Source organism: Sturnira hondurensis, unplaced genomic scaffold (assembly GCF_014824575.4).
Source record: "Sturnira hondurensis isolate 20B ecotype Veracruz unplaced genomic scaffold, ASM1482457v3 Scaffold0015793, whole genome shotgun sequence".
Taxonomy (NCBI): domain Eukaryota; kingdom Metazoa; phylum Chordata; class Mammalia; order Chiroptera; family Phyllostomidae; genus Sturnira; species Sturnira hondurensis.
In genome coordinates this window covers 2,453,658-2,928,756 of record NW_028088424.1, presented here as the reverse complement: position 1 = coordinate 2,928,756, position 475,099 = coordinate 2,453,658, and the positions used below count along the sequence as shown (strand labels likewise).

At 42.9% G+C, this 475,099-nt stretch overlaps 3 protein-coding genes and 1 non-coding gene across 34 annotated transcripts; all 4 read right to left on the bottom strand.

Annotated features, from left to right (window-relative positions):
* Positions 1-7,003: 7,003 nt before the first annotated feature.
* Positions 7,004-19,153, bottom strand: ANKK1 (ankyrin repeat and kinase domain containing 1). Of its 4 annotated transcripts, none has more exons than XM_037065632.1 (8): positions 18,869-19,153; positions 13,563-13,857; positions 12,249-12,400; positions 11,967-12,016; positions 11,201-11,356; positions 10,441-10,559; positions 9,755-9,791; positions 7,004-9,073 (listed from the first exon to the last, which is right to left on the bottom strand). In XM_037065632.1, exons 1-8 carry the CDS (start codon positions 19,048-19,050, stop codon positions 7,767-7,769), a joined length of 2,298 nt encoding a protein of 765 aa, XP_036921527.1. In that variant the 5' UTR covers positions 19,051-19,153; the 3' UTR covers positions 7,004-7,766. The 4 variants fall into 4 exon arrangements, with proteins under 4 accessions (XP_036921527.1, XP_036921529.1, XP_036921531.1 ...); XM_037065634.1 differs by having other exon boundaries at positions 7,004-9,070; XM_037065636.1 differs by lacking the exon at positions 18,869-19,153 and adding an exon at positions 18,650-18,855.
* Positions 19,154-36,890: 17,737 nt separating this feature from the next.
* Positions 36,891-83,554, bottom strand: TTC12 (tetratricopeptide repeat domain 12). Of its 5 annotated transcripts, XM_037065627.1 has the most exons (23): positions 83,484-83,542; positions 82,094-82,195; positions 81,813-81,885; positions 73,796-73,959; positions 73,204-73,225; positions 72,384-72,461; positions 71,430-71,551; positions 66,161-66,220; positions 60,987-61,058; positions 56,836-56,896; positions 56,225-56,413; positions 54,996-55,065; positions 54,083-54,171; positions 51,785-51,953; positions 46,142-46,234; positions 45,079-45,139; positions 44,176-44,313; positions 43,597-43,695; positions 43,095-43,163; positions 40,619-40,720; positions 39,277-39,376; positions 38,136-38,361; positions 36,891-37,057 (listed from the first exon to the last, which is right to left on the bottom strand). In XM_037065627.1, the coding sequence occupies exons 2-23, from the start codon at positions 82,172-82,174 to the stop codon at positions 36,982-36,984; spliced, it is 2,214 nt and encodes a 737-aa protein (XP_036921522.1). In that variant the 5' UTR covers positions 82,175-82,195; positions 83,484-83,542; the 3' UTR covers positions 36,891-36,981. The 5 variants fall into 5 exon arrangements, with proteins under 5 accessions (XP_036921522.1, XP_036921524.1, XP_036921523.1 ...); XM_037065629.1 differs by lacking the exon at positions 82,094-82,195 and having other exon boundaries at positions 83,484-83,554; XM_037065628.1 differs by lacking the exon at positions 46,142-46,234 and having other exon boundaries at positions 83,484-83,543.
* Positions 83,555-114,909: 31,355 nt separating this feature from the next.
* On the bottom strand, positions 114,910-470,133 carry NCAM1 (neural cell adhesion molecule 1). 24 transcript variants are annotated; one of them, XM_037065601.1, is made up of 24 exons: positions 469,820-470,133; positions 180,264-180,338; positions 178,397-178,615; positions 177,209-177,352; positions 176,686-176,823; positions 175,364-175,481; positions 174,768-174,934; positions 167,812-167,954; positions 161,740-161,769; positions 157,646-157,796; positions 157,106-157,290; positions 156,647-156,743; positions 156,167-156,337; positions 154,446-154,577; positions 153,320-153,334; positions 149,040-149,087; positions 147,387-147,428; positions 144,175-144,177; positions 135,867-135,991; positions 132,549-132,726; positions 122,425-122,632; positions 121,342-121,458; positions 119,537-120,352; positions 114,910-118,070 (listed from the first exon to the last, which is right to left on the bottom strand). In XM_037065601.1, the coding sequence occupies exons 1-24, from the start codon at positions 469,869-469,871 to the stop codon at positions 117,950-117,952; spliced, it is 3,495 nt and encodes a 1,164-aa protein (XP_036921496.1). In that variant the 5' UTR covers positions 469,872-470,133; the 3' UTR covers positions 114,910-117,949. The 24 variants fall into 24 exon arrangements, with proteins under 24 accessions (XP_036921496.1, XP_036921498.1, XP_036921500.1 ...); XM_037065603.1 differs by having other exon boundaries at positions 149,040-149,084; XM_037065605.1 differs by lacking the exon at positions 469,820-470,133 and adding an exon at positions 277,517-277,572.
* LOC119000599 (small nucleolar RNA SNORA54) lies at positions 291,980-292,105 on the bottom strand. The gene has a single exon (XR_005069356.1). It is a non-coding gene; the product is annotated as a small nucleolar RNA SNORA54 (small nucleolar RNA).
* Positions 470,134-475,099: the final 4,966 nt, after the last annotated feature.

Here is a 475,099-nt window from a genome sequence, read left to right as displayed (position 1 = left end):
CCTTCTCCTTCGTTGCCATCTTCTCCTCTCAAGCTGCCACGAGTTCTCTCAGTCCTGCTGTTGGGTGGCCAGGACCCCAACTGGCCACCCAGCAGGAAGGGGGTGCATTTCCAGTGGCAATCCCAAGCATACCTAGAGCTCCCCTAATCACCAGAGCACCAGGGGCTGGCCAGAGGGAAGCCAGGCTGTCCCCACATACCACCCCCTCCTCTCTAGGTCCCAGCCCCTCTGCAGGGCCAGTCCTTAGCCCCTTTGGCCACCAGGGTAGCGAAGGCTCCACAAAGAAGACAGCCTTCAAGGGCCTGCTGTGCTGCGTCCGCACCTGCCCCTGCCCGTCTTCTGTACTACCCCCCGACCCTGCCGGGAGCAGCTGAGGAGGCAGGCCATTCGTCCCGAGTGACTCCGCCTGGCCCTCCCTCCTCTCCACCTCCTGGCCAGTAACAGCTCCGAGCCTTCTGGGGCCACAACTCAGCACTGACCCGACAGCAGAAATTTGGCTTTTTAAAGTGAAATGTAAGTCAACCCGATGAGGGAGGAATATTTTTACCACCTTGAGAATAACAGCAGTGATGACAAACAAGGTGCCGGCACCCACGGGCTCAGGCTCTGGGGAGCTGTCAGGGCATAATTTGCATGCTAAATACAATATTTTTAGCACCAAAGTTTGGAGCACTTAACTTGCCCTGAACACTTAATTATGGACTTTGATCTTCCCCTTGAACCTGAATGTAGCCCTGTGTTCTGGGAGAGGCTCCTGTCCCCAGGAGCACCCAGATTCCAGAAGGTGGGCAAAGCAGTTCCCTCATTTAGCTCAGGGGTCAGCAAGCCAGTGGCCTCCTTCTCAGGAAAGCACCAGACCCCCAAGGGGTCTAGAAGCCCCAGGGACTCAGCTTCTGACACCCACCCCATAACCAACACACGCCCCATACACACCGCACACTCAATCTATGAAAGATTCTGACCCGGACAGGAACCTAAAAGCTCACCTTATCCTTAGGAATCTTATGAGATTACATGGGCTTATCAGATGTGGGAATTGGAAGAGACCACATAGAAAGAAAAACAGGAAGGAAAGAAGGACAGACAAAGGGTGGGAGAGAAGGAGGAAAGGAACAAGAGGAGAGGGAAGGAAGACAACCTCAGAGCAGTTTGGGAAGGGCTGTGGCAGGGAGAAGAGGGTAATAGGGCAGGCATGGGCGGGAGGCGGGATCGGGAAAGTTGCCTACAGCTGTCATGAAATTTCAAGTCTTTCTGCCAGAGAGCAGATCGACAGCTAGAGTGGGCAGGGGGAGGGCTGGGCTCCCCCCCGCTCCCCCCTCAGTACTTCAGGGGCAAAGGAATGAGTGTGGGACCCAGGAACACCAAAGTGGAAGGGGGCGGCCTGCGTTCTGGCTCTTTACCAAGAGGCCCTGACCGTGGCCCTTTTGCCTTGACAGCAAGGGTGGGAAGAGGCAGATGGAGGCTGGGCAGGCCATCGCCCTCTGACGTTCTCTTCTCTCTGCTTTTTCCTGTGCCTGCCTTTCTCATAGAATGCCTTTTAATCCAGGGATCATTCAACTGCCTTTATAGCAGGTGGAGTCCCCCTACCCCCCAAGAGCAGAGCAAGGAAGCACCCCATGAGGAGTGAGCCTTTCTGGTCAGGCACCGCTGGGCACTTTGCCTATGTCCTCTCAGAAGTCCTCACATGACTGCAAGACTTCAGAGTTTCAGGACCTTATTCTTCCCCTAGTGAATTCTGGAGGAGTCCGCAGTGGCTGTGGGCTGGGAGATGTCCTGGGAACTGAGAAGGCAAGTAGTGCAGGAGACACTAGGTCACTTTATCCATCCATCTACCCACCCAGCTGTTGTCTCAATTGATATTTGTTGAGCAACTTTTGTGCCCCAGTCCCTGAGCAAGGAGCTGAGAACATAATGGGAAAGCGGTGGACACAATGCCTGCCTCCACACAGTTCAGAGTACAATGGGCTATGGGTGTCAATCATGCAGGAACTGCACCAGCTCATGGCAGAACCCTGGCTGGGTGTGGAAACCCCTGCCACGGGCATGGGCCACCCAGCTCCAGGGCATCCCTTACCTAGATGATGACGATGACATGGGATGCAGCAGCCCTGGCGTGCCTTGGCCTGGAACACGTAGGTCGGGAATTGGTGAGGACAAGAAGCATGCTTGGAGGGCTTCCTGAATGGCAGATCGGGAGGTCCCCAAAAAAGAAGCCACTGCTCATCCTGCTTCCTCGGTGGTCTCAGGACAAGGGCAGCCAGTTGGCAACAGCCAGGACCATTGAAGGCTGGCTGTCTAGGGGATATTTCCAGTGTGCCCACCTATCTGGGATCCCTTTCCACTCCAACCCTGCACTGGGGATGCACATGGCCCAGCCCTGGGCCCCACCGCCTCTCTGCCTTTCCGGCCCCAGGACCCAGGCTGTGCCTGTGGTGTTAGCTCCCAGGTCCTATCTAGGCAGGGCCATGGGTGATCTCTTGTCCCCATAGTCCCCAGGGGTCAGCCACATGGTCCACTGTTACAGAGGAGAAGCTGCTCAGAGATTGGTTGCCGCAGTGGCAGGGCCAGACTTTGAATCCAGGTCTTCTGACTCTGGTATTATCCATTCCATCCGTTTCCTGACCAGCCCTGAGCAAAGTTAGGAGAAGACTAGTGTGGTCAGAAGATTTTTGAAAAGGGCGAAAGAAAAAACCATTCTTGGAGTGTTTGTGAATAGCCTGAGAGCCCTTTTGACTGCTAGAGCAAATGAGTATGTGTTGGGGGGTGAGGGGAGCAGGGCACTAGACATGGTGCCTAGAGAGCCTTCAGTAGAGGAGGCCGGAGTCTGGGCATCCTGTGCCTGAAGGTCTTCTCCTGCCAACCAGATGCCCCTGGCTCTGGGTCTGGGGGATGTGGAGAAGCACCAGACTGTCGGAGAGAGAGCAGACCATCTTTAGAGGGAGAGACCCACCCTGGTGTTTTGGAGTCCTGGGGGTCCAGGAGAAGGGAGTATCTGGTGAGGACATCTTCTCACTCCCTCTCCCATCACTGCTCTGCTCCTCGGCAGATAAAGCTGGGTGGGAGCTGCGGGGCAGAAGCCACCCTGGAGGGTGCCTGGAGAGGCCCTATACTGCTGGGTGGAGCCGGGGCTGGTCCAAGTCCTTTGGAAACAGCAGGACCACTGCACTCGCTGGGGGCTTTCTCCCACCTTCACCCTTGGCTTCTGTCCTGAGACCTGGAGATGTGTGTGAGGCTCGAGCAAGGGAGGCAACCTCCCTGGCACGTTGGGACAGGAGCTGCAGGTGAAGAGAAGGATGGGGGTCAGGTAAGAAGGGAGAGGCGGCACCACCTGGGACCTGGGGAGGGGCTGGAGACTTTGCAGGCTCACATCTCTGGCATGCACACCTGGGTTTTCCTGAGCAGGCCACAGTCCAAGCATGCCTTCCTGTTGGCCCACGAGGAGGCAGTCTGTGGAGGCCAGGCTTCGTACTCTGTGCAGGGTAGGCACAGCCTAGGGTGGGCAAGAGAGGGAGGAAATTGTGCAGAGGAGACAAGTTCCATGGTCTAGTGCTGCTCTGCAATCTACAGCCCAAAAGCCAACTGACCCCAGCCCTGCTTCCATTCCAAACTCAGGCTCCCACCCTCCTCCCTGCACACCCCCCCCCCGCCCTCCCACAGCTGTACAGGGGCAGGCAAAAGTAGGTTTACAGTGTGAGTATGCAAAACAGAGTTTAGCCTTGTATTATTATTTATTAACGATTGTATTGTTTTCCATATGAACAACTATAAACCTACTTTCGCCAACCCCTGTACTCATCCCTTGCTCTTCTGTGTCCAGGCTGAGCCCTCACACTGCGTTTGCCCACCTGAATGCAGAGTAAGGTCCAGCATCAGCCCGGGGTGCTCTCCTCCCCCGGTGGGTACATACGTGGCCCCCTTGCTTTGCTAGCACTGGCTCCACTATCTGGCTCCTGGGACTCAGGGTAATCTAATCTATGGGTGGTCATCGAAGCTATGTGTCAGCAGGCACAACAGACAGTGGGGCTTGCCCCTGCCCCACAGCTTTAGGCTGTCCCAAGAGGTATCAGTGTCACACACACCAAGGCGCTGCAGGAGGGTTGCCCCTTCCTCCCCTGGATGGGCCAAAAAAGGAAAATAGTCAGTGCCTTTATGAGCATCCTGCCAAAAGGCTCTCCAAGACTGGCTTGTCTCTGCCCCTTCCAAGAGAAGAATCCCTCTGATTTTGGAGAAACAGCAAGAAACGAATGTGTTGCGTGCCTATTAACTGCTTTGCCTTCTGACCCACAAGGCATCTGATTCAGTCATCAGCACCAGCCAGTGAGATAAGCATTATGGCTGTGAGATGATGCACATGAGGCTAAAGAAGCTTCAGCACTCTAAGGTCACATGCTAGTGGATGGCACAGCAGGATTTGCATCCAGGTTGGTCTGTCTGGTCTGTCTGGTCTGTCTGGTCTGTCTTCAAAGCCAGTATCTTTCTGCTTCCCAGCACCGCAGAGCTTCCCTGCTGGCCCTGCTCAGCCCAGCCCAGCAACTTCCCTCTGTCCCTCACTCCACAGCAGCAACTGCTGCCGTGCTCTGATTCAGTAAGCCAGGATGGCATTGCGAGAGAGGACTGCAGGGGACACGGAAGCAAGCGAACGCAGTGACGGGGCTCATCCTGAGCAGGGCAGGCAGGCACTCTTGAGCCCCGCCGCAGGGCTGTGGTGCAGGGGGACCATCTCCGACCGGGCAATCGGAGGAGGGAGGCTTCATGGACAGGGAAAGGCACACATGGACGGCACTGTGCCTGCTTACATCTCACTTACTGAAATGAAACCCTCGTCTCTTTGGGTGCATGAGCCACATTTCAAGTGCTCAACAGTGCACGGAGCCGGTGTCTGTCCCTTTGAACAGGTGCAGATGGAGAAGGTTCCCATCCTTGCAGAAAGTTCTGTTGGACAGGCCAGTCTAGAAAAACTCCTAGGTTAAGAGTTTGGGTGCCTTCAACTAACATGAGGGGGAAAGGGTGAGGAGCAGGTGAATGCCTAGCTGGGATACATTGAGTTTAAAAGGCCGACAGGATCTCCGAGTGGAAGAGAGCAGTAGGAAATTGAGGAGTTCCTCTCCTCCTCAACCCCAGTCTCCCCTATATAGGGTTTGAAATTTAACTGGACACCCTGTTTTGTGGAATTCCCAGGGCCTCACCGAATCCAATTCTAAACATCCCTAGAGAGGGCTAGAAGACAACTGTTTAAATGGAGTCCAAGGCAGGTGCTGAGTGTGTCTGGAAGGGGTGGCTTTAAAAGCACAGGAAGGTGCTAGAAGGCAGGGAAGGGCTGTGCTGGCCAGAGTTGGCCTAAAACCCTGCCTCGGTTTCTTTTGGAGGAAGGAAACAGGGAAAGTGGGGGTCTTAGGATCTCAGCCTGGACCCTGGGATCTTCAGAGCTGAAATGATTCCTAAAGCTACTCTTGTCCAGGTCTCCAAGGGATCCCTGCCATTCACAGGGCAGTAGGTGCCAAAGGATCACCTGACTTCTCTAACTCTTTTCTTAAGGTCTTCCTCTGTGGTTCACTCCTGACCACTCCCAGGGATTGACCTGGGCTCACCTTGCCATGAACATGGGGCCTACATCCCTTCTCTGGTTCATTCCCAGCCCTAGACTTGGAGCCAGAGCCAGACCTCAGGGTGCAAGAAGCGGACAGCACCGTGCCCCTCATCTCCCCTCTTCCAATCCGACATGTTCTAGGAAAGACAGGACTGCCAGGAATATTTTTAAGTGTAAGTCTTGCTTAAGCAAGGCTTAGTGTCAGGGAGACAAGAAGAATGGGCCAAGTGTTTCGAAAGAAGGAGGAGAATGGGCCAGTCTGCTGAGTGCCCTGCTCCCCCTAGTCCTCAGGACTTACTACTCATCCAGCCAGGAGAGAAAAAGGCCACCACCCTGCTGGCCAGTGACTGCCTTCCTGCATACACTAAATGGCACAGAGAGAAACCACAGGACGCCCCCTGGTGGGTGTTCTCAGCCCTGGCTGCTCTTCTGCTAACTCTAGGATGCTATCCTGGAGATTCTGGTTTAACTGGTCAAGGGTAGCACCAGGTATTTAATAAGCCCCTCTACCCTCCCCCACCTCCCACCGAACACACACACACACACACACACACACACACACACACACCCTCACCCAGAAGTCTAATGTGCAGGCTTGATTTATAAGCACAACCCAGCTCAGTGCTGTTCCCAAGAGTCTCTGGTGGCCATAGGTTGCAGCATAATGGGGTGAAGTGTCCAAGCCCATGAGGCTGGTGCTGCAATCCAGAGACCACAGGATGGGAGACAATGCAGCCTGCTCTGCTAAAAGTGACTCATGAAGCTGGCATGTACATGGGAACGACAGGTTTCCTCTGCTTTGTCTCTCTCATCCCACACTGATACAAGGCTGCCAACCAGTAGCCCGGCGCCCAGCCCAGGAGGGTGCCACACAAAGCGAGGCTTGCTGACTGGCCAGGGGTTGGACCTGAACATCAGCTGGGGCAGATATCTTTTGTCTGAAAAGAAAAGAAGTGACAAAACATTCTTGAGTTGGAGGTCTGCTCCAGCAGCGTGGAAAGGTGCAGAGGTGCAGGAGAGGACCCCTAGGCTACCTGGCCTGCCCCTCTCCACCCTTTCCCAGTAGCTGTGAGCCCTGGCAGCCCAGAGAGAGAGCGGGTGCCAGCTGACCACTGAACCAGGGCTCAGTCACACAAGACAGTGTGACAACACCCCGTCTTGACCTGCCCCATAACCTGCAGGACGGGCCAGGCCAGCTGATGGGTGGCCAGGGTGTGGTCACAGGACAGACCTCTAGGCTGCTGCTGGCAGGGGGCTCCACATGGAGCCCAGGCAACCTCTTCCTCACCACCACTGCCCCTCCTACTGCCCGCATCTGCCCCCCGAGTGAGCTCACACACACGCACACACGGATGCCCTGTATTAACACTACTGGCCCCTATAGACAACCTTGCTCCACATGCCAGTCCATCCCTGAAGGAGGAGCTCAAATCCACAGTTTTATTAACTTTGGGGTTTGGACTTACACATATAACTGGGCACAGCAAAGGGTGGGTCAGGGAGACCAGGGACTGAGCATCCAACACAGGATCACCCGTGGGCAGTTGGAGCACCACCTTCCTTCCCCTCCAAGAGATGGTGCGGGAGGCCCAGGCACTGGGACCAGGGCTACCAGGAAGGTGCAGTCACTGCAGGAACTGGGGATTGGCTGGGGCTTTAAATGATAAGCAGAATTTCCTGTGAACTTTTAGCCCCTGCCTCTTGCGCAAAGCACAGGTGTCTGGCGCTCCGGGCCCCACCCTGGAAGGGGTTGGCTCACACAGACCTGAGCTGGGAGGAAGCACTCCTGTCTCCTCTGTGCCTATGTTTGTCTTTCAGTGATGGTTCCAAGGATGCAAAGGGTCCTATGAGCCTAGAGCAACTGGCAAAAGGTGGCAGAGGTCTTGGGAATAAAAAAGGAATTCACTTTGGGGCCTTGAGTTCAGGTATAGGAGGAGGAGGCCAGGGGTCTGTGGGAGACGTGCCTGGACTGGCCACTGAATGACCTCTCCAAGCCAGGGCTTTTCCCCAGCTATAAGCTCAGTGTACCTCTCCTTGGCCCTCCACCACCCAGGGGACCAGGTTCCTGTTTCTTCTTGAGGTCGAAGGGGCAGATGGCAAGTACGGGGAAGACCCTGCCAGGAGCCCAGCCTCACCTCCCCCAACCCCTGTTCCTCATGGTAGGGAGACCCCAGGTCATCTACACTTCTGTCTGGTCTCCAGGCTCAGCACTGCCCAGAACTGCCAGTGAGGGCTCCTTGCCCTCTAGGAAGGCGATAATATTCTGCTTTTGGCTCTGGAGGGCCAGCTGAAGGGGTGTGCAACCCTCTGCATTCTGGATGTCCAGCTGGGCACCAGCTTTGATGAGCACTTTGAGGATGGCCATGTTGCCCTTCAGGGTGGCCAGGTGGACGGGTGTCCAGCCCACTTTATTGTAGGCATGGACATCTGCATGGTGCTCTAGGAGGTTGATGACGCTCAGGAAAGCACCCCTCTGAACTGCCAGGTGGAGGGGTGTCCAACCTGACTGCTCTGCAGCATTGGGGTCGGCTCCACGTTGCAGCAGTGCTGCCACTACCGCCTCCTCCCCATGGCAGGCAGCCAGGTGCAAGGGGGTCCAGTTCATGCCACCGGGAGCCCCTAAGTCTGCATGGCTGTCAGCCAGCAGGTGGATGATCTCCAGGTGGCCCTTATAGGCTGCTAGATGCAGGGGTGTCCAGCCCTGCTGGGTTGGCAGCTCCAGGCTGGCCCCATACTTGAGTAGCATCTTGCAGATAAGGTATCTGCCCCTAGCGGCCGCAGTGTGCAGTGGACTGTAGCCATTCTGGTCCAGGGCATCAGGGGTTGCTCCAGTCTTCAACAGGTGTTGGATGGCCCTCACTTTGCCTCGCTCCACTGCCAGGTGCAGTGGTGTCCTCAGGTTTCTCTGCTGAGCATCTATTTTTGCCCCCTGCCCCGTCAGCAGCTTGACCAGGCTGATGTGGCCAAAGTAGGCAGCCAGGTGGAGAGGGGTCTTTCCCTCAGCCTCGCGCAGGTTGAGGTCAGCTTGACGGGAGACCAGAAGGCGTGCCACATTCTCGAAGTTGTTCTGCACAGCCAGGTGGAATGGGGTCCACCCCTCATGCTCCTGCACATCCACGCAGGCCCCATGATCCAGGAGCAGGCGAGCGGTTCGATCGTCCCCATTCTGAGCTGCGAAGTGCAATGGGGCCCAGCCGTCCTCATCTGCCAGGTTGGGGTCGGCACCATGTTCCAGGAGCAGAGCGCAGAGGTCAGGCTGCTGGTCCTGGGCGGCGATAAGGAGAGGCGTGTAGCCACAGGCTGTTTGGCAGTCCACATCGACCTCATGAGCCAGCAGCAGCCTCACCTGCTCCACGCTGCCCCGAGCCGCCAGGAAATGGAGGGGCGTGACCTTGTTCTCACAGATGCACAGCTCCTCATTGCTGGGCACAAGGCTTTCACTGTCTGAGAGCTGCAGAACCTGTTTCAAGTAGTCTCCTGAGTCTGCTGAGAGAGGGAGGGGGTTGGAAAAGGACCTCTGGCCTGTCCGGAGGTCGTCTCAGCCACCCCCCTGCCTCCTTGAAGTATCGCCCACGAACAGAAACCATAGCAGGGTCTTTCCTGATTACCACAGACCTCTGTGCAGGACTCGCTGTCCTAGAGAACTGACTCTGGCAGTTCTCCCCTTACAAACGGGCCAGAAAGAGGCCTTAGTGAAAGTCCTGGCCCCACCCCTTAGCGTCACGCGACCTAGCCAACCCTCCGACTCTTCCAGCCCCACTTCCTGATCCTTAAAGGGGACACAAATAATGCCCACCTCGTACTGCCATTTTGAGGACAAATTATGTAGGTGAGAACTCTCAGAGGAATGCTTGGCACAAATAAATGCAAGTTGAAAATGAATTTGTGGGGCTCTATGATCTGAACTCCTGAGGCCATTAGGACTCGCTTTCTTCCTGCTCTGCCCAGTAGTATATTAGAATTAAAAGCAATGAGTTCTTTAAAAAAATTACTGCCAGACCAACATCCCCCAGAGATTCTGATTTAATTAGTTTAGAGTGGCCAAGACATCAGTTTGCTTTTTCATTCTCTAGTTCCTAGGCCAGGGAAGCTGGAGAAAGGGTATGGCTGGATTCCACTCCCTCCTCCACCATGAACTGTCTGCAAGCTGTGGCACCCTGGACTCACCACTGTCAGTTAGCTCCTGGCTGACCTCCTCACTGACCTGGGGAGGGAGAACCAGAAGACACGGGTGGATCAGCAGGGCAGTCCTGGTCCATGCCACCTTCCACTCCTACCCTCTCTCCAGTACTCTCCACCATTGTTAGGACTCACATGTGCCCTGTCCTAGGAGACCCCCTCCTGTGCTATGCCATTCCTACCACCAGCTGTGTCTAGAGGAAAACCCTGAGCAGAGGAGACCCTGCCTGAAAGGGGTGACCAGGGCCTTGACTTCCCCTTGGGCTATCGGGAAAGCAGGTGGCTTTCTGGGCTCAGCCAGGAGCCCCCCACTAATCATCCTGGTCCCCATATTAGGAAATGGACAGGAGAACAGAGTGATGGTGTTGGTGCCCATGGTGGGAAAGCCTGGGAGAGCTGAGGGCTCCCTCTGAAGAACTGGGCTGTGCTTCACTTCACACATTTGAGAGAAGCTGAGTCTTTCTCAGAGGATGAGCCACGGCCATTACCAGCTCTTGGAGAGCCTTTGTACAACTTAGGAAAAGGTGTCCCCAGGTGGGCTGCTTGGCTTGGCCTGCAGAGAGTGGGCTGGGTCCCCACTTCCCCCTCAGCCAGTGGCCTTGTGAAGGCCACTCCAATTCATGCACCTCAGTGCCACCAGCTGCCAGAGACCATGCCCAGGCCACCACACTCACCTCCCAGGGCCGGCGGAGAGATGGTTTGCAGGACACCTTCCTGGCTGGGGCCTCACTCTCGGGATCTGCCACAGGACTCTGGAGCAGGGAGAGCAGCATGTCTGTCTCAACTGTGATGTCTGCTCCACAAAGCAGAGAGAGAAGAAAAGAAGCAACGCGCTGACTAGCAGTCCCTTCCCCATCTGGGAGACCCTACATTTCCTGTGTCTCCCCATTCCTGGGCACACACACACCCACCCATGGGCACCAGGAGGCAGAAAAGATGGGTCCCAGCCTTGGCTCTGCAGGGCCACCTTTGGCAAGTCACTGACACTCTGAGGACCAGTCCTTTTCCATAAAATGAGGAGAAGGACCAGGGGCTCTTTGAGATGAGCATGCTCACACCAATATGCATGTTTTCATAGTTCCTAAAGACTGGGTAACTTTGAGGTCTACCCATGCTCGTGACCAAACAGCCTGGGAGCATCTCACACTAGCAGCACCAGAGCCAGGCCCAGCTGCCTTCCAGCAACAAGGGCTACTCCCTGCCTCCCACAGAGGCACACACCAACTCCTAGCATAGCCCTCCGACTCCCAGCCCTCCGCTGTCTGCCCCACCCCTCCCAGCTCTGAAGCCCAGGTTCTGCCCCCGTGCCCTGCAGGCCTCTCTGCCGAGCCTTCAGGAGTGACCTGGGGCTTCCACCGTCTCCTCTCCTGGCCCTCTCTCACCCTAGCCTCACCCCACTGCCCAGTCCCTCAGCAGGTCAGGCTGGATGAGAACCTGGAAAGCAGGGCCTCTTCTTGGGGTCCTGGTCCCAACAGCATCTCATCAGGTCCGCCATCTGCCGGGCCTCCCCTGGCCACTCGCTGGAGACAGAGTGCAGGGAGGGCCTCAGGCCTGCAGCCACTCGTACAAGGATGTTCATCATGTTGAGACCTGCCAGAGGAGGCCCAGCTGTGTGAGCGCTGGGGGGCAGGGGCGGGGCGGCCGGGCGGCGGGGGGGCCCCCGTGGGTTGGTGCAGGGCCTCCACAAATGCATGGGGAGTGAATAGACTGCGGGCCCACTTGAGGCTGTAAGCTCTAGTCCAGCTTCAGCCACCTCCCAAGCCAAGACCAGACACAACCCCACCCTATAGACCTTTGCTGTCCAAAGACAGCAGGGCTGGCCATCAGGCCTCACTAAGAACTTGACTTTCAGCCTTGTTACTTGAATTATTCCAGTCTCCTGACTGTGTATGTACCTGGCGTGCTAGGCAGCAGGGGTGGGAGTGGGGGACACAGGAAAGAGCACATTGAAAGCAGAAGAACTAGAGCCAGAAAGATGGCCTGGGCTGAGGTTTGCCCTGCCTCTCACTGTAAGATGAGAAAGTGGGAAAGTAGGAAGGAAGGAGGGTGCAGAGGAAGGAAGGAGGGTGCAGGCGGGAACCTCTGAAAAGAAGATGGTTCCCGCACCACAAACCTGCCACTGGTTTGTGTTGGGGTGAACCCTTAGCCCCCCACAACCCCTTCTAGGACCCCATCTGAAGGGACCACCGCCATCTGCTACCTGAATATGGTTTCTTCTGAGTGAGTACCTCCCAGATGACGATCCCGAAGCTGCAGACGGGGAAAGTGCTACCTGAATGACCTGGGCTGGGGGGCCCCACAGACCACACAGTCCCAGGCAAATCCTCTCCAGCCAGCCCCTCTCACACTCCCCTCCCACATGCGCAGGGAGGGCCAGACCTCAACCCTGTCCTGCCCACCCTTTGGGCCGTGGGGTCCAGGCAGGGTGGTTGACAACCAGCTACTTTCTGTGTATGGAGCTGGAGCCCAGCTCCCTTCTCACCTGTACACATCGTATTTGGGCCCTGGGGCCTTGTTACTCTCCAGAAACATCTCAGGGGGGATGTAGCTGAGGGTGCCCCGCAGAGCCGACCTCTCAATGTACTGCATTCGGGTTGACTGTTCCATCCACTTGGATAGGCCAAAGTCTGAGATCTGGGAGGAAGCCAAAGGTGGGGACAGGGAGAACAGTCTTGCCTCCAGCAAACTGCCTTGGTTTCTCACCCCCCGTCCAGCACAGTGTAGTGGTTACGAACACGGGCTCTTTCCCAGCCCTACCACACAATACCCGGATGGTCTAGGACAAGTTACTTATCTCTTCAAGAGCCTCGGTTTCCTCATCTACAAAACTGAACTAGTAGGAGTACTTAATTCACAGTGCTAGTATGAACATTAAATGAATAAATATGCAAAAAGCACTTAGAGCAATGCCTGACACAGAGTTAAGTACTTAATAAGAGCTGCATTCATCCAGAGGGCTACGGATAAGGTGGCTGTCTTTGGGGAGCTTCTGTCCATCCTCCTCCACAGGCCCTGAAGCATTTACACTGTGGATATTTGTCCCTCTTTGCTTCCTCCCGTTGATTCATTCACACACCAACTGCAGATTCAGTGAGTAGCAACCAGGCTGGGTACTGAGGACCAGACAGCAGACAGGAAAGATGAGAAGCCCCACACCCATGGCTGTCCTCAGTGGTTATCCAGAAACAGAGTATACTCCCTAATGAAACAGTTTCACATGTGATCGTGTGCTCACAGTTGGGGTGCAATATGAAGAGGCAGGGGTGCAATAGGGGTACACTGCAGGGGCCTGTGGGGTCGATCGGGGAAAACGTCCTGAGGAGGTGACGTTTGAGCTGAGAGCTGAAAGATGAGTAGGCCTTTGCTAGATAAGGAGAGGAGAGGGGAGTACTGTTCCTGATAGCAGGGACGGAATGTGCAGGAGTCCTGGAGCAGAACACGAGTGTGGCGTGTTTTAGGAAGTGACAAAAATGGTCACCGTAGCTTTTTATAGGAACAACTCACTTACACACATCCTCACTGAAGCACAGAATGAGAAGGACAGAGGTTCTTCTACCCACATGAGAAACGGAAGACCTAGGCCCAAAGAGGCGTAGTGCAGGCATCCTGACACGCTGCTTCATGCACCAAATCTCACTGCTCATTTACCTCTGTTTTAGCTGTGATTTTCGCCTTCAGTATCCAACCATGAAAGAAGCTGCTCAAACCTCTTGACAGGCCCTTCAGATAGGTAGATATTCCTGCTTACCTGGAGGAGACTCCAAAAAGGGGAGCAGGGGTTGACCAGAGCCCTTACCTTGACATGCATGTGGCTGTCCAGGAGGATATTGCCTGGCTTGAGGTCAAGGTGGAGCAGAGGTGGCTTAATGCTGTGGAGGAAGTTCATAGCCAGGCTGGTTTCATGAATGATGCGGAATTTGAGCTGCCAACAGAGGCTGTGAGTGGGCAGCATCTTCTCCAGGGAGCCATTGGCCATGAACTCCATCACAATGCCCAGGGGCTGCTTGCACACCCCATAGATGGGCACGATGTGCTGAAACTTGATCTTCTCCATTTTGGTTGCTTCTTCAATGAGGCAATTCACATCAGAGCTATGGAGCGGGAGGAGTGAGAGATGGAAGGAGGTGACCCATTGATACAGGAGCAACTAGCTGAACACACACACTAGACTTGATGCCAGGCTGTGCAGAGCCAGGGAAGCCTCAGGAACTTGTGATTTTGAGGAGGAGGAAAGAGAGACAAGCAACAATGCCCAGTAGGATGCATGGATTAGGATCTAGATGGCTAGCAGGAAAAAAATCCCCAAGAAGTAAAGGAGTTTTCAAATTTAGGAACAAGTTCATTTTAATAGAAGTAGCCACAAAAAGCCTGCCATTTATTCTGGCTGCTTTCTATATCTCCCCCAGCATATTGCAAGGCCTGGAAGACCAATATTGTGCCTCCTGCTTCTGTTTTAAATTATTACTTATTGCCATTTTGATTATGAAAGCAATACACATACCTTGTAGAAAATTTAAGGAATACAGGAAGTTATTTAAAAAATTGTCGTAATCTAACCTTACGGAGTTGCCTCTGTTAATATTCCAGTATATATATCTTGCAACACATTTCTAAGGTCTCTGTCTCCCTTCCTCTCTCCTTTTCACTCCTTCCTTCTCTCTCTCCCTTTCCCTCACACAGTCTGGGCTGGTCTGTGATCTGCTTTTCCCTGTGGTGTAGCCGAAGCCCTTTCCTACATTGTTATTCTTCTAAAGAAAAAACTGTAGTGGCCACATGCTGTCCCGTTTATGGATAGGCTGTACCTGTTCCTCTGGCTACTCCCCTAGCACATTGCCGTGCGCAGCGTAATATAGCTTTGCTGGCACTGACCGAAGTCAAGACTTAAGGGAAGGCCTTAGAAAACAAACATGGGCAAACCCTCTGGCTCTTTTCACTGAGTGTATCCACAGAGCAGTAAGACATGCAAATAGTTACAGATTGTTTGGGGATGGTGGGATGAGGATTAGGGAGAAAGGGCATTAAAAAAATGAAATGACTACAGAGAAAAATAAAATAAAATAAAAGCACAGTATTTGCAAAGGTGTGTTGTCACTGCAGTCACACGCTGCTGGGAATGTGCTCACAGGGACTCCTTGGGCAGCCAGGCAGACCCCCTGAACCCAGGAAAGCCAGCTGCTCTTCCTCAAGTCTGGGCCGGCTGGACAGTCCAGGTTCTATTCTCATCTCTGCTTCTCTGCTGTTCCGGAGAGCTCCCCTCCACCTCTGCGATATATTTTTACTTGTCTCCTTATGTTCTTTTGAGGTCACAGGAACTAAGACCTCTGTCATGAAGTGCAAAGAAAGCGAGGGAGCTGAGGGCACTTGGCCCTGATTTCAAAGCCCAATTTCACCACTCACTCTTCGCAGGACCTTGAGCAGGTAAACTCTCTGTACCTCAGTTTCTTAACTGTGAGCTGGGACAACAGGAATGGCACAGTTCCCCTCGACATCCAGACTTCTTGAATGCACATGCCATGCCTGTTGTCTCGATCTCCTCCCCTCCCACCACCCTTTCATCTGATTTCTGGTCTCAATACTTCGCAGAACAGCTGTCGCTGAAGTTACCAATGACCCCAAGTTGTTCTAGCCTACGAACGATCTTCAGTTCTTGGTTCACAGGTCAGATCTCTCATTCCCTTTCCTCAAAATATTCACTTACCTCAGCTACGTGCCCACATTCCCCAGGATTTTTCCCTCTCCTTCTGGCCACTTCCTCTCTGTTCCCCTTGCAGGCTCCTATTCTGTCTCCTGACCACCAGGTCCAGTCCTGGGCCCTTTCCCTTCATCCTCTCACTCTGTGCTCTGCTTCTAGGTAACGTGAGCATCTCCAGTGAATGTGTCTAGAGGTGAACTCTTGATTCTCCCCTAACACCTGCTCTTCCCTCAGCCTTCCTCATTTCCATGAATGGGGTCTTCACCTCCCAGTCCGCAAAGGTCTTCACGTCATCCTGAATCCTCTTTCCTCTCCCTCCCACACGCCGTCCCTCAGCACATCCTGTCAGCTCTATCTTTAAAGTATAGCAAGAACCTGGCCATTTCTCACCACCTCTCCCACTGGCATCTTGGCCCAAGCCTCTTAATTGGCCTCTCTGCTTCTCTCTCTTCCCCTCCACCATCTACACTCAACCCAGCTGTCAGTGTGATACTTTCCATATGCCAGTCAGAGCATGTCACTACTCCCCTCAGAACCTTCCAGGGGCTCTCTTCTCAGCCACGGTAAAAGCCCAGGTTCTTCTAATGGCCTACAAAGTCCTACATGACCTGCCTCCAGACACAGCAATGTGATCTCATCTCCTGCTGATCACTCCCTGCCTCTGCTCTTGCCAAATTGGCCTCTTGCTGCTCCTCCACCGTGTCAAGCATGTTCCCATCCCAGGGCCTTGGCACTGGCTTTTCCCTCTCCCCGAGAGGCACATGGCTTGCTCCTTCCTTGCTTCACATCTTCACTCGGATGGCACCTAATGAGTAAGGTCCCTAGTCTACATAAAATAGCAACCCTACCCCAACTCTGGCAATCCTAATCCCCCCATACACAGAAGGCCAACAAATTAATATGTTCTTAGAAGATTAGACAACTCAATCCTCCTTAGGTATTTTAATCAAGAAAACATCAAGTGGCCATAAGTGCTATAGATAAAATTATTTGTGTGTTTGTTTACTTATTAACTTATTTATTATCTTCCTCCATTAGATGAGAAACTCCATGGAGGGTGAGATTTTCGTTTCTTCACTTGGTGCTTAAAATGAATGAATGCTATCCATGTCCTAGCTTCAGTGACAGATAACAAATGAGTCACCAACTTTATGTGGTTAGCTCAGACCTTCACTCTGACGTCTGCTTGGCAATTCTTCTCGACATGTACAGCACTGAAACCATGATCTTTCTCCTCACACCTGGGCCTCATGATGTTTCACTTGTTAACTGTCAACAGTATAATTCAACAAATATTTACTGAACACCAACTATGTGCCCAGCACTGGAGCTACGGTGGTAAACAGAACGTCTCCTCGCTCACAGAACAGACATTGTAGTGGACCCTGTTCCTTCGGGCAAGCCAGACACTGAGTCAGCTCTCACACTCCCTTCCTCACTGTGGCCCCCATAGTCAGCCCAGCACCAAATTGAGTGGGTTTTACCTCCTAAATATTGCATGATCTACCCTTCTCACTCAATCACCAACATGCCAGTCCAGACTCCGAGAGTCTGAATGAAGACAACAGTCTCCTAACTGGTGCAGCATCCATCTACCCTCCCAATCCACTCTCCATACTGCAATTCGGATCAATTCCTCCCTGTCACCACCAACCCCCGCCTGACTGCAAATCCTTCAGAGATTTCCACTGCTCCCCTTCTCTCAACTCTAGTCACAACAGCCATTTCCACCTTTACTTAGTATTCCCCTCCTGCCACAGGCCCTTTGCACATTCCGTTGCCTCTTCCTGGAAAGTTTTCTCCTCTCCACCTACTTAACTCACACCCATCTTTCACATATGAGCTCAAGCATAACTTTCTCAGGAAAGCCCTTTTCTGATTTCAGTCAAGCTCTATTAATAAGTTGTCACAGAACTGCATATCTCTCCTTTCTTGTAATACTTCTCACACTAGCATATTTACATTCACATGTGGGTTAGGTGGTTAATGTCTTTCTCCCCACAGGCTGCAAGGTCCAGGAAAACAGGGCCACATCTGTTGCATCCATCATTATACCTCAGGGTCTAGCACAGTGCCTGACATATAGTAGAAGGCAATAAGCATCTCTCAAGTGGATAAATGAATGAGGAGATGGAAGGAGGATCTGCTGAAACAATACATGTAAAACTCCTAGTATAGTTCTCCACACATAACAGGTATTAATTGCTGTTAAGTCCCTGAGCCCCTTCCACTCAGGGAGCTCCCAGGACATAGAAAGAAAAATGGCAGAAGTTCCTGTCAGTGTCCAACAGGGTAGACTTGCCAATGCCATCTGTTTCCTTTAGTTCTCTACCCAAAAGGCACAAATCCTAGAATAATCTATCTCTACTCCAAAGCAACAGGAGGAAGTTAAAGGAGGAAGTTGGGTGAGTCTGGGGCCCTCTCACTTTGTCTTATTCTTGAAGCAGGTGGGGGTCTGGGAATTAGCAAAGGAACAGGCTTGGATGTATAGAAGCTGTGTCCCGGGAACTTGCATGGTGTATGGTGTACTCAGAGAAGATGACAAAGAACATCCAAAATAGGATGCCAATAGGAGGAGCTCTCTCCCAGGCTCTCCAGTTGAAGGCCCAGGAGCCTTGGGAGAAAGACTTGGTTTTTGCATTCAAACTTCACGTCATGGCTGTCAAAGAAGCAAGCACATGACCAGCCAGGACCAGCAAATCTGGTTGGGCATGAGACTGGAGTCCGTCTCAATGAAAAGGCAGAGACAGGCGGAAAGAGTGGGAAAGAGGTGCTCGTGGTGAGAGTGGGGGAGGAGTCAAGGACAAAAGGAAAGACAGAAATTGCAACAGTCCAGGCTTGAGCTCCCAGCAGGACTTACCTGAGAGCAGCACGTGGCCTGGTCAGGATCTGCATCCCCCCAGACTCCTCCACCCTGCACTGCCTGGGCAGGGCCGCCTCAGATGGCCATGGGAAGGGAGACAAGGTTCCCCACAGGTCACAGCATCACTGGGCCAAGTGCCACAGCCTCTCAGCCAGCCCAGCCCTGCCTGCCCTGAGATTTGGAGGTTGGATAGGAGGGTGGCAGAGAGCCACTAAGCACAGTCCTCACCGCCCTGACACCCAGAAGGAAGAAGGCGCTAGAACGGAGGCAGGACCAGTTTGGGAGGTCAGGTGAGACAGAGGCATCCGGGAGGGTAGTTCCTGCTCACCTGTGACCTCTGTGGATTCCACAAACAGGTGTGGTGTGCCAAATGCACTTCAGTTACAGAAACAACGACGCACTGAGCCTGGGGAACTCAGGCCACAGGTAGAGTTTAGAAACGCTGAGGGGCGGTCCTCAGCCTCAACCCTGCGGGTCCCAACCTCGGGAGCTCTTGGTGCCTGGTTTCTCCTCTGTGAGAGGAGAGGGGCTGGCGGGGCAGACAGACCTGGTAGCGTCTGGCAGAAGGCAGGGGGCGCACTTGATCGCGTACTCGGTCCTCCAACGCCTGTGCCGCGCCTGAAACACCTGGCTGAAGCCGCCGCTGGCCACCGGGCGCCAGTCGCCCTCGAAGTCGTCGCGCGTGAAGAGGGCGAGGCTGCCCAGACGCTGCTCCACGCCGACGGCCATGGGGACGCGCGGCCGGCGGCTCCTCCAGGCCCCGGGCACCACCGCCGCGGCCCGAGCTTCCTGACGCTCCGGTCCGGGAGGCTGCGGACGGGGAGGAGGGCCGGCCCCGCTCCTCCCGCGCGAGGAGGAGCCGAGCCTGGGCTGCGAGGGCGGGGTGCCGCAAACCCAAACCTGAGCCCTGAGGCCCCAGACAGCGGTGCGGGACCCGGCCGGGGACTTGAGCGCGTCCCTCCGAAGCAGCCCCAAGAGGCCGCCTTCCAGCCCTCGCATCCTCCCTCGGTCTCAGCCTGTGATTTTTACCCTCTCCTTCACCTCTTGGGCTAGAGATGGTGCGGGGAAGGATGTTGTCCTGAAGTTGGAAGCAGGAGTCTGGCAAAGAAGTTGGCCCCATTTAATTTAGACTCGGCTCTAAGGCGAGGTTGGTTTATTTATTCATGCAGCTCATGTACTGCGGGTTTATGAAGCGTTCAGGACAGTGCTAAGGATCTCCATTGTTGAGTGTGAGGGCCTTTGACCGAATCCCTCCCACCCTGCTCCCCAGCAAGTACAAAGTAGAAAATGGGGATTTTCTGGTCTGAGTCTGTTGGCCTAACTGGCTTGATTCTCTTTTTGTTGTTGTTGGGTTTTATTTGTTTGTTTAGCACACAGTCTTGGTGTGTTAAAGGTCACCAAGAGCAGTGGTGAGAGGCAGGGTGCCTGTCTGCAGGGAGCACCCTGCCCCCCCGCCAGGCTTGGTCCTGCTCTCAGCCCCGCCCTCAGAAGGATGGGTGCCAGGTCTAGGCTTCACAGTAGGGGAGGTGGCCTCCTAGGCCCAGTCAGTGGGGGTGGCTTGTTGCCAGGGACCAGAGGTGAGGTTCAGGAAACAGCTGGAGCATGATTCCTACCAGGCTCCCAGGGAACAGAGTGGGCATGGTAGCAAACTCCGGGTAGAGGCTGGAGATCTTGCTCTTCCCATAACAATTTAGATGCCACCTCCAAGATGTATTCTGGCAAGCAGAGTGAGGGCCAGAGATTGGCCTGAGATTGTTGTCAAAGGGACCAATGGCAGCCAGTACTGAGCATTAACTTTTCCCAGAATCAGTAGCTACTTTGCCTTTGGTACATACTTTACAGATGTGATCTTGTTTAAATCCACAGTGACGCTGTAAGACCAACATCTTTCTCTTTACGCATGTGGGAACTGGGCTTGAAAACAGTAAGTAGTGAATGGCCACATACCTCGTAAGTGGTAGTTGAGATTCAAACCCAGGTATGTTTGGTTCCTATAGAATGGGTTAAGCGTAGGAGGAACACAGGGCAGCCTTTTAAGAGTATGGGGTGTGGGTGGAGAATAGAGTCATGCTTCCTGAAAGAGGGTGCAACAGGTGATGGAACCTGAATCTGGAGCAGGAGACATACCCCAGAGACAGTATCAGAGGGAGGCCCCAGCTTGCTTTGGCTGCAGCAAGTCGGGGCAGGACGACTCTCTGCTCCCGGAGCAGCCCTGTCAGCCCTGCCAATCCCACCCTCCGGCCCTCCCCTGGAAGCTTGGAAGGTATAGAGGACATTGCTGTCAGGGAGACTAGGAGGTCTGCTAGGTGGGTGAGTGTGGAGATTGGGAAGGTGAACTCCACAAGGGTAGAGGTGGGAGGACTGACAGGACCCAGGTGTGTTACTGTTGGCTCACCTGCTAAAACAGAGAAGGTGGGGATTCAAACAAGCCTGAGGCTTCTGAAGGATCTGGTAAAATAGATATATGCATATACCCATAGCAACAGCCCATAACAATCATTCTTTTCTCTGTCTGTCCTAAGTGGGCTCGGACAAAAGTCTGGTACTCTTTGGACAAGCTCTGGGAGAATTGTAGGGAGAGGGGACTTTCCCAAGTGTAAAGTCACAGAGGCTTGTTAATAAGTGGGGTGATGCTTAGAGATTTTGGAGAGAGCAAGATCAACCTAGAGGTTGCTATTTTTTTTCCAGTGGTCTGGGTACAGAAGTTTCTAGGTCCTGCCTGGCTGTGAAGTCTGCAGTCAGTGAGCAGAGAGGAGAAAGCTGGAGAGGCAAGCTTTACTTTCAACTGCCACGCCTGCTCACAAGTGGGAATGGGTATGAATGAGTGGGAGTGGGTAAGGATGAATGGGAATAAATGAGGTGGGTCTAGTCTGACCATGACCCAAACCCGCCCAGAGAAGCAAGAAACATATTCTAGCCATAGGGATTTTTGCCCAGATGCTCTGAGCCTTTCCTATTGACCTTTATCAACGCATTTTGGCAGTCAGCGATGGGAATTTTCTGGACTTGGGCTTAATAAATGAATTATATGTGTGATTGTGGGGAGGCTAGAACTTCCAGCCTGCTGCCCCCAGACCCGTGTGCCGGTAAAGCAGTTTGCCGCACTCTGGGAGGTGCTGGAACTCCAGGTGAGACTTTCTCTAAATCTGAACGACAAATCTTTGCACACAGGGGAATTTCCCAATTTGTCTCATTCTCCACTCTTCGAACACGTCACAGGACACCTGGACAAGTTCTGGCAGGTTACAACCGCTGGTGTGTGTGCTATAGTGAGGGCAAGGCTGGTCATGATGAAGGAATGTGTGCAGAAAACTGGAACATCTGCCCAGGAAGCAAAACTCTGGCAGAGAGAAAGGGATGGCAGGAGGCAGTAGAGGCAGGGTCTAAATGCAAAGCATGTGAGTCAGGTAGGCCTGCGCCCAAACCTGGTCTTTCCCTACCGCCTATTAACTGTTGAGCCTGGCCAGGTCACCAAATCTCTGAATTTCTTCACCTGTAAAATGGGATGATAATATAATAACCATCACAAAAGATTGCTGTAAGGATAAACCTTTAAAAATACACTTAAAATGATCACTAATAAACAACAGCAACAAACAATGAAGCAACCTAAACTTCTCCTACTATCCAAAAATGAACTCAAATCATGGACTTAAACGTAAAATGTAGAACTATAAAACTTTTAGGGGGAAAAAAGAAAATCTGGATCTAGTGTTAGGAAAAATTTCTTAGGCTTAACACCAAAAGCATAATTTGTAGAAGAAAAAAATGGATAAATTTAATGGACTTATTCACTCTGTTAAAGATCCTGTGAAGTGGATGAAAAGTCAAGCTACAGACATAGAGAAAATATTTGCAAACCACATATTTGACATTGCTAATTTTCTAGAATATAAAAGAACTTGTCAAATCAGTGGTAAAAAAGTAATTAGAAGAGACATGAGCAGACACTTCACTGAAGAGAATATACAACCGGTAAATACGTGCAAGAAAAGATGTGAGATAGCATGAGCTATTAAGGAAATGTAAATGGAAACCACCATGAGACATCACTGTATATCTACCAGAATGGCTAGTGGGGAAAAGTGACAATGACAAATGCTGGTGAAGACGCAGAGGAGTGGGCCACTCATGTATGGCTGGTGGGAATGTAAAATGGTACAGCCACTCTAGGAAACAGTTTGGCAGTTTCTTATAAAACCAAACATCAAATCGCTCTACAAACCAGTGATTGCACCCTTGGGCATCATCCTAGAGAAATGAATACCTACCTATGTTCACACAGAAACCTCAACTCCAAGGTTCATAGCAACTTTATTTGTAATAACTAAAATCTGGAAATAGTATATGTCTTTAACAGGTAAACAGGTAAACAGGTGAACAAACTGTGGTATATATATATACTATGGAACACTACTCAGCAGTAAAGAAGAATGCACTATAGGTACATGTAATAACTTGACTGAATCTCCAGGAAATTATATTGAGTGGGAAAAAAAAGCTAGTCTCTACAACCATTATGGAAAACAGTGTGGAATTTTCTTAGAAAGCTAAAATTGGACCTGACTTTTGACCCAGCAATTCCACTGCTGGGATTATAGCCTAAGAACCCTAAAACACCAATCCCAAAGAACCTATGCACCCCAATGTTCATAGCAGCACAATTTACAATAGCCAAGAGTTGGAAGCAACCTAGGTGCATGTCAGTAAATGAATGGATCAAAAAATTATGGTACATATGCACAATAGAATTCTATGCAGCAGAAAGAAAGAAGGAGTGCCCACCTTTTGCAACATCATGGATGGAACTAGAAAGCATTATGCTGATGAAATAACCCAGGTGTTGAAGGACAAATACCATATGATCTCACCTTTAACAGGAAGCTAAACAACAAAACAAACAGGCAAGCAAAATATAACCAAAGACACTGAAATAGAGAACAGGGGGACAGCGACCAGAGGGGAGAGGGGAGGGATTTTAAGGGGAAATAGGGGAGGGATTTTGAGGAACAAATATAAAGGACACATGGACAACAACTAAGAAGGGTGGAAATGGGAGGGGGGGGTCATGGGGGGGTGGGCTGGGATGGGAGTAATAGACAAAACTGTACTTGAAAAATAATTAAATAAATTTTAAAAATAAAACAAAAATTAAAATTAAAAAGGCCAGTCTCAAAAGGCTATGTACCATGTGACTTCACTTCTATCACAGCCTTGAAATGACAAGTTTATAAAGATAAAGAACACCTAGTACTTATCAGAGGTGGGGGAGGTGGCCTTGGCTATAAAAGGGATCCATGTGATGAAACTGTGCTGCATCATGATGGTGGCAGTGGTCACATGAATTTACACATGTGGTAAAACTTCACAGAACTAAATGCACACAAATGAGTGCATGCAAAACTGGAGAAATGTGAATAAAGTCCACAGACTGTATGACTGTCAATTTCCTGGCTGTGATAGTGTGATATACTAACATATAAGATGTTACCCTTGGGGTGAAGCTGGGTGAGGAGTGTAAAGATCTCTGTATTATTTCTTATAAGTGCATGTTTATTATAATCACCTCAAACCAAAAAATGTTTTTAAAATACATGTGAAGCTCTCTTTCTCCTCATTTAATTTTCTTTTCACCTTCTCTTTTCTTCTCCTTTTCTTCCTCCTCTTTTTCCTCTTCCTTCTCCACCTCTTAATTCTCCTTCTTCCTCTTCCCCTCTCTCCTTGTTTTTATTTCCAGGAAATATTACATCCTTAGAAGCAAAATCTTTCTGTAACAGGAGAAAGACAGGAATCTAACTTGTCACACAAAAAGCCATGAGGAGAATGCCAGGCCCTTGTAGACATGGAGAAACCCTAAGGAAGGAGAGAAAGGGCCACTGTTTATGTGTCTGAGGCAGGGGGACTCTAACTAGCTCCCTTCAAGACTCTAACTATGTGGTTTGGTCAAATTAGCTGGTACCCACTGATAAAACCAGAATTATGTCTGATTAACCAAATTTGAAATGGTCATTCAGAGAATGCCAGAAAAAAGATCAACTTGCCACTGTTGGACTCATTTTCAGGGTGCCTCACCAAGGCTCACAGGATGGCGTTCTGGCAGTTGAGATGTGCAGACATGCAGGTGTGGGCTGGGCTGCAGAGCCCAGGTTGCCAGGTGTGGCTCCACTTGGCAACAGGATCCCCCTGAGGAGCCTGCTGCTACTCTGATGCACCCAGGTGGTGAGTGCCTGGCATAGTCATTTGTTTCTACCCAGGCAGATGGATTTGGTCCTGAATACTCCAGAAAAATATCCTTTTCAGGGTCAAGGTGGGGTGAAAATGGAGTATTATCAAGAATGGAGTAAGAGCATTTCTGAATTTGACAAGTTATTGATTGTTTCCTTCAGATATGGAGCACTGGCTCCCCTTTGAAGAGCTTTTGATGAAAACCATCTTAAGTGTCAAGAAACCAGAAATTGAAGCCCTGTGTTTCAGGAAAGACAGTTACTGTCACAATTATGACCACAGGTCTTTCGTAGACTTGGATGCTTGTCATCCTGAATCAGCTCCATAGCAAAATAAGACCCAAGTGTCTCAAAAATTCTCTCATTTCAAGCAGCTTAGAAGAAATAGTTGGCCATAGCTAGGGCTTCAGAGAACCTCAGGCCTCATCAAGCTTAGAGCCCATCAATGAACCCAAGAGGTCATGGTCAATACCTTCTCTAGAAGTTACAAAGGGACTGCAAATTTAAATATTGCCCTTTGAATTTAATAACAGGTAAGATAGAGAGATGTGAAGAAATACCTTGTGACTCCCTTTAGTGGGGACCCTGGCAGGAAAGTAGCCCCCATATGTCAACCTTGAGAATGGTCAGAGCTGTGTATCTGGGAGTAAGCCAGCCTCCCACTTCCTCCGGGCCCTTCCTTCCCAGATGGGCGGGAGCCAGAATGAGCTGGAACTAGGGAAGGACTGAAAGATCAAAAGGCAGTTTTCTCAGGTTGTGCAACAGGCGGCTTTGGAAGCTTGAGAGCTGTGTGAAAAAAGAAAGGAACTTTTAAGATGAGACTGCTATCATGCTTCTTGTATTGTTAGTGAACTTCTTTCTTCCTTCTCTTCTATTTTTTTAGGGGTGGGAATGAGACTACTTTGGGCACAGTAAAAGAAACCAAGAAAAGATTTTGCCTGTTTCTTTGGTTTTTCACCATCTGGTGGTAGCGAAGAACACACTTTTTTTTCTTTTTAAATCAATGTTGATTGATTAAAACCTAGACTAGTTAAGTTTCTGGGAATGTGGCCCAGGCACCAGCATAGAACTCTTAAAAGTCAAAAAACCTCAAGTAGACTAGTAGAATGTGGAGTCCTGGATAGGAATTGTAGTCTGTGGTGTTCATTGCTGTATCCTCAGCACTTGGCAGGTGGGAAGGAGCTCACATCACATTTGATAATGACTGACTGACTGACTGAATGAATGAATGAATGAATAGGAAGGTGAAATTTAGGGGACAGAGGCTGACTTTTGGCAGTCCCTCCCACCTTTCTGCAGGGTCTTCTTTAGTCTCAATGAGTTTCTTTCTTCCCTTACAGTGTCTCTTTCTGCCCACACCTCAGAGCCATGGAGCTAAGACCTATAGGCAGTTAAGCTTCCGAGAAGTTAAGTTTCTGGGACTTCCAAGGACTCCTGTTCCCTGGGGAAGATGTCCCTCACCACTGACCTCCTCCAGTCAGATTCCTTGTAATCATTTACAATCTTTGTGCATTTTCTATAAATATGATTTTCTAAGCAAAGGACTTTTCTGATGAATAAGAAGAAATTGATGGTGAGCTTTTGGAACCGAAGCAATAATAAAACCTGTCATTTACTGAGTCTTTGCTTTGTGCCACTTCATCTGTAATGATCAGCACGCATTATCTCATTCCATCCAAACCTCTGAAGGAGGTACTATGATTATTCCCATTTTTATGGACTTAGCAGTGCTAAGTAACTTAGCTGGTAACTAAGTGATCCAGGACTTGAACTTGGTTTGCCTCTTGTGAAGGCACATAGTCTTAACGCTGTAATATAGTCAGAAGGGCCTTGATAAAATAAAACATGGGCCCTCAGACTGCGAGGTTTATCCAGGTGTGGTGGTAGGGTCATGGGCCTCAAAACTAGGAGGAAGTGAGAGGCTCACCAGCTGTAGGTGGTCAATGACACCCCCACCCTCCATCACCCCTGCAGGTGAGTGTGAGCATGGGTGGGCTGGGACTGAAAGCGGAACTTTGACCAATAGTACACTCATGAGGAAGGACTTTGTCTGAGGCTGAAAGGTATCTTTGGAAGCTGTGCCTGTGGAGAAGTCTGTATTAGCTCAATCAAATTTGACTTCCGGAGAAAGTTCAGGATTACTTGGTCACAGTGGACATGACTCTTTGTCTTTGCTTTTTTGCCTGGAAAGAAATCAGTGTGTCTATGTACTGTCAAAAGCCCTTTCACAAGTAAGAGGGAAACCATATATATGCTGGCAACTTTGCATCTGAGTGTGGAAACTTGATACATAGGGTGTCAAGAAGATGGAGTTTGGGGCCAGGAAAAGAGATCCCTTTAGATTTCATCCAGCTCTGAATTATCAACTCTCTCTGGAAGGAGTTACTCAGGGATGACCTTGAAGAGGAAGGAGTGGTCGTTGGTCCTGGGCACTGAATCAGGAGCAATTTGGAGTGGAAGAAGTGAGTTACTGAGGACGACACCTGAAGCACTATCCCTTTTCCAGAGACACAGTACTGGTGGGCATGGAGGACAAGGGCTTTTCCTAGAAGCAAGACTGACTTGGACAAGAGCCTATGGGTATTTCCAGATGATTACATTGATGTGGAAACAGGGAAGCAAAGGACGCTGTGAATCTTTTTGGCCTTGAAATGAGAGAGAGAGAGAGAGAGAACATGTACTGGCCTTGTGCAGGAGAGAATCTCATCTGGTCACAGAGAATGGAGCTGTCTTCAGGTCAGTCCAGACAGAAAAAGTGAAGGAAGGAATCAGAGCACCTTTTCCTGCCCCAGCCTTTGGTGTAGTCTGAGTTTCAATCACTTCTCCTCATCCTCTCTCCCTACCCACAACCCTCGCTCGACTCACCAGGCCTTCTTTTCAACTTGGGAAAGGGATGGCTCAGATATCAGCCCTTCCAGAAAAGCATCTCTGACCCGTGTCCCTTGATGGGCTAGAGGTTCTATCTCTGTATTGCAAGCATTGCACTAGGCCCAATGATAAGTGATTGTCTCCGTGTCTGCTTGTCTATCCTGACCATGTGTGCTTTGAAAGAAGAGACGGTCTTCTCTGCATGCCTGGAACTTATCCCAGGGCCTGGCACGCAGTGAGCACTTAAAAAATGGATGCTGTTACTCACTGTATTTTTTACTATGACTTCACTGGCTTTGAGAGGACAAATAAATAAATAAGTAATAAAAGCACATGTTTCTTTATTGCTTTTTTTACACAATACTCATCATTGTAATCATTTGTCAATGGTTACAATGAGTGGCTTGAATCATTCACAGTGCTATATTGCCATAACCATTATCTACACCCAAATTTTTTCATTATTCCCAACAAACTCTGTCCACTTAAACAATAACGTCTCTTTCCCCTCACCTCCCAGCTCCTCATAACCTCTATTTTGCTGTCTGTCTCTGTGAATGTACATATTCTAGGTACCTCAGATAAGTGAAATCACACTGTATTTGTCTTTCTCTGTCTGTCTTGTTTCACTAAGCGTGTTTTCAAAGTCTACCATGTTATAGTATATATCAAAATTTCATTTCTTTTTTATTTTTATCATATTTTCCTCTTCATTGTTTTTTAAATGATTCAGAACTTCAGATGTGTTGTCCATTCAGGACTAAGGATCCTTCTCTGATAGCACTTTAATGAGGGAAGGTGTTCTCAGCAAATGTCTGAGGGAGAGATGAGACCAGGTCTAACTCTGCTTGTCAGAAATTAGGCACGGATGCTCTGAGGAGTTACTGCTTCTGCTGAATGGACGAACAGGGCAGATCAAACTTCAGCTGATGTACTTCCAAACTGCCCTTGGACAGAATCTCACAGCTGAATTCAGTAGAAATAAAGAGTGCACAGTGAGGTTCTGTTTCATCAGACATGACCTGTCACGTATAAACTGCTGTAATGCTGACAGTTCACCGTGAAGACTTCTAAATGCTTCCCTTTGCTTGCAGGACAGTAGGCACCCTGCATACCTGGACTTTAAAGGGATAGCCCCCATAACCAAGGGCCGGGGTTCTGAGGGCCTCTGGTCTCAGTAGATGTTCCTCGAATCCCTGATATGGGATGCATAGGTCAGAGGCCAAGACCATGCTAGCTCCAAGTGGAAGTTTTGCTGGTGTCTGACTTGTTTTTTACCCTGATAATGTCCCACTACTGTTATAATAGAAATGGGGGAGGAAGTATTATTCATTTACCCAAAGTCATTTTATATATTCTAACACAGTGCTTGGCACGTAGTACGTGCTTGATAAATATTTACTGAATGAATAAGGAACTTTTAAGGATCAAGATGTCATTTAAATGACTGGCTAAGGAGCTGTTTGAGGTAACGAGAGACCCTGGACTAGCCTTTCCCCCTCACCCCCATCTGAGGGAGGACAACAGTGGCTGGAAATCTGAGCACCTCCATTTTCACAGAGAAGGTGGCCTGGTGTCTGCACATGCACATCCATCCCAAGCCTCCATTCATGTGTCTTATATGGGAAGGTAACCCTTTGCAGCAGAGAGATTTAGCTGTTATCCAACAGATTGTTGATGGATTAGCAAGGCTTTCAGATGTAAAGTCTTAGAGGGGTTAGAGTTTCATTTTTCCCTTCCTGATCAGGGAGCAAGTGAGAAGAACTGGTTACTTCACTGTGAATTGGTTGGGCCAGAATATTAATGGCAGGAGAGACAGGGCTGGGTGGTGGGCAGTGGGGTTCACAGAAAGCCTGGGTTCTGGTCCTGGCTCAGTGATGATTTCCTTGGGAAAATGTGGACAAAACATTGAATCTGTGGTGGGAGATAGTAGTAATTACCTGATAGGACGTTGTGCACGTGAACTGGATGCAGTGACATAAGAGCCCTTTGCAGACGTTTCCTGTGTGAGGCTATTATGATCTTGCACAGGAGACAGGCTGCCAGGCTGAGGGCTGTGCCTGAAGCACCAGGCCTGTCTGTGCGGGGCTTGTGGGTGAGACTCTCTGGCCCACATTCACTCAGAACAAACCTGAAGGGGGATAGCCTGTTCCACGTCCTGTGGATATGATGAGGAACAATCGTGGTAGCAGCCATATACTTTCCTGAGGTCGGGGACCCAGTGGCTTGGGTGACAGATAATTCTGTGACTGAGAGGGATGTGGCCATCATTCATGGTGACTCACCCACAGGCTCTTGAGGACACAACCAAGCACAAACCAAAGGATGTGCCCTCCCGAATGACCTGCCCTTGGAGCAAGGTCAATAAACACCTTCTGTATGTTCCTTCTTGGGTCCAACTTCTTTGGCACTCTCTGAGCTTCCTGGGTTTCCTGGAAGTCTGTTTCCTTTGCCAGACTGGGGAAGTTCTCCTTTATTACTTGTTCAAATAAGTTTTCCACTCATGGCTGTTTCTTTCCCCCTTCTGGTACCCCTATAATCCGGATGTTGGAACATTTAAAGATGTCTTGGAGGATCCTAAGCCTCTCCTCATTTTTTTGAATTCTCATTTCTTCATTCCTTTCTGGTTGGATGTTTCGTTCTTTCTTCTGGTCCATTCCATTGATTTGAGTCCCAGTTTCCTTTCCATCGCTATTGGTTTCCTGGACATCTCCCTTCATTTCAATTAGTTTAGCCTTCATATGTTCCTCTAATTTATGACTATAATCAACCAGTTCTGTGAGCATCCTGATAAACAGTGTTTTGAATTGTGCGTCTGAGAGGCTGGCAATTTCTCGGTCGCTGAGAGTTATCAGCTCCGGGACTTTGAGTTCTTCTTGCGCCATCTTTTGGGTTGTTCGTGCCTGTTACATAGCAGGATCGGAGCCCTAGGTCTTCACTAGAGCAGGGCAACTCAGTTGCTGGGTTGTGACGCTGTATGTGGGGCAGGGTCAAAGAGGAGCAATGGCGTCCGGTCTGCCGTCTCCTGCCACAGCCCCCACAGGTGCCGCAGCTGCCGCCATCACCAGGCCCACATGTTTTGTCCCACTGCACTCAAGTGTGCCACCGCCATCAGCCCTCGCCCCCTGGGGCCTGCATGGTCCGTCTCACTGTGCGCAAATGTTCGACCTTGGTCAGTCTGCCCCACACCCTGGGTCAAGAAGGAACATACCAAGGCACATCATAATTACATTAGCCAAGACTAAAATGAAGGAGAGAATCCTAGAAGCAGCAAGAGATAAGGGGACAGTCACCTACAAAGGAGTACCCATCAGGCTGTCAGCTGATTTCTCAAAAGAGACCTTACAGGCAAGAAGGGGCTGGAAAGAAGTATTCCAAGTCATGAAATCCAAAGACCTACAGCCAAGATTGCTTTATCCAGCAAAACTTTCATTTAGAATGGAAGGACAGATAAAGTGCTTCTCAGATAAGGGCAAGTTCAAGGAGTTCATCATCACCAAGCCCTTATTATATGAAATGCTAAAGGGACTTATATAAGAAAAAGAAGATGAAAAATATTAACAGTGAAAGGACAGCAAACACACAGTTTTTAACAACCACACTTAAAACAAAAGCAAACCAAGAGGACAGCTAGATCAGGAGTGGAACCATAGAAATGAAGATTGCATGGAGGATTAGCAACAGGGGAGTGGGAGGAGGAGAAGAGGGGAGAAGGTACAGAAAATAGCATAGAGGGTAGGTAGAAAATAGATAGGGGGGAGGGCAAGAATAGTGTGGGAAATATAGAATCTAAAGAACTTGAGACACATGGTTATAAACTAAGGGGGGAGAATGGTGGGGGAGGGAGTGTGCGGGTGGAGGGGAATGAAGGGGGGGAATAGAACAATTGTAATGGTATAATCAATAAAATATATTTAAAAATGAAAAAAAAAACCCACCTTCTGTATATAACTAATTCTCTTTTGTTGTCCATAAGTGTCCTCACAGAATAAGTCTTCCAGGTTCTCCAACAAGAATTTAAATTTTAGGTGAAGAGAAGAAAAGACACAGAAATGAATGTTTGAAAGTGCAGGGCACCACTACAGGGTGTCTGAGAACGAACGGATAGTGCAAGCTGAAGAGGGTGTTGCACCGAATGCACAACTGTCTGGAGGGAGTTGGTGCAGGTCTTCCAACAGTCACTTTGCCCCACCTTGCCTCAGTTTCCTCATCTGTAAAGGGAGTGATGTGGACACCGGCTAGTGGTGTCCCCAGCGTTATAGATGAGACATGAGACAAATTCACATGGATTACTGAGTCCTGTGGAGGAAAAGGGATGGCATGGCCACTCTCTCAAGGGGAGAGCACCCCAACCCTTGCCTTGACACCACACACACCTACACATACACGCGCACACAATACACCCACGTACACACACACCAGCAGAGGAGTTTGCCTGCTCTTCTGTCAGCAGTTGTGAGAAGGTGCCTGAGAAGGGGCAAGACATAATGAAAGTGGTGTTTAGGAGGATTATTCTGGCTTCACTGTGCAGGATGGCTCAGGATATGGAGTGAGACAGGGAGACCTTTCTAAAGGCCATTACAGTAAAGCAAGTTAACCTGATCTGATGCTTCCTTTTTTCTTATTTCTCCTGATATTGATAATGTAGGGCCAAGTTCAGCAAAGTCTAATCCCACTGAATATGGGTCTTAACCCTTCATGCTTAACCCTTTCCTGTGCATGCCCCTCACCATACCCGCACTCCCACCAGCCACCCTCCCCAGCCCAGCCCTCCATTTCGGCTGGCCAGTCTGCATTCTGGATAATGCGGAACTTGGAAGCCCACTTCTCTATCCCCCACCCTCTGGAAAAGTCAGACCCTTCCAATTCTGATTTTAAAAATCCTCATATTTAAGAACTCAGGAGAAGAGCGCACATGAATGACCAGCCAGGGGCACCTATGGGAGCAATGGACTCCAGTATAATGACAACCCCAGTGGCTACCTTTCCTGAGGGCTGCTGTCAAGAAGGGGGTGTTACGCTTCCCACCCTCACCTTATGCAGGCAGGGGAATTAGCAGGCTCCATGAGACAGGAGGGGAAGCTGGGCTGTGAGCCCAGGCGGCAGGACATCTGCTTGCAGCTCTGCCACAGCAGTTTCTGCTCCCCGTGGCTGCCTCTTCTTTGCCCCCTTGACCCAGAGGCTTTTGCCGCAGGGAGGCCAGCTCACCTGCCCTTTCAGACTTTTGATTTCCTTATTTGTAAATTGGAGGGGGAGGGTACATGGGCTGCATATTTTTGAGCATTACACTATATTTAGCAAATAAAATCAGATAGATTCCAATAACACAGATGCTGAATTAGATGGTTCCTAAATTATTTTTATTTTGGACATCCTAGAAGCCTTTTTCCTCACCACCTGTTCCCATATTTCTTATTATTTGCTGTGCCTTCCTCTGGCCCGAATCCCCATGGTGCGTGAACTCACCCATTTTTGTGTGGAAATTAATCTCTTGGCTGCAGAGAGATGGAGCCTGCAAGTGCATGCATATGTCTGTGTGGACTTGAGGCTCTAGTGAGGATCTGCATCAGCAGATGGAGCTGCTGAAGATCAAGAGCATGAATGTGAAGCTGGAGACACACATGTGACGGGAGTGATGCGCAGGCTGAGCTGAACCGGCGCATCTGGCAGCCACACTCACACAGAGTACACCCTTTTAACCCAAGGCGATGGGAGCCCAGTTCCGACCTGAGCAGACTTGGGACAGGGGTGACTGTCACAGCACATTAGCAGTCCTCTCTCACTGTTGGGCTGGCGCGTAAGGGCCCCTCTCTGCTCTGGACCAGGGCTGAGCCTGAGAGCACCCAGAAGAATGTGATCTTGGCCCCAAGGCAAAATCAGACCCAGGGAGAACCCCTTCTTTATGTTGCTGTTTTGAAATTGGTATTCAATTTGATGTCTTTTTCTAAAAAAAGTCATCTGGCAGGCTTCAGATCACAGAAGCCCAGCACTGTCCTGGCACGCAGCAGGACTGGGGGCATCTGGGGTGATGAGGTGTGGGGCAGCGGTCAGTCTTGCTGTCACCCATGCCTCCTTTCCAGGCCGCTGCGGGAGGAGGACCTCCTGCCCCTGGGGTGTGATGAGGAAAGAACTAAAGATATCCTGATGTATGTGTACTTGGAGATGCAGTCCTTGGAATCAACAGGTTTTCCTGATTTTAAATTGAAGACAAATAGCAAATGACAGGGGAACATCTGTTTGGGGAGAGGACTTTGGGGCATTGAGCTTACCAACTACGGACCTCCCTGTGCCTGGGCTCCCAGCCCACTGCACACTAGGCCTTGCTGATGTGAATGCAGCGCCTGAGTCCCATGGCTCCTCGCCAGGAGCACTGGCACCCCACTGGTGAGCCCTGGGTGTGCTCAGAACCCCAACCCGCCAGGCCTGGCCCCTTGGAGGGAATAAGAGAAGACAGGCCGCTGGCAGGCGGCTGTGTCTTAAAAGACCTTCATGATTGCCACCAGACACAGGACAGAGGGAAAGGCAAACCGAACAGGCAAATAACTGCTTGTCTTCGTAAAGATGAAGTACACGAGAGGATAGGCAGATCTGTGAGGGCACAGGCAATGAGTTCATGGTAATTTCTTGCCTAACAATAATAGTCACTATTGCGTAAATGCCTATGTTTTCAGTCACCTATGCAAGGAGCTTTCTATAGGCTATTTCCAACCCACAGAACTCCATAGGTAGGGGGTATTGGCTTCCACTTTGTAAGAGAAGGAACCGAGGCTCAGCAAAATGAGGTAACTTTTCTCCATGACACATTTAGTAAGTGGAAGAATATTTTACATGCAGAAGTTACAAACACAGGCTGGGGTCGAATTCTGGCTTTGCTACTTACAGGCTATGTGACCCTGGGCAAGAAGTATGTATTGTCATTATGTCCTAGTTTCCTTGCCTGTAACGTGGAGATGATGCCTCGCAGGGTCATTGTGAAGAGTGAGCGGGACCTCTCTCTCTGCAGGCCCTTCATTGGCAGGCCTGCGGGGAAGGAAGTGAACTAGGTACGAAAGTAAATTACTGAGCCCTCTGGAGAGTCTGTATTTTCGTGGTATTCAGAAAATGGGACTTTTTGCTAAAAAAAACAAAAACAAAAAAGTTGTTAAGGATTCAATGTCATCTGGCCTCACGATGCTGCCAGGTAGTACTATTCTTCATGCAGTTTGCTGAGTCAGGCTCTTGTCCTCAGAAATCCTTGGGGAAGGGCCTTCCAGTAGCATCCTGACCTCATGTAGCATATCCTGCCCCTTCCTGGCATTTTCTTCCAACATGTACCCTTGGTCCTGCCTTGCCGTCCTCTAGAACCACCATCATCACGTTGTCTAGGACAGCTGGTTACCATCGCGACCCAACACCTCTGCAGTCGGTTAGTAAATTCCAAGTGGTCACATCCTCCCTGGGACCGGCAATCCCAGCTTCCTTGCTTGCAGAACCACAGAGGGTGGGAAGGATGGTGCTAGTGGCTCCTGGTGTGAAGAGGGGAGCCCAGTCTTCAACCTGTAAATGGGTGTCTTCTGCGCTGCCTGGGGGCCCTGTGTGGTAGCACACGTTGTGACGTGTGACAGGATTCAGGAGGGTTGGCTCTGCACTGGTGACGAGATCACCAGGGTGTAAAACATGTCTTTCCACCTGCAAGAGGAGGAAGCTCCTCAGGTGCAGCCAGACCCTCCTCCAAAGCAGAAATCACTGCTCTCCGCAGGTGCTCCGAAGCAGAGATAGTGGTATAATTTGACATTCCCCTTTCTTTGGAGAAGAGATCCCAGGTATAATAGCCATTTTCAAAAGTCAGGGAGGCGAAGTGCAGCCGAAGACAGGAGGAGGGGGGCCTGAACTTCAACTCAGAGGAGAGAGCCTGCTGGTTATGTACACAGGCAGCCTTTCCCATTTTTAAATCTCCGCTGAATTCTCTTTCTGAAAACAGCCAGTTTTGCAGCCTCTAATTTTCTTCTCTGTGCTCTGCTTAGCATCAAGTCATCTCCCTTTGTGATTAAATAACCTCTTGAGGTGTGTTTGTTGCTTGATGGGACTAAGTGTGCAGGTCCTTTCCTCTTTACTGTGGCCCGTCATTTGCCTGCCACCTAGGGACAGTGTGACGATGGCATCATCACAAAGTACTCGCAGTGATCTTACTGCGGCCCCATGTGCTGCACGGGCTCCACGGCGAGGATCTTGGGGAGGCTGCTTTCATCCCAGGTCCCCAAAGCTATGATTATCTATCTTGGTTTCAGGAGCAAAAGTGCTTAATATAACCTTAAGAGCTACCTCACTTGTGAAAAGCCATTTCTTTGGGTGTGATGGACAAAATCTCCTAGGAGGATTTCCTTTCTTACATGGTCCAGAAATTGTCTGCCTCTGATTCCTTAAAGAACATGTGTTTTATCCCTTCCCACTTTGCTCAGATTTAACCCACATGACAGCACAGTCAACTCTCTCAAGATGGAGCCCGGTGATATGTTTGTGTAGCACCTTGTAATTCCTGAAGCACCTCTACCTCTAAAATGTCATTTGATCTTCACAGCAATGTAGGAAAATAGGTTGGGCCAGTACTATTCTACCTTTTCTCTTAAAGCTCAGAGAGGTTGAGTGACTTGCCCAAAGTCACAGAGCTGCCAGACAGTAGGGTAGGACCGTAAGTCTTTGGAACTTTGGTCTGGGACTCTTGGCCTTCACTGTACCGTACAGGTCCTGCCTCCTCCCCTAAAATGGTCAGGTATGAGTGTACTGAGAAGTGGAAGAGTCATGTCACTTACTGGACTTTTCACAGAGGGACTTGGGGGTCCAGAGGTGGCCGTGATGAAAGTGCAAGGGGGCAGTTTTGGGGGCATGAGAGAAATGCAAGGTGGACTAGGGCAATGTCGGTATTTGTGAGAGTTCAGTGCCCAAACAGATCCCCCTCACACACAGAACGGGAGACCAAAGCATCATTCAATGGGCTGGAGGAGAGCATCAGGTGATGCTCCCAGGAGTGATTCCCTGGACTGTACAGAACTCCCTGCTGGGGGAGCCCCCACCCACCACGGGGTGCACTGGATTCCAGAGCCTGTGCCACAGGGCCAGGCCAGGCCTCAGGAGGCTGCCACCGCGGATGCCACTGCAGCTGTCTCTGGCACTCCAGGGCTGGAAAACAGATGCTGAAATGCCACAGTTGAAAGCCTGATGTTTCTAGCATGTTGGCAGCAGAAAGCAGCAAAAGGGGAAGGAAGGGAATTAGGTTGGCAGAGCACAGTTCCCTTCTTGAAGCGCTGCTTACAAGGGGGTCCTGGGACACATGGCCTTAAGCTGGCTGGAGGCCAGCCACTGCAGATGAGAAGGGACATTACAAGGAGAGTGTGATGAACGCTGAGCAGGTCAATGCAGTTCCCACCATGGGAGCCACCTGATACCCACTCTCTCCTTACCAATGAAAACCTACTCCAGCCCAGCACTCTGAAAACCAGTATTCAGTTAGAGTGGATATTTTAAAAAGTCTTTATTAGCACAGGAACAAACCAGAGCACACGGTCATGTGTTTGCACAGACACCACGTCTCTCAAGAATCCTCGATGTGCTTCGCCGTAGAGTTGAGAATTTCCATCCCATGGAGCTCTCTCAGTTGAGCAGCAAACCTGTCAGAACCAGAAGACAAGCTCCAGGACACACATGTGCAGAGCTGGAGGCCACAGAGCGAGGCCCTCAGGTAGATCTGGCTGGGAGGGTGGAAAGGGGCCAGGCTGTGGCCCCGGAAGCCCTCAGGGAGGCCCACAAGACACTGTTAACACTCTTGCTGCGAGTGGCAGGTATGACAAGCTGACCCGATGGACCCTGCTCATGGAAACTTCTGAGCAGGCTGCCACTTTGAGCTTATGCCAGCCAAAGCGCGTTGCTATCTGGGGGAGGCAGATTCCACCCATTCCTCCCATTTGAGCAATCAGAACTTGAAGGGGCTTTAGATGTCATCCACAGCAACCCTCTCATTCTACAGAGGATTTAGAGGCACGGGGCGGTGAAGGAAGGAGTGAGGCGGGCCAGAGACCCTCTCTGCCAGGGGAGCCACCCCATCTATGCCGGGGCCCCAGCATGCAGCCACAGGGGGGCGCCTTCCAGGAGCACGAATGACTCAGTGTTTCAGTGCATCAGAACAGGACCCGAGCAGAACCAGAGGGTGAACCAGAGAGAAGCAATGCACACAGTTAAAGAAAAGGTCTCTTGCCCTGGCAGGTCCACCTCTCATTTTAGTTTTCTCCAGCACAAGAATGTTACCTTCCCTGGACATTCTCCCATAGGCTTAGGCCCTGGGAGAAACAAAAATGAAGCGAGAAATCAAACTTTTTCTGGAAAAGTAGAGGAGAAGGAGAGAGCAGAGGTGGTGTGGGAGGGGAGGAGGTGAAAGAGGAGGACAGAGGCTGGAGAATGGGGAAGTGGAATAAAGAGGAGCAACGGCAGTGCGCACACGGAGCAACTCCCTGTCAGACAGAAAAAGGCTTCCCCCTCGGATGGAGCCTGAGGGCTCCCCAGTTCCCTCAGGGAAGTGGGCTTCTCCCTGAGAGGCACTATTGGGGCCCAACACCTGTCTTTCTGGAAGGCAGCAGGACTCCAGGCTCCCCACAGGGCTCTGTGGGGCAGAGTCCCAGCCACAGCACGACGCCCTGGCCGGCCCTGGCCTGCTCATTCTGAAATGTGACCAACAAGGCCACCCCAGCACACCTCGGCTCAGCCGTGCACAGCTTCCCCAGAGCGATCCCTGCGTTCAGCTGCACGGCTGTCTTCTGCGCATCGCTGCCCGCGAGCTTTAACAAGACCTGCACGATGTCCGTTTTCAGCAGGGTGGACGCCGCCTGCGGCACCTCCATGCAGTTCCCCAGGCAGAGGGCGGCGTTGCCCACCAGAACCTCATCCTCTGAGCTGAGCAGTGTCATCAGAATACTGAACTCTGCAGGGAGGGAGAACAGGCATCTGTCCCTCTAAATCCCAAACAGGAGGCTGGCAAAGGGACATGAGATACGCAAGGAGTTGTCAGTGGACACTGAGCTACCCCAGGAATTCTGAGAAAGGGCATGACACTCCCTCATTATGAAAAAATTTATTGAGTGCTACCAGCTCCCTGCTGTGTCTGACTTACCTCAGAGGCTGGGCAGTGCCCGGCACAACACATGCTGTGTGGATGAACACCATGTGGAAGTAGGTCTTTATAGACCCTGGTCTTCACCTCTAGTCTCCACCTGATAGCCCCTGAGTGCAAGGCCATGGGCCTCCGCCTTGGACTGCAGGGCAAGCCACAGGGCTCAGAAGACTCCTGCCTGCATGGAGGGGCCCACTCAGTTCCCTTCCATGCATTCCAGACAGGGTGTTATGGAGACCATCAGCAGGCTGCCTGGGCTGGGAACCCTGCCACCGATGATTGCAGCCAATTTCAGTTACAAGACTAAAGCTAGGCTCAGAATATGATTATCCTCCTTGTTCACTGAAAGTTGAAGCTGTTTCTGCCCCTTACCCAGGTGAAAGAAGAGAACGCATGTTAGGTCAGTCAAAGCGAATGCTTTAGAAACATTTTCAATTTAACCTGATGAGAGGAGGTAGCTCTCAGCTTTGACCCTCTTACCTGGGAACTGTTCTGCAGCTGGGGCTCCAGCCTGGGCTCACTACCTGTGCACAGCCGAAGGCTAACGGAATGCTTTCAGAGCTGGAGACGAAATGACATCCTACACAGTAAACACTGCTGAAGTCTGGGCCAGGTTTGTGGCATTTTCTAAGTCTCTCCTCACTGCTCACCTGCAGTTCCCTTTGCAGCTTTAAGGATGGCCTAACCTCTGCGATGTGGGCTCTGTTTAATGAAAGTGTCACTTACTTTTATCTAGTCTTATCACTTCCTCTCTTGCCTCGTGATAACTATTGGTGCAGATGGCTAGTGTCTTCACAGCATAACGTGATGCAGTCTGGCCTCCCGCCTAGATTTGTGAATGAAATTAGAAAAATACAATCAATCCTAGGACCGTTCTTGGCCAGAAACCACACTGAGCAGCTGGAATTGGGCTTGCGACTTCTGGAACTTCCAAAGCAGAGTCCCACTGAGAGTGCACGCACCTCCCACGCAGCAGGCCAGGTCCCTGCTGGAGGCAGGGTCACTCACACCCTCTCTAACACAGCCCACCCCCAGCATGCAGGCCGGTCATGCACACCTGAATATTACCTGTGGAAGGCTTTATGAGAGGGGCTGAGAAGAGAAAGATGCTGTCAACTGACAGATTGACCAAAAAGTAAGGGAAGGCCCCCAGTTCATTTCACCATTTGAGAAGGAGGGCTTACTGCCAAGACCATCAGGCCTGCATGGAGAACATCAGGACCCCAGATAATTTTAAGAGGCAACAACTGTCAAATCATGACCCACAAAGTCACCGCATGCCAGGTCTTTAAAGTGCATGCGTGTGTGCACACAGCAGCCTCTGGCAGCTTGGCGCGAGTTACGCAGCACAAAAGACAGTCGCCATCTCAGGAGCAGCTCAAACTCAGGCTCACTGTCCTGCCTGCTCCGTATCTCCTGGGACCCAGCAGCAGCCCCAGCCCACAACAAAGCATACTTCTCGGCCCCACACAGCCTGGAGTTTTATGAGTAAGCCTTCCATGGGGTCACCACCCTCACAGGGGTGAGCCAGCTCACGGGGCATCTATACCACGGCAGCTGAATAAGTCACTGCACCCCCTCATGTGAGTCTAGTTAACTGTTGTACCTACTTGATTAGATTCATTGCATTCATATCGCAGGGAAAATTTGAACACCCTTTTGTCACATGGTAACTGCACCCCACCAACTCCCCCAAGTGGAGTTACAGCCAACACTGCAGATAACTGGATAAAGCATCACGAGCAGTAAAATGAGCAAGCTAAGAGGCCTGGGAAACCTGGCTGGAAGTTTCTCAGACCATCTTTCTCAGGACAGAGGCCATACATTTTTAAGTTAGGCTTAAACAGTAAGCAATGTATCTGTGAGTGTGTCTACAGAACAGTTTACTCATTTACCCAACAATCTTCCGTTGGTGTTCAGAGCACAGTCTGGGTGGACAGACAGAAGAGAACCCCCATTCAAGTCTAAAACCTAGCAGGGGTGCAATAGGAACACCTCAGTCCTGTTCCCCCAGTACAGTGCTTCTGGGAATCCCAGAGGCTGTACGTAACCGATAGTGTGATTTTACCCTCAGGAATTTAATCATCTTCTTCACCACGCCTGCTCTGAGGGCCTCCTCCACGATCTTCAGGGAGGAAGACAGGGTGCGGCTGAGAACACCCGCTGCTCTCTGAGGGAAGCAGAAAGGATGATTGTCTTTTCAGACATGTTCAAGACCTTTAAAAGTTAACCTGGGTGAGGTAAAAACAATCATTAATATTGGGAGTAAAATATGAGGCTTGATTTTAAGAGTACGTAATGGCTAAATAGTAGACAGCAAGCACTGCAGTTTTCAGCACAGCTGTGCGGCAGGCAACCCGAAGGCTGCAAACGTGGCCCTTGGCACCCAGGGGCCCAGCTCACTTCGGCTCTCCCCAGGGCCGACCCGTTCACCTCCGGGGAAGAAGTGCCCCCTTGGGCATGCCGCGGTGCTGACACTGGGGCCCTTATTAGATGGAAGACCTCCTGGTTTGATCCTCTGGGTCTTCTAGCTTTTCCTTTTTCTGTTCTGAATCTTTGTCTTTTTGTTCTATTTTCTGGGAGACTTCTAGTTCCCACTTTTTTTTTTTAACAGCATGCTGTTACTACAGTTTGACTACAATACTACTTTGACTTTTTCTAAGGATATAAATAATATTTATTAATTTTTCCTATTTCCTAAATCATCTGTTTTGTTAGGAGTTGATTTTTCTGTTTATCTTGGCTTTTCTGTTTATGCATTTGGCTTTCCTGCAATGTCTGGTGACCATCAGCTGCCCAGGCTCATTTATGAAAAATGCACTAAAACATGTTTCAGCTTCTGTGTTTGTAGGGAGTCCGTCAGCCATCGGGTGGAGAGGTGGCACTGCCAAATACTAGACAGCAAAACTTTTCTTTCTGGTCTTTCAGTTCCTCTGAAGAAAAGTGCTCACATTTGGCTCCTGAGAGACAGATGCCTGGGTGCTGCATGCAGTCCCCTCATCTCTCACTCCTGCCCTGTTGTACCTGGCATTTTGAAGTTTCGATCTTCTCCGGGGCCCTGCAAGACAAGCCTGCTACACTCCCAGCTGTGTTCCCCTCAATGTGTGCTCTGTGCTAAGGTTCCTACAGTTCTAACCGATTCCCACTCTTGCAGCACATTTCCACCTCCCATAAACTTCTTACCCGTTGGTGTCTTCTTCCCTGTTTACCTCATCAATGTGGGGCCCTACTGACCCCCCCAACACACACTGCCTTTAGTCTCATTTTAACGAGGTCTCCAGAGGGAGAAGACATAAACTTGGGTATTAGCATATGATCAATCTTGTTTCCCTAATCTGCTTCCCACAGGTGCCAGATCGCTGCCCCAGATGACAGTACAGCTCCCTTTCAGGCCCTAGACAGTGCGGAGAGCACCCTAAGGAGGGATCTAATTCCCCTCAGAAGCTGCTGCGCTGTTCGACATGCTGGCCAGCGCCCAGCTGTGCACACGCAGAGTCCTGGGAAAGTCTGGCCAAGAGAGTCCTTGAAGAGTGAGCATATAACTAGTACTAGCCTAGCTTTAGGTTAAGACCATCCAGAAAAGCCCTGACTACCCAAGAACAATGGTGCTTATCACTTTGGAGATCACAGATTTTTTCTGATAAAAGCTATACTGTCCCTCACCCATGAAAACACACATACATTAAGAATTTTCTACACAATCACAGGGGTTTCCAGGGAAACCACATATCCATGCAGCCCGGGTTAAAGACCCTTACCCTACAAGGTCTGAACCGACATCAGGGGAGTGAGACATGCTGGCTCCGAATGGGACATGTTGGATCCACTCAGAACCTTTACTAGATCCCTATGACCATTGAAGGGCTGGTTTCGCAGACCTGCCCTGGAGGTGACCTTAATTGTTTTTCTGGGCTCTAGGGTCCTGACCTAACATGTGGAAATGTTGGGGTGATTCCTGATGTGAGTTTGTAACACAGCCTAGGATGATGGCAAACAGCGTCTTGAACCACATTCATCTTTTCCTGATGCATTGTGCTAACCACTGGCCTTCTCAGTCTTCTTATCCAGATGTCAGAAATAGAAGTTAAACAAGCCGTTCTAGCATATATCTCCAAGGGGGCCAAAACCATCATGCATAAACAACCTCTGGGATCACTGGCTTGAAAGACTGAGTTTGGTTTTGTGGAAAAAGAGAGTCTATGTACAATCACTTGGCCTGTTCCATTTGCACAAGGATGTGCTGAAACAGGACAACTCAGACGGGATACACTGTATTTTCAGACCAGATAGAAAAGGGCCCTGGGCTCCAGGGGGCTTTACAGATAGGGATGGGTGGGGGCAACCATGTCCCATGAAGCTGTAGGCACATTTGATGTTTATATGATTACAGGCGTCATTCTGAGGAGGATGTCCTCCTATACCTCAGAGAGTCGGCAGAATCTCAAAGGTAAGATGATTTCAAAAGGGTATGATGACTTAATATTAAAATGAAACAAAAGGAGAACAAGGGAAACTGCTTCTGGATTTTCCTGGGAGAAACTTACTGTCAGGATTCCTCCATCCTGGCTGTTCAGTAGAGACATGCACCTCCTGCTCACCTCCATGGCCCAAACCTGCAACCGTGGGGACAGGGAGAAGGAGATCTGAGTGCTCAGGTCTCTGGATCTCCTATGGAGTGCCCAGCGAGCCCTCGAATACAACTGGCCGCGCCCCCCGCTCCCCAATGCTCTTATTTGTTGTGGTGTATGTCTCCTCTAACTGCAGGGCAATACCTTGAGGGTGGGACCACATTTTATTTGATGTTGTAAATATAGGACCTAGCACCATGCTTGGCCTGTCCTGCACACTCAGCACTCAGTTTTCTGAATGAATACCTGACCAAGGGACTCATCTGTCCCTCAGTGAAGTAAAGTGTCAGAGTATCCACCCAGTTTTCCCTGTTGGAGTCCATGGGCTTCTACCTGTCTGTGAGAATGAGAACGTTCTATGCCACAGAGTGTGTTTAGGTTGCCCCGGGTTCCAGGTAGGGAGAAAAGGATATTATACCTCAGAGACAAAGGGGGACTGAAGACACAAGTTCATCAGGAGTCCCAGGAGCATATACATGATGTCTCTAAATAGGTCCACATCCTCCTCACACCGGGCCTTTGGAAACAAGACAAGGTAACCCATGACCTTTCTGTCTTGCAGCTTTTAAGTCATCTCCTCCCCTTGGCGATGGTCTCAGCATTACTCAAACTCCCTAACCGTCCACATCATGAACCTAAGTGATGGTGGAAGATTAGAAGCCAGTCCACGACTCAGCGTTAGTAAAGGAAACTCTCAAGGAGTCCCTGTGCCTCTGCCATGTGGTTCTGGTTCAGCCCGGGCCTGTGTTTAAACAGAAGAGTGAGCTGCTCAAACAGGCGGTCAGGCCAACTCCACCAGAAAACCCCCGCGCCCTCTCCAGGGTGAATGAGCGCTGACGAGGAGGGCTTGTTAAGACCAGCTACCCATAAAACCTGTGGTTACAGGAGGCATAAGCCACTGGGTCCAGCACCCTCAAACAGAGTGTTTGGAAAAGCTAGCTATTCAAGAAGCCAACACTCCCACAGCAGGTTAAAAAACAAAAAACAGCTAAAATACCATGAGGCCCAAGCAGGCATCTCCAAATTCTTCAGAGGCACACATCTGTCTTCGGGCGGCAGCCTCAGCACTGAGGTTTCCCATGATGGCAATACACTGGCTGAGAGCTGAAGTGTTGGTTACCTTGGGGTCTCTCTTCTAAAAGTGAATCGAGAGAAAGCACACATGCAGAGAGCAGGCACGTGGTGCCGGCATAAACTCCAGGGGCAACCCTTGTTCACCAGATTGCCTGGGAAGCAGAGAGTGCGAGGTCACACCGGGGCGTCAGTGCAGTTGTGCTGGCACGAGGGTGGAGGCGCACAGGGTAGACCCCAAAGCTGGAACAGAGAGGCCTTGGGCTCAATCCCAGTTACCACCACCCAGCTTGGAGAACATGGGCAGTCCCATCCACTCTCAGAGCTTCCATTTCTAAATCTGAAATACTGGGCTGCGGAGATGCGAAGGGCCCTGAAACCTGGGTGGCTCACGAGGGAGCGGGAGAGCTGCAGCCGCTCTCCTGTGCGCTCCCACCCCCTCGCTGCGCTCTGCCTCATCAGCTCAATTCCCGTACTTGCCCTCCTGACCAGATACCTTTTATTCAGGGGACAGGGGTGCACATGGCATTTAGATGAGACTTAGGGTCAGAGGGGGACTGATGCACACTGACAAACTCTCTCCACCTTCACCTTAGATGCAGAGTCCACTTCCAGCTTTTTCTGCCCCGTAACAAGCCCTGTCCACCTGCCTGCTCTACCTATCCCAACTATGGTTGTTTTAAAAACTAAGAATTGTATAAATTGCAGCCGTGAATAAACAGCAAACATGAAAGACAATACGAGTTCTGGAGTATAAATTGTGTTTCAATGGCTCTGCCTGTGCTTCTGAGAGTGTCTGTCATAGAGGATAAAAATGGGACTTGCTCACCAGAACACCTGTGAGTGCTGGGAGAACATCTGGAAGGCTGGCCTGGAACCAGACTTGGAATCTGTTGAGAAAACATCAGCCAGGACTTATTTCTGCATTGCACAAACTATAAGATAAATACAGTGTTTCAGGCAATGGGGTAAAGATTCGTAAGCTCTGGGCCCCTGTGATTTGCAGCGTGCCTGGGTTTCATTCTGAAACGAAAGAGAATGTCCTTAGGTAGTTAACGTGGCTTTGATTTATCTGAGCCTGAAGAATCACCTTTGATGTTAACTGACAGACCTCAGCCTCAGAAGGCAGCACTCATGCAGAAATTGCTGGAATCCGTAGGCTTCTGCCACACTGACCTGCCACTGCCCCTCCACCCCCCCGCCCTGGGCTCTGAGTGTTCACTGTGTGCTACGCAACAAGAAACACATTGCAAGCTGTTTACTCGTCACAGCCAGGAGGAGGGCCTGGACACACACTCCAGATGCAGCTAGTACATTCCCAGCTGGTGCCAAGGGCTGTCTAGGAGCACAAGCAGCTCTCTCTCTTTATGATCATTTCTAAGCAAGATATCCTAAAGTTGGTGAGGAAATTAAAGACAAACAAACAAACAAACAAACAAGATGCACTGGGGAAAAAAACACTTAAGAATTATGAAAAGGGTAAGACCTTTACTGTGTTCCCTAGCAACTAAGCAAACAAAAAGGGGGGATGGTCACCCATGATGCCACTGGTAACCCAAGGGGAGGCTACGTTTTACTGTGCATTCTCTCTCTCACTCACATTTACTCAGTACACATTTGCTAGGCACTTCCCATTAGGTGCTGATTAAGGGGAAGAAGCTTCTCCAACACACACTAAGCTTGCTTACTGTGAGAGGTACTGTTTAAAGTGAGTTACTGCCTCCACCGCCATTGTGGACTGGGTCCCCCTGCCCCTAGAGGGATGGGAACAGGGGTGGCCGACCACAGGCCCCTGGAAGGCATCAACCCTCTTCAGGATTCAACTCAGTGAATCTTGCGATGCTTCAGTAAAGGTTGAAGAAGAAATGCCAATTTCTGTAAATAAAAATTACCCTTCTTCCAGAGCCAAGTCGGTGAGCAGTCCCATGGCTGAGTTGGCCTTCTTATCGGAGAATTCAAGAAATGACACCAGGGCTCCCAACAATCTGCAAGAAACCCGTAACAACCTCAAAGTGGCTGTCCTCCAACTGACAGCGTTTCCAACAAGGAGACCTTGCAAGAGGCCAGGAAGCAGCCAGGCGAAACAGGCTGAAGGAGTGGCCTCACTGTGCCCTCCAAGGGAGCCCAGCTCCTCGCCCGCCCCAGTGAGACAGGCACTCGCCTACCAGAATGGCTCTACTCCTAATGGGAAGTCCCGGGGGTTGAACAGTTTTAACCAAAGTTCATTGATTATCAGATGACAACTTGGAAGGAATCTCTGGTGCGTCTACCACGTGACTCTGGCTTGGCCAAGTTCAATCACATAAATGAAATCTAAATGGCACGCTTACTCATCTGCTGATGACTGAAGTAAAAGGGCCCCTAATGAGGAGGTGATGAAATAAAAGATTTCACAAGATTTTGACAAGCTGCTGAATATATTAGATGAAATTTAATACAGTTACACTCAAACTCCTCCGCTCAGAGCTGGAAACTGTGTAAGTCACAGCATTGGAAGACTTGCTTTATAACTGGTTTATATGAAAAAGACTAAAGGGTTATTAGGCAATTGCAAATTCATTATCAGCAAGTAGTTGGTGCAGCTGCCAAAAAAAAAAAAGCTAGTGCAATCTCAGGCTGCCCTAGCGGACTGGCCCCAGGATGAAGTCAGAGGTGTCTATCCACCCAGCAGACCCATACTAGCACCTGTAGTGCACTGAGTGCTGTGCTCAGTGCTGGGTCACAGCACTAAGCACCTGGTCTCCTATAGCAACGTGTGTCTGAGGTGATATGTTAGAAATGGACTCATGTAAAGTGGGCACGGAGCCTACCTGGTGGAAGGTGTGGGAGAACAGAGACGGAAATGGCTTAAAGGAGCAGACGGCATTTCGGCTGCACTGCCATTCCAGAGTGTACTGTTGAATCAACGCCACTTACTGAGCACTAGGTGCCAGGCAATGTGGTAGGTTCTCAGGTTACTGTGATGAAAAAAGACAATATCCCTGCTCCAAGGAGCTTGCCAGCCAGTGTCAGGCACACAGAGACAGGAGTAGAGCATTCCAGGCACGGCGCACAGCAGTCACAAAGTGACGAGGTGTGGAAGAGCAGGTGTACCTGGGGACTGCTAGCAGTTCCCGACAGCTAGTGCTTAGGGTGTGAGGAGAGGATAGGGAACAGTGAGGCCAGAGAGCTGGACAGAGCCAGCTGGGTCATGGCGGGCCTGCTATGGCCTGCTGGAAAGTTTGTACTTTACCCTGAAGTTTACACTTTACCGTGTCCCCAGTGTGGTTAGTAGAAAACTTACTTGGCAATGGTGTGTGTGTGTCGGGGGTGGGGGGGGAGGCAGGTTCTTGAGCCCATTTCAGTTTCTGAGAGNAGGATAGGGAACAGTGAGGCCAGAGAGCTGGACAGAGCCAGCTGGGTCATGGTGGGCCTGCTATGGGCTGCTGGAAAGTTTGTACTTTACCCTGAAGTTTACACTTTACCGTGTCCCCAGTGTGGTTAGTAGAAAACTTACTTGGCAATGGTGTGTGTGTGTCGGGGGTGGGGGGGGAGGCAGGTTCTTGAGCCCATTTCAGTTTCTGAGAGGAAGGAGGCTGTATTTAAAGGAAGTCCCCAGATGATTCCTAGGAATTACATTTCTCAGTAGTTGGAGAACGAGTCTTATAGGCAGTAGTAGTTTCGCATTTTAAGTGGGAAAATCACAGAACGGATATTCACGTTAGATCCGTTTGGTGGTACAGCAGAGGCTGGACTGGAGCAGGAGTACCAGAGGCAGGACATTCCCTGGGAGAAGACGGGGGTTGTCAAGACCAAAGGTTAAGAGACTGGACCGAGGTGGAGGCAGAAGAAGAGGTACGGTGGGGAAAGGTGCTCACAAGGACCTAGGAGGAACGCTGGGAAATGCTGGAAAGGAGCCAGGAAGAAAGGAGCGCAGGAGACGCTGAGGAGCTGGGACTGACAACACACCATCACCTCACAGATGCAGAGGGAGACACACAGGGGAGCTCTCAGGGTTCTGGCAACTGGCTGGATGGAAATGTCACCTGTCGGGGCACAAAATTCAAGCAGAGGGTCTGGTCTTAAATACCACTTTGGAATTATTAAGTCTATGGTACTTATGGTGTTGAGATGGAGATGTCCAGTGGCAGAGCGTGTTTCCTTCTAGCACTTTTGAGAGAGAGATGCTTATAGGCGATAATTAAGGCCATGGATGAGAGGAGGGCCAAGGGCAAGGTCCTGGGGTCCCCGACGTGGCAGGGTGACAACACGAAGGGGCTCAAGAAGGAAACCAAGAAGGAAACACCAAGTCAGGGGTAGGAGAAGGACAAGAAAGAATGACATCAAGAGGATCGATTGCATGCCATCAGGCAGTAACGGGAAAAGAAGGCAGAAAAGAGCCCATCAGATGGGACTCTTATGTTCAAGAGTGTGGGCTCCGGTCACCTCCATCTGTGCTACTGGGTTACTTAGCAGCTTTTTCTAGGAGGGTTCTGGGAGTCAAATCACCTGAGGGAAACCAGGGTGCCTTTCCTGGAAAAGACCAGGTTACCCCCAGCATAGGAAAGTGGGAGAGTTGATGCATTCTGTAGGCCTTCAATAGACACAACCAAGGCCTCAGTATAGAGAGGCAGAATTGTTTCAGACCCCAGTGGGGCAATCCAGGCAGTTGGTATTCAGTGAAAGGAGATCATTTTCCATCAACAAAACCCTTCCGGGTGGGAGGAACTGCCTTGGGAGGTGAGAACTGCATCCTTTCCGTAGCTGGGGAAAGACCCCGCCCCCCGTCCATTAGCTACTAGAGTGCCCACCCCAATCAAATTGAGAGAAATACAATGAGAATGCTGGAATCTTCCTTGGAGGCATCATGCAAGTATGTGCTGGGAGGCCCGAGAGGGGGCATGGGTGCTGGGTGGGGCTGGGATGGGTTGCTCATAAGGTCCCAGGTAACTTCAAGTTTCTGTGAATCCCCATTCTGCTCGGGTGTGTATTCCAGTGTTCCTGCTGCCGTAAATCACTCACTTTGCAGTTCGTTCAGATTTTCCCTTCACTGATTTAACTCTGTTGGCCTCATTCTCGAAGGTGAACGCTGATCAATCTGAATAGCACAGAAGAGGAGCCGGAGGTCTAAGGTCACCCTGGCTTTTGTCCTGGGAGACATAAACGACCAGCCTTCCTCTTCCTGTGACAAAATGCACATACTGCCTCAATGAAAGAGAACAGGGTGTTCCGTCCTACCCCATCTCATCTCCTCGTCTGTTAGCATACTTTCTGCTTTGCTGACAAGCTGCTGTCGTGGAAGAGGGACCACACATCAGAAAATGATCTAGTGAAACCAATAAATGCACTTTCATGTCAGTTTAGGACCCTGAACAATAGACCTTGAAGATAAATGAGTATAAAAGTTACTGAATCCACACCATGTGTCAGGCACAACACTAGCTGCTTTTTAATTTTTACAGTGGTGTGATAGCACCACAGTAAAGCAGATAGCACATCTGCTGGCCAACCCCACAGAAACCCTAGAGATGCCAGAACAATTTTCCCAATCAGAGGTGGCATGTGACACAATTCTGACCAAAAGGAAGCAAAAGCAGTGGTTTCTCTTGATAAAAGGGACAGATGTGGCTGGTGTTCATCTGTCCTAAAGAGAAGGTGGTGCTCGGAGTTGCAGCAGCCTGTGTGGCCACGAGGGAAGGGTCAAAAGAAGGACAGAAACCGTGATTCTGACATCTTCATGCCACTCAACCAGCTGGGGCCATCTTTAGTCTCCTCTGCTACATGAGGAGAACAAGGCCAGCTTCTCCGGGCCGAGCCTTCTGCAGACTGCAACAGGAAGATGTTTAACTGGCATGCATGCATCTCTCCTCTAGGCTTCCTCATAAGCCTATTAGACAGAGACAAGCAGAGGATCTGGGTTCAAGACTGCTTGCATCTAAAAACCTAGCTTTTTCTACATAGTGATACTGGCCCTTGCTCAGTCCTGTCGATGTACACTTGGTCCTTCAACACATTGTACAGGGAAAGCATTTTCGGATGAATGTGCTGTGTGTGTGCCTCTCTGTGAGGTCATGGGACCTGTGTGTATCCTTGTCCTGCTTAAAACCGTCTCATTTCATTTTAGAGAACACATTCCATCTCTTTCTGGTTTAACTGGGAACAGACATTAATGAGAATAGCAGCCATTAAGAAAATAAGCTAAGTTTTTTTTTGTTTTTACTGTCTAAATAGAGTAGGTAGGACTTCACAGAATGATCATAAATGCCACTCTCCAAGACCCTGGAAAAATTTAAATTGAAACTCAAGCAATTCAAAGATAGCTTAGGGGGGAAAAGCTTCCAATAACTATAGCTACATTCACTCAGACACCAAAACCAATAAAAAACACCTGATGAAGGTACTGAGGAAATGACTGCAGTCATTTGGACGTGAAATGTGCTTTTGAGGATTTAACTCTGAGAGTGATCCACCTGCCTGTGCAGGCCGAGCTTCAGGGGGTTGCCCCCACCTTTTGTGGCTGTGACTGGGCCACGAGCTGGGGGCTTAATGAGCACCCTGTCCTTAGCACACAGCAGGACTCCCCACCTATGTGGGACAGGTGCTGGAGGTCCCAATGACAGGAGTTCAGGTCTGGCCATTTGTCTTTCTGGGAACAGAGTGCGGCAGCCGGCCTTTAGGGCCTGGAGACAGCTGGTGAGATACCCTGTTAGCAGCTGCAGTCTCTCCTGCCCCTGTGGGAAATGGAGCAATAGCACTTATCTTATCTACAGAGATTAAGTGAGATAGTAATGAAAAGAATCGGAGGCCAAATTCTGTTTTTAGATTAGTAAGAAGCACTTACAATGCAAGCTATAATTATTGCTACTGTTTCTATTAGGTTGAATAAATGACATGAAATTGCCAATATGCACTTTTGATACAAAAAAATGAAAATTTCACATGTTCAAACCAGTAATCTTTAGGCTGAAGAGCACTGGGCAGAATCACTCTGGCTCAGTGATGTTTTAAAAAATAAAGTCTGCTTCTGGTAGAGGCACATGCTATCCCTATCACCTTAAGCCTTGAGAAGACCTACACGTAAGAGTGTTTGAGATGTGAGTTATCTGTGTGTGTTCTACAGCACTCCAGAAAGGGTTTAAGGACACGCAAGTCAGGCAGTATTACCTCAAACAGGTGTGAAGAAGAAAAGTAAGGGCAGGCAGAGTTGAGCGTGGAGTGAGGTGAAAAGGATAGAATTAAATGCCCTGTTTGAAAGCTGGTTCCCACTCTGGTTTTGGCAGTGCTGGCGCTTACACCGTCGTCTGCAGGACCTGTGAGATGGAAGTGCGCTCAGGAAAAGTGAAACTGCCCACAGTGCTAGGTTCAGACAGGAGTCTTCCCACAGGTCCTTGTGGGGGAGTGTACCTTTCAAAGGCACACTCTGTCTGTTATTGATCCTTGACTGAGTCTGATGCCACCTCTTGTGCCAGAGATATGAGAAGGGAGACAGGCCAGTCTCAATTTGGCAGGTGACGCTCTGAGATGCTGCAGGGAAGATCCCGCCAGCAGAGCCTTACCCGGTCAGGTCCAGGTGGCTGACGATCAGGCTCCGGCCGCTCTCCATCTGGGCAAGCTGCAGTAGCAGGGCCAGGCTCTGCTCCTGGATGCTTGGGACCCCCGAGGCCAAGAGGGAGGGCAGCAGCCTGCCTGAGTCAGGGCGTGTCACAAGCAAGCGCTGGTTTTCCTCTGTGAAACACAGGAGTCAATCACCTTGTGCACATCATGACAGCATTAAACCAACCCAATTCTTCTCTACTCATTTGAGAGGTGGGGCAGTGAGGTGTAAAGACACGAACTCTCTAGAACCAAACTTCTAGGTCTGCATGACAAGGCAGACGACCTTAGCCTATCTACTAACTCCTGCGTGCTTCAGTTTCCTTCCTTATCAGTGAAATGGGGAAGATGACCTACCTAACAGAACAGTCATGAGGACTAAACGAGTGACTACAGGGTGTGCTTACAGCAGGGGCTGGCACACATACATTCGCTATTATTATTCTTGTCAAAGGCTCCTTGGTATATGCATCTGGAAATGCGAGGAAACAAAAAGGAATCAGCTGAACTGTGGAATATCTTTAGACTATCGGCTTTCCTATAATGGCCAGAGCGGCCATTGAATTCTTTCTGGAAAAGAAAGAACATTAGAGTGTCCCCCGAGAACGTTCATCAGTAAAGCATGCCCCTCCCAGACTGCAAGCTGGTTCCGGGGGAGTGGCACTGGACTTACCCCCGGAACCAGGGTCCAGGTGTGTGAACTGTTTGAGGGCAGGCAGGGGTACAGCTGGGATGTGAACTGTTTGAGGGTACAGCTGGGGTGTGAGGCTAAGCTACGAAACAGAGCAGGGTCTATGAATTTTTTTCTTATACTGGAAAACAACTGAAATAACAGAAGAAGAGTAAATCTGAAAATAAAAGTCCCTGTCTCTTGTGCCTCCTCCAGGTAAGCTCATCCTGAGAGGAGCTATTGCTCGCCCCTTGAATGAACAATGTTGAAAAGGTGAGAGTCACTGGATGGAAGGGGAGGTGCTGGATGAAAGATGATGAAGGACGACCCAGAGAACATTCATGTGGGACCCATGGACACGGACAGCAATATGGGGATTGACGGAGGGACAGGAGAGGGTGGGGCTGGGCAAAGGGAGAAAAAGCGGGGACAACTGTAATGCCACAAACATAAAAAATACACTGCTGAAAAAATATGATACATCCTACCCTGTGCCTGGCTTCTCTCTCTCACTCAACAACATATCATGGATATATTTCCAGGTTCTTACTTTTAAGCAGCCCCTTGTCCTTTTTAAAAACTGCTTTGTACTTACTGAATTAGACATACCAAGATGTCACTGATCTGAGATGGAGCATTTACATCACAGGCTGTGTCTGACGATATATTTTCAGATATTAAAGAAAAATGTGGCCCCAAGGTTCACAGAAAGCAAAGTAGGATGCTGGCTGAAGAAGTCGGGCTGTACAGAAGGACAGTATGTCCTGTTCACATCATCACCACCCGAGCATTACGGCGTCCTATAGACTACCAGGGCACTTGGTAATGACATTAGTCTGAGCGTAACTCCCTTCAGGGAAGAAGCCTCTGATTCTCTAGTTTTCTAGAACTCAAGATGATTCCTCCACTCTACTAAACCAAGAAAAATAATTTATTATCTCATATTTAGCATTGTCTAGTTTACAAACTACATCCACAAACTCTACTACTGGCTCCTCACAGGAGCCCTGGGAAAAGGACACATAAGCATCATTATTCTCATTTTCAGTGTTTTGTGTCCAATGTCAGATATTTCCCCATAAAAATAGTTTTAAAAAAAGGAAAATAGTGTAATTTTTTATTTACACTGAGGTCACAAAAGTGATCAGATTCTGTAAAAACTTAGTAAGCCCCAGCACTGGCCAGTATGGTTCAGTTGGTTGGAGTGTTGTCCTGTGACCCAAAAGGTTGCAGGTTCAATTCCCAGTCAGGGCACATGCCTGGGTTGAGGGTTTGGTCCCGGTCAGGGTGCATACGAGAGGCAACTGATCAGTGTTTCTTGCAGTCATGTTTCCTTTCCTCTCTATCTCTTTCCATTCCCCTCTCTGTATGGGCCAAATGGGCACGTCCTCAGGTGAAGATAGAAGCAACAACAAAAACTTAGTAAACCTCAAACGATGCTAATATGTAGAAAGCTAAAAGTTAACAAGGTAAATAAAATCCCTATAACATTTTACTGTTCCAATATTACATACTAATCCACCATGCCTGCCCATGGAGGTCCCATGTTAATGGGCATTAACGATGGTGACCTGTGATGATCCAGGCTTACCGTTCCCACTGCACACTGCTTGCCAGAGCCTGAGAACGGACACACACATGGTCTCTTCCACAGTATCTTTTCCTGCTGTGGAAAAGCACCTAGAGTGGAGAAGAGAGAACAATATTAGAACTGGAAATCAGCCTTGATCTTCTTTTCATTTGGTTTTATTTTACAACAGAGGCCTATAATGCAGGGTTGAGAAAGTAATTTTGTAACTCAGAACTGCAGGTCATCAGGACCAAAGGACCACTAAGCATAGAACTGAGGGTTATGGGACAAGACTGGCAGGCTGAGGAAGTCTGGGCTGCATGCTGCGTGGGTGGTGAGCCAGGGGCTGTGGGCACTGGTCACACCAGGACCACCGAGTGGTGGGCTAGCACCCCCTTTAGGGTTCATGGGCCCCTGCATGCATGCAAACATGTGCTGGCAGCTCAAGCCCAGAGCAGTGTCCTGAGCCTCAGGAACTACAGCAGAATAACTGAAATACGAAATAAAATAATTTCAGCAAACAACTTCCTATCATATGCGTCTTTCTTAAGATGAGTTTTAAATGGGATCAGTCAAGATCCAGCTGATCTCACATCTGGAAATGATCAGCAAATTCCAAAAGAGGAAAAGAACAAATAGCAATCTTGCAACTGGTGGGACACCAGCAAAAATGGCCATTTCTCTGACTTTGAAGGGCCTGGAGAAACCCCGAGAAACTTCGCTGACCTTTTCTCACTGCAGTTGTTAACTACCTGAGGCTCCAAGTTCAAGGGGTGTTCACACAGCACCCCTGCACTCTTCAAGGAGCCACCAATGTTGACTGAAGGTGGTATCATCCAATGGAGTCTCTGCCTGTGCGATTGGTGTCTGATTTCATGACAAATGGCTGTCTTTCCCTTGCTTTGATGCTGGCCATCTCTACAAACATCCCTACCTTCTTATGACTTCATTCCCACTGATGATACTGAATCCATTATGTGTTCTGAATAAAGTTCGTTGTGTGCCTGAAACAAATTCAGAGGGACCCATGTCAGACTCCAGAACTGTCCGGCTGATGGCCAGCTGTAACTGAGCTAGCTGATAAGAAGGAGCCCGGTATGAAATGTCAATTCACCAATTACAGTTTGGGCAGAGACAAAAGCCTGTACATTCTGAAACCCACAGCTGTCACCTGCTTCGGGAGCCCCAGAGGGAGGAACACCCTGTTCAGAGAGAGAGCTGCGACTGGTGGCCCTGTGGGTTACCTGACAACTCATCATTCTGAAATCTCCAGGAGCTGCTCAACAACCTCCGGGAAGGACCAGCATAGCTATCTGTTCTTAAACACTTATTTTGAGGCTGCTTCCATGCTTTAGAGAGAAGCCTGTAATTCCCAAGGAACTCCAGGAGGGAATACGTGAGCACCCCCAATATACCACAGCAGGAAGTCAGAGACTCCATCTATTTGTACCAACAACACCCTGTCACTGAGTCACGAAATAGTTTAAGCCCTCGTATCAATATTTACAAGAACTGGCAACAGAGAGCAGTATGACTCTCATTAGCAGGAGGAGTTGGTGTTTGCTCTGAAACTGTTTACACCTTCTAAGCAACCATTAAATGTAACTGGGGAGAACCTTACCGTTGTTCATCCTACAAAAATCCCACCTTCCACTTCCGTATGGTTAGGGATTTATAGGGGAAGTGCAGGTGTTTGGGTATATATGGGGTGTATGCAGGGCATGCAAAGGGTGTGTGGCTATGTTCAGGATATGTGGAGCAGGTTGAGGGGTGCATATGTGCAGTATATGATACAGTGTGATACGTGTTATTTGTACATTCTTGGTGTGTGAATGTGGTATATGTGATATAAGCAGTTACGATGTGAGTGCATATTCTCTGTGTATGTGATATAAGTATACATGGAATGAGTGCATGCTATGTATATGTTCTGTTACATTGCACACACGTGGTGTTTATGGCACACATGCTGAGTGCACGCATTCCCTGAGGGGAGGATGTAGCTGGGGTGGGGGCGTTTGTCTTATGCACCCCCTTTACCACCTACATTATAGTATGTTTTCCATCAGTGTCTGTGGAAGGAAGGGAGTCTTTGTCACGAGGGCAGACCTCTACACCCTGCCCCTTACACCGGTAACAGGCTCACACACGTCTCTGGCTTACAGTCCTTCATCATTTCAGTCAAGATTTCAATGCCCCCCGCATAGAACAAGGGGTTCTGATCGGGCTTGGAAAGAGTCTCCAAGAGATTCTTAGTCATCATGGCTGTGTTTTTTCCTGAGTCCAGCAATTCCTGGGCTTCCTTCTCTTGAAGGTCTGCTTTCTCCCGAAGATCTACTTGATTCAGGTAACCTAGCAAAACATGGAGGGAAACAAAAAAACAGACCCTAACATCAACATTACCACACAAGGGGTAACCTTTTTGAAGATGGAACGTTGAGAGGCATAATGCATTAAAACAATTCAAACTCATCTTCAGCAAGGAAAATTTTAGAAATAGTGTAGTCTGTACTCAGAACCTTAAAACTTGGGGGTGCAAGAATAACATTATTCCCTGTCTAGAAGGCTCTAAAAAAGGATGGCGTAGAAAGAAGAAAGGCAAAACTGTGAGTTAGCGAGCAGAGGAAAGAGTGGCAGGGCAGCCTGTAAGAGGGCTGGTGAGCAGGTGTGGCTGTGGCCGTGCAGCCAGGTGCAGAGAAGGGGCGGGAGGCAGCCAGAGGCCAGAGCACAAAGGGGAAATTGGAATTCAAGTGAAGGATATTGAACATTCTCACCTTGCACCTGTGTCTGCAGCTGGGGGTTTATTTCTAAGATCTTCTGAAAACACTCTCTAGACTAGGAGAAAAAAAAACAACAAGACCTTGACAAGTGATTAGGGGGCAAAGGTGATGATAGGAAAGACACTGAGTATCACAGGGCTTGGCTTCTTCAGTATTTGCTCCCTGCCTCCTGCTGTTCCTGGCATAGGAGGTAGGCATGGGAACACAGCATGTGCTTGACAGTTTGTTTAGGCTTCCCTGGTTCAGTGAGGCAACAGGTTATTATTTCAAGATTTATTTTTAAAAATAGTGTTGTCATATAGCCTGTGGTAGAAAATATCCAGTCCTAAATCCTTGGGGGTCATGTCTGGCTGGGATAGGAATAATCATAAGGTAAATACAAAATGTAGATATGATATTTGCACTGAGGCTACCTGTCAGATGTGCCCATAGGGAGTAAAGAAATAAAGTTTGAGACACTGTTGACAGAGGCTTGGGAGCAGGAAATGAGGAGTGTCCCCTTAAAGGCACAGGGCTGCAAAGAGAGCTGGTCATGAGTCAGCTAGAAAACTTGACAGTGAGGGGCTCCCACTGGGGAAACTGTTAGACAGTAAGTTTCTGGGAAAAGAAAGAGTTTAGTTCATGGCACATGATGCTGGGTTTAGGACTGGCCTCAGGGGTGTCTAGAACTGTTCAGAGTGTAATATAACCAGGCACCAAGAAAAAGCCAGGAAAAAAACACAGTTCTGAGCTATCACATTAGGGTGGTCTAGAAGGTTAGGATTAAGAAATAAATTGAAGAAAAACATTGCATTAATCAGAGAACAGCACCTCAGGACAGAAGATGCATTATCAAACACAGTAACTGCTAGAGACTAAATGTTTGTGTCCCCTCAAAATTCCTATGTTGAAACCTAAACCCCAAGGTGCTGTATTAGAAGGTGGGGCCTTGGGGAGGTGATTAGGTCATGAGGATGGAGCTCTCATGAATGAGAACAATGCCTCTATGAAAGAGACCCCAGAGAGCTGGCTCGCTCTTCTGGGTGTTTATGAACCGGAAAGCAGGTCCTTACCAGACGCCCAATCTGCAGTGTCTTCATCTTGGACTTCTCACACTCCAGAACTGTGAGAAATAAATGTCTGTAGTTTAAGCCCCTTGGTTTATTGTATAGCAGACCAAAAGGACTAAGACAGTGACCTTATATCAAACTTCTTTTTAACTCTAGATCTAATCTACCAGCAATTCCTATTGGCTTCACTGTTGGTATATATCCAGAATCCCATCACTTCTCATCACCTCCATCATCACCACACTGGTCCAAACTATCATCTCCTCACTCAGATAATTTGTTGCAATAGCCTTATAACTAGTTCTCTGTTCTTTCACCGCCATGTCAAAATACATTCTCAATATAGCAGAGTACGCCATTAAAACATGAGGCGGATAATTTCACTCTAATGGCTCTCAGCTGACTCAAAGTAAAATCCAAGGTCCTCCCAAAGCCGGCAAGGTCCTTGGGGTTCAGTCCCCAACACACCCCATCACCTGCCTGACTTCATCTCTTATCATTCTCCTCCTTGCTTGCTCCACTCTAGCCATCTCTTCATCTGGACCACTCCACCATTACATACCCACATATCGTTTTTACCTCACTACCTCCTTTGCTTTAAAAAGGTCCTCCCTGAGCACTCTATACCTTCACTGCTTCCTGATTTAGTTTTCCCAATAACACTATCACTACCCAACATACAACACATCAGTTTAATTCGCTCTCTCTCCCCTAGCCACCCCTACCCAAGAATATGAGTTCAATTAAGTCAAATTTTTGTTTTGTTCATTACTGTATTCCTGTTGCCTAGAGCAGTGCCCGGAACATAGAAAGCACACAATACATATATGCTGAGTGAAATAATTGAATGAATAAATGAGTGAGTAGAATTTGGTAGAGAGGGAAAGATTGGCTTTTTTTACTTCTTTATTATTGATCTTATTACAATAAAACTGCATTACTTTTAGAATTAAAATCCAACAAAGAAAAGCATTAAAAATGTACAATAGGAGGCAACATTTAAAAAATTTGTTTAAATTTCTTGATTGTTGAGAGAGGAAGGGGGAGAGAGAGAACACCTATTTGTTGTTCCACTTATATATGAATTCACTGGTTGATTCTTGTATGATGAGTCCTGATTAGGGACTGAACTTGCAACCTTGGCATATCAGGATGACGCCCTAACCAACTGAGCTACCCAGCCAGGGCAAAGGTAATTTCTTTTTAAAAATATAATATCATGTAAATTAAAAGACATTCCATGCTCATGGATTGAAAGACTTAATATTGTTAAGATGGTAATACTCCACAAATTGATCTACAGATTCAATGTAATCTCCATCAAAATTCCATCTGGGTTCTTTGTGGAAATTGACAAGCTGATCCTGAAATTTGTATGGTAACCAAGAAACCCAGAATAACTAAAACAATCTTGAAAAGACAGAGCAAATTTAGAACACTGTTTCCCAATTCAACATTGACTGCAAAGCTCTAGGAATCAAGACAATGTGGTATGGGCGTAAGAACAGACATACAGATTAATGGAACAAAATTGTGGGTTCAGAAATAAACACATGCATTTATGATCAGCTGATCTCTGACAAGGGTGCCAAAATCCCTCAGTGGGAAACAGAATAGTCTTTTGAAGAAAAGGTGACGGATGACTGGATATCCACATATAAAAGTGTGGGGCTGGATCCCTTTCATATACCATATACAAAAATTAACTCTAAGTGGACCAGAGATCTAAATTTAAGAGCTAAAACCATAAAACTTTTAGAAGAAAAGAGAAGTAAATCTTAGATTGGCAATGACACCAAAAGCATAAGCATCCAAAGAAAAACACAGGTAAATTTAGACTTCATCAAAATTAAAAATTTTTTCCTACTACAAATGACATCATCAAGAAAGTGAAAAGACAACACAGAATAGTAGAAATATTTGCAAGTCACTTATGCAATAAGGGACTTACATCCATAATACAAATATGACAAAGGATCTGAAGAGACAGTTCTCCAAAGAACATATGCTAATGGCCAATAAGTACACAAAAAATGCTGAACATCATTAGCAGTTAGGGAAATGCAAATCAAAACAATAACAAGACACCACTTCACACGCACTAGGACGGCTATAATCAAAGTGACAGATAATAACAAGTATTGTTATTTCTCCAGGATGTGGAGCAGTTGGAACCACACACTGCTGGCAGGGATATAAAAATGGTGCGGTCACCTTAGAAAACCCTGGGCAGTTCCTCGAAAGGCTAAACATAGAGTCACCATGTGACTCAGCAGATCTACTCCCAGGGACTGTAAATGCCCACATAAAACCTGGCACGTGGCTGTTCGTAATAGCCCAAAGTGGAAACGACCCAAGTGCTCATCAACTGATGGATAAATGCGTGGTCTCTCCACACAGCTCAGCAATACAAGGAATGGGGTGCTGTGCCACAACGTGGATGACCCTTGTAAGCGTGACGCGATGTGAAAGAGGCCAGCCACAAAAAAACATACTGTATACGTCTACTTAGATGAATAGGCGAATGCACAGAGACAAGAGCACACAGTGGTTGTCTAGGGCTGAGGCTGGGGTGGAGAAATGAGGAGTGACTGCCGAGAGGTATAGGGCCTTTGTGGGGAGTGACAAAAATGTTCTAAAATCGATTGTAGTGATGGTTTCACAACTCTGTGCATACACTAAAAACTGGTGAATTGTATACTTTGCACAGAAAAACTGTTTGGTATGTGAATTGTATTTCAATAAAGCTGCTGTTAACAATATATAATATCTTGGTGTGAATATATACCTGCATGATTACTTTTGGATGATGAGATTACAAGTAAATTTTGTTTTCATCTTTTTGCTTTGTCTTTTCTTTTAAGAAATGCTTCCCCCAGGGCTCCATGAACACTGGTAGAAGATACTGCAGAGTGGTTCCTACAGTAGCTGGGATGTACTAGACGACGCTTAACATCCTTCCCAACTCTAAGACCCAAAGATTTACCCTGGAAAATACTACAAGGTGAGTTATCTAATCAACTTGGGGGAGGGAAAACCTGAAGCATGGCTCTGTGATTGATCGAACATTCTACTTACATTCCTTCATGAACTTACCACACTGTAGTTCTTTAGAGCCAGGTGGGCTTTTCCCATGTGGAAATAGGCTTTTGTGTACTTTTCATCACACTGCATAAAAGAGAATCACTAATTAGACATTTCAGATGATTTGGAGTCACCAGCACTTCCCTAACTGCCTAATTAATAGAGTGAAGGATGAGCTTTGTTCTCAGGACAGCTCCTAGACTTGACAACTGAAACTTTTCCATGCACCTGTGACCAGACTAATTGTCTGCAAGGAGCCTGAATACACAAGAAGGCTCTCCATCAAGCTGATTAACGGTACTTATCCGTTTTCCTTTCCATTTAATGATAGTCAGGAAGCCAGAAACCCTTAGTTTAGAAGACCTCTTGACCTTGGTGGGACATAAGAATTACCCGAGACGCTTATAAAACTTCTGAGAGCCAGGCTGAACCCCATACCACTTAAACTGTACTTTGGGGTAGGGCCCAGGCATCAATATTTTTTGAACTCTTCAGGTGATTTAAATATGCAGCCAAGTTTGAGAACCACTGCTTATTAGAAGACAGTACAATTTATTCTGGGTAAATACTGTTACATCTCAGTAGGCCTGGAAAGTCCCTCCCCTGAAATAAACTACAACATATATACTGGAAGCTTGCACTCTCAATCATTTAAGGTCAGGAGGGGCGCCTTCAAAGGGTAGGACTGACTGAAACCTAGGGCCAAGGCCAGACCACGTGCACAGGGACTCTGCCCCTGCCTGCTCCTAACTGTTATAACTCCAGAGGGAACAACTAGCCCAGAAATACAAACTATCATTTAAAACATCCAATTAAGTAATTGAATCGCTTTTAGGTGCAAGGCACTGCACCGAGTCAGATGCCCTTCAGAAGTTTCGATTTAAAGAGGTTAAGCATGAAGCTCAGGAGTCTAAAAAGCCCTGGGCGAACCCCCGGCGTGCCTCTCAGCAGAAGTGGGATGCTGGCCAGGCCACCTGACTCTCCCGATGCTCCTATTCTTCAAAGGAATAATTATCTTCAGTGGAAAGTGAAGCTAATTATAGTGTCTCTCTCCCTCTCAGGCTGTTGTGAGGAAGAAACACTTGTAAAACATTAGTTCAGTGTCGGTAATATGCTATCAATGGCTGTTGCTGCAGTTACAATAGCAATCCATTTCAGAACCAAAAACGATGTAAAGAAAAGCTAAATAACAACAGAAGAAGTAGCAATAATTGTTATTGGAGAGTCCTTTATAGATGCATGCATTTTCATAAATATCATTTCCTGAGTTGCTCCCAAGTGAATGGCAGTATAATAGTAATGATGGTGTGTTAGTGCTTAGTCCTTCCCATGGGGTTTAGATACATTACTTCAGATAAACCTCATGACAACTCTGCAAAGTACAGTTATTATCCCCATTTTACAGATGAGGAAACTAAAGATTGGAGAAGTTCAGGGTCACATAGATGCTAAATGGAAGACCTAGGATTTAAAATCTGGCCACATGATTCCAGGCTCCAAAGGCTTAAAAATTACACAAAAACTCCTTCAGAAAAGTGCTATAGCAGTTCAGCATAAGGAAGTGTTAGGCTATATTTTCTGAAGAACTATAGCCTAACAAAGAGCATGCAAAGAGGAGGGATCAGAGCTGGATCTTGAATGACATGGAGGTGAAGGGAGAAGGATAAAGGAAGAATGGGGTGAGCAAGGTCCAGAGGTCAAAGGGACAAGGGGCTTCAGTGGACAGTCCAAAACAAGGAGCAAGGGTGAGGCAGAGGGAAGATCAGGTTGGAAGGGTGAGCTAGGCAGTGTGCCCACGTGGAGGCCTTGAATACCAGACTGGAGGGGGAAAGGTAGTGAGGTAAGGGAGGAGACAAAAAATCACTTCAAATGAGGGGCTAAGAGGCGATGTCCTAGTGACAGTGGGGGTGCAAGTGCAGATGCCGGAGCTGTGTCAGAGAAAGAATTGAGCAGCATCAACTGGCAACCAATGGTCAGGGGGGAGGAGGATGTCCAGTCAAGTTTCGAGTTCAGATGCCTGGAAGACATCATGTGCCATTAGCAGAAAGAGGTAGGTCAGGTCAGGTTGGGTGGGAGGATGAAGAGTTTGTTTCAGATGATGCCCAGACACACAGATGAAAACCTGCAGCCCTGCGAGATGAGGTCTGAGAGCCATTTGCAGAGATGAGGGTTGAACCTATGAGAGGAAACGAGAGTTTTGAGGGAGAAACTGCAGAGTGAAGAAAGGCAGGGAGCCAAGGACTGAACCCTGGAGACTTCACAGAATGGGGAATAGAGGAAGCGAGAAAGGCATGGTCAAGGAAGAGAGAACTGTGGTACTGAGGCTCATGAGAGCCCATGTTTGCAGAACCAGGTCACAGTGGGGAAAAGCAGCCTGGCCCCTGGCCCCTGGGCCCCCAAGCCTGGTCCTGCCTTCTGTGGGTCTGTGTGATGGGGTATCATTGTGACTACCTCCCTCAGGCACTGAGGCAGAGGACTGCTAATGGATTTTTTCCCTTTTCTTCTCTGATTACGTGTCGACCTGCACCAGGATTATGTCAGGTGAATCCCATTCCCCCTTAAAAGGAATTCTGCCTTCAGAAGACGTGTTTCGCTGTGCAGGAAGCATTGTGCTTGGAAAGTGACTGACCCCAATCGAAACCAGCTCTGCTGCCTTATCTTCCCCGACAAGGAACATCAGTCTTGAAATACCACCACATGGGCGTGTCTCTGCCAATTCCCAAGTGTCAAAAATCTTAAATTGGTTCTGAAAGTACTAATACTATTAATAATGGAGGGCCATTGACACTATTGATACATTACTTTTAAACACAGTGAAACTTTTTAATTCACAGCTCTGANTGACCTGCACCAGGATTATGTCAGGTGAATCCCATTACCCCTTAAAAGGAATTCTGCCTTCAGACGACGTGTTTCGCTGTGCAGGAAGCCTTGTGCTTGGAAAGTGACTGACCCCAATTGAAACCAGCTCTGCTGCCTTATCTTCCCCGACAAGGAACATCAGTCTTGAAATACCACCACATGGGCGTGTCTCTGCCAATTCCCAAGTGTCAAAAATCTTAAATTGGTTCTGAAAGTACTAATACTATTAATAATGGAGGGCCATTGACACTATTGATACATTACTTTTAAACACAGTGAAACTTTTTAATTCACAGCTCTGATGTAGAGCCAACCAGTATCAGCTTTTAGAACTCCTTATACATTTTTTCCATTCTTCCAAGCGTTTACCCAAATATCTTCAACTGGGAGCCTCGCTGGGCATTTAACAAGGTTGGCTGCTGAGTGTCAGTGTTTTTTAATGTCAGCTCTGTTGGGCCTGCTTTGCCTGGGTTTCACTATTAATTACATTGTGTTTCCATTAACACTTGGGAACAGACCAGTGTGCCATTCTGAATCAGCATGATGGTGTGATTTCCTCTTTGGTCCTTTTCAGATTGGAAAAGATACCCCTGGAAGTCCCAAGAGGTGATTTCATTTCTTCCTCAGAAGGAAATGAGACCACCAGCCAGGGATCGTGGGGTTTAAGGTCTCAGTGAAGAGGCTGTTTTAGTAGATGGTTCAGAGCACCAGCTGACTGTTAGACCAACATTAGCCATGTGATCCTACACAGGTTACTTAATTAACCTCCGAGGCTAGGTTTCCATGTTAGAAAAATAAAGATAACAGTGGTATTGAACATAATAGAACAGAATGATGTGAGGCTCAAATGAGACAGCTCATAGCCAGCAAGCAGCAAATGGTGGTCTCTGCTGTTATTGCTGTGGCCATTGAGGAAAACGTCATTGTCCCTCTCTTCTCTTACAGAATGCTGATAGAAAAATAAATCACGACCCAATAAAGTGACAAAGCAGGTTAGCGGATCTGCTCTGGATCTGGGAAGACCCCATGTCTTCAGCTTGGGCAGTTCCTGCAACGTAAAGACTGCGACAATACCATGGGACAAGATACGCTGCCATACGTCCTAAGGGACAAAGAAATCGAGCATGCCGGATGGCAGCTTTGGAGGATCCTAGTGTTTCATAACCATTATTAGCAAGGTCAATTTCTAATTCACTCCTGTTTCCCAGGCTTACCCTCATAATAAAAAATAAGGAAGTGGGTGTGGCCAATATGCTGCTGTCAGAATGTGCTCAGGTCTTGAGCCATGCACTCCTTTGGCTGGGGTAGGTGTGCCGCACTGGGGAGTCAAGTCACAGGAGAAATCTGGAACGGTCTCCTGGCACTTCAATTTTGCTTGATTGTGTTATTTAAAATAGTATGAGTATATTAAGACAAGCAGATAAATTTTATAGAGTGCAATGCAAAATTCACAAAAGGTTTTAAGATAAAATGCATGTCTAAAAAGAAATCTCAGGCTCTCTGCTTCTACACCCTCCAGGGGCCCACACTCCTGCTGTTAACAGCTCTTTGGTGAAGAAGTATAAGAAGCACTGCTTTTTTTTTTCCAGTTAAAGCCTCTATGACAGAGTAATTCAGAGAATGTGGATTACGGGCTATTTAAATATTTAGGCATCTGAAATAATGTCCCTAAGAAGTGATCATGACATTTATTTTTAAAAAAACTCTTCTAATATTTCCAACAGTTCTTATTTGTCCCAATCTTTAATTGTCTAATTTGGTAAATTTCAGACACTTTGGTAAATACCAAGCACAATATTATGCTATCTGCCTGAGGCCTGACTAGTATCCAGGCTGACCAATAGGAATTCTTTTTTCTACAAGAATTTTGTAGCATCCTCTACAAATAGGGGATGCTATGCCACATCTCCAAGTTATTAGAACTGGAGAAGAAAAGCACAAACTGATGAGAAAGAATGACCTCTAGAAACAGGCTCCCATTGGCTCTAGAAAGAGAAGGAGGCATTACCATTATCACATGAAGCAAAGTTCTGATAACACAAAAGCAAAGGATAAGCTGTTGCAATATAAACCACGAAAAACCAGTATTAACAGCAGCTTCTCTGGAGTACTGACTAAGAAGCATATATTTTATGTATATTATCATAACCCTCAAAAAATTCTATCAATTTTACAGATGAAGAATTGAAGCTCTGCATACACTGCCTATACCCTTTCCCACCATGATATATCAGCAGCTCCTCTCTATTCACTTCAGGACTGTAGTATCTGGCCCAAGCAAGCCCAGCTCCATCATGTGGAAGAGGAAATAAATACCTTCTTACCTTCAGAGCCCAGTCACAATCCACTATTGCCTTCTGGTAGTCCCCAAGTTTTATGTAGGCCTGTAATGACACAAACAGCTGCTATGCACATACCACTCAGTAGCAAGCAGTCTTTTTTTTTTTAAAGATTTTATTTATTTATCTTTAGAAGAGAAGGGAAGGAGAGAGGGAGAAAAATATCAATGTATGGTTGCCTCTTGTGTGTCCTCCGCTGGGAACTAGTCTGCAACCCAGGCATGTGCCCTGACTGGGAATCGAACCGTGATCCTTTGGTTCGCAGGCCCGAGCTCAATCTACTGAGCTACACCAGCCAGGGTGCAAGCAGTCTTTATTTAACACAGAAAGAGTAGTCCTATGGTGATGAGAAGTAACTGGTCCCTACAAGTATCAGTCAGGGTCCCAGCAGGTCACAGACAGCATACTCATGCTCAGGTAACAAGAAAAGTTTAATCAAGGGACTATTTACAAGGTGAAGGCAGGGCTTAAGAAAACCAGCAGAAAACCAGAACCCTAGGGCTAGCAACAGGGAAGAGCCATCACCATTGCTAGAACTGCAGAGGCAGAAGGAGGAGCAATGGACAAAATAGAAGTGGGCAGCTTTGCGAAAAGTGCTGCCTAATGAGAGCTGTGGCTTTTATTACAGCCAAAGCTGGGAGAATAAATACCCTAGTGTCACTGTCCTCCTTCCTTCTGACCTCACTGGCTGAACCCGAATGGAAGCTATAAGCAGGGAGGTTAAGGGGCCAGTCCACAGACTTCATTCCTCAGGGCACAGAGCAGAGCAGGATCTGGAGCACTGAGAGATAACACACAGCGGACTAAACATGTCTACAAAGAAAGAGAGAGCTTCTAGAGTCTACACCCCTGTGAATATTCTAGGAGGAAACCAAATGATAAAGGGGACAAAACTATAATAACAAGTACTGGCGATAATGTGAGAAAACTGGAGCCCTCATACACAGCTAGTGGGAATGTAAGGTGATACAACCATTTTTGAAGACACCAGTTCCTCAAAAGACTAAATGTTACCTATTGCACCAGTTAGGTGCAGCTACCATATGATCTAGTAATGGTCCTCCTGAGTATACACCCAAGAGGACGGTAAACATATGTTCACAAAAATCTTGTACACCAGTGTTCACAGCAGTATTAGTCAAGAAGCAGAAACAATCGAAATACCCATCAACTCATGAATGGATAAATAAAATGTGGTATATGCAATATAATAGTATATTACTCAGAAATAAAAAGGAATGAAGTACTGATACACATTACAACATGGATGAACCTTGAAAAGATTATGTTAAGTAAAAGAAGCTGGACACAATGGGTAAAATATTATGTGACTTCACTTATATAAAATACCCAGAATTCACAGATGTACAGAGATAGAAGGTACAGTCAGTCTTTGAATAGCACAATATTGTTCAGTGTCATTCTGTTATATTGGTGAGATGCCGTAGGAACTTAAGTTATTTAAATCAATTACCCTATGGCAAACTGATTTCATTATACATCATTTTGCTTAAAGTTGCAGAAACTGGACATATCGTTGAGTAGCCGTTGCCTAGGGGTAGCAGTGGGGCTGGGGGAACTGCTTAAAGGGTTTCTTTGTGGCATGATGCAAATGGTGAGTGTGGTGATGGGTGCACAACTCTACGAACACACTAAACACCAGTGAACTGTGTATTTTAAATGGGTGAATTGTACGATGACTATATTCCAATAAGGATGTTACCAAAAAAAAGGTAAAGTTCATCTTTCCTCATAAGCACAGCGAGAAGAAAGAGATACAAGAAATGAGCTAACATTCAAGAGTTAGACCATCACAGCGAGCCCTTGGTACTCCTTCGGGACCCCCTAGAATTGGGGAAAATCTGGAAAATCGAGAATTGACTCAGAATTCTGTGGTACTCAAACAAAACCAAATTTAGTTCACTTAGAGTTTCAAAGAAGTAGCGTGTAAACAAACAAAAGGCCGTCTAACAGCAAGCACAATGGCCATTGTACCCTCTGTATTAATTACTGGACATAACAGGTGGTCAATAAATTCTTATCAAGTTTCACTAAGTAGACTTTAAGTGCTCTTCTTTTGGAAAGTTCCTCACAAGCAGCAGTGATCACCCCATTACAAGAAAGGAGAACCAGGCACCAGGAGAAAAAGTGATTTTCCAGAGTCCTGTCAGTCACTGCTAGTTCAGCCCATAATCAGAACTTCCCTGGGCACTGTCACATTCTCACCAATAAATCTGATGAGATATTTCCGTGGTCAAGCCAATTATGGAGTCAGTGTTATAACTCATACAGCATTCACCTGAAGTGAGGAGGGAACAGACAATAGCCAGCTAATGAATTCCTGCAGTGCACCTCCCTGCATCCCGAGAAAAGAAGCTGCTATGTAGTGCTTTCGTTAACCTGGATTCTGTACTAATTGAAGTGGACAACTTCGAGCTTTCTGTTCTATAAAGAACCATTTTTCTCCTCCAGGGTGGGGGGTTGCATTTGAAAGTCAGAGGATGTGAGAGGTAAGCTAGCATCCTTCTAGAAAACTGTAGCCATAATTTCATCACATTGCTATTCAGGATACATACAGACTCTGAAAAGGTTTAAACGGGCTTAAACAATTTCTCTACCACCTTTTTCTTTTCTTTTTTTCTTTTGTTCTTTTTAAAGCCTGAATTCAACATCCTGTAACTTCCCCATTCTCTTTTGCTTTTCCACATTTTAATGACTACTTTTTCCAAGTGATTTATCTAAATTACACCAGCAATCTACTGATCATAACATTAGCTCCAGGGGAAAAACAAAGTGATGAAAGGGCAGGTTCTCTCTCCAGCAAGAAGAAACACTCTATTCACAGGGTCCTCATTAAGTGTTCACTGCATGCAAACAGGGAGGTATTTTAAAAATAGTCAATGATTGTACAACCACAACGGAAAACAGTATGGAATTTTCTCAGAAAACTAAAAATGGATCTGCCTTTTGACCCAGCAATTCCACTGCTAGAATTATACCCTAAGAACCCTGAAACACCAATCCAAAAGAATCTATGCACCCCAATATTCATAACAGCAAAATTTACAATAGCCAAGTGCTAGAAGCAACCTATGTGCCCATCAGTAAATGAATGGATCCAAAAACTACGGTACATTTACACAATGGAATTCTATGCAGCAGAAAGAAAGAAGGAGCTCCTACCCTTTGCAACAGCATGGATGGAACTGGAGAGCATTATGGCAAGTGAAATAAGCCAGGCGGTGAAAGACAAATACCATATGATCTCACCTTTAACAGGAACCTAAACAACAAACCAAACAAGCAAGCAAAATACAACCAAAGACACCGAAATAGAGAACAGGCTGACAGTGACCAGAGGGGAGAGGGGAGGGAATTTCAGGGGAAAAGGGGAAGGGTTTACAGGAACAAGTATAAGACACATGGCTAAAAACTACGGGGGTAAGAAATGGGAAGAAGCGGGGGGGGGGGGGGTTGGGGGGGCTGGGGGGGCTAGGATGGGAGTAAAAGACAGAAAACTGTACTTGAACAACAATTACAATTTTTTTAAAAAATTTAAAAATATTCAGTGATTTAAATGACTTGTAACACTAGGCAGCACATTTTGCATTTGTCTCCAAATAAGCTTTCTCTGGAGAAGCTGGCAGGAACTGCTTCCCCAGAGCTTTCATTGCTTTTACTTATTTTTATCTACAGTCATTCTTGATGTGATTCTCCAGAAGTAATCAAAGTGCTGTTTAAACTTAAATACAGTAAAAATGTAATTAATTTATATAAACCAGGGTATACTATCTGAATTAGATTTGTCTGAATTATGTAATACTTGAAAAGCAATTCAATTTTACTACTTTCAAATAAATTTAGAGTAACTAGACTGAACAAGAATCAGTAGGCAAATGTTTCAGTGATAAAGTGGAACTATAATCACTGATAAATTTAGTGATAAATTAAAAGGAACTATAATTATTATATTAATTGTTTAAGTGTCTCTTTTGAAGTGTCAACAGAAACTTAATTCCCAAATAGACTTCTTGTGCGCCCAGTGTTACGTAACTCGACAGGGATTTGTGGGACAGCCGCCGTACAACAAGCATTAGGGGACAAGCATATGGCAGTTTTTGCTCTCAAAAAGGTTACGATCTTGTCAGGGTGGCAAAGTGTACAGTGCTGAATCAATCTTTGGCCATTTTGTTTACCAGCTGCCTCTTTATTACAAATTTTCTCCACAAACAGGCTGCGGTTAAGTGACATCCCAACTCAACTTCAGCTGCCAAACTAATGAGGTAATTCCGTGCTTGGGTGTATCTATCATTAAATTGCAGTCACTTCCCAAACTTTTGGGCTCCTAAGGCCTCAACATACCACAGCAGGACATTCTTAACCTTGAGTTACAGAAATTGGGGCTGACGTGGGCTCTTCCTCTTGTAAGTATCCCTCTCACACAGGTCCTGCTGATACATACTGACCATCATATAATCACGTCCACGAATCCGTCAGTTTTCCAGACCTGAGCAACAGAGTTCTACCACACACAAACTCAAGTACTCATCAAAGGTAACGCCACAGGTGACATTTTGGTTTCAACTGAGAATTATCAACCTTGTCCCTTCAATTAAGTAGTAGATAATAAACATCTGGGTGACAGTTTTTACCTCACATTTCAGGAAACTGAGTTCACCTGTGATCAAAAAATAAAAAAACTGAGGCATCAGGGATTTTAGAAACTCAGAATTGGCTCTAGGCTATCAGCTATCCAGTCTACCCCAGTTGCAGAGTCTTAATCCAAGGGGATTGCGACAATGAGTAAGAAACTAACAGAAGAGGAGCCCTCAGGAATTTAGATTACCATGAGAAGAGAGGCTGGACAAATCCAGGGGTAGCAGAGTCCCAAGGCCTCACAGGTCATTTTATTCCACTAGTTCTCTCCTTTAAACGCATGGAAAAGTGCCTGGTTACTTAGCATCAGTGATGCACCGGAACTGACTTACAGTAAGGCGAGAACTGATTATGTGTAGCTCTTCCCAAGTCCTCCTTCAAAGATTTCAAGTTGGTAACTTGAAATTGGACCCTGGTGAGACTATTTACACCATGAAAATTGGCAAACGCTTCCTATGAGTCAGGTTCCCCGACACTCCAACCAGAGCCAGTTATTGTCACACCTCTGGTACCATCTCGTCTCATCATCGTCTGTTCCACAGGTTCAGAGGCTCTGCTCCCTGAGAAAACCTTGGGGACACATTCTTGGCTCACTGACCTGGGCTCGGTTGGTGTACAGCACTTTCATGTCCTTCAGCTTTTCCAGTCCCTCACTGTAGCACAGGATGGCCGTCTCATAATTGCCTCTGACAAAAGCTTCATTCCCCTTTTCTTTTAGGGCTACGAGAATGAGAGTTATACAGATGAGCTCTCCCCACCCAGAGAAAATTCTTTCAGACTTTATTCCCCTGATTTTCCAACCCTACTTTGAAGGCCGCAGCTTGCATCAACCCAAAGGGGACCTATCACTTGTTTCTCTCCGCAGATATGGGAGGATTGGTTACTTTTAGGATTTTTTCTCCAAATTCACCCCAAGTCTTCTATGCTGCTTCTCAGAAAAAGTAAATGTTATCTGCCTCAAGGCTGAGAACCACTCCAAGTTTGCCACAGAGACCAAGTCTACAGAGCCGATGTTTCATGAAAAGGGTCAAACAACTAATTTTCTAGCAAATATGGAATCATTCAGATCTGCAGCTCACATGCCCCTGGACAGCATAAAGCTCAACACTGAAAGCCTTCTCTGCCATGTACGCCCCTGCCACATACACAACCTGTCTTTCTTTCCATTTCTCCTCTCCCTTCTCATATCTTTGTTTTCTTGTTTCCTTTTTCTTTTTCAGTTCTTCATCTATGCCTCAGGCTAGGCAGTGGTACCTCACTCCCATCCCTCCCTAAGCTCCAAAGATTGTTTGGTACTGCTCAATCTGACCTGCTAAGTCCGCCCATATGCTTCAGAAAGAGGCCAGACTACAGAGGCTGACTGACAGCTCCGCCCTGTCCCCTTTCCATTACATCAGGGACAGGCGGTTTCCCCCTGGCCAGGTCCCACTGCCTAGGCCCCCCACGAACCCACCCACGGGGATCTTGATGTCCTCAAACACCAGCAGAAAGGCTGCTCTGCTCATTCCAGCACCAATCACCCAGCTATCGAAAAGCACAGACTGACAGTTACCATCTGCTAAGACTCTGTTTTCCCTCCTTCTCTTGGCACGTTCCTTTGCATCCTTCTCCACGGATGCCAAGAAGGCCTCTGCAAGCAGAGTAATTTCAAATATTAAAAAGAAAATGCCAATACTAAAATCAGCTGTCTCACATTCAGAAGAAGCTACTCTACAGCTTTAGAGCCACACTTCGCACGCACACATGCAGGCACACTGCATTCACACATGCACCTGAAATGACATCTTAATTTGACACCGTAATCCGTGGGATATTATTATTATGATGGCTATGTCTATGTTTTAAATTTGAATTACACTTTTAAAAGGAGTCTTTCCCTGAAGACTGATTTTTTGTTCCATCTAGCACAATGAGCTTTTGAGCCGAGCAACATAGAAACCATCGGGATCCCTTGAGCAGCTGAGAGTACACTGGAAGATTCAGAATAATTGAATTCAGTTTGCACAAAAGATTGGCCAGGAGAAAAGAGAGAAAAACTTCCAAGGGCTGTTCCCTTTGACGGCCAGTAACAGGACTGGGTCATCGGTAGGTTTTTGTTCCTGGGTTGTTGTAAATCCAGAGGCTATAATCTGAGGGTCTGGGCTGAACACTGGTCCTGCCCAGGCCAGGTAGCTCAGCTGGCCAGAGCGTCGTCCTGATATGCGCAGGTTGTGGGTCTGATACTCAGAGGGGCCCATGCAAGAAGCAACCAAGGAATGCATGAATGAGTGGAGCAAAGCAATCTCTCTCTCTCTCTAAAATCAATAAATTAAAACAAATAAAAACTGATCCTAAAAAATAATGCACTTTGGGAAGAGAGATGCTGTCCTTACCTGAGTTTATTTCATCTGCATTCTTCAGGGTGCACAGGTTATCATAAAAACAAAGAAACAAATTTCAGAAACAACTCTGATTTATAAGCATACAAACCAAGAAGGCATCGATTACATGCGGGGAGTAGAATCATTTCTTTAACCATCACCACTGAAGGGCCCAAAATTCAGGGAAACTGCTTCAAATTGGGAGATCTGATTATGGGCACCATTGTCATGGGACTAAGTGCAGACACTGGTGTGACCAGATCAAGGGACCCTGGCTGTGGCTGGAGGAGTGGGAAATGTAAGTTAGTAGAATATACCCTAACAGTATAGCTTAAATATACTGTTTGATCACAAGCTAAGGGGTTGGAGAGGCCAAACTGTCATTAAAACAAACTCAAATAGTTGTTTAAAGATGACCCAGAGGAGCAAGTAAAAACAATCAGAGTTTATACCTCCTTGTGGAAAATAAATCTAGTTAATCTAAAAATATCAAAAGTATTTCAGCCTCACCAGACAGTCTGGGATTAAACTACCACTTCCTTTGCTTCAGGGCAGACCCCCTCACTGTGTCTATTTATGTAAGTTCACAATAGGAAAAGGGAACCTTCGCAGGGGCTTGTGGAGGACTGATCATGGTCTTGTTCAAGGTGGTCCTGCATCCGTCCTCCTCTTGGTCTTCCTCTGTGAGCAGCAGTCTCTTTTCTGTTTTGAGGATAGCTTTCTCTTGTACGACGGGGTCATCAGAATTCATGTCCTGGATTAAAGTGGCTAGAGAACAAATCAGACGTGATCATTCAAACAAAGTCTTCAATAGAAAAGACTGTTCACCAGGAAGAACTTGCACAGCATGCACAGGAAAGAACTTTTATTTTTCCAGTTTTACTGAGATATAATTGACATGTAACAGTGTGTAAGTTTAAGGTGTACACTGTACAACAATGATTTGATAAATATTGGGAAATGATTCACAGTAAGTTTAGTTAATACACCCATCTCCTCAAGTAATTACTGTGTGTATGTGTGGTGAGAACATTTGAGATCTACTAGTAAGTTTCAACTCCATCAGACAGAATTGTTAACTGCTGTACATCAGACCCCCAGGACATACTCATCTTATAACTAGAAATTTATATCCTTTAACCAACATCTCCCTATTTCTTCAAGAAGGTTCTGAATAGAAAACAAAAATTAGAGCAATTAGAACCAATGAGAAAAAATTAAGAACAGGATTTATTTTGCCTGGAAAAAGCGGCAGGAGAATTTAACCATGACCTTCAAGGAACAGAATTTTAAGCCACTTTTTTAATTCAACAAAATTTATGGAGAACTCATTATGAGTTAGGCATTATGCAGGATGCTGTAAGAGAACAATGATGAATAAAAAAGATTCTTATTTTTAAAGAGCTTACAGTCTTATGTGGGAGACAACAGGTAAATAAAGGCGACTCTGAGACCATTAAACAATAGCCCTTAATTCCACCCTTATCTGTCTGCACTCCACTGCCTGCCCGGCTTGGACCCCACGGTACATCACTGGGCTGCTGCCCCCCCTGCCAGACAAAACTCCAACTCCAAATAAATCCAACCCTTCACTTCTCGAGACCTTTTTCAGGGAGCTGAGGACTGATAGAGAAAGACAGATGCCTAGGGAAAGGGGTCCTAACTCAACTGGACTGCCCATGATGCTCAGCAATCCTGTGTTATCCCAGTAGAATTCTGACACTAACTTCCTTGTGTGTGTTCTTCCCACACCACCAAACAATTCTCTGACACCAGCTGGATAGCCTACAATTCAACTCAATTCTGACACTACCTACCTGGAGACAGAAGCTGATTCCACAGATTAAGGGCTCAGGCCTGTAGGACAGTAATGGAGGGATCAGGCCAAATCTCTGGAGAAGGCAGGGGGCAAGGAGAAAAACCCAAGGTGGAACTGAAGATTAAAAGCACCTTGCCCTCCCAATGAGAGAGGAGGGAGGAGGGAGGAGGGAGGAGGGAGGAGGGAGGGGGGAGGGGGGAGGGGGGAGGGGGAGGGGGGAGATTGCTCAGCAGCTTGTGACTCAGCAGAGGGGAGCTTGTAGAGAGTATGCGTGACTGGAGATTCTACCCCTTTACACAACATGCCATCCAGAAGAGGGACAAAGGCAATTAGTGCCAACACTGGCCCACTGTGTTGGAAAGCGGAGCACTCCCACTGGCTGCTGAAGCACAAAGGATTCTGGGAGAGGACTTTTAAACAGAAGATGGACAGAAGTCTCTCTGTTGCTTTGCCCTACACAGGCAGGATTGGTACGCACTGGGACTGCTCAGGGCTTAGGTCCCACATGGTTGGAAGCCAGCTCCCAGAGGCAGGGACCCACCCTGGGATGCATGCCTCACGAGGCTCCAGCCTTTGGGACGTTAATGACCGAGTGCAGCACAGCGCACAGGTCCTGGGCTGCTTCCACTCTCTCGCCCTGCGAGCAGCACATGGAGGCATGAGCTGGAAAGTTCCCTGCAGATGGATCTTCCCTTGCATGACCACTTGGAGTGATTTGGGAGTGCACCCCAGAGCCTGAGAGGGAGAGAGAGACAGAGGCTGCAAGACCATGGTGACTCTGGCACCAAAGAGACAGAGACCCATTTGAGTAACAACCTTGGGCTACAAATAAGCAATAATGGGGAACTTCTGGACATGGATTCCAACTTTAAGCCCCTTGCTGGGGGTGGCTGGTTTTCTGTGCTTTGCAGGAGAGGTTGTCCTAGTTGTCTCAGAACAGGAATGTTCCCAGCCCTCTAAAATTAGGAACCCTGTTAACATAAACCTATTTCCTTCCCCACCAATCTTCCTGTTGTACTTGGCAACAAGTGGCAAGACCCCATGCTGCCTGATTTCAGGACTGCCATGTCCCCCTACCGCTGCACTTCAGAGGCCAGTCAAAAGCCCAGGTTGTCTCCTGTGCTTCTGACCATATAGCTATAGATTGGAAGTTCCCACACCTTCTCCTCTAGTTTGATTAATTTGCTAGAGTGACTTACAGAAGTCAGGGGAACATTTCACTTACTAGATTACCAGGAACAGCCAGATGGAAGAGTTCACAGGGCAAGAGATTCCTGTGGTAGGAGGGTACAGAGCTTCCAAGCCCTCTGAGTGCCCGCCCTTCCCCAGTCTCCAGGTGTTCACATCTTAAGGGTCTCCAAACCCTGCCCTTTCGGTTTTTATGGAAGTGTTACTAAATAGACATGATTGATCAAATCATTGGCTATTAGAAATCAATTCAACCTCCAGTCCTTCTCCCCTCCTCATAGAGTGGGACTTAAAGTTCAACTCTCCAATCCCAGGGTTGGTTCCCCTGGCAACCAGCCCCACCCTTAGGATCAAAAAGTCATTTATTCACATAAGTTCAGGAGTGGATACAAGGGGTTTGTTATGATATCAAGATACCTTAATCTGTCTTATAACTTGAGCAGTTACAAGGGTTTTGGAGTTCTGTGCCGGGAACAGGGATGAAAAACAAACATGTATTTTTTATCACAAATCACAATATCACACTTAGGCAAGTCATCCTAGTATTCTCCCAAGGACTTTAAAAATTGTCTCCAAATGAGACCTGACCATTTCAGGCAGACGATCTTGCTTATTAATGACGGGAGGAAAGAGGTGCCACCAGAAAGCAACTCCAACTTCCTGCCAGCATAACTGCACATTGCCTGTTTCCACATCCATTCCCTTTCCTGCCACAAGGAAAAAGCATACCTCCCCTGTGACGTTAGCCTCTCATCCTGTGCTCACCATTACCCTGCTTTGCATGACCAGGAACCTTGCATCACCCATTAATTATGCCCTTCCCACAACACTTTCAACCTCTCCCATTCTACCAGCTTCCTTCCCATTGGAATTTATACACTTCAATGACTCCCAAGGCCCTATATCCTCCCCTTCACAACTAAACCATCTGAAGGCATTTTCCTGTTCTTATTTCTTCATTTTCCACTGGCTCATCAAGGTAATTTTTCATGTTTTTTAGTTGTCAAATATCTCAAACAAACATAAAATGATAGACATTTTTGTTTCTATACCATCTGTAAGTCAGTAAATATCCTTCTGTAGCATGTTTTGCTTTTTTTCCAGCATGTTAGAACTCTTAATATATTTTGTGTCATTTAGCTTTTGCTGCATAACACACCAACCCAAAACTCAGTGCTTAAAGCAACTACCGTTTCTTTAGCTTTATTTAGTTCCCAGTTCCCTAAGTCTGCAATTTGGGCTGGCCATAGCTGGCCAGTTCTGGTTTCAGCTGGGCTCAGACATGCTCATGGCCAGCCATCAGTTACCTGAGTGGCTCTCCCCTGAAAGTTGGCTGGCTGTTGGCTCCAGCAATGGAAGCAATGAGGCAAAATGGGTTTCACCTTTTGGCAGGGGTGTCCAAGAGCGTCAAGAAAGCAAGCCCTATTGCACACATACTTTTTAAGCTTCAGTCTGTCCCATGTTTACAAACATCCCTTTGTAAGGGATGGCAAGTCACATTGCCAACCCAAATTCAAAAGATGGAGAAACAGACTCTACTCCTGATGGAAGAAAGGAATTTGTGACCATTGTCGTGGTGTACTAGGGTATTTGCGTATGTGTGTTACTGACACCAATAGACAGTCTGTCTGAACAGCTTCGAGTGGGCTGAGGGCAGGAAATAGGAAGGGCCACCAGGGGAGATGGAGCTAGGCAACCTGGATAAAACCTGGGCTCCTTGAGCACTGAGGACAAGGTGTGCAGCTAGATAATACCTTTGCAAACCGGTCACTTCTTTAAAGATAAGGGAATTGTGGGCACTGCCTTTGGTTTGGTCTTGCTTAAGATAGCTGGGTTTTGTCTGGGTTTTGTGGAGGAGATCAGCTTTGGGACAGGGAGTCCCCCATTCTCCCAGATCATTCAGCATTAGAATAAAACCCTTTTCCCCTTTCCACCAGCCTCTGCCTCTAGAATTTGCCTTTGGGTGGTAGCAGGCAGCCAGACCCCACTTTAGTTTGGTAACATTATGGTCCAAAAGTTCATATACGTGACACTTCAAAAGGCCAATATTCAAAATGTCAGAGTTTGGAATAAGAAAAGGTTTACTGATCGAGAAGATACCCAGTTGAGAATATAGCAGCCTTATACATTCCTCAAATCCATCTTCCCCAAACCCAAAGTTCAGGCTTCTCTTAAATCAAGAGAAGGAACACATGGGAGAAAGAGAGGTGACTGATGATCCCAGACATCTGGGCACACACAGCGCAGGATCCAAACAAAAGCACACAATCTCTAAATCTTTGTCCCTTGATGATCTGAGTCCAGCCTTAAGGCTCCTGCAAGTCTTTGATAAATAGACATTATTTTGCACATATTTCCCCATCTCTTTAGGAGAAGTACTTTCTAACAGGGACTATTCTTCCAAAAACTCAAGCCTCAGGCAGAATTCCTCTAATGACCAGCACCTCTATAGCAAGAGCTGTTTGCTAGGCCATGGGTAAATGCAGGCTAGAATTAAGACAGTCAGAGACTGAGCATTTCACTGTTACATACATATGAGCATTTAATCATCTTAAATAAATAGTTTTTAAAATGTGCATTCTTTTGCAAGCTACAGATAGTTCTAGTTGATTCATATATAGTACATTATTTTATATACCATAGTTAATCCATTCTCTTACTGATGGATATCCAATTTTTTGTAATTTAATTTTTTGCTACAGGAAATAAATGCTAAATTGAATACGTGTATACATATTTCCTTTTGTACATATGTGACACATTCTTAGGATATGTGTGTATCGATTTTTACTCCTATAAGCAGTCAACAAGAATCCCCACTGCCCCACATGCTTTCTGACATTTGCTATTGTCCAGCTTCCAAAGTGTTAACACTCACACGGATGGGAATATCTCATTAATGTTTGCATTTGCATTTTCCAAAACATGATTGGGACTGAGCATCTTTTTATCAGTCTGTAGACCATTTGGATTTCCTTTTCTGTGAACTGCCTGCCCTATTCTTGGCCAACTTTCTATTGGGTTGTCTTTTTCTCATTATGATTTCTTTATATATTCTAAACTGATTATATGTATTTGCAAACATCTTATCCTTATGTATGCTTTGTCTTTTTGTTTTTCTTTAAGAATTATTGAAGAGAATTTCTTTTTATTTTAATGTGTTAAGTGCACCAATGTTGTCCTTTATAATTTATAACGTTTGTGTATTTTAAGGTTACAAATGTACTATATGGTGCTGATGTCTAAAAGTTTTAAGGTTCTGTTTTTCTCATTAAGGTATGTAATCCACCTGGAGTTGATCTTTGTGTAGGGCACCAGCACCACGCATCGAGAAGCCCCTGCGTTCCCCACTGACATGTCGTTCCATCCCTTTTACAGGCGTGAACTACATGTATGAATCTGCTCTAGTCTCTTCATTCCATTCTGCTGGACTACTCAAACTTTCCAGTACCAAACTTCCATGCATAATTACTATCGCCTTTTAATAAACCTTGACCACCTGGTAGAAAGAGCTATCCCACCTTCTTATTTTTCTGCTAAATTGGCTTCATTATTTTTTTATTTGTATCTTGATCAGCCTTAGCTCTTTGCTCTTCCATGTGAGTTCTAGAATCAGCTGGTTAAATTCTAAACAAGACACTTTTAGGATTCTGACCTAAATTTTACTGAATGTAAAGAATAATGTGAGGAGAACCTTGATCTTGGATTTCTAGCTTCCAGAACTGTAAGAAAACTTTGTATAGCAGCCCAAACAGACTAATACACCCTTCTGGACTGAGTTCAAGTTTCCTGCACTTTGCAAGTCTCTCTTTGTATTGTATAACGCACTTGAAATTACTTGTTTAGTGTTTGTTTTCCCACCGAAATGTAGATACCACGAAGGAAGATAATTCTTGTTTATTGTTACTGTGCTCTCCAGTGCCTAGCAATATTCAATACCTCGCAAAAACCCCAAAAATGAATGTATAGAATCCATACACATAACTAATTGAATTATAAATGAAATAAAATGAGAAATTCAGTCCCTAAGTAGCACTGGCCACATTTCAAACGCTCAGTTGCCACATGTGGCTGCCGGTTGCCACAGTGGACAGTGCAGGTTATTTATGCAACAGTTCTGTGGTCACAGAGAGAGCTGTTGGGCAGTACCTGAAGGAACTGAGTATGAAGGAAAGTCAGGCAAAGGAAGATGGGGAAGCAGGGGGAATAACAAACACATCTTGCAGAGTATGAACCATCGGGACATGCTCAGAGAACTAAAAGCATTTTGTTGCTGCACAAGTGTGAGTTAGAGAGCAGTGAGAGGTAAGGAGAGGTCATGGGAGGACTCAAGTCCTGATGAGAGCTTGAAAAGTATTGTGACTGTGGAGAGAATCCAAGCAGAGAAGTGTCTGGGTCAGATTTGCATTTCAGATACATTACTCTGTGGGGAGTATAAACCTGGAGGCTGGAAAAACAATCAGAGGGCTGTTTAAATATTCTGAGGAGGAGAACGAGAACAAAGGGGGGGGCTGGGGTGGAGGACGAAGCTGGAGAAAGAGGCCAAACTTGACGGCTGAGTGACACTAGGACTAAATTTCTGGAAGGTGGAGCCACCTACTGAGACCAAAGTAAAGATGAAGGCAGGAGAAGCAGGCTTTATTTGCGAGGACAGAGGGGGAAGAAGTAAGTCAATTTTGGAAGCATTAAATGTATAGTGTTTGCGGGGGATACAGTGGATATGGCAGTGCGCTCAGAAAAGAGGGCTAGGTGGCGACTGAGATGTAAGTGTCATCAACACATGGGTTAAAACCATATGCTTGGATGAGATCACCTGAAAAGAAAGGTGAGCACTGGCCATGGCCAGAACTCCACAGAACAACATTTAGGCATAGGGAGAGGAGAGGACCATGATGAAAACAAAGAACAATTATAAATATATCATTTATCAAGTTACCCAAACTATTTTTTTAAACTGTTTTATTCTCTGGACCCATAGAACCTGCCAGAAGCAGCAATTTCAACATATGTCTATTGGATTGGTCAGGTTGTTTGTTTGCTTGTTTCTGACCTCAGACAAGCTCCCTGAAGTTTAAACAAGAACCCATTGCTTAGGAATCTCCTGAATGTGGTCTGTGGGATCCGAGTATGTGCTCTGAGATCCCACTGTCTTAGCTGAGGAAGGGGGTCTTCTTGTCTAGAGAAAGAGAGACAGGAAAGACAATTGATTTTGCTTCCCCAGCTCAAACACAGAAATGGTTGTACTCTAAACCAAGAGGGATCCGAGACTGACCAACAGGGCACCTGAGTAATCCCAAAGGTGATAGGTAGGCTCATTAGCTATGGGGAAACAGAGCTCCTTTTAACCTGATTCTACAAAGAAGGTGACAGAATATGGCAAAGGCAAAATATGGCTGAGCCTGAACTCCAATAGAAGGTTAACAACTTCTCTGATACTGATTAACAGCCAGAAAATACTACCCTCGGGCTCTAATAATACTTGTTTCTCAATACCGTTTCTGTTAAATTTCAGCTATATGTTTTTTTTCTTAAGAGTCATAAACCTGTCAGGCAAACCAGGAAATAACTTAATCTAAAGTAGAATTTAATTTGCTTAGGATTCACTGGTACTTACTGATTTCATCCACATTTTTAAGAAATTTCTGCAAATCTTTCTCTTGATTGTCAGCCATTGTGAACCAGAATCCCTGAAGGAGGCAGCATAAATGATGAAAATTAGTAATAATGAAATGCTAAACAGAATTTGTCAGGCTAATTAGCCTTCTAAGACTAAGAGCCAAGTGACTATTTTTAAGACGGATTTGTTTTTATAGATGTCATGCATAATAATAACAGCAGGGTGATCTATTTTACTGATGTTAAGGCCAAGGAACACTCATGTTTTGTGGTGATAACCTCCAGAAAGCTGTCAGTCCTCCCTCCACTGGGGAAACCACCCTCCTCCTTTGGAGGAAAATGGTCCTCCAAAGTCAACATCAGCTGCTGTGTTTCAGGAACCTGGTGGGAAGAAGACCAGGAGGAGAGCAGTTGACAGGCCTCCAGAGGTACTAGGAAGATGCTAACACTTGATCTTGATCATGACAGACTGACTTAGCCAGACGCTTGGGCCTGGCTGTGTAACAGGTAAACAGAGAGAGGACAATTTGCATGTAAATGTCCAAAACGGTGTGAATCATAACCTGGCTTGTTTCTGAGAAGAGAGAACTACAAATTGGCAGAAGGGATTAGAACTTGTGGCACCATCCAACAGTGTCTCTTATCTTCTCCAGGTAATTTAAATTGATTACCTCCCAGTTGTTTCAGTGAAAAAGTGCATGGTGTACCCAATGTTTCTCAAATGTTCACCCGCAGACCATGAAAATCATGCAAAAACTTGTTAAATACAGATTCCTCAGCCTTAGCTCCAGAGCTCCTTGGTCAGTGAAATAGTACTCAGAAATATATCACTGTTAACACTCTCCAGGCGATTCTGATTTACAAGTCAGTTTAGTAGTTGTATAATGCACCTGTAACTGGGAATTTGCAATCTGCCACAAACAAGATGTGAGTTACTTTAATCTCTGAGATTCCACCAATTACAAGCTATGAAATCTCAGCTAAAGTCACAACCTCTGAGCTTCAAGTCCTCATTCATTCTACACAAACGTAATACCTACGTGAAGGCTATCCTGGGTGTTAATTAAAGCTCCAGGCACGAATGCTGGTAAATGCGAAGCACCCTTACCTACAAAACAACAGAGGGGATGCCTGGCTTAAATAAGAGATCGCTAGACTTCTTTCCAGCTCTAAGGTGTTAGACCTCACGGAACCAAGGCCTAGTGAAGTGAGTTAACTTGCCCAAGGTTGAGAGGGGCAGAAGGAAGGCTCAGAACACCCACAGGCAGAGGCCAGCCCCCTTGCTCCCAGGGCAGGGCTCGAAGGGCACCCACTCCCTGGACAATGAACCCGTTACAGGAGGCCAAGTCAAGGTGACGTGTCTGGCGCTCCAAGTTTTACTGAAGCGGCAGCCACGGACCGCTGTACAGGAGAGAGCCCTGCGCCTACTTCGTCCCAGAAACACCTACAGCCTAGCGCGGAGGGGCGGGGCCGAGGCATCGTTGCTCGGCAACCTCTCCAGAGCGTCCTTGAGTACCCGTGCCCGCCAGGGAGGTCACCGGCTGCAGCCCGTACCGTCTCATCTGCTGGGGCCCAAACCAGCGTTCTCTGTTAGGTTCTGACAGTCAGATCCTGGACCAGGTCCCAGGGCAGTCCCAGGGCAGACCCCGAGACACCTTACTGCACTGACCTGAAGCGTTCAGGGTTGGACGACAAATGGCGGCTGTGCGCTATCAGCTGCTGACCTCCGCCGGGGCTGGGCGTGGCCAGGCTGGAGGGGTCAGAGGAGGGCGTGGCCAGAGAGCTTGTGGCTGGGGAAGGCGCGGCCCCGCCCTCAATTTCGCTATCCTCGCGCTTTAGTTCAGGAGTGTGCCGCTAAATTCTCTGCCAGCTGTGGGGGCGGGGCCCGGCCCAATAGGTACCCTGGAAAGGGGAGAAAGTAAAAGGGACTTAGAGTAACCCGCCTTAGACCCTAAATTCGCGCCAGGTTTTTGCCTCTTTTTCTTACAGAAGTGGAGGTGGGGGTAGGGAGTGTGCCTCCCCTTAGCTTAATATATCCCTGGCCTGCCCCAAATTGCCAGTGTATTCATAGAGACAAGTTTGGGTGAGAATCCAGCTTTGCTTATTAGTAAATGTGAGACTTTGGGAGAGTTATGTAACCTCTCTGATCTTTAGTTTTTTTTTCATTGGTATCCAGGAAATCATAGGATTTGGAGCATAATGAGATGTTAAGCACCTTCACACTTTGAATACATGCACCCATCCTTAAAGAGATTCCAGTCTCCTTTTTTAAAACAAAAATTCAATATCATGCGCTGGATTAAAAAGAAATTAAGGAGGTTTAGGGGAAAGTGTCAGTTTGAGTTTAAGCTGATGTTAAGGAACACTTGGGACTTCTTGAAAATTTGTGAGTGCTTTATAGAAACCTATTTTGTAGTGACGGAAGAGTCTCTGGGGATAGAATGAACCATGAGGGGACAGGAGGCCAGGCATGGGACCCCTCTAGATCCAACTAGCTGAACTAGGGCATCCAGCCAGATCCAACAATTATTTTAAGTACAGCTTGCTGGCTCTGTCATGTGTCCTAGGCCCTGTAAGATAAATATCTGAGCCTTGTGGAGAACGGGGCCTGTTGACTGAAATCTCTACAAGGCATTGGTACACATGCAGTACTGTCTGCATGTTTGGACTTCTGGCATTTTAAAGTGGTCAATCTGGCATGTAGGTGGGTGGTTGAGTAGATTAAAAAAACCTGTGATACATTTACGCAATGGACTACTCATACACAGCAGTGAAAAAAGAAGGAATTCTTATTTTTTTTTGACAGTGTGGATGGAACTGGAGACTATTAGGCTAAGTGAAATAAGCCAGGTAGTGAAAGACGAATATCATATGATCTCACTTATAAGTGGAATCTAATGAACAAAATAAACTAACAAGTAAAATAAAACTAGAGGCACAGAAACATGGAGCAGCCCGACACTATGAGAGAGGAGGAGGGAGGTGGGGACTATTTGAAAGAAGGTGAAGGGGTCAAAGAACATGTATGAATGACCCATGGACATGAATAACAACGTGGAGATTACTGTGGGAGTGGGCAGCAGGCTGGGTGGAGGGCAGCAAAAGGGGAAAAACTGGGACAACTATAAAAGCATAAAAACAAAATATTTAAATTTAAAAAAAGTCAGAATTCCTAGTAAGCCCTGAGTAGTCACTGGGCTATCTGCAAAGATTTCAATTTTCCTCTTTTAAAGTACAAGGTAGAATCTCACTTTCCTGTGGCCAGGTGATTTGCTGTGTTCACTGCTGTGTGGGAAGAAGTAGTCATTCTTTGAGAACCAGTGTGTGACTCACGGTACAACCTAACCCTTCCCATTGTCCCAACAACCAGATGGTAGAGGCTGTGTCAGAGTCCCCAAGTAAAGGGACGTGCACCAGAGGTGCTTGTCTACCTTTGATGGGCATGCAGCGTGAGTGAGCAGTAGACTTTTCTTGCTATAATTCACAACAATTTTTGGGCCTGTTTGTTACACAGCATAACATAGCCCTTCATGTCTAATATGGTCTTCCAGACCTTTGTTCTGCACTCACTACAGTGACCAAAACTAGGGACCTTGTATACAAGTATACATAGATTGTGATCATTGTGATTTACATTTTAAGTGTGTCTGCATTTTTACATCCAAACACATCCAAAGAGGAAAACACACTTTTAAAATGTATTAAAACATGCATTTCAAACATGTTTCTCCTGGAGAAAATAAATCATACTTTTACAACTGCTACTTCCGTCAATCCAAATCCTTTGCGTGGTATTTAAGTTTTACTTTTTTATTATGTCCTTACTAAAAATTGAAGAACACTTGGTCACCTTCTGCTGTATAGTAAATCTGAGACTTGGAGATTATTTTAAGCCATCTCTCCTTTCTTTTACTCTGCTCTACCTTGTTTCCTTTTTGTTTGTTTGGATGTTTTTCTTCATGCCTGTGTGGGTTTTCTTTGTTCTGCTCTCCCTTTTGTGTAAACAATCCTAGCACTTTGCCTTTTGTCATCACTTTATAACCTTAGGAGAGAAAACAGAAAAAATACATATGTTTTTTTCTGAGGGCAACTGCATGAGGAATAAAGGGATTCTACCTTTGCTTGCTGGAAGGTACACCTGGAGCCAGGAGCCACCCAGATTGTGGAGATGGCCTCTTGGACAAAGCCCCTCACCATGGATCCTGGGACTACGATTCATTGGATAACCCTGGCTTCAAGATTTAGAAGAGGAGAAAGCTGAAGGAATTTGGTTGCCATTTCTTCCCTCCTTAAAGGGAATTCAAAAATTGCATGTAAATGTTCCCTTTAAACATGTTTCTTTTATTGTTTTTTAAAGCAGCTCAAATTCTTGCTTCTTGGATACACCCTTTGCCCTTTTAGTTCTCACTTTATTATGGATGAAGAAATACTTTCAGGAAATAGTTACAGATTTAGTTTTTGTGTTCATAGGAGGCAAGGGGCTTCCTTGGAATCTCTGTACAGCTCATAACACCATGGTCATTAACAACAGCAACAATAACAAGAATCACAGTAACACTCTCTGAGCTGCTGAGTACCAGGCATCACACTACGCCCTTTATAAACATTATCAAAGTGAAGTCTCAACAGCCCTGCAAGGTTCTATTCCCATTTCAGCCCTAAACAAACAAACAAACAAGAAAAAGAAATACAACTAGGGAGGTTATGTAACTTGCCTGGGCTGAGCCAAAATGCGAAGCCTGGTCTGACGGCCTCCTAGGTCATACTGTCCCCTCTCATCACACTGCCTCCTGGGTGCCACCCTTCCTGAGAGTTCCGTTTTCAACTCCTACTATCAGTGACCGACCCGGGGGCCTCAGGCTTTACTTTGGCCTCGTGGATGTATGAACTCCTATACCGGGAGTCTGGTCCAAACCTCCAAAGGTGATGGATGCGACTTTCCTATAGCCAGAGGGCCATGTCCCTCCCTCCATTAAGGAAGATAGGATGACTCCAGTAATGTCTTCCTTTGGAACCTTTCTGTGGATCACTGTACTTCTCTGTCTGAAGAGGAAAGGGGAGTTGGGCATTTAGTACCAGGTGGAAACAGCCTGCCTCTCAACTCTACCTGGTGTGGAGTAATACTGCCACCACGTGGGCAAGCCAGCTACACTTCCACAACTGTGGTTGGAGAGCAGAGCTTGCTCACTGCTCTGGCATTTATTTAATGCTGGTTGAGCACCTACTGTTGCCACACACCTGGCTAGTCTCCTGCTGCTGCTGTTCCTTCTTAGACAGTGAGTTAAACGATGTCAGGGATTTAGGTACTAGTGAATATTCAACATTTATACATCATTTTTGGGGGGGCACTTTCATCTAGGGGCAATTCACACTATTCAGAAATTATAATGATGCATCAGCTTCGTGCAGTGGGGTTTTTTTTTTTTTGTCGCCGTGGTTTTTGGGACAAGAGGATACACAAAGAAATATAAAACTCCAGAATTACTGTCCTGATGTGGGATTCATCTCAACTGTTAGGAAAGAATGAGGATATGTGTTTCTTGCAAATGCCTCTGCTTCTTTTAGTGCTAATAGTTTAATAATATATTAAAAACATATTACAGAAACATAGAAAATAGAGAAAAACAAAAAATCATTTATGATTTCTTTATCTTGACACCACCATTATTAACACTTTGATGTAGTTTCCTTCTGTTTTTTTTTCCCCTGAACTTTTTTTCTGCAATGATGTAATGATGCTGGAAAACAGTTGCATATCCACATGTGGGCTTTGGAAAAATTTTTTGGGATGGAGATAGAGGTGTGAGAGTATCAGCACATTTCTAGCATCCTGCAGCAATAAAATACATATAGGCATCCATGCATGACTGTTTCTCTTAAGCCAACTTTAATTGTGAGACATAGAGAGTACTCAGCTTAAGTCTGATCTGTATTCAAATCCTGTTCCGCCATTTAACACCTGTTAAGGGTTCTCCAGAATAGAACCACTGGGAGACTGATATACAATATAGATGTAGATGAGATTATAAATATGGAGAGAGAGAAAAAGAGTTTTGTTTTAAGGAACTGGCTCACACAGTTGTGAGGGGTCTGCAAGTTCAGGATCAGCAGGGCAGGTGAGCAGGCTAGAAATTCAGGGAAAAGTTGATGCTGCAGTCTTGAGGCAAAATTTGTTCTTCACAAAACCTCAGTTTTTGCTTAAAGGCCTTCAGCTGATTGGGTGAGGATACTATCCTTTAGTTAAAGTCAACTGATTGTATATACTTACCAGAAGGGGTTGACATGAAGTATTCAAAGCGACAAAAAGCAAGGACCTAAAACCAAGACCACTCTATCTGGCAAGGCTCTCATTTAAAATTGAAGGACTCCCTAAAGTGTTCACTAGAACAGGGCAACTCAGTCGCTGGGTTGTGACGTTGTAGGTGGGGGCGGGTGAAAGGACAGCAAACACACAGTTATTAACAACCACACCTAAAACAAAAGCAAGCCAAGAAGACAGCTAGATCAGGAGTGGAACCATAGAAATGAAGAACACATGGAGGGTTAGAAACAGGGGGGTGGGAGGGGGAGAAGAGGGGAGAAGGCACAGAAAATAGCATAGATGGTAGGCAGAAAATAGATAGGGGGGAGGGCGAGAATAGTGGGAGAAATATAGAATCCAAAGAACTTGAGACACGTGGTTATAAACTAAGGGGGGGAGAATGGTGGGGGAGGGAGTGTGTGGGTGGAGGGGATTGAAGGGGGGGAATAGAACAACTGTAATGGTATAATCAATAAAATATATTAAAAGTAAAATAAAATAAAATAAAATAAAATTGAAGGACGGATAAACAGTTTCCCAGACAAGAAAAAGCTGGAGTCCATCACCCCCCAACCAGTATTAAAAGGAATGTTAAAAGGTCTTCTTTAATAGGAAGATGAAAAAATAGGTTAAGTACCAATACTAGGGCCTGGCTAAGTTGAAACATAAGACTAACAATCATACCATATATGTGACCTTAGGCAAATTACTTAACTTCTCTGAGTCTCAGTTTTCTCATCTGTTAACTATGGTTAAAAATGCTCCCCAAGGAAATCTGTATTAGTGCTCTTTCAATGAAAGAATCAGAAATCCATTTCCCCCAGTTGAGTTTGAGAGTACATTTATTAAAGCTGGGGACAGTGAAACAAGGAAAGGTTTAGGAAGAGAGCAGGCGGGGCTGCTTTGGCTCTCTAGAAACGTTATAGGAAAGACGTGAACCCAGGTGGGGCTGCCACGGGCTCACTAGAGAGAGAGTCAGGGGAAAGGGCCAGTGCAGACAGGCTCAGGGGGTAAGCCTGGGACAAGCTTCTGTTGCCCGTTGCTCCCCTGGCTGCAAGTCTTGTGGGATTCCTTTGAGTTTAGGTCATAATCAGATTCTTGGTCTCAAATGATATAATCAGAGCTCTGGTATATTCCCATTTTGGCCCCGCTTTTCTCTGCTGACTTACTCTCAGTTGGGTCATTCCCATCATCCGAGTTCCAGGTACCTCGCATCCTCTCGGCCTTGCAACCTAAATGGAGAGGGAGCCTTTCTTTTCTGTACATTCCAGAAAGTTTCAGAATTGGTTTTCCTAGACTTAATTAGGTAATCTTCCCATGCATAAGTAACCATGACCTGTAATAGGATATGCTGACTGGCCAGGTGTGGTTTCATGACCACCCCCACAGCTGGGGTCAGCCCTACCCAACCCCTACGGACTGAAAGTGAGGAAGGGTAGATTGTCCCAAAGGAAAACCAGGGTGCTATTATCATATGGAAGGAAAGACAGGCTGAGCAAGAAAAACCAACTCCACTGGAGTTTATTGCTTGGCTGCCTAACACTCTACACACTATTTTCTCAAGACATAATTTTTAAAATGCTCCCCTCTATATCACTGAAAACTCAATTACTCTGCCCAATGGGAGGCAGCCCAAAGCAATCTACCCTTGGATGTAATAAGTCTGGGATCTTTGAGTGGTGTGTGCTTCCTAGGCCAACATCCAGGTATGGGTCCTCATGGTCCCACAACTGGTAGCCAAAGAATAAATATAATCAGGTAAACATAATCAGTATTCCCAGCATGTAACAATGGTGGAAAAGTTGGATAACTACAATGGAAAATTCTCACTGATAAAATGTGAATCCTCTGTGGTCACTGGTTTACACAATGTAGCCCATCCTGTAGTTTGGGAATATGAAGTTGCCCCTGCCTGGAACAGGGAGTGTGTTCCTTGACCAGCCAATCTGGCTGTCTCCAGCCACACTCTCTGAAAGCTGTCTCTTGTACTCTGCTCCTTGAACTCATTTAAGAAGAGCATCAGAGGGCTTTTTCTACCTGGGGTCCGTGTACCACATTCACAGCTCATTTGCTTTCAGTACAGTGGGGACAGGGTGGGTATTGGATGGGGAATCTAGAATTAGCCAGGGACTTCAGCAATTACAAGCCTTTATTTTTTTCTAGTCTTAAAATTTCTCTAGTAAAACAACTCCCCTAAATCTTTAACAGGGCTTTTACCCTTTCTGAACAACTCAGTGCTAAAGCCATTAGTGATAGGACATCTGCAGTGACCCCAAACTGTTTCTGAGCCAAAGTAGGGTACGGAAAATACATTCTGGGGAAAAGGCAGTAGGAAGTGGTGAGTCTGCACTGGGTGAGCATGGTGTGGGGTGGCTGAGCCTATGCTCTGGGGGAGATGAAAGGGCATTCTAGCAGAGGGAGGGGCCAGCACAGGGTGTCAGAGCTTGTGCAGAGTGAAGAGGGTATGGTGGGGAGTGGCCTGGTGTGAGGAGGAGGGTGTCTCTACAGGAAAGTGGCCTGGCTTAGCGTGGGGTGTTAAATTCTAAGCAGGATGAGGAGGGTGTCCACTTGGGGAGGTGGCCTGAAATAGTGAGTTGGCATCGAAGAAGGGAGAGGAAGGTATGTGTGTGGGTGGGTGTGCAAGTGCATATGTGTGTGTCTACTGAGAAGGCCTGAGATCAGAAGCACCTCTTGCCCCCAGATTTTGGAACTGGGGACTCGTAGAAATGGTTGTTTCAGATACTGAAGTGAAGAAAACACAAGGTGAGCTTGGAACATGTTGTGCTACAATGCAATGAAGTACTCAGAAAATGACAGGGTCATATAGAAAAGATACAGCTTGAATGGGCTCCTGCTGAGTGGCCAGACAAGGAACAATTTGAGCATCAAATAAATAATGACAATAACAATCCACTGGAAAGAAAATTAAAGACCCAACTGTCTTCACTAATACCAATAAAGAAACAAACTCTTTGAAAGTTTGATGGGGCATGGGATATTTACATATGTTTAAAGTTCAGAGGTACTATGATGATGAACAAACGCTTATTAACTACAAAGGAGGAAAAGAGGAACCTTACAGTGGAGCAGCTTGGCAGGCACCACCTGAATCAAGTGTCAAAGTGACTGTCATCAGATACAGGAGAATGGAAATCATGAACTGCCTTACAGATTCCGTAAGAAAAACCCAATGCTACCTCTGGGATATTGCCATCAGAGGCATTGCCAAAATTTAATTGTGAGAAAATTTCAGACAAATGAAAATCAAGAGACATTCTACAAAATAAATAGCCTTCTTTAAAAATGTCAAGATCATGATAAACACTAAAGGACGGATCATCCAGATGAAGACCACAGTCATGGAACAAAATAAAAAGCGGATACTCACAAATTATTATTATTACTTTTTGTTTGCCAGAAGATGCACTTTATTTTTTTAAATTTATTTTAATTGTTGTTAACTACAGTTTTCTGTCTTTTATTCCCAACCCAGTCCACTCTCCAGTCCTCCCAACCTCCCTCCCATTTCCATCCCCCTTAGTTTTTGTTCATGTGTCCTTTATACTTGTAAATCCTTCCCATTTTCTCCTGAAATTTCCTCCCCTCTCCCCTCTGGTCACTCTCCACCTGTTCTCTATTTCAGTGTATTTGGTTGTATTTTGCTTGCTTGTTTGTTTCGTTGTTTAGGTTCCTGTTAAAGGTGAGATCATATGGTATTTGTCTTTCACTGCCTGGCTTATTTCACTCAGCATAATGCTTTCCAGTTCCATCCATGCTGTTGCAAAGGGTAAGAGCTCCTTCTTTCTTTCTGCTGCATAGAATTCCATTCTGTAAATGTACCATAGGTTTTGCATCCATTCATTTACTGATGGGCACGTAGGTTGCTTCCAGCACTTGGCTATTGCAAATTGTGCTGCTATGAACATTGGGGTGCATAGGTTCTTTTGGCTTGGTGTTTCAGGGTTCTTAGGATATAATCCTAGCAGTGGAATCGCTGGGTCAAAAGGCAGGTTCAATTTTAGTTTTCTGAGAAAAATTCCATACTGTTTTTCATAGTGGTTGTACCAGTCTGCAATCCCACCAACAGTGAACTAGGGTCCCTTTTCCCCCACAACCTCTCCAACACTTGTTTGTTGCTTTGTTTATGATGGTCGTTCTGACTGCTGTAAAGTGGTATCTCATTGTGGTTTTAATTTGCATCTCTCTGATAGCTAGCTGAGCATCTTTTCATGTATCTCTGGATCTTCTGTGTGTCCTCCTTGGAGAAATGTCTGTTCAAGTCCTTTGCCCACTTTTTAATTGGGTTGCTTGTCTTCTTGGAGTGGAGTCATGTAGGTTCTTTGTATATTTTGGAGATTAAACTTTTGTCTGAGGTATCATTGACAAATATGTTTTCCCATACAGTTGGTTCTCTTTTTATTTTAATACTGTTTTCTTTTAAAGCTTTTAATTTAAAGCTTTTAATTTTGATGAGATCCCATTTGTTTATTCTTACCTCTATGTCCCTTGCTCTAGGGGACACATCAGTAAAAATGTTGCTGCGTGAAATATCTGAGATTTTCTTGCCAATGTTCTCCTCTAGGACTTCAATGGTGTCATGGCTTATATTTAAGTATTTTATCCACCTTGAATTTATTTTGGTGGATAGTGTAAGTTAGTGCTCGAGTTTCATTTTTTTTGCATGTAGCTGTCTAGTTCTTCCAACACCATTTGTTGAAGAAGCTACTTTTACTCGATTTTAGGTTGCCATCTCCTTTGTCGAATATGAATAGACCATAGACACTTGGGTTTATTTCTGGGCTTTCTGTTCTGTTCCACTGGTCCATGTGCCTGCTTTTATGCCATTATCAGGCTGTTTTGATTACAGTGGCCTTGTAATACAGTGTGGTATCGGGTATTGTGATCCCTCCTACTTTGCTCTTCTTTTTCAAAATTGCAGCAGCAATTCGGGGTCATTTATGGTTCCATATAAATTTTCGAAGTGTTTTTTCTATGTCTGTGAAATATGCCATTGGTACTTTAATAGGTATTGCATTGAATCTGTAAATTGCTTTGGGTAGTATGGACATTTTGATGATGTTAATTCTGCCAATCCATGAACACGGTATTTGTTTCCATTTGTTTGCGTCTTCCCTGATTTCTTTCTTCAGTGTTGTGCAGTTTTCAACATACAGGTCTTTTATCTCCTTGGTTAGGTTTATTCCCAGATATTTTATTTTTGTTTTTGCTATATCGAATGGGATTTTTTTCTTGATTTCTGTTTCTGCTGTTTCATTCTTGGTATACAAAAATGCCTTTGATTTCTGGATATTGACTTTGTATCCTGCTGTTTTGCTAAATTTATTTATTAAGTCGAGAAGTTTTTGGGTGGAGTGTATAGGATTTTCTATGGACACTATCATGTCATCTGCAAACAATGACAATTTTATTTCCTCCTTTCCAAATTGGATGCCTTTTATTTCCTTTTCTTGTCTGATCACTGTGGCTAAAACTTCCAATACTATATTGAATAGAAGTGGTGAAAGTGGATAACCTTGCAACCTTGTCTTGTTCCTGATCTTAGTGGAAAAGATTTCAGTTTTTGCCCATTGAGTATGATGTTGGCTGTAGGTCTCTCATATATGGCCTTCATTATGTTGAGGAATGCTCTCTGTATTCCCACATTGCTGAGTGTTTTTATCATAAGTGGGTGCTGTACCTTATCAAATGCTTTTTCTGCATCTATTGATATGATCATGTGATTTTTGTCTTCACTTTTGTTTATGTGATGTATTACATTTACCGATTTGCAAATATTGAACCATCCTTGCATCCCTGGGATGAATCCCACTTGGTCATGGTGTATAATCTTTTTAATGTATTGTTGGATGTGGTTTGCCAATATTTTGTTGAGGATTTTAGCGTCTATTTTCATCAGCAATATTGGCCTGAAGTTTTCTTTCTTTGTTGTGTCTCTATCTGGTTTTGGGATTGGGATGATGCTGGCTTCATAAAAAGAGTTTAGGAGTCTTCCATCATTTTGGATTTTTTGGAATAGTCTGTGCAGGATAGGGGTTAGCTCTTCCTTAAATGCTTCATAGAATTCTCCTGTGAAACCATCTGGTCCAAGGCTTTTGTGTGGCGGGAGTTTTGTGATTACTGCTTCAATTTCATCTGCTGTTATTGTTCTGTTCAGGCTTTCTGGTTCTTCTCCATTCAGTTTTAGAAGATTATATTTTTCTAGAAATTTATCCATTTCTCTAGGTTTTCAAATTTTTTGGAATATAATTCTTTGTAGTAATTTCTAACAATCCTTTGTATTTCTGTGGTTTCAGCTGTAATCTCTCCTCTTTCATTTCTGATTGTGTTTATTTTGGTTCTCTCTCTTTTTTCCTTGATGAGCCTGCTTAAAGGCTTGTTGGTTTTGTTTATCTTTTCAAAAAACAGCTTCTAGATTCGTTGATCCTTAGAATTGTGCTTTTAGTCTCTATGTCATTTAATTCTGCTCTGATCTTGGTTATTTCCTTCCTTCTACTTGCTCTGGGCTGTGTTTGTTGTTGTTCCTCAAGTTCTTATAGGTGTAGGGTTAGGTTGTTTGTTTGAAATGTTTTTATCTTTTTTAGGTAGGCCTGTATTGCTATGAACTTCCCTCTCAGGACTACCTTCACTGTGTCCCGTAAGTTTTGGGTTGTTGTGAGTTCATTTTCATTTGTTTCCAGAAACGTTTTGATTTCTTCGCTAATTTCATTCTTGACCTATTCATTGTTTAATAGCATGCTATTCAATCTTCATGATTTTGAGTGTTTTTGTTTTTTTTCCTTGGGGTTGGTTTCTAGTTTCAGTCCCTTGTGGTTGGAGAACATGCTTGATATGATTTCACTTTTCTTGAATTTGTTGAGGCTTGTTTTGTGTCCTATCATGTGGTCTATCTTTGAAAATGTTCCATGTGCATTTGAAAGGAATGTGTATTTAGCTTCTTTGGGATGAAGGGCTCTCTATATATATCAGTTAAGTCCATTCAATCTAGGTATTGTTCAATTCCACAATATCTTTGTTGATATTTTGTTTGGAAGATCTGTCCATTTTTGACAGTGGGGTGTTAAAATCCCCTACTATAATTGTGTTGCTTTCAATACCTTTCTTGAAGTCCTCTAAGATTTTCTTTATATATTTGGGTGCTCCTACATTGAGTGCATATATATTTACAATGTTAATGTCTTCTTCATGGATTCTTCCCTTGAGTACTATGAAGTGACCTTCTGGGTCTCTCTTTATGGCCCTTTTTTGAAGTCTACTTTGTCTGATACAAGTATTGCTACCCTGGCCTTGTTTTCTTGTCCATTTGCTTGGAAAATTTATTTCCAGCCCTTCACTTTTATTTTGTGTAGGTTTTTGTCCCGAGGTGGGTCTCTTGTAGGCAGCAAATGTGTGGGTCACACTTTCTTATCCATTCAGCTTTTCTATGTCTTTTGATTGGAATATTTAATCCATTTACATTTAAGGTTATTATTGGTAGGTACTTATTCATTGTCATTTTTGTACCTGTGTTCCTCTCTCTCTCTCTGTCTTTCCCTTCCTTTCCTTAAAGCAGTCCTTTTAGTATTTCTTGCAGAGCTGGTTTGGTGGAGGCATATTCTTTTAGACTTCTTCTATCTGGAAAGCTCCTTATTTGGCCTTCTATCTTGATTGAGAGCCTTGCTGGGTAAAGTAGCCTTGGTTGCAGGCCTCTGGTTCTCATTACTTGTAGTATTTATTGCCATTCTCTTCTTGTTTGGAGCTTTTTTATTGAGAAATCAGTGGCTAACTTTATTGGGAATCCCTTGTATGTTATTTCCTTTTTCTCCCTTTGCTGCCTTTAAGATTCTCTCTTTGTCTTGGAATTTTGCCATTTTAATGGCGATGTGTCTTAAAGTGGGCCTCTTTGGGTTCCTCTTGATTGGGACTCTCTGTGATTCCTGGATTTGTGTGACTTTTTCTCTCATCAAATTAGGGAAGTTTTCCATCATTACTTTTTCAGATAAGTTTTCTATCCCTTGCTCTTCTTCTCCTTCTGGTATCTTTGTTATTCAGATATTATTAAGTTTCATATTGTCTTGCATTTCTCTTAATCCCTCCTCATTCTTTCTGAGCCTCTTTTCCTTTTCTTGCTCTTTCTGGATTTTTTTTCTACTTTTTACTTTAGCTCACTGATCTGATCTACTTCATTGATCCTGCTTTTGATCCCTTCTACTGTGTTCTTCAGTTCAGAGACTATATTTTTCATTTCTTCTTGCCCCTTGTTCATAGTTCCTATTTCCTTTATCATGTTGATATAGTTTGCAGTGAGTTCATTGTAGTTTCCCTGTAGTTTCTGGTTATTCACTGTGAGCTCATTGAGTTTCCTGATAACCATTGTTTTGAACTGAATATTTGATAGTTGACTTGCCTCTTTTTCATTTCGTATTCTTTCTGAGGCTTCCTTTTTTCCTTTCATTTGGGGTTTCGTTCTTTGTCTTCCCGTTGTTTGTGAGACTCTTCTTGTTAGCTTCAGCTTCTTAAATTGATCTGTTCTGACTCCCTGGGTTGATGGTGTGAGCTTCTGTGGTAGAATAACTGTGAGATTCTGTGGTGCAGTCTCCTTCGGGTATCCTGGTGTTCACAGCTTCCATCTACTCTTTTTTTGTGATCATTTGGAGGGATAAGGCAAAATGGTTTGTGACAGCAGGAGAGTATTCTTTTTTATTTACAGTAGCAGCTGGTAAAGAAGAGATAAGAGATCCTTTGGCTATGTATAGTGTTAACTGTGATATTCCACCCAACTTGCCACTTTTAAGAAAGGATGGAAAGAAGATAAGACTCTTGTTGGGGACTTCCGCCAAGATGGAGCCATAGGTGGAAACACTGTGCCTTCTCTAACAACCAAGTTTGAATACAACTAAGGTTTGGAGAACAAAGACACAGCCAAAGGACATAAAATTGAATTATATGGAAGTCCTACTACATCTAACCGTTCAACGGGGATGGTAAGAGGAGCAGAGCCAGCAGCAAGCAGGGTCGAGCAGGACAGATCCCCCCACCAAGGCACGCAGGCAGCCCGGAACCAGTTGGGGTGCGGGGCAGTCTGACTGCAGTTGCACATTCGTGCACAGTGAGATGGACCACGAAGGCCCCAGGGGGCGAGGGCTGACAGCAGTGGCACACTTGCGTGCAGTGGGACGAAACGCGTGGGCCCGGTGACGGTGGCAGCTAACCCACCTGTGGGGGCCACGGCAGGCAGCAGACGAGACGCCATTGTTCCTCTTTGACCCCGCCCCCACATACAACATCACAACCCAGCGACTTTGTTGCCCTGCTCTAGTGAACACCTTAGGGCTCCGATCCTGCTATGGAACAGGCACGAACAGCCCAAAAGATGGTGCAAGAAGAACTCAAAGTCCCAGAGCCGATAACTCTAAGCGACCAAGAAATTGCCAGCCTCTCAGAAGCACAATTCAAGACACTATTTATCAGGATGCTAACAGAACTGATTGATTATAGTCACAAATTAGAGGAACATATGAAGGCTAAACTAATTGAAATGAATATGAATATGAAAAGAATATGAATGAATATGAATATTGAAAAGAATATGTTCTATTTCAGTCAAGACTCCCTCCTTCCACGGTGCCCTCAGGGCCCCTTCTAATACGGATGCCTCCGCCACAACCCTTTGTACGATGTCTTCTGGAAGTCCTTCTCGTTGGAAACTACCACCTTCAGTGCTGGACTTGATGGAATACTCTCTCCACATCCAGCCCTTACTGGCAACCAGGCTCCTCTCTGAGGACCTCAGTCCCCTACAGCTCCCTCCGAGTAAATCCACACACTCTTCCACGTGCTCTGTACTTTGAGAGCCATAAAGACAGGTGTGGGATAGGAAGTCTTACAATTTAATGAACAATATGATCAACTGCCTATCTTCACCTTGGATATCCCATAGGCACTCAAATTCAACTTATTGAATTCTCCTTCAAAAATACAAACATGTCCTCCTTTCAGTTCTTCAATGGTCTACTCTGCCTAGAGGATAAAGCCCAAGTTCCTTAACACTGCGTACTACATCCTTTATCATTCCATCCCTGCCCTCTCTTTTAGTACAAGACTTCACTCCTTACTTTCTCAGTGTACTGCTTGTAGCTCCCAGAACTCATGCTTACATCCTTACATCCATGCTTTTGTTCATGTTGCCCTCTCTGGCTGGGTGCTCACCACATCTCAGTCCCCTCCCACAATCTGCCCGATTATCTCCAGTCACTGTTACATGCAGTACAGGTGTCCCTGCTGCCAGGAAGTCACTCCTGATGTTGCCCATCATCTTTCACCAACTATAGGTTAGGCTCCCTGCTTCCATGTTCCTGTAAGAGACTTGAATGTCTTTTATCACCATATCTCTAGTACCTTATACAATACTGATTATTAATATAGTTTAAAGAGACTATGATTCATTCATTCTTTGTTTCTCTAGCACCTAACACCAAGCCTGGCATTGTTGTAGAGGCTCAAGAAAATTTCAAACAGATGATTCAAGATTATATGAATGTAAAACTCAGAAAATAAATCTGTATCAAAATGTATCGGGGACTTCTGCCAAGATGGAGGCATAGGTGGAAACATTGTGCCTTCTCCCACAACCAAGTTTGAATACAACAATGGTTTGGAGAACTAGGACACATCCAAAGACCAGAAAACGGAATTATACAGAAGTCCGACAATTACGAACCATTCAAGGGGGACAGTAAGAGAGGCGGAGCCAGCAGCGGAGCTGGGTCCGGCAGGACAGATCCCCCGACCCAGGCACGCAGGCAGCCCGGAACCAGTCGGGGTGCGGGGCGGACTGACCGCGGTCGCACATTGGCGCACAGTGAGCCGGACCACGCAGGCCCCAGCGGGGCGAACCCAGCGGCGGAGGGCTGACGGCGGTGGCACACTCGCGTGCAGTGGCACGAAACGCGTGGGCCTGGTGACGGCGGTGGCTGCGGTGCCGGTGGGGGCCACGGCGGCAGGCGGCAGAGGGAAGCCATCGTCCCTCTTTAAGCCCGCCCCCACATACAACGTCACAACCCAGCGACTTAGTTGCCCGGCTCTAGTGACCACTTTGGGGCTCCGGTCCTGCTACGGAACAGGCACGAACAGCCCAAAAGATGGCGCAAGAAGAACTCAAAGTCCCAGAGCCAATAACTCTAAGCGACCGAGAAATTGCCAGCCTCTCAGAAGCACAATTCAAGACACTATTTATCAGGATGCTCACAGAACTGGTTGATTATAGTCACAAATTAGAGGAACATATGAAGGCTAAACTAATTGAAATGAAGGGAGATGCACAGGAAACCAATAGTGATGGAAAGGAAACTGGGACTCAAATCAATGGAATGGACCAGAAGGAAGAACAAAACATCCCACCAGAAAGGAATGAAGAAATGAGAATTCAAAAAAATGAGGAGAGGCTTAGGAACCTCCAGGACATCTTTAAACGTTCCAACATCCGGATTATAGGGGTACCAGAAGGGGGAAAGAAACAGCCACGAGTGGAAAACTTATTTGAACAAATAATAAAGGAGAACTTCCCCAGTCTGGCAAAGGAAATAGACTTCCAGGAAATCCAGGAAGCTCAGAGAGTGCCAAAGAAGTTGGACCCAAGAAGGAACACACCAAGGCACATCATAATTACATTAGCCAAGACCAAAATGAAGGAGAGAATCCTAGAAGCAGCAAGGGATAAGGGGACAGTCACCTACAAAGGAGTACCCATCAGACTGTCAGCGGATTTCTCAAAAGAGACCTTACAGGCAAGAAGGGGCTGGAAAGAAGTATTCCAAGTCATGAAATCCAAAGACCTACAGCCAAGATTGCTTTATCCAGCAAAACTTTCATTTAGAATGGAAGGACAGATAAAGTGCTTCTCAGATAAGGTCAAGTTCAAGGAGTTCATCATCACCAAGCCCTTATTATATGAAATGCTAAAGGGACTTATATAAGAAAAAGAAGATGAAAAATATTAACAGTGAAAGGACAGCAAACTCACAGTTATTAACAACCACACCTAAAACAAAAGCAAACCAAGAGGACAGCTAGATCAGGAATGGAACCATAGAAATGAAGAACACATGGAGGGTTAGCAACAGGGGGGTGGGAGGAGGAGAAGGGGGGAGAAGGCACAGAAAATAGCATAGAGGGTAGGTAGAAAATAGATGGGGGGAGCAAGAATAGTGTGGGAAATATAGAATCTAAAGAACTTGAGACACGTGGTTATAAACTAAGGGGGGGGTGGAGAATGGTGGGGGAGGGAGTGTGCATGTGGAGGGGAATGAAGGGGGGAATACAACAATTATAATGGTATAATCAATAAAATATATTTTAAAAAAGATATTATATAAGCATAAAAAAGACTCTTGTTGGGGAGGGAAGGATTGTGAGGTGGATCTAGAAAGCAGTGAGGTTGTGGGAGGTCAGATTCTGAGGTAAGGTGAGAATAAAGGATGGTAAATAAATGTAGTGTGAGAGAGAATAGAGTTAACCACTACAGTAATAGAATTCAGGAAACTGTGAAGTGGGCTAAGATCTGGGAGGGGTGTTGTGAAGTATTTACAATTGTATAGAACAGCTATTATTTACAACAATATTAGAGCAACAATCATGACAGAATCTATGAGATCTAGATACCAAGAATAGGGAGTATAGGCCGTTGAGTAGTGTGCTAATGGAACACAGCTGAAGTGAAGGACAGTATATGAGCAATACACTATGAATGAGATAACAGGGGAAATCTGTCAAACAATACAATATAACCAGCCAAGCAAAAAAACTACACAGAAAGAAGAGGAATACAAAAATACTATTAAAATTAAAATTAGGAATAATGAAAAAATAATACAAATATGCAATAACTTGCAGGTTCTCTATAATATCAAAGTGAAATTTGTCTCACTGTCTCAGCTGTTGGGATGCCCCCTCTTTGGGTCCAACTCTGGTCTTTTACCATCCCAGGTTTTTTTGTCTCCCTTGTGGGTATTTGAAAAGAAAAAAAGCAGAAGGAAGGAAGAAGAGATAAAATTGGAAAGAAAGGAAGAAGGAATGAAACAGGAAAGAAGGAAAGAGAAGCAAAAGGAATTGAGAGATAAAAAAATTAAAAATTACTTTACCCCCCTGCCCCCCCCCCCGCCCCCAATCAAACAAACAGACAAAAAAAANCCCCCCCCCGCCCCCAATCAAACAAACAGACAAAAAAAAAAAAAACCTTGCTGATTTTGAACTGGCCAAACCAGTTTTTCTGGTCTTACTGGCTGCAGCCAGCTGAGGGGCTATTGGTATCACTTTTCTTCCTTCCTCTTCAGCACTCAGTCAGTACTCTTCCCAGGGTTAGCCCCGCATTCTCCCCAGAGCTAGCCTGGCACCCATCCACTGGGCCTTGTGTGTGGGATCCGGGCCGGTCTCCCCGGATTTATGGGTGTGGCCTTGGGGTCTTCCACAAAGCACACTCTCTCTGGGTTGCGGGTGCATGGCCAGGCCTCTCCTTGCACAGGTTCAGGTGCGCACTCTTCCCAGGGCTATGCATAGGTACTCACAGATCCTGTGTGTTTGCCACCTAGTCATTATTCCCCTCTCTGAGATTTCAAGCAACCAGGTCTCTCCTGGTGCTGCTCAAACCTTGTTTGGCTAGGGAGGCTGGGGAGGCTGGGGAGGGAGTGGTTGGCTCAGCTGTCTCCCAAAATCCCTGTGGCAGACCTGGCTGGCACTGGGCCTGGGGCTTCAGCCTCCCTGGTCCCTACACTGATCCCTGGGCCCTTATTGTCCTGAAGCACTCTCCTTACTGTCTGGTTTTTCAATGTCAGGTACAATTTTTGATCTCCTATTTTTTTTGCTCTGTTCCTCCATAGACTGGCGAGGTTTTTCTCCTGTGTGTAGGGGACAGTGAAATCTGCTCCCTCCTACCACCCCACCTCCTACCATCTTCTTCTTGTCTAATTTCTTTTATTAAATATAAATGAACAGAATTCTTTTGGTTTCAAAAATCATCAAAATAGGCTTAAGGGAAATATGTCAGCTCATGAAACTGAAAAGTGGAGGACATTCTCAGGCATGGATGGATCCAGGGACCTCCAATGCCACTGAGTTTTTTCTGATTTCGTGCATTGATTTCCATCTCAGTGACTCTTGCTCCTCAGAATGGCACCTTTTCTCATGGGTTTAGTAGCTTTTTTTGCCAATAGTTTCAATGAAACTCCTGATAATAGAAAAAGAAATCTTCCCCCAGCCCACCACCCTCCAAATTCAGGCGCTGTTGGTAGAAAAAAGGAAAGTGAATGTCACTATAGCTTTGATGTGAAGATTAAGAGATGCTATTTTAAAGTTTCTGGCACCTAGTAAGCCCTTAATTAATGATAGTTACCACAACAACCATTACTATGGTCATGTAATTATTATTCGTGCACAAAAGCATTTTGTACACTGTAGGGTACCAAACCAATGTTAGATATCATTGTCTCCTTTGGAGTGCAGCAGATGTAGACAACCGAATTCTTTTTTTAAAATACATTTTATTGATTATGCTATTATAGTTGTCCCATTTTCCCCATCATTCCCCTCTGCCCTGCACACCCCCTTTTACCCACATTCCCCACTTTAGTTCATTTCCATGGGTCATACATATAAGTTCTTTGGCTTCTACATTTCCTATACTGTTCTTACCATCTCCCTGTCTATTTTCTACCTATCATTTATGCTTCTTATTCCCTGTGCCTTTTCTCCCTCTCTCCTCCTCCCACTCCTCCAACTGATAACCCTCCGTGTGCTCTCCACTCTGTGCCTCTGTTCCTGTTGTAGTTGTTTGCTTAGTTTGTTTTTGTTTTTGTTTTAGGTGTGGTTGTTAATAACTGTGAGTTTGCTGTTATTTTACTGTTCATATTTTTTATCTTCCTTTTCTTAAATAAATGTTTCTTTAACATTGCATATAATAAGGGCTTGGTGATGATGAACTCCTTGAACTTGACCTTATCTGAGAAGCACTTTATCTGCCCTTCCATTCTAAATGAAAGCTTTGCTGGATAGAGCAATCTGGGATGTAGGTCCTTGCCTTTCATGACTTGGAATACTTCTTTCCAGCCTGTTCTTGCCTATAAGGTCTCTTTTGAGAAATCAGCTGACAGTCTTATGGGGATTCCTTTGTAGGCAACTGTCTCCTTCTCTCTTGCTGCTTTTAAGATTCTCTCCTTCATTTTAATCTTGGCTAATGTAATTATGATGTGCCTTGGTGTGTGCTTCCTTGGGTCCAACTTCTTTGGAACTCTTTGAGCTTCCTGGACTTCCTAGAAGTCTATTTCCTTTGCCAGACTGGGGAAGTTCTCCTTTATTATTTGTTCAAATAAGTTTTCAATTTGCTGCTCTTCCCCTTCTCCTCCTGGTACCCCTATGATTCCAATGTTGGAACATTTAAAGATATCCTGGAGGTTCCTAAGCCTCTCCTCATTTTTTTTTTGAATTCTTGTTTCTTCATTTTGTTCAGGTTGAATGTTTCTTTCTTCCTTCTGGTCCACACCGTTGGTTTGAGTCCCAGTTTTCTTCCCATCACTGTTGGTTCCCTGTGCATTTTCCTTCATTTCACTTAGTGTAGCCTTCATTTTTTCATCTAATTTGCATCCATGTTCAACCAATTCTGTGAGCATCCTGATTACCAATGATTTGTACTGTGCATCTGATGGGTTGGCTATCTCTTCATTACTTAGTTGTATTTTTTCTGAAGCTTTGATTTGTTCTTTCATTTGGGCTATTTTTTTTTTTTTTGGTCCCTGTTACATATATGGGGCAGAGCCTTAGGTGTTCACCAGGGCCGGACAACCCCTGTCCTTGCGTTGTGATGCTGTGCGTGGGGGAGGGGTCCAAGAGAGAACAATGTCACTTGCTCCACTCTCTGCTGGCTTTCAGTCACCTGCCCCGTTACCCATAAGCAAAGTGGGCCCTTCTGGTGCTGATTTCCAGGTAGGTGGGTCTGTGTATGTTCTAGGAGAGACCTGTGGGTCTCTCCAACAAACTCTCCTGGGAGGCTGGGAGTTTCTCCTGCAGGCGCCTCAACCCCCACTGGTGTTTTCAATCAGAGGTTTGACACTTTATTTTCCTGAACTGGACTACTGAATTGCACAGTTTGTATTGCTCCCCAGTTGTTCCTCCTGGTTTATCTGCATGTGAATATGGGACCGAGTCCATCAGCCACCACCTTGCCGGGTCTGCCAGCTGCAGCTTTGCCCACCTCGCTCCATAATCCATCGCCTCTCTGGGTCTTCCAGCCACTGCCTTGCCATGGGTCCTTTCTACCTGGCTGCTCATCTTCACCCCTCCTACCAGTCTAGATGAATATTTCTAATTTAACTCCTAGGTTGTTGGACTTCCATACAGTTCGACTTTCTGTCAGGTCTGGTTGGTTTTTGTTTTTAAATTGTTGTTGTCTTCCTTTTGGTTGTGTGAGGAGGCACAGTGTGTCTACTTATGCCTCCATCTTGGCCTGAAGTCAACAACCCAATCCTTGAGCAGAGAAGAGAAGTGCTCATTTCTCAGGCCCTGGGGAAAGCCTGGGCTGCCTGGGCAGCCAGATTGGAGGGAAGACCTGGTCCTCCTGTCGTTCTCGCAATAGCCACTGGGTGGCAGGCTTAGCCCACTCGGCACCCTTTCATTCAGGTCCTAGTGCATGGAGCCTTCCCAAGCAGGCTTTCCTGGGAACCTTGGGGTCCCCACTCCTCCTCAAATCTCCAGCCTGAGACTTGACCTTATGGTGGGGATAGGGACTCGCGTGTGGATAGTTGTATCAACTTCAGTGATGTGTCAGGGTTGCATGATGGGGGTGGGGAGGTTTTGGCGAGTCTGGGCCATCTGTACCAGGAGTTTGCATGACTGGGAAGAGGCTGGGTGTGTATTTGGTGAACAGCCTGGGCAAGGGACTCCCATGGACATTTTTCACGTTCTGCACGTCCAGCATCTGTTGAACATTGAAGGAAGTTCCAGCTTCTGAATCCTATGTCCCCAAAGTGGAAGCTTGAGGACCTCATTCCCCAGGCTTCTTTGCAGCTACCAGCAGGCATAGCTGAGACCCAAGCCCCTCTGACTAGGAGAGAGGTTCTGCCCAGAATCCATTTTTTCTGGCAAAGATAGTGTCAGAGGCATTGGCTTTCTTTTGGAGGTGGGGTGGGGTGAGTATGTAGTAGCAGTTGGAAGGTCAAGTCCCTGATCCACATGTGGCATTGCTGGGGGCAAACAGTGGGGCGGAGGTGGCTTTCTCCTCAGGCCAGTTCTGCAGCGCTGTTACGGGCACTGGTTTTGGTAGCTTGGCCTTAAGCCTTGTTCTCCAGACGTGTCACGATTGTGTGAACTACTCAAGATCCAGGTAGTAAAATCTCGTTTTGGTTTCATCAACAAGAGTTAGCTTCAGTTGTGTGCAAAGAACCCCGACTACTGTGAGCACGAAGGCCATTTTATCACATGCTGTACTAGTAAGTGTCAAAGCATTGTATGAAATAGGAATTCTCAATTTATAGATGAGACAAACATTCTCGGGGAGGTTGAGTGCTTTGCCACGCTTGCAGAGCTTGGACTTGCCAGAGTCTGATGTAAGATACGCCGTTCTCTCTTTGGAGTCTGTAATCCTCCCAATGTACCAGGCTCTGTGCATCAGGACAGGGACATCTGTTACACTTGTCACTGTACCCCCACTACCCAACATAGTGCCTGATGTATAGTAGGTGCTAAATAAGTATTTGATCTTAATACATACTGAATAAGTGAGTAAATGAATATGTTGCAATCTTTTGTCTGGGGTTTGGTTGGGTTTGTAGCATCTCCGGTGGGCGGGGGTGGGGGGGCAAGTCCTGGTAAATGGCAGGTGGAATCGTCTTTGGCAAGTCTCACCTCTGTCCTAGAGCTCCTTCTCCTCAGCATACCAGGTGGCACTTGCTCTCCGGCCCCATCCCCTCTGCTGCACCTAGAAGGTAAATTTGAATGATGGCTGTGATTCGGTTGACAATGTGCTTCCTCCACACCCAGTGCCCAAGCCCTCTGTGAAGGTGCAGAGCCATGGCTACCAAAGGCAGCTAGGTTCCGAACAGAATCACCTATGCATCTGATGTGTTGGGCTCCTCTCCCCATGCCTGAGGAGTGGCTGCCCAACCTCCACTTAGAGACCCGACTGTCTGCTTTTAGGGCTGGTCTGAGATAGCAGTGTTCCTCCCTGTGTGTAAAGCTGGTCTTCCTACAATGTTGTTCTACGTGTGCCCTCGGGAGTGGTTCTGCCCTGGACACACCGTTTTCTTGGGTGTGACACCGTACCGCACTGGGGTCTGCCCAGGGCTGGGCAGAGTGGTGGCTTGCTGCGAGTACCTTATGACTGGCTTCAAACTCTGGCTCTGCTTCTTACTGGCTGTGACTTTGGGTGAGTTAGAACATCTCCCTGTGCCTCAGTTTCCTCATCTATAAAAGGGGGGTAATTCAATAAGAATGTACAAATAAAAAAGAACCATTAATGTCAGTCAGTACACAAGTATTTTTGAATGTCTATACTGCATCACCTCTCATACTGAGTTTATAGCCAATCAAAAACCCATACTCTTTTTTTTCTTTTCTTTTTTTAAAAATATCATCTGTTGCTAAGACCCATCGCCAACAGCATGTGCTCTGGTTGTTGGACTTTCAAATTGCTTACAGGAGCTTACATCTGTCCTTCTGATATTACGTCATCGCAGCCACTCCTGGCCGCAAACAGTTGGACTTATTTGGGATGCTAACCCTGCTTTCCAGCATGTGTGGTGAGCTGTGCTGAGCCTGGGGAAGTGTCTTGCTGACATCCAGACACTAAGTTGCGTCTGTAGAACTTCCTGCCTGTCCCTGTGGCACTGAAGAGCCTCCTGAGGGAGTGTTTCCCCAGCCCTTAGCTGGACAGGGCTGGACGAGGTGCCCCCAGCAGCCCCTGTCAGTGTTCTGTGCATGTGGTCTAGGGACCACCTAGAGTGGAATCCGCTGCCCCAGATTTGCAGCCTCGGTGCCTGTGTGGCTGGAATCCGAGAATGTGCAGTTAAAACCAGTGTCTCAGGAGACTGAGAGGCCTGATGCAGGGGATGATGGAGAGCTTGGCCAAATGTGGCTGAGGGCCAGTGCTGCCGCTGACTTCCCAGCTCGGGTCTGGTGGTGCGGTGTGGTTGTTTGTGAGAGACCTCCTCGTCTTGAAACACCCACTGTCTTTCCTCCTGGACAGAGAGTATGGGAGGACTCCTGGGCTGGACCCTTGAGTTCCAAACTGTGGCTCCCTTGGAAAGATTCCTCCCCTGTTAGTTTTGCAACTTGGCTCTTCCTGCTCATTGCCGCGTTTCCAATGGGCTGTTGGTGGCCATCACGGCAGGAAGCCAGACCGCAAACAGACAGACCCCTGTGGGTTACTTTCTCTGAGCTGGGGTCGACAGCCGAGCTCCTGGGCTCACCTGCTCAGGAAGAGGAAGCAGCACAGTGCTGTTGCCAGAAAGGCCAAGCCAGGACATCGAGACTTGGGGGCTGGCAGACCCTTCACAGATCATACCACCCTGTTCTTCTGCGCCCTATTTGCTCTTCCCATCTCCTAAACACAGGTTTCCCCCCTTGGAGAGAACTCCAAAGAAGGAAGGTCCCTGGTTTTGCTTGGTCTGCCTTGTCCACCAGAAACCATGGCTTTGAGTAACCATGAAACCATGGCTTTGAGTAACAGGCATGGGACAAGTCCCGTAGCAATGTTCCTGCCGTTCCGGGTCTCCTAACCCAAGATTTCTCAGCCTGCTTCAGCGCAGAAGAGCTGATCACTGTCTGGACATTGTCACCAGCTGGAGGAAGGACGGGGTGTGGTGACCCATGATCAGGGGCTGGGGCAGGCAGAACACACCTTCTCCAGGCACAAGTGGACCCTGGGACTGGACCCCACACCAGTCCTCAGTGTGGACTTGATCAGGATTCTGGGCAGTGAGCAGTGCTATGCGATTCAAGTTCAAAGGCATCTTCCTTGGTCAGGTATAGATTCTATTTGCACTCATGCACATAGACTACAAAGATGAAGATGAACATGGCAGGTAACCATGGCTGGTATGCATATATATTATCACTTCATTCTTGTGTTCATTCACTCAGTCATGCGAACAGCTAGCGAATATCAAGTTCCTACTTTGTGGCAGGTGCTGCCCGAGGTGAGGGGATAGAGCAGTGAATAAGACAGACACCGAACCTTCCCTGGAGGTGTTTAGGGTTCAGTGAGAAAGAGAAACATCAAATTAGAAATCAAATGAAGAGTGGGGTCTTAGGATATAACTAGAAGGAACGTTAAAAACACTTTACAGACTGCATACCGGTGGACATCAGTTATAGCACCAGAGCAGAACCCTGGAGACCCTCTCCTGGGTTATATGCTATGACGTGAGTTGCAGGCTCTTGTGGCCCCCCCGAAGGCGCCTCTGTGTGGGGGGCAGGCGGGAGCGGGTAGGGTGAACGCAGCTACTTACAACAGTGAAGAAGCACGTCAATATTTTAACAATTCGATACAACTGTACCTGCGAGTGCCAGCTGTATACTGGTCTTGGAGAGACCATAGAATGAGGGACTATGCAACCTGGATCAGGTGTCAGGAAAGGTGATATTTAAGCTGAGACCTGAGGATGAAGTAAGAGTCAAGGATGGATAAGGCCACTGGGGGGTGCTGAAGAGTGTTCCAGAGAAAGCAAGATGCACTGGTTCCGTGGGGACCCAGAGGTGAGAAAGAACATGGCATTGCTAAGGAAATGCAGTTTTTCACCCTTTCTGGCCCAGAGTGTGTGAAAGCTGAGTGATGTGTGATGGCTCAGGAAGGAACTTAGAGGGCCCATTAGCAACACGGAGAGGGTTGGGAGGACCTTAATTTGAAAGAAAAATACATTTCCACCATCCCATGAAGTGGCAAAATTAGAAGAAAAAATTACATTCAATATTACAAACAAATTTCATTTCATATTTGCTCTAGTGCCTTACTCACCACAGAAACTTGAGAGTATAGAAAGGCCCTGAGTACATACCCAACTCTCCATGTAAAATACAAGTCCCCCCTTCATGACCTGCTAGCCTCCTCACCTCACTGCACGTTTCTTACAGCATTTGTCATCATGGACTTACTATGTGTCTTTATCCAGAGCACAAGCTCCATGAAAGTGGGGTCTTTGTCTCCCCATTACCTGTAAAAGTCACTGGCATTGCTTGTCGAATGGATACAGAATGGGTGAAAAAGACCCAAGAAAGCAGGAGAGAAAGGTCAGTGCCCAGGGAAAGGGGAGCTGCTGCTTCCATGTGCAGGGGCAAAGGAGGAAGGGACGATGTGGGCACAGGGGGTGGTGGGCTTGGGATGGGCAGTTGAAGGTGTTCCTTCCTTTGGAAGAAGGAAGCAAGACCAGTCACTCGCTGAGATGGAAGTGGTGGCTGAGGGAGGGGTCAGTTTGGGGGAAAGGGAAGACACTTACAGAAGAGAATATGAAGGAGTGGTGAGAAATGTTAGTAGGATTGTCAGGCAGTCTAGTGTCGGAGCCTAGTTGAGAATTATCCCTCGGCACCAATGTGTCTATTTACGTGGTTTTTCTAGAACAGCCCCCAGCTGTCCAGGGGTGAACATAGAGGTCGCAAACATGTGATTTTCCAGGGCTAGCGTTTTACAAGACAGAGGCAACGTGAGGCCATCAAGGCCAGGAAGCTTTTACTATTGATGAGTGCAGTGAGTCATTGGCATGCTGGACCAGGGAATCAAAGCTGGACATGTAGGGAAGTGAAGGCACAATACAGTAAATAGGAAAAATCAGGGAACCAGTAAGGAGAGGCCTCTGTAAGGACAAAGAACTGATATATTGGGAGTAGCTGCGTGAGAGGACTGGGTAGGTCAAAGAGAGAGTTGGAGCATGGGGAATCTGAAACTCTGGTTCGGACGGATCGGATGTGAGGGTCAGTCAAGGCATGAGGTGGCTTAACTGGAGTGAAGGAGGAGGTCACTAGAGACAAGGACATCAAGCTGAGGGGCCTGTGTTTTGAAGGGGCTTCTACATAAACCACTGAAGTCATCCAGGGTGATGGTGGAACTTGGGGGAGAGGAAGACCACGGACAAAAAGGCAAGGACTTCACAAGTGAGAGGCATAGCCAGGGCTCTGGATATGTGACTCTGAGTGACAGCCTGGAATCCGATGGAATCAGATGGTCTTCCACGTTGTCGGTGCAGGCCTGGCTCTCCCCTGTCTAAATGCCACTCTCGCAAGTGCCAGAGAAGGGGTCATTCAGCTTTTCCCTTGACATTGAGCTGCTTACAGATTTTTTTTTTCTGGAACCCTTGCTTCTTCTCTCCTCTTCTTAATCCTATTCATTTCCTTGGTGATATCGCCAAATGCCAGGGGTTTCAACACAAGCTGTATGCTGATAGGGCCGGCGTGTCTCCAGACTGGAGCCCCGAGCTTCAGCCTGTTCAAAATCTCCAGCAGTGTGTTTACAGGTATCTCAGACTCAAGTTGTCCAGAGTCAAACTCCGCAACCACCAAATCTGCTTCCCTTCCACTCCTTTTAGAAAGTAAATGGCAGCTTCACCCTTTCAGTTGCTCAGGCCCCAAGTCTGGGTGTCACCCTTGATGCCTGTCTCAAACCACATCCAATGTGTTGTCAATCTTGCTGGCTTCACCTTCATAGAGAGCCAGAACCCGGCCATGGCCCTTCCTCCTCCGGAACCAGCTTGCCGCAAGCCTGCCATCTCCTCCGCTCTACTCTGCTGCCATCTAACTGTCCTCTTACTTCCTTTCCTGCCCCAATCAGCAGCCGGAGTGATTTTTTAACTTCTCACATCAACACAAGGGAAACTTTATTGAGACTCCAGGGCCCCCGAGTTCAGGCAGGAGACTGCGGTGGAGGGGCTTCTTTACCCTTCTTGGGGCGCAGGTTGTTGGTGTGGTGGCGCTTCCTGCAGCCTTCAAAGAACTGGGGGGCAGATGGAACACTTGGGGCAGATTGTCTCGCTGCCGTTGTACTTCCAGCCGAGCTGGTGGAGGGAGGACTCGATGATACCACCCCACAAATGAAGCACTCAGTGCAGGGTGGACCCCTCCTGGACACTAGTCAGAGAGTGCAGCCACCCTCCACTGGTTTGCCTGCAAAAATCAGACGCTGGGGGCGGGTGGAATGACCTCCTCGTCTTGGACTTTAGCTTGGACGGTCTCAGCGGTGCCACTGGGATCGACTTGAAGCCCGATGGTCTTGCCAGTCAGGGTCTCACAAAAATCTGCATCTGGCATCTGCGGGGGAGGCTGCTCTGCGGTCTCCGAAAAGAGAAAGAAGGCCAGAGTGATCATTTTAAAAATCAAGTCATGTCAGACTTCTCCTGGAAATTTTCCCTTGGCTTTCCATCTCACTTGAAGAAAAGACCAAAATTCTAATGATCGTCTACAGCCCCCGAGGGATCCAGCTCGTGGATGCCTCTGACACATCTCTGGCCTCTTATGCCTCTATCCTATCCCATTTCTTGCTTTCTGCTCCAGCCAAACGGGCCTGCTTGCTCATCCTTAAACACGCCAAGCAAGCCCCGCCCCCCCTCCGGACCTCAGCACCCGCTGTTCTTTCTGCCTGAGATATCTTCACTTAGATATTTGCGTGGTTCAGGCCCTCACTCCTCTGAGGTCACTGCTTAAACGTCACGTTTTCAGAGAGGAATACTCTGACCTCACACTCACCTGGATTTATTGCTATTCAGAGCACGTCTCTCTCCCTGATTTAGCCGTGATAAGTTAAATAGTTTTTTGGTGACAGATCCTAAGGTGAAGGGGCTCATAACGGCTTATCCAACGGTGAGCTGGGGTCGGCTCTGCTGGCTCGAGAGAGCCCAGTGTTAAATTTCTAGGAAATTTCTGAGCCACTTGTTAGTCATGATTAAAAGTTCAGTTACATAAGGTTATCATTAAAATTATATTCAAAACGAAGGCAGTAAGTACTCAAAACACATCACTTATTATTCTACTATTTATGAGTATGTTTATGACTACATAGTTTCATTATCTCTGTGCTTGAAGCTACTTATGTCCGTTTCATCTGGATGGTGGGAACACTATGCAACGGTGTGCTGCTGGGCTCCTCCGCCTAACTTCTCCACTGGCAGCACAGTGAGGGCAGCCACAGTGAGAATGTTTGCTTACTACTGAAACCAGTAAGCGCTGCGACTCAGGGTTTGACTGTTTTGGTGTGTGTTTCTCTAGACTTAAGGAGGTGATAGAGAAAATATTTATGATGCAGCTTAAATTAAAAAATGTGCCATGCCGGTAGCCATTGCACCACAAATAGCACAGAAAATTGAGGCAGTGTTCTAGAATTCAAAACCATGTATGACGCGGCAGAGGCAGCTCCCGCCATTGTTGAGTGAGTGATGTTCTGACACACACATCTTCACTGTTCCCCTTTCATCTGACCAGTTAACACAAATGAGCATATTAGCCACCGTCTATGTTGGAGCTGCACTGATGTATCAACTGTCACCATATGTCAATTATGAATGCAAGACCAGCAAAAATGAATCAGAGCATTCTGTGAGTTTCAATTAAATATATGGAATTTCAAAATAGAGTACTATATATATATATTTTAAAGATTTTATTTATTTATTGTTTAGAGAGGTGAAGGGAGGCAGAAGGAGAGGGAGAGAAACATCAATGTGTGGTTACTTTTCATGTGTCTCCTTACTGGGGGCCTGGCCCACAACCCAGGTATGTACCCAGACTGGGAATCGAACCAGTGACCCTTTGATTCTCAGGCCGGCACTCAATCACTGAGTCACACCAGCCAGGGGAGAGTGCTATGTATTTTATTATTTGTAAATTATATTCTTTATATCAGAGAAGTTTATGATACATCCATACATGTGTACATTGCCCTTGGAGAGCTGGCTATTAAAAGTTTATTAGACCACCCCTGAGTTTATCCCACATGCACCCTCCATGTCCCTCACGAGTCACTTGCTCACACCCCTCAGTATGGGCCCAGCTGATGGCACTCCCACCCACTGCAGCATTGCTGACTGCTGTGTTGGGGGAGAAGGTCACAGTGAGACACACTGGTGTCAAAAGGCTCTCCTGGAAGTGACTTGCACTGTCCTGCTCACATTCCATTGACCAAAGCAGGTCACATGGCCATGCACACCTACTTTCAGTGATCCAAGAAGTATGATCCTATCGTGTGCTCAGAAGGAGAAGTAAAACTGGTGTACTGGTGAACAGGCCTGGTGACCATGACCATCACAACACAGCACTGAGGTGCTTACTGTCTTCCCCACTCCCACACTTGAATGAATGTTCCGTGAGAGTTGTTTTGTTTGCTGCGATATCCTGAGCACCTTGGAGATACTCANTCCATTGACCAAAGCAGGTCACATGGCCATGCATACCTACTTTCAATGATCCAAGAAGTATGATCCTATCGTGTGCTCAGAAGGAGAAGTAAAACTGGTGTACTGGTGAACAGGCCTGGTGACCATGACCATCACAACACAGCACTGAGGTGCTTACTGTCTTCCCCACTCCCACACTTGAATGAATGTTCCGTGAGAGTTGTTTTGTTTGCTGCGATATCCTGAGCACCTTGGAGATACTCAACAAATGCTTACTGAGGGAATCTGAGAGGAAACTAGCCTGAAAGTGGAAGACCCTGGAAGCAAGTCTTCATGGATTAATGAAGAAGGTTATCATTGAATGATTTCTCCAAATCTTGATAAGCAATGTGTTTTTGTCTCCTCCTCCAGCCCCACCATGCAGCTGGAATTACGTGGCACAGGAAATCACATACGTGAATATGGCTCTGTGCACTGATTAGAAAGGGCCCTGGGGCCAGTGAAAGGACCAGTCCTGGGATGAATGCGGACACCACCACAGTGGAAGGCTCCCCCGCCCAGGCCACGCATAGGGTGAGGCAGGTGGGACACAAAGGAGGTGTCCCTCAGACTTGTGCAGGTGCAGGGTAAGCCCTGAGAGGAGCCCTTACATTTTGTTCCTAGGAGTCTTGGTCCCCTCCCCCTTGTCTTTGTGGCCAGGTCTTTTCCAAAAACTCTCAATTCATAGGTTAATAGGCAAATTCCAACTCTATCCACTGCTTCTTCCTAAAAACAGCTGGACAGAAGCATACATGAAAGAATTCTGAGCCGGGGCCAAGTTTTCTTCACTCTGACTAGCTCAGTCTTTTGCCTCCAGGGTGGCCCAGGTAAGGCTGTAAGGCTCTAAGGCCATCTGTTCACCCCGTCACTGTGGGTGTGTGGTAAGGAGAGGCGTCACGTATTCCAGAATAAGCCTCATGTGTCTGCCTTGGTGTTGGACCGTGGAGCTCAGGTGCAGATTGTGATTGTAATTGGGTTGGATGCTGTTACACACCTGGGATGCCAATATCACTAACCCGCACTTGTTCAGGACCTACCACGTGCCGAGAAAGTGCTACACTGGCTTTCATACGCATTGCTTCATTCACTAACCGGTACCTCAACACTATTAGCTTGATAGTTCCAATTGGTCAAAAGAAGAAACTGAGTCTTGGGGAGATTGGGTAATTCTCCCAAGGAAGTGGCAGATTCAGGATTTGCATTAAATCTTTTTGAATCTGATATCTGGTCTTCTATCAACCTGAGAGAAAAATCAGAAACCATCATTCAGGCAACATGAACTCAAGACACTGGGTTTAACCAACCTTGTTCACAGGTCAAGGAAAGAAATGCAGGCATTTTCACATTTGATTCATGTGAGACTCTCGATGAATCAAAATAAATTCCAGTTTGACCAAAAGAGCTGTTTTTTCTTTCAATTTTTATTGAACACAAGTATTCTGACAGAATGCAAAGTCAAAATTCTCAGTTAGTACTCAGTATTTACACCAGTGAGAATGGAAACAAAGGTGGTCTCGATGTTTCACTTGGTAAAAAGTTTATAACAAGAGAGAAGGCCCCCGAAGTTGGGAATGCTGGGTAGGGATGTTAATGGAGGTCTGAAACCACCATCCAGACAGACAGCCTAGAGTGAAAACCTGGGACTTGGAAGGCTCCATAAAAAAGTGTGAAAATAGAGTCCCACTTCAAAAGCTGCGCTATGTACACGACGCCCGTCAGTGTGAGGAGACCCATGTGTGGCCCTCGAGTGCCCCTCCAGCAGAACTTGGCCATGCGGTGTTATGTGAATACATATGTATGGCACATACACATATAGACACACAGACACTGGAAACTGGCAGAATTGATCCCCTCCTCAAAAAAATGAAAAGAGAAAAACTATAAGCTTTTATCTCTTAACATAAAAGATAGAATATCTTGAAAATAAAGTGACTCCCTCTTTGATTTTAGAGAAAGCATTGCTCTGTCTTATTTTATTTGTTTAAGGAAAGGAAAGTTCACACATGCAGAGACAAATCTATATATGACGAGAGAGAGGCTGACCAAAAGGTGGGAAGTCTTGGATTCCAGTAACGGCGGAGCCAGGGTTCTGGGGGGAGGGGGTGGCCTACTGCCCTGGGCCAGGTTATCTGAGGGTTGACTATACCTCTTTCTCTTTCTAAGTATTAGAACAAAAATCAGTTTGTTTGCCAGACCACAACCGCTCTAAATGAAATGCAGTCTCCATGAGGTATAGTGTGGGCTTGGCCTAGGTGCTCAAAGCCATTAACATCACAAGATGAAGGACTGATACCACTGACAACCTGGTGAGAGGAAGAGCCCACCACTCCCTGCTGGGTCCTCCTGTCTGACACCCAGGAGCTCCCGCTCTGCTGTGTGCTCTACACACTGTCTTCAAGGCGCTTGTTCCTGAGGGCCTAAGCATTGGAACTGTAGATTTGTGCAAGCCCTAGAGTCACAGGGGCTGGAGCAGTGTGGACTGGGATCCTCCATTTCCATCCCCAGGAGATGAGAAAATGCAAAATAACCCCACATTTAGCAAATGACAAGACCATTATTTTTTCACAGTTTGGAATTGTAATCTAGCATATCGCCACTGATCAGATTGCAGAGTGTCAGAACCTTGGGGAGTATGGCCCGCAGGGTGGACTCAGGGGCAGTGTTGCCACCCTCGCCTCTTGCTGTTTGTACCTTCAGAAAGGAGCACGTGCTGAGTCCTGATTTCTGTTTACTTAGCATCATCTTCATCATCATCATCATTTTATTCATTTTCATTGTTTCAAGGCTTCAATTCCTTTTGAGTAATTTTTGTTTCCTGAATATTTTTTCTGAACTATCTGCTATACCTTCCACAACCAAACTATGTTGAAGTTTTATTTCAATACTATGACAAAAACACGTTTCACACTAATATATTCACGCATCCACAGTGCACAAGCTTGCAGTTCTAAAGTAGAATGAGAAAAAAAAGCAAAATTTCTATACAAAGGGCTGGCTTTTCCCTTCTCCCCCCCTCCCATCACCCTTAAAGTTTCTGTATTTTTCCCCCACTTTGTTTCCAATCCAGGAAAGTTGTGTTATGACTCCAGACAACAGGTTGGCTTTTTTTCTCTTTTGTTTCTACAAATGCTGCCTAAGTGAACAGAAGGCCGATGTTACTTCAACAGATTTCCAAAAAAAGACACCAATTCCCTGAAGCACACATGCTCTTCCGCTCAAATCTAGATTCTGGGCTCAAAATGAAATTGTATGTATACATTTTATTTGGCTTTCTATAAGAAGGGGACGTTTGGGGTAAAAATGTGTGTTCACCAAGACCAGCCCCAACTATACAGTCTTCTCCGCTTCATTCACAAAGCCTAAGGAGTCCTTCAAAAGGAAGGACAGGAAGCCTGGGAGCAGATCCTTTGTCACAGGTACAGGCAGGTGGTGGCTAATCAGAAAGTGGTCTAACCCCCAAGGAAACACCAAAAAACCCCAAGAACCAAAAAGCAAAACCATTCCAGAACGAGATGGATTTTCACCGGAGTTGGACTCAGGTAAAAACTTCAAATCAGAAGCAGGGGCACGCCACTGTAAACAATCACACTGTGTGAAGCTGTCCTGTGCTAGAGCCTGTGACGGTCCTGCCCACCTCTGGGCAGTGCTGGTAACTTAAAAAAAAAAAGGCAGCTATTTTGCATGGACATTTAAACACAATTGAAGTTAAACATTTGTCAACTTGTAAACACTGGAAAGCAAAGTTGGCAGAAAGAAAAAAAAGAACAAGAAAAGAAAAGAAAAAAGAAATCTGAATACTGCAAATTGAGATCTACCCCCAGAAGCTGCAATTTGGCATTTGGCCTACAAAACAGGAGTCTACGTGGGAACTGAATTCAGCTAGAAAGGGTGACACACTTTGCATACTGAACAAATACAAAGTGAACAGAAATTATAACTTATTCGTGAGGTTTTACAGAGTTCAAACTCGACTGAAAGTATAAAAATAAACTTGGACTTTGTTCATTCGGTTAGTCTTAGTGCCTGGAAGTGTTTCTCTGAAACTGGTCTGTGCCAGCTGGGCAACACCAAGTGCAGTCTTCCTAAACCTAGATTTTTTTTCTGAGCTTCCTAGATTCTTAATTTGGGGTCCTTTTGTTTGATTTTTAAATGGTTTCAGGGAACGGAGTGTCCTAGTTTGGCTGTGGGTTTAATCTTTTTGTCTCATTTTCTTACAAGTGAGTGCGCAACAAAGGAACCCTTTCTATAAACCTACAAAAAGGAGATCCTGTGTTTATCTGTTTAGTTTTCCTTTTTAAAGGCAAAAGACACTAGAGGAATGAGATGTGTGTGTGTGTGTGTGTGTGTGTGTGTGTGTATGCACGCGTGTGTGATATTGGAAATGCTCTGGTGAAGCTGTTGTGTCACTTTTTATTTTGATCTTTGCTCGTCTCTCGTCACCCATCATGCCTTGCTCTCGTTCTCCTTTGTCTGTGGGGCGTCGTTGGGGACGGTCTTGACTTCGGCTGGCGCTGGCTTCGTTTCTGTCTCCTGGCACTCCGACTTTGCTTCTACAGGGCCCTTCCTGCAGAGAATTGGGAAAAGAGCGCTGAGACCAGGTCTGGGGGAACCTGCCCTTCAGCCAGCTCCTCTGGAGGGGCTCCAGTGAGAGCCCTGGCCCCCAGCCCTGGCTGCCGCCCCAATTACCTGGGAACTCTAGAAACCACTGATGCCGGCCCGCTCCCCAGAACCAGTCTGGACGTGGTGGCTTTACAAGCACCCAAGTGATTCTAACATGCAGGCAAAGTTGAGAACCACTAAATCAGAGGGATGAGACCTTTCCCGTTCCAGCCCACATCCGATGCCAGGGCCTTCTACCTGGGGTGGTGGAAGGAGGTAGCAGAAGCGGACTTTCCTTGCCCTGATGGGCTGCACTAGCAGCAGCTTAGCCTGGTATAAAGGAGGTGGGCTAGGCTGGGCTCCCAGCACTGTTTCCAGGGGGCCCTTCAGCAAACCACCGGCTCTTGTATGTCTGTACCCCAACCTACCTCCACCCACCCTACCCTGTGGTTGGTATTTTGTGGTGATACCTTTGTGGCTCGCCTGAGCAGGGTGAGAAAATGCTCTTTGTTCCTGGGAGTCTGGAGAGAGGCTAGAGTGGGCTTCCAAGCCACAGGGGAAGTGAGTGGGGTCATGGGTCAAGTGGGTAAGGCTATCAGAGTCCTTTTCCTTCCTGAGATCAAGCACCTGGTGGGGCTCCCCTTGTAGCTCTTGGTGGCAGTACCACAGTTCACCTGGCATCAGCCTCAGGAGCATCTATAGAAACCTCTCTCTGACTCTGCCTCAGTCAGTTCCAGGAGCCAGAGTCTGGTCTAAGGACACCCTGGGGCAGGCTCAGACCCAAGCCACAAATAGTGTCACTGCATTTTGGCATCACATTAAAAAAAACCACTGTAAGCTTAAGGACCTTCCCTTGAACTTGAAGACCAGTCATTTGATACTTGGGAGCTCTGAGCCCTCCCAGCCACTGAAGGGCAGGAGAAGCAAGGTGGATGTGTGTGTCGGCATCTGGGTGGGAGTGTACAGGGCCCCTCTGGACTGCATTTTCACCCCATGCAGACCAGCCTCTCTGCTCCCTGCAGAACAGGGCTGTTCTTGTTGGGGCACGGCCTGGCCCTGGATAACACGCCGACTGTCTGTGGGCCCCAGGGTGGCCAATAAGGGCACCTTGCTCTCCTTAGCTCACTTCCCAAGTTACGCTCAACAGTGGCCTGCTGACTGAAAGGGTTCCCCAGGGAAAACAGACGCCACTGCTAGGACGAGGAGGATGAAACATAATTAGCATGGCCTAATTAGTGAGCAGGAGGCTGCCTGCAGGGGCCTGCTGTGCATGCCTGCTCTCTCTGCCTTATCCCAGCCCTTTGGTTGATAGTTGCCTCAGAGAAGCCCCGGGTTAGGCTGGGGACACATCTAACAAGGAGGACACGGCACAGCACAAACGCACACCACCACGGACACAACCCGACGACAGCAGACAAAGAGAGGCCGTACTCGGTCTTTGCTGGTGCAGGCGGAACAGAGCTGTCTGCAGTGGAAGGAGCAAGCTCAGGGGCTTGTCCACTGGCCCCAGCGGCGGGAGCAGGAGAGCCCAGGGCTGCAAAAACATCCTTTGCAAGGTCAATATCTGGGGTCTTGAAGTTCCCTTCGTCCATTTTAAAGTCCTCGCCCTGGGCAGCATTTGTGGCGCTGACGGAGGCAGCCTCACTCTTCGGGCTAGTGGGGACCGTGGCTGCCTCGCTTGGGCTCTTCACGGTGCCAGGCTGGGTGGGCTCGGGGTCCGGGCCTTTGGTGCTGGGAGCCTCCTGCTTAGCCTGGGGGGCTTCTGTGGCGGGGGCAGCCGCTGCTGCTAGGGGACTGGCTGCCCCGGCTGAGGTGGGGGCTGGAGCAGGGGCTGGCTTACTCACCGGAGGGGCCTTGGAGGCCTCCCCGGCACTGGCAGGGGCACTTGGACTGAGGACAGCTCCCTGGTTAGCCAGGACACTAGATGACAAATTGCTGGCCGCAGGGGCTGAGGTTGGGGTATCACTCAGGTCAACAAGGGGGGCCACCTTGGGAGCTGAAGCTGGGGATGGGGAAGAGGTGGCAACACCGGGCCCCTTGGAAGGGGTGGCCTGGCTGGCAGGCACAGAATTTGAGTCAGGTGTGGCTGTGGTTGGAGGGGCAATGCTGGAGGTCAGGGTGGTGGTTTCACTGGTGGGGCTGTTCTGAGCAGTGGCAAAGGTTTCGGTGATAGTGTCAGAGTTAGCGGTGACGGTGGTGACAGAAGGCAGCATGTCCTCAACAGTGGCTGTGGTGTCAGCAGGCAGCCTGTGGGGAGGACAGGAAGTAGAAGAGAATAGACAATGAAGCTGAGACAAGACAGAGAAGCGGTGGGGGAAGGGCTGAAGCCAAGGAGGGGCCGTGGGCAAGGCATGCAGTGACGCACAGGCATGGACACAGGCCCACAGAGAAACGAGGACGTGAGAGGAAGCACACGCCCAGGCGGGCAGAAGAGGACACAGGAGACGACAGAGAATGTGGCAGTCGTCTAAGAGGGACCTGCTGGCCCTTCCTCCCTGATGACTCCCTGCTAGGGCCGTTCTGATTCCCGCCTGCCTCTCGACTTGAGGAAAGGCAGCCTTCATTGCAGCGTGCACCACTGCGAGTGTCCTAAGTCTCCAAAGAATGAGCCCAGCTGCCCTGCTGCGTTCCACTGGCAGTGATGCGGAAGGTCGGGAGTGAGGCAGAACATGAGTGTTCCAAATGGGCCTTAAGAACCACGGGTTCTCCAGCCACAGATTTTGTGCTTCTATTAAACTCCGTTAGCTTCAAACCCACAGTACCCGTGATAGCCAGGCAGTCAGTATAACCACAGCCAGACGTCCTTTCTGACTGAGGGTCCCTGAGGCTTCTGAGCACAGGAGGGCCAGAGAGCTTTACCAGGTCCCCATGTTCCCTCACCCTTCTGGGAAAAAATGCAGATAACATTCCTGGATTCTTGCAAGTCCTAAACAGAATTTGCTAAACTTCTCAAAGCTCAGTCTTTCTCAGTGAAGTTTCGCCCCCTTAAGCCATCTCCAAAAGTGTGTGGTAATAGGGTCTAGGGATCCCAGTTACACAAGAAACACCCACACTCTCCCTAATACAACCAAGAATTCCTTCTCTAAGGAAAGACGGGGGCCTGGCATTTCTCAGCCAAGGTCCCAGAACTCCGGCCTGCAGTGCTAGGCCAGGAGCTGTGGGTGAGAAGCATAGGGGAGGGGGTGTGGGCAGGTGAGAGGTGGCCACAGAGGCACGAACCCCTGCCCCCCACGTACTCGGGCTCTGTGAGCGGTGTGGTCTCATTGGGCTCTGTGTGCTTTCCTCCGTCGTGGTTTGGGGTCCGCTCCTCCTCTGTTCGCACCTCCACGATGGGCTCCTTTGACTCATCTTTCCTGCAGAGAGAGTTCGGCCAGTTCAGTCCCGAGAGCTGGGGGAGGGAGGGCTCCCAGGGAAGCAATCTCTAGCTTAGGCACCTAGGCCTGGCCCATGGTGGGCAGGTGGCCTTCAGAGCCAGGCTCAGGTGGGGGCTGAGTCCCCACTCTTCCGGCTGTGTGACCTTGAGCATCTGATTTGCTTTCCCCTGTCTGCATTTTCTCATCTGTAAATGAGCCAGATAATAGGATGTACCTCACATACCTGTTAGGAACATTAACTGAAATAATGAATGTAAAGTGCTTAGCACAGTGCCTGGCACAGATCAATGCTAAAGTCCTTTGTGTTTATACACATGCAAGCATATGCACCTATACGTACCTGTATGTGAGTATAGATACACATACTGTGCCTGGCACAGGGCTAAACACCTCTTCCCCTGTCTCGGCCCCTCTTGCCTGGAGCCACTCAGCCCACTGATGGTCCATAAAGGCTCTTGCTACCTGGCTCAGGATCCGTTTCTCCAAAGACGCTGGAGGGGACAGCATCTGGATTGTCAGCTCAGTAGGACAGAAATTTTTATCTGTTTTGTTCACTGCTGTCTCCTGGTATCTGGGAACAGTGCCTTGCCCCGGTAGTTTCTCAACAAATATTTATTGAGTGACTTATGAATGACTGACTGAATGACAGCAAGCAAGTGCGCCTCTCAAATGCTGGCCCCTCCGTTCACCCCCGCCCCCTGCACCAGGCCTTAGCTCTGAAAATGCCCTCATTTTGACTTAGATGGGGATTTTCAAACTTCCATGAAATTCTAATATAGTAGTTGGAACTGAGCCCACGAGTCTGCTTTTCAAACAGGGATCCCCTCAAAGACCAAGCTTTGAGGAACATTTCTCTAATGCTCGTTTTCCCTTAGGGTTCCCAAGTGGAGGAACTACTGAGGTAGCTCAGCTGCTGGGCCCTGGCTGGGGCAGGTCTGCACTCACGAGAAGGCGGCTTTGCCCTCCTCCATGTCCTTGCCCTTGGCTCCAGGCCCGGCCTTTCCACACAGGTTGACAGCGATGCACATGAGGAGGCCACACTTGTTCAGAAAGTAGCAGGTGATGTCGACAACCACCAGGAGCAGGACAAAGATGACAATGAGGATGCCCACGATGGCCCCGGTGCTCAGGCCTGCGGTGGGACTGCCATTGGCTTAAGTGGGAGGGAGAAAGAGGGATGGCTGGTGGTTAGCACACTGAGCTGACACACTGACCCCTGGACCCTGCAGAGCGATAGCCTGTGAGGGTTGGGTAGGGCCCACAGGTCAAAGCTATGGCATTTGTGTTCAGAGTGTTACCTTCCCTGGTGTTATATGTGTTGAGACAACAGGATCTCTTTATGTCTTCAAGAGGAAGGTTTGGCAACCTTGTCAGGAGGAGAGTGGGGACTGGGAGATGGGTTTCCATCTCCGCTCTGAACCTGGGAGCCTCCCCCAGGCCTACCCTTCGCTGTATCCCCGAGAGCCCCGGGAGCAGGCGGGCAGGCGGTGCTCACTGGTGTCGGGCCTGGCTGTGGCTCCGGCATAGCAGTCAGGGACACAGTCCCAAAGGAGGTGGCAGAGGGTTCCCCAGGCTTCCTTTGGGCTTGGGACGATGTCAGGTACAACAGGAGTCCCAATACGCTACCCCACATACACCCCCCTCTTTAGGAACAGCTCCAGAGGACCCGGCGTGGGGTAAGAATGGCTTCATGGTTTATCCATCTGCACTGCACCCAGAAGCCATTTACTTTGGAGATATGGAGGCCTTCCCAGTTTTTGTGGGTCAGGTGAAAAGTCTAGGAATACTCACCGTCTGGGAGCTCAGGCATGTTTGGATCAGACTTTAGGAAAACCAGCAGACTCACCCTGTGATACTCACCTTCAGGGACAGGTGCCCTCACACTCAGGACAAATGCTCACCAAAGAGGGACACACGTTCTCCCAGCCTGGCTGGGTGCACTGTGAATGACTGAGCCTCTGGGTCTTACTCCCTTGCTGTCCACTTAAAATCCCCCAGGGCCCTGGGCTACTGATGGTATCACAGAAGGACCCCAGGCTCAGCTCCCTTCAGCTGCCCCCACTGACTGATGCCATTTGCTCCAGCTGGACCCTTTGACCTACAGGGGACTCCCGCCAGTGTGTGGGAGACAAACGCATGTGCTGCAGGCAGAAGAGCCCATGCAGAGCTCCATCCCTAAACCCGCGAGGAAACAGTGATCCCACACTGGAAGGGGGGCACTCCTGCTTTGCTTTTCTTCTGGAAGAAGAAAGTTCCAGAACTGGCATCTCCACCCCACCACCGGACCTTGCCTGAAGCTTCTGGTGTCCTCAGGACTGGGATCACCCAGGTCTGTTGACCGGCCTCACTGTCCCTTTGCTAAGCACCAGGCCAGGCCCCGTGGCCTACCCGCATATGCATACCAGCTCACAGAACATGTAACCCGAGGTAACAGATGTCCCACGGGCCACACATTCTTCTTTTCATCATGCAGTGCGTGTCCCTGGGGCAGGGATTCCTCTGGTCTAGGAGTTCCTGCTCAGGTCCTGCCACCCCACTGCTCCTTCTTTCAAGTTTCACTTCCTGGGATGGCGGCCCACACAGCATGGCAGAGATGAGTACTCATTCCACCTAGAGCACAGCTGGGGCTCAGCTGGAGACCCCCAGGCTCTCAGATATGTTCAGACCCTTTGGGACCTTGGTCTTGCTTCCTGGCCTATCCTCTTCAGGTCTGTCTCTGGGCCCTTCCAAACCTGCACTGAAGGCCCTAGCCTGTCCCCCGGGAAGGCCCCAAGGCTGCAAAGGGCTCCGTGCTCTGAGGACACAGCTTCAGCTACTCTGTCTCTGGGCTCTAAGAGCAGAAAACTGGCCCCTGGTCCCTGCTGTCAGGTAGAGTGGGTTTTATCCCTAGCAGCGTACTAAACCAGAACAAAGCCATCCATTCTATTTCCCCGTGTTCTCACACTTTCCGCCCCAAAAAGCAAAGAAACGCAAGCCTTCCTGATTTGCAGAATCCCTGAATAGGGAAGAAGTTAATCAGTTTGGGGCTTTCTCTCCACCCCTGACACAGGGCTGCAAGCCACTGCAGTCTTCCCACACCAGTACCCCATATGTATTGAGGGCCTTCTTCGAAGAAGGAATCACAGAACTCGTGTGTGTGTGTGTGTGTTTGGGGGGGTATGTATTTTTGGACTCACTCTACAGTCTGAGGTTTAAATATATGCATGGGTTAGGGTTATCATATCCCTAAGAGAAAAAAAAGTCTACTGGAAAGCTGCCCTCTGGGTGAGACCGAGCAGCAGAAGTGTCCAGCTTGCGTTCTGGACTCAGCGGACGCAGTGGGAGGGCTGCCCTGCTTCAGACAGCCCAAACCAGCCGCACATTCCGGGGGAGAACCAGGTGGGCCAGGAGGTGACTCTGACTGTGGGGAGAAGCAAAAAGTAGGGCAGCAGTCTCGTTTCACTTGATATAAAACCTGTTCTGGCCTAAAGGCCCTGCACATACTGTGGACTCTCCCCTCTTCCCACCACTGTAATTGTTCCCACACCATCTCTGTGGACCAAATGGCCGAGCCTTTGCTTTACCTGCTGAACATACCGGGCTGTTCCTGCCTCAGGGCCTTCTGATTCCTAACCTGGAACACTCTGTCCCTATAACCTCCTGGGTAGCTCTTTGTCCTATAGACCTCAGCCTAAAAGTCGCCCCAGTCCCATCTCTTACCACTCAGGCACGTCTACTCTAAATCTGCCACATTACCTGTTTTATTCTCTTCTTACCTCTATTTACTATTTTCTGTTCCTTTACACGTGCCCTCTAGAATGTCCTAGCAGGGAACCTGTCTGTCTGATGTCTCCTCAGCATCTAGGAACACCGACATATGGGAAATGTTCAAAAGAACATTTGTAAATGAAAGGGTGTTTAGCCAGGAGAGGAAACGCTATCACCAGATATTTATCTATGTGCTGTGAGAAGAAAGAGTAGTCTTATTTGGCTTCACCAGTGGATGGAAACTGTGGGGTGAGGAGCAGATTTCAGGTCCACATGAGAAAGAACAAGCCAACAGAAGCATTCAAACACGATATGACCTGCCCAGGCAGGCGAGCTCCCTGCTGCTGGAGGTGCTCAGGCAGAGGCTGCACACCCCTCGGTGGGTAGACTGCAGTGCTCTGATGAGGCTCCTGCACCAGGGGGGCCCAGAATAGCGAATGTCTTCAAGGCCTCTTCAACCATATGAGCCTGTCATTGCACATCGATGTCCTACAGTACCCAGTACACGCTACAAAGTCCCCCGTGCCAGTCTCCTCCAGAGTGTAGACTGAGAAGGACTTCTTCCTGGAGAACTAANACACCCCTCGGTGGGTAGACTGCAGTGCTCTGATGAGGCTCCTGCACCAGGGGGGGCCCAGAATAGCGAATGTCTTCAAGGCCTCTTCAACCATATGAGCCTGTCATTGCACATCGATGTCCTACAGTACCCAGTACACGCTACAAAGTCCCCCGTGCCAGTCTCCTCCAGAGTGTAGACTGAGAAGGACTTCTTCCTGGAGAACTAAAATGTTCAGTAGGTCCCATCTTTATTCATTAATTCTTTTGACCTTATTCTTATATGAAAAATAAACCTCAGTGTAATGTTTTTCTATTTACAGCAGAATTTCTGGAGGGCTTTGTTAAATTTTTGTTAAAAATTTAGGTTCTGGGGCTTCCCAATTCCATAAATCAGGGTATTTGGGTGAGAGGCTCACGCATCAGGATTTGGTGGAGCACCCAGGTGACCCTAACGCACCCCAGAGTTGGAAGACCACTGTTTCCAGCTCTCTATCTCTGCATTACAGTGAGTAGCAGCTGTTCCTATGACTTACCACCCAAGGATGAGCTGTGGAGTCCCACCTGGTAGCCTGGACCTGCCGATGGACTCAATGGATGAAGAGAAGACAAAGACTATCCCCAAAGGAAAAGGAACCACCCGGTTCACCACTCAGAGCTAAGACTTTTAGAGGAAGTTAGGTGTCCCTCAAAAAAGAGTGTGTGTAGCCTTCATAAAAGGAAATGTAAATTGGGGGAACACCAGGATGCAGATGGTAAGGTATCCAAGTCAAAACCACATCCATCATCTCTTGGTGATCCAGATTTGTTTAGTGCAGGTACATTAGAAGGACAAAGGTCATCTCCTGCACTGTATGCAACACTTTACAAAAAGGAAAAAGACAAAGCCTTCTGGGGTCTATGTTTGCATGCTCTTCCTCCTGACCTCCTCTGACAGACTCCACGGCATACCTGCATGCAAACAGTGCTTCTTAACAGCAGTGCTGCCACAGCCCCTGGGGTTAGAGCTCACCAGAGCAGGGAGGGTCTGAGGCCAGGACTGTTCACCTCCTGTTGTTTCTGATGTGGGACAAGTTGGCACTGAATTGGGAACTGCCTTGCCCTAAGACTGAGACTTACATATGCCTACTTTTTCAAGTGCCTCAAAATGAGAGTATGGGTCTCACATTTACAGATGCCTGGTGGTCCTGAGTCATTGTGCTGTGGGGGCTCAGCACAGCAGAAGTGGCCCCTCTGGCCATGACTCTCAGGATGGTTGAGCTGGGTGCTGGTTCATGCACAAACCTCTAACACGTCTGCTTGCTCCTGCCGGGCATCGGCTAACCAGAAAGCTGGTGTTGGGGGCTTTGGGGAAGTGTCCGCCTAAGTGTAGTTATAAACAGAGCAGGGCTTGTGAATGAGAACTTTCTCTCAGATTCTCTTGATCATAAGGTCACTGTGTGCAGCCTCTGTTACGGAGTTTTAACGAAACCTCTCAACCGGGAGGCCTTGCTATAGATTTGTCGTATATCTGGGGGCCTAGGGTGTGCCCCTGACCCCAAAGTGATCACGTCCCAATTCTACAAAGGCATTTTCCCCTTCCTCTGTCTGCTGGGGACTAGGAAAGCCCACAGAGGCAGTGACCTACAACAGCTGCTAGGACAGCCAAGAAAAAGCCTTGCTCCTCATTAGGAAAGGAAAGCATTTCCTTTGCTAGAACACCACTCAGCAGGCTTCAAATTTGGGGTGCAGTTTCAATGGCCCTCCTGGGTAATCAAAGTTATCCAGGTAGATGTGAGGTGGAGGGAAAGGACTTTTGACATTTTGTAGGACACAAAACTACCAAATAAAATCAAACACACTGGAGAGTGCACATGAACTGTTATTTCCTTTAATAATGCAAAGGTGTAAACCTCATAAAGGCCTCGCTGATTATCTACACAACAATGTTAGCATTCTTATTAGTAGAAAAATGTGATCCAAACCTGCCGTATAAATATTCCCCAAAGAAGCAGAGACACCCTGTGGCGCGTGGAGGCTGGGCAGCGGCAGGGCGGACAGACAGCGAGCGTGCACCCCTGTGGGGTTCTCTCGGGGTCGCTATTTTAGGGACTCCTGGTGGGGCAGGGGCCACAGGCGTGACTGAAAACTCAGTGTCCATTGGGAGTGTGTGTGTCCTCACACTGTGTGTGGAAGGGCACCTCAGCACAGACAGTGGGCCCGTCTGAAAGTGGTCGCTGCAATGACCCGGGAGTCGCGTCAGCTGATGCCTGCCTGGCCTGGGGTGCACTGAGGAGACGGGGCTATGTCAGGCCTCCCCTCAGTTTGGGCAAGATCTCCAAGGAGTCCCTTGAAAAACACTGACACTGTCCCCCACCTGTGGGTGGGGCAAACCCCTGAGGTGGGTGCTCTTGGATGACTCCTGCCTGAGATGATATCAAGAGTGTGCTGGGAGCCAGAAGGACAGTGACAGGTCACCTGCAGGAGGACTGACCTCTTCCCTGCTTATCCTCTCTCCAGCTCTTGCTAACGGACCTGGGATTCCCACCGCAGGCCTGGAGGCACTACCTGCCTATGCTCATCGCTCTGCCTGGGGCCTAAGAACCTTGCTGCTTCTGCAGTCTGGTGTGAAGGGGCAGGGGCCCCAGAGTGAGAGGACCAAGTTGGGGCTGGAGGCAGTGGAGACTGGGCAGAGGCACTGCCCTGCCCGAGCTGCTGGTCAGCACTCGGCCTCTGCTGTCTGCATCTGAGTCTCTACACTGTGAGCACGAGGGACACGGCAGCTCTGCCCCCCAAACCACGGGATCACTTAGATTCCCAAAGGGAAACCCTCAACTCTGAACATTAAGAAATAGCAATAGAACTAAAAATTAAAGAGACCCCAAAGAACAAAAATCAGACTTCTGTGGAGGTGCTCAGAGATGAGATATGTAGAATGATATGTGACCACAATGGAGGGACGAAGTTTTTGTTCAGTAGAAGTTCCATCCCCAAGCACACACTGATGTTCCACAGCAGACTCGCCCTGAGTCTCTGTGTGGGACTTTTGCAAACACCCTCCACTTGCTCTCCTGGGCACGTGGGGAGGCATACTCCCCATCGACAGAGGTGTAGCTGGCTTTCCCCTGTGTTAGCAATGTCATTAAAGCCACTGACAACCAGGGGGTTTGGTGCATTTGGGAAGCATGACCGGCTGACTGAGTCCCAGTTTATTAACAGTTCAGGCTGGGCAGTCAGGGAGTGGCTTGCCGCTCCCTTTCGTCCTGTGAATGTTCACAGGACATTGTGAACATTGTCCTGTTCACAATGGGGAGGGTGCATGGTTCACGTCTGGCTCACAGTGGATGCTTGCAAGCAGGGGGACTGACTTATACGATAGCATGGGTCACTGTTGAACCACGAGCCCCAAGACATGAGGCTCTGTGTTGATCTGCAGCTGTGCAGCAGCTACCATCCGGCCTGGGACACACATGCTTGCAAAGCTGACCGGTGTCGGGCACATTAAAGGGTGGCTCTGTGAACAGAGCCAGCATAGGGTGCTGGTTATAATACCAGGACCACAGCACCTCCCACAATGTTTGATCAGCCCCAGTAATCGAATTTCTTCTGCCGCATGGGCAGCTGGGTGACTTAATTTGCCATCGTGCCACCAATATTCTCCCGGTGGTCTGGCTCCCTTACTATGGGCACTGAAGTACAAGCAAAGCCAACTATGTTTTGAGAGGCAGAGGAGCATGGGTTAGAGGGGGCAAGTGGGGATTTTAACAAACTTATGCAAGCTTTAGGTGTACTCAGAAATCTGCCTCTGCTACATCATTTTCAGGTAAGATCAAAAAAATACAGTAAGTAGCAGATGTTCAAAAATGCCTCTTTAAACCTACCATAATGCTTTTATAATACTGTTTAAAGAAAAGAGCTCCCAAATAGTTTGTACTGCCACTAAAAGTATGTGTGTGCGTGGGGGGGATTCCTTATGATGTGGCATAAAAATAGACGCAAATGGTAAATGTCTGGAGGTCCGGCTTCTTCAATTGCCAAACCTTCCTCTTCCACGTAGAGTGCGTGGTGCCATGGCCGTTCTTCCAAAGGGGCACTGACTATTCTCATAGGAACTGGGGTTTTCAGAAGATGTAATGTGTGTTCTTAGGTTCCTAACAGAGCAAAAGAAGAGTCACTGCAGAGAAAAGCAATGAGACAAAGGTGTAGGATGCAGAGGAGCCTCCCAAAGTCGCTGCACGTGTCAAGCAATGGGTCCCCAAAGGGAATGTGGTTGTTTAAAAACAAAGGTGGCAGTGGGGATGTCCCAGTGACGTCCAAGGTGATGTGTGTGACGACAGACACAGGAAGGGGAGGGGGAGGAGAAAAGAGAAGGTAGAGACAGAAACAGAGAAAAAATAGATAAAAAGAAAAAATTAAGTCAAATACAGAAAATGCAAGAATCAAAGGTTAATTCAACTTAGTAAATTAAACTGACAAAGATTAGAGAAGAGTTCAGTGCGATATCATTACCATCAGGCCGGGTTGAAGCTCAGCAAGGCCAGAAGCAGCACAGCAGGGTGAATTTAGGGGTTAGGGGTCAGCGAGCAAATGAAATTAAAGTGAGAGAACAGATGCCTGTGTAGTAAGACACAAAAGTCTGATTAGGAGAGTGTTACACACTGACTAAGGTGAGGTCTCTTAGATACAGTCCATGAGCCCACCCATAACCTTCTAGTCACGAGAGCTTTTTACACATAGTGGCAGGGATGCATTTGATCGCTGCAGCATGTAGAGCAAACTGTGCGTGGGAGAAGGGCTACCTTTACAACCATAAATTGAACTCTTCTTCCTGTTGCCCAATCCCCTGCCCACTGTGCTATTAAAGAGACTCTGGTTCTGTGCCCCTCACCTTCTACCACCCTGCTGACCACATGAATGCATCTCTTATACAATTCAGAGGTTTCAGACTCAGGTCCAAATGCAATGGCTGGCTAAGTCCAACCCAGCCCAGAGCCACCTCCTCTTAGACCTTTGTAGGAGAGCCCCTAGTGTGGTAGGCAGCCCCTCAAACCGTCTCTGGGTTAAGAGGGCTCCTGAAGATTAACTGGAAGGACTCTGACACTTCCAGTGGGCAGGACTCTGGAGGACAAGGTCTTCCCAGGATTTCTGTGCCTGACACACACACTCCCAACTCCTCCAAACCCACCATGTGAACTCGGCAGGTCCACGCCATCTGCTGATGGGGGTCTCACCTCTGGAAACAAATGCCATTGGGAATCTGTCTCGCTGCAAAGGGGTTACTCAGGCCTCTCACTCCCCCAGCTCCTCAGTGTCCCATAGAGGCCAAGTTGATCTGGACACTCACACCAGACTGTAGATTTCGAGAAAAAAAAAACTGACCAAAGAAGGCCAAGAAAGAAAGGGCAAAGGCTGGCGTGCCCACCTCCATTGGGCGTCCCATTATGCAGTCGTGAGAACATTTCTGTAGCCATACCCACTGCCTTGCCTTCAACATTCACCATCTGAGTCGTACCAGCAGTGACACACTCATCCTGTGTGTGCTAAGGGGTCTCCCTGACAATGCAGAGAGCAGGACCAATCGATGCTCTGATCTGTGGCTTCAGACCCACCTGCCAACTTCTGGAGGCCCCACACATCCGTCTGACACACACATTCATGCTCGACCAACCACTGGGAATCACACACTGATCTCATTTTGTTGCTGCCTGAATAACCCACTTTCACACAGACAGCCCTGTTGTAGACAGCCCACATCCTTCCTGGCCTCTCTTCCACTGGGAGGAACAATAGTGACAGCTGAGCTGAAATCCCAGTGAAACACTTAACAGGACAGGCAGGTGGGGCCAAACCCAGACCACCGGGAGATAAGAGCCCCTTCCTACCATGCTGGAACATGGCAGAGGTGATGGCACCCCTCCAGAAGGCTGCGGCTATGTGACCTGTGCCCACCGCTCCTGGCAGTGGAGGGCATTTGGCGGGTCTGGAAAAGCAGAGTGGTGTTGGAGAGCTCTGTTTGCTGTGAGGGATTTGATCAATGAGGGGACCTGCCATCAGAGACCTGTCAAGGTAGCTGAGCCAGAAAGCAGAACTCTCACTTTATTCCCGCACTCAGATTGGTCCTGCCTCCCTGAGATGGACCTGCTTCTCCTAGAACTGCTCCTGTCATGATCCCTAGCAGACTGGATTGTCTGTCTTTCAGGAATGGGATTTTCCAGTATCTACTTTTCCCGCTAGTTTTGTTTCAAGTGGTTCAATTTAACCTTTGTTTCAATTCAGAGACCCTGGGCAGGAAAGATTTTGAACTAACTAGGCACCATGTCTTCCTTCTCTTGGGATCCCCAAAGAGAAGAGATTTGGACCATGATTGTGCAGGTAAACAAGCATCAGATAGAAAGTGCTCAAAAACAGTTATATGGTCCTTGTATGAAAAGTTAGACGGCAGATAAGGTCTCAAAAAGGAAGCTTACTTAACCAGCTTCCAAGGCTTGGCTGGAGCTGAGATTTTTCCCATTTAAGGGTCTCAAGGACTGGTTTAGCATCAGTCCTTCAAGGCCAAATGACACAGGACCTTTGCACAGGATGCTTGGCCAAGCCTTCCTGCAAGTCCAGTACATCTCAACCCACTGCACAGATAAGTACAAAGCAAAACTAAGCTTTGCATGGGCAACCAATCATGAGGATGGCTGTAAGCAAGCGAGTTTTCAGGGGTTGTTCAGGCACATTAGGAGGTGCAGCACTTGTGCATTAATTCAAAGCGCGAAACTCACAGAAAGCAGAGGCACTCATACCTGGGATGGCTGTGGGCTGGGCCGAGGTTTTGAACATAAAATGAGCAGCCTTGGACTTCCCCTGCTGGTTCTCCGCCACCACGTAGACCTCATAATCAGCATTCCAGTCCAGGGACTTGAGCATGATGTGGTCGCTGCTGGATGGGAGCCTGATCTCTGGTTTCCATTCGGAGGAAAGCTAGGAAAAACCGGCAGGAAGGACACAAGACACAAGGAAGCTTTAGATGAAAATGCTGGTAAGACTAGCCAACAGGAAGAACTTAAGGGAGTCAGTAACTATTGGTGCAAAATAATAAAAATAAAAACCAATGAAAGACGGTGGTGTTTATTCTTTACCAGCCGGAAAAAGCCCTAAGAATGATGTAGGTCAGCGGGTCAACCTTACATGTTTGCAAATACAGACAGTGGCAGATCCCAGTGTGACATGGGGCCAACTCTTCCACGCCCCATCCCTGCCCATCCCCCAAGCTACACTCTGGAGTGCGGAGCCCATTGGCATCAGTACATCCTAGAAAAGTAATAAAGCAAATGTGTTGCTTGTGTGAATTCAGAATGTTGCTCAGGTGTGTGAGTTACCTCCTAGACACAGAAACTCTGCATTGATTCCAGTTTTATTAAAAACAAAAACTACCATTTATTGAGCACCTATTATGCGCCAGGCACTATATTGAAGGCTTTCCACACATTTTCTCATGATATCTCACAACAAGCCTGCAAGGGTTTTGTCAGGCCCCTACTAAACCTGATGACAGGAAAGTGGGAGGCAGTCTTGTTTAGGGCCAAGCGCATGTGGCCTCCAAAGCAGCGATTTATGCTTTTCATAGCAGGGAGCTCAACAAACATCTGTTGAACTGAATTAGATTTTTCTATTCCATGAAATGTAATTCAGTCTCTACAGCTGCAGCTGGAGGTGTCTCAGGTGTAAACTTTGCTGTCAGGCCCAACATTGGGGCATTCAGACTGCCCACAAGGAAGGTATGTTCAGCTTATCAGAGAACTGCACGGGGCAAAATTTGCAGCTGGAGTTATAGGTGCCCCTTTTTCTCACCAAATACTCTTTCCAGTCATATCCCACACATTCACCAATGAGTGTGTTATGAGCAGAAGTTCATCAAGCCATCTGTAGGCGACCACCTCCTAACACGACAGCATGGAAGGAAGTTGGCAGAGTTCCTGAGAAGTCTTCAGATGGTTTCACAGTTGCTCACTCGGCCCACCTCCACAGTCTTTGGAGAGGTGTGGGCTGGGCACACAAAAAGCTTTCATCAATGTTTTTGCTACATGATGGGCCTCTCCTCGGAAGAGCAGTGCACACCATCAGTGTCACCTGGAAGGCAGTGCAGTCCGTGGCTGAGGCTGGAGGAAGAGTAACCTTAGAGCAAAGCCGTCTTTCCAGGCAAAATGATTTGTATCAGCCAAAGACCTGCCTTTAGGCAGGTGGCACGGCCATGCACGGCCATGACCATCGTGGGGAGATACTGGAGGGGAATGCTAGCTTCTTTAGTGTGTAACCAGGAAGTGGACTATGCTGTAAGTTAGCTTGTAATATACCAACATGTGGCTCCTTTTTAATTTAAAACAAAGAAATTTAGCTGTCTTTTTCCAATTTCTCTTAAAAGCATTTTCCTTGGCAAACATCATTACAAAAGAGACAACCAGAATATAAAGCAAGTATTTAATAAAGCAATCATTATGTTACATAATACATATTAATATATAGTAATAATAATAATATTTGGCAAACATTGAGTTTTTGAAGTGGTAGAGAGAGGAAGTTCAAGGTTGTTGAAATCTAACATACCTCAGTGTTTGCTTCACTTATCTTTCTAACTCAGACCTGCTTGGCATAGCCACACTGACTCTTCTGGAAACTGACACTGAGGTGGCCTCTGATGGGAGGTGTTCCCAGCCCTAGCTAGCATCTTAGCAGTAATTACTATATTTACTGTGTAGAGAGGTATCCAAGGGTCAGGCATATTTCAGGTTGTTGGTATGTATGATAACTAATCTCTATAACAGCCTGATAAGCTATTTTGTTCCCATTTTACAAAAGGAGAAATGGAGGTTTTGGAAGATTGGATGATGTATTCGGGTCACATGCTGGTAAGCAGTGAAGTGGGAACTGGATTCTGTGTCTGTCCCAGCCACATCCATGTGACAACAGGCAGGGCATCCTATCCTACGGCACTGTCCACTTCCAGTCCTGGCTTCTACTCCACAGAGAGGAAGCCTCTCAGGCACTGTTGCCTCTGGGCTGGGCCTAAGGGAGGTCAGCTGTGGCTCTTCCTCCCACGTCATCTCTCTCCTGGCTCTGCAATTAAGTGGGAAAGGGCTAAGCGGATTGACAGGTCTGTCCGGCAGCTGAGAAGCGTGGCCTGTAGGGATCCGTACCGCGCTGACTCTCTGTGAGCCTAACAAGGTAAGGGCTCACACTTCACTTCAACAGGGGCTGATCAAAAGGCAGAGCGGGAACACGTCAACCTCCTGGAAAATGCCTTCTTGGGGGCTGTTTGAAGAAAGACAACTGCTCTGTGGCTTATTGTTTCCTACTGGTAAGAAACCCCAGCCATAGACTATTCCCAGTGCCCAGACACTGCCTCTCAATCTCCCAGCAATTGGTTGTGGTTGGCAATGGTCAAGTGTCATTTTAAAACCAAAAAGGGAGAGATGGATTCTCAGCCGGGGGTTGGGGATAAAAGGTGTAATGATAGCAATCTTAGATGGGTGGTGAGCCAACCAGGAATAAAAAAGCTTAGGGCCAAGTTCATTGTTAGCAAGATTGGAACAGCTCAGGTGGGGGTAAAGAGCAGGTGAGGGAATAAGCCCAGTCTCTTCAATCAGACAGACCTGGATTCCCCCGCCTGGCTGGCCCAGCTGTGTGAGATCAGGCTCTTACTGGCTGCCATAAGGCCCTTTCTTCCTTTGTAAAGTGGCAACAACCTACTTCATAGGGGTCTTCTGGAGAGAAAAAGCTTGTAATCATAGTACCTTGCCTGTAAGGTAGCGATTATTAGATATCAGTATGTTATTTGCAAAAAGTACTGGGTAATAGCAAAATAACTTCCTACAAGAGTTCAAAAAGCAGAAAAATCAGTCATGGTATGAGTTTGTCAGCAGAGGTTTTTAAATGCTCCCAGCGTGGACGTTAGTCCACAAAGGCTGCACATTGGTGTGGAGATTTAAAACCCTGACCAAGGCCCAAGGCACAGAGTGACAGCACCCCCCACTCCTGGCCTGGGCTTTGCGTATTGTTGCCACAACAAGGTGGGTGTTGGGGGTACAGGGGCAGGGGCGATCAGAGGGGAACGAGGTACTCACCGTGCGGTACCTGACCAGGTAGTGCCTGATGGGGGAGCCGCCGTCGTCCTGCTTGATCAAGTTCACCTTAATGGAGTTGCCATCCTCTCCCATCTGCCCTTCAAGCTTAGGAGCGCTGGGTTCCCCTGAAACAGCCAGTTCATGCAAATGACATTTTCCTCCACAAAATGAGAACCCAGTCCATCAGAGTGGGATGTAGTGGTGGGGTGGGGCTGGAGTCTTTTGCTACCTCAGGAATTCAAATGGTTAAAAAGTAGTAAGTACAAAACTCTGGATCCTGGTTACATGTCTCAGACTGAGCCCAATCTTAACACATTTTGGGAAACACCCTCCCTGGAAGTACAGTCCTTTCACCATACTAAAAATAGGCTGTTTTTTTCTCCTATCTCTCACTGGTACTTGCATTTTCTTCAAGCTGCTCTGCTATTACAACTGAAGATTTAACTTTTATAAACTTGCTGTTTTGAGAAATAACCTGAAATATGGGAAAATGGAAGGAGTTAAGGAGAAAACTTACATGCACACAACAATCTTTCAAAGCATCCCAGTTTCTCCCCTGGATATCTAAGTGGTAGAACTTAGGTTCATTAAAAATAATCCTAGTTTCCGGCTGTAATTAAACAAAGTGCAATTTGCCACAGGCAAGCTTCTTGCAAGTAATCCTGCACTTAGGGCTCAACGGACTAAGAGAAAATCCCCGACACCTTGGATTAAGATAATAATCATTAAAGTCTTTTTCTTAGTGAAGAGAGGGAGAGAAAAGGTGTCTTCAGCATTTCCCAGCAGAAAAAAAAAGTTGCTGTTTCCCTTTAATGGCGGTGTGTGCTGCGCTTGTGGCACCCCGAGTCCAGGATTGAGAGGGAAGATGAGCTCATCTTGTGTCAGACTACAGGGGCTGGGATGGCTCTTCAGAGTAAGACGCTGATTTATTTCTAGAGAAGCTATCTCATTAGTATATGCAGGAAGCAATGGGGTAAGAAAACATCCGATACAAAAAGTTAAAATGAAGATTTAACGCACTTGGGAGCCCTGTACTTCCTGCGGGAGCCATCTCTGAATTGATTCTATGGCCTCAGAGAGAACATTCGGGAGAGCCTCTCAACCGTCACCAGCTAGGTGTGTTGTCCTGGCTCGTACTCTGGACCACGGAATCACAGACTTGTGACAAGAGCCAGAAAAGACTTGCCATTAGGTCTTGGACAAAAGTGTACCTTTGGCCACTTACGAGAAGGCGGCTGGCAGGGCCAGTCCAGCCTACTCTCCTCATCAGCCACTCTGGGAACCTCAAAATGGCCCTGTGTCCTGCTCTTCCTCTAAGACAGAGAAAAACCAGAGAGAAAGCTAATGGAGCGCCCTGACACTCAGCCTGGCTCGGCAGCGAGCGCGTCACCTGGGAGCCTGTTAGAAATGCAGACTCTACCTTAACAAGATCCCATGGTAATCAGTGTGCACATTTAGGCTTGAGAAGTAGCAGTAATGAGCACAAATAAACACTACAACAGTGAAGATGCATAACCTCGATGTTGTTATTTGTTTTCTTCAACCAGTAATTAAGGCAAAAGACAAGGTGGGCGTTGGGGGTGCCAACAAGAATAAAAAAGATAAAAGGGCTTCAGGTAAAGACTTGTCCTGTTTATACACCACTATGTAGCCACTGGTCCCCCTGGAAGATACTTAGACAGTTGGTTTACACAGTGCCAAGGCATGTACCCTTTTCAAACTCCTTTGGACCATTCTAAATCTCAGATGGTAACTCAGTTGGGCCCTCTATCACCATGAACGTCCAGTGCGAAGGACAAACTCGGAATGGAGTTTCAGAGTGGGCCAGGTCTGTGCAGCTCACCGATGCGGAACAAATGGAGGTAGGAGGAGCGGTGGGGCTTCTACTCTCTGGCTGAGTGGCCTGACCAACTCACCCTGGGTAGCTGGGGCTTTCTAAGTGCGAGGATACCACGTCCTAGGCCCAGGCAGACCGGGCTGGCTGGGGACCGGAGCCTGAATGGGGATGGACACTCACCATCGCAATGTCTGTATTCAGATCCCAGCACTGACCCTGTGATGGAAGGAGGGAAGGAGGGAAGGAGGGGTCCTCGTGACACACCCACCAGCCAAGGACTGGCCTTCCCCAGCCTTTCCTTCCTCGGAAGAGAAACAGGGATTCATCAAATGGTGCTTCGGTGCGGGCACCATGCCCACTACTCCCTCTCAGATTTGAGCAGCGTGGGTTCCCAGCTGAGTGCACATTGCCTAACGTGGGAAACCCTGCTCCGCGAGGGGGCGGGGGGGGGGCGTTTATGTGGAAGAGGAGCGTCCTCTGACACTTGTGAGGATCGCTTTGCCCTGAATGCTAAGGGAGCTACAGCGGGTCCCGGGCATCTGCTGCCTTGGACAGGTCTCTGCCCCAGGACGCACTATCAGGACTGCCGTGGCTATTTTTATAACACTGTAAAAGAGCACAAAATATATAACATTCATGCCCTTTTAGGGAAAAGAACTCCAAACCAACAATTTTATGTTTCTCAGGCACAGAGTTGTCCTTTTATTTTTTAAAAATTGTTTTAAGAGTCTTAGTTATCCCCCAAAGTCTTATCTTTGAAAAGGGACCCCAAGTCACTTCAAAGACATGAATAAAAATCCTGCCAAGGGGTTCCTGTGGGAACCAACAGCCCTGATGAAGGTGCTCTGTTATCTTTGAATTTGTTTGAAAAAATATACAAACGTTTGACAAAAATACAAAAGAAGTTTCTCTGTGACTCCAGAGAAACCGGTAGAAACACCACCACAGTTAGAACACAGCTGTGACATTTACCAAAGTTAGAATGCTCTGACTTGCTATCATTTTATTTGAGTGATAACCATGTCACTGTGATATGTATTACATTCTCATAGAATTTAAAGTATTTTATATCATATATTATTCAAGCATGTCATTTAGGGTGATTTAAATATGAATTGTTCAACAAATGCATATTGAGTACCTACTAGGTACGAGGTAGGCTATTGGGTTTTGGAGTTTCAAAGGTGAATAAGACAAGGTTTTGTTTGCCAACTGAAAAAACTGAGTTAAAATCAATTTTTAAAACTGGGTCGGGGCCCTTGTATAGAAAGAGACATAATACTTCCTGTGACAGTATCTCTAAAGGAAGCACATAGTCAACTAACTCACAGGGATGCTGACCAGCTTTGTGGCTATGAAACTTCTGTAAGCACATAAAGATGTGGAAAGAGTGATATTTGTTTAATCAACTGTCTTATGCATCTTCCAATGTTTACTGCCAGCCATTTTTTAATCATTAGATAAGGAAGGAAGATACTTTCCCGAGCTCTCTGCAGTAAGAAGTCTCTAGCCACGCCCCGCGAGGACAGGGATGGGAGGGTTGGGGACTGCGGCAGTCGGGGGGCTCGGTGCTGTCCAGTGCGCACGGCACAGGGGGCTACTCAGAGGGCCCCCATGTGCGCTCTGTTCTGAGATGGCTGCTCTGATTGAAATCATTATGGGTAATTTCAGCAAAACCAATATTGTAATTATTTATAAATGCTGGTTTGCAATTCAGCAGCAATAGGCAGGTTGCTCCAGGGAAACCCCTGGGGTTAATTACACCCTCTGAGTTCAGCTTCAGCCATCAGTCATATTTTTCCCCAAATATTTTATGTAAAGATTACAACAGCAGTACCTTAAAAATAAACATTGCCAATAACAAGTATGAAATATTAAGCAGCTCTGTTATTTTCTAGAAGGATGTGAATCATGTTTGCAAGAAAAGAAGAATGTACCATAGAGACCACATATAGTCAGAAATATTACAGGCAGGTCCTCTGAATTCCCCTTAGAAACTGTACTTGAAATGTGTATTTCTGGCCATGCAGATGGTCAGTTCTTCTTCGTAATTACTGTGTTACTATGCCCTAAAATCAAGGTCTGCTTCATGTCCTTCCCATCATCAGCAGAAGCTCTCAGGTCAGAAAACTACTGCTGGGCATCTGAATTCCACAACAGACACTGGAGCAATCCCAGGGCATTTGTGAATTTTAGAAGGGAAACAGTAACTACGTCTCCCTGAAACAAGCTCAAGTACCAGGAGTTATATCTTCTGAGTGAAACGATAAGGTGCCACCAGGCACCGGGACAAAGCATGGGCCGACTTGGATCTGCCTTCATCCACTTTGCTCTCTCCCCCAGTGTGGGGCACCTGGGAATATACCAATGATGGATGTAGGGGCTGCATTAGAATCTTTCTCTCTTTCTACCAAATGGGACTGTCTGGCATTAAAATTACTGTTCCTTTGCTTTATTCTACCTCCTATTCCCTCTTGTTCATTATTTCTTAGAAGCAACTTGAAACTTGTGTATGCCTTTTGATTGTTTTAAAAAGTCCAAAATGTATGATTTAGCTGTTCAAATATGAAGCATATTTGATTTTCCCAACTCAGGAACATTTATAATTACATTAAGAGGTTAGAGGTTTGACTTGTCTTCAGGGTATCAGCAAATTATGTATGGGATTAGGATTTAGACACTAGCCTTCCAGACCCAGCCCTTTGCCCTCAATGCCAAACAAGGGAACCTAGTGCAATCTAAGCTCTGTACGCTCTTGGACCCTCCAACTCTCCTGATGCCCCTTTTCCCACCCACACTGCTATTCTAGGGGGACTTTCTGACAGTCCCAAAGAGCGGCTGACCGTGCCTACACGGGAATCAATTGTCTTAAGCATTGCTTCCCCAAGTCAAGTCTTAGGAGTCAAGCACACTCACTCAACCAGTAACTCTTCTGAGCTCTTTTCTCTTCATTGTTAAGGGTCTTCTTATGCGAGTGTGACCTGGCCCTCTGCTGTCTGAGTGTCTGGCTCTAGGGAAGGCTGGGGTACAGAATGGTGGCTGTGGGCTTGGCCAGTGCCTCACTTTTGCAGAGAAAGGATGCTTAGCTCTCTGTGGCCGAGATCATGGAGGCGTCTAGTTCACCAGTCCCTTCCAGCCCTAGTTTTCCCAGGAATTATGGATGTGAGTGTGTGCTGGGGGAATGGTGGGGAGCAGAATGGCAGCAGCAAACACAAATTAACCAATAACAAATGAACTCTGACGAACTAGACCACAAAAATACCAGTTCCCTTCTCATGGTTGTCATAAAAATACCAACAGATTAATTGATCGATTATCGTTGTTTCATCATCAGAGAAAGAAAATCTAACCACAAGGATGGCCTGGGGTTATGGGCCTGATCCAGGCTGAGGAAATTCTGACAGAAGTAACTGCTATCGCCAACAATTAACTTGGCCCCCACTTCCCAGGCCACAAGGGGGCGCCTCCCTGGGGGGCACCTCATGCCAATAAACCCCCCGGGAACATGGAACCTTCCATAGCTTGGACCCTGCTTAGAGGATTTGGGCTGATACCTGTCACTGCCTTGCTGTTCGAGGTGCCTCATGCTAACGCTCTACCCTGTAACCACCTGTGCGGCAATCATTAACAATAAAGGCAAGGAGGGCAGACCCCTGGTGCAAAGTCTATGTCGACCTGCCAGAGACCGGGGCCATCCAGACACACAGCTGTAAAAAATAAAGGAAGGAGTGGAAGGGGTGGTTAGTGATGTTTTCAATCTAAGAAGGAAGCGTGGGTGTTAAGAGTTTAGTTCATCAGAATCAGCATGTCCTAGTACAAGTCAGTGTCAGTAGCTAAATAAAAAAAAAGATCATTATGAAAGGGTGGGGAGGGGTCCATGCTCCGACATGCAGCACACTGACAGGGGGGTGCAGGGCTCCTCATCACACACATGCTGGTGGGGGAGGGGGTCCCATTTACAGATTCCTCAGCCACTTGGAGTCAGTGGAGGAAGTAGGTGCTGCAGTTACACATGCTGTGGTAGAAATAAACTTCTGCGGAGCGGGCAATTTAGCGCACCACAGCAACCCACACCTGGGCTCTCTGGACAGGTGCTGAAGTTTCTTTGTCATGAACCCTACACGCAAGGCTCTGGAGGCTCAGGGGCCAAGTGACTCTGGGGTGCGGTGCCACGCCAGTTTCCACCTCCCTCCTTCTAGCTCAGTGCTGCTGGGCTTAGTGACCACTGTGGTTGGGAATCTGCGGGCACAGGTCATCCAGCACATGTTACGTGTACCCCATGCGGTTTTCTGGGGGGTGTAGTGAACAGGGAACACTGGATTTCATCAGTTGTTGGGTGCACAAGCCACCGCCAGGAGGAAGACACCCACTCACTGAAGCCTTCCTCATTTAGGCCCCACTCACCTTAAACCCTTACTAATGCCCAGAGAAGGGAGGGAACACTTGCCTTTATCCAAGCTTTACTTCTCTCTCCTGTAAATTTTATTTGCTCTGATTTCTCCATTCCTTTCAGTTTTATTATTAAAAACCATTTCCTGCTGCTTGCCGCTCATCTGAATCACAGCCCCTTTGCAACTGGCAAGGCAGGGTCTGTCACAGCCAGGGCTGTGGTTTGATGGGGTGGGGGGAGGGGAGGTAATCATGCTTTGGAATGCTGCAGGCTCTCAGTGAACTTTCAGTACTGGCAACATTTTTTACTGACAGCTAAGACCTCTGCTAATGTGTGTTTCTAGGGCAACTGCAGGAAACATCTTCAAATGTATCTTCCCTTTCTTAAAAAGCCTGGTAGAGATCTCTCCTCGGAGCTGTAAATTAGTTTCTACCTTATTAACACTGTGTTTTGTTCCGTTCTGAATTATAGCATTGCACAGAAATGACCAAACTTGTTTTTAAAAGAGAGACTAATAGGCTTCAACCCAACATCAGTTTACACTTAAGATTTTAGGGGAAGGTCCAGGCTTTGCCCCAGCCCACCAGCCTCTGAGCAGTCACCGCAGTATCTGGGGTGGGCTCCGGGTTAAGAAGAGCCTAGGCTCCCAACATTCCCTGCCCTAAGACTCACAGATTAGGATGCTTTTAAAAGTAGGTCAAAGATATGATAAGCTATTTTCCTGCTTTGGGTGCATTCCTACTTAATTTCATACAATGTGAACATCGAACATCTTCTTTTTGGAAATAAGGACAGTTCTGATCAAGACCTCTTTCTAGGAGTCCAGGTGTAAATGGGACTAAATCAGGACACAGTGGCCATACCTAGAGTGCCGAAGTCCTCAGAGGTGGTCAGTGCGGAGGGTGAACAGGAGGAATACACACAGGCTCACACACGTGGGGAGCACGCCACGGAAGGACAGACCAGGAGCAAAGAACATGCGCGACAAGCAGTCGGTGGTTTTGTTCCTGTGGATGTCGCCCAATCAGTTTTCAGAGAAGTGAGGTCAAATGGGGGACCCCTTGCATGCAGGGGTGCACTGGGCGGTTATTGGTGTTAGTTTCGCTGCTGTGATCAGTGCCGCCTGTGCGCGTCTCAGGTTGTGATTTGAAGTAAAATTTTTTCAGTTAGAAGAGAACAGAACAGATGTGACTCCCAGGGCAGGTTGTGAATAGGTGTTTGCTTTTACTGGGGAAAGCTGTGAGTAGAGGCTTCCTTTTCTCTTTATGGTACGCATGAAATATTTTCACAACGTTGGAACAGTCAAAACATTAACTAATTATTTTGTGACTGCTATGCACTTAATTAGGCTATAATTTTATCTCCTTTGCTGCAAGGGTCAATCATGTGTTTCTTGGTGACAGGGAGACCTCCGGTCACGGTCATTACCAGGAGGCATTTGGTTTTCTCCCCTGCCCCGGAGAGGGTCACTCTTGAAAAGTGACACTTGAGAAATCACAGCCAAACCGGTCTAATTCAAAATTCGTAAGTCCCTCGTTTCAGAAAACCCTCAGTCAGCATGAATTTAATGAAGCACTCTCATTGGTTTCCAGAAAATACAGCCTGTGCCACTGAAAGATTTCTCACTGTCATGTTTTGATGCTGTGAACAGATATATTTTCACATTTTCATGGAAATACGACACATTTTAGAGCGATGCTGGTTTTTAGAACTGCTGGATACAATTAAACAACAATGCTATAAAGCTAATTTACGAAACTCTTTTCTGGGAAATAATTTTCATGAACTATCTGGTAAAAATTCAAGTTTGCAAATTGTGCTGTGGCTCACTGGTTTTACTGTAGGTAGCAATTTGCACAGCCACATTTCTTAAAGCAACATATTAAGCCAAAGGCTGTCATGATATCAAAGTGTCATGTGAAGGCCACAAAGAATGAGGAATTCTGCACATGACCTGAGAACAAGAGGAACTCTCGCAAATGGCTTGGCTTAGGAAATCCAAGACAGGAAGAAACGAGTGGGCCCTAGGTTCCAGGTTGTGGTCCCAGATTTATTTCACTTATCAGAACAAAGAGTTTTACCTTCTGTTCACCAGCGTGGACGACATCATCAGCACCATGCAAGCCACATGACAAAGTCACATGATACGCACGCACATGATTGGTTGAAAGGAAAGTGGAGAAGGTCACATGGAAAATACAAAAAAATTAAAAACTGATGTAAACAATGGGCAGGGAGAAAAATCAACAACAAAATCACAGACTAAATAAAAGGAGAAATCAAATTAAATTAGCAGCATATATAGGAAACATTGGGAGGACAGTAAAACCGCCCAGAAATAGGAGGATAACAAATCGTAAAGAGCATTTGGTTAACACCAAGAAGCATTAGATACAGCTAAAACACTGCATATTAATAACACATCGGGGAGCATGGAAACTTGTTTTAAAATAGGGAGGTGTTTTTGTCAGGACCCAGAATTCAAAGTCCATCCAGGAGACTGTTGAAGGAAAAGAAAAAAGCAAGTTATTATTCAGATTCCAGAGTGTCTCAGCATCCTTGGGAAATAATGGCAATGAAACAACATGGGTCCTGAACGGAAAGTCCCACGATCTCTCAGGCGCAGACTGTGTGCTCTGTAGGAACAGGATATGACATCACATGAAGAAAAGTCACTTTGTTTCCTTTGGTGCAACAAAGAGAGGGGGCATGGGCTGGAAGAGATTTGGTGAGTACAAGCCGGAGAAGGTGGCCCTGAGGATCTTTTCTCACTTCCCCACTCGTCTACCGGTGTTACCCAGAGGTCGGGGGGGGGAAATGCTGGGTTGAGACACATAAAGGGAGAGGTCGGTGCAGAAAGGAGCGAGGTTTCCCTCTGGTGGCTGAGATGAAGGCTCTGTGGGTGGTAAACAAGAGAAACTAGACCTCTGACTGAAGGGGCTAAGGGTTTGATTAAATAAGTGCTTGGGTATTTGTGGGTACAGTTATGTCTTCAGAACTGTGGCTGCATTAATAAGACATGTTTTGATGTTTACAATAAAAAATTGTTTTCTTGTTGGGATTTATCAACAGTCCTTTTTGTCCTATGTTGTGTTTACACCCCAATTTGTTACTTAAAGATGACATGAATGACCTTGCTTTGTCAAAGGCATTTTGGGTTTCCCACCTCAACTTTCATAGGCCAAGGGAATATTTGGCTACTGCCAATGGAAGCTAAGAGAGAAGAAGGGCCATGAAGGGAGGTGGAGATACCCCTCTGTCCGAAGAACAGCACTGTTTAGAAGTAATTCCAGAGAAGTGCTTCGACCAAGCCACAGGTTCCCTTGCCACTGTGAAGTGCTGTCACGTGTGCTTCCTACTGTCTGACGGTGCACAGGTTCTGGCGCATGCCAACCATCAGTGCCCCGCAGGAATTGATACAGCTGACAAGTTCATCCTTAGGCTTTATTTAGAATACCTTCATTCATTAGTAATTATAAATAGATCAACGCACACACACACCTGTGAAAATAGGAGACATTTATTTTCAACCATACTGACTGACTGCTGACTGATGGATTTTTGTATGCTTCTAGTTGCTGTGCTGTTAGTTCCACCGCAGCTCACCTGTGCTACATCTTGCCTCCCCGGTGAGGAATACGTTCATGCTACAAACAGGCTGCTGTCCAATTGTGACTGTATTTCCTTTGTCTCACTATCCACCGGGACCTATGATTTGGGTCAGCAGTCAAGTGGTTCAAAATTCAAGACTCAGACTTTCTTCTCTGTGGATGTCACTACTAAGCACTTTTTCTGTGGGCAGAAATGCCTGATGTTTACAGATTAAATCTATGTCAGGGACAAACACCTTATTCTTCCTTAAGAAAAAATTTGGACCCAAGGTTGTATTTTACTTCCAGAGAAGGCCACTATGGTGAGACACCTTAGATGTGACATGAGTTGTGCAAATGCGCGAGGCAGCCTTCTCTTGCTGCGCCAGGCACGTGCACTGCGCCTGGGCTAGAAAGGACAGGGACATCGTTGTTAGGAGGAGAAAGGGTGCTGTTAGTCGCATTCCTTTTCCAAGTGCAGAAACCCATCATCTGAATTAAAACCATGTGAGCACCGTTCTTGTCACTCGCTCTGCTCTGCTGGCAAAATGAGACCTCAAAAGCATCAGGAATTAAAATTCACTGCAGCACACACGGAAAAAAACACCAAGAAAGCAGACCCGTAGCTGTGTGTTGCAGTAGAAAAGAGAACCATTTCATGCAACACACAGAACCAGGACACTCTTTTATTTTCTGTTAGACTTTGTATTGGAAACTCTGGCCCAGAGAGCGGGGGCTGTACTGTGCATACCTGCTGTCTGCCTGTGCACTCTGACCCCTCCTGCTCAGTGGGCTGCATGCCATTTTCTCAGTGTGCTCAGAAATATTATAAAATCTAAAACTCTCACACAGCAAAGGAGACACACACACACACACACACACACACACACACACACACACACAGCTCCAGCTGTTTTATCAGGGGATTTGAAGCCTAACCCACAAGCTCGCTTCATTAGAGCATTATAAAGACTAGCTTGGAACATGTTATGGTTGTGATGAAGTGTAATGTTTTCCATGACGGAAAAGATGACACAGTCTGGTCTGAATTCCAGAACTTTCATCTGGATTCTCAGCATACAAACTTCAGCAATCCTGGTTATGCTTTCGGGCCGTGATTTTTCTCGCACTAAGGAGGCCTGCAAGGGGCTGGAAGTGCCTCCTTCCCACTTGTCATCTGTGTACACAGTTCCTCGACTGTGCAAGACAAAGAAGGGCAGGCTGTCAGGATGCAGACATTCCTTCCTTCTTTGCTTCAGCCTCTGCCTTTCCCCAAATAGCCATTTTCTCCTATTCGTTCGCTCGTTGTATGTCTTTTAGCTACTTCTATATGACGGTCTCTGTGTGGGTGTGTGTGTACGCATCTCGGGGGGGAGGGGCAACAAAAGCTGGGAAGAGATGCTGTTCTTTGGTCTCACCAGCATTTCCCTAAGCCTTTTCTGAATTTTAACTGGAGGGTAAATTTGGAGAAGTATCCTCATGCACAGAGCATTCTTTAAATAGTCACCCAGTTCTTTGGATGAGTCTGGGTGTGCTCTCTTGGCCACACACACAGCATGCTTAGGAAACCACACTAGGTGAGGAGCCACCATGCATTCACAACTTGCTTTAATACAAGGAAAACCATGGGCGGTACTGTGACCCACAAGTAGAACCTGCAACAAGCAGCAATCTGGCCAGAGGCAGCTCAGCTCTGTACTCACTAGATGGTTCTGTGGTTGTAAGGGCAGGAAGAGGCCAGGTTGCTATGGAAACATGAAGAACAGAAAGGGCACAGAAAGGTGAAGGAGGGAATGGAGACAAATTCATAAATGTGTATATATATATATATATATATATATATATGGCATTATTTTTAAGAAAAGACAGAGATGGGGAAGGAAATATTCTCTCACTCCCTTCTTCCCTGATTTATCAATTTGAATATAAATATTTTAAAGAGGTTATCAGAGATTTTGCAGACAAATTACTGTCACATTTAGAAATAATATAACCCTCATCTATTCTTACGATGAATTCCATCGATTACATGCTGGGCAGTGTTTTGTGTTTTTCACACCTGATCTTTAATTTTCGCAAATACCTGTAAGGTAGGTAGACTCTATCCTTCATTTGAGGTTGAGTGACTCATTCAAGATCATGGAGCTGTATGCAGTGGTGGCAGAGCTGGGATTTGAACCCAGAGTTGTTTCTGGCTTCCAAGTCTAAACTCCTGTTGCTATAGTTGAGACAGCTTGGAAAGCACCCCATGGGATGGTGGGCCCATTTCTGAGTCAAACCGATGCAAGAGGAGGCTTCTGAGCTTGCGTCTGGAGTCACCTCTTGTGGCTGTGCCCAAAGTGCAGGGACTTGGAATGTACTGAGGAGAACATAGCCAGCCAGGCGACATGGCCTTGCCTGGACCCAGTCTGCTGCTTTGGACACAAGTTGGCATGAGGCCCTGGGACTCACACAGCTGCTGCCTCACTTTGCTCTTCCCCCCCAGAAAGACAGGTTCAGAACTCCATGGCTGGTCCTCTGGAGCTCACTCTACTCCAGAGGACACAGGGGAACAAATGGACGGGGCAGCCAAACGAAGTAAGATTGTGAATGAGCGAGGCTCAGTCAGGATGGCAAAGACTGGGAGTGACCAGGTAGCATCACTGTCAGGCTTAGTGGGCAGCTCCCAGGTGGGCAAACACAGCTTGAAGAACACTATGATGTGTGCTGGGTTTTTGTGAAAGGGCAGACAGGGGGAGGGCAAATGTTTATTCTATTTTATAGAGGATAAAAAGAAGCCTCGCTTGTGAAGGGTTAAATAATTTGCTCAGGCGCCTACTGCCAGGCACATCTGCAAGCAGACACTGTTTATTTTCCCACAAATATTTACAAGAAATGTATGCATTTATGAAAAAAGCAGGAGCTATAGGCTTCGCTTTCTAATTTCAATGTTTGAATCCAACTGTGCCAATTAAAATGAGAGTGAAAACACAACCCTCAAAGCATTTCTTATGGTCCTGCAGAATAGAGATTTTTCTGGGCAAATTCCTTTGGCTTCTCCAAATATCAGCTTTGGTCTGGCTCACTAAGAATCCCAGCCTGGGTCTGGGCAGCAACAGCCTCAGGGAACCTGTCTGCAAAACCTTCTGTCCGGAACCATGTTTTTTACTTGCCTCCCCCTTTGGGGGAGTGCTGCCTCCAATGAATCTGAGATGCCCTCTGCCTATTGCTCTTCTCATTTGCTTCTCTACAACCTGGCGCTGCTTTCTGCCAACAGAATTGAATTATCACCTGGTGAAGGAGATAACATTAGGCAGCCCCACTGTGGCTGGTGGAAAGCAACGTGCAGAGAGATGGATGAAGAAAATGATACTCACTATCTGGATGAGACAATGGAACAAGGGTGGAAGAGCTAGCAGGAGCTGCTGAGGAAAGAAAAACGAAGGTGAGAAAAAAAAAGAGATAAAAGATCATCAAGGTATACGGATACTGCATGAAAAATCAGAAAAGCCAATCCTGGGATGCCAGGACAAGAAGTTGAAGTGAGTTAAAATGGGGAAGAAGGCCGTGCATGGGAACAGGCGGCTGGGGGAGCAGCAGAGGGGACCAGGGCTCTCTGACTTCAAGCCACAGATCTGTGGCTTGCCTGCCAAGCCTGCTTGCCTGCCAAGCCTGAGGGTTCAGGCTAGGGATTGGGCCAGGAACGGCTGCAGAGGCCTTCGACCCTGCTCAAAAACAAATAGCCAATTCAGCAGGAACAGCTGTCTCCAGAGGATCAGAGGCACAGGAGGAAAGCGAATGTAGATCTCAGCTTAAGGTGAACAAGGCTTTGGTTTTTCATATTAGATATGTCTATATGTGTTTGTATATTGGCATGTATTTACATTAATGGTACATATTTGTAGCAAAACACATATGTTTCACTCCCTAATTTCAATATCTAAATAAAACGAAAAGGATGGTTCTCCTTATTAATGTTTACTATGGGTGAAGGTCATGATTGTTTGGCATCCGGATGAGAGAAAATCACTGCTGCCCCCCTCCAAAAGCCCACAGACATGGTTCTGTGGATGCTGCTTTGTGTATGAAGAGCGATGGAAATAAATTGTGTTATTCTTGGTAAACAAGTAAGTCTAACCAACTTTACACTTGGAAAATGGGTAAAAGTGGTGCATACAGGACATTCTGGACAGCCCTTGAGCTTTCCATGGGCAAATATCCCCATCCGCAATCACAAGCAAAGTCCCTTTGAGAGCTGGATGAAAAATTGGAAAAACATCACTGTATCTTCATCATTGCCTCGACAGTCATGCTTTGGTCTTCTTTTTTTACCTTCCAGGTGAGGCACCTTGTTAAACCATGCAAGTACAATGTCACTGGAATCAGAGCAAGAGAGATACTAACTCACCGTGATTTGATGGTCTGGTTAATTCAGGTAAAAGTGTATCTCTTTCTCTTTTACTTGGCTCCAGTTGTTTGCATAAGTGCCCATATTATTTTGGTAAAAAGATAGAGGTTTGTGTGCTTTAACCACAATAAATTACAATGCATTTAACTTATACTTGCAATGTGCCATCTAGGGGGCAAAATGTGAAAACAAAACCCTCAAGATGCCTCTTAAAAAGCAGAGACTCAATCATATATAATCTTTAAGCCCTGAAAGAAATCATTTACTCTGTTTCGTGGTACAGAAGCAATTAAGAGGTAATATTCAGGCAATGGAATTCTGCAGGTGTGTGGCTCAGACATGAGGAGGAGATTCACGACAAATTATGACATCATCTCTTCAGGACCTCCCTGCTCTTACAGGGAAGCAGCCTCTCCTGACACAATCAGAGGTTTTCTGCTTTCTACGTAAGAGTGTCATAACAGCTTGAAGATATTTGCCTTAAAAACACACGTGACAGAGGCATTTTCCCAGGTTGCGTTCTATTTGTTTAAAGTCACAGTTTCCTCATTTCCTTTACATGCATATTTATGAACCGCACACAAGAACCTCCAAAGAGAGGAGCCATGATTCCTAATCTGGCAACTCAGGAGCAGGAGTCCTAGAGGTATTTGTGGCTTTGTCTAATTTCATCTGCTCACCCCTGCTTTGACATATTCATGCCTCCAAATGTGGGGATGTCTCTTATGGAACCGAGGCAGCAACCCCATTACTGAGGCATCTCTGTGGACTTCAAGTGAGGGGCTAGTGAGAGACGCACTGGCTCTCATCCAACACCTCCAACCCAGGGGTCTGGCAGCAATGGCTCCACAGCCTGTATGCTAGCTCCACTGATCCTGTACCTTCTCTCCCATGGGGTGAGGGTGCTCCCAGGGCCCAACTCCAGTGTCATGGGTGCACTGTGAATCTGTACCCTCAAATTATAGGAGGGGGTGCATTGTCAGTGGGTGAAACGAGCCAGTGACAGAGACCCAGGCCACCTGTTCTGGGGCCTAGTGTAAGCACATCGTGAAGCTTCTGTAACTGCTGAGGGATGATTTTGTTTACCTAAGTTCAGATAACCTATGCGCCTTCCAAGTAATGGGAGTGAAAACCCAGAGAATGTCATTCCTAAAACTTGCCCTCACTTCCTAGTAGCAGTAAATGGGTCCAATAGCAAGTAGGCTACTTACTGCTCAGTAAGCAGAAATCAGTAAGCTTACTGGTGTCTCCCTTCCAACTCTATCCCTTTCAGGACAGGCCTAGGGCCAGCATGATGCCCTTTGGACTAGGTTCCCACTTTAGCAGCTCTAGGAAGGCTATGAGAGTGCAGGGACAGGCCAGAATAACAAACTTTATTATGATGTTTGAGTATGATGTTCCCACCTATTTCCATATGTGTACCACCTCTTAGCATGCTCAAGTTCTTGAAAAAGTCACACTCATCTCAAAGGCTATGCTACGGTTCTCCTTATCTAAAGGAAGTTTGCTTTTTGAAATTCTTTAAAGCTTAATTTTATTAAATGATTGAGAAAACTGACTTTTCATGCCACTACTGATGCCTGCTACTGTATAACTCATGATCTACTTGGAATGGAGAGCTGACCCCACCATTTTCCAAAGGGTTTCTTGGATTCTTGTTTAGTTGCCTATTTTCATACTATCAGACAAAAAAAACCAACAAGGTCTAGAGGTCTCCTTTAAAACAAACAAAACTAAGCACTGACTTTTAAAACAGCAACTGCTATAGAAATTCTCACCTTTACAAGGGCTGAGCTGGCAATGAATGAAGAAATCAACTTATAGCCTTTAAAGTTCAAGACCCAGTGACTGATTCAGTTCTCAAACCCCAGTTACTGGTTGGAAACTCAAAGGAGGCCTCACCACAATAAGCCCACATTCATGTGCTGATACCATTTAGAAGAGCAGGCTGGAAGACTCAGGCTAAGAACCAGCTTCAGGACCCACGGAAGGTGCTCTCACACCCAGAGCTTCTCCTGCATTCTGGCAAGGAAGAGCTGTCAGCTGGAGCAGACAGCTGTCAGTCGATCCTACCTGTCAGCTCCACTCCCCATTCTGTCTCCTTCCAGAACCGGTTCATTCAGGAGCCAACTCTGCTGAGATAGTTAATTTAACACTTGCTCAAAACCCCAGAATGCCTACACGGAGCTGCTTAGTTTCTGCTATTGCTGCAATATTTCTGAATAAATTTTGAAAAGATAAGCTTCGCTGAGTGTCTTTCAGGAACTAGGAACTTTTTATGGAAAGAGTGTACAGCTTTCTGAATACCTTTTCTTCCAAGTCTTTCTGGGTGACACTCCCTTCCACTCTTCCGAGCTCAGCCTAGGAAGAAGGAGCCATACCTCAGCGGCAGTGAAGCTTGGAGGCACCTGTGCAGGCTGGGGAGTTTGGACCACAGCTCCATTCCCAGAACAGTGGCCAGCTTCCTGTCACCCCTGCTGCCTCTGTTTGCTGGGTATGGCTTACACAATTAGGGGGTCCTTCCCCGGGAGAATCACACGTCTCTGTGTTTCTACTTACGAAGTAGCTGGTTAGTTTCCCCAAACATGGAAATGGCAGGTTGCAAGTACCTCGTGCTAAAGAATAGAGCTGACTGGAACTGGGAGTTTGACTCCCCAGAAGCTGCCTGCAGGACATCCCCATGGCCTGGAACCAAATCTTATTGACTCTTTGTAATTGCAGCTGCTGCCTCTGCCCCCCCTTTTGCCCTCCAGCTCCCCCCACCCTGAAAGACAGAAATGGAAGGCACCACAACTCAATTCTTTCATCTCCTAAAAGCGAGTGTGGAAATCCTTTTAAGTTCTTTTTTCCTCTGACAGGATTTTGACTAGAGGCCCGGGGACCACGTGGTCACTTCTCTGGCATCCTGGCTAAAGGGGAGGTGGTACTATAGTTTGTATTAAGAGACCAGCAGCAGATGCCACCATGCTTGACTCGGCAAACAACATTGTTGCCACAGGATAAATGTCACACAGAAGTTAATAAGTAAACACAATTTCAAAAGACACAAACGTTGCATGCTCTAAAACAGGACAAGGGTTAGCCTCTTTAAGAGGAGCACAGCTAACTACGGTCAGTGTGGTTAGGCCCGGAGAGCAGCGTCTACTTCAGCCTCTAGGGGACAAAAAGGAACTGGACTAGAATGAAGAACTAGAACTAGCAGATGTTAACGCTACCGAAACAGGTAATGAGGCAAGAAGAGGCACTTACGTGGAAGAGGAATATCTGCATTTCCCATGGATGGAACACAGATGAAAAGAAAAGACAAGAGACAGACCCAAGAAAAAAAATAAAATGTAAAAGAAATGGCTAGTATCCGCAGAACACATGGCGCTAGAAACTCAAATGATCAAATTACTTCCAATCCAGAAAGAAGCAATTCCTGTAGAAGGAAGACAAGACAGGCTTTCTACTTCTGGGAAGAAGTGAGGGGATCTCTCTGGCTTCAAAGAGAAGGAAGCAAAGGATTCCCTGGTCTGCTTTTTAATACCAGGAATCAGAGAGGCCCAGGGAGCTCAGTGACCAGGCCAGGAGTTGAGTTCTACAGCGTCATCTTCAGCCAGATGGACTCAAGATCCTCCAGGGGCAATTAAGTCAGTTCTGGGGAGGGAGGTTCCAGAGCAGAGTGTGCCCAGGGCCTGGCAGTTTGTGGGAAAGGAAGGGCAAAATGGTGGGCACACTTAAACGGGAGTGGGAATGATGGTGGAAAACAGAACTGAATTCCTGAATGGAATCAGGAAGAAGCCACTCTTGGAAGACGGTGTGAGGGAGGGAGACCCCCAGGTGTGCTCTTGGTGTGGGAAGGGAGGCGGAGCAGAAAAATCACAGGCCTTGGCATCTTTTTCCCTTTTGCAGTGTTAAGACTTTGCTTCTGCTCCTGCATCCTACAGCACTCTCTGCTCTCCTGTCATTTAATATCTCTGCTACATCATAGTCCCACAACTAATTATGTGAACTGTCACCTCTTTCTTCAAGGCATAAGGCGCTTTGGGCCTTTGTGACCTGTGTCAAAAAGCAAACCTCCAAATCCCTCCACCACACAGTGCTGTTTCTCCCCTCCCTTTAACAACACGTCAGTGGCTTCCCCCTGGGCTGTTATTCTAAAGAACTGGACCAGCTACTCTGACAGTGTCACCAAGCCCTCGAGAAAGAGAATAAGGGGATTTAGTATCAGTCACCACTGAGGGCTACAGAACTAAGAGGTGGGACCACCTTGAGCACAGGGACCTGAAAGACAAAAAGCTGTCATCTGAACAATGGTGGGACAGCTCGGGGTTCCCCACAGCCTCCGGGAGAAGAGGGTGTGGGGGGAGGCAGGGCAGCTGGCTCTACTTACGGACTGGCTGAGTCTTGAACTCGGAGGCTGCGCTGATCTCGCCCAGACCCTTGCCATTGAGGGCTGCCAGTCGTACTGCGTACGTCGTCTCAGGCTTCAGGCCCACGATGGTAACGATGCCCTCCATGCTGGCTATTGTGGGAATATGGGAAGGATCACAAAGTATAAAAAGTCCATTGGTAAAATGGTGTAGCTGCTGTGAAAATCAGTGTGGTGGGTCATCAAAAAATTAAACACAGAATTATCATTTGATCCAGCAATTCCGCTTCTAGATATATACACAAAAGAATTAAAAGCAGAGCCTTGGAATAGATGTTTGCACACCCATGTCACAGCAGCCTTGTTTACAGGAGCTAAAAGGTGGACGCAGCCCAGTGTCCACGGAGAGATGCATGGAAAAACAAAATGTGTTGCGTACACACAATGGGATATTATTTAGCTTTAAAAAGGGAGGGAATTCTGAAACATGCTATGACATGGGTGAACCTTGAAGACATTATGCTAAGTGAAACGAGCCAGACACAAAAGGATAAATGCTGTGTGATTCTACTTATCCAAAGTGCCTAGAATAGTCAGCTACATGGAGACAGAAAGCGGAATGGCAGCTGTCGGGAGCTGGGGGAGCGGGCTCGGGGAGTTAGTGTGTAATGGGTGCGGGTTTGGCTCAACACAAAAGGGTTCTGCAGAGGGACTGTGGTGATGGTTGCACACCTGTGTGAACGTACTTGACGCCCTTGAACTGTATACTTAAAAATGGTTAAAGTGGTACGTTTTATGTTTACACATATTTCATGGGATCAGCCTGCCACAAGGCTGGTGTGAGGTTTCAGAAGAAAGTTAGGAAGGTCGTAGTCCTGATGACATAGAAATTCCTCCCAGAACCTCCTGACCCCCCACCAAAGCCCAAGGAAAGATGGGAGCTTCTCCGGAGGAATGAATTCTCAGTGGAACTGGGCTGGAAGATGCCTCTGACTGGCTATGACCCACTCCCAGTTCTACCCTTGTTATCACCCCTGGAGCCAGGACTAAAAACTTCTACAGAAAGAAAACATACTTCACTAAGTTATTTCCATTTAACCCCACAAGGGGAGTGAGACGTAAATATACTCGATCCCTTGGGAAAGATGGTCTGGGCTTAGAGTCTTCAGATTGAAGACATCCAAGGGTCATTTTTAAAATCTTTAATTGGAAATGTGGCACAGGATTAATTTAGGAGCAGACTTGTCTTGCTGGCTCTGCTTATCTGGTTAATATTTTAATATTGTAATTACATGATGGTCCCTGAATGAGCTCAGGCAGGGCCACCGGGAGACAGCAGGGAACCAGCAGCACGTGTCACCGGCACGTGCAGAGCCAGGTGGACTGGGCGAGTCTGGTTGTGCTCAGCAGCTACGCAGGGCCTCTGCTTGGCACGTGGTTGGGATGGCCTCCTCCCTCTGGGCAGGGTCACGGGAACCAGGCTCTGAAGTACCAGGGGGCAGAAGGCCAGCACGTCTACGTGAGATGCGACCACGCCCTGGTTCTGAGGGGGCGGTGATGGTGTTGCAGCATGAATGCAGTGCTGCATGATGGCACCTGGCCACCCCCAGTAGGTGAGAGGGGTGTGCTACCCCACCCAAACGGGCAGTCAGGGTGCCAGGGTCTGATGAATGCCAGGGGAACGTGTGCCCAACACGGAGGGACTCATCAATCTAAAGAAGCAAAGATGCTTCCCAGCTCACCTTCCTTGGCATCATACCACTTGAAGTGCCACATTTCCTCCCCGACTGCTCTCCACTCAGCCTTGTATTTGAGGATGGGCACCCCGCCTGTGGCCTCCGGTTCATCAAACTGCACCTGTGCTGTGCTGGAGTATGGTTCCACCTGGTCGATGGATGGTGAAGATGGGGTGTCTGTGGGAAGAACATATATGGAGGCCCAGGTGAGCCTCAGGCAGGGCACAGCTTCCAATCACAAAGCACATCTCTCTTACTTCTGCTCAGTCTTGAAATCCTGTCACCTGCATCCAGCCCACCTCACTATATGATTTTCTCCCATGTGCCCCGTACCCACACCCTCAAGCCTCCATTGGTCCTGCTCCATTGCACCTCTGGCTTGGCTGACCTTGGCTCTTGCTTCTTCTCACTCTCCTGGCATCAATAAAGGACCTAAAATGGGTTGGCAAGGGTTTGAAGGGGGGTGCAGCCATAAGGGGTGCTCACCTGCTTGGACAAGAATAAATTCCAAAGACTCCTGTCCAATGCGGTTCACTGCAGTGCAGTTGTAGTTTCCAAAATCATTTTCAGAGTCCGGGGTCACCTTTAGAAAGAAGGAGCTCTTGGTTACATGTCCCTTGGGATGGCTGCAGCCTCAGAGCCCTGTTTGTTAGATTAAATTAGTAAAGAATAGAACCAGTAAAGCAGGAATCATTCGTTCCCACCCAGCCTTAAGCCAGAGAGCACAGAGAAGGGCTCAGGAAAGAGTCACACTCTACCTCCCAGGCCCTGAGGTTGCCCCCGGGAGGGAAAGGGGGCTGTACCAAAGCTCAGGTCCTTCTCTGGCTGGTGGCTCCCAGCTCAGGACATGCCAGAGAAGCAAGAGGGATTTTAGCTGCATACAGGAGCCTATCTATGGTCAAACTGTGCCTTTTCCACCCTGTCCCTCGCCGCCACCCCACTTACCTCCAGGTAGCTGGCAGAGGGTGTGTTGTAGATCTTGATATTGCTGTAGTTGGAGCTGGGCAGCAGCTGACCATCTCGGAACCATGAGATTGTGGCACTGGGGTAGGCAAACACCTCGCAAGTGATGTTCACCTGGTTCCCCTCCCAAGTGTACACAGCCACAGGGCCCTGCAGCTTGGGGGCATCTGCAACGAATGGCAATGACCGTTGGGAGAGTGCCACTGTCATGGGGCCCTACATATCCTGTCTCCTGGCCCAGGGAGGTGGGTGTGCCCCGAAGTAGAGCTAGTGCTGGGCTGCAGTAGAGGTTGGGGCTGTTCTGGCAATCCTGTGAGCTGCATGGGAACACAGAGGGCATGCAGGCTTATCAGAAGCCTGGGGATGGTGTGAGGAGGTGGTTTGGGGACACAGCTCTGAAATGGCCTAGGGCTAACCGCCCAGCTCACTAGGTGCAGGTTGGGTCCCAGCTGCTATTTTCCCCTTTCACACAGACCCTCCATGGCCCCTACCCACCCCAGTCTTCCCACAGTTATTCCTCACACTGTACTTCGAGGTACATGGACTGGGAGTCCTGGCCGATAGTGTTGCTGGCAGTGCAGATGTATTCTCCTGCGTCTGTGTACTGGATGCTCTTCAGGGTCAGGGACGACACACGGGCATGGCTGCGCACCACCATGTGCCCATCCAGAGTCTGCCAAGAGGAAACAAAGAGTGTCAAAGCCCAAGGCAGGGCAGGGGCTAGGGAACCAGGCCATCGCTTGTGCGTGACCAGCCTCACACCCTCTCTCCCCTCTCTGCCAATATCTAAGTTTCACTTGAGGTACCAAATAGTGGGGGAGGTTGCAGAGAGCACCATGGGAACTGGGGGGTATCCAAGGCAGAGACTGGGACTCAGTTTATGTCAAGCTGCCTATCTGTGTGCCAAGATGGTTTGGATCAAGGACAATTAAGGTCTCAAGACGATTTTGTTTGGCATGTCTAAAATGGAAGCAAAACCCTGACCAGCAGGTGTTCTAGCAGAAGGAGCCCTGCCTTGTGAGATTTGGGAAATGTGTGCTTCCCTCCTTCCCTCCCAGCAGTCTGCCTGTCTGCCAGTCCCATGGTGCACGCACACATCCCGGGAAATCCAAATGTGCCAAAAGGTAGGAAATGATATAAGAAACCTGTATTTATTCAGATGCCTCACTTTCCCGGATGCTTAAAAGTAAAATGATTTTATTTTTTAAGAAGCCCAACAATTCAGACAGGGGTCACGGGCTGCTGAGCTGGAAGTAAGGGTAAGTGGGCCCTCTCTCCCCGGATGGTGCTACAGAGAGTCCCAGGTGGGTCTGGGATCCTCGGCACCACAGTCACCACCGTTTTCTAGTCTTCCATATTGTAACTGTCTTTCTGAGTCTCTGGAATTGCAGTGATTGGTCAAGGAGGATATAAGCATATGATTCCTGGGCAATGGGTACCAGAATATTTCCAAGGGTTTTCCCCCCTTGACACTCTAGGTAAGATGGCTGCTGGTCCAGGAAAAGGCTGGGCGTGTGGCCCAGTTCAGATCCTCCAGAGAGTTGGTGATCTAAAGGAGCTGCGTTCTTCATAGGCTGGGGCACACTCTTATGTCCAGCATATGACATTCTGTAGGGAGGGGCAGGTGAGCGGTCCGCCTGTATATGGCATCTGCTTCCCAATGAGCTTGGGCCTTCAAAGAATGAAGGAACACCTGACTTTAGATTATCTCGATATGCTGGTTTGAAAGCCCAAAACCCAGAGCTGCAATGTCATACAGCAGCTAGTTTGGGAAACTCAAAAGCAAGGCACCACTGGCCTTGTGAGCAGTCTCAGCAGATCTATCAAATAAATCACTGCACCGTCGCTGACAGATCTAATCCATTTCAGCCATTTAAGTCCCATCACATTTCACAGCTATTTCAGGAAAGGGTTGTACCGACAGCTATACCTTTTTCTCCCCTCCTATCTGGTCTCTTTCCTAAATTTCTCTTTCTGGAAATTTTTCTCATTTAATGAGTCAACAGACCAGCAGGCAGCCCACTATAAAGAATGCTTTATTTTGCAGTGGCTCATGACAGGACTGATGATGGGATTATTTGCCAGATGCCCAGTTCTCCCTCACAGGGGCACAGACGCACTCCAGGGCACCTGGACTACCTCCCTCTGAAATTTTTACTCTGGCACTGGGACAAAGTCAGGGAGTGCCACTTGCAAGCAGTCCAGATCGAGTCATGTTGATAATTCAGGCTCTGGAGGAGAAAGCAGATGAACTCTGGGCAAGAAAGAAAAGATCATGATGGCAAGAAGACTGTTTTGCAAGGTATGGAGGGCAATTTATAATTATTCTTCTCATCAAAACACTTTTGTCTTTCTTCTTCCAGGGAAAAGGGCTAAGGCTTTTCAGAGCTCACAGAATGACATTGGTCATAACCCAAGTTGCCTTTTGAGTTCATCTGGACTTAAGGTCTTCCTCTCTGAATGAGAAAATAGGAGGGAATGAAGCCGCTGGACCCCACAGGTGGCACTTATTTGAAAGTCAATCATGTCTGGAGTGAGATGTGAAGATAAGGACACTTCTGGAAAAACCAGAGTGTGGTGTCTGCTTAATGGGAGTAAGCCCATTATTTCCACTTATAATAATAATTCTCTTAATGTCATCTTTTAAAAAATATTTTATTTATTTACCTTTAGAGGGGAAGGGAAGGAGAGAAGGAGAGAAATATCAATGTATGGTTGCCTCTCATGAGTCCCCTGCTGGGAACTGGCCTGCAACCCAGGCATGTGCCCTGACTGGGAATCAAACTGCGATCGTGTGGTTCACAGTCCCGAGCTCAATTCACTGAGCTACACCAGCCAGGGGGTCTTAATGTCATCTTAATGCTCCCTGATAAATCTCGGCTCCTCCTTCAGCCAGGTCTAAAGCAGAATGACAGGCGGAATATGTACAAGGCCAGGCAGAAGGAGCTCTATAGCTGCTCAGGAATTATCTGACTGACTAACCCTTCTCTCCCTCCCCCAATCCCAGTAGGTCTGTGCCTCTGAAGCAATACAACACCCAGCCTGCATCAGCACTAAGTGATGCCTGTGTCATGGGAGGGAAGCATCTCAGCGAGGACGTGCACGGAACTACANCTGGGAATCAAACCGCGATCGTGTGGTTCACAGTCCCGAGCTCAATTCACTGAGCTACACCAGCCAGGGGGTCTTAATGTCATCTTAATGCTCCCTGATAAATCTCAGCTCCTCCTTCAGCCAGGTCTAAAGCAGAATGACAGGCGGAATATGTACAAGGTCAGGCAGAAGGAGCTCTATAGCTGCTCAGGAATTATCTGACTGACTAACCCTTCTCTCCCTCCCCCAATCCCAGTAGGTCTGTGCCTCTGAAGCAATACAACACCCAGCCTGCATCAGCACTAAGTGATGCCTGTGTCATGGGAGGGAAGCATCTCAGCGAGGACGTGCACGGAACTACAGTCCCTACGACACGGAGGATGGTCTAACGCAAAGACAGCTCGTAATGAACTAGATTTGATGATGGCAGTGTGTTCGTGTGCAAAAATTAGTACCAGTGCCTGGGGACAGGCAGTCAACTTTTAAATATTAAACAGCATTAAATATTTATAGCCATGACCTGAACACATGAGTTATGTGTTTTGAATAATTACCATTTCTAAAAAGACTAAGAGGAAAGATTTACCCAATTATAACACAACCTACAGGATTGCTTGCTGGAGTCTACATTTATAGCATTACAATGTCAAAGTTCCATCTGGAGAAGAGACAAAAGCTATCTTTTTAAAAAGTATTTATCAGTTAGATCCCTGAACCTTAACTAAAGTATACTGGTCTTTGTTTCACCATCTGTTACTTAATCACACAAATCAGGTAAAAAATACTGTCTTGGAAGTGTAACAATTAAAATCTAAAGATTAATATTTAGCTTCAATTTTCAAATTAAGTCCCATATAACCCAAAATGAAGGAAGGAGTCAGAGAAATTTCAAAGGCTAAAGGCTACTGACCTTTTAAAAACATGGAACTATTTGGGCCAAATCATTCCAATCTCATAAATTTAATGCTCTACAAAAGTAGCATAGATAACATTGAACACCCTGGGATAACCAACCAGAGATCATTTGCATTGCTTCGAGATAAAGTGGGATGCGATACTCTACCAAGACCAATCATTATAAAATAAGTGAGCAACAAGATGAGTTGAGCTGGAAAAGAAAGGACTGAGTGGGATTTCAGATCACTAACCCTGTGACTTTATGATCCAAAGCTGTGTCAAGCAGGTGAAAGCCAAAAACCTTCACCATTTCAAAACAACGGCCTGCGAATTGGGGAGATTTATTTCTACAATGACCTGGATGTGATTTCACCAGCACCGTCAAGAGAATAAGATCCAGTTTTAGAAAATAACAAGGATTTGTTCGTCCACTCCCAACACAGCTTGCTTGCTCATCCTAAAATGACACTATTGCTAAGTAACATCTACCACTATTGACTTATTCTTTAATCTAACTAAATTACTAATTAGTTTAGCATGTCTGGTTATTAACGATGAGTTTAACTGTAATGCTTAATGGGAGTAATGCAAAACTAAAGACTGGCTAGTGGTCAGGTAAGCTATACCTCTTGCTTCTCTGGTCGAGTCCACGAAGCCTGGAGAGAACAAGATATAAAACACAACAAGAAAGCGGTAAAATTTTACAACATGTTGCTTCAGAGAATTGATGTATCACACGGCATTCCGTGCACATGCAGCTTCTTTTTAACTCAGAATTTTTCCAAGGCTCACTTTCAGTGGTGTGTTTATTACCCAGTTTAATTTAGGAATTAACTTGTGTTCAGCTTCCCCCACCCCACCTTATGCACATGAAGATGTACAATTCAAAGGTAAAGCCTTGCCTGGTCTTTGGTAGATGGACGGGCATGGACATCAGCAGATGCATTATATACTGCTCCTATTCCAAAACGTCTTGGGTAATCCTCGTAGTATCTGGTGGCACTACTTGTTCTCACCACATAAACTAGAGATACTGATAGAGTATGTTTCCTCCTCTGGATTTTACCTGACAGCTTATCACAAATGAACTAATGCCGTTTTGTGCTCATGCATTTCATAACTCTGCATGCATACTATCAAAAATCAAAATTTTAATTTTTATAAAAAAGGAACAACAGCAAGAAAAAGAGCATAGAGGTACATTAGGAATGAGGGGAATGAAGTCCTTAAGACTCTGGGTCAGGAAGCTTTGAGGAAACCAGGCTCTGAATGCTGTGCTGGGGCCCCAGGCAGTCCTGCGAGGCTGAGCAAGGCCCGTGTGGCGCGCAGGCTCGAGCACGCACCACTCCATCAAGCACGGCGTTCTCCACAAAGTGAGCCAACTCGGGGGCAGAGAGGGTGGGTCTTTTCCTCCCCGCATCTAGATTTTTCTCTTTTAGCTGGCCCTTGGGAATCTACTCAACGTTTTTGTGTTTTCATGTCAGGAGTCAGAAATATCATACCCTGCATTGTTCTTTCTACTAGATGGCATGCCTGCCTGATTGTCCCTGTGTTGAGATGGAAAAAGAATAGAAAAGATAACGGAGACACAGCAATGCAATCCAGAAAATGGAAATGAGTTAGCAAACATTCAGTAAGAGTCCACCAAATGCAAGGAGCTCTTGTGAGAGGCATGAGGGTGGGAATGTGGGATTATGTCACATGACGTTGGAATGAAGAAGAAAGTGGGAACAGAGGAACATGCATAGTAACTGTGGGCCAACAAGGCGAATGTGGCTGCCAATTCCACATCATTTAGAAGTTTGTCTGTCACATGCCAGGGCTGCATGAATCAAGATATTTTTTTAGGGGCTATATCATATAGAGTTGTTTGTTTTTCAGGTTTGATTCTACTTGTTTCTTCTCCCAAATCCTTATGGTCTTGGGGCTTTTAGAATAAGCAGTTGCTAGTCACACAATGTTTCTAGCTGCTTGACCTCCCACCTGTGCGTGATGTATCTTGTTTCTAGTTGCCCTCCCACAATGGGTGAGACATATCTAATCCAAGGATTGGATATGTCTTGCCCCTAACAATTTGGTGAAGGTATGTGGCCTACTTTAAGACAACCTGATGTGCAAATACCCACAAAAACTAAATTAGAATATGATTAGTATAATTCCCAAAATTGTTAGCTCCAGGTTTTTATTATCTTACAAGTGTGGAGGAATATGTATATAAATTAAAATGAAACATCCCTTCACTTACTCTAAAGTATTCCCTGTCAGACAGTTGCCCACACCCTGGGTAAGTGAGCCTCTGATTGCTCGACGCAGGCACCTTTTCCATCTTTAAAAGTGAGCACCTGGTTTATATTGAATGAGGAATTCTTCCTGATGATAAAAAGCTTCAGTTTGCAGAGAATTCAGAATTTCAAAAGGTCTTTTATTTGTGGGCCACTTGGTCTGCTCAAAATGCGAGGTTCACAAAATGCTTTTTACCTTTTCTGTTTCTCTCTTTTGAGCTCAACTCTTCGCCCCTCTCCTTTTCCTTAAACATTGAGGCTTCATATGCTTTCCTTTACCAGTCATTTCCAAGGCATGTTTAAACAAGCACACAGTAAATTTGTTATGCCAGAGACAGATGATGCAAATTACCATTGGGAAGTTTCATTCACTATGGAACTAGTATCTGGAATTTAGTGCCATTCACTCAAATGCCTGGCAGCAGTTAAAATGAGTGTGGGCGGAAAGAGTAATGAAATGGTGTGGATGCACAAACTTTCTTTGTACCTGCATTGTCACGGTGACCTCCATACACATCAATCACACTGACCCACTGTAACATTCAAATATGTTTCGTTTTTCATCAACATAATAGTGACCACTAAGAAATGAATTAATTCCAGACAAACGACCTACCCTAATGGTCATAATGACCTGAACTTAGAGCTGTCATCAGCTGAGGAGTGAAACCGACTCAACCAGCTGAAGCTCAGCAGATTGATGATGGTCCATCCCCAGGAAGTGATTGGACTAAACCTAGAGACATGACCAAAGACAGGGTAGGACATGCAGGCTCACTGTTCTGGGTTCTGCTTTTTTCCTTATTTTTTAATGAAGAAAAACATGAGTATTCCATTAGAAATTCACGATGTGTCTATGGTTGAAAGCCTTTTCTCCTCTCAGTGAAGCAAAGGACCAGGCTGCTCTAAAGAGCTTATATTGAAAATAACTTTATTAAAGAAACCATTGAGCTTTTTACACAAGTCACTAAAATTATGAGAATGAACTGGGGCATTTGGTGCTCTACCTTCTTAGCCACTGACCCAGAGGAAGCCCTGGTGGCATCCTAAGGGTTCTGTACTGGACCCTGTCCCAGTCAACACTTTTACCAGTGACCTGGACAAAGATGTTTCAAATAAGTGTTCACATAAGGTTGGAGCAATAACTAATACAATACTTCCCAGGTGAACAGGGAAGACCACTCCATTGGGCCTTGTGCTCAGGCTGGGGTCACCATGGGCTGCTAGGCCTTATTACTTTCAATATATATAAATAAAATAGGGGGGAGGGCATGTGGATTGAAATTCCCTGGACCCAAAGACCTCTAAAGAACAGTTCTAATAAAAGGCATTCTTAACTGGACAGAGAGTGGACTCAAATGATTGTTCTCAAGCCAGAGAGTGTTTTTACATATGGAATTTTGATAATCACAATGATTAGAGGTGGCTACTGGTACTTAGCGGGGAGGGCTTAGGGTGCTAAATATCTTGCAATGCACAAGGGACAGTTCCAGTAAAGGAACAGTCTTCCCAAATTTTTGTAATGACCACATTGAGAAACACTGGGTTGCAGCCAACCAAATATAATTTTTAACAGAAATAAATATAAAATTTTGCAAGACTAGACAAGCAATCAACTGCATAAGAATGGGACAGGAGATGTGTGGCTTACATGCAGTTCATGTAAAAAGACCTGAACATTTCAGCTGACCACAAGCTCAATGTGAGGCAGCAGGATGAGGAAAGCGCTGAAGGGCCAATGCAACTCTAATTGCATTATGGTGCCCACACCAGGGGAGCAATAGCCCCAGGGAAGTCTGCATCAGTGGCCCTGGGCACCACAACATTTTAATGCAGCACAGGTGAACAAAGCCGTCTATTACAGGACAACTGGTAAGGTACACAAGATCAGACTGACTAAAAAAAATTGAACAGCTACTTTGCGGACCCTCATACAAAGGCTGACTGGCAGAAGCAGAAACGCTGAGAGGCAGAAGGGGCAAGGAAGTGGACCTTCCCAATCATCAGCGTTGGCCCACTGCCTTACGGAGGACCGACACCGCCACTTGCAGGCAGGGGCTTGGTAAGACTAAGCAACCTCAAAGGGTGGCTTCCTTCCAGCCTCCTATGATCCTGGCATTGTATGTGATCTAATTCTCAGGAGCCTCTTTACCTTGGCAGTTGGATACAATTGCCTATTCTTACCTGTTTAGTGTATCATCCTGATTTGAAAAGGAAAAATCGTTTTCTTCCATTCCTACAATTCACTGACTCTAGGTATCAATTCATTTGATACCTAATTTCGTATCATGCAACTTCAGATGGAGTTGCACATGAGGAACAGCTACCAAAGCAAAAGTGAAATTTATTATCTGGAGTCCAACAGCCCACAAAAAGGCCATCACTGTTTTCTTAATTATTAGCTATCCACCCATGTATAAGATGGACTTTGGGCCTCTTTGATGTCAATATAAAATTAATAGAAATGGCAACTTTTCTACACAGGTTTCACTTAGGCAGATATGTTAATCTGGCGTCACAACACTGGCTGACTTAGAGGACTTGTTCTAACATCGATTCACTCATGTTCCAGTTATGTCACTTTAAGTAAATCTGAAGGCAGTCTTTTGTAAAAGAAACCATAATAAAATCTATGTGGTTGGGCTTCAATAGTTATCTCAGATTGAGACAAATGGTCTATACTGTCAGATGAATTATACAAAGTCTATTTGGCTCAAAACAGTCTCTGCCGAACACCTTTAGTCTCATTTAGTAAGTATGAGTGTGTATTAGTGCCTGGTTATGTGTTCTCATTCTGTAAAAAGGAATTCACAGATACAAGCCACAAGTGCCAACCTATTAAAGGACCTAAGGTAGGCACAAATTTTAATAACCCTTCTGGTCTAACTTAGCTGTTAAGCTATTCCTAGAAAAGATACAGAATTTAAAAGCATCATTCATCTGGGATAGATATTATTTCTGTCCTTCACTGAGGTCAAAGATATACCCTGGGTCATTCTGGACAAATCTGCTTTCAAGTCTGATATAGAAAAATCTGTCAAGCAGCGGCCCTGTGGTTTGATCCCTGAAATGTACTGTACATTCAATCCATGTAGCACACACAATAGACCTGCAACCAGAGCTGAGGGTTTAATTCCAATGTTGATAAAGAAAGTACCCAAGTAAACACTATATTTCTTAATCTAGTACAATACCAAGCAGCATATGCGAGTTTCAAAAATACTTAGCAGTTCCTCAGTGGAGTTTTTGTTGAGTTGAATTCAACTCTGGAGGTAAAATTTGCAAAAAAGAATTTCTTTTGGAACAGTTATTTGTTCTTTTTGATTCGATTTTTCTTTTATTAGTGGAACAGAAATCAGTTCCTCAAATGCAGATTCCAAATCTGGCTCCAGGTTCTCACACTATCCCTTTTTGGCTTAACTTGCGTGTACCCTCTCTAGGGATCTCCTTTAGGTAGGCGGAAGAGTGAAGATCTATCATTTCTGACATTCTGGTCAATAAGCAATCCATTATAAATGTCCTTTTAATCTTAGGCCATTACTTCTGAATAGGTGACAAAGCTTCGGCCAACTGAAATGAAGCTCATTACTATAGGATATATGAGATGAGATTGCGGAAGTAAGATGGTGTAAGTTGCTTTAAAACCAAGCTTATTCCTCCTTCTGCATTTGGCCCACTCAATAGCAAAGGTTGCATGATGGTCATCTCAATTGTTATATATTGTCAGTTAAAAAGACAGCTTTCCAGAGGTCTGTCAGTCTACATCTTTTAAAGTTACATCTTCCCAGTCACTTAAGTTTGTCAGGAAGGTCACTACATTGTTCTTACTTTCTCAGTGAATATACTGTAGAGCCCAGTACAATCACTGTCATGTGGAAACTGCTAACTATTTTTGCCTTTAGATCAAAATGATATACAAGTGTGATTGAGAATACAGGCAGACACAAAGGCAACCAAGCTTTTGTGCAGACAGTGCATGTATAGCATGAGTATACAAAGCACAAGGAAAAGAACTGATAGGCTTATTCTGACCCTATGATTTCCAGGAGACATTTCCTTGGGTGCCCTGAGATGAGGATGAAACCACCTGGAGCACCAGGACCTTTGTTTTGCCTTGTTCCTCACAGCCTCATAACCTTGTGTTTGAAACTCACTGTCTTCTTCCTCCCCAGAACTAGAGTCTACTCTGACCATACCCACTAGCTTCACCCCCCTGCAAATACCCCTTCTATTGCCAGGGGATGCTGAGCAGGCTACATCCAGGCAGGCTGGAGGAGGGAGGCTACAGAACCTGCTCTCAGCCTCCAGTGACCTCGTCCCACCTTCTGGCTCACCAAAGAGAACTGGGCATGGGGTGGACTCAGTCTGCTTCAAGTCTGTGTTCCATGGCCCTGAAACTTTTGGGCGACATTATACCTTTTCTTCGCTGCTGATGTTTCGGGTGGAAGTTCTCCAGGTGATAGAGGGAATGGGGTCGCCCGAGGCTTCACAGGTAAGAGTGACCTGTTCCTCCAATTCCATGGCGGTCTGGTTTTCTACGTATGTGATTTTGGGTTTTGCTGAAAAGGCAAAAAACATTCCTGTAATGTTTACCTAGTATTTTTAGCTTTCCAGGTTTAAATGGTAATATATACACATGTAATAAAGGTTATCTACTTCCTAAGTATAAGGCTGTATTCTAGGCGGTGAAGCCCTAAGGAGTTTACCATGAAGCAGGCACATGACAATACCCAGGTGACAGTAATGGAAACAATATCCTGTACAGTAAGAGCGCTAAGTAAGGGCAATGGGTGCGGGAGGCATGGAGTAGAAGAGCCCTCTTCTGCTTGGAGTCTAAGGGAGGACACAGCTTTTGGGGTGGGCCATGAGATTTTCAGTCAGTGAACTTTGGGGTGGAGATAAAGTCATCACAAAGGTAGAAAACTACTTGAATAAAAGCAATGAAGCAGGACCATGTGAAGAGAGGGTTGGGAACAGAGCCATGTATGAGCACCAAAGCAGAGGGAGACAAGGTTGGATCCTGGCAGAGAGAGTCTTGATTCCGGTTAAAGCTTGGGCTTGAATTTTATCCTGTGGCAGCTGGAGGCCCCCTGACAGTGATCAGAGGGATGAAGTGATCACTTGTCTTACAAGAAGGTTAACCTAGAAAAAATTCAAGGTGATTTAGCAAGGAGAAAATCTTGTGATGGGAAAACTAGTTTGGAAGTTCTGGCAGTGCCGCAATGTGCCATGACGTTGTCCTGATCGAGGCCATCTCAGGGGGACAGGAAGGACAGCTCTGAGAGAGATGCAAGAGGGGTTTCCTGGGCAGTGGCACGTAAGCAGAGGGCAAGAAGCAACGAAGGCACGAGAAGGAGCCAAATGACCAGGATTCATAATGACTGGGAAAGTTGTGGTGACCCAAGTAAGGAAATGCGGCGAGTGAGTTGGGATTGTGGATGGCGCTGGGGTGGGAAGGAGACAAGCTGAGATGAGTTCATTTTCCAAATGTTTTGGGTAATGCAATAAAGCACAAGCATTTAAGCTTAGTTAAATGCTAAAACATTAGAGAAAATTGAATTTTCCCAATTTAAAACAATTATACTCTGAAATTGCTAAACCTTCCATAGAAGGGAAAGGGTGACACTGTACAAATGTAACTAATTTCACTAACAGAGAAAAAGGTCAGGACAGATAATAAATAAATACATATGAATTATGGATAATTTTTGAAAGGACTGCATTTCCTTTATATTCGAATTCACACAGTAACCTCAAGTAGACTAATAAACTACTGCCTATATACATCCCCCAGATTGAAGCCCTTGATTCTGCTTTAATACACAGAGAATAATAATAGAGCTGTGCATTTTCTGTAGAAAATATCTGCTTCTATATAAAGCTACCCCATAGACAAGTAGGCATCTAGGGGGAAAAAAAGAAAAAAAGAAAACTACCACATAGCTCAAACACTCTTCTAAATTAATCTGCACTAATAGCCAGCTTCGCCAACCCTCGATGGCCCGCTGGCACATCGGCACATCTCAATCCAAGGTGGCCAAAGGATGCCAAATCGGGACCGACGGAGTGCTCATGAGTGAGGCGTTCCTTTAGGAAGGCTTTGATAAACAGGACTTTGAAAAAGCCTACAACTCATATTGGATGAAGTAAGGGCAAAATGCTGTGAAGGAGGTTTTAGGCCAAGGAAAAGCTGGATTTCTATCCTGCTAAAATCACACATTGAAAAGTTTAAAAAATCATCCAAATAGCTGAATTCACTAAAACTAACAGTTTGGGGGCAGGGGTTAGAAGGATTTATAAGGATTCTGGGCCCTTGAAACTTAGTCAGATGCTATGACCTGACCTTTGTCCCGGCAGCAAAGGGTTGGCGAAGACAGAGGACAAGTTAATGTCTATTCATAGTATTTGGTCTGTGAGGCTCCATTTTGCAGATTGTTATAATGGGGGCACTGTATAAGTCCCTAGAAAAAGGAAAACTATATTCTTATTAAAAACATTATTAACAACGACTAATTCTGTAATGTCTACAGAGGGCTGTTGGAAGGAAGGTAAGCTTCTCACTGGTTAAGTTCTCTGTACTCCAGAAACAAGGCTATTATCAGAACAAACTGAAGGCTTAGAATATGGCCTTGGAAATAGAATAGCAATGCAAGTTATTGTCCAAATTGGAGCACACTTGAGAGTGAAAAGGAGCACTCTGAATAATCATACTGGGGCAATGGCAAACAGGGACAGACCCAGGGTTACTTTCCTCTGTGTACCGGCATCTAGAGGAATGTGTCCAGGTTTTATCTATGGATGGTAATGCACCATCTTAATTAACCTCTATTGTGAGTCCTTCACTGGACCCCTGTTCTATTCTCTACCTGCCACATGGGGCCTATTGCCTAGATTGCTCCACTGCCCCTCTCCCCACAGACCCTCCTGTGAGCATGCCTGCTCTCCTCTTCCAACATGTCCACAGTTGTCCTGCCACCCAGGGCCAGCCTTGTCTACTTTCACCTCAATCCAGGCTTCTGCAAGCCTAGTCCAAGAAGGGCTGTGGAGTTCTGCTTCTGTGAACTGAGAGGTTGGACACGGCCAGGTACACCTTCCTTCAGCCCTGTTTGTCCTTTGCTGTAACTCACAAGGGCTGCTTTGGTCCTTAGGGATCAGCTAAGCCAGGCTTCTGCCCATTGGTGAACTTGCCTAAGCTCACTGCAGTGTGAGACCTTAAAAGTATTTATATGAGCATAATAAGAATCTGTGGAGACAAAAATACTTCTTCAGAAAGGCCCACAGGGAGAGGAGCAATTGAAATTCACTGCCAAACTTAAAGGAAGGGAGGACGCAACTACTTAGTAAAAAGAACATTTGGCTGATAACTAGGGCAATGTATGCTAAAATGTTTCCCTTTCTTAGGAAAATATGATGTCAATTAGGTGCAATTACAGCAGACCCTAATTTAGATACGCCCCTAACACACTAATTGCCCACAGGGCACAGGGGAACCTGCTGTATTTCTCCCCCAAGTGCTAGTCACAGATGGCATGGGGGGGGGGTGCAGCGGAGGAGAAGGAGAGAAAGGGTTGAAGAAAGATGAAGCCCTAAGTGGCTGGCCCCTCCCCACCTTGTTTCCTGGCCCTGGTGCCAATCTCCTAAACCAAGTGGGGAGATCAAAGGAGGAGGAGAGAAAGGAGGTCAGGAACATGAATGGAGAGGGAAAGGGGAGTCTAAATGGTAGCAAGTTACAGACATTACAGAGGAGGATTCTCATTCTGGAGGGGTTGGATTAGACATGGTCTCTAAGAGTCTATGGTTTCCTTACCTATGTCTGCAGGAGTCTGGCCACCTCACTTGGCTTTGCTCTACTGAGCTGCCTAGTGTACATTCTCCCAGCTGCAGTCTTGGGAAAGAGACTGCAGTAGTAGAGCCAGAGGTAGGGGAGGGGGAGAGAGAGGTTCAAGATGGGATGCCTAGTGAAGTAGGTGGGTGGGAAGACAAACCCTGCCTTGCCGTGGTTCCTATGTCTCACTTACCCTACCTCCTCACCTACTTCCCTGACTTTCCTCACTCCCTTCACTCCAGCATGGCTCCACATGGTTCCTTCCTAGCATAGCTGTGTCCACCAGAGAGGCTGGTGTACACAGAAGAGAAGCCAAGGTCTATTCTTGACAGTCAGGTTGGAGCTGAGTGTACTTCTGTAGAGAAACCAAGTTATCCACACGGTAAAGGAAGAGCACACTAATTTCACTATGACCAATCATGCCATATGTAATTTAAAATTTTGTATTCATTTTTATTTTTAGAGAGAGGGAAAGGGAGGGAGAAAGAGAGGAAGAGAACCATCGATGTGAGAGAGAAATATTGATCAGTTGTCTCTCATATGCACCCTGATGGGAGACCAAACCTGCAACCCAGGCTTATGACCTGTCTGGGAATCGAACCAGAAACCTTTCAGTTTTCAGGGTGATGCCGAACCACTGATCCCCACCGGCAGGGCCCATATGTAATTTAGATATAATATGTGTTAAATGGGGTTTCATGGAGTAGCAACTATCACTGATAGCTGAGGGACTGGACTTAAAATCTTGGGCTTGAATCTTGGATTAAGGGTGGGTTTGAATCTCTCTGTGCTCAATTTCCTCATTTGTAAAATGGGGATAATAATTAAATCTCCCTCATAGGGCTGTGTTGAGGATTAAAAGAGCTAATTTATGAATAGTACTTCACATAGTGCTTGGCATATTATAAGTGCTCACTTCTGCTCGGCATTATTATTTTATAAGGCTAATATCTGAAAGAATTTCCTAAAAACAAGTTATGATTATACATTTCTAGGATCATCTCCCTGCTGTATGAATTATGCTTAATTCGCACAAAATTAATTGCTATTCCCTCATTTATTCAAATACTACTATGAGTAACATGGCAGGCACTGCTCTAGGTGCCAGGGGTACATCTGTGAGTGGAGCAGACACGGGTCCCTGTCCACAAGAAGCCTGTGCATGTGTGGCCTGAAATGCTCACCCATCTTTCCTCTTCTGGGAACTCCTGTTTGTTTACTAGCACATCATTGGCAAGGGCTTCTCTAACTTCTGTCATGTGGGACTAGAGGCCCTTTCCTACAAAACACTATGTGTATGGCTGCCATGAAGTCATTATAAAGGATAAAAATTTCAGTGTTGACCATCTACATTAGCCTGTGAATCCACTGATGAGAACAGAGTGCATGTTATTCATCCTTGTAACCTTGGCAATGGCTGAGCCCATACCATGCACTCAAATGTTACTGACTGACACTATCTAAATATTATATCAATAATTTATATGCTTATATGTTCATCTCTTTATTGTGTATCTCAGGGATATCTTACTTATCTCTGTAGTCCCTCTGTCTAGCAATGATGGTGATCAATAAATATTTATTTGTTAAATTAAGAAATAAATGAACAAATCCATGTGTCTTTCTCTATAATATAAAAAAAATGTACAATTTGTGTGACTGAAGATCAGTCAGACTTAGAGAAAAGACTATCAAGAATATTTTTCAAGAAGTTTGCTTTTCATCTTCACGTATATACTTCAGTTATCTACTGAGTTAATCTGAAGCAAGCTGATACACTGTTTATAAACCCAATTGTTATTACTGAATAAATCAGATTCACCTGCGATTAGCAAGTCCAATTGCATATAAATGCTTGATTTTCAAAGGTCTGTGTTTACAAACACAGATTGGTTCTCCTGATCAGGCTAGACAGGCAGGTCCCAAGCAAGTCTCCAGGCTCACACTGCAACAGCCTGGAAGCCTCAAGCACCAGAGCTGCCTCTCTGGCATCTCTTCTGGTAGCACTGTCTACAGCGGACCAGTTTATCTATGGTTTCTAAAAAGATCAGCAGAGAGAGGTGAGCGCCACTAGGTTAAACATCCCTCCCCCCTACAAATTCTTTTTCCAAGATCAGATCAAAATGTATTTCAATTCTAAATGAAGACAAAGTGAGCAGAGATGTGAGGGCCCTTTTCATGACTTTTATGGCACTGTTTCACATAGGCCAGGGAAGGAAGCAAAGGGAAACGGAGGCACTGGTCACTAATATTTACCAAGGACCCATGATGAGTCTGGCAGTGCTTGGAGGGCCAGAGATAAGGCAAGAGTATGTATGTGACAGCCAGCATGCTGCCATCTTAGAGTCTACACTCTCAGTAGAGGTGAGAGACAAACAATCCCCCAAACAAAGATGTAAATGAGCTCAGTTCAGGTATTGAAAAGTGCAATGAGGATGATACAGTAAGATTAATGGAAGAGATTAGTGGAGGTAGGGGGTTGGTGGTGATGAGGGTACTGCATTAGGCAGGGCGGTGCAGAGAGGATTCACGGAGAAGGCGGTAGAGTTGAGATCTGAAAGAAGCAGCCAGCTGGGAGTAGGTCTGAGGGAGNGGTGAGAGACAAACAATTCCCCAAACAAAGATATAAATGAGCTCAGTTCAGGTATTGAAAAGTGCAATGAGGATGATACAGTAAGATTAATGGAAGAGATTAGTGGAGGTAGGGGGTTGGTGGTGATGAGGGTACTGCATTAGGCAGGGCGGTGCAGAGAGGATTCACGGAGAAGGCGGTAGAGTTGAGATCTGAAAGAAGCAGCCAGCTGGGAGTAGGTCTGAGGGAGTAATATCACAAATGAGAGAAACATTAAGTGCAATGTTCCTGAGGCAGGGAACAAGCCTGGTGTGTCTGAGGGACAGAAAGGAGGTCTGAGGGGTTGGAGACTTTTAAACGTAGAACAAAGTGGAAGGAAGATGAGGTCAGGAAAGAAGGTGGGCTAGCTCTGGCTTAGTGATGTTGGGCCATGGTAGGGGTTCTAAATTTTATCCTGGTTGCAAAAGGAAGTCATGGGACGATTTATTTATTTATTCATAATCCTCATCAGAGGATATATTTATCGACTTTTAGAGAAAGGAAAGGGGCGAGAGAAACACTGATCAATTGCCTTCTGTATGCGCCTTGACTGGGGATTGAACTCACAGCCTAGGTATGCGCCCTGACCAGGAATGAAACCTGCAATCTTTTAGTGTATGGGATGACACTCCAACCAACTAAGTCATCTGGCAGGGGCCCTGGGAGGACTTTATACATAGGAGTGGAACTTAAGGTCAACCTGGCTACTGTAAGTAGGAGGGGTTGAAGGGACCCTATGGGAGACAGGAAGACCAGCTGAGAGGTTGTGTCATTGAGTATGGGGGCAGGACAGTGGCTTGAACTGGGGCATAGATGATAGAGCTGCCAAGAATTGGCAGCATTTGGGATAGATTCTGAGGCAGAGTGGACTCTCGCTGATGGACTGAGTGTGTAGGGTAAGAGGAATTTAGAGACCTTGACATCCACTGTCCTTACCAAAGACTTTGAGGTGGATGGATGCATCCTGCTCTCCAGCCTTGTTCTCGGCGATACACACGTACTCAGCCTCGTCGTTCTTATCCACCTTCCTGATGGTCAGCTCTGAACTGTCGTCACTGAAGAAGTACTTCTCATCTTCCTCATTCTCTATCTGTTCCCCATCTCTACAGGGTACAGAATGCAAAGTAGCATGATTTTGACCACAGAGATAAGATGTTTATTTTTAGTTAGTCTCCATAAAATGCAGTCTGAGCCCATGGGAAAGGCTCGGTCTTCACAGAAGGTTAGGACACCAAATTGTATTTCTATATGTACCTTTGATTCCTCCATCCAAACCTCTGATTCTGTCCTGGGGTTGCACACTGTACCCACAGACATAGCAAGAGGGCCTCCAAGGCCATACCCCTCTGCCCCACAAACTGAAGATGAAGGAATCTAATGCACAGGACAGGAGAATCATCCATTCTGCACCGGAGTTAATAACACTTATAGGCAGTCTATTCCCATTCCATTGCAATGCTAGCATAGAGCAGACCCTTATGCTGCCCCCTTCTCTGCTAGTCCCTCATAAAAGGCAGGAGCCAGTGTCTTACTTTGTCCAGCTCATGGTGGGCTCTGGGAAGCCTTCAGCATCGCACACCAGGGTGACGGACTGGCCGAGGTTGGCGGTGGCATTCACTATGCTTTGCCTGGCCTTGACGGTGGGTGGTACTGAAGGATAGAAGGACTGTCAGGGATGTTGTGAAAACTCAGTGGCCTGGCGAAGAAGCACTTCTAAGGAACCCTAGGTCAAGGGGTCATAGACTGGGGGTCAAGAGTCCTGGCAGCTACAGAGTTAGTGTAAGAGATTTAAATTCATGCGGGTACTAAATAATTATTGTAAACTGAATAAATATGCATTAGTGTTTTATAATAATATACAGAGTTGGGCAGAAGTAGGTTTATAGGTGGTATGAGTATGCAAAACAGTTTATTCTTATATTATTAATTATTGCATTTATTATTATTATTATTAAGCTACTGCTGCCCACCCCTATATAATAATATTGTTTTTCAGTAATATAGCTTTAGAAGCTATATTAATGCATTTTATCCATTTTAAAATGGTAGTCAATTTAGAGTCGCTATTTATCATTACATATTTTCTCAATCAATGCATACTCAACTTACAACTACCATGGTTAGTTGAACTTAATGTTCAAAAGGAGACTCTTCATACTGGCAAAAATTGAAAGCCCTGATCCTGGTGATTAAATGGTTAACATCAATTTGAAATGCACCAGCTCGCCGAAGAGTGACATTTCTCTGGGGATGTAATAAACACCCTATGCACAAACTCTTTTACTGAAGGAATGAGAGGGGGAGAGTTTGGCAAAAACATATATCAATATCCAAAACAATATGACCATGATTTACTTATTTTCTCAGTACTGACATTATAATTTCCAGTAAACACCTTGTAAATGTCAGATCAATTCCACGAATGTGTTTATTTGACATTGCAAATTAAAACTAATAAGTCCAAGGACCATAATTCTGACTATTCCAAGGCCTGAATTGATTATAGTATTTTCTTTGAACATTGAACCAAGGGACTAACTTCAGAATTACAGTAACATCAAGGACAATGAAGGATGAATGAGAATTCGTTATTAAGCACAGAGAAAGTTTCTAGTGTTTCAAGACAATGAAGGACCTTCAAGGTTTACACTAAAAGTCCTCATAGTTGAGGGAGAACCAAAAGGCAAGTATATTTACAAAAAAAGGAACAAAGCTAGAGGCAATAGAAAGTAGGGGGCATTCAACTGAGATTGATGGGTCTGTATTTTATAGAGCAAAGAGGAAGTTAAAGAGAATGATTTTGGGGGACCAAGGTTGTAGGGATGTAGAGAGTAGGAAGAACACATCTCCTCACCATTCACAATGACCTGAATATCCTTGAAGTTGATCTCCCCCCGTGCCAGGATCCTGCCCTCACAGCGGTAAGTGCCCTCATCAGTTTTCTTGATGTTCCGAATCTGCAGGTAGTTGTTGGACAGGACTATGAATCGGACTAGAAGAGACAAGAGGCAGGTTTATCCAAGGATCAGTGAGAGAACTTGTATCTGTAGGTAGGTCGCTGAGCCTTTCCTTTTTCCTAGCTTCAGTCTTATGGGGTGGGGCTTTAAGTTGAAGTAAGAAAATGTGTCCCTGGCTCTGACATAGAGCCAAGAGCAAAAGTTTATTGTAAATCTGTCTTTTTCTTTGGAGAGAAAGTCAAGTTCCTGAATATACAAACTACAGACATACACCCTTTCAGGACCTGGAAACTGCATGTGATTCTGGGACACAGGAATCTGAGTTTGGATTGAAATGTCTCAGAGGCTTGCAGAGGTGGAAACTCTAGAGGACTTGGTGGCCCAGGAGAAAAGGCAGCTGACAGGGAATTCAGGTCTCACCATCTTTTTTCAGGATGACATCTCGACCTTTGTGCTTCCAGATGATGGTTGGGGGTAGGGAGCTGACTACATCACACACGATCACAGCATCCTCCCCTTCCCTGAACTCCTGTGGGGTTGGTGCATTCTTGAACATGAGCTTCTCTGGAAAATAAGCAAGAGAAAAGTGAGGAAAAACAGCTGGTCCTCCCACAAAGATCCCTGTTCGCTGGAGCCATGTTGCCTGGGTTTGAGTTGAAGACAACTCTTGGTCAGTACAAGAGGGGATCCCATCCAGAACTCTGTCAAAGATGCCAGGTGGAGTGGCTGGCACAAGTAGGGGAATATAGCATCAAAGTTTGGCAATTAACATCTATTCACTGAGTGCCAAATGTATCACAACTTGTGTATAAAACATCCATGGAGGTAAAGGGCTGTCTTTACCAAGGGTCCTTTGCTATGTGGGTTGGTGCCACTGAGACACAATGCATAGGTAGAATGAAATGGTAAAACACCTATTCTACAATGAACAGTAGGAGTCATCAATGCTTTCTCTGTCTCTCACTCTGTCTGGTACTCCAACCCCAACTTTATACAGCAGAGAGAATTTTATAGAATAGAACAGAAAAAAAAAACATTAATGGCAATCAATAATGTGGCAATCAATACTGTTCCATTAATTGTCACCCACCACTAGCCATTGGGACAGATGCATGATAAAAAAGTAATGAGATGCCATCGTCAGACCAGGTTTCAGTGGCAGTTGGAGCAGCCTGTTCTGAGTGGCAAAGAGTGTTCAAATAATACCCATCGTCCACTCCCCACCGAGCCCTTGGACTCCCTTACCATCAGGGAGAGTGAAATAAGGGGGGACTCTGAATTGGACAATGGTCAGTCAACACTTGAGGAAGGGATAGGGGCACCCACAAAAGCTTTCTGGAAACTGTGTAGTTTGAATTTGGAGAATGGGGGATAGTGGGAAGTTGCTTTGACCAACGTGGGCCCAGGTTGTGAGTTGAGTTGGCCAAGGATCATTTAATAGCATACTGGAGCTCGTAGCTTAATTCAGAAAAGACTTAGGGTGAGGAAAGAAGCCCTGTCAAGCTCTCAGCTGTTCCTCTATTGCCCTCTCAGTCTGTCTGCTGCCCACGTGTCTTCCTTGCCAAAGGAGGGGACAGGGATATAGAAGGAGAAGGAGGAGGTTCTTACGAAAGATCTTCACATTGACCGTGGCCTCTGACTCACTGCCATCCTCGCCAGTGACCACGCACTTGTAAATGCCGGCATCATCAATGTTGGCATTGTAGATGGTGAGGGTGGAAGAAGAGTCATCATTCCATACCACTGAGATCCGCTGCTGGTTCGGGGTGAGCTTTTCTCCATTGGGGGAGAACCAGGAGATATCTTTATCTTTGGCATCCCCTGCCACTAAAGAGGAAGAGATTATTTTCAAAGCACAAAAGTTAAAATGACAAAGTCCCCACTAGGGTGACTGTGGGTACTCAGTAAAAGCTATTGAACAAGAGATCATTGGGCTGGATGATCAGGGAGGGGTGACCATTTACCTTAGAATGTCACTCTGGCTTCTGTATTTGTCATATACATAACACCACTTATGGTATATGGAAAGAACTCAACAACCACTTGTGCCAGTATTTCTCATGGTGGTCCTATCCATAGTGAGTGAAAAAAAAGAGATATTTGTTGAGGACCTACTGTGTGCCAAGCACTCAGCTAGGAGTGAACAACCTCACAGAATGTGGATGGGTCGGGGCAAAGAGGGTTAATAGATCTAGGATTGGAGCTCAAGTGCTTAGCTGGTTGGAGCCAACTGATTAGCTTGTGTTCAAAGGCTTAGGTTATGGGCTCCTAAGTGGAAGATGAGACACTGGCTAGTACAGACTTCAGATGATCTAATTTGTGCATCTGCCTGCACAAACTGGCATGGCTGTCATTCCAGCACCCCCTGGCACAGAGTGAGAAATTCCTCTCCTTAAGTGCTGTGAAGAATGTAACCAGGATCACCCATGTGTCCTTTCCCCAGGCACCTTGGAGGGGCAGATGCTGCTGCTTAGCTGCCCCGGACACTGAACTGGAACAAGGGCTCTTGGGTCCAGTGGTGTGGCTTTGTCCTGCCTCTCTGCATGGTGCCTTCCCTGGCTTATACCATCCAACCCTGCACAGATGCTTAGTATGGAAATGAAGCAGTCTTCCTTTCAGGGCCCATCATGTGGTTAATAAATATTGCTATTTGCAAGATGTGCTGTGGGCTCCATGGCTGCATCTCCAGATCACTTGAATTGCTGTAATGAAGGCAAAGCTGGGGTGACTGAACACATCCAGTGGCCACAGGCCACTTTATCCAACGCAAATCATGATAGCATTTCATGCAAATCATGATAGCATTTCAAGGCCCCTCCCTGTTAAGGCTGCTTGATAAATGTCTCAGTTTATATCGAGCTTAGTTCCTTCCTGGTTCTCCCATGTGCCAAATCCTAGTCACGTCACTTCAGAGAATTTGAAGCCTGATTTGAGGTCTTACCCTCTGTAGGACACTTTCCAGTAATTATCTAAGCTGTGGCAATGGGGCATAATTTCTAAAGAAAAAACAAGGACATGAAGTCCAACAAATCCTGGAGCTCTGGTTGGGACAGTGGGACAGAATATTGGAATTCACAATAGACCTGGAAACCCAGAACACATATATCCTCACAGAAAAGAAATACTAGTACTCAATTTTCTCTCAGGAAAGTTTTTGAGCTTGGATGTTCTGGGGGGAAGCACCATTTCTATTCTCCATTGTCATTTACAGAACTCTGGCTGTGCACAGAGCAGGGGTCGGAGACGAATCACGATTCTGGGACTTGTGCTGACTTTCCTAGGAACATCCCTAGAGCTCCTCCACCACCAAGAAGTTCAGATGACACATTTCACTTTGAGAGAGGAAGGAAGGAAGAGGGTCTGGGAGCTTCCCTTGCTCTCAAGTCACACTATTGACCCTGCAGAAAGCAATGCCTTTGGCTACTCCTCTGCTGGAGTGTGGGGCCTGAAATGCAGTGTAGCTGGGGGCACTTGCCTTGGCATAAGAAGAATTTGGACTCTCCAACGCTGATTTCCCCTTGGCTAGGTACAATATCCACCTGCAGAGACACTGAAAAAGACAAAGTCCAGTTTAAACACATGTTCAAATTCTTAAGAATGAAACCAAGAGCTTTCATTCAAAAGTGGAGTCTCCCCCTCACTTTAAGAGCAAATGGACACAGATGGTTGTTTGGGTTTTAAGAACCGGTCACCACTGAACAATTCATGGTCCTTGTATCAAATCCAGGACTGCACACGGTCAGACCACTCCCTGTGGAACTGCTCTCCTCTGTCAGTGCAAGGTCCCCTGGGAGATCTGGGAAGACCTCTGCACTAAACGTTTCTGACCCCTTGAGAAGGATGAGGTCCTACTCCAATATGCAGCACTTCTGAGATTCACAGAAATAGCCCAACCGGTTGTTTTTGGAAATTAATCTGAAGAGTCCCCATTGCTGTGTTAAGAGGAAAGCCTGATACTCCAGAACGCTGCACAGGGTCTCCTGCCAACCAGCCATTCCACCAGGCTAAATACAACGGAGAAGGATTCCACGTGATGATCCAAATGGATCTGGATGCAGGGGATGCCATGTGCTCACCTTCCCCCATGACTAGAGGAGCAACACGTCTCTTTCCATAGAAGGAGCCAGCACTGAATACCATCACCCCAATTAGTCAGACACCCTCTGGAATGCTGTGGTCCATGCCCTGTGGAAATTCCCTGTCCCTTGGCTACTTGCACTGAACTTGTATTTGAATATCTACACCCTCTGTCATTCCACTCCGCCGATAAGACAAAATACAGTGCATCGGATCTCACAGATACCTGTGTTCATTCAATTCCCTGTTTATCTGCTCAGAATACATAACCATTCCTCAGGAAAATACAGTTTTATAAATGCAGAAAAACGATGCTTTCATTCATTTGGATTCATCTTCATTTGTCCTCTTGTCCTCTTAGGTAAAGTAAATCTGAGAGCTAAAGGCTAACAGATGTTTGGTTCAATACATGTAGCTTTGTAAAGCTGACAGGAAAGAGGAGCCTGGACAAAACAGGCTGGGTAATAGAGACTCAGTGAGCCCTGCTTTGGAACAGCCATCTTCTCTTCCCAGCAGAACAGAGGGAATGCCGGTTGCCATGGTGACTGACTTGTAGGCAGAGCTGCTCAGGTCTCAGTCTGCACTCCTTTGATGAAGAGGCAACAGTTGTGTGCAGCAGAGCAGTTGGATAAAAGGCCCAAGTGCTGCTTATGAAGGGGGGCATGGGGCACCTCAGCTATTGGGGGTGTAGCCTTCCTAACCACCCTACAAACAGAAAAATCAGATCATGGAGAAACCTATGCAGAGGTGGGAGAGGGAAAGAGATGGCTTGGAGGAGACAGGAATCAAAGAGGGAAGGAGACAGGATAAGGGAAAGGAATCAGGCACAAGGTCCAGGCAGGAAGAGAATACTGAGCACTCCATGGCCAGAATAAGAGATGGGAACCCAGAGACCTCCAAACACTGGTTTGGAAGCAACATTATAGTAATCAAGGGGAAGCTGGTCTCTCCCTCACTTGATTAGCTGCTTATTACACATTTGGGGCTCAGGACTGAATTCTTCCTGAGAGCAATGAAAGACAGTGTCAGATGAGGGCCACTGCAACCATGGCTGAAGTAAGACTGGCTGGGGCTGCTTCCCCCATCACTTGTGTCCTGATGGACTTAGGTGCCACTCAGTTCTATACTGATGGGGCTGGAAGACATCTCAACCATCACCTTGACCCACCTCCTCATTTTCCAGATGAGAAAACTGAGGTAAAGTGACTGCCTTAAGGTCACTTCTAGTTAGAGCCAGGGTGGCCTCAGAGCCCAGGCCACCTGGCTTCCAACGAAGCGTTCTTCCCATTATGCAACGCCGCTTCTGCAAACGCAGCATAAAATGTCTCCGTTTGGGTTAACACACAATGTGGCCAACCAAAGGAGCAACTGGCCCTCAAGCTCACCATCTCCTAATAGGCCAGAGTGAGCCCAGAACTGGCAGGGCCCGTGGTATTTTGGGGAGCCCAGGGTCTCCCAGAGTGAGTTACATCACAGTGTCATCCATCTGAAGGCCAATCAAGACCTGTTCTACCCCTTTCTGTGGCTCACATTCCAAGGTGCAGAGGCCTATGAAACCTAGGAGCTGTGCCCAGGCCATCTGCCATCTAAGTGATGGTCCTTTCTGGGGTTCACTGGGGGTGTTCTTTGAGAATTAGAGGCATGTTTCTGCCAGTAACGTTCACAGGCCCAAGTGCTGAACATTGGCAGCCAGTTCACATATGGATCCTGTTACTCTCACAGAACCATTACTGCTTTAGAAGGATATTCCTATTCCAAGTCAGAAAGCAGCTTTCATTTACTCAGCTCTTTTCAAACAGAACATGACTCTCAGGGGACCGGAGAACACGGCAAGACTGAAGAGTTTTCATACCCAACTGTGGCCAGTAACTATCTGTGGGCTGTGGAGAGAAATGAGAAAGGAGAATTTCAAAGGGATTCCCCCTTAACCAGACCCCATGCACACACTGGTCATCACAGACCTTTTTTAAAGAACAGAGATCCATTTAAAAAAATTTCGACCTTTTGCACACATGGAAAAGATGGTGAGATTCCTCTCTCAAAACAGCGGAGTCAAAGCTGGGCCAGATGAACCTCAGACTCTGAAAAATCAATGCTTGGATGTTTTCCATATAGCACGATGCTTGGTTACTCTTCCCCTAACATAACACCTTGAATTATTAGGTTTAATATTGGTAAGTGGAACTCCAGCTCCAAATTACAAACTCCTTTCCTCTACTTCCTTTTTTTTGTCTTTTTAAAAAAATTTATTTATTTATTTTTAGAGGGGAAGGGAAGGAGAGAGGGAGAGAAATATCAGTGTATGGTTGCCTCTGCTGGGCACACAATGTATCATGTGTCCCCTGCCAGGAACTGGCCTGCAACCCAGGCATGTGCCCTGACTGGGAATCGAACTGCGATCCTCTGGTTCAAAGGCCAGAGCTCAATCCACTGAGCTACACTAGCCAGGGCTCCTCTACTTCCTTTTTTACTCCATTAGTTCTTGCATTGTTTCCAATAAAATTCTTAATTTGCACTCTTCTTCAGTTGCATGTATAAGTAAAATTTCTTAACCAGGTATAACTCATCTGTTACAGAAACTTATGAAAACTTTTCTCCCAGAAAAGTATCTCATTTCCTAGTTTGCATCAACACTGTATGTTATCTACCTCATCTTGGATGTGTTCAAAGATCCATCTTACAAACCTAGGCGTTCAGCCTCGGGTGGTACCTGAGGTGGGGCCCAGAGCCTCTCCACTTAGTGTTTTCACTGCTCATCAATAAGGACTCATCCCCCAAGGCCTCCAGCAGCCACCCCACACTCTGGTTTACAAAAGACACTTGCTTATTTACTCTGATGCACACAATAGCTCTGAAATATGATAAGGCTGATATTGTTTCTATTCTGCAAAAGAGGATATTAATGCCCAAAGAAATGAAATAATTTGCCCAGGGTAACCCAGCTAATGTGTAGTGAAGTGAGATTAAAAGTCATTTAATTCTAATGCATTAGCTTTTCCCCTATACTCCATAACCAATAACCTTCTGTTGCCTGCCCAATAAGCTCATTATTATCTATTAATTACCATTTGCTCTCTTTCCAAATTATGGGCTAGAAAGAGCAGAGTGTACCAAAATCTCACAACCAAGTTGTTGCCATCCTTTCTACCCCGGTTAACTATAACTGGCCTCTTTGCTCACAGATAATCAGAGCATTATAACATCCCTTTTGCAGGTGGGGAAATAAGAGGCTCAGAGCCAAAATTAATGGTAGTGGTGGAGTCCAGATTCAAACCCAGGCTGAATGGAGACCGAAGGTGCAGTCGCCTCCCCCACACTATTCTGTCGCTTGTGAACAGGCGGAAACAAACTCCTAAGAACAGAATGACCCCCCGCCCCCCTTCCTTGTCTTGTTTAAAAAGTAAAATAACCCTGGGGTAGATGTATATGTTTTAAATATGTTTTCTGTTTAAAGATCTTTTTTAAAAATTGATACTATGTTTTGAAAGATAGCCAACTTGTTTATTAGCAAACAGATTCAGCTGTTGACAGAAGTTTTGTAACTCCCAGCTTCCTAGCAGAAGCAAGCTATATAGAGTCTTATTTGCTCAAGAAAAGAGAATTAACATCTTGGTTCATAAAAGATGCTAAGGCACTTATCAGGATGGGAGGGAATCTTACCAAGGCAAAGCAACAGGGAAAAATCATCCTGACTTCAAAAAGGAGCTCATGGATTTCACTTGAGCCAGCAACTTCTTGCAGCAGTTTAATTTTACTGGTGTTCTTTTTAGATTCTAATGTGCTTGTGCAGGTGGGAACTGAGAGAACAGGGACCCGCATTTCTCCTTGGGCTGATGGAAAATGCTTTCTTGTTGAATGGTTATAAAGACACTGGCAGGTGAGGAAGACAGAGGGCAGATGTGCAGCAGGCCCAGGGCCGATGCACGTGAAGAAGGTGCCCGGGTCACCAAGTTAAGAGATGGGTGAATTACAGAGGATTCATCTAAACGTGACTATGCATTGGATGAGAGAATATTCTAGAACCTATTTAGTAGTGATTAAAGAATTTTTTAAAAAGGCATCAAAATTGCTAAACTTTTATTTTGTTAGCTATTGTTCTAAAAATGAGCCTTAAACATCAGTAAAACTGATTGCTAAAGTCTCTTTCATTCGACATAGCTGTGGGGAATGCAGATGTTTGGGCCAGGAATGTAATAACTTAGGCACCCCCCCTTGCTTGAAACAATGTTCTCTCATTATTAGCAAAAATACTCAAGGGAAAATAAAGGGCAACTTTGCTGCTAAAGCAACCAATGAAAGAGAGTGACGAAGGCTGAGGACTCCGGGCTAGACTGTTGACCTTGAATCTCAGCTCTACCACTTATTAGCTGTGTAATCTTGGCAGGCCAATTTATTTAACCTCTAGTGCTTGTTTCCTTATCTGTAAAATGGGGAAAAACAGAACCCTCCTCATAAGGCTGTTAGAAAGATAAAATAAATGAACATATATAAAACACAATAGTGGCCGTCATGGAGCAAACATTTTACCCTGTTGTGTGCTATTATTCTTAATAAACCTATATCAACAACCCTTACCAAATAAATTACATGGTTACTATTTTTGAGGGAAGAAATGTTTCTCTTTATGGTTTAAAATAAAGTAACCCTCCCTAATGGTCCAACTGGTGGTCAGGTGGCCTGTGCCACTCCTCACTAATTGGTTTTACCTGCCAGTCAGAACTTTATTGGTCTGAAAGGTGAGTGAATTCATGGGGATTATAGTAATACTGAATTCTTGTGTTTGGATTGTCATGAGAATTAAACAGTCAGGTGTGAGTCATGGCTAAGAAGTCAGGATCTGGAGTCAGAGAGGCCTGGGTCCAATCTCCAGCTCTGGCACTCAGTAACTGAGTTCTCAGGAGACTCCCAGAGTCAGTTTTCCACATCTGTAAGTGAACATGACCCTCCTGACCTCACAGGGATGCTGAGGTGATTTAATAAGGTAATGTACATATGGTGCCAAACACAGTCAGCTTGTGTTGGCTGTTTTTAAAAGACAGTACCTGTATGTGAGTACTTTGAACTCACACACACACGTACACCCCCAACCAAAATCCCTAATAATACTGTAATGAGAATGAGATAGTGGGAACCCCTTGTTCAAATCTACGAAATGTATGCCTGTTTATATTTATGAGTATAGATGGACAGAACCATTGGGAGCCTAGATAAGTGTGGGCGTGTATGATAGAGTAAGGCAACTTGCCATATTGCTGTTGTTTCAAGGAGCAGCTGGACATGAATTTATCTTGTTTTGGGAGAGAAAAACAAATGCACTATCAGGAACAACACGTGAGTCCTCCAATTCTAGCTTGAGCTACTGTTGACAGCAGCTAGGTGGAAAAAGAAAATGAAGTAGAGCTTCAAACATTGATCCAAAAGTTGATGTCATTTTAAAGGAACTATAAAATGTGTGTTCTTACAGATTCTGGCTTTGGGTCCTATATAATGGCATCATAATGGCAGAACCTATTCTAATTGCCAATGGAAGCATTCTCATTGCTCAAAGCTGGCTCACAGCAGCAACTAAAATCACCTAGAAGTCATACTTAGGACGGCCAAGCCTAGTTAGGGCCCCATCTACATAAATGCTGAGAATTCTACCTAGTTTCTGTCTAAACCTAAACACCCAGGGTAATCTAGCTAGAGTTTCCAAGCCAGCTGAGATAAGCTTATAAAGAAAGCCTTGGGAAACCCTCTGTGTGAAGCCCTTGGCCTCTGGTTTTCCCAATATGCTGGCCAGCCAGGAGAGTGAAAAAAGCCCTCAAAAGAAAGCTGTGGTCATCTCTGGTTGAGAACATCAGCACACAGCTGATATGGGAATGAAGAATTCAAGACTGGAGGAGGAGGGAAGAGGACTTTCACTGGTGATTTGGGTTTGTCTTGGATGCCATTAGGAGGGAGAAACAAGAGCTTCTGGTACAAAGACCAACCATATAGACAAGCTGCTGACTGTATACAAACATTTCTAACTCAAATTCACTTGAAAGAAATGCTTGGCTCATATACCAAGCAGGCTTCCATGTTAATGAAGCCACCAAAAGTGGGCAATGTTTCATTACAAAAGTGGTGTAATAAGAAGTCCTGGTGAAAATTCTCTCTAACCCCCTGAAAACATGATTCTTCCGAATAGAGTGATGAGGGGAGGTATAGAGAAGTTGAATATGGCTTCAGAGTTTTTCAGCTTTGTACGCCATATGATATTATAACTGGTATTATAATGTGACAGTAAGGAAGCAAAAGTATTGAGCATCACTACACAACAGAGGCCATTATCCCAAATATTCTATCCTACAGAATTCTGGTAGCCAAACAGCAGAAACCAACTTGCCAGAAGTGGGAGGCTCTATTTCTTAGCATAATAAATTATATGAGCTGCTGGGAATCAGGATAATTGGATACTGGCTCTGTTCCACCGTGTTGGCTTCAAATCAGAACCCAGAGCCAAGGCAGATAATGGCCTCAGCTCTCTTGGCCTTCTGAGTTCCCAGGGTCAGATTAGCATTTCATTAGGTTGGATTGGATAGAAGGTTCAATTTTATAGAAAGAAGTCAGTGGCTTCAAACTATCATTGTTATCACCACAAATCACCTAAAAGCTAGAAGACTTGACTATTGACACATTGTACAGTGTCCTGTGCTTCTGGTTATAAGGCAAAAAGATCTACACATTGTTTTAGTCTGCTCGGAAGCAATAGATTCACGCTGTGCCACAGATCCTCACTCCCTTTGTGCACCTTCGTGCCCAAGAATGGAGCACCTTTTTAAAAAAAAAAAAAATTATTTATTTATCTTTAGAGGGGAAGGAGAGAGGGAGAGAGACATCAATGTATGGTTGCCTTTCGTGTGTCCCCTGCTGGGAGTTGGCCTGCAGGGAACTGGCCTGCAACCTAGGCATGTGCCCTGACTGGGAATCGAACCGAGATCCTCTGGTTCACAGTCCTGTGCTCAATCCACTGAGCTACGCCAGCCACGGCAAGAATGGAGTACCTTTAATGGGCAGTCAGAAGAAATGATTTGAAGGGATAGTTAGCAGGGTCATGACCCAGACAAGTTCCACACCACATCTACAGACCAGATACAGGGGAAGAGTCCGCTGGACTCTGACATAAAGGAGCTTATTTGTTTGCTTGTTTTAATGAACAATCATAAAAGAAGAAGATGTATTGATGAATATATACTATATATCTTTTTCCCCAAAGCAGCAGAAAGAAGTATCCCAATAGAACCCCAAAAGGGGTGGATTCCAGGCCAGGTGTGAAATCCTTTTTGAGTGGGCATCAGCCCGGTTTCATGCAGTCCCCAAGGGGTGAAAGCAGAAATGTTCCACAGCCCCTCCCCCTAGGGAGGGCATAGCTGATGCACGTGTGTGCGCCAAGAGGTGGCAAATGTGGTCTACTTATACCACGACTTCTTCCTCTTCTACTGTATTTGATTCCTGGCCAGGATTATAGAGCCATCTCTAACGAAGAGGGTTGGAGCTAGAAAGGACCTGCTGCACAGTCTCCGACCCCCTCACTGTAGAGATGAGGCATGCCAAGAGCAGAAACTGGAGTCCTGCTGCAAAGTTTGGGAGCCATGGGTTGGCCTCACACACTGCCTCCTGACGCGAGGCCTCTTCTTGCTCTGTGTCTCATTTTGGGGGGGTGTCCTTCTCACCCGGTTTGCCCTAGTCCCACTTCTGTCCCAAAAGAGCAAAAGTAATCAGATGAGAGACTCACTCTATTAAGTGCAGTGAGGAAAGCTGGACAAATGACATGCACTCTACTAGTCCTGACCAAGCTGATGAAATGCCCAGTACTTTCAACACCAGAGTCACTTTTTCAAAAGCAGCTCAGGTTCCCTGCTTCCTTCTTGGATTGCCTTTCCTGTTTCCTTTCCAAGCAGACTCTGATGGCAGGCCAGCACTTTGCATGAAGCTGAATTACTGAAATGCAGGGCAAGAATGCAAGGAGATGTTTGGAACTCAGCTAAGATTTTTCCAGATAAACGTAAAACCTGTCAATTTGCCTTACTAAACCAGGCCTTCTTAGTAAATTGCTGCATACTATCCAATTGCCTCCAGGATGTTCCTGACAATGTTTTCTTAGGTCTGCTCTCCTGAAACCTTGCCTTGACAAAATGACTCATCAAATTTCTTTTCTTCCAGCCATAAAAAGGTACTGATACACAAGGCGAATCACTCTTTCTCCCAACAGCCTTTGCCAACATGGCAAGAAGCTAGAATTATGTCTTTCAATATTTGTCCAGCTGTTGTTTGCAGATGTTGTATTCTTTACAACCAGAAAATAGAAATTTAGAGAATGCTAGCATGCAACTTCATTCTGAGAATTTTTTATATCCTGCCCATGTCTTTCAAAAATGCCCATATGTGTTCATAGCTTTAAGCACATCTGGGCTATTGAAGATACAAAGGCTTGCAATCTCTCAAACAACCAGTGCAAAGAATTGTCAAATTTGGTTTCTGTCAAGTGAAAATTCACATTCTCAAAGATACGTGTATGTGTGTATCCTATAAGATAGAGACAAGTATTATCCTATTTGACAAATAAAGAAACCGAGGTCACAAAGCTAGTAAATGGTAGGGCCAAAATTTGAACCCAGGCACATCCGGCCCCATAGTCCTTGATCTTAAGTATGTATTACTTAAAGTCAGTCCCAATTAAAGTCAAGCTGCATGAAAAAGGGGTTGATTTTGTGCTGGATGAACTAAGAGACAAACACACAAGTAGAAAAAAGACACTATATACTGATTCAGACCAGGTCCTGGACACAAGTTGTAGGCCACACTCTTCTCTGCCTGCATAGCCCTGCCTTTGTCTCTGCACTGAATCCTCTCTGCCCCTTCCCCTAACTCCATGCCTACCTGCAGCCCTTCTCTGTGGCCACTAGTGCTCAGCATCGGTGGCCAGAGGCTTTGAGTTGGATTTTCCCATCTATGGGTTACGCCTAATTCCCCCAATTTGGATTCTGGCTCAGCCATATCATCCCTTCTTAAGTGCTAAAATTAAAATTATTCTTTGGAGACACCTAAGTTGTGACTGGCTTTTCACTCCCCTGCAGGAGAAAGCAGTCATCTGTAGACTCAAAGCTGTTATGAGGCCATCTGTAGACTGTCCACGGTAAAGAGATTCTTACTGGAGATCATACTCATTCTAAAAGGTGGACAGTCCATTCCTACTTCCTCAGCCACTGTCACCCCTACCCAAATGGGGCTTGACCTGTTGGATAATACACAGTACCACATTACATAAAATGTTAAAGGCGGCAGAGCAAAAGAAAACCCAGACATTTAAAGAATAATACTTTCATGAATAGTATACCCATTATTCTGGGAAATAACTGTATTGCTTTCTTGCATTAGGGAACAAATAAGAAAGCTGTCACTGGTACCACCAATTAGGGTGAGAGGTGAAATGCCACATCTATCGCTATGGTTTCTCAGGAACTTAGAACAGAGCAGCCACAGCCCAGATAGGCTGGTGAAGAAGAGAAAAGGTGGTGGCAGATGGTGCAAAGTGTGATGGTCCAAAGTATATCCTCACTCTGAGTCTGTGCTATTACATCTGTCAATCTTATGATCCATTCATCCATAGAATTACCCATAACATTACATTCTGATTTTCAGTTAGAGTCCTCTGGCTACACTTACAGCCTCCTTCTGTCTTCTCTCAGTGTGATTTCAGGGACCCAGAATAGCCCCACAGGCATCGCCCCAGCCCCAGGCTGGTTATTGACATTCCATCTTCTTTCTTGGTACTTTTACCTTATGATTTATATGCCTAACAAGAGCAAGGACCTCTTATTATACTCTAGACTGCTAGTAGTCTTTCTGGTTTATAATGAATTAAAGACTTGGGTAGAGATTTTTAGGATGACTGAGGAAAATGGTCCACCGGATAGGAGTAGGGAGGTTGGGAGAGAATGAGCAAAAGCACAATGTTCCCACTCATCTTGATAGCTGGAACCCTCTCTGGGTGCTAATTATGCTCCTTTCTTGCCAGGATAATGCTACAACCCTAGAGAGCTGCTAATAATAAAACATAGAAGTTAAATATAAAATGAGATCCTTATGATAGCTTTTATAGTTTTTTTGCTTGGGTTTTGTTTTTGTAGTAGAGTTTTTGTTTAAGCAACAATTATTATGTTCTTTTATTATTTGTGTAGACCTCTTGCCTCCCCCAATCCAAACTCAACGGTCCTTGACAAACTCACTTCGCTTTACCCAATAGGCAGGAGAGTCTTGGGACCCCTGTCTGTGAAGTCAAAGACAGAAACATTAAAGAGAATCCCCCATGACACCATATCACAATGGACTTACGTTCAAAGACTAAAATGAGTAGGATCCCAAGAAGCCAGTTCAAAGATTAGGGGCAGATCGAGGCTCAGCCACAAGAAACAGACACAAAACAAACTCATCTGATGGTGGTGGAATCTTCTTTTAGGAAGGATTTCATAGACAGATGCAATATTCCTTAACTTCCCCTTCAAGGTGACAAGCCCAAGTTAGAGCACTTTTACAACAAAGTAACTAAACTTTCTTCTTCCTGGATCCTTATCTCAATAAGAAGGAAAAATCTGTCAAGAGACAAATTCTCTCTTTAGAGAAGGTTTGTGGAAAACCTCCTCCCAACTTCAAAAGACCAAACCCCTTTCCTGGCAATGTGAGTTTCCAGTGTCCACTGTGATCCTGTCTGACCGTTCCAGCACTAAGTCTAAATAAGGGGCTTGGGTTGGCCTCTCTCTGCCTCTCTCTCCCTCCCTCCCCTTCCTCACCTAGTCTTCCTAAACAGTGAATTCCCCTCTGGGAACTAACTTTCAAATTTTTAAAATTTGCCAAGTTGCATTGATCAGTCAAAACTGAATTCTTTAAAAAGAACTTGGGCCACTGTCACTGTGATTTTCTTCTTTAAACAGAATCAGCCTCAACAGTAACTAAACTTGGGAGTGAAATGATTAGTTTCTGTTACAAAATGGACTAATAGTTGCAAAACTGAGGAGCCCTAAGACTAGTGGCCACCTGAACATATGTATGTATGTATGTATGTATGTATTGATTATGCTATTACAATTGTCCCAATCCCCCCCTTTGCCTCAAACCCCCCACAACCCCCCACCAGTCAGCGACCCCTCCTCCTTTGCTCATGTCAATAGGTCATGCACATAAGTTCTTTGGCAACTCCATTTCCTATACTTGTTCTTAACATCTCCCTGCCTATTCTATAACAAAGAGTTTGTACTTCTTAATACCTGCATTTTCCCCCATTCCTCCAGACCCTCTCTGCACTGGCCACCATCCCAATGTTCTCTGTATCTATGATTCTTTTTCTGTTCTGCTTGTTTAGTTTCTTTTTCAGATTCACTTGTTGATAGTTATATATTTATTGCCATCTTAATGTTCAAAGTTTTGATCTTTTTCTTAAATGGGTCCCTTTAACATTTCATATAATAACTGCTTAGTGGTGATGAACTTCTATAGTTTCTCTTATCTGAGAAGCAATTTATCTGCCCTTTGATTCTAAATGACAGCTTTGCTGGGTAGAGCAACCTTAGTGGTAGGTCCCTGCATTTCATGACTTTGAATATTTCTTGCCAATCCCTTCTAGCCTGCAAAGTTTGTTTTGAGAAGTCATCTGACAGTCTTATGGGAACTCCTCTGTAGTTATTTATGTTTTTCTCTAGCTGCTTTTAAGATTATCTCATTATCTTTAATCTCTGGCATTTTAATTATGATGGGTCTTGGTGTGGTCCTCTTCATATATATCTTGTTTAGGACTTTCTGTTCTTCCTGGACTTGTATGTCTATGTCCTTCACCAAATTAAGGAAGTTTTCTTTTATTGTTTTTTCTTTTTTAAAATATATTTTATTGATTATACCATTATAGTTGTTCTATTCCCCCCTCTTTATTCCCCTCCACCCGCACACTCCCTCCCCCACCATTCTCCCCCCTTAGTTTATAACCACATGTCTCAAGTTCTTTAGATTCTATATTTCCCCCACTATTCTTGCCCTCCCCCCTATCTATTTTCTACCTACCATCTATGCTATTTTCTGTGCCTTCTCCCCGCTTCTCCTCCTCCCACTCCCCTGTTGCTCACCCTCCATGTGTTCTTTATTTCTATGGTTCTACTCCTGATCTAGCTGTCCTCTTGGTTTGCTTTTGTTTTAGGTGTGGTTGTTAATAACTGTGAGTTTGCTGTCCTTTCACTGTTCATATTTTTCATCTTCTTTTTCTTATATAAGTCCCTTTAGCATTTCATATAATAAGGGCTTGGTGATGATGAACTCCTTGAACTTGACCTTGTCTGAGGAGCACTTTATCTGTCCTTCCATTCTAAATGAAAGTTTTGCTGGATAAAGCAATCTTGGCTGTAGGTCTTTGGATTTCATGACTTGGAATACTTCTTTCCAGCCCCTTCTTGCCTGTAAGGTCTCTTTTGAGAAATCAGCTGACAGTCTGATGGGTACTCCTTTGTAGGTGACTGTCCCCTTATCCCTTGATGCTTCTAGGATTCTCTCCTTCATTTTGGTCTTGGCTAATGTAATTATGATGTGCCTTGGTGTGTTCCTTCTTGGGTCCAACTTCTTTGGCACTCTCTGAGCTTCCTGGATTTCCTGGAAGTCTCTTTCCTTTGCCAGACTGGGGAAGTTCTCCTTTATTATTTGTTCAAATAAGTTTTCCACTCGTGGCTGTTTCTTTCCCCCTTCTGGTACCCCTATAATCCGGATGTTGGAATCTTTAAAGATGTCCTGGAGGTTCCTAAGCCTCTCCTCATTTTTTTAAATTCTCATTTCTTCTCATTTCTTTCTGGTTGGATGTCTCATTCTTCCTTCTGGTCCATTCCATCGATGTGAGTCCCAGTTTCCTTTCCATCGCTATTGGTTTCCTGGACATCTCCCTTCATTTCAATTAGTTTAGCCTTCATATGTTCCTCCAATTTGTGACTATAATCTACCAGTCTGTGAGCATCCTGATAAACAGTGTCTTGAATTGTGCTTCTGAGAGGCTGGCAATTTCTCGGTCACTTAGAGTTATCAGCTCTGGGACTTTGAGTTCTTCTTGCGCCATCTTTCGGGCTGTTCATGCCTGTTCTGTAGCAGGATCAGAGCCCTAAGGTGTTCACTAGCGCAGGGCAACTCAGTCGCTGGGTTGTGACCTTGTATGTGGGGGTGGGGTCAAAGAGGAACAATAGCGTCCCATCTACCGCCTGCCGCCGCAAGCCCCCACCGGCGCCGCAGTCGCCACTGTCACCAGGCCCACACGCTTCGTCCCACTGCACTCGAGTGTGCCACCGCCGCCAGCCCTCGCCCCCTGGGGCCTGCGTGGTCCGTCTCACTGTGTGCGAATGTGCGACCGCAGTCAGTCTGCCCCACACCCTGGGTCCAGGCCACTTGCACGCCTAGGTCTGGGGATCTGTCCTGCCTGACTCTGCTCCGCTGCTGGCTCTGCCCCTCTTACCATCCCTGTTGAACGGTTAGTGGTTGTCTGACTTCCGTATAATTCAATTTTCTGTCCTTTGGCTGCGTCTTTGTTCTCCAAACCTTTGTTGTATTCAAACTTGGTTGTGGGAGAAGGCACAGTGTTTCTACCTATGCCTCCATCTTGGTGGAAGTCCTATTGTTTTTTCAAGTAGGTTTTGAATTTCTTGCTTTTTCTTTTCTCCTTTTGTCACCCCTATAATGCAAATGTTGGAATGTTTGAAGTTGTCTCAGAGGCTCTTCTCAGTATCCTTTATTTTTTGGATTCTTTTTTTCTTCTAGCTGTACTGATTGGATGTCTTTTTCTTCCTTATGTTCCAAATCATTGATTTGATTCTTCACTTCATCCACTCTGCTGTTGATTCCCTGCAAATTTTTCTTTATTTAAGTTGGTATATCCTTCATTTCTGCCTGGGTCTTATTTACGCTGTTGAAGTACCCACCAAGTTTCCTGAACATCCTTATTACCAATGTTTAGAATTCTGGGTTTGATAGATTATTTATTTTTCTGGAGTTTTTTTCTGTTCTTTCATTTGGGCCATATATCTTTCTCTTCTCATTTTGGTAGCCTCCCTGTGTTTGTTTCTATAATATTAGGTAGAGCTGCTTTGATTCCATGTCTTGGTAGAGTGGCCTAATATAGTAGGTGTTCTGTAGGGTCCAGTGGCACAGCCTCCCCTTTCTCCCAAAATGGGTACTCCAGGTGTACCCTCCATGTGGGCTGAGTACTCCTTCCTCTTGTAGATGAGTCTTGATTGCTGCCAGCAGGTCAATGAAGGGATTTACCCAGTGCTGACAGTTGGTAGAACTGGCTGTGACCCCTGGCCAGCAACTATCTTCCTCTGTGGCTCATGGAGGTAGTTAGGTGGTGCTCCAATGTGGTTTGTAACTGTCCCCTGGGTGCACATGCTCTGGGGTTTCCTGAGTGGTGTAGGCCAAGGTCAGCCTCACCTGTGTTCTATCTGGGGCCCCTTGGCATAGCTATAAAGCAATCTGCAGATGGCTGCCGCTAGTTCTAGGCCTGAGGACTCTCAACAAAAGGTACTGGGGCTGGGCTCAGCTGTTGCATGTTTGAGTGGCTTTAGGAATGTTTGAAGCCTACACCTAGCCCAGCCCTTCATATGAAAAAGTCACTGTTACCACCTTGGGTGGGCCCTTAAGTTGGATAGGTCAGATCCTTAGGTAATTATCAGGGCAGGGCTTACCATGTGAGCTAGTTTGACTAAGATTCAGATATGGTGCCCCTGCATGGAGGCTGTGTGGGGGAGGACTCAGAAAAGGTACAGTGGCTGCTGTCTGCAGTTCTGTCTGGGAGAAAACTGTCCCCTAGCTTTTACCTGATGCCAGACACTTCAGTTCCTCCCCATATGCCACTGGTGCCCTTCCAGCTGCTGCCCTGGGCCTAGAGCCCAGAGAGAGTGAGTTTCAGTAAGTCCATGTGTGGTGCAAGGCCCTTTAGGAGGAGAGGACTGAGAGTCCCAGTTTCTTCTGCTGACCCAATCCCCACTGGTTTTTACAGCCAGAAGGTACAAGGAATTATCTTCTTGGTACTGGAACCCTGGGCTGGGTGGTCTGGTATGGGGCTGGGATCCCGCGCTCCTGAGATATCCCTGTGTTTTATATCCACCACATGTGGGTTTGGGAATAGCCAGTTCTGTGTCTTTATGTCTCCACTCCTCCATGCCACCTACCCGTCTGGATGAATATGGTTTCTTTAATTCCTTAGTTATTGGACTTCATTCAGCTTGATTTTGACGGTTCTGAGTGATGGTTATTCTATGTTTTAGTTGTAATTTTGCTGTGGTTGTGTGAGGAGGTGAGCCACATTTACCTATACCTCTATCTTGACTGGAAGTTCACTCCATCTGAACATATTTAATGAGTGGCATTCACACACAATGATAATGCTGTTTTTGGTTGCCTTTAACTTTCAGTTCTCTTCTCTCTGCATAAGAAACTCCATAAAAAACTGCATACTGCACTGCTTTAACGATGCATATTCCCAGTGCCACAGTCGCTACTGCCTCGGAAACAGTAATGTATATATATGTCTGCCATCAGCATGCCCATGTCATCCTCTGGGTAACTCAGCAGGTCTCTTCGAAGCATGGATGGTGACAGTATGTGGCATGCATTTCATGTGGACTGGAACCTCTCCAACAGGCCTGTCTTTGTTTGATAGAGTCCATGCCCTTATTCCCGTTCAGTTCCCTCTCTCCCCATCCTACCCCACCACAATCCTCAAGGCTGGCCTTCTGAATACTTCCATCAGACAGACAGACAGACAGAACAACACCACATCCAAAAACAACAGCAACAAACTTTGACCAAAATAAAAAAAGGACCAATATGTATGAATAACCCCTCCCCATTCATAAATTAGACCCTGTTTCATCACAAGGCAAGCTTCCTTTATTTCTATAAATATGTCATAGCTGTCAGCATCATTATGTGGGCTTTAAAGATGCCAGTATCTTATAGAAAGCTATTAAACAGTGACAACCTGACAACCAAATCTACTAAATGGTCAGAACTGCCAGACTAAATGGCTCGAGAAAAATGAGGATGTAAACCCAGCAGTGGTCCATATTCTCCTTGGGTCAAAAACTCTGTTTCTGCATTTCTTCCTGCTCTGTGGAGCTATAAGCCGTTACTCTCTCTTCCTCTTTTTCTTCACGAGGTCTACACAGAGATTTACAATTCACACAGGATTTCTCATTGAGTTCATTTGGGCAAGATGACACATTCTGAATAGCAGACATGGACGTTAAACACACATACACACAGAGAGAGATTCCCCAATCTGCACAATGTTAGCACCAAATGTCACTGGACTGTGATGTATCTGCTTCCTAGTAAGAAGAGGTGATGGCAAAACCCATGCTTTTCCCAAACTGCAAGGTAGGTTATAAAGCTGGAGAACAAAACAAACAACTACCACACCAAAGACTTTTTTCCTCTGGGGGCGAGGCTATTAAAAGACCAAAACGAGCTCAAATCTCGGGTTGGCCTTTATATTGGACCAAGACCCTTTTGTTACATCACAAGAGAGAATGACCAAGAGACTAAAACCTGAGGTCAAGAGGACTGGAGTCAAAACAGAGTTTGACCTACTCTTGCCTCTTAGCGAAAGGCCTCTGTACAGCTCAGAGACGAGGCCTCCTTTCTGGGTGGAACTCTCTCAGATACCAGCTGCAAAAGGCAAACCTGCCAAGTTGGGAATAGGTCAGGAAAGAGTATCAGGAAGTGCAGTACAGAAGGCAAATGCCATTAGGGTAAAGCAAAGAGATGAAGTAACTGGATTACATATTGGTGTGGTATGACTAATGCCCTTGAAAGAGCTTCAGAAAGAAGCTGCCCTATATACGAATTCTGTCCCTTCCTCATAGTCTTCTAGAAATCACCACTGTGACATCAGCCTCACACTCATGCCATGCATGGGCAACCTCTTCCCTCCTGCTATGTGCTGCAGACTCAGAGGCTATTCCTAGGAACTTCCACAAGACCTAGACTATTTGTGCAGAGGGTTGGCAAAGACTAGACTGAACAGAGTATAGGGTGTCCCCAAATAGCCTTTAAAAAGTGACACTTCTGGGTTCTTTCTTTTGTGGAAAATCAACCAGGACCACTGGAGGGCTGACTTGGGGCTATTGCCTGGTTTTAGCTGTCTAAATCTGGCCCCAAGATCTTCCAAGGCCACAAAAACCATAACAGGAAGGGATCTGGAGGTAAAGAAGTACAAAGGCCACTCCCTCCTCCATGCTTCCCTACTCATGAACTTGGCCTTCTATCACAGTACTGCCATGCTAGAATGTAATGTGTCAACATCTGTTTGAATGACTGAACTCAGTAAGGGCTGTGCCTTTGCATCCTCAATGCTCAGCACAGTGCTTGGCACAAAGTATGCTGAATGAACCTGAAGATCCTTTTTTGACTAGTTTTTCTAAGGTTCACACCAGCCTAACGGTTCCCAAATGTATGGGATGCCCATGTTCAGGCCCTGAAATAGTGTCAGACTACCTGCTTAAGAATCACCTGGAGAGATTATGAAACACGGATATCCTGATAACCCCTGAAGATTCTAATTCAGTAGCTCCGCAGTGGGGCCCTGTGATTCTCATTTAAAGATGCTCCTCAGATGATTTTGATATGCAGCCAAGTGATGGATCACTGGCCTACCTGAAATAAACGATGAATTGCAGACAATAGGAAACTCATCTAAACTCTTCAGGCCCCTGCCTGAAGATTTTGCTATTCACGATCTTTCTTATGTTGCCTGCTGCTTTGCCATTTATCACATTAAGCAATGTGATGCAGCTCGGCAGAAACTCGTATTTTATGCATTTGTTTTCGAGTTTGTTACACTGGCACGTTAAGAAGTGTAACCTTACACTCAAACTCAGACATGTAAACATTGTGTTTTTCTAAAAGCTGTATGTCCTGCAATCAGAATGGATATAATACTAAAAAACAGGAAGTTACAACTAGGTGCTACACCCTGAACATGCAGCTTGACATCCTTGGTCCATTTAGCTCCAGATGACAACTCACAGCTCGCATGCAGATGGAAGGTCTCAGTTGATCAGTTCAGCAAGCTTTCTCATGCTTTACTAAGCAGGTCAGCCTGAAATGTTCCCCCTATAACCCACGTTTAAAGTCCGCCCCCCCCCTAATGAATGTGCTGGTCACTAAGTGTGAGAAACCTAGTCTGGGTGCTGCACATCCTTGTTACCCAGAAGAGAAAAGAAAAGTGAGGGGATGCATGAGGCACTAGACATTATCTTCCGAGAATGTGACTTTGGTGTTCTGAAACAAAAAAGTCTTTAGAAATTCTGACTTAGAAATAAATCATAAAACAAGATGAATTACTGTTATGGTTGTTCAAAATAGCAACTAAAAAAGATAGCCAGGGCTAAAGGGAGTCTTTTAGCCTAGAAAGCTTTCTGGTCATTGGTATAAGGAACTACCTAGCTTTTACCTTTATTCTGTTATATTGATGCATTTCAAACCTCTACAGGAACATTAGCCAGGCCTCCCAATCTCCTGCTAAACCTGGTAAGAGAAAACTTCCCATTGTTTCCAACAATTCCTAGCTAAATTCATCTTGCTTTCAAAGCTGCAGAGTCCCAAGGACAAATGCTCCTCTTACATGTAAAAGATTATTACTCACCCTTAATATCTCCATGCAAACTCATTGATTCCCACCCCCCCACCCCCCCCACAACATATGCCTCACTTTACAAGAAAAGGCCCTTTGGCAATTCATTAGCTCTTCCCTGAATGTGGGAATTCATAACCACTGCACATACGCAGATGTCTTTTCCACAGAAGTTATAGATCTTTCTGACCACTCAGTGTGGTCTTATATACTCCCTACAAATGGCCTACACATAAGAAATATGAAAGAAAATGTATAAATGCATTTCCCTATAAAGGCTTGTGTTTCCTCTATTTTAAATATCAAGCGAATACAAGTAATTACCCAGAAGTCTGTCACCACAGTTCACTCTCCTGAGGAAACTGAGTACAGCACAAAAAGGACATCCTGAGTACCACATGGGGACCTCATTTGCTATTCAAATGGCCTGTGCAGCTGAGCACAGGAGTGCCCCCAACATCAACTGCTGGCTGCTTAAGTAATTTGTAGCTGAACATTTCTTGGTCTTGAAATTAGAAATTGATAACAGTATTTAAGAAATGACTCACATAATGGAGGGAAAGAGAGAATAAGAGAATCACACCAAGCAGCTAGACTATAAGTTACCTAAGAGCAAGGTCAGGTCTTCTTTGTAATTTCAAAGCACATTATGCTTGGTTTTATACCCAAAAGGATCCAATAAATGCTCTCCATTTCCTGACAGCAAACTTTCATTTCACTTATGTTTTCATTTATGTTTTATCTCCTGAGATGAATATTGTTTCTTAACCTACTTGGTTAAAAATGCATTTTAAAGCTATTTTCCATGGAAATGCCTGGGTCCGTCCCTGTGAGTGAGGTTGTGGGGTCCAGCGGAAGGAGGATGGCTGTGGCCGTGTGCCAGGAGATCCAGATTCGGGTTTCCAACGGCCTCACTTGTGCTGTGGCATTAGTGTCCCAGCTGTAAAATTTGGATCAAAGTAGAGCCCTGGATGGTGTAGCTCTGCATGTTCTGGATGGTGTAGCTCACTTCGTTGGAGCATTGTTCCATAACTGAAAGGCTGCAGGTTCGATCCCCAGTCAGGCCACACACCTGGGTTGTGGGTTCAATCTCTGGTCTGGGTGAACACAGGAGGCAACTAATTAATATTTCTCTCTCACATCATGTTTGTCTCCCTTCCCTTCCTCTCCCTCTTCCTCTCTCTCTAAAAGCAATGAAAAAAATGTCCATGGGTGAGATTTTCTTTTTTTAAATAGGAGCAAAGGGTGACAAGGTGGGAAAAGATGATGAAAAGAAACAGGGTTTCTGTTTGGGCCTTTCCCCTAAAACACTAGGCAGGTCTTGTCAGGTCTGTTTATTTATTTGGCAAGGAAGGGGTTTGACTAACTGAGTTTTAAGGTCTATTCCACCTCTTAGTCATATGACTGAGGCCAAGTTGGCAATTTTCCAAGGGGCTTCTACTCTTTCCATCCTCTTGCCAAAGCTGGCTTGTCTCAGTGCTGTCAAGTCAGGTGGGGAGGCTCCAACATGCAGGCACAAGCCCACCTAGCTCCAATCCTCACTGATCCTGGGAGCTCGTCAGAAGCCCTGCCCCACCTGGACAGGACGACTAAAGCCAGTGTTGCCACCTGGAGTCCCGGAGTGCCTAGGAGTGCTGATCTCTTGCTAGCCTCTCCCAAAGTGGGGTGTTGGTCCCTGGACTAGGCTCCTGGATAAGGTTTCTTCCACACCAGACAGGCCACCCAGCATACAATGCTGCTACCCAAAGGGCTGGGGATATGCTCCCACACCAAGCTCCTGCTGCTACTGCTCAGTCATTTCTGGTTCCTCCTCTGTGAAACAGAGACAGCAGTATTATCTGCACCACAGAGCGGTGGTGAAGATCAAGTGAAGGACACATGATGTGCCTAATACATAGCAGGCACTCTATACATGGTGATCATCACTAGTATTAATAACCATAATAGTAAGTGCCAGATAGATGTTAATTACACCATGTGAGAGCCCAGAGAAAAAAGCACCAGGACTAGCCCAGTAGGTGACTGATGGGGGAAGGGGATGAGCAGACCCACTTCCTGCACCTCTTGCCCAACTAACAGTGAGAGCTCTGTAAGCTAAGCCTGGCGTGTTCCTCTAATACATTTCCTGTTGTATCAGAACATATCATCAGGTAGAAGAGTGAGCTGGAGAAACAGAGAACAAGACTGACTAGTCTTCAATCAAGGCTTTTATTCTCTTTGGGGTACAAAGAACCTGATGTTACTTCAAGTGTTGAGCAATCCCTATGAACTTAAGGGAAAAATATGAATAACTCTCAGGACAGTAAATTGCTAAATAACATCATTACAACAAAGACTATAAGGAAACTGAGGAGCTAAAAAGAAACTGCTCTCTCCATTTGTCTTTTTCTTCTTTTTATTGGGTTTATGCAGTAGTAAGCTTCTTAGACATGCACATTCTTGGATGTACCCCTGGGGCCTATTTCAAGAAACACATTTTGAAGCCAAAGTAGCTAAGTGATCTTCAAACCATTTTTAAGCTCTGGAGGCTAGAACTTCAGAAATGGAGTGGAGTCCCTCAGTCTAATCCCGGGTGGCTATTTGTCACTGTAATGAAATCATGAGATGGACCAGTGAAGGACCTTAGGATGACCCTGGTTGCTTCTAAGGTTCAACCCTATTTCTGGAAAGAAGGAAAGCCATCTGGACTAAAACCACCAGGTAAACCCTTTCCTAAGAAAAAGCTGACCATATCATGGTAAGAATACTCACATTCAAAGCAGGTACTTGGGCCTCAGAACCTGTGCCTGCCAAGGTCAGACAGCCTAAATCCCACCAGACGGCTCAGGATGCCATGCTGACTTGGGCAGCAGGAGAGTGGGCAGTTTGGACATGAGGCTGGCAGTGCCCAAGAGCCTGCCCAGCTTCTCCCACACCACACATGCTCACCCAGCTCTCACAATCTCTAAGTGGACTCCCCCAGCCTAGGCTGTAGAAACTCATCTTTACAGTATTAGTGAAACTGAGAAAATGACAAGACCCCGCAGAAGAAGAATTGCATTGCTATTCCAGATGAGGGATATTTGTATTCTAGTTTAAAACTGAACCAAGAAATAAAGAGAAAAGTGCACTACAAATGGCTAGATACAACACTCACATCAGCAAGTGTTTAACTCTGAGCCACATGTTATACAAATGTCATTTCTGGGACCTACCACTGTCCCTACACACTTGCTGATCGCATGATTAAACCTCACATCCAACCTCCACAGGAAGCTACCATTTCCCCACTTTACAGATGTGGCGGCTGAGGCTTAGAAAGGTGAAGTGAGTTGCCCAGAATTACACAGCTAGTAGATGGGGGGCTGGGATCTGAGAACTCTGGGTTGTTCTGTTCCAAAGTCCACTTCCTTGCTCTTATACTATACCGCCTGCAATAATGCACCGAGGCTTCAAATGAGAGACTGATTTGTTCTACTTTTTGTACTCTGAGTACAGGTCCTTGCTGTTTATTCTTAGGGGTAAAGAGAAGAAAACAAACTTAACACTGCAGGAAGTCTGTCCCCTGCAATGCGCATTCACATGTCATGCCCACACTCCTCACAGATCCGGTGTTTTTCTTAAGTGTGCTTGTAGTGCCCAGATGTTAGGCTTTTTGAAAGTTCATTCCAGAATGCCTTGTAATTCTTTTATACCAAGAAAAATTTTATGCTAAGGAAAACTCTATACTACAGCTCTTACATCTAAAGGTTTATATTCTTCCCCTAGCTAATGCTTTCCAAAGAAGGAATCGAGGATAGCCATATGCCTCAACAAAATGTACTTTCTTTTGCCTTTCAACTCCAAAGTGCTTAATGTACTATTTCTATTAGGGTATTTGTTATCTGCAAGGTGAGACTATAAACCTCTTCAGAACAGGGTAGTGTTTTCCTGGTCTCTCCTTCCTTCAAGTGCTTGGCTGTACCTGTGCCCAGATGTTCCATGCACATCAGGCAAAGCGAGAAGCAGGGAGAATGTTCAGCTCAGCCACAGTCAGAGCCCACAGGTGGTGGGAGTGAGAGGTCAGGGGTGGCCCTCGTAGCTGATGTTGCTGCTGCCCGGGAATTTGGGGTCCTATTTGTGTGCTGACCTCAGGGAAGTCACATAACCTCGAGGTCCTCAGTTTCTTTGTTTATCAGATCATAGAGATCCAATGTGAACATTCTTTGACTCCAGAATATGAATGAGCTGAATTCCTCCCTATGTACTTTCTCCTGTTTTCCAAGATGCTGCTTTAAGACACATTGTCAGAAAACACATGTGCCTCCATATTTTAAAAGACACAATTTAGAAGCAAAGGAAATCTCAGTATTTCATGCTCAGGAGGTTTCAGACATCCTCATATTTCTAGCAATTTCCATGTGGCTCTCATATGTGATTGTCTATACTCTGTCATACCCTCTAAGAGGTTGGAGAGAAGAACTGACCCAAGTGTTGATAGAAAAGCCACACAAAGACTGTCTGGCAGTGTTCTTATTAAGCAAAGCAGACAGAGCAAAAGATGGCTAAATCATATACCTGCCTCTCCTTCGCCACTGTGCCACCGAGCCCCACACAATAGGCCTTTGGAAGCAGCCAGCTTGTCAGCATCATTTCCTCACACAGTGGGTGAGCTGAGGCAAAGATAATTTTCCAGGCTGTTTGGCTATCAACAGACACCAAATTGCTTAGCTGAGCAGACGTGATTTCCTTCAACTTGTTGCAAAATTCTTAAACAAACCTTGAAAATGAAAATGTGTTTTTCCTTTATTCATAGCTAAAGGATGGTGAATTTGTTATTTAGAAATTGAGTTAGTGGGTACACACATAAACATATGCTCCCATAGAAAACAACACTAAGCTTTAAAACCATTTAAGTAGGTTATTACATATAATTTAAAAATATATGATGCATTTTCATCACATTTACCTCTCACCTGGTGGCACGTTGGCAAATGGCTCTTGGGAATGTGGAAGCCTGAATTTGTAGCATTTGCCAATTTCTGTGTTGTAAATACTCCCACCATAAAATTTCAGGCTACCGACATGATGTTTCTGAATGTGAGTTTGGATGAGATACATGCAACCAGAAAACCAGTGGAGTAGCCTCACATACTATTGTCTTGCCTGAAATTCAAGCCCTGATCCTGGGCGACAAAGAATGGGTCATCAAGAGTGTGTGTCTTTCTTCGAGCCCAGCATTAGCAGATAAATGAGCTGATGTCAATTAGACTAAATGCACTTCAGCTCCTCAGAGGTTGAACACCCTGGAACACTGAGATCTCCCTGTAATCCTCCACATGGTTATCACTCTCTAGACTCTGCCCCCAGGTTCTTCAGTCTTCAGAAATCCAGCAAACATTTTCAGTCCTGACATCAGCCACAGAGCAACATACCTTTCACTCAGGAAGAAAGTAGCCTTTTTTCTTTTTTAATGAACTCTTTCCCCTAATCTCAGGGGGCAGCTTGCTCTGTTATCCTGCATCTGCCCCAAACCACTGTTCCTTAGGAACTTGCAGAAAAGCAGGATATTAGTTTGCTAATTGGATGCCCAGGATGAAGGAGCCTTATCAGAGCCCCATGGATATGAGGCAGAACCAGCCTGGATACCCGGTTACAGGTCCAGGCAGTTGGCTTATTCCTCTAAGTTTTATCATCCTGATAATGAAACATGTTGTTGAAAGTCCACATATAACTTTTTAAAATCCTCATCCGAGGATATAGTCATTGATTTTAGAGAGAGGGAGAGATTCACTGATGTTAGAGAGAGAAAGAGAAAGAGAGAAAGAGAAAGAATGATGGGTTACCTCCAGTACACACCCCCAATTGGGGATTGAACCCACAAACCTTTTACTGTATAAGACAACACTTCAACTGAACAACCTGGCCAGGGCTGCATATAACTTTTGATTTCCCAAAACTTAACTACAGTCATCCTGAGTATTCACAGGGGGTTGATTCCAGGACCCCTGTGCATACTAAAACCTGTAGATGTTGAAGTTCCTTATATAAAATGGTGTACAGCAATACATCCTGTTGGTTCTTGGCACCCACGGATTCCCAACCACAGAATTAAAAATACTGTTTTGGTTGAATCCACAGATGTGAAATTGGGGATGTGAAGGACCAGTTGTACATTTGATGGAAAAAATCCATGTAAGTGGATTTGCAAGTGGACCTGTACAGTTCAATCATGTGTTGTTAAAGGGTTGACTGTATACTGGAAGTCCAAATAGTTTCTAAGGGCAAAAAGCTAGTCTTGTAGCCCAATTAAGTCAATACATCAATTCACTAGGTATGTGGTATGACATGAGCATCTCCTATTCCAAGTTATTTTATTCTTCTTCTATGCCCTTCTCTTCATTTGGCTCCACTTTTCCTGTCTCCCAGACTCTGTTCTCAGGTTCTCTTTCTCTCTCTCCTCTTTATCTTTTCTGTGTAAGATGGAGACACAAAGAAAATAGGATGAAGAAACATTTGTAAGAGAAGGCCTGTATTTGCATTTATTTCATCTGCACTGTCTATCTCATGCTTGTTTCTTGGATTTGAAATCCCACACAGTATTTAAGGTACTTCTTTTTAGAGCTCAATTATCCATTTATATAGTTACATTTCTAAAATAGAATTCCACCCACCCACTCCCATCTAATGGATTCCTTTTTCTCTGTTGCTGCAGGCATCCTATTCGAGGGAGTGAGGGGAGGGTCGATGATAGGAAGAATGCGAAGGTACCAAGCAGAGGGTAAGAGAGAAAAAGCAGAGAGACACAGGGCAGTCTCACCTAGGATGCTCCTGGACTCCTTTCAAATCTGAGGCTGCCCATGGTGGCTCAGCATTTCCCCAATAGCCTAATCCACCTGCTGGCACCAGCTCCCTTCATCCCCACCGCAGGGCTGACCTGTACTCCACCTGCTTCTCTCAGGCTTGTGTCTGGTTACAAACTATAAGAAAAACATGTGGGTTCTTCTCCCAGATGCCTTTCACTATGGCTTTTTAAAGACAATGCAACCTGTCTTACTTCCTGGTAAGAACTTCAGGCCACGTAAGGTGGTTGTGGGGAAGAAAGAGGCCTGAAGAGTTGCCCTCCAAGCCACCTAACATGGGCAGCAGTTTAGACCTAGGCCTACTCCACCCGTGAGTGAGACAAACACCATTGCCACAAACATCTCACCGGGGACATGTTTAAATATGCAATCTATGAACCTGCAGCAGCTGGGAAAAGATATCCCAGCATATGCCCGAGATAACATTTTGTGATCTTGCCAGTGACCCCCTACCACGCTGAACATCTTTTGAGAAGTTTGGAGAAGATCAGGCACAACTATAAACTCAAAGCCATGTTCATCATTCCTGGTGACCCTTTCGCATGTTAATTTTTCATCGAGGACACAACCCTCAGAAGCGGTGGACAAACAAGCTTTCCTTCACAGACTAGAAACAATATGGTATGTTTTTAATGGTACAGTGAAAACATTTGGAAAGCATTTGTTGTAGCTGTCTTTAGGAATCTGTTAAGCTAAATCTGGCCCCATCCCAGTGACCATAGGGAAAAACCACATAAGTTAACCATGCAAAAAACCCCCACAACAATGGGGCAGTTTACAGATGTCTCAAATCTTCATATATAACTCAGAAAAGTAATTTTTGCAAAACCCCATAACACCTCTGTTAAAAACATGGAGTGCTGGTGTTTATCCTTCCCAGACCAGTGGGTATTCTTAGGGGTAGGGTGTGGGGTGTGACCTTGGAATGGATCAAACAGTTTTTCAAGATGTCGGAGTATTGCATGATGGTCAGACAGGGCTTCACCTAATGTCTGGTAAAATATACCAGAATTTAATTCAATTCAATCGGCTGCGGATAAAACAGCTTTGGTGAGCTACAGGACATCTAACATCCTTTCTGACCTTGGGCCACTTCCTTATAATAACTCTTCATCAAAACCAAAACAGAATCCAATTTAGAGTAACATAAAGAATGTTCACCACACGCCATTGTTTTTAAAAGGTTACTGATCTCCCCTCCTAAACCTACAAGCCTCTCCAGGGGCAGCCTGGTCTTTGATCTCTGCAGGTCCGGGACAGCACAGTTCTTGGCACACATCTGGGGTGACACACATGTGATGAGGGAACTTGAGAGGACCCGCTGTGATCTCTGGATTCCCACCTTTGTGCCCTTGTCATCAGAGTCTCTGACAATTATATCCTGTTCTACTAAGACGTGTATTTTATGAAGAACACATCCAGTAGTTGTTTGGCCAAGCACCCACGTTCTTACCATCTTTTTTTTCACTCATGGATCATTTTCTCTTCTACTGACTTCTGCATTGCCCCTAAGCTATTTAAATAGCATTCTCATTTTCATTATTCTTGTCTTTTACTTCTTTTCCTCTCTCTTGTGTTTTTATATATGTATTTATATACATGGTATGAAAAACAAAAAACAAAGATATTATTTCTCCATAAGAAGACAAAGAGGAAAGGCCAAGAATGTATCTTTTTCAGTGAAATAACTGTCTCACTAGAAAGAACCTAACCCTACACCCTGGGGTCTAAGCTTATGCCTGGCTGAGGTCTAAAACCAAATTACACATGTGGTATATTGAAATATATTACAACTCTTATTGAGAAATGGGGCTGATATGTAAAACTCCTAAATCAAAAGAGTTTCTACAAGGTGACTAGGTGATGAATAAATCAGTGACATACATATGACCAGCAGGACGAAGTTCTACTGGTGCTTTCCAAATTGTTATAAAATGCATGACTCACATTTTACTCCTTGCCACCTTCATTCAAACAGTACACACAGCCTCCATCTCTTGAGCCAAAGGTTATTGTGGTGCTGTCATTCACAAATCAGTGCAACTGGTAAACTCTATTAAGCTTCCATCAACTCCCCGTGTTGCATTAGAGACCCCAGTCAACCTTTTGGCAACAACTGTAAAATGTCTCCAGATTGTTAACATAGTACATCAAAGTTAGTATTCAAAGGCTTCAGTCAATCTAAGAAATACAGGTCTCTCCCAAAGGCATGACATCACCCAGCAATCTCAGTTGCCAAGACACCTATGGAGACTTCTATTTTGTAGGGGATGCAAGGAGAGGCCTTTAGGAGCCCAACTGATGTACAAACACCACACACACACACACACACACACACACACACACACACACACACACACACATATATATATACACACAATCTTTGGCAGTAGATGCAAAGGTTCTGTCCCTGAGGATGGAGACATAGTGGCAGGCTGCCTTAGAGTGAAAGTAAATGTGAACATAACACTGTGATCCCACCCTGGATGGGATCCACAGAGGAGGTTTTCTTGCTGGGATCCTACCTACCCTAATCCACCTTCCGCGTTGCTTTCTTTTCACAACCATTTCTTTCCCTAATTGCTGTTTCTTTACCTCAGTGAAAATATGAATAAGTTCTGGTTTCTCTATGGCTTTCCAGATGCATGTGAAAAAAATACTAAGCTGAATGTGAAAATTTTCATATTTCCCAATTTGTAGTATCTTTAAAACCTGTGCCAGCCAAGGGTAGTTGGAGTTGAGTTGGGACTGTTCCATGACTCTGGGCTCAGGAGGACCAGACAGGCCACAGCATTAGCTGGGGGACCAGTGTGCAGGGTGACCAGCCCCTGTGCACACAAGACCCCCCGTGTCATAGCCCTACCTGTTGACAGCATTTGCTTGAACAAATCACTACCACAGATGTTGCCTTTTTGGGTTTATTTTCCTCTACTTTCACTAAAACCCCACACATTTATTTTTAGATGTGAAGAACCTCTCTGCACCACTCGTGATCCTCTGTGTAAACATTACTAAACGAAACTGAGGTGGTTCAGAAATGCCTGGTGTCTGATGAGGAAAGCGGGGCCTCAGTTCTGAAGGAGAAACCTCAGTTGGTGTGAAACACTGCAATCAGTCAGGAAGGGCTGAGGGGGCTGGGAAGATTCCCCTGCAGGGGGACGAAATCTGCTCAGTTGTTCTTGCTATGTTAAAAAGGGTAGGGTTGCCAGGGAATCTTTAGAAGGAAATATAATATTTGTATCCACATATATGTATTTAGGACTTTCAGTTTCTGGCCTCCTGGATCAAAGCAGATCATTATAAGAACTCATTGTCTGTTAAAGCCTATAACCTTTAGGCTTACACTAACCTTACAGGTTACATAACCTTACACTAAACACTCACTGACTTAAAAAAGAAAAACATCAAGCATGTTCATTGGCATAAGGGATGATTTGGGAAAAAGTGGCCTCTGGCATTGAGCTGGCTGGAGGCAGCAAACATCCAAGGTCAAGACTGACCTTTCTGCACCTCTCCAAGTGCACCATCTCTACTCATAACCCACAGAACCCATCACCCAAAAGCAGTCCTGCAGTGCCAACCCAGGACTGGCAGACGCCTTCCACGGGCCTGCATATCCTACGGTGCCCTACACTGGAGAGAAAGGAGCTGGGGCTCTGCAGGTTTAAACGAGAGAACACAAATCTCAAAGAATAGAATGAACCTGAAGATGGAGATTTTATTTCTTTTCCCCATGGTTTTTCCAGCATATCGTGCTGTCCCTAAAACATATATGTTCCAAGGAAGGGGCTAATACCAGTCATACATTTTCAATCCCCATCACTAAGCGCTCACAAGCCAGAAAAATGCATCGGGACAAACTACCACTATTAAAACAGTGGGGGTCGTGCACGTGGCTGCTTCCTGCCAGATTCCCCTTCCAGGCTACTGCGTGGTCAATTTGCACTGTCATGTTCTGTCTTCTTGCTGTTCTGCGAGCGCTGAGGTCCAGGGAAGCAATTCAAATCAGACCCCGGGTTTAAAGAGATTCTTACTGTGCTTATAAATATTCAAATCATGGCTGGATCTTGGCAGAATTTTTCTAATTAAAATTTCATTCAAATTAAATCAGTCACATTTTGACAGACACTAGAGACAAAAAGCGTTGTGGTTTTGTGAGGGATTTTTTCCCCCAACTAACCAAAAGCATGGCTAATGTAATAATAAGCAGGGAAGGAAGTCTGTCCAGCTGATGGCCCTTGTGCATGAGAAATGAGGGAAGCTGCAACTTCAGAAGCCATTGCTTTTCCAAATTAACAACTTTTTAAAACTGCCGATTACTTAAAAATCTAAAACTCAATAGACCCTGTGTGGATGCTGGAGCTGCCATGAGCAGTATTTTTCAGAAGTAAAACTTGACAACATTAAGGGAAAAGAATTCGACATCATTTGCATCTCAGTTCGATCCCAGATTAAGCCTTCAAAAACACAGCTGCCAGGCTCAAATTTGCGAATACAGATACAAATTTCCTTTTTTATAACAACAGTCAGACTTGTAAAAGGCAAACAAAATAGACAATGCAGTGCTTAGAACATTTCCAACTACGAAGGAAAAATAATCCATTCCAAGATCCAAGGCAAAATACCTACTTCTCATGGTAAAACGGCTTTATTCATTTCCACTTCCTTCACCGAACACAGTTTAAACTCCATATAATTTTTGCTATCAACCCCTCTCCTACAGACCGTAACAGCTATCTCCCAGTCTGTCTGCAACATAATTAAACAAAATGTGCAATCTTCTAAAATCTGTGAATAAACAATATAAGGCAAAATAAAAGACCCAGACAAAAGAACACACTGAGATCAATCCTCAAGCTATAATACCCTGACAGCCTGCCAAGGAGCACTTCCTTACAGAACCCTTTGTAGCAGAGAAAATAGTAATTCCAGAGCACAGTGAGGAGAGGTTGCTGAGGGAGGAGGGGTTGCTGGGTGCACAGGTGAGGATATTTCTTTGAAATGCAGGGGGGATGAGCTTTGTGTAGTATGTGAGAGAAAATGGCTTTGATGATAGCTGCTAGAATCTTCCACAAGTCTGTGAAGACAGCTAGGAAGAAGTTCCAATCGCCCAACCTGGGCTGATGGGGACTGTACTAAGGACCTAACAGAAATAAGAGTTGAGATGTACTGAGTTAGTTGGCTAGCACTGCCAAAACAAACTGGGTGGTTTAAACAACAGAAATTCCTTTTCTCATAGCCCTGGAGTCTAGAAGTCCAAGATCAAGATGTCAGCGGGCCAGGATACCTCTGAAGGTGCTAAGGAAGAGTCTGTTCCAGGCCTCTCTGCTTGCTTTTGGTAGCTCATTGGCTTGCGGCAGCGCATGGCATTCTCCTTGTGTGCATGTCTGTCTCCAAATTTCCCCCTTTTAAAGGACACCGGCCATACTGGATTACGGGTCCACTGTATTCCAGTATGATCTCATTTTAACTAGGCTAATTGCATCTACAATGAGCCTATTTCTGAAGACCGTCTGGGTTACTGAGGGGACCCCAACATACAAACTTTGAAGGGTGGTATGCAATTCAACCCACAGCAAAAGAGATGAATTAGTAGTTGGACAGAAAGTGATCGTTAGGTCCAATTCACTACTACCTCCAGGAGGGTAGTAAGTTACCCCTTTCTGATGATGCATTACAAGCAACATACCTTCCCACACTGCCCCTTGGGAAACAGTGTGTGTGTGTGTCGCAGGGAGACTGAGCATGGTCTTTGCAGCTGGAGAGACCTGGTTCAAATTCTAACTCAGCCACTTAAGAGACTGTGCTTTGGGAAAATTGTTTAACCTCTCTGAACATTGTTTCCTCCTCTGTAAAAGAGAGCTGACAACATCTATCTGACAGCTTTGTAATGGGGATTACATGTAATAACATAAATAAAGCAAGTGTAGCATCTTATGGCACAAAGGGCAGACAGCACTCCTTAATTCACCCTCCTTCTCCCTCGCTGCTTTTCTCTTGAACCTTGTACTTCCTAGAGAAAGCAAGGCATCTGAAAATCAAGTCAGTGTATTTTACTTTTAATTATACTACTCCAGATTTCCTAAACACAAACACAATGCAACACCAACATCGACTCAGATTTCCTGGCCCTTATTTACAGCATAAACAATTATTTTAATGCAGTTAGCTTTAGCATTATTGGAAGACAAACTTAATGATTTTTTTCCACCCAAGAGAGCTTTGATTCATGTCTTTCAATGTCTATTCAATATACAATGAAAGAAAAATGCCTTCATTTGCCCTTAGTTTTTGGTCTATCTCTTTTATAAGCAAATGGGATAGGGAGACATAAAAATAAAACTCAAAGAAGCAGACCAAAGATGAAAAGGTAAAACAAAGCAAAAACAAAGTATAAAAATCACCTTATCTTCCTCCCCCCATTGCCCCCTCTCCCCACCAAGATTAATTCCTCAAAATGATTTTCACATTATTTTTTGATCCTTGGATATTTTTTTAAATAGTTAGAACATACGGTTGTATATTTTTATATTCTCTTAACATCTGGCTGGTGCATTTCTTATATTTCATCTTTTAAGGTTAAACAAGTATCGAGACTTCTGACCAAGATGGAGGTGTAGGCAGACACACTGTGCCTCCTTGCACAACCAAAATAAGAACAACAACAATTTAGAAACAAAATAACAACCTGTATGGAAGTCCGACAACCAAGGAGTTAAAATAGACATATTCATCCAGACGGGTAGGAGGGGCAGAGTCAGGCAGCAAGCAGAGAAGGGTCACGGCAAAAAAATAAAGTAAGAGAGGTGGCACCAGGTGCACAAGTTGGGAGTGGGCAGACCCTAGGTGCACAGGTGGCAATGGGCAGACCCAGCGAGGTGGTGATTGAGAAGCAGGGCACCTCGCGCAAGGCAGTTGGCTGACTGGGCAGTGGTGCCACATTCACGCCCAGAAAACTGAGGAGCGAGACAGACCACACAACCCAGGGCCCCAGCTCTGGGAAATAAAGCCTCAAAACACAAATTGAAAACACCTGTGGGGGTTGAGGTGTTGGGAGAGACTCCCAGCCTCATAGGAGAGTTTGTTGGACAGACCCACAGGTTCTTAGAATATACACAAACCCACCCACATGGGAATCGGCACCAGAAAGGTCCAATTTGCTTGGGGGAAGTGTGAAAGGGACTGAAATCCGACAGCAGAGCAAGTGCCATTGTTCCCTGTTGGACCCCGCCCCCATGTACAGCATCATAACCCAGAGACTGGGTTGCCCCGCCCTGGTAAACACCTAAGGCTCTGCCTCTTACTACTTAACAGGTGTGGCAAGACAAAAGAAATGGCCCAAAGAGAAGAACAGATCAAAGCTCCACAGCAAATACAACTAAGCAACAAAGAGATAGCTAACCTATCAGATGCACAGTTCAAAGCACTAGTGATCAGGATGCTCACAGAATTGGTTGAATTTGGATGCAAATTTGATGAAAAAACAAAGTCTACGCTAAGTGAAATGAAGGAAAACGCACAGGGAACCAATAGTGGCAGGAGGAAACTGGGTCTCAAATCAACAGTGTGGACCAGAAGGAAGAAAGAAACATTCAACCAGAAAAGAATGAAGAAACAAGAATTCAAAAAAATGAGGAGAGGCTTAGAAACCTCCAGGACATCTTTAAACATTCCAACATCCGAATTATAGGGGTACCAGAAGAGGAAGAGGAAGAGCAACAAGTGGAAAATTTATTTGAACAAATGATAAAGGAGAACTTCCCCAATTTGGCAAAGGAAATAGACTTCCAGGAAATCCAGGAAGCTCAGAGAGCACCAGAGAAGTTGGACCCAAGAAGGAACACACCAAGGCACATCATAATCACATTAGCCAAGATGAAAATGAAGGAGAGAATCCTAGAAGCAGCAAGAGATAAGGGGACAGTCACCTACAAAGGACTTCCCATCCGACTGTCAGCTGATTTCTCAAAAGAGACCTTACAGGCAAGAAGGGGCTGGAAAGAAGTATTCCAAGTCAGGAAAGGCAAGGACCTACATCCCAGATTGCTCTATCCAGCAAAGCTTTCATTTAGAATGGAAGGGCAGAAGGGCAGATAAAGTGCTCCTCAGATATGGTCAAGTTAAAGGAGTTCATCATCACCAAGCCCTTATTATGTGAAATGTTAAAGGGACTTATCTAAGAAAAAGAAGATAAAAAACATGCATAGTAAAATAACAGCAAACTCACAATTATTAACAACCACACCTAAAACAAAAACAAAAACAAACTAAGCAAATAGCTAGAACAGGAACAGAATCACAGAAATGGAGATCACATGGAGGCTTAGCAACAAGGGAGTGGGAGGAGAGAGGGGGAAAGGTACAGGGAATAAGTAGTATAAATGGTAGGTAGAAAATAGACAGGGGGAGGGCAAGAATAGTATGGGAAGTGTAGAAGCTAAAGAACCTATGACACATGGACACGAACTAAAGGCGGGGAATGTGGTTGGTAGAGGGTGTACAGGGTGGAGGGGAATAAAGGTAGGAAAATGGGACAACTGTAATAGCATAATCAATAAAATATATTTAAAAAACAAGTATCAGACATTGATTTCAATGATCACTTGCAGAAGTATCTCTGTGGAACAAACAGGCATTACAATTAGTGGGTTTCGAAGTGTCCTGGACGTAAACTAAGAAGGGCATAATCTGTCCTCGCTCCCTTCCAATTTTCCTGTGCTTTTTTGCTCTCTCACTGTCACACATCTACTGCACACTCCTATCACAGAACATCAGAGAGGATGAGCCTGGCAAAGAACTGTGGTCCTATCTTGTGAGTGGCCAGAATTTTGATAAGGAGAAGTCCTTTGACAAAAACAAACTCAGGAGTAAACTGCTGTGAGCCTCACTGGGAAGAGGTTGGGGTTCAGAGGCCGTGGACCTCGTGTGATGTCTGGTCCCCTCTCCCTCAGGTGGCCATAGAGTGCTCGTTTCATCTTTCTGACCTCAGCCTCACGCTCCCTGAGTGCACAATGCTAGAATCTCCCTTCCCCAGTCGGATGGCAAATATTCAGATCCTTTGCAAAACACCAAAAGATATACATATAATTTTCTAGAGAAAAATAGCTTTTGACCTACAAAGGAGGTGAAGGAGTGGTGACATAAAAATGAAGAAACCTGGAAATCAGAGAATAGTTCTAGACAATTTATGTTTTGTCTCTTGGAAAGCAATCAGTTAGGGAAGAAGAGGGGTTCAGTGAAAGGGGAAGTCAGAGTCCACAGAAGAGAAGACCTGGAACCACTGTGGCTGAGGGGCCCCATGGAAGAGGAGTGCTGTCGGTCTCCAGGATCCAGCACCAGGTGACAATCAGCAAGGACACTGCAACCTCAGTCCTGTGAGCGAGCACAAGGACCCAGACTCAGTCAATAATCTAAATGAGCTTGGAAAAAAATTCACCCCTAAGGAAACATCCATGCCAACATCCTGATTTCAGCCCTGTGAAAACTAGGCTGAGAACCAGCTGGGCCATGCTGTACCCAGGCTTCAGACCTTCAGAACTGTGAGGCACGTACAGGGGAAAGACAACATGAAGACATGAGGAAGAGACGTTTATAAACCAGGTGCAGACGTCCTGGAACAGAACCTTCTTTCGCCACCCTTAGAAGGAAGCAACTCAGCCAACACCTTGATCTTGGACTTCCAGCCTCCTGAACTGTGAGGACAGAAATGACTATTGTTTAAGCCACCTAGGCCGTAGTACTTTGTAACTGCAGTCCTAGCACACTAATTCAGATACGAAAGGGGTTCACCAACTGCTTGGTCAGATGTTTCCATTTTTCCTGTTGACATCAGGGCATCTATTTTTCTTCACATTAGAATCAGGTCCAGGATACCAAAAATAGCTTTTAACTGGCACTTTTCCTTCAAGAAGTGTCAGAATTTCTACATACAGCCATAATAATCTGAAGAAAGCATCTTCAGACGCTTTTCCCTTATGGAGGGAATGATTCTTCACACTGACTTTTCATGAAAGACTTGAACCCTTCAGATAAATTCACATCTGAAACACCCCATTTAAAAGCAGCATTGGTGTTCCACTAATAATTGTGTGATTAGGTAACTATACTCAATATACTTCCATTTAATCTGTCCTTTCCCTGGCATTCCCTTTTCTATAAAAATAAAAATTCTCTGCGAACCAGAGGATCGCGGTTCGATTCCCAGTCAGGGCACATGCCTGGGTTGCAGGCTGGTTCCCTGCAGGCCAACTCCCAGCAGGGGATGCACAAAAGGCAACCATACATTGATGTTTCTCTCTCTCTCCTTCCCCTCTAAAGAAATAAATAAAATCTTTAAAAAAAAAATAAAAATTCTATCCACCTGGTGTCTTAGTACAAAAATCTGTGGGATATTTATGGCTACTTTCTCATTCAACTTCTTCATTCAATTAATCACCATGGGCTGTTGACTGACTCAACTACCTAAAATGGTTGTCTACCACGCCGTCCACTTCTCTCACCCTTTCTGCTGCGACCCTAGCCTGGCACATCGTCATCTCTCTCAAAAACTGACACCATAAAATCCTAATCGTTCTCCTTAAAACCAGGCTCCATTCCTCCCACCACCTTTTCCCTACATTGCAGCCAAAAGGTCTCCTCGGCACCACAAGTAGCTTCTGACTCTGGAATCCCTCAGTGGTTTCCCACAGCCCTCGTGATACATGTTAGAATGTCTCTGCCTGGTTTACTCAGTTTTTGAGCAGCTGGGCTTTGCTCCCTCTTCGGGTTTACTTCTTCTCTTCTCCCCACTCTTAGTTCCTGCCACATCACATTTAGTTTCTCTTTTTGTGCTCTCTGTCTCCTGGCCTTTGTCCTTGACACCCCCTCTGCCTGGAAGGCTTTGCCCCCTCTTTCTTCCCAGAATTACTCTTTCAACTACTTAAAGTTTCTGTTTACATATCAGATCTCAGGCCTCATTTACTAGATGTGTCATTAAAAAAAAGTGTTTCTTCCACCTGGCTGATATAGTTCAGTGCATTGAGCACAGGCCCATGAACCAAAGGGCTGAAGGTTTGATTCCCAGTCAGGGCACATGCCTGGGTTGCAGGCCAGGTCCCCAGTAGGAGGTGCTTGAGAGGCAACCAGACATTGATGTTTCTCTCTTTCTCCCTCCCTTCCCCTCTCTAAAAATAAATAAATAAATAAACAACTTTAAAAATGTTTCTTCCTCAGCTTTTTCATCAGTAAAATGGGGACAAAACAGAACCTTCTTCACCAACACATTGTGTAGAGTAAGAGAGCTTAGTTTTGTGAAATGCTTCTGAGAGCTGAGTGAGCACTGCACATACACAATAAATGACAGCCATGGCTATTATTATTATTCTGGTTTAGTGAGTTTTCCTTGATCATTGCACTCTTAACTGAAATGTGCTTTTGGAATGCCTGTCACAGACTTCTACAGCACCACATTTCCCCCCTATTAGCACATACACCTTGTCTACAGCCTTGCATGCTTGTCTGTGGGCTCCAACAGGGAATGCTTGTAGCCTTAGTGGCCAGCACAACGTAGGTACTTAATATATTTTTCTTAAATGAATGAGATTCTCTTATCATCAAATCTTCCAGCAGACACACTGAACTGGATTTAGAGTTTGCTTTGGTAGGTACCACCTAAAGCTCTGAATGCCTTCCTGAGCTTCTACATCCATGTCAGACTCAAGTGTTCAGTGAATGACTCTAGGGATACAGCAGTGGTATTGTATAAGTGCCATGAAAGGTGTGTACCTGAAGAGGGGGCCAATTTAACTAATGTTTACTAATGTAACAGGGCACAGTCAGGAGGGGTCCCTAAAAAGGATTTGGAATGTGGTCCAGAACTCAAGATGTCCAGGAAATATTAAGATGTCCTCACTGCCCCCCACCCCCAGGGGTAAGGGACAATTGGAGCAGGGCCATTGAGAGCTGTTTCGAATAGCAACAGTTTTGCAGATAACCTCTTGAATGGTCATTTAACATATCTATAACTTTTGACTGGTTTCATAGATATGTTAAATAGCTGTGGCCAAGTTTTGAGCCAAGGAGAAGGGAGTGACTTCTACCCAGGATGTAACTGGGGGCTGGTCCTCTGAGTCACAGCGCCTGCGTGAGAGCTTGGAGTTGATTGGCTCCACACCATGGGGCCACACCTGCCCAGACTCACTATGGCAGCCCAGTAAAGCTGGGAGGGTATGGGAGTCCTGGCAGGTGTGAACGATTGTAGGAGGAGTCAGAAATGAGGCTGTGAAGGAGGACTGGCACGGAGATTTAAACACAGATGCGGCAGCCATAGANACTGGGGGCTGGTCCCCTGAGTCACAGTGCCTGTGTGAGAGCTTGGAGTTGATTGGCTCCACACCATGGGGCCACACCTGCCCAGACTCACGATGGCAGCCCAGTAAAGCTGGGAGGATAAGGGAGTCCTGGCAGGTGTGAAAGATTGTAGGAGGAGTCAGAAATGAGGCTGTGAAGGAGGACTGGCACGGAGATTTAAACACAGATGCGGCAGCCATAGAGGGGAGAGCCATGCAGTTTTGCCAGAGTACAGACCCCCCTCTCACCCATGTGAAGGAGAGCCACTCAGCTTTGCCAGAGTGGGGACCCCTGCAGCCATGTGAAGAAGAAAGCCACGTGCTTTTGGTGGAGTGCGGACCCCTGCAGCTTTGGTAGAAGAGGACCACAAGGCTTTAGGGTGCTCCCTTTGGCCATGTGGCCTGGGAAGCAGGAGAGACTTTGCCTGGAAAAATGGGTATAAAGAACTCTTGCCACTGAACCATGAGAAGGTGCCATATGACTTTGGATTAATTGGAGATCCTGCCTGGATGGTGACACAGCTGACACTGCCAGTGGCCTGTAACACTGATGCCTATTTCTTTTCCTGACTTATGGTACCCTGAATTAGGGCAGGAGGAGAAGGAAGCACTGTGGGTGTCTATGGGTATCCAAAAGGATTTTGATATTTTAATGGGGACATTGGGTCATTACTTTAAGTCTGTACAGCTTTAAATAAACCTTTCCTTTCCTTTTCACAAATCTCTGGCATTGAGAGATGTCTTTCCTCTAGCGGTGGACAGATGAGCTCAGTAGGTATTAGTATACAGTCCTTGGGAGGGGCCGCTGTTGTTCTGTAGCAGTTTTTGGCATCCCCTGTTGGGCCAAATATTGCCCCCCTGGACCTCTGTTCTGTAACAGTAAGGGCTGAATTAGTGCTAGCCAATGGTTATAACTCAAACTTCACAACAAGTAGATGAATCAGGCATTAATCCCCCATTTTATAGATGGTGTATCTAGAAACCATAAACTAAGATTTTTGCTCTAGAACACACAGATAGTATGTGTTAGCACTTACTTTGAAAGTAATTTTTGACTAAAGCCTGCATTTTCCATCTTTCCAGCCTGCACAGTCTTTCCCCACAGGGAAACACAGTACTGAAAATATAAAACACTAAGCTCATATGCAAAGATATTTGAAGATGTCTTGACATATACAGTTACAAATAGCTTTTTGCCTTATTTTGAGTTTAACTGCCCTTAATAAATTCTTAAAATTTTTATTATTCACCAATAAGTAGTTGGTGAATAAAAAAGATAAGAAATCAATCAAACAAACTAATGACACAAGGCTGTGAAAAAGATTCTGCTCCCTACTCTGAAATGGCAATGTCAAATGACCAGGACCAACGTCTTCAGTCATGAAGTGACTTCAGGCAAACGGCAGTCATCTTCTATCTAAGAGTCCAAACAGAAATCGGGGAACTTACGACAAGTGCAAGTGCATATCACCTGTTTCCTGTGCGAGGGAAAACTGAAAGCAATCTTGTTTGAGGAGCTGCCACAGGACAGGAAAAGGCAAATTCCAACTTTTCCCAAACAAACAGCTTTTCTCTGTATTATTAATGTGGAACCAATCTGCACTGCTGATTTTCCACCAGGGAGAGTTCAACTCTAATTGTTCCACCAGTAAGGGCAAGTTGAAATGATCTGCTAGTATCATAATGTGGATAAATGGATCCATCTAGTTGCCCAATAAACCACATAAGACAATTGTCCCCAGTTTCTGTTTTTGTTATATGGTTGGTACCAAGTAGGTCAATTTTCTCCTGGGTTTCTCGAGCTGGTTGTTCTTTCTACAAAGCAATATGGAGATGCTCAAGAGCCAAAAATGGAAACAAACATTTTTTAAAAAAGATAGGTAATCTTAGCTCTCCTGTGTAATACGCACACAAGCACATTTATATCCACCTCCACGTTCATGCAATAAAGGCCTTTTTAGTATCCCACAATAACTCCATTAAAAAGCTTATGCCAAATTACATAGCTAATGCATTCATGTGGGGCAGGTTCCCTGGCCTCCCCCAACATACATGGGTTCATGACTCTCCACCTCCCACTATGTGACATTCCCATTGATGAAAAAATGCTATGACTACAAATTCACTATCATCCATGGTTAAATACAATTAACCCAGCATTTCAACCAAAGAAACTGGATCAAATTGCTCTGAAGTTTTTGGTAAGAAACAGGGTTTCTTCCCGCTGTGTAAGACTAAACCAGGAGCACGAGGAGAAATCTGAGAAGTTAATAACACATCTCAAACAGAAATGGGGGAAAGTACATTAATTGCTAGGTATGGATATCAACACTGCAACTAACTTTAATTACAAACGCTTAAGTGACACAGGGTGTAAACCAATCCTGGGGATGCACGCTGCCTACTTTCTTCAAAGGCACGGTCCCCCACCTGTCCTTAGGGGTTACGTTCTAAGTCCGGTGGTGGATGCCTGAAACCTCAGCTAATACCGGAACCTATATATAGCATGTTTTTCCTATACATATGTACCTATGATAAAGAGTAATTTATAAATTAGGCTCAGTAAGAGATAAACAACAAGTAATAAAATAGAACAATTACAACACTATGCTGTAATAAAAGTTATTAATAGCATTATTAATAAGGGTTAGTAGAATATAATCACTGACACGGAGACAACTGATCTGACAACTGTGGTGGCTGTTAAGTGACTAATGGTGGGTGGCGTGTCCACACCACATGCCCCCTGGACAGAGTGGGACAGCTCAAGGTTCTATCAGGTTACTTAGATTTGTGAACAATTTAAAACTTTACCATAGTTTATTTCTGGAATTTTCCATTTAATATTTTTGGACCATGGCAGAACACAGGTAAACTGCGCAACGTAAAACCGTAGAGAGGGGGGCAACCACTGTTATGCGTCAGAGATGAGCTAGTTATGATGCCGCTGGCAGGGCGGCTTTGCCGCATAGGGAAGCCAGCGTCTCTCTCAGAACGGCAGTCGTGAGTTGGAATGTTAAACCCATGTTTACACAAGCGATAGAAGTAAACTGGGCAAAAGAAGAAGAGACCCAGTACAAACAGAAACCAGACCACAAGATGCAGACTGAGGGCTTATGTATATAGCACCTTCACACAGGCAACATTTTCCAAAGAAAGTCCTTCTAATGGATTTGAATGAACTTGATTAGCCAGTTTAACTTGGGAGAAGCTTTTCTTTTATAATTCAATTTTAAACAATTCTTTATTCAATTTCACTTATTTTTAGAGTGGGAAAAATGTACACTATGAAATTCTGGCCTCAGAGTCCAGTCACAAGCTAACTTATCTACACAGTTTTCAAAGGAGTTATATAACAGTGTCTCACACTCTGATTCAATGTTTTAAAAAATGAATGAAAAACCAAGCTGTTGGATAATACACACACACACACACACACACAAGCTATCATGCTATATTATGAAACCACAACAAACTTGCCACACTAGATCAGTTCTAGAAAAGTCTGCTTATAAACCTGGCAGAATGTCAAGGATTAAGTTCCACTCACACTTTGAGCTCGAGTTGTATGAACTCTGGGCGGAAGCTGCTCCTTACATGCTGAGCTTGCATGGGCCACCCGCCTGCTCCACGCTAGAGAGCACCCAGGCTCCTCTGCAGGGAGCTGCCTGCAGACTCCTACACTCCACTAACTCAGCTCTCATACCCCCAGGGGCCTGGCTCCAGCTGCAAAGTTTGGAACTGTGGCTTTTGAGTAACTGCTGAATATTAAATACGTGCTTGGTGAAACTTTTTTTTAAAAATTAAAATATCATTTTACCACTCTGAAACAGTGGAGGTAACTGTCCTGATAAAGCAGACCATCCTTTCATGAAGGCCTGTGTGGAAGTGGCCTGAGCCATCAACCCTATGTATACCAGTGGGTTTGGGGGAGCGGACCTTGGAAGGTGGTGCCCCTCATGCAGCACCCCAGACCAGAGGGCTCTATAATGCTACTCATAAACTGTTTAAAAACACCATTTTTCCTGAGTTGGAAGTGAAGGAAGGAGCTTGGAAATATATATATATATATATATATATATATATATATACACACACACACACACACACACACACACACACACGTTATATATGCATGTATATATATTTTATACATGTAAATATATGCAGTATATGCATATGTAATATATGTAAAATATTTGAGCATTTTCCAGGAGTGAAGCAAATCTAGGCCAGTGATTAACATGGTTAATAAGCAAAGCTCAGAGTTCTGACTTCTTTACACTGATAGTTCCTCAGATTACAGAAGGATCAAGACTGTGTAGTTAGTATGTTCTATGTGTTGGTCAGTCAATACTGCAGCCGTCTCTAAATGCAAATTCCGAAGAGCCAGAAATCGAATTTGTTTGACTGAATGAAGAAGTTAATGAGCGAGTAAATCCTATAAAAAGCCACTTTTTAAAATTTGAAGTCTGAATTTGTATATTATTAGAAAGTACTCTAAATGATTATATTTGCTTTTTTTCCCCTGCGCCTATTTGAAGATTTGAATTGTGAAGTTTGTACAGTATGCGGAATGGAGACAACTGTCTTCCTGGTGATGACTGCCTTTGCTGGGGCAGAGCTCCAGATTTCCTTCTAGGACATTCCTCCTAGGAAGTCCTCTGCCCTGAATCTGAGGATGCAAAAAGCTCCCTCATTACATAATCAAGTCTTTTTTCAATCATCATATAGCAAAGTACAGGCATAATAACAACCTCTATTGATATGTACATTGTTCCTGTATTTTGACATAACCCATCACATGCATTGTATATCACATCACCCTTAAGACAATCTTCACTTAAGGAAAAAACATACCTGCTTTCCAGGCGAGTAAACAGGTTAAGAAAGGTTAAAATGACCCACCCAAAGTCATTCCGCTACCCCGCTGCACTTGTAGCTACACAGGCAGCACTTGGGCTGGCTCACTGGGGCAGAGATACGCAGTACTCACTGGTGGGCTCTTTATTTATTGCAGTGTTTGTCTGGTCTTCCGAGGTCTTTCATCTGCAAATTCCTTTCACACATCTTGCCCCTAGCAACCAAACTGCATGGCCTTGGAAGGCTAGGGCCAGGCTGTGGTCCAGGCCCTGTACTCCTCCTCTTCCCTTGCTTCTGCTTTTTTGCTATTTTTTTCTGATCACTATTACTTCTCCCAAGGAGAAGGTGGGTACTTTAAAAAGGCGTGGAACTGAGTCAGTCAGTTTTGCTACTTAGGAGCAACAGAAGGGGAAGAGGCAAGAAGCCAGTAGCTGATGATGGTTTTCTCCACACTGGAGCCGAGTGCCCGTGAAGGAATCCAGACAGCCGGCACACCCCTCCACCAGAGAAACCGGAGACCTCCTGTTCACTCAGTGGTAGGTGACAGGCTTGTGAGGATGTGGGGATGTGTCCCAGCCAGCAAAGGGCACTACCCACTGGCCTCCTGGACCAGGACTGGACACATCCTTCCTTTCAGAATGCTGCCTCTTGCAGGAGAGATGCCTTGTCTGTGACAGGGTACTTTCATAATGCTCTTGACAGTTTCCAAGAGCAGAACCTCAGAACCAGCTCTGAACTTCCTGGTTTTGAGGACCAGTGCAACAGAGAAACCCACAGGGGAAATATTCCAAATAGATAACAGTCCAGTCAGAAGAGGGACAAAGGCTATACAGATCCCAGCTCTGACTGGATGTCTCGGAGGTTTGTTTAAACCTCATTGTCTGGAAAGCTGTTTCTAAAATTAACCACAGGTCTGAAAAGTGGTGATTCTTAGTACTTCCCAGTCTTCACTGCTTATCTTAGTCTTCACTAAGATAGGGAGAGGGCCTGTGGCTGAATCAAACTGAACTAAATGGGCCTAATGGGAGCACAGAGATCACATCTGAGATTCTGGATCTCAGCTCTGAAAAGGCCTTAGAAATCGTGTCTCTGAACTGGCGGGTCTGAGAGCTCTGGGCCTTACCTGAATCCATCTAAAGTGCACAGAAGTGCCTGCACACAATTTCCCTCTTCTTTTCTTTTTAAAAACAGGGTAAAAGCATAAATTGCTGTTTGTCATTTTGCTTTAATATCTAATTCTGTTTATTTTCTATTGATTCAGGCTTTCTCTCCCCTTGCTTTCTGCTCCCCTCCCCCTACTACAGCATCGTGGTGAAATTTAAAAAAATCTAGCCTCTCTGTTTAATTTAAAGGAAATAACATGGCCAATTTACCATATTGGTGGCTGTTTTGTTGAAGTTCAAATGTATAAATTCTAGGGTGGGTAAGAAAAACACAGCAAGCAACAGTCAAAACAATTACTACCATTCGCACTTATTTGCTGACCATAGATAAATGAAAGAGTACTTTAAATTATAAGAAAATAAATGTCCAATTTCAGGTCCTAATAAACTTAGGTGTGGATAATTTCAATAGCTGCCCAGCTGGTCTTCCTGGGTCTGGTTTCTTTTTACTTTCTCTGTGTTATGTATGCTGGTGGCCTTGACCTTTGTCAGAGACTACCTGGTTTCTCCACCCAGCAGCTACCTGTTATCCCCCACTGCCTGCAGAAAATAAGTAAACAAACAAAGAAACAAATAAAAATAAAACAAAACAATAAAAACCCTGTGAATTCTAGACCTTCTCTAGTATAACTGTATTTAATCTTTCTGACTCGATTTTCCTACATAAATCCTCCGTGCCAACTAGATTGTTAAACTCACTGTCAGCACCTCTTATGCTTTTCCATGAATATGTTTTTGTTTACTCAGTGATTCAGTTATTTCCATTGATCTCATCGGATCTCATTGTTAATCAGATCCTCTTCGTGTGGAAGGAAAGCCCTCAGCGGTGTGAAGGTGGAGCTCTTTCCCCTCAGAGACACTTCTCACTTGGTGCTTGCTGCTGACGAGTAAGCAGTAGGTTCCCTTCCCCACCATTAATTCACAGAGCAAATCTGACCCACCAGAGGTCTCTGGTCTAACGGCCCCAGGGTGCAGTGGGAAGGTCTAGGACAGGGGTGTCAAACTCATTTTCACATCAGCCTTGCAGTTGCCTTCCAAATGCCAAATGTAATTTTAGGAATGTATAAACGTAACTACCCCTTAACTAGAGGCAAGGAGCTCAGCGCTGCCACAGGGTAGAAACAAGGTGCTGGGCCAGATAACACAAGACAGAGGGCTGGATTCAGCCCGTGGGCCTTCTGTTTGCCACCTGTGCTCTAGGACCTTATTTAACGACCTGCGAACATGCCAGTGGGAGGGTCCTACAGACGTCTCTTCCCATAGCATCCAGCAAGTCCCTTTGGAAATACCTCTCGAACATTTTCCTCTTACTATCTGCTTGACCACTTTCTAGGTGGCTAGGGTCTGTTCTCTTTTGCAGCTTCCTGTCCCCAGCACTTGGGACAATGCCTAGCATATTAGTGGAACTTATGACTTTAGGGCAACTGAACCTTGACATTTTCTTCCTTAAATCTAGCTAGATCTGAGCAAAATCTTTGCTTTACTCTATATTTCTCCTCTGACACAGCCTGTGGCCCACAAGAGAAATGCTCACAAATGACTTTCTGTCCCAGCCAGCAAAGGGCACTACCCACTGGCCTCCTGGACCAGGACTGGACACATCCTTCCTTTCAGAATGCTGCCTCTTGCAGGAGAGATGCCTTGTCTGTGACAGGGTACTTTCATAATGCTCTTGACAGTTTCCAAGAGCAGAACCTCAGAACCAGCTCTGAACTTCCTGGTTTTGAGGACCAGTGCAACAGAGAAACCCACAGAAGCAAAAAATGTGACATCCTATCTTTGCAGGGGAGAGAAAAAGGTCCCAGTAGAAACAAAAGCATTAAATCTGAGTGACTGGCCAGGCTCCTGAGCCAATACTGATGTGAAATAGCTGCATGAGTTGTTTTTTTTTTTCAGACTCTTCCAGGGCTTTTGTGGTATTTATTTTACAGGGGGAAAAAAAAAGATATGCCACAGACTAAGAAAATTAAATTGGTGGCTTAATCCCCAGGGATCTCTTCTGCTTTTCTTCTGGGAGGCAAGAAGCCTCTTCTCTCCAGAAGCAGAAGGTGGGCAGGGGTGTGAGATTGCAGGACGAAGCTGCACACAAGTTCTCCCAAAGCAGTGGTTCTCCACCCTGGCTGCATATAAGAACCACACAGCTTGGAAAACACGGATGCCTGGCCCTACCCCTGAACAGAGGTGTCTGAGTGTATAGGGATGGGAGGACATTAGAAATTATTCATATTCCCAGGTGATTTTCACATGCAACAGGGTTAGCAGCGGCTTTCCCTGAGAGCCAAGGCAACGAACCAAAGATCTATTTCAAATCTACATGTGGACTGTGCGCTCGAGTGGCCACTAGGGTGGCGTGTTGAATCATTAATGAGATTATGTCTCTGTTGCCATGGCCTTGCACACTGTCTGCAGAGAATATGTTCTGTGACTGTAACAACAAAGGAAGAACAAACAGGGCAGAATCCAATATTACTTCTGGTGGAGACAAACATTTGGACAGTCTCACATTCATTTTTTCTTTCCCCATCACATTGTGGCTATTCCTGCACGGCAATTCACTTTTATTTTGAAAAGCCATTGGAACAAATTTTTTCAGTGTTATTTGTTCAAGGAGAGCAATGTCATGGGCTCCCTTTTTTTTTGAAATTTAAAAAGGAAAATGGATTCTTCCATTTTCAGCATCAGTAGTAGTTATTAGGCCGGGGCGGGGACTGCAAAAACAATCTCTGCTGATAAGAGCAAGCGCCATCTCCTGCTTCCAAGGGAGCAACCAGCTGCCTGTCTTGTACAAGCCTCTGCTCCTGTGCTGCAGTGCACGGGAATCAAGCCTGGGCAGGGATTTTTGTTTATTAACAAACAAATGACACTACCAGGGATATGCTTCGAATGACTGCAAACCCAGCAGACAAAGGGGTTGCTAGTCTGTTTTGATATTTGAGCTCTGCTTGCAAAGGCTAAATTTCAGCAGAAATGTGGGCCCATTTTTTTAGCAACTGCTTCCATAGCCATCTCAGGCTTTGCCTCCCTGAGAAACTACAACTCAAAACTGCGGATTATACCGAAATAAAACCCCACAACTGCTTGTCGTTTTATTTGAATGATCCTGACTTCCTAGCATAATACCCTTGAATTCTAAAAATATCTTGAATGGCAGTTTACCTGGCACACACGCAGATTTCATATTGTTTGCAGGAAACAACCCATGCCAAGGTTTCAGGGAAAAGATCAGTTCAGGGGATGGACAAATAGGACCAGCTGCTTCCTGGCATAGCGGACTGCAGAAACCCCGTTACCGCTCTATGGAGCCCCACCACAGGGCTGCTTCTCCACTCTCCTTTCCCTCTATTCTGCCACAATCCACCTGAAACCAAAGACTCCAGTTTCTGCTGAATGATGGGCAAGAGAGGAGGGGAAAACATCAAGTAATAAGAGTTTCTTTAACTGTACCCTCATGTTTAGCAAGAAATGTGGTGACCTTCTTTACTAATCTAACATAACTGATCACACTCACAGGGAGATGGATTTTTGTATGTTTATCTGTGATAAATGCACTAAATCTTTTTGTTTTTAAGAGCTTTAACCTAATTGCAAGCTTGATCAGTCTCCGAAGTGAGCTGTCCAGGCACAATAACAGAACCAAGATCAGGAAGCCCAGGTATTTTTGGTAACTAAGTCAGCAACCACACATTTGGCAGGAAGAACACACTTCAGCAGCTTCTTATGATTCCTGGGTCTCTTTCCGTGGCACAGGGTTTATATACAACAGCAAAAAACCAAGGTATTCTGACCCTAAAGCATGATGCCCACCAACTTAAAAACGCCATGCAAAGATAATGGAGTAGGAATGAACATTCTAAAGCAAGAAGTAAGATATTTTGAATTAATCTTTTAAAAATTTACAAAGAAACCCCATGTAGTATATAACTTTCATTTTATAAGATGAAAGTAATTGTCTATTTAAGGCAATTTTGATTCCCTGATCTCTTTTCTCAATAGTAGCACAGATTTTCATTTTCCAACATGGGCGGTCTGTGCACACTAAAATCCAGTGCAATTCAATGATCTTGTCCCTCCACTCTCTTCTCTGTGAGACGGAAGTGAAGGCAGAACACATCTGCCGACTCCTATGCATTTATTCAGCAATAGAGTTTACCCAGATACGTACATAGGATGTGGGAGTCTCATGTCTCAGTGGATAAGAATATACAGTTTAATCTAAACTCTCAATAAAGCCTTGAGAGTAACTATCACAAAAACAAACAAGGCTCAGACAGAATTTATAGCTGATTTAACCTTGTAAAAATTCCCTGGGTCAGCAGAGTCCAGTGTGCTTCACTGTCTGATCTGCAGTGAATTCCTTCCAGAAACCACACTATATAAGCAGAACCCTCCACGACCCTCTTTGTTTGGAGCTGGTACAGCCATCTGCAACTGCAAAAGCAATCATTTTAAGTGCTCGTGATGAACACCTAGGGCAGCCACTAGCACAATATCACAAGCAGCTTCCAACAACAACAACAACAAAAAATGCCAAATGCCAAGTGCAGTTGAGGCTTTGTATTGGCTGTTTTGGCAGAAAATAAACCCAGTTCAGGGGAAGAAATGCTCTGGAGTTTCTCTTCATTGAAGATCAATAAGACCAGTTGTATCTGATTCTTTCATAATTTCTGCAAAACTCTATGGTTTGCACATTTATTCCCACTGTGCAAGATTTGGGATATTGTATCAGTGCCAGAAAAATTGGGCAACATTAAGGGGACCCTTGAACTTCATGTCTTGCAATTGGAACAGTCCCATGGAAACTGGGGCGACTAGTAACTTGGAGTCAGCAGGACTAAAAAGGAGGTATAACCTCATTCTCTGAAACACCATTTAGCTCCATGATTACATTCATACTGTCAACTCCAATGTGGTGAGAGATTGTCCAAGGCTGCATTCCTAAATTTGCTGTTCAAAGGTTGCCTGAGGGAGCTCCACAGGGTCTGCCCCCACGTGCGACCTCAAGGGTTGATAGAAATAACATCAGCTGCACACCAGAGCCTTCTTGCCTGCCAGCCTCTCCAGGCATCGGGAACCCATGGCTTGGTCTGAGACCAGCAGGTCCAAGAGGAGCAGGTTTCAGGTGTAGTGGGGCGGAGAGAGCTACACACAGTGGTGAGTAACAATTGATTACTGTTAGGGAACACTAAAAAGTACTTTATAGATCAGTGCTAAAAGACTGAACTGGATTTTCTTTTAAAAATAAGTCTCCATAACATGTGTGTTTTACATGTTCAGTCTGAAAGGACAGTTAAATTTGTAATTGTGAAGGTCACACTGATGACTTTTTTCATTCCTTCATAGCATCTAGGACATCTCACCCAGGTATATGTAGATGTTCAGGGAAATGACAGTGGATGGGAGAGTTGAAAACAGACATGTGGTACTGTAAACATTTCTTCATCGAATATTTTCCAATTATCAAGTATTATTTTATTTATAATTGATGCCTACACATATGAGAAGTGAACTATTAAATTACATAAACATTTAATTCAAATATATCAATTTTAAATATATGAAATATAGATTATAACTTCTAATCATAAACCACAATATTCCTGACCACCAAATTTGAGAAAACATACTAATGCAAGTTTTAAAAAGTTATTTTCAACAATCAACCTGAATAACCACAAAAGAAGCCATCGAGACTGGTAGGAAGGTGGAGATGCAAAAGGTCTAGACCCACTTCCACGGTGGCAACCCCAGGGACCTCTCAGCTGCAAGGGTTTCCTCCTGAGAAATGGTGACTCTCAACCCCAAGCCAGGTCCCCAGACCAGAGGACCAGATCAGGGAAGAGGTACCCACCTAACATCTAGCTGTGAAACTAACGGGGTTTTCATTAACCAGGGAGACAGGAGTCCGCTAGAGACATGGGCAACCTCTTCAAAGGGTAATACACAAAATCTTGTTCACAGCCAGTCACCCTGGGCTCTGGAAGAGGAAGGACAGAGCAAACTTGAGTGGCATGAAGAGAGATTGGGGTTTGTGGTTCTAGAGAGAGAGCTGAAGGGATAGCTACCAGGAACTGTGAGCTGAGTTTTTTTTTCTTCTAGAGATGCTGTCTTTCTTGGGTGGAGCACTCCCCTTCATCAAGCAATAATTTCACCTCTGGACTCCCTGCAACAACACCTTGTAGAGCTTGTGCCCCACTGAGGACTGAGCTGCCTGGGTTGGGGTACAAAGGTCCAGGCAGACTCAGGGGATGTTAGTGGCTGAGGTTTGAGGCACCTGACTGGTGCCTCCCTCCCACAAGACATCTGCTAGCTCCACTTTCCAGGCTCATGGCAGTCCCACCCTTATGACTTTTGGTGGCTCCACCCCGCCAGAGGCTGGGCAGAATCCTGGACAAACCGAGTTGCGTGTCCTGGGGCAGGGGCCATTCCCCCCACTATCCTCTAAACTTGACACATCTTACTTATGGGAGATTCACTAGCTCCACCCTCCTGACTCCCTGAAGCCTGTCCTGCAGAGATCAGGCTCTGGGCAGAATCTAGGGCAGATTGAGTGGTGTGACTCTAAGATAAGGACATTTTTCCTTTGCTCACATGATCAGTGCAGAACCCTCCCTTCACAATGCCAAATTTTGGTCTCTTTGGGCCTTATAAACCCTGCTGGCCTCATCCTGATGACCCCTGACATTTCACACCACCAAAAAGGTGTGTGAGTACCCAGTAGGTGGCAGCTAGGCTTGGTATATATTCTGGGACATTTGCTGAGTGGGTCTGGCCCAGCACTTGCACTGAGACTGGACCTGTATCAATCTGGTGAGCACCATATCCTCCTACTTGGACTGATTGAGAACATACCTCATGTAACTTGAGTACCACCAGGGGCTCTTTCAGTGACTGAGACTAACAGGTAGGCAGAGGCCAAACTTGGGGTGCCATGGGACTTTTGCAGACATGCCCCTAGGACTGGTGCTGATAAAGGACAGCAGTGGTGTACAACTTTGTCCTTTCCCCACATACCCAGACCCAGAAGAGGCAGCCACAAACTGAGGATGGTGTTGCAGTTCTAAATAAGTTGCCCAGGGCCAGTCACAGGCAGTGTCTGATAATGGTATATGCTATAGTCCCTCCCATGAGGCCCTGAAACCAACACACCTACTGGCAAGCTTCAGACAATATCAAAGCAGAATCCAATTAGCTTCACAGTGGCATATACAAAGGGAGATCTCAGTCTGCACCAGAATCTGCTGAGATAATTCACTCTGTGTGTCAGCACCTCCATACCAACTCATACACTGTGGTTGGGGTTGAACCTCACAGTCAGCTAGACTGAAAGTTATCCTCACATGTGGATGGGCCAATAGCAATCAAGACTCAATTTAATAAATCCAAGAGGAGTAAGTGGAAGCTGCACAAACCTCCCTCCAGGACCAAAGGGGAATTATAACTAAATTCTACAGTAATCATCCTGAATTAACCAACTGAACACTAGCTGGAGAGAAGTCTTATAATCACGGACAGGATGATGTGGATAACTACATCATCACAATGACAATGGTAAGGAATTCAGAGGCATGAGAGGGCTGGCTGGGTTCCCATGGGTGGCAGCTGAAGTATTGGAGGGATATTTCAAAGGCTGGGGAGTTCTCCCCAAGAAGTGTGGGGCCTAAACCCAAGCTGGGCTACCCATTCTACAGTACCAGAACCTAAAAAGAACCTAGATAACATCAGCTGTGAAAAGCAGTAATTTCTGTCCACCAGGAAGAGATAGCTAGAGACACAGAGACCTCTTAAAGGACCAATGCACAAAATTCTGCTTGCAGCCACTACCCTGGGCTCTGGCAGAGGAAATACAGAGTGGACTAGATAGATACACATGAGGAAAGTCTGAGGATGGTGGTTCTGGGGAGAGAAGTAAAGAAACAGACACCAGGATCCCTGTGCTGAGTCATTCCCCATACTGCAAAGCCCATCTTTCTCAGGCTGAGCACTCCTCTCCAAGTGGCATCAGCCTGAGGGGAAGCAATAGTCATGCCCTTAGGAATTACTCTGCCCCACCCTGTGAAGAGTATATTTGGAGGTTATCTCAGTGATAACAACTAAGTTTAACAACTAAGGTGGATCTCTGGGAGCTCTGAGACTTTAGCTGATGCTCCCCTAGGCCTGAACTGGTAAAAGTCAACCTTGGTGTGAAACCTGGTTCTCTCTGCACACAAGCAGGCCTGGCAGAGGGAACCACAAACTATGGCTTACTGATAGCTCCAAACTGGTTGCCTAGGGCCAGTCAGAGGCAGTGTCTCACATAGGTCTGTACTAGGGTCTTTGAGATCTACCTAATATAGAAACAAATGCAAAGAGGCAGTCAAATTGGGATAAAAAAGAAACAGGTCCCAAAGGAAAGAACAAGAGAATCCTCTAGAAGAAGAAATGAATGAAAGGGAGGCAAATAATTTATCAGATATAAAGTTAGGATAATAATTATAAGAATACCCAACAGCATGAAAAAGGGCATAAAAACAGTAAGAGAGGACTAGTCAGAAATAAAGAATACAATATATGAAATAAATAGTAAACTGGAAGGAATAAATAGTAGGTTAGATGAAGCAGAGGACTGAATCAGTGATTTGGAAAACAAGGTAGAAAAAAACATCCAAATAGCAGCAAAAAAGAAAAAAGAATGAAAAAGAATGAGGAGAACTTAAGAAACCTTTGGGGCAACATGAAGCATAACAACATCTGCATCATGGGAATACAGGGAGGAGAAGAGAATGAGCAAGGAATCGAGAACCTATTTGAAGAAATAATGACCAAAACCTTTCCTACTCTGGTGAAAGAAGAAGACAAACAAGTCCGAGAAGCCAAAGAGTCCCAAACAAGAGAGACCCAAAGAGGCCTACACCAAGACACATCATAATTAAAATGGCAAAGCTTAAAGACAAGGAGAGAATCCAAAAAGCTGCAAGAGATAAAGCAGGAAGTCACCTGTAAGAGAGCACCAATTACACTGTCATCTGATTTTTCAAAAGAAACATCTCAGGCCAGAAGGGGATGGCATGAAATATTCAAGGTAATGAAAAGCAAGGACATACAACCAAGGCATTTTACCCAGCAACACTATATTTTAATTGAAGGAGAATTAAAGAGCTTCCCAGAGAAGAAAAATCTAAAGGAGTCTGTTAATACCAAACCGGTACTGCCACAAATGTTAAAGGGCTTACTAGAAGAAGAAATAATAATAATAATAATAATAATAATAATAATAATAATAATACAGGAGGAGGAGGAAGAGAAGAAGGAGGAGGAGGAGAAGAAGACAAACAAAAAAAAACCCAGGGGAAATGGTTTAAAAATGAAATGGCAATAAATATGTATCTATCAATAGTCACCTTAAATGTAAATGGCTTAAATGCTCCAACCAAAAGACATAGAGTAGCTGAATGGATAAGAAAACAAGCCTCATATATATGCAATCTCTAAGATACCCACCACATATCGAAAGATAAACACAGACTAAATTAAAGGAATGGAAAAAGTTATTTCATGTAAATTGAAAGGGAAAAAGAGCTAGGGTAGCAATACTTACATCCAACAAACTAGACTTTAAAACCAAGGCTACAGTAAGAGACACAGAAGGATATATCATTTATATCCTTAATGATGTATATATCATTATATATCACTATATAATGATAAAGGGGACAATGCGACAAGAGGGTATAACCCTAGTAAATACTTATGCACCCAACACAGGAGCATCTAAATATGTAAAGACTCAATTTAAACAGGAGGGCTCACACCCACACAAGGATCATTCCTAGAGTGCCCAGCTCAGGTGACCAAGGAGATTGCACCACTGGGGCCCAAGGAACACCTACTACATAAGGCTACAACATCAACCAAATCTGTCATAGCAGATTTACCTACTATATAGAAATAAACACAAAGATGCAGTCAACATGGAGAGACAAGGAAACATTCTTAAAATAAAAGAACTGGAGTAATCTCTAGAAAAAGAGTTAAACAGAGTCAAGCAATTTATCCGACACAGAGTTCAGAAAAATGGTTATGAAGATGCTCAGCAAATTAGTGAGAACTACAAGGAATTTAGTGAGAACTCAACAGTATGAAAAAGGATATAGAAAAATAAAAAGAACCAGTCAAAAATGAAGACTATCTGAAATGAAGAATACAGTAGAAGAAATCAACAGTAGGTAAGAAGCAGCAGAGGATAGAATCAGTTATTTGGAAGACAAGGTAGAAAGAAAAACTGAATCAGCAGCAAAAAGAAAAATAAAGTTTTTAAACAATGAGGATAGTTTAAGGGACCTTTGTGACAACATGAAGCATAACAACATCAGCATCATAGTGGTACCTGAAGGAGAAAAAAGAGAGGAAGGGATTGAGAACTTATTTGAGGAAATAATGACTGAAAAATCCCCTAATCTGGCAAAGGAAAAAGACACATCAGTCCAGGAAGCACAGGGAGTCCTGATAGGATGAATCCAAAGAGGCAACACCAAGACACATTATAACTAAAGTGGTGAAGCTTACAGACAAATAGAGAATCTTAAGCAGCCAGGGAAGATAGTTAGTTACCTATAAGGAAGCTTCCATTAGACTATCAGCAAATTTTTCAACAGAAATATATAAGGCCAGAAGGGATTGGCATGAAATATGCAACAGTATGAAAATCAAGGATATACAATCAAGACTCCTTTACCCAGCAAGGCTATCATTTAAAATTAAAGGATACATAAAGAGCTTCCCAGACAAGAAAGAGCTAAAGAAGTTTGTTACCACCAAGACAGTATTACACAAGAAATGTTAAAGGAACTTCTTTAAAAAGAAGAAGAAAAATAACAGGAATATAGTTACAAGAATAAAATGGCAAAAATACGTACCTATCAATAATCACTCCAAGTCTAAATGACTTATGTGCTCCAATCAAAAGATGTAGGATAGCTGAATGGATAAGAAAACACAACCCATATTATGTTGTCTATAAAAGACCCACCTCAGAATGAAATACAAACATAGATAGACTATAAGTAAATGAATGGAGAAAGATACTTCAAGGAAATTAAAATTTTAAAAAAGCTGGGATAGCAATACTTACATCTGACAAAAAACAACAACAACAAAAAACCAAAGGTGATAGTAGGAGATGAGGAAGGACACTACATATTGATAAAGGGAGCAATCCACAAGAGAATTTAACCCCTGTAAATTTTTATGTACGCAACATAGGTGCATCAAAATATGTAAAGCAAATCTTGATGGACATAAAGGGAGAGATTAACTGTAATACAGTCATAATAGGGGATTTTAACATCCCACTGACATCAAGGGATAGCTCTTCTGGATGGAAAATCAATAAGGAAACAAAAACTGTAAATGACATACTAGATCAAATTGATTTAATTGATATCTTCAGAGTATTTTGCCCCAGAGCAGCAAAATTTACATTCTTTTCAAGTGTACATGGAACATTTTCTGGGAGAGACAACATGATAGGACACAAAACAAGACTCCATAAATTTAAGAAAACTGAAATCATATCAAGCATCTTCTCTGACCATAATGGTGTGAAACTAGAAATCAATTACAAGAAAAAAACTGAAAAACTCACAAAGACATGAATGCTAAATAACATGTTACTAAACAATGAGTGAGTTAACAATGAGATCAAGGAAGAAATCAACATAAATGTAAAGTACAGCACTGGGAATATAGTCAATAATAACTGTATGGTGTCAGATGGGTACTAGACTTCGGTAATCACTACATAAAATAAATAAATGTTGAATAACTATGTACACCTGGAACTAATATAATACTGTATATTAACTATATTTTAAGAAAAAAAATTAAAAAGATACCTTGAAACATGAAAACAAAAATACAACAACCCAAATCTATGGGACACAGGGAACACATCCCAAGAGGGAAAATTTATAGCATCACAGGTTTATCTCAAGAAATGAGAAAAACCTCAAAGAAACAATCTAACTCTACACTTAAAGGGACTAGAACAACAATTATAAGCAAAGCCCAAAGTGAGGATAAGGAAGGAAATAATAAATATCAGAGCAGAAGTAAATGAAATTGAGGCCAAAGTATAATATAAAAGATCAGTGAAGCCAAGTGCTGGTTCTTTAAAAAGATAAATAATACTGCCAAACCTGTAACAAAAATAATCAAGAAAAAAGAGAGAGAACCTAAATAAATAAAATCAGAAATAAAAGAGGAGAAGTAATTACTGACAGCAAAGAAATACAAAAAGTTGTAAGGAGATATTACAAACAACTATATGCCAACAAATAGGACAATCTGGATGAAATAGATACATTACTAGAATATCCAAATCCTCCAAAAGTGAATCAGGAAGAATAAGAAAATCATAACAGTCCAATCAAAATAGACCAATTACAGCTAATGAAATTGAGGCAGTAATTTAAAAAAACAAATAGAAACCTCTCAACAAACAAACATCCTGGGTTGGATGACTTCACAGGTGAACTCTGCCAAACATTCAGAGAACTAACACCTCTCCTTCTCAAACTAGTGCAAAAATTCAAGAGGAGAGAAGACTCCCAAGCTCATTTTGCAAAGCCGGCAATATCTTAATTCCAAAACCAGATAAAGACACTACAAATAAAGAAAAGTATAGGCCAACATCCCTGGTGGGCATGGAGGCTAAAATCCTAAACAAAATAATAGCAAACTGGATCCAGGAATACATTAAAATGATCATACACCATGATCGAATGGGATTTATTCCAGGGATGCAAAGTTGGTACAGTATCTACAAATCAATAGATGTGATATGCCACCTAAACAAAATAAAGAATAAAAACCACTTGACCATATCACCCATTTATACACCCACATCACCCACAAAATACAGCACCCATTTATGATAAAAAAACTTTCAACAAAGTAGAAATAGAGGGAACATACCTCAAAATAATAAAGGCTGTATATAAAAAACTCACAGCCAACATCATACTCAATGGACAAAACCTGAAAGTGTTTCCCTTAAGAGTAGGAATCAAGTAGGGATGTCTCCTTTTACCGCTTGTATTAAGTATAGTAGTACTGGAAGTTCTAGCCACCATAATCAAACAAAAAGAAGAAATAAAAGGCAACCAAATCAGAAAGGAGAAAGTAAAACTGTGATTATTTGCAGAGGATGTGATACTATATGTAGAGAATACTAAAGACTCTGCCAAAAAATACTAGAAATAATAAGTAAATTCAGTAAAGTAGCAGGATACAAAATTAATATTCAGAAATCAGTGGGATTTTTATTTACCAGTAATAAACTACTAGAAAGAGAAATTTAAAAAATGATCCCATTTACTACTACAACAATAACAATAACAAAATTAAGGTACCTAGGAATACATTTAACCAAATATGTAAAAGACCTGTACTCAGAAAATTATAAGACACTGAAGAAGATACAAATAAGTGGAAACATATACTGTGTTCATGGACAGAAAGAATGAACATCATTTAATTGTCCATACTACCCAGAGCAATCTATATATTCAATGCAATTCCTATCAAGATACCAATGGGGTATTTCACAGAACTAGAACAAATATTCTTGAAAAGCCATGGCAATCCTGAGAAAGAAGAACAAAGCTAGAGGAATTATGCTACCTGATCTCAAACTATAGTACAAGATCATAGTAATCAAAACATCATGGTAGTGGAATTAAAAAGACAAGGATCAAAAGAACAGAGTAGATAGCCAAGAAATAAACCCATGCCTTTATGCTCACTTAATATTTGACAAAAGAGGAAAGAGCACACAATGGAGAAAGATGGTCTATTCAATAAATGGTGTTGGTTACATTGGACAGATACATGCAAAAAACTAAACTAGACCACCTTCTTACACTATATGCAAGAATAAACTTAAAATGGATTAAAGACTTAAATGTTATACTTGGAACCATAAAAATCCTAGAAGAAAACATATGCAGCAAAATCTCAGACATTTAGCATTTTTTTTTGACATTTCTCCTCAGGCAAGGGAAAGGAAAGAAAAAATAAATGAATGGGACTACCTAAGAAGTTTTTGCACAGAAAAGGAAACCATCAAAAAAGTAAAAAGGCAACCCACCTAAAGGGAGAACATTTGCCAATAAGACATCGGATAAGATATACCCAAAATTTATCAAGAACTTATAAAACTTAACCCCCCCCCAAAAAAAAGCCAGCCAACAATCCAATTAAAAAATAAGCAAAGGACCTGAATAGACACTTTTCCAAAGAAGACATACAGATGGCGAATAGACATATGAAAAGATGTTCAACATCATTAATTATCAGAGCAGAGCAAATTAAAACCACAATGAGATAAACTCACACCTGTCACAATGGATGTCATCAACAAATCAATAAACAAGTGTTGAGGAGAATATGGAGAAAAGGGAACCCTCATACATTGTTGGTGGGAATACAGAGTGGTGCAACCACTATGGAAAGCAGTATGGAGTTAACTCAAAAAATAAAAAATGGAACCACCTTATGACCCAGTGATTCCACTCTGGAAATACATCTTAAGAAATCCAAAACACTAATTCAAAAGAATACATGCACCTTTATGTTCATGGAAACATAATTCACAATAGTTATGGTTTGGAAGCAGTCCAGTGCCCATCAGAAGAGGAGTAGATTAGAAAAATCATGGTGTATTACACAATGGAATACTGCTCAGTCATAAAGAAAAAGGAAATCTTACCCTTTGTGACAGCATGAATAGACCTAGAGAGTATTATGCTAAGTGAAATAAAGTAGGGAGAGAAAGATAAGTACCATATTATTCACTCTTATATGGAATTTAATGAACAAAATAAACTAACAAACAAAACAGAAACAGACTCACAGATACAGAGAACAGACTGACAGTTGTTAGAGGGGATGGTGTTTGGGGTCCTTGATGAAAAAAGTAAAAGGATTAAGAAAAAAACTCATAGACACAGACAACAGACCAGAGGGAAAGAAGGGTTGGGAAAGGTAGAAGAGGGTATATGGTGGATAAATAAATGGTGATGGAAGAGGACTTGCCCTGGGGTAGTGAACAAACAATACAATGCACAGATGATGTACTATAGAATTGTGCACCTGAAACCTATGTAATTTTATTAACCAACACCACCAAAATAAACTCAATAAATACAAGTTATCTTGTTACATTTTACAAATAAGTTGCAATAAACCATTGATTATAATAGAGACTTAATTTTATGTGGCTCCCACAGGTGCACCTATATGTATACATATATATGTATACATACACATATACACACACATGTGTATATATATCCATATACACACATCTATTATACATACATATATTATACATACATAAATATATATACACATATTATATATATAATATATGTAATTTAGAAAGACTAAGTATATCACTGTGTTCAACAGTGATATACTATGGGGCCTATGCTTTACCTAAAAAAAAAAAATCCCATCTCACATTAAAAGAGATGCTGAGTTTTAGTTTTCAATTGGTGATGTAGGTCTTTACATATAATTATTATTAGGAATAGTATACTGCTATTTGTTATTGAAGAAACATACTTGAAATACAAACTTGTTATTTTGGATCACACCATTAGGATGTTTATTGTTTTGATGTTACTTGACCTAGTAAGGCAACTTCCCAAAATTATGTCCTAAGTGACCATAATTAAACCAAAGAATAGGAGAGGTTCTATCAACTTCATTTGTCTAACGTTAACTCAATGGCTATGTACCATGTATGCACTAAGTATTGAAAAGAAATAAAAAGTCCCACTGTGGCCCCTGAAGGACTGCATAGTTTGGCTAGTAGAACCATAACTTAAAGAGATCCTTTTAAACAGCAACCGAGATAATTTTCTTTAGGAACAGACTGCCTTATCCTAGAAGAGATAAAGATAGGGACAAGAGAGAAAAGAACGGAATAACACTCCACAGCTTACTATTCTGTGTGACAAGATGGGAAGAGGGTGGAAAGCACTTCCACTGTGTACTAAGTAGGATGGGAGCTTAAGGAAAAACATTTGAGCAACTGAGCTGTAGGCTCAACTAGCCCCATTTTTCACAGATCATCATTTTTACTGGAAATAACTATTGACAGATAAGCTAAGGTAATTCAGATTTGGGTATCGAAAAGGCATTTTCTCAGAACCTGTCATTTTAAATAAAATACTTGGCAGTATTCACAGCCAACAATAAAATTCAAGGTTTCAAATTAAAATTAGAAAAGGTGTATCCACCATGAGTTCAACAGCTCTACAATACTTAAAGATTTTCTGATGAAATCCTTGTGACATCCACACATACAATTTTTAAACATTAATAGTGAAATGTGTCAATATTTGGAGGGTCTGCATAACTCAGCAGACCCATATATTCTAAATGCCCAATTAGACACAACAAAATCATGCATGAGTAAGTAAAATACTTGGCAAACCAATGGATTTTAATACAGTACAGTGCAGAAATCTAATATTTACGATTTTGAATTCCATATCGCAACTAACATCATCTGTCAGGTTTTGGTATAGTGTTAAAGAATATTCACAATTATCTTAGAAGTCTACTAAAACACTCCCTATTTATCTGTGTGAGGCTGAATTTTCTTCATACTCTTCAGTAAGAATAGTACATTGCAATAGACTGAATGCAGAAGCAGATATGAGAGTTCAGCTGTCTTTTATTAAGGCAGATATCAGAGAGATTTGCAAAATGCAAAACAATCCCGCTCTTCTGATTTTTTTCTGCTTAAAAATTTGTTATTTTTTGTAAAACATATTATTTATAACCATTTTTAAATGAGTTATGTAAATATTTAATTTTTTCCAATTTTATTATTATTACCTTAAGTATAGAGTCATATATAGCCTTTTAAAATAAAAGAGCCTTAGAGAATATAATAATTGTTAGGAGTGTAAGAAAGCCTGAAATCAAAGATTAAGGGATGATAAGACTACTGATTTTGGCACACATAAACTAATTACTAAAATTCTGTGGCACACCAAAAAATGTTATATTTTTTGCTGATCTGACAAAACATAGGTACAATTTAGATTCACCCACACTGGACAGCTATTGCGTTGGCTGTTGTCATTTTCTTAATGTGATACTCTAAGGAAAAAGAGGTCAGCCCCCAACTAAATAGTCAGGTATCGCATGTTTTAAAATTCTTGCAGCACACTGCTTGAAAATCACTGATCTAGACAGTGGTTTAAAAAGAAACCCTGACTTCTAAACAACACAATGCCACTGAGTGCCTAGCCAGTAAGAGTACTATGTACTAAGAAAGCAGAAGATACTTCCAGCCAAGATGGAGGCATAGGTAGACACACTGTGCCTCCCTACACAACCAAAATAAGGACAACCATAATTTAGAAACAAAATAACAACCAGAACTGACAGAAAATTGAACTGTATGGAAGTTGGACAGCCAAGGAGCTGAAATAGATGCATTCATCCAGACCAGTAGGTGAGACAGAGTTGGGTGGCCGAGCAGAGAGGGTCACAGCACAGGAAGTGGTGACACTGAGTACGCAAGGCACCCCGGGGCGGGGGGGGGGGGAAGTCGCAGTGGACAGACTCTGGGCACACAGGCAGTGGCTGGTAGACCCTGGGCACGGGTGGCAATGGGCAGACCCAGCGAGGTGGTGATTGAGAAGCAGGGCACCATGTGCAAGGCAGTTGGCTGACTGGGTGGTGGTCCCACATTCACACCCAGATAACTGAGGAGCAAGATAGACCATACAACCTGGGGTCCCAACTTGGGGAAATAAAGCCTCAAAACACCAATTGAAAACACCTGTAGGGGATTGAGGTGCAGGGAGAGACTCCCAGCCTCACGGGAGAGTTCGTTGGAGAGACCCACAGGGTCCTAGAATGTACACAAACCCACCCACATGGGAATCAGCACCAGAAAGGCCCAGTTAGCTTAGGGGAAGCGTGGGAGGGACTGAAATCCGACAACAGAGTGGAGCAAGGGCCATTGTTCCCTCTCAGACAGCTCCCCGCCACATACAAGGTCACAACACAGCAATTGGGTTGCCTCGCCCTGGTGAACACCCAAGGCTCCTCCCCTTACTATGTAACAGACACAACAAGACAAAAAAATGACCCAAACAGAAGAGCAGATCAAAGCTCCAGAGCAAATACAAGTAAGTGACAAAGAGATAGCCAACCTATCAGATGCACTGGTGATCAGGATGCTCACAGAATTGGTTAAATTTGGTTGCAAATTAGGTGAACAAATGAAGGTTATGCTAAGTGATATGAAGAGAAATGCACAGGGAACCAATAGTGATGGGAAGAAAACTGGGACTCAAATCAAGGGAGTGGACCAGAAGGAAGATAGAAGCATTCAACCAGAAAAGAATGAAGAAACAAAAATTCAAAAAATGAGGAGAGGCTTAGGAACCTCCAGAACATCTTTAAACATTCCTGCATCCGAATTATAGGGGTACCAGAAGAGGAAGAGGAAGAGCAACAAGTGGAAAAGTTATTTGAACAAATAATAAAGGAGAACTCCTCCAATTTGGCAAAGGAAAGAGACTTCCAGGAAGTTCAGGAAGCTCAGAGAGCCCCAAAGAAGTTGGACTCAAAGAGGAACACACCAAGGCACATCATAATTACAGTACCCAAGATTAAAATGAGAGAGAATCCTAGAAGCAAGAGATAAGAAGACAGTCACCTAGAAAGGACTTCCCATCAGACTGTCAGCTGATTTCCAGAAGAGACCTTACAGGCAAGAAGGGGCTGGAAAGAAGTATTCCAATTCATGAAAGACGAGGACCTACATCCAAGATTGCTCTCGATCCAGCAAAGCTTTCATTTACAATGGAAGGAAAGATAAAGTGCTTATCAGATATGGTCAAGTTAAAGGAGTTCATCATCACCAAGCCCTTATATGAAATGTTAAAGGGACTTATCTAAGAAAAAGATAAAAACATGTATAGTAAAATGACAGCAAACTCACAATTATTAACAACCACACCTAAAACAAAAACAAAAACACACTAAGCAAACAGCTAGAACAGGAACAGAACCACAGAAATGGAGATCACGTGGAGGGATAGCAACAGGGGAGTGGGAGGAAGAGAGAGGGGGAAAAAGTACAGAGAATAAGTAGCATAGATGGTAGGTAGAAAATAGACAGGGGGAGGGCAATAGTGTAGAAAATGTAAAAGCTAAAGAACTTAGGACACATGGACATGAACTAAAGGGGGTAATGTGGGTGGAAGAGGGTGTGTAGACTGGAGAGGAATGAAGGGGGGGAAATGGGACAACTGCAATAGCATAACCAATAAAATATATTTTAAAAAAGAAAGTAGAAGAAAATGGCATGGAAGACTGCACTGGCAATGGCTCCAAATATAATAACCAATATGACCATAAAACTGTCATTTATTTGATTTGTTTGATGTGAAACTAAAGCTTGGAACATTTTCAATTTGGGTGTGGGCATCTGCTCCGCAATCAAGTTTAACTAACTAAATTTGAAAAGCTTTAGGTGCTTTAGTCTTTTGAGCCAAACGTTGCTCTATAGGGCCCCAAAGTGCAAATTAAAGTGCTGCACGATTCAGGTTTTTAAAGCAGAATAAGCAACTGGGTCTTATCTTGGTGTTTCATTTGTTTTTTGAGTTAGAGGATCCTCTTTTGTCTTTAAGTCTTCATTACTTCTCTCTAGGGTAACCTCACAATTCATCTTCCCAACTGAACCCATTAAAAGTTAAAAGGGAACACAATTCAAATAATCATGCCAGGACAACAGGCACAAATCATAGCTATCCTGGATAAACAAGGACATACGGTCATCCTACTTCCTCCATGTCTGACTGATGCTGTTTCCCAGCATTTATTCCTCCTACTCTCTTGGAGAGGAGTGCTTCTCTCTTATCAAGAACCCTAAAGAACACCAGTCTGCATGTTTCTTTACCTCAACATCTCCCTCTTTGTTCATATTCCGCCTTCTCTTCCATGTTCTCTTATTCTCAGAAGACTGAGGATGCCAGGTTGTGCTCTTTGATCCCCACTTAATCCAATAAGCAGCCTCTTGCTTGCATTCTTTCTCTCTTCCTATTTTCTCCTTCCACTGAGCCACACACACACTCTGTTCTTTCCTTTCCAAAGTCTTCCCTAGACCTCAAGATAGTGTTTTCTTTTTTGCTTTCACTGTCTTTGCTCTCTCCTGCTCGCATTATGGTGAGCTTCTGTTTCAGAGAGTTTTTCCTCTCGCCCCTTTAACACAGGTGTTCTTAAGGTTCTCAACTTGGTCTTCCTCTCTTCCTACTTGCTCTCAATTGGCAGGATCTTCCTCACCTATAGTGAGTCATCTGCACAACTGACTGTGAGTAATCCTCAAATATGTATTTCTAGTGCTTATGTCTCTCTCTTTCTAAAGCATCATTTACCATTTCCATCTATGCTTTACAGATCTCACCTGAACAAGAGCTAGCATCCTAATTAAATATGCTCCACACAAAACTTACGATCTCCCTTCTCCCTCACTACCATGTTCCCTCTTTCTGTTAATATATACCTCCCAGTACCCTCAACAATTCAAACATCTTTTATTCTTCTTGTATACATATTTCTTCCAGTTATCAAGTCCTGTTGACCTTTATCATAGCTCTGAAACACCTTCCACATCATCTCTTCTCCCCTTTTCTGCTGCCACTTTCCCATTTCAGGCTCACATGTCACTTGCCCAAACTTTAGAATCAGTTTTATAATGGATTGTCTTGCCTCCTCTCTTTCCCTCCACCAATCGTTCATGCACACCTTTGCTAGGGAGTGATTCTGATGGTGACGGTAAGTACAGCTCAAGGGAGTCTTAAAAGAAAGTCTCCACTAGCAAGCTTATAGCTGAGAGGAGCCACCGGAGGGCTGAGAGAAGCCAGAGTGCACGTGCCAGACATCCAATAAGGAGAGAGTATGTGGAAGGAGGTGGCCAACAGTAAAGAGTGCTAAAAGAAGTCAAGGATTTTGAGAATGAAGCAAAGGACATGTAATTTGGCAATTAAAGATAACAGTGCTCTTGCAGAAATTCCCATTCATTAGTGTGGGTGGAGGAACAGCTTTTAGATTCTTGACATCCTATCACCATCACCTCCATTCTCTTTAAGCAACTTTTTATCTAGGTCACATACTAAGATTGCTTTTCTTTAGAAAATCATAATCCCAATACATGACTCTCTCATGGTCATTTTCTGTTCCTCCAGTCCCTCTATTCCTTCAGTATCCCTATGCTTTTTGATCTTACTGAGCCATCAAGTGTCACCCATGGTGGCTTCCACTTGGCTCCACTTTTTTTCCTATTTTGTCAAACCTTGCAGTCCAGCCTCACTGTCCTGCTAGCATCCTTTGCTCTCACATCTGCCTTTTGTTACACCACAGCTGCGGAGCCTACCCCAAGGGTTGAAATGATCCAGTACAGAGGTAATGGGGATGGCTGGGGGAAATCCCTTCTAGTAGTCAATAACATATGACCTCCAGTCTTCTGTGGATCCTCAGCATCATTCAGCAATCTTTCTTTGGGTCAACTTTCTTCATTCTTTCATTCCTATGGTGGCCAGTTTAAAACAATATGATTTTCCGTGTGAGCTACCACTGTGCCCCATCTCTGAATGTATGTCTTATCTCCTTCTCTATAAAGAAAAATGAGGCCATTAGGCATGACCTTCAACTTCCCTCCTTTATCCCTATAATTAAAGAAAGACTGAGAGTTAATGCAGAGCATGAATGGCTGTTTTCTTTGCATTCATATTCCCAGGTCCAAGCACACTCTCAATAGATATTTGTTGAATCAATGATGAAATAAATAAATAAATAAATAAATAAATAAATAAATAAAGCCTTCAGGTATTTTGCCTTATCCCCATTTCATATTTGAGACAAGGAAAGCTCAACATGGTGAAACAACTTGCCAACGTCACGTAGCTAGCACAGTGTTAGATTCAGTACTCAAACTCCGACCTGGTGATAAAGCTGTGCTTTTTCCACTCTTCCCTCAGATCATCCCCACTGCATTCCTCTCTTGCCAACTGTATAGTCAAGACACAAATTCACATGTCTAGCAGAGGCCTTTCTTCTTAGCCCCAGATGTATACAGACAACCATCCATTTTGAATTTTCAGCTGAATGTCTACCTACAACCAAAGCTAACTCATTATCTCTCCCAAACCAGCTCTTTTACTCATATTCATGGTGTCACCATTTATCCAGATATCCAAGCCAGGGTCCTGGGAAACATCTTCTCCACCACACACCACACACCCACCACATATACAACCCTAGTAAGCTTCTTGTCCCTAAACACCTCTTCCATCTATCCTTTCCTCTAAGTTACTACAAGGCTCTAGTTTAGGCTCTTATAGAGCTGACCTAGACTCTAGGCAGTTGAATCTAAGTCTATCTGGTTTCCTTGCTTCTGGCTTGACCCTCTATAAATCATTCTTCTCACTTATATCAGAGTTATCATGGTAAAGTTCATGCATAACACTGTCACTTCCTTTCTTGACACTGCAATGGCTGGCTAGCTAAGGTAATGAAGTAGCAAAGCAGAAGTCCCTCGTGTGGGATATAAAGACCTTGACAGGCTTATTTTGTCTGTGTCACGCCCCAGGCACACTGGTTGCTGCAGTTCCTTCCAGCGCACCATGCTGGTTCAGATCACTAGTTCCTCTGCACATGCCTTCTTTCTTTCCTGGGAGGAACACCTTTCTTCATTGAAGTCTTTGTTATGAATTCTAAGACATACTACAAAATCCAGTCTCTACAACAAATTCTTCCCAGATCCTTAAAACCCTCTTTCAAGCTCCTACCGAACATCATAGTTTCTATATAGACTAGGTCACATGATGTGTCAATTCTTTGTTCACTTGCCTACTTTCTTGCTATATTGTAAGTTCCTTGAAGGAGGGACCAATTTTTTAAAATCTTTTTACGTTTAGTATCTAGTATCAATGGGTGTTCGATACATTTTTTGGTTGAATGAATAAATGACAATTACAAATACTCCATGTTTCTATAACAGAGAGACAAGGTCACAGAGAACATGAGTGAAAGCACAACCAGCTGGTTACAGATGGCCCTGGTACATAAACAGAAAAAGCAGGTAAAGGTCATGCTTGTCTGCCAAGACAAAGTGCTCTCTCTGAAGAACACGTGGGGAATAGGCATTTTGAGCATACATGAATATTTTTAGGACATATTACACTAATTTGTTTCATATGTTAGTTTCAAGAAGAGAAGATGCCAAAGGGATATGTGGCAGTTGTCGTTTCCACTTGTTCAAAAAGAAATGGAAACCATAGTGCCTGAAGCAGAAGTGTACAAATGCGGTGGGATGGAAATGCAGCCAGTGCAGTGAGATTTCTGCAGCTTTTACACATGGATTTTCTTCAGGGCCTGACTGTCACCACCCCCCACATGGCGTACGTCAGAGAGTAAGACCTGAACTCTCACCCTAAAGCTCAGATAGCAAATTTGCTGTTTCCAGATTCAAGAGAGGGATGCTTGGCTATAGCTCATTAAAAATAATAAAATAAATAATGAGGTTTTTTTTTTTTTAAAGAATCTTAAATGTTTGTCTGCTTCTGACCATATCTTCTCCTTCTCTTGAACCTACTCCAAATCTACACTTGGATGAGCCAGTTCTAGTGTATACACTCCCGGGAAAGAAGCATGTTGAAGGAGTGTTTTGCCCAAATTAGGGGTGATCAAATACTCAGTGCATCTCCTTTGTTCCCTCACCTCCCACTCCCGGACTCTGCAGTCCTGCTGAGGATTCTTGTGGTCCAGAGTTGCCTCTTAAAATCCATTTTCTATCCTTCCCAGGTCAGCCACTGAGCCTACTAAGGCCCTTGGCTGGTGGGTTCATGGGACCTAGCTGTGCACTCATTGCATCCTGGGAATAAGATATATGTATACAATTTTATGCAAGATGAACCAGACAGTGGGCTAGATGTTTTGTGTACCCTACTGCTAATCTTTTTCTTGTTTAATCCTCACTCAAGGATATGTTTATTGATCTTTTTTAGAGAGAGAGAAAGGGAGCGTGAGGGAGAGAAACATCAATCTGTTGCTTCTCCACACACGCCCCAATGGGGCATCAAACTGGCAACCTAGGTATGTACCCTGACAGGGAATTGAATCTGCTTCTGCACAGCAAAAGAAACTTCAGCAAAACAAAAATGCAACCAACTGAATGGAAGAATATAGTTGCAAGCAATAACTTTGATAAAAGGCTAATATCCAAAATACTTGCATATAAAGTAATCATACAATTCAACAACAAAAAAACCTCAAACAATCCAATTTTCAAAAAATAGGCAGAGGGCCTATTTTCCTAAGAAGACATTCAAATGGTGAACAAATATATGAAAAGACGATCAACTGTAAGGGAAATGCAAATCAAAACCACAATGAGATACATCATCATACTTGTTCAAATGGCTTTTATCAAACAAGACAAGAACCAGATGGGTGCTAGACTAATAGAGAGATTACTTTTAAAATGTCTAAGCACTATGTTGTACAATGGGAACTAATATAGTATTGAATGTCAACTATAATTGAAAACAAAATTTTAAAAAACCAGACAAGAAGTAACGAGTATTGGATCAGATGTGGAGAGAAGGAAAATCTCATACACTACTGAAAAGAATATAAATTGGTACAGTCACTATGAAAAACAGTATGGAGGTTCCCCAAGAAATTAAGAATAGAGCTGTCATGTAACCCAGCAATCCCTCTTTGGGGTATCTACCTGAAAAATCTGAAAGCATTAATTTGTAAAGATTTATGTCCCCCTTTGTTCATTGTGGAATTATTCACGGTAGCCAGGACATTGAAACAACCTAAATGTCCTTTGACAGATGATTGAATAAAGAGGATGTGTACATACATACAACAGAATACCATTCAGCTATACAAAAGGATGAAATACTGCCATGTGAGACAGACAATGTGGATGGACCTTAAGAGTATCATATTGAATGAAATAAGTCAGATAGACAAGGACAAGAACTATATGATTTTAGTCATATGTCAGATGTTAAACAGAAAGCAACAAATGAATAAATAAAACAAACGAACTCATACATACAGACAGCAGTATGGTGGTTAGCAGAGGGGAGGGGATGGGGAGGAAGATAAAGAGGATAAAGGGAGCCAAATACAGGTGACAGAAACAGACCAGATTTCAAGTGTTGAGCATACTGTGCAATATACAGATGATGTATTATAGAATTGCATGCTAGACATTTATATATTAACCAATGTCACCTCAATAAATTAGATTAAATTAAAAATAAAATGGTTCTTTCTAAAATAGTGATTTATTTTCATGCTTTAAAATTAATTTATAGCACAAGAAAGTTGATTCAAGCTTCACATTTTTTATTTTATTTTATTTTTTTATTTTTTTAAGATTTTATATATTTATTTATCTTTAGAGGGGAAGGAGAGAGGGAGAGAAACATCAATGTATGGTTGCCTTTCGTGCATTCCCTGCTGGGAGTTGGTCTGCAGGGAACTGGCCTGCAACCCAGGCATGTGCCCTGACTGGGAATCGAACTGCGATCCTCTGGTTCACAGGCCTGTGCTCAATCCACTGAGCTACGCCAGCCAGGGCCCATTTTTTATTTCAAATGAAACATCAAATCTTGCATTGTTTTTTCTTTCAGTAGTAAACTAGCTGAACAAATCGCACACACAGTGGCCTCAATTTTTCCCATGCCCACTTTCATTCATTCCCATTCTTTTAAATTCTTACTTTTGTGCAAATGACTCCCATATGACTTCTCAACTTTACCTTTATTCTGAATCAATTCCACATCTACTACCAGAATATCTGTTTTTCAAATAAAATGCAATAAAAAAGTATGCAACTCTGTTTGGATTTCAAAATTCTATTTGCAAGGCTTTTGAAATTTATAATTTATTTTCCATAGAAACTTCATTATAAATAGTAATTCAGTTAGTTCTCCAGCTGGGAAACAAAGTTTAGCTAATCCATCTGTCATGAAGAGTAGCAGAAAGCAAGAAGTGAGGGTTCCGGCCAAGATGGAGGCGTAGGTAGAGATGCTTCCCTTCCTTGCACAACCAAAAGAAGGATAACAACCAATTAAAAAAAAACAATAAACAAACAGAAGTGCCAGAAAATCAAACTGCGTGAAGCTACAACAACCAAGGAGTTAAAGAAACATTCATTCAGAGTGGTAGGAGGGTGGAGATGGGCAGCTGGGTGGAGAGGACCCACGGCAAGGTGTTGGACTGTGTAGGTGAGGTGGGCTGGCTGAATGGGGAATCAAATTTCTAGCTGTAAAATACTGTGGGGATTGCAATGTCAGGAGAAACTTCCAGTCTCACAGAAGAGTTCATTGGAAAATGGGGCTAGAGCAGAGTGAGTGAGCAGCATTTTTCCCTTTCTGACCCCTCCCCTACATACAGCACCACAAAGCTGCAACGTGGTTTGCCCTGCCCTGACAAACACCTAAGGTTCTGCCCCCTTACAACATAACAAGTGCACTGAGATGAAGAAATATGGCCCAAATGAAAGAAGAGATCAAAACTCCAGAAAAAGAGCTAAGCAACAAGGAGATAGACAACCTATCTGAGGCAGAGTTCAAAACACTGGTAATCAGGGTGCTCACAGAATTGACTGAGCTTGGTCACAAAATGAAGAAAGAAATGAAGGCTATACAAAATGAAATAAAGCAAAATATACAGAAAACCAACAGTGAAGGGAAGGAAATCAGGACTCGAATCAAAGATTTGGAACAAAAGAAAGAAAGAAACATTCATGCAGAACAGAAGGAAGAAAAAGAATTCAAAAAAATGAGGAGAGGCTTAGGAACATCTGGGACAACTTTAAACATTCCAACATCTAAGTCATAGAGGTGCCAGAAGGAGAAGAAGAGCAAGAAATTGAAAATTTATTTGAAAAAATAATGAAGAACTTCCCCAATCTGGTGAAGGAAATACACTGCCAGGAAGTCCAGGAAGCCCAGAGAGTCCCAAAGAAGTTGGACCCAAGAAGGAACATACCAAGGCACATCATAATTAAGTTACCCAAGATTAAAGATAAGGAGAGAATCCTACAAGCAACAAGAGGAACAGAGACAGTTACCTGCAAAGGAGTTCTAATTAGACTATCAGCTCATATGTCTAAAGAAATCTTACAGGCAAGAAGGGGCTGGAAAGAAGTATTTACAGTTATGAAAGACAAGGACCTATACCCTGGATTACTCTATCCAGCAAACCTATCTTTTAGAATGGAAGGGAAGATAAAGTGCTCCCCAGATATAAGGCCTAGTTAAAGGAGTTTATCATCACCAAACCCTTATTATATAAAATGTTAAAGGGACTTATCTAAGAAATACAAGATCAAAAACAATGAAAAGTAAAGTGACAACAAACTCATAACTATCAACAACTGAATTTAAAAAACAAAAACTAAAACAAAAACTAAGCAAACAACTAGAACAGAAAAGAATCAAGGAAATGGAAATCACGTGGAGGGTTTTCAGTGGGGAAGAGGAGGGGAAAAATGTGGTGGTGGGGGGGGAGGTACAGGGAATAAGAAGTATAATTCTTAGGCATAAAATAGATGGGGGCAGGTTAAGAACAGTATAGGAAACAGAGAAGCCAAAGAACTTACACATACAACCCATGGACATGAACTAAGGAGAGGGAATGCTAGAGGGTGTGAAATGCAGAGAAGAGCAGGGATAAAGGGGAGAAAAAAATTGTGACAACTGTGTTACCATAATCAATAAAATAAACTTAAAATGTAGCAGAAAAGAATATGGTAACAATATGGGTAATTAAATGAAGCACTAACTAGAAAGTTAATGTGAAAGTAAGTTTACCTCTGGTGTTAATACTTAAAGAAAAGCACTTTTACTTAGAGAAGGATGGAGAGGTAGAGGTTATGGATATCTAGAGTACTCTTTAGTTACAGCCACCCAATTATAAAATCTTGGAAGATTTTAGACCTACCTCCTCAACCCAGTTACCAATCCTTCTGATTGTCCCTTCATCCACCTGTTCCATTTCCCCATGCTGTTCCATTCCCTCTGTCCCCATCCTCAACCAGGCATTATCCTCCTTTACCAAGATTCATATAATGGTTTCCTACTTGGTTTCTCTGTGTCCAATCACATTCTCAAAACCTATTTTGCATATGGCATTTAGATTAATCCTTTTTGAAGCATACCTTGGAGATATTGAGGGTTCAGTTCCAGACCACTATAATAAAGTGAGTTTTGCAATAAAGTGAGTTAAAATCTTTTTGTTGGTGGAGGCAATCTTTTTGCCTTTGATTTATAACAAAACATAACATCTGTAAAGTGCAATAAAGTGCAGTGCACTAAAATGAGGTAATCCTGTCGCTTTTGTTGTGTCCCTTTTCTGCTCAACAGTGTGCACCCACCCCCATCAAGTCAGAAGGGCATAAACCTGGCCAAACTTTCTGTGGGGATGTGCACCCCCACCCTGAGGGAGAGCTCTTATACTGGCATGGTCCCTACATACAGAGACCAGACGAAACACTGGCTCCCACCCAAAGTGGTCCAGGCACCCCAAATGACTCCCTGCATCCTTAATCAGGAGAGAGCACAGGCTTTTTCCCTTTAGAAGTTCCTCAGTAGCCCATTCCAGAAGACCAGAAAGTGATGGCCCAATTTGGTTATTGATGATTCTTTTAGAGAGCAGCTAGAATGCTGAAACTCTCAGTCAAAAGTGGGAGGATGGGAAGGTGATACAGTCACCCACTGGCTTCTGTTTACCCCAACCCCTCTAAGTGGAGTGAGCGGACCATCTAGTGAAATGGCGCAGTAGTGCAAGAGCCTTTGCACTGGGGCAAAACTTCTTTTCTGAGACTCTGCAAGGTCTTCATGGTCCCTTCTGCAAAGGGGACAATGACACCCTTTACACATGGCTGCTGTAAGGATTGAGGGAGCATGCTTGAAAGCATCTATAACAGTGCCTGATAAATACATACATACAGACAGCTTATGCATTAATTAAATTGGAGATGGGGAGATGCACAAAAGCTTTTGGTCAGAGCCTCTGACTCCTGACCAACCTCCAGCAAATGTTTTCATTTGGATGAATGCCCATTTCATCAACTTTGGGCTGAAATTCAAGCAGAATCTTGCTTGGTATTCTATATTCTGACTCACTAAGAAGAAATATCTGGGGAAAGGAGAATTGTTGGTTACAATTCATATCCAAGAAATATTCAGGAATGAAGATGACAGAAAATCCAAATGAGACTCAGAGTGTGCACTGGTTAATTAAAAACAAAACAATCCCCAAACAAAAGCCAAATAAACCAACAAAAAATAACCAGGCCAGTGCTGGTTCAGGCTCTGGATCTGGCCAATGGGGAGCACTGCGGCTGCATGTTGTCATGGCGACATGGGCAGAGTGATCCAGGGCCATGAAGAGTAAGAAATGTAGCTGCAGACAGAACCAACCACACCCAGGGCTCTGTGGTTCTTCACTCAGGCTCTCTTTTCAGATTCCGAAAGAGAAGTGAAAGGAGGGTTGGGAAGATGTTTGTTTGTTTCCATTGTCTGTGTGGTACTTAGAGAAATATGTATTTCAAGACTAATAATTCTGAGGCATTGTATTTGTAGAGGATTTATCCATTTTCAAAGCAGTTTCACGGACAAAACTCTAGTAGTGGCACACATATGATGATGGCGTTATTTCCATTTTGTAGATTAGATCGGTGGTTTTCATCTCATGACACTTATTAACTAATTACTAAAATTCTAGGGCACACCTTAAATATCTTATATTTTTTGCTGATTTCACCAAAAATAGGTATAATTTTGATTCATTCAGATTGGACTACTATTGTTGTATTGGCTGTTTTCATTTTTTTGACAATTGAAAGGAAAGGAGGTCAGTACCCCTGACTAAATTTGCATGCTTTACAAATTCTTGCAGTGCACTCACCTTGAAAATCGCTGGATTAAGTGACATAGTCTAGAGTGGTGGCCACAGGACAGGTAATTTAAACCCTCTGACCCATGAGTTTTTCATATCCAGCATAATGTGGGTAATGTGACTTACTCTGACTACATGAAACTCTAAATGACATAGCTTTAAATGTTACATCAATGTCATCATGAGAACTCCTGGCCAGCGCCATTCCCATACATCCCATCTCTGCTCCCGTCCTATCTAGCTCTGTTACATGTTTATAGAGGAGTTGTCCTCATTTCTATGTCTTTGGGCTGTTTAGAAACTATGAAACCTATCTGGAAACAAAGACAGCAATTTCATTCTGCATTTCTGAATCTCCCATTAGCAGAGTCATCCCACCCACTGTGCTGAGAGGTGACCTCATTAGAGAGGAGAAACCATCAGTGGAAAACTCAGAGCCTGCTGAATCCTCTGGCAGTTGGGCCTGTACTTTGGGAGGGTGTTCATCAGCTGCAGCTGACAATGGGCTTCTGTACCCATTCCTGTAAAAGCCTTTTTTTTTCAGGCCTTTGCTCCTTCCATGAGCTAGTTGGTTTGTTTTTTTTTTTTCTTTTTTATCCTCAAGCAAGATGGCTGCTGATTGCAATTAACTCAGAATAACAGAAAGTAATTAAAAATTCATTTAAAAATCTATCATATAGTTTAACATCTACATTAAGAACACTGCTGAGGTAAATAAGTTGGCATCATATTTAGTAAGGCAAGAAACAATAATTCAGGCAGTGTATGTTGCACACGATTTAGGAGCAACAGATAAAATTCATAGTTCAGCTGGCCTTGGTACAAGTTTTATAGGGCTTTTCCTGAAAATGCAAGTGCATTATGAAAGAAACTGGTATTTTTCAGGAGAATTTGGTAGCAATCTGATGACCCAACCAGAAAACTTATTGATTAATTCTTTTTTAAAATTTATTTACTTAATTGTTGTTCAAGTACAGTTTTCTGCCTTATACTCCCATCCCAGCCCACCCACACAGCCCTCCCCACCTCCCTCCCATTTCCGCCCCCCTTAGTTGTTGTCCATGTGTCCTTTATACTAGCTCCTGTAAATCCTTCCCATTTTCCCCTGAAATTCATTCTTCTCTCCCCTCTGGTCATTGTCAATCTGTTCTCTATTTGAGTGTCTTTGGTTTTATTTTGCTTGCTTGTCTGTTTTGTTGTTTAGGTTCCTGTTAAAGGTGAGATCATATGGTATTTGTCTTTCACCACCAGGCTTATTTCACTCAGCATAATGCTTTCCAGTTCCATCCATGCTGTTGCAAAGGGTAGGAGTTCTTTCTTTCTGCTGCATAGAATTCCATTCTGTAAATGTACCATAAGTTTTGGATCCATTCATTTACTGTTGGGCACCTAGGTTGCTTCCAGCACTTGGCTACTGTAAATTGTGCTGCTATGAACATTGGGGTACATAGGTTCTTTTGGCTTGGTGTTTCAGGGTTCTTAGGATATAATCCTAGAAGTGGAATTGCTGAGTCAAAAGGTAGGTTCATTTTTAGTTTTCTGAGAAAAATTCCATACTGTTTTCTAGAGTGGTTGTACCAGTCTGCAATCCCACCAACAGTGAACTAGGGTCCCCTTTTCCCTACAACCTCTCCAACACTTGTTGTTTGTTGCTTTGTTTATGATCCCCATTGTGACCAGTGTGAGGTGATATCTCATTGTGGTTTTAATTTGCATCTTTCTGACAGCTAGTGATATTGAGCACTTTTTTATGTCTCTGGATCCTCTGTATGTCCTCCTTGGAGAAGTGTCTGTTCCAAAGTCCTTTGCCCATTTTTTAATTGGGTTGCTTGTCTTCTTAGAGTGGAGTCGTGTAAACTCTTTTTATATTTTGTAGATTAAATCCTTCTCTGAGGTATCATTGGCAAATATGTTTTCCCATACAGTTGGTTCTCTTTTTATTTTAATACTGTTTTCTTTAGCCATAAAGAAGCTTTTTATTTTGATGAGATCCCATTTGTTTATTCTTTCCTTTATGTCCCTTGCTCTAGGAGACATATCAGTAAAAATGTTGCTGCATGAAATATGAGATTTTCCTCCCAGTGTTCTCCTGTAGGACTTTAATGGTGTCACGGCTTATATTTAAGTCTTTTATGCACCTTGAATTTATTTTGGTGTATGGTGTAAGTTGGTGCTCAAGTTTCATTTTTTTTGCACATAGCTGTCCAGTTCTACCAGCACCATTTGTTGAAGAGGATATTTTTACTCCATTGTATGTTGCTGCCCCCTTTGTTGAATATTTATTGCCCATAGAGACTTCAGTTTATTTCTGGGCTCTCTATTCTGTTCCATTGGTCCATGTGCCTGCTTTTATGCCATTACCAGGCTGTTTGGATTACAGTGGCCTTGCAATACAGTTTGGTATCAGGTATTATGATCCCTCCTATTTTATTCTTCTTTCTCAAAATTGCAGCAGCTATTTGGGGTCATTTATGGTTCCATATAAATTTTTGAAGTGTTTGTTCCATGTCTGTGAAATATGCCATTGGTACTTTGATAGGTATTGCATTGAATCTGTAAATTGCTTTGGGTAGTATGGACATTTTGATGATGTTAATTCTTCCAATCCATGAACACGGTATATGTTTTCATTTGTTTGTGTCTTCCTTGATTTCTTTCTTCAGTGTTGTGTAGTTTTCTGCATACAAGTCTTTTACCTCCTTGGTTAGGTTATTCCCAGATATTTTATTTTTCTTTTTGGTATATCGAATGGGATTTTTTAAAATTTCTGCTTCTACTGTTTCATTGCTGGTATACAAAAATGCCTTTGATTTCTGGATATTGACTTTGTCTCCCGCTGTTTTGCCAAATTTATTTATTAGGTCGAGCAGTTTTCGGGTGGAGTGTATAGGATTTCCCATGTACACTATCACAGCATCTGAAAACAATGACAGTTTTGTTTCCTCCTTTCTGACTTGGATGCCTTTTATTTCCTTTTCTTGTCTGATTGCTGCAGCTATAACCTCCAATATTCTACTGAATAGAAGTGGTGAAAGTGGACAACCTTGTCTTGTTCCTGATCTTAGTGGAAAAGATTTTAGTTTTTGCCATTGAGTATGATGTTAGCTGTAGGTCTCTCAAATATGGCCTTTATTATATTGAGGAATGCTCCCTCTATTTCCACTTTGCTGAGTACCATTATCATAAATGGGTATTATACCTTATCAAAAGCTTTTTCCACATCTATTGATATGACCATGTGGTTTTTGTCTTTGCTTTTGTTTATGTGATGTATTACATTTACTAATTTGTGAATATTGAACCATGCTTGCATCCCTGGGATGAATACTACTTGGTCATGGTGTATGATCTTTTTAATGTATTGTTGGATGCAGTTTGACAATATTTTGTTGAGGATTTTAGTGTCTATGTTCATCAGCAATATTGGCCTGAAGTTTTCTCTCTTTGTTGTGTCTTTATCTGGTTCGGGATTGGGATGATGCTGGCTTCATAAAAAGAGTTTAGGATTTTGGATTTTTGGGAATAGTCTGTGAAAGATAGGGGTTAGCTCTTCCTTAAATGCTTTGTAGAATTCTCCTGTGAAGCCATCTGGTCCAGGGCTTTTGTATGATGGGAGTTTTTTTTCAATTTCATCTGCTGTTATTGGTCTGTTCAGGCTTTCTGCTTCCAAAACTCTTCATTGAGTTTTGGAAGATTATATTTTTCTAGAAATCTGTCCATTTCATCTAGGTCTTCAAATTTCTTGGCATACAGGTCTTCATAGTAATTTCTTACAATCCTTTGTATTTCTGTGGTGTCAGTTGTAATCTCTCCTCTTTCATTTGTGATTGTATTTATTTGGGTCCTATCTCTCTGTGTTTTTTTTTTTTATTAGCCTGCTTAAAGGCTTGTCAATTTTGTTTATCTTTTTAAAAAAATCAGCTCCTGGATTCATTGATCTGTAGAATTGTGCTTTTAGTCTCTGTGTCATTTAATTCTGCTCTGATCTAGGTTATTTCCTTCCTTCTACTTGCTCTGGACTGTGTTTGTTGTTATTCCTCAAGTTCTTGTAGGTGTGGGGTTCGGTTATTTGTTTGAAATGTTTCTATCTTTTTTCGGTAGGCATGTATTGCTATGAACTTCCCTCTCAGGACTGCCTTCACTCTGTCCCATAAGTTTTGGGTTGTTATAAGTTCACTTTCATTTGTTTCCAGAAACTTTTTGATTTTTTATCTATTTTCATTTTTGACCCATTTATTGTTTAATAGCACGCCATTCAATCTCCACGATTTTGAGTGTTTGGGTTTGTTCCTCTGGGGTTGCTTTCCAGTTTCAGTCCCTTGTGGTTGAAGAAAATGCTTGGTATTTCAATTTTCTTGAATTTGTTGAGGCTTGTTTTGTGTCTTATCATGTGGTCTATCTTTGAAAATATTCCATGTGCATTTGAAAAGAATGTGTATTTAGCTTCTTTGGAATGAAGGGCTCCATATATGTCAGTTAAGTCCATTTCCTCTAGGGCATTGTTCAATGCCACAATATCTTTGTTGATATTTTGTTTGGAAGATCTGTCAATTTTTTGACAGTGGGGTGTTAAAATCCCCTACTACAATTGTGTTGCTGTCAATATCTTTCTTGAAGTCCTCTAAGATTTTGTTTATATATTTGGGTGCTTCTATGTTGGGTGCATGTATATTTACAATGTTTATGTCTTCTTGGTGGATTCTTCCCTTGAGTATTATGAAGTGACCTTCTGGGTCTCTCTTTATGGCCCTTTTTTTGAAGTCTATTTTGTCTGATATGAGAATTGCTACCCTGGCTTTTTTTTCCTGTCTGTTTGCTTGGAAAATTTGTTTCCAGTCCTTCACTTTTAGTCTGTGTAGGTCTTTTGTCCAGCATATGTGTAGGTTATGCTTTCTTATCTATTCTATGTCTTTTGATTGGAGCATTTCATCCATTTACATTTAAGGTTATTATTGATAGGTACTTATTCACTGCCATTTTTGTACCTTTGTTCCTCTCTGTCTCTCTCTTTTCCTTCCTTTCCTTAAAGCAGTCCTTTTAGTATTTCTTGCAGAGCTGGTTTGGTGGAGGCATATTCTTTTACACTTCTTCTATCTGGAAAGCTCCTTATTTGGCCTTCTATCTTGATTGAGAGCCTTGCTGGGTAAAGTAGCCTTGGTTGCAGGTCTCTGGTTCTCATTACTTGGAGTATTTCTTGCTATTCTCTTCTTGCTTGGAGCGTTTCCATTGAAAAGTCAGCTGCTAACCTTCTTGGGGGTCCCTTGTATGTTACTTCCTTTTTCTTTCTTGCTGCCTTTAAGATTCTCTCTTTGTCTTGGAATTTTGCCATTTTTTTAAAGATTTTATTTATTTATATTTAGAGGGGAAGGGAAGGAGAGAAGGAGAGAAATATCAATGTATGGTTGCTTCTTGTGAATCCCCTGCTGGGAACTGGCCTGCAACCCAGGCATGTGCCCTGACTGGGAATCAAACCAGGATCGTGTGGTTCGCAGGCCCATGTTCAATCCACTGAGCTACACCAGCCAGGGCGAATTTTGCCATTTTAATGATGATGTGTTTTAAAGTGGGTCTCTTTGGGTTCCTCTTGATTGGGACTCTCTGTGTTTCCTGGATTTGTGTGACTTTTTCTCTCATCAAAGTAATGATGTTTTCCATCATTACTCTTCCAAATAGATTTTTCTATCTCTTGCTCTTCTTCTTCTCCTTCTGGTATCCCTGTTATTCGGATATTATTGCGTTTCATATTGTCTTGCATTTCTCTTAATCCCTCTTCATTCTTTCTGAGCCTCTCTTTTCTTGCTCTTTCTGAGTGTTTTTTTTCTATTTTGTTCTCCAACTTGCTGATCCAATCTTCTGCTTCATCGATCTTGTTTTTGATTCCTTCCACTGTGTTGTTCAGTTCAGAAATTGTATTCTTCATTTCCTCTTGGCCCTTGCTGATAGTTTCTATTACCTTTTCCATGTTGATATCGTTTACAGTGAGTTCATTGTAGTTCCCCTGTAGTTTCTGGTAGCTCATTGTGAGCTCTTTGAACTTCCTGATAACCAGTGCTTTGAATTTAGTATCTGATAGTTGACTTGCCTCTATTTCATCTAGCATTCTTTCTGAGACTTCCTCCTTTTCTTACATTTGGGGATTGTTTCTTTGTCTTCCCATTGTTTGTGAGACTCTTCTCATTGGCTTCAGCTTCTTAAATTGATTTGTTCTGGCTTCCTGGGTTTATGGTGTGAAGTTCTGTGGTGTAATATCTCTGAGATTCAGTGGTGTAGTTTCCTTGATCTCCCCAGCTCACTGATCTTAGACTGTCCTTTAGGTTGGCTCTGAGTTTGTCTTTGGGTTTTGGTTGTTTTTGTGTCTTTCTTTTGTGGGTCCTTCCAACCTGCTGCTGAACTGATGGTCCCTCTGTCCACCACCCATTTTAATTTGTTTTGCTGGTGAGGGCAGGTTGTATTGAAGCTAGTTCTTCTGTGTGTATAAGGTTTTGAGAATTCTTTTTTTGCTCTTGTTCAGTAGTTTGTACTGGTTAGTACAAACCAGTTTAGTTGTTTGTACTAAACTCCATTGTTTAGTTGTATTTCCAGATGTGTTTTGGATTGAGGTTTGTGTGGTTTCTACTCCCTCCTTCACCTTCTTCTGTTGTTTTTTGTTGGTGGTTCCTTTGTTGTTGGGTTTCCTCTTCCAGTGGGTATCCTGGTGTTCACTGCTTCCACCTACTCCTTTTTTTGTGATCAGTTGGAGAGGGAGGCAAAATGGCTTATGACAGCAGGAGAGTATTCTATGATATTTACAGTAGCAGCTGGTAGAGAAGAGACAGGAGATCTTTAGGCTATGTATAGTGTTATCCATGATCTTTAACCCAACTAGCCACTTTTTAGAAAGGATGGACAGAAGATATGACTCTTGTTGGGGAGGGAAGGCTTGTGAGTTCGATCTAGAATGCAGTTAACTGTGGGAGGTCAGATTCTGAGGTAAGGTGAGAGTAAAGGATAGTAAATAGGTGTAGAGTGTGAGAGGATATACTTCACCACTTTAGTAATAGAGTTCAGGAAACTGTGAAGTGGGTTAAGATCTGGGAGAGGTGTTGTGAAGTAATTACAATTGTATGGGACAGCTATTATTTACAATAATACCAGATCAACAATGACATGACAGAATCTATGTGATCTGGATAACATGAATGGGGGTATAGAACTTTGAGTAGTGTGGTAAAGGAACACAAGTGATGTGAAGGATAGTAAATTAGCAATACACTGTGGAAGAGATAACAGGGGAAACCTGTCAAATAATACAATATAACCAGCCAAGGCAAAGAAGACTATACAGAAAGAGGAGGACTACAAAGATACTATTAAAATAAAAGATGTAAGAATAATGAAAGAAATAAAATAGTAATACAAATATGCAGCAACTTGTAGCTTCTCTGCTACAGCAAAGTGAAATCTGTCTCTCTGTCTCTACTGTTGGGATGCCCCCTCTTTGGGTCCAACTCTGGTATTTTCGCAGTTCCAAGCTGTTTGTCTCACTTGTGGGTAAAAGAAAGAAAAAGGGGGCAGGAGGAAGAAGTGATAAGTTTGGGAAGAAAGGAAGAAGTAATAAAACAAGTAAGAAGGAAAGAGAGGAAAAAGGTATTGAAAGGTAAAACAATAATAAAATTAGAAAAATAAAAGATTACTTGAAAAAAAAAACAGAAAAAAAAACCCCAGAAAAAACATCTCTTGTTGGTTTCAAACTGGCCAAACCATTTTTCTGGTCTCGCTGGCTGCAGCAGGCTGAAGGGGGATTAGTGTGGCCTTTCTCCCTTCTTGACCTGTACTCAGCCAGTCCTGCGAGCACTCTCCCAAGAGCTAGTTTGGCATCTCTCCCCAGCGCCCCACACAGGTGATTCAGGTCCTCTTCATAGCACTCTTTCCCTGGGGGTTATCACCATGGGCCGGAGTGTAGTGTGCACGCCCAGCCAGGGTGCCTGGGTCCTGCGGGTTTGGGTGTGAACCCTTCCCAGTGCTATTGGGGAACACAAGGTCTTCTGCTCAACCTTGGGATTGCTGCCAGGCTGGGTGGCAAGTAGGCCAAGTGGCTGTCGCAGGAGGTTCCTTCAAGCAGTTTACTTTTTGAGAAATTCCTCCTAATCAGGCCTGATGCTCCGTACAGCATAATTCTCCAGCCAGACAGTGACTATCTGGGTCAGAGCCTGACACTTCACCTCTCGATTCTCCCAAGCCGGTGACCACAGACTCCATGGGTGATCATGGCCTTCGTGTGTTTGCCTCTTTGTCCTTATTCCCCTCTCTGCAACCTCAAGCAACCAGGTCTCTCCCCGTGTTGCCCAAACCCGGCTTGGCTGGGGAGGGAGGGAGCTGATGCCCCGGCTCTCTCCCAAGGACCCTGTGGCAGGCCCAGGGCTCCCAAAGAGTCTGTAGGAGACCCACTGGGCCCTGGGCGAGGACAGAGGCTGTCATGGCCCCTGTCTCCAGGCTGGTCCCTGGGACCCTACTGTCCTGTAGCCATCTCTTTACCGTCTGGTTTTTCAGTTTCCACTACAATTTCTGGTCTCTCATTTTCATATATGCTGGGGTACTGTTGGCTGTTTGCTCTGTTCCTCCATAGATCAGCCAGGTTTTTCTCCCATGTGTAGGGGGAAGTGGAATCTGTTCCATCCTACTCGGTTGCCATCTTCCCACTCTATCTGATTGAGATAATTCTTCAGGAAAAAGGTCCCCATATTTTGAAAGAGCAGTCATCTTTAAAAGCCAGTGAAAAATAATTTTGGAGAACTGATAATTAATAAGCATGTTTTTAACCTAGTGATGCAGACCTCACATTGTATTAGCAACTTTTCTGTGTTGATTATTTAAAGATTAAACTGGGCCTTGAGCTGCTAAGGTAGTAACAGAGGTGCAGATGGACTCTTGTCTGTCCTCTGTCCCATCAAGCCCTCACCCTCCCCGGGCCTTCTCCAGTCCTGGACCTGCCAGTGCCCAGCCAAACTGCCATCAACTCCATCACTGCCCTGTCCCCAAATCTCAGTATCATTAACAACTAGAAGCAAACTTTATTGGAAAATGGACAGATATTCTCTGTAAGGAAGCCTACAATCAAAGCCATTTTTTTTAGAGTGTTTGGGCTCTAGCAGCAGAAATGACACTGAGAACACACTATTGATTAGAAGTTAATTTTCATTACATGATCTGTATTTTTACCAGCAAGCTGTGTTTTTGGGTCCAAACATCATTGTATATCCATTTTAAGAGTTTCTATGTGGCAATCTGGTTCATTTAACAATCAAATTACATTATTATCACTACCACATTTCCCATTTTGCTCTAAAATTCATGTTCATTTTCAGAACCAACTACCCATTCTGCTCATTGCATTCAAAAGCAGAACACATATTTTATGTTTAAAGTAACTTGTCACACTTCAACCTAGAAATAAGTACCAAATGAATTTACTTTCTCCTTTCTCCCCTAACACTGAATGCAAATGTCAAATGTTATAAAGCTTTCCCAATGATGTCAATAATTTTATTAAAAATTGAGATTTAATATCTCTTCTCATATTCTCAATAAAGGCACTGAAATAGGTAGGGCTATAAAACTAATAACCTATTTTTCACAGCAAATATATTCATTCACCTGGGGCAGAGTAAACCAATGCCTTTATGGTATCATTAAGCCAGATTATGAGCAATTTTGATTAAAAGCAGAACACTGACATTTTCCAAGCAAAAAAGTAGTGTCACCAGAGTTACTGTCTTTGCTAACGCTTGTGTCCCAACAAATCCAGAAGCTGGTGTGGGAGAAACTGCCTCCAGACAGTGGTGGGCCTCCCCATTCTTTGGGTGTGCCTAAATGATCACAAACTCTTACCACTGATTCTACAGGCGAATGTGAAAATGAGGAGTGGGGGGACATGGGGTTTGGATTCTATTCTCCTTGTCACACAGGGTAATGCCATTCTGACTTCTATTAACATACACATGAAGCAAAAAATAGACACATTTCTTTACATGGACCCAAAAAATATTAACAGCTAAACCTTTCCAATTGTAAAGCGATGAAGAAGACAATATATTGGTCTTTAAAAAGAAGGGCAAGGAACCAACAAGAGAGAGTAATGACGTTTGCATTTCTCACCATTATTGTTGGAGCTGTCCTCAGTAAGAGTTAAGGATATTTTCAAGTTTCTAAGTGAAAAACTGAGTTGAAGATTCAGATCGTTTCTCACAACTGTTGTGGAAACAAATGCTAAATCACTTAAAACTTCATAAAATTCTGTGATTGTGTTGTAATGCTAGTGTTGAGCATAATCCCTGAATTTTATCAGCTTTTCCTCTTTGTAGCTTTCATTACTTAGTGAAATATGCTTTGATCTAGCCCAGATTCAAATACAAAGAAATAATTACATTTATAACAAAAGTATGTTTTCTGGATTCTTTGTTTGTGTTAATGTTGAAGATAAGGCAGCTAATGTTGGTATTCCTGTTGCCAGTACAATGGAAAGAGTTAACGGATAGGTGTCAATCTTTTCTGAACAGAAAGTTTATGTAGCTTTATTTAGAATATTCATATGTTGACAATAAACTAAGAGGAGGTCTCTACCTTTCTTAGGTTATGCATTAGGGAAGTGCTACAAAGTCAATCCACATTGTGAGACATTTAAGGTGATGACATTATGTAATGAGTTTTGTTTCTCAGTCATCTGCATTGGTTGGAAGGAAACTGCCAAGGATTCGGTGATGCTACAACAACACTACAACCTCCAAGATCTTTCTCCTAACCCCTGTTATGCAGTCCGCACTTTGCATACACGATTTCTTTTCAGCCTCACCACTCTTTGACAGAGGTATGATTCCTATGTTATGGAGAAAACATAGCTTAACAATTCTAAGAAACTTGTTAAAGGCTATGCAGGGCATAATCTGCCAACCTGGAAAACACAAATATGAACCAATCTTTATAACTAAAACTCAACACAGTATTGCTCTGGGTAATGAGTGGGATCAGCTCTTTTTCTCCCAGGTTGCTAAATTGCTGTGAATTAAGGGCTTTTAAGTGTATTAGTGGTTCTGCCTTTTTTAAATATGTAAATATTCTAGTTACAATAAAACTTTTCTTACTCTACAGGAACCCAGAATAGGCTATTCTGATTAATAAAACATTTCAGCTAGTAAAGTGTTAGTGGGAGAGTACTAGTCTTTAAGAAGTAGAACAAAATCACATACACTTAATAAAAACACAGCACATCCATTGAAGAAACTATAATGCATTATAGGGTCAACATGACAAAAATGATTAATATAATTTCATAAGGGAAGCAGGATTGCACTACTCAATAGAGCTTTCTAGCTGTTACCATCGTAGACTTGAAGAGCTAGAAGGTACTTAAGAGTTCCTTCATCCAAGCCTGCTAGTTGTTCAAGTCTCCAGTTCCTCATATGTAAATTAAAGGCTTGGATGGTCATCCAGGAGCCCAGTGGCAGTCACTCAGGGACCAGGACACATGGTAGTCAATTTTGCTATGCTAAGCTGACTTGTTACAGTCAGACTGTCTCTACTCATCTCATCATAATTTAGAAGAAAACAAACAAAAAAAGATGTGCTGTCACTTGCTTTCTAAATTTGTGGATTTCCAAGCAACGTGGATGCCCTCTTCTGATGTTTTCTGTGATAGCTATTTTCTGCACCTCCATTGTCTTCCTATGACTTCCATAGTGCAACTCATGCACACGATGTCATGTTGCAAAGAAGACAGGACAGGAGACGTGCACTTCCTCTGAACAGTTTCTGATTTTCTCTCTTCTTTAATAAAATTTTATTAGCATTGAAATGTGGAGAGGAGCTTCTACCAAGCTTTCAGTTCCAGCCTTGCAATTTAACTTGCCAGGCTTAACTAGGGTGGCAGGGGGTGATTACCATAATCAATTATTTACTTAGCTGGCACCATTTTCCTGTCACTGAAATCATATTTAATTTCAATCTATTATAATGCATTATCAGTGCTGAGCCAAAACCCTTGATGCACTAATTGCCTATGAGATGGTTTCACACATGTAGCATCAAAGTACTAAGTGTTCCATGTCCATTTACAGATGACAAATAGCTTCTGTTAAGATGTGGTTTGTGTGAACACTTTAGAGATTTCTATATTTTACAACTTTAATATATCTGGCACCATTTACTACTAAGTGCAAAACCACTGGAACAATCTAGATCAATAGTCTATTTAATCTGAAAAGCCATCCTTCATGTAAAATGGGACTGAGATATTTTTTGAAAACCATCCAGACCTTTTATTCCTCCACTCTTCACAACAGAAAGTCTGAACTCTAAACTGTCTGAGATATAAAGACCAAATATGATGTATGAAACTTACTGAATCCTAGTTTGGGCAAAAAACATAGTGCATTTCAGTAGGGTAATTGCCCTGGGTATTAAGTGATACTAGAGAATTAATGTTAATTTTCTTATGTATGAAAGTGGCACAGCCATTATGTCACAGAATGACCTCATTTTAGGGATAATATCCTTATTGCTAGGAGACACAGTAACAAAGTATTTGGGAGCTAAATGTCATGGTGTCTGTAACTCTTTACATAAATAGTCCAGAAAAAAGAGACAAAGCAAATGTGGCAAAATATTCATTTGAATTTAAGTGGTAGATAGGTAATCACTGTATTACTTATCCATTGTTTTTGGTTCTTTTGAAAGTTTACAATAAAAATTAGAAATCACTAAAATATCACTTCAGACAAATTACTCAAGGTTACTTAGTTTGTATATGCCACAGTGTCCTAAAACACAGAGAACCACTACTTGGGCCAGTTACAGATGACAGAGAAAACAGCTGCTTCTTAGAATGATTCCCAATCAGCAAAGATAAACACAGTGGAAGCAGATGAAGCAAAGGCAGGTGAAGATACAATAAGAGGGGACCCAGCTGCTTCACACAAGCTCATTTCCCAGCCCCGGCAGCTTCCACCTGGGTTGTTCAAGGAACACGGGTGTGCAAGTGTGGACATTCAGCTCTGAGCCATTGGGGCAAAAGAAAGAGGAGCACTGCAGATGTGCAAATGTCCCAATTTTCAAAGGGAGGTAAAGTGTTATGTGCTTAAAGAACACAGTAGGTCAAGCCCCAGGCTTCTGCATCCTTTGAAACCACCTGTTGTTCACTATAGAGACTCAGGTGGTAGACACACTCAAGTGCATGCTCCTAATGACACAGACTAATGTCAAAAAGCCTGGTCATTTCATGATTAGTGGTGCCCCAAGTTACCCCTTCTGTGCCTCAGTTTCCTAATTTTTTTTAGATTTTATTTATTTATCTTTAGAGGGGAAGGGAAGGAGAGAAGGAGAGAAGTATCAATGTATGGTTGCCTCTCCTGAGTCCCCTGCTGGTAACTGGCCTGCAACCCAGGCATGTGCCCTGACTGGGAATCAAACTGCGATCATGTGGTTCACAGGCCCGCACTCAATCCACTGAGCTACACCAGCCAGGGCTCAGTTTCCTAATTTGTACGCTAGGAATAAAATGCACATTAGAATCAAATGAAACATTTGTAAAGAGGCTACTGATGAACCTGTCACTGAGTACAGTGCAAGTAATAGGTACCACAGGGGTATCTGGAATCTAAGCACTTGACTATGTGTCTTATGATTGTTTTTTAGTCACCACAGAACAATTAGGGGCAGGTTGTTAATGCAATTAGGTTTATTCATATTTAGTTTAAAAACTATACGTCAAGAGAGTTGATGAATGAAACAATGTCAACCTAGAAAGAGGCTTTCAGTTTTGCAAGGATGATTTATCTTTTTTTCAATCCACTTTCATATAAGACTGGGATAAATACCTACAGATGAACTATCAAAATCATGGATGACAAAAGTTTTATAGAGATAGCTGATATGACAGAGAGAAAATCACTTGAAGTAGGGTTAATGTACCCCAGGAATACACCCTAGCCAGGTGGCTCAGTTGGTTGGAGCACTGTCCCATACACCAAAAGGCTACAGGGCCAATCCCTGGTCAGGGCACATACCTAGGCTGTGAGTGGCATCCCTGGTTGGGGTGCATACAGGAGGCAGCTGATCAATGTTTCTCTCTCTCTAAAAAAATCAGTAAAAAACATACCCTTGGGTGAGTATTAAAAAAATGTGGGAAGTGAATACTAGAGCCGTTTCTATTTATTTATAAACTAAAAACCAAAAAGTCGAGCTTTTAGGTTTTATTTTAAACGACTGAGGCAATATTGCCGATATTGCCACCTGGTCCACCACTGAGAGGACCACTTGCCATGTAAAGCATACAAGAAGTCTCAGTGCTTCTGCAGTAACGGGTGATTGGAGATCCTTCTCTTGCTTGTTCCTTCTTTCACTGTATTGCCACACGCAGGCCTCTGGCTGAGCTCTGTTAAGTGGATTTATGGATTACATTATCTAATTTTAACTAAACCAATCTTACCAAAATGGACGGCTGGCTTTTAGAAAAGGATGTGGACTGAAGATAATACTAACAAAGAAAGCATAAGAGAACAACAAGAAAAGGGCAGCATGGCCAGTTCTACAGTTCCCAGTACAGGTACCACCCTGGCCATATGAGATGAAAACAACAATGATATAATGAGATCAGATCAGAAACCAATAAAAAATTTGAAATCTTCAAAATGATCTGAAATATGAATTTGATTCACTATTTGAACTTTGCCTTAAGTTTATATTATGGCTTGAGATATTAGCTAATGACACAGGTACATAATTCATGAAATAATAAATACATGTAAAAGTGAATACTCAAAAATTATTTATAGAAGAAATAATTAAAATGTTTAGAGAAAATAATCAGAATTCATAAATATTAAAATAAGTCAGAACATGGGCGAGTTTTAGCCATAATGAAATAGAAATAAGATGAATACAAAAACAAAGTCCTACATTTTGGGTCTAAAAATCCAGTATACAAGTACAGGATGTGGGAAACTTAACTCCAAAGCTATTACTGTTCAAGAGGCCTGCTACGGTCTGCAGATGACCATCAGCTGTATGTCAGGGAACAGTGTGCCACGGCTAACAAAAGACCACACCAGACCTCGGGCAGCCTCCCTTTGGGGAGCTCTCATGTCTAGAAACAGAGAATAGACAGCCTCAATAGAGAGCCTATATTCTGTTGGCCCTCAGGTAGAAGACTGTTCAATTTTACCAGAAACGTACAAACCTCCACAGAAAGGCTTTAGGCATTTGTAGGAAGTTGGACTAGAAAACCTCTAAGGTGGTCCTAACTCTGAATTCTGAGTCTGTGAAGACACACAGGCGGGATCTGGAGAACATGAGGAACAGACTAAATAGCTTAGTTTGCCATACAAGGTAGTTAAGTCCACCCAAATGTGACTCCATGACAGTAGGAACTGTTTTCTTGTCTCTGTCCTGTTCAATATGGCGTTCCAACAACTCAGACACTGCCTGGCATCTAATTCGTATCCAGTAAATGCCTGTTGTCATGGTAGGGAATGTCTCATTACTTCATATATGCATAAAGAAGCTGCATGGGTTTTATTTCCCAGGAATTTCCAACTGTAAGGTGCTATAATTTTATATTCGCATACAACCTTTCCCTGACAAGTTAAAATATCACTAGCACAGATCCCTGAGCCTCTTTACAAGTTTTTAACTGAACACTCACCATTTCTGTGGGTGAGTCTCCATTCAGATTAACTTTGTTTTTCTCCAAATAATTTGGGATTTTATTTTTAATTGTTTTTCTCTTCTGACACCTTCTTTTTTTACTGAAAATGTACAGAGATTAATGACGTCAATTCTGCCAAGAATTTGTATACACTAATACCTTGTCTTATCTGTCTACCAAAGACTACAAATAAATATAAAAATGAGTATCACATAACAAACATCAAAATATTTCAGCCAAGGTTTAAGGAAGAAAAACTAATTAAGGCTCAGAGATCTGTGTTAGTGATATTTTAATTTGTTGAGGAAATTAAAGGCCATGAAAATCTGTGTGCCTGAAGAGATGGTAATCCTGGCCACACATCAAACTGGTGACAACATTGGGTCAATATTTGATATTTCTTGTAACTTGACAGGACAATGAAGAATGATTCCTTAAATCATTTCAGCTTATGAGAGATTAGATTCTTGAAAAAACCTTCCAATGAAAGCAGATGGTGGAGGAAGCCACTACCCAGATCACGAACATAAAAAACACAGATGAGCTAACTAGTTCAGTGATAACGCTCCGAAGTAGCAGTGAACATACTCTCTCATGCTGTGGCTAAACTTAAATAATTTTGCTCATCTCTTTTAAAATATATCAGAGAAAGATCTAATTTTATGTCTGCCAGCAATACCAGTCAATGTTTTCTGCAGAACATTTTTAAGTGACACGAGTAATTGTGATTTGACTTTGAAGATAAAATCTGCCCAAGCAAGCCCCTAAGGAAAATGACAGTCTGGCTGTTCTTTCACGAAAGCTTTGGAAAAACGTCAACCCTCACTACCATCCAAGAAAGATAGGCTAAGCATTGCTGGAACAGGGCCCCAAGTGGAGAGACGCTCTCTGAGAGAGGCATCTGCCATTCGCCTGGATAGCAGAGGAAACCTCATCCACCCCCTGACAGCAGCTGGGTGGGAAGGATTCCTACATTGAAAGAGTCAAGATGACCTCTAAGGGTTACGCTCAAATCTGAAACTCGGTGATGTTAGGAAATGCTGAAAATGTGGGTCTGCTGGATGATTAAATTCCAGAGGTGTCCAGAATGTGTGGAAAATACATTGTTCCTTCAAGACTTAATCTAAAGGGCAAGAAAGTGGATCATTTTTTATTTCTATGTATCATCATCAATATTAAAATACAAAAAAGAACACTCAAGTATAAGAGTTTTATGATCAAGTAAGGAGGTATTGTAAAAGAGCTCAGATAATGCAGTATCCAAGTTCAAGGTGAGTGGAAGGCAGGTGTCTATTTTAATACAAAGAGAAGTATGAAATGTGGAATAAAAAATACCCAGTTCAGTGCCTTCTCAATTCCTGCTAATAGCAATGGGGCCGTCATTCCTGCTGTTTGCTATTCTGAGGTGTGGGCTGTCAGGAGACACAGGCAGCCCTGTAGGCTTCCCAGGCTAGGGATGACAGAAGCCTACGTGTCCTGCTCGATGACAGATGCCGGACTGAGATCACCAAAAGGACAGGGAACATGGAACAGCAGCTGGGCCAGACTCAGCTTCCCACCTGCTGTTGATTTATACATTCATTCCTCGAACCCATTCCCAGTCCATGTAAAAATCTGCCAGCATGTAGAGAAATTAATCAGTTTGGTGAAAGGGAGGGAGCTATCCACGGTCGATTTTATATTCTTTCTGTAAACACATTTGTGTAGCACAGAGGCAGCTGAGCTGAGCAGCACTGGCTTTTTCTGCTCTCTGCCATAATCACCCATACACCTGGGACACACACAGAGCTCTCACTGCTGTTTCCTTAGGCGAGAATTTGCCCCCTAGGATAAAGCTGGCTTTGGAAACCAATTAGATATGTCCGAGTTTTTGTTTGGCTTTTGAGGACACTATGGCCATCTAATTTGCATTTGTGCCTTGTTTCTCCCTTGTTGCCTTTGTTTCTTTTCCTTTGTCTAAATGGGGAGACAATGATTTTCAAACATGGCTGGTCAAACATGCTACTCAGAGTGCGTTTCTATATATATTTACGTAAAATCCAAGTGCCTCATTTGCTGCAAAACAACCTTTATTCTGAAGAACATTTCAACTCAAGGAAATGCTCTTTAAAATGTCTAATTCCCTACTGTGATTTCCTTTAAAGTTCTAATTAGTTGTGCACAGTAATGAATTCTGTAAATTGCAGTTTCATTTAAAGCTTTTAAGGTACAGAAGGCTCTAATAATGAGTTTTGCCACAATCAGTCTTTGAAGCGAGTAATTTTGAAATGTAAGTTTCATATTTTTGGAGATGTCATACTTCTTAGAAACAATCATAATGTTGAGTCTCAAATTCCTTGCTTAATGCCATCAAAATGTCAGATTAGTGAGTAATTAATGGCATTTGTACATAATGCTATTTCCTTCTTTCTGCAAAGGCCAAAAGCATAATGGAAAATTTAAGCCAAGAAACATCTTTCAACAAATATATTTTCAGAGCTTTCATTTTAAATAACTTACTACCAGTCTATAACTGTCTTCCTTAATGGTCAGCAAACAGCTGGGTTTCTAGATAACACAGTGAACATAAAATATTCATGTTATTTAAGCTGTTCCTACATTTTACTAATGTTCTTTGATTTCCTGGTCTTAAAGGGGAAAGAGAACATCACCACAGCTATCTCCCCATCCCACCCCCTCAGACACACCCATTTTCTTAAAGAGGTTTATTCGAATCAACCACCTCCTTCTGTTATGCCTTGAAGACAACTAAGCTACTTTTTATCCAGTATCTGTTTCAATCTTTCCTTCTCTTCATGGACTTAATTGAAACTGGAAACTCCAAGTACACGCCCTACTTTCTCACCCTCCCAGGTTGGCAGCGAGAGTCCTCTGTCTGGTTAGCATCAGCTCAGCCTTCCTCCCCCCTGGCACCCTCTCTCCAGGTCTCTGTGTCCTGGCGTTCACACCCCCAGTCTGACCACTTCCACAGAGTCTTTTGGCCACTCAGTTCCCTAGGCTCTGTTATCCCTTTTTTTGGTCTATATTGGCCTCCCTTATTTATTCCAAGACTTGGAGTTAACGTTTTATAAAGTGCTCTAGCTGGCAGGCCAGGCTCCCACACAGCCCTGATGCCCAGGTCAGCTCATGACCATCTCCACCACCCATTCTGCCTGGTCCCAGATGACTGAGACACAGACTGGGTCACAGATGACTGAGACAGCAGACAAACCCTTGTAAACAAGGGCAAATTCAAGCACAGCTGACTCCAGAAGTGTCGAGGCTGCTTATCAGCTACTTCCTGCATATCTCATGGTCTCCCTAACCCAGACCCCACAGAAAATAGTCCAGCCTGTTTCCCTTCTGCTTAAACTCCACTTCTCCTCAGTCACCAGCCCCGGCCTCACTGGAGAGCCTCACTGCCTGTACCACAGAGAAGGCCAGCCCCCCTTGTGTGTGGTCACCCCTGCTCCACATCTGCCCCCCAGCCTTCACTGCAGAAAGAGTCCCTTCTTGGCTCCTTTCACCAGACTTTTCTACTCACAGCCCAGCCCACGCTTCACGCATTCTCCGCTGCACTTAGTCTTTCCCTCTCTGAGCAGCTTTTCTGATAACTTATTATCTTTTAAAACAAAAACAGAAACAAAACCATTCATTTGACCCTACTATTATTCCTCTCACTCCTCAATCTCTCACCTCCCATTTCCTGCCAAATTCCTGGACTCTACACTATAGGTAGGCTGTGTATTCATTCTCTTAACCCTCCTCAGTCTGGCTTCCTCCTAGTTTCACTATTCTGTTGAAATAACATTGAAAATTTACCAAGCACTTGCTCCTTGAAACATTTAGTTGCATTTCTCTTTCCTTTCCTCTTGATCAGTGGTTCTTAATGCTGAATGTAAGGATTGTTTCTGAAGATTTAAAAATATATAATGTCCTGCCTGTGTCCCACCTATAGAAATTCAGATTTAATTGCTTTGGGTGGTTTAAAAAGCATCCTGGTGCCTTTCCTTTGCTTGCCCTGACTCCTCCTTCTAGTCATCTCTCCTGCTTCCTGTTCTTTCGCTGTGCCCTGTGCATGTCCTCCAAGGAATATCTCCCTACCCCACACGGCTGTTCCTTTTCCCTCTCATAGATCACGTATGATTCCTAATACAAGTAATGTCCAGACCTTGTCTCTGGCTGAAACCTAGATCTCAGTTCCCAAGTAAGATTGCTGTGCATTTCTACCTGCACATTTTTGCAGTGATTTGATGCCTAAAATAATCTAATGTCTAAAATCATCTCCTTTCTCATCAGTCCCTTTTTCTGTCACCATGTATGACTGTTAAAATTTCAATTTAAACTGCATTAAAATAAAAATCCTGAATAAGCAAAGTATCCTCTATCAAATCTCACTTCCAAATTAATGTATAGGTAAATTAAACCATATGGGATATTGATTCTATTCTATTGATTTTATTAATTTTTGACCAAAAAAGAGGTACTGTACAGACTAATATAACATGCAGGAAAACCTGCTCTCAAGTCTTCTCATTACTAATCATCAAGGAAGAGTTGGCCCTGGGATCCTATCAACCATGTTGACCATTAAGTCTCTGTGGGAGCAGCCAACTCTTGCCTCCATGGCGGCAGATTTGCTGCAAGGCCCTGGGCACAGTCCAACACGTTCCCCAACTTCCCTCACAGAGCACAGAGGAATATATGCACAGAATATTTAACAAGAAAAATAGTCCCCAAACTGTTCTCAAAGGCTCAAAACTGGATTAGGAGGCCTACAGGCAGGCTCTCTGCCTGCTCAAGGTATGTATCAGCAGCTGGTACATACAATCAGCAATTTATGAAGCCACGGTTTCTTCATCTTGCTCTGGAGCCCCGTATGAGTTCAGCACACCAAACTCCTCATATCCACTCTCTGCGTCCAATGCCCAAGTTTGTTTTCTGCCTCAAGAACCAAGTCAAGGACACAGTCTCAAAACTGCTAATACTGCTATTTAAGTATACCCATTCACGTGTCTCCTCAAAGAATGAAGTGGCTACAAGTCATGAAAATCACATTGTATAATATCACTTGAAGCAAATTCTTGATGTTTTCTTACAGAGAAGATCTGTTTTTTAGCGATCTGAAAATGGTTACTTTTTTCTCAACTCGCCCATCTCTAGGTGAGTCACCTCCACCTCTACATGCTGTTCCTGCAGGACACCTGGCATTGTGGTCAAGTCCCACAACATCACGAACACCACTCAACCAACTGACCTCCCTAGCACCCACCCTTTCCACTGTTCTCACGCACTTGTGAGCAACTCAAGAGAACTCTTAGAAAACAGTCCTTTTTTGCCATCAGAAACTCAGGCCTATGTGGGTAAGGTCTCGTGCCCACAGCCCTACAGAAAACAAGCTCAGGTAAAATCATTATTGCCTGATCCAACAAAGGGAACTGGGAGAAAGAGACAGAAACCATCTGCCCCTTAAGATCCACACAGAGCTCTTCTCTCTCTGCAAGGATTACTGCAACAGGGTGAGCTTCTTCCGCATCACAAGGCGACAAGGTCTGATTTCACAGCTAATGCTCAGCTCCCATCATTTACATGAAATGATATACATTACCTGGAAAATACTTGCAAAACTGCATGTGACAAAGGAAAATCAATCCAGTGTGAGGGTAATAGGAAGCATGTACTTCCCCAGCCTTCTGCCCAGAATGTGTAGGGAAGGGCAGTTGGCAAGAACAGGTAGTGATGGATTATGGGGCAGGGGATAAACACCTGTCAGTCTCTAAGCCTCAAGATGAATGTTCAGCCTGAGGAGCCACTAATGCTGGAGGCCTTCGCTATGTTGAATATTTAACAATGCAAGGCCCAGTAAGAACTCACTCTGGGAATGACTATACACACTAGTAGAATTCATCCAATTGAACAATATGTTGGGATATGTGGACACCCATGTACATGGCAGTGCTATTAAGAGTAGCAAAGAGGTGAAAAAAATCCATGTGTCCAATGACGAATGAATAAATAAACAAAATGTGATATACACATACAGTGAATATTATTCAGCCTTAAAAAAGGAAGAAGTCCTGTCAAATGCTACTATATAGATGAACCTTGAGGAATTTATGTTTCAGTGAAATCAGCAAATCACAAAAAGACAAATACTATAATGTCACTGATATGAGCTATCTAAAGAAGACAAATTCATAGAAACAGAAATCCCATGGTGGTTACCAGGTAGAGAAGGGGGAAAGGGAAGCTCTTGTTTAATGGGCATAGAAGATTCATTTCTGCAAGATGATGCAGTTTTGGAGATTAGCTGCACAACAAAGTGAACGTACTGAACACAACTGAACTATATACTTAAAAATAAGTAAGATGGGCCCTGGCCAGTTGGCTCAGTTAGTTGGAGCATCATCCCATCCACCAAAAAGTTTGCAATGCCTGGCCAGGACACATACGGGAAATTTTCAATCCCTGCTTCGGGCAGGTACAGGAGGCAACCAATCAATGTTTCTCTCTCACATCAATGTTTCTCATTCTCTAAAGTCAATAAACGTATATTAGGGTGAGGATTAAAAAATTATTAAGATGGTAAATGGGTAAATGTTATGTGTTTTTTTACCATAATAAAGAAATGCAAGAAAAAAAAATACATGGTGAGTATGTGTCTGGCAGTTATAAAACTCAAAGCTTTCCTATTTGACAGGGAGTCCAGATGGTCTCTCCCTTGTCATACCACAAGTTTAATAAAACCCCAAACTGGACTCATTTTTGGTTGGATTAATCTTCCCCTCACAGTGTAAAGATAGAGCAGTTTTAACACTCCTCTCACCTCCTTTTTACATAATATTTCAGTCTTTATAAAGCTACATGGTGAAATGTTTGTGAACTGATCCTGTTTGGGAACCACTGACAAAAACTCACAAAGACCCCCCTCCCCCCCCCGACCCACACACCTGTGCCCTGTTCAACTGCGGGACCAGGGATATAATAAATAAATCAGCAAAACATTGATAGGAGAATTGAAGGCCACACAATCACTTTTTCTCTTTTTAAAGTGAAAGAAAATTCTCACTGATCAAAATTCAACTCTTTTTGCTTATCCTATAACTTGGTGCTGCTTCAGCAAATTAACATCATTTGCAGTCCTTACCTTTTTGTTTTTTCATTGCAATGGGACACAACAGCAGAGCATCACCAGGTTGGAAGCACAGAAATAGAGAAAAAAGAGAAAACTGTTAGTTCATGTCCTTGGGAAGAAGGACAAAGCACACTGCTAAGAAACATGTGAAGAGCACAGCAATAACACAACACAGAAATATCGGAAACATGCTTCAAAACAGCAACTGCTCCTTCCATCATAATTAGAAATCCATTGCTTCTGGCACAAAGAACAAAGAGGGCATCAACTGAGGACTTCTTCCCTGAGATTCTCTTCTTGCTGTTGACTCTGTGACTAAAAACAGATGGGACATAATTGCTCCTTCAACCGTGCAGAGCAACGGGGCTACCTGGCCACTGATTTCTCTCCTTGCTACACCTTCTCCTGAGCTTGAGAAAAGAAGTCTGCTCCCCAAACCTATATCCAACACACTGGCACCAACACTTCTATATTCCACAACATTTCTGAGAAGTGATCTGTGTGAGAGGCCTCAGGTGCAGGAAGTGGCCACTGGTCCCTGGTTCCAGTAGGCGTAGGGCCACCCTCTGTGGGGCGGGTTGGGCCGACCGTCTCTCTCATCCCTGTAACATCTGTGCTACAACGAACACTGAACAGGGAGAGTGGACAGTGGGAGTAACTCCTCAGAAGTTCCTAAAGCCACACACACATGCATGCACACACACTTCCTAACACGCCTGATCCCAGACTCATCTGCATTCTCCTTGAAGCTGTGTTGCTCAGCTCAGGAAGGGAGTTGTGCCGACTGCTATATTGGGAAGAAACCACATTGTAGAAACTATAAAAGGAGAGAAAGTGAAGTTCTCTTGCCCTTGGGGTAAAATTAAGGAACACAAACTACCTAATGCTGAGACAACTGAACAGATGTAATTGGAGAACCTGCCTTTTCATCATCTTTTTCTTGTTAAAAAGGCAAATTCTCACAAATGTGGCTCAAAATTTAGGTCAGAGTTTCCTGGGACCACTGCCTTTCCTTACATATCCTACAGGCATGAATGATATTTATGCCTATTGTTAGCTGTATGAAGTGAGCCCTGCACAGAATATGCTCACAACCCAGCTGACTTTCACCACTTCAAAGGGCAAGGGGCAGCAATGGGCTCAACAACTCTCAGACCGATAGATGTCCCATTGCGCTGAAGGCATGTCCACACAGCAGGACTGTGGGGCTCACAGGAGGATGAAGATGTGTGCCTAAACACACGCATGCACACACACACACACACACACACACACACACACACACACACACACCATTCATCTCTCTCATCCAAACAGTATCTAGCATAGAAAGACACACAATTCTCTGTAAGGGCAAAGGAAGTTAACCTGGTTCTGGACAGATTCAGAGTCCCTGGTGGTGGCAGAGACCACCAACTGTCCTCACACCNTGCCCTTGGGGTAAAATTAAGGAACACAAACTACCTAATGCTGAGACAACTGAGCAGATGTAATTGGAGAACCTGCCTTTTCTTCATCTTTTTCTTGTTAAAAAGGCAAATTCTCACAAATGTGGCTCAAAATTTAGGTCAGAGTCTCCTGGGACCACTGCCTTTCCTTACATATCCTACAGGGATGAATGATATTTATGCCTATTGTTAGCTGTATGAAGTGAGCCCTGCACAGAATATGCTCACAACCCAGCTGACTTTCACCACTGCAAAGAGCAAGGGGCAGCGATGGGCTCACCAACTCTCAGACCGATAGATGTCCCATTGCACTGAAGGCATGTCCACACAGCAGGACTGCGGGGCTCACAGGAGGATGAAGATGTGTGTCTAAACACACGCATGCACACACACACACACACACACACACCATTCATCTCTCTCATCCAAACAGTATCTAGCATAGAAAGACACACAATTCTCTGTAAGGGCAAAGGAAGTTAACCTGGTTCTGGACAGATTCAGAGTCCCTGGTGGTGGCAGAGACCACCAACTGTCCTCACACCCCCTCCCTTTCCTCTTGGGCATTCAGCTAGACTGCATTTTCCTGGCTCCTGTGAAAGAAGCCAGGGCACATGGCTGGGTTCTGGCCAGTGAACCATGGATGAAAGTGACATATGCCTCCTCCATGAGTGGCCCACAACGCTACCTGCTCAACTTCCACTCTCCCCTCCCCGTCTGTGGTGATGTCCGGGTGGACCCCTGTCACCCTGGAGCCCTGAACGATGGTGGAGCACAGCCAGCCCACCCAGCTACTGAAGTGTACGTCCACGAGAAATGAGCTTGCACTGTGCTGAGCCACCGGGGGCTGTGGTTTCCCTGTCACAGAGGTCCACATGACCTTAAGTAATATACCAATGCCACATCCCCGTGAGGAACTAGATACCAGATCTAGACTACTATTAGACACTTCTCACAATAAATATCCCTCTTTCTTTTTTTCCTGAAGGTATTCTGAACACGTTCTTCCTCACAATCAATTAATCTCTGAGTGAAAGACAGCTTGAAGAAAAGTCTCTGAAGCCCAGCAAGCAGCACAGCACAGCACAGCTAACCTCTGGTGACTGGGCAGGTGGCTTTGTGTTCTCCTGAAAGCCAACAGCACCCCCAGCAGGGCTCCTGACAGACCCTGACAGGGCTCACTACCAGCAATGTCAACTAGGCTACTTGTCTCCACTACAGCCTACCTCAGAAAAGAAAAATGGACTTACATTAATTTAGAAAGCACACAAAAAAAGAATTTCCTGCCAGCAATCACAGTATTTGGGACCAGACCATAAATTCTGAAGCTCTTTAGAGCTAAATATGAAGACAGAGATGACTGCTCCCAGTTGGTTTAGGTCAAACCTTTACTGATATCCCTCCCAGAATTGCTACATTAAGCAAGCAAAGTTCCAGAGGAAAGAAAAAAAAGCTCTCTGACAGTTTCTCATAGTCCACACTGGGCTCCAAGGGGACAACCACTATGAACTGGTCAGCAAAGGGGTGCAGTGATATCACCATCCCACTGTAAGGAAAATACGTGCACAACACACCTCCCTAACATACTCAAGACAGACTGAAATTGCCACGGTCGCACTCAGTCTTGCTGATGGGCATGCATCAATTCTCTAAATATACGGATGGAGCACCCTACAGCACCACAGTCGGTGCTGCAGGGCAAACCAGGATGTAGAGTTTGCCACTCCTGTCTCCAAGGTGCTTACAAACTACCAACAGAAGAAGCAGGACAAAAGCATGAGAGGTCAAATAAAATAACAAGACAATAGTATAAATTATCCCACAAAGATACCTACAGCCCAGCCATCAGGGAGAAGTCAGCCTATTATTGGTATCCAATGTGTTTTTTAAACCCATTTAATTTACCGACACCACTATTCTCTGGAACTCCCAATTCTAGTTCCCATTTGATTTATTTCCTGATAAGATATATCACTTTGTAACATACTATTTAATAAACATTGACTTTAGTGTGTTCACTATGTCTCATAAGGCAGGGATTTTCTCTGTTTTGTTAGCTATTGTACCAAGTGCTTCACACAGTGCTGGGCATAGTAAATGCATAATACATATTTGTCAAATAAATGAAAATGACTCCAAGTTTCTAAATACAGAAATTAACAACAAACAATCACCATGTTCTTAAAATCTTTCACTAGCTTCACATTTCTGCCAGCTTCTCCATTCTCTGATGAGAATAACCAGAGCTTGCAAAGCCTGCTCACCAATGAAAATACAGAGCAAGGCAATATGTTGATAAGGATCTCAGTGTCCAACACAAGATGCCGGTTTAGAAGACGTAGTGGGCAGCACCTGTGTTTCACATGGTTATTATTTGAATTAATAATCGTGTAACCATGAAGGTGGCCCTTAGTCACCACATGTCCCAAGGACCATTGGAACTATTAGTGCCATTAAAAATAAGGTAAGAACATAACAAAGGTGAGAATGTATGCTCTGCAAAAAAATGCACGTACTAAGACAACAAGTCCTGCAGCTGCAAGAGCGTTATGCTGACTCTCTGGGCTATTTACTCAGCTAGCAAGGCTCTGGAGAGGACCACAGTGGTAGAATGACTGCGTCTGCTCGCCCTTGCCACTGGACACATCTCTACTCAGGGTGCCCACCGTATTATGAAGGCTCACAAGGGATCTGGAAACTCAAATTCCTCCTCTCTCTTAGCAATCTGAACACCAGGTATTTATTTTACATTTTATGTTTCTAAGGCATACCTGGGGGAAAAAGTGGTTTTAAGGAGTTACTCCAGAATTATGCCACACATCATCACTTTGATGAAATAAACAGAACGTGGCTTTGCCGACTTCCTGTGTTCATCTCACAGCTGTGACTGAGTGCCAGTGACCCAAGCTCATACGTCCATCCCAGTCACTGTCACTGACATAAAAACACATAGGTCCCTGCCTACAGTGTGTCCAGGAAACACACCAAAAAGAATTTAATTATAGTGAAGATGAAGCCAAGGGATCCGGATGGAGCTGGTCCCACTCACAGGGAGAATCATGCAGAAACCAATCTGCTGAACAACAGTTTACTTTTCAAAAGCAAAACTTGGCTGTAAGATACCAAGCTAAGCATTGATTTCTATTAGAAATATCTTATTTTTCCAGACAAAAATATGTTATTTGTCAGGAAGTGAGAGCCCCTACACCCAGCAGAACTGAAAGGGGAAACTGGGCGGTAGGGCGCCGCTCTGAGATTCCAGCTAATGAGACAAAGGCCTCCCTCACACTGCGAGGCTCCCAGGCTCAGGATGGTGTGATGATTCTGCCCTACTTCTTGCTGCATGCACTCTTCCCTGTGGCCTAGTACTGAATAGCTTGTGTGTCCGTGGGTACTGGAGAGTGCCGTGAGCGTGGATGTGCTGTGCACACACACAGAATGTACGACTTGATGAACTCCAACCACTGGTCGCTTGGTGGCAATGATTGCAGACTACTCCCAGCTCCAAACGCCACACCTCCAACCTCCCCGCCCCCCCACACACACAAATGTGGCAGCTGTTCTGACCTGTCTTTCCAGCCACTCCTTCCCCCTCTCTGGAGGCCATGCTAACCTTGCAAGTGGGAGGCTTTAATAAAACACAGAACACAAAGCTAGCTTCTAGCCTAGGAGGCTAGGCAGCAGAGAGGTGAGCAAATTACCTCTAAGAATTAAGAAGGCCAAAGAGGAAGGCATGTTCTCTAAAGGGGACACTAGATAAAGGGCACTGCTGTGGGAACTGACAGAGCAGTCTCTTTGTCACTGTTTTTGTCACAGGATAGATGTCCTGGTATTGGGACTTCTCCTTTCACACAAATGTCTCCCTCACTAGAGAGTGAGTGCTCTTCCAGAAGGGGTTGTTTATTACTGACTCTTGTGTCAAAAGCTCCTACAGAAGAATCCCCAAGTAGAAGACCTTCATAAACCACATCTGTCTGGTTGATAACTCCTGGGGTGCTTTCATTCCCATTTCCCTGAAGACCAAATTGAGATGTGGAGATCTGAAGTTGCTTGTCCAACGCACAGAGCTAATGAGTGACGGACCTGTGACATGAAGTTAAGTCTGCCAGGTTCCCAAACCCTTTGGTTAGGCCTTTTGCTGCTGCAGAACCTGTGCTATGAAGAGTCACTGAATATATGTGCAATGTCATGACTATTAGATGCTGTTTTTAAGGAAAGCATAGTCACCCAGTCCAGGGTAAGTGGCACATGGGTTAAGTAATGGAGCATACACCAGCCGAGGGAAAACACAAGACCATCCCAGTGACAGACAGACCACACTTCAGGGCCAGGCACTTGGGTGGGCACACCACAGGGAGTACGTGGGCCAATGAACGTTCAGCCACTCCCAGTGTGTAAGCGCCATTTCCTCCACTGAAGTCACCTCTGCCCAGTGCTCTGTGGTACAGGTACCCAACACATAAGTGGAGTTACTTTGCATCTAAGGGCAAAGTTAAACAATTAAACAACTGACCCGTTGAAATGCAACCCATCTTTAAATTGGGAACTGCTGAATCTTTCTCTCTCCTCTCTCTCTGCACATGGAACACTGCTGATCACGTTTGTTTTTTTCCACTGAGCACTAATCATGCAGCTTTATTTTTATTTTTATTTTATTTACCTTTAGAAGGGAAGGGAAGGAGAGGAGAGAAATATCAATGTATGGTTGCTTCTGGTGCATCCCCTGCTTGGAACTGGCCTGCAACCCAGGCATGTGCCCTGACTGGGAATTGAACTGTGATCGTGTGGTTCGCAGGCCCGCGCTCAATCCGCTGAGCTACACCAGCCAGGGCTTAATCATGTAGCTTTTTACAATTACAATTACTTTTCTATTGGGTAAAGGTTGAATTACAACATTTCAATGTCTTACAATTCTTAATATCAATATTTTTTATTTCTATCTTCACATCACTACTTAACCATTACTAATTGTGCGAAAGCAATGGAAATTTGAAAACACTATCCCTAAAAGACAGATCTTAACTAAAAAGAAATAGCATTCATACACTTATATCATTATCTTTAGTTCCTTCATTTTACATGAACAAACAGACCAGTAGATCCAAGCCCCAATTTAAATGGCTCCTGGAGGAAAAGGGGTAAAATGATTCTCTACACACATACCTCGTGGCTACTTATGGCACACACAAGTGGACACAGCAGTTTGCTACAGCCCTGCTTAGCCATGGTTTATTTCAAATTCCACTGATTATTCTAAGGCATTAGAATTATACTTAGGCAGCAATAGGATTACCTAGAGAAAGAGCTTTTCATAAAAATGATTCCTGTACCCCTTTCCTGGAGATGCTGGGGTGGAGCCCTGGAACGTGCACGTAACCAGCACTCTCGTGGGTCCGGCAATCAGGCTTGGGAATCGCAATTCTAACTAATACACAAAAGGTAATGGAATAGAGACAATGTGTGGATCACACAACCTGCAAAAATCACCTGCTTTGAGGTTAAGACTGGTAGGGATATTTAGCAGGCATCTAGTATGCACAGGGACATCACTGTGGGAGGCAGGAGGAAGGTCCAGAAGCACCCGGGACCCAGAAACACACAGGAGGAAGGCTTCCTCCTCTAGAGGAGGTTCAGCCTGGCAGTGTCCCTTGCGCCCAGATCTGCCTGGTTGGTCCAGAGTAAGCTGACCCGGGCAAGGAAATGTGGTCGTTGTCCTGGGATACTTACAACTCTGACAGGTCTGCTGAGGTGTCGCCTTCAAGAATTGTAGATACAGTTTTCTCCTGGGATTTTGCCTATTTGTTAGCTGTATTGTGGGCAAATTTGCATGTGTGTTTGCAGTGGGGGCTGGGTAGTTGAAGAGGTTCTTATTGAAAAGAAACAGTGTTGCCTTTTATGAAAGAAATTTTAATCTAAAATGTATTTCAAAACTACATAAGAATGTCAGGGAGACATGAGAAACTTGATCATTTGTCAACTCCATTCAATCCCAATTATGAGAAAAATGAACCGTAATGATATAATAGATCTTTTTGTGCTACCTAAAGAATACCTGATATGAGTAGAGTGATAATCATAAGGAGAATGTGGCTATAAACACACCTGGATTAGTTTCATGACCACGTGAGACAATGCTCACCCTCTCTTCAGCTCCACCCTGGGTGGAAAGAGCCCTGAGTCAGGACATATCTAGATTTTTAAAAATTTTTATTTAATTCTTGTTCAAGTACAGTTTTCTGTCTTATATTCCCAGCCCTGCCCCCCCCCCAGTGCTCCCCACCTCCCTCCCATTTCCACCCCCACTTTAGTTATTGTCCATGTGTCCCTTATACTTGTTCATGACATATCTGGATTTAGATCACAGCTCCACCACTTGGATGAACTGTCTGCCCTCGAGTGGAGCTCCTGGAGCCTTTTCTTATAAGAGGAGTGGTCTAAAGATTAGAGCTGATTTAGAGAGCACACAGTATGGGCCTGCCACACAGTAGGTACTAAATAAACAGCAACTATTTACTGTTACTATTACTTGTTAAGAATAGCTTAAGGAAGAAAAGACCTGAAAATCTAAGGTCAGACTCTAATGGGAGACAAAAACTGGCTTCGCAGATTTCACAAATGATCTCAATGTACACTTTACTTCTGAAGGATGGCTGGGGCCATGCGAAGCACTACTCCCAGAGGCTGGTGGCCCAGCATCCTGCAATCTACCCAGGTGGGTCCAAGGGGGTTGTCTAAGGCTGTCGGACTCAAACAGCAGTTTCTAGACCAAGGTGCTACAGGCTTCTGGGGCCAAGGGAACCCACAGCCAATTCTGTCTGCTCCAACCCAACACAAGGCAAAGGGCCATAGTCATCACCCCGAAGCAGGAGTCTCTGCTGCAAAGTCTGATGTAATCAGGAGGTAAGGGAACAGAAAAGTTAATCCAAGTTAACTATAACCCTTGTATTAATAAAGGTACAGGTTTATCTTGGTTTGTTTACAACAAGCATGCCACTTTCATAACGGGAATAGGCTGTCATCTTTCAGCATGCAACAGTGACAGGGATGAGAATCTGTAAGATTCTATAATAATCATTACAGATGAAATGTGCTCTATCAGTTAACAGGCATAATAGTGAAAACCAAGCTTACCTGGGACCTTTTGAGGACCTAGAGAAAGCCTGTTCATCAGGCTCCGTACTCACATGTTGAACTACACATTTACCCAACAAAGTCATCCATCCAGCAAGACTTCACCCAAAAGTTACTACCCAGCTCAGTGTTTCAGACATCTGAGGGCTGCATTCTATTTGCTCCGATCTCATCAGTTAAGATGCTATAAACTGTCTGAGGGAAGGCTGATTTAAGAACACTAAGAGAAGTGACAAACACTACAGGTGTTCCTCCAAAACTGTATTCAATGATATATGTGACACAGGTGTGGTGGTGAACACCTGGACTTGTAATGACAGAAGGCCTCAGGCAACCCGCACCTGCTTTTACACCCCACACATTCAGAGCGCTGAGGGGGAATGAACAGAAGCGTTGGTTCATGCTCTTTCGCCACATCCCCAATAATCCATCTGTAAATTTGTTTTGTACCGGACTTGACCACTGTCGTGAAAGCCAGATGAACACAGGCAGGAATAATGGAGGTTTTAAAATTTTTTCAATAATCAATATTTTTAAAAAGTTCTAAGGTATTATATACCTCATTGCTTTGCTATCTTCAGGTAAATTACTATCTAAGGAAAATTCTTCAAAAATAAATTATTGTCAGAAGCTACACTCCAGAATGGAGTAAATTTTTGTTTCCAAACTGTAATGAACGTCAAAAGAATAAGAATAAAAATCATGGAAGAATTTTAAAATATCCTGTGACTCGGTGTGTCATGTGAAGAACCCCTAGCAGCTGCTTTGCTGTGAAGACACTCACTTGTGGTTGGCCAAGGACTCAGAAAGAGAGGTGTCGCAGAATGCTGAGTACGATTCATGTTGCTGGCCCACACTAATAGCCATGGGAGAAAAACCCATGTCAGAGAGATGGTCCAGACCCTCTATTCTAAAGACTACAAGTGGTGGGACCAGACCCCTTCCTGCCACCCTCATTCCCTGTGTGTCCCTTCCATGCCCCTCCCCAGCGTAGGGAAGAGCCAGGGAAAGTGAGCAGGAGGACTCGTAGTTCTGGGCTTTCATCTGCCTACTGAAAGCACAGGTGGCTTTCCCATCCTGCCTCCCGGAGGCATTCTCCTCCCTTCCCTTCTCTTGCTCTGAAAACAAGAGAGGTGACTAGCCAAGAGAATTACTTAAGAGGGACTCGTGTGAAAAAGCACCTGACATCTGGTCCCCGGTAAGATGACACTATAGCAGACATCCAACCCAAGCAGATGAAAGGAGAATTGGAGACAAATGGCTGGGCAAAGAGGGGTGGCGGCCACCTAGGGTAGACTGTGTGAGCTTCCCATGAGTGAAGTGCCCTAAGTCCCCTTGTCAGGCCCCTGTCCAAGAGGGTGGTGTAAGTGGAGACCCCAGAAAGAAAAAGCTGTAGATTATGTTATCAAGATGAAGTAGGGTTGACACTGGATGTCCAATACCTGGGAACCATGTAATGCAAAGTTCTGAAGAATGTTCCCATGGTTACCACAGGAAGGTCAGTGTCTGGGTCTGTCACCTGGCAAGCACCCACCATCTGACAGAGGCACCAGAACCATACCTACAGAGAGAGGAGGGCAACCATGACCAGTGATAGGGGAGGCACTTGTCTCTCCTTCCCACCCTGAAATAGGCAAGAGATGGAGAATCAGACACGGGGAGGGGTCAGTGCACCCCAGAGCGAGAGCACATTCCTCTGCCTTTCTCCAAGGTGCGAAAGAGAGAGGAAAGTGGCAAGATTGGGTCCTCCCCTCCCCCACTCCCAGTCCCTTAAGCCCAAAGAGGGCAAGTGGTACACGGAAGGGGAGAAGATGAGATTTCCAAAGGATATGGGACTGGCGCTTTATACTAGATGATCCTGCATTTACTTTTAATCAATGAAAACAACTGGGATTCCAGCGAAGATTTTTAATTTCATCAATTTTTTCCTGAGGTTCTACTATGTGCCAGGTACTACTTTGGGCACTTGAGTGACAGTAACACCAATGAACAAAACAGACAAGATCCCTGCCTTTCTGCTGCTAGTGGGGAAGGAGATTTAGCACAGCCAGTTAACAACAGTGAGCAGAGAAAAATAAAACCACTGAAACTCTACCAAGTTCAGGCCAGTCAATAAACCACTTTCAATAGGTTTCAAAGAGTAAATAATTTGCTTTTGAAAGTTTTGCTTTCAGGTAAAACAATGCTTTCTGCAAAAGTGCCCAGAGACTGAAGAATTACCTAAGAGGAGGGAAAAAAGACTGAAGGGAGAAATGAAGATTAAAACAATGTATGTGTGTACAGAAATCAAAATTACTCTTAGGGGATATCACCATGGGATTTCACAAGCTGAGATGGGATTGTAGTGCTGATGGTATTTGGACCCAGTTCTTCTGGGAAGGCTCTCCCGGGGGGGCTGGGGCGGGAAGGCAAGCCGGTGACACCGGCAGGAAAATACCAGTTTAGAGAGATGCTAAAGGCGCACGCAGGGTCAGCAAAAAATACTAGGAAGGTAAGAATTTAAAATCTGCTTTAAATTATACCAAGCCAAGCACTACCCTGTTTTCTAAATAGTTCTGTGTAGAAAGACATGCTTACACAGTAAATAGGTCTCCATTTACAAACAACTCAAAATCTTTGAAAAGGTACCCCCAACGTCCTCTTTCCTTTTCCCTTCCCCCTTTTCTCTCCCTGCCTAGTTTCTGATTTGACTCTTCCTTCCCAGGAAAGGTTCTGTTCCCCACCAATGACCACGAAGTCATGTTTGAGAGAGATCTGGTGAGCTTCAGACTCATGAAGCCTGAAAATGACAAGAAGATTCTGGGGCCTTTGGAATCAGGACTCTGAACTTCACCGCAGGTTCTATCCCCCATTCTCCTTCCTGACGTGTATCATTGCCATTTTTCTCAAAGGCCCCTTTCTGGAGTGCAGTGTCTCTTTCTTATGAACTTGATATTTACTTCCCTCCTTGATTCCATCCAAGGTGCAGCTGTGTCTGGGCCAAACTTCATCTCCTCGGGTTAATAAAATTGGCCTAACTAGTCAGTCAGTACAAAGCGTGCCCACAGCAATGTTGCAAGAGGCTCTGGTGTTCCGGATGACCCTGGCTTACAGTTTTATTTAATGGCAGATTATTATCCTGAGTATTGCTAAATGTGCTCCACCATGGCCTCGATTCTTGGCTGTTTACAAGGGAGGGTGGTATAGATGATGGTAGCTACGTTTAAATGACCGAATGCTAAAAAAAGTTAAGGACATTTCTTTTCTTTTTTTTAAAAAAATATTTTATTTATTTATCTTTAGAGGGGAAAGGAAGGAGAGAGGGAGAGAAATATCAATGTATGGTTGCCTCTGCCGAGGACACACAATGTATCGTGTGTTCCCTGCTGGGAACTGGCCTGCAACCTAGGCATGTGCCCTGACTGGGAATCAAACTGTGATCGTGTGGTTCACAGGCTTGCGCTCAACCCACTGAGCTACACCAGCCAGGGCAAGGACATTTCTATTTGAAACCTTCCTACCGTCCAAAATGAGTTCACCCCTAACCCTGCCTGCGGATAATGTCAGCCTGTGGGGTGCAAGGGCTCAGCACAGCTCCTCGGAGCAAATTCGGAGCCAACACCACACACTCTTCGTCAGAGAAACAGAAGTGCCAGCAGAGCTCAAATTCTTTACTGCGGTTTCCCCAAAATGCCTTTTCTTAATAAACTGCTAAGTTTTCCAACCTGACACCATCAAGGCTGGCTAATTCTTTTCAGACAATAAGAGAACACTCTAGATTGAATTTTTTATGGAAACTGTGTGGCCTAATTAAGCCCAGCAGCCAGTGTGCTACATGCAAATCTTCATCCTCCAGGGATTTAGTTTAAGCAGCAAATCTACTATCCTTTTTCTGTGTTCCAGCTAAATATATTGTCATCATGAATTGAGAATAATAATAATAAACCAACCCCAGTAAATGTAACTCCAGATAGGGTACTGGGTTGTATGTAAATCTATGGGGTTGACATTAATAAAATTGTTTATCTCCAATACATTACAATAGTATTTTATAGGAAAATTTCAATGTGTGGTGCAGAGAGCAGACATGCTGAACCCATTGACATTTAGCTAACACAATTTTTAATAGCATCACACTAGCCTAGGAAGGAAGAAAAATAGGAAAGAAATGCCAACCAAACAACTCCCTAGAGAATAATTCATTTTGGCTTTATGTGACATTAAATATCACTTCTTCCACCAAGGTTAGAACCTGTATTAGTCTTAACAAAGCAAATTTCACACATGTGAAAACACCATAATGGTATGGCTCCTAGAGCAATTGCTGGGCATTCTAACAAAACCAGACAACTCACTGTGAGTGGTGCCATTTTCCATTTCACCGTGCAGATGACCATGGGAGGGCCTCTAGATCACAAGTGTTTGTGGCTTAGAAACACTGTTTGGAAACTCTGTCCTCTTGGCCAAGTCTGACTGCTGGCTTGATCTCACCTGGTCCATGGGTCGCATTAGCTCTTGTTTTGCACTGAAGCTCTGCAGATCTGAAAGCAGTCTCCCTCCTGAAGGGCACGTCCAGAGCCCTGAACCCCAGGTAATCAACTGATTAGGATTTCACAGGGCAAGAAGAATTCTCTCCAGCCCCACAAGTGACCAGAGTCTTCAGAGAATCTTCTTTCCCTTTCTGCCTGTCACCCCATCTCCTTTTCTATCCTTCTTCCCCATTCCCCCTTTTCTATTTACCTTCCAACTCTTCCTCTTCCTCCCATTTTCTTTCTCTTAAAACTGGCCATTAAGAGATGTCTTAGCACTTGCCTAATGTTTTAATGTCCTTCTCTTAATTTTAATTTAGAGGAGGTGATTTGAACATTTTACATTTCTTCAAAAAGAAAAGACAACCAGCTACTTGGGAAAACATATTTGCCAGTGATACCTCAGACAAGGGCTTGATCTCCAAAATATAAAAAGAACTCATATGACTCCACTCCAGAAAGACAAAAAACCTAATTACAAAATGGGCAAAAGACCTGAACAGACACTTCTCCAAGGAGGACATACAGAGGGTCCAGAGACAAATGAAAAGATGCTCAATATCACTAGCCATCAGATAGATGCAAATTAAAACCACAATGAGATATTACCTTACACTAGTCAGAATCGTCATCATAAACAAATCAACAAACAACAAATAGTGGAGAGGATACAGAGAAAAGGGAACCCTAGTGCACTATTGGTGGGAATGCAGACTGGTGCAGCCACTGTGGAAAACAGTATGGAATTTCCTCAGAAAACTAAAAATGGAACTACCTTTTGACCCAGCAATTCTGCTGCTGGGATTATACCCTAAGAGCCCTGAAACACCAATCCAAAAGAACCAATGCACCCCAATGTTCATAGCAGCACAGTTTACAATAGCCAAGTGCTGGAAGCAACCTAAGAGCCCATCAGCAAATAAGTGGATCAAAAAACTATGGTAAATTTACACAATGGAATTCTACACAGCAGAGAGAAAGAAGGAGCTTATACCCTTTGTGACAGCATGGATGGAACTGGAGAGCATTATGATAATTGAAATGAGCCACGCAGTGAGGGACAAATACCATATGATCTCACCTTTAACTGGAACATAATCAACGAAAGAGAAAAGCAAACAAAATATAACCAGAGTCATTGAAATTAAGAACAATCTAACAATAGCCAGAGGGGGAAGGGGACATTGGGAGAAGGGTTTTCAGGAACTACTGTAAAGGACACATAGACAAAACCAAGGGGGAGGGTGGAAGCAAGGGAGGAAGGTGGGTTTGGAGGGGGGAGGGGGGGAAGAAAATACAGAGAACTATAATTGAACAACAATAAAATAATTTAAATTTTAAAAAGTTGTTTTTGTTTTGTTTTTTCCCCTCACCCACAGCCCCCAGGGGCTTGTCTCCAATATCTGAAACCGAGAGCCATCGGCCAGGCACCCAGTCACGTGTCACCGGAACTGCTCTGGCACTGGGATGGAACCCGTCAGCCACGGCAGGCTGACGGGTCACAAACAGTGCTCAAAAAGAAGTTTTTTTAAAGAGCTAAATTAAATTGATTTTCTATCATCTGTACTTTGTAAACATTAGATTTTTATATTTTAAACTCTTGTTATCCTTGACTTATTGTAAATATAAAAGTCTGTTTTTCTTTTTCTTTTCCCTCTCTGTTTTAATGGCTCATTTTTGTTCTACACGCTTCAGACGAACACTCTAGTCAAGTCTCTGGGTTCTTTCTCTGTCGATTCCTTTTGCTTCCACAGATTCACAAGTTCAGTGTTTCAGTCCTGAGTTCAACTTCTCATTTACCTAAACCTTTTACTGCATACCTACATAAGTCCAGAAAGAGGCCTGGCACTTGGGCTCATCCTTTACTTACACAATCTGCTTACCTTCCAGAAGGGGAGACAGACAGTACAGACATAAAGAACTAATACATGAAATAATCAGAGATGAAGAGATGTGCTACACAGAGGATGCTGTGAGAGAATAAGCGGGAGACCCTTGCATGACAAGGGTGGTCACAGGAGTCCTCTCAAAGGAAACAGTTTTTAAAGGAGACAGCTGTGCAAAGAGCCTGGACAGAGAATTTCAGGGAAGGAAACATCAGGCATGGAAGCCCTGAGGCAGAAAGGAGCATGGGTTTTCTAGGAACTCAAGAAGAGTGTGTGTGTGATGGACCCAGCAAAAGGGAAGAGAGTGACACAGGGCAAGATTGCAGAGAGTGCAGGGAGTGGAGCTGGGAAGATGCTTCTGAAGGACTTGGGTTTTGTTCTAAAGGGCACTAAGAAGTCATTAAAAGGCTTTACTCAGGGGAATGGCATGACTTGATTTTTACTATATTTCTCTTTACATGTCACTCAGGAGAATTTAACTCCTGACTCCAGGTCCAGAGCACTTTCCATCACGATTCCATCCTGAAAACACACCGACCAGCTGAACCTACCCCAAAATGAACGCCACTCAGCAAAAACCAGGTTCACATGTGTCTTTGTTACCTCAGAGAGGCTCGAAGCTGTACAATCACATAATGTATGACAGATCCACCTAATTTCTAAACACGAGGAGAACAGTTTCCTGTGTTTACATGCTTGGTTTTTCCTCTATGTGGTCTCCTTAGAAATCACTAATAATAATTTAATAAAATGTAAACAAAAGTTTCCCAAAATATGATAAAGTACTTACTTTAAAAAAACAAATTAAGGAACACATTATAAGAAGAATGAGAAGAATGTATACCTAAGATCAATAATATTTACTGCATTTTAGGTGATAAGTAGAGAGGAAATACAAAGAAATTTAATCTTCTTTGGAAACCAATCAGTAATGTAAACCTCCCCTCCTCGCCTTTCATCTGGTCCACTCAGTCATGCATTTATTCTGAACTGACTATTCACAGGGAACCCTGATATGGACGCCTTCCATCTCCTTTTCTGCTACTTTTTTTCTTCCCAAAACATATACATAGCTATAACCGAAACAAGTCTCACAGAATAGTACTTAACTTTCATATACACAGTTTTCCTGGGTTTTTTCTTTTAATGCATTTTGAAAAATAAACTGGTCATTACCCACTAACTTGATTTCATGACCCAGTCTTTAAGCACACCTCAAAATTTACTTCCTCCATTAAACTTACAGGATATATAACTTGCTACCTGATACTTAAACCAAAAAAAAAGGTCACATATGCATTTAAAAACATGGCTTGTAACTTGCAATATGGATTTGTGTTTCACCAAACTCCTTCCCGTTACTAAATTTACTGAATTCCTTTTGCGTTACTAAATCCTCCAAATTCAGAGACAAGGAGTTTACATGTGATACTGAAACCTCACTCTCCCTCCCCCAAATCATTTCAATAATATCGTATATTGTCTGTCATTGTTTCCTTATGCTATTGCTCCATTTCTGTCTATCTTTTCTCTTTCAAGCCCAGCCCTTGCCATAGTCCTTGTCTCAGAGCCCAGCTTTCCCTCAGAAAAGCCATGGACTGGAGCAGGCCCAGTTCTCCCCACCACGCAGTGAGGGCTGTGAACAAAGCACTGTCAGGACACCAGGGGTGTACAACTTCTCCCTGCACCCAGGCAAATCTCTCCCAGCAGAGGCAGTGGGCTTTTCTGAGACCTTTAATAGGTATACTTGTTAATTACATGAGAATGTAATCACATGTTAATTACATGAGAATCACTTGAGCTCATTTAGGTTTTTCATCTATCCATCAGGGCTCACATAGCAGCTGAACAAAAGCTTTAATTGTTGCAACTAACCATTTATCTAACTGACCTCCTCAGGTACTTGTTTATAATATTTTGTGTATTTAAAAATTTGTCAACCTTCTTCTTCTGCCATCCCCAAATTTTAGTGTCAAGTTGTTTGCTGTGACAATAGGAGATCCACAATCACCTGACTTTCATAGGTCAGTTTATTCACATTCTACTCCAACTACAAAAGCTCAGAAGTCTCACACACTTAGAACTGGTGTGAAATTTTCCAGGATTTAGGTTGCTTTTGCCCACTGAAATTGTTATACAAACTTGATTTTCCCTCAATATAGCTGGACAAAATTTCTGAGGAAATTAATATTTCATTATCCCTAGAAGTCTATAGTCCCAGAGAAAAATTTCTGCATTGTCACCAACACTTTTGCAGTCTTTTTGTTGATTTTGTAATGGGTTTCAGAACTCAGAGTGCCCGAGAGTCTAGGAAAATCCCTCACTAACCTGGCTTGGGGGATAGAGAAGTGGAGGATGGCCATTAAGAGTTATTTTGCATTACTATGGCAACTTAGCTAGCTTCATCGTTATGTTAAATAGCTGTGCCTGCCACTTGGGGCCGGGGAGATGGATGTGACTTTAACCTGTGATACAGCAGGGGCTTGAAGTGCCTGCATGAGAGCTTGAAGGCAATTTGTCCTGTGTCACTGGGCCATACCTGCCTGGACTGGTAATGGCTGCCAGAGAAAGGCAGAAGATACAGGAAAGTGGCAAAGTGTAGCTTATTGTGAGAGAAGTTGGAAATGCGGTTGAGCCCGAAGCTCCAGGCCAGGATTTAAACTAAGTGCAGCAGCCCTGGTGCTTTCTCTCTCTCTCTCTCTCTCTCTCTCTGTCTGTCTCTGTCTCTGTCTCTGTCTCTCTCTTTCTCTCTGCCTCATGACTTGGGAAGGAGAAGGGGAGTTGACCATGTGGCTGGAAGAAAGCAGTGAGAAGGTAGAAGTAAGCAAGTAGCTACGTAGTCAATAGTGAGCAAGGAGGCCATGTGGCCTGGACTAGTAAGAAAGGAGATGCTGCTGCTATGATCGTGCCTGCTCTAGCTGACTCCAGAGCTGCAGAGGGCTTTCTGCTGCACCTGGACTTTCAGGACCTGTGCCTTTCCTGAGTTTCACCATGATCTAGAGTAACAAGGCACATACTTTTCTGGACTATTATGCAGAGGCTGATGGGCCATGTATTCTAGATCCTGCACAGATAAGGACATGGGGAACTTTTGGGGATGGTTTTGGCTAGTAGCTTGGTGGGGAGCATGGGAAGTGCAGGATCTCATGGGAAGGGAGGGCTCCAAGCTGAGGTGCTCTAAGCTCTCCCAAGATTGGCATATTGTAAATAAAGACCTTTTTCTACCAGCATTAATTGTTGGGTCATACACCAAGGCTTTGTGAAAGGGCTTCGGTCTGCTCAGTAACAGTTTCAAAGCAACACGACCTTTTTATAGCAGAAGTAGACGGTCTGGGTTGGGGGAACTGAGGGAGAAGAGAAGACAAGAGGTTGAAAGGACAGGTGTCTCGTGTACCTTGAGCAGAATGATGCAGGGAGTGAAGGCTTTGTTCTTGATAATAGTGTAACTTACTTGGGGGCAGGGCATTGATGTGTGTAAATTAGGTGTCCAGAACACTGAAGATCCTCGCTAGTGGAAAGAACACCAAATTGGGAATGATTTAGATGCGAACAGAAAATACATCTTGGGTTTTGTCTCTAGAATATTACCTTACTCCCTCAGTTTTTTCTAGCCCCCAAATGGCTTATGCAGATAAGATGAAATAAAAAAAAAAGACAACTGCGTTTAGAGAGCATTAGGAAAAAGATATCAATGCTACCCTAGTTTTGTAACATTTTCTTGGCATATGAAATATTGAAGGCCAGTTTGTAAAGAGAAACATGTAATTTATGTATTCTCCACTCATTCTCAAAATGATTTGAAGCAGAAGATATAGAATTTATTTTATAGGGAGTGCCCCCTTGAATTCACTAAACACAAAAAATGTAATCTTCTATACTCATAAAAATGCAGTTTTATAAATATTTTTCCATGAAATCTTTCATTGTTAAAAAGATTTCAGTCACAAAACTAGATTTTTTTATTTGTTTTTTGGCCCCTTTCCCAAAACACAGTGGTACCTTTTCCAAAAGGTTGGGAAGCACATGGTACCCTGAACGAAGAATTTCACCACACGTTGTCATAAGTATGGAGAGTGGAAGTGGTATGAACCGCCACACTCTTCTCCAGCCTTATCTGGGCTCAGCTTCCCGGGCACCTCTTGAATCCTATCTTTATTGACTGGTATTGCACTCTGAAATGAGCAGATGAATGTCTAACAGGCTGAACCAGAGGGAAAATCTACTTTTCTCTCCCTGAGTCAGTTAAGTTTAATTCCAAGCCTAACATGATTCCAACTGTTTGATGCAGATGGAAGTATTGCTTTGGACTCACTTGCGCCAGCTGACCTGGCCTGGCTCTGGTTTAAAGTCCACTGCACCTACAGTGCTGTCACTTCTGCGAGTTAGTGGCTCTGCAGGGCTGTGCGAGGTTCCTTGGAGGAAAGGCCCTGGTGCTGTCAGTCTATCACCAGGTTCTCCCCTCCCATAAGGGCACAAAGCACCAAATGAACAAAAAGCTTATGTACCAAAAAATGTAGCACTCAAGCAATAAATAATTTTTAAGTACCTTCAAATAAGGCACTCTGCCGAGTGTGCTACAAAGAATGTGAGTGACTGTCAAAACTCACCACCTAGAAGGGAAAGGAGATGATCTGATCCTAATTACACAGAAGAAGATACTTATGCCTGTGAATTTTTTCACAAGCTGTCTCTTTCCAGTTTGTCACTTTAAACCTAGATTTCCGTATTTGTTCCAGACCCACGGCTACCTGGGAATTAGAGAAGTCAGTTTAAACTCATGAGAGGGGGAAGATTTTTTTTCTCTTAACAGCATAAATCCTCTCTAAAAGAGGACTATATACTGAACTGTACACTAAAATATGGTTAAGATGGTATATTTTACATTATATATGTATATTTTACCCGAGTTAGAGAGAGAGAGAGAGAGAGATCTCTCTATAGTAGCTCTCCTTCTTTGGGTAACATGTCCTTAAGCTAGCCTCTTACTCATTGGTTTCCTCCACGCAGTTCTTTATTCACTGTGTATCGGAGCAGAATCTCTGAGTCTAAGCTTAGCCAGGTTTTTGTTATTATTATTTGTTTGTTTTTTAATTTAAATTTCCCCCAGCTTTATTGATGTATAAAAACTGCATATATTTAGGTTTTACAACATGATTTTTAAGAAGTATATAACATGGTGATTTAATATATGCACACATTGTGAAATGATTACCACAATCAAATTAATACACCTACCATCTCACATAATTATATGAAACTAAAATGCTTCTATATTATAGCAAAGGAAACCATCAATAAAATGAAAGGCAAATTATGGAATAGAAGAACATATTGGTAAACTACAAGTCTAATAAGGGGTTAGTATACAAATTATACAGGGAACTCATACAACTCAAAAACACAAAAACAAATGATCCAATTAAAAAATGGGCCAAGAATCTGAATAGACATTTTTTCAAAGAAGATACACAAATGGCCACAGGTACATGAAAAGACATTACTATTGCTAATTATTAGGAAAATGTGACTCGAAACCACAGATACCACCTCACACCTGTCGGGATGGCCACTACCACAAAGACAAGACACAAGTGCTGACGAGGGTGTGGAGAAAGGGGGACCTTCACGCAGGGTTCGTGGAGATGCAAGCTGGTGGAGCCGCTCTGGAAAAGAGTATGGAGAGGTTTCTGAAGAAGTTAAAAATAGATAAACAAAAACTGTTTCTCCACTAATATATGCAAATAAAGCCTTCTTTAGAGAACTCACAAAATGGAAGAAAGATTCCCAAGAGTCAGGAATCTCATTGCTGCATTTTCTCTGTTCTTCTGGTCTTGTTTTTAGAACATTTTTTAAGCTAACTAATGGTAGAACCCACTAGTTCTGACTTTCTGGTCACTGTGCCCATTACAGAATCTGACATTCTGGCATCCTGAGGGTAGAATGGGGTGGGGTATTTTCTCTCTTGATTCTCTGAAACTATAAACTCAGAAATTGTAAAACTAAAGCCTATGGTAGGCCTTCTGTTAACACTGAATTGGGAATAAGACAGCTCACATTTGGTAAGCATTTGATGACATATTTTGATGGCATTCCTTTACCAGGAATGTTGAGGCAAAATATATTGGCCCAATTTTTGGATTTCAATTGATTATATTATAATAAAAATGTTTTATTTACACAGTACATATCTTTAAGCTGTTTCATATGTTTTATACTGGACATCTGGGTTAAAATAACATATTTACACTTCCTCTGTACTTAATTTGGTTGGTGAGAGCACAACAAAATACCTCAATAGTGGCAACCCACAAACTCGGAAAACATGCACGGTGGACCTGTGGCAGCTCTGTCCCAACCACTTCTTTCCCAGATGACACTGGCTGTGGGGTGCTGGCTGCACAGAGGCCTCCTCTCAAGACACCCACTTATTTTTATGTCTTTTATTTTAAAAAATTTTAATTTATTGATTTTAGAGAGAGAAGGAAGGGAGGAGGGGGAGACAGAGAGAGAGAAACACTGATTTTGTTGTTATACTTATTTATGGATTCATTGGTTGGTTCTCACATGTGCCCTGACTGGGGATAGAACCTGCAACTTTGGCACATCAGACAATGTTCTAACCAACTGAGCTAGCTATCCAGCCAGAGTATTTTTATGTCTTTTGAAAATAATCTAAGCTTTCTAGCTATCTGCTATGGTCTGAATGTTTGTGTCCCCTCAAAATTCACATGTTGAAATCTTAACCCCTCCTTGTGATGATATTAGGAATCAGGGCCTTTTGTAGGCCATTAGGTCATGAGTGTGAAGCCCTCATGATCTAGATTAGTGCTGACGGGAGACCCTGGAGCTCTCACTCACCCCTCCCCATGTGAGGTTACAGTGAGAGGCCAGCTCTCAAGGGGAAAGTGGGCCCTCACCAGGCATGTACATGATCTTGGAATTCTGAACCTCAGAACTATGAGAACTAAATAGCTACCCATTCTATCATATTTTGCTTTAAGAACCTGAGCAGACTAAGACATTATTTTTTTTCTGAGTTTCTGAATTCCCTAATACGAAAAGGAGACGGTGTATTGGGTTTAATTCCCCCAAAATTGAGTAAGATTTTCTTATCTTTCCTTTTTTTTCCCCTTAATGAAGATAGGGGAGATTGTCTTAATTTAAGTTTCTTGATTCCTGCACTATAGACAGAAAACTTTAGTGCACCACTAAAATACAAGTTCTGTGAGGCAGACTTGGTTTAGTTCCTTGTTGATTCACCAGCTTTCAATAGTCAAGAATATCTGCTACTGACTGACTGAATGATTATGAATTTATTATTTTTTTAAAAGATTTTATTTATTTATCTTTAGAAGGGAAGGGAAGGAGAGAGGGAGAGAAATATCAATGTATGGTTGCCTCTCCTGGGTCCCCTGCCGGGAACTGGGAACTGGCCTGCAACCCAGGCATGTGCCCTGACTGGGAATCGAACCACGATTGTGTGGTTTGCAGGCCCACGCTCAATCCACTGAGCTATACCAGCCAGGGCTGAATGACTATGAATTTAAAATGGAAAGTTTAGCAACCTGAGGACACTTCTGAGCTGGGATCTTCTGGGTCACAGAAGGGAAGTGCTCTTAGAGCACCCTGGGTTGGGTCTTCCACCAGATGGAGCAGGGGACACAGTGCAAAACCACAGGAGTGAAAAGGACATTCAGAAAGTCCCCCAAGCACAGCAACAAAGAATTAAAATCAAGACCAGAGTTAAGAAGAATAAATCTTGAAGTCCACACAAATACATGCAATTACTAGATAAAGCTAAAACAGACCTTCTTTTCCCTGCGGCTTATATGTGCGGGGCCTGTTAGCTAGGGGGACTGCCCTACCAGCTGCAAGTGTCTCCTGGTTACTGATGTGGAGTTAAGCTTGGCACAGTGAACTCATCTTAAGAGAAAAAAGGAGAATAAGCACAGCCAAGCCACGCTGAAATTCCCCACTGCAGTGCCCTGAAATAGTTCTATTTGTGTCTCTGACTCCGGGGAAAGGATCAGTTATAGGGGTTGTTTTTGGCCTGGCACAAGTGCCTATGATGACTTCATTCCAAACACTGGGCTGCGATTCCACCTAAGAACAAATAATTCCTCACAAAACCACCACTGAATCACGTAAATGGGAACCAAAGTTTAATATTCAAGGTCTCTACTTTCCTCTCCAGACAAACTTAAACCTAAAAATGTTAACAGTTTGAAGCATTGGGCATCAAAGTACAGAGCTGGCTTAAAAGCAGACTGTCCATCCTTTCCAACTCTCTCAGAATAGATGAGAAGGCTCTGCAGTGGACAGTGATATGCAGGGGGACTCAGGAGGACCTCAGCAGGTGACCAGTTCACCTCATGGATCACCATCCATAGATCATGGAGATTATGAAGTCAGTTTCAAAGTCCTATGCCATTTTAAAAGAAAATAATTCAAGAGAAGATGTATCGTGATTACAAAAAAAGAAAAAGAAAAAAGACCCTCGTCAAAGCAGTTTAAGCTTGTTTCATTGAGCTAAGGAAGCTTTGGAGAGTAAATCACCCTTCCATGGCCCCTGAAAGGAGCAAGTCATAACAAAAGCCACTCTCCACTTCCTATCAAACTCTAGAAGGAACCTGCCGGTCCACAGATATCCAATTTAGGATGTTTTTCTGAGTCTATCGATGAAATGTGACTTCTAAGCAGAGCATCCCAGGGAATGAACCTAATACTATTTGGGGTTTGTTTTAAGATAATGATCAGAGCAAATAGGAGAGTATATGTAATTCAAGAAAGAAAGCCAACAAATTCAAATGAACAATGATAAGTTTCTACAGGTCAAATACAGATTATTTCCTTACATTGTTTAGTGCACCTGATACAGTCTATCCCAAGTAGTCAACAGGGACTCACTCATTATCTGTTTGAAAAAAATGAAGAAGCAGAAAACCAGAAACCTAGACCCCTTCTATAAAGTTACTACTAGATCAGTGGACAGCAATTTTAGACACAGAAAGACACGTAACTCACAGCTAATCAAGTTGACTGAGCGTCTACAATGCTTTGCAAAAGCTGGGGGACCCTGCATATCAAGAAGGTGGCTGGTACTCCTCTAGGCAGAAAGGCTTTCAAGAAACAAACATGTACTTAAAAAACCCGTAAGAGAGAAGGAGAGGCGGAAAGTGTGTGAACTTTGGTGGGGGTTGGGGAGATGCGGGCAGAGAAGGCAGGTCACACTACACAAGATCCAGGAACAGGTTATCCCAAAGTCTGAAGAGAGATTTTTCTCTACATAATGGTAAATAATGAGCCTTGTCAAATATTTCTTATTTTTCATTAAGGGAAATGTTAAATATCACAACACTTCAAGTGTGCAGCATGAATGAAAAAGAAGAAGGCAGTGTGTCTTCATGACAATGGTAAATTAAGTGTTTTCTCTGGCAGGCAAAATGTCATCAGCCTGCAAAGTGATCTAGCTGATGTCACTTTTGAAACAGAGGTAATATGTCTATTTGAATCCATGAGGAAAGCAATCAATTTTATTTTTGGCCATCCACATTTTGCAGTCAGAAGGAAGATATTTATTATACCTTTTAAAAGAAATAACATCCATTATACTCCCCCCAAAGTAAGTTCAAGTAGAGTAAATATGTGCAATGGCAAACAAGAGAAACAGATGTTTGTTCTTAAAAATTCGGGCTATGACAGGTTAACCCGAACCCCACTCCCATAAGGTAAAAACAGCTTAGCACCTCTGCTCACTCGCACAGGTGGGTCCTGCCTTTGCTCTACCTTCAATTCAAGGTCAAGGAAAATGTACTGAAGAGTCTCCAGCTACCTAATAGCTAGCAGTCTAACAATAGACAGAATGTCCTCAAAGAGGATTTTTACTTAACTCACCAGTTTTACTATTTTTCAGTCAGAGCAACTGTGTTCTGGAGAAAGAATTTCTTTTTTGCATAGCATACATTCAGAGGAAGGCTTAAAAACAAGATCTATAAGCAAACTCAGCCCCAGCTGAAATGGCTCAGTGGATTGGGTACCAACCTGCAAATCGAAGAGTCCCTGGTTCGATTCCCAGTCAGGGCACATGCCTGGGTATCAGGGCACATGGCTGGGTTGCAAGCCAGGTCCTGCATAGAGGGCATGTGAGAGACAACCACACATTGATATTTCTCTCCCTCTCTTTCTCCCTCCTTTCTCCTCTTTCTAAAAATAAATAAAATCTTTTTTAAAAAGCTCAGACAAAAGCAAGTAATTAATGTTTATTCAAATAATCATGCTCATTTTTAATGATAGAAAAACTTATTGATTATATAGGATGTTTTGATATATTTTTGAAATTATATAAAAAATAGGTTATAAGACATGGAGTATAATCTATTTATAAAACATAAATTTTTATAATGAGTATGCATAGGAAAATGGGTGGGAGGATATAAAATAAGGTGTTAGTAATGGATTATACTTTCAGTCATGTTTACTGATGGATAATTTACATATAGCAAAATTCAATTTGTTTGTATAGAGCTCTATGAGTTTTGATAAATGCAGGCAATCATATAACCATCACCCCAATCAAGATATGGAACACATCCATCACTCCAGAGAGTCCCCTTTGTGTCCACCCCTCTCCCCACTCCAGGCCCTGGACATCACTGACCCCTTTCTTTTCTTTATCATACTGCCTATTGCAGAATATCATACAAATGGAACTATACAGTAAGTAGCCTTTTGATTAACATTGCTTTTTCTAGAATATGGGTGATTATCACCTAAATTATAGGTGATAATTTCTTTATTCTTATCTTGCCTTCCTATATTTTCTATTTTTTCATTAAAAACATAATTGCTTTTCCAATTTAAAAAAGAAAGTAAACACTAATTAATTGTGATTGGCCTTGTGGTAAGTAGATAAAGCCCAAGAGCGCATATGAAAATTAACATTGGATGAGATATTAAATCGTGGAATTATTTCACCAAAGAGTTAACTTTGAGATGCAACAGAGAATCAGCAAGGGCTAGACAAAAGCCTAGTTGTGCTACCTATTCATTATGTGGCTTTGGGTAGGATATTTATCATCTTTTAGTTGCAATGTCCTCATTTTTAAAATAGGGATTCCAATAATTCTCTTAAAGTTGTTTTAAGGATTAGGTGAGATTGTGCATGTAGGCTGCCGGCGCTTGTGAAAACTTCAGGACTAAAATTACGTTTATAACTGATTTCACTAGTCTCGTCATTATTACTATCATTACGAAGACTTTGGGTGCTGTTCCGGTGGGAAAGGGCATTTTAGGCCCAAGAGAAGAGCCATGAGGGCAGGAACGGCAACTAGAGCCAGAAGGATGTGGCCCGGTCACTGGCTCACACTTTAAATTCCAAAACTAAATTCTAGATGTTTCACTTTAGAAAATTGAAAACTTCTGGTTCTTCAAAATCAAAGTTCTCATCACTTTGTTATGATTTTTGAGAAAATTCAAACACGTGGTTTTCTTAGAATTTTAAAAGTAATGGCTCATTATTTAAGGCATCTTGAAAAATGTAGTGTTAATGGTTAACAGCAGCCACCCGTACAGCTTTAATCCATATTTTCTTACTATTTAGAACCCAGTGATCCATACATTAACACAATGGAATTCTATGCAGCACAAAGAAAGAAGGAGCTCCTACCCTTTGCAACAGCATGGATGGAACTGGAAAGCATTATGCTGAGTGAAATAAGCCAGGCGGTGAAAGACGAATACCATATGATCTCACCTTTAACAGGAAGCTAAACAACAAAACAAACAAGCAAGCAAGCCCTGGCTGGTGTAGCTCAGTGGATTGAGCACGGGCCTGCGAACCAGAGTATTGAGGTTCGATTCCCAGTCAGGGCACATGCCTGGGTTGCAGGCCAGTTCCCAGTGGGGGGCGCATGAAAGGCAACCATACATTGACGCTTCTCTCCCTCTCTCCTTTCCTTCCCCTCTAAAGAGAAATAAATAAAATTAAAAAAAAAAAAAACAAGCAAGCAAAATATAACCAAAGACACTGAAATAGAGAACAGGCTGACAGGGACCAGAGGGGAGAGGGGAAGGAATTTCAGGGGAAAAGGGGAAGGATTTACAGGAACAAGTATAAAGAACACATGGATAAAAACTAAGGAGGGTAGAAAGGGGAGGGAGGTGGGGAGCACTGGGTGGGGGGCACTGGGATGGGAGTAAAAGACAGAAAATTACTTGAACAACAATTAAAATAAAATTTTTTCAAAAAAAAAAAAAGAACCCAGTGATCCATTAGTGACGATGTTTGTTTGTACTTGTCCAGTCCTCCCTCTGCCCATACAAATGGCTCACACCCCCCAACCTTTCTTTCACGCAGCTCTGTGACATGAATTTAGGGGGAAGGAGGGTACCCAACAATAAAGCTAACATTCTAAACAAGAACATGACATTTCAGATCAGTGCAAAACAAGCCACTGCAGATGTTCATCTCTTCAGGATTTTGATTGTCACAGACTCTGGGGTGAGAATGCCTTCCTAAAAAACAGTATGATCCACCTTTATCTTCCCAAGACTGTAAGACATGCCAGGAAGTAAAAGAGTTTGTCTCTACTGAGAAGCTCCCAAATGTTTTGATTGAAGTACAGCACCTCATTTAATTCTCATCCTCAGGATAAACTCCTAATGCATGAATCATTCCAGGCTTTTCATAATAAATGGCAACTGAATTAAAAGTATACCTGCTGTCTTTGGCCAAATACATACATGATACACACACACACACACACACACACACACACACACACATATATTAAAAGCAGGACTATTGGCTTTATGCATTTTGGCTCAAAACAATTATGACCACATCATAGTTAAGTTCATATACATGGATTCCTTTGTGTATGTCTCTATGTGTNAATTTAAAAAAAAAAACCAAGCAAGCAAAATATAACCAAAGACACTGAAATAGAGAACAGGCTGACAGGGACCAGAGGGGAGAGGGGAGGGAATCCCAGGGGAAAAGGGGAAGGATTTACAGGAACAAGTATAAAGAACACATGGATAAAAACTAAGGAGGGTAGAAAGGGGAGGGAGGTGGGGAGCACTGGGTAGGGGGCACTGGGATGGGAGTAAAAGACAGAAAATTACTTGAACAACAATTAAAATAAAATTTTTTCAAAAAAAAGAACCCAGTGATCCATTAGTGACGATGTTTGTTTGTACTTGTCCAGTCCTCCCTCTGCCCATACAAATGGCTCACACCCCCTAACCTTTCTTTCACGCGGCTCTGTGACATGAATTTAGGGGGAAGGAGGGTACCCAACGATAAAGCTAACATTCTAAACAAGAACATGACATTTCAGATCAGTACAAAACAAGCCACTGCAGATGTTCATCTCTTCAGGATTTTGATTGTCACAGACTCTGGGGTGAGAATGCCTTCCTAAAAAACACTATGATCCACCTTTATCTTCCCAAGACTGTAAGACATGCCAGGAAGTAAAAGAGTTTGTCTCTACTGAGAAGCTCCCAAATGTTTTGATTGAAGTACAGCACCTCATTTAATTCTCATCCTCAGGATAAACTCATAATGCATGAACCATTCCAGGATTTTCATAATAAATGGCAACTGAATTAAAAGTATACCTGATGTCTTTGGCCAAATACATACATGATACACACACACACACACACACACACACATACACACATTAAAAGCAGGACTATTAGCTTTATGCATTTTGGCCCAAAACAATTACGACCACATCATAGTTAAGTTCATATACATGGATTCCTTTGTGTATGTCTCTATGTTTATGTATGTGTTCACATATAAGTATGTGTATATATGTGTATGTGTGTATATATATTAAATATTCACAGAACATACATTACTGAGAAATACCACAGGCCAAGAAAGATCCAAGCCCTATCAGATGCTTGCTTAACAACAGGAAATGATTCCTTTGATGAGAAACTCTTACCATTTCCATATCTTACCTATCATCTAAGGTGCAGCTCAAATGCCACTTCTCCATGAAGATTTTCCCATTTTCCCTAGACCAGAAACACCCTTCTCCTTTTGGTTGGATTCATTATTCATATACATGTCTTCTTGCCATGATAAAACAAAAGGCTTTGACAGCAGGGCCCATGGAAAATAAATATTTCTCCTCCTCCCCAGTGCCTACTATGGTACTTTGTACAAAATAGAGGATCAATATAATTTTTCAGAATGAAATGAATTAATATGTTCTTCTATTTTAATACAATCATCAATTTTTGTTCTCATAAGAGGCCAATAGCTGAACAGTCCAGAAACAATGACTTGGGAATATGGCCTTGGTAATATTCTGATTTCCAATTCCTGACAATACTGGCTCTTCTTAAAGTATTGTTAATAATTCAATGGACACATTGGATAGTCCATAATCTCTGGGCCCAACTCCAATAAAAGAAAAAGAATTTGAGTGTTGATGGTTTAAGAGGAAATTACATTCCAATAGTAGAGAGTACTCAGATTGAAATTTATGAGAGAATCAAGAAATGATTTGCCTTCCATATGCTTTCAGGGTAACAAAGAACTTTTTGTTCAGATAGTAGAACGCTAATTGCAGGTAGCTTCTAGTTTTAATCAATTAAATGACCTGAATGAGAGATGAATCAAGAAAGAGTAGGCCTGTCCTCCCTTTTCCCAAATCAAGTACCATGCTGGAGGGATCACTTCCTCCCAATAACTAATAAAGAATTACCCCAAAAGTCAGAGAGCTTTAAACAATATTCATCCCAATTTGGCATCTCTTTTCCTTTAGGAAGTGTCAAAAATGTTGAAGTTAGGGGAACAAACACGTGGCACCCTTCAGCACCCTGCTTCAAGACAGGTATTGCAGTGAGCTTCATTGACTGCCCGCCTTTGCTCACTCAGTCCTCAGCACAAGGTAAATTCCCAGTTAGCCCATTCTCCAGATGACAATATTGAGGCTTATTTTGAAAATTATGCATAGCCTAGAGTCCATAGAGCAGAAAACATTCCTCGAGTCAGAGGTTACTTTCTGTAAGTTAATTTTTAAAGTCCAATATTAAAATTTGGTGATTTATGCACATTGTTGGTCAAGTCATTTTCCTTTCTTTTTTTTTGTTTATTTTTTAATTTTTATTGTCATTTTTGTTACAGTTGTGCCAATTTTTCTCCCTTTGCCCTCCTCCGCCCAGCCCACCCCCCAACCTCACAGTCAATTCCCACACTGTTGTCCATGTCTGTGGGTCATTCACACATGTTCTTTAACTAGTCCCTTCCCTTTCTTTCCACCTTTATCTCTTCTCCTGTCCCCTTTGGCTTCTGTTAGTCTGTTTCATGTTTCTGTGGATCAGAAAACTGGTACATTCACACAATGTAATACTATGCAGCAGGAAAAAAAAGAGGTCAATTCATTTTCAGTGGACTCAAAGGAACACAACCTATGTTCTAACTGCTAAAGAATTTGGGAGAACTTATCTCTAAGTTATCATAGGATTTCCAGAAAATTCTGAATTTTACCTAGGAATTAATACTCTCTGAGAAAAGGATAACACAGGTTAAATAACACAAAAGTTGCATCTCTCTTGCAGTCTTCTGTTGGGTTACGTTCCTTGGATTACTCCAGGGGAACTTTTCCATAAATGTATGCCATTTGGTCAACATGAGGGATATAACATTTCTAAAAGTGGTCTTTTCCTTCTCGAAGTTAAATTTCAAAAGCATTTATTAAGTACTTACTCAGAAAGCTTGGAGCTTTGCCTATACTATTCCACTGAATTTTTGCCACCTGATCAAATTTGTATTTTAAAGCCCCTGAGGATCATTGATGTCCATATAGAGAGGTTTAGTTTCTCGGTTATGAGGTTAGTAAGATGTGGACCTGGAACGGAAACCCAGATGTTCCTAACTTTAAAACACAGGCTTTTTCAACTATATCATATAACCACACCCCCTAAGCATCTCTGTGTTCTAAACAACTGAACTCAAAAGGTCAAGTTCATCCAGATTGTTTTCAGGATACAATCATCTTCATCATTATATAATTCATCAAACCGAACTAAAAATTGAAAATATTTTAACAAACAAATCATTGTGTGAAACAAACTAACAGAATTCTGATTCTAATGCCATTACTTAAGAGACTCCGGGAGAAAGCACAAACAACTGTTGATTGTATATCTTAGTCCTTAGCACACAACTGCCTCTTCTCTGACTGCCATTTTTACATTTCTCTGTGGACTTTTTTAGAAACAGATGGGCTAGTGACTAGAGTATTATCAGCGCCAATCTATGCAGCTGGAGAGCCCCAGAATTGTAGGAGTAGCAGTGTTCTGAATAATTTATCCTGCCACAAACAACTGCTGCTTCTGCGATGATAATCCTCTCAGTGGGCCTACAGAGCATTCTTCCCATTCCAGGAGCCATGGTTCAGTTTATTTTAAATCACAGTGTCCTTTTGTATTTTGGCTAAGTAATGCTTCAGAAATGCAGACCACCTGATCTTTATTTTGTCTTTCTGAAGGCAGATATACCAGATGATAATATTTGGATTAAAGGACATTTTATCTTCTGCTGTCATTTAAAAAAAAGAAAGAAGAGAAAACTGAGTTGGGAGACAACTCAATGCCTTTTCTCCTATTCATTGAGTACAGGAGCATTCACGTGTGAGATGTCACACGGAACTGCTTACTTTATGACACAAACTGTTAAGACTCCTGAAAAGCCAACGTGCCAAGCACAGAATTTGTTGAGCATATTTTCACCGCAATACCATGTATTCCGAGCGTTCAGAGCTGTTTGCTGTTAGGAGGGCAGGTGGGAGAAACCTAGATCTCTGAATAAATATTTTCTTTTCCATTGGAATGCTTTGCAACTATAAAGTACTCCCCTGATGAAATGGGAACTGATGATATTTAGAAACAACTGAAGTCACAATACACAAAATAATACTCAATTTGTCATCCACAGGACAAGACTGTTTTTTTTCAGATAATTTCAGATAAACCCAAAGACAAAGACTGAGCCAAACAGCCAAATAAATATAAATAAGTAAATAAATAAAACTATCTGATTTTTATTAAAGTTATACTAACTAACTCTGAAGAAACTAGTTAGTTTTTAGTGATGGTAAAGCTATCTTAACAAATTTTCTGTTTTTCAAGTGCACCATTTTCATAACAGTTTTATTGAGATATAATTCAATACATACCAAATAATTCAGCCTTTTGAAGTTCAGTGGTTTTTAGTATATTCACAGAATTGTGGAACCATCATGAGTAACTAATTTTAGGACATTTTAATCACCTCCAAAACATTACCCACAAGCAGTCACTCCTATTCTGTCCCTAGCAATCACTAATCGGCTTCCTGCCTATATAGATTTGCCTTCTGTGGATATTTTATATAAATGGAATCATATAATACATCATTTTGTATCTGGCTTCTTTCATTTAGAATACTGTTTTCAAGGTTTATTCCTGTTACAGCATAGGATATTTGTACTTTATAGTATATCAGTACTTTATTTTTTTAATGGCCAAACAACGTTTTTCTGTGTGAATACAGATCTCTCAATCCATTCATCAGTTGATGAACCGTTGGCTTTCACTTTTTGGCTACTGTGAGGAATGCTGCTGTGAACACCGTATACAAGTTTTTTGCACAGATACATGTCAAGCATCTCATTTTAAATAAAAATCTCAATCTCAATTTCTTTTCTTTTGGCAAAGAAAGAAATGTAACTTATTTTATGTCAGTGAGTGGAAAGGTTTTTGCAGTAAGCACTGTGAGAGATCAGGATAGGTGTAGCCTGAGTAAGCCAGACTCAGAATACAAATAGCAAAGCCCATTCCCTGCCCTGACCCCTCCTCCGCCAGCACAGCAGCAACAGCAGGGACCCCTGTTGGGGTGTCCCCTCCCTACAATGCCACCGAGGTCACAGGCCCTCCAACCTCAACTGCACAAGGCCAGCAACTCCTGCCCACGACCCTCAAAACCCACCCTCATTTCCTGGATTGTGAAGTGGAGAGGGACACTTGAAAGCAAACCCTGATGACATTCTTCTGCAACAGATGCTAATGAGGATTAAAATGACCTCAAAAATGCATTCTCACTAATGACTGAAGCAGGTCAATAGGCAAATCAGATTTTTATTATCTGTTCCCTTCCACTGTGACACTCATCTAAATGAAAAGAGCTCATTCAAGTAAACAGATAAGTTCATAAAATAACTCAACCTATTTTATGAAAATACCACTCCTAGAAAAGGACCTACACAGTTAAAATGTACTTTTTGTTTTTATGTTGATTAAAAATCAATAGCATTTTCAAGTATTTAAAGTTCTAGCCAAAGAGGTTATACAATAACTTCTTCACCCTCAAGAAAAATAATATTACAGGACTCAAGTGCACAGATTTCATTGATTCCAAAACCAGAAGTTGAAAAGATCAGTAATTACGAGGCTATGTAGCACAAAGAAATGTTTTGCAACCTCCAAATTACCAGAGGTGGTTTGCTAACTCGAGCCTGCAGACAATGAGCAATCCCCCCGGCTCTTTGTTCTCATTAGAAAGGACTTCAACCAAACTGAAAGGCAGCCACGCCCAATAATACCACAGTCAACCCTTGTGTCTGTTCACAATTGGAACTGTATTTCTTTTTTTAAGTAATACAAAAATCACACATAGCCAATCTCTAATGCAATATGCTCATTCATATACACACATCATTTTGGTTATTTCCATTAGCAAAATTACAGCATCTGAATTTCTTGTAATTAAAAAAAAAAGGCACAGGAACAGCACTGGATTTTACTTGTCTAAACTATTAACGCTTTAAGTGAAATAGTATAAGTCACTGTTGTCTTCTCCTTACTCCTGCAAACAATAGAGGTTGACCCAGCTCTCCTCCCATCCTCCACTGGGAAACAAAACAAAACAAAACAAACAAGCAGACAACAATCTAATGGGGCGTCCACACAGTCACAGAACCCACTGTTGAGGGCAAGGGGAACTAGCCAGAACATAGCTGTAAGGAAGCAAAAGGTGTTTTACTAACTATCGCAAAGAGGCTCTGGGACCCGCCGGAAGAGCAGGGTGTGTTCCAGGATGTGGTTTAAGAGCAAAGGTTAGTTAGGCAGATAGCCATCTGGACAGTCACTAGGGAGGGAAAGTTTGCCCCTGTGCACTAGCTCAACTGACCAATCAAGTAAAGGAGCACGAGCCAGTGCACGAGTTAACTCACCAATAATCAGTAACCCTATTGTGCCCCTGAGCCAACCGCTAACCGCCACATCTGCTTCTGTATCCAGCTTGTTTGCGCGCCTCCATAAAACCCTAAGCCTGTAAGCGTTTGGTGCGACTCTCATTTGCAGCCCTTGCGGGCAGCGTGTCTCTGGACACTTTGGAGAGTTCGCCCCTGTGCAGGTTAAACTTGGCCAGTAAAGTAACATCTTTGGAACCCCGAAAGTCTCCGACATTTGTTCTCGTGGTTGGTGAATGCAACACCCACCACCAAAAGACACTGGATGAAGTACCGGGCTTGAGTTTAGACAACTGAAAAGAGATCAGAAGGGGAAATAGAGGCACACATGACAACCCAAGAAGGGTCTAACTCAGGGGTCAGAAAAATTGATTCCTGAGCCACAACTGCCCATGGCCTTCATTTATAAGGCTATCAAGCTACAATAAAATTAAATTATTGTAAAAAATCACTTAAATTATTGCAAGAAAGTAAAAACTATTTCATGACACATAAAAACTACATGAAATCTAATTTCAGTGTCTATAGATAAAGTTTTATTGGAACACACTCCTACTCACTCATTTACATATTGTGTAGGGTTATTTTCAGGCTACAAAGGCAGAACTGAGTAGTCATGGCAGAGATCAGATAGTCTGCAAAGCCCAAACGAATTACTTTCAAGCCCTTTGTATTAAAAAAAATGTGCAACCCCTAGTTTAATGTTGTCAAAGCAGGTCGTAAACCACCCAGATGGGTGGGAAAGAGGTGCATTTTCAAAGAGAGGAAACTCAGATGAGATTTCTGTTCCACGGGAGCACAAAAAATATCAGCCATACCAAGTTTATTGGGATGGGAGTTTTTGCCAACAAATGACTTGTCTCTTCTTATAAATTTGTTTCTAGCAACACAGCTTATCAGTGAACACAAGAACACATTAGTTTCCCACAGATTAGCATTTAGTACAATTATCTACAAAAGGGACAAAGAATCCATTTACATTTCAAATCTTCTTCACTCCATTTAGCCTGAAAGTTTTTTCAAGTGAAAACCACATGCAGGAACACTAGATAACTACTTCTTATCAACGTGGACGCCATTTTTAATCCACCCTTTAATAATGTTGCCTTTGTGTGAAGGCAGAGGAGAGCAGCAACTAGAGAAATGGAATAACTAATGAATAGAAATTGGACGCCTGCAAGCTCACCGACAATAGCCAAAGTGTTATAATGTCAAAGTTTCATTAATTGGATGTGTTAATCAACTCCTCCCTATGTACTCACATTTCCTTAACTCTATCCTGTGCTCTAAAAAGAATGCAAGACACTGTGTCTTTTGCTTAATTCAAAAGTCACATGTAAATTATGCCTGTAACCAAATTTCATAATCTACACATCACCCAGTTTATTTTGTGTATAATAATCAAGCAGATACGTTTCAGTTCTTATGAAGGAATAAAGGAAATAACCAAAATATAAGATTTTAAATACTTTCAAATTCTAGGTTAAGAATTAAAATCTTTTAATAGTTGATGTCTTAAATCTTGCTTCAAAAATGTTTGCTGTACTCTTCACCTTCCCCATGAAGTTGCTAGGCTGTACTTTGTTTTTAGTGGCTCATTTATGCTCCATAGTAGAATTGATGGTCTTCTGACTTTTAATAGAAATGTGCTTGCACTGAAACTCCTCACATAGAACAGACTGACAGCAACCCAAGGGGAGGGGTGTGGAGGATAACGGTGAAAGGAAGGGGAAGGGACTAGCCAATGAGCATGTATGAATGACCCATGGACATGGAGAGCAGCGTGGGGATTGTCTGTGGGAGTGGGGTACGTGGGCTGGAAAGAGGAGAGCAAAGGGGGAGAAATTGGGATAACTGTAATAGAACAACAATAAAAAATTCTTCAATTCTTTTTGTTTTAATTTTTCAAAGTAAATAAGTAAATACCAAGTTGCAGAGATGCACAGATGGCTTGGGAACCTATGGGAAGCCCAGATGGTGTATCAACATGCCCACGAGCCAGCCATCCCATTGGTGGCTACCAGTCAGACGGTGGCTAGAATTAATATCTTCTCCATGCCAGCTGAGTTTCTCACAAACTGGTGTTTGGGCTAGAAAGATGTGGACTAAAGACACCCAGGTGTCACACCGCAATGTCTGCAGCAAATTTTATTTCAAGTTTCACATGGACTGAAACGGCCCACTTCCTTTGTAGTTGTTATAGTTCAACCATGCTTCTTATACAACATATGTGTCATGTGTAAAATCAGGTGTGACCTGACATGCGTCAAAAATTGGATTATAACTCCCAACTTTTCTTTAGTACAATCTCTATTACATTTCTAATTTACATTTCATGAAAAAACTTGAAAATTTAAAAACAGAGGAATAATATGACTAGGAAATTTTTCACACAACTAAACAATGCAACTATTATTTCCAACATTATATAAGAGTAGAGAATCTATTACAAAATTCTGAACAAATAATGATTTTGCAGAATTACAAAATAACCACATTTCCTTTCATTTTTATGAGGTACTAATCTATACTTAGGTAACAAATAAAACCAAACACACTAGTGTTCTTAATCATTTTGTGTAAAAGACTAACTGAACACCATGTAAACAGGCTAATGTGGAATCCCCAATGTTTGAAAATCAGCTTATTTACATTATAAAATAATACAAATTATTAAGCAAGCATATCCTGAAAAACAGCAAATCAAAATTTATTATGTTATATAACCCTCTGGGTCTCAGTTTTGCAATGGGGAAAATCAAAACATAGATTAAGAGAACAAAATAAGTTAATACACTAAAGTGACTGGCACATTGTAAGTACTCAATGGTGTTAACTATTACTATTTAATTATTCCTAAAATTTCCATCACATTTTTTCCAAAGAATTTTACTGTTTTTGATAAGTAGAAAATAAATGGCTCATTCAATGATTATAAATGTAGGCAAACAAAGTGGAGAAGATAAGTAATCAGTAGGGGTGAGGAGGCAACACAGAAAGTGTGACAAGAGGATTTGTAACTAAGAAACAACACAGTGCGACCGTGATGTAGAGCGTGACCATAGAGAAGCAAGGAGGAGAGTATGAAGCTAACAAAAAAAGTGACGCCATTAAAAACAAGGTCATACCTTTAGCAGTGCTAACAACTAATGTGAGAATTCATGCCACTGTGGAAGAATCTGCTGGCTCTTTATTTTTAAAGTTAAAGCTTTAAAAATAACTATTAAAACTTCCTGGCACTGCCATGACAGTAGAGACCAAAGGAACAATGGAATAGTCACCAAAGAATGCTCTGAAAGTAGGTAACTGTGCCGAGGTGCAGCGATGGCAATTATATTGAGCTGTTTCCAGGTCAAAGGAAGACCTGGTAAATTTTTTCTTGTGTCTCCCAAGAAAGTTCAGCCTCACTCCTGCAGGGACAATCTGAGCTGGATTCTCCCAGTCAGGCTCCTTCCTGGGACAAGGAGAACGAGACAGAAAAAGAGGATGTGATCTCTTTTGACACATTCCCTTTTTCCACCTGGAAGCCATGTGAAAGACCAGTGCAAAGTCCCAGGATGAGTTTAGAGACTGAAATGACAGAAGAGGGGCACTGCTAGGTAACTTCTACTGGTGTCAAAGTTTAGAGTGGTAGGCTGTGGTTGATGAGAATGTGGGCTGTTTCCATGAACAACATTTCAAATTCTTAGTTCTCCAAAAATATAGTGGATCCCCTCATCCTTGGTTTTGTTTTCATAAATGTTACATATAGTTGACTGTGGTCTGAAAACAGTAAATGGAAAATTTCAGAAACAAACAATCCATAAATTTTAAATTGTGCAGTGTTTTGAGTAGCACCATCCCACCCCATCCTGCCTAGATGAAAATCTTCCCTTCGTCCAGAATCTCCTTGCTGTATACTTGCCCACGTATCAGCCACTTAGTAGCCATCTCAGTTATCAGACTGACTGTCATGATATCACAGTGCCTCTGCTCAAGTAGCCCTTATTTTGTTTAGTAATGGCCCCAAAGCACAAGAGTAGTGATGTTGGCAATTCGGATATGCCAAAGAGAAGCCATAAAGTGCTTTTATTGTATTATTACTTATTGTTGTTAATCTTTTACTGTGCCCAATTCATAGTATGTATGTAGAAAAAAACAGTGTATACAAGAGTGGGCAAATGTAGGTTTACAGTGTGAGTATGCAAAATGAAGAGTCTATTCTTGTATTATTATTTATTAATCATTGTATTATTTTCCATACAAACAACTGTACACCTAGTTTTGCCCACCCCATACACAGGGTTCAGTATTATTTGAAGTTTCAGGCATCCACTGAGAGTCTTACTCCCTGTGGATAAGGGAGGACTATTGTAAAAATCACCTGAAGCAAGGTCCCATAACCTAGCACAAAGAACCTAGTGCTTTCACTCTTTGCTGATGTGGGCTTTGTGGCCATTTGTTTCTTCTGCTACTCATCTTTTTTAACTACTTTTGGCCTTCCTGGTTTGTTTGTTTGTTCATTCAGATTGCTTTGTTAGTCAGTTGAAGAGGTTATTAGAAACAGAATTAACTCAGTTTCTGTTATAGGAAAGCATATGGTGAATGTAACCATGAAATAGTTATCTACCACCATGCAGTAATGAACTTGAGAGAAACAAATTCAATTGGGGTGCCCACCCACTTGATAACAGACAGTGGATTTATTATTTTACTCAGCACTCTCCCGTGTTCTCATTATGGTTTCTAGTACTCTTCTTTCAGATTTCTCTAAGGTCTTGCGTATCCTCTCTTGTCGGACACCCCATGAGGCAGATCTTAACTAATATAGTAGTTAAGATTATGGACTATAGCCCTGGCCAGTGTGACTCAGTTGGTTGGAGCATTGTCCCATGTACCAAAAAATCATGGGTTTGATTCCTAGCCAGGGCTCATACCCAGGTTGTGTTTGATCCCTGGTCAGGGCTTGTCAAGAAGTTGGCCAATCTATGCCTCTCTCTCTTGCTTTCTCTCTCTGTCTCTCCCTCCACCATCCCTTCTCTCTAAAAGCATTAAGACAAATGCCCTCAGGTGAGGATTAAAAAAAAAGAAAAGATCATGAACTCCACAATCAATTATTTAGTTTTGCCTCTAAGCTCCACTAAGTAAATGTGATTTGGGGAAAATTAATGTCTCTGGGCCTCAGTTTTCTTATCAGAAAAAAATGGAAGGGAAATAATAATGCCTACCTTCTAGTGTTATTTTGAATATTAAATGAATTCACATTTGTAATGTGCTTGGAAATATGCCCACAGGGATTTGCTAGTGTCATGGCACATATGTTGGGAAAGGGAAGAAACTTGCATAATGGTTTTCCTAAACAATGGTCCTGTTCAATGATTTCATTATCTTCAGAAACCTGTTGACTATCTAATCTTCATCTCCAATGTCATCATCATGGTTCCATGCTTGCAATTCTCAAGCACAATTGCCTGCCTAATATATATCCTTGAAATTACCATGAGCCCTTCAGTCCCAACAAATTAACTCAAATTGGAACACACTATGTTCCCTCTCACCTCAGGTCCTTTGCTCTATTTCAATTCTTCAAATGACTATCATTACTCTGGTCTCAGATCCTCAAGGAAGCCCCCTCTGACCACCCTAATTGTATAGGCCTCCCTCCCCTACTCTCACTGCTGCAAATCATTCCATATCTCAGTGTCCTGCTCAAGTTTCTTCACAGCCCTAATCACTATATCTGAGATGATCTTTTTCATTTATTTGTTTCTTGTTCATTACATATCCCTTATACTAAAATAAAGCTCTATGAAACCAGGTGTCTTGTTTTGTTTACTGCTGCATCCTTGGAACTTAGAACAATATCTGACACTTCATACAGGCCCAGTGTTTATTTAAAAAAAATTGGTTAGTAAATCCTTTGTTATGAATTTTATGACATTTTGTGGATTTCACAAAATTTTGCACTCATATTTTTTAAGAAATATTTTCATCAGTTATGTTTCAAATTAAAAGCCTTGGGCTTCCAGCCAAGATGGAGGCATAGGTAGATAAACTTCATTTCCTCACACAACTAAAAGAAGGATAACAACCAATTTAAAAACAGAAAACAATCAGAACAGACAGAAAATTAAACTGACTGGAAGTCTGACAACAAAGGAGTTAAAGAAACATTCATCTAGACTGGTAGGAAGGGCAGAGACAAGCTGGGACAGTGAGGACATGCAACAAAGTAATAGCTGGAGCACTGGGGTGGGTGAGGCAGTGGCTGGCGCCCCAGGATATAAAACATTCAAGTTCAGATGAGCTGGAAGGAACAATGGGAAAAGAGACGGACTGCACAACCCAGGGTTCCAGCTCAGGACACAAAAGCCTCAAAATCTCTGGCTGTAAAAACCTGTGGGGGGATGCAGGGGAGGGAGAAACTCCCAGCCTCACAGGAGAGTTGTTGGAGGGGCCCAGAAGATCCTAGAACATACACAAGCCCAACCACCTGGGAATCAGCACCTGAGAGGGCACAATCCACTTGTGGAAAGTGAGGGAAGTGACTGAAAGTGGGTCAGGAGCCAAGTGTTCCCTCTCTGCCCCCTGCCCCACAGAGAGCACCACAATTCAGCAACATGGGTTGTCCCACCCTGGCAAACACCTAAGGCTTCACTCCTTATAACATAACCGGTACACCAAGACAAAAGAATATGGCCTAAATGAAAGAATAGATCAAAACTCCAGAAAAACAACTAAGTGACAAGGCGATAGCCAACTTATCAGAATCAGAGGTCAAAATACTGGTAATGAGGATGCTCACAGAAATGACTGAGTACAGCTGCAAAATAAAGGAAGAACTGAAGGCCATGAAAAGTGAAATAAAGGAAAATATACAGGGAATCAACAGCAAAGGAAAGGAAACCAGGACTCAAATAAACTATCTGGAACAGAAGGAAGAAATAAACATCCAACCAGAACAGAATAAAGAAACAAGAATTCAAAAAAATGAGGAGAGGCTTAAGAATCCCTGGGACAACTTTAAACATTCCAACATCTGAATCATAGAGGTGCCAAAAGGAGAAGAGGAAGAGGAAGAGCAAGAATTGAAAACTTATTTGAAAACATAATGAAGGTAAACTTCCCTAATCTGGCAAAGGAAATAGACATACAAGTCCAGGAAGCTCAGAGAGTCCCAAAGACGATGAATGCAAGGAGAAACACACCAAGACATATCATAATTAAATTAGTCAAGATTAAAGATAAGGAGAGAGTCTTAAAAGCAGCAAGAGAAAAGGAGACAGTTACCTACAAAGGAGTTCCCATAAGACTGTCAGCTTATTTCTCAAAAGAGACCTTACAGGCAAGAAGGGCCTGGAAAGAAGTATTCCAAGTCATGAAAGGCAAGGACCTACATTGAAGATTGCTCTATCCAGCAAAGCTATCATTTAGAATGGAAGGGCAGATAATGTGCTTCTCAGATAAGGTCAAGTTCAAGGAGTTTATCATCACCAAGCCCTTATTATATGAAATGTTAAAGGGACTTATCTAAGAAAAAGAAGAAAATCAAAACTATGAACAGTAAAATGACAACAAACTCACAACTATCAACAACTGAACCTAAAAAACAAACAAACAAACAACAAAAACCCTAAGCAAACAACTAGAACAGAAACAGAACCACAGAAATGGAGATCACATGGAGGGGTTGTCGGTGGGGAGGGGAAGGGGGACAATGGGGGAAAAGGTACAGGGATTAAGAAGCATAAATGGTAGGTACATAGATAGGAAGAGGTTAAGGAGAGTATAGGAGAAGCCAGAGAACTTACATGTACAACTCATGGACATGAAGTAAGTGGGGGTAATGCTGGAGGGAAGGGGGTCAGGGAAGAGGAGGATAAAGGGGAGAAAAAATAGGACAATTGTAATAGAATAATCAATAACATGTAATTTAAAAAGTAAATAAAATCTTAAAAAATAAAACCAACAGCCTTGACATATGGTAGGATGAGCTTCAGCTATCTGAAATATTTGGATATGTGGAAAGTCCCATTCTCTCTGAAACAGGAGGTAAATAAATGCTCTCCATAGTTTACTTGAACACTTAGTATAGAAACTGACACAAGTTTGACTTAACTGCATCTGGATGATAGTGATCCCACTGTGTTTTGGGGTGTTTATGTCAAAATAAATGCACTTAAATGTCCATAAATATAGATGTGAACAAACCAACTCCATCTCTGTGTCCTGGATTTAAGTTTTCACGCTGTGACCTTTGACCAACTTCACCGTCCTTACAAGCATATCAAAGTTTCTAGCTCTTGATTATCTGTGTTCCTTACAGTGTAGCCATGACTATTTTTGTTAGCAACAGCTGGCACTGCATGACATGCAAGATAAATATCAAACTGGTAACAGTTGAAGTATAAGCAATCATCTATCACAAGATCACCAGGAGGTATGGCCCCTGGCACTACCGCCTTCTTTGTCCCTTTGTCTTGTCAATCATTAGTAACTGAATTATACTATAAAAATAAAATAAGTAATGTAATGGTGGTCTGGTAGTGGAGAATAATCTGCACAGAATTGCTGGTTGTCTCTTCCACTCTGACCCTATCTTCCCTGTAATAAATTCTGTTATATTCTATGGAGTTGCCTCCTTTATCTTTCAACACGAAGATACACCTTTGTCCCACCATTAGACACAAGTAAATTTACTTTGACATAAATGCCTCCTTTCATTTAAGGAAATACTAGATTGTTTTCACTAATGACTGTCTAAAATGTGTTCTAAAAAGTACAGCAGCTAGCCTAAGGACAAAGAATATAAACAAGTCCAATTCATTCCTTAGCCAGTTCCTACAAATGAACAATTGATATGCTAATAGCTTCTAATAAAATTGTCAGTCACCTGACTGGTAACCAGATCACCCAGCTAACAGAAGAACGTATCTGCTGACTCCTAATATGATGATTACTCTTTGTATTAACCAGTGGACTGTATTTACTGCAGTTGAACTCAACAAATATTTCCTGAATTTTTACCTTGTGTTTCATCTCTAAGTTAAGTCCTAGAGAGAACATGATAAGTAAGAGACAGAACCTGCCCTCAGATCAGTTAATATCTGTGCAGGTTCCTGGCACACTATAAATGTTCAGTAAAGTGTACTGAATCCACTAAAGCAGAAGACAACATTAGATAAGAGAACATTAGAGAGATATACAGTGTGCTCTGTGGTTTGCAGCTAGGAAGAGCAGAAAGAACCTGGGATTTGGACTTGCAGTGAGCCATCCTAGAATCCAATGCTGATGCTTCCTGTGTGATCTGCAAACTTCTTAACCCATCAGGCTCAATTTGATTCCATGTAAAACGGAGACAAAAAGTCGTCTACCTTGAAGGACCTGCCATTGAAGCATTAAATATACTATCTGTAAAGCACTACACTTAGTACAGGGAAGGGGTTTAACAAATGGCAAGAAAGAAGCAGCATGACAGGGACATGCTCTGAAAGAAATTTGAAGCAGACAGTCGCTGAGAGCTTCCCCAGCCTTTCCCTCTCTCCAGAACTGACACAATCTCTCCCCCTCTCTGGTTCCTTACTCAATTCTCAGACTTACACAACCCGACCCCCACCCCCATTGCCTGTTAATCTTATAATCATTCCTCAAAGTTAAATAATACTATAAAGAAGCAAAGAGACAAATTCAGAAAGAAATACTTCTTATAGGACAGTTGTGAACGGCTCAACAAATCAATGGCATGAAAAACAGAAAGGTGGTTCTGCTGTAGAGTGAAAGAGACAATGAGACACAACAACCAAAAGTCACATGTGATCCTTGTTGGGCCCTTGACTTAAAAAAACAAAAGGTAGCTGTAAAAGACAGTTGTGGGATGGAGGAATGCAAATAAGGACCAGATACTAGATGAGACCAAGGAACACTGTTAATGTATGATGTAACAGTGGTGTGGTAGTGGTGATCCCTACTAAAGTATGTAGGAGTGAAATTATGAGATCTCTGAGATTTGCTTTNTTCTGCTCTAGAGTGAAAGAGACAATGAGACACAACCACCAAAAGTCACATGTGATCCTTGTTGGGCCCTTGACCTAAAAAAAACAAAAGGTAGCTGTAAAAGACAGTTGTGGGATGGAGGAATGCAAATAAGGACCAGATACTAGATGAGACCAAGGAACACTGTTAATGTATGATGTAACAGTGGTGTGGTAGTGGTGATCCCTACTAAAGTATGTAGGAGTGAAATTATGAGATCTCTGAGATTTGCTTTGAAGGACTTTGGGCAATAATGAGGGGAGATGAAGCAGTCAGGGTAAATGTTTGGTAACTGTTGAATCTAGGTAATGGGTATGTGGGCATTCATGGTGTTATTCTACTTTTGAGTATGTTTTAACTTTTCTTGATAAAAAGTGGGGTTTTATTTCTCACCAAAACAAAACCCATCAAGAAACAAACAAACAAAAAAATCCCTTAACTACACTCTCCCCTTCAAAGCTGTTCCACTCTCACATTCCATTCCTTGACATTCTGGTTCAGCTGACTGCACTTAACCTTCAGGGTCCCTCCTAGGCCCTCGTCTCTTCTCACTCTCCTTCATCTCTCTAGTTGTCCTCATCTGTACCCATGTCTTCAATGACTATCTGGAAATGCACCCTTAGCCCCAGCCCCAACCACTGAGCTGAGCTGCAGCTGGCATTTCTAATTACCCACTGTACACCTTCACCTAAACACAATGCACACTCCTGTGTGCCTATTCACCAAGCGGGAACAAGACCCATCTCTAGCTGTTACCCCTCCTCATTCCATGTCTTGGGTAAGGGTGCCACCACCATTTCCTTAGAAGAGAAGTCACCTGCTGTCATCAATTTGGCCCTGCCCCTTTTTCACCACTTCTAACGGATGACACATTTTATCAACTCTGTTTCAGAGGGGTATCTCGAGTTCACCTGTCTCAGTATCCTGCTGTCCAAGACCTGCTCAGGAACCCTGTAAGTGTCCACTTCTTTCAAAAGCTATCCCCAGGCCAGGTGACCTTCCACTCTGTTACCCCATTGTGCTTCCTGAAGTCAGCCCTGGCCTTGCCAAAGCTAATTACAGACCTCCCAAAACTGTCTGCCTCTTCAGAGCCCCAAATGTTGGCATTTGAATTCCTATGAATCTAAGAGCAGTAATTAAGTGTAATAATATTGAATATTTAATCTGTTCCTAGGCATGTTCCTACATACTTCATTTAAATTACTTTATTTAACCCTTACATTTAAAAAAAACAGGTATTATTACCCATTCTACAGATCAGGAACCTGAGGCACAGACAGATCACAGTACTGCTCAGAGTCACATAGTCTGCAAATGACAAGACATGGATTGTAAACCTAGACAGTCTAGCTCTAAAGCATATGCTTCCACGGGCTAAGCAAACTGGTCCTCTGCTTAGGGCTAACCTGTCTAAGACTCAGTTTCTTCATCTGTAAAGTGGGATTTAGCAAAGGCTGATTCAGAAGATTGTTGTCAGGATTCAATGAAGTAAGAACTCAAAAAACATTAGCTATTACTATTAGTTGTACTATTTCCAGTTTTCTGAGTAGAGATTTGGAGATTCTCATTTCATTGTGAGATTCAGTTTCCCTGGTATGTTTTAGGGCTTCAGGGAAGGAGCCATGTCTTTCCACTGAGTTGGCCTGGATGTGGTGGGCTCCCCATGTTAACACAACCACATCCACAGTCACTTTTTACTGTGCAGCCTTTCACTGACCAGCATTAACTGAGTATCCTCCAGTGCTGAGAACTAGGTAAACTGGATAAGATCCCTGATCTTGGATGGTCAGTCTATGTGTAAGATACACACACATACACAGAATTCTATTACTGCAATTACAGTAAATGGCAAATCATAGGATGGTACAAAGGAAAAAAATGCTGAGAATGTAGTGATAGCTCTGCTCGGGGAGGGGAGTTGGGAATCACGGACGTGCACAAACCCATCATGAGCATTTAGCAACTACGAATGTATGATATGTTAGCTTTACTGTTCCTCCTCAATCACATTCTCCTTACAAATTTATTGGGTTTTGGATAAGACCTCAGCTAAACATAAAAGTTCAGGCCCTTTCTGTGCTCAAGGTTATTAGAAAATCTTAATGGAAAATCTCAAAGTTTCCATTTATTGTAAGTGAACTTGCAGCTCAAGAACTGCATTCAAAGAGAAAATGTATTTCAATTTTTTTAAAAGTTTAGATGATTTAGTAACTCTAAACCAGATATTATTTTCCTTTTTATATAAAAATACTAATATAAAAACATACCTATGGCTTTCTGCATATGAAATAAGTATAATTTAATATTAAAAGATTTCCTTGGACTACCTCTCTTTCTTTAGAAAATATGCCAGAGATGTTCTCGTCAATGTGACTTAGAAAAGACTAGGCCACAGCTAACAGAGTCGTCTGGAGAAAAAAAATTTTGTTCTCCCTCTATTGTAGTTCGAATGACCCGATTCCCTTGCCAATCTGTCTGCTGCTAGCCTATCAGCCATGGGCACGGCGGAGCTGGTGGGACTAACAAGAGCCTCCCAGGGAATCACAGGGCCTATTTGTGAAACACTTTGGGACTGTCACCCAAACATGAGTATCGGAGAACCTGTTTCCAGAGGAGGTGTTGGAGTGGCGAGCAGTATGAAAGCCCTGGTCTCTCCTATGTGCATTAAGATCCAAAAATGCAACCAGTGAAAAACCTCTCCACTTTGTAACAAGGAAGACCAGGGGAACTATTTAGTTCAGGCATTTCAGGCATTTAAGGTTAAATAGCCTAGGTGTGGAGGATTATATAGCACCCAGAAACTAGAGATACCAATACACAATATCCATTATATCTACAATGACTTTAACAAACATACAGTCTGACTTCTATCTCCAATCAAAATGGTGCCAAACAATAGAAGTTTTTTTTTTCTTAGCCACACATCCAAATCCATGTAACCATTTTTTCCTTTTTCTTATTTAAATTTTTTTCAAGTTACCCGATTGGTTCACCTCCAACTATAGACTAAATGGTCCACAGCTGTAGGGTTGGTTTCTCCCCCATACTCTCCCCCACCCCTCTTTGCTTTTGTAGTTGTTGTTTTGACTGCAAAAAGGACTCTACTTTTCTCTGTGTGTTTGAAGCAGCGTGATAGAACTATCTGCTATTGATTGTCTTGTCTGTTCTTAAACCTCACAGAGGCAGCAGCAGTTTGCAGGTGTGTTTGTGCATGGGGTGGGGGCTTGCGGTCTCCTGCAGAGAAGCACAGTCCACAGAAGCTTCCCATTAGCCAGGGAGACCATAGAGAGATGGAGGACCATCGGAGAATGTAATGACTTCATGGCTCATTGGGGTGGGGAGACCCTCCTGAGTGCTTCCACTGGTCTGCAGAGGGCCCTTTACAATTGTCTTTTTGCTCCAATCCATCTGCTTATTTGCTTTTAAGTAAAAGGATGTGAAATGAGCTTTTCAGTTGGAATGGAATGACTTCCGAGTACCTGACTGTGTTGGTAGATACTGAGTTGAGCCTGCCTCACTTCCACAAAAGGCTGCTCCTAATGTTCCTACCTAGAGAAAAGAAATTGGGCTTTTTAAACTTTCAAAGGGAAGACTTCCAAAGGCTTAAGAATAAAGAATCTCTATCCAGCTGTGCTCCATAAGACCATAAATCTACAGACCCTTCAATACAAAGCTGTATCACAGTTATAGGCTAGAGGAGGGAGGAAGACCAGGACGTAAACTACATTCAAGAATAAAATGAGAAAAATTTTCTTCCGTTTCACTTGGTGCAATGAAACAGCTAAGGGTCTCTGAAGTCTGCTTGACCATTTTTCTATTCTTCTCTGAAACAAGCTTCCTCAACGTGGGCCTTCTCTTCAAACTAGATGCCAGAAAGAGAGGCCATGTGGGCAGCATGTGACCTGTTTTCCCTCAAATGTCCTGCTCCATCTGGGAGTTAGGGTGCTCTCAGGGAACACCAATAACAGTGTTCTATGTTATGGATGGGAGAGAAAGCTGTCTACAAAAAGAGCATTATAGGGAACCAAGTACTTTCCAAGTATTTCATGTTCTTTTCCTTTGTGCTGTCACTCAATAATTAGCCAGGCTCCACAGACTCAGAAATTTAAAATGAGAAAATATTTAATTGAGAAAATTTTATCCATATAGATGTTTTCCTCAAATGAAGGTGGTTGTAATTTGGTTTTGGCATTTAGTGTTTTAGTACTGAAAGTTTTAATACTGTAGCATCGAACGTTTTAGGGCCAGTATTTTGTGAGCACCTCGTCCGAGGACCACAGCCGGGCAAGCGCGGTTGTGGCCCCTGCCAGCCCCTGCCACTGAACAAAGGGGGGCTCTCCAGTGACAGTCACCAGAGATGTTACACAACCTCACTCTGTCCTTCCAGTAGCAAGGAGAATCACCTATTTGTCTGCTGTATGACTTCACTTGCATGTAGAGTCTAAAATAACAAAACAAAGGAACAAATAAAATGAAACAGAAACATAGCCATGGACACAGAGAACAAACTGATGGAGCCAGACAGGAGGGAAGGGGAAGATGGATAAAACAGGTGAAGGGGAATAAGGTCCAAGCTCCAGTTATTTAAAAAGAATCTCGAGGATGGAATGTATAGCATATGACAAATAGTCAATAGTCTCATAATGACTATGTGCAGTGACAGATGGTTGCTAGACTTACTGTAGTGATCACACTGTAAGGACTATAGATGTCACATTACTATGCTGTACACCCGAAACTAAGATAATACTATGTGTCAACTATACGGTAACAAAAAAAATTAAAAACTAAGAAGAAAATAAGATAAAAGCATTTTTCCACCAAGAGCCTACTATTTTGATTTCCTACTCCTAAGGAAATGGTCAGCCTTTCCTGACCCTCCAAATTCTCCAACAGGTAATACATTATTTTTAGAATTTGAAGACCATAAACAGACTTTTATATAAATGCAATATTATTTGAGGACTGACTCATTTCTGCCTGGATATGAATTCTGACTATCCTGCCAGGTAGCTGTATGCCATTGGGCAAATCAGTTTAACCTCCCCACACCTTGGTTTCCCCACTCACAAAGTCAAATCGTAACAAGAAAAGTATGGGATTTAGAGTGCCACCTTTGTTTCTTTCCCTTTTCATCTGCACACTCCCTGGTGTACTACAAAGGAGAAGGATCTGCAGCCAGAGAATCTACGTGTGAACTCTCATCCCATCTTTGTAACTATTAGGCAATCCACCTAAACTTTTAAAATTTTAGTTTGCTTACCCATTAAATGGGGAGGATAAAGCTTATTTTATGGGATTCAATGTTTGAATAAGATACTGCATGTGAGTCCCAAAGAACCAGCAGCACTATTCATGTTACTTTACTTCCATTATGATTCATGACTTATTTACTGTCATCTGTACCAACCCTAGACACAATTTTCTTGTTAACTAATTATCTCCCATAACCTCTAATACAGCTCTGCCCTCTAACCTACATTCTTCATCTTAACATTTTGATCCCAGCCTTCTTCTCCTCTCATGCATGTCTAATTTCCAGTTTATCACGTGCTATTCCTGAGGATGTAACTACCGGAACGAACTGTGTTCTGGCACTGGAACCTTGAGTGACCTACAAAAGCATGAATTCAATAGAACATCTGCAGCACACCATCCCGAAATCAGCCTATTGGGCCAAAAATATGCCTGGCAAAAAACAAACACAAAAACTGAAATTCGAGCAGTGAGCCCCAATGAGCAATGGGGTATGATAAAAATGTTTGAGGGAAAGAGCTTTCTTATACCAACTGTTTGATCTGGGCCAGTTCCTGAACCTTTTTGACACATAAGCAGTTAGCTTCTATCTTAAAATAGACCAATTTTAAGATGAAACACAACATAGTATTTGTATGTGGGGTGGGATCCATTATACGGATTGAATCTTCTAGGAAATCAAATCTGTGACAATTACCCACACACACTCCATATCTCTCTTATTCTGTTCTATCCTTTTTTTCCCATAACTATTATCCTTGTCTAACTTCCTATACAATTTCCTAATGTATTATGTTTATCATCCATTGTCCATTTCAATCTCCACTAGAATGTGGGCCTGAGAGAATAAATTGTTTGTTTGTATCCCAAGTGCCCAACACAATACCTGACTCACACTAGGTGCTTCACGGGCATTTGTTGAATGAATGAAACATAGCCAAGAAGGAACATGAGCCAAAATATGTCCAGAAGTGCCAGCTTTTTGGGAGTCATATTTTAGGCATAATTTAAGTTCTTATAAAAGTCCTCACTATTTCTTGCCATTTTAATTCAAAGCAATTTTAATCTTCCTCTTTCTACTTTCCGTCTAGTGTACTGGAGCTACAGAGTTTATTTAGGTTTTGTAGATATAATACACAAATAAAACATGCAGACTCTCCTCGGCATTCAACATGGCGGCAGCTGAACACCGCATTTGTGTTAGGAAGAAGAAGTGGGGAAACAACACTCAGCACCAGTCACTACCTTCCTTGGTCTTTATGTCCAAGGTCAATACAGACAGGCAAGTGGCTCAGTGTTTCTCAGAATTTCACTATCTTGAACCATAATTGCTTATGTAATAAGTTTAATTCTAATGAATAGCTTTTATGCACAGATATAAAAAAGAAATCCAAGTCAACTCTATTTTCTCCATTTTCAAGAGTTCACTCATTGCAGTTCGGTACAAATTATGTTGCAGAAAGTAAAATAATGTGATATGTAGTTTTAAATCTTTTTTCACAAACTATGCTATCTTGTTTTATTTTTCAGTGATGCAAAACTTCCCCTTTATAGAAGATGTATTAGTCTTGAGCCCATTAATATGGGTCAGTAATACTCTAAGTAATAATCCAGGCAAAGCAAAGTCATCATGAATGTTAACTAAAACATACAACCAAGTGTTTTTCCAGTCAGAGCCTTTGAATTTTTCAGCTATAATGTAATATTAATGAAGTCATAAGGAACAATTAAAAATTATTTTCTCATAACTACTTGCTGAAATTATGAAACAAACAATTGGAAATACCACAATTTATAGATAGCTAGGAAACCTCCACTTAATGCACATAAACCCCTACACACTTGGAAGATGTTCTTTGTATTAATCTAATGTATCTAGTTTTTCACTCTGTGTATTATTAAGTTGGATATACTGAAAAATCAGTTTCTTTCTCCTGTACTATAATAAAGCCTTAGAGACAAGAACTCTACAAGTGGTGAGAAATGCATCAGAATCCTTGGTTATGCTTTTACTTGGTCCAGTTAATTAAAACAGGAAGCAGTATCATCTTCCTTTGGAAATATACACTTTCCTCATTTTATGATTATCTTTATCGTAGATCTCTATCACTTGCTGACACACCTCCCCATTGCCTGGTTGTTTGTTTGTTTATACATTCTGTTTCCTTCCCCCAGACTTTCCCACCAGGCTTTCCTGCAGACTGTAGAATCCACTTCAAAGCCAGGGCAGAGAGGCGGCCAAGTGTCCCAGCATTCCTCAGCATCTCGCTGCTTTGGGCCATAACTGCTGATTTGGTAAATTTAATACAATGAATAGCTTTTATGCACTGATTAAAAAAGAAACCCAAATCAACTCTATTTTTTCCAGTCTTTGAGGTATGTATTTTTAAGGCACGTGTGGGGTTTAATGAAATGCATGGATATAGGACATTCTGATTTCTCAAGTGTTTTGCTAATTTTACATTTTTAATACATTTTGGTCCCAGTTATAGCTGTGTTGGCCCAAAGCAAAAAAAAATTAATAATATCCTCCAACTGCTCCAAAGATGATAAAATTCAATTGATTAGCTCTCATTCTCTCTCTAATTCCCATCTTCTAATGTGCCCACTATTGACTGAGGAATAAATATCATCCCCTTGAGATTTATTCATTTTGCTACCATTTGAAGTTAAAGACAGAATTTCAACATGCTGAGTGTTTATGTTTAAAGCTTGTTGTGTGCTTCTCTCCTTATGCCTATCTGCTCATTTCTGATGGAGCAACTTCAAAAGAACAAACAAACCCAAGACTGACACTAGACTCTGATTCTTCAGTATATAGTGCTCCTCCAGAACAATCTGTTTTGCTAAAATGATCGGTCACCGCATGGGAACAAAGTTACCACTTGTTAATGTAATTTGTTTCCTTTTTAAATGCAGTAGATGGCCGTGGTGGCAGTGGTGATGGCAGTGATGGCACAGGAAAGCAGACTGGATGGAAGCACCACCTGGCTGGCTACAGTCATGCGGAGGATATACTGTGCTGTCAGCAGTAAGAATAGGCCATGCCCTTTGACCTCCATAATGCCGCAAGTCAATGGCAGGTGGAGAGACCGAGCTTTGTAAAGCAGGAGTAAATCTGCTTTCTGTTAAAAGGCCAAAAGAGTATATGCAGACATTTTTAGACAAATCCATTTTATGATGCTAACAAAGCAAACTATGCCATGAAGCCCTGCAAGTGATCAGGAAGAACAAATAGAGTTATTCATGCCTCATACTCATCCGTTCGGATTGTCAAGGTCAATGCCTCCTATGAATAGAGAGTTTTGCACCCTCAAATTAGCCTCATCACCTCAGGCAGAACATTGCTGCAGTCACTAATATGTGGATAACTTTATAAAGGGACTGACAAAAAAGAGACTGAGCAACAAACTGCTAAGACCTGTCATGGCTATGAATAAGAAAAGACAGAATTATGGATGCCAAAGTTCACTTTAATCTAAAACAGCAAAAAACCAAAGTTAGCACACGTCACCTGTGGAGTATACTTCAGGCTCTTCAGCCTTTTAGTTTTTCTGTTGTTAGCTCAGAATACAGTGAAGTCAAAAGAGAAAGAGCAGGAAGCAGGAGCTATGCTCATGACTTGCCCAACTCTAGTTGAAAAGGATCCCAAAAAACGATCCTCTCTGCTTCTCATATGCACCACTAGTGACGCACTTGGTTGGTCCAACTGAATATCCAATATTCAATTATACTTGAATATACTTGAAATGTATATTCAATATACTTGAAACGTATATTCAAGAATAAGGACCAGCCCTGGCTGGTGTAGCTCAGTGGATTGAGCGCGGGCCTGCGAACCACATGATTGTGGTTCGATTCCCAGTCAGGGCGCATGTTTGGGTTGCAGGCCAGTTCCCAGTGGGGGACTCACGAGAGGCAACCATACACTGATATTTTTCTCCTTCTCTCCTTCTCTCCTTCCTTTCCCCTCTAAATAAATAAAATCTTTAAAAAAAGAATAAGGATCAATTATAAGCACAGTAAGTGTTACCCGAGATTAGCAGGAAGTCAGAGGGAACTTTGAGAGAATTCATCACAAAATACTCATCACAAATGTCTAGTTTGACAAGACTAACATCGGTGAGATCAGACTGCCAGGGCCCAGCACTTCCTGCTACTTCTCACTTACTGCAGCAGCCATGCGTCTCCCTCAACTCCTCTTCCAGGGCTCAGCCTCTTTTCCCGAAGGAAAGGTTTCCTCAGCCCCCCAGAACCTCGCTGCCGGCAGGACAGATTTCCTCACTGATAAGAATGTCAGTGCGATGACAGGTTTCTTGTACGAAACCTGGTGTTGGAAACAGCTTTTTCTATTTCCACCTATTATCACTTAATAAGCATTACTCCTAGTACTAAAATGTAATGCAGTTTATAGAAGTTAGATAGAATTTGTTACACTGTGAGGGAATAGCTTTCCCAGCTTTTAGAAGGGAGATAATTGGGGAGACTGGCGTAACCTCAAATTACATATTATCTATATGGTACTTGTGAACTGGGTAAAATAAATCTGCACAGGCTCCATTCAACAACCCAAAAGGTATCCATTGAATAAATTTCTGCTAAGAACCATAAAGTATTATGCCGAGCACTGCAGGATAACAAAAATGAGTAAGCCAAGGTCCCTTCTCCAAGGGTTCTCATGACCAAGCAGGAGACCAAGCAAGTAAACACACAAACTAATGCAATGTAGCCTGTGATAAATGTTACAGGACAACTACAACACACTCTAGGAGTTCACTAGGAGGAACTATTTCCTGTTGGGTGAAGAGAGAAGGTTTAGAAAAGGCTTAACCCAGATCCCCAATTCACCTAGTTATACACAATGATCTTCATAAGAAGAGAAAGGAAAAATGGAAGGAAATCTTAAAAATAAGTGTGAAGAACAATAATGTCCACATTCATTACATTCAAGATGATGGCTTTGAGTAATCATGATAATTGCAGAACTGGAGGCAAAGTGAAGGAAGGTAACAAACGCATCCCAGTCAGCACTCCCTGGCATTTGGGGATGATTACTAACAGAACAGTGGGTTTCAGCTAACAGGAAATCACTGACCTGTCATAGATTTTACCTGTTTGCAGATAGCTCAAGACATCTGCATCAGTCAAGACAAATCTGGGTCCATTTACACTTTCAAACCAGGGCTTTTCCATCTATAATCTTTATGGATGAAAATTCTGTAGTTTCCCTGGGTAGTTGGCCTTACGTATTTAATCACTCTGATAACCAGAATCCTGTTGGCTGAACAGGTCTCAGTACAAACATCAGTGCAGATGCCGTCAGAGCTCCAGGTTGACTCAGTCAGCGAGACTGCTATCAACAGCAAGCATCAATAGCATGCTTATTGAGTGATAACTATGTGCTTCGACTCTTCCAACTGGTTTGCATGGATTAACTTACTGCACTCTCACAAGGACACTACCAGGCAGTTAACACTTTTGTCACCTCATGTAACAGAGCAGTAAGGTGAGTTGACAGAAGTTACATAGCTGGTAGGTTCTACAGCCCGAGCTCTTAACCACTAGGCTAGGCTGCCTGTAAGAACATTAAGACAACCCCACTGACATCAAGAGAACAGCATCACAAGGTACGCAGACCAACCAAGAAGCACAAAGGAGACAGGAGACCCAGTTCTCTACTACTGCATTTCATGGTATTACATTTAAGAACCCATCAATGTTATGGTACACTATGAAGATGACGATGATGCCACTAAGAAAGAAAAAACCTTGGCAATCAAACTATGACACAGTGGTGAAAAGCCATTATAAGGCATTCCTGATTTCAGGGATGCTGAAATGTGGGGGAAAATGTGCATTTTATAATTTATAAAACATTGTTACACTATTAACTTCAAAGAACAAATTAGTTAACTTGGGGCTCATTTTCTACATCTGTAAAACAGGAGGCTGATGATTATTAAGGTCCTTTCCCATTTGACAACTCTCAGTGCCACATACATGAAGAACAGGGCTGGCATGAGGTGCCCAGGACCCAGAGTTTAAGGAGGTGCTTGCTCTCAGGGTGGTGCATGTCCAGAGTGGACACCTGCAGGTGAGCACCTCCTTAAATTGTGCACCCATGCAACCCTGGCTTGCCTCACCCTCACAGGGCCCTGCAGAAAAAAGGCAATATGGAAGTCACAAAATTAGTCTTTCGGGTTTTCCAATCAAGATCTTTCCATAATGACCTGTCTTACACTAAGGGCAACTTTTTCCAATTACTTTCACTGTCCTTATAGAGGTGTATTTCTTTGCCTGGGAACATTTCTTTGCATCTCTACCCCAGCTCCAGCTTTTCCTCCTTTCTATTAAAATGCCTGAAATCCATTGCACTGACCTCAAGAAATAGATGTAGATGAGGCCGTTGGTACTCTGACCACCCTGACCACACTGCCTGGAAGCATCTTAGAAACACTGGCTGTCATGTCCCACTCTGGACTGGTGGAATCTGCATTGTAACGAATTGCTGGAAGACTCATAAGTGCAGTAAGTTTGAGAAGCACAGGGCTAGGCAAAAATCAAGCCAAATACCCAGCAAAGCAACTCCAGTGATAATAACTACTACATGTTAAGCACCTAATATGTGTCAAATGCCTTCCACACAGTATTTCCCTTACATGCAACACTGTAGACAAGTAAATGACAATTCATTTAAATTCAGTGATCCACGGGAAGTTCTTGGAAGTGTGGTGAACCAATGACTTCAGGCCAACGAGGCAACCTTTGTAAACTTCCTTCTGCAAAGAGTGTCATGTTCACCTCCCATTCATTCCCTTCAACTGTAAAGACTAACGTCCAGGACTTTCAATTTGCACAGCCTCATACTGACCATGTTAGGAAATTCTCTGAAATGCAGTCTCTTTATCATCAACCACTTATGATAGAGTATGTTACAAAAATGAAATTATATCATGGATGTAAAATGCTTAGCAGTATATGGCATGCAAGAAAATCTCAACAAATGAAACAGACTACACCACGTGGCCAGTAGCAAAGGCTGGTTGAGTACAAGTTCAAGTCATTGACCTACCTATTTGCCCCATGCTTCATTTTTCTCAAGAAAAAAAATACACCCACTGTTTTGGGATCATCCACCCATCTACACTGCTCCTTGGTGATGACAGGCAAAGATATCATTGTCTCTCTGAAAAACTTCTCCTCTGAGTAAAGATATGTGACGTAATATTAATTGTGACTGAAAAATCAAGCAGCAGAAAATGTCCTTCTGACATGACTACAGATGGGCGTAATTTGACAGCACAAAAGACACCTTGCTCATTTATTGAACTCCAGGGAGGTAGAGTGTTGCCTTTGATAGAGTTGTTAAGCAAATAAGGAGGCTCCTGGTTGCTGAATAAATTAAGCTATTCTTACTTGACCTTGCCAAACTAGCTTTGAGTGACCAACATGATCCAGCATTGTCTCGTGTTCATTTGAACGATGCATCAGGCATGCTCACCATGTCCAGACCCGTCTTGCCTTTGTTGCTTTTATAAAAGGTTTCAGTGAATTGCTTATTAAAACTGCTGTATTTAAAACTACTCCTTTGAAAGATTTCTTGGCTTGGCTCCAGCTCAATTAGCAGACTACTTCCAGCTGATGAAAAGTAACAGTCAATATCAGATTATAGTTAACAACTATTCACAAGATTAATCAAATTAGATTTTGGTATCTATGGTAACACAACAAAAATTTCCACTAAGCCTGTGGTTTTACAATAAGACTACCATGGCTTTATATTAAATTATTGTTTAAAATATTTTCTCAAAATTAAATCTGCATCTCAGGAGATACATATTCAAGTCTATGAGTATATAAAAATGTATAACCAGGGCTTTTCCAATTTAAATACTAAATAGCCTTAAGGGTGTATGGGTATGACTTCAGTCTGTCTTCTCTTTCAACTATTCTTTCTCAGTGATCAATTATGACTGACCCTTCTTGGGCTGAAGACCAAGCCTATCATCCAGGACTGAAACAACGAGGTGGGTGACAGAAAAACAGAAAAGACAATAGCAACTTATGATGTGCATATAATCTAAAAAGGCTAGTGAGCATACAAATTAAAAGACAATACAGCAGGCCCTGGCTGGTGTAGCTCAGTGGATTCAGTGCGGGCCTGCGAACCACACGATTGTGGTTCGATTCCCAGTCAGGGCACATGCCTGGGTTGCAGGCCAGTTCCCAGTAAGGGACGCATGAGAGGCAACCATACATTGATATTTCTCTCCCCCTCTCCTTCCCTTCCCCTCTAAAAATAAATAAATAAAATCTTTAAAAAAAATTAAAGACAACACAGCAGAGTTCTATTTATGAGCACATGGATATATATATATATGTAAAAATATATATGCATGTATATGACATACAAATCATGTGAAAATTGAGTATAACTGCAAGAAGGCAGAGTAAAGCCTCTATTAGAGTTTAGGATATTTAGTTCATTCAAAACAAAACAAGCAAAAAATCCTTAGATGATATTTCATTTTGTTAGAAAAGGGTTTTGGTGCCTTGTGAAATGAGGGTGTACCTCCTGGCAGACCCCTAGCAGCATTGTTTGAAAGTGGTGCCTCTTTATCCACCATGCTGCAGAGGTCCCAGCAAGATGAACTCCCACTACCTATGGTTTAAGTCCCACTCCCAGACTTGCAAGCACAGGTGGCCTCTAGTCTTTATACTACCTGGAAACTGAGGCCTGGGTGATCAAAATTGGAGGCTATCTTGGGCCTCTTTTCCCCACAGACAGCCCCCCACCCATCCCGCCATCTCTATATAAACTTAGAATTGGTAACACTAGAGACAGGCTAGTAAACACTCCGGCTAAGCAGTCACGCAATTGGAAATAGAGTGACCTCTTCTCTTCCAGGCACCCCCAGTCTTTACCAGGGATATTCCTAACCCTTGATTGGCTTCTGGAACAGAAATCACTACCTTTTAGTGTTGAGATAATTACATGAAATAGCATATATGAAAGTAATTTGTAAATGTAAAAGCTAAACAAATGTAAGAAATTACAACTGCAAGAGAGTTACTGATTTTGGTAAAAACCACATGTATAGTGTTTACCTTCACTCAAATGCTAACCATATTGTTCTGGATCCAAGCAATGTGCCAAACAAAGTGAAACAATAGCACAGCAGAAGCCACTGTACTTGGTTCCCTTAATGACATACGTTTACCTTGGCAATTAAGTACACAAGGACTTGGCACTTAGGGACCCTTCAAGCACTAAGAAAACAAAGCCAGCACTAATACAACTCTACTTAGGATTCCATCTATATGATCCAATGTTTTGGCAATTTACAGTCACAGCCACGTCTCTTCCACTCGTCCCTATAAAAATACTGTTATATGATCTAGAGCTTTAGAAATGATATCAGTTATAGCCTCCATTCAAACAATTAACTTAATAATCCATGATTACCAATTAGATGCTCAATTGGACAGATGCTTGCTCTTATATACAAAAGCAATGCTGCATATGAATACCACCCACATCAAACTTGATTGACAGGTCTTTTTTTTCAGTTAAGAAAAACAGGGGTTTTTCTAGGTTAAAAAAAGAAGTCTTTTCATAGCACTCAGTAATTTGTAATTTTCAGGGTTCTATCTGTCTGATTTGACAACCCATATGTGATTTATATGGAATACTATTTTTGTATTTTGTATTCTTACTTTGCAAACCTCAATTTTTATCAGGAAGCAGTTTTTCTTCAAGGACATTTCAGGCTTTGGGAAAGCATATATGCTTACCTGAAAGACCTATTTCAAATTATCAGGTAAAGCACATTTCTGTAGTGGGCACTTGAAAATCACACCGTAAATTACTGACTCAATAGCGTATATCATCTTCTGCCAGCCTTCCTTTTCATTATTACATAAATGGATGATAGAAAAAATGATAACCTGTAATTCTACATGCCTATTCAACCCAAGTCTATTCCAGAAACAGAATCAGATATCTGAGACTGTTCTCTGTAGAATTTTGGAATCTGAGTCTCTGGAATTACCCTTAAAAACACTGTGCCTAAATGATAAATATAATGCAATCTTATCAGGACTTTAAGCCTTTAAAAGACACCTTTGTGCACAAAGTCTCCTAAGAATGAAGACTATTCCTGCAGAAGAAAAAGTAATCTGAAGAAAGAGTTTATCTTTCTAATATATTGATCTTAAAGCAATCTTGTTATAACCCAGCGGCCATGTCTTCCCTGTATGGGAAGGCGGCCAGAAGACCAGTCGAGCCAGTGCTGTGGCCACCGTGAAACAGATTGTTGAACCGGCTGGTTTAGTTGAAGACAATAGAATATTATTGCCTGACATACTTCAACCTGAGCTTGTTCAATTTTAAATAATGTTAACTGATTTTACTGTAAAACATAAACATGTTCTGAAAAATAGATCACAAAACTATAGAGTTCCATGGTTTACCTTAATTTTCCCATTAATCAGATAAAGAGTACATAAAAAAACTTGGCAGAGTCTTTAAAATTTATTATTCATTTGTCTAATCAGTTCAGCATCTGTGTGTGGGGCACAAGAAATAGACACTCAGTTCCTTTGGGAGGAAAAATCAGGAGGCTTGTGGAAGTCAAGCTAGAAACACAGGCATCGAAGAAACCGGCTGTGGCGAAGTGAGAACCGACTCCCTGGGGTTGGTCGTGGCATCTAATGCCTTTCTCTACCACTTACCAGTTAGGTGACTGAGTTTAGGCAAGTCATTTAACCTCTGTCGCCTCAGTCTCCACAGCTATTATACAAGGAACAATCAAATAATACATGTAAAATGCAGAACACATAATATGAGGTTATTAACACACAAATGTTGCATAGTCATATTTTTCATGGAAGTTTAAGAATCAGCAACTCAAACCCATAGTTTCACGCCACCTGGAGTGTGGCTGGGATCAGAGGCTGGTCCTTCTCAGAGGCCATGGGGCCATGCCCTCTCACAGTGCCTCTGCTTCAATCTCCTTGTTGCTGGGTCAGTCTCCCTGCTGACTGGCATCCTCACAACTCCAGCTGGCACATGGCCCAGCGGCCAGAGCAGCTGGGCAGAACTCTCCAGGACCTTTCAGTTGCAGAGTGCACTGCCAACTAACAGTCTCTTGAGTTTCAATATGCATATTGCTACAAGAGAAATATCAGTGGACCACATCAACTCGTCAACACTGGAAAGCCTATGAGTTGCTTGCTGCTGGGACAGGTTGCCAACCCATCTCCTTGGCTGTGGTGAGAAGAGAGCTACTGTGGTCTAGAGCATGGCTGCGTGGGTCAAAGGAACTGCAGGCAGACCACATGGTGTGGTCTACATGACTCACTGGAATGCTCTTCCAGAAGGCCATTCTTCAAGATGCAATGAATAAGAAACAATGAAATACAATGAGACATGTTTACAAATCTCTCACCACTTCCCTCCACTTCTATCCCAACATCACAATGAAGTTATCTGACCGCAGGTTTCTGCGATTGTGTTGCCCTATTCAGTCTTAGATCCTGGAGAGGACCCTGGCCTGGACAGAACAGTGATCTCCCAAAAGATATGTACATGTTCTAACCCCCAGAACCTTATCTGTGAATGAAACCTTATCTGGAAAAAGGGTCTTTGCCGGTGAAATTAATGTTCTTGAGATGAGATCATCTGAATTTAGGGTCGACCCTAAATCTAACGACAGATGTCATTGTAAGAAAAGCAGAGGAAGATCTGAGACACAGACAAACGGGAGCCATGTGAAGACAGAGTCAAGGACTGGAGCAATGCAGCCCCAAGGTAAAGAACTCCTGGGGCCATCACAAGCAGAAAGATGCAGGAAGGATCCTCACCTACAGCCATGAGAGGGATCAAAACCCTGCCGACACCTTGATTTTAGACTTCTGGCTTCCAGAACTGTGAGAGAATAAATTTCTGTTGTTGTAAGTCTTCAAGTTTGTGGTCCTCATTATGACACTCCTAGAAAAGCACTACAGACTCCTATAATAAGTACCTACATTTATCCATTCGAATACTTCCTGAGCACCTACTATGTGCAAAGCCCTGAGCTTGGCTGGATGAGAGAAAGAAGAGGTAGATTCAACAAACTTTGCACATGGGAGAGCATGGCATCCATCTTCATGTGAGTGTATGGTCAGAAAACAGGGAAAAACTGGCTCAGTGACAGATATGTGTGAACATGTGGGCTGAGGCTACAGGCAGATATCTGGGGGCAGGCACATCACACTCAGAGAACAAGTGTGTGGTAGAGTTAAACACATACAGTGTGCCCAGGAGAAACAAAGTGCTCACCTAAGACTGACACAGAGAAGAACTTCTTGGCTGGTTCTTCCTCCCTTTCTTGCCCAGCCATGTTTTTACATCTGGATCAAATACAAGCCCCCGATGAAACCTTGGCTGGCAGACTCCCTAGGAAAACTGGCAACTTTTCTTCCTCCACACGTGATGTCAGTCTTCTCATACCTTTATCACAGTGCTTATCCCACTACTTTGTCACAGTTTGTTGGTAAGTCTGCTCTCTTTCACTAAAGCACAGGCTGCTAGAAAGAAGAGACTGTGTCTAACAGATCCCTAGTACCTGGTGTAAGAGATGCTCAAGTTGTTTTTTGAATGAATAAGTAGGAGTTATGCATTCATGAATCAAGATTCTATGTTGAAACATGCATAATAATGAAATGTTAAATGTTAAATTTTATGGAAATCAATAGCTGAGTCCCAAAGACAGCTAAGGCATGTGACTAAGGAAGAGGGTGGCCAACGGCTGACCGAGCCATTCTGTGCAGAGCTACATTCTTGCATGCAAACCAGCAAGCTTCCTTCTGTTGAATACCATACTTTGAGGTCAGATACTTAAGAGTAGTCATAGTCACAGTCAGAATGAATCATTTTTGTAGCAAAATATTAAACTTTTCTACTCTTTGCTGTTCAATGGTAATTCAGTGCCAACATTCCAGTCTCCTTCATACATAATCCAGGGTACTGATCCAAGAGAAATACATTTAGCTGAATCTGATGCAGCAAAAGGTAATGAAATTTATCGATTTTAATCCAGCTGAAGAGAATTCTTTGAAACACTAGAAACAAATTTGCTATCTTTTTGTAAGGGAGAAAATGTAATATAAATGTTTCACTTTACTTTGTATTTACATAGAGGAACTAGGTTAGATCAGACAGCACTCCAAGCAGGCTAGTATTAGGAGACACGGTTTGGGACTGAGGATTCAGAGAAAAAATATTCACTTAACGATTTGATTTTTAACGTCTACATCTAGTAAACACCCATTTATCTGTGTAGAAACGGATAAACTATTTCCTTTGCTATTTCCTTCCTCTGTCATCTTCTCTGCTAAGGGCAACTGAGTGATAGGTCACCACAGGCCTGCAGGGGCCTTGGCTGTACTCTGAAGGAAATGAGTGGGAAAATGGACAAACAATTTTCACAACTTGCAGAGCACAAACTAGAACCCAGGGAAGGATGGGCATGCGTGTTTTTACACGTGGACAAGAGGAGAGCTGACACTGCAGACTGCTGATCGCTCCCTGGCTCAGTGAATTCAGGAAATGGCCCCTCTTCGTGGACCCGGGACCTCCCCCTCAAGGAGTCCCACTGCAGTAGCTTTCTGAGCAGGGACACTGAGTGTGGCCATGCTGCACCCGTCCGTGCCTGCCAGAGCCCCAGCCTGGCTAGATACAAACCAGATGGAAAGAGGACTGGGAACCTTTGATTTGTTCTAGACATTTCCTTTAGTATGTTGAATCCTTCTAAACATAAGGTAATTCTTATCTTCCTTTTTGTTTGATGGAGAGTCAAAGAGAATGAACATAAGGAAAATACTTATAAGTATAGACCGTTGTCCAATAGTAACGAGAAGCATTTAAATAGCATTTTTGCGATGTATATTATTTTATTTCTGACTCCTAACAACTATACAAGCAGGCAGAACAGTTATTATTCCTCCCCTTGTATATAGAAGAAACTTAGTTTCTGAGAGATCAAATGATTTACTCAAGATCATCTCTGACTAGTGCACATATCTGATGCCAGGTAGAGTTTTCCTTATCAGTACCCCACGATATCTCCTTTAATCCATGTGGACTTGATAGAGATCTACCTAGGACCTTACAAAGTTCTCCAGATTTGGTCCTATTCAATCTCTTATCTGTAGGGGTAGCCAACAGAAGCTGAGAGCTTTACTCTAAAGACCCCTCACTAGAGACTCAAGAACCACTCACCTCAACCTCTCCTTCTCCCCTCACCAAGGAAATCAATAGCTGAGTCCCAAAGACAGCTAAGGCATGTGACTAAGGAGGAGGGTGGCCAACGGCTGACTGAGCCATTCTGTGCAGAGCTACATTCTTGCATGCAAACCAGCAAGCTTCCTTCTGTTGAATACCATCAGCTGTAGAAATGTGTGAAAGGATCCCCTCAGCAAGAAGCATTTTTCTAGTCACAGACAGAGCAGGAACCAGAGCACAGAGGGACTGAGAAATTCAGGATGTCACTCTCTTCTTAGACGTGTGCTACCCAAGACAAGAGCCATGTCATATGGTGATTTCAATTCAATTTGAATTCATTAAAATTAAATAAAGTAAAAACATTAGCTACTCAGTTGCAGGTACATTTCCAGCATTCGATAGTCACCTGTGACAAGTAGTTAGTTACCATACTGGACAGCACACATAATAAACAGTTCCCTCACTACAGAAAGTTCTATGAGACAAGCCTGTCCTAGACTGTTTTCCTCATCATAGTGCCCCACAATTCTTATTGTAGGCACAATTCAGAAAGAAGTCAGTTACTTTTGGTATATGCCACTGTGGAGGGTGATTTGAAGAAATGGTTGTTTCCAGCTGCACCCTGACACCATGCCACACAAATCCAAGGATCTGTTCACATCTCAACTGGTGTGAGTCATGTCTCCTAGAGTCCCTCCGTGCTGGGCCTGCATCGAGTGGCAACCTTGATTACTCCAAATTTGTTATCCCTGCACTTCAAGAGTTTCATGTCATACCCTCCGTATTCAGGAAGGATGAGAACCCTGAAACTGCCAAGCTCAAAAGGAACCTAGAGAAAATGACACGGCAGCAATATCAAAAAGCATTTGTCAAATACTTACCTGAGCCAAGGTACCCTTGTAAAACACTCATTACATCTGCACTGGCATGTTTCACCTTCCAAATCACATTCCAGACACTAATATCCACTATTTACTCTACAGCAGAAATCAACTCCCACTCAGAAAACAGCTAGTGCCACAGAAAGACTCATAAATATCAGAAGTAGATACTTTAGAAGAACATTTTCAAAATGCAAATAATAGGTGAGTGTTTCAGATTTCCTTCTGTAACTTTCTTTCCAATGGTGTTGCAAATTAGTTGATCAGCAGAAAAGAATGGCAGGTGTGTTCCCCACTTCTGCATGCAAATTTCTACCACTACCATCCAACACGGGCGTCCTAAAACACGCAGTACACATTTACATGTCTTGTAAAAGGTTCTTTTCTCATTAGCTTAGATTGGAATAACATGCTTCCATATGGCCCCAGGGCATTAAGAAGTTAGCAAAACTTTTAAAATAACAAAATCAACATAAAATAACCTTAAAACTAAAAACTTGAGGAACACCATCCACCAAGTCTGATGCTGTGCTGGAAACCCTGGGAGCACCAGGACAGCGGGTGGCGGCCAGAGAGGCACAGCGGCCAGGGGCACACCTGGAATTTGTGCAGCATGAGAGTGTTTTCTAAGCTCAATTTTTAAAGATTACTTTTCTACACACAGTTCCCTCTTTCTCACCCCCTTTAGTTTGGTGAATGCATCTTTCTACTTAGGCCCTTGGTAAGAGAGCTGTGTTTTAGAAAAAAAAAAGCCCCTTTTTCTTTCTATAGAGATGTATTTGTACTCAGCTGGAGGAAAAAATTGTATAAAAATAAGGCAAGAAGCAATGGGGAATGCTTAGAAATCATGATTATTGGTCTGAAACCCATGGAAGAGTCTGTTTTAGTAAGATAATCCAGAAATATGAGTCCAGCAACATAGAATTGTCTGAAGTATGCATGTTGAGTCAGCAAACATGTAAATCAAGACACAAATTGCATTTAAAGTACCACAAAAATGTGCACCAAATAAGACGATCCCCAAATGTTGTCTTTCTACTGTTTCATATTGCATGAGAAATCTATGTGATTAATTAAACATAACAATTTAACAAAAATAGCTGCAGGCTAATAGCTGCAGATCAGGCTTTTTAAAGCTCGGTTCACCCTGAACACCACTACAAAGTCTCTGTAAGATGCTCTGTCTCCACTGTCCTGCATGTTGACCTTGCAACATGAAAGAATAAGCAATGAAAAATAAACTCTTATTGAATTCAACTACAATACATTTATCTGAGACTAACATTTTATTGATTTTTTAAAAATTTTTATATAGGGCCAAACCCTTTGCCTTCCCAAAATGAATACCTATGACTGATTCTTCCATTTTAGTCTTTATTAATATACTTGAACAAAATCAATGCAACCATTGGTCAAAACAAAAAAAGTCCAACAAAGCTAGCGACAGCTTCTGGGAAAAGTTATTAATTACCAATTATTAGTTATCATTCTTAATGATGATGACCAATTATTGATAGAAATTTGCTGAAAAACTTGCCAGTGTCAATTTTTTTTTAACTTAGAGTTACAAATGCAAGTTGAGTCTTGTAGTTTTCTTACTGCCAGCAAAGAATTATACTCAGTACAATTCTTACCAGAAATAACAAATCCCAGTGTAATACTTAGAAAGGTTGCTCAAGTGAAAAACCCCAGGGAATGCAATGTTACTCATTAAACAAACACTTAAATTCCTATGGCTACATTCTGGGCTTTGTTACACCTGAACTTGTTTCACTTCCATAGTCTTAAATTCACATACTATGATATCCAACTGCAATCATATCATTCTTTCTCTTCCTTTCTCCTGTCTCAGCCATACCAATTCCTGCTGTCTGTTGAGAGTACATCTCTCTCTGTCCCTTTTCTCCAATCAATCAACCTCTTTGACTTCACTTTCCCCAACTTAGGGCTCAGTCACCAGCTTAACCTTAGTTCCTCAGCCCTCTCATCCTGTACCACGTGCAGCCTGAACACTCCCAGAACAGATTCAATCCAGCCCTTTACAAATGCCCCTCCAGCATAGGTCTTGCCAAGTGCTGCAGGAGAAAAATAAACCATTCAGACTGCACTAGTGATAAGTGTGTAGTTTCAGTGACAAATTTGGGTTATAGTACACTCAAAAATATACTTATGAGGGAGGCATCCAGTAACTCCCTCTCACATTTTCCCAAACTTTTTTACCACCTTCTCAAGCACACAGCTACTCCCTTTTCTCTCCTCTCCAACAGCAAATCACATCATCTCTACATTTAATTAGAGGTGACTGAGATATAGACTTTATCAGCTTTCAGGCCCTCTTCCCAACTATCTCCAAGTTTCTTTGTATTCCTAATAATCTGTCCTACAATTTCTCCAGTTACAAAGAAAGGCTACACCTTTTACTTCAGGGTTATTTCTCCTACTTGTACCCTTGCACTCCTCCATCTCCCTCTGGAATCCTGTGCCATCAATATCCCTCTTTCCTCTTCTCTAACCTTTCCTAGTCTGCCACCTCATTTGCTTAGTGCACTACAACGCTCTTCTTACTTAAAGAAACAACAGCTCTTGGACTTCCAATCAACATGGCAACTAAGGTAACACTGTACTTGCCTCCTCCCACAACCACATCAAACTTATAGATAGACTTCAGAACAACCATCATTCAGAACCACCTGAAATCTGGCTGAATGGAAGTCCCACAACTAAGGAATTAAAGAAATCACGTTGACACTGGTTGGAGGGGTAGAGATGGGGAGCAGATGGGTTCTACACCAGGTGTGATAGATAAAAATCAGGAGGAATTTCTCGGTTACAAGGTCCCCCCTGAGAGGCTTGGGTCTCAGTCCCATACCAGGCCCCCCAGCCCAGGGTTCCAGTGTCAGGAAGAGAAGTCACCGTAACTTCTGGTTGTAAAAGTCAGTGGGGATTGTAACTGAAGGAGATAGAGGGCTTCTGGAATCCCAGGCAGTTCCTCTTAAAGGGCCTGTGCGTGGACTTAATCAGACTCACTCCTTCGGAACTCCTGTGCTGGGGAAGTGTCTCAAAAGGCACCAGGCACATATGGAATGCACGGAATTGTCTAGCATCGGGGAAAGACTTGAGAGGGCAGCTTTCTCTCAGACACAAGTGCTGGCAAAAGCCATTGTTTCTTCAATGAGTCCTTCCCCCCACAGAGTAGAGAAAGGGACAAGATATCTGAGTCTCCATCAACATGGCTCACACTGTTCACCCCACCCTGGTGATTCTGAGAACCCACCGCACACAACTTACAGGCCAACCCAAGCCTTTTCTATTAGCTTTTCCATAAGAATGCCCTACCTTGGCTCATGCTTCAAATTCTCCTAAATTCTCTCAAATAAGCAGCACCTGGCTCAGTGAGCCCCATTTCTCTCACTAAATGGCCCCAGGCCTGGAACTAGCAGCAGCTGGCCTTGGTTCACAGCCTGGCCTCTCCTGGGCTCCTTCAAGCCCAGCACAAGTGAAAACCATCTGCAGATCACTTTGTAGCTCATGTCTGGTGGCCCTGGGCAGAACATAGGCATTGGCTGATCTTGGCCTGCACCTCCTAGGAGGCCCCAGAGCCAGCACACCCAGTGTACAGCTTGAGACCATGTCAAAGTACTGCCATGAAAACATCTCCACAAATGAAACACTCAAGTGGCAGACTCAGAGGGCAACAGAGCCCCACTGAAGTAAGTCCTGCTGTGTGGGTTTAGCCCTTGCACAGTTGATCCTTCATAGTAATCAGAGGTTGTGGGTCAGTGGTCAGTGGTTACAGCCAGTCCTTGCAGCAGACTGGCCTGGATAAATCCCTCCTATTGACATATCAACAGCAATCAAGGCTCAACTACAAGAGGAGAGTGTACAAAGCCCACATGGAGGAGGGTAGTGGCTCAACACTAGTGCCCAACTTGGGTGATCAGGGAGGCTGTGCCACAGAACACTATAAAACACCTACTATAACATTAGTCCACTCTACCAAGCCTGAAAAGTTATGAAACAAACACAGGGAGGCTACCAAAATGAGCAGGAAAAGAAACACGTCCCAAAAGACAGAACAAAACATCAGAAAATGAACTAAACAAAATGGAGACAAGAAATTCACTAGATGTAGAGTTCAAAATACTGGTTATAAGGATGCTCAATGAACTTAGTCAGAACCTCAACAGTATGAAAAAGGACCAGTCAGAAATGAAGGATACACAAACTGGAATGAAGAATAATTTACAGGAAATCAAGAGTAGAGTAGATGAAGCCAATAATCAAATCAGTAATTTGGAATATAGTGAAGCAAAAAGCACCCAATCAGAAAAGCAAAGAGAAAAAATAAAAACAACGAGGATAGTATAAGGAGCCTCTGGGACAACTTCAAGCATACCAACATTCACACCATGAGTGTGCCAGAAGGAGAAAAGAAAGCAAGAAATTAAAAACCTAATTGAAAAAATAATGACAGAAAGTTCCCTAACTTGCTGAATGAAATAGACATAGAAGTCCAGAAAGTGCAGAGAATCACAAGCAAGATGAACCTCAAAAGGCCCACCCCAAGACAAATCATATTAAAAATGCAAAAGGTTAAAGGCAAACAGAAAATCTTAAAAGCAGCAGAGAAAAGCCCTTAGTTACCTACAAGGAAGCTCCCATAAGACTGTCAGCTGATTTCTCAACAGAAACTTGGCAAGTCAGAAGGGATTTGCAAGAGATGTTCAAAGTGATGAAAAGCCAGGACCTACGACCAAGATTACTTAGCAAAGCTATCATTTAGAAATGAAGGGCAGATAAAGAACTTCCAAGATAGAAAAAAAGCTAAAGAGGTCCATCACCACCAAACTGGTGATATAAGAAATGTTAGAGGGTCTTCTGGAAGAAGAAAAAGAAAAAAAGATAAAAAATATGAACGATAAAATATCAATAAATACATATCTATGAACAATGGGATATAAAAATCAAAATAAACAAATGAGAAAAGAAACCAAATCAGATACAGAAAACATTTTGACAGTTGCCAAATGGGAGGGGCTTTGAGGGGATGGATAAGAAAGGTAAAGAGATTAAATACAAATTACTAGTTACAGAATTTAACTACCATGGGGATGTAAAGTACAGCATAGGGAATATAGTCAATAATGTTCCAATAACCATATATAGTTTCAGATGGGTGTGCAATTTATCAGGATGATCACTTAGTAAGTTATGTAATGTCTAGTGACTGGGTGTTAACACCTGACACTAATATAGTGTACGTCAACTGTAACTGAAAAATAAAGATGATTTTATTTTTTAAAAATTTTTAATTTAATTATTGTTCAAGTAGTTTTCTGTCTTCTACTCCCTTCCCAGCCCAGGCCCCTAGTGCTCCCCACCTCCTTCCCATTTCCACCCCTGTTAGTTTTTGTCCATGGGTCCTTTATACTTGTTCCTGTGAATTCTTCCCCTTTTCCCCTGAAATTCCCTCCCCTATCCCCTCTGGTCCCTGTCAGCCTGTTCTCTATTTCAGTGTCTTTGGTTATATTTTGCTTGCTTGTTTGTTTCATTGTTTAGGTTCCTGTTAAAGGTGAGATCGTATGATATTTGTCTTTCACCGCCTGGCTTATTTCACTCAGCATAATGCTTTCCAGTTCCATCCATGTTGTTGCAAAGGGTAGGAGCTCCTTCTTTCTTTCTGCTACAAAAAATTCCATTGTGTAAATGTACCACAGTTTTTGGATCCATTCATTTAATGATGGGCACCTAGGTTGCTTCCAACTCTTGGCTATTGTAAATTGTGCTGCTATGAACATTGGGGTTCATAGGTTCTTTTGGCTTGGTGTTTCAGGGTTCTTAGGATATAATCCTAGCAGTGGAATTGCTGGGTCAAAAGGCAGATTCATTTTTAGTTTTCTTAGAAAATTCCATACTGTTTTCCATAATGGTTGTACCAGTCTGCAATCCCACTAACTGTGAACTAGGGTCCCTTTTTCCCCACGACCTCTCCCACACTTGTTTGTTACTTTGTTTATGACAGCCATTCTGACCAGTGTGAGGTGATATCTCATTGTGGTTTTAATTTGCATCTCTCTGATAGCTAGCGATATTGAGCATCTTTTCATGTGTCTCTGGATCCTCTGTATGTCCTCCTTGGAGAAGTGTCTGTTCAAGTCCTTTGCCCACTTTTTAATTGGGTTGCTTGTCTTCTTAGAGTGGAGTTGTGTAAGTTCTTTGTATATTTTGGAGATTAAACCTTTGTCTGAGGTATCATTGGCACATATGTCATTGGATTTATTCCCAGATATTTAATTTTTCTTTTTGTTATATCCAATAGGACTTTTTTTCCTTTTTAAAAAATTTTATTTATTTATCTTTAGAGGGGAAGAGTTAGAAAGAGAAATATCAATGTATGGTTGCCTCCCATGCATCCCCTGCTGGGAACTGGCCTGAAATCCAGGCATGTGCCCTGACAGGGAATTGAACTGCAATCCCTTGGTTCATAGGCCCGTGCTCAATCCACTGAGCTACACCAGCCAGGGAGGATTTTTTTCTTGATTTCTGTTACTGCTGTTTCATTGTTAGTATACAAAAATGCCTTTGGTTTCTGAATACTGACTTTGTATCCACTGTTTTGCCAAATTCATTTACTAGGTCGAGCAGTTTTGTGGTAGAATCTATAGAATTTTCCATGTACACTATCATGTTATCTGCAAACAATGACAGTTTTGTTTCCTCCTTTCCAATTTGGGCACCTTTTATTTCCTTTTCTTGTCTCATTGCTGCAGCTAAAACTTCCAATACTATATTGAATAGAAGTGGTGAAAGTGGACAACCTTGCAACCTTGTCTTGTTCCTGATCTTAGTAAAAAAACATTTTAGTTTTTGCCCATTGAGTATGATGTTGGCTGTAGGTCTCTCATATATGGCCTTCATTATGTTGAGGAATGCTCTCTGTATTCCCACTTTGCTGAGTGTTTTTATCATAAGTGGGTGCTGTACCTTATCAAATGCTTTTTCTGCATCTATTGATATGATCATGTGATTTTTTGTCTTCGCTTTTGTTTATGTGATGTATTACATTTACCGATTTGCAAATATTGAACCATCCTTGCATCCCTGGGATGAATACTACTTGGTGATGGTGTATGATCTTTTTAATATATTGTTGGATGTGGTTTGCCAATATTTTGTTGAGGATTTTAGTGTCTATGTTCACCAGCAATATTGGCCTGAAGTGTTTTTTTTTTCTTTGTTATGTCTTTATCTGGTTTTGGGATTAGGATGATGTTGGCTTCATAAAAAGAGTTTGGGAGTCTTCCATCATTTTGGATTTCTTGGAATAGTCTGTGCAGGATAGGGGTTAACTCTTCCTTAAATGCTTTGTAGAATTCTCCTGTGAAACCATCTGGTCCAGGGCTTTTATGCTTCAGGAGATTTTTTATTACTGCTTCAATTTCATCTGCTGTTATTGGTCTGTTCAGGCTTTCTGCTTCTTCTTCATTGAGTTTTGGAAGATTTTATTTTTCTATAAATTTGTCCATTTCACCTAAGTTTTCAAATGTCTTGGCATACAGTTCTTCATAGTAATTTCTTACAATCCCTTCTATTTCTGTGGTGTCACTTGTAATTTCTCCTCTTTCATTTCTGATTGTGTTTATTTGGGTCTTCTCTCTTCTTTTCTTGATGAGCCTACTTAAAGGCTTGTCTATTTTGTTTATCTTTTCAAAAAACCAGCTCCTGGATTCATTGATTCTTAGAATTGTGCTTTTAGTCTCTATGTCATTTAATTGTGCTCTGATCTTGGTTATTTCCTTCCTTCTACTTGCTCTGGGCTGTCTTTGTTGTTGTTCCTCGAGTTTTTGTAGGCATAGAGTTAGGTTGTTTGTTTGAAATGTTTCTATCTTTTTTAGGTAGGCCTGTATTGCTATGAACTTCCCTCTCAGGACTACCTTCACTGTGTCTCATAAGTTTTTGGTTGTTGTGAGTTCATTTTCATTTGTTTCCAGAAACTTTTTTATTTCTTCCCTAATTTCATTCTTGACCCATTCATTGTTTAATAGCATGCCATTCAGTCTCCATGATTTTGAGTGCTTTGGGTCTTTTCTCTTGGGGTTGGTTTCCAGTTTCAGTCCCTTGTGATCAGAGAAAATGCTCGGGATGATTTCAATTCTCTTGAATTTGTTGAGGCTTGTTTTGTGTCCTATCATGTGGTCTTTGAAAATGTTCTATGTGCATTTGAAAAAAAAATGTGTATTTAGCTTCTTTGGAATGAAGAGTTCTATATATATCAGTTAAGTCCATTTCATCTAGGGTGTTGTTCAATGCCACAATATCTTTGTCTATATTTTGTTTGGAAGATCTATTTTTGACAGTGGGGTGTTAAAATCCCCTACTATAATTGTGTTGCTGTCAATATCTTTCTTGAAGTACTCTAAGATTTTCTTATATATTTGGGTGCTCCTATGTTGGGTACATGTATATTTACGATGTTAATATCTTCTTGGTAAATTCTTCCCTTGAGTATTATGAAGTGACCTTCTGGGTCTCTCTTTATGACCCTGTTTTTGAAGTCTATTTTGTCTGATATGAGTATTGCTACCCTGGCTTTTTTTCCTTGTCTGTTTGCTCAGAAAATTTGTTTCCAGCTCCTCACTTTTAGTCTTTGTAGGTCTTTTGTCCTGAGGTGGATCTCTTGTAGGCAGCATGTGTATGCTTTCTTATCCATTCAGCTATTCTATGTCTTTTGATTGGAGCATTTAATCCATTTACATTTAATGTTATTATTGATAGGTACTTAGTCATTGCCATTTTTGTATCTGTGTTCCTCTCTGTCTCTCTCCTTTCCTTCCTTTCCTTAAAGCGGTCCTTTTAGCATCTCTTGTAGAGTTGTAAAAATGATTTTTAAATGGGGAAAAAAAGAAATAACAGCTCTCCTTCAACCCATGCTCTTTTCTGGCTACTTGTGCATTTTTCTTCTTGTAGGCAAACTTCTTCAAAGAATGAAGTTTGTTCATCTTTCAGTTAATCCCAAATTGTGTTGCAATCTACAATAGCTTCTTTCTCTACCATATTAGTCCACCCTTATTCACAGTTCTACTTCCCACAGGTTCAGTTAACCCTCAGTCAACTGTAGTCCAAAAACAATAAAGGAAAAATTTCAAAAAGAATTCAATAAAAACTTCATAAAGGTTAAATTTCATGCTGCTGTGAGTGGTGTGATGATACCTCAAGAGTCCTACTCCCTCCCACCCAGGATGTGAATCACTCCTTTGTCCAGCATCTCCAAGCTGCAGACGTTCCACACCTGAAAGTCACTTAGCCATCTCAGTTGTCAGATTGACTGTTGCAATAGTAACAACATTTTTTGTGTTCACATAACCCTTATTTTACTAAATAATGGCTCCAAAGTACAAGAGTGATGATGCTGGTACTGCTTATTCAGTTATGCCAAAGAGAAGCCCTAAAGTACTTCCTTTCAGTAAAAAGGTGAAAGTTCTTGACTTAATAAGGGAAGAAAAAAATTATGGTTAGGTTGCTAAGACCTGTAGTAAGAACAAATTTTCTATTCATGAAATTGTGAAGAAGAGAAATTAATGCTAATTTTGCTGTCACATCTCCAACTGCAAAAGTCATGTCCACAGAGCAAGATAAGCACTTAGTCAAGATGGAAAAGGCATTCCGTTTGTGGGTGGAAGACAAACAGATGAACAGAAAATGTGTTCTGAATGATGGTAATGCATCGTACCAGAAAGCACCAAACCTATACGAAGTCTTCAGCAAGAGATCCCCTGGAACAAGTGACAGCGAGCCACTAACTGCAAGTGAGGGATGGTCACACAGAGTCAGGACTAGGTCTGGCATTTTATCATCTCATTACCAGAAGTGTGGGCATATAGTACAATATAGCATTTGAGACCACATTCACATAACTTTTAGTACAGTATATACTATAATTGTATTTTCTCTTATTATTATTGTTAATCTCTTATGTGCCTAATTTACAAATTAAACTTTATCATGGGTATGTATGTATAGGAAAAAACAGTGTACACATAGGGTTCGGTACTATCTGAGCTTTCAGACATCCACTGAGAGTCTTAGAAAGTACCCCCATGAATAAGGGGGACAATTTTACTCCTCTTGTTATGACATCGTTCTTTTCTCTCCTTCCTTTAACCTAGCTAATCTCAGTGCCCATTTCTCCCTGTAGATGATGACGTTGCCTTCCTTCCATTCCATCAAGCACAGTCACACCATTCATCATGTAAGTCCAGACACTCCTGAGAGAGAGGCAATACCACTGGCACTTTCCTCACCTGGCTGAGGTCCTCTCCTGGGCTCACTCATATTCAGTCTGAGCCATATGTCCTTCTCTCACGATTTCCCCTCTCCCCCGACAGGCCAGTGAACCCCGCTGTACCCACGTCTCTGACCCAGAGCTGTTGGGAGTGCCGAATCCACACTGCAGTTTTTCAGCTGCACAAATCCTCCTGAGTACCTCAGGCACTTCAGATACAACAGACCTCCCTCCCAACAGAAACACTGCTTTCCTCTCCAGCTGCAGCATGCCCTGTCTTGGTCAGTGGCTTCACTGCCCCTCCAGTCCCCACAGCCAGAAACCTCAAGGCATCGTGATGTCCTTTACCTCTCCTTCCCACCAAAATAACACCACCAACAAACTGCCACAACATCATGTTAATTCTGATTTCTCCATCTCCAAGGACTTGCAAATCCCTCTTATCTGCCTAGAACAGCGTTCCTTGACATTTTTTAAACTAATGCATGCCCCTTCTTCCTAAACAGAAATAGACCTCATCCTGCACCCAGCCTAGTCCTGAATGACTCATCTCCTTCAAGTAGTCTCCTTGAAACCACTTCTGTTTTTGGGAGGTTCTTCTCCACACTGTTTCCAGTTATCTGCCTTAAGAGAAATCTGATTATCAGAGGACAGCCTAAAATTCTGCAAAACTCCTTCTCCTGTCATACAGACTTCATCACCTTCTGCTCTTGCCTTACATTTCCAATTGCATACCCCACGACTCCAAACTTGCCCTTTTCCTCTGCCCACTGCCACTCACATTATACTGAACAACTTTAAGGTCCCAAACTTTTTTCCCCTTAATAGCTGCATGGAAAATTTCTACTTCCTTGAAGATTTTTCTGCTTGACCTTGAATGCTATCTTTTCCCTGAAGACCTCACTGTCCTTCCTCAGGACACCTGCCTCCACTGCACTCAGGTTATTCACTTTCAGGACTGCCTTCCCCATACCCAGAACACAGGAGGGAATTATTAAATATTTGAGAATCAATAAATGAATTAATGAATACAGATGAAGTACCATGTGCCAGGACATCTGTGAATATAGTACAAACATTAATCACATACAAATTCGATGCAACCACTGAGTGAAGCCGGATATCTCCACGTCTCCATCACCAAGTTGTATACTCTGCTTTCTTGACAGAACAGGACTGCACAGTATTCTGCAAATCTAAAGGGTACTAGATAATGTCTGATGGCCACAGTGACACAACTGAATAGAGAAAAAACTACTTTTAGGCTCAAAGTGTTAAATCCCCTTATCTTTCAGTGCTCAGGTTCCTAAAGCAGCCACAAGAGCCAGGTAAAGAAATGAGACCCTTTGGTAAAATGTTTGCATCTCTCACAATAAGTGAATCGTCTTCTTCTGTACTACTGAAGAACTGGCATTTATACAAGGGGTAAAAGACTGTGAAATATTAAAATATTGGACGTTGGAGTAAATCACAGGAATTTATTCTGGAACCCCTCTGTAACAGTGGATAAAATAAGTCAGCAATACAATTACAGATCAGCATTTCCAAAATAGTATTTTTCCAAACTCTAGGGTTCTCCAAAATATTAATGCTATTACCATTAGGTACCATTTACTAAAGACATCCAATGTGCCCAGGATAGTGCCAAGTATTGTATACAAAATTATTTCATTTAATTTTCATAATGACCCTGTAGGCATCTATTATCAGTATATCCACCTTTAAGGAAACTACAGCTTAAACACAGTACCTTCCTAAATTCCACGGTCCAGAGGACTAGGACTCCAAAACCAGAGTCATTAACTGCCATCGCCCTGCATTCAAGCCCATGTCCAAGCAAGTTTTGGAAACTAATACCTTTTTCTGAGATTACAGTCTGCATTCACATTATAAGGACTCTCAGACATCTCCCAGTAAAGAAGGCCTTTTAACATGACATTCCCCAAGCTTTCTTGACCTCAGGGGCCACTTGTAACATATCAGGGACACATATTGTGCAGAATACAACTTGGCTTCACATGATAGGCAGAGGGATTATGAACTCACTGAGGCCAGAAAGGAGAAAGGGGCCAATCATTGTGTTCATTACAAGTGATAGAACTAGTGAGGCAACTGTGTCACAATCTCAAATGCCAGGTGACACAATGACAGTGACAATATTTGTGAGTCAGATAAAAAGTATTTCCCAATCATGGAACTGCACACCAATGCCCTTGATTTGATCCCATGAATCACAAAACCAATTCGAGAAGACATTTGCCAAAGGGGCAGAAGGTAGTAAAGAAGGTAGCACTACTGCCATGGTTTTCAAGGTCTGAGGTCACAAAAGTGCCTGCTTGTGTTATCTTCCAGTCTTGCCACACCTTCTTCTTTTCTAGGACACTCACGTCCTCACAAGAATCCCAGGGTTTCCAATGAAACAAATCAGTTTGGGAGGCCTAATGGTAATAGGGCTGAGAGCAAGCACCCTGGTTACAAACAATTAACTTGGCAATGCCACTATATTCCTATTATTCATTCAAATTCCATTTATTGACCACCTACTATGACAGACTTTACACTAAAAAGGAAAGACAGCATTTTCTCTCAAGGAGCTCACAGCCTGGTGGGAGGAAAGCGGCACATGGAGATAAAGCAACAGACCCATGAAGGGCTGTCACAGGAAACGTGCAGGATGCTACACGTTCTCTCACAGTCTAACTCTTCCTGGAAGGAAACAGGATCAAAAATGGCTTCACATTCATCCTCCTCAAAGTAAGTACCACTGGCCTTCCAAAAATGCTCCTGGGAAATGGAGGTTAGAGCTGTAAGGGAAAGACTGATTACAGGAGTGTGTAATTTGCCAGTGTGGCTCAGTTGGTTGAGCATGGCCCCCCAAAGCAAAGGGTCACCTGTTTGATTCCCAGCAGGGGCACGTGCCTGGGTTGCAAGTTGGGTCCCTGGTTGGGGCGCAAAAGGTGGCCAATTGATGTTCCTCACACATTGATGTCTCTCTTCCTCTCTTTCTACCTCCCTTCCCCTCTCTATAAAAATAAAATAAAAATAATTTTAAAAAGCATGCAATTTGAAATATGTCAGTATGTTCATGATGGGCAAAGCACAGAAGCCAAGAATTGAGAAGTCTGCAATCTGGTTTTGATCCCGAGTTACCCAAGCAAAACATGTGGCCTTTGCCTCTTCCTCCTATTTTCCACATGGATGCAACATAGATAAATTAATATAATGTGATAGGGAAAGACTTATGGAATTAATGAAGCAAAATAAAAAGACAAAAAACTATTTTAAGATCCATTAAAACAGCTATTACAGAAAACAAGTATATTTCTGTATAGAAATAACCTTAATAACTATATGGGGACTTTTACAACATTGAAATTAAGTAACAAAATTACTTCTTGCCTACATATTTTCCCCCTAAACTATTCATCTTCTAAACTTAGATGGGCTCAAAGGAGTTTTTATATGACTTCCCTTTACTAAAGTTACTTGTCCGATAATCCCTAGTTAAATACGTTCACACCTACATTTCACACCCACAGAGTAAATGGCATGGATGTGTTATGAAAAGGGATGAGACCAACCAAATGACCTCTCTCATGCCTCGCACTAAAATACTCACGTATTTTCTTATTTACAGACTTCATTTTTTAAAAGCAGTTCCAGGTTGAGAAAACGATAGAGTTCTCATATGCCCTATCAACCTGCACCAAGTTTTCTAATTATTAACACCTTATCTTAGTATGGTACATTGTTACAATTAATGAACCAATAGTAATACAGTATCATTAAACAAATCTGTCTTCCATTCAGATTCCTTTTTTACCTAATGTTCTTTATTGTCCTTGTTGTTGTTCCAGGATCCTATCTAGGAAACCACATTACATTCAGGTGTAATTCAGCTCCTCAGGTTCCTCAGAGCTGTGGCAATTTCTCAGACTTGCTTCATTTTGAATGATCTTGACAGTTTTGAGATGTACTGGTCAGACTGCCCCCTCTATTGGAATTTGTCTGATGCTTTTCTCATGGTTGGACTGGGATTATAGGCTTAGGAGGAAGACCACAGAGGTAAAGTACTGTTCTCATCAGTGATTCATCTCAAGGCTACATACAGAATCGATGACTGCTTCTCAGGCTTTTGCACTGCCAAGCCACCCTCTTCTCTCCCCTCCCCACACGTGCAGCCCACACATCAGGAGAAGGAAGGTGTGCTCTCTGTCCTTTAGAGTGGAACATCTACATAATTTATTTGGAGTTCCTCAAGCAAACTGTCTCTTCTCCACATATATTACCTTGTTCAATCATTTACTTGCATCAGTGTGATCTCATGGATATTTATTTTGTACTCTGGGTTATCATCCAATACTACTTTATTTTGTTGCTCAAGTTTTTCCAGTTTTGGTAGCTAGGTGCTCTTTCATTTGTCTCCTGTGTCTTCCTTTGTCCTAACCCCATCAACATGGCTTCTTTTTGTCTTTCTTTCTTTTTGAGTCCTTTAGTTTCTGGCACGACAGGCTGTATATTTCCTGTCCCAGTCCTAAAATCAACCATTTCTCCAAGAAACCCTGGTTCTTTCACTGAAGGATCATGCTAGAAACCAAGGTCTGGGCACTAAACATGCTGTTGCTACTGAAATGTCATTTATTTTAAGCCCTCTTAGCTGACAGAGCAAGGAAATATATGTGTGTTTACAAACTATGTATATTTACGTAACTATAAGTATTTCTGTATGCAGCTATCTTTATATATATTAAATTAATCATTATATATTTTTTGATCTCCAGAAAATTCAACACCTTTAAGTTTTCTATTAATTTAAAATACCTTAAAAGACACTTGTCATTTACATCTTAAATGTTCCTTGGTACTTAGCACTGAGTGATTAGTGAGAGTCTGCTGATCTAAAATTCTTTGAATGGGATCAAGAATGGGTTCAGATACACCTGGCAGTAGAAGGTAATCCTCAGTCTCCTCACCTATAAAATGGGGACAGCAATAACACCAACTCCAAAGGATTAGTGGAAAATTAAATGAGATTCTGTGTGCAAATATTTAGAAGAGAATCTAATGCACTGTAGTCATTTAATAAATTAAAAATAAAATAAAATATGGGAACATATGTTCAAGAGCAAAGATATAATTGTATAATTTTAATTTTAGACTTCTTTATGTTTGACTGTAATTCATTTTTACCATCTGACTTAAAAGCATCAATTTAGATGTATTATTTTACCACAATTTTGAAAGGTTAAACCAGGAACAACATTACTAGTCATGTTACTTCTGTCTAAAGGTGTTGAGAAAATGATTTCCTAATGTGCTCTATCACAACCCATTTCAAGGAGTGTTAATAGTTAGAAACAAGTGTCACAGTGATGGAGAGAGAGCACTGAGTCGCGGACTGCAATTTCCGCATCTCCCCAGTCCAGTGGTGTTGGCCAGGCCTGCCGCTTGGTAGAAGGTAGTCAGGGATCCCCTGGAAAGTAATTTCAGTTCCTACAGATGATTAGAACTTCTGCATACCTGAAATACCTGTCCACATACATCTGGAATAACATGATTGAAATGTCTTCCATCTTTTATGAGAAGATCTAGGACTCTACTGCATATATTGGCATTATTTCTACATGAAGGGCCAAATAAGATATTAGTCACACATACAGTATGATTTCTGAGAACTGACTGCAAGTCAATGCTGATGGTGCTTAATAAATGTTCACTTAAACTAAGTCTGATTTTGTATTTTTTCTATAGCCTAATAGGGTCAAAATGGACTAAAGAATCATGCTTATTTAGCATAGATCATATAAATGGACTAAAGTTGTACCAAAGCAAGCTTGGGATATATAAGATGTGAGTGGTATCTGAAAACTGAGCAGAATGTGCGAACCACCATCCAAGTCATGGTAGTTATGCAGGTCCACTTGGTACTTACATAGCACCATGTAAAATGGGCATCTTGTAATGATGCAGTTTATTTAAAAAGCTTAGTATAACTCAGATTAGTAATGTTGAGAGGTCTCCAGAAGAGGCAGAACAAGGCCCAGAGAAGGTCTGTGCTAGTGGGTTGAATGTCAAGTTCAGATTTCATGCTGAAAATGAAGACTTCTAAGAGAAAAAAAAATTTCCACAGGCATAGTGTCAAATCTAAATCAGAGAATTCAGAAAGCTGTTTCTGCATTAACAACAGGCAGTGCGCATCTATGTCCTAAGCCATGGCTATAAATCTCAAGGGCTATTTGCCCTTGCAAACTCCTGGGAATAGCCCCTGACTGCAAAGTCTTGCCCTTACACTCCACTTAGCACCCGGTAAGTCAGCTCAAGTTCCTTCTCTGCTGAAAATGAGTCACTGGCATCCCAGTAATTTCAGAGTAAATTCAGAGCCCAGCTGCCTCTCCAGACCTCAGGCTGCTCCACCATCTTTGCCTCCTATCAGACGTTGCAAGTTCATTCCCGCCTCTGGGCCTTTACATATTCTATTCCCTCTCCCTGAAATGCCCTCCCTCCCTTTTTGCCTTCTAAACTTTCAATTTTCTACTTAGGTGTCATCTCCTTGGAGAGGTCTTCCTGACTTTTATTTTTTTCTTTCTGTCTTTTTTTTCTTTTGAGTAGCAATCCCCTCCTTCATTATTTTCTTGCCCAGGACCTTGTTTGTTTTCTGTATGGCACTTAGTATGGCTTCAGGAAATTTTATGTATTTACTTAGTTTTTGGTGTGGTTCTACCAATCTAGCATGAAAATCATAAGGAACCTGTTGGTTTTGTCTGTTACTGTATATCCAAGGCCCAGCACATCGTAGGCATTCAGTAAAAACCACTTGTGTTGAAAACATTATGTTAAGTGAAAGAAGCCAGACACAGAAGGCCACATATCATATGACTCCATTCATATGAAATGTCAGGAACAGGCAGTCTGCAGAGGCAGATCTCAGTCAGGGGCTGGTGTTTAATGGGTATGGGGTCATTCTGGGGAGAGGAAAATGTTCTGGATTTACACAGAAGTGATAGTTGCACAACACCATCAATGCAATCAACGTCATTAATGGTAAGTGTCATATTATTTATATTTTATTACAATAAAAAATCAGCGATGTGAACAAATGCACACGTGTGCTCACCTTGTCCCCTGACCTCCCAGTAGGTGAGGGCTGGGCGGCAGGATGCTCCTCCTCGGGCTGAAGCCCCACAGCACCCCTGCTGCCTGTGACTGCAATAGGTGAGGCACTCACAAACCTAACCATCGAGATGGACTCCACTGTCATCGAGTGAATTGAGCCGGTGAAAACCGTTTGGACTGTACACTCTCACTGTCAGACACGAGCACCCCGTGTAAGCTCCCCAGTGGCAGTGGTCAGACCAGATCAGGACAGCCCATCCTGTCATTTCTGTCGTTGCTGTCATCAGTACTAGTCACCATTGCCAAATTTAAGTTCAAGACAACCTGCACTAATTAGAAGCAGAAGAATTACCTTTGTTTCAGTCCATTTATTTTATACCCAAAGGGACAGGATGTGCATTCCATGAAGGGGAGTGGGGAATGGGGACTTTCAAAGTGGGTCTGCTCCTGCTTCTGTGAATGTCAGTCCCATCGCCGGGGTTGCAGCCAGAAAGGCTTGCTTCCATCGTCTGAGATCCTCCTTTTTATTTGAAATATGTACTTCCACAATTCACTTACTTTTGAGTTTACAGGTAAAACATAGGTCGGAGTGAGGAGCAAAGTACTGGAAGTAAAATATACCTAGAGTGAGACTATGAACTTACAAGAAGTTCTACATGACTTTTCTGCTAGGACTGGTCAGTTGCTTGACCACCATTTTAATGTATTTTTTCATGTATTCTAAACATCTTGACCCATACCTAGAATCTTCTACAATTCTAGAACAAAATCAGAGTGACTAGTGACAACAACTAAAATTGCATGTCCAGGGAAAATATTGTGGGACATTGAGGAAATAAAATGCAAAACATATATAAACACAATCTTTCCAAATACTTAAATTTAAATTTAGGAATTTAAAAAATAAAAATTTGCAGCTCAAAACTTGAGATTCACTTTTTGGCTGGGGAGCAATGGGAAACATAAGTCTCTCATAGTTTATATCTCATAAAAAACATGCAGCCTTTATCAATCATTTATATCAACCATGAATAATTTAAACTATGTTTATGGGCTCATGGAAGGGAGAATATTTCTAAACCAACTTCTAAAACTAGAATTCTTGATAAGCTGAACTGTACAAAGACATAAACTATTTAAAAGAAACATACACATACTTTCTCAAGCACCTGGATTAGGTCTTTGTGCACATTGCACACAAAGGACTATAAATACCCAATTCAGCTCATAATGCCAAAAAGAGGTGCTGCTTCTCGGTTATCCCCTGGAATCGGCCACTACATCATCAGAAAATATGCTGCATCGACCAGAAAGGGTATGCATCACAATTGCATTAACTGTCTTGTCTGAAAAGGCTTCTGAGTTGTCTTTTTAAGTGAAGCAACCAAGACCTACAAACAAATATTTTAAAGTCAGGAAACATTTAAACTTAAAAATATTAGCTTTCTACTTCAATCAGACTAATTTTGAGAATCTTACACTCACTATTCAACTTCCTGTAATATGTTCTTATTCAATTATTCTATGTTCTAAGTAAGATATCCCACTCCCTATGGGATTTTGGTGAGGGACAAGGTCCTGGCTAATCATATTTGCCCACCCTTTGTTTCCACTAGGTTGGCAACAATGTACCATTCCTTAAGTACTTGCTGTTGTGTCAAGCACTGTATATACATTATCCCTAAAACCAACGTTTTTCTCCATTTAATGGGAAGGAGGCACTGGCTGTGACAGAGCATACTTTGCAAAGATAGCAGCAACAATATTTCCCCCACCTCTGCTCTTGTGCAATGTGGCCTGGCCGTCAAGAGCGGGGCCGTGTGGTACCTCGGCCAACAGAATACGCCTAAAGGGACACTGTGCTGGTTACAGGTAAGGCCCTGGCAGTTTCCACTTTCTGCCTTGGGAAAACCAGCTGCCACATTAGAAGTGATCACTGCTGGCTGTGGTTCCATGCTGCATGCTCAGAGAGTGAAGGCACAATAACAATGAAGTGGAAAACTAAGACTCCAAGACCAGGAAAAAAATGCCCAACAACACACAGTAGATTCTAATTCACAAGAGCCACGTTTCTAATTTATTTGAACCTCTAGAGGTGAATGACTTTCCCCAAAGTACCACATCTTTGTCAGGTGAGTCTGTTTTGCTGCCAGTAGTGTTAGGGACAGGGGCCGTGGAGCATCCCCAAGACTGAGCTAGCTACAAAAAGAGTTGTAGATAAGCTGGGGTCAGCATGAGAGGCCTAAAGGTGCAGAGATGGTCTGGTGACTGCGCTCCACTCTTAACTAATTCCTTTAAAGGCCAAGAGGAAGCAGGTCTGCACCCTCCGCTCAAAACAACTACAAGAATGAAAAGCAACTCCAATTCTAAATTTAAAAGTAGCAAGTTTCAGGTTGCCCCATTCTATAGCTGGACTGACCTTCCTCAATCTCCTCGAAGATGCTGTAAGGATGGAAACACAAAGAGGCCAGTGCTTTGTTGTGTAGCTTCTGCGCAAAGAAGAATATGTTCTATTTCAGTCAAGACTCCCTCCTTCCACGGTGCCCTCAGGGCCCCTTCTAATACGGATGCCTCCGCCACAACCCTTTGTACGATGTCTTCTGGAAGTCCTTCTCGTTGGAAACTACCACCTTCAGTGCTGGACTTGATGGAATACTCTCTCCACATCCAGCCCTTACTGGCAACCAGGCTCCTCTCTGAGGACCTCAGTCCCCTACAGCTCCCTCCGAGTAAATCCACACACTCTTCCACGTGCTCTGTACTTCGAGAGCCATAAAGACAGGTGTGGGATAGGAAGTCTTACAATTTAATGAACAATATGATCAACTGCCTATCTTCACCTTGGATATCCCATAGGCACTCAAATTCAACTTATTGAATTCTCCTTCAAAAATACAAACATGTCCTCCTTTCAGTTCTTCGATGGCCTACTCTGCCTAGAGGATAAAGCCCAAGTTCCTTAACACTGCGTACTACATCCTTTATCATTCCATCCCTGCCCTCTCCTTTAGTACAAGACTTCACTCCTTACTTTCTCAGTGTACTGCTTGTAGCTCCCAGAACTCATGCTTACATCCTTACATCCATGCTTTTGTTCATGTTGCCCTCTCTGGCTGGGTGCTCACCACATCTCAGTCCCCTCCCACAATCTGCCCGATTATCTCCAGTCACTGTTACATGCAGTACAGGTGTCCCTGCTGCCAGGAAGTCACTCCTGATGTTGCCCATCATCTTTCACCAACTATAGGTTAGGCTCCCTGCTTCCATGTTCCTGTAAGAGACTTGAATGTCTTTTATCACCATATCTCTAGTACCTTATACAATACTGATTATTAATATAGTTTAAAGAGACTATGATTCATTCATTCTTTGTTTCTCTAGCACCTAACACCAAGCCTGGCATTGTTGTAGAGGCTCAAGAAAATTTCAAACAGATGATTCAAGATTATATGAATGTAAAACTCAGAAAATAAATCTGTATCAAAATGTATCGGGGACTTCTGCCAAGATGGAGGCATAGGTGGAAACATTGTGCCTTCTCCCACAACCAAGTTTGAATACAACAAAGGTTTGGAGAACTAGGACACATCCAAAGACCAGAAAACGGAATTATACAGAAGTCCGACAATTACGAACCATTCAAGGGGGACAGTAAGAGAGGCGGAGCCAGCAGCGGAGCTGGGTCCGGCAGGACAGATCCCCCGACCCAGGCACGCAGGCAGCCCGGAACCAGTCGGGGTGTGGGGCAGACTGACCTCGGTCACACATTCGCGCACAGTGAGACAGACCACGAAGGCCCCAGTGGGCGAACCCCCCCAGTGGTGGAGGGCTGACAGCAGTGGCACACTGTCACGAACGAAACACATGGGCCTGGTGACGGTGGTGGCTGCGGCGCCAGTGGGGAACGCGGCGGCAGGCAGCAGACGGGAAGCCATTGTCCCTCTTTGACCCCGCCCCCACATACAACATCACAACCCAGCAACTTAGTTGCCCTGCTCTAGTGAACACCTCCGATCCTGCTACGGAACAGGCAGGAACAGCCCAAAAGATGGCGCAAGAAGAACTCAAAGTCCCAGAGCCAATAACTCTAAGTGACCGAGAAATTGCCAGCCTCTCAGAAGCACAATTCAAGACACTGTTTATCAGGATGCTCACAGAACTGGTAGATTATAGTCACAAATTAGAGGAACATATGAAGGCTAAACTAATTGAAATGAAGGGAGATGTCCAGGAAACCAATAGCGATGGAAAGGAAACTGGGACTCAAATCAATGGAATGGACCAGAAGGAAGAACGAAACATCCAACCAGAAAGGAATGAAGAAATGAGAATTCAGAACAATGAGGAGAGGCTTAGGAACCTCCAGGACATCTTTAAACGTTCCAACATCCGGATTATAGGGGTACCACAAGGGGGAAAGAAACAGCCACAAGTGGAAAACGCATTTGAACAAATAATAAAGGAGAACTTCCCCAGTCTGGCAAAGAAATAGACTTCCAGGAAATCCAGGAAGCTCAGAGAGTCCCAAAGAAGTTGGACCCAAGAAGGAACACACCAAGGCACATCATAATTACATTAGCCAAGACCAAAATGAAGGAGAGAATCCTAGAAGCAGCAAGGGATAAGGGGACAGTCACCTACAAAGGAGTACCCATCAGACAGTCAGATTTCTCAAAAGAGACCTCACAGGCAAGAAGAGGCTGGAAAGAAGTATTCCAAGTCATGAAATCCAAAGACCTACAGCCAAGATTGCTTTATCCAGCAAAACTTTCATTTAGAATGGAAGGACAGATAAAGTGCTTCTCAGATAAGGTCAAGTTCAAGGAGTTCATCATCACCAAGCCCTTATTATATGAAATGCTAAAGGGACTTATATAAGAAAAAGAAGATGAAAAATATTAACAGTGAAAGGACAGCAAACACACAGTTATTAACAACCACACCTAAAACAAAAGCAAACCAAGAGGACAGCTAGATCAGGAGTGGAACCATAGAAATGAAGAACACATGGAGGGTTAGAAACAGGGGGGTGGGAGGAGGAGAAGGGGGGAGAAGGCACAGAAAATAGCATAGATGGTAGGTAGAAAATAGATAGGGGGAAGGGTGAGAATAGTCAGGGAAATATAGAATCTAAAGAACTTGAGACACGTGGTTGTAAACTAAGGGGGGGGAGAATGGTGGGGGAGGGAGTGTGCAGGTGGAGGGGAATAGAACAACTGTAATGGTATAATCAATAAAATATATTTAAAAATGTATCAGTTATCCATTACTGTGCAACAATATCACAACAAACTTAGTGGCTTAAAGCAATATACATTTAAATTCTTAGAGATTCTGTGGGCCAGCAATCCAAGCACAGCTTGGCTGAGTATTCTGCCCCAGGGTCTCAAAAAGCTGCCATTAAAATTTTTGCCAGGGCTGTAGTCTCACCTGAGGCTGAACTGGGCAAGGATGCTCTTTCAAGTTCATGTGGCTGTCAGGAGCACTCAGTTCCCTGTAGACAGCTGGATTGAGGGTCTTACTGGGGTGACAGCTGGAGGTTATTCTCAGGTCATGCTACATGGGCCTTTCCAAAATGGCCAGAAAGGGACAGAGTTTCTCAGAAGAACAGATATTACAACCTACCTAATGTAATCAGATAAGGCCTTTGCTGTATTACATTGTTCCTCACAGGTCCCACAATCCACGAGGGGCTTACTCAAGGGTATGAATGAACACCAGGGGTGGGAATTATAGGGATCATCCTAGAGTCTGTCCACCACTCCAAAATATGGCTTTGAGAGAGATCATCAGAAAGACTGTGTAGCTAAAACAGCAAGGGCACAACTGAGAACAGCAAGAGTATGTTAAGGGTGTTAAAAGGGAGTATGTTTATGTATGAAATTTATTGTACAATCTCAAATAATATTTTTTCTTTATGGAAATGGCTTTTAAGTTACTAGAGAATTCTACACTTAATACAAAATTTCTTTACAGCATAGCTCAGGGTTTGGGGGCAAACACTAAATTTAAAACACTGACCATTTTCTACTTGTGCATTCCTTTCTGCATCATTATTTTGCTAACTGGCTCTCTAGATCAGCTAGAATCACTTACTATATTTTGGTAATTTATAGGCAACAAGTACACTGGGGAAAATGTCAACCTCATAAAAAATGAAATTAGAAAAGTGAGAAATGTTCAAATTTTCCTCTAAGAGAAATTTATGAAAGTAAGGCAAGTCAGGATATTATATTAAATCATTTCCAAACACAAAGAATGTGCCTGATGCATCAGCAACTTTTACATGTGTACCTGTGGGCTATGCCACATCTGTAACATGCATGGGAGCCTGTGACTGCATGATGACTGGACCTGTCCTTCTTCAGACAAATCAGCGCTGGATGTGGCCAGTGACACAGCAGTCATGGCAAGGCATCACTCTGTCTGAAGGCCTTCCTACACTGTCCTTGCAAAGGGCTTTGACTCTTTTTGCAAATGTTACGTTTCCCTATGAATGGCCCTGTGCTCCCTCTGATGGGGTTAATCTGCCATTCAAGCAACAGTATGAGTGAGGGAAGAGAAAAAAACAACTTCTGACTTTCCACCACAACATAAAGCTATTAGCAATCATCTGAAAAGACTTGGGGACCAGCCTGGTCCCCCAAAAGCAAAAGAGGTCAAATTCTCCACAGTAAAAATAACTTCTCAGGTCTCTCTTTAGTTGTGTGCTAACTGGAGAGGATTTTCCCCAAACGTTTTTTAAGCCTCTATGTAATTTGTAAGGTGTAACCATTACCTACAATTAGATTTTCAGGGTTTACCCAGTGAACTTTGATAGCACCCCAAGGATTCAACTGGAAAAGAACCCTTCCTCAAGGGCAGAACCTGGTTGTACAGGGCATGGCTAACACCTCAGGTGAGACTGAAATGCTGAGGACAGCACTTTCACGGTAAGCCCACACACCCAACAGCCCTGGCACTCAACTGGCTGACACTGGACTCAAGAAATTTTTTAAAAGAGCCTGGGACAAGGGTTCTAGGATCAGAACAAATCACCACTTACTAGCTGGGTAAGCTGTTTCATTCTTTGGGCCTTAACTTTCTCCCCTATAAGTTGCCTATTTCATAGACTGGTAGCCTGAATCTAGGCTCAGACATCTCTGAGCAGACCTGGTGAACTTACAATCGGGGGAGTCTATCACATATCTGTGCAGGAGAAGTTGAGGCGTTTCCAGCAACTGGATTTATATGAAGGCAGGAGAGAGCGAGGCTCACTGACTTGACCTTGGGTTGCAGGGGTGTGGTGATTCTGAATAGGGCAGGGCAGAAGCTCACAGATCCGTCCCAGAGAAGAGAAGGCCAACATGGAGAAACCAAAAAGCCTTTTTGGTGAGGGGCTCTCTCAGTGACATGGGGGCATAAGCACTCTACTCTGATATTGCTGAGGCAAAGTATGGTGAAGAACCTGGGAAAGGAGCAAGCTCCCCTTTGCACATAACAATGTGACCTTACTGAAATGCAGGCTCCAAGGAACACAGAATATTTGGTGCCCTTGAGGATGCAATCAACGCAAGTCATCAAGTCTTAGCTGAGCACTGATCTTCACTGTGGTTGGAAGTACAGAGATGGCACCTGGGGCAGAGGGTGCCAGAAGCCAAGGCAGAGGTACAGAGTTGGACTCAAAGGGAGTGCACAGGGGCTCAGGGGGAACATAGGAGGGAAGACTTCCCCCAAGGCCCCCCCAGGCACTTGAGGGGAATTGGCTATGGGTGTGGCCATATGATGTACGGGTGGGGATGATGCTATCACTGCTAGCATCACTACTGGTATGGCCCTCATTGTCATCATACAAGCAGGGCAGGCTAGGAAGGTCTGGGTCATTACCACTAATATCCACACTGGGAGAAGTTTGGAAACATTTTTTTTTGGTAAATCCAGATTTCACAAAATTTTCCCTAAATCAAACCAGTAGAAAACTATTCCTTCACTTAATTGTGAGGCCACAGGCTGCTTCTACCATCAGACCAAGCTAAATCATGCTAATTAAATTTCCTTTCAATGATATACTATGGATTTTCCCAGCTTAGCTACTCCAAGCCTCCTCATTTACCCAGAACCCCATGCAAATGCAGCTACTCTGGGGGAGGAGAGAGGGCCTTCTGCAAGGCTTCTGTCCAGATCTGGCATAAGATGCAAATTCAAGTCACATTTCATAAAAGATGACTTCTGAGAAATACCGAAATCTGTTGCCCATAGCTCAAGAGTACTTCAAACTCCATTTTAATTAACAATGTTTCAAAGGAAAAGTCCTTTGTCTATTTATTCTCTAAACAGGGAGTTCAGTTTTCCCACAGGTGAGATTGCTTTATTGACTGGATTTGCAGCAATCCCCTTAGGTAGGTGTCACCAGCAGATCCAATTCAGCTACGGGCTCGATTCGATTACCACCAGATAAACAACTTACTACCCACACCAATCTCATCTCCAAAGAAATCCCAATGCCATTGAATTGGCACTCCTCTGTGAAGGGAAACTGGAAAGACTTTCTGGCCAAAAGGTGCACCGCGATGCTCCATAGCAGTGTGGCTCCCTGGGCCACATGGGCACTACACCTGGAAAACTAGGGATGTGTAAGGCAGCAGGCAAACTTGGCCCTGAGTCTACACTGAAACTGGCCTTTTTAACAGGTCAATGCATCACTACAGAATATGCCTCAAAAACATTTATATTGTCACACCTAGCTATTCCATTTGTAGGAATTTAATGTATTAAGAATATGAAGTGAGTGTAGAAAGCTACAAGGATGTTCATTTTAATGTTGTGACGGGGTAAAAAATTGGAAGTACTCTACTGTCCAATGCTAAAAACTGGTTAAATAAATTAGCCAATTACATATTCTACAGGTTATCTCCAACAATAAAAAAATACAGTAGAAAAATGTATAACATAGAGAAATGATGCTATAGTGAGCAAAGCAAATCATAACATTTTTTTACAGTAACATAAAAACTATGGTTTATAAAACACATACCTGGTACATTCATATACAGAAAAAATACTCAAAGGACAGACACCAAAATGTTAATTTTTTTAAGGTGGTTGTTTAGTGGGTAGTTTTGATTTTCCTCTTTTGTTTGAGTTTGTACATTTTTGACAACATATATTACTTTTTAAATAAAAAAAGATAAAAAGTATTTGTTTAAAGTTACAATTATAAGAGACCTGAAAATAACGCAGCCCAACCTTTCATGTAACATGAGTGATGCTGCAGCGTAGGAGGCTGTGTGAGGAAGAAGAAACTGCCACAGTGATAGAGAAGAGCTCCTTACCTTGCTATTCACATTAATGCTACCTCTAAATTACAGTTGTAATTAAATTAATTATAAACATCAAACTCACCTTTGATCTATTACGAAACCGGAGGCCCTCTAGAGCAGTCCTTCAGCTTTTCCGGGTCACTAATATCATCTTTAAAAAGTTTGATGAATGCCCAGAAAAATGCACATAATAAACAGAAATTTTGCACATTGGTTCAGGAATTCAGAGAGACCCAAAACCTGACTCCTGTATTCCTCAAAGCCGCCGTGTTGTGATGTGAAATTGTGTGACATGTGATAGAAAATGACAGCATAAGGAGAATAAAATTGGATAACAAAATACATCATGCCTACATGATGGGTAATATTTTGCAAAATCTGTGTCTCACAAAATTATTTTTAACATCTGGATATACCGAAAGAATATTTAATAGTATAATTTATTATTGTGTGTTTGAGACATAAAATATATTTCTCACCATGGGCCGAGGTGAACCAGTGTTAAAGGAGCGAACTGTCCTAGAACCATCACCTCAGGTTTAAAAGAAACCCTGCCCTGGACAAAAGAACAGCAGTGGAGTGATCTGACCATCTGACCACACTTTGGGGAGGAAATAAAGGGAAAGAGTGGAATTTCTTAATTCCTACCAAAAATTATCTATTACTATTTAGGAAAAAAACAAACAGGAGTTAAAAACTTGGGTCAGGACCTGACCAAGTAGTTTTGGATTCTTTGTGGTCTACATTTCATGAGCACTTAAATGCTTTATTTCAGATTATGATTTATTTAGTACCATTAAGTATAGAAGCATTCACCTATTTACTATTTGGATTCTATGAAAGTAAATCCTATTCAGCCACATGTAAACTCATTTACTCTCTCATTCATTTTCTGTGTCTCTCACTCACTCTCTCTCCACCCAACAGTGAACAGAAATGGAACAACTCCACAGAACTGACTCAGTCTGAGACATCCATGTCAGCCACAAGGAGACAAACGCCTGTCTCAGACGGTCTCTAACCCAGGCCAAACGCCTGAATCCCATAGATCTCCATCAGAATGGTGGGTTTGTCTCCCATTAAGATAACTAATTCAACCAGGTCTTCTTTAACACTGACTTCAGCAGGAACCCCGGAAGAGCCCTCGGACACTCCTTGTCAGCAGCACAGACACAGCTCTTCAGCTTTATGGAAAGTGATCATCGCTGCCTTAGTTCCAGCTCAGGGGAGCACAAGGAAAGGAGGGAACTGGCACCACGTGGGTGGCCCTCCATCAGATCCCCTGCTTTCTTTTCATTATGTCTCTCAGAGCTTTAACAGCAGGCTTGCACTATCTGTGGCAGGACAGCCCATGGGAAGCAAAACCGAGGGCAAGTTCATCCATAACACTTTTAGTCTCTGTTCCCTTCCCTGGGAGCCCTCCAAAGAGCATTTAGAAAAAGGGCCATTACCCTGCATGAAAGAGTGGAATTTCTAAAACTTTAGGCATTACTAGGAGATTTGGTTAATTATTAACTTGTTACACATAAAAAAGCACTCTATGAGATATCTGAAATCACATTATTTAGGCTACTGATGAGCCCTGACTCATGAGTTTCAAAGAAACTTCCAAGTAAAGGGAAGGGATTTTCTGAGAAGAAATTGTCTAAGGTCAGTAAGAATCAGGTCCAGGAGCTGACCATAGGATCTCTCTCTTTTTCATAATGAGATAAAATTCACACAACACAAAATTAACCATTTAAAGTGTATGATTCAGTGGCATTTAGTACAATATTGTACAGTCACCATCTGTATTAAATTCTAAAACATTTGCATTACCCTTGTTGACCCTTAGAGTAATTGTACCTGTTGAGAAGGGCTCCTGGTGACTAACTGGGCTCAAATTTATAAACAGAGCCTAGCAGCTGTTGCTAAAGAGAGGTCTATCACAGAAGCCACATGCCTTCACTGTGTTTCTGCTATTCAAGCCAACCCTTATAAAGGAGTTCCTGTGATGGTATTTCAACCAGTAGGACCCAGTCCTTCCCATCCCACTGGGGCTGTGCAGCTATATCCTCATTAGCATCTTAACCAACCAATCAGAGGAGATCCACTTCAACCAATCAGGGCAGTGCTTTTTGCACCAATCAAACAATGAGGATTTTGAGTTATGAGAATGGCCCAATCAAGGAGCAGGAGTAGAGATTTCTCTCGGTGTAAGTTAGCTCCCCTCTGGCTTGAACAGCCCACTTTCCCTTTCCACCAAAGACTGAAGATTGCATTTCCCCAGCTGAAGCTGCAACACCAAAGACCAGAAAAATGCACATAATCCTGGACCAGAGGGGAACAGAGCAGGTGGACTGGAGCAGAGCAGAGGGGAGCAGAGCTGCCTAGCTGGAGTGGGATCTTTCCCAAGGGCCACCTCACAGCCATACTATTCCATAGCCGTAATGTTTCATAATGGTGCTGCAACACTATCAAGCTGTTCCACAGCCATGCTCTTCTCACAGCTGTGCTGTATCGCAATGGAGCTGTTTGCACTGAATAAGGTTTCCTTCTTCACTGCACCCCACATTGGGGATTCCTATTGGTTTTGAACTAGTGCCAACAACTCCTGGTTGACACCCCCAAAGAGAACCCTGCACCCACTAAGCTGCCCTTCTCTGATCCTGAGCACAACAGTGGGTCTGACACTGCAAGGTCTGTTCACAAAAGGTCTAAGCTGAGTGCAATGCCAGACCAGGAACTCAGTCTGCCCCATTCATCATTGTATCCTCAGCACACAGGAAAAGCTCAGTAAATACCTGCTGAAGGTGTCTTGAATGACTGGGAATCAAATTGAGCAGCAAACAAGGTGGTTGCTATAAAGCCAGTGAACTACTCTTCTGCCCACACCCAAGACACTGAGCCTGGCCAGGTAATCAGTTCTGGATTCTAAGGGCCTGCACAGGGCAAGTAAGAGTTAAGAAGGACCAGATTTGAGAATGAGGTTTAGCAAGCACTTTCTTAGTGACAAGAGGTTTACATTATCCCATTTAATCACCCATGGGGACACTTGAAGCTTAGAAAAGCAACTTTGTGAGGTCACTCACCTGGTAAGTGGCAGAGCCACAGCGGGGGCCTGGGCAGTACAGCCTAAAACTTTTGCCTTTTAACACGAGCCCATGGTTATTTAACAGGTGACAGCACTAAGGCTTAGAGAAGAGGCCTTCACCAGTTTTGCAAAAGCTGCAGTAAACCAGGGAATCAGAGAAACCACAGGTCTCATGAAACTTCAGTCAGGTGGAGGGAAAGCTGCCAACTAAATGGGTGAGTTTAAAAGAGAGTCCTCACTCCTCAATTCAATCACAGGCACAGTCCCCTTCCTGGTGACCACTGCAAGGTTGTACTGATCGAGTGGCGGACCCAAGGGTATTACTAGAGGGCAAATCTAATCTATAAAGGGATGCACAAAAATTGCTTAGGTCATGTTGTGAAGTGAAATATTTTAGATTACTTTTAACCACCTAAATACCCACTGTTTTAAAAGTTTTCAAAGTTTCCGTTTAAAAGAATATTTTGGAGCAGAAGACAATGTTAATCCAAATGAGTGATTTTTTCCCTATTTAATACAGGGTGAGGCAAACGTAGATTTACAGTTGTGAGTATGTAAAACACATAGTTTATTCTTATATTATCAAGAATATCAAAACTGACCAGTTATTTGTCATTGTATTATTTTCTATAAAAGCAACTGTAAACCTACTTTTGTCCCACCCTGTATTTTAGAGTGCAACGTTTTCTCTTTGTCTCGGGGAAAGCAGAGGTCGAAGTTGTCACGGAGTCTGAGAGCAATCCTCGGATGCATACACCACGACGATGCCCACCCTTGGACACGGAACCGGAAGCCCAGAGAGGGTCGCTGCAGCAGCAGCAGTCCTTGCAGCAAGCCGCCGCCTCTGAGGGCAGCCAGCAGGAGGACTGGCACGCATGGGAAACAGGAGACGGAGGACATGGAGTTGACTTGCAGGGATGTCTGCCAGGAACAATGCAGAATAATTTTCACCATCACTGAGCAAGGGAGACCGGGAGACAGTTCTGCGACTGTCCTGACAGCTGGATTCCCACCTCCAGCCTGGGACGCAGGGATCATGTTCCTCTGTGGCTTCCTCAGTGAAACCTACCACATTAATATTTGAATTTTCCTTTTCTGTATTGCTTTATCTGGGGTTATACTCTTAAGTTACTTAAAAAGATTTTGAGTATGATTTTACTCTTCATAGTGATTTTATTATATTGATGAGAATATCTTCATGAAAATACTTAAGTAAATAACAGAATCTAGTGAGAAAATAAGATTCATCTTGTTTGTCTATTATTATTCAGAAAAACGTGGCCGAGTGAAAAAGTTACTTCCTGTACCATGAGCCTTGCAGGAATCCATGTGTCTAGTGAAAAGAGAAGGAGTATAATAAATTCACGGACCTGAGTCCCCGGCTGCTATCTGCACGGGTCACACGAGAGCCTAACAAATACAAGGCTTGAACAAGGACCTTTACCAGTCAGTATCTGTCCAGGCCTGTGAGCTCTCCTCAGTCCATTTTTCTATCTATTTACCTGTCTCTGTCTATCAACTGTTATTTTGTATTAATATTAATAAAATATTAATTTATTTTAATATTATTAATTATTTATTCTAATATTAATAAAATATTAAAGACTGGAGATAGATAACTTCTCAGCCAGTTATCTTAGGCCCTCCTGTTGAAAAGAGTCAGCTCCTGTTAACATATAGCAGTAAGAGCCGATGTCCAATTTAAGGTGACTGAGAGTTGTGTGTAAACATCAAGTGGGATTACAGGTTCTGTGGGCCTTGGGCCAATGGTGTTCTGGTCATGGCAGCACAGGCTGGGGTGGGTGGAGGGTGTACAGCAGAACAATTTAGTGTGGACTCTGGCCCTTGTCTTCCTGGATTCAAAGCCTGACCCCCTCTCTTCTCAGCTCTGTGCTCCTATGCAAGCTGCTTGATCTGGATGCTCTTTCCTTTCTGCCATTACAAACAGGTGACAGTAATATCACTCCCCTGGGACTGCATTTAAGTAAATCCAACATGTAAAATGCTTCAACAGCACCTGACACCTTCTGAGCACTCAATAATGTGATTACTCTGTCTAAAGATCATTTCATATCTGGTTCTTTAATAGCCACCAAACCAGTATAGACAATGAACACTCTTCTGATAAGTCATCAAACTGTGCTCTCCGTCCCACACATTCCCCCAGTGCTAGTAGAAGCAGGGAGTGAGTCCGCAGAAACATGCCATAATTCTCTTTTCCCACCGCAATTCACCTTCAGCTTTGTAGCTCTACTTTACTGTAGAGCTTTAAATGACAGAACTTCTAAGATCCCCAAAGCTGATCAGTAAATAATGTAAGACAATTTAAAGGCCAGTTTTTTAAAAAATGTAACTTTTATTCAAAGAAAAATTTCCTTGAATTGAGCCACTTCACTCGCCTCAAAGAGAAAGGCGTGTTTCTCTAACATGCTGGCCTACTTTAGTAGACAGGATAAACCAAAATAAAAGGAATGTATCCAGTCTGAATCTATCATCAAGGGAAAAGAAGAAATATTATCTCTCATTTAAATTCATTTACAATATATTTTTGTATCAAGAGGTATAAATAATGCATGATGGCATTTTAGTAGCTCAGNAGATCCCCAAAGCTGATCAGTAAATAATGTAAGACAATTTAAAGGCCAGTTTTTTAAAAAACGTAACTTTTATTCAAAGAAAAACTTCCTTGAATTGAGCCACTTCACTCACCTCAAAGAGAAAGGAGTATTTCTATAACATGCTGGCCTACTTTAGCAGACAGGATAAACCAAAATAAAAGGAATGTATCCAGTCTGAATCTATCATCAAGGGAAAAGAAGAAATATTATCTCTCATTTAAATTCATTTACAATATATTTTTGTATCAAGAGGTATAAATAATGCATGATGGCATTTTAGTAGCTCAGAGGAATGCTTCAGTGTGTTCTATTACCTTACACTCTAGTCACAACGCCTGGATCCTCTGGGGAGCCTACGAATATGGCTCCCAAGGCGGGGCTATATTAGAGGGGAAAGTGGGAAGGGAACTGCCTCTCCCAGGGCTCCGAGGTGTCTGAGTGCACTTCCTTCCTCCCACCACTATGACTTTCCCACTAGGTGCTGTCTCACCTGCGGAGTTGCTGAAGCCTGGTTGTGACCCACTGTGACAGTCTTGGGAGAGGGCCGCGTGGCCCGCTCATCGCCTGTTCCCTGAAAAATGGCCATCTTCTCTCTCTGCCAGGGAAAGCTGCTACAGCAGAAGGAGTCACCTAAGGTCCGTGTGCCCCCTGGGAGGAGGAAAGGAACTGCCTTCCCAAGTACTTTTTCCTAGGAAAATGCTTACAATATAAGCAAATTGTGATCTTGACTCATGGAAGCACATGCAGCTTTATTTTATGTATAGTTAAAGGATGCACTAAAACTGGAAACATTATAGCTCGAAAATTTACCACTCTGTTCTGCTTGTCCCTAGAAATAAAAATGGGGAAAAGCTCAAAAAAGCATTTCATTGCTAGGTTCTACAAGTCAAATTTTATACCAGGAAAATGTCTTGTGCACACTCCTGGGACTGCAGGGAGCCGAGGAGGAAAGGGCACCCTCATTTGCTTTCCATGTACAATCCTTCCCACACTGTAGAGTCCTCTAGCAAGCTCCCCACACTCAAAATCTCCAAAAGAGCAGTAGGCACCAGTTTCTCTGTTCAGTGGGTTTCTGTAATGGGGTGTCGGCTGACAGGCCCCAAGGCCCCCGAAAGCCTAGCATGGGGGCTGGGGAAAGCAGCAGCACAGGGATTGAGAGTTATTTTGCCTATTAACAGCAGGCTAGCTTCATATCTATATGCAAAAAATGGTTATTTTGCACACTAACAGCAAGCTAGCTAGGAAGATGGACATGACTTTGACCTATGATGTAACTGGGAGGCAGTGCTCCCCCTCCCCACCCCACATTACAGCACCTGTGCAACAGCTTGGAGATGGTTCACTCCACACCACGGGGCCAAGTCTGCCCAGACTAACAATGGCAGCCAAGAAGGACAGAAAAATGTGAGAGTGCTGGCAGGTGTAGCTGACTGTGGGAGGAGTCAGAAATGGGGTTACAGGGGAGGTTCCAGGCTGGGATTTAAACTAAAAGGCAGGCAGCCACTAGAGACGGGCAACAATGAGAGACCATGCAGGAAGGAAAGGGGTGAAAGGACCCTTGCTGGGGCACCATGAGAAGGTGCCATGTGGTTTTGGATTAAGAACTGGAGATCATGGCAACAGAGAGGATGGTGCTAGGGACTGCGGGAGACCTGCCCAGCCGAGCACAGACTACTGGGAGGGACTGGGAGTCTAGCCCAGATAGGGACTTCTATTTCTTTTCCTGAGATGTGGTACCTCTGACTGGCCTGGTTGGGCAAAAGGGGGAAGGCATGTCTATGTGTGTGCTTGTGGGTATTTTAAAGGGACTTTGAGATTTTATGGTGACATTCTGCCATTACTCTAAATCTGTATAACTTTTGAATAAAGAGTTCCCTTCCTTTTTACCAAACTCTGGTATTAAGAGCCACAGTTCACACTGGCAGCAGGAAAGGACGAACCTAGAACAGAAAGACCCCGGGGGAGGGAGCAGTGTTTTGGTAACAATATCTGGGCACAAATGGGCCCTTTCTGTAACATTACCACTGTTTGAGTACACAGGTCACACTGGTTGAAAACTCCCCCATGGTCTTCCAGTCCGTGTTGGTCCACTCTGCTCCACGGACCACTCCCAGGAGGGCCTGCATGTCCAGAAGCTTAGCACGTATCTAGGCCAGCATCAGATGCCACTCTCCCCTTTTGCAAGCAGAAGACCAATTCTCCCAGAGCCTCCACCACACTACGCATGGCCTGGAGGAGAGGGGAGCAGCACCAGAAACCTGTCCCCCCCCAAGGCTAACTGTACCAAGGACCCCACGACCCTCTCCAGGGCTCCTGATCCATTACAGCAGAGCCAGGTCTACCGCCTCTTGGTTAGCCCTGGGGGAGATGGGGTGGGGGGGGCGCCTGGCCCAAATTGTTGGTAGCTCACTTTAGAATCTTAGTTCTGCACTTACCTTTGCTCTGTAGTAGTAATTTTAGGAAAACATTAAAAATAGAAAAGGTCCCTTGCTTAGTGTTTCACTCTACTGTAGAATCTATCAGAGTATCCCACTTTCCTGCCCATGCACCTGTGGTCCCTACTGGCCTGAAAGGTACCTGAGGGCAGGAACTGTGTGTAGTGGTCATTGGTTTAGCTTCGGTCCTTGGTACAATAGTCCTCCCTTTTCTACAGTGTCTATTTCCATGGATTGTCTCCCCTGGTCAACCAAGGTTCAAAAATATTAAAAATTCCAGAAATGAACAACTCATAGGTTTTAAGTTGAGTGCCATTCAGAGTAGTGTGATGTAACACCTCGAGTCCTGCCCTGAACGTGAATCGTCCCTGTGTCCAGCTTCTCATGCTGTAGATGCTCCCTGCCCATTAGTCTCTTACTAGCCATCTCAGTTATCAGATCTCTGTTGGTATCACATTGCTGGTGCTCATGTCAATGTTATTTTACTTAATAATGGTCCCTAAGCATAAGAGTAGTGATTCTGGAAATCCAGATATGTCAAAGAGAAGCCATGAAGTGCCTCCTTTAAGTGAAAAGATATGTATATATATGTATGTATAGGAAGAGGACATAGTATGTATAGGAAGAGGACATAGTATATATAGGGTTCAGTACTATCTGAGGTTTCAGGCATCCACTGGGAGTCTTGAAACAAATTGCCCAGAGATAAGGAGGTACAATTGTATACCTAAGTATGTAATCATTACATAAGGGTGGAAGTCAAAGGAGAGAAGAGCAACAAACATATAAGAGAACAGTGGAAAATAAAATAGAAATGTAAGTTGTCCCACATCACAGAAGCCTTTAAACTGGCAAAATAAGAAATTGAGAATACAGATGATGAGGAGGAACAAGAGGAAGAGGAAAATAACTGGCCTCCATTGAGCACTTAGTATGTGTTGGGCAGCGGTCAAAGAGCTTTCAATAATGATGAGGAGTCAATGGAGATTTTGGGACAGGAGAGTGGTGGGATCAGAATTATGTTTCTAGAGATTAACCTGACAGCAACAGAAAGAAGAGGCAAGTTGAGGGAAGGGGTGGTCACAATCCCACAGAAAACACATACGGCTGAGGCAGAGGGAATGGTAAAGTCAGGGCAAGGCAGAACCGAGGCCTTCAGAAGGATCTGCTGGGGAAGACACCAAAAGGATGATGATGGTGCTATTGGGGAGTATTTGATTTGAGTGGTAGAGGGCGGCATTCACAGCATGGAACGAAGCACAGATGAGGGAGCAGAGCTGGAGACTGGCTCAGAGCCCACCCAGGTGGCCCTTCTGCAGCCATGACAGGCTCTCCAAGGGTGCAGAGTGGTCAGGCCAAGCCTGGGATGGGGCCGCTGAGGTCCATCCTGGAAGCACATGCCTATGGAGTTCCGGGGTGAAATTATGGCGGAAAGGTTGTGCAAGGAAAAGGAGGTGATGATGTTGCTTCCAAGACACGTGATGAAAAAAGGGAGGAAGAGAAGCAAAATAGGGGACAGTTTTCTCTGTTTCTCTCAGGTCTGAGGAGACCTAATGATGTTTGAGGGCAGGAGTTAAAAATCTGCTGGAGGAAAATGGATTCAAAATGCCACAGAAAAAGGCTTACCTGATGGAACAATGTCCCAGAGGAAATTAGAGGAGGTAGAAACAAGTGACAAGTAAAAAATACCACGTCTGAAAAAAAACTTTTTTCCTTGAAATTAGAGAGAGGAAGAAAGATTAAGAATAAAAAGGCCATTTGGGGGCTGGAAAGGGAAAACAGAGTTCTTTTACAGAGGGTTTTCCCTTTTTTTGTGACTGTAAGAGGGAATGGAGGGAGGACAGTGCTTAGAGCAGATGGGAAGTCTGAATCAGGAATCACCACAGCAAATCGACCGAGTGTCCATCACCACATCACCAGATCACCAGGCCCCCCAGGCGGACCAATCTCCAGAGGGGTTCAGAGTCATGTTGCTTTAAATGGGGGAGAAAAATCTTTACAAACATCTTTTCGAAGACACAGTAAAATGGCGTAAGAAGAGACTTCAAGATGTTTACAACTTCTCTCTTTATATTCTCCTGTCACGCCCCAGTGAGCAGGTCACCAACCTGAACACAACCATTAGGTAACCAAACAGCCAGTTCACTGCAGCCACTCACCGGGTCCCCAGACTGTAACACCCCCACCCCCTCGCACAAAGGGGCATTTCCTGCCAGCACTCCTATTGTGGAAAAATTTTACAAAAACATTTTAACACAATTATAAGAACACAGATAAAGACATGTATGGATTTATAATGTCTTATATTCAATTTGAGAATGATAAGATAAAACGGAATAATCTTGCACCCAGTTATTTTTTTAAATTGTGTAGTAAATGTAAACCATGTTTTATAACACTAAGGGGACATTCCAAAGTTGACTGAAATCTATCTCACCATATATTCTGTGCCAATGATTATTTCCTTGTAGGTGAAAACAGTTTAATTTAAAACAAATTTATGGAAACTATTTCATGCTATTCCCTTGAGCAGTTAAATTAAAAACAAATCTTACATATTGACTTTTTATAACATTAGGCAGAATCAGAATTCAAAAAGAAAAGGTCTTACCTGTTGTAATTTAATAATACATGTAGGAATGCATGTTATTCCGGCCAAGAAAAAAGGGTAGGGGAGAGAAAAAAAAAGTTGTGGTCAATATTGATATAAAAACTATTCATTTTCTAAACCAATAGACAAAAAATCATAACAAAGTAGGCATCGGCCATAATTTTACCAAATAATTCTATAAACTATAGAATCCATCATTTGCTATATTTGTTAGTTTCTCAAAACAAATAAAATTATCTGACATAGAAACAATTCTGAACAGAAATCATTTTTCTACATGATAGAGCAATTTGTTTTAAACTTAATAACTGGAGAAGCAAAGTACAGCCCACAAGCCAAATCTGCTCACCACTTGTTTTTATAAATAAAGTTTTATTGGAACATAGCCACACCCATTGTTTCTATACTGACTATGGCTACTACTGTGCTCCAATAGCAGAGCTGAATAATTGCTACCAAGTCCATATGACCCTCAAAGCATAAATATTTACTATTTGGTCCATAATAGAAAAAGTGTGCTGACTCCCACTTAAGAGTAGTGATAAAATTACTCCTTTACCCTTCTCCTTCTCAGACAATCCCATCTCAATCAGCCTAGATGCTGGCAACCACTAGCCCATATGTGACTGCTGTAAACTTGAAACATGGCTACTCAGAATTGAGTGGTATACAATACATAACAGATTTCAAAGATTTAGTGACAACAAAAAGTTAAAATCTCATAATAATTTTTAAAATGTTCATTACATGTTAAAATGATAATATTTTGATATATTGGGTTAAGATATAGTACTAAAATTTGTTTCAGCCATTTCAATTTTTTAATGTTACTACTAGAAAACCTTTAAATGCAAATGAAGCTCACATTTTGTTTCTATTGGACAGTGGTGGCCTTGAGTCTAGGCCCTAAACAAATAATGCTCTGAGAACTAGGTCTTTCCAGGACCTGTCACTAAAATAACAACACAATTCAGCTTACGTTCATGTCTAGGCTACACTCCTAGGACCTAGTAGCAAATGGTAGATAATTGGTCTGTCTTTCAGTTTGCTTAGTAACTGAATTATACAACTTGTCTGGATGATTTGGTTCTTGAGATGGCTGGAGAAAATGAGTGAAAATGTTCAATTACTGGCTACATACAGAAACAATTCGAGTTGCTAGGATCAAACTGGCTGGGAGCAATAAATTTTGGTGAAGGCCAATTACATCCTTTCATCTTTCCCCATGACATAGATAACAATGCAAGCCCCCACCCCCTGCAAGTTCACTACAGCATATAAATAAATAGGGTAGATGAGAGGGAAGAGCAGAAAAAAACTGCCAGAAAAAATCAAGGTCATGTTAGCCCATATTTGCCAAAAGCAAAAGCAAATCTGAACACTACAACTTATCTTACATCATTCACTAATTATTATTGCAACTTCACACATATTCTCCTTGATATGTACCTCACTTAACACCCAAAGGTCAACAGATACGGAAAAATATATTTATATATATACTTAGTGAGTTCTCTTTTTGGTTAAACATATTGTTTCCTTGTAAGTCTTTGCATTATAATTAGACAAACTGAACATGGACATAGATAATTAGAATTTCATAGCCCTGTAGATGACCACTCACCATGTGACATACGCACTATTGGTGAAATGTAACACAGCTTCCCAGGATGTCAACACCCGCTGCTCCCAAGGCTGCACAGAGCAAGCCACAGCGGTATGACTGATGGAAACGGGTTGATTTTTGCACTCATGGAAGCAATCTCATTTCTTAAGCAGCGAGTAATGGGACAAGAATGACAAGAAAAAGTGGGAAGCAAAGCATTTCTATGTTTTTTTTTAAATTAGATTATCTTCAATCAAATGGATGCTAAATCCAAAGTTCTTTGCAGGGTGAACTAAGTGCAATATGCCCAACACACTCATCAGAACTTTCCCCAGCACTATTTTTCTGTCATCAAACAGCTGCAAACCCATAAACTCTACTGGATAGAGAGGGATGCAGCAGTGAACAAGATACAGCTCTTTCTGGTTCTAAAGTTGCTTATAAATGGTAGGGAGAGAACATGAGCACAGAATGATGCAAGGCTGTCCAAGGTAAATACAGAGCAGAAAAGCAAAGTGCTAGGAGCATTCATCGACGTCGAAGTCTACCTGTTCAGATGGAGAAGAATCAGGGAACTTTGTGTGGAAAGGATGGCTTAAGATGAAGGGTGATAAAAAAGATTCTGTGTGGAAATAATTCCCCCCCAAAAGGAAAGAAGGCAACAGAGCAATGGACATGTTGAGAGAATGGTAAACAGTACATTTTGGCTCGTCACTGATTTAGTGATTAGTGACAGATAATTTGAATAGCATGTTGGAACTGGGTCATGGAGAGTGTCTCAATGCCAGACAAAGAGATGCAGACTTCATCTGGTGGGCTGGGGAGAACCCTGGGCCAGGCACCAGGAAGCCTGGAGTTGTGGTGGGGTGCACTCCCACCTACGGGAAGGACTCTGGTTGTCTGAGACCATGTTCTGATTTTTTTCTCGGGGATGGGCTAGACCAGACAATCTGTAAAATTCCCAAGTGATTCAAGAAAAAAATCTGCATCCAGGATTAGAGCTGTGTTTTAGAGAGACAGGCTGTCATTAGCACAGTCCAAGACTGGTACCTGAGGACCATGTAGAGGGATGCGGGGATACTACAAGGGACATGTGCAAATGAGAACCCAAGTATATGCGTTTGAAGCAGAACGAGAGAGCAGCATAGAACTATCTGATGTACTGAAAGAGGAACATTCTGCGGGACTTATTAGTACAATACATTAAAAGAGACAGGAAGGAGTCAAGGATACAACCCAAACTGTAACATTTGGGATCTGCATGTGTGACAGAAGATCTGCACCCTTCATTTAACTGAAATCAACAGACACTTATTAATAAGCTCTTTCTATTGTAATAGACACTGAGCAGGGCAGCAGTCTCAGAGATGAGTAAGGCAGGGTCCCTGTGGCCAAGAAGTCCCACAGCAGTACAAGTGTGAGCCAGCAGAATTTGGCTTGCATTTTTTATTTTGTTTTTGTTTTTGTTACTGTTTATAGTGAGAGCAGAGGGAGACGATAGCAATTTCAGCCTTGAACTAGGCCCCCGACAGCTCATGGCAGTAAAAAGGCAAAAGGATCTCAATTCTCAAACCTAGGTCTCTTGTTTTTCTCCATGTGCCATTTTAAGCAACTCCTGTAACCTTTCTGAGCCTCAGTTGCCTCATTTGTAAAAGGTGGTTGACAACACTGACCTCCCTAAATTATGAAAAGGATTAGATTAATAAATGTGGGAACATGTGAATCTCAAAGCACTTTATAGACTTAGTGTGGTTGCTGATTCTGGAGCAATGTGTGGCATCCAGGTACCCAATAAAAATACAGATACACAGACTGATGGAAGAGGGTTCCAGCTAAAGATAAGATCTGAAGTCATATTAATTACGATTTTGATAAAATCATGAGAACAGATGAAAGGGCAAAACAAAAAAGTGTGGTGAAAAAAGCTAGGAAATAAATGCTGGCAAATGCCCACATCCAGGGACCGGAGGAAGAAAAGAGCCGACAAACAGGAGAAGTGTACCAACGCAAATAGCAGAGAACATGCCAGCTAGTCCAGACTCTCCTACTTACTAATTACTCTGCTTTGGTCAAATCATTTAAGCCTATAAATTTTGAATTTAGATGCAGGTTCACCTGGCACATCAGAGACATGTAAAAAGTACCAAAATTGTAGCCTGTCGGTATAGTGTCAGTTTTCTAAAGTTTGAGACAGGTGTAGGGAAGAGAGATTTTAGCAAGGCAAGATGAAAACAAAAACAGTAAGGGTTGTGATAAAATGTAGAGAGTCCTAAGGAAAGAGAGGCTTCTGGAAGGAAAAGGTGGTCAGAAGTACCATGTGAGGTGGAAAGGCAAGAAGGATGAACCCTACAACACTTAAATGATTGAGAGATTTGTACGTCATCAATGACTCTGGAGTGAAGACAATCCATAAAGTAGAGGGCACAGAGGTAGATGGCAGGAGAATGGGAGGAGAGAGCAGAGGTTCTATGAGGAAAGAGGTGAAAGGTGGCAGGAGGAAGACGTGGAATTGACAAGAGGTTCAACCTATGAAATGGGAGTGATGCAGAGGTTTTTAAGAAAAAAGGGGTAGAGCCAGAAAATCAAGAGAGGAGAGAAACTGGATGGAGCAGATACTGAGGGGTTGGAGAGAAGCCCGCATGGCAGAAGTTATCCTTAAAAAGGGATGGCGGTGATTCTTCTGTTGAGACTAGGGGGAGGGTGTTAAGGACATAAGAAATATAAGGTAAGAAAATAAGAAAGGAAGGAGCAGTTAATCTCAGACAGATTCAAACTTCCAAACTAGAAGTGAGGTCATTTACTATGAGTAGCAGAATTGTGGCTCAGGGCTGGGACCTTGCGCAGTGCAGAAATGGTTTGAAATAGCCCCGGTGGGGACAGCGATAGGAAGCCAAGAAGACAGGACTACAAGGACTCCCTATTCAAACTGGAAACTCTGCCTAGATAGAGGTGACTGGGTCACCCTGAGACGCGGCTAGCAACAAGGCAGGCTCTTAGAGAGACCTGGACTTTTCAGGTAATGGAGTCACACTATTTAGGCTGCAATATGTTACATGTTGTATTTGGTCTCTTCTAAGTACAAGTTTGTTCCAGGGAGATGGAGAGATGGTCTCCATCCCTTTCTGCTATTCCTCTATCTTGGAAAGATAGATGTTAAGAAAAAAAAAAAAAAAACTAAAAAAGAGATCACAGTAATTGTAAAATAACATCAGGGTACTAATTATTTAGACAAAACATACCTAATATATGCAAATATAGGGGACAGAAGAGGTGTTAAATTTACTCTAAAAAATACGCCATGTGCATTATTGAGGTTCCAGCCAGGATGGAGGCATAGGTAGGAATGCTTCACTTCCTCGCACAACCTAAAGAAGGACAACAACCAATTTAAAAACAAAAACAACCAGAACCACCACAAAATCAAGCTGTATGGAAGTTCAACAACCAAGGAGTTAAAGAAACATTCATCCAGACAGTAGGAGAGGCAGAGATGAGAGCAGAGAGGATGTGCAGCAAGGCAAGGCAGCAGACTGCTCAGGCATGGCAGAGGCTGGCTTACCAGATGGTCCCACATTTGCACATGGATAAGCCCAGAAGAACAATTGGGGAGTGAGATAGACCGAAAAACCTAAGGTTTCAGCAGAGGAAACTAAAGACTCAAAATGTTTGGCTATAAAAATCTGTGGAGGTTGTGGGGCGGGAGAAACTCACAGCCTCACAGAGTCCATTGGTGAGGGACAGGGGATCCTAGAATGTACACAAATCCACCCACTTACGAATCAGCACCTAAAAGGGCACAATCCGCTTGTGGGAAGCAAGAGAAGTGACAGAAAGTGGAGCAAGAGGTGAGCTAGAGAGCAAGGGGCATTGTTCCCTCTCTGACCCCTCCCCCACAGACAGCACCACAACACAGCCAAGCCCCACCACAACACAGCCCCACCCTGATGAATATCTAAGGCTCCACCTCTTACAATGTAACAGGTGCTGAGACAAAGAAATATGGCCCAAATGAAAGAACAGATTAAAACTCTAGAAAAAGAACTAAGTGATGAGGCAATAGACAACCTATCTGATTCAGAGTTCAAAACACTGGTAATTAGGATGCTCACAGAAATGATTGTGTATAGCTGCAAAATAAAGGAAGAACTGAAGGCTATGAAAAGTGAAACAAAGAAAAATATACAGGGAACCAAAAATGAAGGAAAGGAAACTAGGACTCACATCAACAATTTGGAACAGAACAAAGAAACAAGAATGCAGAAAAATGAGGAGACAACCACTGAGACAACTTTAAATGCTCCAACATCCAAAATAGGGCTGCCAGAAGAGAAGAGAAAAAGCAAGGAATTGAACATTTATTTGAACAAATAATGAATGTAAACTTCCCCAATCTGGTGAAGGAAACAGACTTCAGAAAGGCAAGAAAGCTCAGAGAGTCCCAAAGAAGTTGGACCCAAGGAAGCACATACCAAGATACATCATAAGTCAATCACCCAAGATTAAAGATTAGGAGAGAATCTTAAAAGCAGCAAGAGAAAAGGAGAGCGTTACCTACAAGAGTTCTCATAAGACTGTCAGATGATTTTCAAAAGAAACCTTACAGAGAAGCAGGGGCGGGAAAGAAGTATTTAAAGTTATGAAAAACAAGGATCTACATCCAAGATCACTCTATCCAGTAAAGTTACCATTTAGAATGAAAGGGCAGATAACCTTAGCTGGGAAGCACTTTAAGTTAAAGGAGTTCATCATCACCAAGCCATTATGATATGAAATGTTAAAGGGACTTATCTAAGAAAAAGAAGATTAAAAATATGAACAGTAAAATGACAACAAACTCACAACTATCAACAACTGACCCTAAAAACAAAAACAAAAATAAATTAATCAAACAACTACAGCAGGAACAGAATCACAGAAATGGAGATCACATGGAGGGTTATCAGCAAGGAGGAGGAGGGTGGAGAATGGGGGAAGGGGCACAGGGAATAAGCATAAATGGTAGGTACAAAATAGACAGAGGGAGGTTAAGAACAGTATAGGAAATGGAGAAGCCAAAGAACTTTTATGCACCACCCATGGACACGAACTAAGGTGGGGAATGCTGGGAGGTACAGGGAGGATGCTGGAAGGTAGGGGGTGCAGGGAGGAGGGGGATATAGGGGAGAAGAAAATAGGACAACTATAATAGCATAATCAATAAAATATACTTTAAAATACATATATACAATGCTGCTCTCATCCAGCTCTGCTAGATGATATGGGGTTCATGTACATGACTTTACCAAATAATTAAGCTTTCTTCCTAGAACACTGAGCCTTTTTAAAAAAAGATTTTAACAGCATGTTCTCAAAATAGAAAAATACATGTCCCTAGTAGGCTGAACATAATTTAATATCTTCTTGGTGTCTTGGGGTCATCATTATAAAATGTCACTATGCTGGACTCTATGATATAATAATGCCTTCAGGTTACTAAGACATTCAGAGTTACTTGCCCATTCAATAAAGATCCTAGGCCTCACTGTCATCCTAGAGATTTTGCTATCTCCTCGATTGTCTTGTCTCAGGGTGAGATGTCTTATAATCTGTTGCCCACATAAACTTGAAAGAACTAAGGGTTCCAGGAAAAAAGACATATAATCAAATTTATTAATGTAGAAACCACTGTTTTCATAGAATTATAATGATGTGGGCTCTATAAAGCAAAGGTTTAGGGTGTTTCATACATTTCCCACAAAGCAAAGTGCTTTTGTAATAGTTACTTTATTCAGTGCTTAGACATTTCCCTGGGTCTTACTTTCTTGTCTCTACAAACTCAAACAATATGGTGTTAAAAGTCTGACCATCAGGTAAATGTATTATTATATTGCCTTCTTTACTATAAGAGTGCCAGGAAGTTTAATTTAAGGTTATTAAGAGGGTCTTCTTTAACACAGACTCCAGAGTATTTTATTGACAGTATTTCTTATGTGTCCTTAAATGTCTGGAGAGAAGAGGAACCATTTTTCAACCCTAAACTTCTCTTCACAAGTGGTATCATGATCACTAGGGTTCTGGCTTTGGCTAGCCATACTCATGCTTTCCAACAATGAATGGCATATTTAATATTTATAAACCACAAGCTATTTGTGAATCCCTAAAGCTGCTGGCAGCTAAGGAAAGGGGATATTGAAACAATATTTCTTCTTCATCTTTTGGCCTGTCCCGACCATGAGATGTTAACAGATTGGAACCATCACCCAATCACACATCTTCTAGGTCTACAGAAACTGGAGCCAATAAAAAGAAGAGCAAGAAGAAAACAAATAAGAAAAAAACCTTATAAGCAATTCATACATACAGATAAATAACCTGACTTTTAGAATGTATCTGGATCTTTATATCATGATACAACTATATTGTTTTTTGATAAAGGAAAATGTCATGGTCAGCACCAAAGCTCCCATGGCTCATCTGTCAGTGTGTTCTATATCTGGAACACTTTAATCTACAACAAAACTTTCAGGGTTTTCTTTTACATTTGTGTCCCAAATTCCAGCCTCTCAAGGGTAGGTGAAAGTAAGAAAAAGTGTCTATTCCGTCCCAAGGACAAACCACTGACAAGTAAGAATTTCTCTGCCCAGGTGCTAATATGCCACCAGCTGATGTTTAGCTGGACAAATAAACAGCAAAGAAACTGACCCCAGGACACGTGGGTGAGTTAAGCTGGAGTCTTATTAACATGACTAGATTTGAGGTTAATTTTCCTTTTTTGTCAATGGCACAGAGTAAAAGACAGCTCATCAATCATATAAATTAGAATAGCCTTCAAGCTCAAGCCTCAAAGAAACTAGGCCAAATAAAAAAGAAACCAGAATAAATTTCAACTCAGAACTTGAACAAAAGCAGATTATAACTCTCAGCAGTTTTTTCTCTCTAATGGTGCTCAGTGATATCAAAACAAATACGTCTAAAACAATGGTGAGAACCAGCCCAAGGCATGAAAGTCTTGCTGGTCAAGAGACTTTATAAGTATTCCTACGAGATATGTAGGGTTGATCTAAGTGTCTAAGGCATTTCTTCAGTGTCCACCATGAGTGCTTGCTATAATGCTGTGAACACAATGAATATTCAATAAACTCTTTTTAATTAGTTAAGGACAAGCAGCAGAATGAAAGTGCTTTTTATAGTGGTGAAACCCAAAATTCATTTACAAAATCCATGGTGTCCTTAATTACATTTTAGGGACAAATTGAACACAGTGTCATTTTTCCAACTCCCAGAGATTGAAGGATCATGAGGTCAGATGGGGAGAGGTTAAAGAATATATATACTTATAATGGAAGAATAGGGAACCATGAAATATCAAATCTATAGGTCTACTTTAACATTCTGACATGTATCTGGGTGTGTATGGGATCTTGCATAGCTAAAACTTATTAAAAATTTAAATAAATTCCAAGGGTTAATATACAAAAGCCACAGCATTTTTTCTCCCTGCTCCTGAAGGAAGAAGAGTAAATTCTCAGCTGTGTGTCTGTTTGCTGTTAATTCACGTGAGCTTCTCCGCTCTCCTGAGAGTAACCACCGCCTCTGCAGAGCAGAGGTGCAGAGGCACAAGTCTGTTTCCTGTTCTCTTGAATGGAAAGTTGAACTAACCCAGTATCAAATTTAGGATTGAAAACAAAAGGGAGAAACTTCTAAATTTGCATCCTAATTCTTCAACCCTCTTTATCCTGCCTCCACACCCACACATCCTGAAGCCTGGGCCCTTCCAATTCCACCCCAATCTGTACATTTCATACTATACTTTCAAAACAACCACTACTCCTACTATTACTACTGCTTCAGTGTACAGAGAGAGGCAGAAAACTGTTCAGCTCCACCTCCCAAAGCAAGTCTGATAATGTTCCTGATCACACATGAAATGTAGCCTATTTCAGATGCACAGTTCATCTCAGAGCTGCAATTAGTGGTCCTAATTCTGAAGCCAGAAGCAGTGATGTGTCTGAATTCCAGGGAGATGATTGAATGGAAACTTTCACATCTGATCACCTCTCACATACAAATTAGTGTGTATGCCAATCTGGCAATTACCTCAAAAGTAATAGTAAAAGCCTTGCAATCAAATTCGTTATTATGGTTGCCTTCAATTATGGGAGGCAAAAACCTGAGTGCAGAAAATTTACTGAGGGGGAAAAATGAGTTTCTGTATCTATTTTAATTTTAAATCAAGTCATTTCACTTAGAGAGCTCTTTTAATTTTTGGAAAAGACTGTTGAAATACACAGCTAAGTGTAACAAAATAATAGTTCATTTTCCCCGGCATACAAGGAAACAGAAAACAAAACTCGATTTTCACTCTTCAATTGAATTCCAACAGATAGAGGCTGTAAATCTTCAACACTTCTTAAAAAGACACAGAAAAATGGCATATAGAATATAAGAATGGCAAAACAATTTATGTTCCCCTATATTTTGCATGACAGAAAAAACCACCGAATGTTCAGCAAACCCCACTCCTTTTTCTGCATGAACCAATAAGAAGAGAGTATTTCCCAGCCTCCTCTGCAGTGAAGTGGGGCCCACAGAATGTGGAAAGAAGTGAGCCCATTACATCCAGGCCTTGTCCCTAAAACCTCCCCCATGGTCCCCTCCGCCCTCCCTTGGTCCTGCAGGTGGGCTGACAGGATGCAGGGAATTCCGGGAAGGATGAAAGATCAGGGGAGCCTGAATCCCTGAGTGAATGGAGAGAGCAGAGTTCGCTCCACCCCGCCTCCCTGTGGACCTGTGTTAAGTCCCTGTGATCTCCCTGTGCAGGAGAGGTTGTTTCAGTAGATGGCATATCCTAAAGATGCACATGCAAAAAGGGGAGGAATTGGTTCTACCATCTACGTCTTATGTAGAAATTAGGGAATTCACTCAGTTTAAGCTACAATTTTTGATTTAAAAAAGATAATGGAGTTGATCCTTATTACTCGCAGATTCCATATTCCCCAATTCACCCACTCAACAAAATTTATGTTGTACCCCAGATCCATATTTGTGGTACGTTTGGGGTCAAAGACATGCACAGGAAACACATATTCCCAGCTGAGGGGGAACAAGGGCACACTCAGCCTTCTCTTTCCCACTCTCCTACTATAAACACGTGTCCTTTTCACAGACTATTTAGAGCCATGTTTTCCAAGTGTTTGTTCTTTTTGTTGATTTGGCCATTTAAAATGGCTCCCAAGGCAGTGCTGAAGTGCTGTCCAGTGCTCCTAAGCTCCAGGACGCTGTTGTGTGCTTGACAGAGTAAACAGGTGTGTTAGAGGATTTTCCTTCCATCGCGGATTATGCTGTTAGCTGAGAGTTCAATGTTGATGAGTCAATGATATGTATTAAATAAGGTGTCATTATACAGAAATACATATAAAGCTTACATATTGACCATTTGGAAAAAATATTCTGATCAGAGGCTGGGAGGAGCCTAACCCTGTATTTCCTCCTGGGAGCAATGATTCAGTGCTCACTATTGTGTTCCCAGAGACTTTACAGATCCTAACTACCACAGATAAGGAGAACTGACTAAAACATGAACACAACTTGTCTTATGTTTTACCTCACTTTGTCTTACCTCACTTTTTTTGTGTCACAGATGTTGCATTTTTACAAATCAAAGGCTTTTGATCATATTTCTCCACCATATTTTAAATTCCCAGGGAAAGAAGGATTAGCTAAATGTTCTCTTTTGCAATAGCAACGGCAAAATATACTGCAAGAAATCAAGTATTATTTTGTATACCAAAGGATAAAGTAATTTTCTGAAAACTTAAGATGATCTGGAAACCAACTGATATGTCTAATGTATAACTGTTATGTACACTTTCCTTAGCAAATATCTACAGTCCCATCTTGGTTTCCAATGAGATTGATAATCTCATCAAAACCAATCAAAAGAGTAAAATAATATCATAGTTATTTGTTAATTATTCAGTATCAACCATCAACAAAAGACAGCATCCTAATTCTAGGACTATATTTGAGAGGTATCCATGGATGATGGTCTCCCATACTTTCTTCTTATGGCACTAAATCCTATCCTCATAGCCTTGAGAGAACTTCCAGTGTACGCCCACTCCTAAAGCATACTCCACTATTGGACAGTTTAAAAGTCTAGAATTTTTGTTTACTTTTATTGATGAGAGAAACTAAGTCAACTGCACACAGTCAGTAGCAGTCATGGCTGAAACTATGAAACTAGGGTTTAACAACAGCCAAACACTTGTTGGGTGTGTGAATCCAGGCACTGTTCTAGGGGACATCCACACAGGGTATCTCTCATTGCCACGGCAGCCCCACAGACAGGTTCCACTCATATCAGTGTGAAAAACTGAGGTGCAGAAAGTTTAAATAACTTGCTCAAGGCCACATATCTTCTGAGTCTCCATGCCCCTACATGTCAGATAAACATGAGAACACCAACCACTCAGGAACACAGTTGGTGCGTACATAATGGGAACACTGCCACGAGACACTGACCCAGGCAGTAAGGGGCACAGAGAGAATTCAACACCAGTCTCTCTGGTCCCAAGTCTACGCTTTCCCCACCATATTCCAGTCCTTCTGAAAACAACAGGGCCCATACCAGAAATCAAGCATCCTTAATAAGACCAGCAAAGTTTTCCTCCACCAGCCTTATAATCTCAGTTTACCTAACATTTTTTGAATTGTAGCATAATTTTAATGAAATATTCCAGTAAATTAATACATGCCATGTGGTTAAAAATCAGCAGAAGATCATACATATTAGAAAGCAGTAGCCCTGGCCAGTATGGTTCAGTTGGTTGGAGCATCATCCTGTAAACCAAAAGCTTGGGTGTTCAGTTCCCAGTCAGGGCACATACCTGGGTTGCAGGTTCGCTCCCCTGTCAGGGCACATATGGTAGGCAACCAATATCTGTCTCTCTCATATCTATGTTTTTCTCTCTCTCCCTTCCTTCCTCTCTCTCAAAAATCAATAAAAATAAACATGTTTAAAAATTAAGATGAATGCCATGGTGCCCAGTCCCACCCCTTCCAAATTTCACTACCATGCCCTAGAAGCAAATTCTGAGTCTTTAAAGAACTTTCTTCTGAGATTACGTCCACATCTCTAAATACTATGTTTGAACCTGTCATTCTTGTTTATCAATTTCACTTATCTTTTAACTTCCTACTATTTTAGATGAAGATTTGTTTTCTTAAACTATTCTCATCTCCTCAACCTAACTGTATTCTTGGTTTTGTTTAAACTTTGTTAAAATGGACAAAGTTTATAGTAGCATGATTACATAATAAGAATCACACTGTTGAGAGTAGAGCAAAGTATTAGGTTAAAATTAATGTCCTTTATTATGTAGTCTTTTTTACATAGCTTCTAGAATTCTCTAATTGAGTTTTTCCTTTTTCCTTGTTTTATTTACTTTTATCATAAGTTTTTTCAAGCTCTTTAATCATACGTAGTATTAGACAAATGGGAGACCTCCTTCCTCCAGAGTCCACCTGCCAGGACCCCTGCACCCTCTTGCTATGATCTCAACTGGCTCCTCTCCAACTCTGCTGTTACCCTGAGACTTCCTTCATCACTCTCCAGAAGTTTTTTTTGTTTGTTTTTTAATCTTTTTTTGTTAATAATTGAATAGTCATCTCCATTTTCCCACCACCACTCTCCCCCTACCCCACCCACCCCCACCTCCCACCCTCAATCTTACCTCCCTTTGGCTTTGTCCATGGGTCTTTTATACATATTCATTGATGACCCTTTCCCTTCTTTCCCTCATTATTTCCCTCTCCCCTCCCCTCTGGTTACTGTCAGTTTGTTCTTAATGTCTATATCTCTGGTTATATTTTGCTTGCTTGTTTGTTTTGTTGATTAGGTTCCACTTATAGGTGAAATCATATGGTATTTGTATTTCAGTGCCTGGTTTATTTCACTTAGCATAATGCTCTTTAGTTCCATCCATGCTGCTGTAAAGGGTAGGAGCTCCTTCTTTCTTTCTGTTGTGTAGTATTCCATTCTGTAAATGTACCAGTTTTTGATCCATTCATTTACTGATAGGCACCTAAGCTACTTCCAGCAATTGTGATTCTATGTACCTGAAAAACACTGACTTTTGCAATTCACATTACTCACAGAAAAGATTACTTTCACAATTTCTTTGCAAAAGGAGCAATGTTAGCCAAATTAATTTTCAGTTTTGCTCATAATAATAGCCTGCTAGAATTAATAGATCACCTCCTGACATTGAAGAAATATGTTTGCAAGAAATGTTTAAGATGTATCATTTTCTGAACTCTTAGCAATACTTTTAGATTATAGCTAAAAAACTAATTACATGTTGCTGAGAATAAAAGGTAACATAATGGTAGATGTAAAGTAAATAATCTGATTAGTTGTTATTTTATTTTATGTTGACATTTATACAGAAAAAACAATATGGTCAGTTGATGTGAATGCCCAAAAACTCAGGAAAAATTACTCTCATATTGCACAAAGGTTTTGATACTAACTTGCTCAAGATGTGCATATACATAATTTTATATATTAGATAACTTTATAAGGCTGCAATGCAAAGCAACTGAGGAATGTAAACATAATTTGATAAAGAAATTCAAGTTAGTATATAGATACCTTATTTACCCCAGAAATCACTTTCCCAGAATCATTAAATTCATGAATTTAATCAAATGCACATCTCCAGTCAATTTAGAAATGAACGGTGTATCCTCCACTGTAAGAGAATGCCTTCACCCCAGTGTGGTTCTTGTCCTCCGATCCAATACTGGAAGGAGCTTCCTATTGTGATCTGTATGAATCTAAACCTGACAGGCAGTCTATTAAGTTACATTAGCACCAACACCAGCAATGCAGAAATTCAGATTTAATTTACCTTAAATTTAAATTAAATCTTATTAAAGAAACTCAAATCATTCTTAGAAAAGTTAGCTCACTGAAGTCATATGATCCAGGTCTTTGGTTATTTGGAGGTGTCTAGTGTGATGACTTCCTAGATTTGACAGTTTGGGATAAGAGTGTTCTTACAAATTCAGGTAAAAATTTACCACAGTCATTAAATGTTAAAAGAAGTTGTTTGAAATCCATTTTCATGCCAACAACTTACCTATACCAACAATTTATCATTCAGCAGGTTCTTGGTGGTGGGAGTACAATGATTCTAAGAACTAAAATCCAGGAGACAGTATTTAAAGGTCAAGATGAAGACCGAAACTAATCTAACATCAAGGTGCAGTTTCCATCTGTGCACAGGAAACTCACCAGACTAGATGTTGTGTGATATTGACGTCTACTGGCAAGAGGCTAATATTTTAAATTTCTATAATGCTGCTATTGCTGAGTTACAGTTAGTCCTTTCCACCTGCATGTTGCCTCAGTGATATATACTCTTTTCAATGTTTTTAAATTTTAAGTTACAGATTACATTCAATATTATTTTCAATTAGTGTCAGGGGTACGACACAGTGATTAGCCAATTATATACTTTACAAAGTGCTCCTCTGATACTTCCAGTACCCAATGGGCACCTTACATAGTTATTACCATGTTAAAGACTATATTTTCTATGATGTACTTTAGCTTTATGTACTCTTTAACATTCCAAATTTCTCCATTTGGAAACAAACACATATTTTGTATTTTCATTTTCATTTTTTTGAGGCAACAGTGGAAGATGTCAATTTGTAAAATTAATTGTTCAGAAAATTAAATGTTGTCATATCGAATAGTTTCTTTGTCCACACAGATTTCAGCACAACCCCGGCCCTTGGCTGCAGGAGAAGAAAGCAGTCGCGGAACACACCCCCCAACACGCCCGCTCCCACATCTCCAACTGGAGTCTCACTTCCCACATGGGCACTACCTTCAGGGAAAAGGCAAGCTAAAGAAAGTCCTTTCTAGAAAAAAATTGTAATTAAAAAAGCCCTTTATATTACAATAAAACTGGAAAGGAACAAGCTCATTTAGAGCCATCAACAAAAAGGAAAATGAGAGAACAATACAGTCCAAAATTTTCAATCTCTAAAAAAGTTTTCTGCTAACAAAAGTTAGGAGACATATAGCTTGTGCTCTCAAATAACTTAAAATCTAATTGAAGTATATTCTTTTGATATCTCCAATGAGAGCCCAGATTATTAACGTAAAGGTAGTTTTAATGTTTGAAAACATTCAAAAGCACCCAGAGCTAGATCTGGGAAATGAGTCTCCACTGGGGCACTGTCAATAACCCTGGGGACTGGAAAAGCGCCCCTCCCGCCACTGCCATCATCCTGTGCTCAGCCCCAAGACCCACCCCACCACACGCTTTCAGCGCCACTGTGATGCTGAGACCAGACAGTATCCTATGTGCCCATCACCTGTCACACAGCTTGGTACACACTGACACTTAATAAATACTAGTTAATAAATATCTGCTGACACACTACCCTGGTAAAAAGATTGACAATGGCCCTATACCTCTCTCCACTGGCATCTCATATAAACTCTAGGCCAGCACAATTTCTCCATGGTAAATCTGCCTCTTTGATCATATCAAAGCATTCCCAGTTTGCCTACTGGCAACAAATCTCTGGCTTTTCGCAACAGTTTTGTTGGTGTTTTATGGATGTCCACTCAAAACTTTCCCTCCTGACAACTCACCCTATACGTCACCATCATTATTACTACTAGGATTGCTGGCAGCTGTTCATAGCCCTTCTGTCAGCCTGCTTAGTCGCATTTTACATAGACTGTCGCTAATCTTCAGAATAAGACTGAGAGGAGAACTGTAGTGAGGGTAGAAGACCCTGGAGCCCAAGGGAACTGGGCATGAGCCTAGGTTGGCTATGTACTCAAATGTGCTTACTCACTCTGAGCCTGGTTTTCCAGCTATAGAACAGATTGAACACTCCCAACTTAGCACGGCTATAATGTATGTTAAATGTCTTGTCTAGCATGCACTTAATGATAGCTATCATCATTATTATGATGATCTTAAAGATGAATAAATTCAGGCACCAAGATGGTAAGCTATCCATCTCACCATGTGTATGGCTGGTTCTGGAGCCTGTACTTCCTCCATGCGAAATATTTAACCATAAAGGGACATTTTTCAGTGTCCAACACCTTTGTTTTCACTGTTAAACTTTATGCAATGTTCATTTGTTCCTAATTTTTTTAAAATAACATATTGATTACTGTACATCTGCCTGCTCAAAGTGCCATGGCCACAAGAAGAAGTCTTGTAGCAATGCGTCCCTTTCTGCATAGGCTCCTCCTGTGTCTCCAGAAGGCACTCAAGAAAAGAGACTCTCTACATATAACAGAGACATTGTTTCCTCAAAAAGCACACAATCCCAAGGAAGCAAATTAGCCAACAAAAATCTTACCTACTAAGTTACTCTCTTTAAGCCCACTATAGTTGCATGTTAAGTCCTAGTTGTGAGCTCCTGCCCGTCTCTGTAATTCCTATTGCTAGGGTAATGACAAAGAAAATGACATCCCGTCTGGCTTAATCTTTTGGTTTTATATGCTATATCTGGAAAGTGCAGTGCTTCTCTAAGAAGGCCCTGAAGTTTTTCAAATTAATTTGTAATTCTTTTGAAATATTTACCTTAACCTATATAATCCTATCTTTTGAAAATCCTTGTAACTCATAATTCAGTGCCCTGCACTTAATAACTGTTCTTGAGCACAGCAGGCTCTCCATAAATATTTGCTGACAGTCCAATAAGCATTAGCTGATGATAGTAACCCACTTTGAAATTATATGCAAACTACATCAAGATGCATAGTGTTAGCAGAGCCACATAATAACTCAAAAAAGTTTCTCTAAAGCAGCCAACCTCTGCTTATGTTTCTTTTACTGTTACTCACATGCTTGTAACTCTCTCTCCCTCATTGCTGGCTCCTTTGTATTGTTCATTTCTCATTTCCAATATCAGAAGGAACTTTCTTTAACCACCCCCTTACTCTCCTTAGCATTGTTCCATTTTATTTGTTCCATAAGACTTCTTACTATGTGAAACATCTCAATCACCCACTCACTCACTCACTCATTTATTTACGCTTTCATGGTCTGTCTCCTCCTATTGGAGTGGCAGTTCTATGACAGCAGGGTCCTAACTCACAAGTCACCAGTGAATCTCAGCACCTATGAGGGTGCATGGCATGTAAGTAGGATCTAAGCAAATAATATGTGAATAAAGGATGAAAGGGATGAATAAATATAGCTGTTTTTATAGTTTTTCCCCAGTTACGTCTCATGACTTAACAAAACTATAACCCAACGTACAGATACGAATGTGTTTCCATGTATTTTCTGTGTCCTAAAGTTTTCACAATTCTGTACATGTTTTAGGTACTTACCAAGACTCTCATAAAAATGATTCGGGAAATATCTAAATTATTCTGTTAGTTAAGCAAATTATTCAGTTCCGGTGGTTCACATGTTAAATGGTCAAACGTTTTAATGACAAAACCATTATTAACTGACTGCAGCATTTCCTGAAACCTCTGAGGAGAGAATCTGGAAGATGCTGGTCATTGACTTCCACTAAGATTCTAAATTCTGTCCACATTGGTTCAGTTTTCCCTAACTGCCCGTACCTGGCAAACGGACACATGGTGCAGGAGAGTTCAGCATTTAAAGTAATTACTTACGGTTTTTGAAAGCACCTACCACTTGCACGAGTTTATTTAATGTTTTTAAAAGCAGCTGGTGAAGATATCTAAGACAACTGCGATCATGGCTTGTGTTTTTAGACACAAAAATTGAGTGGAGTCATTTCAGCTGCTCTCTGGTAGACCTCACACACAAGTGGTAAATGACCCCAGGCTTCAACTGGCCAATTTTTTTTATTGTATCCTAAATCTAAAATATCATAATCCATTTTACTAATGAAAATGTAAACTTAATAATGAGGTAAACATTTATTCTTATATCATCTTTGCAAATAATTTGTTAGCACTTAGTGGGGTCTAGAAAACCTTCTACTAGATATTTATTAGATATAAAAGCTCTCAACACATTGGCTGATACTGACCCCTTTTTCTGGATTACACTAGATTTATAGAAAGAGGTAAACAAGTAAATACTCCCACAATCACAAACCAAAACAAACAATTAATACGAGATCACAAAAATTAGTAAAACTGTAAACCACAGGGTCAAAAATATCAAACATATGTCCCTTGTTTCATGTAAACTGGTTAGAGAATGGGAATTTGCCTGTTGGTTGTAAATCTCAGCTAAAGACAGCAGGTGAAAAGTCAGTCTGGCCTTAAAGACACACTCCCTCAGACCCTATTAAGGAGTACCTAAACTTGCTTTTGGATTACCCACACCCATCACCTCCCTCCCCATCTCTACAGGAGACTAGAGGCCTTTGGGAAGGAGATTCTCCAAGGCAGAGCAATTCGCACCCAATGGGCGTGCTCTGGCCAGTCCCACTCACCTATCAGAAGCTGAGTAATGGATGCCCCAAGGCAGCCTCTTGAGGTGATAAAGGTACTTGCAGTGAGGAGAAACTGGAGTGGACATTATCCAAATACCTAAAAGTACTACAGACTAGATGGTCTCTCCAAGAAGTGTTAAAAAAAAAAAAGAAAGAAAGCAACTCTGTTTCAGGTTTAAAACATGTTTTTTGAAGAAGATCACACCAAAATTTTGCCCCATGATTTAAATTGAGTTTACTGACCCCCAACTGAGGAAAATACCCAGTTTAGTGAGTGCTAAAAGCCTTTTCATGTTTTTGGCAAGGGTATTTTAAAAGAATTTCCTCCTCTTTCCTGTTTTTATTCAAAATCATTAAAACAAGAACAGAGATAAAGTCTGTGAAATTCTGTAAAATTATTAACTGGATCTTGAATACATATGTATACACTTGTATTTTTCAGATACGCACACACAGACACACACATGGAAAATAGAGCCCTAAAATTCCTAATCAAATGTAGGTGATTTTAAGTTAGTCCTTTTTTCTATTCTATTAAAGAAAAATTCTTCTGTTCATATGCCCCAAGTCCTTCAATGGGTTTTCTTCTTTCAGGATGTTTTTTTCTGGAGATGGTCATTGAAATGAATGAAAAATGGACAAGCCTGGCCAAGTGAATTCTTGGCTGTAACTTCCTTGGGAAGTGCTTTGTGGGTAGGCAGCTGAATGAACTGCTATAAAAGTCACGGAGTTGGCATTTAATCGTTTCCGCTTCTCTGTTCCTGGGCCACATCTCTCTGCTCTTCTTGCATAAGAAATGTCAGCCTGCTAAAACGGAATCAATATTTCACGTTCAATTTCAATCTATTACCAAACATTTGTTTTCTAAAAAGAGTTTCTTCAACAAATTTTCTTTTTTCCTACAAGGTGAGAAAGATAGCCCATATTTATGGTGCTGCCTTCTATTAAAGTTCTTACAGCTCTGACTTTTGTATAAATGGTAGAGAATCTAGCAGCTGTGCCTGAGTCTGCTACTCTTCTTCCTGTATTCTTCTGTCTCTTCTACGGCAATAAGAACTGAACTTTTAGTGAGGTACACTGCCGTTCAGCTATGAGTCTCCTGCACTGGGTGTGGTCAGGTGACCAAGTTTCAGCCAAACAGACAATGCAACTTTCAAAAAGCCTCCTCAAGGGGAAGGGAGATGGTCTTTTTTGCCACTTCCTTTTTCCAACTGCAGATGTGTGATGACTGAAGCTTTAGAAGCCACATTGGGCCATGAGGTGGAAGCCTAGTAGTCAGGGTTAAAATAGTATCCTGGGTCCTGATAACATGGTGAAGCCATCATACCAATCCTAGACCATCTACCTCTGGATTTCTTTCATCTGAAAACATTAATGAAAAAAATAAAAATAAAAACATCAATTATCTAATTGAAGCTATTGTTATTTTAAGCTTTTGGTCACGTGTAGACAAACCTAACCCTAACTGATGTAACATTTCACTTGTGCTTTCTTGGGATTCTCTCTACCAAATTCTCTTCTCAAAACCATTTATTCCCAGTTCTAAAAAACAGGGTCTCTAAATTCAATCCAGCAGATTTATACAAAGCCATTAGCTAAATTCCTGATTCCACAAGTCTAAGTGGCAAGCATAGCATTATCTCAGAATAGTGCTGGAGATCATCTAGGGGTCCCAGGAGAATCCATCTTGCCCAGAATGGAAACAACAAAGGCACAGACTCTGCTGGTGGTGTTCCAAAATGTTCTGCCCTCTTCACCAGCCTCACAAACCAGCAAGGTATTTGCCTCTGAGAACTACACATGTCTGGCCCTCTACACTACGAACCAAAGAATTAGACTCACTGTCCCAAGACAATGTGTTTGCATTGACAGCATTAGCACATTTTCCAGACCATAAGAAGCACCTAGGTTTTAGAGGAGGAAAATAGGAAAAAAAAATTAAAGGAAACAATGTGACTAAATATTTAATGACATAAATAACATAATATTTCACCAACGTAAATGTAAATAGAATTCAACGAGAGCATTAACAACCATTATTTCTTCCAAATTTGGGGAAAAACAAGTGTGTCTTATAGTCCAGAATCACGGTATCTTAAGTGAAGTAATTAAATCAGAGGCCTGTTGGCTTAGACTAACTCCTTCCAATATATTTAGGATCAATGCATGTTTTAAACTCAAGTTTTAGGTTGGTAGACTAATACCAGATTTGTTATAAGTTTCTGTTCATTCCATAGGACTGATTATATCATTCCTATTACCAAATATTTTTGCAGATCACTCCAGCACTTCAGTGATAAGCTGGTTGTGCTTTAACACATTATCAGGACTGCACAGAAACAGCCATTACTATATCTGTGGCTTGGTTTAATTCTCTACCTTTGCTATTTCAGAAGTTTAGTTCAGTCTCATTAATGGCATTATTATCCTGAAGGCTAGCCAAGAAGAACCAAATGGTCTACAGTAGGTTTTGAAAAGCACAACGATTTCTGGTAATACTATAACCAATGCAAAGTGCCAATTTGTGAACCTGCATAAGCTGACAACTTATTTAGTGATATGACAATTATAAAATCACCATGACATTATTAGTTGCATTTAGTATAAAGGGGATATTCTTCAGGGATTTAACTGATGTACTGTATAAACAAAATATTTTTCTCACATTCTTAAGCATGAAAAAATTCATAGAAATTCCTAAAGCTGATTGTTTCTGAGGTTTAGGCAAGATGAAAACACACTCCAATTTACCTCTTAAGACCAATGTCCTGTACCAGTGATTATATGACTTAACCCCAAAGGAATAGCCAAAGGATATTATCATAGCTTAGTCTGTTTCTCATTAGAATAAGGCTTCCAATCATGTCCCTAGGCAATTTATATGCCTTCTCTATTCATGGTCAGCTTCCTAGAGTCCTGACCAGACATTTGCACAAGGCCATCCTAACAACTGATGCCATTCACTGCATACTCCACAGAGTGCTCTGTGCATTTGGATGGACCGAGCGAAGACCACAGCATGCTCACTCATGATCCTTGGGAGTGACAGTCTGATCCGTACAGTCAATTCATACACTCAAACATGAATAAGACACTTAGCATAATATTTGGCCCATGGTAAGTGTGGAATTATATTACCATTATGGTTATTATTACTATTAATTTCTTATCCTGTAAATTAGTAGTTACTGACTCGTAGAAGCCATCGACTAAGAAAATAATAAACAACAATTCATCACCAACTACCTGACATGAAATCACAAATCCAATAAAATGATGGATATAAAAATGCTTTCAAAATCCTAAAGGCTGTTTTGGGATGATCACTTAATAAGGTATATAAATGTCTAATCACTATAGTATACACCTGAAAGTAATATAATGTTGTATGTCAACTATAGTTGAAAATAAATAAAAATACATACATACATACAGGTTGTTTTATAGCAGAAATATATCTCTATACCTTCTCCTGGGAGCAAACTAAGTTGTGCTCTACTTTATGTAACTATCTCCACAGGTCACCATGCCCTTTGCTATTTGTGTATCTGAATAGCCAAATCCCTACAGCTAAAAACATGGGTGGGAAAGCATAAGCTGTGTTCACACACATTCACTGATGCACTGAGTACTGACAGGGATGCTCCAACTGAAACAACCCTGCCTAATGCTCCTGTCTCTCCCTCCCATCGGCTGTGTCATAATCAGTCTTTTCCTGATTGTCAAATGGGTAGATATAAAGATGTAATGCAAATTCTGTGAAAATAATCACAAATCCCACAAAGATTCAGTATTTCATAAAGGCAATGAAAAATACTGCTAAGAAACTGCTCAAACCACAGCAAAACTGCTGACAAGTGTGAGACTAGCTAATGACTGAAGGGGTTAAAACTGACTAGGGTGATGACAGGCTGGTTGCTTTCCAACATACGGTGAATGATCTCACTCCCACAGGATTTAGAGGGCCTTTGGGAAATTAATGGCGCCCTTGAAGGCTGTTGCAGAAACCACCCTCTTTCTAATCAGGCGGCGGTGGAAAGTAAAACATGAAGCAAATGATGTCATATCATGTTATTATACAATTCCTGAAATATTAGGAGGAACACCAATACTGATGATTGTCTTAGTCGGCTCAGGCTGCCATAACAAAATACCATAGTCTGGGTTTCTTAAACAACAGAAATTTATTTTCTCCCAGTTCTGGAGGCCAGACATGCAGGATGGAGGTGTGCACAGCTTTGGTCTCCCCTGGCCTGCAGATGGCCTTCTCTCTGCCTCCTCACATGGTGCTCTGGTGTCTCTTACTCTTCTTATAAAGGCACCAGTACTATTGGATTAGAGTCCAGGCCTTATAACCTAATTTAACATTAGTTACTCTCCTAACAGCCAAATACAACTACATTATGGGTTAGGGCCTCAACATATGAATTTGGGGAGACATACCTGAGTCCATAACAACAACCAAATATAAGGAGGATAATAAAGATGGCTTCTGGGATTCTGCCTTCGCAGAGACCATGGTAGACAAGAACTCAGTGTATTCACTTGTGTTCAGAAAAGTAAAGAGAAAAGTAAATGGATGAATTCTATATGGCTATATGAGAGTTTACAGACTCATCAATAGACAGCAAACTGATGGCTCTGGGTGGGGGTTGGGGTAGAGAGACTGAGCAAAAAAGAGAGACTCATGGGCATGTACAACAGTGTGGTTATTGTAGGGGAGAGGGTGGTAAGTGGAGGTGGAAGGAGATATAAGGGGGATAAATGGTAACGGAAAAATACAAAAGAAAAAAAGAATCCATAGGACTACAAATTGTTACATTCAAGAAGAAGCTGAAGAGGGGAAAATGGCAGCAGAGTAGGACAAAGGATTCTGCTTCCCCCGACACAGGGGAGACAAACCTGGCTGATCTGCGGAGGAGTGCAGCGGATAGCCAACAGGGACCACGCATGTAGGAAAATAGGACTCCAGAAATTGGACCAGACACTGAATGACCAGGCGGTGAGGAGAGGGCTGCAGGTCAATAAGGTCAGAGGGAACAGCACAGAGGCCAGGCAGTTTGAAAAACGCCAGGAGAGATGTTTGTTTAAAGTGTCAGAGAGAGGAACAAGCACAAGGAAGCACATGAGAGGGCTTTGATCACCTGTGAAGTCTGTTGTCACCGGCTTGGGAGAACTGAGAGTCGCCCTTGTGCTCCACCATAGCACTAGGAAAAGTTCTCGCCCAAGCCTGCAGGACCAGAAAAGCCTGGCTGGGAGCAGGTGCCCGCACCCCAGCCCAGAACCGTGAATCCTGGGGAAAGTCTGCTCACAGTGGGGCACTGGGGAGAGGCACTGGTCCAGACCTTGGGAGAGCACTTGTGAGACCGGCTAAGTTCACCGAGAAGGGAGAAAGGCCACACCAATCGCCCCTCAGACTGCTGCAGCTAGTGTGACCAGGAAAAACGGTTTGACCAGCTGGAAGCCAACAAGAGGTTTTTTATTTTTATTTTTTTGTTTTGTTTTGTTTTTAAATAATCTTTTATTTTTTTTAACTTTATTATTCTTTTATCTTTCAATACTTTTACCCTCTCTGTTCTTCTTTCTTGTTTTATTCCTTCTTCCTTTCTTTCCAAACTTACTGCTTTTTCCTCCCTTCTGCTGCCTTTTTTTCTTTCTTTTCACCTCCCTCTCTCCCAAATGAGACAAAAGACTTGGAAAGGCAAAAAGACCAGAGTTGGACTCAAAGAGGGGGCAGCCCAACAGTAGAGACACAGACAAAATTCACTTTGCTATAGAAGAAACACTAAAAGTTAATGCATATTTGTATTTTTCATTATTTTTTTATTATTCTTACATCTTTTATTTTAATAGTATCTTTGTATTCCTCCTCTTTCTGTAGAGTCTTCTTTACCTTGGCTGGATTTATTGTATCACTTGACAGGTTTCCCCTGTCCCCTCAATCATAGTGTATTGCTAATTTACTCTCCTTTACTTCCCCTTGCCCAGTTAGCACAATATTGCAGGTCCAATACTCCCTAATCTTGGTACACCATAGATTCTGTCATATGACTGTTGCTCTATATTATTGTAAATAATAGCTGTTCTATACAATTGTAAATACTACACAACACCCCCTCCGAGATCTTAGCCCACTTCATTCTTGCCTGAACTATAATACTGTAGTGGTTAACTCTATTCTCTCTCACACTACACCTATTTACCATCCTTTATTCTCACCTTAGCTCAGAATCTGAACTCTCTCAACCTCACTCCTTTCTAGATCCAAATCACAAACCTTCCCTCCCCAACAAGAGCCTTATCTTCTTTCCATCCTTTCTAAAAAGTGACTAGTTGGGTTGAAGATTATGGTTATTGCTGTACAGAGCCAGGGGATCTCCTATCTCTTCTCTACTGGCTGCTACTGTAAATAGCACAGAATACTCTCCTGCTGTCATAAACCAGTTTGCCTTCCCGTCCAACTGATCACACACACACAAAAAAAAGAGTAGGTAGAAGCAGTGAACACTAGGATACCCACTGGAAGAGGAAACCCAACAACAAAGGAACCACCAACATATAACAACAGAGGAAGGTGAAGGAGGGAGTAGAAACCACACAAACCTAAACCCAAGACCTATCTGGAAATACAACTATACAGTGGAGAAACTACCCAGGGTAAACAACTGAACAAGAGCAAAAGAGAATCCTTAAAACCTTGTAAACATGGAAGAACTAGCTTCAACACAACCCACCCTCACCAGCACAACAAATTAAAATAGGTAGTGGACAAAGGGACCATTAGTTCACCAGCTGGTGGGAAGGACCCACAAAAGAAAGACCCAGAAACAACAAAAATCCAAAGACAAACTCAGAGCCAACGTAAAGGACAGCCCAAGACCAGCGAGCTGGGGAGATCAAGGAAACTACACCACTGAATCTCACAGATATTATACCACAGAAGTTCACACCATTAATCCAGGAAGCCAGAACTACTCATTTCAGGGGCTGAAGCTAACAAGGAGAGTCTCACAAACAATGGGAAGACAAAGAAACAATCCCCAAACATAAGAAAAGGAGGAAGTCTCAGAAAGAATGCTAGATGAAATAGAGGCAAGTCAATTATCAGATATTGAATTCAAAGCACTCATTATCAGGAAGTTCAAAGAACTCAAAATGAGCTACCAGAAACTACAGGGGAACTACAATGAACTCACTGCAAACTATATCAACATGAAAAAGGAAATAGAAACTATCAACAAGGGCAAGAGGAAATGAAGAATACAATTTCAGAGCTGAAGAACACAGTGGAAGGAGTCAAAAGCAGGATCAATGAAGCAGAAGATCAGATCAGCAAGTTGGAGGACAAAGTAAAAAAACACCCAGAAAGAGCAAGAAAAGGAAAAGAGGCTCAGAAAGAATGAAGAGGGATTAAGAGAAATGCAAGACGATACAAAACGTAATAATATCCGAATAATGGGGATACCAAAAGGAAAAGAAGAAGAGCAATGGATACAAAATTTATTTGGAAAAGTAATGATGAAAAACCACCCTAATTTGAAAAGAGAAAAAGCCACACAAATCCAGGAAACACAGAGAGTCCCAATCAGGAGGAACCCAAAGAGGCCCACTTCAAGACACATCATCATTAAAATGGCAAAATTCCAAGACAAGGAGAAAATCTTAAAGGCAGCAAGGGAGAAATAGGAAGTAATATACAAGGGAGCCCCAATAAGGTTAGCTACTGACTTCTCAATGGAAATGCTCCAAGCAAGAAGAGAATGGTAAGAAATATTCCAAGTAATGAGAACCAGAGGCCTACAACTAAGGCTACTTTACCCAGCAAGGCTCTCAATCAAGATAGAAGGCCAAATAAAGAGCTTCCAAGACAAAAGAAGTCTAAAAGAATACACCTTCAACAAACCAGCTCTGCAAGAGATGCTAAAAGTACTGCTTTAAGGAAAGGAAGGAAAAGAGAGAGACAGAGAGGAACTCTGGTACAAAAATGGCAATGAATAAGTACCTATCAATAATAACATTAAATGTAAATGGATTAAATGCTCCAATCAAAAGACACAGAATAGCTGAATGGATAAGAAAGCATGACCCACACATTTGCTGCCTACAAGAGACCCATCTCAGGACAAAAGATCTACAAAGACTAAAAGCTAAGGGCTGGAAACAAATTTTCCAAGCAATTGGCTAGGGAACAAAAGTTGGGGTAGCAATACTCATATTAGACAAAATAGTCTTCAAAAAAAGTATCATAAAAACAGACCCAGAAGGTCACTTCATAATACTCAAGGGAAGAATCCACCAAGAAGACATTAACATGGTAAATATATATGCACCCAACATAGGAGCACCCAAATATATAAAGAAAATCTTAGAGGACTTCAAGATATTGACAGCAACACAATTATAGTAGGGGATTTTAACACCCCACTGTCAAAAAATTGACAGATCTTCCAAACAAAATATCAACAAAGATATTGTGGCACTGAACAATGCTCTGGATGAAATAAACGTAACTGATATATATAGAACCCTTCATCCCAAAGAAGCTAAATACACATTCTTTTCAAATGCACATGGAACACTTTCAAAGATAGACCACATGATAGGCCACAAAATAAGCCTCAACAAATTCAAGAAAATTGAAATTATCCTGAGCATTTTCTCTGATCACAAGGGACTGAAACTGGAAACCAACCCCAAGAGAAAAGACCCAAAACATTCAAAATCATGGAGACTGAATGGTATGCTATTAAACAATGAATGGGTCAAGAATGAAATTAGGGAAGAAATCAAAAAGTTTCTGGAAACAAATGAAAATGAACTCACAACAACCCAAAACTTATGGGACACAGTGAAGGCAGTCCTGAGAGGGAAGTTCATAGCAATACAGGCCTACCTAAAGAAAATAGAAACATTTCAGACGAGATCGGGCGCGTTCAGGGTGGTATGGCCGTAGACAGAAAATAGAAACATTTCAAACAAACAACCTAATCCTACACCTACAAGAACTCGAGGAACAACAACAAAGACAGTTCAGAGCAAGTAGAAGGAAGGAAATAACCAAGATCAGAGCAGAATTAAATGACATAGGGACTAAAAGCACAATTCTAAGGATCAATGAATCCAGGAGCTGGTTTTTTGAAAAGATAAACAAAATGGACAAGCCTTTAAGCAGGCTCATCAAGAAAAGAAGAGAGAGGACCCAAATAAACACAATCAGAAATGAAAGAGGAGAGATTACAACTGATGCCACAGAAATACAAAGGATTGTAAGAAATTACTATGAAGAACTGTATGCCAAGACATTTGAAAACTTAGGTCAAGTGGACAAATTTCTAGGAAAATATAATCTTCCAAAACTCAATGAAAGAGTGAATAGACCAATAACAGCAAATGAAATTGAAGCAGTAATCACAAAACTCCCACCATACCAGAGCCCTGGACCACATGGTTTCACAGGAGAATTCTACAAAGCATTTAAGGAAGAGTTAACCCCTATTTTTCACAGGCTATTCCAAAAAATCCAAAATGATGGAAGACTTCCAAACTCTTTTAATGAAGCCAACATCATCCTAGTTCCAAAGCCAGATAAAGATACAACAAAGAAAGAAAACTTCAGGCCAATGTTGCTGATGAACATACACACTAAAATCCTTAACAAAATATTGGCAAACCATATCCAACAATACATTAAAAAGATATACACCATGACCAAGTGGAATTCATCGCAGGGATGCAAGTATGGTTCAATATTCGCAAATCAGTAAATGTAATACACCACATAAACAAAAGCAAAGACAAAAATCACATGATCATATCAATAGATTTGGTAAGGTTTTTGATAAGGTACAATACCCATTTATGATAAAAACACTCAGCAAAGTGGGAATAGAGGGAGGATTCTTCAATATAATAAAGGCCATATATGAGAGTCCTAAAGCCAACATCATAGTCAACAGTCAAAAACTGAAATCTTTTCCACTAAGATCAGGAACAAGACAAGGTTGTCCACTTTCACCACTTCTATTCAGTATAGTATTGGAAGTTTTAGCCACAGTGATCAGACAACAAAAGGAGATAAAAGGCATCCAAATTAGAAAGGAGGAAACAAAACTGTCACTGTTTGCAGATGACATGATAGTATACATGGAAAACGCGACAGATTCCACCCCAAAACTGCTCGACCTAATAAATGAATTTGGCAGAACAGCAGGATACAAAGTCAATATCCAGAAATCAAGGCATTTTTGTATACCAACAATGAAACAGCAGAAGCAGAAATCAAGAAAAAAATCCCATTCCATATAACAAAAAGAAAAATAAAATACCTAGGAATAAACCTAACCAAGGAGGTTAAAGACCTATATACAGAAAACTACACAACATTGAAGAAAGAAATCAAGGAAGACACAAACAAATGGAAACATATACCGTGTTCATGGATTGGAAGAATGAACATCATCAAAATGTCTGTACTACTCAAAGCAATTTACAGATTCAATGCAATACCTATTAAAGTACCAATGGCATATTTCACAGACATAGAACAAACACTTCGATAATTTATATGGAACAATAAACTACCCTGAATAGCAGCTGCAATGTTGAGAAAGAAGAACAAAGTAGGAGGGATCACAATACTTGATATCAAACTGTATTACAAGGCCACTGTAATCAAAATAGCCTGGTACTGGCATAAAAACAGGCACATAGACCAATGGAATAGAACAGAGAGCCCAGAAATAAACCCAAATCTCTACAGTCAATTAATATTTGACAAAGGGCGCAGTAACATAAAATGGAGTAAAGATAGCCTTTTCAACAAATGGTGTTGGGAGAACTGGACAGCTACATGCAAAAAAATGAAACTTGAGCACCAACTTATACCATACACCAAAATAAATTCAAGGTGGATAAAAGACTTAAATATAAGCCGTGAAACCATTAAAGCCCTAGAGGAGAGCATTGGTAGGAAAATCTCAGATATTCCAAGCAGCAATATTTTTACTGATACGTCCCCTAGAGCAAGGGATATAAAGGAAAGAATAAACAAATGGGATCTCATCAAAATTAAAAGCTTCTGCATGGCTAAAGAAAACAGTATTAAAATAAAAAGAGAACCAACTGTATGGGAAAACATATTTGCCAATGATACCTCAGACAAGGGTTTAATATCCAAAATATACAAAGAACTTACATGACTCCACTCTAAGAAGAGAGGCAACCCAATTTAAAAGTGGGCAAAGGACTTGACCAGACCTTTCTCCATGGAGGACATACAGAGGATCCAGAGACACATGAAAAGATGCTCAATATCACTAGCTATCAGAGAGATGCAAATTAAAACCACAATGAGATATCATTTTATACTGGTAGAATGGCCATCATAAACAAAGCAACAAACAACAAGTGCTGGAGAGGTTGTGGGGAAAAGGGAACCCTAATCCATTGTTGGTGGGATTGCAGACTGGTACAACCACTCTGAAAAACATTATGGAATTTTCTCATGAAACTAAAAATGGACCTGCCTTTTGACCCAGCAATTCCACTTCTAGGATTATATCCTAAGAACTCTGAAACACCAAGCCAAAAGAACCTATGCACCCCAATGTTCATAGGAGCACAATTTACAATAGCCAAGAGCTGGAAGCAACCTAGGTGTGTCAGTAAATGACTGGATCAAAAATTATGGTACATTTACACAATGGAATTCTATGCAACAGAAAGGAAGGAGCTCCTGGCCTTTGCAACAGCATGGATGGAAGTGGAAAGCATTATGCTAAGTGAAATAAGCCAGGTGTTGAAAGACAAATACCATATGATCTCACGTTTAACAGAAACCTAAACAACAAAACAAACAAGCATGCAAAATATAACCAAAGACACTGAAATACAGAACAGGGGGACAGTGACCAGAGGAGAGAGGGAAGGAAATTTCAGGGGAAAAAGGGGAAGGATTTATAGGAACTAGTATAAAGGACACATGGACAACAACTAAGGAGGGTGGAAATGGGAGGGAGGTGGGGAGCGGGGGTGGGGGTGTAGGCTTGGATGGAAATAAAAGACAGAAAACTGCACTCAAACAATAATTAAATAAAAAAATTATATACAAAAAAAAGAAGTAGCTGAATACATGGGGCCTAGAACTCAGGTAAGGATATCTGTCCAAGGATGGATGGATGGATATAGATAGATAGATAGATAGATAGATAGATAGATAGATAGATAGTTTTAGATAGATAGATAGATAGTTTTAGATAGATATTTTTAGAAGTTATCAGTGCTATTTAACATCACAGGTATAGCAGAGGTAACCCAAGGAGAATTTAAAACAAGAGAAGATGGCTAAGGCAGAACAGCATTTAAGGGATGAATAGAGAAAATGAGCCGGCAGAGAAAATCAAGAAGTAACAGGAAAATAGGAACTATTTCAAGAGACAGTGTCTAGTTAACAAGAAAAAAGTGGAATTAAATAAGTCTTCAAAACGGAGACAGCATTTGTTTAAGAGCTGGTCCTGAGCTATTGAAATCAGGCAAACATCCGAATTAAGAACTCCGCAGATGACCACTGAAGGTGGAGTGGAGCCCCTAAATATCCATGTGATTTATGAGCACAACTGGTCTAGGATTTGTGCTTGGTAGGTTGGTTACAGGTAGAGGAAACACAACTCACCAAACAGTCCAAGGGAGTGATGACTGACAGTGTGAGGTGAATGACACTTCAGGTGTTTCCTCTCCCTAAGCCTGACAAGAGTTCCATGTTTCATTGTGGGAATTCCAAATACAAGAGCTCCTCTTTCATCTTATGGTGAGAAACAGAAGGGGTGAAACCCCACCTGGAAATCAGAAATGTATTCTCCCACAGTTGTTCATTATATAAATCTGTAGTAACACTTTCCTCTGTTCCTTATAAAGAGTCCAATCTTGCAAAAGTACAGAAAGTACAGAAATAGTTTCTGTAGCAAAAATTTCCTACCCAAAATAATATCCCAATATAACTAGACCACTTAGCAATAATTTTATAATGATTCTATTAATACAGGTGTTTCAGGATAAAGCATTTAAGACTATGACTGTTGTAAATAACTTTTTTTAAAAGAGTAAGAACTGAGCACAACTAAAGCAGTATTTTAAATGGCGATTGAATCTGGGCCCACCATCTATACGATCACTCAGTTACAGAGCCAAGCATTTCAAGCACATTACCCAGTGGCTACTTTAGGTATACTAAATGGACGTGCCTGGGATCTACATGGCTAAAATGAGGTGAGTGATCTGGCTGATCTACACCTAAGACTCCTACTTGGGAACCATTGGAAGGAGAATCACTATTGCCCACTCTGAGCACGGCAGGCAGGCTTGGCCAACGATATGGTCCCCAGGGAAGAGCTGCCTGAACAGACTCATCTACAAGCCCTTACTGGTTACACTGTTGAGGAATAAGATCTCATGAACATGCAAGTTCCCTCCAAAAAAAATCTCCTTTCATTTCTCACTTTTTTTCTGATGAAGAAAAAAATTTAATGTAAAAATAAGAGAATGTCATGGTTATTGCACAATAATGTGAATATACTGAACACTACTGAGCTGTACACATATTAAGGTGGTAAATTTTATATTACATGGGATTTTACTACAATTCAACATTTTTTAATGAAATGCCAAAAAAATGAGGAGGGAGAGAAAGACATGGGCTTTTACCACAGGCTCAGCTAAATCACAGGCCAATGGGACAGCATAAGTAATGTAATATTTAAACCTCAGGAATATCTCAACTCACACACTTTATTGAGTGGAAATTTATTCCGAATATGATTGGTACAGATGGCAGCTCATGGGCACATAGAGAATTTTTTGGTTCATTTGATTTTTCTTTTTTTACTTCTATAACTTATATCTACTTGATGGAAGGGATCAGAAGAACCCCTGCATTAGATATGCCAAGACCACTGTGTTTCAAATTTTATGACATTGGTAAATTTTTATTTATTGAGTCAAATAGGAATATTGGCACAATATGATAAAAATATCCGATACAGATACAACACACAGAGCGCCTCATTGTTATAAAAGCGGTGGAAGTACTGTATATACTTGGAGTATATTCCTTCTTTTCAGGTCCAAAGCTTCTGGTTAGGTCACATTAATGTATGAAGGTATCCTCAAATTTCTGCACACACTCCTCATACTCCTCATAGCTGATTTTACTATGAGCAAAAGGTCCAATAGTCATCTTTTACTTTTGTGGACACAAATAGAGGATGTTTTTGTTTGTGCATCAGATCCATTGATGAAGTCGCCACAGCCCTGGGAATGACTTACCAGCTAAAAAATTACTCCCTTGCTGTGACACCAAGGGAATACAAACCATTGTCTTTTCTAGGAGTTATGGTAGTAGATACTATTTCTACTTGTTCTTATTGAAAGGTTAAAGAGAATGGGGATCTCGGGAAATAAATTGTAGAGATTTGGAAAGCATAAACACTTTATGTCTGCTTTTAAAAAGTTCTGTACCTATTTAAATACAATTAAATTTCTATTCCAGTTCATTACATATTATTATCATTACTTTTCTCCCCTCAGCTGCCAGGGACCTAACAACAAATTCTCTCAAGCTTTAGTTAAGAGAAGAACCTCTCCCAAGTCCTCCTGAGAGAAGGTGGAGTGATTTCTTCTACCTTCATGAAAGCTGCTCAAGCTGGAAGAAAGGTCACAAATGGTCCTTCAAACCTGTGGTCATTGAAACCAGCTGATAAAGCTTTGAACTGAAGAAGGACAAATGCGCCCAACTGTGACATAACCATGCTAGGTCTATTCTTAGACCTACCTGATTCCCTTTAATACAACAGTTCATTGGAAGCACCCTCTCCCCACAAATACTCGTCACTGGAAAAGAAGCAACAAAGAAGCAGATTCATCTGGATACCAGGTATTTGCCTGGTACATGCCAAAATAATTTATAATTTGGAAATGTTCGCTCTCACACACATCCCCTGTCTTCTTTCTGACCTATTTCACATCCTTGTATTCCTCCAAGTGATTTGGAAAGTTGAAGGGTTGCCCGGCCCCTTCTCCCAGGACAGACAAACACACACCCTCCAGAACAGTTAGAACAAAGATAATGATCCTACTCATCATCTCCCAGTTCTAGCTGGGTATTGTTTGTTACCTGAGGGACCTCAGCAAAGGCTCTCAGGGGACAGTCACACAACAAGCAATTAGCACACTCTAAAAAGCTCTGGTGTCTGCCCCCAAGTGTCTCCTCTCCCACCGGATGCTCTCCCAAGTTCTGCCCTGTGATACGAGTTCCGGCCTTAAACCTCTGTATAAAACCCTGAAGGCTAGAGAGCAAATGGTCAGTACTTAGTGGAAGCTGCTCGGGTTGGGGGAAGTGGCAGTGGGTGCGGCACTGAAAGAGAACATCCTAGTGTCCAAAACCAGAGATTCCCGTTCATATTTGCAACTGGGCCCCTACCTTTGTGGCCCCAGGAAAGTTGCTTTACCTCTCTATGGCCTAATTGCTTCCAGTAGAAGAGAGGTAATGAGTCTAATTGCCCTCCAAAGCTGTCCTGAGAAGTAGATAGGATGACGTGAAAGCTTCTGGCTCAGTGTCCAATGTTTATCGTTATTGTTTGCATGAACTCAACCTCCTAAACAGATACATTAATAGACTTAATAAATTGAACCATTTATAGACATGTCCTTGAGTTCCTCTAATTAAAACTGTTATCAGTTTCTAATCAATTTAAATCAAATATTTAAAACTTGGTACAGCACCATCACACTGGTCTGGCTGTTCTCACAGGAATTCTGCCCAATACCTGATAACTTCAGCCTGCTGAACTTCAGCTGTCTCATACTGCAGCCTTTGTCTCAAAGAAAAATGTTCTTCTCTATATCCTCCTTCAAAGACACATGCCCTAACACAGAGGAACCAACTCCAACATTAAGAGTTTAAGTGTAATGCTTAATTCTGATAACCTGTCCAGAGCTATTAAATTAGGAGTGACCTAAGCCATCTATCTTAAAGTGTCCATGACACCAGAGGGTCACAACAAAAACACTTTACAATATCTAGATACACCAATCATCATGTCTTCCACGCCCACAGCTCTTCCTGAGGAAGCAGCCTGAGGTGACCACATTCTGTTATACCTGACTGCACTACCTGGAGCCTGGATGGGCAGTGCAATGACATGGCCTGGGACATGGGACTGTAAGTCTGTCTCTAGAGATCTTAACAGAAAATACTGGAAGAGTGGGAGGAGGGAGTACAAGAAGAAAAACTGTAAGGATGAGAGAGAGCAGGGCCAGGGGGGCCAGAGTGAACTAGAGATGTGCGGAGCACATGAAGAGAAATGAGAAATTAGGAGGTGGTGGAGACCAAAGGTGGTGAAAGTGGGAATAGAAGGCAGGAAGCCAGCTGGCAACACACCCAGACAGGACTGCTTATTCACGTAGAGTTGCCGTCTTCCTTCCAGTGAAGGTCCAGCAACACCTGCTGTATGGGCCCCAGAGCAGCAGCTCAGGGTTCAGAATAATCCCTCAAGCTTCCAACTTTGGGACACTCAGCCCTCGGTTCCCACTCTCAGATTTCCAGGAATTTATGTGTCACTTAACACCTCATGTATGTGCTTACCTGTATGCATTTCTGTTCTTGCCACCAAGAGTCTCAGAACCAAGTGGGTCTACCCAATGGTATGAAGAACCAGGCTCTCACTACGATAACTTATTCTTCAACACATTTCACCGTAAGGGAGACATTAGGGAATGAACCCCAAACAACTTCTGTCCCTACTTTTATAACATTGAGTTTTGTGTTTTATTACCCCATTCTTTCTGCACAACATCACACCACTCAATAAAGGTCCCTCTTCAGGAGAGCATTCATTCATCCTCAGGAAGCGCAGGAGCTGCGTGCCTGTTTTGTTCCATGTCACGGGTGGTGCTGGGCAGACAGCAATGAGCCCCACAGGCATAACTTCACAAGCTGGCTCTCTCACCATTAGACCCAGGCTCTGCGCACAAACAAGTCCCTAAGCCTCTGGAGGATGGGGCAGAGCAGAGCCACCTGCTTGGAAAGCTTGCTATTCCATCTAATGGCCTGCCCCGACCTAGACGTCTCTCATCCAAAGGGCTGCATCATCTACTTTGCACAGCTCTGTTTTACTTCTTTCAGGAAATGCCAAGTACACTGTATTGTATAGTCTAAAAGTATTATCAACTAAAAAACAAAACATATTTTAACCATGTTTCCCAGGCCTGCACAGTATATTATTTATATGCAATAGTATAAATATACAAGTTTGCATATTTCTTGCTGAGTGGTTTTATTTTCAGAAAAAAAAAGCATGAGGGAAAAATCTATACTTTTTTGTCTCTAAGAGATATCGTTTAATCTGGGACATTCAAAGGGACAATGAGGCCAACTATTATGTACCAAAATCTTGCATAAAATGCTATGCATTTAATTTGAAACATTGCCTTGGAATTCTGATAAAATTTCAAGGTATGTTTATAAATATAGGTAAAGTATAAAAGTGAGGTTTTTTGTTGTTTCAAATAAATGAAGTATATTGATATTAACCTGGCAAATATAATAGAGTCTTGCAATAGTGGATCAGTTGAGGTAGAATGTTTTCACCTGCAAGAAACATAAAATCCTGACTCAAACCTGCTTAAGCCATTAAAAAATATCCCATAAAGAGAACAGAGGTAATATAGATTTCAGGACTGGTTGTAATATAGCATTAAAATAAGCCACGTCTCGGCTCTGCCATTCTCAATGTTGCCTGCGCCTGTTGCTTGCAGCAATACAGACTTCACTGTTTCACCCAACACTTCAGACATGACAATGTCCAGAGCAAAATGTATGTGATAGTTTGTGTTCTGTTTTTTTGTTTTGTTTTGTTTTGCTTTTTTTACTTTTTAGAAAATCTTTTATTCTGGAAGTTTTCTAACCTATAGAAAAATTGCAAAATTATACAACCTATATATCCTTCATGGAAACTCATCAATTGTTAAAATTATTCCATGTTGCTTTGTCTCGCTCTCCATAAATACACACATAATTGTATTATTACATCTGAACTATTTAAGAATATGTGGCAGACATCATAAATCTTTACTGTGAAATACCTCAGCTCCTATTTCCTAAAAACTGAGAAATTTGCATGTGTAGTATGAATTGTTGAAGAAGTTTCCCTCCAAATTCACATCCACCTGAAACCTCAGAACATGAGTTTATTGGGAAATAGGATCTCTGCAGATACAGTTAGTTAAATTCAGATGAGGTTATGCTGGATTAGGGTGGGGCCAGAACCTAATGACCAGTGCAGACAGGCACCCAGGGAAAGGCCCTGTGAGGGCAGTTTGCAGTGACTAAGTCATTGCAGCTAAAGACCGGCAAGGATTATCAGGAAGCACCAGAAGCCAGAAGTCAAGGAAAGACTCTTGCTGGGGGAGTACAGCTCTGTGAACTCCTGAATTTCAGGTGTGTTAGCCTCTGGAACTATGAAACAGTATTTTCTGTTGTTTTTAAGCCACCCAGAGGATAAGACTTCGATACAGTAGTCCTAGGGAACTAACATAATTACAATGCATTTATAAAGTGTGGAAAATTTAACATTGATGCAGTGCTGGTATCTATTATATAATCTATACTCAAATTTTACAAATATTCCTATTTATAAATATTCCCAGGAATGTCTGTCATAGATCATTTTTTTCTGGCCCAGACCAGGATCTCACATTACAATTGCATTGTTATTCATGTTTGCTTAGTCTGCTGCAATCTGAATGACATTTTCAGCTTTTCATTATCTTTTAGTACATTGGTAGTTAAACACATTGATGAGCACATTGACACATTGATGAATACAGACCAGGAGTTTGGTGGACCAAAGCAGATTGCTGACCATCCTATAAATCAAAGTATATTTCTTGTACCATTGCTCATGCTAGGCATGGCACCCCTGCTGCCAACCTCTGTGTTTACCCACCGTCCTCCTCACTCTCTTAAAAATTCTACCCCTAACTTAAAAAATCCTAGCCCAAATTAAGGCTTGCCCCCACTATGAATCCTTTACCTACTCTTGATCAGCTTATTTCTTTCTCCTCTGGAGTCCTGTGAATCTAACAGTTAGTGGCTCAAGAGTTCATTTGACACTTAAAAATAGCTTGACTTTATTGTCATTCAACTTTTCGTATGCCTGTGTCAGTCATGATCCTACCAAAATCCTTTTATAGCAATACTATGCACTCAATATGTACACCATGTGAATTAATGAAATTAATATGTTCAGTAATTTATTTTACAATTAAACTCATTGTTCTCACCAACTGACCTTTTAAGCTTGACTTGGATATAGTGCAAGGAAGGAAGTAATAAAGAGAGGATCTTTCCATCTCAGAAAAGTCAGTAATTACAAACTAGTAATTATTTCCATAAGAACAATTATTCTGCAGGTATACAGCTGATATTTACTCATTAGGAGAACAGACTTCAGAGAATAAAATATGACTCATAAATAATAGTCAAGGTGGTTTTCTTTTCAGCTATTGTATTGAAAAGCTATATGATCCTGTTATTCATCATAATAAAGAAAGTGAAGCAATTAGAATCAAGTCTCACTAATTCATAGTTACATTATTGAATGTCCATCTGACTAAAGTGGGCAAGTCTGACTTATAGAATATTCCTGAGGAAATTCAGTTTAATTCTTTCAAGTATAAAGAGTTATTTTTTTAAACCAATTCATACTGAATTCCTCAGATGAGATCCTGCTATAATAAATATATAAGGGTCATAATTAGCATATCACAACCAGAGACATAAATGAAATAGAAAACTAATTTAGCTCAGGATCAAATCTGAGAGTGCTTTGACATCCTAGTTTTATTATAGTTCTATATTCTCAGAAAACATAAAAATAGTTCATTAGGTGGTTTCCTTTTTCTTTCTAAACTGAATTAATGGTTCAATTTTGCTTCCAAATGTGGCTTAATTTTTTAAGTCAAAGAAAGTTTTGGCATCTTCTTAACCTGAACATAGGCCTCTGCTTATGCTGGGAATTACAGACTCTGTGAGCAAAGAAGAGCTTATGGTGCTTAAAGATAAGTCATCTTGTTCTCCTTCTGCTTTTGCTTACTTTATTCCTACCTCAGTGGGCCCCCTTTTCATAGATATACAAAAATAAGCACCACTCCAGCCCTTTTAAAACAATCACAGATAACTGAGTCTTCCAATCTGGTATTAATCTTCTCATCTTCTACAATTTCCAAGCATTTCCAGGACTCTGATCTTGGATGCTTGAAACCTGAATACATGGCCGATGAAAAACTTCTTTTTGTCCTGTGAATAGACTTTAGTTATGAGTCCTACAGTGAAGTAAACACTAAGACACATTCATTAACATATTAAGACTCCTATCCTCATCAGATGTCTAATAATGCTCACTCTCACATACAATTGTTTAAATTTTCTAATTAAGTAAATCCAATGAAGACTTCCTGCCACCACCTTTTTTCAAGGTCTAGTCCAACTGAACAAGTAAAATGTTTGCCAATGTGTTAATAATTCTATGGGCGTAGCCCAGCATGAGTCTATCCAATTTTAAAAAGAAAAAAAAAACATTGAGTTGAGTGACATGCCAAACATTATGTGTCCTATTTCCTGTTTTATAAAGTTCAAGGCTCAATGTGCCAGCATAACTCAGGTTCTTCATAAATGCGCTAAAGCCTTCAGAACAGGTTATTGTACCCTCCCACTGTGATACCACTAAATCACCCTATGATCTGTCAGGGCACCAGGAGAGTCTGCAGCTTGTGCACAGAACTCCAACATGCTTCAGGCTCAGGGGCGTCCATGCTGACCCCCAGACATTGCTGTATTTGGAGTCTGTAGCATAGTACCACAGTTTAAGGATAGTCAGTACAAATGATCTCTCAAAGGATCAGAAACTTTTTCAGTGTGTAAAACTAATATCATTCCTTTCTTCCTAACTTTTAACCTATTGATTTAAAATCACCACAGAAAACAGAGATAAGTAATCACCAGCTGTTATGTTTTCATTTATTTTTCTTTTTTTAAGATTTTATTTATTAATTTTTAGACAGGGAGGAAGGAAGGGAGAAAGAGAGGGAGAGAAAAACATGAATTGGTTGCCTCTTGCACGTGCCCCAACTGGGAACTGAACCTAAACCCAGGCATGAGCCCTGATTGGGAATTAAAAGTTGCCTGATCGGCAACTTTTTGCTTTGTGGGATGACACCCAACCAACTGAGCCGTACCAGTCAGGCCCGATATGTTTTTAGCTTCCCTAATTGGACAGACAACTGGTTTGTCAATGGAACTGCTTCAGAAAGAATGGCTTCTGTCTGAATATTCTAAAGTCAAAATCATAATTTTGAAAAGTAGTTCTCCAAGGTTAAGTAGCTTATAACCAGCAACTCTGGTTGTAAGAGTTGTCTCCAACTCTTCTGCAACTAACTTGCGGGGAGGGTTTTGCAGGAAATAAAATTAGACATGTGAACTGATACAAGTGTTCAATGGGTGAAGTGAGTCATTAAACCTGCTGCAAAACCGTCCTGGTTAAATCCATCACAGCCATTACTTCAGTGCCTATACAACTGCTTCGCCTGGGGTGTGCTTTGGAGAAATCCTCTCAGTTCATACCAAGGGGAACTAGAAGAAATAGACATATATATAAAAAACTTACTCCACATCTGTGATTATATAGAGAGCCAGTATCAGAACATTGTGCTATGACACCCTACCTTCAAGGATAAATGTACTGATTCTCCATTTTAAGATGTCATTCTCTACATTCAGAATCCATGGTGATGAAAGCATAATGAAATCAGACTATGAAGAAGAGGGACTTTCAGCAATGCTTAAGTACCACAATTCATTAACTCTAAACCTCCATGAATTATAAGATACACCATTATTTTATGAACTAAGATAAAAGCTGTCAATTAAATTATGACACACTGCCTTATCACTTCAAAGTTTCATTTTGTATCTATTAAAGGAGTCCTTTAATATACAGATTTTTTTTATCATATGAGGTTTGTCCAGAAAAAGTTCAACCATTGTCAATATAACAAGAACTGTTTGCGTGACATCAATATAACCTGGCAGCCAGGGAGAGTGGACTGGAATGTGCATGTGTGAACAATGATGACTTACTGTACTACTCAGTGGGGGCAGTAGACAACATTGAGTGAGCATCTATACTGTGTGGTTGTCACATTCAAAATGAAAGCAACAAATCTGCCTTAAATTTTGTGTTAAGCTTGAACATTCCTCCACAGAAACTATTCGAATGATTCAGAAGGCCACAACTATGGGCAATTGGTGATTGGTTTTTCATCATGAATGTACCCACTCAAGCACCACATCTCCCGACAGAGATTTTTGGCAAAACATCAAAGCACCCAGGTGACTCTGCCCTGTTACAGCCTAGATTTGGTGCCCTGTGATTCTGGCTTTTCCCAAAACTAAAATCACCTTTGAAAAGGAAAAGATTTCAGACTGTTGATGAGATTCAGGAAAATGTGACAGGGCAGCTGATGATGACTGGGAGAACTGTGTGAGGCCCCAAGGTGCCTACTTTGAAGGGGACTGAGGTGTCATCATCCTATGTACAATGTTTCTCATATCTTTTATCTTTTCCAGTAAATGCCTCTATATTCCATATTATATGGCTGCATACTTTCTAGACAGACTTCAATAACACATCTATACTTAAATAAGAAGGAAAATACCAGAAAAATGAATTAGTAAAGTACCCCTAACACTTCTTCACATCAGTATCCAAGTTGAATTATGTTTTGACTCTAAAGCGTTCAGGTCTACATTTATCCACACAATACAACCCCCACGCCATCGAGAGTGCTGGGGATTCAGCATTCTGCCATCCCTGCCATCTCTGGGATTTCCTTCCATCCTGCTGGTAGACACACTGCCATTGTGCCTGTAACTTTGGATGTTCAGCACAGGCAACACACCTACATCAGAATTGCCTGTCTCTGAAAGTCTCTTCTCAGAGACTCTGAGAAGCAATCTTGCTCTCAGAATTGGTAAAGTGAAAACTTATACATCTTTTAATCAATAAAACGTGGCAGTTTTGTGACCTTGTGCAAGTCCCTCAGCCTAGATTTCATCTGCTAATCAAAAGAAGTATCCCAGATTAGCAGGAAGGGCTTCTGGGCTTTAAGGGTCTATGACTTTATTTGCTCTGTTTCGTTTAGGCAGATATGTTCCTAATGATTAAACTATGCCTCTAGACTATTTGATTGTAAGTTGAGAATACAGACAGGTCTTACCCTCTCTTGCTCCCTTCATTTGCCACTACCTGATAAGACCTATAGATTACTTCCAGATACCTTTACCCAAACCTAGGCCTTACTGCATAGATTTTTACTTAAGGGTATCTACTCAAATGGTTCTTAAGAAAGCCCTGCACCTAGAGGGGGAAGGAACCACCAATGCCCATGGGGAACTGCTTATTAGGAGGGAAAGTCCTCATAACCAAACTGCCCTGGGTTCCCCTCACCAATCTACCACTTTCCAGCTCTGGAGCTCAGACAATTGCAAAGTGTCTCTGTGACTCCCTCAAAGTCCTCCTTTGTAAAGGGAGATGACCATTCCAGCCTCAGGTTATTTCAAAGAGTACACACTTGGTACAACATCTGGCATAGAGTAGACTCCATAAATGTTCCCCTTGATGCCATAAATTCTGCTTGATTCTTCTCTAAATCCCAGGCCCAATCCTGAAGTATTAAAATTATTTGGGAAGTTGCCTTCATTAATGCAATACTTCCTACTCAATAACTAAAGGAATAGGGATCAGGCTTTGAATTTATGTACTCTTAAAATATTTGTCATGCTCAGCAAGATAAGCAGAATCCCTTCTGTCATAGCAGCTAATTTGTTTGGGATCTTTTTGGTTTTTCATGAAAGTTGTAAGAGATTGCAAAGCATAGCACCCTTTATCACAGCTGGATGAAGACAGCACATTACTGAGTGAGGTTATATTATGTAAGGAACCAAAGCCAGTGCTGCTCCATGGCTAGGATCTGTGGTACCGTGAAACTTTCTAGAGCTCCATAGGCCAATTTGAAAATTAAATTTGTCTTATCACTTTATGAAGCTTTTTGTCTGCTTTTGTTTGTTTCACTTTTGATTGCGTAGAAAACCACTGGTTCAACTTTCTGCCATATTTGCAGTTGATGGAAAGTTCTCTTTACAGACAACTACTTTCAAGTCCAATTCACCACAGCACAAAAATCGTGATGTTTCTTCTCTGGTCATAATTACTTATTTACTTATTTAAATACAATGATTTAAAAATTATAATTGTAATTAAGAATGCCAACTGTGTGTTTAAAACAGAAAATGAGAAATAAAGGTTCAAAAAGCCATGCAAATCTGCAAAACACGTAGTTAAAATTAATAACCACCTGAAAGTATTGAGGAGTGAAAGACATGGAATTCACTGTCCCTGAGGGTCACCACAATGACTGGATATCGACAAGATTTGCCTCCATTCACAATTCATGACTCCATAACGAACAGCAATAACCTTCCCTCCCTCCCTCCCTCCCTCCCTCCCTTCCTTCCTTCCTTCCTTACTCTGTTTTATTTTCAAATGAAAAAAGGACTTAACATTTCTCCAAAGAAGATATACAAATGGCCAATAAGCACAAGAAAGGGTGTTTAACATCATCAGTTATGATGGAAATACAAATCAAAACCACACAAGATATAATTACATGTACCAGGATCGCTATAACCAAAAATACAGAAAATAACAAGTATTGTCAAGGACGTGGAATAGCTGGAACCCTTGTGCATTGCTGGTGGGAATGTAAAATGGTGCATGGGCTTTTTATTTAAAATACAGGTTTTATTATGGAAGATGCAAACGAGGCTCACATTTCCTCCTGTATGTGAAAATGCATGCAAGAAGTACACAGAACCATTCATCTTAGAATGACATATTATAAACCAATCACACAAAGTCAGAAGGAAAATTGCCAAAGTTTCTTGAAACCATGTATTGACTAGGCACAATTTAATATAAAGCTCCATCAAGCAAATAAATAAAAAGATTGCTCAAAGCTGCCTTTAAGATTGGTCACAGAGTCTCTTGAGAAGAAAAAACTCACACGTTAAAAGAAAATCTGTTGAAGTTCTAGACTGGATATACAGTCAAAACAGTTTTGGGGGGAAAAATAGCCAACTTGAAAAAAAAGGCTTCATTATTGAATGGTATTATTAAAGGTCATACTTTCATGGGCTTGAAAGACACACCTAACTTCTATATCCAAGATAAAAATCTATAGAATAAGCAGTTAGGCCTCCAGGTTCCCATTCCAGCATTTCAGTGAAGCAACCACTCCTTCCATAATCCACACCAAAGATGTGAGGCTGAACCCAGGAGAAACTAATTCTAGGAAGAGAAAAAGATACAAGGGGGAATGGAGATATATACAGAAGACAGAAAGTGACAGAGAGGAGAGAGAGGGAAAAAATCCAAGAATTAGTATAAGAGAATTTCATAGAATTGAGTGTCTTGAGTTTCAGACTATAGAGGGCCTCAATAAGAGTGCAACACAATAAATGAAAAGATCCCATAGCAAGCCATGGAATTAGAATTTCAGAATATTGGGAATAGAAATAAGATATTAAAATCCTCTCAAGTGAAAAACTGAGCACACACAAAAGAGCAGGAATGAGAATGGACTTGTTAACATCAATACTAGAAGCCTAAGAACAAAGAATGATGCCTTCAAAATTGCAGGTAAAATTTTTCAACCTAGAATTCTCCAATAATCAAAAAGTGTGTGTGTGTGAGTACACACAAAAAAAGGCAGGAAGAACATAAGCAAAAACAGTAAAAAATAAAAATACAGAATTTAAAAATAGCTGGTTAGATATTAAAATTCATCTCATTGTTTTTCTGATCATTGGCAGAAGGCACACAGTGATCGTTCATCTCACTGCCTCTCTGGCGTACTTACAATGAAGATGTCTCTGAAGATGTTTATCCTCAAAATTCTTGGGGTGAAACCATCTGGTGATGAAACCTTAAATAAGATGTATGAGTTTTCAGCTAGGCTGACACGGACACATCAATATGTAAGCAAATCTGGACAAATTTATGAAAAGAAAAACTTTTCATAGATACCAGTCTCTGCAGCATTCACCAGGGATACTCCTCAATGCATCTGACACTTGATTAGCTCAGCGTGTTCAAAGATAAAATTATTTTAATGCATGTGTGTTATAAATGGAATACTTATTGTTTACAGTAAATCTGTAATGCACAGGTAAATGGCTTTTATGTTAACTTAGCAAGGAGGCATTTGTCAGAACTTTTTAATGCAAGGCTTAATTCCTATTTTTCCTCATAAAGAAAACATATTCATTAACAAAAATCTGGATAAGATGATGAATTCGCTCTTTACCTTAATGATACAGTGGTTCACAGATTTGGCTACTTTAAGAGACTTACACTTGAAGCAACATTTTGAACAAAAATAAAGAACAGAAATAAAGCTGAATGTTTTTGTCACACAAGACAAGATAGCTGTGTGAAAAATAAAGTTTGAAAGTTGGATGAAAAGCACTCATCATGAGGACTAAGAACTATATGGGACATTTAGTTCACTTACATACAAAAAGGAAAACATTAATAATGAAACTTTAAATATAATTTTCAGTGAGCTCTTTTTAAAAAGATTTTATTTATTTATTTATAGAGAAGAAAAAGGAAGAAGAAAGAGAGGGAGAGAAACATCAATGTGTGATTGCTCCTCACATGTCCCCACCTAGGGACTTGGCCTGCAACCCAGCCGTGTGACCTGACTGGGAATCGAACGGACAACCCTTTGGGTCACAGGCCCACACTCAGTCCACTGAGCTACACCAGCCAGGGCTCAGTGAGCTCTTGATACTGGGAGTCCTTTGACTATTCTCCTAAGAAAGGCGTCAGGAAGGGGGGAAGAAACACTATCAGTGGACCAGACACTTTTTATATAATGACTCACTTCTTTAACAAAAAGAGATGTGTCCTCAACACCGCATCCACTCATCCCTCTTCAGCAATATTTTAAGCTTTTCTTTTAAATGATTATGAACCTCCTATTTATGTGGATCTTGTATCAGAAACCAAACCAAAGGAAAGGCCTGGACCATGGAACTAATATCCGCTCTCCTCAATTCAACCCAATTTTCAAAATTGGTGAGATTCAATTAAATAGCATCTTTCTGTTTAACTAGGACCAGCAGGAAACATGGTTTTTGTTTAGTTTTGTTTTCTCAAAGGCAATTAACTGTAAATATTAATTTATTATTAAAAGAATTATATATATAAATATCATAAAGTATAATCCAAAATGTACATAAACCTTTAAGACAACACAGAAGACTTCAGAGAAACTCCATCTGACTCTCCCCTCTCAGGAGCCCTTGTCTGCATTTACTCCCCTCCACCCTGGGAGATTCAATGGGAAGGCAGATTGGAAAACACAATTCCCTCCTCACATCGTACCTTTCCCTCCTCCATCCTCCCAATACTTATCCCAGTATCTGTGAGGCTTAGAGAAAAGTAAAACACAAATGACTGATGGAAGCCATTCAGACACTCATTACTCAAAAAAGGAGCATTTAACTATTTTCCTCTATAATATACAAATTATGTCTTCCTTTACACAATTATCCACTTGTTCCTATGTTTATCAAATAAAAAATGTACTGCAGGCTTAATGTGTGCCCCAATTTGAGACATCTTATTTTGAGATACTTATTCTGTATTCTCTAAAGTTTCCTCTGAATAGAACAGGTAAATCCCTTCCTTCCTTCCTTCATTAATTTATTTAAGTATTTACTGAACACCTTTTTCAATGCACATAGGTTTCTGCCTGCCCCGTATCTCTGAAGAAACGACACCTCTCCATTATTAGTTCATGGGGTCCAGGGTTGGCTCCCCGCCTCCAGCTCTCAGCTGGAGGGTGAAGGATGCCATCTCCCTAGCCTAGTAATTGTTTCAGAAATGGGCTTAGACCCAAACCAAGCTAATGAGATCACCCGAGGACTGTTGTTAGGACAGTTAGAAGGAGACGACCTCTGATTTCTGGGCACCGTAGTCTAGAGCTGCTGCTGCTCTAACTGTCTCCCCACAGACAGAGGCTTCTGGGAATGAAGCCAACCCAGAGCGAAGCACCACTGAAGGACGGGAGGGAGTCGTGATGACATCACCTGTCCACCTACATCAGCCATGTGTGAAGAACTGCACCTCACTACCGGATTCTTACTTACATGAGTCAATAGAGTCTGTTTCATGTTTATAGCAGTTTGAGTTATGTTTCAGTCACTTGCAACTGAAGAGGTACCAATAGACCTAACCCAGGGCTGGGCACTGTGCCAGGCTTGGGGTTCTGATAGCAAATGAGAAAAATGAGTGGGTACCTGTGCAGGTTCTGCTAGAAATTAATAGGGACAACAGAATGTCCAGTTAAAAGAGCAGGCTTCACAATCAGACATGTCCAAGTTCAGGGTCTAGCTGTGCTATTAGCTGAATATGTGACCTTGGATTGTTCCCACCTATTTAATGGGCACAACTAGACCTACCTCACAGGACTGTGTCAGGAGATACATAAGATTCTAGATGTCTATTACTTAGCTCAGTTACTAGCACACACTAAGCACCCAATAACATGAATATTACCTATAAGAGAAACATGACTGAATTCTACACTCACCATTCCATGTCATCAGAGCAGAGAATTCAGTGCTCTTAAGTCCCATTCTTTCTTGCACTGGGGCAAACATTCCCAGGGTAATGTCTATGGTCTAGGAAACACTGCTATTCACCGGCCAAGTGTCTCCATGCTTGCTGACCAGGGTCTGTGCAGAGTGCATACCACCACAATGGGGTTATCACTGGAGACTGAGGACAACATCTAGGGTACTGTTCCCCTTGTCACCCTGCCAGACCAAAAGCACACACACATCAGGCACACACACACCAGCCATTGTGAAAAGGAACTGAGGACTTACAAATTCTCTCACCTCTACATGGCCTTTTAGATAATTTCTTTTTTTTTTTTAATCCAGGGCAGCCTTCTTTCCAACATTATGTTGCAGGCCTTCAGGTACACATGGATATATATGTGTGTATATGTATATGTAAAATATATATAAGTGTGTGTGTGTGTGTGTGTGATTCTGTAGGGCTGTCCCCCAACACCTAAGAGTTTAAAATAAAAGCAGTTTTAAAAGGTAACAACTAGAACACAGCCTTCCTGCAGCAACTTTGCCCCATCAACCTTTGGGGAACAGTGTTAATACCACAGCTCTCAAAGATCCATCAAGGGAACACTCACTTTAACACCTAGAAGATGACAACTATACCTTAGAAAGGCTGTACTTTAATTCACCCAGTTATACCTTAAATCTCCTGAACTTGAAGTCACCATAATTCCTCACACAATCCACAGCTAGTTATCTTCACTGTCTGTCCTCACTTGATCCTGTTTTCCTTTGGGATGACATCATCATAACATCGATACTTCAGACAATCACTCTCACTGTTCGCTGTGCTTCTCACGTGCTAGAACCCGAAAAAGGAGACAGCATTCTCCAATTTCACTACATAGCTCTGTATTCTTTACATTCTCAGCACTGACCACAATGGCGGCTGAATCATTTGTGTGATTACCTATTTAACGCCGGACTCGCCCACTCAACCATAAGCTCCAGGAGATCAAGGACTATTTCTTTTTTACTCACCACTTTAATCCCAACACCTAGCAAAGTACCTGGCATTTAGTGGAGACTCAGTGAGTATTTGCTCAATGAATAAAAAAATAAATTAATGTACAGATAGTGATACTGAGTTTAAAAAGTAGAGTAAAAAATTAGGTCACACAGCTATTTACTTAGTGGTAGAATATCATGCTAAGTCAGCCTACAGTGTCCAAACTCTGTAACAAGGCTTCTTTCTTATTTAGCTGGATCTTCAGTAATTTGAATTTAGTTTATAATAGAAAGTGTATCAAGATAACCACTGCCAGAGTGACAAATGGTGTTTTAATTTAAATAAGCTTTCTTTATTCAGGTTCTAGTGTGTTAATTCAAATGAATTTTCCTTATTTCTTATGGTGAACAATAATGACAAAGGCAGAAAGTACATGGTGAACACACACTTCATACCACAATTCTGACCCACCCGAGCCTCTCCTACAGTCTGACGGCGACACAGCTGCTCATGCTGAGCACATGCTCTCCAGGGAAACACAGCCCGAATGTGATTACCTGGAAATGACATCATGATTTATAACACAATTTTCTAAATTCTAAAGCTGTAATTTATAATGAATCAGACAATAGCCATATGGGACCTGCTTTCCTCTTAATTGGGCTTAACCGCATTCTCCACTTTCTCTGAATTTTTTTATTTAAAAAAATCTCCTGCAAATCATAAAATAAAGGCAGACTCAAAGTCTCAACAATTAAAAAATGAATACTCAGAGAATTAAAGAGAAAAAGGAAATAAGAATGGTATTTTAGTCTCTCCCCAGATTTTCTAGCAGTATATAACATATATTGTAAATATTCCACAAAACATGATCTATTTTTTAACTTCACACATTTTTGGTGACCTTTTTTCTTTTGAAAATATGCAGTAAAAATGACCAATATAAGCCACTGGCACAGCTACAAGACAAAGAAACCCTAAGTTTTATTTTTAATTAATTAATTTAATTTAAATTATTTTATTGTTGTTCAATTGCAGTTGTCCGTATTTTCTCCCCATCCTTCCCCCCCACCCCCTCCAAACCCACCTCCCTCCCTTGCTTCCACCTTCCCCCTTGGTTTTGTCTATGTGTCCTTTATAGTAGTTCCCGAAAACCCTTCTCCTCTCTGTCCCCTCCCACCTCATCTCTGGCTATTGTTAGATTGTTCTTAATTTCAGTGACTATGGTATATTTTGTTTGCTTTTTTCTTTTGTTAATTATGTTCCAGTTAAAGGTGAGGAACACCTAGTTCATCCTAGTTCATATGGTATTTGTCCCTCACTGCCTGGCTTATACCACTTAGCAGAATGCTCTCCAGTTCTATCAATCCTGTCACAAAGGGTATACGCTCCTTCTTCCTCTCTGCTACGTAGAATTCCATTGTGTAAATGTACCATAGTTTTTTGATCCACTCATTTGCCGATGGGCACTTAGGTTGCTTCCAGAACTTGGCTATTGTAAATTGTGCTGCTATGAACACTGGGGTGCATAGGTTCTTTTGGATTGGTGTTTCAGGGCTCTTAAGGAAACCCTAAGTTTTAATTGCAGTAGTATGTTTTTCAGTTAGAGGATTTAAGGCCTTTCAATAGGCCCTTCTTGATACAATTATAACATAATTAGTATGTATTCCATAAAATATCAGGAAGAGACTAATTAATCACACTATATATAGTTTTAACCCCTGCCCCAATTTTGAGTAACTGCTTCATACCAACCTATATTTGGTTTACCTCAAATAGATCCTTTGAAGGAGATTCTGGAGGGTATAGGATCTAGTCCATAGTTCAACTGGAACTGAAATGGAGGGAGTTTATTTTTGTTTTTATTTCTGATTCTGTCCATCAGCAATGAAATAATGATGTTATATGTTGTTGATTAAAGTGGAGAAACCTGTTTAGCTTCGCTTTTCAAATATGTTACTTTCCTTGGCAGACTCTAAAAATTAAAAGGCCTTTTAACTAATGTGGGATCACTCCTCAAAAAGTGAAGTCTTAGATGAGAAAGTAGAGACCTGAGCACATGTTACACGTGCATGAAAGGCATTCAGAATTGACTGAAAGAATAGGCACTCGTTTTGAGATTTGGCTAAAACATAGTAACTTAGGCTGGGAGGAAACAGAGGTCTTGGAAAGTGGTAAATACCTGTATTCCAAAGGGCAGTGAGGACAAGTGGGTCAGGTGTGTCCACAGCTGGGGTTGGGAGGGAGGTAAAGCAAATATTTAGAGAATTAGAGATCAAGTACAGCACTACGTTTGTATCTGGGTTGGTTTTTCTCCTAAGTAGGATTCACCACAACTTATGAGTATAATATAAAGGTTAAATACTTATGTTATTAAATCAATAATAAAAAAGTGGTTCAGTGGATTGAGCGCCAGCCTGGGAACCAAAGGGTCAATAATAAAAGAATAGAAAAACCAGGTGAACTGAGTAGAAATCCCATTTCTCTCCTCTACATCCTCAAAGAAGTCTAAATGCCTACAGAGCTCTTAGTCGGACACCACCTCATGTCCCACAGGCATAAAACAAATAGCCAAGGCTATTCAGTAGAACTTACCCTGCAATTTCAACCTCTTTTATGATGAAAGCATCACACAGCACCATGAAAAGAGCCTAAATGTTTGATCAGATGGAACAAGTTCTAGATGCGCCACTAATGAGCTGTGTACATTGATAGAAACACTTCTCTCTAAGCCTCAAGCTCCTCATAGAGCCCTTCCAACTCTAACATTTAATGACTCCAAGACGTGAAATCTAACCCCAGCTCTGCTCTCTGCAGAGCACCCGAAATTCCACTTTCTTCTCTGTGACATGAAGGCTAAGGTTAGGGCAGGCCAAACCACCTCTTCGTTAAACACTGGAAAGGATCCAGAAAAAGCAAAAAGTTTTCCTAGGAAAACAATCATTTTTAAGTCTTCATAAGAACAAAACCAAATACCCACAGTTACATTATTTAAAATTGAAACACCAATTAGCTACAACCAAAATATACTGCTTTAGACTTGAAAATAGTCTTTGACGGGATAGCTTCTTTATTACTTAATTTAATTATAATTCTTATGAGAGATATTTTGAGAATAAGCAGACTTCAATAATTCTTTTATGTTTCAACTACTTTTTTGACTAACTCATTTACTTGCCATTATTCTTCCAGCCACAAAGAAAGGAAGAGTGTGAGAAGAGGGGGGGATATAGATAAAGGAACATATATATGTTCATATATCTTAGTATCTCATAAAATAAATCATATTTTCAGGAAAAAATAACTTTTTCCTAGCCCTGAATACTGATGACTGTATCAGCTGGATCTTTATAGAAGGAAACTGAAAATAACGAGCTATGTTCCAACAGTAGTTTCATCAAAGAATGCAAAAACATTACTTCATCTGACAATTTTACATGGCCTCATTAACCTCTCTTTTGAAAATCTACCCCTTAAAAACTAAGACATGGCAATATCTATAAATCTATTTTTATGATGAATTAATACACTATGCAATTAATTAGGATAACTTCATTTTAATTATCACTATTTATATATGACTTTGGTGGAAATAAAGTAGTCTTTTAATTATGAATAGTTATTTCCTCAAAATAATAGTTTCCATGGCCCAGTCAGGGTTCACACCCACAGCCCAGTATGGTAACTTCCCTCCTCTTCTGATTAACTTTTGCATAAACAGGAGGAGGCTCAGGAAACAGCATGAAAAGTGCCTAGTTCATCCTTGCTGAGGATGCCTCTCTGATATCAGGCCCAAGCCTCCTGGGCTCTCTCCCCTGCAGGAACCTGTCCTGTGTCTTGTTTTCAAGAGCTACGGCTCTCAGCAGGCTGTTATGATTGGAAACCATGCTGATAAAATACCTTACCATAGGGTTTGTGGTTAAAAACTTGACCTCTGTTACTCTGGTCAGCAGGGACTGCAATTTAGTTGCAGGAATCTACTCTCTAAGAAAGCACTGTGTGAGGAACAAGGCTTAAAAAGTTGTTGCATAATTAAAAGTTGCTAAGAAGGTAGACCCTGTTTTCACCACCAACAAAGTTTAAAAAGGTAACCTGATGAGGTGATAGATACACTAATTAGTTTGATTGTAGTAATTGTTTCATAATATACTCATAAAATCATCAAGGTGTACAGTACACTGTAAATATAAGCAATTTTTTTAAGAGATAAAGAGACTAATCTCCCACATTCAAACTTTTGCCATACAATGAACAAATTCGGTGAAAGGTAGAGAATTATGGGTTCTCCATTCCATATGTAAAAACAAATAGTAAGTCATGAGAGCAGAAAATGGCCAGCCTCCCTAATAAAGAAGTGTGCTTAACACATCTGCACAGTCCTGTCTTTCTGGAGACCAAAATGTCTGCATAAATAAGAGGTATACAACATTAAACCTGATAATTCCACTTTGAAGATACATAATTTTTAATATTTTATTTTTATCCTATTACAGTTGTTCTAATTTTCCCTCTTTGCCCCTGCCACCCAGCCTGCCCCACACTCTCATAGTCAATCCCCACACAGTTGTTCATGTCCACGGGTCATGCATACATGTTCTTTAACTAGTCCCTTTACCTTCTCTCATCCAGTCCCCACCTCACCTCTTACAACTGTCAGTCTGTTCCATGGTTCTGTGCCTCTGATTCTATTTTGTCCATAGTTTATTTTGTACATTACATTTCACTTATAAGTGAGATCATGTGATATTTGTCTTTCATGGACTGGCTTATTTCACTTAGCATAATAGTCTAAGAAAATAACCTGAAAGCAAGACTCTTCTTTATGAAGATTCCTATATTGATACTGTTTATAATGAACAATTAGAAACAAACCAATTCATAAAGTGAAATATTAAGAATTTTATGACAGATCAGCCCTGGCTGGTGTAGCTCAGTGGATTGAGCACAGGCCTGCGAACCACACGATCGCGGTTCGATTCCCAGTCAGGGCACATGCCTGGGTTGCAGGCCAGTTCCCGGCAGGGGACTCACAAGGGGCAACCATACATTGATATTTCTCTCCTTCTCTCCTTCCCCTCCCCTCTAAAGATAAATAAATTAAAAATCTAGAAAAAAAACTTCAAACTAAAAAAAAAAAAGAATTTTATGACAGATCAATGTTATGGTTGTACCTTTGTTAAAAATAGTATGTATGAAGTCTCAGTTATGCAGGATGAATAAATTCTAGAGATCTGCTGTACAGCAATGTGTCTGTCGTCAATAATACAATATTGTATAAACTTGTAGCTCTCATGTTAAATGGTGTCATAACATTTAAAAACTAGCACATGTGTAAGCACACAGTTATGTGAAATATATATAAAGTAACGTTCACTTGGAAAAGTAGAGCATCATATACACACTGCTTACAACTATGAAAGTGTACAAAGGTACATAGATAAAAATTGGAAGTAAATTTAAAGTTATAAACAGAGATTTTAATTAATTACATTCCCTTTTTTCCACCAAATTGATTGTGAATAATGGCTTTTTTAAAAAATCAAAATATGGACTAGGAGAAGAAGATGGTTTCTCAAGGACAAATGGCACCAGGAGCCTTGACTCGCACAAAGGAAGCCTGGTTCTCACGTTCAATGATAACTCAGTGTCTGGGCCCTCCTGGTGGTCAGGCTCCGCCATGTTCTCACCCAGGCAGGCAGGCAGGGCTGGCTGATAACTTCAACAGAACTAGGCAAATAGAACCAGATAGGGGCCAGTGGATTTTCACCATTGTGGCCATATTACATTTATATTTGAGACATGCTCAAAGATCTTCACAGCAGGCTCCAATCTGCTACACTTCAGTATTTCCCTGAAGCTATGTCTCCACTAGTCAAACAAATCTGAAAATAATCATACACTTCACAGACTTGCTCCATCTCTACTACTGCTACTTAAGGTTCACAATTACATGTTACAAAATCATTCCTTATCCATTTAAAGTGCAAAATTAGATGACAGTAGCATGCTAATTAGTGCCTTAATCCCTGCTCAAAAGAGCACAGTTTAAAAAACAGTTCTGGCAGTTTGCACATTATAATATCAACAAAAACTCAAATGTGTATAGCCCTTTACAGGATATAAACTGCTGTTGTTAACATTAGTTTGTGCCACTACAGGATCCTTACATTAGTTAAAATTCAGCTTAGCTTACATTAAAATGGAATGTCAGGTTCTAACAACTTTCTAATTGCAAAGAAAAAGTGTGTAATTAAAATCAGTACACACACTTAGAGGAGATACTTCTCAGACAGCTATGATATGGAAAATAAAACCACTAAAGCCAACAATCCAAACTTAGGTGGTAGGTATCCGATTCACTGTAAAACCTCATTCTTCACACATCTGTTTAATACTATGGATTCCAGTGGTGGTGGGTGAGGGGCACACATTAGTATTTATTCTATTAAAGGTATGACCAACGTTGACAATAAAGAGGTTACTTTATCATTCCTAAATACAACAGTTCAATTTTCACACCTGTTTTAATTCAACAGACCTTCATTCTGTGTTGACCATGTGCCCAGCTCTAGGATATAGAAAAAGACAAATAAGACAAGGTCCATAACTTCAGGGACTGTGGCTGAGCTACAGGACAGCCCTACCAAACTTTAGATCTACCTTGGGATGACAGAACACACAAGTTCATTTCTCATCCTACTCAAGTTTCCACTATAAGAAAGGGATGTTAAAATATTCCTCATAGTAAAAGGATAAAGGCACATGAAAACTTAAGATCAGAGCACAGGAAGGGGAACCTCAACAAACAAGCATTAAAATAGATCCCTACCAAAGCAGATGCCAAAGAAGCAGAGCAAAAGTAGTCCAGGATAAGCTTGCAGCCCAGGAAGGAGCTGACCTGCCCTGTAGACACCCCACAGACTACAGGCAGAACAGCAGGCAGTCCGGAGAAAGACAATGAGATGCAAGGCTGAGTACCATGGGGACTAATTAAGAGTTAGAGACTGACTGCCTCTCCTCTCCAGTGAATAGAAGAGAATTTCCCCAAAATGGAAGATAAAAGTTTTTCATTTCAATGACCCACCAAGTCATGAGGAAAATAAAATTTAAAGGCCTATGCTTAAATACATTTGTGTTATAATGTTCAGAATACCAAGGAGGAAGAAAAGATCCTGATAGTTTCCAGAGAGAAAAATGAAAGCACCTACAGAAAATGAAAAGTCAGATTGGTATCAGGCTTCTCATTAGAATCACAATGGCTAAAAGGCAATGAGAAATGCCTCTGGTTCCAATGGGGAAGTTATTTTCAGCCACAAGTCATGTCTAGTCAACCTTGTAACCAACAGGACAGTGATAAAGACATCCTCAGATGTGTGGGCAGAGGGAAGACATTAGAAATGCATGCATGAACTAATCATGCAAAACATTTCCCTTTCATTCACCCTTTCTTAGGAAATTACTTGAAAATTTGCTCAAAACTAGATGGTAAACAAAAAAGAAAAAACTCATAAATTCCAACAACTGGATTCAGCCAAAAACAGCAATGAAAGGGTCACCCTGGGATGACAGCTGTGTAGCCAATCCAGGGTCAATCGACCTAGAGGGCAGCAGCAGGCAGATGGAGGAATCAGGGACTCCTGGTCACGACAGAGATTCCACACACTTGAGACCAGCCTTGGGACCTGGAGACACTGGGTGAATGTAATAAGGCAATAAGAGCAAAAGCGGACCAAAAAGAGTAGAAACTTCAAGAAATCCTTATAGGAAAAGAAATGTAATCATAATATTCCACTTAGCTCCTCAGTGAACAAGATTTACTTTGTCATCATAATATAAAAACTTTTTATTGATTTTCAACTTTTAAAATGTATGCATAAAGCCCCGGCTGGTGTAGCTCAGTGGATTGAGCATGGACCTGTGAAGCAAAGGGTTGCCAGTTCAATTCCCAGTCAGGGCACATGCCTGGGCTGCGGGCCAGGTCCCCAGTGGGGGACACATGACAGGCAACCACATATTGATGTTTCTCTCCCACTCTTTCTCCTTCCCATCCCCTCTCTCTAAAAATAAATAAATAAATAAAATATTTTTTAAAAAACAAAAAAATGTATGCTATAAAGAAATCATTGAAGGCTTAATTATGACTACAGAAAAAAGGTAAGTGTTATCCACACTGTTAATACAAATGGAAAAAAGGCATATGTTAAAGCTTGGGAGAAGAAAGTAGAAGGGGAGAGCTGAAGAAAGCGTAGAGGTGTTACTACTAATCCCCATCTAGAGCTGACAGAACCAAAAGCAAAGGCAGCTGACAGCTTAAAGTCAAAAACTTAACCAATCAGGATTTAAAAACAGTGATGGACCTTCTCCAGAAGATGGGAGTTAGGTGAGGTGGGGTTATAACAGGCACATCACTTCTTTTACATAGCAGGAGGTCAATAAATGACTAAAGTTGATGAATCAAGTAATGACAGTATAAACTGATAGAAAGAGGAGAGGTATAATTTTGTATTTTCTAATATACCAATATGAAAAATTTTCTAGAAGAGACAAGCGTTAACTCATTTTTCTCACTGTGGAGATTCTAAGACAATGATTGTCAACTTTTTTCATCTTAACATACACAAACTATTATCAAACTTATTCAGCACAATGACAAAATACATTTTCAATGATTTGATAAAAATAGCTATAATTTTGATTAACACCAAATGGCTACTATTGGGTTGGCTGTTGTCATTTTTTATAATATATTTTATTGATTATGCTATTACAGTTTTCCCATTTTACCTCCTTTATTCCCCTCCGCCCTGTATACTACCTCCCACCCCCACTCCCCCTCACTTTAGTTTGTGTCCACAGGTCCTACATACAAGCTCTTTGGTTTCTCCATTTCCTATACTATACTTAACCTCCCCCTGTCTATTCTGTACCTACCATTTATGCTACATATTCCTTATACCTTTCCCCCATTCTCTCCCCTACCCCTCCCCACTGATAACCCTCCATGTGATCTCCATTTCTGTGATTCTGTTCCTGTTCTAGTTGTTTGCTTAGTCATTTTTGTTTGGTTTGGTTTTTAGGTTCAGTTGTTGATAGTTGTGAGTTTGTTGTCATTTTACTGTTCATAGTTTTGATTTTTTTTCTTAGATAAGTACCTTTAACACTTCATATAATAAGGGCTTGGTAATGATGAACTCCTTTAACTTGACCTTATCTGGAAAGCACTTTATCTGCCCTTCTATTATAAATAATAGCTTTGCTGGATAGAGAATCTTGGATGTAGGTCCTTGCCTTTCATCACTTTGAATACTTCTTCCCAGCCTCTTCTTGCCTGAAAAGTTTCTTTTGAGAAATCACCTGATAGTCTTATGGGCACTCCTTTGTAGGTAACTGTCTCCTTTTCTCTTGCTGCTTTCAGGATTCTCTCCTTATCTTTAATCTTGGGTAATGTAATTATGATGTGCCTTGGTGTGTGCTTCCTTGGGTCCAACTTCTTTGGAACTCTCTCAGCTCCTTGGACTTCTAGCAAGTCTATTTCCTTTGCCAAATTGGGGAAGTTCTCCTTCATTACTTGTTCAAATAAGTTTTCAATTTCTTGCTCTTGTTCTCCTTCTGGTACCCCTATGATTTGGATGTTGGAACATGTAAGGTTGTCCTGGAGGTTCCTAAGCTTCTCCTCATTTTTTTAAACTCTTATTTCTTCATTCAATTCTGGTTGAATGTTTATTTCTTCCTTCTGGCCCAAACCGTTGATTTAAGTCCCCATTTCCTTCCCATCACTGTTGTTCCCTATACATTTTCCTTTATTTTACTTTTCATAGACTTCTCTTCTCCCTCTATTTTGCAACCATACTCAACCAATTCTATAAGCATCCTGATTACCAGTGTTTTGAACTCTACACCTGATAGATTGGCTATCTCTTCATTGTTTAGTTATATTTTTTCTGGAGCTCTGACCTGTTCTTTCATTTGGGCCATTTTTTTTGTCTAGGTGCACCTGTTAAGTAGTAAGGAGCAGAGCCTTAGGTACTCGTCAGGGCTGGGCAACCTACATCACTGTGTTGTGGCACTGTATGTGGAGGGGGGGTTCCAAGAGGGAACAGTGATGCTCAGCTCTCTGCTAGCTTTCAGTCACAACTGCTGCTATCAGCAAGCAAATTGTGCCCTTCTGGTGCTGATTCCCAGGTAGGGGGGTTTGTGTATCTTCTAGGATGCTATGGGTCTCTCCAACAAACTCTCCTTTGAAGCTGGAAGTTTCTCCTGCCACCTCAAACCCTACAGGTTTTCTCCAGTTAGAGATACTGAGGCTTTATTTCCTGGCACTGGAGCCCTGGGTCGTGTGATCTGTCTCACTCTTCAGTTGTTCCTCCCATTTTATCCGTACACTAATGTGGGACCACCCAGTCTTCTACCCACTGCCTTTCTGAAAGTCCTCTCTGCCCTGGCTGCCCATCTCCGCCCCTCCTACTGGTCTGGATGAATGTTTCTTTAACTCCTTGATTGTTGGACTTCCATACAGTTCAATTCTCTTTCCGTTCTGGTTGTTCTTTACTTTTTAATTTGTTGTTGTCCTTCTTCTGGTTGTGCGAGGGGGCACAGTGTAGCTATCTATACCTCTATCTTGGGCAGAAGTTTTGTTGTCATTTTTTATCTGACAAACTAAGGGTGAAGAGGTCAGTGCACTGCACTTTTAAAAATTCTTGCAGCACACCAGTTGAAAATCACTGTTCCATGTTATAGGACCAAAAGTGAGGTTTATCACTATATATTTTTTATACTCTTCATTTCTAAACCAGGTCAAGTGAATTACCTTTTCAAATGATTAAATATGTTAACATTTAAAAATAAAAATATATTATTTAGTCACACAGAGGCAACCACATCAAAGAAAGACTGAGAGACTGTCTTTCACCGCCACTTAAAAGGTGTGGCAGCGGAAGACAAATACCATATAATCTCACCTATAATTGGAACCTAATCAACAATACAAACAAGTAAAATATAACCAGAGATATTAAAATAAAGAACAAATCAACAGGAACCATAGAAGAGGGGGATAACGGGGGAAAGAAGGAGAAGGGTCATCAAAGAACATGCATAAAGAGCCCACGGACAAAGCCAAAGCGGGGTAGGATTGAGGGTGGGAGGTGGGGGTGGGTGAGGCAGTGGAAAGTGGTGGTGGGGAAGTGGAGACAACTGTATTTGAACAATTAAAAAGAGAGAGAGAAAGAACTGACTCTCACATCTTCACCTCCTGTCTTTCAGGAAAACAAGCACACACACAAAATAAAAAGATATAAAAGTAGTTCCTCCTACAGATGGGAGTTAGTAATCTGGAAACCAGTGCTTTTCATTAGACATCCACCTGTACAATCCTTTATACTGTTTGGCATATCAACTTTCATTAAAAAATGAAATGCATAAGAACAAACAAAATTTCTCATGGAGAAAAAGGCTTAAGAAAAGATGCTTCTAGGAGGAAGAGGTCATCACATAAGAATACAAATAGTGTATCATCTCCTACAATCCCATCCTCCATTTCTCCATGGCTCCCATTCTACTCCTTCCAAGAGGATTTCATAAAAAACCAACTTCCAGTAAAAGATTCTGTAACATTAAGATAGTACAGAAACATATTTACTGTGTTACAGACTTCAGAAAAGTTAACTAAAATCAATACTTCTCCCTTAAAACTTTTATAAATAAAACAAACAGATGTAAGCCAGTACATTAATTATAATTAAAAGAAAGTGAAACTTTGTCAATTTGTACAGACTATGTATTGTGAATTATAATGATGAAAAATTGCTACTTGATACTTCAAAATATATCTAAAATTATTAGCAAAATATTTTTGTACCAATATAAACTTTAAAAATATTCATATTGGGGGCAAAATTAAGAATGAGGTATCCCAGCATCTACTCCAGCACCATGTGCTGTGTTAACCTCACAGTGTGGAGGGACAAAGTGGCCAGTTAACAAGAACAGTGCATCTTAACAAGTGGTCTCAAAACTTGTCTAAGGTGGACATTAAAGTCACCAGTCTAAGGTAGTATATAGATTCTGTCCTCTTCCCATTTGAAAAAGGAAGTCAGATTTTTTGCTCATTTTCATGATTTCTAAAGGTCATTTCTATAATTCTCCAAGAATCTTATTTACAAGTTCTCCCAGTATCCTGGAATATAATTTCATTAGTGCAAGGGGATCTGAAATCAATTAAAGCAAAATACTCTCTCACTTATCATGCTATGTTATTCATCACCAGCACTAAAAGATAAAAATCCCAACAAGAAATGGATATAAACTAAAAACAAACTTTCTTCATTAAACGGAGTCAAAGTGAATGCGTAAAAAAGGAATAAGAATTCAAGCAAGGCAGGAAGGAACATGATGTAAAAATGGCAGTTCTGTGGATTAAAAATTTTTTTTGGAAATATACAAAACAGCAATTTGCTTAAATGACTCAGTAACCATTTTTACTAAGCAGTACATAGAAAAACTGTTCATGTCCAGCAGAGGACCTGAACAGGCACTTCTCCAAAGGGCACATACAGATGGCCAATAGACATATGAAAAGATGCTCAATGTCACTAGCCACCAGGGAAATGAAAATTAAAACCACAATGAGCTATCTCACACCTGCCAGAATGGCTATCATCAATAAATCAACAAACAATATGAAATAGACTCATAGGTGGAGGGAACATACTGGTGGTTGCCAAAGGTGGGGGCTGGGGAGGGTAGGTGGAAAAAGGTGAAGGGATTAGGGAGTACAAATGGGTAGTCACAAAATAATCATGGGGAATGTAAAGCACAGCATAGAGATTATAGTCAACAATATTGTAATAACTATGTGTGGTGCCAGACGAGTACTTGAATTATCAGGAGGATCACTTCATAAATTATATAACTGTCTAATCACTATTCTTACACCTGAAACTAATGAAAAATAATATAAAATGTTAACTGTAATCTAAAAATAAAGTAAAAAAAACACTACCCATGTCCAGAACATGAGTGTTTGGCTCAGCTCTCTCCATGGCCCTCTCTGCTTCTCTCTCTAAGTGTGCTCAGCTCTCTGAGACTCATCTAGAAATGACAGCACACTTATGTCTCTAACCAGACCTTTCATAAGAACACTAGAATAACATTTCCAGCTGTCTATTGGCTTTTGTTTCTAGTTAGCCCACTTTAATTTCAAGGTCACTTACCCTAAGCTAAACTATCACCTTAGAAAAAATTTAAAAGTGCCCCTCTTCCTCATCCCGATTTCTGTTACTAGTACCATTCATTCTTCCTCTCGCCATACCTTGAGTCTAAATCATGGCCACCCTACCCTCTGGTATATATCCAAATCTGGCACAAAGTTAATCAACCTTTGTCATATCTTTCGCATAATCTCTTCCTTTAATTCTCACAATCAAAACTCTAATTCAACCTCGGGTCACTTCCAACAGCCTCTCCCTTCTCCACTGTAATCTCCCCTGACCTCCAGGAGAAGGACATCACATCCATCTCCCTATAACACACTTTCATCATACATCCCCCTCTGATGACAGGGCCACCCACAGTTTAACCTTCAAGATGATCCGTTCTTGTTTACCCATTGCCACCAAACCACTGCAACACACATTCCCAGCTGGAATGCTTTCTATAAATCAGTTCAGCAACATCTATTTAAATCTTTAAATTCTTTCGATTTTACCTCTGTCAAAGGCATAAATACATGCAGAATGCAGAAATCAATGAGTCTACCTAAAACAGACTTAGAATGAAATTGAGTCTATTCGGAGCTTATTGGGCACCTATTTGCAAGACGTTTTGCTAGGTACCACAGAGGATATGAAGAGCTACCTCATGTTCAAACATCTTACAGAACAATGCATTCTGATTTCCAGTCAAAACAAGTTACAAACCTCTTGGACAAAAGAATCTTTTTATAGGCTGAGTGCTGCCTATATCATAAAATAAGTGTATCTGAAAAGGCACATCAAAACTTGTTTTAATAAATATTAAACTCATTCTAAAAATTGAGAGCTATCTAATGAGAGTCAACTCAGTTCATTACAATTCAAATAACCTTCAAGCTTTAACCTACATCTTTAGGTCTAAGATGTCTTATTTTAAAGGCATAATTCTTATCTGAGATGTTTGTGTATTCTGCTTGAAAGAAACAATCTATATTAAATGAACTTTCTGAGAGCCTTCACATTCCTTAATTCCCTCAAGGTTAACTATCTCACATAGGTCCTCTAAAAGAGTATGGAATGACAGAGGCAAACGCAGCTCTTTGACAAAGCGTCCTGGAAGAGAATCCACAGGCTGCCTAGAGCAGTTCCAGTTAGTGCAAGCCCACTAGTAAGGATTTCTTCTTCTTTTAGCTAGAGAGCTATCATATCAGAGCTTCCTACCAGTGTTCTAGAAAAGCAATGTGGTGTTTGCCAAACACAATAAATGCCATCTAAGAATTATTTAACCATTTTCATATTAATCACCAAAGCATTCTCCAATTAATATTTTATTCAAGATCATTGAGGAGGTATCACACACTAGAAAATCCATCTTAAATCCATCTCGGCCTGGCTTTAAAATGCCACACTATGTGCTCCGGGCTGCTTTATGATTAATGGGAGTACAAACAAATGGATGCCTTTCTTCTGCAATTCATGAATGAAAGATAAGATCCTGGAAAACACATCATTCCATTTCTCTCTATACACAAAGAATGTACGATAAATTTTATCAAAGTAGTGGGGGCAGGTGGGGTAGGGGATTGACAATCGATGTGGCATAAGGCATAAGGCAGTACCAGAGTACCAGAATGCCAGGTACCAGATAGTACCTGAAGCTCTTAGGTATGTATGTGGGGGGGGGGGGGCATGTTTCTTCTCTATTTTCAGCTGTCCTGAATAACAGTTCCACAAAAAAAAGCAAAACATACCCCAGTCCAAGAAGACATAAATAGAAGACATGAATATTTCCCCTCTTCTAGAAAACAGACACAGATGTTTTCAGATGCAAGGTTTTTCCTTTGTGTCAAGGGTAATCCTAGTATGTTCATATCAGATAGTTCTTTCAAACATATCCAAATAATATTCTTCTAACTATTCTCACGAGGATATATTACACACAACCTCAAAGCCAACAAGAATGAAGGATAAACATTAACAAGAACTAGGATTTACTAGGATTAAGGTTAACCTTCATGGCTATAAGGGAACAAACGCCTGGTGCAGTTAGGGTCTTACATGACTGAGAAGGCAGAGTTCTCACACCGCAGTGTCAATAACCATGATGAACATCTTTATTTTCAGATTGATACCTTACCAGTTAAAGTTAAGAAAGAGATTGAAAATGTATGACTCTTCTCCATCAAACTATGAGCTCTTTGAGGCTCACATTTCATCCCCATTTCCTAGCATGGTGAATAAATGAGTAATCTAATTTTCTTCTGAATGAACAAAATATTAATAAATCTATGAAATATCATCGAAGTTAAAATATTGCATATGCTATTTTAATAAATATTAAATAATAGTGTATCAGTAATTTAGAACTTCATATAAACCTACTTGAACTTCTTTACAAACTTTAGAAGTACTTTGCTAATAAGTAAACATGAGTAAATTATGTTTACTATAAATCATTTTCTATCAAAACTGACAATGTCTTTTAAATGACTGTCACCTGGCTTTTATGTCCTGGGGTGAAGAGCAGTTGATCTAATTCACTCTTTTAAGATAGTTGAATACCAATCTTTCTTCATCCCTTCATTCAACAAACACTTATTGAGCACTTACTGTGTGTAGGATATAATGCTACTCTGAGCAATACAATGATGACAAAGACATGAGCAATCCATGCCTTCACAAGACAGATTTATGAATGAGACTAACAATTATGCAAATATGCAACTGTTGTTCAGTTGATAAATACTGTAATAAATATGCTAGGAGGAGTGCAGGTATATCCTGCTTTTCAAATTCATTTTGTGTCATTTCACTTTTACCCAAGATCTATGTTAGTACCTATTCCAACCGCTCTGAAAAGGATCTTGGCTTTTAATAGAAAAGGCGAAAAGCTAAAATAGCATTTGGCATTGTTTTGCAGGGAGCCACTACAGCTGCAGCACAGCACACACCCTGGGCAGCAAGAGTGGCACCATGGAGCTCCTTCCCTGGAAACTACACTCAGCAACTCAGCATAAAAACACCACAGCTTTGAACTATGTCTGTGAGCACCTGGCTTTATCCCAGTTTATTTTGTGCATCATCAACAAGATGTGTCCCGAGGTAACTGTTTCTTCACTTTATAGATTCTATAGGGACACCCTACTTAGCCTTCAGTGATAGCAGGGACACAGGCACAGGGGAGCTGTGGAAGCACAAGGAGGAGGCAGCACCTAGTCCAGAGCGGACAGGTCAGAGAACACTTCACTAGAGGAAATGACTTCCTTAGAAAACCAAAAGAATTTCCTAGGGAAAGAGAAAGTGAAGACTGCCTGCAGAGGTAACAACCCAGAGTCAAGGCATGGGGATAAGGAAAAAAAGCTATAAGCTGCACACAGCTTATGGGAGCTGAGGTTGAAGGTGAGAGGCCAGGACTGGTGAGAATTGAAGGTGGAACAAAGAACAGCAGTCTGATTATGAAGGATCTTGTAAGCTACATTAGGGAGTTGAGATTTTATCCTGAAAGCAGGGACAATAATAATAATAATATATGCCAAACAGAGCCACTTTATTTTATTGATTATGCTATTACAGCTGTTCTGATTTTTCTCCCTTTGTCCCACCCACCCAGCACCCCCCAACTCCCTTGGACTACTCCTAAATAGAGCTGCTTTAAAATGGAGCCAGATCTGCCACCCCAGAAAAATGGCCTCAAACCTTTGGACTGGGCCTAAAGCCGTGCTGTGCCCCAAAGAACTATTTGCAAAGATAACAGGAAAGCAGTTATAATGACTACTGGTCTGAAAATTAAGAATGTTGTTTAGAATTAACATCACTATATTATGTTATCTGCACCAAAAGGAATGCCTCCTTCTAGTGATGTCATTGTTCTGTCCTTTCTCATAAACACCCTTGCCTTTGTCTTCTAATCAGAACATTACTTGGGCTTCTGCCTGAAGCCATGCTTCCTGACTAGCTATTCTTTTGATCTCAAATAAATGCTTGTTACCTCTCACTTTTAAAGCCCCTTTTACTTTAAAGTTAATAGCAGTATGCAGCTATCGTTTCTGAGGCCTAGGTGGAAGAGGTCACTTAATCAGATCATTCAAGTTATAACATAGTCACATATAACATGGTTCCAATGTAGTCACTGTGGTGCCCAGATCAACAGCCTCCAGGCCCTTGGGAACATGTTAGAAATGTGAATTCTGGGCCCCAGTTCAGACCTACAGAATTAGATACTCTGGTGGGGTGGATCCCAACAATCTGTGTTTTAACAAGCCTTCCAAGTGATTCTGATGTATAGTGTAAAGATGATAACTGAAACTAGAGAGTACACAAGATTACCCAGAGAAAGGGTAAGGGGTATGAGAAGAGGGACGAGGAGAGCTGCGCAGAACACTAATGTTTAAGAGATGGGCAGAGGAAGAAGACCCAAGAAAAATAAGACCGAGAGGGAGCATCCAGAGGCTATGAGGGAAGTTGGGAGAATAAGGAACTATGGAAGCCAAAGACAGGCACTAACAGGGTCACATCTATTGATAAGTCAGGTTAAACAAGGACTGAAAAGCATCTTTCTTGAATTTAGCAATGAGAAGGTCATTAGTGACTTCGACCAGAACAGCCTTTGTGGGGTGGTATGGCTTAAAGCCAGACTGTACATAGAGAAAAGAAATGTTTTGGTCACTGAAGAGGCCAAGAGGTAGAGCTTTCCATTGACAAAGGTGTGATGATGTTTAAATGATAGAGAAAAGGAGCCAGTGGAGGGGATAGCTGGGAGAAGAAAACTTTCAGGAGGTGAAAAGGATGTGTTTCATCCCTTCTTAGATTAGCCTTGGAGAGAACCAGATTCACCTCAGCCACTGTCACAACACGAAGAAGCAAAGAAAGTGTGGGTACTGGTGTGCTGTAGGTTCGATGACAGAATTCTCATCTGAGGGCTTCTATTTCCTCTGTCATATAAGAGGAAAGGTCATCTGCTGACAGTGAGGGAGAGAGTGGTGGTGGGAACATGTGTAGTGTCTAGAGCTGGCCCACATCAGATGGGGGCAGAGTTGACAGCTGGGGTGTGGGCTGGGGGAGTCCATCTCTGATCTCCAGGGATGATGGTGACCTAACCAGCCAGACAATGGCTGTGAGACAGAGATGAATATAGGGATCACAGAGATATTACGGAGGTAGAATGATTAAGAGTGGTTGATTGGCCACTTACCCATATAGGAAACGGGAAATTTGTCTAGATATTGTGTGGAAGATGTGCAGAGGTGCCCATGCACTGAGACGGGGAGCAGACTTCTTTATGTGTGAGAGAGGGTGATAATACTTTCACACATGTTTCCTGGAATGGCTGATGAAAAATATATGTGAAGAGTGTAGTCTGGTACTTAAGAAAGTGCAAAACTAATGGTAGCTGTTGTAATTATTTTGCTCTTATAGAAGGAAGCTTTGAATAAAACAAGACTCAGATTTGTTGAATTATACCTGAATAAATGATGAATGAGGTTGAGTGAAAATAGAAGTGGACTATATAGTTTCTCCAGTGTAGATATTATAGTTATTATATTAATCGGTGGCTGTTATTCTTCTGTGTGTGTGTTTGAAAAGGGGGTGAGGGGTTTGGGTTTTTTTTTTTACATAAAATAGGTTTGAAGAATATCTAAATGTTTTTTAAAAATGAATCATGTTACATTTCCTTTACTTAATCCTATCTCATTACCTTGGGAATAAAATATGATGCTGCTTGCCCATCGTAATACCCCAGACTCACTCAGTCACACGAAACTTCCTGCTGCAGCTCTGCTTCCACAGTGTTCCAAGCCTTCTCTCACCACCTCGCCCTCCCATTTCCTCTACCCGGCACCTCCCCCTACCTCCCCTGTGCCTCACCATGTCATTCTCATGCTCCAGGACTCAGCATAACTTCATGACTCCAGAAAGCCTTCCCTGCCCCTGTGACTGCCTTGGGTGCCCTTCTTAGATGTTACTGTAGCATTTGTGTTTATCCCTAATGGATTGTTCTCTTCCTTATGCTCCTTATCTAAATGGGGCACAAGGTCTGTGCAGTCCTATCCACCAATGTCTACATGCTCTGAAAAACTGAATCTGCCTCCTCCCCTCCAGCCCCTCTGCTAGTACCTTCCTTCCAGCTTTCATTGCCTCCATCTGTACCAGGTACTAGCTACCAGGCCCAGCCTCTGGGCTAACCTCCATGCAGCCACCTGGCTTCACTCCTTCAAGGGCTTCTCAAGGCTGCCTTTGTTAGCCCTGCGCCTTTTCCTTTCCTTTTCTGTAATTGCAGCAAATATATAACATAAAATTGGCTATTTTAGTGTTCATAATATTGCGTAACTATCACTACTATCTAGTTTCCAAAATTTATCATCATTCCATATGGACACTCTGTACCCATTAGACAATAACTTCTTCCATGCCCAACCCCTTTAATCTATTTCCTGTCAAGGACAGGAATTATTCTCTGTCTTAATGAATTTGCCTATTCTAGAAATATCATAAAAATGGAATCATACAATATTTGTCATTTTGTGACACTTAGCATAATGTTTTTCAAGGCTCATTCATGTTGTAGCATACATCAGAACTTCATTCTTTCTTATAGCTAATCTTCCACTGTACATGTATACCACATTTTATTTATCCATTTATCTGTTGATGGACACTTGGGTTGTCTCCACCTTTGGCTATTGTGAATAATGATGTAATGAACATAAATGTACAAGTATCCATTTGAGTTCTTTTTTTCAATTCTTTTGTGTATATGCTTAGTTGTGGAACTGCTGGTCATACAGCAATTCTACATTTAGCCTTTTCAGTGACACCTATGCCTCTTTTGATAAATATAACAATTGCACGCCCACATCAAGCCCCTGATATGCCGTTTCCCCATGCCCCACATGTACACACCCACCTCTAAGAAACGTGCAAAAGCCTTGGGTCCAGCTAGCAAGATGGTCCATGGTCTGGTGCCTCATCTTCTTTACCAACTCTTCATATCAGCTGTGTGTGTGTATCAGCTTTGTTAAACATAATTCACATGCCATGTAATTAACTAATTTAAAATGTATAGTCAATGATTTTAGTATATTCACAGAATTGTGTGACCATCACCACAATTAATTTTAAAACATTTCATCACCCTGAAAAAAAACTCACATATTAGCAATCAGTTTGCATTTCCCTCTACCCTCCTAGCCTTAGGCAACCAGTAAGGTAACTTCTGTCTCTATGGATTCTCGAGATTTCATATAAATGGAATCATACAACACACAGTCATTTATGACTGACGTCTTTCACTTAGCATAATGCTTTCAAGGCTTATCCATGTTGTAGTATATATCAGTACTTCATCCTTTTTTATCTTTGAGTAATACATCATTGTTTGGGTGTACCACAGTTTATTCATTCATCAGTTAATGGACATTTGGGTTGTTTCTATTTTTGTTAGTAATAATGCTGCTATGAACAGTCAAGTACAAGTTCTTGATGTATGTTTTTGGTAAACATATGTTTTCATATTTGGAGGAGTAAAATTGCAGATTCATATGGTAACTCTATTTAAGATTTGCCAGAGTGTTTTCCAAAGGAGCTGCACCATTTTACATTCCCACCAGCCGTGTGTGAGGGTTCCAATACCTTCACATTATTGCCAGCGCTTGTTACCTTTTCTATTATAGCCATCCTAGTGGGTGTGAAGTGGTATCTCACCACAGTTTTAATTTACATTTCCCTGAGAGCAAATAATGTGGAGTATTTTTTTCCTGTGCTTATTAGCCATTTGTATATGTTAGCTCTGGGTTTTTCACACATAACCTTTGTCAGATTGAGGAAGAGGAAGTCCTTTATATTCCCAATTTTGGGGGTGTTTTATCATGAACAGATGTTGCATTTTATCAAATGCTTTTTCTTCCTCTATTGACATGATCACGTGGTTTTTGACACCATCTGTTTATGTTGGTAAATAATTTTTCACACTTAAGAAATCTATGTAATCCTTAAAATGTGTAATGCATTTTTATTTTTTATTAAAATGTTCAAATTTAAATTATTAACTATAAACTCTAAAATTACTTCTATAACAAAATTATGGAGAAGCATATTAGTAATATGTGTATTTTGGAAGAAAATTTACTATTAAATCGATCTAGGGTCTTTTCTTTTGAATGGTAGAAACTATGGTTTGTGGGGTTTTTTCCTCTACCAGTTTAATTTTTGTGGCCCTACCTTTTAAAACTATATCTTGGCCACTTTTTTCTTGAGAATAGCAACCCAAATACACAGTAAAAGTCTATGGAACGCGCTGCAGAGGCCCAAGTTAAACAACAACACACTACATGGATACTACAGAAAGCAATTCAAATAAAATATAAGTGATATTATCAGAGGATCTGTGCTGAACTGTCAAATAACCAAACCCACACAATAGTAAAGAGGGCAATAAAAAGTAGTTACACTAATAGTTAAATATACCAAAGCCAAGTGGTTTCTTTTTAAATCAGTCAACTACCTTCTAACACTTAACAAAATCACTTGACTATTTGTACACAAGTAGTACACATAAAATGTGTATCTCCATAATTACAAATAAAAATTTTATCAAAATATGTGTGCACAGAAAATGGCACATTCCTTCCCTTGTAAAATTCAAAGTCTAATTGGTAACGTTATACAGTGTGCAGAAGTTTTTAAAGGTATTAAAGCACATAAAGGATATCAGACCAGTCCAAAATAACAGGCCTTCAAAATAACTAATGTGCATACTGAGGGTTTGGAGACTATACTGGTTCATGTGGCTGGGGCCAGCTAGAACTAGCAAGAACCAGACAGGGAAGAAGCTTCGTGAAGGAGATGTGTTTTACCACGGTAGGAAAGAGACATATTAAAAGTAGCTCATCTTACAAGATCTTACTAAAACAAACCCTCACTAACATTAAGTACATTTCTCCTGTTTTAGTTTCGATGTTTGTATTCAATCAATAAGTCTTAAATACAATAAAACAAAAAAGATGTCACCGTAAAAGGTCATTTCAAATACATCATTTAAAATCAATTTCGCAGACAAATTATATCTGCAAGCCGTTAACTAAATCACATATTTTCTCAACAAATACTGCTACATCATTCACTTAATTTTATTTGTGTGTCCCCATCTTGGCTCTCAAAACACAAACTAAGATTCAGTTTTGGGGGGTTCATGTTTAATTTTCCTGACATTTCCAATATTGCACATATTGCCAGGATTTCAATTTAACTCTTTCTCAACACAAACCAAGGAGAGGTGCTTACAAAATTATAGAGCTCTGCAGGAACACAGATTGCATCTTAGGAAGATGAGGCGCTGTCCTCTCCACCCCAACATTCAGGACTCTAACACATTGGGACTGTACCACATGGAATGCAGGAGCCCAAAGGGTCTCTTCTTCCACAAAACACTGCACTAATTCTCCAGTATTCAGCTTTTCCACTTGAATGGAATAAAAAACCTTTTGAGAACAACAATTACAATCCCCCCATTTTTTCTCAGGCACACTATTGGATTTCTTAGTGCATGCACAATGCAAATAAGGCAAGCTTCCTTTCACAGAGTGATTAATATGCACAGACAGCCTGCTTTTTTAGTAGGATGTGAAGAACCACCAACAAGCTTTTCTAAACCCAGAGGTTCCTACAATTATTTGCACTGTTTATTTTTAAACATAAGATTACACAATAAGACCAAGTGCTTTAGCTCTAATTTGCCAGTATTTTGTAAATAATGACAATTTAGACTTTTAAACCCTTTGTGTCATATTCAAAGCAAGGCCAACTATTGAGTTCAATATGTTCATTTTTCCCCAAAACTAAAAAACTCAATTGTATGAAAAAACATTGAAGCTATATTTTATTTTTAAGAAATTACACTTCATTTTTAAATAGTAAGTGATCTGTCTAGCAGATACCTCTGAAAAATTCATTTTAGAAATCTATTATAAATTCAAAATAAGACCAAGAAATTACATTGTAATGGTAATCCATCTAATTTATATGTATCTTTATAAAACTTGTGACTTTTCCAAATTAATGTTAAATTCAATATAAAGCTATGTTTTTCTTTAATTGTTCAAGTGCAGTTGTCTTCATTTTCCCTCCACTAATCCCCCCGGTTCCCTATCTCCTACCCAAGATCCTACACCTTTTGGCTTTGTCCATGGGTGCTTTATACATGTTCCTTATTTATAGTATTATTTATAATGGCCCAAAAGTGAAAACAATCCAAATGTCCATTGTTTAATAAATGGATGAACAAAATATGGCCTATGCATACAATGAACTATTATTTGGACATTAAGAGGAATGAAGTACTGATTCATACAACAACATGGTTAAACTCTAAAAACATTATGCTAAGTTGTATCTTAATGTGGTCTTGATTTACATTTTCCTAACAACTAATACTGAGCATTTCATAACGTGTTCATTGGCCATTGTTTATCTTTTTTTTGTTGCCTTCTACTGATTTTTTAAATTGTTTTTCAAGTACAGTTTTCTGTCTTTTACTCCCATCCCAGCCCCCACCCCTATATACATGTTCCTTGACAACTCTGCCCCCTACCATTATTCCCTCCCACCTCTCCTCTGGTTACTGTCAATTTGTTCTTATTTTGTTGTCTCTGGTTATATTTTGCTTGCTTGTTTGTTTTGTTGATTAGGTTCCACTTATAGGTGAAATCATAAAGCTACGTTTTGATAGGAAATCAAATTTGTTCAATAAAACACATGCTACAAAGCAAGTAGGACCTTTGCACAACAGATTACATACATATGCACATTTAACCTCAATAAAATAATTTAGGAAGCATTTCTAATCATGTTTCCTTGGTGATTTTTACCAAAGTAGCTAAGGAAATGGCAACCTACCACATATAATGTTAACTCTTCCACAATAAAAATTTCACTTATCTCATCATTTTGTTACTACCTTCACCCACAAAGTTTCACAAAGTGATATCAGTCATATAACTACTTGATATTTCCACCACATGTCTTAAATAAAAAAAGAAATCAACAACTCAAATGTTTTGTTACAGATATGGATTTCTTAATCAATGTATTAAACATCAAAATGTGAATTTAATTTTTATGTTCTATTTTTAAAACCTCTGTAGTTATAAGACATTACATATGGATGAGACTTATGACTTCAAGTTCAATTTCAGTCAAAAGATTTAAAATATATATATTTGTAGGTAAGTACTGTTTATGGCCTAAATCAAATTCATCTCTTCACCAACAGTCCCAAAGCCCAGAATGTATGACTATGAGCCAATGAGGGGTGGATTATGATACTTTAATTGTTGTTTCTATCAGTCTTGCTTTAAGATATTGAACATATTAGCATCATTGCAGGGACATCAGTAAAGCAGTGAAGATACTTTGTTTCCTGGTGAAGTTCTAGTATCCAATCAGTGCAAATCATTTCCACACCTGGATTCTCCAAATAGCATCAGATAAATAACCTACTCCATATTTAACACCAACAAATTCAGTGTAGTTTTAAATTGTTTTCTTCCTTTGTACTTTTAAATTCTAAATTAATAAAATTGGCATTGAAAAAGAAAAGGAATAAATCTACTTGTTCTAATCTATAAATAAAAGAAAATGAAGACTAAATTAACAATGGAACTCATCATTTTAATCTCTCATGTTTAGTTTTAAAAGTATATAATTTTAAACCCATTTATCACAAAAGTTTAATATTTAGAAATATATATATAAATTATTAAAATAATTACACATACTTGTAATTTATGTCATCTTAAAATATCCCTCACTATACATTTATTGTTATTGCATTTAAATAAAATAATTTAACTGTGTAAAGCTGTTGGTGATAGTTATTTTCTTAATATTGCACCAGGCAGCCAAAATACCACTCAGAATAATGTACTGATTTATCTCCCAGTGACTTCAAAAGGATCTGTTGTAAATATCTCTAGAAAAGCCAAATAATAAACAATTATTCAAGTTTCTTATTTAAATACAGAACCCTTAAATACTTAAATCAATTAATGTGCAAAAATTTATCTTCTAAAGAATAATACCTATATCTAACTTGGCTATAAAAAGTATAAATAATAAAAAATATTCTTTTTATGAGAAGAAAGGGGAATGAACTGCCTGCATGACCAGTTCTCTTAATTGAGTCTGACCGGTAATTTAAATTCTAATTCCAAAGCCAATTTAGCTCAAAATAACCTCAACTAGTAATTGAGGGCAGTTAACGGACTCATTTTCAACCTCTTATTGAAATATCACACAATGTCCCTTTTTTGCTTCATATGACAGATGGTTTTCTTTAATGAAAATTTTAAATTTTAAACATTCCACGAAGAACTTTAAGTCAGATACACAAAAGGGAAAAATTCAAGAAAGGCATAAATAACTTTTAGTTATCTTTTTCTGACATCTCAAGGTTATGTTTGGTATCATTCCACAGGAGTATTACAAATGTAATCAAAACAGTTTAGAAAATAGCCTAGATAGAATTTTTTTAAAAAAGCTATTTAATATATTTATCTTGTATCTCAAGCTCCTAGATCCACATCATGGGACACAGGAGTTAGTCCATAAATAATTAAATGAATGCTCCAAGTAAATGTTTCTGCCACTCAATAAGGTTGGGGGACAGCCGTTTGCAAATGCGCTCAAAAACTGCTCTTACCCTGATCACAGCATCACTGCCAAGCCCACATCTTCATAACTAGGAAACGTGGCCACACCAGAGTCTCCCGAGTATGACTTCATTCAGAAACAGTTCTTCAAAACTGAGACTGGCCCTCACTTCCTCAATTGTCAATTCCCTTGAAGATGCCTTCACATTCATCTTCTTAGGTCTTTGCCTTTGATGAACCCCTGGAGCATTTACTTTTCCTTTAAGAACTCTGCAGGATTCTTGAGATCTCAAAAATTCCATACTAAAACATGTGAGATAAAAGACCCCCCAAATCAGCTTTGGGTGGTAGCAATTAAGAACCCTGAAAGAAGCCGATCATCAGTGGGTTCTCACAGTCTGCTCCAAAATTAAAGCTAACAATCCTTCTCATGCCAAACCCTATCACTGCCTCACACTGCTACTTTCAACGCAACACACACAGGCACACACTGTACACAACAAGAGGGCAGAGGCCATGCAGCTCATCTCCCATCCTGCACTTTTATTAACTGGAGAGGTTAAATCACAGGGACTTGGTTCTTGGGGATACCAGGCATTACTGTGGACAGAAGTGCTGATCAGGAGTAGGACTAAATGAAATCTTGGGTACTGAATAAAATACCACTCAAATCATTGCTCCAACTCAATTTAGAGAACAAAGTAGTCACACTCAGACCCTATAAGCTGAAAAATGTTGGGTTCTCTTCAATTGAGCAATCCAAGAGAAAATGTTGGTACTAATGAATAGAGTGGACGTCCTGACCCAAAGGCCAGGTCTCTACATAATCAACCTGCAGTGAAGCCCACCCACATACAGCTTTTCAGTGCCTTGCTCCTAATTAGTAATAGAGCCAAGAGTCATTAAAATTAGAGAAATTAAATGAAGCATTATGAAACACAAAGAAGATAGTAACACAATAAAGAAAAATTAAGAGCACAAAGAGATGACAAAGGAAGCAAGGAAATTTTTCTAAAATACTCAGCAATATACAAGATGTTCCACCACAAAGTAAGAAGAGTATGTTACCAAAGAGACATTCAAACAACAAAAAGAGCACTTAGAGGCTGGCTGGCATAGCTCAGTGGATTGTGTGTGGGCTGCAAACCAAAGGGTCACAGGTTTGATTCTCAGTCAGGGCAGATGCCTGGGTTGCAGGCCAGGTCCCCACTGGGGGCCATGTGAGAGGCAACCACACTTTGATATTTCTCTCCCTTTCTCTCTCCCCTCCCCTCTCTAAAAAAATGAATTAATTTTTTTTTTTTTAGAAAAAGAGCACTTAGGTACTAAAACTACATTAGCAAAATAGAAAATTCAATAGAAAAATTGGCAAAAAGCTGAGAAAACCTCCCATAAAGTAAAGGGAGGTTTATTTTAAAAACAGAACATCCCATAAAGGTGTTGCTCATGGGGGTCAAAATCAGAAGTGGAGTGGGTAAGGAGGGTACGACGGGGAGCAAAGGGTTGGGGCAGGAGACTAATGTGTTTTGTGACAATTCATAAAACTAACTTTTTAAACAATGTAGACATTTTATTTTGCCAAAATTAAAAATTAAATTCAAGAAAAAAGGGAGGGATGACAACCAATTAATTCCAATTGTATGAACTATTAGATCTTTAATCTCAAAATATACTCACTATAACTTAACAGACAAGAGAGAAATTGGCTGACCACCTTCTCTTAATAGTAAATAAATAGCTGTGGACTTCAAACCAACCTATATGCAACAAAATCACTTCATAAGAATTAAATACGAAGTCTCCTTTGTCCTAACTCCTTAGCTGTTAGGATGTCCCATGAGCGAATTTTCCAGATGAGTAACACTAATTCTATTATATCTTTCATTCATACTTGGTATTGGTAAAGCCAATGGTATGGGTGTTTGTTTGTTTTATTTTTCCAATGACTCCTTGATGTTATACCTCCTTCAGTGCCTAGCACAGAGCTGAACATAAAAGACACATGTTCAATAAATGAATCCACATAATGGTTGCCTGTTGCTTAAATAGGCCATAGTTGGTTGTTCCAAAAAAGGTTTAATTATGAATATTCATTATTTATAGTGCAGCATGTTACAGTCTTCCTTTGGCAATACTAAATGGCTAATACTGACATGCTTTGTGTGCCCTTGAGTCTGCTTTTCATAAGTTTCCCACCCACTCAAGTTACTACATCTTCTTACTATCGGTATACCTGTATCTAGCAGTCATGTTTCCTTGATTCTAATCTAAATCTAGGAGTCTCGATAAATGTGATAGAAGCTAGAAAGTTAAGAATATATGGACTCTTTCTGAATAAAGGGTTAAGGGCTTACCTAGGAGTCAAGGATACACATTTCAGTGCCTGGACTTCGGGATATCCATTTTGGCTATCCAGAGCCTTCTTTCCCTCAATGCTTCATTCTTCATGTTCCAAAGAATAAAGGTTGCCAGATAAATGTCTTTCAGATTAATGAAGTGTCACCAATATGATCATTAGCAGCAACCATCACTTAAGTACACTAAATTTTATGGCACCACCTTTGTGGTGAATTGACAGGTTTAATATTAACCCTATATAATAGAAAGTAAAATTTATATAAACCATTTTTAAAACTCTACTTTTCTCATAATCCAGATCTATTAGATTTTGCTTTCATAGGAGGTAAAACAGCTAAGCAATCATGGCATTTCTAACTCAGTTACAACTCATGGTGATCCTGAACTCTCAGAAAATAAAAAATAGATGGAAAAATGTTATTCTAGTTATAATCAATACTCAAAAGCAACACTAATTATACACCTCTTCACTGTGAACTTTAAAAGAAAAAGAGGAAAATGGCAAAATATTATTGACCTTACTATGCGCCAGACAGTTGTATAAATCGCCTCATTGCCTCCTCACTAGTAATCCAAGAGATGGGTGCTATTCTCTATGTTTCAAAGATAAATAAACTGAGCATTGGAAAGATTAATTAACTGGCCTGTCACCGAAAACAGAACAGCCACCTTTCAAAATGCAAATGTGATGTAGAGGTCTACAGGTAGGCCCCTGTAGGAGCCCAGGCTTCGGTAACACAAAAGAAGGTACTAAACTAAGAAAGTAAGTCTACAGCCATAACCACCCTGAACGTGCCTGATCTCGTCTGATCTCGGAAGGTAAGCAGGGTCAGGCCTGGTTAGTACTTGGATGGGAGAAAGAAAGATAATTTGTGATTAAAACTCAAATCAAAGAGCTTGTATTGGATTTATATCTTCTCATGTCCATGATAGCAGTTCTTTAAGGTTACCATCTTGTACCCTGAATCCAATTTCCACACAGTAACTGCAGCTTAATTGGTGATTGGTAGCCACACCCATAGCCAGAATGTACACTTACAGTTGAAATACGAATACAAACAAATCATTAGAACGCAGTCAATCACAACCATTTCCATTTCTTTGCCAATCTGATAAAAACAATGCACCCAACATGCGACAGGCCGGACAAACTTCAGATTTTGCCATCCACAGTCAGAAAGATTTTTTAAAGGCACCGAAATCAAGGTATGAATATCATGGGCAACAATGCAAGAAGACAAAATTGTGTCTAAAAATTATTTTCTTACATGGTAAATGAAATCACTGGGGGAAAACCTTCAATGTTCATTTCCTCACATGACTCTACCCCATTGTCCTTTACAAGGTCTGTAACTCCCCTTTCCCCTTTCTCTGACGGTGTGGTTACATATGCCCTGAAGCCTTCCCTCAGCCTATCACTTCCCTTCATTTTGGTCAAGTCTCCTGGAATCCGTTTTTCCCCAGTCTTCGACTCCAACAACTTGAATTCCACCATCCAATTGACATGACTCTAAGATCACTACTCTCCTCTGAAATATATCCAATTTCTACTCGAGTCTCATCTCCTTATACTCCTAATCACCTTAAATATCGCTACCCTCTTTTTGATCACACTCTTTGTTTTCAAATCTGAGCAAAGGCAATAGATGCTCATTAGAAACATGAGACAATACAAAAATCATCTCCTTTACGTCTTAAACAGTGAAAGAGATTTTTGTTCACTATCACCTTCTGAATTATTCCAGTTGCTACATAAATACGACACCATAAATACTTCTGGATGGGATAAAGACTCCACAATGATGTACTGATTGTGATTCATGACATTTTCTCTGAATGGAAAGAGGATAAAAATATAGACTACTACTGCCTCTCAGTCTTCTTGGCCTCTTTAGCTGAGCTCCCTCCTGCCTCCCCCCAAACATGTAACACATAAACGACCTCACCCACCCTTCTGTGCAGAGCTCAATCCTTCCTACAAGCCTCTTCAGCTCTCACTTTGGGGAGAATTCTCCAACTGCTCCTGGTGCCCAGATAACCCTTATCCTACCTCTGAAATCTTAGCTACAGGTGCTACCAGGTGTCCCAGTTATCTTTTCATTCTCTGGTTGACAGTGACTCTCTGAGGTCAAGGTATTGTATTTTCAAGTCTTTGTTTTTTGGTTTACAGTATGCCCTGCAGCTAATAAATTGTGTAGATATTCAGTAAGTGTTTTTGCTGTCATTGCTTCTCCCTCTCCCACCTGTACCCATGAAATCTCTAGCCTGTACCTTCTCTGCTCTGCAAATTGTTTTACCCCCTCTCTCTAGTCCTGTATTCCTCCATCTAGGACATTAGTTTTCAAACCCTTTTGATTGGAGCCATAATAAGGTACATGTTTTCCATCACAACCTGTTCAAGAAAAGTTTCACAAAATAATACTCACCCTTACTACATAAGACATACTCTTTTCTATTCCATTCCATCCATTTTTTCTTTCTTTTTTCCTTTCTCCTTTTCAATGCTGGCTGAAGCCAACTAAATAGATTTCACTACTCACAGCTGAAACATATTGACCTTCAAGTTAAGATACTAGAATACCCAAAGTTTTTGTAAAACCTACTGTGTATAAAACTGAAGTTATCCACCTTTCATCCAAGGTAACCCCTTTTCGCAATTGCCCCATCATATTGACAGTACTGCGATTATTTCATTCCCTCGAGTTGGTAACTTAAATTTTTTTCTCTCTCAGTTCATTTTGGACCCAGCAACTAATTCTGCTGGCTGATTTGTCACCCCTAACATTTCAGCTGTGTGCCTTTTATATCCTTATCCAAAGCTATTACAAGTGTATCTTTCCAATGTTATCTGCTTTATAAAACATATCAGTTAAGTTTCTTTAACAAGCTCCTCTGCTACAGAAAATTTGACTTTATAAGTCTTTAATTATGTGTCTACCAATAAAAGGTATAGCTGTGAAGTATTTTGGTTCGCAATCCATTTCACATATATTATCTTATTTGATTCTCAGATTCAAATGAGGAAATTACAGTACAAAAACACATTAAGTACCTTAATAAATTCACCTGGCTAGTTAGTAGCAGAGCCAAATCTTGAACTCAAATCTTTTTAATCCAGACCCAGCAGTACCCTTTCCCTACATACATACAAGTCTTCCTACCACATAAAGCAAGAGACTGTCATTGGACTTCCCTGGCTTCCCAACTAGTTTTAACTTGTTCCCTTATCTCCCAGTCTCCAGAATCTCAGTCATCTAGTCCATCTTAGATAATGTAGTGAACATCCTTTAACTAACCTACTACTTTGTCCAGCCAGTGCTGTGGCTGCTACATAAAAACCCAAATTCCCTTTAAGTAGTGCAGTGATCTCCACCGATTTGCTCCTGCTTATCTCTCTGCTAATTCCTGGCTGGCATCATACACAAAGCCTAGTATAGCAGGTATTCACTTGCTATCACTCACCATACTTGTAAATATTTTTAAAAAGTGATTTCTCTAACATTTACAGCCACACCCCTTGCCTTTGTCTAGCATTTCAGATTTTAATAAGACCTGCCTCAATTCCAGTTTGCTTTCACTGCTTGTCAATCCCGACTGACTCATCTGTTACCCAGCTAGACTCATCTCTCCCTGCAGAGGAATAGGTCCTTCCCCTCCCTATCGCATGCCCCTGAGGTCCAGATCAAGCACTAGCTCTTCCACACCTTTTCTCAGACATGAAAACCAACCAAGATGATTTCTGCCTTTCTAAACAATTTTCACAACGAATACCTGCCTCCTTCTTTTAGGTACTTATTCATGTAGAACCTCTCATGATGTCCTCTCTGACTAGGCACGTGCTTCCTCCCCCACCCTCTGAGTGCCTCCACGGGACCAGCATGGGAGCCTTAACTTCATTTTCCCCCATAAGCTTCCAGCACAGACCTGCGCACGTCATATTCACAGTACAACTGTTTAATAAACATTTCAAAAATTAATCTGTATTCAAGATGAAGTTTTTAAAAGAACATGCTGAGAACCTATCACCTATTACCTGTTTTACATATGTGATTATATTTAAGCTCACCAAAACCCGTAAGGGAGTGTCATTATCCCCAAATTGCAGACTGGGATGCAGGCTCAGAAGTGCAGCGACTTGCAGAATATCAGTTACAGTTAGTGGGCTCAAGCCAATCCTGTCAGACTCCAAAGCTCTTGACAGTGCCCCGCCACCCTGCCCTCCCCGCTCGCTTTGGTTGGACTCAGTTCAAAAACCAAGCATCCTCACATTTGCTTACCATGTATTCTGATGCTTTATGTATTCAAATCATCCTACCACTAGAAAAGGAGGAATTGCAGCCAANATCACCTATTACCTGTTTTACATATGTGATTATATTTAAGCTCACCAAAACCCGTAAGGGAGTGTCATTATCCCCATATTGCAGACTGGGATGCAGGCTCAGAAGTGCAGCAACTTGCAGAATATCAGTTACAGTTAGTGGGCTCAAGCCAATCCTGTCAGACTCCAAAGCTCTTGACAGTGCCCCGCCACCCTGCCCTCCCCGCTCACTTTGGTTGGACTCAGTTCAAAAACCAAGCATCCTCACATTTGCTTACCATGTATTCTGATGCTTTATGTATTCAAATCATCCTACCACTAGAAAAGGAGGAATTGCAGCCAACTAATGTAAGTTATAGCCTCAGTTTCACCCATGTAAGTCACTTAACCTTTCTCACGCACAGTTTCTATTTCCAGATCTCTCACAATCTAGACTTGGAGAATTTTTTCTCCTAATCTCTGGCCCTCACACTGTTCCCCAAAAGGATCATATATACTCATAACTCAAGGTGTTACCTCTGCCTGAAACATCCCTCTTCCTGCTCCATCTAGTGAAGACAAACTCATGCCCAACACTCAACTTGGGGGAGTCCGAAGCAGAGTAAATTGCTTCCTTCCCTGTGCTCCACTAGCATGTATTCATGTCCCTATTTGTAAGTATAGTATGTCTCCCTCCCACACTAGATGGTACACTTTAGAGACAGAGGGACATCTCACTGGATTTTATAAACTGAAATCCAGCAGAATTCCTGAAAGCATCTGACCTTCTCCAGATTTCAGTAAGGTCTGATGAATGAAGGAATTCAGAATGTTTGCTGTGATTCAATGTTCGATGAAACTAAGTCATCAATGAGAAGACCATCGCCCTTCGCATTCACAGAGCTCTTCAAATGTTCCCTCCTCACTTCCCCAGCCACCCAGTCACAAGTGAACTTTCCCTGGTAATCTCTCACAGTACCCTCTTCCTTTCCCCAGTTCTGATCAGAATATGTAATTAGAAATATATGCGTGTTAATTATTTAATGTCTATATTTCTCCACACTATTTGATTGGAAGCTCCATGAAAGCAGGAAGGATGCATGTTTAATTTACCACTGTATTCCCAACATCCAGGACTCAGTACTCAATAAATATTCAACAAATAAATAACATGGAGACTAAATAATATAATGCATATCAAAAACTCTGAGAATTATATAGTGACCATTATAATTATTGGTATTACACATTCAGTTTATCTCCTCTTAGGTAGCTAAAATAAAATCTTCCATCTCTTCTCCAATATCACATGCCTTTAGTTGGTAAAAATACTTCCTGCCCCATCAATAGGGCACATATATCTGACACATTTGAATAATAAGAGCAATTACTTTGTTTTATTCCAGTTAGCAATTTACAGGAATATCAGCAGTGAGAAATGCTAAATCACCTCAGATCTCACTTAAGACTTTCTGTAAAATAAAGGTCAAATAGCTCCTTCTTTTCAAAACTTTGATCTTGATACATGATTCTAATCATCAATGCACTACACAAGAGCCTCTATGAGGTACATGTTTAACAAGCTGGAACCTTGTATTCTCAAGCAAGTGGACCCAAATAGACCAACGCAAAGTTGCTAACACAGGGCAGGTGTGGGCTGGGCCCTCCATTACATGGGCTCCTTTGAAGTCGCAAGGGAGAGCATAGGGATCCAACAGTGAGTTCTCATGCTCATATGTTTTCTAAATTTTGAAAAAGCAAATGTGTTCTTTCAAAATTTTCCCTAAAGAGAGCTTTCAAAATTGTACACCTTTCGGGCTGCATGAGACCTAGTTCTACCCCTGTGCTAATTAAGACCTTATACTGAGGGCACTTTTCTCTGTGTGGACATATTTAACAACACATTTTTAAAAATTTAGTTCTAATCACTGAAGAGGTCATGTTCCCATAACATCCATTTTAAATTCTAAAAAGAAAGCACTGTCTAAATAATTACTTTTTTCTAAACCCATATACATCCCTTTTTTTTTTGTTAATAAACACAGCTTGATCGCACAGAAGTCCTGTGTTCTCTAAAATAATCACAACATGGCCCTGGCTGGTGTAGCTCAGTGGATTGAGCGCGGGCCTGCGAACTACACAATCGCAGTTCGATTCCCAGTCAGGGCACATGCCTGGGTTGCAGGCCAGTTCCCAGCAGGGGACGCACGAGAGGCAACCATACATTGATATTTCTCTCCTTCCCTTCTCCTCTAAAGATAAATAAATAAAAAATATTAAAAAAATAAAATAAAATAATCACAACCACTCTAACAAGTAGGGATTGCTAATGTTCCCATTTCACAAAAGAAAAAACTGAAACTTTGGGAAGTTAAGCTATTAAATGACCTGCTTAAGATAAGATAGCTAATAAGATAGCTAATAGCTGATACATGCGGCTGAACTTTCAACCTAGGGTTGTTGGCCCGTCTTAGTCTGTGTGCTATACTACTTCTAGGTTCCTTGACAGCAGAAATAATGTCATCTCAGTCCTTTGTAATTCCCCACAGAGTTGAGGATAAAAAGCTGGCACTCAATAAACATATTTGCTCAACTGTTTTAAGAGTCGATTATGTTACTTAATGTGACAATCTCAAATGATGTGACATTACTGGGAATATTCCTAAATGGTGAGGTAATCAAATACCAAAGGCCTTTTAACATGTTTCCTCAGGAGTGACACAGAACAGAAAGTAGGTCAGATGCTGCCAGTGTTCACAGTTACAAACCAAAAAGTACTAGTGAGACTATGTAGTAGAACACAACTCATATAGGAGCCTTTCAAGTCACTTGAGTGATGCAAACTTTGAATTCAAAGGAAAGCATATTTACATATATCTGGGAGGAAAAGAATGTATTATAGTAGGTTTAGTAAACCCTTTTTTTCCAAAAACACACAGACACAAGATAGACCAAATGGCTTATATTTTCGTGTAGTCTTCTTTGAGTCTCTGATTGCTCGAAAGTTAAACTAATACTGCAGGAAGAGGAAGGAATGTCACCCTGAGCAAAAACTCCTAACTCAGTGTCTACATGTAGACATGGTTAATAGTGTCTAAAGAGTCATGTGCTGAAACTGCCTGAAAGGCAGCCATTTGGCCGCCAGACCAACATCAAAAGGCATCTCCTAATGAGTATCTTCAGCTGAGAGAGAGCGCTCAACATGGTGAAATGAAAGGGCATAATGGCGTCAGTGGCGACACCAAATAATTTACATCAGCAAATGGTTTTGAGGTTTGGCACCAGGAGTTAATAACAAAGAGGGCTGGAGGTGACATACCTGTGACCTTCAGATTGACTTCTGCGTTTTATTGACCCACAGTAGTATGTCCACCTGTACTGCCAGTAGTAGTTCCACTTCCTTTTCTCCTCATATTAAAAACTCTGGACTTCACAGAAGCCCAAGCATTAGGAGTCAGAGAGACCTTTGGGCATTTCTCTTCCCAAAAGGCTATCTCTTACAATATTCCTCAGAAACCTGCTGAGTACTTTAAAAGATGTATGAAACTCCCTTGTAAATATACTCATATCTTCCTGTTTAACTATAGGAATCTTAACCTTAGTCTTTCTTTTATTCAAAGCCTAAATAGCCATTATTATTATTACTATTATTATTATTTGGCCAGTTGATTTTTTAAAAATATTTTATTTATTTATTTTTAGAGAGAGGAGAAGGGAAGAAGAGAGGGAAAGCAACATCAATGTGTGGTTGCCTCTCATGTGTCTCCTACTAGGGACTTGGCCTGCAACCCAGGCATGTGCCCTGACTGAGAACCGAACCAGTGACCCTTTGCTTCACAGGCCCACACTCAATCCATTGAGCAACACCAGCCAGGGCTTGCCAGTTGATTTTTTAATTGTCTAATTTATAATCCATTTTTAAAACTAGTAAAATGCTATTTGTAATTTGCTGCCATTTCTTTTAAAGTTCCAGACAACAACTAACCTATATATTTGTTAGATTACTAAACTAAAAAAAAATATCAGTTATGTAATGTACATTAAAATATTTATTTTGACACAAGTAAATACTTGTGTACTTAAAAACTCAGTATGTAAATAGTACAGGAGAGCCTTTTTCAAATGCCTTTGTCTCTCTCCCCCAGGCTGGCTGCTCCCATAAGACTGATGGTGGCAGGTGTGGTCAGTCCCTTTCTCTCCCTCCCTGGCCATCGGTTCTGCCCCCAGTCACCACAAACCTAATATTGGCAGAGAAAGTTCTAACTGTTCTTAGCAATAGGTAGTCAGTCACTTACTTTACACTAAGGCAGGAAGGACTGTTGGTAAAATACCTCTGAGGGTCAGCCCGTGGCACGGAAGTCACTTTCAGTCCAGAGAGCAGCCACAATTCTTTAACATTGAAGATGTAAACATGGGGAATTCATCAAACTAATAAATATTAAATAGAGACTCTGTCACCTTAAAAATTAAGTGGTTGTATCAAAAATCCCAAAATCCATATTTTAAGCAATGTCAAGTTTATGAGATGCTGTAATTTAAGAAACTGAGTTCTGCAGTGAACAGAAACATCTGTCGTATCTAACGACTACTTTCTGAATAGCAAAGTGGTGCTATTTATGTTGAAGGGCAATTAAGACGTTGTTTCCTGTGACAGAAATATACAGATACAGATTACTTACATTAAATTACATGTTACCTATCTGAGGTTTAATGATAAATGTATTCCAAACAGAAGCACTATGCAGAACTATTAGAACTGGGGGAGTTCCATGGGACTAATCTCTCCCTTTTGCTGCTGCTTTGGATAAGCATCCAAACCGAGCCCTTGTGAAGAGCACGCCCACACCATACATTTTTTTTGCAAACAATTACTACTTTAATTCTTGAACTACCAAGGTCAAGAAATAGTCACCAGTGAAGGCAACAAATTTTTAGTTCAATTAATTGGCATAGAGCCTTGGATGAACCTCCTTTATTGAACAAGGAAATGACCTGCTATCTTCTGCTATTCTAACACTATTGTTTTGAAATGATAGATTTGGGGTAAAGATATCCGGAAAGAAGTCAACCTACTGGGTTCAATCTCCTGGGGGAAGGAGGGGAGAAATTCTTTAAAAACTGACTTTAAAAAAACTACCTAAGTTTTAGAATAATGAAAATTTAACCCAATTGGTAGATCTTTAGAAAATAGTAGTGCAAAGAGTAACTCAAAAACTATCAAATGAACAACACGCCACACTTCCACAATGTCTGAATCATATTGTTTTTGTTTAACTCTTCTGAATTTTATATGTTGTAGGTTATTTTCAATATTTTAATATATCCTAATTATTTACTGAAGGAAAATGAACTTTTTGGTTTTTGGATAGAGTTGGGAAAGGCTTTCCACATTTTTAAATATGGCTTCACTACATTCTGTTAAATTTTGTTCAGAAAGATACATTTCTGATCTTAAAATGAAAACCAACAAAAAAATAGCTCACCATAATTGTGCTCACTGCAAATTTTGCTGAAACATGTCTTTATTTGTTTAGTGAGGGGCATTATATGTTTTCTATATACGAGGCGGACCCCAAGAATGGAATTATCTTCTGCAGAGTGGGCGGACCCCTAATAGTACAGGCTTCCCCAGCTAGGTGAGTGTTCTAGGAATCCATCTGTATCAGTGCAACAGCTGGCGTTGTTGTGAGAGGCTGCATTCAGTTTAAGTGAAGTATTTTTGAAGATGTCTTCAATCCATTTGTCCATTCCATGATGAGTGATTTACCAGCACACCTGCCCACAACATGCCGAGTGTTCAGCAGTGTTTGACCAAAAATGGCATGACTTCTGTGCCCTACCCTCCCTATTCTCCTGATCTCTCCCAGAGCAACTTTTTTTTTGTTTCCCTGGATGAAAAAGTCTTCAAAGGGAAATGCTTTGCGAGCATGGAGGAGGTGAAACAAACAATGGCAGAAGCTCTAAAAGCCATCAAAATCGACAAGTACAAAACTGTTTTGAGTGGTGGAAAAAGCATCTTGATAGGTGTATTGTATCAAATAGAGAGTACTTTGAAGGTGACTGAAGTTTAAACATGTAAGAATAAATACATAATTTAGTATAAATAAATTCCGGTTTTGGGGGGTCCCCTCTTGTACATGTATGCACTATCTTTAAAAAGTAGCGCAGATGCTCTTTGTTTGAAAACCAGTCCTATCCACTCCTTGACTCTTACAAGTTAAATTGGCAGAGGATTGTAAATTTATCAAAGAAACATATGACTTAACAACCATTCCAGATCATTCAATCAAATAATTTTTCCACAAAACATTCAGAACTGCAGTTAATTCCACAGCCTTTCTCTTTATTCCTAAAGAACAGAAAACACCAAAACAAGCATAATTCGTTTGGTATATAAAGTTAGCATACCTTATATCTAAATTGTCAAATGCATTGAGTGGAGAGAGGCTGAACCACCTTGTCCCTGAAGATGATACAACATTTGAGGCCAAATGTGTGTTTGTGTATTACTGTTTTTATTTTCCTAGTGACCCTTTGACTAGAAGTCTTCCATTTTTGTTTTAACTGTGGTAGAAACAATAAGTATTTCTCTTCGGAAAGCCACTCAACTTCTTTCTTTTGTTAAACAACCTTTTATGTGTTTCCTGGTCTGCCTCGTCCTATCATCTTGGTTCTGGGGTCAGGAATGAGGGAGGACACTTTCCTTTCAGGGACCATGGGTCAAAATGTAACCCTTGCCTCAGCAGCAGAGAACATCCTCATCTGGGGTTCCCTGGGCGTGTACCCTTGCAACTCACTGGGGATCCAAACACTGAGGGTTACACCCATCGCCACAAAGGAAAGAACCGCTAAGTGAGCCCCCAAGGACCTAGCAAAGATTAGGGCTCCGATGTCACGTCCCCACCTGTAAGGGAGGAGGTCTCAGAAACACCCCTTCTCCGCCCTTTCCACAGGTCGTGCGGCGGCGACCTATGGGCACTAGGGAAAGGGGGCATTCTTTGAGCAACCCTCAGTCAGGTGGCTCTGAGGACCGCGGTAAGCGCACTGGGGTTGTCCTCCCACTGGGGGCTAGCCTCCCATTGAGGGCAACCCCCTGCTGTGCACCCCTCGCTCCGGCCCATCCCGCCCCGCCGCCAGCTTCGCCCCCTCTTCGCCCCAGCTTGGGGCAGTCTGATCAGCGCACGCGCGACGGTGCGCCCTACCACCGCGCCCTCCAAGGCAACGCGCTCCGGCCAGGTCGACGCGGGCGCAAATTTGTGTGTTGGCTGGGGCGGGAGGGATGCTCCAATTTGGCGTGGAAAAGGCGCGAGTGAGCTAGCACCTCCTAAAGACAACCTAGACTCCATTTTATTTCCTCAGAAACTGCGAGGTGGGCGGGAGACTGGCCGCAGGGCGGGGTTCCTCGAGCGGGAGAAGAGCGAGACCGTTAGGCTGGAACACCGGGAGACTGTCCTGGTAGCTCCTGGCCACCACCCGCGCCGCAATAAAAGCCTCTCGCGACTTCCCGCCCAGGCAGCCTCGCTCTGATTGGTCGCCATGGGAGGCACTGGAGTAGGCTGGAGGCGGCAGCCGAGCGCTGCTCCCTGCTGCCTGGGGAGGGGGCGTGCTGGGTGCTCCCAGGCCCGCCCCAGGAGCTCCCCAAGCCAGGCTTGGCCGACTCAAGGCAGTTTCAGCGACCCCTGGGAGCGGCGACCGCGGCAGACAACTCCCTCAGCTCAGCTTTCCTAGGGTATTTCCCAGCACACGCCCCCCGCCGAGAACGTCAGCCCACCCCACCCTAGCTCTCTCAGGTCTCCGTTCCTTGTCTTCCCTCTTCCCGTCCATCAACGCCTAAGCGCAAATCCTGGGGTGGGGTAGGAGAAGCAGCTGGAGGGAAGGGTGGGCACGCACGTAAGAATCTTCCTGGGAGGCCGGGATGGAAACACCCAAAACGAAAGGACTCTTTATGCCGGCTGTGGAGGTTCGCTAGGCGGCAGCCCAGCCCCCGCCACCCATGGCAGCATCACTACTGTCTTCCTCCTAGCTCCCTATTGTTCGCACTTTGCAAGATTGGGAACCTCGTCCAGAGAAAGGAGACTGAGGCGAAGCGTTTCGGGGTTCTACCTGCCATTCTTCTCTCTCATCGTGCAACACAGGGCTCTGGGTGCGTGTGAAAGCACACGCGCGCACACACGCGCACACTAGACAGCCTGGATCACGCCCTCCTCGCCCTCCGCCCCTCCGCATTTCCTCCTGTCAAAACGCGGCGCTGGACCCTCCCATCCCTTCGAGCTCCAGGCCGAAAGCAGGCTTTGCAACTAACCAGCAATTTGGCAAATGAAAAACTAACGTCATATCGACGGGGGTGCAACACCGCCACTCAGTCCTGAGATTCTGCCCATGTCGCCCCATTTTGCAAACCGTTATAAGACCCCTGGCAGGGGGGCGGCAACGGCGGCGAGCCCCACTTTATTAGACCTGGGGAAATAACGATCGGGGTGGCTACACCGGCTTTATCGTTCACTCTTCCCGGAGCCAGAGCTGACAAGACCCTGCCCAGCAGAATCTGAGCCTGTGCGGCGGCACCCCGGAGCCTCGCCATTCGCGCTGCCCGCCTTCGGGGAAGGAGCGCTACCCATCACTGCGCTGCCGCCAGCGCCTCTGAGAGCAGGCGGCTCCGATCACAGCGCCCCGGCACACTAAGTGGGAAGGGCGGGCACACTGGCGGGGCGCTAGAAGCTCGTTGCACAGGGAGGCAGCCCCGGAGGGTGCGGGGTTCGGCCGGACGGCTAGGGCGATGCGCTCCTTCCTCAGCTCCACGAAAATGATCACCCTTAGCATTCTCCGTAAAACCACCGAAATAACAGTGTTCCTAAGGGGAGTAGCAGGGAGAAGAAGGCAATTAGCAAATCAAATTGAGAAGAAGAATTTTTTAAATGTACCTGCAGTTCCAAGGAAAAACAAAGTCCAGATGAGATCCTTAGTTTGCAGCATTGTAATCTGCTGGCTGGGAGGGATGTTCTTGCCGCGGTAAATTCTGTGCCCCACCTTATAGCGAGTGTGGACGGCGTTAGAGCAACAGACCTAGGGGCAGACAATTGCCAGGCTGAGTATGATTATTTTTGCAGAATTGTTTCCTGCCAGCCGCTGCCGAGCTGCGTTCACGCGCTGAGCGGAGAATGAGTGACAGTCTCAGCCTCAGCACACTCGCAACTCGGAGATCCTTGCGCTGGCCCGGGTTCGCTTTGATGGAACCGGGGATGGGAGCGGGGGGCGGAGGGCGGGGGTGAGAACCTCACTGTGTCCTTCCACCACGCCGGCCACAAATAGTGCCGAACATCAAGGAGGTAAGAGACAGGGGAGGCAGATGCGGCCGCCTGCAAAACGCGGCCTGGAGCAACCTTCAGGAGGAAGCGAGCTCTTTCATACGCAGTCTTAGGGGCAGAACTGGGATTTTTTTCCCACAGTTCTCCCCCACGCCTCCGCAGTCTCTCCTGTCATCCAGCCTTCCTTAATCAGGAGGTTGGATATTTTAATAACTAGCAAATAATAAAAACAAAACCGTATGTTTTGTTAGGTTTTTCGAAGTTGTCAAATCTCTCAGATCCAAAGATCCTTGAAACACAAGCAAAGGACTTCATTTTTTTATAAGTACAGAAAATTAGAAATTAGGAGAGGGATAGGTGTTGCCATTGCAACGTTTTGTTTAGGTTTTGTTTGCTTTTACTAGCTAGGAAGTTTGATCTCCCACAGAGGCAACAGAGATGGGAAGCAACTTGAGTTAGAAGAAAACGCAGATATTTAGAAGGAATTTCCAGAAATAAAGGAAGGAAAATGTTTGTTTACAAATGTTGAAATCTGTGGTCTCTTCATGAAGATCACCAAACCTTTTGTGTAGGTTTTATGGTATGGGCACAATGTTATTTTCCTACAAAGGCACACAACCTCAGTTCTTAAAAATATTAACATAGAATATCACCGAGGTTCCAACATAAAGGGTTTCAATGAATCTTACAGCTGTATTTTGAACAGAAGAGAATGAGTGGAGAAGCAGGTTGAAAATATAAACATGTTTGAGCACTTGAGCAAGACTTGAGTGTTTAAAGAACAACAGGTGAGGGAGAAGCCGGAGCTCAAATTGTTCTACAGGCTGAGCCTATTAGCCCAGCAGAGTGAAGCATCCCTAGAGGAAGGCTGCCCACCTTCCAGGCACAATTGCATCAACATTACCATGTACTCACTTTTTCTTTAAAGGACAGGATCTCCACTGCTGCACCTCTCTCTCACAACCCACCCTCTGCTGTCCTGCAAGCCAGTCTCCATTACCGCAGAGGCTGGTACTGCCTCTCCAAGTCCTAGACCAGCAGGCCACACTAGTAGTACACTGTTGACTTCCGACTGCACATCCCGTGAAGAGCGTATCTCCTGGTAAATCAGTCTTTCATAATGTTTACTTTTGTAATACTTATCACATACCAATTATAAATGATAAGTACAGAGAAATAGACAGAAGATTCCAAATCCCATGTATTCCAGAGGTACCCATAGATTTTCTGTCCTCTGTATATGGGTGTGATTTTTTTTTGTAATTGACAGTATAGTAGCAATTTGAATCCTATTTATTTTCCCTGACATTTCATTATAAGCATTTCCCCAGGCCATTAAAACGGTTTTTGAAATCTTTTTATAGACATATAATATTTTTATATCAATGGTTATGATCTCCCATTGTTGGATATTTAAGATTGTTTCCAGAGTTTCATAGTACAATTAATGCTTTTTAAACATCTTTCAATAAACATTTATTGAATACTACTATGGTTTGTTTAGCCCTGTCCTGGGTACACTGAATTATACAGATTTTTTCAATGTATTTAAGTATTACTGGCTTCAGATACAAGCTTCTGCTGATGTGTAAAATTATCATAATAAGCCTTAAAAACTTATGTGAATAAGTATTAGATTCTTTCCTAGAGAAGAGGTTTTGCCAGCAGGGAAAAACATACACAACAGGACTGAGGGGAAGGGAGAAAAGGGAAGATTGGGATATCCAAAGTATTTGTAACTTTTTTTCTAACCTATTTCTAATTTTTACCAAGAGTGATATACATTCCTTTCTCTGCAAACCTAAAACATTTCTCACTATTTTTCTCCACGAATATCCCTATTTTTGGCTTTTCAATGTAGGCAGGTGTGGAAATCCTCTCTCACTTCAGGATGACTGAATTTCAACTCTCTCTCTCTCTCTCTCTCTCCACACTAATTTTGAGATGTTTGAGGGATATCCAAGTGAAGATGTGCCTAAGACCGACAGTCAGTGGAGGGGACTCCAGAGAACATCATTGTTTAAGCTCTGGCCCAAAGAAATTGCCAGAGCAATAGTGAAAATACAGTCAGAGAGATAGAAAGAGAAATGAAACATTATAATGACCAAATCTAAAGAAGAAAAAAGTTTTGAAATGGTCAAATAAAATGATGATTTCCAAGTTTCCTGGAATTGAGTGTTGAAAAGCCATTAGTGGCCTCTGAAGAGAGCAGCCTTCCAGGGACTGGTGGAAGGAAAACATCACTGTCCCAGGAACAAAGGGGTAGCTTGACCAGGGAAGAGAAACAGAGGGTTACACCACTCTTTGAGGGGCAATGAGGTCAGTGCAGACTAGTGTGATAATGACAAGGATAGAAAGGCAAGCTTGAGGGGGAAGGAGGCTTGCAAGGTTTTCTTTTTCTCTTCTCTTTTAATGTGAGGATTTTATTGTTAGGCTGTAAATTAGATCAGTAAACTCCCTACAGCCTTATGGTCCAATTTAGACTACTTGAAAAATGAACTTAGTCAAAAGTACCCTCGCTGATATTTCCCCCATTTAGGGTTTCTTTCCTGTTGGTGTTGAAAAGGAGACCCCAGGCCCGATCCCAGAACTCACAGATATCCCAGGAACTTTATTTCACATCTGACACAAGCAAAATAGATTCAGGAAAATGCAGCAGTGTAAGGTTAAAGCAAGAGACAATGACCTGGGATTAGGAGAGACGGGGATGCAAAGACCTGCCAAAAGAGCTGAGCATGATCCATGAATGTGGTAGGACCAGAAAGCAATGTCAAGACCACAGAGCTAAAGAGTAAAATACTCTAGAGAGTCCCCAGAGCTCCCTTCTAGCCTCTCATATCCCAGATCTTGTTGACACCAGAAATGACTGCTAAGGTCTACTGCATGGTGGGGCTGAGGAAACTGACATATTTCTCTTCCTGTTCAAGGCTGGCTCAGGTGCTGGTTAAGGATTAGTGGACACTAGTCAACGGACCCTGCTGAATGGTGCTGGGGATCCCCAAAGCAGAAGAATGAGACAGGATCAACTAAGAACCACTGCTTCTTTGTGCAAGTTGTGCACTGCACAGCTTAAACGGGTGCCTTTCAGGTCCCTCTCACCATATATGTATCTAATTTGTTATGACAGTTTTTCTGGCAGGTGGAAGCAAAGAATGGAGAAAGGAATGCTGTTATCGTATCCTGCCTCCCTCCCTTCCTCCTTCCTTCTCTTCCTTCCCCTTTCTCCTTCCCTCCTTCACTTCCTCCCTTCCCCCCTTCCTCCCTTCTTTCCTTGTTTTCCTTACTTCTTTTATTTTTCAGGGGTTTTTTAAGGAAGTGGGTTTTACGGGTCCTTTCAACCGTTGAAAGCACTTACTAAAAAATCCCCCAAAAATAAAGGTTGGAAAGAAAGTGAGGTTGAGCCGCAATGCAGGCGTAACAAAACCTCCATCAGCCCCTTGGAAGCTGTGAAACTGGTCATAACGTCCTCACATTGAAGAGTCATCGGGTTTAAGCAGTCCTGGGAGTGGAACCTGACCTCTAGGTAGCTCTCTCCAGCCAAGGACAGTTTCCAGAGACTAATAGCTGAGAGCATCACAGCATCTAGGAGAGTATGACCCCAGTTCTGAGTGTGGCATCTGGGCAGCTTTGCACAGCATCCATTACACAGTTTTAGCTGTAAATAAAAATATAGCGTATTCGAAGGTTAATTTTTTTTTATTGTGGTAGAAATATGCATAACAAAATGTAGCATTTTAAGTATGTACTTCTGTGGCATTAAATATGTTCATATTGTTATGCAACTATCACCACTATCTATCTCTGGAACGTTTTTACCTTCCCCAACTCTGTACCCAGTAAACAATAACTTCCCATTCCCTCTCCTCCCATGGCTCCTGGTTACCACTGTTCTTCTTTCCTTTTCTTTCTTTATTTATATTTTTATTGTTGTTCTAGTAGACTTTTCTGTCTTTTCTATGAACTTGAATAACCATTAATTACATCATACAAGAAATATACATTTGTCCTTTTGTGATGGACTTATTTCACTTAACACAATGTTTTCAAGTTTCTTCTGTCAAATTTCTTTCTGTCAAGTTTCTTTCTGTCAAGTTTCTTCTTTCTTCTGTTTCTTTTCAAGTTTCATGTCAAATTTTTCATTCCACATTTATACCACATTTTGTTTATCCATTCACTCATTAGTGGTCATTTGGGTTCCTTCCATCTTTTGGCTCTCGTGAATAATGCTGTTATGAATATGGGTGTACAAATATTTATTTGAGCCCCTGCTTTCACTTCTTTTGGGTATGTACCCCAAAGTGGAATTGCTGGGTGGTATGATAATTTCAGATTTAATTTTTTGTGGAATTGCCATACCATTTTACACAGTGGCTGCATCATTTCACATTCCCTCCACCAGCAACACTCATGCGTCTCAGTTTCTCCACATTCAGGCCAATAGTTCTTTTCTTCTCTCTCTCTCTTTTTTTTTGATAATAGCCATCCAAATGTGTCTAAAGTGCTATCTTGTTGTGCTTTGCATTTTTTCTAATCTGTAGTGATGTTGAGCATCTTTTTGTGTAGTTTTGGTAACTTATATATCTTTTTTTGAGAAATGTCTATTCAAGTTCTTTGTCTATGTTTAATCAGGTTATTTGTTTTGTTGTGGCTTTTCTTAAGTTGTAGAAATTCTTTATGTACTCTGGTTAACAATCTGTCATCAGCTATATGATTTACAAATGTTTTCTCCCATTCCATGGGTTGCTTTTTCACTCTTTTGATAGCATCCTTTAATACACAAGTTTTTAATTTTGACGAATGCCAACTTCTGTTTTTCCTTTTGTTGCTTGTGCTTTTGGTCTCATATCCATGAAGTCACTGCCAAATCCAGTGTCACGAAGCTCTCCCCCTATGTTT

Excerpts from the sequence above, each read along its gene's own strand:
- ANKK1 (XM_037065632.1), bottom strand. The coding sequence starts at position 19,050 with ATGGCCGTCGGCGTGGAGCAGCGTCTGGGCAGCCTCGCCCTCTTCACG. Across the intron at positions 11,357-11,966 it reads TCAGAAGAAACCATATTCAG|GTCTCAACATGATGAACATC; the intron begins GTAGCAGATGGC and ends CTCCTCTGGCAG. Across the intron at positions 9,792-10,440 it reads CTCTCCGCCGGCCCTGGGAG|GTCAGTGAGGAGGTCAGCCA; the intron begins GTGAGTGTGGTG and ends CTCCCTCCCCAG.
- TTC12 (XM_037065627.1), bottom strand. The coding sequence starts at position 82,174 with ATGTTGACTTTGGAGGACCATTTTCCTCCAAAGGAGGAGGGTGGTTTC. Across the intron at positions 72,462-73,203 it reads TGCAGATGAAATAAACTCAG|AGGCCTTCTTGGCATCCGTG; the intron begins GTAAGGACAGCA and ends CTCTGCTTGCAG. Across the intron at positions 56,897-60,986 it reads CTCTAAAGAACTACAGTGTG|TCTAGAGAGTGTTTTCAGAA; the intron begins GTAAGTTCATGA and ends TTTTTCTCCTAG.
- NCAM1 (XM_037065601.1), bottom strand. The coding sequence starts at position 469,871 with ATGCTGCAAACTAAGGATCTCATCTGGACTTTGTTTTTCCTTGGAACT. Across the intron at positions 175,482-176,685 it reads TATTCAGGTCATTGTGAATG|TACCACCCACCGTCAAGGCC; the intron begins GTGAGGAGATGT and ends TCTATCCTTCAG. Across the intron at positions 156,744-157,105 it reads CCTCTGCCAGCTACCTGGAG|GTGACCCCGGACTCTGAAAA; the intron begins GTAAGTGGGGTG and ends TTCTTTCTAAAG.